This window comes from Chiloscyllium plagiosum, unplaced genomic scaffold (assembly GCF_037043375.1).
Source record: "Chiloscyllium plagiosum isolate Xiang-an unplaced genomic scaffold, Cpla_swu_hap1 HiC_scaffold_10, whole genome shotgun sequence".
NCBI lineage: Eukaryota > Metazoa > Chordata > Chondrichthyes > Orectolobiformes > Hemiscylliidae > Chiloscyllium > Chiloscyllium plagiosum.
In genome coordinates, this window is record NW_028270148.1 from 77,498,499 (window position 1) to 78,075,214 (window position 576,716).

General features: G+C 44.3%; 2 protein-coding genes and 1 pseudogene across 5 annotated transcripts; 2 read left to right on the plus strand and 1 right to left on the minus strand.

Moving 5' to 3' along the window:
- Positions 1–169,000: 169,000 nt before the first annotated feature.
- Positions 169,001–421,962, minus strand: tmem181 (transmembrane protein 181). 4 transcript variants are annotated; one of them, XM_043696179.2, is made up of 17 exons: positions 421,487–421,962; positions 336,410–336,513; positions 300,104–300,165; positions 298,570–298,660; positions 269,943–270,064; positions 254,298–254,420; positions 248,171–248,251; positions 234,567–234,666; positions 233,319–233,449; positions 220,080–220,171; positions 216,593–216,650; positions 198,895–198,997; positions 197,950–198,001; positions 190,573–190,655; positions 189,609–189,698; positions 174,472–174,538; positions 169,001–171,959 (listed from the first exon to the last, which is right to left on the minus strand). In XM_043696179.2, the coding sequence occupies exons 1-17, from the start codon at positions 421,612–421,614 to the stop codon at positions 171,881–171,883; spliced, it is 1,566 nt and encodes a 521-aa protein (XP_043552114.1). In that variant the 5' UTR covers positions 421,615–421,962; the 3' UTR covers positions 169,001–171,880. The 4 variants fall into 4 exon arrangements, with proteins under 4 accessions (XP_043552114.1, XP_043552117.1, XP_043552115.1 ...); XM_043696182.2 differs by lacking the exon at positions 421,487–421,962 and adding an exon at positions 378,777–378,864; XM_043696180.2 differs by lacking the exon at positions 421,487–421,962 and adding an exon at positions 378,196–378,251.
- LOC148148986 (uncharacterized) lies at positions 406,486–407,326 on the plus strand (annotated as a pseudogene).
- Positions 421,963–459,818: 37,856 nt separating the features above from the next.
- On the plus strand, positions 459,819–520,669 carry tcp1 (t-complex 1). Its single transcript, XM_043696178.2, has 12 exons — positions 459,819–459,942; positions 461,793–461,878; positions 465,930–466,058; positions 467,202–467,299; positions 470,747–470,857; positions 471,847–472,028; positions 486,945–487,071; positions 501,880–502,055; positions 507,974–508,097; positions 516,227–516,419; positions 516,881–517,044; positions 520,195–520,669. The coding sequence occupies exons 1-12, from the start codon at positions 459,870–459,872 to the stop codon at positions 520,409–520,411; spliced, it is 1,680 nt and encodes a 559-aa protein (XP_043552113.1). The 5' UTR covers positions 459,819–459,869; the 3' UTR covers positions 520,412–520,669.
- The last annotated feature ends 56,047 nt before the right edge of the window (positions 520,670–576,716 follow it).

A 576,716-nucleotide genomic window follows, 5' to 3' on the forward strand; every position in this document is an offset into this window, starting at 1 on the left:
TGGATAAGTTGTTTGCTTTCTTTACCCATTATGCACTACCCAAGGAGATTCAGTCAGACCAAGGGTCCAACCTTACTGACAAACTATTTAAGGAGGTCACAGATAGTTTAAGCATGCAACACTTTAAATCAAATTCTGAATCCCAGGGAGGATTGGAAAAGTGGCATCAGACCCCAGATACCACACTAAGGCTTTATTGCCAGAATTACCCAACTGATTGAGAAAAAGGTACCCCTTGTTATGACACACTGGTGAACACTGATGCTAATTAAATCAAACACCTAGAAAAGCTCACCTCGCCTGGTAATCTGTTAAAATATGAGTAACAGAGAACTTCCAAATTCCACTATTTAAACAAAATAAAATCCAATTTATTTTTTAACACTAAAAGTGAACATTAAACAACAACTATTCACAACTCTAAGCCCCCCTTCTCTTAACTGCTTATTATCTGCCTCCAGCTCGATAACAATAGACTCTTCCAATAAAACACTTAGTAAAATTATATCAACTTAATTTCAAATTCATACAGCAGCTGTCATCTTTGTGTCTGTCTTCTTCTGACTGAGGTTCTCCCTGGGTTGTCCTCTTTCGTTTACTGCAAATATGTTTCCTATGAAAAGGTACCTTTGATCGAGAGTGTTTCATTGTTCAGGGTCTCTCTCAATGGCAGTTACTCTATCTGATTTTCAAAATTTTAGCCTTTTTTATATCTCCAACATCAGATCATCTCATTGATTCGATGTTGGCAAAACAATAAATTCAAATTCAACTGGGTTTTAGTATCCTCGGGCATAATTGAAACTGGATAAATTTGAATTGTTGTCAAAACAGCAACCAATTTGGTTATATATTTCACAGCCAAATGTTACATTTTTTCAATTTTCCAGTATACTTTATGATTGCTCTTGTAAGCTCTCAGTGCAGGACAGCATTCACTCTCTCTTAAAGGTACAGTACACACCCTCAATTTCATAACACCATTTATTTTGTTTGCTATTGGAGATGTTCCAAATTTGAAAATCAGATGCTATTGACAGAGACCTTAAACATTGAAACACTCTTTTAGATTAGATTACTTACAGTGTGGAAACAGGCCTTTCGGCCCAACAAGTCCACACCGACCCGCTGAAGCGCAACCCACCCATACCCCTACATTTACCCCTTCACCTAACACTACGGGCAATTTAGCATGGCCAATTCACCTGACATGCACATTTTTGGACTGTGGGAGGAAACCGGAGCACCCGGAGGAAACCCACGCAGACACGGGGAGAATGTGCAAACTCCACACAATCAGTCGCCTGGGGCGGGAATTGAACCTGGGTCTCTGGCGCTCGGAGGCAGCAGTGTTAACCATGAAACATATTGAAATGAATTGACTCCATTTGAGTTGATATTTGGGCATGAAGTGAGAGGGCTTTTAAAATTAATCAAAACAAAGTTGATAGGTCTGAAGTCATAGATCTCAAAATTGGATTATGTAGGAGGTGAGAGAAAGATTAAACAGAGTAGGTGAATTAGCTAGACAATATCTGAAGGTGGCACATTATCTCATAAAACAAGAAGCATATGAGAATTCTAAAATTTGTACATTTACCCATGGGAATAAAGTATCAGTGCTGTTATCAGTAGTAAAGTTTAGTGGTACCTATCAGATTGAGAAGAAGTTAAGTCAGGTTGATGATCTGATAAAGACGCAGATCAGAAAAAAAATCATCAGGTATATTATTTGAATATACTGAAAACTTACTATGACAGGGACAGGGAACTGGAGAAACAGGTATTATTAGTTCCTGCCCCTCAGAGTGATGCGCCTCATAATAAATTAAATAATGAGGAAGCCCTTCAAGAATGGGATAGGTTAGTGAGTTCTCTGTCTCAGGATCAGAGAAATGAATTTAAAGGCTTGTTGCAGCAATATGAGGACATACACCATACCAATCTGAAGCCCATGTAACCTACAATATTCCATGTACGCCCATATGTTTGTCCAATGACGACTTGTATGCACTTAAAGTTGGTGAATCTACTACCGTTGCAGGCAAAGCATTCCATACCCTTACTACTCTCTGAGTAAAGAAGCTACCTCTGACATCTGTCCTATATCTATCACCCCTCAATTTAAAGCTATGCCCCCTCGTGCTCGCCGTCACCATACTTGGAAAAAGGCTCTCCCTGTCCACCCTATCTAACCGTCTGGTTATCTTATATGTCTCTATTAAGTCACCTCTCAACCTTATTCTCTCCAACGAAAACAGCCTCAGCCTTTCCTCGTAAGACCTCCCCTCCATACCAGGCAACATCCTAGTAAATCTCCTCTGCACCCTTTCCAAAGCTTCCACATCCTTCTTATAATGTGGTGACCAGAATTGTACACAATGCTCCAAGTGCGGCAGCACCAGAGTTTTGTACAGCTGTAGCATAACCTCATGGTTCCGGAACTCGATCCCTCTATTAATAAAAGTTAAAACAATGTACGCCTTCTTAACAACCCTGTCAACCTGGGTGGCAACTTTCAAGGATCTGTGTACATGGACACCGAGATCTCTCTGCTCATCTACACTACCAAGAATCTTGCCATTAGCCCAGTACTTTGCATTCCGGTTACTCCGGCCAAAGTGAATCACCTCACACTTGTCCGCATTAAACTCCATTTGCCACCTCTCAGCCCAGCTCTGCAGTTTATCTATGTCTCTCTGTAACCTACAACATCCTTCGTCACTATCCACAATTCCACCGACCTTAGTGTCGTCTGCGAATTTACTAACCCACCCTTCTACGCCCTCATCCAGGTCATTTATAAAAATGACGAACAGCAGTGGACCCAACACCAACCCTTGCTGTACACCACTAGTAACTAGACTCCAGGATGAACATTTCCCATCATACTCTACATTTTACTATCATTCATGTGGCTACCACCACCTTCTGTCTTCTTTCAGCAAGCCAATTACTGATCCAAACTGCTACATCTCCCATATCCCATTCCTCCACATTTTGTACAATAGCCTTATCAAACGCTTTGCTGAAATCCATATACATCACATCAACCGGTTTACTCTCATCTACCTGTTTGGTCACCTTCTCAAAGAACTCAATAAGGTTTGTGAGGCACGACCTAACCTTCACAAAACCGTGCTGACTATCCCTAATCAAATAATTCTTTTCTAGATGATATGGAATGAGATACAGTGGAAGTGATTCAGGTGCGTACATTAACACCATTTAAAAGACATTAAACAAATAATGACTTAATAGAGGTGAACAAGATGAAGAGAGGCATAGATAGAGTGGATAGCCAGAGACTTTTTCCGAAGGCTGAAATGGCTATCATGAGGGGGCACAGTTTTAAGGTGATTGGAACAAGGTTTAGGGGAGATGTCAGATGTAGGTTCTTTACACAAAGAGTGGTGGGTGCATGGAATGCACTGTCAGTAGTGGTAGTACAGTCAGACACATAGGGACATTTATGCGGCTCCTGGATAGCCACATGGATGATAGTAAAATGTAGAGTATGTAGGTTAGTTTGATCTTACAGTAGGAGAAAAGATCGGCACAACATCAAGGGTCGAAGGGCCTCTGCTGTGCTGAAAATAAAATACATGGAATAGAAAGATTTCGAAGGATATGGGCCAAGTACAAGGAAATGGGGATAGCATTTTGGTTGGCATGGACCAGTTTGGGCAGAAGGGCATACCTCCGTGCTGTAGGACTCTATGACTCTAAAGATATCACTGAGCCGGGTCAAAGTGAGTAGAGTTCGCTGATCATGTTGATTCCCAAACCTGATGGTACTCAAACAAATCTGCGTGGATTATTAGAAGATCAATGCCGTAACCAAATTCGACTCATACCCAATTCCATGACTGGAGGACTGTGTAGAAAAGGTTGGACAAGCCACTTACATCACAAAGTTGGACGTATCTTATGGTTACTCTTTGTTGGAGAGAGCAAACAAAGTTTCTGCATTTGTAACCCCAAATGGGCTATTATCAATTTAAGTAATGCCCTTTGGAATGAAGAACATACCAGCCACATTTGAAAGATTTATGAACAGAGTTGTGGCAAGATTGACTAATTGTACCATCTATATGGATGACTTAGTAATCTTTAACCATTCATGGAAAGATCACATGGTGCATTTGGCAGAGCTCTTTGAAAGATTACATAAGGCAAATGTGGTTATAAATTTAGCAAAAATTTGCGAAGGCAGAAGTGACGTTCTTGGGACACAACATTGGACATGAAAGGATGACTCTGAGGAATGTGAAGACGAAGGCCATCGAGGAATTTCCAAGACCATCCTCAAACAAAAAGATTTTTGAAACTGAGCGGATTTGACCATAACTTTGTTCCAAACTTTAGTAGTACAGTGGCACTGCTGACACATTTGCTAAAAAAAAACACAAAGTTTCAGTGGATAGAACAATGTCAGAGGCATTTGAGAATTTAAAAGCCATGTTAACCACCATACTAGCTTCAGCTATACTAAATTTCTTGAAATTTAGTTACAATAATTGAAATTTAGTTGAAAGTTGCAATCGATGCAAGCGATGTAGGGTTGGAGCTATGTTGATGCAGGAGGGTGATTTAGAATTGAAAGGTCAAATTGGTTATTTTTTAAAAAAAAACCTCAATATCCATCAGAGAAAATATTCCACCATTGAAAAAGAATTATTGTGTTTGGTACTAGTGTTACAACATTTTAATGTTTATGTTACGAACAAAACACCAGAGATAGTTGTATATACTGACCACAACCCTCTGACCTTTTTGGAAAGATTTAAGGACAAGAATATGAGACTATTTTGTTGGAGTTTTATGTTAGAAGCATTTAATTTACAAAGTGGACATGTTGCATTTCATAAAAATGTTATTGCAGATGCGTTATCACGGGTTTAAAAGAAAATTTGTAGATAATATAGAACTGGAAGGGTTCAATATTTTATATGTAATATATATGCAGAATTAATATGAAATGTGTAACTTTAGATTACTGACCTATGTATCTTGTGATGATGGTGTTAAGATTTAGAGAAAAAAGGAAGCCATCTTTTCATAATGATGGTTCTTTTTTTTCTTAAGTTTAATTTAGTTTTCTTATTACTTGGATTTATATAAGTGGGACTTGTGTTTATTGGAATAGTATACCAGTAGAATTTTGTTCAGTTAGGGAATACTTAGTGGTTAGGGGGAATTATTCAGCTTGTTAGTATTGTTAACTATTAGGGTTAATAAATAAATAGTTACTTGCTGCTTATAAAGTGAGTATCAGGGATTTCTTTCATTTAACCACTCCTTTATAACAGATTAGGGGTGAGAGGCAGGTTAGTTTCACATTTCCTTTAACAGATTGTGCGGTGAAGTGAGCTTCTCTGGGCATTTCAGTTTTTATTATCAGAGGGATTTGACTTCCCCTTCATAACAACACAGTACTCAAGTTGTTGCCTGACCAATATTTCATACAGTTAACTTCCCTGCTCTTAAACTTTTGGCTATAGAGTAAGGATAGTGATGAACGGCCTGCATTTGGATAATTAGTGTAAAGGACAGCGAAGGGAAAGACGTCCTAGAACATGTTTAGGAAAATAGTCCAATATGAAAGGAAGCACTATATTGCACCTGGTTCTTGGAGATGAAGTGAATCAAGTGTCAGGAGAACGTTCAGGCCGCAGTAAACATTTAGGTAGGTTATGAGGAAGGATAGATAACAATCCAGAGTGAAAATAATTAACTGGGGTTAATTGGTACAAAAGGTTGGCAGGACATATGGCAATAGATTCTTTAAAAGGAGAGAATTTATGCGCAGATAATATTTACACTTGGGAAGGTAGGACAAACAAATCTCAGCTCCCAGATGAGGAAAGAAATAGACATTAACATGAAGAAAATGTATTCTTATGACAGGTGTCAAGTGGATAACACAGATGGGAACTGTGCTAAATATATTCAGAGTTCAGACAGGAAATCAGAGAGATCTTCCACCGTCATAAATTTAGTAAAAAGGTTGAAAAGAAATCAGGATAGGGACATTAAGGGACCAAAAAACAGATTCGACCGTGGAGTCAGGGCACACAGCAGTTAGTAAATGAATCAAGATAATAAGAATTAGGAAGGAAGTATGTCCTTGAGACTGCTTCACCATTCATTAAGATCATGACTGAACCAGTATTCCCCATGCCCACTTTTATCATAACCCTTAATTCCTGTACTGATTAAGAATCTATTTACCTCAGCCTTAAAGACTCACAAGTACTCCAGCTCTCTCTGCAAGGAGTTCCAAAGATTTTCATACCTCAGAAGAAATGCTTCCTTGTCTTAGTTTTCAATAGGCGCCCTTTATTCCGAGGTCTCTGGTCCTAGACTCACCCACAATGGGAAACATCCTCTCAGTATTTATTCTGTTAAGCCTCTTAAGAATCCTACATGTTTCAAAGAGCTCAACTCTTATTCTTCTAAACTTCACTGAGTAAACTCCCAACCTGTTTAATAGACAATCTCTCAATACCAGTGACATTCTAGTGAACCTTTTTAGATTAGATTACTTTACAGTGTGGAAACAGGCCCTTCGGCCCAACAAGTCCACACCGACCCGCCGAAGCGCAAACCACCCATACCCCTACATTTACCCCTTACCTAAGGCTACGGACAATTTAACATGGCCAATTCACCTAACCTGCACATCTTTGGACTGTGGGAGGAAACCGGAGCACCCGGAGGAAACCCACGCAGACACGGGGAGAATGTGCAAACTCCACACAGTCAGTCGCCTGAGGCGGGAATTGAACCCGGGTCTCTGGCGCTGAGAGGCAGCAGTGCTAACCACTGGGCCACCGTGCCGCCCACCTTCTTTGAATTACATCCATTAGCAATATATTTTTCCTTAAATAAGGAGACCAAAACTGCTCACAGTACTCCAGACGTAGTCTCACCAGCACCTATATAGTTACAAAAAGAGTTATCCACTCTTCCTGGATGGTACAGTGGCTCAATGGTTAGCACTGCTGTCTCACAGCACCAGGGATCAGGTTCCACTTCACCCTTGAGTGACTGACTGTCTTTGCACAATTCTCCCCACGTCTGTGCAGGTTTCCTCTGGTTTTCCTCCCATGGTCTAGATAGATTGGTCATGGTAAATTGCCCATACTGTCCAGGGATGTGCAGGCTAGATGGATTAGCCACGGGAAATGCAGGGTTACAGGGGAGTGGGTCTGGGTGGAATGCTTTTTGAAGAGTTGGTGTGACTTGATGGGCCAAATGGCCTGTTTCCACACTGTAGGGATTCTACGATACTCTAACTCTCTTGAATGAAGGGCCACGTTCCATTAGCTTCCTGATTATCTGCTTCACCTATGTGCTACCTTTTTGCATTTCATGCACAAGTACTCCCAAGTAACTTTGTATTACACCTTTTGCAGTTTTTCTCCATTTACCTAATACTGTGTTCCTCATTACTCTTTCCTAAATGAACATTTTCTCAAATTAGACACTATGTGTGAACTTTTGCACACTCAGTTATCTCACTCAACACAAATCTCCCTCCCCTTATCCTAGACAACTCTCCCTACCCTACACTCCCTCAACACACCAACCAAACTCCCCCAAATATCCTTTCCTCCTGCACAGTCTCCCAAATCTCCCTCCCACTCCTGACACCAACCCAACCCAAACTCCCTTACCCTCCCTCAATTCTCCTTTGCCATCTTCCCCCTGACACACATCCTCAATTCTACTCCCATAACTCTCCCTCTCCCCTCTACTCCTGCTTTTTCCCTCACCCAACTGTTCATCTCACTGCCCTGCTCCAACCTCCCCAAGTCTCCATCTATAAATCTCCCAATACCTTCCCACAACAATTCTCTACCCCACTCCTCAGAATCCCCTCACCTTCATAATTCACCTTTCTCCCCGAAAATACCCTCATCACCTGATTCCTTCCTCCCCAACAAATCCCTTCATCCTTAGAAACTCTTTCCTCCATGGCATACCTTCCTAATGTCATTTGGCTCCTCGAGCCTGCTTCACCATTCATTAAGATAATGACTTACTTACAAGTCCCCCATCACCTTCTCCCACTCCTCCAAACCCTCCCAATTCTGCAATCATATCTCCTTCCCAATCCCCACATCCATTTGCACCCTAATCTCTCAATCTCAATTCTTCCCACAGTCCTGTTACACCCCAACCTCCCCCTTCCCTGCAATCCCCTTGTCTCCCCACGTCTCCTGTTCCCAATGTTGCAATACAACTCATCTCCCCAACTAATCCTGCAACGTTCATCACCCTCCCAATATCCCCGCCACTGCCTCCAATCCCACAATCTTCCCCCATCTCTATACCCCAATTCTGCAATCCCCAACAATCTCTGCGCCCACAACCTCAATTGTGCCCACTCATTCACACAATGCCCTCATCTCCCCAACAATCTCCCCCTCGCAACATCCCTATCTTCCAAATCAAGCAATCCACAAAATTCCTCTTCAGAGATTTACCAGGATGTTGCCTGCCTGGAATGTTTCAAGTTGGAACAGAGATAGGACAGACTGAGATTGATTTCCTTAGAGCAGAGGAGATTGCAAGAGGGCATGATTGAGACGTATGAAGTTATAAAGGCTATACATAGGGTAAACAGGAAGGAACCTTGATAGAGCGATATGTGACGAGGGCATAGATTTAAGGTGGGGGCAGAAGGTTTAGGGGATATGTGAAGAAAACTTTTTTCACCCAGAGTGTGGGGGGTTCCTAGAATTCAATTTTGTGTAGGGATAATAGCAGAAACCACCAGAATATCGTGAAGTTAATTGAGAAGTGCAATTGAGATTTTGGAGAATAATTTTAGCTCAGGTTGCCTGTTTGCTCATTGAGTTGGTGGGTTTGTTTTCAGATGTTTCGTCATCATGCTAGGTAACATTATCAGTGAGCCTCTGGTGAAGCATTGGTGTTCTGTCCTGCTTGCTATTTATGTGTCTGTTGTGGTGGGTGGTATCATTTCCAGTTCTGTTTCAGAGGTTGACAAATTGGGTCCAAATCTGAGAGTTCTGCTTTGAATGCCATGCCTCTAAGAATTTGTTGGCCTAGTCGAACTGGTGTCCGCTTTCATCTGTGTGTATCGATACCAGTGATAGTTGATCATGTCTTTTGGTGGTTAGTTGGTGCTCCTGTATTCTGGTGGCTAGTTTCCTGCTGGTTTTTCCAATGTAATGTTTGTTGCAGTCCTTGCAGGGTATTTTGTATATTATCTTTGTTCTGCTGGCTGTGGGTACGGGGTCCTCTAAATTCATCAGCAGTTGTTTTAGTATGGTAATACGTTTGTGGGCTACCATGATGCCCAGGGGCTGGAGTAGTCTGATGCTCATTTCTGGTAGGGTGTCTAAGTCTCTGGGCATGTTATGTCTTCCTGTTTAGGTCTATTGTGCAGCAATCAGTGGACTGTGCTTATCGGGTAACTATTGCTCCTGAATACATTGTGTAGGTGTTTCTCCTCAGCTTCTCATAGTTCTGGGGTGCTACAGTCCATTGTGACTCATTTAACTATTGTCCTGATGCAGCTCCAATTGGGGTGTTGGGATGGTTGTTTGTGTAGATGAGTATCTGGTCAGTGTGTGTGGCTTTCCTGTAAATGCTGGTCTACAGTTCTCCATTGGCCTTTCATTCTACTGTGACATCCAAGAAGACGCGTCAGCTATCATTCTCTTCCTCTTTGGTGAACTTTACACCGGAAAGGGTGTTGTTCATGTATTTGTAGGTTTCTTCTAGTTTGTTGCATTTCGTGATGATGAAGGTGACATCCACATAGCTGACCCAAAGTTTAGGCTAGAAGGTGGGAAGGCCTGTTCATTCTAACTTGTGCATAACTGCTTCTGCAAAAAGTCTTGATATTGGTAATCCCATTGGCATCCGGTTGATTTGTTTGTATATTTTGTCGTTTGAAGATGAAGTGATTGTGAGGCACAGGTCTAGTAGTTTAAGGATGCTGTCATTGCTGATGGAGTTGGCATTGTCAGGTGTTTGTATCCCTGGTTTGTCTAGCAGTGAGACCAATATTTCTTTGGTTAGGGTAATGTTTATTGATGTGAATGGGGCCATCACATCGAAGGAGACCATGACCTTGTCATCCTCTACCTTGAGGTCTTTGATTGATGTTAAGGAATTCCTGGGTAGAGTGGATGCAGTGGGTTGAGTCTTCTACCAGGTGTTTTGGTTTACATTACAGTTTCTTTGCTAGCCTGTATGCCGGTGTGCCAGGAAGTGTGACTATGGGTCTGAGGGGGAACCCTTGCATGTGTACCTTTGGCAATCCATACGAACGGTTGGACCCTTTTTGTTTCATTCTTTGGAGATTGATCTTGTGTAATTTCCTTAAGGAAGCTGTGATGTGGTTTTCTAGATATGGAGTCTGCTCCATTACCACTGGTTGGTAGATGCTGGTATCAAAGAGAACAAACAACAAAGAAAACTACAACACAGGAACAGGCCCTTCGGCCCTCCAACCCTGCACCAATCCAGATCTTCCATCCAAACCTGTTGCCTATTTTCTAAGGGTCTGTTTCCCTTTGCACCCTGTCCAATCATGTATCTGTCTAGATAGATCTTAAATTACACTATTGTGCCTGTCTCTCCCGCCTCCACTGGCAATGCATTCCAGGCACCCACCACCCTGTGTAAAGAACTTTTCACGGTATATCCTTTAAACTTTTCCCCTCTCACTTTGAACTTGTGACCCCTAGCAATTGAGTCCCCCACTTTGGGAAAAAGTTTCTTGCTATCCACCCTGTCTACACCTTTCATGATTTTGCAGACTTCAATCAGGTCCCCCATCAACTTCCATCTTTCTAATGAAAACAATCCTAATCTACTCAACCTCTCCTCATAGCTAGCTAGCACGCTCCATACAATGCAACATCCTGGTGAACCTCCTCTGCACCCTCTCCAAAGCATCCACATCCTTTTCATAACGTGGCAACCAAAACTGTATGCAGTATTCCAAATGAGGCCAAACCAAAGTCTTACACAATTGTAATATGACCTGCCAACTCTTGTACTCAATACCACATCCAATGAAAGAAAGCATGCCATACGCTTTCTTGACTATTCTATTGACCTGCGTTGCCACCTTCAGGGAACAATGGATCCGAACACCCAGATCTCTCTGTACATCAATTTTCCCCAGGACTTTTTCATTTACTGTATAGTTCGTTCTTGAACTGGATCTTCCAAAATGCATCATCTTGCATTTGCCCAGATTGAACTCCACCTGTCATTTCTTCGCCCAACCCTTCAAACTATCTATAGTCTGCTGTATTCTCTGGCAGTCCCCTTCACTCCATCAATCATAGTGTCATCGGCAAACTTACTAATCAGACCACCTATTCCTTCCTCTAAATCATTTGTGTATACCACAAACAACAGTGGTCCCAGCACAGATCTCTTTGGAACACCATTGGTCACAGGTCTCCATTTTGAGAAACTCCCTTCCAATATTCCTCTTTGTCTCCTGTTGTCCAGCCAGTTCTTTATCCATTTAGCTAGTACACCCTGGACCCCATGCGACTTCACCTTCTCCATCAGCCTACCATGGGGAACCTTATCAAATGCCTTATTGACGTCTGTATATATGACATCTACAGTCCTTCCCTCATCAATCAACTTTGTCACTTTCTCAAAGAATTTTATTAAGTTGGTAAGACATGACCTTCCCTGCACAAAACCATGCTGCCTATCACTGATAAGTCCATTTTCTTTCAAATGGGAATATATCCTATCCATCAGTACCTTCTCCAGCAGCTTCCTACCACTGACGTCAGGCTCACCAGCCTATAATTACTTGGATTATTCCCTTCTACCTTTATCAAACAAGGGGACAATATTAACAATTCTCCAGTTCTTGGGGCCTCATCTGTGTTCAAGGATGCTACAAAGATATCTGTTAATGCCCCAGCTATTTCCTCTCTTGCTTCCCTCAGTAACCTGGGATAGATCCCACCTGGACCTGGGGAACTTATCCACCTTATTGCCTTTTAGAATACCCAACACTTCCTCCCTCCTTATGCCAACTTGACCTACACTAATCAAACATCTATCCCGAACCTCAAACATCTGTCATGTCTCTCTCCTTGGTGAATACCGATGCAAAGTACTTGTAAAGAATCTCACCCATTTTCCTCTGACTCCATGCATAACTTTCCTACTTCACCCTTTCCCTAATTACCCTCTTGCTCCTTATATATGAATAAAAGGCTTTGGGATTTTCCTTAATCCTGGTCACTAAAGATCTCATGACCCCTTTTAGCCCTCTTAATTCCTTGTTTCAAATTGGTCCTATTTCCTGATCTTTTTCCAAAGCTTTACCTGTCTTCAGTCACCTAGGCCTGTATGCTTCCTTTTTTCCTCTTAGCTAGTCTCACAATTTCACCTGTCATCCATGGTTCCCTAATCTCGCCATTTCTATCCTTCATTTTCACAGGAACACGTCTTTCCTGTATTCTAATCAACCTGTATTTAAAAACCTCCCACATATCAAATGTGGACTTACCTTCAAAAGGCTGGCCCCAATCTACATTCCCCATCTCCAGCTGAATTTTGGTATAGTTGGCGTTTCCCAAATTTAGCACTCTTCCCTTAAGACCACTCTTGTCTTTGTCCATGAGTATTCTAAAATTTACAGAGTTGTAATCACTATTTCCAAAGTAATCCCATACTGGAACTTCAACCACCTGGCTGGGCTCATTCCTCATCACCAGGTCCAGTATAGCCCCTTCGAGTTAGACTATTTACATACTGCTCTAGATAAAACAATGACTGCAGATGCTGGAAACCAGATTCTGGATTAGTGGTGCTGGAAAAGCACAGCAGTTCAGGCAGCATCCAAGATGCTGCCTGAACTGCTGTGCTTTTCCAGCACCACTAATCCACATACTGCTCTAGGAAACCCTCCTGGATATTCCTTACAAATTTTGCTCCATCTAGACCTCCAACACTAAGTGAATCCCAGTCAATGTTGGGAAAATTAAAAACTCCTATCACCACTACCCTGTTGCTCCTAGATCTTTTCATTATCTGTTTACATATTTATGCCTCTATTTTATGCTTGCTGCAGGCATATAGTACAGCCCCAACATTGTTACCGTACCCTTCCTATTTCTGAGCTCTGCCCATGTTGCCTCACTGCTCGAATCCTCCGTAGTGCCCTCCTTCAGCAGAGCTGTGATATCCTCTTTGACCATCAATGCATCGATATCCTGGGACATTTAGTTGTCAATCATGCCCTTCCCTAAACCAAGTCTCAGTAATATCATACTCGCAGGTATTAATCCAAGCCCTAAATTCATCAGTTAGTTCATTAGTGTGTTTGCTTTTCCAATGTACTGTGTTCTGTTCAGGATAACTGTCGTGCACGCTTTGTCCACAGGTAGGATTACAACATTTGTCTTTTCTGAGTTCTTCCAAGGCTTTCAGGTGTGTTGAGGGTGTTCCCTTCTTTCTTCCTACTTAGTGTTGGTGCCACCGTCTATCTGATAGCTTGCTGGGTTTCTTCTGTAAATCCATTGTCTTTTAGGGTGGTTTCCAGTGCTGCTAGGAAGCCCTTTTTGTCCATGTCCTTGTGGTTGTAGTTCATCCCTTATACTAGGACAGTTTTTTCAGTGTCTGTGAGTGTTTGGTCAGACAGGTTCTTTATCCAAGTCTCTGAATTGTCCTTATTATAGCTGTGTGAGAGCTTGGATAGTTTTCCTTGAAGGGCCAATCTTTTCTTTGTCCTCGTCTGCTGTTGTTAAATGCTGATGGTTTGTTTGAGCTAAACAGGAAGACACAACACGCCCAGAAACCCTAGTCACACCAAAGACATTTCAGAGATGAGCACCAGACTACTCCAGCCCTGGGCATTATGGTAGCCCACAAGCCTACTGCCACACTAAAACAACTACAGAGGAACCTCGATTATCCGAACAATATGCGTGGGGAATACAGGGGAACCTCGATTAGCCAAACATGCTGGGTGGGCACTATTTCGTTCGGATAATTGATTAAATGCCTTTCCTCTGGGGCATGGAGCTTTTAAAGTCTGCTCCCCGTTCAGGTGACAAGGCAGCAGCACAGTGCGTGACGCCCCGCCATCAACCCTGTCCAACAATGCCTCCCGCCCCCAAAACCACCCCCACCCCCCAAGCCCGTCCAACACTACCCCCCGCCCCAAACCCAGTCCAACACCGCCTCCCGCCAACAACATCACCTCCCGCCCCAACACTGCCTCCTGCCCCAACACCATCCCCCCACCCCCAAGCCCATCTAACACCGCCCCCTAAGCCCGTCCAACACTGTCCCTCACCCCCAACCCAGTCCAACATTGCCTCCTGCCACCCAACCCCGTACACACCTGCCCCCTCTCTGGGGCAGCCGGACTGGACACCAACAAGACTGCTGCTGCTGCCTTTGTGGGGTAAGTCTTCATACACATACACACACAACTTTTTACTGCAACTTTTTGACAGATTCCACCTTTACCCTGTACAGGACAATGTTGGAGAGATTACCTGGGGAAGGGAGGGTTTAAGGTACATCTCTGTGTAGAACTCCAGGGAGAGTGTGGGGACAGAGAGAGAGGGCGGGCAGACAGTCATTTGGAGACGGTGCCTGTTTGATCACTGTTGGAAACATATCTTTGATGTAACGTTTCCATCTGGACCTCAATCTCCTTCAGATAATCCGATTTTCGGATAATTGGTATTTGGATAATCGTGGTTCCTCTGTATTTTGTTTGAATGCTCAGAAAATCGAATGCCAGAAAACAGTTTAACCAAGTTTAACCTTGCGATCTTGTTTGGATAATCCAAAATTCGGATAATCGAATGCCAGATAGTCTAGGTTCCTCTATACTGATGCATTTAAAGGATCCGTACCCACAGCTAGTGGAACAAATGTTATATACAAAATACCCTGCAAGAACTGCAACAAACATTACACTGAACAAACCAAGAGGAAACTAGCCACCAAGATACATGAGCACCAACTAGCCACCAAAAGACATGGAGAAAGTGAGAACCACAGATACTGGAGATGTCAAGAGTCGAGAAAGGTGGTGCTGAAAAAGGATCTGAGGAGCAGGAGAGTCGACGTTTCAGGTATGAAGGGTTTATGCTCAAAATGTTGACTCTTCTGCTCCTCGGATGTTATCTGACCTGCTGCGCTTTCCACACCACCTTTTTGTTCACCAAAAGACATGATCAAATATCACAAACAGCAGAGGCAAATCACCTATCCAGTGTATTCAAAAAGAACAGGTACCCAATGAACACAGTCAGCCAATTTCTCAGCAACAAACCCAAACAAGCAGACCAAACATATCCAGAAACCCTAGCCACTCTCACCTACATCAAAGACATCCCGAAAATTACTGCCAGACTACTCAGACCCTTTGGCATCACGGTGGCCCACAAACTCACCAACACACTAAAACAGCAGCTAATGAACTTGAAAGATCCCATACAGACAACAAGCAAAACTTATGTCATCTACAAAATACCTTGCAAGAACTGTAGCAAACATTACATTGGAAAAGCAGGCAGAAAATTAGCCACCAGGATACATGAACATCAACTAGCCACAAAAAGACATGACCCACTCTCACTGGTATCCTTACATATGGATGGGGAAGGTCACCACTTCGACTGAGACAACACATCCATCCCAGGACAAGCCAAGCAGAGACGCGCACGAGAATTCCTAGAGGCATGGCATTCTAAACGGAACTCTATCAACAAACACATTGACTTGGATCCGATTTACCACCCCCTGAGGAAACGAACAGGAAATGACATCACTATAGGAAACCCCATCACCACAGGAAATGACATCACCGCTCCAAGGAAACCCAAACATATAAATAGAAAGCAGGCTATACCACCAGTGCTTCATCCGGAGGCTCACTGAAAATGTTACCTAGAATGGTAATGCCAAAAGTATCCGAAATAAGGTAGGTGAGCTTGCAGCATGGATAGGTACCTGGCACTTTGATGTTGTGGCCATTTCGAAGACATGAATAAAGCAGGGTGAGGAATGGATGTTGCAGGTTCCAGGGTTTAGGTCTTTCAGTAAAAACTGGCAAGGTGGTAAAGGGGGGGAGGCATGGCCTTGTTAGTCAAAGATAGTATAAAGTTGGCTGAGAGAACTTTTGATGAGGACTCGTCTACTGAGGTAATATGGGCTGAGGTTAGAAACAGAAGAGAGGTCACACTTCTTGGAGTTTTTTTATAGGCCTCCGCAGAGTTCCAAGGAGACGGAAGAAAGGATTAGCAACATTATTCTGGGTAGGAGTGAAAGGAACAGGGTGGTCATTATGGGGGACTTTAACTTTCCCAACATTGATTGGAAATGTTATAGCTCTAGTACGTCGGATGGATCAGTTTTTGTCCAATGTGTACAGGAGGGTTCCCTGACACAGTATGTCAAAGGGCCAATAAGAGGGGAGGGCACATTGGATCTGGTGCTTTGTAATGAACCAGGCCAGGTGTTTGATTTAGTCGTAGGTGAGCATTTTGGAGAGAGTGACCATAATTCAGTTACGTTTAGTTTAGCGATGGAAAGGGATAGGTACATGCCACAGCTCAAGAGTTATCGATGGGGCAAGGGCAATTATAATGCAATTAGGCAAGAATTAGGATGCATAGAATGGGGTTGCAAAATGCAGGGGATGTAGACAATCGAAATGTGGAGCTGGTTTAAGGAATAGATATTGCGTGTCCTTGATAGGAATGTCCCTTTCAGGCAGGGAGTAAGTGATAAGGTAAGCGAACCGTGGTTTACTACTGTAATTGCATCTCTCATTAAGAAGACGAAAGAGGCTTGTGTTGATGAGGCAAGATGGTACAGATGAGGCGATGGAGAGTTACAGATCAGCTAGGAAGGATTTAAAGAGAGAGTTAAGAAGAGCAAAGAGAGGACATGAGCAGTCTTTAGCAAATAGAATGAAAGAGAACCCTAAAGCTTTCTATAGGTATGTGAGGAATAAAAGGACGATTAGGGTAGGAATAGGGCCAGTCAAAGACAGAAGTGGAAAGTTGATTAGATTAGATTAGATTAGATTAGATTAGATTACTTACAGTGTGGAAACAGGCCCTTCGGCCCAACAAGTCCACACCGACCCGCCGAAGCGTAACCCACCCAGACCCATTCCCCTACATTTACCCCTTGAGTGTGGACCCTGTAGAAATCAGAGAGGTGCTAAATGAACATTTCCCATTGGTGTTGACTCAGGAAAAGGAGAATGTTGTACAGGAGAAGAATGAGGTATGAGATATTAGACTAGAAAGGATTGAGGTTAGTTATGCACAATTCTAGGAGTGAAAGTAGACAAGTCCCTTGGGCCGGATGGGTTTTATCCGAGGATTCTCTGGGAAACTAGGGAGGAGATAGCAGAGCCTTAGGCTTTGATATTTGAGTCTTCATTGTCTACAGGTTAAGTACCTGAGGACTGGAGGATTGCAAATGTTGTGCCCTTGTTCAAGAAGGGCAGCAGAGATGACCCAGATAATTATAGACCAGTGAGCCTTACTTCTGTTGAAGGAAAGGTTTTGGAAAGGATTATGAGAGATAAGATTTATAATCTTCTAGCAAGCAACAATTTGATTTCAGATAGTCAACATGGTTTCGTCAAGGGCAGGTTGTGTCTCACAAACCTCATTGAATTTTTTGAGAAGGTGACCAAGCATGTAGATGAGGGTAGGGCAGTTGACGTGGTATACTTGGACTTCAGTAAAGCCTTTGATAAGGTTCCACATGATAGGCTGATGGAGAAAATGCAGAGGGATGGATTTGAGGGTGATTTAGCAGTTTGGATTAGGAACTGGCTTTCTGGAAGAAGGCAGCGAGTGGTGGTTGATGGAAAATATCCAGTCTGGAGTCCAGTTACTAGTGGTGTGCCACAAGAATCTGTTTTGGGACCACTGTTGTTTATCATTTTTAAAAATGACTTAGACGCAGGCATAGGTGGATGGATTAGTAAATTTGCAGACGACACTAAAGTTGGTGGAGTAGTGGACAGTTTGGAAGAATGTTACAGGTTATGGGGGACTTGGATAAACTGTAGAATTGGGCTGAGTGGTGGCAAATGGAGTTCAATGCGGCTAAATGTGAGGTGATGCACTTTGGGAAGAATAACATGTCAATGGAAAGATTCTTGTTAGTGTGGATGTGCAGAGGGATCTTGGAGTCCATGTGCATAGATCCCTGAAAGTTGCCACCCAGGTGGATAGTGCTGTTAAGAAGACATATGATGTGTCAGGTAAAGGAACTGAGTTCCGGAACCGCAATATCATGCTGCAACTATACAAAACGCTGGTGTGGCCACACTTGGAATATTGTGTACAGTTCTGGTGGCCCCATTACAGTAAGGATGTGGAAGCATTGGAAGAGGTGCAGAGCAGATTTACCAGGATGTTGTCTGGTCTGGAGGGAAGGTCTTATGAGGAAAGGCTGAGAGACTTGGGTCTGTTCTCATTGGAAAGAAGGCGGCTAAGGGGGGATTTGATAGAGACATACAAGATGATCAGAGGATTAGATAGGGTAGACAGAGAAAGACCTTTTCCTAGGATGATGATGTCAGCTTGTACAAGAGGGCATAACTACAAATTATTTAGATTTAGATTTAAGACAGATGTCAGAGGCAAGTTCTTTATGCAGAGAGTCGTAAGGGTGTGGAATGTCCTACCTGCCTAAGATAGTCAACTCAGCCACATTAGGGAGATTTAAACAATCCTTAGATAAGCACATGGATGATTTTGGGATAGTGTAGGAGGACGAGCTGAGAATAGTTCACAGATCAGCGCAACATTGAGGGCCGAACGGCCTGTTCTGCGCTGTATTGTTCTATGTTCTATGGTGACAAAATGTCTGAAAATGAACCTTCCTGCTCAGCGAGCAAACCTATATCCAGAACTGTCACTGGTATCCATACACACAGATTAAGAAGGACACCAGTTCGACTGGGACAATTCATCCATCCTGGGATAGGCCAAACAAAGACATAGAAATTCCTCGAGGTGTGGCATTCAACCTGGAACTCCAGTAACAAACACATAGGTTGGTAAATAGGGTCCAAATCTATCAGAAACAGAACCGGAAATGATACCACCCACCACAACACAACACATAAACAACAAGTGGGACAGAACACCAGCGCTTCACCAGAGGCTCACTGATGATGTTATCTCGTATGGTGACAAAATGTCTGAAAACAAACCCACCAGCTCAGCAAACAAACAATCAACCAGATATGCACTTCTGATACCAAGGCACGGAGGATTTGGACAAAGCGCTGAGAAATGGGATCATTAGTTAGATGGTTATTTTTTACAGGCGTGGAAGCAATGGGGCAAAGGTTTTTTAATGCTGCAGGTCTATGTCCCCAAGAATCTTCCTTCTGCAAATTTACAACCTGCCCCATCTCTCACCCTCAATCCCACAACCTGATTTCCACACCAACTCTGCAATTCCACCTCCATTTCCCAATCCCTCAAACCCTCCCCATGTTCTCCTCAATCTTGCAACCCATTTCTCACACAAACCTCCCCCATCAATGCCACAACTCAATCGCTTCCACCTCACCATTTCCCAATACCGCAAATCCCCAATCATTCACCTACAATCCTGCAACCCCCATCTACATCCTCCCAATCTGTTGCCCCAATCCTCCAACTGCAACCGCACCTCCAAACCCACCATCACCAATCCCGCGATGCCCACAAACCTTCACCTCTATATCTCCCTTCTTCCCATCCCACGAATCCCATCACCACCTTTCTGTAACTGCTGTTGTCTCGTTGGCCCCGCTGCCCTTCCGGATATTGTGACTTTTAACGTCGCTCTGAAACAATCAAATATCGAACAACCTTCATTTCCTTTACACAGTAAATAGCCTGTGAGTTGCAGAGGCCAGACAAGTCGTCTACCAGTTTCTGAATACTGAGCCCAGATGACTCACATTATTTTTAACCCCAGTTGTCACTCACCTCCTCTCCGCTCTGATATTCGTCCATTTTTCTAACGGTTTTACACGTACGCGTGATTTCCGTGCACGAGGTTATGTAATGTTGGAGCTCGCGGTAGGTTTGTGCGTGGCCTTGGAGGTCACTGGATGGTGCATTTGTTACTTCTGTCAATCGCACGATTGCAATTATGTCACACATTTTTAACTATGCAAAGCAAATTTCTGTTCATAGCTGTTGTAGGAGGAAAAAACAAATGGCTGCAAATGCTTAGCAGTTTCAAACTGGAAAATAATCAGGAAATTATTAAGTACAGGGTACGATTTCAAAAGGGATGTGGGAGCAGTGGGACCTGGAAGGTGTTTGAGTTTATGTCATTGAAGGTGGCTGAACAGGTTGTACTGAGATTGCAAATGTCTTTAACGTCCTGTTTCATGCCTCCCCTAATCTCCACTTAATCTGTAGGAGAGCTATAGACAATCCCCATCAACATTTACTGCCCCTTGGTATTTCTCATCTCCACCAAGACTTCATCAAGACTTTCTGAGCCTATGACATTTCTCACAATGACATTGCTTCTGTCCTTTACAAACGATGTTAACCCATCTCCTTTCTTTTATTTGTTCTTCCTATATGTTGAACATCCCTGGGTGTTCAGTCCCCATCATTGGTCATCCTCAAACATGTCCTTTTATTTTCAATGATATGAAAGACATGTTTGTGCTGTTGATTTATCTACCTTATTGGGAATGCTCCATGCATTAAGCTTCAATACTTTTAGACTTGTCCTGTTTCCCTTGTTAGTTAGCTTTATTTTGTATTAAGGCCCCACTTGTTTTTCACTCTTTTTTGCCTTCTACTTTAGCTTCTTGATTTTCTATCTTTCGTCTCTATCCTTGTTTACCCTTTCTCTGTCTCCCTCATCAGGTCCCTATTCGAGCACAAACAAACCATGCCATGACGGCATTGGCCCCAATCCATTGGCCCCAGATGTGACCAGAACCGATCCCAGGAATCTGCACCCCTTCCTCTGCAGTATTTCTTCAGCCTTATGATGTATCCTGTCATATCTACATCTGTTAGCATGTGACACTGTGGTATCCCTGAGAGTACTACCTTTGAGGCCCTACTCTTCTTTTGTCCTAACTTCCTGTACTCACCTGTAGGACTTCATTCCTTTCATATGGTTCGTGCTGATATGTACCATGACCAATGGCCATATTGAGCAATATACAGCATTGGATTAGGAGATACAGGGAGGCTTATGCAGACACTGAGGGCTCAGAACAGCAGAAGCCCAAAAGGAGTATTGAATGCGCATAATGGAATTCAAAAAGGAGAGTTAAAAGAAGACGTGATACTGGATAAAGGAAAATCCTAAATTGCTTTACAAATGCATTAAAGGATAACAAGGGAAATAGTAGGATACATTACAATGATAGCAGTAATTTGTGCATGGAGCACAATGATATGGGTATAGAAATTGGGGAGAAGGTCTGTGATACAATTTTTAAAAATTAGCCTAACTAGAAGATTTGGCAGGCTTAAAAGTAGATCCATTTCTGGGGCCAGATGAAAGATATCTGTTAAGTGAGGTAAGGTAGTAATTAGCAGGGTGCTTGCAGAAAGTTTCAATTCCTCTCTGGCCTTAGGAGAGGCACTGGAAGACTGCCAGTACGGTTATTCAAGAAGGCAGCAAGGGATAAACAAGGAAATTCTAGGCAAATCAGTCTAATCTCAGTAGTGAAGAAACTATTGAAAGCAATTCTGAAAGTCAGAATGAAGGTGCATTTGGAGAAGCAGTGATTAATCAAGAACAAGCAAGGTGAAGAGGTCAATTGTTAGGGGACACAGGTTCAAGGTGCAAGGGGGCAAGTTTAAAAGAGATGTGCAAGGCAGGTTTTTCACGCAAACAGTGATGAGTGCCTGGATTATGCTGCCAGAAGAGGTAGTGGAAGCAGACAAAACAGCAGCATTCAAGAAGCACCTGGATTAATACATGATAAGGAGGGAAGAGAGGGATACGGATCCTGTAAAGTGAAGTTTTAGTATGGAAGGGCAAAATGTGATGGCATAGGCTTGGAGGGCCAAAGGGCCTATTCCTGTGCTATATTGTTCTTTGTTCTTTATATTCCCAGTTTAGTCGTTGAACTTAAATTCCACCAACTACCTTGTTTGAATTTGAACCCATGTCACCAGAACACTAGCCTGGGCCTACGAATACTTGTCCAGCTGCATTTACATCTGTGCCCCCAACTCCCTGTGCCATGATGCCCATCACCATACCGAGTGACACAGATGTGATAAGCACAAATTAACTTTATTAGACAGCAATACATCGCAGAGGTAACTCCAATAAATGGTGCAAGCAAATAAGATTCACCTGCACCTCCACACACATCATCTATTGCATCCTCTGCACCCGATGTGGTCTCCTCTATATTGGGGAGACAGGCCGCCTACTTGCGGAGCGTTTCAGAGAACACCTCTGGGACACCCGGACCAACCAACCCAACCACCCTGTGGCTCAACACTTCAACTCCCCCTCCCACTCCACCAAGGATATGCAGGTCTTTGGATTCCTCCATCGCCAGATCACAACAACACGACGGTTGGAGGAAGAGCGCCTCATCTTCCGCCTAGGAACCCTCCAACCACAAGGGATGAACTCAGATTTCACCAGTTTCCTCATTTCCCCTCCCCCCACCTTGTCTCAGTCAAATCCATTGAACTCAGCACCGCCTTCCTAACCTGCAATCTTCTTCCTGACCTCTCCGCCCCACCCCAGTCTGACCTATCACCCTCACCTTGACCTCTTTCCACCTATCACATTTCCGACGCCCCTCCCCCAAGTCCCTCCTCCCTACCTTTTATCTTAGCCTGCTGGACAAACTTTCCTCATTCCTGAAGAAGGGCTTATGCCCGAAACGTCGATTCTCCTGTTCCCTGGATGCTGCCTGACCTGCTGCGCTTTTCCAGGAACACATTTTCAGCTCTGATTACCAGCACCTGCAGACCTCACTTTCTCCGCAAGCAAATAATCACCTTGCGGAGGTCAGTGCAGGCAGGTTTGATCTTGTTCTTGCCCATTTCCCTCATTAACGGGCTTGTTAGCTGTCAGACATGCATGTACATGGACCTGCATACTTGCACCCCTTTTGCATTGTTAGGTTGTATAGGGCACAATATACAGGTACCACAATGCTGCAAGGATCAGACAGGTCTCTAGAGGGTTACAAGGTAAATAGGAAGGACCTGAAGAGTGGACTTAGGAGAAGTAGAAGGGGGCATGAAAAAGCCTAGCCAGGTACAGTAAAGGAAAATCCCAAGGCGTTCTACACTTATGTGAGGAACAAGAGTATGGCCATTGTGAGGGTAGGGCTGATCAGAGACAGTGGAGGGAACTTGTGCCTCGAGTCGGAGGAGGTAGGGGAGGTCATTAATGAATACTTTGTTTCAATCTTCACTAGTGAGAGGGGCCTTCTCTTTTGTGAGGACAGCATGATACAGGCTGATATGCTCAAACAGGTTGCTCCTAAGAAGGAGGATGTGCTGGAAAATTGGAAAGATGTGAAGATAGATAAGTCACCTAGGCCAGATGGGATATACCCAAGATTACTACAAGTGGGATTGCTGTGCCTTTGCCAATGGTCTTTGCATCCTCGCTGTCCACTGGAGTAGTACCAGATGATTGGAGGCTGGCAAATGTTATTTCTTTGTTCAAGCAAGGGACGAGGGATAACTCTGGGAATTACAGACCAGTCAGTCGGTGTTGGCAAATTATTGTAGAGGATTCTGAGAGACAGGATTTATGATTATTTGAAAAAGCATAGCTTGATTAGAGATAGTAAGCATGGCTTTGTGCGGGGTAGATCATGCCTCACAAGCCTTATTGAATTCTCTGAGGATGAGACAAAACATATTGATGAATGTAGAGCAGTGGATGTGGTGTCTATGGATACTAGCAAGACTTTTGGTAAGGTTCCCCATGGTAGGCTCATTCAGAAAATAAGGAGGCATGGGAGACAAGGAAAATTGGCTGTCTGGATACAGAACTGGCTAGCCCGTAGAAAACAGGGGGTGGTAGTAGATGGAAAGTATTCAGTCTGGAGCTTGGTGACCACTACTGTTCTGCAGGGATCTTGTCTTGGACCTCTGCTCTTTGTGATTTTTATAAGTAACTTGGATGAGGAAGTGTAAAGTGTAAAGTGTAGTGATTCATTTTGAAGGCTGAATTTAAATGCAGATTACAGGGTTAAAGGCAGGATTCTTGGCAATGTGGAGGAACAGAGGGATCTTGGGGTCTGCATCCATAGATTGCTTAAGTTGATAGGGTTCTTGAGAAGGTGAATGGTGTGTTGGCTTTCATTAGCAGGGAGATTAAGTTCAAGAGCTGCGAGGGTATTCTGCAGGAATTCACCAAAGTTGCACCTTCCAAACTCAAGACTTGCATCTTTTAGAAGGACAAGGACAGCAGATGTATGGGAACACCACCACCCATAAGTTCCCCTCAAAGCTACACAATCCTGATTTGAAGCTATATTACTATTATGCCACTCCTTTACTATCACTGGATCAAGATCTGGAACTCTTTTCCAAGCAACATTGTGACTATACCAAGTTCACCTTCCAAGAAGTTGCTCATTATTGTTTTCTCATGGGTAATTAGGGATGGGCAACAAATGAGACAAACTGGCCAGAGATGAGTCACGGATAGGAGTGCAAGCCACTGGACTTTATGAATCGAATGACTTATACATGTCCCCTGAAAAAATGCACTGTCCCTGATACCTTGCCAGTGAACTAGCTATCATTAGATCCAAAACAGAGGAAATGGGAAACATTGCTTCAGATCTCAGTGGTACAGCACGCCCTTTAATGTGAGTCAATTGAGGGACATGATCGATCACTTTTTAAACCGGGTGATGCAATAGAAAAATGTTTCTACCAAATGCTTCAGGTCTGCCTAGAACAGGAACTGGATGATGAAGAGGAAGATACATTTATATTGTTAGCCTGTGACTGTAGTGTCAGATCAGCTCTTCTGGGGACCTCAAAACATGGGACTTTAGAGGACATACTGGGTTTGAGTCTGCTGTGCCTTCTCACCAAACACACATTCATATGACTCCTCCTCAATGGTTGCATAAAGTCGGATTGTCTGCTAGACTCTGCTATTCAGGGAAATGGACTCACTACCATTTACTTCCAAAAGTCATGGTTAGCGGCTAACCTGCTATTTGACAGCCAGCCTCATGAATATTCAGTTTCAGTACCAAGAATCCTAATGAGCCCTTTGAAGTGAAAATTGAAAGGGGTTAATGATATTGGCGGGGTTAGCAGGGGAAGTTCCAAAAATTCTTATTGTTGGTTCTTCATAGGTAATAGAGGGCCAATGGTGTACAGGGCTGAAAATGTGTTGCTGGAAAAGCGCAGCAGGTCAGGCAGCATCCAGGGAACAGGAGAATCGACGTTTCAGGCATAAGCCCTTCTTCAGGAATGAGGAAAGTTTGTCCAGCAGGCTAAGATAAAAGGTAGGGAGGAGGGACTTGGGGGAGGGGCGTCGGAAATGTGATAGGTGGAAAGAGGTCAAGGTGAGGGTGATAGGTCAGACTGGGGTGGGGCGGAGAGGTCAGGAAGAAGATTGCAGGTTAGGAAGGCGGTGCTGAATTCGATGGATTTGACTGAGACAAGGTGGGGGGAGGGGAAATGAGGAAACTGGTGAAATCCGAGTTCAATGGTTGCATAAAGTCGGATTGTCTGCTTGTTCATCCCTTGTGGTTGGAGGGTTCCTAGGCGGAAGATGAGGCGCTCTTCCTCCAACCGTCGTGTTGTGGTCTGGCGATGGAGGAGTCCAAAGACTTGCATATCCTTGGTGGAGTGGGAGAGGGAGTTGAAGTGTTGAGCCACAGGGTGGTTGGGTTGGTTGGTCCGGGTGTCCCAGAGGTGTTCTCTGAAACGCTCCGCAAGTAGCCGGCCTGTTTCCCCAATATAGAGGAGGCCCCCAAGTCCCTCCTCCCTACCTTTTATCTTAGCCTGCTGGACAAACGTTCCTCATTCCTGAAAAGAGCTTATGCCCGAAACGTCGATTCTCCTGTTCCCTAGATGCTGCCTGACCTGCTGCGCTTTTCCAGCAACACATTTTCAGCTCTGATCTCCAGCATCTGCAGACCTCACTTTCTCCTCATTGGTGTACAGGATTTGGTGTTCATTTGCAGAATTCAAAGGGGCTGTGAAAGACTGGGCAATCAAAGTACCCACAAATATGGAGACGGAAAGACAAGAATTGGCAGGCATAGCCTTTTTTTTAGATTAGATTACTTATAGTGTGGAAACTGGCCCTTCGGCCCAACAAGTCCACACCGACCCGCCGAAGCGCAACCCACCCATTCCCTTACATTTACCCCTTATACCTAACACTACGGCCAATTCACCTGACCTGCACATCTTTGGACTGTGGGAGGAAACCGGAGCACCCGGAGGAAACCCACGCAGACACCGGGAGAACTCCACACAGTCAGTCGCCTGAGTCGGGAATTGAACCCGGGTCTCTGGCGCTGTGAGGCAGCAGTGCTAACCACTGTGCCACCGTGCCGCCTTTGTGGTAGAACAACCAGGGGTTTGCAGGAAAAAGCCAGTGATCAGACAGCAGGATGTCTGCAGCAGCCTCAAGGAATTCCTTCGAATCTGGGAAGCCCGGGGAAAGACATCAGCCAAAGGTAAATCTCTCTCCTTCACTCCATTGTTATATTGCATATTCAAAGCAGTCATGGGTGGTGAATACATTGTAGGGAAAGTTAAAGCCCACTGTGTGACTGCCACCCAGAAAATAAACTGGCTAGGGAAGGAGTGTGTACTGGGATGACATGGTACAAGGTACAGTCAGACAGAAGAGATAGCCAATGTTGAAATGCTAAGCCTACAGAAGATTTAAGGACATCACAGAATAAGGATCCTGAATTAAAGGAAAAAAAGGATGGCCAGTAGCCCCCAGGATGGAAAAGTGGAAGGATGAGATCCGAATAGAACAGAGGGTGATCCTAAAACAGGGAAAAGATGTGGTGGTTAGGAAAGACAGGAACGTCCTGTTGCAGGCATGTCATGATTTGCATGGCCACCTGAGGTAACACAAACTAAGGAAAGGTTTATTACTTGGATGTGGTGGTGAGACTGGGAAAAGGATGTGGAGCACTATGTCGCAAACTGAACTGCACCCAAAACAATCCTGAACCACAGCATATTAAGGGAGAGTTAGGTCACACTTACTCAGGAGAGGAGCCTTAGGATAAACTATAGCAGACCCCCTCTACTTGCTAAAGGAGAATTCTAACCATAATAAGTGTATTTACTGAATGGGTAGAAGGATTCTCTATATGATCTAACACCACTAAGACAATAATAGAGATTCTGTTCAAATGAATGGGGATGTCATGCTCTCAAGAATCAGATTGGGGAAGCCATTTAATGGCACAGGTAATGTGATGACCCTGTTCAACATAAGCAGATATTTCAAATTCTTACCAGCCATAGTCCAGTGGTATACTGGAGGCTTTGAATCGGATGCTCAGAGACCACAAGGAAACTAGTGCAGGGATATAACAATACATGGGAGCACATGCTGTGAGCGCTGGATAGATTTGTCCTACTGAAGCAACGAGGGTGAAGGAACCTTGGATGTCAAGAGACGTTGAACATGGGGCGGCACGTAGACTCGGTGGTTAGCACTGCTGCCTCACAGCACCAGGGTTCCACGTTCAATTCCAGCCTCGGGTGACTGTTCGTGTGAAGTTTGCAGATTCTCCCCGTGTCTGCGTGGGTTTCCTCCGGGTGCTCTGGTTTCCTCCCACAGTCCAAAGATGTGGGGCCAGGTGAATTGGCCATGCTAAATTGCTCATAGTGTTAGGTGCATTAGTCGGAGGGAAAGAATGAGACAAAGCATATTGATGAAGGTAGAGCAATGGATGTGGTGTATATGGATTTTAGCTTTTGGTAAGGTTCCCCATTGTGAGCCCATTCAGAACGTAAGGAGGCATGGGATACAGAAAGTTTGCTGTTTGGATACTGGATTGGCTAACCCACGGAAGACAGAGGGTGGTAGTACATTGAAAGTATTCAGCCTGAAGCTCAGTGACCAGTGGTGTTCCATAGGCATCTGTTCTGGGACCTCTGCTCTTCGTGATTTTTATAAGTGACTTGGATGAATGAGGGAGTGGCAGGATGTGTTAGTAAGTTTGCCAATGACACAAAGGTTGGTGGAGTTGTGCATAGTGTGGGGGGCTGTTATAGGTTGCAACAGGACATTGATAGGATGCACAGCTGGGCTGAGAACTGGCAGATAGAGTTCAAACTGGAAAAGTGTGAAGTGATTCATCTTGGAATGTTGAATTTGAATACAGATTACAGGGTTAAAGGCAGGATTCTTAGCAGTGTGGAGAAACAGAAGGATCTTGGGGTCCATATCCATAGATCCCTCAAAATTGCCTGCCAAGTTGACAAGGTAGTTGAGACGGCATATGGTGGGTTGGCTTTCTTTAGCAGGGGAATTGAGTTTAAGAGCTGCGAGGTTATGCTGCAGCTCTGTAAAGCCCTGGTTAGACTACACTTGGATTAATGTGTTCATTTCTGGTCATGTCACTACAGGAAGGATGTGAAAGCTTTAGAGAAGGTGCAGAGGAGATTTACAAGGATTCTACCTGGACTATGAAGAAAGGTTGAGGGAGCTCGGGCTTTTCTCATTGGAACGAAGAAGGGTGAGAGATGATTTGATAGAGGTGTACAAGCTGATGAGAGGCAAAGATAGAGTGGATAGCAAGCGACCTTTTCCCAGGACGAAAATGGCTGTCATGAAAGGGCATAATTTTAAGGTGATTGGAGGAAGGTTTAGGGGAGATGTCAGAGATAGGTTCTTAAGGATAGATGCATTAAGGACATTTAAGTGACTCTTGGATAGGCACATGGATGACAGTAAATAAATGGTATGCAGGTTAGTTAGATCTTAGAGTAGGATAAAAGATTGGCACAACATGTATGTTCTAATCCATGAACACTATGGGCAATATTGCATGGCCAATCCACCTAGGTTGCACATCTATGGACTGGGAGTAAACCAGAGCACCCAGAGGAAACCCATGCAGCCACGGAGAGAATATGCAAACTCCACACAGGCAGTCACATGAGGGTGGAATTGAATCCAGGTTCGTGGCACTCATTGGTAGCAAGGCTAAGCATTGAATCATTGTGCTGCCCCAATTACAATTGGCTGGCACCCATAAAATCTTACTCAAATAGTCAGCATAAGAAGCAGGAACCTTGGATGTGAGAAGAACAGCTTTAACCTCCGTTCAGCCAGCTATAACCAGGTAGTAAAAATGTCTTTACTATATCACATTTGCAAAGCAGATTTTATGTGTGTGAGAACATAGTCAAGTAAGAACTGTAAGGTTACTTGGGAAATTAGAGGGACTGACAGGTTTCATAGGATTGAATGTATATATCTTGTATTTCAATGAAAATAAACCATGTCTCAATACTAGTGTAAAATGAGTACTAGCCAGTAAGCAAGTAAATCAGATGCACGAAACTATGATTATAATAGCACCTTCCAAACCCATGACCTCTACTTCTTAGAAGGACAAAGACAGCAAATGTATAGGAGGAACAAGACCACCTGCAAGTTCCCCTCAAAGTCACATGCCATCCTGAATGGATGCTATATTATTATTCTGTTATTCCTTCAGGGCTCTCCACTTCTTCCTGCAGCAAAGGTCTAAACTGTCCCCATCCACCACCACCGTGTTCCACTTGACCAAGTTCATTCTTACCCTCAACAACTACTCTTTTAACTCCACTTGTTCTCTTCAGATCAGAAGGGTAGCCATGGGCACCCATGTTATTTCAGAGTGGTGTTGAAAAAGCACAGTAGGTCAGGCAGCATCCGAGGAGCAGGAAAATCAACGTTTCGAGCAAAAGCCCTTCATCAGGACCCGAAACATTGATTTTCCTGCTCCTCGGATGCTGCCTGACCTGCTGTGCTTTTCCAGCAACACTCTGATCTAAACTCTGGTTCCAGCATCTGTAGTCCTCACTTTTGCCGAGGCTCCAGTTATGCCTATTTCTCCATGGGGTACATTCCTTGTTCTAGTCCTATTCTGGCTACCTCCTTCTCCAGTATATTGATAATATAATTGGTGCTACTTCCCTTTCTCGTTTGGAATTGGAAAAGTTCATTGGTTGCGCTTCCAATTTTCACCCCACCCGCACTTTCACTCTGACTCCTCCCTTCCCTTCCTTGATATCTCTGTTTCCATTTCTGGGAATAAACTGACCACTAATATTCACTATAAACCCTTGCACCCTGTTTCTTTTAAAGACGCCATGTCATTCTCCCAGTTCCTCCGCCTCCATCACAAATGTTTTGATGAGGTCAACTTTGTCAAGGGAGCCTCCGAAATGTCCACCTCTTCAATCAAGGATTCTTCAGCACCATTGTCAATAGGGCCCTCAACTGCATCCGGCCCATATCCAGTGCTTCTGCCCTCACGCCCTCTCTTCCTTCCTACTACAATGACAGGGTTCCCCTTGGCCTTACCTACTAGACCATCAGCATCCTCATCCAGAAGATCATCAGCTGCCATTTCCACCACCTCCAGTGAGATGCCACCACCAGACACAAATTCTGCTCCCCTCTCTTGTTTGCCTTCTGCAGGGACTGTTCCTTCCAGGACATGCTGATCCACTCTTCTTTCACTTCCAACTCCCTCCTATAGCTCCATGGCACCTTGCAATGCAACCACCAAAGGTGTAGCACCTGCCCATTTACCTCCCACCTCCCCAGTATCCAAGAGCCCAAACATACCTTCCAGGTGAAGCAGACTTTATCTGCACTTCTCACAATCTAGTCTATTGCATTCGTTGTTCATAATGTGGTCGCCTGGGTGACCACTTCACAGAACATCTAAATTCTGCCCGCAAAAATGATCCTGAGCTTTTAATTGCCTGCAACTTTAACATACCATTCTGTTCCCTCGCCATCATCTCTGCCTCAGGCTTGCTGCAATGCTCCAGTGAAGCTCAGTATAAACTGGAAGAACAACACATCATTTCCATTTGGGGATTCTGCAGCCCTCTTGGACTCAATATTGAGTTTAATAATTTTTGTACCTAATCTCTGCCTTGTCCCAGACCCCCACCACACATGCCAGGCCATACTATAAGATGCAGTTTGTTCTGCTATAATGTGGTAGTTGCGCTCTTGTGTGACCTTGTGTTATAGAAAATTGTGCAATGGGGCCTGTGGGAAAAAAGAGTTAGTAAAAATTGAAACAAAAATAATAGTTAGCCTAACACAAATGATAGCGCAGTCTCAGTAAATGTTAAAATCATATATTTAATTGAAATAATACAATAAATTTAACACTTTAAAGGGTTTCTGAGTTTGCTGAGTTACAGTACAGTATTACAACAGGGACTGAGGGTCATTACTTTAAGGTGCAGTTTTTTACAACAAAAGAAAATATTTAGTCCAGAATGTATGGCTGTGGTTCATTGTTTGCAAATTGTTTCTTGGGGGTTGGCATAAAAAAAGGCATCTAGTTTTTGCTGCTTTGCCATCTTTCTTCTTTCATGAAGAAGCTGTTCATAGGGTGCCAGATAAGACTTTATGCCACAAACTGCTCTCCTGCTGCATTCTGCATTGTAGTCATTGCCTTCTAAGAGCTGCAACTGCTTCTGAACTTCCCTCAGGATAGAAGACAAAAGAGAAATGGAATGTTCTCGTGGTGCTGCATCCTGGACTTCATCGTCTTCAGCTCGAGCTTCAATTTCCCCCACAACAACAAGTTGTTTTAGATCAGTTTCCATTTCTTCAAGTCCAACTTGCTTTGCAAGAGCAACAGTGTTTTTTGATGGTTGGAAAGTCCTCTGACAATTCTTTAGATTAGGTTAGGTTCCCTACAGTGTGCAAATAGGCCCTTCAGCCCAACAAGTCCACAATGACCCTCAGAGAAGTAACCCACCCAGACCCATTCCCCTACATTTACCCCTGCCTAATGCACTTAACACCATAGGCAATTTAGCATGGTTAATTCACCTAATCTTTGGATTGTGGGAGGAAACCGGAGCACCTGGAGGAAACCCACACAGACATAGGGAGAATATGCAAACTCCACAGAGACAGTCGCCCAAGGTTGGAATCGAACCCAGGTCCCTGGCGCTGTGAGGCAGCAGTGCTAGCACAGAACCAATGTGCCAATTGTACACCTTTTTACACCTTTAAAATCACAAAGAAAACCTTGGAGAAGCTTCTGCCAAACTACATGCAAGCAGTCCTTAGTGACATCACCTCAGGCCTCCACATTGTGGTTGGTAGCATTCTTAGTGTTAAAGCTCTTCCAAAATTGGAGAATGCTGTTCTCATTATCCCCCTCTGCTTCCTGAATGTGTGCCTTAAATAATAAGCTTTAAAAGCTGCTATTGCACGCTGGTCCATGGGTTGAATGAGAGAAGTTGTGTTTGGAGATAGAAATAGCACTTTGATGTTTTTAGAAAGCTTGGTGCATTGCCCAAAATGAAGAGAATCTTGAAATCCAAATCTTTTCTCCTGCAATAATTTCTAAAACCATCCTCAAAAACTTCAACGACAAGGTCAGAAAAAAATTGCCCCGTCATCCAACGTCTTTTGCTTGACCTTAAGGTAACCGGAGAGTAAATCGCATAATAGCCAATGGGATTGCACATATAAAAAAAAGTTCCCCAATTCACCAATCACATTACAGCCAAATCATATTGACAAATACATGTTTTAGGAGAATGATCTGTAGTCAGCCATTACACATTACCTATTGTTAGCCACTAACAGTCTCCATTAATATCTATTCATCCTCCCAGCCAGATGGTTATCAACTTCTTTGTCTGTCCAGCTGTTCTTCTTTGTCTTTGGGCTCTATTCCTACTTATCGTTAATTCCCTACACCCTCCCCCACCCTATCGTCTGCAATATAAACTGGCAATTCCTAGGTATCATCAGTTCTGAGGAAGGGTCATTAACTTTGATTCTCTTCACAGATGCTACCAGACCTGCTGAGCTTTTCCAGCAACTTCTGTTTTTGTTTCTTATTTAAACAATAAGAAAACTTAACAGAATAATAGATACAACAACTATTACTATTTAACCATTCCAATTTAGTAACATCCCATAAACACACCTCTTGGCAGAAAGGCAAATTCAAACACTGATTCTCATATGCAGTTTTCTAATCCAGGAGGAAAAAGCATCAAGGGAAAACTCAGACAGAGTAGCAGCACGAGACATTCATTGAAGCTTCTTTTGAGACCCCAATAACTTCTGCTTAAATCTAAAACTAAAAACAAAGACAACTAGAAAGCCTGGTCTGTAAGAGCTGGCCACAACCAGTGTCCCAACTTCAAATAAAAACCCTAAGGCATCACAAGTTGTTTACTTTCTTAGAGATACCTCATCACCTCTGCCTCACCACCTCACTTAAACAGGACAAAATAACCTCTTGAAAGCCACTTAATTGTCACACAGTACCCCGGGTCATTAATGTAATGTCCTTTATGGTAGGCTTATCCAGAAGATTAAGATGCATGGGATCTACAGTGATTTGACCACTTGGTTTCAGAATTGGCTTGCCCATAGAAGGTAATGGTAGAAGGGTGTTTTTCTGGCTGGAGGTTGTGACTATATGCATATATATGAATATGTATGACTTAAATGAAAATATAGATGGATGAATTAGTAAGTTTGTAGATGACACACAGACTTGTCGATGTGTAGGTAGTGTAGATGGTTATCAAAGGATACAGTGGGATATAGATCAATTGCAGATATGGGCGAAGAAATGGCAGATGGAATTTAATCCAGGTGAGGTGTTGTATTTTGGGAGATTAAATGTTAAGGAAAAGTATACAATTAATGACAGGACCCTGAAGAGCATTAATATACAGAGAGATCTTTGGGTTCAAATCCATAGCTCCCTGAAAGTGGCTGCGCAAATTGATAGGGTGGTATGGCATAGTTGCCTTTATTGGTTGAGGAACTGAGTACAAGAGTCAGGATGTCATGTTTAATTTGACATTATATTTGATTTGATTTATCATAGTCACGTATACCTAAGTACTGTGAAGAGATTTGTTTGCAAGCAATACAGGCAGAGCATAGTAAGCGATCATCCGTACAGATCATCGGGTGCTTAGACAGAGTGAGGCATACAGGTTACATGGTACAGAAGGCGTGCGAAGCAAGATCAACATTAACAAGATCAATATTATTTGAAGTTAGATAGTCCATTCATTTGTCTAATAATGGCAGCTTTATAAGTCTTTGATTCAGAGTATTGCGTTCATTACACCAAGTTTGTGGCGGCTTTGGAGAGAGTGCAGAAGAGGTTTACCAGGATGCTGTCTGGATTAGCGGGTATAAGCTATAAGGAGAGGTTAGCAAAACTTAAGTTGTTTTCTCTGGAGTAGTGGAGACTGAGGAGAGATTTGATAGTCTATAAAATTATGAGATGCATAGATAAGGATGATGGTCAGGATCTTTCTCCCCCCAGAGTTGAAATGTCTAATAATAGGGGGCATGCATTTAAGGTGATAGGGGTAAAGTTCCAAGGAGATGTGAGGGGCAAGTTTTTTACACAGAGCATGATAGGAGTCTGGAACACGCTGCCCAAGGTGATGGTGGAGGCAGATATGATAGCAGCATTTAAGGGACTTTCAGATAAGCATATGAATATGTAAGAAATAGGAGGATATGGACCAAGGGCAGGCAGAAGGGATTAATTTGGCGTCATGTTCGACACAATATCGTGGGTCGAATGGCTGGTTCCTGTGCGATACTGTTTTACGATCTATGTTTTACCATTATAAGGAAAGGGAAGAAAAAGTCCAATTCTCCAGGTCAGGAAATTATGAAATATTCCTCAAAATGATGAAAGAAGTTTTCAGGCCAGAATATCAGAAGAATTTCAGAAAGGGCTGGTTGTGAAGTGGAAATTATATAGAAATCAAGCAGTGGGTTTAGATCAGCAAACTTGAAGTTAAGTCGGGCAGCTGTAAGTTTCCGAAAGGTATGTTATCATTTTGGATACCTTGCAAAGGATTGTCAGACTTTGATGGATGAACAGGCATGGAACCACTGTACAAATGTGGCCATGGACATAATGACCACTGGACTGTGGGAGAAAGAAAGGAGGAGAGACAAAAGCTTACACCCAATAGTTGACCAGAATAGATGTTTCTAAGAGCAGATGGGACCCAGCAACTTGGTGGAGACTAGCCCTCTGATCACTCAGGATAGGAGACACCCATATGTTTGTTGATGTGCTGTTAGGGGGCCAGGAGTGTAGTATGTTACAGGGGTATCTGTCTTGATTACAGATTTGGACTTGTCAGCAACATTGAAAACTATAACTGTGTCTAGGATAGGAGAACAACTTAGACTAAAGCCAAGTTGAAGGTTAATAATCCCTCTCCAGATATAGATGTGTAAGAGGATGAAAGAAGTATTCTCAGAATGGACCATTTAACAAAACCGTACACTTTAATTAGCCACAGGGTGGTAAGATAAATATACTTGACCCTCTTAAATTACACCTTTATTATAAAATAGCTGTGTTGAGCAACAAAGCGAAACAACATGGGAGGCAACACTGTGACCAAAGGACAAATCAATATTGTATTCCATGATGATAAGGTTGAAACTTTATTGCTGGAACAGCACAGCAGGTCAGGCAGCATCCAGGGAACAGGAGATTCGACGTTTCGGGCACAGGCCCTTCTTCAGGAATGAGCAGAGAGTGTTCAGCAGGAGAAGATAAAAGGTAGGGAGGAGGGACTTGGAGGAGGGGCGTTGGAAATGTGATAGGTGGAAAGAGGTCAAGGTGAGGGTGATAGGTCGGAGTAGGATGGAGGCGGAGAGGTCAAGAAGAAGACTGCAGGTCAGGAAGGCGGTGCCGGGTTGGAGGGATCCGGCTGAGACAAGGTGGGGGGAGGGGGGATGAAGAAACTGGTGAAGTCCAAGTTCATCCCCTGCGGTTGGAGGGTTCCCAGTCGGAAGATAAGACGCTCCTCCTCCGACCGTCGGGTTGTTGTGGTTTGGCGGTGGATGAGTCCAATGACCTGCATATCCTCGGTGGAGTGGGAGGGGGAGTTGAAATGCTGTGCTACAGGGTGGTTGGGTTGGTTCGTCCGGGTGGCCCAGAGGTGCTCTCTGAATCGCTCCGCAAGTAGGCGGCCTGTTTCCCCAATATAGAGGAGGCCACACCGGCTGCAGCGGATGCAGTAGATGATGTGGGTGGAGGTGCAGGTGAATCTGTGGCGGATATGGAAGTTTCCTTTGGGGCCTTGGAGAGAAGTGAGGGGGGAGGTGTGGGCGCAAGTGTTGCACCTCCTGCGGTTGCAAGGGAAGGTGCCGGGAGTGGAGGTTGGGTCGGTGCAGGAGGTGCAACACTTGCGACCGACCCAACCTCCACTCCCGGCACCTTCCCTTGCAACCGCAGGAGGTGCAACACTTGCGACCGACCCAACCTCCACTCCCGGCACCTTCCCTTGCAACCGCAGGAGGTGCAACACTTGCGCCCACACCTCCCCCCTCACTTCTCTCCAAGGCCCCAAAGGAAACTTCCATATCCGCCACAGATTCACCTGCACCTCCACCCACATCATCTACTGCATCCGCTGCAGCCGGTGTGGCCTCCTCTATATTGGGGAAACAGGCCGCCTACTTGCGGAGCGATTCAGAGAGCACCTCTGGGCCACCCGGACGAACCAACCCAACCAACCTGTAGCACAGCATTTCAACTCCCCCTCCCACTCCACCGAGGATATGCAGGTCATTGGACTCATCCACCGCCAAACCACAACAACCCGACGGTCGGAGGAGGAGCGTCTTATCTTCCGACTGGGAACCCTCCAACCGCAGGGGATGAACTTGGACTTCACCAGTTTCTTCATCCCCCCTCCCCCCACCTTGTCTCAGCCGGATCCCTCCAGCCCGGCACCGCCTTCCTGACCTGCAGTCTTCTTCTTGACCTCTCCGCCTCCATCCTACTCCGACCTATCACCCTCACCTTGACCTCTTTCCACCTATCACATTTCCAACGCCCCTCCTCCAAGTCCCTCCTCCCTACCTTTTATCTTCTCCTGCTGAACACTCTCTGCTCATTCCTGAAGAAGGGCCTGTGCCCGAAACGTCGAATCTCCTGTTCCCTGGATGCTGCCTGACCTGCTGTGCTGTTCCAGCAATAAAGTTTCAACTTTGATCTCCAGCATCTGCAGACCTCACTTTCTCCTCCATGATGATAAGGTTACCTATTAGATGGCATTCTATCAGAGGGGGATTAGCATGGTTGCAGGAATTAGAGGGGGAATCTCCAAGAACATTAAACAAAATGAATTGAGGAAGTGGATAGGCAAGGGGAGGCAATGCCCTAGTGCTATTATCACTTGACTATTAATCCAGAAACCCAGCATAATGTTTTGGAGACCTGGGTTTGAATCCTGCCGTGGCAGATGATGGAATTCGAATTCAATTAAGAAAATCTGGAACTAAGAGCAGACTGATGACCATGAAACCATTGTCAATTGTTGAAAAAAACTCATCTAGTTCACTAATGTCCTTTAGGGAAGGATATCAGACATCCTTATCTGGTTTGGCCTACATGTGACTCTAGAGCCACAGCAATGTGGTTGACTCTCAACTGCCCTATGAGATGGCCTAGCGAGCCACTCAGTTGTATCAATTGCTAGAAAGTCACAACAAAGAAATGAAAATGGACGGACCACCTGGCACCGATCTTGGAACCTGAAAAGATAATGGCAAAAACACAAACATCCCTGTTGACCGTGAAAAGTCCTTCTTACCAATATATGGCGGCTAGTGCCAGACTTTGAACCAATCCGGCAGCTCAAGACTGGGCATCCATGAGGTGCTGTGGGCCATCAACAACAGCAGAACTGTACTCCAACACAATCTGCAACCTCATGGCCTGGCATACCCCCCGCTCGACCATTACCATCAAGCGAGGGCAGTGGAGAGTGTAGGAGGGCATGCCAGGAGCAGCATCAGGCATACCTAAAAGTGAGGTGTCAACCTGGTGAAGCTATCAAAAGGGCTACTTGCATGCCAAACAGCAAGTGGTAGACAGAGCTAAGTGATACCATAGCCAATGGATAAGCTCTGCAGTCTTTCTACATCCAGTTGTGAATGGTGGTGGACAATTAAACAACTCACTGAAGGAGGAGGCTCCACAAATATCCCCATCCTCAATGATGGAGGAATCCAGCACATCAGTGCAAAAGATAAGGCTGATGCATTCACAACAATCTTCAGTCAGAAGTGCCGAGTGGATGATCCATCTTGGCCTCCTCCAGTGGCCCCCAGCCACAGATACCAGACTCCAGCCAATTCAATTCACTCCACGTGATATCAAGAAACAGCTGGAGGCATATGATATTGCAAAAGTAATGGGCCCTGATAACATTCCGGCAATAGTACTGAAGATGTGTGCTCTAGAACTTGCTGCTCCCCTAGCCAAACTCTTCTAGTACAGTTGCAACACTGGCATCTACTAGACAATGTGGAATTATTAGACATTATTAGACCTTTATTAGACATTTCAATTGACAGGTGTGTCCTGTACACAAAAAGCATGACAAGTTCAAACCGGCCAATTATTGCCCAATCAGTCTACTCTCCATTATCAGTAAAGTGATGGAAGGGGTTATCAACAGTGCTACCAAGCAGCACCTGCTCAGTGACACCCAGTTTGGGTTTCACCAGGGTCACTCAGATCCTGATCTCATTACAGCCTTGGATCAAACATGGACAAAAGAGCTAAATTCCAGAGGTGAGGGGAGAGTGACAGCCCTTGATGTCAAGACCACATTTGACCAAGTATGGCATCAAGGAGCCTTGGCAAAACTGGAATCAATGGGTAGGAGAGGGGGCAAACACTCCACTGGTTAGAGTCATACCTGGCACAAGGGAAGATGGTTGTGGTTGAGGAGGGTCAGTCATCTTAGCTGCAGGACATCTCCATCAGGATAGTGTCCTAGGCCAAAAAAACTTCAACTGCTTCATCAATGACCTTCCCTCTGTCATAAGGTCAGAAGTGGAAATGTTCACCGATGATTGCACAGCTTTTAGCACACCATTCGTGACTCCTCAGATACTGAAGCAGTCTGTGTTCACATGAAACAAGATCTGGACAATATCCAGACTTGGGCCAATTAGTGGCAAGTAACATTCCCGCCACATAAATGCCAGACAATGACCATCACCAATAAGAGGCACTCTAACCACCGCCCCTTGACATTCAACGGTATTACCACCACTGAATCCCCCACTGTCAACATCTTTGGGGTTACCATTGACCAGAAACTCAACTGAACTCACCACATAAACACGCTGGTGACAAGAGCAGGTCAGAGGCTAGGGATATTGCGGCAAGTAACTCACCTTCTGATACCCCAAAGTCTATCCACCATCTGCAAGGCACAGGCCAGGAGTGTGATGGAATACTCCCCACTTGCCTGATTGGCTGCAACTCCAAAACACTCAAGAAGCTTGACACCATCCAGGACAAAGTAATCTGTTTGATGGGCACCACATCTACAAACATTCAATACCTCCTCCACCACCAGTGCTCAGTAGCAGCAGTGTGTACTATCTACAAGACGCACTACAGAAATTCACCAAAGGTCCTTAGACAGCAGCTTCCAAACCCATTAGATTACATTACATTACATTACATTACAGTGTGGAAACAGGCCTTTCAGCCCAACAAGTCCACACCGACCTGCCAAAGTGCAACCCACCCATACATTTACCCCTTACCTAACACTACGGGCAATTTAGCATGGCCAATTCACCTGACCTGCACATCTTTGTGACTGTGGGAGGAAACTGGAGCACCCGGAGGAAACCCACGCAGACACGGGGAGAACGTGCAAACTCCACACAGTCAGTCCCCTGAGGCGGGAATTGTGAGGCAGCAGTGCTAACCACTGTGCCACCGTGCCGCCCATGACCACTTCCATCGAGAAGAACAAGGGCAGCAGGTACTTGGGAACACCACAATCTGCAAGTTCCACTCCAAGCCACTCACAACCCTGATTTGGGAATATTTCGCCGTCCTTCATAGTTGTTGGTTGAAAATCCTGGAATTCCCGCTCTATCAGCATTGTGGGTCAATCCACAACAAGTGAACTGCGGTGATTTAAGAAGGCAGTAACCACGAACTCCTCAAAGGCAAATAGAGATGAGCTATCAATGTTGGCCAGCCAGTGATGCCCAAGTCCCACAAATTAATTTTTAAAAAATGACTTTATGGATGGGGTTCCATGTGTACGTGAGCAGAAATCCGTGTAGTGGCGGTTGAACAAATGTGAACAAGAAAGGTAGAAAGCAATGGAAAATAGGAAACGTTTCAACCCCAGGTAGTAGAACTAGTGGCACTAAAGGAAGCCATATGTGCCACAGAAGAGAGAAGGGCTAATATTTATACATTCCTGAGGAAGGGCTTTTGCCTGAAACGTTGATTTACCTGCTCCTCGGATGCTGCCTGACCTGCTGTGCTTTTCCAGCACCACTCTAATCTAACATTTATACAGGCAGTAGATCTGCCTTTGGGATAGTACGTGATTACACAGTAGCATGGAGCTATGGGGGTACATCGCTTCAAAAGGATGGCATAGACAACATGAGACAGTAAGTAAGGAATTAATAGATACTGCTAGACTACCACTAGTAGCAGCAGTGGTAAAGGTTTAGATTAGATTAGATTACATTACAGTGTGGAAACAGGCCCTTCGGCCCAACAAGTCCACACCGACCCGCCGAAGCGAAACCCACCCATACCCCTACATTTACCCCTTACCTAACACTACGGGCAATTTAGCATGGCCAATTCACCTGACCCTGCACATCTTTTGGACTGTGGGAGGAAACCGGAGCACCCGGAGGAAACCCACGCAGACACGGGGAGAACGTGCAAACTCCACACAGTCAGTCGCCTGAGGCGGGAATTGAACTCGGGTCTCAGGCGCTGTGAGGCAGCAGTGCTAACCACTGTGCCACCGTGCCGCCCATAAAGGATGTCAGAAGAAAACTGAACCTATTCAATAGGGTAATCAATGGACAGATGAAGCAGCTAAGAAAGCAGCTACAATAGGCCTTGAGCATCAGGTTGTAGCAGTAGCAATTGGGCTAGGGGGAATAAATATAGTAGATTTGCACCAGGATATGAAAGAGGATGAGTAAAGACAGTGGGAAGAACAAGGGTCAGTAAAAGGTGTCATTGGCATTTGTTGAAAAGCAGAAAGGGTTGCATCACTATGCTGCATTCAGCATGACCTAATGAAAATGCACCTTGGAAATGCACACCATGGAGAGAAACTATGTTGGGGAAGATAGACATTTGCTGGTGATGGCATGGAACAGGAAGAGACATAGCAAAACACTCAGAAATACCTGGTATGTGCTCAACATAACCCAGGAAGACCAGTCAAGTGAGTTCCAGATTCCTACCTTCTGGGTGAAAACGTATTTTCTCACATACCCTCTAAACCTCCAGCCCCTTACCTTAAATCTATGGCCCGATCATTGAACCTTCCAAGGAGAATAGTTTCATATAAGGAAAACAACCCCAGTTTTGCCATTCTCTCTTATCTGAACAGCATACGTCTTCAGTCCAGGCAACATCATGGTAAATCTTCTCTGCATGTGCGATTACATCCTTCCTATAATGGAAGATTCAAGAGCAGTACTCTAGTTGTAGCCTAAATAATGTTTTCATGCATCACCTTGCACTTATCAGAATTGAATTCATTTGCCACTGATTAGCCCATCTGCCTGGCCCATCTTATCCTCCTGTAGCCTAAGGCTATCCTCCTTGGTATTTACCAGCCCACCAATTTTGTGTCATCCACAAATGTACTGACAAACCCTCATGCATTCAAGTCTAAATTGTTTATATATATATACCATAAACAGCAAGGACCCCAATACCTATCCTGCAGCATGCCAGGATGCAGGCTTCCAGTTACAAAACACCCCTCGACCATCATCATCTACTTTCTGCTACCCAGTCAATTCTGTAACCAATTTGCCAAACTTCCTTGGATCCCATGGGCTCTTACCTTTGCTATCAGTCTTCCATGCAGAACTTCATCAAAATCTTACTGAAGTCCAAGTAGACCAAATTGAATGCATTGCCATCTTTACCAACCTGCTTACCTCTGAAAAATGTTAATCAAGTCCATTAAGTGTGACTGCCTGTTAACAAAATGATGCTGACTGTTCTTGAATAATCACTGGCTCTCCAAGTGCAGATTAATTCTGTCCCTCATTTAGAATCTTATCGTTGTCCTCTGGCTCCATGCACAAATTACTACCATGGTGCTTAATGGAACCTACTTTTTCTTAGTTTTGCTTTTGATTAGATTCCCTACAGGGTGGTAACAGGCCCTTTGGTCCAACCAGTCCACACCGACCCTCCAAAGAGCAACCCACCCAGACCCATTTCCCTCTGACTAATGCACCTAACACTATAGACAATTTAGCATGGCCAATTTACCTGACCTGCACATCTTTGGACTTTTATCCCTAATGTATTTAGATCTTTCCCTTATTTTACTTATCATTATTCTTTCATGCCCCTATTATGTTCTCTTGATTTACTGATTTTCTTCTTAAGTTTCCCCTTGCATGTTCTGTACTCCTCACGGTGTTCTGCTGTTTTGAGCCCTCATCTACCATAGGTTTCCCTTTTTCTTTTTATCCAATATTGTATATCCCTTGATATCCAAGGTTCACAGGATGTGATTGTCTTTATTGGAACACGTTGGCCTTATACTCTCTATGTTTCTTTCTTGAATGCGTCTCACTGTTCTGACACAATACACTTAATGGTATTGGCTACATCCAAATCATACTTGATCTTATTAAAGTTAAAAATCACACAACACCAGGTTATAGTCCAACAGGTTTAATTGGAAGCACACTAGCTTTCGGAGCGATGCTCCTTCATCAGGTGATAGTCGATCTTATTAAAGTCAGCCTTCCCTCAGTTTAGAACTTTGATTTTAGATCCATTCTTGTCCTTTTCCATGACAATCTTGAATGGAGCTATGATCTCTGATGTGTAAAATTGTCCCACATTGATAGTTTAGCCACTTTTCCAGCTTTGCTATCTAAAGTTAAGTCCAGAATTGCTTCCTTTCTTGTAGCCGTAGCGTCATAGAGACATACAGCATAGAAACAGAACCTTCAGTCCAACTTGTCTATGCCGACCAGACATCCTAAAAAGATGAATTCCCAATTGCAAGCATTTGGCCCATATCCCTCTTAACCCTTCCTATTCGTATACCCATGCAAATGCCTTTTAAATGGTGTAATTGTACTAGCCTCCACCACTTCCACTGGCAGCTCATTCCATACAAGTACCACCCTTTGTGTGCAAACATTGCCCCTTAGGTCCCTTTTAAATCCTTAAACTAATGCCTTCAAGAATCACAGAATCCCTACAGTGTGGAAGCAGGCCATTCAGCGCATCGCGTCCACACTGACCCTCTGAGGAGCATCTCACCTAAACCCATCCCCTGATCCTATCCCTGCATTTCCCATGACTAATGCCCTTAGCTTGTACACCCATGGACACTATGGGTAATTTTGCATGTCAAATCCACCTAACCTACACATCATTGGACCGTGGGAGGAAACCCAAACAGTCACAGAGAGAATATGCAAACTCCACACGGACAGTTGCCCGAGGCTGGAATTGAACCTGGGTCCCTATGAGGCAGCAGTGCTAACCACTGAGCCACCGTGCTGTCTCATCTAGTTTTGGACTCCCCCACCTTGGGGAGAAGATCTTGTCTTTTTACCTTATCCATGCCCCTCATGATTTAAAAAAACCTATATAAGTTCACCCCTCAGCCTCCTATGCTCTAGGGAAAATAGCCCCAGTGTATTCAGCCTTTCCCTCTAGCTCAAACCCTCCAAGCCTGGCAACATCCTTGTAAATCTTTTTCGGATCCTTTCAACTTTCACAACATCCTTTCTATAGCAGGGAGACCATAATTGCACACAGTATTCCAACTGCCTAACAATATCCTATAAAGCTAAGACATGACGTCCCAACTCCTAGACTCAACACACTGATCAACAAAAGCAAGCATACCAAACATCATCTTCACTGTCTTATCTACCTGTGACTCCACTTTCAAGGTCTCTTTGTTCAGCAATACTCCCCAGGACCTTGCCATTAAGTGTTTAAGACCTCTGCTGATTTGCCTTTCCAAGATGCAACATCTCACTTTTATCTATCATATTTGTCACAAATACCTTCCAACATTTTTGACAACACTACAGGGTAGGAATAGGTCCAGTCAAGGATAGTAGTGGGAAGTTGCATGTGGAGGCTGAAGAGATTGGGGAGACACTGAATGAATACTTTTCTTCAGTATTCACTCAGGAACAGGACATTGTTGTCGATGTGAATACTGAGTCACAATTAAGTAGAATAGATGGCTTTGAGGTATGTAGAGAAGAGGTGTTGGAAATTCTGGAAAGGGTGAAAATAGATAAGTCCCCTGGGCCTGATGGCATTTATCCTAGGATTCTCTGGGAAGCAAGGGAGGAGATTGCAGAGCCATTGGCCTTGATTTTTATGTCCTCGTTGTCTACAGGAGTAGTGCCAGAAGATTGGAGGCTAGCAAATATGGTTCCCTTGTTCAAGAAGGGGAGTAGGGATAACCCTATTAACTATAGGCCGGTGAGTCTCACTTCTGTTGTGGGTAAAGTCTTAGAGAGAATTGTAAGGGATAGGATTTATGAACATCTGGATAGGAATAATGTGATCAAGGATAGTTAGCATGGTTTTGTGAAGGGCAGGTCGTGCCTCACAAACCTTATTGAATTCTTTGAGAAGGTGACTAAGGAGGTAGATGAGGGTAAAGCGGTAGATGTGGTGTATATGGATTTTAGTAAGGCATTTGATAAGGTTCCCCATGGTAGACTACTGCAAAAAATACGGAGGTATGGCATTGAGGGTGAGTTGAAGGTTTGGATTAGGGGTTGGCTGGCTGGAAGAAGACAGAGGGTAGTAGTTGATGGCAAATGTTCATCTTGGAGTGCCGTCACTAGCGGTGTTCTGCAAGGATCTGTTTTGGGACCATTGCTGTTTGTCATTTTTATAAATGACCTGGAGGAGGGGTTAGAAGGTTGGGTGAGCAAGTTTGTGGATGATATGAAAGTCGGAGGAGTTGTAGACAGTGAGGAAGGATGTGGCAGGTTACAGTGGGATATAGATAAGCTGCAGAACTGGGCAGAAAGGTGGCAAATGGAGTTCAATGTAGCTAAGTGTGAGATGATTCACTTTGGTAAGAGTAACAAGAAGATGGGGTACTGGGCTAATGGTAGTGTGGATGAGCAGAGGGATCTTGGTGTCCATGTACACAGATCTTTGAAAGTTGCCACCCAGGTAAATAGTGCGGTGAAGAAGGCATATGGCATACTGGCTTTTATTGGTAGAGGAATTGAGTTCCGGAGTCCTGAGGTCATGTTGCAGTTGTATAAGACTCTGGTGCGGCTACATCTGGAGTATTGTGTGCAGTTTTGGTCGCCATACTATAGGAAGGATGTGGAGGCACTGGAACGGGTGCAGAAGAGGTTTACCAGGATGTTGCCTGGTATGATAGGAATATGAGGAAAGGCTGAGGCACTTGGGGTTGTTTTCATTGGAGAAAAGAAGGTTTAGGGGTGACTTGATAGAGGTGTACAAGATGATTAGGGGTTTAGGGTCGACAGTGAGAATCTTTTTCCACATATGGAGTCAGCTATTACAAGGGGGCATAGCTTTAAATTAAGGGGGGGGTAGGTATAGGACAGATGTTAGGGGTAGGTTATTTACTCAGCGAGTCGTGAGTTCATGGAATGCCCTGCCAGTAGCAGTGGTGGACTCTCCCTCTTTATGGGCATTTAAACGGGCATTGGATAGGCATATGGAGGATAGTGGGCTAGTGTAGGTTAGGTGGGCTTGGATCGGCGCAACAGGCTGAAGGGCCTGTACTGCGCTGTATTCTTCTATGTTCTATGTTTGCCAAACTTCCTTATATTTTAATTGAACTGTAATTTCTATGCCTTCTTGATTCCCCTTCTCTGTCTTCTAATTCTGGCAACTTATCTCCCCATGCTGACCCTTCTCTTTGGATCCCATCTTCCAGTCAAGTTAGTTTAAACCCACCCCAACAGTAAACCGCCCCTCAAGGGTGCTGATCCTATTCAGTTCAAATGCAATCCACCTGCTTGTACATATTCCACCTTCTCCACCGACAGCCCCAATATTTCAGAAATCTACAGTGCTCCCATCTTTCAATCACAACTACTACCTTGTTTTCTCAGAAACACAACTTGTGGAAATATCATTGACATGGGGAATTCCCCTTTGTCGCTGAATTTGGTTGGCATTATATCCTTAACTATATTCTGTAGTGTTGTCAAAAATTAAAAAATAGAATGTGTTTGGCGGATTATTATCCCTAACATGTCTCATTTGTCAAAGGATAAGTAGTGCTTTTAATAGAGAAGAATATTTGTTCTTAATATCAGTTCTGTTCACTCTTATATATAAAGGATATTATTAAAGTAGAAAGAGAGCCTGGACCTGGACCTCGAAGTTATAAGGAGAAACTGGATAGGCTGGGACTATTTTCCTTGGAGTGGAGGAGATTGATGTATACCTCATAGGAGGTATATATAATCATGACAGGCATTGAGAAGGTAAACAGCTTTTCTCCATGGTAGGGAAAGTCTAAAACTAGGCGCAATAGGTTTAAGGTGAGACTGGAGAGATACAAAAGAGTCCAGAAGGGCATTTTTTTTCCACACAGAGAGTGTTGTCATTTCAGATTCATGGTTGGGATGGGTATGGAGGGATATGGACCAAATGGAGCCAAATGGGACTAGATTAGTTGTGAAAACTGGACTGTAATCTGGGTGGTGTAGACAAATTGGGCCAAAGGGCTTGTGTCCACGCTGAAAACCTCTATGACTCTAGTTAAAAATCACACACACCAGGTTATAGTCCAACAGGTTTAATTGGAACCACACTAGGTTTCAGAGCGCCACTCCTTCATCAGGTGAACTTTCTACACCCTAGTCCAACACCGGCAAATCTACGACTCAAGTTGGAATTGTCTTATGCCTACATTTTAGAGCAGAACATCTTCTGTGATTGTCATTCCTATGCAGTCGGATGTCTCTAATGATCCGACTCTGGTCTGTTTTGCCGATTTCCTCTCTTCACAGTTATCCCTTCCGCAATGCAGAGCTCCTGAAATAGCTCATTAAGCTCCTCTGTATCCATTTCTCTCTTAAAGTCCCTATTTAAATCCCTTTGACTATACTTTTGGCTATTCCTTTTAAATAACTTTTCCTTTAGTTTGCCTCCTTTGTAAATTATGTCTCTGTCACTTCAGGCTGTTTTTCTATGTTAAAGCTGCTATATAAATGCAAAATGTGGTTTTTAGATGAAATATTAAATGCATTGTAACAGGTGTCAAACATTTTAAATTCAATGTTCTTGAAATATAATTAAGTAAATGTTGGGACTTAAAAACATGCCAAGTGATATACACACCGAGAAAAAATGGAGCCTTCAGGGATGTTTCTTAATTGCAATATAATATAGTTGACAGAAGAAATTTTATGAGCATCACATTGAAAATCTTCTTTATTAAAGATACTTGTAAAAATAAACACCAAAACTACATTGTAGAATAAATTGCATAGTTATGGTGTGGTTGGGGGCTCTTACCCAGAATACACAGAGCAAAGTAACCCTGGGGTCAATGCTGTGATTCTACACTGTAATATATGGCGCAGTTACCTGATATACATCCTATTCGTGAATAGTTGTCTTATCCCTCACTTTCAAAGACGAACATTGATAAACAATAGCATTATTTTACATTTTATGACACATACTTTGTTGAAACTTTATAGGTATTTTTACTGTGATAGCCTTGAGTTAATGTTCGTCAGTAGATACAGGAGCAGGATACTCTCCAAGGAAAGCAGAATATTTTATAGCTAACTGGCTTTGTGAGTAAAGTGTAAGCCTTGTCAGTCTTTGCTACTTATTTATTGAATGATTTCCAATGTACTTATTTCCATTTACTGTCATAATTGCTTTTCTTCCCATTGTAAATATGTCATTATTGAGCTAATTTATTTATTTGAAGGTGCAGGTGATACATTTCATTACGAGTTGACCCAAGAGATAAGCAGAAGCATTGCACTGCAGTCCTTGACACTGATTGGGGAAAATACAAAGGGCCTTTGGGAGAGAGTGTGATTTTTTTTTCTCCATTAGATAACATTACTTGTTAGAAAGTATGAGCACGACAGCATTTTTTTTTTACCCTTTACTTAAATGGTGGCAACTCCTGGGTTAAAATATGATATCAAACCACTTAAGAATAGAAATCATAGTTTGGTGAGGATCTAGAAGAATTTTAAGAAGATTTGTAGCTCAGATTGAGGTTCTTGATGTAGGTTTGCTCGCTGAGCTGGAAGGTTTGTTTTCAGTCATTTCATCACCATAATAAGTAACATCTTCAGTGAGCCTCCGAAGGAAGCACTGGTGGTGTGGCCCATGTTCTACTTATATGTTTGAGTTTCCTAGGGTTGATGATGTCATTTCATTTGGTGACATCATTTCATATGGTGATGTCATTTCTGGTTCTTTTTCTCAGAGGGTGCTAATTAAGATCAAACTCAATGTGTTTGTTGATAGAGTTCCAGTTGGAATACCATGGGGGCTATACTACCAGTGCTTCATTTGGAGGCTCACTGAAGATGTTACCTAGTATGGTGATGAAATGTCTGAAAACGAACCTTCCAGCTCAGCAAGCAAACCTATATCCAGATCCAGAAGAATCTTTGGAAAATCCACGTAATCTAAATTAAAACAGTCCCACAAAAGTTAATAGGTTATTATATTTAGAGAGGAAATGTATCAGATTATATTATTTTTCTGTATTTTGTTCATCGTTACCAATTATGTTTTTAAAACTGCAGTAAACTAACCTACTTGAAGAAGCAAATAATTATTATGCTTGAAGAATTTATTAATATCAAACTGAATAATGTGGATTAATTTTCCACGAAGTTCAGATCTTTGAGTTAAATGTCGCAAGACTGCTGCAACAATACATTTCCCAGAGGCAAACAATTGGCCATCTACATGTTCACTATCCAGTTAAGAACGGCACGAAATTTCTCTGCCAAACCCGTACAGGAAAGGGATGGTGGCAAAAGACTCAACAACCCTATTTGGAGATTGAAGAACGCAAGGGTGTGTCAAAGTAGGGTGCCGTTAAGATGTTGAAAAATGTACACAAAAAAAAATCAAATAGTTGAAGGTCAGAGACAATTGGAGCGGTGGGCAAATACCCCCGAGTGGATCATTTTAGCCATGAATATACAGTTCCCTGTATGCAGTCCCACCCAACAATTTGCAGTCTGGGTCGCCTCCATTGAATACATTCCTCAGGTGGCAGTAAAATCTTTCCTATTTGGGGTCTTGGTCGCTTAAGTGTGAGGAAATTCTCAGGCTGTCCTGGAAAAGTTGATTGATGGCAGGAATGTGTTGCGTTGTCCCGATGCTGCTTTATTTCCCTTGATAATTGGTGTCAGAATTAAAGTGCAGGCGTTGAAAGACCCCAAAATCCTGGCCATCACATTTAGTGGATTTTACCAGATGGACAAAGACCATCACCTGTAGCGTTCAATTCCACTGTACAATGGATAATTTAAGACTGACTCATTTCTTGAAATACAGATTTCAGATATGGTTCTGTTCGCCGAGCTAGAAGTTTTTGTTGCAAACGTTTCGTCCACTGTCTAGGTGACATCCTCAGTGCTTGGGAGCCTCCTGTGAAGCGCTTCTGTGGTGTTTCCTCCGGCATTTATAGTGGCCTGTCCCTGCCGCTTCCGGTTGTCAGTTTCAGCTGTCCGCTGTAGTGGCCGGTATATTGGGTCCAGGTCTATGTGTTTGTTGATGGAGTTTGTGGATGAGTGCCATGCTTCTAGGAATTCCCTGGCTGTTCTTTGTTTCGCTTGCCCTATAATGGTAGTGTTGTCTCAGTCAAATTCATGTTGTTTGTCGTCTGCATGTATGGCTACTAGGGATAGCTGGTCGTGTCGTTTCGTGGCTGGTTGATGTTCGTGGATGCAGATCGTTAGCTGTCTTCCTGTTTGTCCTATATAGTGTTTTGTGCAGTCCTTGCATGGGATTTTGTACACTACATTAGTTTTGCTCATGCTGGGTATCAGGTCCTTCGTTCTGGTGAGTTGTTGTCTGAGAGTGTCTGTTGGTTTGTGTGCTGTTATAAGTCCTAGTGGTCGCAGTAGTCTGGCTGTCATTTCAGAGATGTTCTTGATGTATGGTAGTGTGGCTAGTCCTTTGGGTTGCGGCATGTCCTCATTCTGTTGTCTTTCCCTTAGGCATCTGCTGATGAAATTGCGAGGATATCCGTTTTTGGTGAATACTTTGTATAGGTGTTCCTCTTCCTCTTTTTGCAGTTCTGGTGTGCTGCAGTGTGTTGTGGCCCTTTTGAATAGTGTCTTGATGCAACTTCGTTTGTCTGTATTGGGGTGGTTGCTTTCATAGTTCAGGACTTGGTCTGTGTGTGTGGCTTTCCTGTGTACCTTAGTGGTGAATTCTCCGTTTGGTGTTCTCTGTACCCTCACGTCTAGGAATGGGAGTTGGTTGTCCTTTTCTTCCTCTCTCGTGAATCGGATTCCCGTGAGTGTGGAGTTGATGATCCGGTGTGTTTTCTCTATATCCGTGTTTTTAATGATTACAAAGGTGTCATCAACGTATCTGACCCAGAGTTTGGGTTGAATTTGTGGTAAGACTGTTTGTTCTAACCTTTGCATTACTGCTTCTGCTATGAGTCCCGAGATCGGTGAGCCCATGGGTGTTCCATTGATTTGTTCGCATATCTGGTTGTTGAATGTGAAGTGTGTTGTGAGGCACAAGTCCAGTACTTTAAGTATGCCGTCTTTGTTGATGGGTTCAACGTCCTGTTGTCTGTTATGTCCGTTACGTAACGGCACTGTTCACCTCTATTGACAAAGCCCTAGCCAGAGAAACAATAGCCAACCTGCTGAACAGACATAACAGACAACAGGAACATACTGCCTGCAGCAGTAGTAGACTCACCTATTTAGATTAGATTCCCTACAGTGTGGAAACAGACCCTTCAGCCCAACAAGTCCATACTGACCCTCCAAAGAGTAACCCACTCAGACTCATTTCCCTCTGACTAATGTACCTAACACTATGGGCAATTTAGCATGGCCAATTCACCTGACCCGCACATCTTTTGGACTGAGGGAGGAAACCGGAGCAGCCGGAAGAAACCCAAGCAGACATGTGGAGAATGTGCAAACTCCACACACCCAAGGCTGGAATCAAACCCTGATGCTGTGAGGCAGCAGTGCTAACCACTGAGCCACTGTGCCATCCCATTTGGATAGGCGTATGGACGAGAATAGAATAGTGTAGGTTAGATGGGCTTTAGATTGGTTCTACAAGTTGGCACAACATCAAGGGCCAAAGAGCCTGTATTGTGCTGTAATGTTCTATATTCTATTTCTACTTCGTTGTCCTAAGTTTCTATGAAATGTTTTCTGATGCTGCTTTTTGCAGTTAAGGACAAGAACTCAGAAAACGCCCGATTTTTCACCGTGACCTTTCCCTACCCATCCATGTCAATTTAAGATGGTCATTTTAAGCATTCTTAGAATATGAGAACTAGGAGTAGGAGGAGGCAATTCAGCCCCGGAACTTACTCTGCCATTCAATTCAATCATAGTTGATCTCATCTTTGCCTCAGCTCCCTTTTCCTGTCTGCTCTCCATAATCCTTCATCTCGTTACTAACTAAAAATGTCGATTTCCTCCTTAAATTTACTCAACGTCCAAGCATTATCACACACTCTGGGTAGTGAATTCCACAGATTCCTTTTGAGAAAAGTAATTTCTCCTTATCACTATTTTAAATCTGCTACCCCTTATCCTAAAACAATGACCTCATTCTATTCCTTTTACACCTCATATACCTCAATTAGACATACTCTCACTCTTCTAGAACATACAGACTTGAACTGCTCAATTTCTCTTCATAAGAAAAACTCCTCATCTCTGGAATAAATCTCGTCAACTGTGTTCTTTACAACTAAGGACCAAAATTGTAGGCAGTACTCCAGGTGCAATCTCTCTAATGTCTCTCACAATTGCAGCAACACTTCTCTACTTTATTACTCTATTCCTTTAGTAATAAATGCCAAATTTCCATCTGCCTTCCTTCTTACCTGCTGTATCTGCATACTAATGTCCTGTGATTCATGCATGAGGACATTGAAGCACTCTGAAGTTTCTCTCCATTTAGTCTATCGGTTCGTATAACCAAAATAGATAACGTCATACTTGTCCACATTAAACTTCACCTGCCAAATTTTGGTCCATTCACTATCTATTCATATCCATTTGAAAATTTCTTATTTCTTCATTATAACTTACTTTCCCACTGTTTTAGTGTCATATGCAAAATTGGCTATAGTGCTTTCTATTCCTTCATTCAAGTCATTGTTAATGTAGAAAAGGCGCAACCTTCTCTAAACAATTCAGCTTGTAACTTGAAAGTAGGTTCCTTGTGAAAAAATTACCTTTGATTTACATTTTACTTCCTTTGATTCTTACATTTGACAATTTAGCATTTACTCTATCAAAGCATCATGAATCTATGGAATCCACTAGCTAGAGTGTGCGTGGTGTATACTGAGACATTGAGTAAATTTAAGGAGGAGATAGATTGTTTGTTTGTTCCATTGAATCACTACAATGTGGAAGCAGGCCACTTGATCGCATTGAGTCCACATCAACCCCCCAAAGAGCTGAACCACCCCTGTAACCCTGCATTTCTCTAAGACTAACCCACACATCCCTGGACACTATGGGGCAATTTAGCATGGCCAATCCACCTAACCTGCACATTATTGCACTGTCGGAGGAAACCAGATCACCCAGAAGAAACCCAGGCAGACATGGGGTGAATGTGCAAACACCACACAGACTGAGGGTGAATTTAAACTCGGTAACTGGGCGCTCAAAGGTAGCAGTGCTAACCACTGAACCACCGTGCTACCTCCAAACCTGCTGACATTGTAGTGTCTGCATATGGTTTTTCTCAGTCAAGAGCAGTCCTTTGCATCTGGGGAGGGATTGCAAGCAGTTTTTATGCTTTGACATAGTGGCCAGGAGCAGAATATGGATGTGATGCTGACCTGTGAAATTCCCCTGCATATATTGATCTGAGTTACATGAGTTGATGTATTGCCGAGTGGAAAGAAGTAGAAAATTCCATGGACATCTGAAATGTTAAGCTGAGAGTTTGCAGAACATAGTTTGATCAAATACTGAAGATACAAAGGTTTTAAGTTGTTGCAGTTTGTTGGAAGGCTGAAGATGTGGTGCAGCTATTGTCAGTATGACTGTATGTTCCAGATTAGGGCAAAAAAGTGTTCTGTTTTTATATCTGCCAATCTAAGTGTTATATTTACTTTTTAGATTACAGACTTTGGTTACACAGAACATGTAGTGTCTACTTTAAAGAAGGTGTTGAATGTTGTGAAGGGCTGAGCTGTAGTAATGGACTTGAATGGAAGTCAACTAGTATAAACAGAGAAAACAACATGCTGGTTAAAGTTAGAGGTCTTCAGGAGGAGAGAGTTTGGATAGGAAGAAATAACTAAAACAATGCAGAATGAGCTAGCCAGTACAGATAAAGAGTTCCTGGAGGAGCATGAACTTGAGAGCAGAGGGGGCTAATGAGGCAGTTGTGTACTGAAGAATATATTTCAGGGCTGAAGTCATTTGGAACAAGTCAGATAAGAATAAAAGACAGACCGAACCAGGTTTGAATGTTGAGCGTCCAGTAATTTGATGCTAAAATTGAGTTTGAAATATTGTTCATTTTGAGCTTGTTCTGGTAATTTTGTCTGCAAGGGATTACTTGGGTGGGCAACATTGTCTAAGTATAGATTACTTACAGTGTGGAAACAGGCCCTTCGGCCCAACAAGTCCACGCCGACCCGCCGAAGCGCAACTCACCCATACCCCTACGTTTACCCCTTCACCTAACACTACGGGCAATTTAGCATGGCCAATTCACCTGACCTGCACATCTTTGGACTGTGGGAGGAAACTGGAGCACCCGGAGGGAACCCACGCAGACACGGGGAGAATGTGCAAATTCCACACAGTTAGTCGCCTGAGGCGGGAAATGAACCCGGGTCTCTGGCGCTGTGAGGCAGCAGTGCTAACCACTGTGCCACCGTGCCGCTCTCATTCAAAAAGCAAATCCAGTTTTCTGCAGCAAGATGAATTGGCTATCTTACTTTAGCAAATGCTGATGCGCAGTTCCAAACTGGAAAGTTGTTGCTATGCTCTTTGTGTTTTCTCTAACTTGTCAATAGGTTGAGGTTCAGTATTATTTGTAAGTGTGTAAATAAAAGATGTGGCTCCAACTAATGTTTATCTCATGACAACTAAGTGCCTGTTTGGACTTCATTAATTGTCATGAACCTTCAGTTGCTTGTCAGTTGGGTGATGGATGGTTAGAATTTATTGTTTTAATTAGTAATAGATTGAAGGGTTATGGAGAATGGGCAGAAAATTGGAGTTGAGGCCAAGATGAGGTAATCTATTATCAAATTAAATGGTGGAGAAGGCTTGGGGCTGAATTGCTTATTGCTGCTCTTAATCCTCATGTTCTAATGGGGTCATGTAGTAACTTACAGTTAAGAAAGAAAGAAGTGTGCTCAAAATAATTTTTTCTTTGGGGCTCTTCGTGATATTTTCTTGAGGGTTACTTTTTGATTTTTAGAGGCTCCTTTATCATTCTCATTAACTTCCTTTTAGTTGATGTAGTCATCTTGTGGTAATGTTACCTTTAGTATTTGTGATGTATGCTTGAATACATAACAGAAGCAGAAATCATCAATATTCTCAATTATTACTGCTCTGTTGAACTTGAAGCCAAAACTCTCAAAGCATTAACCGCACAGTATTTAAATGAACAAATTGACAGCACAAGTTGACAACAGTTTTTTCAAAGTAATTAGCAGACACCTCAATAAATGAAAAGCCATCACTGCAAAGAGATGGTTTCTCTGCAAAGTCGAACCAGAACCCAGATCCACAAGTGGGGAGCAGAAAGAGAGGAAAAACAATAGTGGTAAGAGATTCAATAACAAAGGGTACAGGCAGGTGTTTCTGTGGCCACAGATATTACTCTGGAATGGTGTGTGGCCTCCCTCTGGTCAGGGTCAAAGATAATATTAAATGGGTGCACAGAATTCTGAATGGGCAAGGCAAATAGTCAGAGATCGTGATTCCCAATGGGATCAGTGTCAGAGCTTGGAAGAAGGATGAAGTCCTGCAAGAAGAATTTAGGGAGATATGTAGCAGGTTAAAAAGCAGGAACTCATAGGCTGTAATCTCTGGATTACTCCTGTGCCACATGCTAGTGAGTATAAGAATAAGTGGGGACAACAGATGAATAGGAAAAAGTGAGGACTGCAGATGCTGGAGAAGTTAGAGTCGAGAAGGGTGGTGCTGGAAAAGTACAGCAGGTGAGGCAGCATTCAAGGAGCAGGAGAGTATAAGCCCTTCAAACAGATGAATGGGTGGCTGAGAGTTGGAGCAGAAGTTGAGGGCTTCAGATTTCTGGATCACTGGGTTTGATTTGGAGGTGATGGCACCTGTACAAGTCAAATGGGTTGCACCTGAACTGAAACAGGATGAACAGAGTAGACAGTGATGTACAGACAAGTGATAGAAGAACTAAGTCATTTCAGAAGCAGTGAAAGTATATTTAAGTTAAAGCATAGGGGAGCATGACAAAGGCTGCATAACATTTATTTTGGTGTAAGTAGTTTTCCAAGTAAGGCAGAGGGGTTGAGGCTGTTGATTAACGCATGGAGATGTGATATCATTGCAATGGTGGCAATATGGCAGCTCAATAAAGCAGTGTATAGAATCTTTGAGCGAGGTGGGACAGGAGTAAAAGCGGAGGTGGTGTTGCAATATTGATCACAAAAGTCAATTGCTGCGGTAAGGCAGGATGACATCTTGGAAGGTTTCTCAAATAAGGTGGCACGGTGGCACAGTGGTTAGCACTGCTGCCTCACAGCACCAGAGATCTGGGTTCAATTCCCGCCTCAGGCGACTGACTGTGTGGAGTTTACACGTTCTCCCCGTGTCTGCGTGGGTTTCCTCCGGGTGCTCCGGTTTCCTCCCACAGTCCAAAGATGTGCAGGTCAGGTGAATTGGCCATGCTAAATTGCCCATAGTGTTAGGTAAGGGGTAAATGTAGGGGTATGGGTGGGTTGCGCTTCGGTGGGTCGGTGTGGACTTGTTGGGCCGAAGGGCCTGTTTCCACACTGTGAGTAATCTAAAAAAAGGCCATATGGGTAGAACTTAAAGACAAAAAGAGGCATTCACTTTGCTGGGGGTGTACAGTCAGGAAGAGAGCACAAGACAGATATGTAGGCAAATCTCAAGTGTAAAAATAATAGCCTAATAATAGTAAGGAATTTCAGCTACCCTAGTATTAATTAGGATATACTAAGTGTGAAAGGTTTGGGGGGTGGGGGGGAATTCTTAAAATGTGTCCAGGACAGCTTTTTTAAGCCAGCATGCAGAAGGTCCTATAGGGAAGGGGGAGATGTTGGACCTTATTTTAGGGAACAAAGCTGGGAACATGGTAGGTATGCCAGAGGTCTGGAGAACAGCTAATGTGGTTCCATTATTTAGAAGAGGGTAGGGATAAATCGGGAAACTACGGGTCAGTGAGTTTATCAATAGTGGGGAAATTACTGGTAAAAAATTGTGATGGACCGAATTAATTTCCACTTGGAGAGGCAAGGATTAATGTCTAACAAAGCATGTCTAACAAATTTGTTTGAATTTTTTGAGTGAGTGACTAAGTGTGCAGATGAGGGTAGTGCAATTGATATAGTCTATGTAGACTTTTAACAGGGCTTTTGACAACATCTAATATGGCAGATTGATAAAGCTGCTAAGCACGGTTTGAAAAATGGGATCCAAAATTTGCTTTGTGGCAGGAAGAGGTAGTGATGGTTAAAAGATGTTTTTGTGACCTGAAGCTTGTGTCCAGTGGATTACAACATGATTTTATGCCAGTTCTCTTGTTGTTTGTTGTGTATATTAATGATATAGGCATGATTGTAAGTGATACAATCAGTTAGTTTGTAGCTGACACAAAAATTGGTGGAGTGTAAATAGCAAGGAGGAAAGCCTCTGACTATAGGATGATGTAGACAGGCTGGTCTAATGGGCTGAACACTATCAAATGGAATTTAATCCTGAAAAATGGTGACATGAGAAAAAACTTTTAACACAATGAATTATTAAGATTTTGAATATATTGGCTGGAATTTTGGTGGACGCAGGTTCAACTGAGACATTTGAGAGCATTGGATACTTTTTCAGATAGTGAACATGTGCAGGGATATGGGGACAATGCAGGAGATTGTCAGTAGATGATAGAGCTGGGCTGGATATTTAAGCCGGTGCAGGCATAATGGACAAATGGCCTCCTACTGCACTAAATAATTCTGTGATTTTGTGAAGTGTAAGGTTTTGGGAGGCCTAACAAGGCAAAGGAGTATATGTTGATTGGTAGGACATACAGAGGATCAGAGGAACCTTGGTTTGCATATCAATAGACAATAGACAATAGGTGCAGGAGTAGGCCATTTAGCCCTTCGAGCCTGCACCGCCATTCAATATAATCATGGCTGATCATTCCTAATCAGTATCCTGTTCCTGCCTTATCTCCATAACCCTTGATTCCACTATCTTTGAGAGCTCTATCCAACTCCTTCTTAAATGAATCCAGAGAGTGGGCCTCCACTGCCCCCTGTGGCAGAGCATTCCACACAGCCACCACTCTCTGGGTGAAGAAGTTTCTCCTGAGCTCTGTCCTAAATGGTCTACCCCGTATTTTTAAGCTGTGTCCTCTGGTTCGGCACTCACCCATCAGTGGAAAAATATTTCCTACTGCCAGAGTGTCCAATCCTTTCATGATCTTATACGTCTCAATCAGATCCCCTCTCAATCTTCGAAACTCAAGGGTGTACAAGCCCAGTCGCTTCAGTCTTTCAGTGTACGGTAATCTTGCCATTCCAGGAATTGCCCTCGTGAACCTACGCTGCACTCCCTCAATAGCCAGAATGTCTTTTCTCAAATTTGGAGACCAGAACTGCACACAGTACTCCAGGTGTGGTCTCACCAGGGCCCTGTACAGCTGCAGAAGCAGCTCTTTGCTTCTATACTGAATTCCTCTTGTTAAGACGGCCAGCATGCTATTAGCCTTCTTCACTACCTGCTGTACCTGCATGCTTGCCTTCATTGACTGGTGTACAAGAACACCCAGATCTCTCTGTACTGCCCCTTTACATAAATTGATTCAATTGAGGTAGTAGTCTGCCTTCCTGTTCTTGCTACCAAAGTGGATAACCATACATTTATCCACATTAAACTGCATCTGCCATGCATCTGCCCACTCACCTATCACTTTTCACCCTGCCACCCAGCTTTGTATCATCAGCAAATTTGCTAATGTTATTGCTGATACCATCTTCTATATCATTAACATATATTGTAAAAAGCTGTGGTCCCAGCACAGATCCCTGCGGTACCCCACTGGTCACTGCCTGCCATTCCGAAATGGAGCCGTTTATCTCTACCCTTTGTTTCCTATTAGCCAACCATTTTTCAATCCAATCTAGTACTTTGCCCCCAATACCATGCACCCTAATTTTACTGACTAACCTCCTGTGTGGGACTTTATCAAAAGCTTTCTGAAAGTCCAGGTACACTACATCTACTGGATTTCCCTCGTCCAACTTCATATCCATAGATCCTTGAAGGCAGTAGGACAAGTGTTACAAAGGCATTTTGGATACTTGCCTTTCTTAATCAAGGCATTAAATACAAGAACAAGGAAGTTATATTGGACCAAAACAGGAAATATTAGGCAGGTCTGGCATCATCTGTAAAGAGAAATTAAAATTAATGTTTTAGTTCCAGTGATCCTTCCTTTGTTGTGAAATAAAACTGTCCAGTACTAAATTATCCAGTTGGCGAAGTGTTTATTACAATATAATGTTTTCTCTCATATGCTATCTTCGGAATATTTCTAGCCGTAAGCTAAAGATATCACGTTCATTTCAAGGAATTTATTATCTTAGTGACTTCAGGTTTTTTCCGATTCCAAGTTAGCTAATTATTCCTTTGATAGGTTTGAAACAGTTCTACACCTGTTGAAATCCCTCATTTCCTTTCACTTACCACCCTCTTTGCAAGCCCTTTCCTTGTTCCCCAGTGCCACATTTTGCAGGCCCTTTTCCTTTTAGCAAGTCACCTCCTTTCTCTTAACCTTATCCTGCAGACCCTGTCCTTTTCCTTCTCCTGTTCCCCTTTCCTTTTGCAGGTTGCCTTTGCCCGTTGCTTTTGAGTCATAGTCATGGAATCCTACAGCATAGAAATAGACCCTTTGGCCCACTATGTCTATGCTGACCAACAAACACCAAACTATATAAATCTCATTTACGTGCAGTTGGTGCATTGCCTACAATGCCCTGGCACTCATCCAGATACTTTTTAAATGTTGCGAGATTACACACTTCCATCACTCTCTCAGGTAACACTCTGGGTGAAAACATTTTTTTCTCAAATCTCCTCTACACTACCTATTCCTCACCTTAAACTTATGCTATCTGGTCTTAGACATGTCTGCCATGGAGAAGAAATTCTCACGATCTACTCGATGTCTCTCATAAGTTTGTATACTTCAATCAAATCCCCCCTTAGCCTCCTCTGCTCCAAGGAAAACAAACCTATCCAGTTTCCCCTCTTAACTGAGACATTTCATCCCAGGCAATATTCTGGTGAATATCCTCTGCACCCTCTCCAGTGCAATCACATCCTTCCAATAGTGTGGTGACCAGAAAAGCATGCTGAATTCCATCTGTGGCCTGACCTGATAACAAGAATTCCTTGCTCCTATATTCTATGTCCTGGCTAAAGAAGGTAAGCTTCTGTATGTCTTCTTCACTATCCTATCTACCTCTGCTGATATCTTAAAGGATCTATTAACTTGTACACCAAGGTCCATTGTTCCTCAGTATTCCAATAGGACCTACCATTCACGTTTTACACTTCACAGAGTGCATTACCACACATTTATCAGGACTGAATTCCATCTGCTATTATTCTGCCCAATTTAACAGCTGATACATATCAGACTGTAGTCTGAGACCATCCTTCTCATTATCAACATCATCAATTTCATATCATCTGCAAACTTACTAATTATATTTTCTGTATTCACATCCAAGGCATTCATGTACATAATGTCCCAGCACCAATCCCTGTGTTACACCGTTGGTCACAGGCTTCCAATTCCAAAAACGATCCTTCATCACTTGATGATGGGGCAAGTGTTCTATATAAAAATAAATAAGAGACAAAGAAAGAAGTGGCTGAACAAGTGGGAAAGTGTGGAGCATAATTAGCCTGTAATATGGATTTCAACTGATCCTATTAAATTTAAGGACTAGCATGAAGTTTGTTTGCAGTAATTGAAGTTTAAATGATTTGTAATTCCTAGGGTCTGGCTATCTTAATTCTAAGCCTTAATATAATTAATGTGGTATAACTCTGTATTGTTAGGAACCAAGTTAAAAAGTAGGACCTCAGAGGTAGTAACTCAGGATTGCTACCAGTACCACATGCGAGTCAGAGTAGGAATGATAGAATATTCAGGATGAATGCGTGGCTTGAGAGATGGTGCGGGGGGTTCAGATTTTTGGGACATTGGAACTGGTTCTGGGTGAGATGGGACTATTACAAATTGGATGGCCTACACCTGGGCTGGACTGGAACCAATGTCCATGGGGGCGCTTTTGCTCACACTGTTGGAGAGCGTTTAAACTCATGTGGCAGGGGGATAGGAACCAAATGAGAAGGTTGGTGGACTGGAAGGAGATAGTAACCAAAGCCTGCAAGGAGCTAGATAATGAAGTCAGTGTGACTAAGAGGAAGAGTAAGCAGGAAGTGGCAGATGAACGCAGGGGGACTGGTGGTCTGAGGTGTGTTTGATTTAATGCAAGTCATATAGCTGGTAAGGCAGATGAACTTAGGGCTTGGATTAGTACCTGGGAGTATGATGGTTTTTTTAGATTAGATTAGATTACTTACAGTGTGGAAACAGGCCCTTCGGCCCAACAAGTCCACACCACCCCACCGAAGCGCAACCCACCTATTCCCCTACATTTATCCCTTACCTAACACTACGGGAAATTTAGCATAGCCAATTCACCTGACCTGCACATCTTTGGACTGTGGGAGGAAACCGGAGCACCCGGAGGAAACCCACGCAGACATGGGGAGAACGTGCAAACTCCACACAGTCAGTTGCCTGAGGCGGGTATTGAACCCGGGTCTCTGGCGCTGTGAGGCAGCAGTGCTAACCACTGTTATTGCTATTACTGAGACTTAGTTAAGGGGAGGGCATGATTGGCAACTAAATGTCCCAGGATATCGATGCTTCAGGTGGGATTAAGAGGGAGGTAAAAGGGGTAGAGGGCTTGCATTACTGGTTAAAGAAGATATCACAGTTATGCTGAAGGAGGGCACTATGGAGGACTTGAGCAGTGAGGCAATATGGGCAGAGCTCAGAAATAGGAAGGGTGTGGCAACAGTGTTGGGGTTGTACTGCAGGCATCCCAACAGCAAGTGTGAGATAAAGGCATAAATATGTAGAGAGATCATAGAAAGATGTAGGAGCAACAGGATGGTGGTGGTAGGAGATTTTAATTTTACCAACATTGACTGGGATTCACTTAGTGTTAGAGGATTGGATGAAGTAGAATTTGTAAGGAGCATCCAGGAGGGTTTTCTAGAGCAGTGTGGAAGTTATCCAACTCATGATGGGGCCATACTAGACCCAGTGTTAGGAAATAAACCCGGCCAGGCGGTTGAAGTTTAAGTGGGGGATTACTTTTGGAATAGTGATCACAATTCCATAAGTTTTAGGATACTCATGGACAGAGACGAGAGTAATCCTAAAGGAAGAGTGTTAAATTGGGGGATGGCCAGGGAAGCGAGAAACGAAATAGCTGGAGCTTTAACAGATATCTTTGGAGTATCTTTGAGAATGGGGGAGGTCCCAGAGGACTGGAAAATTTCTGTTGTCCCCTTGTTTAAGAAGGGTAGCAGGGATAATTCAGGTAATTACAGACCTGTGAGCCTGATGTCAGTGGTAGAGATGCTACTGGAGAAGATACAAAGGGATAGGATATATACCCATCGGAAAGAAAATGGGCTTATCAGTGATAGGCAGCATGGTTTTATGCAGGGAAGGTCATGTCTTGCAAACCTAATTGAATTCTTCGAAGAGGTGAAAAAGTTGATTGGTGAGGGAAGGGATGCAGGTGTCATATACATGGATATGAGGCGTTTGATAAGTTTCCGCATGGAAGGCTGATTAAGAAGGTGAAGTTGCATGGGGTCCAGGGTGTTCTAGCTGCATGGATAGAGAACTGGCTGGACAACAGGAGACAAAGAGTAGCAGTGGAAGGTAGCTTCTCAAAATGGAGACCTGTGACCAGTGGTGTCCCACATTGATCCGTGCCACTGTCGTTTGTGGTATACATAAATAATTTGGAAGAAGGTGTAGGTTGCCTCATTAGCAAGTTTGCAGCTGGCACTAAGATTGGTGGAGCAACAGGAGAGTGAAGGAGACTGTCAGAGTACAGCAGAATATAGATAGATTGGAGAGTTGCGCAGAGAAGTGGCTGATTGAGTTCAAATCGGACAAATGTGAGGTGATGCATTTTGGAAAATGCAATCCCAGAGCGAACTATACAGTAAGTGAAGAAGTCCTGGGGAAAATTGATGCGTGGAGAGATCTGGGTGTTCAAGTCCATTGTTCCCTGTAGGTGGCAATGCAGGTCAGAGTGGTCAAAAAGGCATACAGCATGCTGTCCATTATCGGACGGGGTATTGAGTACAAGAGTTGGCAGGTCATGTATAAGACTTTGGTTCGGCCTCATTTGGAATACTGCGGACAGTTCTGGTTGCCACATTACCAAAAGGATGTGGATGCTTTGGAGAGGGCGCAGAGGAGGTTCACCAGGATGTTGCATGGTATGGAGAGTGCTAGCTATGAGGAGAGGTTGAGTAGATTAGGATTATTTTCATTGGAAAGAAGGCGGTTGAAGAGGGGCCTGATTGAGGCCTATAAAATCATGAGAGGTGTAAATAGGGTGGATAAAGTTTTTTCCGAGAGTGGAGGACTCAGTTACTAGGGGTCACCAGTTCAAAGTGAGAAGGGAAAAGTTTGGGGAAATATGCGTGGAAAGTTCTTCACGCAGAGGGTGGCGGTGTCTGGAATGTGTTGCCAATAAAGATGGTGGGAGCAGGAACGATAGTGTCATTTAAGCTATATCTAGACAGATAAATGAATGGGCAGGGAGCAAAGGGATACAGGTCCTTAGAAAATAGATGACAGATTTAAATGGAGGATATGGATCGGTACAGGCTTGAAGAGTTGAAGGGCCTGTTCCTGCACTGTAATGTTCTTTGTTCTTTGCTCTAAGAACCAATCATGTGAGTAGCAAACACTGTGTGGATTCTAAGGAAAAAGACATGATTGCGAGCTAACAAACAGAAAGTACTGGAGAAAATGGGTATGTCTTGACAACATCTATGGAGAGAAAAACAGTATCAGTGTTTCAAATCAGAGTTTGAGTAGCTTTCTTTTAGCGATATTGATGATCCTCTTTCCGTCATTTGATGAGCTGGTCATTTTCTTTCATCAATCCACTAATAGTCTGTTGGCTTGGTGGTGCGTGGTAAAGAATCCTTCTCTGTTCATAGCCTTTCCCCAATCATCATCTTCGTTGTTCTGGTGATGAAACACTTGATGGAGCCATAAAGAAGATAACACAGATAACAATAAAAATTTGCTATTCCTTGGGCAAGGGATGCCCTCAGGGATCCCAGCCATCCCATTGCCCATCTCCATAGAGTCAAAGATGGGATTGTTGGAGTTGCATTTATTTTCTGATACGGTTGGCCAAATCAGTAATTTCCTCCACGTTATTGAGGATGTATCCACAGCACTCCTTTTCGATGAGTGCACTTGTACCCTCCTTCTCAGCTAATATCAATATAGAACATTACAGCGCTGTACAGGCTCTTTGACCCTCGATGTTGCACTGCCTGTGGAACCAATCTGAAGCCCATCTATCCTACATGCTTTCATTTTCATCCATATGCCCACATACAGCCTCCAACCTCATAGTCCAGGAACCCTGCACCACCTGGACCTACTGCCTTCCTAAAATTAACAAACCTGAGTACCCCGGTTGACCCATCATCTCATCCTGCTCCTGTCCCACCGAACTCATCTCTGTATGCCTTGACACTGTCCTGTCCCTCTTGGTCCAGAAACTCCCCATCTATGTCTGCAACACCACCCAAGCTCTCCACCTCCTCCATGACTTTTGTTTCCTGGCACCCAATGCCTCATCTTCACCATGGACATCCATGGACCATACACATCCATTCGCCATGATGAAGGCCTCCAAGGCCCCTGTTTCATCTTCTCACGACTGGTTCTCACTCAACAATTTCTCTTTTGTAACTTCCTACATCCTCCAGACCAAAAGGGCACCCACATGGGCCACAGCTATGCCTGCTTCTTTGTCGGGTATGTGGAACAGTCCACCTTCCACAGATGGCACAAATCTCCAACTTTTCCTCCAATACATTGATGACTGTATCGGCGCCACCTTGTGAACCCATGAGCAAGTTGAACAGATCATCAACTTCACAAACACCTTCCACCTCGAGTTCAAGTTCACCTTTGACATCTCCCTCCCCTTCTTGGACCTCTCCATCTCAATTTCTGGCAATCGACTTAACATGGACATCCACTACAAACCTACCAACTCCTGCACCTACCTGGACTACACCTCCTCCCACCCTGCCACCTATAAAAATGCTATCCCTTGTTCCCAATTCCTCCGCCTCTGTCACATCTGCCCCCAGGAGGAGCAATTCCACTATAGATCATCCCATTTGGCTTCCTTATACAAAGACTGCAATTTTCCCTCCCACGTGGTCGACAATGTCTTCCAGTATCTCCTCCACTTCCTGCATCTCTGCCCTTGAACCCCACCCCTCCAATCGCAACAAGAACAGAGAATATCTCTGCAACGCATGCACCAAGCAACCCCACCACCCTGTCGTTGAACACTTTAACTCCACCAATGACATGCAAATTCTAGGCCTCCTCTACCGCCAAACTCTAACCACTCAACGCCTGGAGGAAGAACGCCTCATCTTCTGCCTTAGGACCCTCCAAGCACAAAGAATCAATGTAGATTTCATTAATTTCCTCATTTCCCCATCCCCACCATATCCCACATCCAACCTTCCAACATGACACCGTCCTGTTGAACTGTCCTACTTGTCCATCTTCTAGCCCACCTATCCACTCCACCCTCCTCTCCAGCCTATCATCCCCACCTTCATCTACTTATCGCATTCCCAGCTACCTTACCCCCAGCCCCAACCCCTTCCATTTATTTCTCAGTCCCCTTGGGCCGCAAGCCTCAATCCTGGTGAAAAGCTCATGCTCAAAACATCTACTCTCCTGCTGCTTGGATGCTGCCTGACCAGCCGTGCTTTTGCAGCACCACATTCTTCAAAGCCAAACAGTCTGCAGTGTTCATAAGTAAGAAAGAGACAGAGGAAAACTGACTCTCTACAAGTTCACTGAACCTTGTAGAAGGATTAGCTCTGTGGTCTGGTTTGAATGCAACTTTGTTTGCTGGTTGCTAAATGTCATCTTGTACAATTTGTGTTTTTGTTCCCTGGAGCTTAGGATGGTTTGAAATTAGTTTGCATTATGGTGATTTAAAAATGTGGTGTGCCTGCGTAAACATCTATGGTTAATGTAATGGCTGCTTGACAAAATAAGAGTGGTTATGCAAAGCAGAGATCTGCAACGAAACGTTGATTTAAAAGGTTGGTTCATAAAGCTGGTAAAAACTTGCCTGTTAGAATAGGTTCTGTGTTGTATTTGGGCTTTGGTAAATTTTAATTTCAGAATTCATGTTTGGAATTTCATTTTCTGGCCAGAATGGACTTCCAAACACTTTTTTATAGATATTTTTTATTAAACTTTTATTTCTTTACAAAAACCATAAAAAATGGAAGATAAGTTACAACACCAGCAAACATTATTCTATATAAATGTAACAATGAGAAAAAAAGAAAAAAAACCCACAACAGCAATAACAATACACCCAAAACACAACTACACCCATGTGCAAAACAGACAAATCAATACAGGTAGTTATTGAACAAAAGAATAAGCAAAACAGCTCAGCACAACAAAACATTAGCTCTCAACCTCCGAAAGCACTAAGTATTGCACATAAAATATTTGGAAATCTTCCTTGAAGGACATCAAATACACTAAATCAGAAGGCCATGGCTTCACGAAAGCCCAAGTTAAAATCACTCTGCATCCAAGTAGTTCAGAAAGGGCTGCCATATCTTATAAAAAATTTCTATTTTCTGATGCACCATATTCGTGAAAATGTCCAGAGGGATATGTTCCATAATAAGCCTACACCAACCCTGTAGATCCAGGGGAGTTTCAGAAACCCAACGCATTAAAATATTTTTCATTGCGTAGAAAATGAGGATATTAAAAGGTATTTTTCCCATGAGCATCCAAACAGGGTATACTGGATAGGCCCAGGAGGACAGCAATAGCATCCATATTAACCTCAGCCCTCTAGACCCTCACTATAACCCCTGCGATAGAACTCCAATACGTATGGAGCCTGTGGCAGGACTATAAACAATGAGTGAGAGTACCGATGTTTATCTTATACTTAGGACAAAAGGTGGATGCTCCCATCTTAAACTTTGAGAGATGGTCTGGGGCCAGATGGACTCGATGCAAAATATTCAGTTGTATGGCATGGGTCCTATGACAATCAATATTTTTCTCACATTCTCGCAAATATTCCCCCATGCATCCATAGAAATATCAACACCTAATTCCCTCTCCCAACTCCCGCAAAGCCGCTCAATGTCTTCCCCAGCATATGATAAAGCATTCTAATAGAGAGAGTACTTTTAATATAAAGTACCATCTTCTCTAAAGTACAGAGGTTAGACCTACTTTAGAGAAGAGGGTACTTTATACTAAGCCCTTCCTGAAGAAGGGCTTATGCCCGAAACGTCGATTCTCCTGCTCATCGGATGCTGCCTGGCCTTCTGTGTTTTTCCAGCACCACATTTTTCAACTCTGGTCTCCAGCATCTGCAGTCCTCACTTTCTCCTACAGAGGTTAGTCAAGAGTGTGGTCCCTTTGTGAATAAAATCTCTGACCTGAAAAAAGCTGAAAATATCTTTTGCTGACTAGACCATACTTACAAATTATTTGGTTAAAGGACATAATGTTTTCTCCTTCAATTAAATCACCCTATCAGGAGATTCCCCAGGGAGGAAGTGAGGGCTGCAGATGCTGGAGATCAGAGTCAAGAGTGTGGTGCTGGAAAAGCACAGCAAGTCAGATAGCATCCGAGAAACAGGAGAATTGATATTTCAGGCATAAGACCTTTATCGGGAATGAGGATTCTCCTGCTCCTTGGATGCTGCCTGACCTGCTGTGCCTTTACCTTTAGTCATGCTTTTTTGATAAAACAAACTTTACAAAAGAAATTATGTAGGATATCTAGGTTCAAAAACTCTTTAAAGATCAAATTATCATAGAAATTACTTAAGTGGGAAGGCAAGAGTGCTGCTTTGCCTGAAACGAGATGCAGATCACCGCCATCTTGGATCCCCCCAAATACTGTTTTAACACATGAGTGAATCTTTAACTTTGGATGATACAATTTGCTTATTGCAAAGGTACTTTGATGTGAAAGAGTACAAATAATAAGAAATTTGGAATCTTGGAAATGCAATTTTCTTTGAACAAAATTCTGTTGGTAAAATCTGAGAAAGCTGATAGAAGAATTAGGAAAAGCAAAGTTAACAGAGATGGTTTTTTTCTTAATGTGTGATATTTATTTTCTTGCAGGAGGAGATGCAATGGATGATGTAATTATGTGCAAGAGTTTATACCCCACCCCCTTTTTGAATCTGTCATAGATCAATGCTAATTAACCCATTCTGCATTACATGGAATGGATTTATATTTTCTTTAGAAAATTTGAGTCCATGTATGATGTTATCTTACTGCTACTGGGTGAAGTAATCTGTGGATAGAGAATTCGAGAACTAAAAAACACAAATTAAGAAAGTACTCAATTGGGCTATGAAGGCAGAAAATAACCAAGTACAGCAGCAGTTAGTACAGGGGAGTGTGTTTTGTGTGCAATAAAGATAGCATTTCACCAATAATTGTATTGTAACACCATTAAGTTTGGGAACTGAGGAAAAAGAGACTGTTGCTCTTTCGGAGGAGGCAGGCATGGAGAGGGACATAGACAGAATCAGGGAAATCCCCATGCAGTTGCAAGTGGCAACAGATAGTAATGCAAGGCAGACTAGCATTCCACCAAAAAGGAAATTTGAAAATAAAATTACTATTAAAGGAGTAAGAGAAGTTTTAGGATAATTTAACAATTACAGGAACTTTGTAAATGTTACAGCAAACTAGCTGGACCCCCTGCAAGACCTGTCCAAACGGCACAGGAGGTGGGGGGAGGTTGTCATGGTTGGGTCAGAGAAGATTGAATGGGGACCTGAGCAGGAGACAGCTTGTGCCTAGATCAGACACACACTGGCCTCTTCATCAGCACTAGGACTCTCCTTCACCTCTTTTGCAGTGAAAGCAATGGTAATCAATCTGCGAGCGTGTTACAGAGACACGGGGCAAGCTCCGGCCTGTGGCATACTACTCAGGTAAAATGGATCTGGTCATAATGGGACAACACTCATGTTTTCAAGCCATCCAACGTGTGGCCTGAGCACTAACCTCACCCCCCCCCCCCCCCTTGGCAAAACTAGGGAAGGTGATATTACACTCCACACATAATGTACTCCAGCTCTTGGAAGCTGGCAAACTGAGAGGTTTTACAGACAGTCAGCAAGCCAAATGGGAAGCCACACTGTTACCAGGGGATAAGCATAGGGAAGTTGTGCTGGTGGTGGAAAGGAATAGAAGGAGACATAACCAAATTTTGCCAGAGGTGCACTGCATGTGCACAGACAGAACCAGGGAATTAAAATTAAAATGAGCCAACAGCCTCACCCATGGAGTCCATGGGAACACATTCAAATTAACTTCATAAGATAATTCCTACAAAGTTAGAATAATAAATTCTGTCTGGTCATGGTGGACCAATTTTTCAGGTGGGTAGAAACTTTCCCCACAGAGGACTGTATCGCAACCTTCGTGGCAAAAGTATTGGCAACTGAAATAATACCCAGATGATGGCGTTTCCTACAACCAGACACAGACTAGGGCCTGAAGGAAACATGTAAACTCTTGGGAATAACACAAAAGATGTGATGTTATCTTACTGCTACTGGGTGAAGTAATCCCTACTGCCCACAGGGATTGAGTATGGTAGAGAGAATCAATAGAATGCTGAAAAGGCAGAGTAGGGTTAAATGGACCAATCATTCTAATAAGAGATGGAAGTGTGTTGCTGGAGAAGCGCAGCAGGTCAGGCAGCATCTAGGGAACAGGAGAATCGACGTTTCGGGCATTAGCCCTTCTTCAGGAATGGCTAATTCCTGAAGAAGGGCTAATGCCCGAAACGTCGATTCTCCTGTTCCCTAGATGCTGCCTGACCTGCTGCGCTTCTCCAGCAACACATTTCCATCTCTGATCTCCAGCATCTGCAGACCTCATTTTCTCTTCAGTCATTCTAATAGCCTAGACGGCCATGCCCTCAAAGGATACTGCACTAACACCCTTTGAGCTCATGACAGGATGAGCAATGACAATCCCCCAGGACCTAATCATGGGGGGAGCAGAACTGACTAACAGTAAGGGAGTGGTCTAGGATTACTTGGAATCCCTCTGTACTCATTTACACATACTTCATGGACACGCACGCAACCAGCAGCTTGTCAAGGACTGTGAGTCTGAGGCAAGCCCAGGACAACAAGAACTGCCAGAGCCAGAATTAACGGTCCTGGTGAAAATAGTCCCAAGCAAGAAAGCGTTGTTCCCTAGATGAGATACACTTATTAACAAGGAACAGGTGCGCACTTATTAATGAAAATGGAATTGGTAAATGGCACGATCCTACCCAGCTATGGGTAAATAGGGCTTAATAGTGTAACAATCCAGCCTGCTAGTCTGGTCTACTGTCTCTCTCTCTCTCTCTCATTTCTCCCTCTTGCAGGTTTTAAGGGGGCCCCATCTGTGATCACCAACAAGTAGCAGGAATAGAATCCTTTACCCCAGGACAGCAGCTGGAATAGATCAACATTGCATGTAAATATGCAATGTGTTTGCGTAGTGGAGACTGTGATTAAGAATATTGTGAAAATTAGCATTAATATGAAAACATTAATCCTCTGTGGGCTTCTCTTAATTTTGATCCCATCGGAGGCTGATAGACAAATGGAGAGGAGTGCGAACACATTTTTATACATGTCATGGCGTTCCATGGCCCTACAACTATCTGAGTAAAGAACGCACTGCTTGCAACAGTAGTAGGCTCGCCAATGTTAAGGGCATTTAAATGGTCATTGGATAGGGAGAGCTCCTGAGGTGATGAGGTTGTGGATGGTCTGGGAGATGATGGTTTGGTGATGGGAGGTGAGTCATGGTCAAGGGGGCAGTAGGAAGAGGTGTCCACAGGTTGGCGCCTGTCTTCGGCAGTGTAGAGGTCGGTGCGCCAAACTACCACTGCGCACCCCCCTTGTCTGCCGGTTTGATGGTGAGGTTGGAGTTGGAGTGGAGGGCTGAGCACTGTGAGTGTGAGAGATTGGAGTGGGGGAGGGGTGTAGACAGGTTGTGGCAGGTGAAAATGAAGAGATCGAGGGCGGGTAATAGACCATCACAGGTTCTCCAAGTGGATGGGGTGTGCTGGAGGCAGGAGAAGGGGTCTGCGGATTGGGAGGGGTGGTGGACCACAGGAGTCCGAATGATAAAAGCAAGCACGGAAGCAGAGGTGGCCCAAGAAAAGTTCAATATCACAAAGCATGTCGAATTCATTGATCCGGGAGCATAGGGAAATGAAGGTGAGGCCTTACTGGGATCTGATTGTTCATCCTCAGTGAGGGGGATGTCTGTGGGGATGGTAAAAACCCGACAGAACTGGGAGTTAGGACCTGGTGCGGGGCTAGAGCTGGGAATGGAGGCGAAGACTATCATTGGAATAGGTGTGGTTATGGGATCGTAGATGACATCAGCAATGGAAGTGACCTCATCTGAGGGGAGACGGCGTGCAAGTGGTGCCTTCAGTGACATAACGTGTGGCATAGGCGATGTCATTGGCGGTGTTTCATGAGTGATGTCAGTAGGGGCAGAAGTGCTGAGGCAACAATGGGGGTGGACATGACGGTTAGCGTGATGTGTCATTGGCAGTGTTCAGGTGAGTGACGTTGTTGGGGCAGAAGTGGCTGTGGCTGCGACAATTGCGGGGGCAGAAGTGACATGGCGGGTAGGCATCACTTTGGTTTCAGCAGCAAAGAATCTTGCGGTGATGGCAGTGGATCTTGTGGTGGTCACAGAAGTGTTTGATTTCCCAGCCATCGTGGAGGCGGTTGTCTTGGCGCTGATGGCTGCAGTCTGTTGGGCAGTGAGGACGAAAGTGATGTCATTGTTCAGCTTGGTGGTGGTTGCTGTAACAGCTGCATGGCCAATGGCTTCTGAGAGGTTCCGGAGGCTGTGAGAAGGTTCTAGAATGGTGGAGGAATCCCGTGTTTGGAGTTAAGTACATGAAAGTTTGATGTACTTACATTCCTTGATGGCTGACTTTGTGGAGAAAATGTTTTTGCTGAGTGTATGAATTCTTCTAAGGATGAAGGACAGGTCCTTTGCAGGTCTGGGAGAGTGTGGACCCTAAGCTAGAGTGGGCCTAACTGTAGGGAGTGTCAGTGGCAGTGCATGGCTGTGAGTGTGGTCCCTTACATTCTGGCAATGACATGCAAGTCCTAGGCCTCCTCCTCCACCAAACCCTAGCTTGGAGGAAGAATGCCTCATCTTCCGACTTGAGACGCACCAACCACACAGGATCAATGTGGATTTCACTCGCTTCCTCATTTCCCCTCCCACCACCTTATGTCAGATAGAACATAGAACCTTACAGTGCTGTACAGGCCCTTTGGCCCTCGAGGTTGTGCCAACCTGTGGAACCAATCTGAAGCCCATCTAACCTACATATTCCATATGCCTATCTAATGACTATTTAAATGCCCTTATATGTCTCAATGAAGTTGCCTCTCAACCTTCTTCCCTCTAACAAAAACAACCTCAAGTCCCCCAGCCTTTCCTCTTAAGACCTTCCCTCCATACCAGGAACATCCTAGTAAATCTCCTCTGAACCCTTTCCAAAGCTTCTACATCCTTCCTATAATACGGTGACATTTGGAGTATTGTGTGCAATACTCCAAATATGGCTGCACCAGAATTTTTTACAGCTGCAGCATGACCTCATGGCTCTGAAACGCAATCCCTCTACCAATAATAACACCATATGCCTTCTTAATAACCATATAAATCTGGGTGGCAACTTCCAGAGATCTATGTAAGTGGACACTGAGATCTCTGCTCATTCACACTACCAAGAATCCTACCATTAGCACAGTACTCTACATTCCTGTTACTCCTTCCAAAGTGAATCACCTCACTTTTCCGCATTAAGCTCCATTTGCCACCTCTCAGCCCAACTCCGCAGCTTATCTATGTCTCTCTGTAACCTAAAGCATCCTTACAATTCTGCCAGCTTTAGTGTCATCCACAAATTTACTAACCCATCATTCTAGGTCCTCGTCCAGGTCATTTATATAAATGACAAACAAAAGTGGATCCAAAACAGATCTGTGCAGTACCCCACTAGTAACTGAGCTCCAGGATGAATATTTCCTATCAACCACCATCCTCTCTCTTCTTTCAGCTAGCCAATTTCTGACCAAACGCTAAATCACCCTCAATCCCATGCCTCAGTATTTTGTGCAATAGCCTACCTTATCAAATGCCTTACTGAAATCAACCGCTTTACCCTCATTTGGTGACCTTCTCAAATAACTCAATAAGGTTTGTGAGGCATGACTTGCCCTTCACAAAACTTTGTCAACTATCCCAAATCAACTTATTTCTCTCTAGATGATTATAAATTCTATCTCTTATAACCCTTTCCAACACTTTACCCACAACCAAAGTAAGGCTCATTGTTCTATAATTACCAGGGTTGTCTCTACTTCCCTTCTTGAACAAGGGAACAACATTTGCTGTCTTTAGTCTTCTGGCACAATTCCTGCAGACAATGACAACATAAAGATCAAAGCCAAAGGTTCGGTAATCTCCTCCCTGACTTACAACCTTCTAATTCGGCATCATTTTCTTAAACTGTCCTACCTGTCCATCTTCCTTCTCACCTATCTGCTCCAACCTCCTCCCCAGCCTATCACTTTTACCCCCACCTTCATCTACCTATCGCATTCCCAGCAACCTGCTCCCCAGCCCACCTCTTCCCATTTATCTCTCAGCCCCCTCGGGCCACAAGCCTCATTCCTAATGAAGGACTTATGCTTGAAACATCGATTCTCCTGCTCCTCAGATGCTGCCTGACCGGCTGTGCTTTTCCAGCACCACACTCTTCAAGTCCGATCTCCAGCATCTCCAGTCCTCACTTTCTCCTAGCCTGTTTAGCTTGGCCTGTGTCCTTTTCTTAAAGTACTGTCTGCAGAATAGACCATCTGGACCCCAGTGGGTTTTTCCAGTCTTTTTCTGCCATTCTCTTGGATTCACTCCCAACTGTATCTGCTGCTCCTATTTATTGTCATTTTTTCCTGCATATTCTCATGTGCCTTTCCTCCTGAGGTACTCTGCCTCGCCCCTTATTTCATGCTGGAGACTCCACTGGTCTCCACTTCTTCATGTGCCTTGAACTCCAATTAAAAAGTTCGTTTTGTGTTCTGGCTTACAGAAATCCACACAAGTGCCGCACTAAGTAAAAGGTGATAATAAACATACTCCCCCAAATCCTGGCCCAAGATATGCAGCTTCAAGCAAAGCACCCTGCTCGCAGCGGGGGGCAGGCAGGATACAGGCAAGTGGCAGACTTTTACTCAAGCAGAAGCCAGTTAATGCAGGGAGAGGGCCAAAGGATCTGACCAAATCTGGCCTTGACATGAGAACACAATTATTTCATTAATCTTGGGCTCAGATCAGAAGACAGCTCAATGGTACACTCTGACTTTTAAAGTAAAATACAGCATTTTAATACATTTTGTGTTACAATAATCAGTGTAGTCACTATGTCCATCCCTCTTATTCCATACACCCAATCCTGTGAGACACCTAATCAATGATGAACATTCCAATGAACAGCCCCAGATTCCTATGATCTCATGGTATTTAACAAACAATGTAATAGCAAAGCCTTGGGATCTTGCTGCACATCCTGTTAATTAAGATTCTAAAGTTACTGGATTATACCCCTTCTGGTCTGTCCTAGACTTGCTAATCTCTAAGGACTGCTTGAATTCTGTTATTCATTGTATTCTCCACTGTCCTAATTTTATATATATATGTGTACATATAAAATACAAAAGACTGTTGGTTTTAACTTAGCTGCCATAAGATTGGTAATATTAATTTCTGTCACAAAGTTAGTTATCAAACAGTTATACAGTTACTTCTACTGTTAGTGCTTTGTGATTAATCTATTTTGTTCAGGAATACAGGGCATCTTTTAGAGCTAGGAGAAAGCATTTCCTGAGACGAATTAACTTTCACATCTATGTTTAAATGTTTTTCCCCTAATGCTTCTATTATACTTTAGTTATATGTTTAGATTAGATTACTTACAGTGTGGAAACAGTCCCTTCAGCCCAACAAGTCCACACCGACCCACCCAGACCCAATCCCCTACATTTACCCCTTCATCTAACACTACGGGCAATTTAGCATGGCTAATTCACCTAACCTGCACATTTTTGGATTGTGGGAGGAAACCGGAGCACCCGGAGGAAACCCACACAGACACGGGGAGAACGTGCAAACTCCACACAGAGAGGCACCTGAGGCAGGAATTGAACCCGGATCTCTGGAGCTGTGAGGCAGTAGTGCTAACCAATGTGCCACCGTGCCGCCCCAAGTATCTATACTTATGTTGAAATCTAGGTCTATGCTTATCTGAAGAATCTTTAACAAGAATCTATTTCTTTATATTGTGATTAACTTCAAAGAAACAACCAATTATTACAAAATAACTTTAGCTGTTGTTTTCACAGCTGTTTAATGAGTTAAGTTGGCTGGTTCATGGGCTGAGATCTATATCCTTTTGTTCACTTAATAGGACAACATACTCTCATTAATTAGGGTGAAATCAATTACTTTTCTATCCTTAGGTATCTTCTATGTCTCAGATGGTTGCCTGCAAAGCTCCTTGCTGGACTTGGAGTGGTCCTGTTCAAAGGTACCATTATGTTACACCTAAATGTTAGAGCAGACTGTTTATTCTGATAATCTCATCAGCCATTTTGTGTTTTAGTGTTGGAGCAGGTTGTTTCAGTCTATCTAACTGTAAGCCATTCGTACCTTTCAAACAGGGGTCACCTTACGGAGAAGGGCATGGATGATGGTCAGATTAAGAGGGTTATGTTGATATTCTGGGACATGTCAATATTAAGATGAAGGTGGTTTTGGACATTTTGAAAAACATTCAGGTAGGTAAGTCCCCAGGACATGGTGGATCTATCATGGGATCCTGATTGAGGCAAGGGAAGAGATTTTTTGGGCCATAAGAGAGATCTCTGTATCTTCTTCAGCCACAGGCAAAGTCCCAGAAGACTGAAGAACAGCCAACATTCCTTTGTTTAAGAAGGGAAACAGGGATAATCCAGGAAATTGTGGCTAGTGTGCCTAACATCAGTGATTGGGAAATGGTTGGAGAAGATTCGTAGAGATAGGATTTACTCACATTTGGATAGGAATGGACATATTAAGAATTGTCAACATGGCATTTTGCAGGTCAATCTTGTCTCATAAAATTGATTCAGTGTTTTGAGGAAGTGATGAAGATGGTTAATGAGGGAAAAACAACGAATGTTGTCCATATGGATTTTACAAAAGCATTTGACAAGGTCCATCATCATAAGTTGGTCCAGAAATTAAGTCACAAGGGATCCACTGTGAGTTTGTAAGTTGGATGCAAAATTGGCTTATGAATCTGCATTCCAAGGTCTCTTTGTTCGCCAACACTCCCTAGGACTTTACTTGTAAGTGCTTTTCCAAAATGCAGCAACTCGCATTTATCTAAATTAAATTCCATCTGCCACTCTTCAGCCCACTGGCCCATCTGATCAAGATCCCATTGTACTCTGAGGTAATCTTCTTCACTGTCCACTACACCTCCAATTATGGTGTCATCTGCAAACTTAATAACTATACCTCCTATGTTCACATCCAAATTATTTATATAAATAACAAAACGTAGTGGACACAGCACTGTTCCTTGTGGCACAGCACTGGTCACAGGCCTCCAAACTGAAAAGCAACCCTCCATCACCACCCTCTGTCTTCAAGCCAGTTCTGTAGTCAAATGGCTAGTTCTCCCTGTATTCCCTGAGAACTAACTTTGCTAACCAGTCTCCTTGGAAAGTTGGGCAGAACAATGGCAGATGAAGTTTGATTTGGACAAGTGCAAAGTAATGCAATGTGAGAGGTCAAATCTAAGAGGAAAATAAATGGCAGGACCCTTAGGAGCATGAATAGTCAGAGGGCCCTAGGATCTCTGAAAATAACAACACAATGAATAAAGTGAACACAGTGAAGAAGGCATACAGCATATTTGCCTTCATTGATTGGGGCACTGAGTATAAAAGTTGCAAGTCATGTAGCTATATATGTTTAGTTGGACCATGTTTGGAGAATTGAATGCAGTTCTGGTTACCACACTATAGGAACGATGTGGAGGCCTTGTAGTGGGTGAAAAAGAGGCTTACCAGGACATTGCCTGGATTGGATTGCATTAATCGTAAGAAGAATTAGAAAAATTTTAGATAAATGGATTATTTTCGATAGAGCATCAGAGACGGAGGGGTAACCTAATAGAAGTAAATAAAATTATGAGAGGCATGGATAGGATAGGATGCTTAGTCTTTTTCCCAGGGTGGAAACATGAAATTCAAAGGTGATAGGTTTAAGGTGAGAGGGGAATGTTTAAAGGCGATGCGCAAGGAACATTTTTACACAAAGGGTGGTATGGAGTTCTGAAGAAGGTTCACTTGGACCTGAAATGTTAACTCTGATTCTCTCCACAAAAGCTGCCAGACCTACTGACTTTTCCTTGTAATTTCTGTTTTTATTTCAAGTTCTCAGACTTCAAGAGGATTTCCTGCATTGGAAAACATACAAAAATGTAAGACACTTATAAAATGGGCTTAATTTTTTAAAAAATATACTTTTATTGAAATATAGATTTTTTTAATATTACAAGTACAAAACAATACAATTCAAAACAATACAAAGAAAGAACACCAAATAAAATTTTAAAAACCCAACTGCCCTCAATACAAATGTATAAATATGTATATAAAAAAACTCAACTACTTCACTAAATAAATAATAACTAACAACAAACTAATAAATAATAATAATTACTCAGCCAAACAAAACACTAACTCTCAAATATTGAGAGCATTAATTTTCACCTATTCATATGGTCACAGCTCCCCCTCTCTGGCTATTGCACTCATAAAGCACAATCGTTATGGTTATATAAAAGCCCTTGTTAGTGTGACAGATAAATCTGTATCCAGGTATTCCAAAAAGGGCTGCCATGTCTGATAGAAATTCTCAGTTTTGTGGTGTACCATATTTGTGAGAAAATATGGTTCTCAGTTTTGTGAGAAAGGTGATATGCTCCATAACAATCTTCCACAAAGCCAACAGGCCCGGGGGGTTTTTGGATACCCAACCTAACAAGATATTCCTTCTTGCTCAAAAAGTGAGGATGTCAAAAATTTTTCTCTTATGTGCATCTACAGGGAACACACTGGGCAGGCCAAGAAGAAGAGAGATCGGGTCCTTCTCCACCCTTACACCCAAAATCCCCTCCATTACACCCACCATACCGCTCCAGTATGTCTGAAGCCTATTACAGGATGAGAGATAATGGGTAAGAGTGCCCGTGCAGACCTTGCACTTGGGACATGTTGAAGATACCCCTGGTTTAAATTTTGACAAATGGTCCAGAGCCAAGTAAACCCTGTGGAGCATCTTCAACTGTAAAGCATGGGTCCTTTTGCAAATTGATATCTTTCTTCTGTTTTCCCAAATATCTTCCTCTGAGGAGACTTCAATGCCTAGCTCTGTCTCCCACAGCCTGCAAAGTTGATTGAACTCATCTGATATATCACCCCTCCTCTCTAAGTTGGATTTGTAGGGATCAGTTCAAAAGTATAGTCTCATTTTGAATAAAATCCCTAACTTGAAGTGGGTGTAATGGAGGGGATTTTGGGTGTAAGGGTGGAGAAGGACCCGATCTCTCTTCTTCTTGGCCTGCCCAGTGTGTTCCCTGTAGATGCACAAAGAGGTCCTCTTAGATAGCTCATATTTCTGTGCTAACTGATCAAAGGACATCATTGTATCTCCCTCAAATAAATTCCCCATGCAAGACATACCCCTAGCTGCCCAAGGTTTGCATCCTGAATCTATAATCCCTGGTTGAAAACCCAGCATAGGTGTAAAAAAATATGTTTTGCTAGTTTTGTCTCCCTCTGGCGAAGTGCCCTCCATGCTTTAACAGTATTGATAACTATTGGGTTATGCCAATATTCCTTTACAGTCCTCATTTTGTCCAAAAACAGCAGGCTAGTAAGGGGGCACCTTGCTGGGAGGTTTTGATATCTAACCATATTGAAAGAGAGTCCTCACAAACCCAATCATTCATGCAAGATAAAAGCGAACTTAGTTGATAGTTTTTAATGTCAGGGAGATCCACTCTCCCCAGTCTATGAAGCAATTGCAGTTTAGCTAATTTTAATAAGTAGCCGCTTGTAATGCCAGATAAAAGAGCTGAACCTTCGAGCCCGGGTGTCCCTGGAGAAGGAGCACTCGGTGTCTATCAACACCCTTGAGCTATTCAGGGAGAGGTGTTCACCGCAGGGTGTGGAGTGCTTTATTTCCCCCTCCAACTCTATTTTGATTTAATCCCTGCCCTCCCCTTCACTTTTTTTGATAACAAGGGCACTGCTTGTCACTGGCCACTTGGGTGTTTCCTTTCTTCCTGGTGGTGGAAAATGAATAAAGATTTATACACCTGTTGTCTTTCACTGTATCTCATACCTGCATACACAAGCCATGGGTGCTGGGGAAAAAAAATAACTAGGAGATTTAGAATCTCCTCAGTTTAGGGGACTGACTCTGCTTCAAAAAAATAAAGGAGCTGAACCAACCGTTCAGTCTCCTGAATGTTTGCTTATAGAAAATCTGGGGGAGCATCCGCATAGGGTACAACAAATGGGGGAGAATATTCATCTTAATAAGCACTATCTGACCTAACCATGAGACCGGAAGCGCCTCCCATCTTTGAAGAGCATATTGATTTTGTCAAATAATTGAACAAAATTAGTTTTGAACAGCCGATCCAGAATTGCAGTAATGAATATGCCCAATACACAAAACCCCCTGAGACCACCTAAATGGGAATTGATATTCACCCTCAAGACTTAGCACCCTCAGAAGACTACCCATAGACATAGCTTCTGATTTTGTAAAATTAATCTTGTACCCCGTAAAGATGCCAAACAAACTGGTGCATTGCATCAAGCGAGGCACCAAAGCTGCTGGATTTGACAAAAAAATGAGGACATCATCTGCATACTTATGTAAATCTTATGTAAATTTGACCCCACTTCTGGAGCTGATATATTAGGATGCCTATGAATGGCCTCCTCCAATGGTTCAATCGCCAATGTAAAAAGTTGTGGCAAAAGGAGACAGCTACCCCTAAAAATGTTAAAATTGCTTGATCGCATCCCGTTGGTGATGACCGCACCAAGACGGTCACTGTAGAGAACCTTCACCCATCTTACAAAGGCTTTGCCCAAGCCAAACCGCTCCAGAGTAAAGAAAAGATACGGCCACTCAACTCGGTCAAATGCCTTCTCTGCATCTCGAAAATCACCAATCCCTGTATTGACTGTTGCTGACATGCTTGAATTATATTAAGCAGCCTCCTAACATTGTTGGAGGATCTACGGCCCTTTATGAAGCCCATCTGGTCCTCTTTAACAATAGAAGGTAACACAGTCTCCAGCCTTAATCAATAGTTTTAGAAAGGATTTAAAGTCCAAATTTAACAATGAGATGGACCTGTAAGAAGCACTGTCCTCTGAGACCTTCCCTTTCTTAAGAATGAGCGAAATATTGACCTCTCTTAGAAATGGCGGGAGACGAACATGACTGTACAAGTCATTGAACATGTTGAGCATCAGGCCTGATAATATGTTTATAAATTCCTTATAGAATTCACTGGGAAGTCCATCAGGACTGGGTGCCTTTCCACTCTGAAGCTGCTTCACAGCCTCTTGCACCTCTTGCTCTGATGAGGGGTCATTGAGAAAAGACCTTTTTTTTAGATTAGAATAGATTACTTACATGTGGAAACAGGCCTTCGGCCCAACAAGTCCACACTGACCCGCTGAAGCACAACCCACCCAGATCCATTCCCCTACATTTACCCCTTCACCTAACACTACAGGCAATTTAGCACGGCCAATTCACCAAACCTGCTCATTTGTTTTTGGATTGTGGGAGGAAAACGGAGCACCCGGAGGAAACCCACGCAGACACAGGGAGAATGTGCAAACTCCACACAGAGAGGCGGGGGTCACACCCGGAAGCTCTAGATCGTTGAAAAAGGACTTAATCTTGGCCTGCCCCTCCTCACAACCCTCAGGTTGGTATAATTCAGAGTAATATCTCTAGAATACCACATTGATCTTTTTGGAATCACATGTTAGGTTCCCAGACCCTCCTTTCCTGGCGAGATATGTTAGGTACTTACCCAGGTGAAGCCTGAGGCCCACTGAAGATGTTAGCTAGTAGAGTGATGAAATGTCCGGAAATGAATCTCCCAGCTCAGCAAGCAAACCTACATCCAGAACCTTAACCTGAGCTACAAATCTTCTCAAAGCTCGCTCATATAACCTTTGTTTTTCAAAGTAAGCTCCTCTTTGCTGTCTGCGTGAGCACAGAATTCAATGCAGACCACAGTGCCGTAATCCTCTGTAGCTTGGCCAACAAGGTCCTGTCAAAGTAAGCCTTCTCGGTTGCTTTCAACTGTGTTTCAAGGAGACGTTGCTGCTCACTCTTCTGCCGCTTCCTACTGGCAGAGTAGGAAATAACTAACCCCTGGCACAGGCTTTGAAAGTTTCCCAAAAGACAGAATGACTACTAACCAAGCCTGAGTTAATGTCTAGGAATGCCCTAAATTCCTTAGAGAAATACTCCACAAACTTATTATCCTTGAGGATAAAGGGATACATTTATCAGTGCCTCGGTAACAAACCTACAAAGCTATCAAAGGTTATATACAACAAAAACTATAACGTCCTTAATCATAACCAACAGGTACACTGGAGCGTGACTGGAGATGGTAATATTACCAATTGTACAAGATGCCACCAAGTCGAGGGTTGCTATGGGGGTCAGAAAACAATCAAACCTGGTGTGACATCTGTGCAGATTGGAAAAAGACATAAAATCCCTGCCTGGAGGGTGGAAACGCCTCCAGATATCCACCAACCCTAACTCCACACACAGATCCACTAATTGTTTAGTTTTTACAGACGGTATACAGGGGGCCTTTGAGCAACCTGAATACTGTGGGATCCATGAGACAATTAAAATCTCCCCCTATAATGATATGCCAGGACTCGAGACTGATCAATTTAGAGAATGCATGTACCAGAAATTTGAGAGAATGGGCTGGAGGGCAATAGATATTCTTCCTCATTTATCAGGGCTTTGAAGATTACAAACCTCCCATGTGTGTCTTTAACACAGTCTAGTAACTTAAATGCGAGATTCCTCCTAACCATTATAGCCACTCCCCTACTTCTGGTGTTAAAAGTAAACCCGCTCAAAGCCATTCTGCTGTAGTTTCAATTCTCCTGTAAAAAAGCAATATCCATCTTCTCCTTTCTAAGACTCAAAAGTACCTTCTTCCTCTTAATTGGTGAGTGACTTTTCTGATATTCCAGGTACACCATTTAATCAAATCATTAGCCATTACCTTCTGCAGTAACATTTAGATTCCAGAGAGGAGGAACTCGAATACAAATTGCTGAGCCTGAGTGTCGCAAGATCCACCGAACATAAAACCTGCATAAACTAAAACCACTACAGTTAACAAACCTACAAAGCTACCAAAGGTTATATACAACAAAACTGAAAATGTGTTGCTGGAAAAGCGCAGCAGGTCAGGCAGCATCCAGGGAACAGGAGAAACGACGTTTCAGGTTCCTGAAGAAGGGCTTATGGCCGAAACGTCATTTCTCCTGTTCCCTGGATGCTGCCTGACCTGCTGCGCTTTTCCAGCAACACATTTTCAGCTCTGATCTCCAGCATCTGCAGACCTCACTTTCTCCTCCTATATACAACAAAAACCAAAAAGCAACCAACATATAAAGCCCTAGTGGCACTGAAAAGAGGAACCCACCCCCTGCCCAAAGGGGGCATCCACACATCTCAGAATCCAACTTTCCATCCCACTGCCAATACTGCAGCCATGGCATTTAAATACCTGAACTGGGTATAAACTGTAAGTAGTCATCTAGCCATCCCAACCATTTTCCCTTCTCTGAGCTAGAGTTTCACCACAAACACAAGCAGAAAAGAAAGAAAATACACCATGGAATGACAGTGTGAACAAAAACATTTTGAAAAAAAAGAGTAAGTTCCCAACCCATCCTTTGGTATAACTTAGAAACTGAAAGTACACATCCCAACTGCCCCCGAACATAGTTTAGACCAGATTATTAGCAATAAAAAAAGGAAAAGAAAGCCCTTACTGGACTTTCGCATTTTCTTAAGAAAGAGACACACCCAAACAACACTACTATTGTACATACCAAATTGTTCAGATTAAGTTAATTTGTCCACAAAGTCTCTTGCCTTCTCCAACATATCAAAGAGATGTACAGAGACATCTAAGGTGATCTGAAGCACTGCTGGACACCTCAGACAGTACTGGATTCCGAGCTCCCTCAGTCTTCTCTTGATGCCATCATCATTTCTTTTCCAAATCATCGCCATTGAGAAGTCCTGGAAGAACATGATCTTAGAGTCCTCATAAACTATGGTCTTCAGATCCTTTCCCTAGATTCTGGAAGCTTCCACAATTCTTTCCTTATTTCTATAGTGATGAAACCGCACCAAGATAGGATGAGGATGTTGGTCCAGACCTGACATCCACACTGTGACCTGATGAGCCCTCTCAATCTTCAAGCCTTTCATTCCAGGAATTTCATTAAGGAATTTCGGCAACCAGTCCTTAATAAATTCCACCGGCCACTCACCTTCCTTCGTCTCCAGCAGACGGACGATGCGAATATTTTTTCTCCTGCCCCTGTCACTTTGGTCAAGCAAAGTATGAACCTGCATCTCCAGGGCCTGAGTCCTATCCTTGGAGGAATGGGTATCAGCTTCCACCACTGTGACTCTGCGTTCTACCTCATCCATCCTTTTCTCCAGGTGTCCTAGCTGTTGTTCATGCTTCTGCAGCATGATTGAGATCAGCTTCTCCTCTATCTGCTTGACCAACACCTTGTGAGATTTCACAAGCTCCTTCTCCTGAACCTGGTAAGAAATCGAGTCTGAGGATCCTGCTGCCTGGGCCGTGGGCCCAGTCTCGGATGTACCTTCTCCCTTCTTTGGCATCTCTGGATGGCGAAAACCAAATTAAGTTGCTCTCTGATTGTTTCCTGGGACTGCACGACCTTTCCAGAGTCCCAAGATATCGCAGTGGTCCAGGTAGAGCGGGCGAGGACTTCATCCCACTTGCGATGCAGTGCAGAGCTCTGCAACGCAATCTTCCTAGATTGCGCCATCTTGGATCCCCCGGACTTCACTTTTTGCTTTATAAAATTCATAAAGTATCTGGAAAGATGATATAGATCATCTTTAAAGTTTGGTTTCAAATTCCTGGATTCCTCTTGATCTCAAAAGAATGCTTCTGCTCTGTACAAAGTTAAAAAATCACACTGTAAAATCACTCTGTAAAAATCACGCAACACCAGGTTATAGTCCAACAGGTTTATTTGGAAGCACTAGCTTTTGGAACACCGGTCCTTCTTCAGATGGTTGCTCTGTAGTACACAGATCTCTGACTCATTGTTCTTTTGCCATTATTTAAAATACTTTGAATCGGTCATAGAATCATGCAGCACAGAAACAGACCAAATCGTCCGAGACAACCAGACGTCCTAAACTGATCGATCCCTATTTGCCAGTATTTGCCCTGTATTCCTCTAAACCTTTCATATTTATGTACCCATGTTGTATTTGTACTCACCTCCACAACCACCCCTAGCAACTCATTACCTGCTCCACTATCTGCATGAAAAAGCTCTCCTGAGGTCCCTTTTATATCTTTCCCCTCTCACCTTAAACTATGCCCTCTAGTTTTGGATGTCCCTAACTTGGGGTAAAGATCTTGGTTATTCACCCGTCATGATTTTATAAACCTCTATAACATCAGCCTATTCAGCATCTTATAGTTCAAACCTTCCAACCCTGGCAACATCATTGTCAAGTTTTTCTGAGTACTTTCAAGTTTAACACATCCTTCCTATAGCAGGGAGACCAGAACTACACACGGCATTCCAAAACTGGCATAACCAATGTCCTGTACAGCTGCAACATGACCTACCAACTCCTATACTCAGTGTCTTGTTCCCACTCACCAGCATTGACCCCCAGCAATAAAGGCAAGTGTACAAAGCACCTTCTTCACTGTTCTATCTACCAGCGACTCTACTTTCAAGGAACTATGAACTTGCACTCTAAGGCCTCTTTGTTTAGCAACACTCCCCAGGACCTTACCATTAAGTGTATAAATCCTGCGCTGATCTAACTTTCTAAAATATAGCAGCTCACATCAATCTAAATTAAATTCTATCCACCACTCCTTAGCCTATTGGCCCATCTATTGAGATCCTGTTGTATTTTGAGTTAACCTTCTTGGCTGTCCACTACACCTCCAATTTTAATGTCATCCACAAACTTACTAATCTTACCTCCTATGTTCACAAACAAATCATTTATATAAATGACAAAAAGCAGTGGACCTAGCAGCGATCCTTGTGGCACACTGTTGGTCAGAGGCCGTCAGCCTGAAAAGCAACCCTCCACCACCACCCTTGTCTTCTATCTTTGAGCTAGTTCTGAAAGCAAATAGCTAGATCTGTCTGTATTCTATGTGATCCAGCCTCGCTAACCAGTCTACCATGCAGATCCTTATCGAATGCCTTACTGAAGTCCATATAGATCGCGTCCACTGCTCTGCCTTCAACACTCCTCTTCGTTATGTTTGGCAGGAAGAGTATAGAGATAATACTGAATTAATAGTTTAATACCAAAGGATAGTAGCCAATGTAACTGAGTGAATATGTGCAACCATCATGTTAAGGTGGTAAGACAGACTGAGACAGTGGTTGATAAAGCATACTGGGTTTTATTAACAGGGACAAGTATAAAAGCCAGGAAATTATGTTAAACTTATATCAAAAACTAGTCAGGCTTCAACTGGAGTACTATTATCCAGTTCTGGGCACCACACTTTGGGAAGATTCAAAGGTATGTAGAGAAAATGCAGCAACAATTCACAAGAATACTTCAAGCATTGAAAAATGTCAATTACATCGACAGATTGGAGAGTGTGGTTTCCCTTCAAAAGTGGTCAGTATTTTGAATGCAATGTCCAAGAGAGTGTGGAGAAAGCAGGTCAGGCATCCAAGACAGAATTGGATTATTATTTGAAGAAGAAGTAAATCCATAGCTATGAGAAAAAGGCAGGTTGTAGCACTCAGGATTTTATTGCTATGGAGAGATGGCATCCTTCTGTGATTGTGTGAAATTGACCTCATGATGAACCTTGTTGCAAGAGCTGGTACTCGTGTCAAAGTTAAAAAAAAATCAACTTTTAAATCCTGTCATTGTGACACTTCAATGCAGTACTGTTAGCAGTGTCAGCTTTTTAATGAAACGCTAAAATCAAAATGTTAGTATCTCCAAAGAAGTTTTCCCAGCGTCCTGGTTTCTACCTCAAACACCATTACCAGAAAACATACCAGCTGCTCATTTATCTCAGAAAATTTTGAATAAAACTGAGCAATCAACTAGCATCTATGGAGTGACATAAAATAAACAGTCTTTCACCAAATCAAGACAACTCAGTATCCCTGCTTCTTTTTATTACTTTTTATATATTATTTTATTATGTATTATTTAATATTGGGAAGAGGAGGAGAAGAATGTGGTGGATGGTGAGTATTATGAGGGGTATATTGCTATTCGGGGCATGTCAACATAAAAAGGATGTTTCAAAAACCGTTAAGGTAGATGAGTCCCCAGGATCAAATGGGATCTATCCCAGAATGCAGAGGGGAGCAGGTGAAGAAATTGTTGTGCTCTTGTATGAAATCTATCTTCTTTAGTCACAGGAGAGATCCCAAAGGACTAGGGAATAGCCAACATTGTTCCCTTGTTTAAGATGGACAACAGCAATAATCTGTAAAATTACAGCCAGTGAGTCTGTCAGTGGTAGGGAAATTATTGGAGAAGATTCTTATAGTAAGGATCTTCTTAGATTTGGAAAAATATGGACTCATTAACAATAGACTACATGGCTTTATGCGGACAAGGTCATGTCTCCCAAACGTGAATGGGATTTTAAGGAAGAGACAAAGATGATTGATGAGGGAAGGTTGGTAGATAACATTTGGACTTTAACATGTCCTTTTGGCAAGGTCTCTGATGGCAGATTGATACAAAAGTTGAAGCTACATGGGATCCGAGGTGAGCTGGTAAGATGGATACAGAACTCGCTTAGTCATAGAAGAGAGCAGTGATGGAAGGGTCCTTTTCTGACTGGAGATTTCTCTTTCCAGAGGTGTTTTGTGGGGATCAGTACTGGTACTCTTATTTGTAAAATGCATAAATGATTTGGAGGAGAATGTAGGTGGCTTGATCAATAAGTTTGCAGATGACACAGAGTGGGGGAGCTGTGGCAGTAAGGAGGATTACCAGAAGATACAGCAGTTTATAAATAGGCTGGAGACTTGGGTGGGGGGAAATGGCAGATGGAGTTTAATCCAGATGAAAGATGATGCATTTTGGAAGGTCTAATGCAGGAGAAAAGTATACAGTAAATGGCAGAACACTTAGTAGCATCAACATATAGAGAAATCTTTGCATCTGTCCTTTCCCTTAAAAACAGCAACATTGAGGATAAGGTGGTCAAGAAGGCATACAGCATGCTTGCATTCATCAGTCCAGGCACAGAGTACAAAAATTGGCAAGTCATGTTGTAGAACTCTAGTCAGGCCACATTTGGAATATTGTGTACAGTTCTCGTTACCATACTATCAGAACGTTGTGGAGGCTTTGTAGAGGGTAGAGAAATGGTTTACTAGGATGTTGCCTGATTTACAAGGTGATAGTTATGAGGAAATATTGTACAAATTGGTTTGTTTTCACTCAACTGTTGAAGGATGAGGGGTGACCTGATAGAAATTTACAAAATTATGTATAGAATGGACGTATAGAATGGACGTATAGAATGCACGTATAGAATGGACAATCAGAATCTTTTCCCCGAGGGTAGAAATGTCAATTACTAGTGGAAGGGGGAATAAGTTTAAAGGAGATGTGAGAGGTAAGCTTTTTTTTTACGCAGGGTGGTAAGTGCCTGAAATATACTGCCAGAAGAGGTGTTCGCGGCGAATACAATAGCAATAGTTAAGAGGCATTTTAGGCAGGAAATAGAGGGTTACAGATTGTGTATAGGAAAACATTTCTTAGTTTTGAAAGGCACCATGTGTCAGCACAATCTTGGTGGACTGAAGGTGCTTTCTTGTACTGTACTGTTCTTTATAGTACATGCACACAATATTTTTATTTCTGTTTCCACCAACTTTCACTTACAAGAAGAAAATTCTTGCCGTTACTGGTTCCTTTATAGGGTTAGATAGTTAATCCTGTAATTTTATTGGAATTGGGCCTCTTCAATAATTAGACTTGATTCACAGCCTCTCTGAACCTGAACTATTGGGCAACTCCAATCCCAAGTAGGGAACTAAGAAAAGTGGTCACCTACCGAGGAATTCTTGCATTGATAGGCTTTGGCACAGAAAAGCAATGTCCTTTTAGTTTCAATAGTAGGGTGTTGTGTTATGAATTACACATGTTCCTACTGCAAGTGCATCATTATACAGCTATGGAGAAGTATAGCACAGAAACAAACCCTTCAATCCAACTCATCCATGCCAACCAGATGTCCCAACCTAATCTAGTCCCATTTGCCAGCTCTTGGCCCATATCCCTCCAAACCCTTCCTATTCATATACCCATCTCGATGCCTTTTAAATGCTGTAATTGTACTAGCCTTCACCACTACCTCTGGCAGCTCATTCCATACATGCACCACAATCTGCACAAAAAAATTGGCACTTAGGTCTCTTTTATATCTTTCCCCTCTCAATCTAAACCTATGCTCTCTAGTTCTGGACTCATCCACCCCAGGGAAAAGACTTGGTCTATTTACCCTATCCATGCCCCTCATAATTTTATAAACCTCCACAAGGTCACCCCTCAGCCTCCGACGCTCCAGGGAAAACAGTCCCAGCCTGTTCAACTTCTCCTGATAACTCAGACACTCCAACCCTGGCAATATCCTTGTAAATCTTTTCTGAACCCTTTCAAGTTTCACAACATCCTTCCAATAGGAAGAAGAATAGAATTTCATGCAATATTTCAAAAGTGGCCTAACCAATATGCTGTGCAGCTGCAACATGACCACCCAACTCCTATACTCGGTGCTCTCAACAATAAAGGAAAGCATGCCAAAGACATTCTTCACTATCCTATCACCTGCAACTCTATTTCAAGGAACTCTGTGAAAGGTAATTTGACTATTACATTGATCAATATTCTAAGTGTTTAAATGTATTAGAGATGTTTTTACTGCGGAGAATAAAATGAAGGCTACAGAACTTGGGTAAATAAATATTGATGTTTTGATTACAGTTTACATTAAAGAATAGGCATTGCTGGAGATCTTAGAAAACATAAAGGTGGATAAATCTCCAGGACTTGATTAAGTGTATCCCAGGACATTTTGAGAAGTAAGGAAAGAAATTGCAAGTCCCCCAAAAGAAATATTTGTATGATCTATAGCCATTGATGAGATGACAGAGGGTGACTAATATTGTGCCTTTATTTAAGAAAGGGTGTAAGGAGAAGTCTGGGAACACCTAGATCTGTGAGCTTGACATCATTGGTGGATAAGTTTAGATTACTTACAGTGTGGAAACAGGCCCTTTGGCCCAACAAGTCCACACCGACCCTCTGAAGATCAACCCACCCAGACCCATTCCCCTACATTTACCCCTTCACCTAACAGTATGGGCAATTTAGCATGGCCAATTCACCTAACCTGCACATTTTGGACTGTGGGAGGAAACTGGAGCACCCGGAGGAAACCCACGCAGACACAGGGAGAATTTGCAAACTCCATGCAGACGGTTGCCTGAGGCAGGAATTGAACCCGGGTCTCTGGCACTGTGAGGCAGCAGTGCTAACCACTGTGCCACTGTGCCACCCAACAGGATTCCAGGAGAAATATTTACATGCATTTGGAGAGGCAAGGACTGATTGGGGTTAGTCAGCATGATTTTGTGAGAGGAAATTGTGTCTCACAAACTTAATTGAGCTTTTTGACGAAGTAACCAAGAAGATTGATGCGAGCAGAGGGGTAGATACAGCTTGTATGGACAAGATTGTACATGGTAGACCAATTAGTAAAATTAGTTTATATGGGATTCAGGGTGAGCTTGCCAACTAGTTACAAAATTGGCTTGACATTAAGACTCAGAGGGAGGTGGTGGAGAGTTGTTTTTCAGACCAGCAGTGACCAACAGTGTTCCACGGGAATCAGGAATTGGTCCACACTTGCTTGTTATTTATATAAAGATTTGAATGAGAATATAGGAGGCATGATTAGTAAGTTTACAGATGACATCAAAACTGGTGGTATAGTGGACAGTGAAAAAGTTATCTCAGAGTACAAAAATACCTTGATAAATTAGGTTAGTGGGCAAAGGAGCGCAGATGGAGTTTAAGCTAGGTAAATGTGAGGTGTTACATTTTGGTAAAATAAACAAGGGAAAGACTTAAACAATTAAAATTAAGGCCCTGAGTAATGTTCTAAGACACAGAGACCTAGGGGTTCAGGTACATAATTCTTTGAGATTTGTGTCACCAGTGGTTAGGATAGTTAAGTAGGCATTTAGCATTCTTGCCCTCATTGCTCACACCCTTGAATATAAGAGTTGAGGGACATCATGTTGAAGCTGTACAGGATGGTGATGAGGCCCCTTCTGTGTGCAGTTCTGGTTGCCCTGCTAGGAAGGATAGGATTCAGAAAAGATTTACCAAGATATGGCCAGAAATGGAGGGAGGGTTTGAGTAATAAGGAGAGGCTGGGACTTCTTTCACTAGAACAATGGAGGTTGAGCGGTGATTTTTTGGAGGTTTATAACATCATAATAAAGTGAATAGCAAGGGTCTTTTCCCTAGGATGCGGGAGTTCAAAACAAGAGAGCACATTTCAAAGGTGAGAGGGAAAACTTTTAAAGAGAACATGAGGGGTAACCTTTTTTTACACAGAGACTGATCTGCAGAGGAAGTGGTAGATACAGGTATAGTTGCAACATTTAAAAGACATTTGGATAAATACATGATGTGAAGAAACTGCTTCTTTAACAGTCCATGTCTTTTTTCCAGAGATATTGTAAACGACACTGACTCTGAAAAGTCTGGAGATTAAAAGAGTTTTAGGGCCATTTTGATAATAACTAACAGATACTGCTTCAGGCAGAAGGCCTTCAAGTTAAAAAAAAGTACAATTCATGGGGCGTGGCCAATTTTCCCAGCTCAGCTTCACTCTGGTTTTCTTTTTAACAGTTATGTAGAAAAGCTGCTGGACCCAGAAGGAGGTCCAGGTTGGTACTCTCTCTCTGATTTCTATCCTGTAAGATGATTTTACCTTTTGTGCCAAGGGGATTGTTGCACGTACTTGGTACAGCATCATTAAGTTAGGATGGTCTGCTGGGTTTTCAGATAGGATAAGTTATTCAGTATTTTGTTTTCTGTTCTTTGTGTTTCATTCAATAGTCTTGTGAATGAATTGGTTTTGTTTGACCAGACAATTTTCTCTGGGAATATTCATCTGCTTAAAATAACTAGCAAATTTAGGGTCTGGGCTACCTTCTTGAAATGTTTTCAGTTGGTCTGGCGTGGTCCATAACAGACTGGGGGCTCTTTGCAGGTTTTACTTTGTAGTTCCAAATTGGGATTAGAGTTTTTAGACTTGACTGCAGCGAGGGATAGGTGTTAGTGTCTTTTGTTTCGGGTGTTGATTTTTGGTTGGTTTAAACGGTGCTTGGGATAGCAATGGCACTTTCAGTCACCAAAGGTTTTCTGGTGGTGGAAGAAGTGACCTTGGAGGATTTACAAAAGATGATTAAGGCCAAGATGCTGGAATTAGCAGACAAGCTGGAGTTGGAGCTGCCTCCTTCCATGAAGAAAGGAGAGATATTTACAGCAGTAGCTCAGCATTTCAATTTGCTGGAAACTCCATCAGAATCTTTAGAGATGCCTAAAATTTAATTGAAAATGAAGCAGCTAGAGGCAAAAGACAAGGAATTACAATTAAAAGCAGAGGAAAGAGGGAGAGAAGAGAGAGAAAGAGATAGAGAAAGAGAGAGAGAAGAGACAGAAAAAGAGAGAGAGGAAAGGAAAAAAGAGAGATAGAGTTTGAACTTCAGAAATTGCCACTTAGACAGGAGTTCAAAAATTTACTTTCTGGAGTAGGGAGAACTTGTGGAAGAGCAGAGAGTTAAAACAGCAAGATAAGCAGCTGAAATGGCTGATGATTATCATATGGTCGATAAAGCAAAGTTTGCTTCCAGAATCAATTTCAATCCATGATGGGAAAAGAGAAATCCTCACATGGAAAGGGAAAGGTAGATGTCGGTGAAGAGTATAATGATAACTTACCACAGGGTAAAAAGGAAACCTTTGAAGAGGACAGAGAATCAAAAAGAATCATAGAATCCCTACAGTGTAGAAACAGGCCATTTGGCCCAACAAGTCCACATTCACCCTTTGAAGAGTAACTCTTTGAAGACCCGTTCCTTATTCTATTACTCTACATTTATCCCTGACTAATGCACCTAACCTACACATCCCAGAAAACTATGGGCAATTTAGCATGGCCAATCACCTAACGTGCACTTTTTTGAGTAGTGGGAAGAAACTGGAGCACCTAGAGGAAATCCATGGAGACATGGAGAGAATGTGCAAACTTCACACAAGAAGTCGCCCGAGGTTGAAACGAACCTGGGTCTCTGGCACTGTGAGGTAGCAGTGCTAACAACTGAGCCACCCGTTAAAAAGCTCTGATGTTTTTACTGCAATAAAATAGACCACATGAAATCACAGGGTTGGTGGGTTAGGAAAAGCACTAGGAAGCTAGATGTAGGAAAACAGGATAAGCCAGTGAATTTTGTTGGAGTGGTAACAAAACACAGTGGAGGCTGGAAAGCTGCACCAGAATGTACAAGCTGGTTGGAGGTTGGTTAAGGAGGCAGTGCCAGAATATCTTAAACCACATACCTGCAAAGGTCAAGTTTGTTCAAGTAGGCCAGGAGCAGCAAGTAAAGAGGTTACAACATTAAGAGTAACAGGATCCTCTCAGTCTGTGATGCTCAAAGATGAGAAGATATGTATTTCTGAATGACTATTACTAGAAAAAGCACTCAATTATGTAGAGTGAGGTTAGAGTGCCCAGTGAAGAGTAGAAAATTTGTGGTAGGAATACTGGACAAACTCTCAGCCCCAGGAATACAGTTTGTGTTGCAAGTGGTGCATGAGCTGGGGGTCATTTAGGAGTGAGGAAAACACAGGCTAAAATGCAAAAACATTTTTTCTGGTCTGGACTGCATAAGGATGTAGTTGAATTTTGCTAGATGTGTCATACATCAGGTAATTGGAAAACAAGAAATAGTTCTGCTATTAGGGATAATGTATTAGTGCTAATTCCAGTGATAGGTAAACCTTTAAAATCAAGGTTTAGTGGACCTGATTCAGCAGTAGGACTGCTGCCTACTATGGTTGAAAAGCCAGTGGAAACTCAGGCAACTGAATATTACAGGACACATATTCTGGAAATTTTCCTGACTGTGTGGTAATGAGGTCACAAAGTCACCAGCTGAAACAGGAGAGATCAAAGAGTACAGGTAAGAAAGTTGAAGTGGAATCAGCAGAGACCTGTTTGATCTGATGGCTGGCACAAACCAGGAGCAGATGGATGACAAAACAGACATCTTTAGCTCAGATAAAGTAATTCAGATAAAGAAAGATGAAAACTTAAAACAATTGTATCAAAAGGCATACACAGAAAAGGAATCCGAATGTATCCCTGAATGCTATTATCTTAAAAATGATGTCTTAATGAGGAAGTGGAGACCATCACATTATCAGGCAGAATGTGAAATGGGCAGAAGTTCAAGTCGTATTGCCAGTGTGGTATAGAGAGGTGTTGCAAGTGGTGCATGAGCTGGGGGTCATTTAGGAGTGAGGAAAACACAGGCTAAAATGCAAAAACATTTTTTCTGGTCTGGACTGCATAAGGATGTAGTTGAATTTTGCTAGATGTGTCATACATCAGGTAATTGGAAAACAAGAAATAGTTCTGCTATTAGGGATAATGTATTAGTGCTAATTCCAGTGATAGGTAAACCTTTAAAATCAAGGTTTAGTGGACCTTATCAAGTCAAAAGAAGATTGAGTGAGGTGAACTATTTGATAGGGACTCCAGACAGAAGGAAATCTCACCGCATCTGTCATGTGAATATGCTCAAAAGGTATTTTGACAGGGAAGGAAAGCAAGAGGAGAATGTGTTATTGATTACAACACAGAGGGAAGAACCAAGTTGAAACGATTCTGAATTGGACATTCATCAAATTAAATTGGACAATGAGGAAGTTGTCAAAAATTGAGATAAATTATTGAGTTACCTTCCTGAGGAAAATCAAAATGACCTGAAGGAGTTTTACGATCACATGAGGAGATAAGTAGAAATGAGCTGGGAAGTACTAACCTAATTATGCATGATGTAGATGCTGTACCGACTGAGCAACATCATTATAGGCATAATCTTCTAAAGTTTGCACAGGTTCAAAAGGAGATTGAATGCATGCTCCAAGATGACATAATCAAAGTGAATTACAGTGATTGGAGCTCACCCACAGTAGTGGTGCCAATATCAGAAGGTACCCAACGGTTATGTGTGGACTATCAGAAAGTCAATGCAGTTACAATACAGCATATCCGATTCTGCGTTTGAAAGACTGTGTTGAGAAGATGGGACAAACAACTTATTGGACTTGCTCAGATGTACCTTCGTCAGAAAGAGCAAAGACAATTTTGGTTTTTGTAATGCCGAATGGACTGTATCAGTTTAAAGTAATGCCATTTGGTATGAAAAATGCACTCGCCACATTTCAGAGACTAACCAGGAAGGTCATTGCCGGATTATCCAACTGTGTCATATGACTTGGTGATTTTTAGTCATACATGGAAGGAACATTTACATTTATCAGACTTGTTCCATCCACTTCAGAAAGGAGGACTGGTGATAAACCTGGCTAAAAGTGAATTTGCCAAAGCCCAAGTCACCTTCCATATTATTGGACACAGACAAATGGCCCCACAAAACGCAAAGACAAAGGTAATTGAGGAGTTTGCCATACTATCAACAAAAAGAGCAGTATGTTTCCTGGGATTGAGTGGATTTTATGGAAAATTCAAAACAAATTTTAGCAATGTGGCTGCTCCAGTCACTGAATTGCTAAAGAAAGGCAAGAAATTTTAGTGGACAGCAGACTGTCAGAAGGCATTTGACAGCCTGAAAGCTGTATTAAACACTGACCCAGAGTTAGTCACACCTAATTACGCAAAGCTATTCAAGATGGCTATCGATGCAAGTGATGTGGGTGTCAGTGCTGTGCTCTTACAAGAAGATGATGAGAAGATAGAAAGACCTCTTGGGTATTACTCCAGAAAGTTGAACATTCATCAGCAGAAATATTCACCGGTTGAGAAGGAGACATTGAGCTTGGTTTTGGTGTTACATTTCAATGTTTATGTTACCAGTAACGGATCTGAGACAATCATATACACTGATCATAACCAATTGAAGTTTGTGGAGAAATTTCAGGACAAAAATGCCAGACTGTATAGATGGAGCTTGTTGTTACAGCCATTCAATGTGAAAATTGTGCATGTGGCAAGACGAGTAAATGTGATTGCCAACGCATTGTCAAGACTGAATGAGATGCGGAGGTGTTCAATGGCGCGAGGACAACAGACTGAAAAGGAATGTAGTTGTGCATGCTTGCATGTTTATTGTCAATAAATTGTATGTGTGTGTTTTAGAGTACTAACAAATGTTTTTGAGGGGTTTAAAATGAAGCCATCTTTGGATATTGATGGTTCATTATTTTAAGTGGGGAGGTATGAAAAAGCTGCACCTTTAACAAGGTTATGCAGTCCGTGTCTTTTTTTCAGAGATGTCACAAATGATAGCAACTCAAAAACATCTGGAGATTGAAGGGTTCTAAGGGCCAATTTGATAATACTTAACAGATACTGCCCCAGGCAGAAGGCTTTCAAGTTCAACAAAAAACACTTGTACAATGAAAGGGGTGTGCCCAGTTCTCTCAGCTTAGCTTCACTCTGGTTTGGTGTTTTTCACCAGTTATGTAGAAACGCTGTTGGACCCAGAAGCAGGTCCAGGCTGGTACTCTCTCTATCACTTCTATCCTGGAAGAACTTGGGATTGATTTTACCTTTTATGCCAAGGGGAGTTTACGGGATTGTTGCAAGTATTTGGTACAGCATCATTAAGTTAGGACAGTTTGCTGGGTTTTCAGATAGGATACGTTATTCAGTATTTTGGTATCTGTTATAGAGTCATAGAGTCATAGAGATGTACAGCATGGAAACAGACCCTTCGGTCTAACTAGTCCATTCTGACCAGATATCCTAACCCAATCTTGTTCCACTTGCCAGCACCCAGCCCAAAGCCCTCCAACCCCGTCCTATTCATACATCCAGATGCATTTTAAGTAATGCAGTTGTACCAGCCTCCGCCACTTCCTCTGGCAGCTCATTCCATACATGTACTACCTTCTGCATGAAAATGTTGCCCCTCAGGTCTCTTTTATATCTTTCCCCTCTCACCATAAACATTTGCCCTCTAGTTCTGGACTCTCCCACCCTAGGAAAATGATTTTGTCTATTTATCCTATCCATGCCCCTCATGATTTTATAAATCTCTCTCAGGTCACCCCTCAGCCTCCGACACTCCAGAGAAAACATCCCAAGCCTAGTCAACCTCTCCTTATAGCTCAAATCCTCCAACCCTGGCAACATCCTTGTAAATCTTTTCTGAACCCTTTCAAGCTTCACAACATACTTCCGATAGGAAGGAGACCAGAATTGCATGCACTATTCTAACAGTGGCCTAACAAATGTCCTACAACTGCTGTACTCAAGACTCTGACCAATAAAGGAAAGCTAACCAAACACCTTCTTCACTATCCTATCTACCTGTGACTCCACTTTCAAGGAGCTATGAACCTGCCCTCCAAAGTCTTTTTGTTTGGCAACACTCCCTAGAAGCTTACCATTAAGTGTAGAAGTCCTGCTAAGATTTGTTTTCCCAAAATGCAGCACCTCACATTTATGTAAATTAAACTCTATCTGCCACTTCTCAGCCCATTGGCCCATCTGATCAAGATCTCATTGTAATCTGAGGTAACCTTCTTCGCTGTCCACTAGTGTCATCTGCAAACTTACTAACTATACCTCTTATGCTCACATCCAAATCATTTATATAAGTGATGAAAAGTAGTGGACCCAGCACCAATCTTTGTGGCACTCCACTGGTCACAGGCCTCCAGTCTGAAAAACAACCCTCCATCACCTCTGTCTTCTACCTTTGAGCCAGTTCTGTATCCAAATGGTTAGTTCTCCCTGTATTCCCTGTATTCCATGTGATCTAACCTCGCTAACCAGTCTCCCATGGGGAACCTTGTCGAACGCCTTACTGAAGCCCATATAGATCACATCTAGTGTTCTGCCCTCATCAATCCTCTGTTACTTCTTCAAAAAACTCACGTGTGTGAGAAATGATTTGCCATGCACAAAGCCATGTTGACTATCCCTAATCAGTCCTTGCCTTTCCAAATACATGTACATCCTGTCCCTCAGGATTCCCTCCAACAACTTGCCCATCACCGACATCAGGCTCACCAGTCTATAGTTCCCTGGCTTATCCTTACCACCTTCCTTAAACAGTGGCACCCCGTTAGCCAACCTCCAGCCTTCCGGCACCTCACCTGTGACTATCGATGATATAAATATCTCAGTAAGACACCCAACAATCACTTCCCTAGCTTCCCACAGAGTGCTGGGGATTTATCCACTTTTGTGCGTTTCAAGACATCCAGCACTTCCTCCTCTCTAATATGGACATTTTGCAAGATGTCACCATCTATTTCCCGACATTCTATATCTTTCATGTCTTTTTCCATAGTAAATACTGATGCAAAATACTCGTTTAGTATCTCCCCCATCTCCTGCAGCTCCACACAAAGGCCACTTTGCTGATCTTTGAGGGGCCCTATTCTCTCCCTAGTTACCCTTTTGTCCTTAATATATTTGTAAAAACCCTTTGGATTCTCCTTAATTCTAGTTGCCAAAGCTATCTCAAGTCCCCTTTTTGCCCTCCTGATTTCTCTCATAAGTATACTCCTACTGCCTTTAATTTCTTCTAAGGATTCACCCGATCTCTCCTGTCTATACCTGACATATGCTCCCTTCTTTTTAATCAAACCCTCACTTTCTTTAGCCATCCAGCATTCCCTATACCGACCAGCCTTTCCTTTCACCCTAACAGGAATATACCCTAACAGGATTCTTGTTATCTCATTTCTGAAGGCTTCCCATTTTCCAGCCGTTCCTTTACATCTGCCCCCAATCAGCTTTTGAAAGTTCTTGCCTAATACTGTCAAAATTGGCCTTCCTCCAATTTAGAATTTCAACTTTTAGATCTGGTCTCTCCTTTCCCATCACTATCTTAAATCTAATCGAATTATGGTCGCTGGCCCCAAAGTGCTCCCCCACTGACACCTCTGTCATCTGCCCAGCCTTATTTTCCAAGAATAGGTCAAGTTTTGCAACTTCTCTGTCAGGTACATCCACATACTGAATCAGAGAATTTTCTTGTACACAACTTAACAAATTCCTCTTTCTTTGTGTTTCATTCAGTAATCTTGTAAATAAATTCTATTTTATTTAAAACTAAGTGGTTTGACCAGCTGATTCTCTCTGGGGATACCCACTTTTCACCTACTTAAAACAACTAGCAAAGTTAGGGTCTGGGCTACCTTCTTGAAATATTTTGAGGGGTCTGGTCTGATCCATAACAATGAATAGGAAAGAATTGGTGGGATATGGGCTAAATGTAGGCAGTGGGACTAATTTAATTTGGGAACATGGACTAGTTGAACTGAAGGGTCTGTTTCCATGCTGTATGACTCTCTGACTCTAAGTACTCTGAAACATTGCTTGAGATCTCTATTGTGATAATTTTAAGTGATTTAAATGAAATTCAGCACCTTTAACCAATAACAAAATGCCTGTTCCTGGCATAATTTGATTGACAACATTTTGTGTATAGCTTAGAAAGAAAGGCCACCTGCTTTATCAGTTTCAATAGAATGGATTGTTTACATTAGAACATAAAACTGGCATTAAAATTAGGACAGAAACAGGCCTTTGGCTTCCCATGTCAGCTGTGTACAGTCAGAAAGGAGACATCACATCTGGAGTGAGATACAATCCAAGTGAGTATACAGTTGGGAATTTGGAGGCAGGAAGGGAATAGAGCTGGTAATTCTCCCTATTCTTTCTCCATTTTAAAAGTTTAAAATTCAGTCATCGAGTTAAAGGGTTGCTGACTCAGTTGACTGAGTGATAAGTCACTTACCGATTGCCTCAAACTTGAAATAGGCCTAAGTAGATGTTGATTACTATTGAAGCTTAACAAATGTGAGGCGCATCCATTCACCTCAGTTCTCTTCAAGAAAGACTTGTTGACAGTACATGACAGTAGGTTGCACACTGCCAAGATGGAAAGATGACACTGGGAGACAGACACAGCCTGAATGAGTATATAGTTTGGGGAATTTGGAGACAGGAATGGAATTTTGATATAGAGGGTGTCGTGGAATTTAAACTGACTCAACTCAGATGCTAGCAAGAGCAAAGAAAGAGCGTTACTAAAAAATTGCATGCAGGGCCAATGCACTTGGCAGAAACGCCTCATGTTAAGGGCTTCGAACCAAATTCACATATTTTTCCTCACACACTGCATCCTGCTTTCGTCCACTCACACTTTTCTTCCGGCATGGCCTGTGACTGTAACTCCCGTACGTCTGCTGTTGGGGTACAAATTTTTGTCATATACATGTCAATCTGATCACTTGGCAGCTGTTAGGCTGCCGTTCTTTCTCCTGAATCTGCCCTCACATTGCCTTGAGAAATAGAATCATTATTTTTTGTATGAGCTTCACATTTACATACAGGAATTGATTTGGGCAATAGGACCGCTTCCAGGAGGTCAGAAATCAGGCCACAGTGTGTGATGTTCTTTCCGGTGGAGGTTAAGAAACCCCTTGGTTTCCACAGGGTTCCAAAATCATGTACAACCCCGAATGCATATCTGCTATCGGTGTAAATATTCACTGTCTTTCTCTTAGCCAATTTAAATGCCTGAGTCAAGGCAAATGATGAGGAGGGAGTGATCCCACTTTGACTATTTTGTGGGAAGTCACTACAGCATATCCAACACAATTCTGGCCTGTCTCCTTGTTCCTGAATGCTGACCCATCCACAAAAAATTCTGAAGTGGTAAATCCTGCAAATCTGGTCTTGGGCTGCAAACTTCATTAGTTACAGCAAGACAATTATGTGGGTCTCCATCTCCTTCTGAGGGAAGAAGGCTAGCAGGGTTAAGGACGTTACATCACTTTATTGTAATGTTAGGCATCTCCAATAACACAGTATCGTATCTCAGCCAACGTCCTGCTGACATGTGTGCTGTCTTTTGCTCGGAAAGCAGTAAGGATATTGGACCAGTAGGGTTAATTCACCATAGCCGATTATTTCCCTGGATGCTACAACAGCCTTTTCAGCTGCGGCCCCAGCTCGCAGGCATTTAGGCAATCCTGCCACTACGGGATCTAGCTTAGCCGGAAAATAAGCTACCGGCCTCAATCGTCCCCCATGATCCTACAACAGATGTCATGCAGCCACTCTTTTCGTCTACCATTTGTACAAAAGGCTTGTTTGGATTCGGAATCCCCGATGTAGGTGTAGTTTGGAGTGCCTTTTTCAATTCAACAAAGGCATTTTCGGCCTCTGGGGTCCACTGCAACGGACTCTGGTTCTGCAACCCCTTGCCATGGGCTATGTCACTTAGGGGCGCTTCAAGGGTTGCGCCCTAGAATGTGGGATAAACATTCTACAGAAGGAGCCCAAAAAGGATAGCAATTGTTTCTTTGTGTGAGGCTTTGGAATTTGTTGGATTGCTTGAACTCTGTCTTGACCAATGGCTTTCCCTTGTTCAGATGTTAAGTGATCTAAGAACTTCACCTGTTGTTGCACAAATTGTAGCTTTGTGAGATTAGCTTTGTGCCCTTCCCTCGGTGGGTGGCAGAGCAGCGCAAGGGTATCTTTCTTACATTGTTCCTCTGTCGGTGCTGCTATTAAACAATTGTCTACATACTGCAGAAGCGCTGTCACCGGGGTTAAAACAATAATCTCCAGACTCCTGCGTAGAGCCTCATTATATATGGTGGGGGGACTCACAGTAACCTTGACAAAGTCGCGTGAAGGTATATGATTTCCCTTTGAATGAAAAAGCGAACCAGAATTGCCTACTAAAGAAGGCATTTGCTAAATCCACAACAGAGAACCATATACTGTCTGGTGGAATTTGAGCCAATATAGTACAGGGTTTCGGAATATTTGGGGTGCATGGGACAACAGCAGTATTGACTGCCTGCAGGTCTTGAACAAACCTCCAATACTCCGGTTTACTTGGAATGTTTGCTTTTTTGACCAGAAAAATGGGGGTTCTTACCGGTTAGTTTTCACAGGGGATTATCACTCCAGCCTTTAGGAGAGATTCAAAGACTGGAGTAATTCCTTCTATAACCTCAGGTTTTAACGGGTATTATGCTCTGCAAGGATGATACTCAGACTTCGGGGTTATTCTTATGGGTTCACAGGCTCGTATGAGCCCCACATCATGTTTGCCCTTTGCCCACAACTCAGTAGGGAACCTTTTTAATCTTGGGTCTGAGATGCCTTCGCCAGTGACACGTGAGGAAAAGAGCCTTCCACATCAAAAAGATAGGGTCTATTTGCCGTCACAGATACTTTAGGTAAGTTCACACTGAGTGCACACCTGTGATCATTCTAATAAAATTCACACAATAACCATTGATTTGGTTGAACCAATCTCCTGAACCAGTCCTTCTCATATGATTCGTCAAGACGCTCCTGATCTTTGGGCACCCGGCATGAAGGAGGGAGGGCGGGTCTGAAGACCTCCTCGTGAGTCTGCTCCTGGGCCTGGCCAAACTGGCCATCAACAGGTCCAGGCAGCGGGCCGTGGAGGGGGTCGTTAGGGCCGACTGCCTGCCCCTCTTCCGCGGTTACGTTAGGGCCCAGGTGTCCTTGGAGAAGGAGCATGCGGTGTCGACCAACACCCTGGAGTTGTTCAGGGAGAGGTGGGCGCCGCAGGGAGTGGAGTGCATCATTTCTCCCTCCAACTCTATTTTGATTTAGTCCCTACCCTCCCCTCCCACTGTTTTTGATCACACAGCACTGCCTTTTGATGTGAAGGGCAGTGTTTGTCACTGGCCACCTGGGTGTTTTCCTATCTTCCTGGTGGTGGAAATTGAATAAAGATTGGTGCACTTTGTGTCTTTCACTGTGTCTCACACCTGCACACACACACCATGGGTGCTGGGGATAAAATAAGCACTACCGCACTTAGGTGGTAGTGTGGGGGTTAAAAGAAAGAAAAAAGAATAAACAGGCTTGTTCCCTAAAAAAAAAAAAGGGGAGTGTCCAACTCTATTTTGATTTAGAAAAAGAAAAGAGAAAAAAGAAAGAAAAAAAAAAAATGATTCGTCAAGACGCTCCTGATCTTTGGGCACCCGGCACGGAGGAGGGAGGGCGGGTCTGAAGACCTCCTCGTGGGTCTGCTCCTGGGCCTGGCCAAACTGGCCATTAACAGGTCCAGGCAGCGGGCCGTGGAGGGGGTCGTTAGGGCCGACTGCCTGCCCCTCTTCCGCGGTTACGTTAGAGCCCGGGTGTCTTTGGAGAAGGAGCACGCGGTGTCCACCAACACCCTGGAGTTGTTCAGGGAGAGGTGGGCGCCGCAGGGAGTGGAGTGCATCATTTCTCCCTCCAACTCTATTTTGATTTAGTCCCTACCCTCCCCTTCACTGTTTTGATCACACAGCACTGTCCCTTGCTGTGAAGGGCAGTGTTTGTCACTGGCCACCCGGGTGTTTTCCTATCTTCCTGGTGGTGGAATTTGAATAAAGATTGGTGCACTTTGTGTCTTTCACTGTGTCTCACACCTGCACACACACACCATGGGTGCTGGGGGATAAAATAAGCACTACCGCACTTAGGAGAAAAAAAAGAAAAAAAGAAAAAAAAAAAATGATTCGTCAAGACGCTCCTGATCTTTGGGCACCCGGCACGGAGGAGGGAGGGCGGGTCTGAAGACCTCCTCGTGGGTCTGCTCCTGGGCCTGGCCAAACTGGCCATTAACAGGTCCAGGCAGCGGGCCGTGGAGGGGGTTGTTAGGGCCGACTGCCTGCCCCTCTTCCGTGGTTACGTTAGAGCCCGGGTGTCCTTGGAGAAGGAGCACACGGTGTCGACCAACACCCTGGAGTTGTTCAGGGAGAGGTGGGCGCCGCAGGGAGTGGAGTGCATCATTTCTCCATCCAACTCTATTTTGATTTAGTCCCTACCCTCCCCTTCACTGTTTTGATCACACAGCATTGCCCTTTGATGTGAAGGGCAGTGTTTGTCACTGGCCACCTGGGTGTTTTCCTGTCTTCCTGGTGGTGGAAATTGAATAAAGATTCGTGCACTTTGTGTCTTTCACTGTGTCTCACACCTGCGCACACACACCATGGGTGCTGGGGATAAAATAAGCACTACCGCACTTAGGTGGTAGTGTGGGAAAAAAAAATAAACAGGAGATTAAAAAACAGGTAAAAAAAAAACAGGTGTGCTTGCCCTTTGAGGTGAAGGGCAGTGTTTGTCACTGGCCACCCGGGTGTTTTCCTATCTTCCTGGTGGTGGAATTTGAATAAAGATTGGTGCACTTTGTGTCTTTCACTGTGTCTCACACCTGCACACACACACACCATGGGTGCTGGGGGAAAAAAATAAGCACTACCGCACTTAGGTGGTAGTGTGGGGGGAGAGAGAAAAAAAATTACCAGGAGAAAGGGCAGTGTTTGTCACTAGAAAAAAAGAATGATTCGTCAAGGCCATTGCTGTGTATGTGTGTTGTGCAATGCAGCATGTCCCCAGTAAGAAAATCAGTGTTAATAGGATTAACATGGTTACTTGCTTCCAGGGCGAATGAATCTTGCTTCCAGGGCACTGAACTTATCACTCTCTGGCTTAATTGCCACTCCTAGACATACATCAGGGGTCGCGGGTCATATTTTACAGCCAGCAAGGTAAATCTTCCTTGTGAATTACCTGCAAGCCCGTCAGGGTACTGAGCAAACCCAACCTCTGTGTCCCTATGAGATCCCGACCCATTAGATTTAAAGGACAGAATTCCGATAACAAGAATGAGAATTGGAATGTTTCCCCATTACAAGTTTCACACAATAGGGGTGCGGAAAATCTCTCTCATACCACGACTCCTGATGCAACCATTGTGTTCAGGAACCTTCCACTCATCTTTATTGACGGCGACTCTCTGAACTGACTTAATTTAAAGACTGAATTTGTTGTCCCTGTATCTACCAAAAAGGTAACTGGTGTACCTTCCACATATAACATAGAGGTAGACATCGACATATATGCATTGTTGTTATATTGAACATATATTCCACACTTTGCAATCTCAGCGCTCAATGTAGAGGTGGAACATGTCTCAGTGCCCGTAATGTTTGTAGAAGAGATTAGCATAAGCGAGTCTTCGTTGCCAAGCATAAAGGAAAGAGGTCTACTGTACCTTGTGGGCTGCCCACCTCCACCTCAGTTTTCCCCTGTCAGTCACCCTGCTGTCCAGCCTCCAGGCCGATTGAGGCTGTCCGTGCTGGCACTGTCTCGCCCAATGGTCCATTGCTCCACAAACAATACACCCACCAGATCTACCTCTGCCAGCCCCGCGTACTCTCTCTTTTTCCACAGCACCTCCCTCCATCAGCTGGGCAACCATTTGCAGCATAGTAAGCTGAGCTTTATGTGCCTCCTGTTCCATCTTTAGTTTCCGCTTATCCTTCTCTTGGGCCAGCAATTTTTCAGCATGTATCGCATGTTGTTCTATCAAATTCAGCTTTCCCGTGTCCCAGGTAGTACATGTGTCCTTTACCTTTTTCGCTATTTCGTCCTTCATTCCATTGATGAAACTGTTCCTCAGGTGTGTTTTATATGGCGTGATTTCTGCCACCATTTTGTCATTGGGTGGTCTCAGTCCACTATAGACGTTATGGACTTCAGTGAGGCGCGTAAGGTACTGGGACACTGTCTCACCTTCTCATTGTTTGCACATTTATATTTTGGTCATGTCCATTCACACTGGGAATGCCTCCCTACAAGCGGTTGCCGGCGTTGCAACAAAAGCATCAAAGTCTCCGTTCTCTTCCGCTTGCGGGTCAGTTGATCTGGCATGGATGTCTACGGTTGGCCATCTATACTTGATTTTGGTGACATCGGTGCCCAGTTTTCGTCCCAGGACATGTCCCATCTCATGTGACGTGGGACAGAACTCGGTACAGAACTTTGTCACTTCTTCGGCAAACTTATTACCTCCAACCTCGCATGGGTCAGGCAACTGCCCATAGGCACTTTCCAAATCCTTCATGGTCCATGGTGGGTGGACCAGCACTGGGTACCCGTCTGGACCTGCAACTTCAACCATTGATGCAGAACTAGATGATTGTACGCCAAAAACCCTCACCATCTGATTCATCATCCATCATGGGATGATCGCGGACAGACCCTGGCTGCCTTTCCATCTTGGAGTGGCCGTTGTCTTTTTGGGCTCCTTGCTTCAATTGGTTGCGGATGCGATTTGCTATCAGTGATCCAGCAGACCCTGAGGCAGCGGCCGCTGATTTGGAACCTTTGCCAGGTGGATCTTGTAGTGGGGGGCTGCAGGTCTCGGAGAGCAGTCATCAAGGTCAGGATCTGGAACAGACTTAAGACAGTGTACAGTTTCGTTAGGTTGTTTTCCGCGCACGTCTGCGTGTGTACTAGGGTTTGTACTCATATTTGATCCATCTTTTACTTGAGATTTCCTTTTCCTAATATCAGCCTCAGCCTTCCACAGGTTATAAGCACTCCAATTCGCAGGTTCTATTTTCCCCTTCCATTTCTCCTTCTCTCTCTTCTCCAACCTCGACCTCAATACTTCCAACTGCCTTTTACTAAAACTTCCTCCCTCCAGAAAACCATATTCCTTGAACCACAATTCAAACTGCTTTACAGACTCTGGGCCGTAATTATTTAACATGTACTGTATTTTTGGTTGATCGTTCCAATTTTGCTGTGGGCCCTCTTTTTGTTTGCTCTTGCTAGAGCCCATTTTCAGCGTTACTGTTCAGCTCTCTCTCTCTCTCTCGCGGGGTACCATTATCTTTTTCCCTTTGACTTGCTTTTACCTCCGGAGATCCCCTCTCGCATTGGGCGCGGCCGCCTCAATGCCTTGGTTTTTGTAAACCAAGAAACCACGTACCTGGTACATCTTTGGCGAGTCCAACTCAGCCAGTGGTGGTTGCAAACTAAAACCACCCCTAAACTTGCTGTCTCTCAACCACTCTAGAGGTTGCAATCCTTTCCCTTGAGTTTTGCTCGAATACTGCGTGAGAGTTCACTGAATCCTTTTCCTGATTCATTTATTCTCTTAGAATGAGTCTCTATATAGGATTACTTAAGCCACAACTCTTACCCCGACCCTAATTGGTTCGGACGCCAGCACTGGGGTGATCCAGATTCCCAGTCCTCTCATGCAAAGAGGCCAATTCATTGCTCGAGATGAAGTGAAAGACCTTCAAGGTGCTGATGCCTGCTCCTCCTGGGAATCCTCAGAATCTCACCCAGTCGTGGGGTGCCAGGTGAGCCCCCAAGTTTACTGTCGTGGAAATAAAACTGACTCGACTCAGATGCTAGCAAGAGCAAAGAAAGAGCGTTACTAAAAAATTGCATGCAGGGCCAATGCACTTGGCAGAAACGCCTCATGGAAGGGCTTCGAACCAAATTCACATATTTTTCTTATACCATTCTTATCACCCGCTCAAGGACAAGGGCTGGGACCATTCGAGTCCTTGTTTTTTCCATTCCCTGCTGTGGAAATAACTGTCTTTATGTTTTCCTTAGTTCAAATCTGAAATCGACTGCTCACAAGGCCAGTTTGAATGTTTACAAAGTTCCGCAGAGGCAAGCTGTACCTCGACTGCAGACTTCAGCAAAGTTGCAAAGTGTCAGAGAAGTTTTAAATTTAGTAAAGCATTCTCTTTCAGATTTCAGAGTAAATGGATTTCAGAGTAAATGTCAATTTTGTTAATTTTCTATTACAAGGGACGAGGTGTTTTTTGCTTATTGGATAACTCCAAGGAGGCAGATATCCCATCACCAAGTCACCATTTATTTACACGTGCACATTACATGGACTTTGACTGGCTTGCTAAAAGCCAGTCTTTAGACGGGAGGAACAGGATATTGTAAGAGGTTTGCAGACTCAAAAGTCAAACTAAGCACCACATCTACATCTGACAGAATCACTCAATTTATTCAAACCTGAACATCATCAGGCTCTGACTGTAGAAAGAGAAATGGTTTCTCTTCTGTCGAAAGGAGAAAATATCAGTCAGACTGGAAAAGAGACACAAATAGATCTAAGTGAGAATGTTTTGCTATACATCCTGAAAAAAAATCACAGCAAGGCCAGCACTACTGCCTCACAGCACCAGGGACCAGGGTTCAATTCCAGCCTCAAGCAACTGTTTATGTGGAGTTTACACATTCTTCCAGTGTCTGTGTGGGTTTCCTCTGGGTGCTCCAGTTTCCTCCCACAATCCAAAGATATGCAGGTTAGATGAATTGGCCATACTAAAATTACTCATAGTGTTCAGGGATGTGTAAATTAGGTGCATTAGTCAGGATCTTAGGGGAATGGGCCTGGATGGGTTACTCTTTGGAGGGGGCAGTGTGGACTTGTTGAGTCGAAGTGCCTGTTTCCACACTGTAGGGTCCTATGACCTCCTGTTTATTTACACACTGACTGCAGCACCAGCCAGCTCAGAGTCAGTCACAAATGGAGAGTCCTTCATCCAGCTCCCTCAGAGCCAGCTCTCAGAATGTGAAGATGTCTGACAATCCTGTTTTTTTAAAACTCCTTTTTTAAAATTTTGTTCAGAACCTCTGACACTCCTGTTCTTTTTTTACCCCACACTGCCGCCTAACTGCGGTAGTGCTTAATCTTCCCCAGCTCCCATGGTGTGTGTGTGCAGGTGTGAAACACAGTGAGAGACACAAGGTGCACCAATCTTTATTCAATTTCCACCACCTGGAAGAAAGGAAACGCCCAAGTGGCCAGAGACAAGTACTGTCCATTACATCAAAGAGCAATGCTGCGTGATCAAACAGTGAAGGGAAACTTACTAAATTGCAGTTGCCTCAAGGAGGGGGAGGAGTTGATTTCCCAGACATTAGAGGGTAGGTTAATAGTTAGGAGACAGTAGTTGTATTGTTTTTGTGTTTATTTTCTTTTTATTATACTGATATATGTTATTGATTGTTTTTTTCAATAATTTTATGTTTGTAAAGTTAAAAAAAATTTGCTAATAAATATATTTACAAAAAAAAAGTGAAGGGGTGGGCAGTGATTGAATTAAAATAGAGTTGGAGGGGGAAACAATACACTCCAATCCCTGCGGTGCCCACCTCTCCCTGAACCTCCTGTTTTTTTTATATAACTCCCCTGAGGCTGGTATCCCAGCAGTGAGTCACCCTTTATTTACATATGGAAAGATCTTGACACTGCTCCAGCTCCCTCAGAGCCAGACCTCAGGATGGGCAGAACCTCTGACACTCCTGTTCTTTTTTTTCCTCTTTTTTCCCCCCACACTACCGCCTAACTGCGATAGTGTTTATTTTTTCCCCAGCACCCATGGTGTGTGTGTGCAGGCGTGAGACACAGTGAGAGACACAAGGTGCACGAATCTTTATTCAATTTCCACCACCAGGAAGAAAAGAAACACCTAAGTGGCCAGTGACAAGCAGTGCCCTTCACATCAAAGGGCAATGCTGTATGATCAAAGAGCGAAGGGGAGGGCAGGGATTAAATCAAAATAATGCACTCCACTCCCTGCGGTGCCTACCTCTCCCTGAACAACTCCAGGGTGTTGGTGGACACCACGTGCTTCTTCTCCAGAAACACCTGGGCCCTAATTAACCGCGGAAGTGGGGCAGGCAGTCGGCCCTAACGACCCACTGCCTGGACCTGTTAATGACCAGTTTGGCCAGGCCCAGGAGCAGACCCACGAGGAGGTCTTCACACCTGCCCTCCCTCCTCCGTCCTGGGTACCCGAAGATCAGGTGCGTCGGACTGAAGTGCGAACAAAAACAGAGGAAGTGCAAGTGAAAAAGGGAGTGCAAGTGCCCACACCCAATATACACGTGGTCCACGGACTCCACAGTGCCACAGGACAAGCAGTTGGGCTGGGAACCACCACAATCTGCGGTTGCAGGAGACCGCTGCGTGCAGCACCCTCCACCCCAGATCACCAAGAGAAAGGGGGAGGACTCCCGCGTAGAGAGCTCTCCACCGGGGATCCCCATCACCCGGTGGCAAATGGGCACGCCAAGGCGTGTCCGGATGGTGGATGAGGGAGAAGAGGTGGACCGTGTGCAGCAGCAGTCTATACAGGGCACTCCTTTTTACGTCCTTAAAAGGGACAAAATTAAAATTCCTGAGGTGGCTCAGGTTGTGGGGCACAGGCTCCCGCGGGAAGTACGGGACCTTGGGGCCAATGTGAAATTCCGTCCAGGCTTGGGTAAGCGCGGACGGGATCCCACCGCACACCTGAGCGTCCTCCAACTGGTGCACTACGTCGGGTCTGAGCACCGCCGTTTTAAGGCATCGGATGGCGGTGACCACGTACCGGACTTCTACTGCTGCCCTGCTCGCTATGTCCTGCGGCAGCGTCCAGCCCATGCCCCCGGCACCCAGCACGTCCCTGACCCTGGTCTCACTCGCCGCCATGGCCCTCCCTTCCGACAGCCACTCGAACCCGCGAGTACGGAGGTGCGGATTCCTGAGCAACGGCTCCCTGACGACAGCCGCTACTCCAGCCGGAGGGTAGACGCGACGTGATTCGACCATGTTCCAAACAGTGATCAGGTCCTGGTAAAAGACAGGCAGCGTCTTGAGGATGACCTCCAAACCGTCACGATCGACGAACAGGAGCTGCATGTCGTAGTTGAGGTTACGCACCTGGCGGAAAAAATACGTCGCCAGGGCGCACCACCTAGGAGGAGGCTCGACGTAAAGGTATCGCTGCAAGGTCTGAAGGCGGAACGTCGCGACCTGGGTGCAGACGTACACCAGCGACTGACCGCCCTCCTCAATAGGGAGACTCAGGACCTGCACAGTGACCCAGTGCATCTTTTTGTCTCAGAAGAAGTCGACCAACGTTCTCTGGATGTCAGCGACAAAGCCAGGAGGAGGGACCAAAGTGACCAGCCGGTACCACAGCATGGCAGCCACCAGCTGGTTTATGACCAGCACTCGACTCCTGTAAGATAGCACTCGGAGCAGTCTTGTCCAGCGGCCTAGGTGATCCGAGACTTTGGCCTCCGGCTCCTGTCAATTCGCCGGCCAGGATTCTTCAGCCGGGCCGAGGTAGACCCCCAGGTAGAGGAGATGGGTGGTACTCCAGCTGAACCCTCGTAACTCCTCCGGCAGAGAGTCCAACTGCCACGGACCGACCAGTAGTCCGGAACATTTGGCCCAGTTGATCCAGGTGGAAGACGCTGTTGAGTACACGGCCTGACACATGTGCATCCTCCCCAGGTCAGCCGGGTCGGTGAAAGTGAGGAGCACGTCGTCCGCATAAGCCGAGAGGACCACACCCGCGCTGTGCAGAACCAGCCCCGACAACCCCCTCCGCAAGAGGCACAGGAAAGGCTCCACGCACAGGGAATACAGCTGGCCGGACAGGGGGCAGTCTTGACATACTCCTCTCCCAAAGCGAAGGGGCGCCGTCAGGGACCTGTTAACTTTAACCAGACACTCTGCGGCGGCGTACAAAAGTCAGATCTGGGCGACAAACTGCGTTCCAAACCAGACGCCCGCAGAGTCCCAAGCAGGTACTCGTGATCAACCCTGTCAAACGCCTTCTCCTGGTCGAGAGACAGGAAGGTGCTCGGCAGACCAGCCCGTCGACAGAAATGGATCAGGTCCCGGACCAGGTGGACGTTGTCGTGTATCCTCCGGCCCGGGACCGTGTAGGACTGGTCCGGGTGGATCATGTGGGCCAGCACGGAGGCCAGGCAAGAAGACAACACCCTGGCGAAGATTTTGTAATCCGTGCTGAGGAGGGAGACCGGACGCCAGTTCTTCAAAGAACGGAGGTCCCCCTTCTTTGGCAGCTGGACGATGACCGCCCTGCGCCAAGAAAGGGGCAGCTCTCCGGCATTTAGACACTCCCCCAGGACCTGTGTGTAGTCGCTCCCCAGGACGTCCCAGAACGCCCTGAAGAACTCCACAGTCAGCCCGTCCAGCCCCAGGATTTTGCCCCTCGAGGGCGCCGGTCAGCTCCTCTAAGGTGACGAGAGCGTCGAGCCTTCCGGCATCCTCCCGGCCGAGCTGCAGCAGGTCCTCCCACAGCATCCTCGCTGGACAGATCCGGAGAGAACAGAGCCGTGTAATAGTTTCGGACGTGGGCTCTGATTCCCTCATCTCGGATCCAGAGGGTCCAGTCGTCGGCCAGCAGCACAAGGAGCTGCTGACGGGTGCCACGCCTTTTTTCCAGCGAGTAGAAGAAGGGGGAGCCACGGTCCAGGTCCTGGAGGAGCTGGATCCGCGACCTCACGTACGCGCCCCGAGCCCCGATGAGCTGCAGGTCCCGGAGCGCGGCCTTCTTCTCTTCGTACACCCCGCACAGGGCCGGGTCCGCGTCGGGCTGACCGAGGCGTGACTCCAGGTCGAGCATCTCCCTCTCCAACTCCCCGATCCTGGATTTCTGCCTCTTTCTCAACCCGCTCGCGTACTCCTGACAGAAAATGCGGACGTGAGCCGAGCCTGGCGCCGAACAGAAGGAGTTCTGCCCACACCAGATGTGGCAGGTGTCTGTCCATGCACGACACCTGCTGTGTGGAGGCCATCGGAAAACAGGAGGCGTACGCCCACGATTCTGTACGCTCTGACCCCAGGCCTCACAAAGCTAAAGGCGATGGAGTCGGGATGGAGATTCTGCCAGACGTCCACCAGGTCGTAGGACTTGATCAAGTCCCCCAACCTCCTCCCCGACGCCCAACCGGTGCGGGCACCGCTGTGGTCCCTGTCCTCGAGGACGCAGTTAAAATCCCCACCCTCCCCTCCCTGAGGACAACGCACTGGCTCTCGGCGATGGAGGAGACACTTCTCCGAAGAAGCTCGCTCTCGCCTCGGCCCAGCCAGGGGATCTTGGACGTTCACCAAGTGAAGCACCGTGCCCCCCAGCCGATCCATCAGGTGAAGCAAACGGCCTGGCACAGGCTCCCTGACCCCCAAGATCTCCGGCTGAAAATGCAGGGCCAACAAGATAGCCACCCCGCCAGACCTGCGAGAGAGGTGACTCATGTAGACCTCCCCCCCCCCCCCCTCGCCACACCAGGAGCCAGGTGGCTTCGTCTCCCAGGGTAGTGTGGGTTTCTTGCAGGAAGCACACTGCATACCTCCCGTCCCGAAGGACCGAGAGGGTCTGGAATCTGCGCTGTGACTCCCTGCTGCCGTTGATGGCTATAGTTGTCTTCATGTCGGAAGCATTGTGCAACCACCACTGGTACAGTCAAAAACTATATACATTTACTGAGAGGATGAGGGAGGGGCACAGAAGTCCCTCGCCCTCACCAGGAGTGCCCCCAGGAAGTTCTTGACTCACTTTCGCTCGTTCACACCTGGCGAGCAGCGTGGGGCAAACAGTAAACTCTCTCAAAGGAGCTCCAGCGGTCGAGCGCCAGTTGGGCTCTATCCTAGCGACTCCGAGTTTCCTCGACAAACTCCCGGAGTTCCTCGAGGGGGATGAGTGGGAGATCAGTGGGGGGCACCTGGGACTCAAAATGTCACTAGAGACAGACTCTGCGTCGTCCCCAGTGTCCGCCACCGATCCTGAACCTTCCTCTGGGAGGTTGCCCTCGGTCACCGACCCCTCCCCCGAGAGAACGTTGGCTGGTCCGGCAGCGCCAACTGGCCTCAAACCCCCAGCGACCCCACCCGCAGGGTCATCGGCAGTACCTTCCTCAGCGCACCCCTTCCCAGAATGCCCCGAGTTCAGGTCATCAGGCGGCAGAGGCTTGGGGCCCCGCTCCTCTCCCGACACTGGGACCCCCAGCTCCGCTAGGGCCCCTGGAAAAACAGACTGGGAGGGAGGAGTGAAGATAACATGTTCCTCCCCTCCACAGCTCAACAACCCAGCAGAGGGTTCGCCGTTGTCACCCACACCATGGCCCGTGTGGTTATTAGAGTCCTCCCCAGGGGCCGGAGGAGTTATGGCAGCAGAAGGTCCCACTGTAGCCCCTGGGGGTGCAGGCAGGTCAGGCCACGGTGCAGGACAGACAAGAGGCACCATAGGCTCATCCCCTGGAGAGGAACCGCACTGCTAGAGTGTGTCTCTCTCCTCCAAGGGCTGGTACCTCTTCCCCAGAGAGGCAGGGGGGAATTTATGGGCCTTCCCCTCCCCGCCTACCTTGGTGTTCATGGGGCCCGAAGACCCTCCCCGCAGCCTTTCCCGGAATATTATTGGCTGGGGGAAGGCAGGGGGCGTGGCCAGGGTGGGGAGCGTCAGCATGTCACTTCCTGCCCTGCCCCTGATTTATCAGGTGATGGTGGGCAGGGCAGGGCAGGGGCACAATTCTCTCTCTGGGGCTCAGAGACATAGCTACTGCAGGAGGTGAGGAAGCGGTGGTGCCAGGGTGTGGCGGGGCTTGGGGCCCCGGGCCAGGTGTTGTAGTGCTAGGAGCAGGCGTTGAAGCCCCAGGGGTTTCTGTAACGGGGCGGAGGTTTGGGGGTCAGGCTTCCCACGCCGGGGCGACGCTGGCATGGCCGCGGGGGCATTGTTGGGGCGGGATGGGGCAGGTCGTGGGCTAGTCGTAGGGGAAGGTGATAGGGTGGTCTCCCCGTGGGCGGGCCTGGCGCGTTGCGTCTTCCTGAGCACCTTCCGGCTGGCCGGATGCTCACCCCCCTTCCTGCCAGAGGCTGAAGTATTGGAAGCCTCTGGCTTAGCCCCTGCTGCTGGGGTTTGTGGTGTTGACTTTGGTGGAGAGGGCGGGGGGGGGGGGGGGGTGCGGTGGCGCCACCCTCAGCCGTTGGTGTGGGCTGGTCAGCTTTTTCTAATATGCCCCACCTCGCGGCACAGGTGGCACCATACACCATCCGCCATCCAGCAGACGCGGTAGGCCGCGCCCCTGTGGAGGAGGGTAAAAGTGCCCTCTGTGTCCTCCTCCCGGGCCAGGCAAATGAACACCTGGCGTCGGAAGGAGTAAATATGCCGGAGGTCAGGGTCCTTAAGACCGAGCAGGAGCGGTTGGACGTCCGACTGGATCTCCCCCAAGGTGTTGAGGTGGGGAAGAAGGAGCTCACTGGTAATGAAGGACAGGACGTTGGAGATCACGACCCTCTGGGCCGTAACCTCCAAAGGGTCGACAGATGTGTCCCGCCCACAGTGAGCCCCCTCTCCACGGCCAGGTGGACCGCCTTCAGGAAAAAGATGGCCTTCCCATACATCCGGGCTGCAGCGAAGATGGCCAGTGGGCTGACCACACTAGCCATGGCCTTGCTGCAGGCAAGGTCAAGTTGGGGTGGGGATAGGCCTTGACCCCCAGGCGTTTAGTCAGGTGCCTGAAGGGGGTCGGGGTCAGGGTTGCAGCCGGGGTTGGAGCAGCCGCCCCTAAGGCAGCGGCTACCCTGGCGTAGGTGCGGCTGGGTCCTGCAAGTTTGGGACTCGCCATACTGTGCTGCTGAATGTTGGTAGGCCCAGGAACCAGCTGTGTTGTTGAGTCCAGGTGAGGCCTGAGGCAGTGGTGGAGGTGGGAGGGGCCCAAGGCCCAGGCAGCACCAAATCGAGTCCCATGCAGCAGCGGTGTAGGCAGGCCTCAGGCAAGTCCCAGGCAGCACCAGAGTGAGTTCCAGGTAGGCCCCTGGTCGCAGTGGTGGGGATAGGCCTGTTGGGGGGGGGGGGGGGAAGGTCCCCAAGATAAGTCCCAGGTAGCAGCGTTGGAGGTGGGCCTCCAGCAGTAGCAGTGGTGGAGATCCTGGGAGGGTCCCAAGGCGAATCCCAGGCAGGCCTGTGGTCACAGCGGTGTGGGCAGACCTGTTGGGGGGGGTCCCCAAGGCAGGTCCCAGGCAGCCCCAAAATTTAGTGCCAGGCAGCAGCGGTGGAGGTGGGCCTCTAACAGCAACAGCGGTGGAGGTCCTGAGAGGGGCCCAAGGCGAGTCCCAGGCAGCAGCAGTGAGGCAGGCACCAAGCAGTAGCAGCTGAGGAAGGTCAGAGTGGGGTCCCAGAGACCAGCAGTGGGAGTGGGCCCCAGGTCATTGGAACACTCCTTTGACCTGGGTGAGGCCCAGGCTGCAGCTCCAGGCTGAGACTCAGAGCTCTCACCTCCTTCTGCCTCTGCCTCCTCCTCCTTTCTCTTCTCCCTCCTTCTCTTCGTCTCCTTCCTTCCTTCCCTCCCTCAGAGCTCTCTGGATGTGGGCCAGCTGGTCCAGGGACCTTCCTCTCAAGGAGGAGAGTCCTTGCACACACACTGGTCCAGCTCCCTCAAGAGCCAGCTCTGAGTGACAGGATAACTGACACTCCTGTTTATTTTTTTTCCCCCCAACTGCAGTAGTGCTTATTTCTCCCCCAGCATCCATGTTGTGTGTGTGCAGGTGTGAGACACAGTGAAAGACGCAAGGTGCACGAATCTTTATTCAATTTCCACCTGCAGGAAGAAACTCCTGTTTTTTTTTTCCCAAAGGTTCTATTTGAAATAATTCCCCAGAAACCAGTATCCTGACACCCAGTCCCCCCTTTATTATATGGGGAGAGTCGCTGACACTGACCCAGCTCCCTCAGAGCCATCTCTGTGTGAACAGAACCCTTGACACTCCTGGTTATTTTTTTTTCTTTCCCCCATACTACTGTCTAAGTGCGGTAGTGCTTATTTTTTTCCCCGGCACCCATGGTGTGTGTGTGTGCAGGTGTGAGACATAGTGAGAGACACAAGGTGCACGAATCTTTATTCAATTTCCACCAACAGGAAGAAAGGAAACACCCGAGTGGCCAGTGACAAGCAGTGCCTTCACATCAAAGGGCAGTGCTGTGTGATCAAACAGTGAAGGGGAGTGTAGGGATTAAATCAAAATAGAATTGGAGGGAGAAATAATGCACTCCACTCCCTGCGGTGCCCACCTCTCCCTGAACAACTCCAGGGTGTTGGTGGACACCGCGTGCTCCTTCTCCAAGGACACCCGGGCCCTAACGTAACCGCAGAAGAGGGGCAGGCAGTCGGCCCTAACGACCCCCTCCACGGCCCGCTGCCTGGACCTGTTAATGGCCAGTTTGGCCAGGCCCAGGAGCAGACCCACGAGGAGGTCTTCAGACCTGCCCTCCCTCCTCTGTACCGGGTGCCCGAAGATCAGGAGCGTGGGACTGAAGTGCAACCAAAAGCAGAGGAGGAGGTTTTTCAGAAAATCAAAAAGGGAATGCAAACGCCCACACCCAACAGCAAACACCCACGGACTCCACAGCGCCACAGAACAAGCAGTTGGGCTGGGAGTCCGTGAACCACCGCAACCTGCGGTTGCAGGGGACTGCTGCGTGCAGCACCCTCCACCCCAGATCCCCGAGAGAAAGGGGGAGGACTCCCGCGTAGAGAGCCCTCCACTGGGGATCCCCACCGCCTGGTGGCAAATGGGCACGCCAAGGCGTGTCCGGACGGTGGATGAGGGAGAAGAGGTGGACGGTGTGCAGCAGCAGTCTATATAGGGCCTTAATTTTGTTCCCTTCCGGGGGTTAAAAGGAAAATTCCGGAGGCGGCTCAGGTTGTGGGGCACAGGCTCCTGCGGGAAGTACGGGACCCTGGGGCCAATGTGAAATTCCGTCCGGGCTGGGGTGAGCGCGGACGGGATCCCACCGCACACCTGAGCGTCCTCCAACTGGTGCACTACGTCGGGTCCGAGCACCGCCGTTTTAAGGCATCGGATGGCGGTGACCACGTACCGGCCGTCTACCGCTGCCCTGCCTGCTATGTCCTGCGGCAGCGTCCAGCCCAGGCCCCCGGCACCCAGTACGTCCCCGACCCTGGTCTCACTCGCCGCCGCGGCCCTCCCCTCCGATAGCTACTCGAACCCGCGAGTACGGAGGTGCGGATTCCTGAGCAACGGCTCCCTGACGACAGCCGCTACTCCAGCCGGAGGGTAGGTGCGGCGCGATTCGACCATGTTCCAGACAGTGATCGAGTCCTGGTAAAAGACAGGCAGCGTCTTGAGGGCAACCTCCAAACCGTCACGGTCGACGAACAGGAGCTGCGTGTCGTAGTTGAGGTCACGCACCTGGCGGAAAAAATACGTCGCCAGGGCGCACCACCTAGGAGGAGGCTCGACGTAAAGGTAAAGGTAAAGGTATCGCTGCAAGGTCTGAAGGCGGAACGTCGCGACCTGGGTGCAGACGCACACCAGCGACTGACCGCCCTCCTCAATAGGGATACTCAGGACCTGCGCCGCGACTCAGTGCATCTTTTTGTCCCAGAAGAGGTCGACCTACGTTCTCTGGATGTCAGCGACAAAGCCAGGAGGAGGGACCAAAGTGACCAGCCGGTACCACAGCATGGCGGCCACCAGCTGGTTTATGACCAGCACTCGACTCCTGTAAGATAGCACTCGGAGCAGTCCTGTCCAGCGGCCTAGGTGAGCCGAGACTTTGGCCTCCAGCTCCTGCCAGTTGGCCGGCCAGGATTCCTCAGCCGGGCTGAGGTAGACCCCCAGGTAGAGGAGATGGGTGGTACTCCAGCTGAACCCCCGTAACTCCTCCGGCAGAGACTCCACCCACCACAGACCGACTAGTAGTCCGGAACATTTGGCCCAGTTGATCCTGGCGGAAGACGCCGCCGAGTACACGGCCTGGCACTCGCGCATCCTCCCCAGGTCAGCCGGGTCGGTGAAAGTGAGGAGCACGTCGTCGGCGTAGACCGAGAGGACCACCCCCGTGCCCGCGCCGCGCAGAACCAGCCCTGACAACCTCCTCCGCAAGAGGCACAGGAAAGGCTCCACGCACAGGGAATACAGCTGGCCGGACAGGGGGCAGCCTTGACGCACTCCTCTCCTGAAGCGAAGGGGCGCCGTCAGGGACCCGTTAACTTTAACCAGACACTCTGCGGCGGCGTACAAAAGTCGGATCCGGGCGACGAACTGCGTCCCGAACCCGAATGCCCGCAGAGTCCCGAGCAGGTGGGCGGCACGGTGGCACAGTGGTTAGCACTGCTGCCTCACAGCGCCTGAGACCTGGGTTCAATTCCTGCCTCAGGCGACTGACTGTGTGGAGTTTGCACATTCTCCCCGTGTCTGCGTGGGTTTCCTCCGGGTGCTCCGGTTTCCTCCCACAGTCCAAAGATGTGCAGGGTCAGGTGAATTGGCCATGCTAAATTGCCCATGGTGTTAGGTAAGGGGTAAATGGAGGGGTATGGGTGGGTTTCGCTTCGGCGGGTCGGTGTGGACTTGTTGGGCCGAAGGGCCTGTTTCCACACTGTAATCTAATCTAAATCTAATATCAGGTACTCGTGATCGACCCTGTCGAACGCCTTCTCCTGGTCGAGAGACAAGAAGGCGCTCGGCAGACCAGCCCGTCGACAGAAATGGATCAGGTCCCGGACCAGGTGGACGTTGTCGTGTATCCTCCGGCCCGGGACCGTGTAGGACTGGTCCGGGTGAATCATGTGGGCCAGCACGGAGGCCAGGCGAGAAGACAACACCCTGGCGAAGATTTTGTAATCCGTGCTGAGGAGGGAGACCGGACGCCAGTTCTTCAAAGAACGGAGGTCCCCCTTCTTTGGCAGCTGGACGATGACCGCCCTGCGCCAAGAAAGGGGCAGTAGTCCGGCATTTAGACACTCCCCCAGGACCTGTGCGTAGTCGCTCCCCAGGACGTCCCAGAACGCCCTGAAGAACTCAACAGTCAGCCCGTCCAGCCCCGGGATTTTGCCCCTCGAGGGCGCCGGTCAGCTCCTCTAAGGTGACAGGAGCGTTGAGCCTTCCGGCATCCTCCCGGCCGAGCTGCGGCAGGTCCTCCCACAGCATCCTCGCTGGACAGATCCGGAGAGAACAGAGCCGTGTAATAGTTTCGGACGTGGGCCCTGATTCCCTCATCTCGGATCCAGAGGGTCCCGTCGTCGGCCAGCAGCACAAGGAGCTGCTGAAGGGTGCCACGCCTTTTTTTCCAGTGAGTAGAAGAAGGGGGAGCCACGGTCCAGGTCCTGGAGGAGCTGAATCCGCGACCTCACGTACGCGCCCCAAGCCCCGACGAGCTGCAGGTCCTGGAGCGCGGCCTTCTTCTCTTCGTACACCCCGCGCAGGGCCAGGTCCGCGTCGGGCTGACCGAGGTGTGACTCCAGGTCGAGCATCTCCCTCTCCAACTCCCCGATCCTGGATTTCCGCCTCTTCGTCGACCCCCTCGCGTACTCCTGACAGAAGACGCGGACGTGAGCCTTGCCCACGTCCCACCATAGCCTCAGGGAGGGGAAGCTTCCCCGCTTCCTTCTCCAGCCGGCCCAGAAACTACAAAATAAGTCCCGGAACCGCTCATCCTCCAGCAGCAGGTTGTTAAAGTGCCAGTACGCAGACGTGAGCCTGGTGCCGAACGGAAGGAGTTCCGCCCACACCAGGTGATGGTCCGTGCACGACACCTGCCGCGTGGAGGCCTTCGGAAAACAGGAGGCGTACGCCCGCGAAACGTACAGGCGGTCGATTCTAGACGCTCCGACCCCAGGCCTCACGAAGCTAAAGGTGATGGAGTCGGGATGGAGATTCCGCCAGACGTCCACCAGGTCGAAGGACTTGACCAAGTCCCCCAACCTCCTCCCCGACGCCCAACCGGTGTGGGCACCACCGTGGTCCCGGTTCTCGAGGACGCAGTTAAAAATCTCCCCCGAGGACGACGCACTGGTTCTCGTCGATGGAAGCGAGATGAGCGGACACTTCTTCAAATAAGCTCGCTTGCCTCGGCCCGGCCAGGGGAGCGTAGACGTTTACCAAGTGAAGCACCGCGCCCCCCAGCCGAACTGTCAGGTGAAGCAAACGGTCTGGCACTGGCTCCCTGACCTCCAAGATCTCTGGCTGAAAATGCGGGGCCAACAGGATAGCCACCCCGCCAGATCTGCGGGTGAGGTGACTCATGTAGACCCCCCCCTCGCCACTCCAGGAGCCAGGTGGCTTCGTCTCCCGGGGTAGTGTGGGTTTCTTGCAGGAAGCACACCGCATACCTCCCGTCCCGAAGGACCGAGAGGGTCTGGAATCTGCGCTGTGACTCCCTGCTGCCGTTGATGTTGAGGCTGGCTCAACATCATGTCGGAAGCGTTGTGCAACCACCACTGGTACAGTTAAAAACCTATATACACATTTACTGGGAGGATGAGGGAGGGGCACAGAAGTTCCTTGCCCTCACCAGGAGTGCCCCCAGGAAGTTCCTGACTCGCTTTCGCTCGTTCACACCTGGCGATAAGCGTGGGCCAACCAGTAGACTCTCTCAAAGGAGCTCCAGCGGTCGAGCGCCAGTTGGGCTCTATCCTGGCGAATCCGAGTTTCCTCGACAAACCCCCGGAGTTCCTCGAGGGAGATGAAGGGGAGATCGGTGGGGGGCACCTGGGATTCGAAAATGTCACTAGAGACAGACTCCGCGTCGTCCCCAATGTCCGCCACCGATCCCGAACCATCCTCTGGGAGGTCGCCCTCGGTCACTGACCCCTCCTCCACCGAGAGGATGGGGGCTGGTCCGGCAGCACCAACTGGCCTCAAACCCCCGGCAACCCCACCCCCATGGTCACCCCGTGGTACCTTCCTCAGCGCACCCCTTCCCGGAATGCCCATAGTTCAGGTCGTCGGGCGGCAGAGGCTCGGGGCCCCACTCCTCTCCCGACACTGGGACACTCGGCTCCTCAGGGAAAAGGTCATCCCCCAGGGCCAAGGCCCCCAGAAAAATACTCTGGGAGGGAGGAGTGAGGATAACAAGTTCCTCCCCTCCACTTCTCGACAACCCAGCAGAAGGATCGCCGTTGTCACCCACACCATGGCCCATGTGGTTATTAGAGTCCTCCCCAGGGGCCGGAGGAGTTATAGCAGTAGAAGGTCCCGCTGTAGCCCCTGGGGGTTCGGGCTGGTCAGGCCGCGGTGTATGTTAGGCAAGAGACGCCGTAGGCTCATCCCCTGGAGAGGGATAGCACGGCAGGCATGCTGGTGAAGCATGTCTCTCCTCCAAGGGCCAGTGCCTCTTCCCCCAGAGAGACAGGGGGGAATTTATGGGCCTTCCCCTCCCTGCCCGCCTTGGTGGTCATGGGGCCCGATGTCCCCCACCCCCAGCCTTTCCCGGAATACTATTGGCTGGGGGAATGTGGGGGTGTGGCCAGGGTGGGGAGGGTCAGCTGTCACTTCCTGCCCCGCCCCTGGTTTATCAGGTGATGGTGCGTGGGTAGGGGCCCAGTTCCTTCTCCCATGTCCAGAGACACGGTTGCTGCAGGAGGTGAGGCAGCGGTGGTTCCCTCTAGGTCAGTACCAGGGTGTGGCTGGGTGGGGTGGGGCAGGACTTGGGCTCAGGGGCACCCGGGCCAGGTGTTGTAGTGCCAGGAGCAGGCGTCAAAGCACCATGGGTTTCTGTAACGGGGCAGGGGTTGGGTGTGGGGTCAGTGGGTGTAGCAGGGGCAGGATCAGGTACGGGTTTGGGGGTCTGGGTTCCCGCGCTGGGGCAATGCTGGCACGGCTACGGGGTCATTGTCGTGCCGGGCAGGGCAGGTCGTGGGCTAGTCGTAGGGGAAGGGGATAGGGTGGTTTCCCCGTGGGCGGGCCTGGCCTGCCGCGTTGCGTCTTCCTGAGCACCTTCCGGCCAGCTGAGGCATTGGAAGCCTCTGGCTCAGACCCCACTGCTGGGGCTTGTGGTGTTGACTTCGGGGGAGGGGAATGGGTGCGGCAGCACCACCCTCAGCTATTGGTGTAGGCTTGGCAGCCTTCTGAGTGGGGCAGTTTTTTCTAATGTGCCCCACCTCGCGGCACAGGTGGCACCACATGCCATCCAGAAGACGCGGTAGGCTGCGCCTTCGGAGGAGGGTAAAGGAGCCCTCGGTGACCTCCTCCCGGGCCAGGCAAATGAACACCTGGAAGGAGTATATGTGTTGGAGGGTGGGGTCCTTGAGACCGAGCAGAAGCAGTTGGACCCCTGACCGGATCTCCCCCAAGGTGTTGAGGTGGGGAAGAAGGAGCTCACTGGCAATGAAGGGTGGGACGTTGGAGATCACGACCCTCTGGGCCGTGACCTCCAGGTCGACGGGCAGATGTGTCCCGCCCACCGCGGTTACGTACCTGGCGGAAAGAATACGTCGCCAGGAGCCTCCTCCTAGGTGGTGCGCCGACGTAAAGGTATCGCCGCAAGGTCTGAAGGCGGAACGTCGCGACCTGGGTGCGGACGCACACCAGCGACTGACCGCCCTCCTCAATAGGGAGACTCAGAACCTGCGCAGTGACCCAGTGCATCTTTTTGTCCCAGAAGAAATCGACCAACGTTCTCTGGATGTCAGCGACAAAGCCAGGAGGAGGGACCAAAGTGACCAGCCGGTACCACAGCATGGCGGCCACCAGCTGGTTTATGACCAGCACTCGACTCCTGTAAGATAGCACTCGGAGCAGTCCTGTCCAGCGGCCTAGGCGAGCCGAGACTTTGGCCTCCAGCTCCTGCCAGTTGGCCGGCCAGGATTCCTCAGCCGGGCCGAGGTAGACCCCCAGGTAGAGGAGATGGGTGGTACTCCAGCTGAACCCCTGTAACTCCTCCGGCAGACAGTCCACCCGCCACGGGCCGACCAGTAGTCCGGAACATTTGGCCCAGTTGATCCTGGCGGAAGACGCCGCCGAGTACACGGCCTGGCACTCGCGCATCCTCCCCAGGTCAGCCGGGTCGGTGAAAGTGAGGAGCACGTCGTCGGCGTAGGCCGAGAGGACCACCCCCGTGCCCGCGCCGCGCAGAACCAGCCCCGACAACCTCCTCCGCAAGAGGCGCAGGAAAGGCTCCACGCACAGGGAATACAGCTGGCCAGACAGGGGGCAGCCTTGACGCACTCCTCTCCCGAAGCGAAGGGGCGCCGTCAGGGACCCGTTAACTTTAACCAGACACTCTGCGGCGGCGTACAAAAGTCGGATCCGGGCGACGAACTGCGTCCCGAACCCGAATGCCCGCAGAGTCCCGAGCAGGTACTCGTGATCGACCCTGTCGAACGCCTTCTCCTGGTCGAGAGACAGGAAGGCGCTCGGCAGACCAGCCCGTCGACAGAAATGGATCAGGTCCCAGACCAGGTGGACGTTATCGTGTATCCTCCGGCCCGGGACCGTGTAGGACTGGTCCGGGTGAATCATGTGGGCCAGCACGGAGGCCAGGCAAGAAGACAACACCCTGGCAAAGATTTTGTAATCCGTGCTGAGGAGGGAGACCGGACGCCAGTTCTTCAAAGAACGAAGGTCCCCCTTCTTTGGCAGCAGGACGATGACTGCCCTGCGCCAAGAAAGGGGCAGCAGTCCGGCATTTAGACACTCCCCCAGGACCTGTGCGTAGTCGCTCCCCAGGACGTCCCAGAACGCCCTGAAGAACTCCACAGTCAGCCCGTCCAGCCCCGGGGTTTTGCCCCTCGAGAGCCGGTCGAGGGCGCCGGTCAGCTCCTCTAAGGTGACGGGAGCGTCGAGCCTTCCGGCGTCCTCCGGGCTGAGCTGCGGCAGGTCCTCCCACAGAACTCTGCGAGCATCCTCGCTGGACGGATCCGGAGAGAACAGGGCCGTGTAATAGTTCCGGACGTGGGCCCTGACGCCCTCCGGATCCGAGACGAGGGACCCGTCGTCGGCCAGCAGCACAAGGAGCTGCTGACGGGTGCCACGCCTTTTTTCCAGCGAGTAGAAGAAGGGGGAGCCGCGGTCCAGGTCCTGGAGGAGCTGGATCCGCGACCTCACGTACGCGCCCCGAGCCCCGACGAGCTGCAGGTCCCGGAGCGCGGCCTTCTTCTCTTCGTACGCCCCGCGCAGGGCCGGGTCCGCGTCGGGCTGACCGAGGCGTGACTCCAGGTCGAGCAACTCCCTCTCCAACTCCCGGATCCTGGATTTCCGCCTCTTCGTCGACCCCCTCGCGTACTCCTGACAGAAGACGCGGACGTGAGCCTTGCCCACGTCCCACCATAGCCTCAGGGAGGGGAAGCTTCCCCGCTTCCTTCTCCAGCCGGCCCAGAAACGACGAAACGAGTCCCGGAACCGCTCGTCCTTGTTTTAAAAAATTCTCAAGGTCAAGGACCAGGCTCGCAGGAAAGTAGTCTGACACAGAACAAACAGCCAAGAGGCGAGTCTGCTAGAATATAAGTGTTTTATTCCCCGCAGTGTCGCCACAACCAGTCTCGTACTTACAACGGGTCTGGTTTATACTCACTCTACGTGTTACCGGAACTGGAAGCCGTCAGTTCTCGTAGAGCGGTTGCCAACAACCCACGCTCGGCGGTTAAACGCAACCCCGGAGCAGACTCTACCGAACTGGAGACTTTTCCAGCTGATATACTCTTGTCCAGATATAAACATTCATGTGAACAGCAGAGCAAGGCTAAAAAACACATTCCATTCTGGTTACATACAGATAGGAAGATTCACACGGGAAGGTGTATAATAAGATTCACACGGGACTAAGCGACACCTTCCATTTTCGGTTAGATTCACACATGTATTGGGACACAATTTTAACCCTTTCACCACATTCCACTGCTTGGCCCAATACATGTGTTGCATAATGATTCACACATGTATTGGGACATAATTTTACACCACATTCCACTGCTTGGCCCAATACATGTGTTACATTATGCCCATATGTATTCTTTCTAACAAGCGCCTACGTACACGCCAAATATACAAGCAAGTCAGGACATTACAGCATGTTAAAATCACCAGGACCGCTACCAGGATCGACAAGGGTGGGAACAGGAATGTCCCCGCAGTGGAGGACATACCACTCAATATGTCCCACCAATGATGAGCTGACTCCACGTCCACTACACGGGCAGCATGTACTACCTCCTGTCCATGTATAAAGGTAGACACCGTAACCTTGGTGACATTGGTTTGATGCTTTCGTAATATCTGCTTAAGCTCCTCGGATCGGTCCAATGCTCGCTTAAACCGATCCAGGGAAATGTTCCAAGGATTCATCAGCACTTTCCACTGCACCTTGGTAAAGTGGCGAGCACTGCTATAAGTGGTCAACAAATAGGTGTGACTCTGCCAGTGCCACTGATAGACATTTGAGAGGCATCCCGAGAACGGTGCTGAGGGAAGCATAGGATGTGGATTATTGGTAGCCACACAGAGCGTGTGTGGCCCAATCTGCCACATCATGTCCCTTGGAGTCTCAACAGTCCATTCGCACAGGGCCGTTCCCTTAGTCAAGCAAGGGTCCCGATACCTGTCCATCAGTAGGCAAGTTTTCCCCTGATCAGTCTGTTCACAAGCGGACAGATCATAGGTAATATTGGTATCTGGGCTAAACCACTGTCCCCTTGTCTTCAGAAAATAATATCCAGAAGATGTAATCACTGGTAATACATAATATCGACAGACCGTAACAGTGTGGGTTACATTCATGGTAACAAAGTATCCGTTACACATAGTTGCGTTACACCATGTTCGCTCTGGATGGGTTATCATCCACAATTTCTCAGATACATTCCATAGTCCCCTCCACGCCTGTACATTGGGGGATGTTACCACACGCAAAAAGCGTTCTTTCTGTATTTGAGCATGCAACATTTGAATATGACAGGCAGTCCAGTTTAACTGAGCCGTAATGTTCTCAAACAGTTCCTGAGTGGCACCCCAGACATCCAGTTCCCATTGCAGAGATCGTATCATTATTTCAGCTGTCTCTCCTTGAGTCATCATTACGGATGGCATCCACCTTCCAATAGTATGTAGTCCTTGTGAGGTGGCCTGTCCCGTGTTAGATAATTTAGTACGGGTCACCTCAGAGTCAATGGCATTCGAGATACCCATAACAGTTCCTGCGCCTCCCAGCAGGGTGTCGTACCACGCTCGTCGCCGCCTCTTGGTATGACACTCGGGTATGAGGGGCAACTGTACCCGCCAATGAACATCAGTGTGCAGTACCGCCCAGGCCATCTGTTGACAAGTTGACATAATAGGGGCCAACTGTGTTCGATGCGACCGCACGCCCCCCGTGGCTGGCCCGCCCCGCGTGGGGTTTAATAACGCCTCAGACGGGGCGTTCGTCGAGGGTAGTACCATTATTAACCACATGAATCGATGACGATTCCGAATATCGGTGGCATTGCGCAGCCACAGATCTTCCCCCCGAGCTGTGACGCTCCAATGAGTCCCCGTTGTCCCGCATGTCTGGGTGCGTCGGTCCCACAAACACGTCTTGACTTGGGCATTTACCACCAGGGTGCAATTAGGCGGTATGAACGATATGTCATATTTTTCCCCATCCCGGCGCATGTAGCACTGTGCACACGTGTACAATTGACAGTCGCTGGTGAGAGTCAGAACAACGCACTGCTGACCGGGTTCACATGTAAAATTGTCCTGCGTCCGTCGCTGGCTACTGGCCTCCCACCGCACCTCATGGCGGGCGACCGGTACCAGCGTCCAGGCCGTAATACCGATGCCCTGGAGTGGCCATCCGATCGCGAACATCGCCAATAGGAGTCGCAATCCCCATGACCACCCCATGTTCAAGGCGGAGGAACAGCCTGTGGGTGCATAGCAATTACAACATTATTTAGGTCTCACGTAAGTAGCACTGGTTCGCCGGGACGTTTGCCCAGGTCGGGTCCCCGGGGTACATAATGGTGACCAGACTGTCCTTCCCCTGTGCTATGATTTCGGCCGGCCTGGGGGGGCCGGTCGTCTGGCGCACCCATACCTTGGCCCCCTTAGTGTCAGTAGACCCAAATTCCCCGGCCCACGCTCAGTAACCGTAACGGGAGCTCCCGTCTCTTCCACCGTTGTAAGGTTACATGGCTTAATGACCAATTGCGCTATTCTGTCCCCCTTCTGTATCACGTAAGGTTCAGCGGTGATGTTGACCAGGATCACCCCCAACTCCCCTTGGTAGTCTGCGTCAATTACGCCTGCCATCACATCAATCCCCTTTAGTGACAGTCCCGACCGCGGGAGGATATGCCCATAGGTTCCAGGGGGACAAATCAATCCTAACCCGGTCTTAATCACCGTAGGTTTCTGTTGGATCAAAGTCTGGGCAGTTAGTGCTCGTAGGTCCAGTCCAGCCGAAGCCGGCGTGGCCCTTACGGGAATATCAGCTTCCTCAGCGAATTTCCACATTTTAATAGGCTGAGTCTTTGGGGTATCACATACTCGTATCATCCTATTCAAGGGTGTTACCCCATTTCCTAATGGGCGGTTATTAATTTGTTTCACCACCCGAATTAGTTGCTTCCTCCAACCCGTTAAGTCATTGCAACCTCCTGCTTTTCGTAGTGAGGACTTCAGAAGCCCATTCATTCGTTCTATAAGTCCCGCAGCTTGTGGGTGATAGGGTACATGATAAACCCATTCCACGTGGTTATCGTGACACCACTGCTTTACCGCCCTTCCTGTGAAATGGGAGCCATTGTCACTCTGGACCTGTATGGGCAATCCATAAAATTGTTCAATCAAATCTAAACATCGCAAGGTAGCCTGTTGATTGTTGTGACGACAGGGATGGGCTACCAAAACCCCAGACATAGTGTCCACAGCTGTACATATGTGGTTACCTCCTTGTGAGGAGGGTAAGGGACCCACAAAGTCCATTTGCCAGCTCTGTCCCGGACCATCCCCCGATGGATATGTCCCATCATGTGTTGGGGCACTCCCTGCCGCTGATGTTGACACTGCTCACACTGGTTTACTGCAGTCTTAACATCATCTACCATAAGATCTATTCCTCGGTCTCGAGCCCATTGCAAGGTTCCTTGCACTCCCCAGTGCCCAGCCTTAAGGTGTGCCCATCTAGCTAGGTCCACGGAGGTGCCCCTTTGCACCATCATGGTTCGGACGATACCGGTTATGTAGAGCTTCCACATCATTTCGAGATGTATGGGCATCTACGTGGGTGATGTATATGACCAGGTATTGAGCTTTCTCCCATATATCTTCCCATAACTGTTTACCCCATACTTCCCTATTCTGGATCATCCACTGATTGGCCTGCCAAGTTGGCATCCATTGTGTCATGCCGTTAACCACTGACCACGAGTCATAGAACAAACAAACTCCCATGACCCCTGCTTGCATGACTACCATATGCACTGCTTTTAATTCTGCCCACTGACTACTTTTTCCCTCCCCTAATTCTTCTAGGGTAGTGCCTTGTTTTGGGTTAAAGGCGGCAGCTTTCCATCTACGCTGTCCCGCTTTCCATTGGGCTGACCCATCTACGAACCAAGCCGTGGCTTGTTCATCCGGGGTCAGTTCATCATACCGTTTTCCCATCTTAACGGGTGATTCCTTGTATTCAATCACCTCAAACCGTTTTTCCCCTTCCTCAGGGGCCTCCGCCACTTGCTCATGTAGGACTGACACTCCTTTCTGTCCAGTCCGCACTCTCTCCGACACATACCATTTCCATTTAATGATGCTGCTCTCTTGGGCAGTTCCTATTCGGTGGGTAGTGGGGTCACTAAGTACCCACGGAAGAATAGGGATAGCTGTTCTCATGATCACTTCATGTCCAATGGTCAGGGCTTCGGTTTCCACCAAGCCCCAGTAGCATGCTAATAACTGTTTCTCAAAGGGGGTATACCGTTCCCCTGCCGGGGGTAATTTTCGGGACCAAAATCCCAGTGGCTTACGGGTTCTTTCCTGTTTTTGCCATAAGCTCCAATTGGCATAATCCCCCTGTGCTGAGACTTGCAGTTCTACAGGTCCTGACTGTATCTTTCCCAAGGATACAGCTTGCTGTATCGCTTGCTTGGCCATTTCAAATGCAGTTTGATGGACCTCCATCCATTCGAACGCTGCCTTTTTCCTCGTAACTCGATACAAAGGTTTTAAAATTTGTCCTAAATGGGGAATATGCTGTCTCCAGAATCCGAATAACCCAATAAATTGCTGCACGTCCTTCTGGGTGTGAGGGACGGCAAAGACCTGAATCTTATTTTTAGCTTTTGCAGTGATTTCCCTTTCCCCCTTGTTCCACACGATTCCTAAGAATTTTACCGTTTGTGAGGGACCCTGGATTTTGGCTGGGTTGATCTCCCACCCATATCCTCGCATATGTTGAACCAGTTGGTCCAGCAATTCCTGAACCTGCTTCTGACTTGTCCCCTGTATCATCATATCGTCAATATAGTGCGAGATCATCACTTCGTCAGGCACTTTAAAGGCAGCCAAGTGTTCTGCAACTATCCGGTGGCAGATAGTAGGGCTATGCAGATATCCTTGGGGCAATCGCGTGAACGTGAATTGTCTACCCTCCCAAGTGAATGCGAACTGTTCCTGCCTATCTTCGGGAATAGGAATTGTGAAGAAGGCATTAGCCAAATCAATTACTCCGTACCACACCCCTGGATGATGTTGGATTCGTCCTATAATAGTGACGGCATCCGGGACCGCTGCCGTCAAGGCCGGAGTGTGACGGTTTAGTTGCCGATAATCTACCGTCATCCGCCATGACCCATCGGCTTTATGTACGGGCCATAAGGGGTTATTCCAGGCCGTGGTGCATGTCCTAAGCACTCCCGCTTCCAAATAATCCTTAATTGTGGCGGATATTTCTTTATGTCCGCCGGGAATCCTATACTGTCTAAGACTTATTACGCGATCGGCGATCGGGATGGGGAAGGGGTCCATTTTAACCTTTCCCACTAACACCGTCCTACAGCGCAAAGCCATTTTCGTGATTCCAAATTCAAACTTCCCTTGTTGGAGGTGAAGTGTTAAACCGGCCAGAATGTCCATTCCCAGGATCCATTCTCTAACCGGTGTAATGATAATTGAATAAGTTTTAATGGGCATTGTACCTATCTTTAGGGGCAATTGTACTGTTTTTCCTTCAATCAGATTACCTCCCAGCCCAACCAGCGTGACTGGGGTTCCTTTAAACTTATGGGGCGTCCCATAGATTAAGGTGGCCTCCGCCCCTGTGTCCACTAGAGCCATAACGGTTTGGACGGATTTGCGCCAATAGATAGTCAATGATACATGAGGTCGAATGTCGTCTGCTGACCATTGGCTCGTTCGTGGGCAAACCCTTGGGGCTTGGCCCGATTCCTATTGTTCCTCCCATTCATCTTCCCCAGACAGCACTGGGTAAAGACGTTTGCCTCGCCCTTCTTTGTTCTTGCCTTTCTTACTAGGTTTCCGGCCACGCCTATCCACTTTATAACACTCTCGGAGGGGAGGCCGTACCTCCTCCTCCTCCTCGTCCTCCGAGGATTCCCACCGCTGGGAAGTGGAAGTTCTACCCCTTCAAGGCTCATTAACAACCGGACCCCGTGTCTGACATTTTTGTGTTAGTAATTCCACTAGGTCTTCCATAGTGGGTCGGGACTCCGTCTCTACCCGGGACACCTTCAGTCCCTTTCGTCTGCATAAGTCTTTTAATTCCGGTGTAGGTAGGCCATCAATCTCCGATGCTGGGACCTGCGCCCGTATCAAAGCTTGCCACAAAGCACGCCGTGAGGGGCCTTGGTTACTTCCTTGATTAGGGTTTACTTTTCCCCCTGCCCGAGCCTCAGGGCGACGCCCCTCCGTGCCCCCCTGAGAAGCACGGGTTGTGGGTCCCCAATCCCCCAAACCACCCATCTCCCTCATCATACTACGGGCATCTCCTAGGGTTTCTCCCCGTCCACTCAACATTATGGTTAATAACAGTGGTTTATAATGGGGGGGGGGCAGTCTTCACTAGGTGGTCTCTAGTCTGTCTACTAACATTTGTGTTATCTACCTCGTCCAGCACTCCCAGCAACAGGGCATCCCGCACACACAAACGGGTTAGCCTCTGAACCCCTTCCTTAATCGTTGTCCAAGTTCCTTCCAAGGGGGGCCAATCGGACGGGAAGGGATACTGTTCGGCCACTGCCCTGGCATACATCCCAAATAGGGTCCCCATACTGCGATCTATTACCATATCCTTGGCTTGGTTGCGGTACCCCAGGTCTATGGCAGCATCCTTTGCTAATCCACCAAACTTGGGAGCATCCTGATAGTCTACCTGCACTTGTTGCCCCCCTTCCTCGAGGAGCCGAATTAGCCATAGCTCTAACGGCTCCCCAGGATTACGTCGGGTTTTCTGGGTGATAAACAGCACCTCATCGGTAGTGAAGTCTTCCGTTAATTCAGAGAATTCTGCGGGAGGCTGAGCCCGCGGTAATTCATGCATAATTGCCTCCCCTTGTTCATTCCGTATAGGGTTTCCTTTCTCATCTAACATTACCTCCCGTTGCACTGGGAGACGTCTCTGAACCTGCTTTCTCCTAACCACTGGTTTAGCTTGGAGTACGGGTGGGTCCTCTTCGTACTGATCATCTGAATCTCCCCAAATGTTCCCATCCCAATGATCGATATCCCACCGATCCCCGTTATTTAACTGGGCTACAAACGCCCGTACTTGTACCGGGTCCGGGGTTCGAGGGACCTTCCTTTTCTCTTTCCGTTTCTTAGCAGACAGATACATAATAGTTCGTCCTGCTAGTTCAGTTAATGCTGTCAATTCAGCTTTTAACTTCATAATTTCCTGCCTCAACATAGAGGCATCTCCCGAACTGAGTCCCTGCTCATGTTTCAGGAGGGCTAATTCTGCTTCAGCTTTTTGGCGCTTGTCTGACTGTTGTCTACAAGCCGCCGCACAGGCCCACATCCTCCGCTGTACCCCAGGCAATGGGTTCTTCGGCAGGACTGGGATCCTCTCAAGGGTGGACAGCAGCGACCCTGGGGTTCCTACGCCCTCGGCCTCCCAGTCCTCCGGTAGCCCCCCACCATTTCTCAAACAAACTGCCACGCCATGCCACGGCCCATGCCATCCCGGGACGGTCGGGACCTCCACAGTTTGTTCCTCTGGTTTCTTAGCCTTTTTCCAAAACATTGTTCTGTATCAAAATCTTTCCTCAATTGCGATTGATCCTGCCGACTACGCCAAAATGTTTTAAAAAATTCTCAAGGTCAAGGACCAGGCTCGCAGGAAAGTAGTCTGACACAGAACAAACAGCCAAGAGGCGAGTCTGCTAGAATATAAGTGTTTTATTCCCCGCAGTGTCGCCACAACCAGTCTCGTACTTACAACGGGTCTGGTTTATACTCACTCTACGTGTTACCGGAACTGGAAGCCGTCAGTTCTCGTAGAGCGGTTGCCAACAACCCACGCTCGGCGGTTAAACGCAACCCCGGAGCAGACTCTACCGAACTGGAGACTTTTCCAGCTGATATACTCTTGTCCAGATATAAACATGCATGTGAACAGCAGAGCAAGGCTAAAAAACACATTCCATTCTGGTTACATACAGATAGGAAGATTCACACGGGAAGGTGTATAATAAGATTCACACGGGACTAAGCGACACCTTCCATTTTCGGTTAGATTCACACATGTATTGGGACACAATTTTAACCCTTTCACCACAGTCCTCCAGCAGCAGGTTGTTAAAGTGCCAGTACACGGAGCCGAGCCTGGCGCCGAACGGAAGGAGTTCCGCCCACACCAGGTGGTGGTCCGTGCACGACACCTGCCGCGTGGAGGCCTTCGGAAAACAGGAGGCGTACGCCCGCGAAACGTACAGGCGGTCGATTCTGGACGCTCCGACCCCAGGCCTCACGAAGGTGAAGGCGATGGAGTCGGGATGGAGATTCCGCCAGACGTCCACCAGGTCGAAGGACTTGACCAAGTCCCCCAACCTCTTCCCCGACGCGCAGCCAGTGCGGGCACCGCCGTGGTCCCTGCCCTCGAGGACGCAGTTAAAATCTCCCCCGAGGACGACGCACTGGTTCTCGTCGATGGAAGCGAGATGAGCGGACACTTCTTCGAAGAAGCTCGCTTGCCTCGGCCCGGCCAGGGGAGCGTAGACGTTCACCAAGTGAAGCACCGCGCCCCCCAGCCGAACCGTCAGGTGAAGCAAACGGCCTGGCGCCGGCTCCCTGACCCCCAAGATCTCCGGCTGAAAATGCGGGGCCAACAGGATAGCCACCCCGCCAGATCTGCGGGTGAGGTGACTCATGTAGACCCCCCCTCGCCACTCCAGGAGCCAGGTGGCTTCGTCTCCCGGGGTAGTGTGGGTTTCTTGCAGGAAGCACACCGCATACCTCCCGTCCCGAAGGACCGAGAGGGTCTGGAATCTGCGCTGCGACTCCCTGCTGCCGTTGATGTTGAGGCTGGCTATAGTCGTCTCCATGTCGGAAGCTTTGTGCAACCACCACCGGTACAATTAACAAACCCGTATAAATTTACAGGGAGGACGAGGGAGGGGCACTGAAGTCCCTCGCCCTCACCAGGAGTGCCCCCAGGAAGTTCCTGACTCGCTTTCGCTCGTTAATGTCGAGCCCAGGCGCCTGGCGGGCAGCGAGGGTCGACCAGTAAACTTTTTCAAAAGAGCTCCAGCGGTCGAGCGCCAGTTGGGCTCTATCCCGGCGACTCCGAGTTTCCTCGACAAATTCCCGGAGTTCCTCGAGGGGGATGAGGGGGAGATCGGTGGGGGGCACCCGGGACTCGAAAAAGTCACTGCAGACGGAGTCCGCGTCGTCCCCGGTGTCCGCCACCGATCCCGAACCCTCCTCCGGGAGGTCGCCCTCGGTCACCGACCCCTCCCCCACCGAGAGGATGGGGGCTGGTCCGGCGCCGCCAACCGGCCTCAAACCCCCGGCGACCCCACCCCCAGGGTCACCGGCGGTACCTTCCTCGGCGCACCCCTTCCCGGAACGCCCCGAGTTCGGGTCGTCGGGCGGCAGAGGCTCGGGGCCCCGCTCCTCTCCCGACACCGGGACGCCTGGCTCCTCGGGGAAAAGGTCATCCCCCAGGAAAAGGTCGTCCCCCAGGGCCAAGGCCCCCGGAAAAACAGTCTGGGAGGGAGGAGCGAGGATAACACCCTCCTCCCCTCCACCGCTCGACGACCCAGCAGAGGGTCCTCCGTCGTCGCCCGCACCACGGCCCTCGTGGTCATAGAGGTCCTCCCCAGGGGCCGGAGGAGTCGAGGCAGCAGGAGGCCCTGCTGTAGCCCCCGGGGGTTTGGGCGAGTCGGGCCGCGGTGCGGGACAGTCGAGGGGCACAGTTGGCTCGTCCCCCGGAGAGGGGCAGCGCCGCCGGCGCGCTGCAGGAGAGTCCCTCCCCTCCGAGGGCCGGTGCCTCTTCCCCAGAGAGACCGGGGGGGATTTATTTTTTTTTTTTTTTTTTTTTTTCTTTTTTTTTTTTTCTTTTTTTTTTCCCCTTTAACCCCCACACTACCACCTAAGTGCGGTAGTGCTTATTTTTTCCCCAGCACCCATGGTGTGTGTGTGCAGGTGTGAGACACAGTGAAAGACACAAGGTGCACCAATCTTTATTCAATTTCCACCACCAGGAAGATAGGAAAACACCCGGGTGGCCAGTGACAAGCACTGCCCTTCACATCAGAGGGCAGTGCTATGTGATCAAAACAGTGACGGGGGGGATTTATTTTTTTTTTTTTTTTTTTTTTCTTTTTCTTTTTTAACCCCCACACTACCGCCTAAGTGTGGTAGTGCTTATCTTATGCCCAGCACCCATGGTGTGTGTGTGCAGGTGTAAGACACTGTGAAAGACACAAAGTGCACGAATCTTTATTCAGTTTCCACCACCAGGAAGACAGGAAAACACCCGGGTGGCCAGTGACAAACACTGCCCTTCACATCAAAGGACAGTGCTGTGTGATCAAAACAGTGAAGGGGAGGGTAGGGACTAAATCAAAATAGAATTGGAGGGAGAAATGATGCACTCCACTCCCTGCGGCGCCCACCTCTCCCTGAACAACTCCAGGGTGTTGGTCGACGCCGCGTGCTCCTTCTCCAAGGACACCCGGGCTCTAACGTAACCGCGGAAGAGGGGCAGGCAGTCGGCCCTAACGACCCCCTCCACGGCCCGCTGCCTGGACCTGTTGATGGCCAGTTTGGCCAGGCCCAGGAGCAGACCCACGAGGAGGTCTTCAGACCTGCCCTCCTTCCTCCGTACCGGGTGCCCAAAGATCAGGAGCGTGGGACTGAAGTGCAGCCAAAAACAGAGGAGAAGGTTTTTCAGAAAATCAAAAAGGGAGTGCAAACGCCCACACCCAATATACACGTGGTCCACGGACTCCACAGCGCCACAGAACAAGCAGTTGGGCTGGGAGTCCGTGAACCACCGCAATCTGCGGTTGCAGGGGACTGCTGCGTGCAGCACCCTCCACCCCAGATCCCCGAGAGAAAGGGGGAGGACTCCCGCGTAGAGAGCCCTCCACTGGGGATCCCCACCGCCCGGTGGCAAATGGGCACGCCAAGGCGTGTCCGGACGGTGGATGAGGGAGAAGAGGTGGACGGTGTGCAGCAGCAGTCTGTACAGGGCTCTCCTGTTCACCTCCCTAAACGAAACAAAGTTAAAATTTCGGAGGCGGCTCAGGTTGTGGGGCACAGGCTCCCGCGGGAAGTACGGGACCTTGGGGCCAATGTGAAATTCCGTCCGGGCTGGGGTGAGCTCGGACGGGATCCCACCGCACACCTGAGCGTCCTCCAACTGGTGTACTACGTCGGGTCCGAGCACCGCCGTTTTGAGGCGTCGGATGGCGGTGGCCACGTACTGGACGTCTACCGCCGCCCTGCCTGCTATGTCCTGCGGCAGCGTCCAGCCCAGGCCCCCGGCACCCAGCACGTCCCCGACCCTGGTCACCCTCGCCGCCGCGGCCCTCTCCTCCGACAGCCACTCGAACCCGCGAGTACGGAGGTGCGGATTCCTGAGCAACGGCTCCCTGACGACAGCCGCTACTCCAGCCGGAGGGTAGGCGCGACGCGATTCGACCATGTTCCAGACAGTGATCAGGTCCTGGTAAAAGACAGGCAGCGTCTTGAGGGCGACCTGCAAACCGTCACGGTCGACGAACAGGAGCTGCGTGTCGTAGTTGAGGTTACGCACCTGGCGGAAAAAATACGTCGCCAGGGCGCACCATCTAGGAGGAGGCTCGACGTAAAGGTATCGCCGCAAGGTCTGAAGGCGGAACGTCGCGACCTGGGTGCGGGCGCACACCAGCGACTGACCGCCCTCCTCAATAGGGAGACTCAGAGCCTGCGCGGCGACCCAGTGCATCTTTTTGTCCCAGAAGAAATCGACCAACGTTCTCTGGATGCCAGCGACAAAGCCAAGAGGAGGGACCAAAGTGACCAGCCGGTACCACAGCATGGCGGCCACCAGCTGGTTTATGACCAGCACTCGACTCCTGTAAGATAGCACTCGGAGCAGTCCTGTCCAGCGGCCTAGGCGAGCCGAGACTTTGGCCTCCAGCTCCTGCCAGTTGGCCGGCCAGGATTCCTCAGCCGGGCTGAGGTAGACCCCCAGGTAGAGGAGATGGGTGGTACTCCAGCTGAACCCCCGTAACTCCTCCGGCAGAGAGTCCACCCGCCACGGGCCGACCAGTAGTCCGGAACATTTGGCCCAGTTGATCCTGGCGGAAGACGCCGCCGAGTACACGGCCTGGCACTCGCGCATCCTCCCCAGGTCAGCCGGGTCGGTGAAAGTGAGGAGCACGTCGTCGGCGTAGGCCGAGAGGACCACCCCCGTGCCCGCGCCGCGCAGAACCAGCCCCGACAACCTCCTCCGCAAGAGGCGCAGGAAAGGCTCCACGCACAGGGAATACAGCTGGCCGGACAGGAGGCAGCCTTGACGCACTCCTCTCCCGAAGCGAAGGGGCGCCGTCAGGGACCCGTTAACTTTAACCAGACACTCTGCGGCGGCGTACAAAAGTCGGATCCGGGCGACGAACTGCGTCCCGAACCCGAATGCCCGCAGAGTCCCGAGCAGGTACTCGTGATCGACCCTGTCGAACGCCTTCTCCTGGTCGAGAGACAGGAAGGCGCTCGGCAGACCAGCCCGTCGACAGAAATGGATCAGGTCCCGGACCAGGTGGACGTTATCGTGTATCCTCCGGCCCGGGACCGTGTAGGACTGGTCCGGGTGAATCATGTGGGCCAGCACGGAGGCCAGGCGAGAAGACAACACCCTGGCGAAGATTTTGTAATCCGTGCTGAGGAGGGAGACCGGACGCCAGTTCTTCAAAGAACGATGGTCCCCCTTCTTTGGCAGCAGGACGATGACTGCCCTGCGCCAAGAAAGGGGCAGCAGTCCGGCATTTAGGCACTCCCCCAGGACCTGTGCGTAGTCGCTCCCCAGGACGTCCCAGAACGCCCTGAAGAACTCCACAGTCAGCCCGTCCAGCCCCGGGGTTTTGCCCCTCGAGAGCCGGTCGAGGGCGCCGGTCAGCTCCTCTAAGGTGACGGGAGCGTCGAGCCTTCCGGCGTCCTCCGGGCTGAGCTGCGGCAGGTCCTCCCACAGAACTCTGCGAGCATCCTCGCTGGACGGATCCGGAGAGAACAGAGCCGTGTAATAGTTCCGGACGTGGGCCCTGACTCCCTCCGGATCCGAGACGAGGGACCCGTCGTCGGCCAGCAGCACAAGGAGCTGCTGACGGGTGCCACGCCTTTTTTCCAGCGAGTAGAAGAAGGGGGAGCCGCGGTCCAGGTCCTGGAGGAGCTGGATCCGCGACCTCACGTACGCGCCCCGAGCCCCGACGAGCTGCAGGTCCCGGAGCGCGGCCTTCTTCTCTTCGTACGCCCCGCGCAGGGCCGGGTCCGCGTCGGGCTGACCGAGGCGTGACTCCAGGTCGAGCAACTCCCTCTCCAACTCCCGGATCCTGGATTTCCGCCTCTTCGTCGACCCCCTCGCGTACTCCTGACAGAAGACGCGGACGTGAGCCTTGCCCACGTCCCACCATAGCCTCAGGGAGGGGAAGCTTCCCCGCTTCCTTCTCCAGCCGGCCCAGAAACGACGAAACGAGTCCCGGAACCGCTCGCCCTCCAGCAGCAGGTTGTTAAAGTGCCAGTACGCGGAGCCCAGCCTGGCGCCGAACGGAAGGAGTTCCGCCCACACCAGGTGGTGGTCCGTGCACGACACCTGCCGCGTGGAGGCCTTCGGAAAACAGGAGGCGTACGCCCGCGAAACGTACAGGCGGTCGATTCTGGACGCTCCGACCCCAGGCCTCACGAAGGTGAAGGCGATGGAGTCGGGATGGAGATTCCGCCAGACGTCCACCAGGTCGAAGGACTTGACCAAGTCCCCCAACCTCTTCCCCGACGCGCAGCCAGTGCGGGCACCGCCGTGGTCCCTGCCCTCGAGGACGCAGTTAAAATCTCCCCCGAGGACGACGCACTGGTTCTCGTCGATGGAAGCGAGATGAGCGGACACTTCTTCGAAGAAGCTCGTTTGCCTCGGCCCGGCCAGGGGAGCGTATACGTTCACCAAGTGAAGCACCGCGCCCCCCAGCCGAACCGTCAGGTGAAGCAAACGGCCTGGCACCGGCTCCCTGACCCCCAAGATCTCCGGCTGAAAATGCGGGGCCAACAGGATAGCCACCCCGCCAGATCTGCGGGTGAGGTGACTCATGTAGACCCCCCCTCGCCACTCCAGGAGCCAGGTGGCTTCGTCTCCCGGGGTAGTGTGGGTTTCTTGCAGGAAGCACACCGCATACCTCCCGTCCCGAAGGACCGAGAGGGTCTGGAATCTGCGCTGCGACTCCCTGCTGCCGTTGATGTTGAGGCTGGCTATAGTCGTCTCCATGTCGGAAGCTTTGTGCAACCACCACCGGTACAATTAACAAACCCGTATAAATTTACAGGGAGGACGAGGGAGGGGCACTGAAGTCCCTCGCCCTCACCAGGAGTGCCCCCAGGAAGTTCCTGACTCGCTTTCGCTCGTTAATGTCGAGCCCAGGCGCCTGGCGGGCAGCGAGGGTCGACCAGTAAACTTTCTCGAAAGAGCTCCAGCGGTCGAGCGCCAGTTGGGCTCTATCCCGGCGACTCCGAGTTTCCTCGACAAATTCCCGGAGTTCCTCGAGGGGGATGAGGGGGAGATCGGTGGGGGGCACCCGGGACTCGAAAAAGTCACTGCAGACGGAGTCCGCGTCGTCCCCGGTGTCCGCCACCGATCCCGAACCCTCCTCCGGGAGGTCGCCCTCGGTCACCGACCCCTCCCCCACCGAGAGGATGGGGGCTGGTCCGGCGCCGCCAACCGGCCTCAAACCCCCGGCGACCCCACCCCCAGGGTCACCGGCGGTACCTTCCTCGGCGCACCCCTTCCCGGAACGCCCCGAGTTCGGGTCGTCGGGCGGCAGAGGCTCGGGGCCCCGCTCCTCTCCAGACACCGGGACGCCTGGCTCCTCGGGGAAAAGGTCATCCCCCAGGAAAAGGTCGTCCCCCAGGGCCAAGGCCCCCGGAAAAACAGTCTGGGAGGGAGGAGCGAGGATAACACCCTCCTCCCCTCCACCGCTCGACGACCCAGCCGAGGGTCCTCCGTCGTCGCCCGCACCACGGCCCTCGTGGTCATCGAGGTCCTCCCCAGGGGCCGGAGGAGTCGAGGCAGCAGGAGGCCCTGCTGTAGCCCCCGGGGGTTTGGGCGAGTCGGGCCGCGGTGCGGGACAGTCGAGGGGCACCGTTGGTTCGTCCCCCGGAGAGGGGCAGCACCGCCGGCGCGCTGCAGGAGAGTCCCTCCCCTCCGAGGGCCGGTGCCTCTTCCCCAGAGAGACCGGGGGGGATTTATGGGCCTTCCCCTCCCCGCCCGCCTCGGTGGTCACGGGGCCCGGGGTCCCTCCCCCCAGCCTTTCCAGGAATACGAACGGCTGGGGGAAGACAGGGGGCGTGGCCAAGGTGGGGAGGGCCAGCCGTGTCACTTCCTGCCCCGCCCCGGGTTTATCAGGTGAGGGCGGGCGGGGCAGGGGCCCGGTGCCCTCTCCGGGGCCCGGAGACACGGTCGCTGTAGGAGGCGGACCAGCGGTGTCCTCCCCCAGGTTAGTGCCAGGGCGTGGCTGGGTTGGGCAGGGCTCGGGCTCAGGGGCCCCCGGGCCTGGTGTCACGGCGCCAAGGTCGGGCGTCAAAACCCGAGGGGTTTCTCCATCGGGGTGGGGAGTGGGTGTAGTGTCATTGGGGTCAGGGTCAGGTACGGGTTCGGGGGTTTGAGGGTCAGGGGTCCCGCGCCAGGGCGACGCTGGCACGGCCGCAGGGGCATTGTCGTGCCGGGGCGGGGTAGGTCGTGGGCTAGGTTCCGGGGAAGGGGATAGGGTGGTCTCCCCATGGGCGGGCTTGACGCGTCGCGTCTTTCTCTGCGCCTTCTGGCCTGCCGGACGCTCACCCCCCTCCCTGCCAGAGGCTGGAGCATTGGGAGCCTCTGGCTTAGCCTCCGGTGCCGGGGCCTGTGGTGTTGACTTCGGGGGAGGGGGAGTGGGTGCGGCGGCACCACCGTCAGCCATTGGTGTGGGCTGGGCGGCTTTCTGGGCGGGGCAGTTTTTTCGTATGTGCCCTACCTCGCGGCACAGGTGGCACCGCACGCCGTCCGCCGTCCAGAAGGCGCGATAGGCCGCGCCCTCATGGAGGACAGTAAATGAGCCCTCGGTGACCTCCTCCCGGGCCAGGCAAATGAACACCTGGCGCCGGAAGGAGTAAACGTGTCGGAGGGCGGGGTCCTTCAGACCGAGCAGGAGCGGCTGGACACCCGACCGGATCTCCCCCAGGGTGTTGAGGTGGGGGAGGAGGAGCTCGCTGGCAATGAAGGGCGGGACGTTAGAGATCACGACCCTCTGGGCCGTAACCTCCAGAGGGTCGACGGGCAAATGTGTCCCGCCCACAGCGAGCCCCCTCTCCACGGCCAGGTGGACCGCCTGCTCGGTCCTCAGAAAAAATACGGCCTTCCCGTACATGCGGGCCGCAGCGACGATGGCCAGTGGGCCGACCACACTAGCCATGGCCTTGCTGCAGGCCTCGATGGTCATGTTGGGGTGGGGATAGGCCTTGACCCCCAGGCGTTTGGTCAGGTGCCTGAAGGGGGTCGACGTCGCAGCCGGGGTTGTGGGAGCCGGGCCCAAGGCAGCGGCTACCCCGGCGTAGGTGCGGCTGGGCCCGGCGACTTTGGGGCTCGCCATATTCTGCCGCTTTGTACTTCGGCCCCAGGCAGCGGTGGAGGTGGGCCCCTGGTAGCAGCAGTGGTGGAGGGGCCCGAGGCGAGTCGCCAGAGGCAAGTCCCAGGCAGCGACAGCGGTGGCAGAAGCGGACCTCGGGCGAGTCCAAGGTAAGCCCTCGGTCGCAGTGGTGGGGGCAGACCTGTTGGGGAGAGTCCCCGAGGCAAGTCCCAGGCAGCCCCAAAGTCGAGTCCCAGGCAGTAGTGGTGGAGATGGGCCCAAGGCGAGTCCCAGGCAGCAGCGGTGGAGGCAGGCCTCTGGCGAGTCCTGGGAAGTCCCCTCGGTTGCAGTGGTGGGGGCAGACCTGTTGGGGAGGGTCCCCAAGGCAAGTCCCAGGCAGCCCCAAGCCGAGTCCCAGGCAGCAGTTGCGGAGGCAGGCCTCAGACCACAGCAGCAGCGGTGGAGGTCCCGCGAGGGGCCCCAAGGCAAGTCCCAGGCTGTATTGGAGGCAGGCCCCAAGCAGCAACAGCCGAGACAGGTCCGGGCAGAGCCCCAGAGACCTGCAGTGGCGAGGCCTAGGCCGCAGCTCCAAGACCAGGAGCCAGACCAAAAAGGCTCCCACCTCCTGCCTCTCTTCTTCTTCTTCTTCTTCTTCTTTTCTTTTTTTTTCTTTTTTTTCTCCCTTCCTTCCTTCCTTCCTTCCTTCGGCGATAGCAGAGGAGAGTCCCAGCACACAGACAGTTACTCACTCCCGCCGGCGCGCTGCAGGAGAGTCCCTCCCCTCCGAGGGCCGGTGCCTCTTCCCCAGAGAGACCGGGGGGGATTTACTTTTTATTTTTTTCTTTACCCTACACTACCACCTAACTGCGGTAGTGCTTATTTTTATCCCCAGCACCCATGGTGTGTGTGTGCAGGTGTAAGACACTGTGAAAGACACAAAGTGCACGAATCTTTATTCAGTTTCCACCACCAGGAAGACAGGAAAACACCCGGGTGGCCAGTGACAAACACTGCCCTTCACATCAAAGGACAGTGCTGTGTGATCAAAACAGTGAAGGGGAGGGTAGGGACTAAATCAAAATAGAATTGGAGGGAGAAATGATGCACTCCACTCCCTGCGGCGCCCACCTCTCCCTGAACAACTCCAGGGTGTTGGTCGACGCCGCGTGCTCCTTCTCCAAGGACACCCGGGCTCTAACGTAACCGCGGAAGAGGGGCAGGCAGTCGGCCCTAACGACCCCCTCCACGGCCCGCTGCCTGGACCTGTTGATGGCCAGTTTGGCCAGGCCCAGGAGCAGACCCACGAGGAGGTCTTCAGACCTGCCCTCCTTCCTCCGTACCGGGTGCCCAAAGATCAGGAGCGTGGGACTGAAGTGCAGCCAAAAACAGAGGAGAAGGTTTTTCGGAAAATCAAAAAGGGAGTGCAAACGCCCACACCCAATATACACGTGGTCCACGGACTCCACAGCGCCACAGAACAAGCAGTTGGGCTGGGAGTCCGTGAACCACCGCAATCTGCGGTTGCAGGGGACTGCTGCGTGCAGCACCCTCCACCCCAGATCCCCGAGAGAAAGGGGGAGGACTCCCGTGTAGAGAGCCCTCCACTGGGGATCCCCACCGCCCGGTGGCAAATGGGCACGCCAAGGCGTGTCCGGACGGTGGATGAGGGAGAAGAGGTGGACGGTGTGCAGCAGCAGTCTGTACAGGGCTCTCCTGTTCACCTCCCTAAACGAAACAAAGTTAAAATTTCGGAGGCGGCTCAGGTTGTGGGGCACAGGCTCCCGCGGGAAGTACGGGACCTTGGGGCCAATGTGAAATTCCGTCCGGGCTGGGGTGAGCTCGGACGGGATCCCACCGCACACCTGAGCGTCCTCCAACTGGTGTACTACGTCGGGTCCGAGCACCGCCGTTTTGAGGCGTCGGATGGCGGTGGCCACGTACTGGACGTCTACCGCCGCCCTGCCTGCTATGTCCTGCGGCAGCGTCCAGCCCAGGCCCCCGGCACCCAGCACGTCCCCGACCCTGGTCACCCTCGCCGCCGCGGCCCTCTCCTCCGACAGCCACTCGAACCCGCGAGTACGGAGGTGCGGATTCCTGAGCAACGGCTCCCTGACGACAGCCGCTACTCCAGCCGGAGGGTAGGCGCGACGCGATTCGACCATGTTCCAGACAGTGATCAGGTCCTGGTAAAAGACAGGCAGCGTCTTGAGGGCGACCTGCAAACCGTCACGGTCGACGAACAGGAGCTGCGTGTCGTAGTTGAGGTTACGCACCTGGCGGAAAAAATACGTCGCCAGGGCGCACCATCTAGGAGGAGGCTCGACGTAAAGGTATCGCCGCAAGGTCTGAAGGCGGAACGTCGCGACCTGGGTGCGGGCGCACACCAGCGACTGACCGCCCTCCTCAATAGGGAGACTCAGAGCCTGCGCGGCGACCCAGTGCATCTTTTTGTCCCAGAAGAAATCGACCAACGTTCTCTGGATGCCAGCGACAAAGCCAAGAGGAGGGACCAAAGTGACCAGCCGGTACCACAGCATGGCGGCCACCAGCTGGTTTATGACCAGCACTCGACTCCTGTAAGATAGCACTCGGAGCAGTCCTGTCCAGCGGCCTAGGCGAGCCGAGACTTTGGCCTCCAGCTCCTGCCAGTTGGCCGGCCAGGATTCCTCAGCCGGGCTGAGGTAGACCCCCAGGTAGAGGAGATGGGTGGTACTCCAGCTGAACCCCCGTAACTCCTCCGGCAGAGAGTCCACCCGCCACGGGCCGACCAGTAGTCCGGAACATTTGGCCCAGTTGATCCTGGCGGAAGACGCCGCCGAGTACACGGCCTGGCACTCGCGCATCCTCCCCAGGTCAGCCGGGTCGGTGAAAGTGAGGAGCACGTCGTCGGCGTAGGCCGAGAGGACCACCCCCGTGCCCGCGCCGCGCAGAACCAGCCCCGACAACCTCCTCCGCAAGAGGCGCAGGAAAGGCTCCACGCACAGGGAATACAGCTGGCCGGACAGGGGGCAGCCTTGACGCACTCCTCTCCCGAAGCGAAGGGGCGCCGTCAGGGACCCGTTAACTTTAACCAGACACTCTGCGGCGGCGTACAAAAGTCGGATCCGGGCGACGAACTGCGCCCCGAACCCGAATGCCCGCAGAGTCCCGAGCAGGTACTCGTGATCGACCCTGTCGAACGCCTTCTCCTGGTCGAGAGACAGGAAGGCGCTCGGCAGACCAGCCCGTCGACAGAAATGGATCAGGTCCCGGACCAGGTGGACGTTATCGTGTATCCTCCGGCCCGGGACCGTGTAGGACTGGTCCGGGTGGATCATGTGGGCCAGCACGGAGGCCAGGCGAGAAGACAACACCCTGGCGAAGATTTTGTAATCCGTGCCGAGGAGGGAGACCGGACGCCAGTTCTTTAAGGAACGAAGGTCCCCCTTCTTTGGCAGCAGGACGATGACCGCCCTGCGCCAAGAAAGGGGCAGCTGTCCGGCATTTAAACACTCCCCCAGGACCTGTGCGTAGTCGCTCCCCAGGACGTCCCAGAACGCCCTGAAGAACTCCACAGTCAGCCCGTCCAGCCCCGGGGTTTTGCCCCTCGAGAGCCGGTCGAGGGCGCCGGTCAGCTCCTCCAAAGTGACGGGAGCGTCGAGCCTTCCGGCGTCCTCCGGGCCGAGCTGCGGCAGGTCCTCCCACAGAACTCTGCGAGCATCCTCGCTGGACGGATCCGGAGAGAACAGGGCTGTGTAATAGTTTCGGACGTGGGCCCTGACGCCCTCCGGATCCGAGACGAGGGACCCGTCGTCGGCCAGCAGCACAAGGAGCTGCTGACGGGTGCCACGCCTTTTTTCCAGCGAGTAGAAGAAGGGGGAGCCGCGGTCCAGGTCCTGGAGGAGCTGGATCCGCGACCTCACGTACGCGCCCCGAGCCCCGACGAACTGCAGGTCCCGGAGCGCGGCCTTCTTCTCTTCGTACACCCCGCGCAGGGCCGGGTCCGCGTCGGGCTGACCGAGGCGTGACTCCAGGTCGAGCAACTCCCTCTCCAACTCCCCGATCCTGGATTTCCGCCTCTTCGTCGACCCCCTCGCGTACTCCTGACAGAAGACGCGGACGTGAGCCTTGCCCACGTCCCACCATAGCCTCAGGGAGGGGAAGCTTCCCCGCTTCCTTCTCCAGCCGGCCCAGAAGCGACGAAACGAGTCCCGGAACCGCTCGTCCTCCAGCAGCAGGTTGTTAAAGTGCCAGTACGCGGAGCCGAGCCTGGCGCCGAACGGAAGGAGTTCCGCCCACACCAGGTGGTGGTCCGTGCACGACACCTGCCGCATGGAGGCCTTCGGGAAACAGGAGGCGTACGCCCGCGAAACGTACAGGCGGTCGATTCTGGACACTCCGACCCCAGGCCTCACGAAGGTGAAGGCGATGGAGTCGGGATGGAGATTCCGCCAGACGTCCACCAGGTCGAAGGACTTGACCAAGTCCCCCAACCTCTTCCCTGACGCGCGGTCAGTGCGGGCACCGCCGTGGTCCCTGCCCTCGAGGACGCAATTAAAATCTCCCCCGAGGACGACGCACTGGCCCTCGTCGATGGAAGCGAGATGAGCGGACACTTCTTGGAAGAAGCTCGCTTGCCTCGGCCCGGCCGGGGGAGCGTAGATGTTCACCAAGTGAAGCACCGCGCCCCCCAGCCGAACCGTCAGGTGAAGCAAACGGCCTGGCACTGGCTCCCTGACCCCCAAGATCTCCGGCTGAAAATGCGGGGCCAACAGGATAGCCACCCCGCCAGATCTGCGGGTGAGGTGACTCATGTAGACCCCCCCTCGCCACTCCAGGAGCCAGGTGGCTTCGTCTCCCGGGGTAGTGTGGGTTTCTTGCAGGAAGCACACCGCATACCTCCCGTCCCGAAGGACCGAGAGGGTCTGGAATCTGCGCTGCGACTCCCTGCTGCCGTTGATGTTGAGGCTGGCTATAGTTGTCTCCATGTCGGAAGCGTTGTGCAACCACCACCAGTACAATTAACAAACCCGTGTATATATTTACAGGGAGGACGAGGGAGGGGCACTGAAGTCCCTCGCCCTCACCAGGAGTGCTCCCAGGAAGTTCCTGACTCGCTTTCGCTCATTGACATCGAGCCCAGGCGCCTGGCGGGCAGCGAGGGCCGACCAGTAAACTTTCTCAAAAGAGCTCCAGCGGTCGAGCGCCAGTTGGGCTCTATCCCGGCGACTCCGAGTTTCCTCGACAAATTCCCGGAGTTCCTCGAGGGGGATGAGGGAGAGATCGGTGGGGGGCACCCGGGACTCAAAAAAGTCACTGCAGACGGAGTCCGCGTCGTCCCCGGTGTCCGCCACCGATCCCGAACCCTCCTCCGGGAGGTCGCCCTCGGTCACCGACCCCTCCCCCACCGAGAGAATGGGGGCTGGTCCGGCGCCGCCAACCGGCCTCAAACCCCCGGCGACCCCACCCCCAGGGTCACCGGCGGTACCTTCCTCGACGCACCCCTTCCCGGAACACCCCGAGTTCGGGTCGTCGGGCGGCAGAGGCTCGGGGCCCCGCTCCTCTCCCGACACCGGGACGCCTGGCTCCTCGGGGAAAAGGTCATCCCCCAGGAAAAGGTCATCCCCCAGGGCCAAGGCCCCCGGAAAAACAGTCTGGGAGGGAGGAGCGAGGATAACACCCTCCTCCCCTCCACCGCTCGACGACCCAGCAGAGGGTCCTCCGTCGTCGCCCGCACCACGGCCCTCGTGGTCATCGAGGTCCTCCCCAGGGGCCGGAGGAGTCAAGGCAGCAGGAGGCCCTGCTGTAGCCCCCAGGGGTTTGGGCGAGTCGGGCCGCGGTGCGGGACAGTCGAGGGGCACCGTTGGCTCGTCCCCCGGAGAGGGGCAGCGCCGCCGGCGCGCTGCAGGAGAGTCCCTCCCCTCCAAGGGCCGGTGCCTCTTCCCCAGAGAGACCGGGGGGGATTTCTGGGCCTTCCCCTCCCCGCCCGCCTCGGTGGTCATGGGGCCCGGGGTCCCTCCCCCCAGCCTTTCCCGGAATACGAATGGCTGGGGGAAGACAGGGGGCGTGGCCAGGGTGGGGAGGGCCAGCCGTGTCACTTCCTTCCCCACCCCCGGTTTATCAGGTGAGGGTGGGCGGGGCAGGGGCCTAGTTCCCTCTCCGGGGCCCGGAGACACGGCCGTTGCAGGAGGCGGAACAGCGGTGGCCTCCCCCAGGTTAGTGCCAGGGCGTGGCTGGGTTGGGCAGGGCTCGGGCTCGGGGGCCCCCGGGCCAGGTGTTAAAGCCCGAGGGGTTTCTCCATCGGGGTGGGGAGTGGGTGTAGTGTCATTGGGGTCAGGGTCAGGTACAGGTTCGGGGGTTTGAGGGTCAGGGGTCCCGCGCCGGGGCGACGCTGGCACGGCCGCAGGGGCATTGTCGTGCCGGGGCGGGGTAGGTCGTGGGCTAGGTTCCGGGGAAGGGGATAGGGTGGTCTCCCCATGGGCGGGCTTGACGCGTCGCGTCTTTCTCTGCGCCTTCTGGCCTGCCGGACGCTCACCCCCCTCCCTGCCAGAGGCTGGAGCATTGGGAGCCTCTGGCTTAGCCTCCGGTGCCGGGGCCTGTGGTGTTGACTTCGGGGGAGGGGGAGTGGGTGCGGCGGCACCACCGTCAGCCATTGGTGTGGGCTGGGCGGCTTTCTGGGCGGGGCAGTTTTTTCGTATGTGCCCTACCTCGCGGCACAGGTGGCACCGCACGCCGTCCGCCGTCCAGAAGGCGCGATAGGCCGCGCCCTCATGGAGGACAGTAAATGAGCCCTCGGTGACCTCCTCCCGGGCCAGGCAAATGAACACCTGGCGCCGGAAGGAGTAAACGTGTCGGAGGGCAGGGTCCTTCAGACCGAGCAGGAGCGGCTGGACACCCGACCGGATTTCCCCCAGGGTGGTGAGGTGGGGGAGGAGGAGCTCGCTGGCAATGAAGGGCGGGACGTTAGAGATCACGACCCTCTGGGCCGTAACCTCCAGAGGGTCGACGGGCAAATGTGTCCCGCCCACAGCGAGCCCCCTCTCCACGGCCAGGTGGACCGCCTGCTCGGTCCTCAGGAAAAATACGGCCTTCCCGTACATGCGGGCCGCAGCGACGATGGCCAGTGGGCCGACCACACTAGCCATGGCCTTGCTGCAGGCCTCGATGGTCATGTTGGGGTGGGGATAGGCCTTGACCCCCAGGCGTTTGGTCAGGTGCCTGAAGGGGGTCGACGTCGCAGCCGGGGTTGTGGGAGCCGGGCCCAAGGCAGCGGCTACCCCGGCGTAGGTGCGGCTGGGCCCGGCGACTTTGGGGCTCGCCATATTCTGCCGCTTTGTACTTCGGCCCCAGGCAGCGGTGGAGGTGGGCCCCTGGTAGCAGCAGTGGTGGAGGGGCCCGAGGCGAGTCGCCAGAGGCAAGTCCCAGGCAGCGACAGCGGTGGCAGAAGCGGACCTCGGGCGAGTCCAAGGTAAGCCCTCGGTCGCAGTGGTGGGGGCAGACCTGTTGGGGAGAGTCCCCGAGGCAAGTCCCAGGCAGTAGTGGTGGAGATGGGCCCAAGGCGAGTCCCAGGCAGCAGCGGTGGAGGCAGGCCTCTGGCGAGTCCTGGGAAGTCCCCTCGGTTGCAGTGGTGGGGGCAGACCTGTTGGAGAGAGTCCCCAAGGCAAGTCCCAGGCAGCCCCAAGCCGAGTCCCAGGCAGCAGTTGCGGAGGCAGGCCTCAGACCACAGCAGCAGCGGTGGAGGTCCCGCGAGGGGCCCCAAGGCAAGTCCCAGGCTGTATTGGAGGCAGGCCCCAAGCAGCAACAGCCGAGACAGGTCCGGGCAGAGCCCCAGAGACCTGCGGTGGCGAGGCCTAGGCCGCAGCTCCGAGACCAGGAGCCAGACCAAAAAGGCTCCCACCTCCTGCCTCTTCTTCTTCTTCTTCTTCTCTTTCTTTCTTTCTTTTTTTTTTTTTTTTTTTTTTTCTTCCTTCCTTCGGCGATAGCGGAGGAGAGTCCCAGCACACAGACAGTCACTCACTCCCGCCGGCGCGCTGCAGGAGAGTCCCTCCCCTCCGAGGGCCGGTGCCTCTTCCCCAGAGAGACCGGGGGGGATTTATGGGCCTTCCCCTCCCCGCCCGCCTCGGTGGTCACGGGGCCCGGGGTCCCTCCCCCCAGCCTTTCCAGGAATACGAACGGCTGGGGGAAGACAGGGGGCGTGGCCAAGGTGGGGAGGGCCAGCCGTGTCACTTCCTGCCCCGCCCCGGGTTTATCAGGTGAGGGCGGGCGGGGCAGGGGCCCGGTGCCCTCTCCGGGGCCCGGAGACACGGTCGCTGTAGGAGGCGGACCAGCGGTGTCCTCCCCCAGGTTAGTGCCAGGGCGTGGCTGGGTTGGGCAGGGCTCGGGCTCAGGGGCCCCCGGGCCTGGTGTCACGGCGCCAAGGTCGGGCGTCAAAACCCGAGGGGTTTCTCCATCGGGGTGGGGAGTGGGTGTAGTGTCATTGGGGTCAGGGTCAGGTACGGGTTCGGGGGTTTGAGGGTCAGGGGTCCCGCGCCAGGGCGACGCTGGCACGGCCGCAGGGGCATTGTCGTGCCGGGGCGGGGTAGGTCGTGGGCTAGGTTCCGGGGAAGGGGATAGGGTGGTCTCCCCATGGGCGGGCTTGACGCGTCGCGTCTTTCTCTGCGCCTTCTGGCCTGCCGGACGCTCACCCCCCTCCCTGCCAGAGGCTGGAGCATTGGGAGCCTCTGGCTTAGCCTCCGGTGCCGGGGCCTGTGGTGTTGACTTCGGGGGAGGGGGAGTGGGTGCGGCGGCACCACCGTCAGCCATTGGTGTGGGCTGGGCGGCTTTCTGGGCGGGGCAGTTTTTTCGTATGTGCCCTACCTCGCGGCACAGGTGGCACCGCACGCCGTCCGCCGTCCAGAAGGCGCGATAGGCCGCGCCCTCATGGAGGACAGTAAATGAGCCCTCGGTGACCTCCTCCCGGGCCAGGCAAATGAACACCTGGCGCCGGAAGGAGTAAACGTGTCGGAGGGCGGGGTCCTTCAGACCGAGCAGGAGCGGCTGGACACCCGACCGGATCTCCCCCAGGGTGTTGAGGTGGGGGAGGAGGAGCTCGCTGGCAATGAAGGGCGGGACGTTAGAGATCACGACCCTCTGGGCCGTAACCTCCAGAGGGTCGACGGGCAAATGTGTCCCGCCCACAGCGAGCCCCCTCTCCACGGCCAGGTGGACCGCCTGCTCGGTCCTCAGAAAAAATACGGCCTTCCCGTACATGCGGGCCGCAGCGACGATGGCCAGTGGGCCGACCACACTAGCCATGGCCTTGCTGCAGGCCTCGATGGTCATGTTGGGGTGGGGATAGGCCTTGACCCCCAGGCGTTTGGTCAGGTGCCTGAAGGGGGTCGACGTCGCAGCCGGGGTTGTGGGAGCCGGGCCCAAGGCAGCGGCTACCCCGGCGTAGGTGCGGCTGGGCCCGGCGACTTTGGGGCTCGCCATATTCTGCCGCTTTGTACTTCGGCCCCAGGCAGCGGTGGAGGTGGGCCCCTGGTAGCAGCAGTGGTGGAGGGGCCCGAGGCGAGTCGCCAGAGGCAAGTCCCAGGCAGCGACAGCGGTGGCAGAAGCGGACCTCGGGCGAGTCCAAGGTAAGCCCTCGGTCGCAGTGGTGGGGGCAGACCTGTTGGGGAGAGTCCCCGAGGCAAGTCCCAGGCAGCCCCAAAGTCGAGTCCCAGGCAGTAGTGGTGGAGATGGGCCCAAGGCGAGTCCCAGGCAGCAGCGGTGGAGGCAGGCCTCTGGCGAGTCCTGGGAAGTCCCCTCGGTTGCAGTGGTGGGGGCAGACCTGTTGGGGAGGGTCCCCAAGGCAAGTCCCAGGCAGCCCCAAGCCGAGTCCCAGGCAGCAGTTGCGGAGGCAGGCCTCAGACCACAGCAGCAGCGGTGGAGGTCCCGCGAGGGGCCCCAAGGCAAGTCCCAGGCTGTATTGGAGGCAGGCCCCAAGCAGCAACAGCCGAGACAGGTCCGGGCAGAGCCCCAGAGACCTGCAGTGGCGAGGCCTAGGCCGCAGCTCCAAGACCAGGAGCCAGACCAAAAAGGCTCCCACCTCCTGCCTCTCTTCTTCTTCTTCTTCTTCTTCTTTTCTTTTTTTTTCTTTTTTTTCTCCCTTCCTTCCTTCCTTCCTTCCTTCGGCGATAGCAGAGGAGAGTCCCAGCACACAGACAGTTACTCACTCCCGCCGGCGCGCTGCAGGAGAGTCCCTCCCCTCCGAGGGCCGGTGCCTCTTCCCCAGAGAGACCGGGGGGGATTTATGGGCCTTCCCCGCCCCACCCGCCTCAGTGGTCACGTGGCCCCGGGTCCCTCCCCCCAGCCTTTCCAGGAATACGAACGGCTGGGGGAAGACAGGGGGCGTGGCCAAGGTGGGGAGGGCCAGCCGTGTCACTTCCTGGCCCGCCCTGGGTTTATCGGGCGGGGCAGGGGTCCGGCTCCCTCTCCGGGGCCCAGCGACACGGTCGCTGCAGGAGGTGGGCCAGCGGTGGTTCCCCCCAGGTTAGTGCCAGGGCGTGGCTGGGTTGGGCAGGGCTCGGGCTCAGGGGCCCCCGGGCCAGGTGTTAAAGCCAGAGGGGTTTCTCCATCGGGGTGGGGAGTGGGTGTGGTGTCAGGGTCAGGTACAGGTTCGGGGGTTTTGAGGGTCAGGGTTCCCGCGCCGGGGCGACGCTGGCACGGCCGCAGGGGCATTGTCGTGCCGGGGCAGGGCAGGTCGTGGGCTAGGTGTCGGGGAAGGGGATAGGGTGGTCTCCCCGTGGGCAGGCTTAACGCGCCGCGTCTTCTTCTGCGCCTTCTGGCCTGCCGGACGTTCACCCCCCTCCCTGCCAGAGGCTGGAGCATTGCAAGCCCCCGGCGCCGGGGCTGGAGTTGTTGACTTCGGGGGAGGGGGAGTGGGTGCGGTGGCAACACCGTCAGCCATTGGAACGGGCTGGGCATCCTTCTGGGTGGGGCAGTTTTTTCTTATGTGCCCCACCTCACGGCACAGGTGGCACCGCACGCCGTCCGCCGTCCAGAAGGTGCGGTAGGCCACGCCCTCGTGGAGGACGGTAAAATTACCCTCGGTGACCTCCTCCCGGGCCAAGCAGATGAATACCTGGCGCCGGAAGGAGTAGATATGTCGGAGGTCAGGGTCCTTCAGACCGAGCAGGAGCAGCTGGACACCCGACCGGATTTTCCCCAGGGTGGTGAGGTGGGGAAGAAGGAGCTCACTCGAAATGAAAGGCGGGACATTGGAGATCACGACCCTCTGGGCCGTAGCCTCCAGAGGGTCGACGGGCAGATGTGTCCCGCCCACAGTGAGCCCCCTCTCCACGGCCAGGTGGACTGCCTGCTCAGTCTTCCGGAAAAAGACGGCTTTCCCGTACATCCGGGCCGCAGTGACGATGGCCAGTGGGCCGACCACACTAGCCATGGCCTTGCTGCAGGCCTCGATGGTCATGTTGGGGTGGGGATAGGCCTTTACCCCCAGGCATTTAGTAAGGTGCCTGAAGGGGGTCGGGGTTGCAGCCGGGGTTGGAGCAGCCGCCCCTAAGGCAGCGGCTACCCTGGCGTAGGTGCCCTTTAAGTTTGGGACTCGCCATACTGTGCTGCTGAATGTCGGTTGGCCCAGGAACCAGCTGTGTTGTTGAGTCCAGTTGAGGCCTGAGGCAGTATCAGCAGCAGGTTGAGGCAGGCCTTAGGTCGCAGCAGTGGTGGAGGCCCTGGGAGGGACCCAAGGCGAGTCCCAGGCAGCAGCGGTGGGGGTCCTGGGGAAGGGCCCAAGGCGAGTCCCAGGCAGCACCAAATCAAATCCCAGGCAGCGGTGGTGTAGGTAGGCCTCAGGCAACAGCAGCGATGGAGGTAGCCTCAAGCAAGTCCCAGGCAGGCCCTTGGTCACAGCGGTGGGGGCAGACCTGTTGAGGAGGGTCCCCAAGGCAAGTCCCAGGCAGCCCCAAAATTTAGTCCCGGGCAGCAGCGGTGGAGGTCTTGGGAGGGGCCCAAGGTGAGTCCTAGGCAGCAGCAGTGAGGCAGGCCCAAGCAGTAGCAGCTGAGGCAGGTCAGGGTGGGGTCCCAGACCAGCAGTGGGAGTGGGAGTGGGCCCCAGGTCAGCAGCAACACTCCCTTGACCTGGGTGAGGCCCAGGCTGCAGCTCCAAAAGCCCGGCCCAGAACTCAAAGCTCTCACCTCCTTCTGCCTCTGCTGCCTCCTCCTCCTTCCTCTTCTCCTTCCTTCTCTTCGTCTTCTTCCTTCCTTCCTCTCAGAGCTCTCTGGATTTGGGGCAGCTGGTCCAGGGACAGTCCCCTTCCTCTCAGACACCTTCAAGGAGGAGAGTCCTTGCACACACACTGGTCCAGCTCCCTCAAGAGCCAGCTCTCAGAGTGACAGGTTAACTGACACTCCTGTTTATTTTTTCCCCCCTAACTGCGGTAGTGCTTATTTCTCCCCCAGCATCCACGTGTGTGTGCAGGTGTGAGACACAGTGAGAGACGCAAGGTGCACGAATCTTTATTAAATTTCCACCCCCAGGAAGAACCTCCTGTTTTTTTTTGAAGGGGAGGGAAATCTCCTGTTTCTTTCTTTGCTGTGTGATCGACACTCCTGTTTATTTTTTTTATTTTTTTCTTCTTTTCTTTTTTTTTATTAACCCCCACACTACCTAACTGCGGTAGTGCTTATTTTTCCCCAGCACCCATGGTGTGTGTGTGCAGGTGTGAGACACAGTGAGAGACACAAGGTGCACGAATCTTTATTCAATTTCCACCACCAGGAAGAACCTTCTGTTTATTTTTGTTTTCTTTTCTTTTCTTTTAACCCCCACACTACCACCTAAATGCGGTAGTGCTTATTTTATCCCCAGCACCCATGGTGTGTGTGTGCAGGTGTGAGACACAGTGGAAGACACAAAGTGCACGAATCTTTATTTTATTTCCACGACCAGGAAGATAGGAAAACACCCGGGTGGCCAGTGACAAGCACTGCCCTTCACATCAGAGGGCAGTGACACTTCCCTTTTTTTAATTTTTTTTTTTCCTTTTTTTTTACTACCACCTAAGTGCAGTAGTGCTTATTTTTTCCCCAGCACCCCTGGTGTGTGTGTGTGCAGGTGTGAGACACAGTGAGAGACACAAGGTGCACGAATCTTTATTCAATTTCCACCACCAGGAAGAACCTTCTGTTTATTTTTTTTTTCTTTTCTGTTTTTTTTGTTTTTTTTTTTCCCCTTTAACCCCCACACTACCACCTAAGTGCGGTAGTGCTTATTTTTTCCCCAGCACCCATGGTGTGTGTGTGCAGGTGGGAGACACAGTGAAAGACACAAGGTGCACGAATCTTTATTCAATTTCCACCACCAGGAAGAACCTTCTGTTTATTTTTTTTTTATTTTGTTTGGCCAGGCCAGAACACTCTTTGATTTTTTTTTTTTTCTCCTTTTTCTTTTTTTTTCTTTTTCTTTTAACCCCCACACTACCACCTAAGTGCGGTAGTGCTTATTTTATCCCCAGCACCCATGGTGTGTGTGTGCAGGTGTGAGACACAGTGAAAGACACAAGGTGCACGAATCTTTATTCAATTTCCACCACCAGGAAGAACCTTCTGTTTATCTCTGATAACCAGGGGTCCCTAATTGGCCAAAGATCTCATAATCAATGAGAGTCACCTGGCCCTTGTTCCAATCGCTACATCCCGTGCAACCCACCCCCACCTCTCCAAGTCCTGGAATGTAGGCCTGTTTTTATTGTAGCGTTTCCTGGGACATTTTCACACTAGGTCTGGTTCCTCCAGATTCAAATTCAGTTGGCGTGTACTAGACCGTAGCCCATCTTATGCATCTGGAGTCCTCCGGAGAGTTTCCTCCTCTTCAAGTGGTAACGGTATCAAGGCTGCATTCAACTCAGATTCTGAGATTTCTTTGATGTTAGATAGAAGGAGAGAATCCATTTGCAAGGTGGCAGCTTTCATGCAATACACCTTTGTTCAAGACCACCTCACCTACCTGAACTTTGTATATCACATGACCTGACCTCACCTTGTACACATGCAGGGCCTTTTCCACGGCCATGTCGGCACTATACTTAATCCCTTGTTGTAAACAGTCTCTCTTGCTGATGTTCCTGCTGCTGTTTCAAGCCCCCCTCAGGTGCTGGCATATCAGGTTCAACATGGTGCTCATTCTCCTCATTCAACAACACTGCTGGACCCATCCCTGTGATTACGTTAAGGGTGGTCCTATAATCAAATAAGAATCAGGATAGTTTGGTTTCAAGTTAAGCTGTCGACTGCTTTTTCAGCCTGCCAGACCATTGGATGATGGATGGCATGGAGCTGTGTGAACATGCCAAATACCATTCGACTTTAGAAAATATTTAAAATCCATGCTGGTACACGTATCTCATTGTCCTGACCAATACTTCTGGGAATTCGTGTTTCGCAAATGATGCTTGCAGCTTTTCAATCATCCTCTTTGAGTGTGTCAAATAAACTCTACCCACTTTGACTGGATGTTTGCAATGAACAAGAACATAGGTGATGTGTTACTACGTCCAGAGTTGACCTGATGGCTCAGTGGTTAGTGCTGCTGCCTCTCAGTGCTGCAGACTCTGGTTCAATCCCACCCTCTGACAATTGTGTGGAGTTTGTACATTATCTCTGTGTCAGCGTGGATTTCCTCCAGGTGCTCCAGTTTAGATCAAGTGATTTGGCCTGCAAAATTTCTCCATAGTGTCCAGGGATGTGCAGGCTAGGTGGATTAGCCATGGGAATGCAGGGCTATATGACTAGTAGGGGGGGTGGGAGGAGCGGTGGTGGGACTGAATGGGATGTTCTTTGGAGGGTTGGTGTGGACTCAATAAGGCAAATGGCCTGTTTCCACACTAGGGCCTGAACACCTGGCTTTGGGAGGGCTATGGGGGCAGGTGGTGCTGCTGGTAGCAATTTCTGTCCTTGACACTATGGGCACTGCCCTACTAACACAGCTATATCAGCGTCTATCAGACCATCAGACATAACTTATTGACAATATTTCCATTTTGGAAACTCCCGGATGACCTTGGTGGAGATCGGCCAGTATCTGGCAGTGACTTCCACGCAGGACACTCATTCGTGTTCCCAGTAGTAATATGCCATCCTCTATGGTGATCTGGTCTTGCCTGGTCCAGGAATTTTTCAATTCTGGTTGCAATTCTGGCTCTTTTGTTTTCCCCATCACCCCAAGCATTTTAGTTTTGCCTGAACTTTTTTTAAAATCTATAATTAGATGTTGTCAGCAGTGACCAGTAGTGTCTCCAGAAAGTTTAAAACTAGAATGGACTGTTCTAGGGAGACACCACCGGTAGTGTCTTTGCCAATGGTTGGAACTTAAGACATCCACATTTGCCACTTGGCCTCCTGGACAGTGTTCCAGCCTGTGGTTGCATGCACTGAGAATTAGGGCCAGCCACTGAATTTCAATTTGGCACGGCCTTGTCTTCTTTTAGTAGGGTTTATGGTCCATTACAGGTAGACAATCCTTTATCCAACATTCTGCAATCCATAAAGCTCCAAAGTCCGAAGGTTTTTTTGTGAAGTTTTTTCTCATTAACAAGGTTGTTTGGCGTGCTAACAGTTAACCCAAGTTCACACCCACTCAATGCGTGTCACTCAGATGTGACGTGAGGGAGCGTGGCCCAGCACTGGCAGGCCTCAATTTTCTCTCAAAGCCCATTTTACTGAGGGAGTCTGCTCCTCCAGTAAGAGTTTTTAAAAATTTTACTATCACAAACTGTCACGTATTCTGAAATTCAAAAAATTCTGACTTCCACAAAACAGCTGGCCTCAAGCATTTGGGATAAATGATTGCACACCTGTACTATTAAGAATTTACATCTGTAAAGATATTGGTAGAACTTTCTTACACATGACAAACCTTCCTCTTTATCTGCGTGTATTTATGTTTGGCATCAGCCAAAATCCAGGAAGCACACACTATCAGGCATTCCTCCCTGTTGGGCCATTGGTGAGCCAGCACTATCCTGATACTGTACAGGGAGGCATCGCATTTCATAGTAGACCAAAACGTTAGATAATAGCTACTTTTAAACTTCCCTAAAAGCTACTTTTTGGCTATTGACCATTTACAAGGCTGACACTTTTTCAATAGCAGGTGTACCTGTGCAAAGATGAAGGCCAGGTTACATTTGAATTCCCTGTAATAATTCACCAACTCAAGGAAAGACCTAAGCTCCGGTACAGATGTGGAAGCCAAGGCACCTTTGATTGCCCTCACTTCATCTTCAGGTGTAACCTGGTCTTGTTAACTCTGTCGCCCAAGTAGGTCATTTGGGGTACCTGGAACATTTTCTCCTTTTAAGGCATATGCCCATCTGGGAGAAATATTTAAGTGATATGTCCAAGTTCTCCAAGTGTTCTTTATTGTTTCTCCCATTACTAGCATATCATTTAGATAAATGACAACTTGAGGTAGACCTTGTAAAAGGTTCTCCATTATCTGCTGAAAAGGGTGCGGATTGACAATAACTGAAATGGCAGCCTTGTATATTGGTACATAGCCTTATGAATATTAATTGTGGCATACGTCTGGGACTCCTCATCCAACCGCAATTGCAGGTATGTGTGGCTCATGTCCAGCTTCATGAAGGGTAGCCACCCCACCAGTTTTACATACAAGTTCTCTGTACAAGGGACTGGGTCTTTATTCAGCTGCAAGAAGCACGGTGGCACAGTGGTTAGCACTGCTGCCTCACAGCGCCAGAGACCCGGGTTCAACTCCCGCCTCAGGTGACTCTCTGTGTGGAGTTTGCACATTCTCCCCGTGTCTGCGTGGGTTTCCTCCGGGTGCTCCGGTTTCCTCCCACAGTCCAAAAATGTGCAGGTCAGGTGAATTGGCCATGCTAAATTGCCCGTAGTGTTAGGTGAAGGGGTAAATGTAGGAGTATGGGTCTGGGTGGTATACGCTTCAGCGGGTCGGTGTGGACTTGTTGTGCCGAAGGGCCTGTTTCCACACTGTAAGTAATCTAATCTAATCTAATTCACTGTTTCCTTAAAATTCCCACAAAGGGAAACCTACATGTCAGGTTTCACAATTGGTACGACCTCTGGTGCTATTCATTCGCAAACTGTACTTGTTTGATCATTACTTCGCTTTCCAGCTTCATGATTTCTGCCTCTACTTTTGTACATAAGGCAAATGGCACTGGCAGACCTTGCAGAAGCGCAGAATTGCTTCCTAGTCAACACGTAGAGTCAGAGATGTACAGCATGGAAACAGACCCTTCGGTCCAACCCATCCAGATATCTTAGTTCCTTTAATAATCCCAACACATTCCTGAAAAACATCCAGGTATTTAAGAATTAAAGGTATGATGTGTTCTGGTCTTCTATGAGAAACAGTTGGTGCAGTTACCTAACCCAATCTTGTCTCACCTGCCAGCACCCGGCCCATTTCCCTTCAAACCCTTCCTATTCATTTACCCATCCAGATGCCTTTTAAATATTGCAATCGTACTAGCCTCCACCACTTCCTCTGGCAGCTCATTCCATACACGTACCACCCTCTGCGTGAAAAGATTGCCCCTTAAGTCTCTTTTATATCTTTCCCCTCTCACCCTAAACCTATGCCCGCTAGTGCTGGACTCCCCAACCCCAGGAAAGATACTTTGTCTATTTATCCTATCCATGTCCCTCATGATTCTATAAGGTCACCCCTCAGCCTCCGACACTCCAGGGAAAACAGCCCTAGTTTATTCAACCTCTCCCTTACAGCTCAAATCCTCCAACCTTGGCAACATCCTTGTAAATCTTTTCTGAACCCTTTCAAGTTTCACAACATCCTTCTATTAGGAAGGAGACCAGAATTGCACGCAATATTCCAACCTTGGCCTAACCAATGTCCTGTACAGCCGCAACATGACCTCCCAACTCCTGTACTCAATACTCTGACCAATAAAGGAAAGTATACTAAACACCTTCTTCACTATCCTAACTATCTGCGACTCCACTTTCAAGGAGCTGCACTCCAAAGTCTCTTTGTCCAGCAACACTCCCTTGGACCTTACCATTAAGTGTATACATCCTGCTAAGATTAGCTTTTCCAAAATTTCCTTGCACTTATCTGAAATTCCATCTGCCACTTCTCAGCCCATTGGCACATCTGATCAAGATCCCGTTGTAACCTGAGGTAACCTTCTTTGCTGTCCACTGCACCTCCAATGTTTTTGTCATCTGCAAACTTACTAACTATACCTCTTATGCTCACATCCAAATCATTTATATAAATGATGAAAAGTAGTGGACCCAGCACCGATCATTGTGGCACTCCACAGGCCTCCAGTCTGAAAAACAACCTCCACCACCACCCTCTGTCTTCTACCTTTGAGTCAGTTCTGTATCCAAATGGCTAGTTCTCCCTGTATTCCGTGAGATCTAACCTTTCTAACCAGTCTCCCATGGGGAACCTTGTCGAACACCTTACTGAAGTCCATATAGATCACATCTACCGCTCTGCCCTAATCAATTCTATTTGTTCCTTTAAAAAACTCAATCAAGTTTGAGAGACATGATTTCTCTTGCACAAAGCTATGCTGACTATCCATAATCAGTCCTTGCCTTTCGAAATACATGTACATTATGTCCCTCAGGCTTCCTTCCAACAACTTGCCCACCACTGACGTCAGGTTCACTGGTCTAAAGTTCCTTGGCTTGTCCTTACTACCCTTCTGAAACAGGATATCTGGTTGGCATGGATGAGTTGGACTGAAGGGTCTGTTTCCATGTTGTACATCTCTATGACTCTATAATTAGGACTTCACTCAGGCAGCCATTTTCTAATCAAAAATTGTTGAGCCAATCAAGGTGAATCTTTCTCAATCAATGGCACCTAATCAAGCTTGGGCTTGATTACCATAATCGGTGGTAACTGCACCAACTGTTTCTCATAGAAGACCAGAACACATCATACCTTTAATTTGTAATGATTCACCAGTATATGTTCTCAGTGTGATCTTATGCAAACTTAAAGGCTGGAGTGAAGAACAAATCTTGTTAAAGACTGCTTCTGCCACCAATGATACAGCGGCGCCAGTACTGACCTCTATTATAACTGGGTGACCATTTAACCAGACATTTATTTCGACTGGTTCTGATTTGGATGTTACTAAGCAATTTAACTGTTGCGAGCGGTATGTAAGTGGGCTTTCCAGGGTGTGCACTTTCCTATGAGTTCATTTACTCAAGTCAGGCCTGGGTGGGACCCCTTTGCTATCTTGAGTCCTCATACCAGCAGCAACTACCATGGCGTGCTGGCCCAGATCCTGAAGAACATTTTAGCCATTTGGCCAAGGCTCGGCTTTGGTTTGGGGTTTTGCCATAGACTGATCTATGATGTCTCTGCTCAGGAAATGTCCTGCTTGATCATACACAATTGCCTACACTCAAGTGGTGTTGCCCAAGCTAAGTTGAACATGAGGGTGTCCACTTCCATTGGGATATTCTATAATTCATGAGCTCCACTTGCCACATTTTCTCATACCAAATCCAATTGTAATGCCAAGTTGAAGTCCAGTTGGGCTTCAGCTAGTGCATGGCTTTGTATGGTTACATTACTAATCCCACATATCAAATGGTCTCTCAGCATCTCATTCAGGGTTAACCAAAATCACATGCCCCTGCCGGTCACCTTAAACTCATCAAAAATCCTGCAAGGGATTCTCCTGATTCTTGAACTGCCAAGTAAAACAGATAGCATTTCAGAATTACAGGAGGCTTGGGGTCATAATATCATAGAATCCCTATAGTGTGGAAACAGGCCCTTCAGCCTAACAAGTCCACACTGACCCTTCAAAGAGTATCCCACCCAAAACTATTCCCCAACCTTATTAGTCTACATTCACCCCTGACTAATCTGCACTCCCTGAACACTATGGGCAATTTAGCCTGGCCAATTCACCTAACCTGCACATCTTTAGATTGTGGGAGGAAACTGGAGCATATGGAGGAAAGCCACGCAGACATGGGGAGAACATGCAAACTCCACACAGTTGCCTGAGGGTGGAATCGAACCCAGGTTCCAGGCACTGTGAGGCAGCTGTGCTAACCAGTGAGCCATCATACTGCCCATTCTTAACTAAATCAGTCAACTCTTGAAAGGTTTAAATATCTGGTGCCTCAAGGAAAGTTTGGCTCCTAATAACCAAACATGTTATGGTCCACAAGCAGTCAGAATGACTCATTACTTTTCATTTGCTCCAATGTCATTTGCCAAGAAAAAAGTTTTCACAAACTGGTCCCAGACTTCAACAGCAGGATCAGATGAGTCAAACTTCCCAAAGAAAGGCATAATGCCAGAAATGCGTATCCCAAGTTGAAAAACGACTATTGTGAGAGGATTTTCTTCTGGAGTGTACTGTTTTCTCTCATCACCACTGAAATAACTGCAAGGAAGCAGGTATCTTGTCACCAAGTCACCTTTTATTTATGTGTGCACAGTACATGGACTCTGACTAGCTTGCTCACAGTTCCTAAAGTGAGGAAAATTTCAGAATCTCCTGTACACATCAGCCAGGAAATTGGAGTTGAGTGTGTGGGGCTGGAAAAGGACAGCAGGTCAGGCAGTCCAAGGAGCAGGAGAATCAATGTTTTGGGCATCAGTCCTTCATCACGGATAAGGCTTGTGGACCTGGGGGCTGAGAGATAAATGAGAGGGGGGGGGGGGGGTGAGTTCAGGGTGAAGGTAGCTGAGAATGTGTTGGATGAAGGTGGGGGAGGTGATAGGTAGGAGTGGAGAATAGAGCAGATAGATGGGAAAGGTGATGGACCAGTAAGGAGGGTAGTGCCGAGTTGGAGGCTTGGGATTGGGATAAAGTGTGGGAGGGGAAATGAGGAAACTGATCCTGCATGGTTGCAGGGTTCCAAGGTGGAATATGAGGTGTTCTTCCTCCAGGCATCAGGTGGTAAAGGTTTGACGATAGAGGAGGCCCAGAACCTGCCAGTCCTTGGTGGAATGGGAGGGGGTGTTGAAGTGTTCAGCCACAGGTAAGTTTGATTGGTGTGGGTCTCTCAAATGCTCTCTGAAACAATCCTCAAGTTGACACAGAGGAGACCAACTTGGGTGCAACGGATACAGTAGATGACATTGTTGGAGGTACAGGTAAATTTCTGTTGATATGGAAGGATCTTTTGGGGCCTTGGACAGAGGTGAGAGGGGAGGTGTGCGTGAAGGTGTTGCACCTCCTGCAGTGGCAGGGGAAAGTGCTGGGACTGGGGTGTGGGCTGGATCTGATGAGGGAGTATACACCTCCCCCGTCATCTCCGTCCAAGGCCCCAAAGGAACCTTCCACATCCGATAGAACACAAACCCCACTCCTGGCACCTTCCCCCACCACCACAGGAAGTGTAAAACTTGCGTCCACACCTCCATCCAAGGCCACAAAGGATCCTTCCACATCCCTCAGAAATTTACCTGTACCTCCACCAATGACATCTATTGTATCTGTTGCATCCTACCTACCACCTTCTCAGCTACCTTCCCCCAAACCCATCCCCCTCCCATTCATCTCTCAGCACCCCCAGTCCACAATCTTCATTTCTGATGAAAGGCTTATGCCCAAAACGTCGAATCTCTTGCTCCTTGGATGCTACCTGGCCTGCTGTGCTTTTCCAGCACCACATTTTCAATTCTGGTCTCCAGCATCTGCAGTCCTCACTTTCTCCTCAGGGTTCCTAATAGGCCTAGGTTAACAACCCCAATCAAGGATCCCATAGACAATGAGATCCATCTGATACTCATTCCAATCACACTCACCTTTTTGGTTCATAACATAAGGTCTTTTTACAGAATAAATCGAAGCCCAGGACTAGAGGTCCAGTACAAAAGACATCATGGGAAAACTATGTTTATTGCTATTAATTTGATTATTATGGTTGCTTTCAGGTTGAAGGTAAATAGGGAAAATATTTCAGGTTACAGAAAGAAATTTTAAAAATCAAGAACTAAGTAACTAAAATAGAGTTGCAGGGTCAGACGAGGGAGCTACAACCATTGTAGGTTGTAGTAACCACATCTTGAGGTAAGTGCTGATTGCTTGAGGAACTCTGGCTCAGAGTTAATGAGCTAGAGTCTGGGCTTTGAACACTGTGAAACCTAACACTGTGTTAGGTAGGGGGTGAATGTGGGGGTATGGATGGGTTTCGCTTCGGCGGGTCGGTGTGGACTTGTTGGGCCGAAGGGCCTGTTTCCACACTGTAATCTAATCTAATCTAATCTAATCTAATCTAATCAAGAAGGGGGGAGTTTGTTTTCTTCATATGCTGCTGTACATAGCCAAACTGCTTTTATGGCTCTGTATTTTTTTGTGGATAAATTATGTTTTTCAAATTAAAAAAGTGTTACCTGGATGATGTGTCACACTCTTTAGGTTAATTACCTCAAATTCGATTAGTAGTCAGAGACAGGAGGATATGAATACAAGTGAGACAGGTCGAGCAATCCAGGAGGTAGCACTAAAGCAGTGGCAGCCCTTGAGCTTGTTGAGCAGGTTTGATATTCTTGTCCCCTAAGTGGGAGAGAGCAGGCACTGTAGGAAGGACCATAACACCGTGGTATAGGGAGCCATTTAAGAGGGGCTGAGGGGGGTTGTATTGAGGATATTATAATCAGGGGTATAGATTGAGAATCCCGAAGGCTAGATTGCCCACCTGTTGCCCAAGTTCATAATATCTCATCTGGACGCAGAGGATCTTGGAGTGGGAGGGGAAAGATCCAGTTTTTGTGGTCCACATGGGATGACAGTATAGGTAGAAAAAAAGCTCTGCTAAAAGAATATGAACAGCTAGGGGCTAAATTAAAAAGCATAAGTAGAAAGGTATAAGCTCCGGATTATTACTTGAGCTATGAACTAATTGGCACAAGGGCAACAAGATTAAAGAGATAAACACGTGGATCAAAGCTTGGCGTGGAAGAATGGGTTCAATTTCATGGGACATTGGCACCAGTACTGGGGATGGACGGAGTTGTTCCATTGAGATGGGATCCTCATACTGGGACCTGAGTCCTGGCAAATCGCATAATTAGCAATATGGATAGGCCTTCAAACTAAATAGTGGAAGTGGGTTCAGCTGAATGGAAAACTATGGAAAAAGTTAAAGGGGTGAAGGACTCAGCAGAGGTTACTAACATTTCCAGAACAAGTAATAGGACAGAGAGTTTGGAAAAGCTTAGTATTCTAACTTTAGACATAGCAGATAAGGGGGCAACTATGCAAATATCAATGCAGGAGTGAACGTATTATACTTAAATGCACGCAGTTTATGAAACAAGGTAAATGAGCTTTTGAACAGTTTGAAATTTGCACGTACGATGTTATGGTTATCACAGATGTGGCTGCAAGCAAATCATGGCTGGTAACTATCGAAGGATACATGACCTACTGACAGGATGGGCAGCGGGGTCAGGATTGCCTTGTTATTAAGAAATAGAATTAAATCGAGAGCAAAAAGTGATATGGAGTCAGAAGGTGTAGCATCCACATGGGTACAGTCGAGGAATTGCAAAGGAGAAAACACCCTAATGGGAGTCATGTAATAGCCTCTGAGCCAATAGTCAGGCTGTGGGGCAGAAAATAATTCAGGAAATAGAAAAGGCATATAAGACAGACAACATTACAATAATCAGTGGGGACTTCAATATGCAGTTGGACTGGGAAAAATCAGGTTGTTAGCTGATCTCAAGAAAAGAGGTTTGTGGAAGGCCTACGGGAATTTTTTTTTAAGCAGCTCATATTATAGCCCACTAGGGAACAGATAATTCTGGATTTGTGATGTGTAGTGAGGCAGGCTTGATTTGTGAGCTAAGTGTGTGAATGAACCCCGAGGGAGCAGTGACCATAATATGATAGAATTCACCCTGCATTTTGAGGGAGAGAAGCTAAAATCAGATGTAACAGTACAAAGGAACCTCTATTATCTGAAGTACACGAGTGGTGAGTATTTTGCTCAGTTAATCGAATTCTGGATAATTCAATGCTGGATAACAGTTTAGCCAAGTATTGGGACATTGCAATCTTGCCAGATAATCCGATATTCGGATAATTGAGGTTCCTCTAAATTACAGAGGGGAAAGTGAGGACTGCAGATGCTGGAGATCAGAGCTGAAAATGTGTTGCTGGAAAAGCGCAGCAGGTCAGGCAGCATCCAAGGAGCAGGAGAATCGACGTTTCGGGCATGAGCCCTTCTTCAGGAGAAAGGCTCATGCCCGAAACGTTGATTCTCCTGCTCCTTGGATGCTGCCTGACCTGCTGCGCTTTTCCAGCAACACATTTTCAGCTCCTCTAAATTACAACTGAGCAAAGGAAACTACAAAGACATGAGACACAAGCTGGTCAGAGGTGATTAGAAGGGAGCCATCAGAGCAGCAATGACTGAAGTTTCTGGGGGTAATTCGGAGGTACAGCAGAAATTCATCCCAATGAAGTAACATACTACAGTGAGAATGAGGAAGGAAGTCAGGGACAGCATAAAAGCAAACGAAAAAAGAATTACCATGTGGTGAAGATTAGTGAGAAGTCTTTAAAAACCAGCAAATGTCAACTAAAAATGCAATAATGGGGAGAAAGATGAAATACGAGGGTAAGCTGGCTAGGAATAAAGAATAAATTTGCAAGTTTTTTTTAAGATATCAAATTGAAAGAGAAAGGCAAGAGTGGGCATTGGACTGTTAGGAAAATGAAACTAGAGAGCAAAGAAATGGTGGAGGAACTGAGCGGGTATTTTGCATCAGATTTCACAGCGGAAGACACCAGTAGCATACTGGGAGACTCCAAGAGAATCAGGGACAGAGCTGAGTATAGTGGCCATCACTAAGAAGGTGCTGAGGAGGCTAAAATGTCTGGAGGTGGATAAATTACCCAGACCAGATGGACTCCACCCCAGAGTTCTGAAGGAGACAACTGAGTAGGTTGTAGAGACATTGGTGATGATCTTTCAAAAATCACTGGAGGCAGAGTGGGTCTTAGCAGACTGGAAAATGGCTAATGTACCACACTTGTTTAATAAGGGAGGGGAGCAGAAGACATGAAAATATAGGTCAGTTTGCCTGACTTCAGTTGTTGCTAAGATATTAAGAATCCATTATTAAGTATGAGATTATACAGCATACTCGGCACAGCTTCACCAAGGAGAGGTCATGCCTGACACATGTTGGAATTCTTTGAGGAGATAATGAGCAAGTTAGACAAAGAAGAGCCGATGGGCATCTATTTGGATTTCCAGAAGACCTTTGGCAAGGTGCTGCACAAAAGGGTTCTAAATAAGATATCAGTCCATGGTGTTAGGGCAAGTTACTGGCATGGTTAGAGGAATGACTGACTAGCAGTAGGCAGAGGTATAGGGGCCTTTTTCAGGATGGCATCCACATGCGACCACAACTATTCATGTTATACATTAATGATGTGAACAAAGGAATTGAGAGTTTGCAAATGACACAAAGATAGGTAGAAGGGCAGGTAATGTTGAGGAGGTGGGGAAGCTGCAGAAGGACTTGGATAGGTTAGGAGATTGGACAAAGAAGTGGCAGATGGAATACAAGGGGGAAGAAGTGTTAAGTTATTGCACTTTGATAGGGAGAATAGCGGTGTAAACTATTTTCGAAATGGACACTTTGAAAGAGACTTAAGAGTCCAAGTTCAGAATTCTTTTCAGGTTAATATGAAGGTATGCAGTTAGGAAGGCAAATGTAATGTCCGCATTAATTTTGAGAGGGCTAGAAATACAGTGGGGGCCTTTTTCAAGATAGGGTAGAAATGTGGTGCTGAGGCATTTTGAATGTTGTGAGCAGTTTTGGGCCCTGTATCTAAGGAAGGATTCTGCTGGTTTTGGAGAGAGTCCAGTGGAGCTAAGAATAATTTTGAGAATGAAGGCTGGTCATATGAGGAACAATTAAGATCTGTGGGTCTGTACTCAGTGGAGTTTAGAAGGATATCTCATTCAACAGAACAGAGGCCTTGATAGAGTGGACATGCAAATGATGTTTCCAATAGTAGGAGAGACTGGACCCATGGGAACAACCTCAGTGTGAAGGGACAACTCTTTAGAAATGCAAGGAGGAATTTCTTCAGCCAGAGGGAGTGTGAATCTCTCATTTGGAGGCCAAGTCTTTGAGTTTATTTAAGATAGAGATAGATAGGTCCTTGACTAATAAGAAGATGAATGGTTACAGGGAGAAGGCAACAGAATGGGGCTGAGAAACATATCAGCCATGATAAAATGATGGAGCCTATTCCATGAGCCGTGTGGCCCAAATCGTCTCCTACATCGTAAGTCTGTGCTTACACTGATACCATTCTAAACTAATCCCAGCTGCCTGCACATGGTCCTTTTCTCTCTATTCTCCGCATGTTCATGATTCTATCTAAATGCCCCTTGAACACTGACTAGATTAGGCTCCCTACAGTGTGGAAACAGGCCATTTTGCCCAACAAGTCCACATCGATCCTTTGAAAGCAACCCATCCATTTCCCTCTGACTAATGCACCAAACACTATGGGTAATTTAGCACAGCCAATTAACCTGACCGATATTGGACTGTGGGAAGAAATCAGAGCATCCAGAGGAAACCCACGTAGACACAAGGAGAATGTGCAAACTCTACACAGTCGCCCGAGGCTGGAATCAAACCTTTCTTGGCATTTGTTAATGTGATTGGGATGTGAGAGTGATGAAGCTTTAAAGCCTGGCAATAATTAAAATTGGGCCAGTGTCTCAGTAAAACTGGAGGCAGGCATTTCTACTTGCCTCAGCTGCAACTTTGAGACTACCTCTGGAGGCACAGAGCCACACTTCATCTCACCTCAATATGAAAATACGGTGGGGGCCTTTTTCAAGATTCAGAGCTACTGCATTGGGAAGCTTCCCAATTCAACATTTCTGTTTCCTCCATAAAAATACAATCCAATCTTTCAGGTCAATTACTCGCCTTGATGACCAGTTCATGATGAACGGATATTGACTAGAAAAGTTAATGCTGTTTCTGTTCAGATACTGTCAGATCTGCTATTTCCAGCATTTTCTATCACATTTACAGATTTCCCACATTTTAGTTTTGTATTTCTGCTCATTTATCATTTTTGCGGTTTTAAATGATTTGCTACATTGGCATTAAATCTGTATCTCTAGTTCCAAAGTACTTTATTGATTATGAAATGTTTCTGGATGCCTTAAAGAGAGAAAAGCTACTGTGTAAACAGTTTTGTTTTCCTTAGGATATAGTCAAGAAATATGAAATTTATGCTATTTACATTTTATTTGCCATCATTCTTGTACCTTGTAAACTAAGACCAAACTTTGGAGGTCTCAATTCAACACATTGGAATACCATGACAATACTATTTTTAAAAATATTACTTCTGCTTGTAAACTGATAAGGAAAGACATCAGCAAATGTTTTAATTTCCATCAAAAGCAAATAGTAAATTTAGAATAGATTTAATCAGTGAGGACAAAACAACAATTACATTAAAACAGAGATTGGAGGACAGGAAAACAAATGGGGGAAGAAAATAAAAGTATTCACAATTACAATTTTCCATATTTAAATTAGTAATACATTAGTGATAATGGAACTAATATTGCAGTGAAATACTTCTTAAAGTTTGACTAATATCAAGTAGTGCATCAAAATGAAAGTGTCAGCCATCCCAGACATTCCAAGACATAGTTCAAAGTTACTAAAATGGGGTAATGGAGGTTCATTTTTACTTGTCACAGTACCTGCTCCAAAACAATAACTCGCTGCAAAGACGTGATCAGACAAATGAACTCCTACAATACTTATAAATATCAGCTCTCAAACAACAGCACTGTAATTCTTATTTAGCAGAAGTACAATATACAACCTTATATTAAAAGCAGCATTAAATAAAAAAAGACCGAAATTCTAAACTTCATTAATATTTTTGAAAAGTAAATCACAGAATTTTTTTATACTTGAATCTGCTTTTTGTGTTGATGTTAGCAGGGACAGGAACTACAGCCCTGTCCGTTGGTCAATTTATTTTCTTAATAACGTCTTGAATTTTAAAAATGTAAAAGTAATCTAGCTCACAAAGCAGCACTCTAATTTTGTTTGTCTCAGAAGCATCCAACCTTAACCGTGATTAGATCTGTAAATTTCTCCCTACATACAAACAAGTTAACACCACAAACATTCATGACAAAATACGTGTTCACAAGCTCATTCAAGAAGGGCTGCAAAGAAAAACCTGGAACTGTAGACCAGAAAGCCTAACAATTGTGGTGGGTAAGTTAATTGAGCAGAATCTGAGGGATAAGATGTTTGATTAGGAACAGCCAGCATAGCTTTGTGCATGGGAGATCACATCTCACAAATTTATTAGAGTTCTTTGATGAAGTGACCAGAAAGGTTGATGAGGGCAAGGCAGTAGACATAGTCTATATGGATTTCAGTAAGGCCTTTGAAAAGGTTCCACATGGTAGGCCGCTCTGGAAGGTTAGATTGCATGGAATCCGAGGGAGCTGACAAGTTGGATACACAATTGACTTGATTTTAGGAAGCAGAGGGTAATACTGGAAGGATGCTTGTCAGACTGGAGGCCTGTGACTAGTGGAGTGCCTCAGGGGTCGGTGCTGGACCCATTGCTGTTTGTCATCTATACCAATGATTTGGATGAGAATGTACAAAGCATGATTAGTAAGTTTGCCGGTGACACTAAAATAGGCGGTATCATGGACAGTGAGGAAACTTATCAAAAATGGCAGGAGGTCATTGATCAGCTGGAGAAGTGAGTTGAGAAATGGAAAATGGATTTTAATATAGTTTGAAAAGTCAAATCAAGATGGTAGTTTCATGGTGAATGGTAGAAGCCTTAAGGAGTGCAGTGGATCAGATGGACCTTAGAGTTCAGGTGCAGTTTTCTGAAAGTGGAGTCACAGGTAGATAGGGAAATGAAGAAGGCTTTCAGCACACTGGCCGTTATCAGTCAGGGAATTGAGTATAAAAGTTGGAAAGTTATATTGCAATTGTACAGGACTTTGGTGAGGACACACTTGGAGTACTGTGTTCAGTTTTGATCACCTTGCTAATAGGATGTTATTAAACTGGAAAGAGTGCAGAAGAAATTTACAATGATGTTGCCAGGACTCAATGTTCTGAGTTATAGGGAAAGGTTGAACAAGCTAGGACTTTATTCTTTACAGCGTAGGAGACTGAGCAGGGAGGATCTTACAGAAGTGAACAAAATCATGAGAGGCATGGGTAGGGTGAATACACTTTTGCCCAGGGTTGGGGAATCGAGGATTAGAGGGTATCAGTTTAAGGTTAGAGGTGAAAGAGTAAAAGGAAACCTGAGGAGCAACTTTTTTTTAAACAGAGGGCGGTACGTATATGGAATGAGCTGCCAGTGGAAGTTGTTGAGGCAGGTACTTTAATAACATTTAAAAGGCATTTGGATAAACACATGGATAGCAAAGGTTTAGAGGATATGGGTCAAAAAGTGTGGTGCTGGAAAAGCACATCAGGTCAGGCAGTATTCAAGGAGCAGCAGAATTGATGTTTCAGACATAAGCTTTTCATCAGGAATGTGGGGGGCGGTCAACGGGGCTTAGAGATAAATAAGAGGATGGGGCTGGGGGAAGGTAGCTGGAAAGGCGATAGGTGGATGAAGGTGGAGGCTGATAGGTCGGACCTACCATGCCTCACCTTCATCAACCTATTGCCTTCCCGGCTACCTTCCTCACAGCCCCACCTCCATCCTCCTATTTATCTCTCAGCCCCCTTCCATCTGCTGTGCTTTTCCAGTGCCATACTTTTCGACTCTGATCTCCAACTTCTGCAATCCTCACTTTTCCCTCAGAAAGATATAGGCCAAGTGCAGGGAAATGGGGTGAGAGGAGATGGACATTTTGGTTGGCATGGACCAGTTTGGGCCAAAGGGCCTGTCTCCATGCTGTCAGGCTCTATGACCAAGCTCAAAAGGTTTTTGAAGAAAAAACTATTTATAATTCTTTTCCCTTTGGAAGAAAAAAACCCTAATCATCCACATACATGTCTGCTCCTTTGCTCACATGATATTGAATAAGGATAGACCAGCTAGATGAGGTGCTTGGAGAATGAAAATGTAAGTCTTTACTTGTGAAGTCACAATAAGATGACTTTAATTGCAAAATTCAGCTAAGTAAGTAGTTGGCAGCATGAAAAATTGAAGAAAACTCAAGTCCACCCATTTTCAGGATTCAGTAAGTGTATACATTCTTGCTAACAATTAGTCCTTTGAAGGCATACTTCAGTCACTGTCTGACTCATCCTTGTATTTCGATTTACTGACACGGCCATTTTGTAGAGGCATTTCTTCATAATCACTCCTAACATGGAAAAGTTCAAAATTACTGAAGAAAAACGTCAATTTTCAAAAAAAACTGGTTCAAGTGATCAAGATCATGTTAAAAGTGTTTTACTTGCATCATTTACATTTTCTTTTATTCATTCACAGGTGGTATACCCCATTGGGAAGACCAGCATTTTTGCTTATCAGCCCTTGAGAAGATCATGCTGAGTTGCCTCTTAACCACAATTAAAAGCTTGCTCGCCCATTTAATATGCAGTTTATTGTCAATTACAGAGCTGCAGCTCTGGAGTCACACACTGACCAGACCTGATGAGCATGGCACAGTTCTTTCCTCAAAATGATTTTAGTAAACCAGATGATTTTTTTAAAACAAAGTTCATATTTCCATAGTCACTTGTACAGATGATCTTGTTTTATTCCATATTTATTTAACTTTAAATTTAAAGTTTCCCAACTTTCATGGTAGGATTTAATTTTGTGTTTCCAGATCATTATTCATACCTGAAAAGCCCTGTGAAATATCTATAAAATATGTTGTTACATTATGGCTCAAACATACTGGATAAGAATCTTTTAGCTGCATATCTCACATCATAAACTAATAAGATTTTAACATATCCAAACTAAACTTAAGCAAACAAGAGCTTCTATGTGTCCAACTTAAGACAAGTAAGATCATGCAATCTTCCAGTGGAGAGCTATGCAATTGATGTGACTAATCAGTGTTCCAGCCAATTTGGTGGTTTGACAAACTGATCTGTGCAGCATGCTCTTCAGTTACTTGCTTTACTATCTCGCCTTCCATATGATGTTGAAAGTGAGGAGTGCTAATTTGTGAACCAATTTCAAGTTTTGTTTCATATATGGGTTTAAAGTGGACGTAGGTTATAGGCAGCAACTCATCCAAAGAACACAACTGGTCTCATGCAGGTTCTACCCTATTGTGGTGAGATTCCAGACTTCCTGTTAGCTTGACTAGTTTGTTTAAGCCACCTACTTTGCAAAAGAGGCATCTTATGGTTACATCTGCAGATCTATCCCAATAATTGCTTTCCTGATCATAATTATTCTTGATCGATCCAGTTTAATATTAATTTAATATTGGATAAACGCACTGAATGATCAAGCTAGCATTGTTGCCTTACACTTTAGTTTTAAGTTACGTTCTGCTCTTGGGAATTTTAGAATTTTCTGTTTTACAATTCGTGGGCAGCACGGTGGCACAGTGGTTAGCACTGCTGCCTCACAGCGCCAGAGACCTGGATTCAATTCCCGCCTTAGGCGACTGACTGTGTGGAGTTTGCACGTTCTCCCCGTGTCTGCATGGGTTTCCTCTAGGTGCTCCGGTTTCCTCCAACAGTCCAAAAGATGTGCAGGTCAGGTGAATTGGCCATGCTAAATTGCCCGTAGTGTTAGGTAAGGGGTAAATGTATGGGTGGGTTGCGCTTCGGTGGGGTGGTGTGGACTTTTTTAAGATTAGATTACTTATAGTGTGGAAACAGGCCCTTCGGCCCAACAAGTCCACACCGACCCACCGAAGCGCAACCCACCCATTCCCCTACATTTACCCCTTTACCTAACACTACGGGCAATTTAGCATGGCTAATTCACCTGACCTGCACATCTTTGGATTGTGGGAGGAAACCGGAGCACCCAGAGGAAACCCACGCAGACACGGGGAGAATGTGCAAACTCCACACAGTCAGTCGCCTGAGTCGGGAATTGAACCCGGGTCTCTGGCGCTGTGAGGCAGCAGTGCTAACCACTGTGCCACCGTGTTGCCCACACTTGTTGGGCCGAAGGGCCTGTTTCCACACTGTAAGTAATCTAATCTAATCTAACAACTGTATCTTTATTTGCAGATACTTGGTGAAGAATACCAGTCTGTAATTACTTGTAATCCTTATTGAACCTGATATGAAATATCAATCAGCAGAGGCCTGCAATACTGTGGGCCTATCTAGCTAATCTAGATCCTAAGTGTTTTGTAGGGAGCAAACAATACTCCCTTCTGTGGTATGTTCTAAATATAGGTATATCCCACTTTCCCAAAAGCTGCAAAACTGTTACTGAATATAACAAAGTGACTCATGTAGCTTTTACATCAATATGAACCCAAAATTTCTGTCTAAATATGCACCAGACATAGTAATGATACAAATTAGAAATTGGGCATTTATCCTTTTTATCTTCTAATCAATGCCTTTCGTATTTTTGAGTGATGCAGAGGTACAAAAGTATTCTCTAATGTACAGGCTGGCCCACTGTTTAAGGTGCAAAGACAAGCTGATCAACATCAAATTTGTGCAAACTTTCCCTCACAAGCATTGCATAACTTTCATTTTTATGATTGGAAAGGTCAAACAAGAAATGAATAATTGTCCGAGCTGTACTCCACACACTTCCAGAATTAAAAATTTACATTCCTGAAAGAACCAATTTCCTTTGGAAAACAAACACAAATGAATGATGTGTCAACAGTGGAAAATTGTGAATAAAGAAAGCTATGATTTAAACACTTAACTCACCCATAAATCACATCATCATCAGAATCATTCAGCATGGAAAAGGCTGGGTTATCCTTTAGCTGGGATTCTAAGGAGAGGGAACATTATTAAAATAGGTTCCTTTGCAAAGACAGATCTGAAAAGTATTTCAATGTAGAGATGTTACCATTTACAACATATACTTGGTACATTTTCCTCTGCTTTAAGGATATGAAATTTCTTCGTAATCTTTTGCCATGTCATTCCAACCAGGGAAGAACAGTTTTCTTAATCTATATTTTTGTATTAATTTTTAAAATAGACTCTTGCTGGATTTAAAATGGATAAAATACAGAATAGAAAAGGTGGCTGCTTCTAGAAATTTCCAGGAATTACCAGGTCAACACATAACTCATCACTCTTTGGAATGTCACATCTCTCACCATCAGTTCTTCTATAACGTGATAGCTGCATTCTTGTGCAAGCCCGGGTTATAAAAAATCATGCTTTTGCAAAAGCGCTTCCAGTATTGGTGCTGGAATCGCATTACAGTCACACATTTTAAAAGTTCTTGCTTTAGAAACAGCGTTCCCAATTCATCAATTGTGTTACAGCGAACATGTTATAACGGAACAACCTATACTGCAATAAAACACACACAAAAGAGCAACAAATAATGTGTCTATCCCCAGTCAATTCTGAACAAAGGACACAATTGAAATTATATGGCTCAAATAGTGTTAATACCCCCACAGCTATCTCAAACAACAAACAATAGTTTCGATGAGAGACTTCAAAATCACATTAGGAGAAAGTGAGAACTGCAGATGCTGGAGATCAGAGCTTAAAAATGTGTTGCTGGAAAAGTGCAGCAGGTCAGGCAGCATCAAAGGAACAGGAAAATCGACGTTTCGGGCATAAGCCAATTTCCTGAAGAAGGGCTTATGCCCAAAACGTCGATTCTCTTGTTCCTTTGATGCTGCCTGACCTCCTGCGCTTTTCCAGCAACACATTTTTAAGATCAAAATCACATTGTCAAGTTCATAGAGTCATAGAGCAGAGACAAGCCCTTTGGCCCAAACGATCCATACCAACCAAAATGTCCATTAAAGCTAACCACATTTCCCTGCACTTGGCCCATATCCTTCTAAATCTTTCCTATACATTTATTTGTCCAAATGCCTTTAAATGTTGTTAATATACTCACCTCAATCACTTCTGCTGGCAGCTGATCCCATATCCCTCAGTGTAAGAAAGTTGCCCCTCAGGTTCCCTTCTATTCTCTCCCTTCTAACCTTAAACTGATGCCCTCAAATCCTCGATTTCCCAAACCTGGGAAGAACCCTCAAAGATCAGCAAGGAGACCTTTGTGTGGAGCCGTAGAAAATGGGGAGATACTAAATGAGTATTTTGCATCAGTATTTACTGTGGAAAAGGACATGGACAATATAGACTGTAGGGAAATAAATGGTGACATCTTGCAAAATGTCCAGATTACAGAGGAGGAAGTGCTGGATGTTTGAAACGGGTAAAGGTGGATAAATCCCCAGGACCTGATCAGGTGTATTCGAGAACTCTGTGGGAAGCTAGAGAAGTGATTGCTGGGCCTCTTGCTGAGATATTTGTATCATCGATAGTCACAGGTGAGGTGTCGGAAGACTGGAGGTTGGCAAAAGTGGTGCCACTGTTTAAGAAGGGTGGTAAGGATAAGCCAGGGAACTACAGACCAGTGAGCCTAATGTAGATGGTGGGCAAGTTGTTGGAGGGAATCCTGAGGGACAGGATGTACATGTATTTGGAGAGGCAAGGACTGATTAGGGATAGTCAACATGGCTTTGTGCATGGGAAATCATGTCTCACAAACGTGAATTTTTTGAAGAAGTAACAAAGAGGATTGATGAGGGCAGAGTGGTAGATGTGATCTATATGGACTTCAGTAAGGCATTCAACAAGGTTCCCCATAAGAGACTGATTAGCAAGGTTAGGTCTCATGGAATACAGGGAGAACTAGCCATTTGGATACAGAACTGGCTCAAAGGTAGAATACAGAGGGCGGTGGCAGAGGGTTGTTTTTCAGACTGGAGGCCTGTGACCAGTGGAGTGCCACAATGATTGGTGCTGGGTCCTCTATGTTTTGTCATTTACATAAATGATTTGGGTGCGAACATAAGAGGTACAGTTAGTAAGTTTGCAGATGACACCAAAATTGGAGGTGTAGTGGACAGCAAAGAGGGTTACCTCAGATTACAACAGGATCTGGACCAGATGGGCCAACAGGCTGAGAAGTGGCAGATGGAGTTTAATTCAGATAAATGCGAGGTGCTAAATTTTGGGAAAGCAAATCTTAACAGAACTTATACACTTAATGGTAAAGTCCTAGGAAGTGTTGCTGAACAAAAAGACCTTGGAGTGCAGTTCATAGCTCCTTGAAAGTGGAGTCGCAGGCAGATAGTGAAGGCGGCGTTTGGTATGCTTTCCTTTATTAGTCAGAGTATTGAGTACAGGAGTTGGGAGGTCATGTTGCAGCTGTACGGGACATTGGTTAGGCCACTGTTGGAATATTGCGTGCAATTCTGGTCTCCTTCCTATCGGAAAGATGTTGTGAAACTTGAAAGGGTTCAGAAAAGATTTACAAGGATGTTGCCAGGGTTGGAGGATCTGAGCTATATGGAGAGGCTGAACAGGCTGGGCTTGTTTTCCCTGGAGCGAGGGACATGGATAGGGTAAATAGGCAAAGTCATTTCCCTCGGGTCGGTGAGTCCAGACCTAGAGGGCATAGGTTTAGGGTGAGGGGGGAAAGATATAAGAGAGACCTTAGGGGCAACTTTTTCACGCAGAGGGTGATACGTGTATGGAATGAGCTGCCAGAGGACGTGGTGGAGGCTAGTACAATTGCAACATTTAGAAGGCTTCTAGACGGGTATATGAATAGGAAGGGTTTGGAGGGATATGGGCCGGGTGCTGGTAGGTGGGACTAGATTGGTTTGGGATATCTGGTCGACATGGACTGGTTGGACCGAAGGCTCTGTTTCCATGCTGTACATCTCTATGACTCTAAAACTGAGTGCATTCACTGTATCCATCTTATACACTTCTATAAGACCCACCCCTCAGACTCCTATGCTGTAAAGAATAAAATCCTAGCTTGTCCAACCCCTCCCTATAACTCAGATTGTTAATTCCTGGCAATATCCTTGTAAATATCTTCTGCACTCTTTCCAGTTTAATCCTTCCGATAGCAAGGTGACCAAAACTGAACACAATACCCCAAGTACGACCTCACTAACACCTGTACAACTGCAATATAAATTTCCCAACTTGTATACTCAATGTCCTGACTGATGAAGGCCAGAGTGCCAAGAGCCTCTTTTACTGCCCTATTCACCTGCAACTCCATTTTCAGAGAACTGTGCACCTGAACTCCCTCTGTCCCATTGCACTCCTTAAGGTCGTACCATTCACCATGAAACTCTTACCTTGGTTTGATTTTTGAAAATGCAAAACCTTTCAGTTATTGTTAAATTGTCTCATCCAGGAACCCTGCCATCTGCCTTTGAATAGCTTTAATTATACAACTCTGAACACTTTTTTCTTAACTTCAGAGCAGATACAAAGCAGCTCCAGACTCAGCTAAAGTCCATCTCTAGTCTTTCAACTGCATCAAACCTCCTACATAAAGGGAATTCTGCCAAAACATTTAAAGGATCCACATACCTTACTCCCACTCCCGCCAATGTAATTGTAGCTACAGCCTATCATGCTTTTCTCTGCTTTCTTCCTTGTGTTTGTATCTGATACAAACATTAATTCCCTGGGTTTGAATGTTAAATGAACCATTCTTTTGTTTCTACCCTTAAAGAATGTTTGTTGCGTGTCATTTATCAATGGGATTTCATAGTCAAAGGATTTGGGGAATATACAATTTGTTTTGAAATGGAGGATTTTTTTGAAAAATTAGAAATTGTCTGTTATGGATGTAAGGCAACCACAAAATAATTCAATTCACCTCTCCCTCGCAGCCATGTTGCAGCATGAAAATAAGACATTCTCATAATGAACAAAATTGTCCTCCAAATGGGAAAAAATGTCAGGTCTCTGAAACATAGCCTTGATAATCATACTGTATGTTTTGCAAAATTATTTTCTGTAAAATTAAAACATACTAGACGTCATTTACAGCACAGCTTGTAGAATCATAGAGATGTACAGCACGGAAACAGACCCTTCGGTCCAAATCATCTATGCCGACCATTGGCTGGAGGTGGGTATTGAGTTAGTGCTCAATGGAGACTTCACCTCTGTGGGTAACGTTTACTGAGGAAGAATGGGGGAAAAGGGAAAGAAATTATAATTTTGAGAGATATGGGATCTAATTAGTCTCTAATATGAAGAGATGAATGTATTTGCACTCTATCTGATGTGTTACCTGAGAGAGTTGTAATTTGTGGAATTTAGTGTTCCCCTGTTTAAGATCAGGCTGAAGAGCGAAATCAAGACTGGGGAAGTAACAGTGGGAGTGACTGACAGAGTGCCAGTTCCAGGAATACTGTTTGTTCTTGGGAATAATTAGGCAGGATCCAAGGTGTGAGTGGCACCCCTTGTTGTGGAGAACCAAAGGAAGACCAGGGAACTGAGGAGTTAAAAGAAAAATACCTGGAACTTTTCAAGACTGTGCAGTGACAAGATCCCCCTATCATAAGCAATAGCAAGAAGCAAAACTAAAGGAATTGAGGTTCAATGAGCGGACACCCGCATATAACACTAGTTTGGCCTCAATTGAAATATTGAGCTCAGTTCAAGGCACTCAACTTTAGTAAAGACTCAAAGGTCTTATGGTGCATATAAGATTCATAAAATGATTCCAAGGATGAGAATTTTTAATTATAAAGATAAATTGGAGAATTTGTGACTGTGATTGAGAACCAGAGGGTAGAGTGCATAAGTCAGCAGAACCAATTGCAATATGAGGAAAGAATTTTTCATGTAGTAAGTATGCACTGCCTGAGTGTGTCATGAAGGAAGGTTGAATCTAGGTATTCAAGAGTGAATTGAATTATTATCTGAAAATGAAAAGCTACAAGAAGTGGCAAGCAGGGAAGTGGCAGTAGATGAATTGCTCGTTCAGTTGATATATGAAAGCTGAATGGCTTCTGTGCTGAAGCCATTTATGACTCTACGAAGCAGCTACTTTAAGATAAATTAGTGTTTGACCAGTTGGTGACACACAAGGAAAAGGTCGGGCTCAGAAGCTATCTTCCTGTACTAGAAATGTGAGACTCAAATCTAGACTCCTGAATATCAAGGAGCCCAGAAGGTACAAAAAAAGCATGGACAAAATATTAGAAGTAGGCATGTTTATTGATTATCAGGATGATTTGACGTCAGATACTGATGCAGTCCATTCCCATGTGTACCATAACACTCAATGACACTAACATTTATGTCACACAAGTGCAAAGCAATGATCAGATACAATAAGGAAGACTTAACCATCTTCCCTTGACATTTGATGGCATTATCATAATAGAATCCCGCATCTTCTACATTCTGAAGATTAGCGTTGACAGGAAACAGAACTAGACTATCCATTTAAAAGCTGTGACTACATGGATATGTTAGAGACTGGGAATTCTATGGAGTGCGCTTTTCCAGCAACACATTTTCAGCTCTGATCTCCAGCACCTGCAGCCCTCACTTTCTCTCGAAAATTCTATGGAGTGTACCTGGCCTCTTGACTCCCCAAAACTGGCTACCATTTCTAAGGCATAAGTCAGGAGCATGATGGCTACATTTCAATTGCCCTGATGAATGCAGCTTCAGTAACACTCAACATCACTCAAGGAGCTTAACACTTCCGAGACAAATCATCTTGTTTGATTTGCACCCTATGGTGGATGGCACAGTGGTTAGCACTGCTGCCTCTCAGCGCCTGATACCCGGGTTCAATTCCCGCCTCAGGCGACTGACTGTGTGGAGTTTGCATGTTCTCCCAGTGACTGCGTGGGTTTCCTCCGGGTGCTCCGGTTTCCTCCCACAGTCCAAAAGATGTGCAGGTCAGGTGAATTGGCCGTGCTAAATTGCCCGTAGTGTTAGGTAAGGGGTAAATGTAGGGGTATGGGTGGGTTACGTTTCGGCGGGTCGGTGTGGATATGTTGGGCTGAAGGGTCTGTTTCCACACTGTAATGTAATGTAATGTAATGTAATGTAATCTAATCTATCTTCCACTGGTATATAGAGAACAGTGTGTACAATCTACAAGATGCATTACTGCAACTTACCTAGGCTTCTTCAACAGTACTTTCCAAATCTGCAAACCATACCACCCAGAAGAACAAATGTATGGACACATAGAAACACCATTACTTGCAAGTTCACTTCCAAATTTTCTCACCTTCCTAACTTGAAATTCATTTCAATCCTCACAACACAGTCAGTAGGTAAAAATCCTGAAACTTGCAAACAAATGTATCTATACCAATTCAAAAAGTTTGCTCACCACCATCTTCTCATAGGCAACTGGACTTGAGGTAACAAATGTTAGTCTTGCCAGTGATAGTCACATCTTGAACATTTTTTTTTAAAATCACTGATATGGATTTAAATGTAATGTTATGACATGGTGGTGAACCCTTCTGTTAATTAAACCAAACACCCAGAAAAGCTCACTTTGCTTTGTAATCTGTTAAAATATGAGTGACAGAGAACTCCCAAATTCCACTATTTAAAGAAAATAATATCAATTTATTCTTTAACTAAGCAAGTGAACATTAAACAACAACTATTCACAACGGAAAGCTCCCATTTCTCTTAACTGCTTATTACCTGCCTCCAACTCTACATCATAAACAACTTGGATAAACTGCAGAATTGGGCTGAGAGGTGGCAAATGGAGTTCAATGCAGCTAAATATGAGGTGATGCACTTTGGGAAGAATAACAGGAAGGCAGAGTACTGGGTCAATGGAATGATTCTTGGTAGTATGGATGTGCAGAGGGATCTTGGAGTCAATGTACATAGATCCCTGAAAGTTGCCACCCAGGTGGATAGTACTGTAAAGAAGGCATACGGTGTGTTAGGTTTCATTCGTAGAGGGATCGAGTTCCGGAGCCTCAATATCATCTGCAACTATACAAAATGCTAGTGCAGCCACACTTGGAATATTGTGTACAGTTCTGGTCCTCATATTTCAGGAAGGATGTGGAAGCATTGGAAAAGGTGCAGAGGAGACTTACCAAGATGCTGCCTGGTCAGGAGGCAAGGTCTTATGAGGAAAGGCTGAGAGACTTGAACCTGTTCTCATTGGCAAGAAGGAGGCTAAGAGGGGATTTGATAGAGACATGCAAGATGATCAGAGGATTAGATAGGGTGGACAGTGAAAGTCTTTTTCCGAGGATGATGACGTCAGCATGTATGAAAGGGCATAACTATAAATTGAGGGGTGTTAGATTTAAGACAGATGTCAAAGGCAGGTTCTTAGAGTGGGAAGGGCGTGGAATGCCCTACCTGCTAATGTAGTCAACTTAGCCACATTAGGGAGATTTAAACAATCCTTAGATAAGCACATGGATGATTTTGGGATAGTGTAGGGGGACGAGCTGAGAATAGTTCACAGGTTGGCGCAACATTGAGGGCCGAAGGGCCTGTACTGCGCTGTATTGTTCTATGTTCTAACAGTGGCCCCAGCACTGATCCCTGTGGAACACCACTGGTCACCTTTCTCCATTTCAAGCAACTCCCTTCAACTACTACTCTGTGTCCTGTTGCTCAGCCAGGACATCTACCTAGCTAGACCACCCTGCACACCATGTGACTGCACTTTCTCCATTAGTTTACCATGAGGAACCTTATCAAATGCCTTACTAAAGTCCATGTATATGACATTAACAGCCCTACCTTCATCTATCAACTTGGTCACTTCCTCAAAGAATTCTTTGAGGAAGGTTTAGGGTGAGATGGGAAAGATGTATTTGGATAGGCAAGGACGGATTAGGGATAGCCAGCATGACTTTGGGCATGGGAAGTCATATCTCAAGAATTTGATTGAGTTTTTTTGAAAAAGTTACCAAGAGGATTGATGAGGGCAGAGTAGTGGACGTGATCTATATGGACTTTGGTAAGGCATTCGACAAGGGAGTCCAGTACTAGGCATAGGTTTAGGGTGAGAGGGAAAAGATATAAAAGGGACCTAAGGGGCAATATTTTCATGCAGAGAGTTGTGCATGTATGGAATGAGCTACCAGAGGAAGTAGTGGAGATTGGTACAATTGCAGCATTTAAAAGGCATTTGGATGGGTATATGAATAGGAAGGGTTTAGAGGAATATGGGCCATGTGCTGGCAAATGGGACTAGATTAGGTTAGGATATCTGGTCGGTGTGGACAAGTCAGACCGAAGGGTCTGTTTCCCTGCTGAACATATCTATGATTCTATGACTCTATTTAAAAGGGACCTTGGGGCAACTTTTTTCACGCAGAGGGTAATGTATAGAATTAGCTGCCTGAGGAAGTGGTGGAGGCTGGTGCAATTATAACATTTAAAAGGCATCTAGATGGGTAAATGAATAGGAAGGGTTTAGAAGGATTTGAGCCAAATGCTGGCAAATGGTACTTGATTAATTTAGGATATCTGGTCGGCCTGGCCAAGTTGGACTAAAGGGTCTGTTTCTGTGGTGTAAAATTCAATGATTTTATGAAACGGAATTACTGCACCTGAATTCCATGGATTAATCTAGATGGAGAGATTGCACAATATTGTTTTGTATTCCTCGAAATTTAAAAGGTAAAGGTTTGATATGAGCAAAGACTATGACATTAATGGACGCTGATCAGGTAAGTAGAAATTATTTATGCTGATTGAAGTGTCTAGGATTATAAAATCAAAGTCAGGAGTAAAAACATACACAGGTTGATTGGTGTTTGCAACTCTTTTTGCAAATGAATTAATGCTACATCAGTTTACATAAGACTGATAGATTTTTGTATGAAAGGAAATAGGGAGTTAGGTCATAGATCAACAGTGACCTTAAAGAGTGACAGACAGGCTTGAGAAGTGAAAAGATCTACCACTAGGCCATCACCTTCATATGTGAGGACATTAATATTTGGATCCATTTCTGAGCAAACCAGAAACCTATGAGTGGTAACACTTATGGAATAGATCGTTCTAAGAGTTGCTGGATGGCAACATACAATTCTGCTAGCAGTCGAGTGTGGGCTTCATGCAACATTTTCAATAGATCACTCAGTTAGTTCAGGTTGACTGAAGAAGTTGAGTGTGGAAATTGAAAACCAATATTTTATGGTGCAACTTTAGATCAAAATTAGAGCTCAAGGAAAAACCCAAGTGCAGTTTTAGCTTGGTACTGCTATTGTCAGTGTAGAGCCAGTGCTATGTTTATGAATGAATCCTGAAGTACAGTTTCAGAGAGCCAGGGGAACTTAAAGGGAGGAAAGGATCCACCAGGAGTAGTTGTTGACGTAGTTGATGACAGAATGGCTGGAGAGGACTTTTTAAGCCTAAATCAGCAAAAGTGAAGAATCATAAACCCTTGAAGTTTAATGGGATTTGATAACCCATTGCAGGGGAATTGCTGAGAAATCTGTGGGATCTGGCTTTATTAAATTTGCAATTTCTTTCCCCATTCTATCATATTAATTCTGGGTGTTAGAATACAAATTGTACATGGTGTTATTGTTCTACAAAGTTTATTGTCTGTTAAAAACAATGGAATATTGTGGCTTTATTCTCCTCCGATCTTACACTTTATCTACTTTGAGGAAAAAGGTTACTGGTCTCAAGCCAGTTAATAACAATATAGCAGTCAGGTCCAGGATTATTACACATAAAGCTTCCTTGCTTCTGTATTTTATGCCCCTTTTTGATAAACTGCAAACTGTCACATTCTTTTATTAACTGTTCGAGCAACCTGTCATACATTGATTTATGTACAAATATTCCAATGTCCCTCTGCTTTGGCACCCCCTAAAGAATTGCATTCTTTATTTTGTAAGATATTTATATATTCTTTTTAACCAAAATGAATTTTACTCTTCTCTGCATTAAATTTCACCTGCTATATATCTGTCCATTCAACCCACCTTTTGAAGATCAACTCGATCTGCCTCACAGTTTACAATACTTGCGATGCCATTTCTGTCCTTCTTTAACCCATGTTTCTGTAATACCATTCTTAGAAGTGTCTACCTGTGTCTTCACGTCTTCTGCCGCATACACTTCAATATGAGAAGTTTAGTGAATGTAATTAATCATCGTCAAATGCTTTTGCTGTCTATCTCCTTTGTTTTCAAGATTTACTTATTTTCACTTACAACTTTCCAGTTTTGCCCATCTCTGACTCAATCTATGCTTATTCTCATACCTTTAACAAGCGAGGTTAAAATCTCCCCAACAACAATAGCAAACCTCCATGCAATAATATTGGTTCTCGCCCTCATGACATTCAATCCCTCTGGCTCCTACAGTTACCACTTCTCCGAATGCCTATCCTAATGGCCGAAATGTTAAGCCTCCCTCATGAAAAAATCTTTCCAGCCATTCAATCATACACTGTATCACCCTAAATCTTTAATTACAAGTATGTGACACCAAGTATTTTGAGGTCCTAAAAATTTATTCCTTTCCAATCACACTGATGCTGCCAAAAGGACATCATCCCTCTTTGCACCAATGTAATTCGTAGGACTGGTATAACAATGACCTCTAACTGCTACCTCCTCAATTGCTCAGTGGTCCTGGCATCAAAGAGACAACATTCAATTTTGGAATCACATCTGCAGAAACACCTGATTGTTCCCATCACCTCTCACTGTTTACTTTGTGAACTTCCTCCTTAGTCAAGTACACCTGAGTCACCAATGGAATTGGCTCTAGCTGTTCTCCAAAGACAGACCATTGCCCTTCCCAGAACTGAATATTTATCAGGTGGTCATCCTCTCTGCCTCTACATTCTTAAGCTGAGAGGAGAGGAGTTAGGTGACCACCTCCTGAAATACATGGATAACTCTTAAATGTTCTGCACAGACACCAGCTGCAGCTCAAGCTCCTCTAGCTGATAATACTTCTGATGCACTGGTTTGTCTAGGACACTAAAATAAGCTGGAGCTCTCCCATAGCATATGAGGTGCATTCAACAAAATTGAAATGTTCGGTCATGGAGTTTTTTTGGTAGGCTACTATCTAAAATTTTAAAAAAATGAATTGCTGATTTGTTGCTGATCAGAACCGAATGAAATCTCCCCAGCTACTGACCAATCTGTTTTCTTCCATTTTCTGATGTGAACTTAGGTGCTTTTAAATCCCTCTCCCTAACAATGACATACAGATAACTTCAGGGTCACTGATTGAGGCCTATTCTCAGTAACTCATTACTTTAATTCTCTGCCACACTGCTGCTCCAACACCAATTTTTCTCAGAATGATACTCTTTTACCCCTTGGCTCTTTGATTCAGATCACCGTCTGTCTGAATTTCTCCTTCGTTAAACTGTATGTACTTATACCATTCACTATTTTAAAAAGGAAGTAAAGAGAAAACAAAATTAAAACTGATTAGCCTGGCATTCGTAATGGGGTACATGCTGGAGACTACAGCAAAGTATTTAATAACACATCATCTGGAAAACAGTGACAGGATTAAATTTACAAAATGGAAATCATGCTTGACAATTCTATGGAATCTTGATAGGATATAATTAGTAGAGTTGCTGCTCAGTTTACTTGGGCTTTCAAAAGGCTTTCAGTAAGATTCCATGTAAGAGATTAAAATAAATGGGATTGGAATAATGTACTGACATGAACAGAAAACTGATTGGCAAATAGGAAAGAAAGAGTGGGAACAAATGGGTTGGCAGAATACTACAAGGATCAGTGTTATGACCCCGTTACTCATGATATCTATATATAAATGAGGGAATTAAATATGATATCTCTAAGTTTGCAGATGTCTCAAAGCTGGGTAGGAGAGTATACTATGAGCAAGATGCCGAAATGCACGACCTGCCTGTGAAGGGCAGGTCGTGCCTCACAAACCTTATTGAATTCTTTGAGAAGGTGACTAAGGAGATGGACGAGGGGAAAGCGATAGATGTGGTGTATATGGATTTTAGTAAGACGTTTGATAAGGTTCCCCATGGTAGACTACTGCAAAAAATACGGAGGTATGGCATTGAGGGTGAGTTGGAGGTTTGGATTAGGAGTTGGCTGGCTGGAAGAAGACAGAGGGTAGTAGTTGATGGCAAAGGTTCATCTTGGAGTGCCGTCACTAGCGGTGTTCTGCAAGGATCTGTTTTGGGACCATTGCTGTTTGTCATTTTTATAAATGACCTGGAGGAGGGGTTAGAAGGTTGGGTGAGCAAGTTTGCGGATGATACGAAAGTCGGAGGAGTTGTAGACAGTGAGGAAGGATGTGGCAGGTTACAGCGGGATATAGATAAGCTGCAGAACTGGGCAGAAAGGTGGCAAATGGAGTTCAATGTAGCTAAGTGTAAGGTGATTCACTTTGGTAAGAGTAACAAAAAGACGGGGTACTGGGCTAATGGTCGGATACTTGGTAGCGTGGATGAGCAGAGGGATCTTGGTGTCCATGTACACAAATCTTTGAAAGTTGCCACCCAGGTAAATAGTGCGGTGAAGAAGGCATATGGCGTACTGGCTTTTATTGGTAGAGGAATCGAGTTCCGGAGCCCTGAGGTCATGTTGCAGTTGTATAAGACTCTGGTGCGGCCGCATCTGGAGTATTGTGTGCAGTTTTGGTCGCCATACTATAGGAAGGATGTGGAGGCACTGGAACGGGTGCAGAGGAGGTTTACCAGGATGTTGCCTGGTATGGTAGAAAGATCGTATGAGGAAAGGCTGAGGCACTTGGGGTTGTTTTCATTGGAGAAAAGAAGGTTTAGGGGTGACTTGATAGAGGTGTACAAGATTAGATTAGATTACTTACAGTGTGGAAACAGGCCCTTCGGCCCAACAAGTCCACACCGACCCGCCAAAGCGCAACCCACCCATACCCCTACATTTACCCCTTTTAACGTAACACTACGGGCAATTTCCCACGGCCAATTCACCTAACCCGCACATCTTTGTAACTGTGGGAGGAAACCGGAGCACCCGGAGGAAACCCACGCAGACACGGGGAGAATGTGCAAACTCCACACAGTCAGACGCCTGAGTCAGGAATTGAACCCGGGTCTCTGGCACTGTGAGGCAGCAGTGCTAACCACTGTGCCACCGTGCCGCCCACGGTGATTAGGGGTTTAGATAGGGTCGACAGTGAGAATCTTTTTCCACGTATGGAGTCAGCTATTACAAGGGGGCATAGCTTTAAATTAAGGGGGGGTAGGTATAGGACGGATGTTAGGGGTAGGTTCTTTACTCAGCGAGTCGTGAGTTCATGGAATGCCCTGCCAGTAGCAGTGGTGGACTCTCCCTCATTATGGGCATTTAAGCGGGCATTGGATAGGCATATGGAGGATAGTGGGCTAGTGTAGGTTAGGTGGGCTTGGATCGGCGCAACATCGAGGGCCGAAGGGCCTGTACTGCTCTGTATTCTTCTATGTTCTATGCTTCAGTGTGATTTGGATAAGTTGAGTGAGATGGCAAATGCATGACAGATAAAGTTATGATGGGGATAAATGTGAAACTATCCAATTTGATAGCAAAAACATTATAATTGAATGGTGATAGCTTGGGAAAGGAGGAGGTGCAAGAGGACCTGGGTGTTCATGTACAGCAGTTGCTGAAAGTAAGCGTGCAGGTGCAGCATGTGGTAAAGGTGGCAAATGGCATGTTGGCTTTTATCATGAGAGGATTCAAATATAGAGGATTCCTGAAGAAGGGCTTATGCCCAAAACATCGATTCTCCTGTTCCTTGGATGCTGCCTGACCAGCTGCGCTTTTCCAGCAACACATTTTCAGCTCTGATCTCCAGCATCTGCAGTCCTCACTTTCTCCTTGAAGATTCAAATATAGGAACAGGGATATATTGCTGCAATTGTACAGGATGAAACCAGATCTGGAGTACTGTGTGCATAGGAAGGATGTTCTTGCTAGTTAAGTGTGCAAAGTGTATCAGACTGATTCCCAGGGTAGCAGTACTGATGTAATGAAGCCTGGATTTGTTAGGAATATATTCATTGGCGTTTAGAAGAATGAGGGGAGATCCCATGGAGTTTTATAAAATTCTAATAGACCTAGACAGGATAAACACAGGAAGAATGTTCCCAATGACTGGGGAATCCAGACATTGGGGTCAGTTTAAGAATACAAGGTAGGGCATTTGGGACTGAGATGAGGAGAGGTTTCCAGAGATTGGTGAGCTGTGGAATTCCCTGCCACAGAAAATGGTTGAGGCCAAAACATTGAATTTTCTCAAGAATGAGATTGATATAGTTCTTAGGACTAAAGGGATCAAAGGGTATGGTGAAAAAGCAGGAATAAATTATTGAGTTGGATTATCAGCCAGGAGCATATTGAATGGTTGAACAGCCTTCAAGGGCCAAAATGGCCTACTCCTGCTCCTATTTTCTATGTTTCTATTCCTAATAAAAATCTATTTTCAGTCTTAAAAATTTGAAGCACAAACAGTTATTTTTTAAAACAGAAGTGTTCTAGGTTTTCATTATTTTCGATATGACAAAGTGCATTAAGATTGAATCATGAATATCTGTATCTAATATTAAGATCATACCCCCATTTCAAAGTTCCTCATCAGAAGATATAGTTTCTCTTTATTTCCCCCTTTTAATTCTTTTCAAGCATTTCAATTAGTTAACCAAATTTAAAGGAAACACAAGCCAAATACTTTCATATCAATGTTTCTCAGAGGGCTTTGCAGTTCACAAATTGGCTATCCCTAATTTATAATAATTGTTCAATGCTTTTGATCATCGGGAGCACATGATAATTGTGTAAATTGTATAAATTGCAAACTGTTTCCCTTTTTTGAAGGGAAACAAAGTTAACCACGCTCAAAAAGTAGCCTCAAAAAGGTTTCACAAACATTTTATTCATCTGTTAATTATAAGTGAAAGACAACTATTTGTTTTTGTTTTATTTGGACATAACATATATATTATAATTTGAAAAGTATCACATCTATAGGAATCCTTATTGAAAGGCTAGCCAAAAAACAAGATAACACAGACTTCATAAAATTTCACGTACCATACACAGCAGTCTTCGAGGGGGAATAGACGTACGCTAGTGTGTACAGGTAATAGTTCAGCAGCCCATAGAAAGATAAAAATTCAGCTGGTAGGCTTAGTAAAGGAAGTGGACCACAAACACTAAAGAGTTTTTATTAATATTGCAGTTCTATGTGTCAAACACTCCATGACAGTAAATCATTGCCTTATGTCAAATTTTCTGTATTGAGCCAATTTTAAACAAAATGAAAATTCATACATGCATCAATAAATGCAACAATGCTGACTTAATTGGCCTTTCTCCAATCCTCCTAAACATGGTGAGAGGGCAGTCGAATTTATGTGCAAATACACCCCAACTATCATTCTATAATGGTCCATTCGCTGAGGTTATCTTATAGATAGATTTAGACAATCGTTAACTATCAGAATGGCCATCATCACCACCACACTGCTTCTTCCTCAGCTGACCATTTTTCAGATTAAACTGCAAGGATGTTCAATAGGATTTCTTCTTTTTGTCCAATTAATGTCAAATAAATAGATTGCTATTTAATCTGGGGACTCCAAAGGTGGGGGTCAGGATTCCATCTGGGTCAGCAAGTTGAAATTTTGGCACTGCAATCTAATGCAGAATTGGATGCTATGAAGTTCTAGACACTTTGTGTAAACCCTTCCCACCCCACATCTTTCATAGGTCTTTGCTCCCATATATATTCTCCCTCCCATTTTCACAGAGAGTCAAAATAATTTTTAAGCCTCGAAATGGGGCGCAGTGCAATAAAATTTCAAAAGCAATGATCTAATCCCATTCTACTTACTCCCTCTAAATGGAATTCCTAATAAATTACATGTTAAAGTAATACGGACTTAGCATCTTATACAGCAAGTACCAGCTAGTGTTACATCACAATCTAAATTTTTGCATGCAGCCTAACCACTAGCCATCATTAGAAATTAAGTTGAAGCACACTAAAGGATATAATTCTGGTAATGAGTTGAAAGCTCAGCAACAAAATTGTCTTGCAGGACCTTTGCTCCAAATCTCAGATATAGTATTATAATGCTGAAAAAGAATATTTTTAATAAGTCACAAAGATGACTATCAAGGGGAGAAAATGTTATAATTGCAAATGTTATAATTGCAAATGAAGTATAGCTGCAAAAATCTTAAGCCATTAATGAAGACTTGAGATTTTTGGAGTTATATCTCATATTCAAGGTACCACTTAAAACAAACTGGAATTGCAACATTTTCTTTCTTTCATTGGCATAATAGCCACAGCAGCAAAGAACTGAAGGAATACAAGCATGCTGGCAAGTTTTACCCCATTGTGGAGATGTTAGTCATCAGAAGGAGCATTGGGAAAGCTCAACCAGTGGGGGAACTGAAGTGATTAATGAGACCATCAGTATAGATACCTAACTATCAGCTTCAATTCAGCAGAAAGACAGAAGGCAGCAAAACAGGGACCCAGCATTTTAGCTTCAATATAGCAGCAAGACAGGAGGCACAGTTTAACAGTTACAGCTTCAGGGGAATGATGATTGGAAAAATGAAATCAAACAGTTACATTGCTAGAAGTGGTTTGTTACTAAAAGGGTCTATTTTTTGGGAGAACAGATTAACTGAGAAGCAACAGGAGTAAGTGAAAATTAAGGCCAAAAAATAAAGTAATACAAGTAAGCAAAGCAGGGTTAAGGAAGTAGTTACTTGATATTAGTGAAATAAGTTTAAGGCTAAGTAAGTTTAGGTTTATGCCGTGAAAGCAGAGGCAGTCAAGTGGAATGTGTGACTTGTAATATGTGGGATATCAGAGGCCCCTACAGTCCCAGATGAGCATATATGTAGCAAGTGTTTTCAGCTGCAGAAACTTGAGTTCTGGGTTTCAGAGCTTGAACAATGACTGGAGACAGTGTAGCACATCTGCAGAGTGTTCCATGAATAGCACATTCAGACATGTAATCACACTGCAGTTTAAAACCCTAGGGAAAGTCAGTGACTGTGGAGCAGTTCAACAGAAACAGACAGGTAGTGCAGGAGCCCTGGCCTGGCATCCTGCTCTTAAATCGGTTTTCCACTGTGGAAGCTGATAAGGGCACAAGTTCCTCAGGGTAGAGCAGTCAGAGCCATGTCTGTGGCACCATAACTGGCTTGATTTACAGGAAGAGAGGAAGAAAAAGAAGAAGAGAGGAGGAGCAATAAAGATAGGATCATGAAGATTGTGGGGATCAGACATAGATTTCTATTGCCATTATTGTGACTCCAGGATGGCACTTTGCCTCCCTGGTGCCAGGGTCAAGAATGCGACAGAATGGCCACAAGGCATTCTTCTGGGAAGGACAAACAACCAGAGGTCATCGCTTTATATTGGTACCAATGACTTTGGGAAGATAGAGGATGTGGTATTGCAATCATAGTTTTGGGAGCTAAGTATAAAAGTAGCAAGCAGTACCTCGAATGTAGTAATCTCCACATTATTTAGGAATGGCACCGTGGTTCAGTAGCTAGCACTGCTGCCTCAAAGAGCCAGGGACCTGGATTCAATTCCAGCCTCGAATGGCTATCTGTGTGGAGTTTGCACATTTGACCTGTGTCTGTGTGGGCTTCCTCCAGGTGCTCCAGTTTCCTTCCATACAAAGGTGTGCAGATTAGGTGGATTAGCCATGCTAAATTGTCCATTGTGTTCAGGGATATAATGGTTAGATGGAATGGCCATGGTAGCTGCAGGAATAGGGTAGGGGGGTAGATGTTTCTCAGAGAGTTGGTGTGGACTTGTCGTGCTGAATGGCCTGTTTCCACAGTGTGTGGCTCAGTGGTTAGCACTGCTGCCTCACAGCACCAGGGACCCAGGTTCGAATTCAGCCTCGGGCGACTATCTGTATGGAGTTTGCACATTCTCCCTGTGTCTGCGTGGGTTTCCCCCGGGTGCTCCGGTTTCCTCCCACAGTCCAAAGATGTGCAGGTCAGGTGAATTGGCCATGCTAAATTTCCCGTAATGTATCAGTCAGACAGAATGGGTCTGGGTGGGTTACTCTTCAGAGGGTCAGCGTGGACTTGTTGGGCCGAAGGGCCTGTTTCCACACTGTAGGAAATCTAAAAACCCTATTCCCAAGTGAGGCAGGTGAGAGTGTATTGCTGAAAGGATGGTTCGGGAGGGAAGAGGGGATGCACCAGGACAGAACCAGTACTGAGTTCCTTGAGAGACATTTTCTTAGTGCTATTAGGAAAGCTTTAAAGTAACTTGGCAGGGGGTGAGAACCAAGGGAGAATAGCAAAGAGAAAGACCACGGTTCACAAAATATGTAAGAGGTTCTCGTGTAAACTATAGCAAGTTAGTAGATAAAGTCAGAGTGAGGAATCAGGGCTACTGTGCATGTAAATGCATGAGTACAGAAAATAAAACTGGGGAATTTAAGGAATGGATTGTTATGTGGAAATATGATTTTGTGGTGATAGCAGAGACCTGGCTCGAGGGGAAAGGCAAGACAGAATGTTAAATATTCCTGGGTACAACATATTCCAAAAAGATAGATAAGGAAGGAAAGGAGAAGGGGAAATATTATTGGTTAAAGAGTGCATTGCAGTGCTGGAGAAAAACAGGATGTCTCAGAGGGTGCTGACATAGAATTAACTTGGCTAGAAGTAAGGAAAACAAAGGTACAATTGCATTGCTAAGGGTAGTCTATAAACCACCAAATAGTGGAAAGGATATAGAAGACCAGTTCTGCAGGGAAGTAATGGAGAGATGCCAACATTGTAGAGTAGTTATAATGGGAGCCCTCAATTACCAAAATGTAGACTGGGATACTTGTAGTGGCGCAACAAGGGGCAAGAGTTCCTGGATTGCATGAAGAAGTGTCCTACATCAGTATGTTTCCATTCCAAGAAAGGATGCACTGTTTTGTGGAAATGAGATAGGCAAAATGGATCAAGTGTCTTGATTAGATTAGATTAGATTACTTACAGTGTGGAACAGGCCCTTCGGCCCAACAAGTCCACACCAACCCTCTGAAGGACTCACCCAGACCCATTCCCCTACATTTACCACGGGCAATTTAGCATGGCCAATTCACCTAACCTGCACATTTTTGGACTGTGGGAGGAAACCGGAGCACCCGGAGGAAACCCACGCAGACATGGGGAGAATGTGCAAACAGCACACAGACAGTTGCCTGAGGCGGGAATTGAACCCGGGTATCTGGAGCTGAGAGGCAGCAGTGCTAACCACTGTGCCACCATGCCGCCCAAGTACGACCAGTGACGTCATTTGGGTGGAACTCAGAAATAAGAAAGAGACGATCACCTTATTGGGATTGTACTACAGATCCCCTAATATTTAGAAGGAAATTGAGAAGCAAATTTGTAAGGAGATCTCAGTTATCTATAACAACACTAGGGTTATAATGGTAGGGGATTTTAACTTTCCGAACATAAACTAGGACTGGGAGTGTTAAGGGCTTGGATGGAGAGGAATTTGTTAAATGTGAATAAGAAAATTTTCTGATTCAGTATGTGGATGTACCTACTAGAGGAGCGAAATTTGACCTCTTGGGAAATAAGGTAGGGCAAGTGACTGAGGTGTCAGTGGGGGAATGATCATAATTCTACTAGTTTTTTTAAATAGTTATGGAAAAGGATAGACCTGGCCTCCTCCTTCAATGACTGCAATTTCCCCTCTCATATGGTCGAAGATGCTCTCCAATGCATTTCCTCCACTTCCCGCATCTCTGCCCTTGAATCCCACCCTTCCAATTAAGGATAGAACGTCTTCCCCCCCTCCCCCACCCAGGTCCTTACCTTCTACCCCACCAACCTCCAGATACATTGCATCATCCTCTGCCATTTGCACCACCTACAAACAGACCCCATCACCAGGGATATATTTTTCTCGCCACCCCTATTTGCATTCTGGAGAGACCATTCCCTTCACGACTTCCTTGTTCATTCCACACAGCCACCAACCCACTCTCCACTTCTGGCACCTTCCCCTGCCACTACAAGAAGTGCAAACCCTGAGCCCACACCTTCCCTCTCACCTCCGTCCCAGGCCTCAAAGGATCCTTCCACATCCTACAGAGATTTACCTGTACTTCCACACACATCATCTACTGTGTCCGTTGCTCTCAATGTGGTCTCCTCTACATTGGGGAGACAGGACACCAACTTGCTGAACATTTCAGAGAACGTCTCTGGGACACACGCACTAAACAACCCCCCTGCCCTTTGGCCAAACACTTTAACTCCTCCTCCCACTCCGCTTAGGGCATTCATGTCCTGGGCCTCCTCCACCGCCAAACTCTAGCCACCTGATGCCTGGAGGAAGAAAGCTTCATCTTGCACCTTGGAACCCTCCAACCACACGGAATCAATGTGGATTTCACCAGTTTCTTCATTTCCCCTCCACTCACCTTATCTCAGATCTAACCTTCCAACTTGGCACTGCCCTCTTGAACTGCCCTACCTGTCATTCTTCCTTCCCACCTATCCGCTCCACCCTTCTTTCCGACCTATCAATTTCAGCCCCACCTTCATCTACCTAACATTTTCCCAGCTACCTTCCCCCTGCCCCTCCCCCTCCCATTTATCTCTCAGCCCCTTTGGGCCACCTGTCATTCCTGATGACGGGCTTATGCTCGAGACATCGACTCTTCTGCTCCTCGGATGCTGCCTGACCAGCTGTTCTTTTCCAGGACCACACTCTTCGACTCTGATCTCCAGAATCTGCAGTCCTCAATTCTTCTAGAGTGAAAAGCAATGCTGGTAGGTGCAGGGAATGCTGCATGACCAGAGAAATTGAGGTTTTAGTCAAGAATAATGAGGAAGCATATGTCAGATATAGACAACAGGAATTGAGTTTAAGGACAGTATACTTAACAGGGAAATCAGGAGGGCAAAAAGGGGACTTGAGGTACCTTTGGCAAATAGGGTTAAGGAGACTCCAAAGGGATTCTTCAAATACATTAAGGACATCAAGGTAACTAGGCAGAGAATAGGGCCCCTTAAAGATCAGCAAATCTTTGTGTACAACCTCAGGATATGGGGGAGACACTAAAGGAGTGACTGAAAGACAAGACTAGTTAGCACAGAGGTGTGTGCTACCTTTCTGTGAACTACCAGGTAGAATGCAATGGGGGAAACAGATCTTGGTCACATCAAGGATGATTGGAAGACCGCTGTTGTAACCCCATTGTTCAAGAAAGGATCAAGACAAAAGATGGAAAATTATTGGCCAATTAGTCTAACCTCAGTTGTTGGTAAAATTCTAGAATCCATCGTTAAGGATGAGGTTTCTAAATTCTTGGAAGAGCAGGGTCGGATTAGAACAAGTCAACGTGGATTTAGTAAGGGGAGGTCGTGCCTGACAAACCTGTGGAGTTCTTTGAAGAGGTGACAAGTAGGTTAGACCAGGGAAACCCAGTGGATGTGGTCTATCTAGACTTCCAAAAGGCCTTTGATAAGGTGCCACACGGTAGGCTGCTGAGTAAGGTGAGGGCCCATGGTGTTCGAGGTGAGCTACTGGCATGGATTGAAGATTGGCAGAAGGCAGAAGGCAGAGAGTTGGGATAAGAGGTTCTTTTTCAGAATGGCAGCCGGTGACAAGCGGTGTCCCACAGGGTTCAGTGCTGGGGCCACAACTGTTCACGTTATATATTAATGATCTGGATGAAGGGACTGGGGGCATTCTAGCAAAGTTTGCCGGTGATATAAAGATAGGTGGACAGGCAGGTAGTACTGAGGAAGTGGGGAGGCTGCAGAAGGATCTAGACAGTTTGGGAGAGTGGTCCAGGAAATGGCTGATGAAGTTCAATGTGAGCAAATGCGAGGTCTTGCACTTTGGAAAAAAGAATACAAGCATGGACTACTTTCTAAACGGTGAGAAAATTCATAAAGCCAAAGTACAAAGAGATCTGGGAGTGCTGGTCAAGGATTCTCTAAAGGTAAACATGCAGGTTGAATCCGTGATTAAAAAAGCGAATGCAATGTTGTCATTTATCTCAAGAGGGTTGGAATATAAAAGCAGCAATGTGCTACTGAGACTTTATAAAGCTCTGGTTAGGCCCCATTTGGAGTACTGTGTCCAGTTTTGGGCCCCACACCTCAGGAGGAACATACTGGCACTGGAGCGTGTCCAGCGGAGATTCACACGGATAATCCCTGGAATGGTAAGTCTAACATATGAGGAACGGCTGAGGATCCTGGGATTGTATACATTGGAGTTTAGAAGGTTAAGGGGAGATCTAATAGAAACTTATAAGATAATACATGGCTTGGAAAGGGTGGACACTAAGAAATTGTTTCCGTTAGGCGGGGAGACTAGGACCTGTGGGCACAGCCTTAAAATTAGAGGGGGTCAATTCAGAACAGAAATGCGGAGACATTTCTTCAGCCAGAGAGTGGTGGGCCTGTGGAATTCACTGCCGCGGAGTGCAGTGGAGGCCGGGACGCTAAATGTCTTCAAGGCAGAGATTGATAAATTCTTGATGTCACAAGGAATTAAGGGCTACAGGGAGAATGCGGGTAAGTGGATTTGAAATGCCCATCAGCCATGATTAAATGGCGAAGTGGACTCGATGGGCCGAATGGCCTTACTTCCACTCCTATGTCTTATGGTCTTATCAACAAATCCTTTGATGCTAAGTAATCTTTACCCTAGAAATCATACCAATTGGCTGACAATTGAGGAATTCATTGAAACTGAGAGAAATACCTTTCAATAGTCACTCAACATTACAACTTCGTGAAATGGGTGACAGTGAACCCACTGGAAGCTGGGAATGACTGTTGTTATAATCTTATCCATTCTTTCTATAGCTAACTTCTAACATTCATTTTTCTAAAAAAGAAATTATCAGATAAAAGTGGGATTCTGTATAAGATTTATGATTCAGTTAGCACCCTCCAACCTACTGAGAAATCAACCTTGGAGACTCTTTACAGATCACTAAAACTTCAGCAAGTATAGGAAAGCTTCAAAAGCACACTTCTTTAGTTCATGATTCAAGTAGTGGTGTTGTAGTTTCTTCATGCATTTTGGGTATGTTCAAGGTTAATGTGCGAGGTTAATTCAGGGTGTAGGTCAGTGCATACAATTTTAAAATGGCACTGGTGGCATGAATTCAGTGTTGCACATTGGTGTCATAACCTGTATCATCCACATGCTGCTGGCAGTTATCAACTGTGCATGCACAAGCCCCTTAAAGATAGCTTCCAATGCATTTGTGACACATCTCGAACTGTATCGTCAAGTATTTGCAGAACTCCTGAAAACTGGCCATTTCATAAATTATAAATGCTACATTGGATTATTATTTAACTGAAATACCGGCTTATTTCCCAGCAGCCCAGATCTGTTTACCTGATTACCAACACAATAAATGTTAGCCCAGTCAAAAATTTCAGTCGGAGATCTGAAACAAAAAGCATACATGCAGAGGTCAGTCATTCATTTTGAAATAGAGAATTGGGATTTGTGCTTTATTAAAACAAAACCTTATAAAAGAAGATTCAATGAAACAAGCAGTATGAACACAAGTCATAAAGCTTCAAAGAAGTTTTTTTTATTATTGCAGTGTACCTAAACGTATTGAAGCTATGTTTGAAATGATTTCTACAAGCTTATACTAAACACCATGCTTTAAGCCAAGTTTTCATGGGAATGGTCTCAGGGCTCACAAAAGTTGTCTTTAAATTATCCATCTCTCTCAAATTCACCCGCCAGTCAACAGGTTCCTTAACTAAAGTATGCTGTGTCCTTATTGCACAAATACTTTTTAATCCCCTTCCCACCAACAAAGCTAAAGTTCAGCCTCCAACATGACAAACTCCTGATAGTCGAGGATTTCAACACTCAACTCTCACTCCAGTGTAATTTGTGGAAAAAAACGTACAAGAGAAGGATTTTCTGTAGAATTTGGAGTTAGTGTTCAGCAACAAAGAGTACTGTGGTGAACAAAAACAGTACGAATTACAGTCGCCTGTAGTGGACACAGTAAAATAGAGGACCTAAATGGTGAAGAGTTTCTTCCATTAAAATGTTAAAGAAGAACATGAATACGTTCAACAAATGGAAGGAAACAGTGTTGTCCAAACAACATTTACTGATTATGTCCCATGCAGGACTAGGATGTTAAATGAGGAACACAATGTTAATTCAGTTTAAAAATAAGTCTATAGGTATATGCAAATTATTTGGAAAATGGATGTGGTGCACCTTTAACAAAGATGCAATAGAACACCCTACACCATTTTAGATGAACACAAATTACATCTGAAGTTTCATGCCTCAATAAATTCCACTTACCAAAGTATGGCATGTTTTTCAGTTCAGAACAGGCCCTTACAATCAGGAAGACAAGGTATAATATATACACGGAACCCACTATCAGGAAGAAAACTTTCATTCCCTACAAAACAATAGCAAAAATAAATTGAAAAAGAAAGACACTTCATTCACATAACAAGACATATTGATATTGTTTAATTAGAATCCTTGAATCCTAAAAGATCTACCCACACAAACAACTTGCATTCATACATACTTGACCATCACAATGTCGAAAAGTACTTCATAACCAACTAACTTCTAATTTAGTCATTTTTGTTAATTAATCAATGTCAGCTATTTTACACACACACAAAGAATCATAAACTTGAAGGGAACAAATAGTTGAGCTATCTTTGGTGTAACAGGAAAGAGAATACTTTGGCCAAACACTGACCTAATTCTCCAAATAGGGCTATGAGATTGTTAATGTCACACCCCATCCCTCCTCTCCCCAAAAAATAGGTGTACAGAACTTCTGTTTAGAGTCTTATTTAAAATGCTCTACTGCTCGCAATGTAGTTCTCTAGGTTCTGTATGAAATTTAAGTCAAGATTAAGTAGGGAACTTAGGTGGAATTTTATACCAATTCAGCGAAGTTGGCAGTAAACAGAGTGCATGCAAAGCTGTAGATCAGTTTCCAACATGACATAAGAGTTGGTACAGGAGACAGATTTAGATTCCTGGACCATTTATGTGGAAGTTGGAACCTGTACAAGCAGGGCAGTCTGCACGTGAACCAGAAAGGGACCAACATTCTGGCGGGTGGGTTTGTTAATACTGTTGGGACAAATTTAAATTAGTTTGACAGTGGGAAGGGGACAAAAAGGAACCAAGGTAGATGGAGTAGGAGACTTAAACAAAGCTAGATGGCCTCTACTTTAATGTAGGAATAGTATAGGCAAGACAGATGAGTCAAGAGCGTATATTGACACATTAAATTGTGATGTTCTTGGCATTGCAAAGATGTGGTTGAGGCCTGGCAGCTCAGCCTTCTGAGATAGAGGATCTTAAAGCAGGACAGGAGGGGTATAAAAGCATTTTTAATCAACTATTTGTTGACAACAGTAAGGAGGAACAATATAGAGTTATAAAGATGTACAGCATGGAAACAGACCCTTCGGTCCAACCCGTCCATGCCGACCAGATATCTCAACCCAATCTAGTCCCACCTGCCAGCACCCAGCCCATATTCCTCCAAACCCTTCCTATTCATATACCAATCCAAATGCCTCTTAAATGTTGCAATTGTACCAGCCTCCACCACTTCCTCTGCCAGCTCATTCCATATACGTACCACTCTCTGTGTGAAAAATTTGCCCCTTAGGTCTCTTTTATATCTTTCCCCTCTCGTCCTAAACCTATGCCCTCTAGTTCAGACTCCCCCACCCCAGGAAAAAGACTTCGTCTATTTATCCTATCCTTGCCCCTCATAATTTTGTAAACCTCTGTAAGGTCACCCTTCAGCCTCCGATGCTCCAGGGAAAACAAGCCCCAGTCTGTTCAGCCTCTCCCCATAGCTCAAATCCACCAACCCTGGCAACATCCTTGTAAATCTTTTCTGAACCCTTTCAAGTTTCACAATATCTTTCCGATAGAAAGGAGACCAGAATTGCACGCAATATTCCAACAGTGGCCTAACCAATGTCCTGTACAGATACAACATGACTTTCCAATTCCTGTACTCAATACTCTGACCAACAAAGGAAAGCATACCAAACACCTTCACTATCCTATCTACTTGCAACTCCACTTTCAAGGAGCTATGAACCTGCACTCCAAGGTCTGTTTGTTCAGCAACACTCCCCAGGACCTTACCATTAAGTGTATAAGTCCTGCTAAGATTTGCTTTCTCAAAATGCAGCACCTCATATTTATCTGAATTTAAATTCCATCTGCCACTTCTCGGCCCATTGCCCCATCTGATTAAGATCCTGTTATAGTCTGAGGTATCCCTCTTCGCTGTCCACTACACCTCCAATTTTGGTGTCATCTGCAAACTTACTAGCTGTACCACTTATGCTCGCATCCAAATCATTTATGTAAATGATAAAAAGTAGAGGTCCGAGCACTGATCCTTGTGGCACTCCACTGGTCACAGGCCCCAGTCTGAAAATCAACCCTCCACCATCAACCTCTGTCTTCTACCTTTGAGCCAGTTCTGTATCCAAATGGCTAGTTCTCCCTGTATTCCGTGAGATCTAACCTTGCTAACCAGTTTCCCATGGGGAACCTTGTCAAACGCCTTACTGAAGTCCATATAGATCTCATCCACCGCTCTGCCCTCATCAATCATCTTTGTTACTTCTTCAAAAAACTCAAATCAAGTTTGTAAGACATGAGATCCCACACACAAAGCCATGTTGACTATCACTAATTAGTCCTTGCCTTTCCAAATAAATGCACATCATGTTCCTCGGGATTCCCTCCACTAACTTGCCCACCACCGATGTCTGGCTCAACCATCTATAGTTCCCTGGCCACCTTTCCACCTTTCTTAAACAGTGGCACCTCATTAGCCAACCTCCAATCTTCTAGCACCTCAACTGTGACTATCGATGATACAAATATCTCAACAAGAGGCCCAGCAATCACTTCTCTAGCTTCCCACAGTGTTCTAGGATACACCTGATCAGGTCCTGGTGATTTATCCACCTTTTTGCGTTTCAAGACATCCAGCGCCTCCTCCTCTGTAATATGGACATTTTGCAAGGTGTCACCATCTATTTCCCCACAGTCTATATCTTCCATGTCTTTTCCACAGTAAATACTGATGCAAAATACTCACTTAGTACCTCCCCCATTTTTCTCCGGCTCCTTGCTGATCTTTGAGGGGCCCGATTCTCTCCCTAGTTACCCTTTTGTCCTTAATGTATTTGTAAAAACCTTTTGGATTCTCCTTAATTCTATTTGTCAAAGCTATCTCATGTCCCCTATTTGCCCTCCTGAGTTCCCTCTTAAGTATACTCCTACTGCCTTTATACTCTAAGGATTCACTCAATCCTATCCTGTCTATACTTTACATATGCTTCATGCTTTATCTTAATCAAGCTCTCAATTTCTTTAGTCATCCAGCCTTCCCTATACCTACCAGCCTTTCCTTTCACCCTAACAGGAATATACTTTCTCTGGATTCTCGTTATCTCATTTCTGAAGGCTTCCTATTTTACAACTGTCCCAGCTGCAGAGGTTAACATTAGTTGGGGGAACTGATAGTCTTGAGGCAGCAGGGAGATTACAGAAGCACTTGGACTTGCTTGGAGAATGGGCAAATGGCAGGTGAAACACAATGTGGGAAAGTGAGAGGTTATGTACTCTGATAAAAAAATAAGGTGTAGGATATTTTCTAAATGAGTGAAGGCTTTGGAAATCTGAATCGCAAAGAGACTTCGGAGACCGAATTCAGGATCTCTTAATGTGAATCTGCAGGTTCAGTTAGCAGTTAGGAAGCCAAATAGATTTTGAGGGGGCTGGAATACAAGATCAGGGACGCACTGCTGAGGATGTGCAAGGCTCTGGTCAGACCGCATTTGGAACACTGTGAGCAGTGCTGAGCTCCATATGTAAGGATGGATATGCTGGTCCTGAACGTACTCCAGAAGAAGTTCACATAAATGATCCCAGGTGTGAAAGGTTTGCCATATTAGGAACGGTTCATGAATCTGGGTCTATTACTCCATGGAGTTTAGAAGGACGAGGAGGGATCTCAATGAAACTTACAGAACACAGAGAGGTCTGGATAGAGTGGACATGGAGTAGATGTTTCCAGCAGTCAGAGAGATGAAGGCCCAAGAGCCTCAGAGTGAAGGGATGACTCTTTAGAATGGAGATGAGAAGGAATTTTTTCACCTAGAGGGTGGGTAATCTGTGGAACTCATTGCCACAGAAGGCTATGGATGCCAAATCATTAAGTATATTTAAGACAGAGATAGATCGGTTCTTGATGAATAAGAGTTCTTGATGAGTATGGAGAAAAGGCAGGAAAATGGGGTTGAGAAACATATCAGCCATGAACGACTAGTAAAGCAGACTCAATAGGTCAAAAGGTCTAATTCTGCTCCTGTATCTTATGGTCTAATTCACCGAAGTGTGTAAAACAATAATGGTGTAATTAGGTCAGGGATTTCAACTTTCCTAGCATTAACTGGGATTGTTGTAGTGTAGTGGTTTAGAGAGGCAGATTTATTGAGATGTATTCAGGAAAGCTTTTTATATCTAACAAGGGATGTTGCGGTGATAGAAGAAAGCAATTAGGAGAGCAAAGGAGGTCATGAGAAAACACTGCAGGTAAGATTAGGGAGAATACCAAGAGCTTCTCTTAGTACATCATGAGGAAGAGGATAACAAGAGAAAGAAAAAGAGAAGTGACCATCAGGGACTGAAGGGGCAATCTCTGCAAGGTGACGAGGACATTGGAAGGGTGTTAAATAAGCACTTCACATCTGTCTTCACTTTGGAGGATGACATAGGTCCAGAACTCAAGAAGAGTTTCCTGAAGTAGCTGAGCAGCTACCTCTATGATTTAATTTAAACCACAGATGGAAAGTGAGAAGATAAAATCCAATACCAGGATCCTGTCCTTAAACAAAGGAGATTACAACAGGGTGAGGGAGGAGTTGGCTAAAGTAGACTGAAAGCAAAGACTTTATGGTGGGACAGTTGACGAGCAGTAGAGGACTTTCAAAGCAATTTTTCAAAGTGTTCAGCAGAAGTTTATACCAGTGAAAAGGAAGGACTGTAGTAAAAGGGTTAATCAGCCATGTATGTCCAAGGAAATAAGGGATGCTATCAAATTGAAAGATAAAGCATACAAAGTGGCAAAGACCAGCAGGAAACTAGAAGATTGGGAAAACTTTAAAGATCAACAGAAAGCACAAAAAAAAGCTACAAAGAAAAGTAGGCTAGATTATAAGAGTAAACTAGATCAGAATATAAAGACAGATTGCAAAGGTTTCTACAAATATCAGGGCAAATAGCGGAAGCAGTAATGCAGTGAATTGAACAAACTGCCCTCTCATCTATCCAACCCAAACGTTGGATCCGCTACGTAGATGACACCTTTGTCATCTCAAAACGGAACAAATTAGAAGAAACATACAACACCATCAGCAATATCCTGACAGGCACAAAATTTACAAAAGAGGAAGAAAAGACATCATACTCCCATTCCTAGACGTGACAGTTGAACGTACAGTTAACGAAGAGCTTCGAACCAGAGTCTACAGAAAAACAAGAAACACGGAACAAATACTCAACTTCAAAAGCAATCATCCCAATACCCGCCAACAGAACTGCATCAAGACATTATTTCAATGAGCTACATCACACTGTAGCACCCAAAAACTACAAAAAGCAGAAGAAAAATATCCAAACAACATTTTCAAGAGTTACAAACCCAAACAAGCAGACACAATGCAACCAAAGACTATAGCCACATTACCTTACATCAAAGACAGATCAAAAATGACTTCCAGACTACTCAAACACCTTGACATCATGATAGCCCACAAACCTACCAACACATAAACAGGGATCAATGAACCTAAAGGATCCATTAGATACTACCAGCAAAACTAATGTCATTTACAAGATACCATGCAAGATGAATATTTTGCATCAGTATTTACTATGGAAAAGGATATGGAAGATATAGACTGAAGGGAAATAGATGGTGACATCTTGCAAAATGTCCAGATTACAGAGGAGAAAGTGCTGGATGTCTTGAAATAGTCAAAAGTGGATAAACCCTCAGGAACTGATCAGGTGTACCCGAGAACTTTGTGGGAAGCTAGAGAAGTGATTGCTGGGCCTCTTGCTGAGATATTTGTATCATCGATAGTCACAGGTGAGATGCCAGAAGACTGGAGGTTGGCAAACGTGGTGACACTGTTTAAGGGCGGTAAAGACAAGCCAGGGAACTATAGACTGGTGAGCCTGACCTCAGTGGTGGGCAAGTTGTTGGAGGGAATCCTGAGGGACTGGATGTACATATATTTGGAAAAGCAAGGACTGATTCGGGATAGTCAACATGGCTTTGTGTGTGGGAAATCATGTCTCACAAACTTAATTGAGTTTTTTGAAGAAGTAACAAAGAAGATTGATGAGGGCAGAGTAGTAGATGTGATCTATATGGACTTCAGTAAGGCGTTCAACAAGTTTCTCCATGGGAGACTGATAAGCAAGGTTAGATCTCATGGAATACAGGGAGAACTAGCCATTTGGATACAGAACTGGCTCAAAGGTAGAAGACAGAGAGTGGTGGTGGAAGGTTGTTTTTCAGACTGGAGGCCTGTGACCAGTGGAGTGCCACACGGATCGGTGCTTGGCCCTCTACTTTTTGTCATTTACATAAATGATTTGGATGCGAGCATAAGAGGTACAGTTAGTAAGTTTGCAGATGACACCAAAATTGGAGGTGCAGTGGACAGCGAAGAGGGTTACCTCAGATTACAATGGGATCTGGACCAGATGGGCCAATGGGCTGAGAAGTTGCAGATGGAGTTAAATTCAGATAAATGCAAGGTGCTGCATTTTGGGAAAGCAAATCTTAGCAGGACTTATACACTTAATGGTAAGGTCCTAGGGAGTGTTCCTGAACAAACAGACCTTGGAGTGCAGGTTCATAGCTCCTTGAAAGTGGAGTCGCAGGTAGATAGGATAGTGAAGGCAGCATTCGGTATGTTTCCTTTATTAGTCAGAGTACTGAGTACAGGAGTTGGGAGGTCATGTTGCAGCTGTACTGGACATTGGTAAGGCCGCTGTTGGAATATTGCATGCAATTCTGGTCTCCTTCCTATCGGAAAGATGTTGTGAAACTTGAAAGGGTTCAGAAAAGATGTACAAGGACGTTGCCAGGGTTGGAGGATCTGAGCTACAGGGAGAGGCTGATCAGGCTGGGGCTGTTTTCCCTGGAGCGTTGGAGACTGAGGGGTGACCTTATAGAGGTTTACAAAATTATGAGGGGCATGGATTGGATAATTAGACAAAGTCTTTTCCCTGGGGTTGGGGAGTTCCGAACTAGAGGGCATAGGTTTAGGGTGAGAGGGGAAAGATATAAAAGAGACCTAAGGGGCAACTTTTTCACGCAGAGGGTAGTACGTGTATGGAATGGGATGCCAGAGGAAGTGGTGGAGGCTGGTACAATTGCAACATTTAAGAGGCATTTGGATGGTGTATGAATAGGAAGTGTTTGGAGGGATAAGGGCTGGGTGCTGGCAGGTGGGACTAGATTGGGTTGAGATATCTGGTTGGCATGGATGGGTTGGAGCAAAGAGTCTGTTTCCATGCTGTACATCTCTATAACTCTATAACAAACTAGCAGGAAGCCTGCCACCAAGATACATGAACACCAGCTGGCCACCAAAAGACATGATCCACTATCACTAGTTTCTATTCCTACAGACAAAGAAGGACACCACTTTGACTGGGACAACACACACAACCTAGGAGAGGCAAAACAAAGACATGCACGAGAATTCTTAGAGGCATGGCATTCTAACCAGAACTCCATCAATAAACACATTGATTTATATCCTATTTACCTTCCCTTGAAAAAGGTACCAGAAATAACATCACCCACCTTAAGAAACCAAGACCTATAAATAGAGGGGTGGTTCACCAGAGACTCTCACTGATGATTTTACATTGTATGGCGACGAACCATCTGAAAACAAACCTTCAAGCTCAGCGAGCTAACTTACATACTTCGTTTCTACAAACATATGAAATGAAAAAGAGTGGCTAAGGTAAACATTGGTCCTTTAGAGGATGAGAAAGGGGATTTAATAATGGGAACCAAGGAAATAGACGAGGTACTGAACAGGTATTTTCTGTCAGTCTTCACAGTGGAGGTCATGAATAACATGCCAGTAATTGATAATAAGGAGACTACGGTAGGTGAGGACCTAGAAATGATGATTATCACAAAAAAATTTAAAATCACACAACACCAGGTTAGAGTGCTTCCAAATAAACACCAGGTTTATTTGGAAGCACTTGCCTTTGAAACGCTGTTCCTTCATCAGGTGGTTGAAGGAGATGCGCGTTGAAAGTTAGTCTTTCCAAATAAACCTGTTGGACTATAACCTGGTATTGTGAGATTTTTAACTTTGTCCATCCCAGTCCAACACCGGTATTTCCAAATCAAATCACAATTAAAGGTAGTGTTGGGCAAGCTAATGGAGCTAAAGATAGACAAGTACACTGGCCCTGATGAAATGCATCCCAGGATACTAAAACAGATGGTGGGAGAGACAGCAAACGCACTCACGGTAATTTTACAAAATTTGCTGGACTCAGGCAGTTCCAACAGTGTGGAAAACAGCAAATGTAACACAAATTTTATAAAAAAGGAGAGACAGTTAGCCTAACTTCTATAGTGGGAAATATGCTTGAATCTATCAAGAAAGAAATAGCAAGACATCTAGACAAAAATCAGGAGAAAGTGAGGACGGCAGATGCTGGAGATCAGAGTTGAAAAGTGCTGTGGTGGAAAAACACAGCAAGTCAGGCAGCCTATGAAGAGCAGGAGAATCGACTTCTTGGGCTTAAGCCGTCCATCAGCAAACTGGGAGAGGGAGGAAGGGAAGGGGGCTGAGAGATAAATAGGAAGCTGGGGATGGAGCTGGGGGCAAGGTAGCTGGGAAAACAATAATTAGATGCAGGGGCACGTGATAGTGATAAGTCAGAGGGGAGGGTGGAGCAGCTAGGTGGGAATGAAGATGGTCAGGTGGGATAGTTCACGAAGGCAGTGTCGAATTGGAGGACTGGGATTTGGGATAAGGTGGGGGGAGAGAAAATGAGGAAACTGATGAAACTGACATTGATGCTCTGATGTTGGAGGGTCCCAAGGTAGATGATGAGGCGTTCTTCCTCCAAGCATCGGCTGGCTTGGATTTGGCAGTGGAGGTGCCCTTGGCTGAGTGGGAGGGTGAGTTGAAGTGGTCAACCACAGACCAGTAGGGTTGTTTGGTGCATGTCTCTCAGAGATGTTCCCTGGGACTTTCAGCGAATTGGCATCCTGTCTCCCCAATGTAAAGGAGGCCACATCGAGAGCAACGGACAGGGTAGGTGAGGTGTTTGGAGGTGCAGGAAAATCTCTGCTGGATGTGGAAGGATCCTTTCGGGCCTTGGATGGAGGTGGGAGGGGCGGGGGAACAAAGAGTTTGAATGCAGGTTTTAACACCACTTGCGGCAGCAAAGGATGGTGCCAGGAGTGGAGGGTGGTTTGGTGAGGGAGCGTGGACCTAAAGAGGGAATCGCGGAGGGAATGGTCTCTGCGGAATGCCAATAGGAGTGGGGAGGGAAATATATCTCTGGTGATGGGGTCTGATTGGAGCTGGTGGAAATGGCAGAGGATAATGCACTGTATCTGTAGATTGGTGGAGTGAAAGGTGAGAACCAACGGGGTGGGGTGGGGGTCTATCCTTGTTCTGGTTGGACGGATGGGGTTCAAGAGTGGAGGTGCAAGAAATGGAGGAGGTGTGCTGCAGGGCATTGTTGATCACACACAAGGTGCAATTACAGTCCTTGAAATAGGAGGCCATCTGGGATGTCCTGGAGTGGAATTGCTCCTCCTGGGAGCAGATTCAGTGGAGCCGAAGGAATTGGGAATAAGGGATAGCATTTTATACAGGAGGGGACGCTGGGAGGAGATATAGTCCAGGTAGCTATGGGAGTTTGAAGTAGATGTCTCTTCTGAGTTAGTCGGTGGAGATGGAGAGGACCAGGAAGGAGAGTGAGAAGTCAGAGATCGTCCAGGTAAACTTGAGGTCAGGGTGGAAGGTATTCATGAAGTTGATGAACTGTTAAAGCTCCTCATGAGAGCGCAAGGTGGCGCCGATATAGTCATTGATGAGGCAGAGAAAAAGGTAGAGAATTGTGTCAGTGTAACTGCGGAAGATGGACTGATCCATATATCTGACAAGAGGCAGACATAGCTGGGGCGCGTGCGGGTGCCCATGGCAACCCCTTTGGCCTGGAGGAAGTGGGACAATTCGAAGGAGAAGTTGTTGAGGATGAGGACCAGTTAGGTCAGTGGGAAAGGAAGGAAGGAACGGAGAGCTTGGAAGCCTTCGCCATGGTAGATGGATGTGTACAGAGACTGGATGTCCATGTTAAAGATGAGGTGTGGGGGTGGTGGGGGTTATGGGTGAGTGGGGAATGGGTGCAGGGAAACAAAAGTCATGGAGGAGGTGGAGGCCATAAGTCGTACCTGAATGTATATGGGGAGTCCCTGAATCGAGAGGAAAAGGACTATGTCAACGTATGAAGTAATAAGGTTTGCTGGGGCAGGAGAGGCAGAGATGATGGTTCAACCAGGGTAGTCAGGTTCGTGAATGTCCCAGATGGCCAACTATTTCAAGGACCGCAATTTTCCTCCCACGTGGTCAACAATACCCTCCAGCGCATCTCTACTTCCTGCATCTCCGCACATGAACTCCATCACTCCAACCACAATAACCCCCCTGGTCCTCATTTTCCACGCTACTCATCTCCAGATACAGTGTATTGTCCTCCACATTTCTGCCATTTACAATCAGACCCCACCACCAGAGATACATTTCCCTCCCCACCCCGATCAGAATTCCGCAGATACCATCTCCACCACGACTTCCTTGTTAGGTCCATGCTCCCCCACCAACCCACCCTTCACTCCTGGTACCTTCCCCTTCCACCGCAACAGGTATAAAACCTATGCCCACACCTCCCCTCTCACCTCCATCCTAGGGCCCAGAGGATCCTTTCACATCCAGCAGAGATTTTCCTGCACATCCAAAAATCTCATCTATGTGTCCGTTGCTCTTGATGTGGTCTCCTCTACACTGAGGAGACAGGAAGCCAACTCGTGGAACATTTTAGAGAACAACCCTGGGTCACATGCACCAAACAACCTCACTGCCTTGTGGCTGACCACTTCAATTATCCCTCCCACTCAGCCAAGGACATGCAAGTCCCAGGTCTCCTCCACCGCCAAATCCTCACCACCCGACACCTGGAGGAAGAATGCCTCATCTTCTGCCTTGGGACCCTCCAACCATATGGAATCAACATCGATTTCACCAGTTTCCTCATCTCCTCTCCCCACTCCTTATCCCCAACTCGGCATCACCCTCTTGAACTGCCCCACTTGTCCATCTTCCTTCCCACCTATCCACTCCACCCTTTGCTCCGACCTACCACCATCACACCCCCTCACCTGCATTTCCCTATCGCCTTCTAAGCTACCTTCCCCGGGCTCACACTCCCTTCCTGTTTATCTCTCAGATCCCTTACCTCCCCACATCCCTGATGAAGGGCATATGCCCAAACGTCAACTCTCCTGCCCTTTGGATGTTGCCTGACCTGCTGACATTGGGGAGACTGGACGCCTCCTAGCAGAGCCTGTAGGGAACATCTCTGGGACACCCGCACCAATCAGTCACACCGCCCTGTGGCCCAACATTTCAACTCCCCCTCCCACTCAGCCGAGGACATGGAGGTCCTGGGCCTCCTTCACCGCCACTCCCTCACCACCCGACGCCTGGAGGAAGAACGCCTCATCTTCTATAGAACATAGAACATTACAGTGCAGTACAGGCCCTTCGGCCCTCGATGTTGCGCCGACCTGTCATACCAATCTGAAACCCATCTAACCCACACTATTCCATGTACGTCCATATGTTTGTCCAATGACGACTTAAATGTACTTAAAGTTGGCGAATCTACTACCGTTGCAGGCAAAGTATTCCATACCCTTACTACTCTCCGAGTAAAGAAACTTCCTCTGACATCTGTCCTATATCTATCACCCCTCAATTTAAAGCTATGCCCCCTCGTGCTCACCGTCACCATTCTTGGAAAAAGGCTCTCCCTGTCCACCCTATCCAACCCTCTGATTATCTTATATGTCTCTATTAAGTCACCTCTCAACCTTCTTCTCTCCAACGAAAACAGCCTCAAGTCCCTCAGCCTTTCCTCGTAAGACCTCCCCTCCATACCAGGCAACAGCCTAGTAAATCTCCTCTGCACCCTTTCCAAAGCTTCCACATCCTTCTTATAATGCGGTGACCAGAACTGTACACAACACTCCAAGTGCGGCCGCACTAGAGTTTTGTACAGCTGCAGCGTAACCTCATAGTTCTGGAACTCGATCCCTCTATTAATAAAAGCTAAAACACTGTATGCCTTTTTAACAACCCTGTCAACCTGGGTGGCAACTTTCAAGGATCTGTGTATTTGGACACTGAGATCTCTCTGCTCATCTACACTACCAAGAATCTTACCATTAGCCCAGTACTTTGCATTCCGGTTACTCCGACCAAAGTGAATTACCTCACACTTGTCCACATTAAACTCCATTTGCCACCTCCCAGCCCAGCTCTGTAGCTTATCTATGTCTCTCTGTAACCTACTACATCCTTCATCACTATCCACAACTCCACCGAACTTAGTGTCATCTGCGAATTTAAAAACCCACCCTTCTACGCCCTCATCCAAGTCGTTTATAAAAATGATAAACAGCAGTGGACCCAACTCCGACCCTTGCGGTACACCCCTGGTAACTGGACTCCAGGATGAACATTTCCCATCAACCACCACTTTCTTCTTTCAACAAGCCAATTACTGATCCAAACTGCTATATCTCCCACAATCCCATTCCTCCGCATTTTGTACAATAGCCTACTGTGGGGAACTTTATTGAATGCCTTGCTGAAATCCATATACGCCACATCAACCGGTTTATTCTCATCTACCTGTATGGTCACCTTCTCAAAGAATTCAATAAGGTTTGTGAGGCATGACCTACCCTTCATAAAACCGTCCTGACTATCCCTAATCAAATTATTCATTTCTAGACAATTATAAATCCCATCTCTTATAACTTTTCCATCACTTTACCAACAAATGAAGTAAGGCTCACTGGTCTATAATTACCAGGGTTGTCTCTACTCCGCCTCTTGAACAGGGGAACCACATTTGCTATCCTCCAGTCTTCTGGCACTATTCCTGTAGACAATGACGATTTAAAGATCAATGCCAAAGGCTCAGCAATCTCCTCCCTGGCTTCTCAGAGGATCCTAGGATAAATCCCATCCGGCCCAGGGGACTTATCTATTTTCACACTCTGCAGGATTTCCAATACCTCTTCCTTGTGAACCTCAATCACACCGAGTCTAGTAGCCTGTATCTCAGTAATCCCCTTGACAACATTGTTGTTTTCTAAAGTGAATACTGTTGAAAAATACTCATTTAGTGCTTCCCCTATCTCCTCTGACTCCACACACAACTTCCCACTACTATCCTTGATTGGCCCTAATCTTACTCTTGTCATTCTTTTATTCCTTAAATACCTATAGAAAGCCTTAGGATTTATCCTGATCCTATCCACCAACAACTTCTCATGTCTCCTCCTGGCTCTTCTGAGCTCTCTCTTTAGGTCTTTCCTGGCTACCTTGTAACCCTCAAGCACCCTAACTGAGCCTTCACATCTCATCCTAACATAAGCCTTCTTCTTCCTCTTGACCAGAGATTCCATTTCCTTCGTAAACCACAGCTCCTACGCTCTACAGCTTCCTCCCTGCCTGACAGGTACATACTTATCTAGGACAGAAAGTAGCTTTTCCGTGAATAAGCTCCACATTTCTAATTCTTCTGCCTTGGAACACTTCAACCCCAGGGCATCAATGTGGATTTCACCAGTTTCCTCATTTCCCCTTCCCACACCTCACCCCAGATATGAACTTCCAGCTCAGCACTGTCCCCATGACTTGTCCTACCTGCCTATCTTCCTTTCCACCTATCCACTTCACCCTCCTCTCTAACCTATCACCTGCATCCCCACCCCCATTCAGCTATTGTACTCTATGCTACTTCCTCCCCACCCCCACCCTCTTCTCATTTATCTCTCTACCCTGCAGGCACTCTGCCTCTAATCCTGATGAAGGGCTTTTGCCCGAAATGTTGATTTTCCTGCTCCTCGTATGCTGCCTGAACTGCTGAGCTCTGCCAGCACCACTCTAATCTAGAATCTTACAATTTACATGGATGATTTGGAGTTGGGGATCATGCGTAGTGTGTCAAAGTAGGCAAATGACATTAAAATGAATGGTAGAGCAAAGTGTGCAGAGGACCCAAAGTTTGGACAGGGATATAGATAGTTTAAGTGAGTGGGCAAAGGTCTGGTAGATGGAGTACAATGTTGATAAATGTGAAGTAGGAATAACAGTAAAAAGAACTATTATTTGAATGGTAAAAAAAATCATAGCATGTTGCTTTGCAGAGGGACCTGAGAGTCCTTGTGCATGGTTTGCAGGTGCAACAGGTAATTAAGAAGGCAAATGGAATTTTGTCCTTCATTGCTAGAGGGATTGAGTTTAAAAGTAGGAAGGTTATGTTGGAGCTGTACAGGGTGCTGGTCAGCTCACACCTGGAGTACTGCATGCAGTTTAGGTCTCATTTCTAGAGATAAGATGTACTGGCAGTGGAGGGCATGCAGAGGAGATTCACTCGGTTGATTTCAGAGTTGAAAGGATTAGCTTATGAGGAGAGACTGATAAATTCGGATTACATTCATTGGAAATTTAGAAGAATGGGAGGGGGTTGGAGATCTTATAGAAACATATAAAATTTTGAAGAGAATAGATAAGATAGCAGAAGGGAGGCAGATGTTGCTGGCGGGTAAAACTAGAACAAGCAGTCAGAGCCTCAAAATTACAGGGAGCAGATTTAGGACTGAATTGAAGAATTTCTTCACCCAAAGGGTTGTGTATCTAGGATTTCCTCCTATTTGAAGTAGTTGAGGCTTTCTCATTGATTGTTTTTAAAGCTAAGGTAGATCATTTTTTGAACAGTAAAGGAATTAAGGGTTCTGTTGAGAGGGTGGGTAAATGGAGCTGAGGCCATGAAAATATCAGCCATGATATTATTGAATGGCAGTGTGGGCTCAAAGGGCCAGGTGGCCAACTCTTGCTCCTGGTTCTTATGTAAGAAGGATTGAGAGGTTCTTGAGAAGTTTGACAGAGGGAGTCACAACAGGTATTGGAGATTTTGGTGGGCTTAAATCCTCTGGGCTGGATGAGTTATATCCCAGGCTGCTGTGCGTGGCCAGGGAGGTAACTAGAGGGGCTCTGACCCAAATTTTCCATTCGTCTCCGGCCACAGGGGAGGTGCCAGAGGTATAGATGACAGCTAACATACTTCCACTTTTCAAGCAGGGTTGTAGAGATAAACCAGGGAGTCACAGGCCAACAAGTTGCACATCAGTGGTAGAGAAACTATCGGAGAAAATTCTGAAGGAAAGAATTTACCTCCATTTGGAGGGGTAAGGTTTGATCAAAGATAGTCAGCATGCTTTGTCAGGGTGAGGTCATGCCTAACAAATGTGATTCAATTCTTTGAGAAGGTGACCAAGTGCACAAATAAGAGTACTACAGTAGATATAGTTTTTATGGACTTCAACAAAACATTTGATAAAGTCCCAATGGGAGATGGATAAAGAAGGTAAAAGCTCATGGGATCCAGGGTAAGATGCCAAATTATTTCCAAAATTTGTTTAGTGGTAAGAGACAGAGAGTAGTAGCAGAAAGCTGTTTGTGAGAATGGAAGCCAGCGGTGTACCACAAAGATCAATGTTGATAAATGATATAGAAGTAAATGTTGGGGAGTTACGTAAGTTTACAAATAATGCGAAGACAGGCCGGGTTGTTAACAATGACAAAGAAGGTCTTGTGTTACAGGAAGATAGACTCAGATTGTTCAGATGGGCAGATCTGTAATAGATGGAATTTAACTCCAATGAGTGTGAGGTAATGCATTATGCAAGTAGTAACAAGACAAGAGGATACTCAATAAATAATAGATCACTAAAAAGCTCAGAGGAAGAGAGGGATCTTGGGTTGCTTGTCCACGGATCGCTCAAGGCTGCAGGACAGGTTAATAGGTAGTAAAGGTGACATATGGGATTCTTTAGCAGTCGCTGCAAAGATTAAAAGAATGGGAACGGTCCGTTGGAGTTGTATAGCACTTTGGTTAGGCCACAAATGGAGTAGTGTGTGCAGTTCTGGTCACTGCACTATAGGAAGGATGTGATTACACTGGAGGGGACGCAGAGGAGATTCTCCGGATGTTCCCTGGGATGGATCAGTTTAGATATGGAAAGAGATTGATAAGCTCGAGTTGTTTCCTTTGGTGTAGAGAAGGGTAAGAAAGGATCTGAGTAAAGTGCAGAAGATTTGAGGGCACGGACAGGGTGGATAGAAAACAGCAGTTCCCTTTAGTTGAAGGGTCAATAACAAAGGGCAAAATATTAAGGTGAAAGGCAGAAAGTTTAGAACATAGAACAATACAGCGTAGAACAGGCCCTTCAATGTTGTGCCAACCTGTGAACTATTCTAAGCTCATCCCCCTACACTATCCCACCATCATCCATGTGCTTATACAAGGATTGTTTAAATCTTCCTAATGTGGCTGAGTTAACTACATTGGCAGGTAGGGCATTGCACACACTTACCGTTCTCGAGTCAAGAACCTGCCTCCGTCATCTGTCTTAAACCTATCACCTCTCAATTTGCAGTTTTGCCCCCTAGTACAAGTTGACGTAATCATCCACGGAAAAAGACTTTTACTGTCAACCCTATCTAATCCTCTGATCATCTTCTATGTCTCTACCAAATCCCCTCCTAGTCTTTTTATTTCCAATGAGAACAGACCCAAGTCTCTCAGCCTTTCCTCATAAGAGTTTCCAACCAGACCAGGTAACATCCTGGTAAATCTCCTCTGCACCTTTTTCAATGCTTCCACAACCTTCCTGTAATAGTCCAACCAGAACTGCACACGATACTAAAGGGATTTGAGGATTTTTTCCCACCTAGAGGATGGTGCGAATCTGGAATGAACTTCACTGGAGTGATGTGGGAAACTTCATGACCTTTGAAAAGTGCTTGGATGAGCACTTGAAATGTCATAAGACTATGGGCCAGGCTCTGAAAAGTGGGACTAAAGCAGATTTAGAGTAGTTTTTTTTTATCCGTGCTGATTTAATGGGCTTACTACTGTACTGTATGATTCTATGATGCAAAACTGGTCTTCTATTGATAGTTGACAAAAGCAGTTCACTGGCACTAAAATTTTAGCCCAAACAGCTATGGTGCCAGCTTTGTGATATCAATGCCATTCTGCAAAGACTAAAACAGATGTTATACAACATCATATCTACAGAATATAATCACTCTACCATTCATGTATGAAAGTTTCATCGTATGAAATATAGATTGAAAATGAAAATTTGATAAAATTCCAACTTTAGCAGCTTGAAATTAGCCTTTTTTTATTCCCAAATAGTGCTCAGACAATTTCTTGTCAACTTTCAGAGATTGCAAGTGTGGAGACACTGATCAGTGGACATTTCCATTGCATCATTCCCAGATAATTGAAAAATGTGACTGCAGGACCCAAGTTCATCAGTTTGTAAACCGATGTGCCTTTAATTCTGCCCTGGCAAACTCAACCTAAAATTACAAAAGCAATTTTAATACATCTAGTGAATAGGTAGGTTTTAAATTGTATTACTCAATATAAAACTTACTAACATTTATTATTATAAAGTATACTCTGTGATAGTCACAATGTATTATAATCATATTACTATAATGTGATCAGCATTACATTTCTGAGCTTTTAAGAACCCAGAATGTGTCACCTGGAAGTTGCTTGTGTCCACTCTGTACTGATATGATGGGTCGTGTAATTCGTTAACTCTGAAAAAGGAGAATTTAAAATAAGCGAAAAAAGCTGAAAGTATTGGAAATAAAAATGAACCAAAAAAACTTTAAGGAGGCCAGCATCTCGAAACAGAAAAGATGAGTCTAATAACTTGGATATATAAGTTCCATCAACATTCTGATGTTGATTATTTCAAAAGAAATAGGGTTAATTCTAATTGCTAACATCCTGCACTTGAAGGTTGCATTGTACACTGAGGCACTTCTGAAATAAAATTACTTGAATTTTTGTCCTCCATTAATCTTCCATTTTCCAATATAGTGTGTTGGTAGGATCCTTTATTATGCAACAAAGGAGATGTACCTCAAAGGCCAGCAGTCTTAAAATAAACAAATATTTATATGAATCCATGCTGTAACAATTAATCTCACAACACTATTTTATACCTGTAGGAATAGGATGAAGCACATGTTGATTTTGCACATGTCTAAGAGGAATAGGATGAATACGAAGACAGGTTAATGTGTGGATGTAAACAGAAACTTCAGTGATTAAAGTATATGAACATTGAATGATGACATTTAATAGCCATGTGGGAACATGATGCAGAAGCAACAATGGAAAAAAGGTTTAAAAATTATGGCAAGTGGGCATTTCATATTCAAGGCTACAAACTCTTCAGAACTGATACGAAAAGAAATAGGGAACTAGAGAGGCAGTAATGATTACAGAAGGTTTTGCAATGTTGGAAGGAGAGAACATCCTTCAAGAGCAAGGACATGAGCCATTTGTTAGAATCAAGAAGTAAAAATGATTTGATCCTGCTACTGGGGGAGTATTCTACAAGTTTTTAAATAGTGTGAGTAAGCAAAAGAGAAGCAAATTTCTTAATAAATTGGTGAACTGTTTTATGAGGCGAGACTAAGGAATCTGGGCCTGTAGCCTCTAGAGTCACAGAATCCTATAGCATAGAGACAGGCCCTTTGGCCCAAACTGGCCCATGCCAACCAAAATATCCATTCATGCTAACCCCATTTGGCTCATAATCCTTTCCTATCCATGTATTTGTCCAAATGCCTTTTAAATGTTGTTAATGTATCTGCATCAACCACTTCTGCTGGCAGTTCATTCCATATGTATATCACTCTCTTTGTAAAAAAAGGTTGCCCCTCAGGTTCCCTTTTATTCTCTTCCTTCTAATGATGCCCTCTAGTCCTTGATTCCCCTGGGAAGAAAGACTGAATGCTTTCACCCTATCCATGTCTGCCATGACCTTACACACCTCTATAAGGTTCCCCCCTCAGTCTCCTACACTCCAAAGAAAAAAGTCCTAGCTTGTCCAACCTCTCCCTCTAACTCAGCCCATTGAGTCCAGGCAACATTTTGTAAATGTCTTCTGCACTCTTTCTAGTTTAATAACCCTTCCTATAGCAAGATGACCAAAACTAAACAATACTCCGAGTGCAGTCTCACCAACGTCCTGTATAACTGCAACATTACTTCCCAACCTTTATGCTCAATGCTCTGACTGATGAAGGCCAATGTGCCAAAGGCCTTCTTTACTGCCCTGTCTACCTGTGACTCCATTTTCAGAGAACTGTGAACCTGAACTCCAAGATCCCCAAGTTTCACTCCACTCCCCTACCATTCACCATAAAAATCATACCTTGATTTGACTTTCAATGCAAAACTTCATATTTGTCTATTAACTCCATTTGTCATTTCTCGGCTGACTTCCCCAGTTGATCAAGGTTCTACTCCAATTTCTGATTATCTTCCCTACTGTCCACAATACCTCCTTCTTTAGTGTCATCTGCAAACTTACTAATCATGCCTGGTACTTTCTCATCCAAATCATTGATATAGATAACAAACAGAAATGGGCCCAACCCAAGGCACACCACTAATGTCCAACAGACATCCTTCCAACCATTATCCTCTCCTTCCTACCAACAACCAATTTTGTATCCAACTTCCCAGCTCACCCTGGATTCCATGTGATCTAACCTTCCATAGCAGCTTACCATGTGGCATAATCAGCCTTGAGTAATCTCATTGAAACTTAGAAAATTTTGACATGTGATGGGTGGAAATAGATAGGATGCTTTTCTCTGCTGATGACTCCAGAACCAGGAGACATAATCTCAAAATAAGACTGTGATGAAGAGCAATGTCTTCACTCAGAGGCTGGTGAAGCTTTGAAATTCCCTACCTCAGAGGCTGTAAGAAGTTCAATCATTGGGATATCTGCAAAGAATGTGTATTTACATACCAGAAATGAAAGACATTTGTTCAGCTTTCGGCACCCAAAATTCAAGACAAGCTTGAGTCAATGTAGAGTAATCGGGTAGGATGAATAGGTTTGGGTGGGATACTCTTCAGAGTGTTGGTGTGGACTTGTTGGGCCAAAGGGCCTGTATCCACACTGTAGGTATTCTATTCAAGTATTCAGTGTTGCTCTAAGCTGATGATGCTACACTAACATTCCACGCCTTCAATGACAAATGGAAAGACTACCGACTTGCATGCCTATAAAGAGTTTACTTGACCATCAGAATCAGAAACTGGAGAAAGTGAAGACTGCAGAGGCTGGAGAGTCAGAGTCGAAAAGTGGGGCACTGGGAAAAGCACTGCAGGTCAGGCAGCAGGAGAGTAAATGTTTTGTGCATAAGCCTATCACCAGGAACGTTGGGGGGGCTGAGAGATAAATAGGGTTTAGGGATAGAGCTGGGGGTGGTAAGGTAACTGAAATTAGGCAGATGCAGGTGGCAGCTGATTGTGATAGGTCGATGGGGAGGGTGGAATAGACAGGTGGAAAGGAAGACAGAAAGATAGGTCAGGTCAAGAGGGCAGAGCTGAGTTGGATTTGGGATGAGGCAGTGGGTGGGGAGATTTGTAAACTGAAGTCAATGTTGATGCTGTGTGGTTGTCAGATCCTGAGACGGAAGATGAGGCTTTCTTTCTCCAGGTGGTTTTGATTTGGTGGTGGAGGGGGGCCAGGATTTGCATATCTGTGGAGGAGTGTGATAAGGAGTTGAAGTGGTTGGCCACAAGGCAGTGGGGTTGTTTGGTGCGTGCGGACTAGAGGTGTTCCCTGAACTGCACTTACCTTTCCGCCTCAGTCCCAGCTATCGTCACCCTAGCCCTAGCCCCAGCCCCACCCTCACCCCCACCCCCACCCCCTTATTTATCCATCAAAATCAGACAGACAAGTGTCATGGTCTCGGTTATTGCCATACCATATCTATCAGATTGACAATGTGATGCAGGCAGTCATTTTATGGCTTCACATTTCTATGCTCTATAATTATTGGCTATCATTCACTTAATGGTGATAGCACCATAAGCACTGCAGAGTTCAAACTATGTAAGCTGTGTAAAACCAAAATCATGTAACACCCTTAATTTGCCAATTAACTTCAGTTTGTTTCAGGGTCCTAAAGAAAAACGTAGCTGCTACTTACGTCTGCCAAATCCCAAGCGTCACTGCAGCCAACCAAAGGAGACCGACAATAAACAGTTTAGGCAAATAGAAAGTCATGAACTTTCTCTCTCCCTGAAAAAGAAATTAAAAGAAGTACACAATTAGATTTTTATAAATCCATTAACATTAAAAGTGACAATCAGAAATGTACTCCCTACTGGATATTATGATCCTTCCAACTTCACGACATTTTCTGGTTCTGCAATTGCCTCAACATCTCCTGGAACTTCACATCTACAAACGTATTTCCATTAACGCATCCTGCAATACTATCTCAGATTTCTGAGCTAACATCACTACTAGATGAACTTTAGGTTCCTTCCTATGATCTTATTTTTGTTCCCCCTATTTGTTATCATGTTTTACATTATCCAGTTTTTTATGTAACTAGATCTTGAATCTATTTGTGCACATATTTTGGCTGCTACTTCAGACCAGAGTTCATCAATCTATTTTCATTTATGTTCTTACTTTTTAAACTTATTTTCTCTTTCTCTCTTCTAGACTCTTTTCTACTGTCATACTTCCTTCCACGTCTCTACTCTCCAGTACTCTATCATCCCAATTCCCTACTCCTGAATACTTCTGTATTTCTCAACCTGTCTGCGCTTTTGCCATTGTCCTAAGTGTTATTCCGTATTAGGGAAGTCGACAACTTCATTTTGTGCCTATGTTGGCATCCTCTCACAGATTCAGGGGGCACCCAGCACTCTTTTCTTATGAAGAAATGCTCCACCCACCTCTACATTCTGTCTAGTACACCCACTGCAAGCTCATCTTGCCAATCGTCTTCTTGATCAATTCACACTTCCCACTGCTGGCCCTGTGAATCACCGAATCCCTACAGTGAGGCAGCAGGCCGTTTGGCGCACAGTCCACTCCAACCCTCCGAAGAGGATCCCACCAAAACCCAGCACCCAACCCTATCCCTGTAACCCTGCATTTCCTAACCTACATATCCGTGGATACTATGGGAAATTTAGCATGGCCAATCCATCCAACCTGCCCATCTTTGGGCTGAGGGAGGAAACGGGAGCACTTGGAGGAAACCCACACAGACATGGGTGACTCCGTCACCATGTCCTCTCTCCCCTCCCCTCACCCCAATAAGAATGTCTGCTCTGTCAAGTCTGGCAGGTAGCCACACTATTGTTCTGCCATTGTCACATTCTAATCACTTAATCTGAACTATCAACATGTTCCCTCCACCAGCACTCTACACCTTACCATCCCCATACACACCCAAATTATAGCAAAACTGCTGTCCCCTCTAACTTCAGCTCTGATGAAGAGTCATCTAGACTTGAAATGTCAACTTGCTCTCCTTCCATGGATACTGACCTGCTGCGATCACCAGCATTTGTTGTTTTCAGTACAGATTCCAGCATCTGCAGTAATTTGCTCCAAATTTACATTCTTGGTAACTTCAGCCTTTACCTCACTCTAGCTCTATCTCCCTTGAGTTCTGTGCTCTCACATTGTTCTTTCATTTTGCCTGGATTGTAAACTCCCCAGCTCATATTCATATCACCCCTTTGATCATCTCATGTCATAGAATCATAAAGACGTACAGTACGGAGATAGACCCTTCCGTCTAATTTGTCCATGCCGACCTTGTCCTAAATTACTGTATAGTCACATTTGGCCCATATCCCGTGTTGCGAAGTTGATGCGTAGAATTCTAAAATGGGGAAAGTGTGTGTGGCCCTTTTAAAAGACAATGTGTTTTTATGCTCTGAGATTTAAAAATGCATGTCTGTGGGCAGCAATTGAAGGTGCTAGAATTGAACATTTGTATAAAAAAGTCAGCTAGCAGGCCCATGCAATATTTTTACCAAGACAACAGTTATACATTCAGCCAATTAACTTGAAAGGGCACTTGGAGATTAAGGACCAATTTAATTTAAATCTGATGGTGTTGACAACCTCACACCAATCCAATTGTAAAACCACTGATAGGTCATCAAGAGTATAAAAATGACAGGGCATTTGAAAATCTGGGAGAGTAAACTGCCATCTGTTAAGAGTTAAGAGCCTCAGCTCCTGAGAGAAATTGGCTTTCACTGACATCTACGTAATAGAAAAAGCACAACCTAAATAATCTAAATATCATCAGTACCAAGTAGGTATTTCAGACAGAGAAAAATGACTGAGGAGGCATTTTAATAGAAGGCGACAGCGGAGAAGAGACAGAAAGGTCTGGAAAATGTGTAACAATTTTGAGAGACTCAGTTCTATTGTTTTGATATATAAGTGGGACTTGAATTTTGTTCATTTAGGGAATAGTTAGCAGTGAGAGGGGAGTTATTCAGTTCGTTAGTGATTCTGTTGATTTGTTCATTGTTGGAGTTAGATAAATAAATTATTACTTTTTGATTATGCAGTGAGTGAAAGGATTTCATTTCATTTAACCACTCCTTTATAACAGATTGGGGATGAGATGTGCGCTACATCCCTTATCACACTTTTTAAAAACAGATTATGAGGTAAGGTGTGCGTCTCTAGGTATTTCAGTGTTAATTATCAGAATGAGGTCGGCCTCCTCTTTATAATAGATTTGGGGCTTGGGTCCAGGATCTGGACAGATCCGGGTCTAAAAGTCCCAGCAGATTTAAACAGACTTGGAGACTACTTTCTAGATCTTTAAACAAAGCTTAGATGAAAAGTGTTAAATTTATTTAATTTCAGTTAATTGTGGGTGGTTGTTTAAATCATACATGGGGGAAATGGCTCTTAACATTGCTAAAGTTCTGTGCACTGGATTGGTAAGGTAACTAGTTTTTTTTAACTTTTTATTTTTTAATGGTCTCTGTGGGAATTTAGAATAGTGGGAATGGAGTTAGAGCAGTTGAATGTTCCTCCTGCAAAATGTAGGAGGCAAGGGTAACCACGAGTGACCCTGCTGACTTTATCTGCCGGAAGTGCACCCTAACCTGCTGGAGGTGGAGGAGGTTTATTGAGAGGAGTTATAGGGAGGTAGTCACAGGTGCAAGAAAAAGGTTGACAATCAGGGGATGGAAATGGAACCAGCAGACAGTGCAGGGAACCCCTGTGGTCATTCCCCTCAATAAGAAGTATATCATTTTGGATACTGTTGGATGGGGGGGAAACGACTTACCGGGGGTAAGCCATGGGGTACAGGTCTCTGGCACAGTGTCTGTCCCTGTTGCTCAGAAGGGAAGTGGGGAGAGAAGCAGAGCATTAGTCACTGGGGACTCCACAGTTGGGGGGGGAACAGATAGGAGATTCTGTGGGAACAAGAGAGACTCACAGTTGGTGTGTCACCACCTAGCTGCCAGGGTTCGTGATGTCTTGGATTGTGTTTTCAGGATCCTTGAGGGAGAGGGGGAGTAGCCCCAAGTCGTGGTCCACATAGACACTAAGGGCATAGGTAGGAAAAGGGATGGGGATTTCTGGCAGAAATTCAGGAAGCCAGAGTGGAAGCTTAAAGATAGAACAGAGTTGTTATCTCTGATTTGTTGCCTATGCCACGAACTAGCGAGGCTAGGAATAGGGATAGAAAGCAGTTGAACACGTGGCCGCAGGGATGATACAGGGATAATTGGGGCTCATCCTGGGGTAAGTGGGACTTCTACAAACAGGATGGTCTACACCTGAACCAGAGGGGTACCAACATCCTAGGGGCGAACGTTGATAATGCTCTTCAGGAGGGTTTAAACTAATTCAGCAGGGGGATGGGAACCTAAATCGTAGTTCCAATGTTCAGCAGTTTGAGAGCAGTGAGGTCAAAAATAAGATTTCAAGGTCACAAAAGTGCACCAGCAAGCAGGAAGATGGTTTGAAGTTCATCAACTTCAATGCTAGGAGCATCCGGAATAATTTGGATGAACTTGCAGCATGGGTTGGTATCTGGGACTTCAATGTTGTGGCCTTTTCAGAGACATGGATAGAGCAGGGACAGGAATGGCTGATGCAGGTTTTGGGACCTAGATGTTTCAGTAACAACAGTAACAATGGTGTGGCTTAGTTAGTCAAGGACAATTTTACGGTGGCAGAAAGGACGTTTGAGGTACGTCTACTCAGGTAGTATAAGCTGAGGTTAGAAACAGGAAAGGACAGGCCACTCTGTTGGGAGTTTTGTATAGGCCTCCGAATAGTTACAGAGATGGTAGTTGTTATGGGGGACTTTAACTTTCCAAACATTGATGGGAATACTGTTTATAGAGTACTTTAGATGGGTTCGTTTTTGTCCAATGTGTGCAGGAGGGTTTCCTAACACAGTATGTAGGCAAGCCAGCAAGGGACAAGGCCACATTGGATTTGGTACTGAGTAATTGGTGTTAGATTTGGAGGTAGATGAGCACTTTGGTGATAGTAACCACAATTCGGTTATGTTTATTTTAGCACTAGAAAGGGATAGGTATACACCACAGGGCAAGAGTTATTGCTGGTGGAAAGACAATTATGATGCAATTGGGCAAGATTTAGGAGGCACACGAGGGGGAAGGAAATTGCAGGTGATGGGCACAATTGAAATGTGGAGCTTATTCAAGGAACAGCTACTGCATGTCCTTGATAAGTATGTACCTGTCAGACAGGAAAGAAGAGGTCGAGCGAAGGAGCCATGGTTTACTAAAGAAGTTGAATTTCTTGTCAAGACGAAGAAGAAAGCTTATGTTAGGATGAGACATGAAGGCTCAGTTAGGCAATTGAGAGTTACAAATTAGCCAGGAAAGACCGAAAGAGAAAGCTAAGAAGATCAATGAGAAGTCCTTGGCAGATAGGATCAAGGAAAACCCTAAAGCTTTCTATAGGTATGTCAGGAATAAAAGAATGACAAGAGTAAGATTAGGGTCAATCAAGTACAGTAGTGGGAAGTTGTGCGTGGAGTCCGGTGGAGATAGGAGAAAGAAGGCTAAATGAATATTTTTCGTGAGTATTCACACTTGAAAAATACAATGTTGTCGCGGAAAATACTGAGATACAGACTACTAGACTAAACAGGATTGAGGTTCACAAGGAAGAGGTGTTAGCAATTTTGGAAAGTGCGAAAATACATAAGTCCTCTGGGCTAGATGGGAGTTACTCTTGGATTCTCTGGGAAGCCAGGAAGGAGATTGCAGAGCCTTTGACTTTGATCTTTATGTCATTGCCTACAGGAATAGTGCCAGAAGAATGGAGGACAGCAAGTGTTGCCCCCTTGTTCAAGAAGGGGAGTAGACAAGCGAGCCTTACTTTGGATGTGGGTAAAGTGTTAGTAAAGGTTATAAGAGATAGGATTTGTAATCATCTAGAGAGGAGTAAGTTGATTAGGGATAGTCAATTTGCAGATGACACTAAGGTCAGCGGAGTTGTGGATAGTGCCGAAGGATTTTGCAGGTTACAAAGGGACACAGATAAATTGCAGAGCTGGGCTGAGAGGTGGTAAATAGAGTTTAGAACATAGAACATTATAGTGCAGTATAGGCCCTTCGGCCCTCGGTGTTACACTGACCGGTGGAACCAATCTGAAGGAGAAAGTGAGGTCTGCAGATGCTGGAGATCAGAGCTCAAAAATGTGTTGCTGGAAAAGCACAGCAGGTCAGGCAGCATCCAGGGAACAGGAGAATCGACGTTTCGGGCATAAGCCCGAAGAAGGGCTTATGCCCAAAACGTCGATTCTCCTGTTCCCTGGATGCTGCCTGACCTGCTGCGCTTTTCCAGCAACACATTTTCAGAACCAATCTGAAGCCCAGCTAACCTATGCTATTCCATTTGCATCCAGATGTCATGGTAAGATTCTTGGTAGTATAGATGAGCAGAGAGATCTCGTTATCCAGGTACACATATCCCTGAAAGTTGCCACCCAGGTTGATGGGGTTTGTTAAGAAGGCATACGGTGTGTTAGCTTTACTTGGTAGAGGGATTAAGTTTGAGAGCTGCAAGGTCATGTTATATCTGTACAAAATTCTGGTGCTGCCACGCTTGAAGTATTGTGTGCAGTTCTGGTCACCACATTATAGGAAAGATGTGGAAGGTTTGGAAAGGGTTCAGAGGAGATTTACTAGGAAGTTGCCTGGTATGGAGCAAAGGTCTAATGAGGAAAGGCTGAGGGACTTGAGGCTGTTTTCATTAGAGAGAAGGTTGAGAGGTGCCTTAATTGAGACATATAAGATAATCGGAGGATTAGATAAGGTTAGATATAGGACAGATGTTAGAGCAGTTTCTTTACTCACGTGACATGGTAGGGGTGTGGCATGCCCCACCTGTAACACTAGTAGACTCTCCAACTTTTAGGGTATTTAAATTATCATTGAATAAACATATGGATGAAAATGGAATAGTGTAGGATAGATGGGCTTCAGATTGGTTCCACAGGTCGATGCAACATCAAGGGCCCAAGGGCCTGTACTGCGCTGGAATGTTCTATGTTATAAAGAGGTCCTAAATTTGCCAAGAAAGTTTAGAATAACAGAAGAAGGAGAAAATTCTGGAACTGGCAGACAGTCTAAAATTGGGTTTAACTAGAGATAATAGGAAAGCTAAAATTGTAACAGAATTCACCAAGCAGTTAGGTATATCAGAGAAACAGTCAAGTACAGTGGAGTAGAGGGAATTAAATTGCAAATGAGATAATTAGAGTCAGACGATTGAGATAGGAAAAGAAGGAAGCAGAGGAAAAAGTTAAAAAAGAAAGAGAGAAGAAGGGGAGAAAGAATTTGAACTTCAGAAGTTGGCAATTAGACAGGAAAGGCAATGTAACAGGATGGAGGGGAAGGTAGAAAGTAGGCTAAGTGAGGAGGATAAGAAACAAAAACTGCAGCTGCTGGAATCCAAAGTACTCAAACAGGAGGTTGGAAGAACACACAGCAAGCCAGGCAGCATTCGGGGTTGCACAAGTCAATGTTTCAAGTATAACCCTTCTACAGGACGGGATGCGGGGGTAGAGGGAGCTACAGATAAAGAGGTGGGATGGGATGGGGTGGGGAGAGGAGCAGGTAGTGAGTACAATCTAGTTAGTCGATGGTGTAAGACAAGGCGTAGGTCCATCACCTTCTGCCTGGGCAGCCTACAGCCCTGAGTACTTAACATTAAGTTCTCGAATTTCAAATAACCTTCCTAACCATCCCCCGGCTACCTTTCCAGTCCTTTCTCCTCCCTTCCATTCAACCTACTGACCCTTCTTTCCAGCCACTGACCAGATTCATCCCTCCCATCAACCAACTAGGTCATACCCACTACCTGTGTTCACCTATCACTACCTCACCATTCTTTTGCTCTCCCCACCACACCCTGCAACCCCCTTTATCTGAATCACCCCCTACCCCTAGATCTAGTCCTGAAGAAATTGGCTAAACAAATGAATTGGCCAGAGACTGCATGGGTAATGTTAATTCAGACCAAGTTGGTAGGCAGGGCTAGTGAGGCAAGATTAGAGTGGTGCTGGAAAAGCACAGCAGGTCAACAGCATCTGAGGAGCAGGAAAATCAACCTATTGGGCAAAAGCCCTTCATCAGGATTCTTAATGAAGGGCTTTTGCCTGAAACATCGATTTTCCTGCTCTTCGGATGCTGCCTGACCTGCTGTGCTTTTCCAGCACCACTCTAATCTTGACTCTAATCTCCAGCATCTGCAGTACCCACTTCTTCCTAGGGATAGTGAGGCATTTGCAATGCTGTTAAAGGAGGTGTCAGAAGAATTAGTAAAAAAGACTATTTTGAATGCCTACAATTGGTACTAGAAGCATATAGACAATAGTTCAGAAGTGTAAGTAAGGAACCAGGTCAGACTTAAATTGAGTTGGAAAGAATTAAACAGAGCAACTTCAATAGATGGAAGAGAGTACTAAAGATAAAGAACTCATGAGGCTCTTAGAGATATTGTTCTGGAAGAGTTTAAAAATTCACTTCCATAAGTGATAAGAACTCATGTGGAGGAACAGAAAGTTCTAACAGCGAGAAGAGCCGCAGAGATGGCAGATGTATATGCATTAATGCATAAATCAACATCTAGCTTCCAACAGCAATTTCATTGCATGAGGGATAGAAATTGGGAAAGAGGGAGATTCTTCAATGAGAAATAAAAATTAGATCACATTAGGAACAGCTTTTCACAGGTGAGAAACGAATCCCCAGAGGGTGGAAAATAGGTGAAAGACATCAAATGTTTTCACTGCAATAGAGTGGGACACATGAGGTCACAGTGCTGATAGTTTAAGAAAGGCACTGGGAAAAAGGATTTGCTAAAAGAGGCTAAACCAATGACATTACTGGTAACTAGTAGGAAATCCTAAGAGAAGTCAAGGAGCTGCAGGAGAGAGCACAGCCTGGATAATAAGAGAGTGCCAAATCTTTACAAAGAATTCACATGTGGGGGTAAGGTTTACTCAGGAAGAATGGGAGAGAAGGTTAAGATGTCAAAATATTGAGAGATAAGGGAGCTATTCAGTCTCTAATACAGAGATGAAAGTATTTGCACACCTGGGACAATCTACAGGATAAATGGAGAGAGGTTTAGCATTTCTTCGTATAAGATAAGGTTACAAAGTCCAATCAAGACTGGGGAAGTGACAGTGGGAGCGATTGAAAGAGTGTCTATTCCAGGAATAGTTTGTTCTTGGAAACAACCCAGCAGGATCAAAGTTGGGAGTGATGCCGCTTGTGGTGGAGAAACTGAAAGAAAGCCAGGGAACTAATAAGTTAAGAGAAAAATATCCTGGAACGTTTCCAAACTGTGTGGTAACAAAATTCCACAGTTATAAGTTAAAGCAAGAAGGAAAAAAATCAAAGAGAAAGACAAAGGATTTGAGGTCCAGTTAGCTGACACCCTGTTTGAGGAAATGGTAAAGGGAAAACCAAAGCAGGTAGAGGATCAGACAGAAGGGTTTAGTTCGAAAAATTAATGGAGTTACAGCAAAAAGATGAGACAATAAAAGACTTGTATCATAAAGCCGACACAGCAAAGGAATCAGAGCGTATTCCCCAGTATTATTATCTCAAGGATAGAATCCGAAATCAAAAATGGAGACCTCGGCAGGTTAGTACAGAGGAAAAATAGGTGGAAGTGCGCCAGATTGTGTAGCATACAAACAGGAAGTATTATGGGAGTACATGAATTACCTGTAGGAGGTCAACTAGGAGTGAGGAAAGCTCAGACGAAGATACAAAAGCATTTCTATTGGCCTGAATTACACAAGGTTATGATTGAATTTTATCATACCTGTCATAAAGGTCAAATGGTAGGAAAGCCATAGGCAGTAATAAAACTGCCTTTGGATAGGGAACAGGAGAAACAGCTACTAGTTACTGCACCTCAGAGTGAGGAATCAAATCCAGAAGATTTGGATTTTGATATGCCTCAGAGTAAACTGACTAATAGGTATGGAGAGGATAGTAAGCTGTTTGTTTCAGAATCAGAGAACTGATTTGAAAGGCTTGTTGCAGTGATGAGGACATGTGTAGTAATAGAATGGGGAGGACTAATATAATACATTGATGTAGGGAATGCTGTTCTGAAAAGACAACACCCCTACATGCTTAATCGTCCCAAAACAGCACAGGTACAAAAGAAAGTGGAAGCGATGTTCCAAGAAGACATCATCGAACTGGGTCAAAGCAAGTGCAGCTTGCCAACTGTGTTGGTTCCAAAGCCTGACGGTACTCAATGGTTCTCCGTGGATTTTCGGAAGGTCAATGCCGTAACTCCATCGGCCTCATACCCAACTGCACGCTGGAAGACTGTATAGAAAATGTTGAACAAGCCACTTCCATCACCAAATTGGACTTACTGCGTGGTTACTGGCAAGTTTCCTTGAAGACAGTGAAAGAATTTTCTGCGTTTGTAACCCCAAATGGGCTATATCAATTTAAAGTAATGCCCTTTGGAATGAAGAACATACCAGCCACATTTCAAACACTTTTGTAGAGAATTGTGGCAGGATTAACCAATTGTGCCATTTACACAGATAACTTAGGGACTGGGAACAGACATTCGAAGAAAGATCACATGGTGTATCTGGCAGAAGCCTTTGAAAAACTGTAGGAGGCAAAACTGGTTATAAATTTAGCAAAAACTGAATTCGTAAAGGCAGAAGTGACGTCCTTGGGACACAACATCGTTCATGGGAGGATGACCCCGAGGAACACAAAGATGAAGGCCATCGATAAATTTCCAAGACCATCCTCGAACAAACAGGTGCTTCAATTTTTGGGACTGAGCAGATTCTACTGGAGGTTGGTACCACTGATAGATTTACTAAAAAAGAACATGGACTTTCAGTGGAGAGAACAATGCCAGGAAGCATTTGAGAATTTAAAAGCTGTGTTAAACACCGCACCAGTTTTAGCAACACTAAATTTCTTAAAATCCTTTAAAGTCGCAATTGATGCCAGTGATGTAGGGGTTAATTAATAGTTATGTTAATGCAGGACGATGATGGTGGAATTGAAAGGCCAATTGGTTATTTCTCAAAGAAACTCAATATCCACCAGAGAAAATACTCCACCATTGAAAAAGCGTTATTGAGTTTGGCACTGGCCTTACAACATTTTAATATTTAGGTTATGAAAAATATATCAGAGATGTAGTTTCCGTGGACCACAAACCTCTCAGCTTTTTGGAAAGATTTAAGGCAAAAATATGAGACTATTTCATTTGAGTCTTACATTAGAGGCTTTTAATTTACAGATTGTACATGTTGCGGGTCATAAAAATTGTTATTGCAGATGTATTATTGTGGGTTTAAAAGAAAATGTGTAGATAAGATAGAACTGGAATGGTCAAATGTTATATATGTATGCAGAATTAGTATGAAATATGTAATTTTAGATTACTGTCCTATACATCCCATGATAATGGTGCTTTAAAAGGAAAAAATAAAGCCATTGTTTTCATTATGATAGTTCATTTTTTCTTAAGGGGACAGGCTTTGTGAAGTTGGTGTGTAAAATTGTAAAATGGGAGAAGTGTATGTTGTCCCTTTAAAAGAAGATTTTTTTTATGCTAAGAGATTTAAAAAATAAATGTCTGTGGGCAACAGATGCATGTGCTCAAATTGAAATATTTGTATAAAAAAGCCCTTTAATTAGCAGGCCCAAGCAACATTTTTACTAATGAAAGTTTTAAATTAAGCCAATTGATTTAAAAATGCACCTGCAGACTAAGGAACAATTCAATTTAAATCTAATGGTGTTGACAACCTCAGACCAATCCACTTGTAAACAACATTGATAGGTCATCAAGGCTATAAAAAAAAAGGGCATTTAAAAATCAGGGAGAGCAAACTGCCATCTGCTAAGGGTCAAGAGCCCTCAGCTTTCGAAAGAAATTAGCGCTCATAGTTATCTATGTATTAGACAAAGCACATTCTAATTAATCTAAATAAAGGCATTTCAGACAGAGGAAAGTGACTGAGAAGGCGTTTTGGACAGAGGAAAACAGAGAAGAGACAAAGTTTTGGAAGATGTGTAACCTTAGCTGCAATTTCAAGAGACAACTCTATTGTGTTTATAAGTGAACCTTGTATTTTATTGGAACTGCAGACTATTAGAATTGTGTTTATAAGGGAATAGTTAGTAGCTAGAGGGGAATTGTTTGATTGTCAGTCGTTCTGTTAGTTTGATCATTGTTGGAGTTAGATTAATAAATTGATACTTTTTGATTATAGAGTGGGTGAAAGGATTTCACTTCATTAACCATACCTTTATAACAGATTGGGGGCGAGAGATAGGTTACATGCCTTATCACACATGTTATTTTTAAAAAGATTATGAGGCAAGGTGAGGTGAGCCTTGGTGTTAGTTATCAGAAGGCATCGACCTCCCCTTCACAAGACCCCTGAAACCCTTCCTATTTGTGTACCCATCCAAATGCCTTTTAAATATTGTAATTGTACCAGCCTCCACCACTTCCTCTGGCAGCTTATTCCATACACACACCACCCTGTAAGTTGCCCCTTAGGTTCCTTTCAAAAACCAAACAAGTTAATCTAGCTTTTGGTCCTCCAGTCATCACAAAATTTTCTAGTTATTGATTTACTCATCCAGAACATTGTCACCAACTTTGATGTCATGGTTTCTGATAAAACCACGACTCTCTCTCATTCTAGCAGTTCACCCAGTCATCTCCACTTCCACCATTGACATAATTCAAAAACAGTGTTGCCATGTCAATGCTGACATCACCAAGCCCTATATCACCACCTCCATCCTTTTTGACTCCTCCACTGTTGGTATATTATCACAACGATTACGAGATATCCAATACTGGACAACCAAAAGTTTCTTTCAATTAAATATTAGGATGAGTGAATTCAGTTTTTAGTCCCCACTCTAAATTACGTTCCTTAACTACGAACATCAACCCTCTCTCTGGCAACAGCCTGAAATGATGTTGGCATCATATTCCATACAGCCTCATACTCATACCATTAGCAAGATTGTCTATTTCCACCTTTGTAGCATTGTCTGATTTTGCTCTTTTGCTGTTGAAATCCTCATTCATGTTTTCATTACCTCAAGACTTGACAAGTGTCTAAAACATCATTACTGAAGAAATGGAAGATGAATGGGCCTTGGAAACTATCATGCAGTGATGTCCTGCAATTGAGATGACCGATGTCCAGCAACTGCAACCATCCTCCTTGGTGCTAGGTATAACTCCAATCAGCAGAGAGGGTCCCCATCTACCGATTCCCATCAACTTTAGTTTTATTAGGGTTTCCTGGTACCAGTTCTGAAGAAGGGTCACTGGATCTGAAATATTAATTCTGCTTTCTGTCCATAGATGCTACCAGACCTGCTGAGTTTTTCCAGCAACTTCTGTTTTTGACCATGGTACCTCATTTGCTCAAATGCAATCACAACATCAAGAACAGTTATGCTTACCTAATCTCTAAAACACAGCTCTTTTGTCCACTTTTGAACCAAAGCTATAATAAGATCAGAAGCTGAATAGCCCTAGCAGAATCCAGTTGAGGGTCAGTGAGCAGGTTACTGCCAATCAAACATGAATTGATAGCATTGTTGGATCTGATGGATTAGTAATTGGCTAGATTGAACTTGTCCATTAAAATGTTGTTATATAAATAAGTTGTTGTTTAGAATAATTGAGGCCCATCTCAATTATTCTAAACACAGCAGAGAAGGGTAGTGAAGAATAGATGTATTGGGACAACTGGAGTCACAGGGAGATGGCAGGATAGCAGAGAGGGGAAGGAAACCACACTGGGAAAGGCGATATTATTGTTAACAAACAATAATATTTAATGCAATATTTTTACCTGCACACGAAATCCATGGTAAACACAGAGCCAAAACAGTAGCAATGCACACAGAAAGATTGCCTGGAATAAGTCATCAAGCATTCCTGGAAACCAGCTGTTTACAAGAAATGAAAGAGGGAAGAATGGATCTAAGAAAGAAATGAAAATAGTTAAAATTGATCAGATAGAATCAATGCATATATACTTTTACATGCTTCTCATGTAAATTAGTTGCCTCGTTTATAAATTTTAGATTTGGTGATTCTTCAGACTTCAAACATACCAAACAATTCAATGAGCATTATTCAGAAGTCTCACTCTCACTTCAAACAAAATAAATTTACCTAGAGCTACACACATACAACACAATTCAAACAAAAGAAACACGTTGCAACTTCAGAATGACATTAGATTGCACTTGTTTGAAGGTTTTTAGATTGCTTACAGTGTGGAAACAGGCCCTTCAGCCCAACAAGTCCACACCGACCCTCCGAAGAACAACCCTACATTTACCCCTTCACCTAACACTACGGGCAATTTATTAAAGATCCTATTTTTTCCAAGAAATTAAGCATTGCCGATAATTCCTCATCTCCTGATGAGTCTGACTGCAAACTATAGGTAGAAATTCTTGATTTCTTGAACTCTACAGGCACAAGCTTCTGATCTCACACTCAATGTATTGCTTTTCTATTGTATGTGCAGGCATGAGTGCTTTAATCATGATCAAAATGGCATAATGGCTTTTACGCATTTTTGAGGTAAATCATTGATTAAATAATTTGATAAATGCCAGTCTAACCAAAAGAAAGAATGATTTCCCAGTGAACTTTGACAGAAGGGAGAAGTAAATTAATACCTTCTAATTCTGAAACAACCTGTCACTGTTGCATGTCTTGATCAGGTTGAGTTGAACAAGGACTTTGCTAACAGTGCTCAAGACAAAAAAATGGAAAGTACGGCTTACCTTCAAAGAATTAAAGAAAACAAATTGCCAAAAACAGAAAGGTCAAAATCAGTTAAATGAAAAAATATTGTGTGAGCTCAGAATAACTTTGTAAAAGCCTCAGAACATCATAAGAATTGATCTGAACTTTAATAAAAGGCAAATCAAGGAAAGGAAACTATAAATCATAGCACCGTTGATTCATAAGAAATTTGGCAAAATCAGTGAATATAGCTTAGTTAACCGAAGTTGAAAAGATGTGAAGTTAGAGAAACAACTTTAGTCCCATGCCAAGAAGTATAACTATTGTTTGTGCATACCATTATAAAGCAGTAACAAAGGCAATAGAATGGACATCCATTTCTGTTCAATTGACCAATCTTTCATTGAAAACTTCCTCAAAGAGTGAGTAAATAAGCACTATGGAAACAAAACAAGATTTTTCAAGCATAGAACATTTCAATCGATGTCATCACAAATTTAGAAAGTAAACTTTCACAGAAAACTAAGCTTTTCAAAATTTTAACCTGACACCAATTTATACTTTTGTCCATCTCATTCAGCAACAAATCTCCAGTGGTCTTGTTCACAATTAGCAACAGTATGCATGGATAGGAACATGCAAGGTAGCGTGGTGGCTCAGTGTTTAGCACTGCTACCTTTCCATATATTGGATGACTGTTGGTGTCTGTATAGGCATTCACTGGGTGCTCTGCTTACCTCCCACAGACCAAAGGTATGTAGCTTATGTGGATTGGTCATGCTAAATTGCCCTATGGTGTTCAGGGATGTGTAGGTTAGGTGGATTAGCCATACTAAATACAAGGTTACAAAGTTAGGGTAGGGCCCCAATCCAGGTGGGATGCTTTTTGGAGAGTTAGTGCAGACTTGATGGGCCTTTCCACACTGTAGGAATTCGATGACAATGGTAACCTCCTGAAGAAGGGCCTGTGCCCGAAACGTCGAATCTCCTGTTCCCTGGATGCTGCCTGACCTGCTGTGCTGTTCCAGCAATAAAGTTTCAACTAACCTCAGGCAACTACTAGGAACAGTACAGCACAGAAATACCTTCGGCCTCCAAGTCTGTGGTGACACATGACACCTTTCTAAACGTATAAACCTTTTGCCTCTATGGGGCTCACATCCCTCTATTCTCTCCCCATTAATTTGTCTGACAAGATGCCCTTTTAACATTGCTATTGTATCTGCTTCTACCATCTCCTCTGGTTATGCTCTTGCGCAGAGTAAGTGCTGGGAATGCAACTCATCTCTCAAATCTCCTTTAAACTTACCCCCTTTTATCTTAACCTATGTCCCCTAGAAATTCACATTTGTACCTTGGGAAAAAGACTGCCTTTCCATTCTATCCTTGCCTCGCATAATCTTGTAAACTTCTAGGATGAAGTTGCCCCTCATCCTCTGACATTCAAGTAAAAACAAAGCAAGTTTGTCAAACCTCCCCTCACAGCCAATACCATCCAACTCAGGCAATATCCTGGTCAATTTTGTCTGTACCCTCCCCAAAGCCTTTAAATTCTTCTGGTAGCGGGGGAAGAGGACGGAGAGGAGGACGGAGAGGCAGGGGGGGGGGGGGGGGGCAAGAGGACGGGGAGGCGGGGGGGGTGAGAAGAGGACGGGGGAAAGAGGACGAGGGGAGGACGGGGGAAAGAGGACGAGGGGAGGACGGGGAAAGAGGATGGGGGAAGCAACAGAAACAATGAAGAGGAGGAATAATGAATACGGGGAAAAAAAATTCTTGGTCGTGTAGATGAACAGAGAGATTTCAAGGTCATGTAAATAGATCCCTGAAAGTTACCACCCAGGTTGATAGAGTTGTTAAGAAGGCAAACCATGTGATAGCTTTTATTAGAAGAGGGATCGAGTTTCAGAGCCAGGAGGTCATGCTGCAGCTATACAAAACTCTGGTGTAGCCGCACCTGGAATATTGCATACCGCATTATAGGAAGGATGCAGAAGCTTTGGAAAGGGTTCAGAGAAGATTTACTTAGATACTAGTATGGAGGAAAGGTTGAGGGACTTAAGGCTGTTTTTGTTAGAGAGAAGAAGGTTGTGAGGTGACTTAATTGAGACATACAAGATAATCAGAGGGAATAGGGTGGACAGTGAGAGCATTTTTCCTCGGATAGTGATGGGCAGCACAAAGGGACATAGCTTTAAATTGAGGGTGATAGATATACGACAGATATCAGAGGTAGTTTCTTACTGAGAGAGTAGTAGGGGCATGGAATGCACTGCCTGTACACTATTAGGCTCGCCAACTATAGGGGTATTAAAATGGTCACTGGATAGACAAATGGATGAAAATAGAATAGTGTAAGTTAGATGGGCTTCAGATTGGTTTCACAGGTCGGTGCAACCACAAGGGCTGAAGGGGCTGTACTGTGCTCTATGTTCTAACGGAGGATGAGGGGAGGATGGGGGAGAAGACGAGGAGAGAGCGGGGAGAAGGCAAAGGGAATACGGGAGAGAAGAGACGTGGGAAGAAAAGGAGGGGTGGGTGGGTGGGCGTGGGAAGGAAGGGAGCATTGGGTAGGTGAGCATGGGAAGAAGAAAAGGGGTGGGTTGACGGGCGGATATGGGAAGTGGAGAGGTGGGCAGGCGGGCATGGGATGAAGAGTTGGGGTGGGTGTGGGAAGAGGAGGAGGGGTGGTCGGGCGTAGGAAGAGGGAGGGGTCGGGTGTGGGAAGGAGGAGGAGGGGTGGTCGGCGTGGGAAGAGGGAGGGGTGGTTGGGTAAGGGAAGAGGGGTCGGTCGGGCGTGGGAAGAGGAGGGGACGGGTGTGGGAAGGAGGGGTCGGGTGTGGGAAGGAGGAGAAGGGGTGGTCGGGCGTGGGAAGAGGGAAGGGTGGTCGGGCGTGGGAAGAGGGAAGGGTGGTTGGGGAAGGGAAGAGGGGGCGGTCGGGTGTGGGAAGAGGGAGAGGTCGGGTGTGGGAAGAAGGTGGAGGAGTGGTCGGGCGTGGGAAGAGGGAGGGGTGGTCGGACACGGGAAGAGGGAGGGGCAGTCAGGTGTTGGAAGAGGGGGTGGTCGGGCGTGGGAAGAGGGAGAGTGGTCGGACGTGGGAAGAGGGCCGGGCGGGCGGGCGACGAAGAGGGCCGGGCGGGCGGGCGACGAAGAGGGACGGGCGGGCGGGCGACGAAGAGGGCCGGGCGGGCGGGCGACGAAGAGGGACGGGCGGGCGGGCGACGAAGAGGGACGGGCGGGCGGGCGACGAAGAGGGCCGGGCGGGCGGGCGACGAAGAGGGCCGGGCGGGCGGGCGACGAAGAGGAGGGGCGGGCGGGCGACGAAGAGGAGGGGCGGGCGGGCGACGAAGAGGAGGGGCGGGCGGGCGACGAAGAGGAGGGGCGGGCGGGCGACGAAGAGGAGGGGCGGGCGGGCGACGAAGAGGAGGGGCGGGCGGGCGACGAAGAGGAGGGGCGGGCGGGCGACGAAGAGGAGGGGCGGGCGGGCGACGAAGAGGAGGGGCGGGCGGGCGACGAAGAGGAGGGGCGGGCGGGCGACGAAGAGGAGGGGCGGGCGGGCGACGAAGAGGAGGGGCGGGCGGGCGACGAAGAGGAGGGGCGGGCGGGCGACGAAGAGGAGGGGCGGGCGGGCGACGAAGAGGAGGGGCGGGCGGGCGACGAAGAGGAGGGGCGGGCGGGCGACGAAGAGGAGGGGCGGGCGGGCGACGAAGAGGAGGGGCGGGCGGGCGACGAAGAGGAGGGGCGGGCGGGCGACGAAGAGGAGGGGCGGGCGGGCGACGAAGAGGAGGGGCGGGCGGGCGGGCGGGCGACGAAGAGGAGGGGCGGGCGGGCGGACGACGAAGAGGAGGGGCGGGCGGGCGGACGACGAAGAGGAGGGGCGGGCGGGCGGGCGGACGACGAAGAGGAGGGGCGGGCGGGCGGACGACGAAGAGGAGGGGCGGGCGGACGACGAAGAGGAGGGGCGGGCGGGCGACGAAGAGGAGGGGCGGGCGGGCGACGAAGAGGAGGGGCGGGCGGGCGACGAAGAGGAGGGGCGGGCGGGCGACGAAGAGGAGGGGCGGGCGGGCGACGAAGAGGAGGGGCGGGCGGGCGACGAAGAGGAGGGGCGGGCGGGCGACGAAGAGGAGGGGCGGGCGGGCGACGAAGAGGAGGGGCGGGCGGGCGACGAAGAGGAGGGGCGGGCGGGCGACGAAGAGGAGGGGCGGGCGGGCGACGAAGAGGAGGGGCGGGCAGGCGACGAAGAGGAGGGGCGGGCGGGCAGGCGACGAAGAGGAGGGGCGGGCGGGCGGGCAGGCGACGAAGAGGAGGGGCGGGCGGGCGGGCGGGCGACGAAGAGGAGGGGCGGGCGGGCGGACGACGAAGAGGAGGGGCGGGCGGGCGGGCGGACGACGAAGAGGAGGGGCGGGCGGGCGGGCGGACGACGAAGAGGAGGGGCGGGCGGGCGGGCGGACGACGAAGAGGAGGGGCGGGCGGGCGGACGACGAAGAGGAGGGGCGGGCGGACGACGAAGAGGAGGGGCGGGCGGACGACGAAGAGGAGGGGCGGGCGGACGACGAAGAGGAGGGGCGGGCGGACGACGAAGAGGAGGGGCGGGCGGACGACGAAGAGGAGGGGCGGGCGGACGACGAAGAGGAGGGGCGGGCGGACGACGAAGAGGAGGGGCGGGCGGACGACGAAGAGGAGGGGCGGGCGGACGACGAAGAGGAGGGGCGGGCGGACGACGAAGAGGAGGGGCGGGCGGACGACGAAGAGGAGGGGCGGGCGGACGACGAAGAGGAGGGGCGGGCGGACGACGAAGAGGAGGGGCGGGCGGACGACGAAGAGGAGGGGCGGGCGGACGACGAAGAGGAGGGGCGGGCGGACGACGAAGAGGAGGGGCGGGCGGACGACGAAGAGGAGGGGCGGGCGGACGACGAAGAGGAGGGGCGGGCGGACGACGAAGAGGAGGGGCGGGCGGACGACGAAGAGGAGGGGCGGGCGGACGACGAAGAGGAGGGGCGGGCGGACGACGAAGAGGAGGGGCGGGCGGACGACGAAGAGGAGGGGCGGGCGGACGACGAAGAGGAGGGGCGGGCGGACGACGAAGAGGAGGGGCGGGCGGGCGGGCGGGCGGACGACGAAGAGGAGGGGCGGGCGGGCGGGCGGACGACGAAGAGGAGGGGCGGGCGGGCGGGCGGACGACGAAGAGGAGGGGCGGGCAGGCGGACGACGAAGAGGAGGGGCGGGCGGGCGGACGACGAAGAGGAGGGGCGGGCGGGCGGACGACGAAGAGGAGGGGCGGGCGGGCGGGCGGGAAACGAAGAGGAGGGGCGGGCGGGCGGGAAACGAAGAGGAGGGGCGGGCGGGCGGGCGGGAAACGAAGAGGAGGGGCGGGCGGGCGGGCGGGAAACGAAGAGGAGGGGCGGGCGGGAAACGAAGAGGAGGGGCGGGCGGGAAACGAAGAGGAGGGGCGGGCGGGAAACGAAGAGGAGGGGCGGGCGGGAAACGAAGAGGAGGGGCGGGCGGGCGGGAAACGAAGAGGAGGGGCGGGCGGGCGGGAAACGAAGAGGAGGGGCGGGCGGGCGGGAAACGAAGAGGAGGGGCGGGCGACGAAGAGAAGGGGCAGGCGGGCGTGCGACGAAGGGGAGGGGCGGGCGGGCGACGAAGGGGAGGGGCGGGCGACGAAGGGGAGGGGCGGGCGGGCGGGCGAGCGACGAAGGGGAGGGGCGAGCGACGAAGGGGAGGGGCGAGCGACGAAGGGGAGGGGCGGGCGGGCGGGCGAGCGACGAAGGGGAGGGGCGGGCGGGCGGGCGAGCGACGAAGGGGAGGGGCGGGCGGGCGGGCGGGCGTGCGACGAAGGGGAGGGGCGGGCGGGCGGGCGTGCGACGAAGGGGAGGGGCGGGCGGGCGGGCGTGCGACGAAGGGGAGGGGCGGGCGGGCGGGCGGGCGACGAAGGGGAGGGGCGGGCGGGCGGGCGACGAAGGGGAGGGGCGGGCGGGCGGGCGACGAAGGGGAGGGGCGGGCGGGCGGGCGACGAAGGGTAGGGGCGGGCGACGAAGGGGAGGGGCGGGCGGAGGGGCGGGCGACGAAGGGGAGGGGCGGGCGGGCGGGCGTGCGACGAAGGGGAGGGGCGGGCGGGCGACGAAGGGGAGGGGCGGGCGGGCGACGAAGGGGAGGGGCGGGCGTGCGACGAAGGGGAGGGGCGGGCGTGCGACGAAGGGGAGGGGCGGGCGGGCGGGCGTGCGACGAAGGGGAGGGGCGGGCGGGCGGGCGGGCGTGCGACGAAGGGGAGGGGCGGGCGGGCGGGCGGGCGTGCGACGAAGGGGAGGGGCGGGCGGGCGGGCGTGCGACGAAGGGGAGGGGCGGGCGGGCGGGCGTGCGACGAAGGGGAGGGGCGGGCGGGCCGGAAACGAAGAGGAGGGGCGGGCGGGCGGGAAACGAAGAGGAGGGGCGGGCGGGCGGGAAACGAAGAGGAGGGGCGGGCGACGAAGAGAAGGGGCGGGCGGGCGTGCGACGAAGGGGAGGGGCGGGCGGGCGGACGGGCGTGCGACAAAGGGGAGGGGCGGGCGGGCGGACGGGCGTGCGACAAAGGGGAGGGGCGGGCGGGCGGGCGGGCGAGCAACGAAGGGGAGGGGCGGGCGGGCGTGCGACGAAGGGGAGGGGCGGGCGGGCGTGCGACGAAGGGGAGGGGCGGGCGGGCGTGCGACGAAGGGGAGGGGCGGGCGGGCGTGCGACGAAGGGGAGGGGCGGGCGACGAAGGGGAGGGGCGGGCGACGAAGGGGAGGGGCGGGCGGGCGGGCGGGCGTGCGACGAAGGGGAGGGGCGGGCGGGCGACGAAGGGGAGGGGCGGGCGGGCGACGAAGGGGAGGGGCGGGCGGGCGACGAAGGGGAGGGGCGGGCGGGCGACGAAGGGGAGGGGCGGGCGGGCGACGAAGGGGAGGGGCGGGCGGGCGACGAAGGGGAGGGGCGGGCGGGCGGGCGTGCGACGAAGGGGAGGGGCGGGCGGGCGGGAAACGAAGAGGAGGGGCGGGCGGGCGGGAAACGAAGAGGAGGGGCGGGCGGGCGGGAAACGAAGAGGAGGGGCGGGCGGGCGGGAAACGAAGAGGAGGGGCGGGCGGGCGGGAAACGAAGAGGAGGGGCGGGCGACGAAGAGAAGGGGCGGGCGGGCGGGCGTGCGACGAAGGGGAGGGGCGGGCGGGCGGGCGGGCGGGCGAGCGACGAAGGGGAGGGGCGGGCGGGCGGGCGGGCGACGAAGGGGAGGGGCGGGCGGGCGGGCGTGCGACGAAGGGGAGGGGCGGGCGGGCGGGCGTGCGACGAAGGGGAGGGGCGGGCGGGCGGGCGTGCGACGAAGGGGAGGGGCGGGCGGGCGGGCGTGCGACGAAGGGGAGGGGCGGGCGGGCGGGCGTGCGACGAAGGGGAGGGGCGGGCGGGCGGGCGTGCGACGAAGGGGAGGGGCGGGCGGGCGGGCGTGCGACGAAGGGGAGGGGCGGGCGGGCGGGCGTGCGACGAAGGGGAGGGGCGGGCGGGCGGGCGGGCGGGCGTGCGACGAAGGGGAGGGGCGGGCGGGCGGGCGACGAAGAGGAGGGGCGGGCGGGCGGGCGGGCGGGCGGGCGTGCGACGAAGAGGAGGGGCGGGCGGGCGGGTGTGCGACGAAGAGGAGGGGCGGGCGGGCGGGCGGGTGTGCGACGAAGAGGAGGGGCGGGCGGGCGGGCGTGCGACAAGGAGGAGGGGCGGGCGGGCGACGAAGAGGAGGGGCGGGCGGGCGGGCGACGAAGAGGAGGGGCGGGCGGGCGGGCGGGCGACGAAGAGGAGGGGCGGGCGGGCGGGCGACGAAGAGGAGGGGCGGGCGGGCGGGCGACGAAGAGGAGGGGCGGGCGGGCGGGCGACGAAGAGGAGGGGCGGGCGGGCGGGCGACGAAGAGGAGGGGCGGGCGGGCGGGCGACGAAGAGGAGGGGCGGGCGGGCGGGCGACGAAGAGGAGGGGCGGGCGGGCGGGCGACGAAGAGGAGGGGCGGGCGGGCGGGCGACGAAGAGGAGGGGCGGGCGGGCGGGCGACGAAGAGGAGGGGCGGGCGGGCGGGCGACGAAGAGGAGGGGCGGGCGGGCGGGCGACGAAGAGGAGGGGCGGGCGGGCGGGCGACGAAGAGGAGGGGCGGGCGGGCGGGCGACGAAGAGGAGGGGCGTGCGGGCGGGCGACGAAGAGGAGGGGCGGGCGGGCGACGAAGAGGAGGGGCGGGCGGGCGACGAAGAGGAGGGGCGGGCGACGAAGAGGAGGGGCGGGCGGGCGGGCGGGCGACGAAGAGGAGGGGCGGGCGGGCGGGCGGGCGACGAAGAGGAGGGGCGGGCGGGCGGGCGGGCGACGAAGAGGAGGGGCGGGCGGGCGGGCGGGCGACGAAGAGGAGGGGCGGGCGGGCGGGCGACGAAGAGGAGGGGCGGGCGGGCGGGCGGGCGACGAAGAGGAGGGGCAGGCGGGCGGGCGGGCGACGAAGAGGAGGGGCGGGCGGGCGGGCGGGCGGGCGACGAAGAGGAGGGGCGGGCGGGCGGGCGGGCGACGAAGAGGAGGGGCGGGCGGGCGGGCGGGCGGGCGACGAAGAGGAGGGGCGGGCGGGCGGGCGGGCGACGAAGAGGAGGGGCGGGCGGGCGGGCGACGAAGAGGAGGGGCGGGCGGGCGACGAAGTGGAGGTGCGGGCGGGCGGGCGACGAAGAGGAGGGGCGGGCGTGCGACGAAGAGGAGGGGCGGGCGTGCGACGAAGAGGAGGGGCGGGCGTGCGACGAAGAGGAGGGGCGGGCGTGCGACGAAGAGGAGGGGCGGGCGTGCGACGAAGAGGAGGGGCGGGCCGTGTCACAAATTTGCGGTGTCACAAAACTGTGAGGTGTTGCATTTTGGAAAAGCAAATCAGAGCAGGACTTATACACTTAATGGGTGAGATCCTGGGGAGATTTGCTGAACAAAGAGACCTTGGATTGCAGGTTCATCTTTCCTTGAAAGTAGAGTCGCAGGATAGTGAAGACGGCATTTTGTATGCTTTCCTTTACTGGTCAGAGCATTGAGTATCGGAGTTGGGAGATCATGTTGTGGCTGTGCAGGTTATTAGTTAGGCCACTGTTGGAATATTGTATGCAATTTTGGTCTCCTTCCTATTGGAAGGATGTTGTGAAACTTGAAAGGGTTCAGAAAAGATTTACAAGGATGTTGCCAGGGTTGGAGGATTTGAGCTGTAAGGGAGAGGTTGAATAGGCTGGGGCTATGTTCCCTGGAGCATCAGAGGCTGAGCGGTGACTTTGGAGAGGTATGTAAAATCATATGGGGCACAGATACGATAAACAGACAAGGTCTTTTCCCTGGAGTGGGGGAGTCCAGTACTAGAGGGCATAGGTTCATGAAGAGAGGGAAAAGATATAAAAGGGAACTAAGGGGCAACGTTTTCATGCAGAGGGTGGTGCATGTATGGAATACGCTGCCACAGGAAGTGGTGGAGGCTGGTACCATTGAAAGGCATCTGGATGAGTATCCGAATAGAAAAGGTGTCGAGGGATATGTGCCAACTAGATCAGGTTAGGATATCTGGTCGGCATGGACGATTTGGACCAAATGGTCTGTTTCCGTGTTGTACATCTCTGACTCTATGAACTCATCTACTATGTCTATTGCTCTTGATGTGGTCTTCTCTACATTGGGGAGACAGGATGCCAACTCGTGGAATGTTTCAAAGAACATCTCTGAGACACAAGCACCAAACAACCCCACTGCTCTGTGGCCAACAACTCTCCCTCCCAGTACCTGCCTGTCAAGGATATGCAAGTCTTGGCCTCCTCCACCGCCAAATTGTAGTCACCTGATACCTGGAGAAGAACCCCTCATCTTCTGCCTTGGGACCCTCCAACCACACAGCATCAATGTCAATTTCACCAGTTTCCTGATCTCCCCGCCACCCACCTCATCACAGATCTAATCCTCCAACTTTGCACCACCATCTTGAACTGCCCATCTGTCCATCTTCTTTCCTACCTATCCACTCCACCTTCCACTCTGACATATCACCATCACCTCCCATCTGCACCAGCTACCTTCCTCCCACCCCCCCCACACCCCCCCCCCCCCCCCCCATTTATCTCTTAGCCCCCTGCCCCCAACCCCACATTTCTGACGAAGGGCTTATGCCTGAAACATCCATTCTCCTGCGCCTCGGATGCTGCCTGTCCTGCTGTGCTTTTCCAGCACCACACTTTTTGACATATGGTATAGGGGCCAACATTTTACTATTGGTAAAGGATTGGTTCGTTGATGGGAAACAGAGTTGACATTAAAGGATATCTTTCCTCGTTGGCAATTTGTAACTAGTGGAATGCCACAGGGGTCAGTGCTGGGACCTCAACTATTTTCTATCCATTCTTCCACCACATTGGATGAACAGAACTGAAGAAGGATATTGGATCTGAAATGTTAACTCTGCTTTCTTTCCACAGAATGATTGGAAACAGGCCATTTTGGGCCAACAAAACTACATCAACCCTCCGAAGAGCATCCCACCCAGACCCATTCCCCTACCGTTTCCTTGTAACCTTACCTCTCCCATGGTTAACACACCTAACCTACACATCCCTGAATAGTATGGACAACTTAGCATGGCCAATCCACCAAACCTGTACATCTTTGGACTGTGGGAGGAAACCAGAATACCCAGCGGAAATCCACAGAGACAGTTGCCCCAGGATGGAATTGAAACCAGGTCCTTAGTGCTGCAAGGCAACAGTACTAATGACTAAGCTGTTTTTCCATCAATTTCTGTTTTTGTTCCAGATTTCCAGCATCTGCGGTTCTTTGTTTTACTTTAGGTTAAAAAGTAAGTTGTCAAGAGGAGCTGGAGATCCTGTCTTCCTTTTACAACTAACTGAATGGGCTGAAATTTGACAATTAGAAATATGGAAATATTGATTTGTCCATTTTGGAATGAAGAATCAAAAAACAATACACAGCAAACTTTGTTTTAATCAGCACTCTTGATAAACTGGCAAAAACTATATACTGCAAATTCCAGAAGTTTACTGTATTATTGCCATCTCCACGACGTCGGAGTAGTCAGTTGAAGGTGAGGCTGAGAAGGCTCTCTGCCAGTAAGTTTTATTTAAGGCAAAGTTGCATTATTATTTAAGTGATTTATGCTTTAAATCAAGTGTAACAGTGATGCGTATGCCTCCTGCATTATGCTTTATTACGTAGTGTGTTTTTATATATTGATTATGTGGACATCTTGATCAACCAGAATCTTTGATCAATCGATACACGCCTGGTGCCAGTTAACAAAAGGTTTGCTGTACTACATAAATTCATCACAAAGACCTGCACCTGCCTCTACCATATTCCTAGTTTCTATTACATACCTGCACTTTGCAGGAAAAAAATGTGTAAATTAAGACTCTACTAGTATCACTCTAGCCATGTCACACTAGTAGGCTAAACCTCTCAGAACATCATTGCATGTTACCCAGTTTCATGAACGCCGCAGTTCCCTCCTACCTCAATAAACTTTAGAACATAAAGTGGGACTTACTAACATGAAATGGCAGCATGTTTTATGAATGACCATTCATACTATTAGCTATTTGAAAATCTCTTCTAAAGATAATTCTAAATATTATGTATCCTGTCAGATTCAGGGGTAAAGAAATCTCAGAATAGCTGCCACCACTCTCAATTCCATCAGTACCGTTCACACAAGCAAATTATTTCTCTCAAGCTCAAAACCATCACAGAATTGTAGAGTGGTTACAGCACTTAAGGAGGCCATTTGACCTATCAAATGTATACTGGTCATCTGAAGAGACAATTCACACCTCTGTTTTTTCCCCCATATTCATGCAAATGTCTTCTTTTGCCATAATTATTTCATTCCCTTTTGAAACCCTCAGTTGGTCCTTTATCAACCATACTATCCAGAACTATATTCCAGATCCTAACAACTTGCTCTGAGAGTACGTTTTTCATGATATCATCTTTTTTTTTTATTTATTGCATTCCCCTTGCATTTAATGAAAACATTCCATTTGTCTTCTTAATCACTTGTATACTAATTCAATATAATGCATACAAATGGCAGGAGGCAGTTGTGTAGTGACAATATCACTGAACTAGTAATCCAGGACCCCAGGTGATCTATGATGAGCTCAAATCCCATCATGGCAGATGGTGAAATTTGAATTCAACAAAAACCTGGAACAAAAAAAACTAGCCAGTGGCAACTGCGTGATCATGTTGGTTGTCATCAAAAAAATGTTTCACTGAAGTCCATTAAGGAAAGAAATTTGCCATCCTTACCTGGTCTGGCTGACATGTGACTCCAGCAATATGGTTGACTGTTACTGCCCTCTGGACAATTATGGATGGGTATTTAATGCTGGCCTAACCAGTCATGCCCATATTCAGTGAACAAATTTAAAAAAAAATTAAAATGTGCCTGGAGATCTGGATGCTGTTATATCACAGACTTCTGCAATCTCTCTTTAAATAGTGCTCTACTTCTCCTGTCTTCCTGCTGAAGTGAACAATTTAACATTTATGTCAAATTTTAGCCTATGCTCTTAAGTCATCTATATTCCTTTGCAGACACTTTGCAACCTCTTGACAACATATTTTCTGACCTACCTTGGTGTCAGATTTAGCTACCATTCATTTGGCACCCCTCATCTAAATAATTGAGATAAATTATAAATAGTTGAAAATCTAATACCGAAACCCTCCACATTAGAAAAAGTTTGCCAGCCCGAAAAAAAATCCATTTATCCTGAATCTGTTTCTTGTCAGCTAACAAATCCTTTCTTCAAGCTAATATATTATCCCTTACACCATGTGCTTGTTGTGTGCAGTAACCTTTGATGTGGATTCTTAGCAAATGCCATTCTAAAAATCAAGTACATCATATTTATTGGTCCCTGTCAATAACCGTAGATGTCAGCTTGTTAAAAAACACAAAGGATAGTTAAACACAATTTCCCCTTCATAAATCCATGATGGCCCTGCCTGATTAAATCATAATTTTCCAAGTGTCCAGCTAAAACCTTAATAATGGATTTGAACATCCTCCATATGATAGATATTAGGCTAATAGACCTGTGGTTTTCTACATTCTGCCTCCTCCTCTTTTTTTGGATTAGTACTGGTCCCAGAGCCCAGACAAGACCTATTTGTCTCTCATCAATGTCTGAGCCATACATTCATAATCTCTAATTTTATTTACCCTATTCAAAGTTGGTCATGGTTCAGGTAATAATGTAGAGATTGATTTCTACTTTTTAGTTTAGCCCCTAGCTGCTTATAATCTCGAGTCAGAAGTTCGGCCTGAGTCCTGAGTCCTATCAATGTCACTGGTGCAAACGTGGACCACAGAAATTGATATGGCTCCATAGCGTCCTCCCCAGTTCAGAGAAGATGTCCCAAACTCTGGCACTGGAAAGACGACACAGTTTTCTGAACTCATGATCTCAGCTGCAAAGAACTGTGTCTATTCCAATGACAATACTATCCCTTACAATTATGACACTCCTATTTATTCCCCCAACTTAAATGGCTTCCTGTACCAAGATGCAATGGTAGCTTGCTCATCCACCTTCCAGTTCCTGCTCTCAACCATGCAACTTGGCATTATGAACCTCAAACCTGTTGGACAATTGCAAAGGCTGAGGATGCTCCAACAGACCTTCTTGGTCAGTTTATCTGTCTCCCTGGCCTTGAATAAAAATTGGAAAAGAAATGCAGAACGACCCAAAACTGCCGTTATTACACATCAAACTGTCAATTAGTCCTATAATTAATAATACATCCAATATTCATTAATTAAGCTAATGCCATCAAAAAGTGGAACATACAATTTAAACAGTCTGTACTTCAAAATAAAAGACTCTGAGTATCATCAATCCCACCATCACGATAGAATGTGTCAGCACACTAACTACTTATCATCTTACTTACTGTGACCATGAAGGTGAAAACAACAAAGATAAATCGGAACCAGATTTCCACTTGGGAAAATAAGGCATCATACATCTTCAACTGTTGGACAGAAATTTAACATTGGCATTAGTACAAAAAGACAGCACCAACACAGATTTTAAACCTGAATTGCTTTAAGTGCTTCAGCTAAACATCAGGTACATTTAGTTGGATAAATAAAAAAGTTGATTTTTAATACCTTAAACATACTGAATATTTAATACAAGCACAAAACTAAAATCCAATGCAAATGTTAATATTGATGCATCGAATCACAGAATCCCCACAGTGTGGAAACAGGCCATTCAGCCCAACAAGTCCACACCAACCGTCTGAAAACATCCCATCCAGACCCACCCCCTTATCCTATACCTATGCATTTTCCGTTTCTAATGCACCTAACCTACACAATTCTGAACACTGTGGGGAATTTAGCATGGCCAATCCACCTAACGTGCACATCTTTGGACAGTGGGAGGAAACCAGAGCATCCAGCGGAGACCCATGCAGACACAGGGAAAACATGCAAACTTAATATCTGGATTAATCCCGATGCCACAAGCTAGTGAGTGCAGGAATAGGAGGAGAGAGCAGATGAATGCATGGCCGAGGTGCTGATGTATGGGAGAAGGATTCACATTTTTGGATCATTGGAATTGCTTCTGGAATAGAAGTGATGCGTACAAGGAGGACAGATTGCACCTAAGTTGGAAGGGGACTAATATACTGACAGGGAGATTTACTACAACTGCTTAGGAGGATTTAAACTAGTAAGGTAGGAGGCTGGGGGTGGGACCCAGGGAGATAGCAATAATAGAGATCAATCTGAGACTGGTACAGTTGAGAAAAGAAGTGAGCCAAACAGTCAGGGCAGGCAAGGACAAAGCAGAGAACAAGGTAGAACTGATAAATTAAACTGCATCTATTTCAATGCAAGGGGCCTAAAAGAGAAGGCAGATGATAACGCAAATATCTCAGCAAGGGGCCCAGCAATCACTTCCCTAGCTTCCCACAGAGTTCTAGGGTACATCTGATCAGGTCCTGGGGATTTATCCCCAGAGTTAAGGAGAATCCAAAGGGATTTTACAAATACATTAAGGACGAGGGAGAGAATAGGAGATGGGAGAGATATTATACAAGTATTTTGCATCAGTATTTACTGTGGAAAAGGCCAAGGAACATGGGACTGGGATATCATAGCAATTACAGAAATGTGACTCCAAGATGGACAGGACTAGCAGCTTAATGTTCCAGGAAAGAAATGCTACAGGAAGGACAGGAAGGGAGGCAAGAGAGGAGGGGGAGTAGCATTTTTGATAAGGGATTGCATTACAGCTGTACTGAGGGAGGATATTCCCAGAAATACATCCAGGGAAGTTATTGGGTGGAACTGAGAAATAAAAAAGGGATTGTATTATAGACCCCCTAACAGTCAGAGGGAAATTGAGAAACAAATTTGTAAGGAGATCTCAGTTATCTGTAAGAATAAGAGGGTGGCTATGGTAGAGGATTTTAAATTTCCAAACATGGACTGGGACTGCCATACTGTTAAGGATTTAGATGGAGAGGAATTTGTTAAGTGCGTACAAGAAACTTTTCTGATTCAATATATGGGTGTACCTACTACAGAAGGTGAAAAACTTGACCTATTCTTGGGAAATAAGGCAGGGCAGGTGATTAAGGTGTCAGTGGGGGAGCACTTTGGGGCCAGTGACCATAATTCTATTAGTTTTAAAATAGTGACCGAAAAGGATAGACCAGATCTAAAAGCTGATGTTCTAAATTGGAGAAAGGCCACTTTTGACAGTATTAGGCAAGAAATTTCAAAAGTTGATTGGGGCAGATGTTCGCAGGTAAAAGGACGGCTGGAAAATGGGAAGCCTTTAGAAATGAGATAACAAGAATCCAGAGAAAGTATATTCCTGTTAGGGTGAAAGGAAAGGCTGGTAGGTATAGGGAATGCAGGATGACTAAAGAAATTGAGGGCTTGGTTAAGAAAAAGAAGGAAGCATATGTCAGGTATAGACAGGATAGATCGAGTGAATCCTTAGAAGAGTATAAAGGCTGTAGATGTATATTTCAGAGGGAAATCAGGAGGGCAAAAAGGGGACATGAGATAGCTTTGGCAAATAGGGTTAAGGAGAATCCAAAGGGGTTTTACAAATTAAGGACGAGGGAGAAAATAGGGCCCCTCAAAGATCAGCAAGGCAGCCTTTGGGTGGAGCTGCAGGAGATGGGAGAGATATTATACAAGTATTTTGCATTAGTATTTACTGAGGAAAGGCCATTGAAGGTATAGAATGTCGGCAAATAGAAGGTGACATCTTGAAAAATGTCCATATCACAGAGAAGGAAATGTTGGATGTCTTGAAATGCATAAAAGTTGATAAATCCCCAGGACCTGATCAGATGTACCCTGGAATTCTGTGGGAAGCTAGGGAAGTGATTGCTGGGCCCCTTGCTCAGTTGAGGTGCCAGAAGACTGAAGGTTGGTGAACGTAATGCCACTGTTTAAGAAAGGTGGTAAGGACAAGCCAGGGAACTATAGACCAGTGAGCCTGACCTCAGTGGTGAGCAAGTTGTTGGAGGGAATCCTGAGGAACAGGATGTACATGTATTTGGAAAGGCAAGGACTGATTAGGGATAGTCAACATGGTTTTGTGTGTGGGAAATCATGTCTCACAAACGTAATTGAGTTGTTTGAAAAAGTAACAAAGAGGATTGATGAGGGCAGAGCGGTAGGCGTGATCTATATGGAATTCAGTAAGGCGTTCGACAAGGTTCCCCATGGGAGACTGATTAGCAAGGTTACAGGGAGAACTAGCCATTTGGATACAGAACGGACACGAAGAGTCATAGAAGGTCAGCTGAAAGAATAAAGTGGTGGTTACACCTTCTGCAATGGTAAATGTGAATAAGCCCAATTCTGTGGAGCTGGTTTCACCATTAAACATGAACTAGTTGACAGTCTCATTCCCCCCTTTTGGATAATTAAATGTCTTACGATCCTTTGGTTCATCTTAACCCGAAGACAGTACACTACAATCAACAATGCATATGCCCAAACCTCAAAACAGTGGATGAGGTCAAAGAGAAATCCAATTCAGTCTTCATCAGCCATTGTATATCCTCCAAAGAAAGACAAGCTTATTTCTCTTGGAGCATATGATGCCAGGGTTGGGAGGAACACAAAGTTTTATAATTGGAAAGGAAGGCATTGGGAAGGTAAACACCAAATAAATCTTCCTCCTGATGAAATTAGGGATAATTTGCGCTGTGTGTGGGAAATCATGTCTCACTATCTTGATTGAGTTTTTTGAGGAAATAACAAAGAAGATTGATGAGGGCAGAACAGTAGATGTGATCTAAATGGACTTCAGTAAGGCATTCGACAAGGTTCCCCATGGGAGACTGATTAGCAAGGTTAGAATTCACGGATTACAGGGAAAACTAGCCATTTGGATACAGAACTGGCTCAAAGGTAGAAGACAGAGGGTGGTGGTGGTGGCGGGTTGTTTTTCAGACTGGAGGCCTGTGACCAGTGGAGTGCCACAAGGATTGGTGTTGGGTCCACTACTTTTCATCATTTATATAAATGATTTAGATGTGAGCATAAGAAGTACAGTTATTAAGTTTGCCAATGACACCAAAACTGGAGGTGTAGCGGACAGCGAAGAAGTTTATCTCAGATTACAATGGCTGAGGAGTGGCAGATGGAGTTTAATTCAGATAAATGTTAAATGCTGCATTTTGAGAAAGCAAATCTTAGCAGGACTTATACACTTAATGGTAAAGTCGTGGGGAGTGTTGCTGAACAAAGAGACCTTGGTGCGCAGGTTCATAGCTCCTTGAAAGTGGAGTGGCAAGTAGATAGGATAGTGAAGAAGGCATTTGGTATGCTTTCCTTTATTGGTCAGAATACTGAGTACAGGAGTTGGGAGGTCACGTTGCAGCTGTATAGGACATTGGTTCGGCCACTTTTGGAATATTGCATGCAGTTCGGGTCTCCTTCCTATCAGAAAGATGTTGTGAAACTTGAAAGGGTTCAGAAAAGATTTACAAGGATGTTACCAGGTTTGGAGGATTTGATCTATCGGGAGAGGTTGAATAGGCTAGGATTGTTTTCCCTGGAGCATCGGATGCTGAGGGGTGACCTTAAAGAGGTTTATAAAATCATGAGGGGCATGGATAGGATAAACAGTTAAAGTCTTTTCCCTGGGGTCGGTAAGTCCAGCACTAGAGTGCATAGGTATAGGGTGAGAGGGGAAAGATATAAAAGAGACCTAAGGGGCAACTTTTTCACGCAGAGGGTGATACGTGTATGGAATGAGCTGCTAGAGGAAGTGGTGGAGGCTAGTACAATTGCAACATTTAGAAGGCTTCTAGATGGGTATATGAATAGGAAGTGTTTGGAGGGTTATGGGCCGGATGCTGGCAACTGGGACTAGATCGGGTTGGGATATCTAGTCGGCATGGATGAATTGGACCGAAGGGTCTGTTTCCGTGCTGCACATCTCCATGACTCTATGATTCCACACAGACCGTCACCCAAGGGTAGAATTGAACCCAGGTCCCTGTCGCTGTGAGGCAGCAGTGATAACCACTGTATGTAACGTCCCCTAATGTAGTTTATGAATGTATATTAAATAAGGAAAATCAAATGTAGATTATTTCTCAGCAAGTCTGAAATTATATCCCTTATGTTGTAGATCTTCTGTGATCACACATAATATTTACTGCTGGTGCATGATTATTGGCTACTTACTTTGAACATTAAGAAAGCTGCAATTGTTTTAAGTCACCAAGAGCACTTATTGAGAGCATTGATTTTTCAGCAGCACAAATGAATACAAGTCCTTTAGTTATTGCTGTAGCTCTGGAGTCACATCAGCCAGAGCAGGTGAGAATGGCAGATTTCCTTCCCTGAAGGGCATTACTTTTACATTTCTCTGAAATGTACCCACCCATCTACTCTTCCATGTCTCTGACTGTTTATGGGCCTGTGGTACATTGTGAGATTATGTACTCTGGTCCTTGGCTCTGCCTTGAAGGAAGACAGAGAAATCCATTCAGGATTTACCATCAAGCCCCTTAAGGATTCTGTTTGTTTCAATTGGCTCACCTCTCATTTTTTTAAATTCCAAAGAGTAGAGTCCCAGCAGTTTAACCTTTGCTCCTAAGACAAGATCAGTTAGAGGTCGAGGTACATGTTGGTACCAAAGATATGGGCAAAGTGAGGAATGAGATCTTACATGAAGAATTAAGGTAGCAAGGCAGTAGATTAAAAAGCAGGATCTAATAGTTGTTCATACACATAAATGATATAGATAAAAATGTTGGGGAAATGTTAAGGAAATTCACAGATGACACCAAGATTGGCTTTGAATAGTTTGCAAAGAAGATGATTGTAGGTTACAAGAAGATATAGATGGGTTGGTTTAATGGACAGATCAGTGACAGATGGTGTTTAACCCTGATAAGTGCAAGACGATGCACTAGAAGAAATAAAATGAGGGAGTATTAGTGAATGAACAGTGTGCTCTTGGGGTAATTATTCACAGATCCCATATGGGACACGTGCTTTCAACAGTGATGGCATACAGTACAAGAGGGGATACAGGAAGTTTACCAGGATGCTGACTCAGGTGGAAGAACTGTCCTGTAAGGAGAGACTAGATATGCTTGGATTAATTTCTTTTAGAGCAGAGAACACTGAGGGGGGATATGATTGAGGTGTATAAGATTTTGAGGGGTATGGACAGAGTGAATAGTTGCAGCTGCTCCCTTTGGTTGAGGGGTCAATCACAAGACAGCATAGTTTTAAGCTAAGTGGCAGGAGATTCAGACGGGATTTGGGAAAAACATTTTCACTCAGCTGGTAATGGAAATCTGGAAGGCACTGCCTGGGAAGGGAATGAAGACTACAAACCTTTGAAAAATATTTGGATGAGCCCTTCAAATATTCAAGGATACGGGACAAGTGCAGGAAATTGGAACGAGTGCAATTTTAGAGGTAGTTATGTTGGTGTAGACTCGATGGGCCAAAGGACTTATAAGCACTGTATGAAACTATGAATCAAGCTTCAGGAAAACAAAGTGTACTTACAGTGAAATTTACATTCTTGATCGAAAACAAAGGATCCTCTAGATCATAGAAGGTGATGGTAATCATGTATTCGGTATAGTTCAGATAACCGAGGTGTAGTACAATTATTTCATCACATAGCCCCTGAAGTAAAATGGAAAAAGTTCACATTAGTTAATTTCCAACAATGAACTGAGACACTTTGGCAATTGTGTAACTCATTGTTTAGAGTAGCCGAATCATGCAAGCAAATGGTCTAAGTATTTCAAGTTTGGGTAGACACACATCTTTTACTTTGGTGAACTCAAAAGTTAATATTAAAAGGATCCCATATAAATATTTAAAACTCTACAGCATTGAAGCTGTATCGTCTGGTTAGTAGATAGCACTGTGATAAAACTAAAGCAATGTATATCCAGAAATCTGAAGTTTGAACAAGTGCTGAAATTACTGATTTGGAGATGCTGGTGTTGGACTGGGGTGTACAAAGTTAAAAATCACACAACACCAGGTTACATCACTTGAGAACGTAATTTTTAAAAAAATGGTTTTGCAATTCACATAAGAAAGAAATGAAATCAACGTTAAAAATCACACAACACCGGGTCATAGTCCAACAGGTGGTTGGTGAAGGAGCAGCGTTCCGAAAGCTAGTGCTTCCAATTAAACCTGTTGACGAAAACCTGGTGTGGTGTTATTTTTAACTTTGTACACCCTAGTCCAACACTGACATCTCCAAATCATGGAAACCAATGTTGTCATTTTAACAGATGAGAGACTGAACAAACAAGCCAGGTCTTTTTCAATATATAATTTCAGTTACATCACACTGTAAACTTTTGCTATAAATCCTGTGTCTTACAATCTTATACTTCACAAACACCCGATGAAGGAGCAGTGCTCTGAAATCTAGTGCTTCCAATTAAACCTGCTGGACTATAACCTGGTGTTGTGTGATTTTTAACTTTAAAAATATTGAGGTTAGTTGGTATCTGTGGAGTGAAAAACAATGTCAAAGTTTCAGGTTGATGACCTCTCTTAAGAACTGGAAATTGCCTGAGAAACAACACGTTTGAAACAAGTACAGAAAGGTTGGCAACAGGAGGAATCGTCATGGAGTCATTACAATACAGGCAGAGATATTCAGCCAATTCAGACCATACCAATTCACTGTAGAGCTCATCACATACTTCTATTCATCACATTCTATTCTTGTAACCCTGCAAGTTTATTTCTTTCAAGTATCCATCCAACTTCCTGTTGAAATTATTCATTGCCTCAGTTTCCACTATCTTGGTAAGCAATGAGTTTTCTGGTCATCACTCACTGCTTAACAAATTTCTTTATCATATTCCACTTGCACTTCTTGCCCAAATCTTACAATAAACAACAGGTGCAGGAGTAGACCATTCTGCCCTTCGAGTCAGCACCACCATTCATTATGATCACAGCTGATCATCCTCAATCAGTATCCTGTTCCTGCCTTATCCCCATAACCCTTGATTCTACTATCCTTAAGAGCTCTATCCAACTCTTTCTTGAAAGTATCCAGAGACTTGGCCTCCACAGCCTTCTAGGGCAGAGCATTCCATATACCCACCACTCTCTGGGTGAAGAAGTTTAATCTGTTCTTCCTAATCATTGCAATCAGTGACTAAATGGAACAGCTCTTTAGTCTATCTTCTCAACACCCTGTCATAATTTTGTAGACATCTGCAAAATTCATTTTGTTTCAACCAATCAATTGTAATAATTCCAAATTTTCTGATGACACAAAACTAGGTGGGAGTACAGCAGTGAGGAGGATGTGAAGCAGCTTAAAGGTGATCGAGACAAATAAAATGAATGGAGAAATGTATACCAGATGCAAAGTAACATGGATAAGTGTGAAGTTGTCCGTTTCAGTAAGAAATTCAAAACCGTATTATTTAAATGTTGATGGATTGAGAAATGCTATTGTACAAAGGGATTTAAATAGAACATAGAACAATACAGCACAGAACAGACCCTTCGGCCCACGATGTGTGCTGAACATTTGTCCTAGCTTAAGCACCCATCCATGTACCTATGCAATTGCCACTTAAAAGTCACCAAAGATTCTGACTCTACCACTCCCACAGGCAGCGCATTCCATGCCCCCACCACTCTCTGGGTAAAGAACCCACCCCTGACATCTCCCCTATACCTTCCACCCTTCACCTTAAATTTATGTCCCCTTGTAACACTCTGTTGTACCTGGGGAAAAAGTTTCTGACTGTCTACTCTATCTATTCCTCTGATCATCTTATAAACCTCTATCAAGTCACCCCTCATCCTTCGTCGTTCCAACGAGAAAAGGCCTAGCACTCTCAACCTATCCTCGTACGACCATTCCAGGCAACATCCTGGTAAATCTTCTCTGCACCCTCTCCAAAGCTTCCACATCTTTCCTAAAGTGAGGCGACCAGAACTGCACACAGTACTCCAATTGTGGCCTAACCAAAGTCCTGTACAGTTGCAACATCACTTCACGACTCTTGAATTCAATCCCTCTGCTAATGAACGCTAATACACCATAGGCCTTCTTACAAGCTCTATCCACCTGAGTGGCAACTTTTAAACATCTATGAACATAGACCCCAAGATCCCTCTGTTCCTCCACCTCACTAAGAACCCTACCGTTAACCCTGTATTCCGCATTCTTATTTGTCTTTCCAAAATGGACAACCTCACACTTGGCAGGGTTGAACTCCATCTGCCACTCCTCAGCCCAGCTCTGCATCATATCTAAGTCCCTTTGCAGCCGACAATAGCCCTCCTCACTATCCACAACTCCACCAATCTTCGTATCGTCTGCAAATTTACTGACCCACCCTTCGACTCCCTCATCCAAGTCATTAATAAAAATTACAAACAGCAGAGGACCCAGACCCTGCGGAACTCCACTTGTAACTGGGCTCCAGGCTGAATATTTACCATCTACCACCACTCTCTGACTTCGACCGGTTAGCCAGTTTTCTATCCAATTAGCCAAATTTCCCTCTATCCGATGCCTCCTGACTTTCCGCATAAGCCTACCATGGGAAACCTTATCAAATGCCTTACTAAAATCCATGTATACTACATCCACTGCTCTACCCTCATCCACATGCTTGGTCACCTCCTCAAAGAATTCAATAAGACTTGTAAGGCAAGACCTACCCCTCACAAATCCGTGCTGGCTGTCCCTAACAAAGCAGTGTTTTTCCAGATACTCATAAATCCTATCCCTCAGTACCCTTTCCATTACTTTGCCTACCACCGAAGTAAGACTAACTGGCCTGTAATTCCCGGGGTTATCTCTATTCCCTTTTTTGAACAGGGGCACAACATTCGCCACTCTCCAGTCCCCTGGTACCACCCCTGTTGACAGTGAAGACGAAAAGATCATTGCCAACGGTACTGCAATTTCCTCTCTTGCTTCCCAAATAATCCAAGGATATATCCCGTCAGGCCGGGGGGACTTATCTATCCTCAAGTTGTTCAAAATGTCCAACACATCTTCCTTCCTTAAAGATCCATGCACATCAGTCATTGGAAGCAGGAATGCAAGTATGCCAAGCAGTTAGGAAGGCAATTGGTATGCTAGCTTTCATTGCAAGAGCTTTTGAATACAGGAACAAAGAAGTCTTAGTAAAGTAAACAGGGCCTTGATGAAACCACATCTAGAGTACTGCATGCGGCTTTGGTCACCTTATCCAAGGAAAGATATTTTTTCCAGAGACAGTTTTATTTCCAAGAGTTTCAGCATGTTTCAATCTTCCTCTCAGTTACAGTATCATCCTCATGAATCTTTCTTACACCCTCAGTCCACGAGATCAAAAACTGGTCATACTACTCCAAGATTCTATGCAAACTTGACACAACTTCTTTACTTTTCTATCCTAACCCTTGTGAACAGCGTGTCTTTTTAAAATGGTAGTCTGAAATGAGAAAGAACTCATTTCAGGACACAAGCAGTCTTTAGCAAATTGAATAAAGGAGAACCATAAAGCTTTCTATAGGTATGCGAGGAATAAAAGGATGATTAGGGTAGGAATAGGGCAGAAGTCTGTCAAAGACAGAAGTGGGAAATTGGGTGTGGACCCTGTAGAGATCGGAGAGGTGCTAAATGAACATTACTCATCGGTGTTCACTAAGGAAAAGGAGAATATTGTGGAGGAGAAGAATGAGGTACGAGATATTAGACTAGAAAGGATCGAGGTTAGTTACGCACAGGTGTTATCAATTCTAGAAGGAGTGAAAGTAGACAAGTCCCCGGGGCCGGATGGGATTTATCCGAGAATTCTCTGGGAAGCTAGGGAGGATATAGCAGAGCCGTTGGCTTTAATATTTGAGTCGTCATTGTCTCCAAGTTTTGGCCCTGAGGACTGGAGGATTGCAAATGTGCCATTGTTCAAGAAGGGCAGCAGAGGTGACTCAGGTAATTATAGACCAGTGAGCCTTACTTCTGTTGCAGGAAAGGTTTTGGAAAGGATTATGAGAGATAAGATTTATAATCATCTAGCAAGCAACAATTTGATTTCATATAGTCAACATGGTTGCGTCAAGGGCAGGTTGTGTCTCACAAACCTCATTGAATGTTTTGAGAAGGTGACCAAGCATGTAGACGAGGGTAGGGCAGTTGACGTGGTATACATGGACTTCAGTAAAGCCTTTGTTAGGCTGAAGGAGAAAATGCAGAGGCATGGAATTGAGGGTGATTTCGCAGTTTGGATTAGAAACTGGCTTTCTGGAAGAAGGCAGCGAGTGGTGGTTAATGCAAAATATTCAGTCTGGAGTCCAGTTACTAGTGGTGTGCCACAAGGATCTGGTTAGGACCACTGCTGTTTATCATTTTTATAAATGACTTAGATGCAGGCATAGGTGGATGGATTAGTAAATTTGCAGATGACACTAAAGTCGGTGGAGTATTGGACAATTTGAAAGAATGTTACAGGTTGCAGGGGGACTTGGATAAACTGCAGAACTGGGCTGAGAGGTGGCAAATGCAGTTCAATGTAGCTAAATGTAAGGTAATGCATTTTGGGAAGAATATTAGGATGGCAGAGCACTGGATCAATGGAAAGATTCTTGTTAGTGTGGATGTGCAGAGGGATCTTGGAATCCACGTGCATAGATCCCAGAAAGTTGCCACCCAGGTGGATAGTGCTGTGAAGAAGGCATATAGTGTGTTAAATTTCATTGGTTGAGGGATTGAGTTCCAGAATCGCAATATCATGCTGCAACTATACAAAACACTGGTGCGGCCACACTTAGAATATTGTGTACAGTTCTGGTCACCCCATTACAGGATGGATGTGGAAGCACTGGAAAGGGTGCAGAGGAGATTTACCAGGATGTTGCCTGGTATGGAGGGGAGGTCTTATGAGGAAAGGCTGAGAGACTTGTGTCTGTTCTCATTGGAAAGAAGAAGGCTAAGGGTGGATTTGATAGAGACATACAAGATGATCAGAGGATTAGATAGGGTAGACAGTGAAATACTTTTTCCGAGGATGATGACGTCAGCTTGTACAAGAGGGCATAACTACAAATTGAGGGGTGATAGATTTAAGACAGATGTAAGAGGAAGTTCTTTACGCAGAGAGTCTTAAGGGCGTGGAATGCCCTACCTGCTAATGTAGTCAACTCAGCCACATTAGGGAGATTTGAACAATCCTTAGATAAGCACATGGATGATTTTGGGATAGTGTAGACGGACAAGCTGAGAACAGTTCACAGGTCGGCGCAACATCAAGGGCCGAAGGACCTGTTCTGCCCTGTATTGTTCTATGCTCTATGTTCTAACTGCTCAGTGATTTGCAACAATTGTTGCATTATTTCAAATGCAAGTAACTTGAATCAGATAAAATGGCAACATTTAAAAATCATCTTGACAGATACATGAAACACAGAGAGGGATATGTTAACACAGAGGCAAAAAGGTTTTTAGTTTAGAAAATTGTCATGTGTTGGTGCAGAGTCAGTGGGCCAAACAACCTACTTCTGTGCAATATTGTTCTTTGTTCTCAAGACAAGCATTGCTTAAACAGTTGTTTGAAAAAGTAGAATCATAAAGTCCCTCCAGTGCAGATAGAGGTTATTTCACCAATAAGTCTGCATCAAACGTTCAAACAGCATCCATCCTATCCTAGTAGCTCTGGCATGCTAGAGCTAGTCTGCACACCCCTAGTCATTATGGGGCAATTCAACATGGCTAATTCACCAAACCTACACATATTTTAATTGCAGGAGGAAACCAAAGCACCTGACGGAAATCCATACAGATTCAGGGAGAATGTGCAAATGAGATGACTACGCAAGGCTGGAACGGAACCCAGGACCCTGGCACTGTGAGGCAGCAGTGCTAGCCACTGAACCAAATCATCCCCCTGTACTAATTGGAGTTTAGGTTATAGGTAGACTGGAGCTGACAGAATACATCCAAATGGAGCTTTGGTTGGCAACAGGAATTTGGTCTGTCGATTAGTGACCAGTTATTGATGACAAAGGCATTTTGCCTGCCAACAACTGTGTAATTGGTTCTCAGGCAACTGAACAACTCAGCTATGAACAAAATGGAGAAGTGATAAAATCACCCTGAACTTAGGAGCTTTTTCTGTTCTCTGCAATCCAAACCCACTTTAACCCTGAAGAAAACCTATTCATCTTTCTTTCAGCAGCTGCTGTAAGCCGTGACTTCTAACCAATGTCTCTTTTATAAAAAATAATGTAGCCACCCTGTACCTCTTGCAAGCAGTGGACGCATTCAGAAAAGGATCGACAAGAACCAACTCAACAAATCTCGTCAACAAAAATAATGGAATTGCGATTCTAGCTTCCCGTGCTTCCCCTTTCTGCAGAGGCTGGCACAGTAGCTTACTGGCAAACACTGGTGCCTTATAGCACCAGGGACCCAGGCTCAATTCCAGCCCTGGATGACCTTCCATGTGGAGTTTTCACACTCTACTCTTCTCTGCCTGGATTTCTCCCAGGTGCTCTGATTTCCTTTTACAGTCCAAAAATGTGGGGGTTAGGTGGATTGGCCATGCCCTACAGTGTTCAGGGGTGTGCAGTCTAGGTGGATTAGCTATGATCAAAGTGGAATGCTACTCAGACAATCAGTGCAGACTCCATAGACCAAATGGCCTCTTTTTAAACTATGGGGATTCTATGTGCACATGTAAGGAGAGGTTTATGTGATGATTAGTCTTAATTTGTAATGTTATATGCCAATTGCTTTTCACTGCTTACCTTTAGCTAGAGTTTAAAAATTATCCCTTGCTTTCAATCAATCTGGGTCTGAAAATCAGATAAATTGTGGAATTTTATGTTTCAACATTCTTAACTTTTGTGACAACTTCAGGCATAGCGAGGCTCAATTTCAAGCACATAAAAACAGGATTAAGGAGAATATATAAACTTCATATATAAAAAACAAGAGGGTAGCCAAGGAAAGGGTTGGCCCATTCAAGGACAAAGGAGAGAATCTATGTGGGGAGCCAGAAAAGGTAGGTTAGATCCTAAACACATGCTTCATGTCAGTATTCACCACAAGAAAGGAATTGGAGAATGATGATCTCAGGGAAGGGTGTGTGGAATTTCTAAGCCAAGCTGCTATTAAAATGGACAAGGTGTTGTGTGTCTTAAAAAATATTAAGGTAGGTAAGTCTCCAGGTCCTGGTAGGCCCAAAATATTCAGGGAGGCAAGAGAACAAATTGCTGTAGCATTGACAGACATCTTTGTATTCTATCTGGTCAAAGATGAGGTCCCAGAAGACTGGAGAATAGCCAATACCGTCCCATTATTTGAGAAAGATAGCAGGGATACTCTGGGAAATTACAGAGCTGTCAGCCTCACATCAGTTGTGGAGAAATTATTAGAAAAGATTCTCAGGGATAAGATTTACATGCATTTATAAACAACTGGACTTATTAGCAACAGACTGCATGGTTTTATGCAGGGAGGTTAAGCCTCAACAATCTGATTGAGTTTTCTGAGGAGGTGATGAAGATAATTGATGAGGGAAAAGCGGCTCATGTTTCTGCATGGACTTTAGTAAAGTCTTTGACAAGGTCCCTCATGGCAGACTGATACAAAAGGTGGAGTCACATGGTATCAGGGTGAGCTGGCAACGTGGAAACAGAACTGGCTTAGATATAGGAAACAGAGGGCAGCAGTGGACGGACGCTTTTCAGAATGGAGGGCTGTGACTAGTTCCACAGGGATCAGTGCTGGGACCTCTACTGTTCCTGGTCTACATAAATGATACGGAGAAAAACGTAGCTGGTTAAATCGGTAAGTTTGCAGGTGATACAAAGATTGGAAGAGTTGCAGATAGTAAGCACTATTGTCAGAAGATACAGCAGGATATGGATCTGTTGGCAGCATGGGAAGAAAAATGTTGAAACATACACAAAATACAAATGTGAGGTCATACATTTTGGAAGATCAAGTGAAAGTTATACAGTGAATGGCAGAACCCTTTGGAATATTGACATGCAGACAGATCTGAGTGTGCAGGTCCATAGATTACTGAAGGTGGCAGTGCAGATAAATAAGTAGTGAAACAGGCATATGACATGCTTGCCTTCATTGGAAGGGGCATTAAGTATGTGGCTAGGCAAGTTATGCTGCAGCTTTATAAAACTTTAGTTAGGCCACACTTGGAATATTGCATCCAGTTCTGGTAACCACACTACCAGAAGGATGTGAATGCTTTGGAGAGGGTACAGAAAAGGTTTACCAGGATTTTGCCTGATATGGGGGATTTTACCTAAGAAGAAAGGTTGGATAGACTAGGTTCTTTTTCACTGGAACACAGGAGGTTGAGAGGTGAACTGATAGAAGTTTAAAAGATTGCAAATGGCATGGATAAAGTCAAAAGTATGAGGCTTTTTACCAGAGTGGAGGGGTCAATTACTAGGGGACATAGGTTCAAGAGGACACATTTAAAAGAGATATGCGAGGTAAGTTCTCACACAAAGGATGATGAGTGCCTGGAATGCACTGCCGGAGAAGGTGATAGAAGCAGATACGATAACATACAGGATATGAACCATGTAAATGAAGATAGTTTTAGTATATAAGGGCAAAATGTGTCAGTGCAGGCTTGGAGGGCCAAAGAACCTGTTCCTGTGCTTTGTACCCCAGCAAGTCCTGGCACCCTTCAGAAATGAATGCCAGGTCATTTTTATCTGAGACATTACAGCACAGTTTAACTGCGCTTAGTTTATATTTATTAATCCAGAGTTCCATACTTAGAGCTGTTTAAAATAAAATCGTGATTTGGAGCACCTGATGGAGGAGCGTCACTCCGAACGCTAATGTGCTTCCAATTCAACCTGTTGGACTATAACCTGGTGTTGTGTGATTTTTAAAATAAAATCATTCATGACAAGGAAAGCATTTATTATTCATCCCTTCTAGTGTTGTCACTCTTATGGCTCTTTGACATATGCAAGTCTGTTCTTTTGTCAATTCAATTAATTGAATTATGAATCGTTGTGGGTTTGGAGTTTATTTAAGGTCAGACAGAATAAGGAAAGGAAAGAACAAAAAATTGCTGGATATCACAGGGCAGGCAGCATCTATGAAGAGAAAGCAAGCTAAACTTGACCCTTCATCAGAGCCATCCAAGCAGATTTGCTTTCCTAAAAGATATTAGACAACTTTATTGAACCATTTTTGGATTAGCTTTGTAAAACTGCATTCAAATCAGTCTTTGTCTTTCTATATAAGTTTAAACCACCTCCACTTCACTGTCAACTCTCAAAATTAGGATTGTTTTCCAAGTTCCTACTGTCACAGTCTACCATGATTATGCTGCCGTTGAGTGTACAGATCCTGTCTTTTGAATTTTTGTGCTTTTTAAACCATGGACTGAAAGGAGAAAGACTATTTTAAAACCAACGTTTTGAATAGATGGTTGCATGGTTTTAAAAGCAAGTAACCAGACACCCATGGAAAGCATGGAAATAGCTATTTGAGCAAGCAGTGACTCAAGTGATTGCAGATGAATGGGTGCAATGGGGTTCTGCACATATGCTGCTGGGTGGCAACAAGTAGTTGATTTGTCTACGGACAAATGATCATTTGTCAATTAAAAAGATGTTTTGCTGGCCAACCCAGCCATGGGATATCCAAGGAAATAACTAGGGAGAAGGTAGAACCACTCAAGGATAAGAGGGAACTTATGGTTGGAGGATATGGGCAAGGTCCGAAACGAGTACTTTGTATCAATATTCACCCAAAAGAAGGATATGGAGGATAGTGAGATTTGTGTGGAGTATGTTAATATGCTACAGCATTTTGAGATCAAGAAAGAAGTGGGTCTCTTGAAGAGCATTAAGTCTCCATGGTCCCAATGGTGAGCTGAAAATGTGTTGCTGTAAAAGCGCAGCAGGTCAGGCAGCATCCAAGGAACAGGAGAATCAACGTTTCGGGCATAAGCCCTTCTTCAGGAATGGGCTTATGCCCGAAACGTCGATTCTCCTGTTCCCTGGATACTGCCTGACCTGCTGCGCTTTTCCAGCAACACATTTTCAGCTCTGATCTCCAGCATCTGCAGACCTCACTTTCTCCTCAGGGTCCCAATGGTATCTACCTCAGGTTTCTGAGAGGCGAGATGAGATTGCTAGGGCCTTGATCAAAAATCTTTGTATTCTCACTAGCCATTGGAGAAGTCCTGCAGGACTGGCAAATAGTTAATGTTGTTCCACTATTCATGTAGGGAAATAGGGATAATCCAGGAAATTATTGACCAGTTACTCTCACATCAGTGGTTGGCAAGCTATAAGAGAGAATTCTTAGGAATAGAATTTAAGTGCATTTGGAAAAGCATGGCCTAATTAGGAACAGCCAGCATGGCTGTGTGGGATAGGTCATGTCTCACTAATATGATTGAATTTTTTTTTGAGGTGGTGACAATGGTGATCAATGAAAGTAGGGCAGTGGATGTTGTCTACATGGATTTTAGAAGGCTTTCAACAAGGTCCCTGATGGTAGGCTCATCCAGAAGATTTAAGATGCATGGGATCCACGGTGACTTACTTGGAGTTAGAATTGGTTTGCCCATAGAAGACAAACAGTAGTGGTGAAAGGGTGGCAGACAGTAAGGACTGCAAATGCTGGAAGTCAGAGACAATAGATGTGAATCTGGAAGAGCACAATAGGTCAAACAGCACCAGAGAAGCAGGAAAGTCAGTATTTCGGGCAGGATCCCTATCAGGACCTCTGCAGTTCGTAATTTATATAAATGACTTGGATGGAAATGTAGATGGGTGGGTAAGTAAGTTTGCAGATGACACAAAGATCTATGGAGTTGTGAATTATGTAGAAGGTTGTCAAAATAAACAGCAGGGTATGGGTCAGTTGCAGATGTGGGCAGAGAAATGGCAGATGGAGTTTAATCTGGTGTGCGTAAACTTCTGAACTTTGGGAAATCAAATATTACAGGAAAGTATACATTAATGACAGGACCCTGAACAACATTGATGCACAGAGGGATCTTGAGGTTCAAGTCCATAACTCCCTGAAAATGATCGTGCAAGTAAATAGGGTGTCAAAGGAGGCATATGGCATGCTTGCCTTTATTGATCTGGGAATTGATGTACAAGAGTCAGCATGTCATGTTGCAGTTTGATAAGACTTTGATTAGGTCACACTTCGAGTATTGTGTTCAATGCTGGTTGCCACATTACAGGAAGGATGTGGAGGATTTGGAGAGGGTGAAAGCTTTACAAGGATAGATTAGATAGCTACAGTGTGGAAACATGCCATTTGGCCTAACAAGTCCACAGTAACCCTCTGAAGAGTAGCCCACCCCCCTACATTTACTCCTGATTAATGCACCGAACACTATGGACAAATTAGCATGGCCAAGTCACCTGACATCTTTGGATTGTGGGAGGAAACTGGAGCATCCGGAGGAAACCCACGCAGTCACAAGGAGAATGTGCAAACTCAACACAGTCACCCGAAACAGGAACTCAACCTAGGTCCCTGGTGCTATGAGACAGTGCTAACCACTCAGCCACAGTGCCGCCCCAGGTTTACCAGGATACTACCTGGATTAGTGTATGAGCTATAAGGAGAGACTAGAAAAACTAGGATTGTTTTCTCTGGAGTTACAGGGGCTGTGGGAGACTTGACAGATATCTGTAAAATCATGAACCACATAGGTATGGTTGACAGTCAGAATCTTTGTACCCCAACAGCTGAAATATCTAATACTAGGGGACATGCACTTAAGGTGAAAGGGGTAAATTCAAAGGAGTTGTGAGGGGCAAGTTTTTTTTATAAACACACAATGGTAAGAGTCTGGAACATGCTGCCAGGAATGGTGGTGGCAGTAGATAAGATAGTGGCATTGAAGGGGCATTTAGATAAGCACATGAATATGCAAGGAATGGAGAGATGTGGACCAGGACAGACAGAAGGGATCAGTTTAATTGGGTTACATTCGGCACAAAATAGTGGGCCGAAGGGCCCATTCCTGTGCTGTACTGTTCTATATTCTAGAACAGTTTGGGGTTGTGAACAAGGCACAGAAAATGATTTTGATCTCCACCACTCAGGTGCAGTCACTGTTCTCTGCAGCCAAAACCTACATTAAAATTGAAGTATCCATTTAAACCTTCCTCCAGCTGTTGATGCACGGTGTGATTTTTAATTGATTAATCAGAAACATTTTTCAAGTATCCCAGGAAATCAGTGGAAGCAAGGAAGAAATGTTAGGATTAGCAAGAACAATAGAATCAACTGTCTTTCCAGGTTTTTTACTCTGCCAAGTTTTTTTCTTCCTCTTTGTATTGGTTTATTTGTCTGTGCGTGCAAGGGAGGCAGATTAGAGCTTTAATCAGTAGTATTGTTTGCTAACAGTTTATAAATGCTTATCAATAGCTAGAGTCAAATTAGTTGTAATAAAGCAACAATTCTTGTTCAGCACAAAAGCAAGCCAGGTCAATTGGGGAATTTTGGTTACTTATTTTAAAATCTTTAACTTTTGAGATGAGTGCAGGAATAGTTCTTGAGAGCTTGATTTCCAGCGTGCTATTCTACTGAGTTATGACATGAGACTAATGAAAAAGAAAGAGACCCAATCAATAATGCATTCAATAATACTATCTTCCTCAAAAACAAATCAGAGAGTTACTTTAAACTTAGAACTCCAAAAAGTAGGGCTGTGACACATTAATCGGGGAATGACTGTAGTCAGAAAGGCATGCGGTGGACCAAATTAATGGAAGTATTGGCAGGCATGACACTAGGACTAATGTAATGAAGATGTAGAAGTGTACTGTACCTTCAAGAGAGTGAAGGGCGAAGAGAGGCACACAGAGTGCTGGAGAAGTTACATTGTAACATTTGGTCCAGCAGCTAGAGTCGCTGGTTGCCTGGATACAAACACAAATTCAAATTTGGCTAATCAGTTTAAATTATATCCCAAAAATTCCAAACTCCAATCAAGTTTGAATTTAGTATATTGACAATATTAAAAGCCAATGACACAACCTGATGTTTTAGGGTATAAGACCGGGAAAACCTGAAGAGTCGAGAGAGAATTGCCAAGCCACCAACATCTGCAGACTGCCCAGAAAATTAGCTCTCTTAAAGGTACATTTATCTATTAACCGGTGAAAGAGAAATCCTAAGAAGAAAATCTGCACATGAAGATACAAAGGGAAGATTCGGCAGCTGCCTGGTTTTGAAAGTTGAATTTTGGTAAATCTTAATCAGGGTTTTATCAGACTAGTATTGTAGAGGGGAGGGTAAAAGATAGGTTTAGATAAATGGGTTGTAAATAGTTGTTAGTTAATTATTTTCTGTTCGACTTAAAGAATAAAGTTCTTGTACTTATACAAAGTTCTTGTACAACATTCTTGTACTTTAGTGATTTTGGGGATAGTTCTTTGCATCTCGAATTTTAACAGATTACAGCACGGGTTAAATCATTTCTGTGTTGCAAATTTAAATTAGGAGGGGTTTAACCCATGTCATAACACTAAGTACTAAGACTTTGTGAGGCAGTACTTCTGGTTTAGGTACTCTCTGAATCATTATGGGCTGATTTGTGACAGGACCACATCCAGTGGCTTGCAATGGCACCTACGGCAGTGAAAGTTACCAATGAATGCAAAGTACCTCTACTCTATATGGTTCCAACAATGCAAGAATCTAAAAGAAAATACAACGGATCCTGGAAATTTGAAATAAGGACAGAAAATGTGGAAATGCTCAACAGCTTTGGCAGCATCTGTGCAAAGAGAATCAGAATTAACAATGTAGTTTGGTCATCTTTCAGTAGACCAGTGACAGGAGAATAGATTAGATGACTTACTTAGATTAGATTACTTACAGTGTGGAAACAGGCCCTTCAGCCCAACAAGTCCACTCCGACCCTCCGAAGAGCAACCCACCCAGATCCATTCCCCTACATTGACCCCTTCACCTAACATTACGGGCAATTTAGCATGGCCAATTCACCTAACCTGCACATTTTTGGACTGTGGGAGGAAACCTACGCAGACACGGGGAGAATGTGCAAACTGCACACAGACAGTTGCCTGAGGCAGGAATTGAACTCGGGTCTCTGGTGCTGTGAGGCAGCAGTGCTAACCACTGTGCCACCATGCCGCCCACTAATACTCCCTAATAAACAAAGTTTAGGAAGTGGATTGAAGCCACTCAGGCTGTTTAAATCGTGTCCTTCGTGATAAACGTGAGCTGATGCACATGGGCAGGACAAACAAGGCAAGAAAATACATAAATGAACTACACGACACTGGGAAGCACCAAGGACCAAAAAGGACCTTGGGTATGCATGTCCACTGGTCCCTTAAGGTAATGGGGCAAGTAGACAAAATGGTTTGGTGGCATATAAGATACTTGCATTTATTAGCTGAGGTATAGTGTTCAGCGCAGGGAGCTGCTGCTGGAACAACGTAAAATGTTAGGCCACTGCTAGAGTATTGTGTGCAGTTCTGGAATCTATATCATTGGAAGGGTATGATTGTGCAGGACTGTACAGAGGAGATTTATCAGGATGTTGCCCGAACTGGAGTGTTTTAGCTGGGAAGAGAGATTGGGTAGATTGGAATTTTCCCTGGAACAGAGATTTAAGGAGGACATGATTGAAATGCATAAAAGTATGAGGAGCTGAGACAGGATGGAGAGAAGAAACTTCCCTTTGGTGGAGGGATCAATTACAGGGAGAGACCGATTTAAGGTTAGGGGCAGGATCCTTACAGGGTGTGAGGCAAACGTTCATCACTCAGATGGTGGTGGGAATCTGGAACTCACTGCTTGTGAGGGTGGCACAGACAGAAACCCTCATAACATTTAAGTATTATTTAGATGTACACTAGCAGCCAAATGCTGGAAAATGAGATCAGAATAGTTAGATAGTTGACTTTGACCAGTGCAAACTTAATGGGGCAAACGGTCTTTTAGTATCCTGTCGTCCTCTATGACTGTATGACTCGACTGGCTAGGACTGAACTTAACGCAAAGAAGAAATGGCACTGCGTTAATTGACTACGTTATTCAGACCTCAACACGACTCTCATTTTTGAAAATATGAAATGTAAATAATTACAATTGCCTTAGCACAGTTTAATGGCAAGTACTATGCATGGCAGTTCCAATTAATAGTTTCAACAACGTACATTTGTACAGTGAAGTGACCGGGTATGATTGTGAGCATCGACTCTGATATTTGGCACACTCGTGTCTTGCATGACTCCACTTACTGCAACTGTCAATGGAATATTTTTCCTGAATTCTTCACCTGAAAAACAAATCAAAGTGTAATTATTTTGAAACATTATCACAAAGATTTCAAATTAAATGGAGGTGACATACTACCAATCATGAACCTATCATGTCCCTCACGAATGGCTCACAAAGTGCCACTGTGACCGTTGAATTGTCTGGATACAACAATTACAAGCATAATCTGTAATATGCATCAGTAATGAATTCAGTTGAATCCATACATGAGTTCAATACCTTACAATCAAATCATCCTGGAATGATTTCCCTTGCACATTTTGAAATTCAAATCGATTAGGTTACCATCCTTTATCGTGTGGAAGTACAAGACATGCTTTTGAAATATCAAATCTTGCCCACATTTACTTTGTCTTTTTCTGTTGTACTCCAATTGATTAAGAAAGCTTGTTTTACATGTACTACTGAATTGCTCCTAGCACGGCAGTCTCCGCTGCTCATGTGTAGAGTACAACAGTGAGTTAAAATGGGGCAAAATTCACTGACCTCAATTTTCTATGGGCTCCTGCTTTGGTCAGTTGAGTTTTTTTGTTTCCAACTGCCTCAGGCAATTTTCTCCCAAACATTTGGGCTCCAAAGGTCATAAGCATCAGTAACTACCTCCCAGTTCTCATGTCAATGCTGCCTTCTTCAAATCTCATTTGCAAGTGCTCTTGCACCACAGAAAGAGACATCCAAGAGAGCATGACTCAGTATTCAGTTCATTCAACAGAAAGGCTATACGATTCCATCCATCCACTGAATGTGGTGTAGCCAATGCAGCTATTGCTGCCTTAACAACGAGTGTACTGGGACTGGGTTCAATTCCTACCTGCTCTAAAGATGCGTAATAACACCATTAAACAGGTTGATAACTACACAAATGGAAATGGGCTCTGTGGCACAATGGCAATGTCCCTACCTCTGGACCAAAAGCACAGATACATTCCAGAGATGTGTAATAATATAATGGATAAAGATGGATAAATACCCAGGAATGATTCCTGGGTCCCTTGCTGAGATACTTGTATCATTGATAGCCACAGGTGAGGTACCGGAAGACTGGAGGTTGGCCAACATGGTGCAATTATTTCAGAAAGGTCGTAAGTAAAACGTGAGGGAACAATAGACGAATGAGCCTGAAATCCGTGGTGGGCAAGTTGGTGGAGGGAATCCTGAGGGATAGCATTTACATGTATTTGGAAAGCAAGGACTGATTAGGAATGGTCAACATGGCTTTGTGCACAGGAATCTGCATCTCACTAAGTAGATTAGGAGTTTTTGAAGTGACAAGGAGGATGAAGGCAGAGGGTGGACATTGTCTACATCGACTTCAGTAAGGCATTCGACAAGGGTCTGCATTGTAGACTGTTAACAAGGTTAGGTCAGATGGAATGCAGGAGGGCCTTTGGCCAATCTTCTATCTAAACATGTCACCTATTTTCTAAGGATCTGTATCTCTCTGCTCCCTGCCCATTCATATATCTGTGTAGATAAATCTTAAATGACACTATTGTGTCTGTCTCTACCAACTCCGCTGGCAACGCGTTCCAGGCACCCACCATCCTCTGCATAAAGAAATTTCCATGTCTCTCACCCTTAAACGTTTCCCCTCTCACCTTGAACTCATGACCCCTAGTAATTGAGTTCCCCACTCTCAAAAAAAGCTTCTTGCTATCCACCCTGTCTATACTTCTCATGATTTTATAGACCTCAATCAGGTTCCCCCTCAACCTCCATCTTTCCAATGAAAATAACCCCAGTCTACTCAACCTCTCCTTATACATAGCACCCTCCATATCAGGCAACATCCTGGTGAACCTCCTCTGCACCCTTTCAAAGCTTCCATATTCTTTTGGTAATATCATGACCAGAACTACACAGTACTCAAAATGTGGCCAAAACAAAGTCCTATACAACTGTAACATGACCTGCCAACTCTTGTACTCAATACCCCGTCCAATGAAGGAAAGCATGCCATATTGCCTTCTTGACCATTCCACTAACCTGCATCGACACCTACGAAGGACCTGAACACCCAGATCTTTCTGTGCACCAATTTTTCCCAGAGCTTTTCCATTTATTGTATAGTTCACTCTAAAATTGGATTTTCCAAAATGCATCACCTCACATTTTCACAGATTGAACTCCATCTGCCATTTCTCCACCCAACTCTCCATTCTATCTACATTCTCCTGCATTCTCTGACAGTCCCCTTCACTATCTGCTACTCCACCAATCTTCATGTCATTTGCAAACTTGCTAGTCAGACCACCTATTTCTTCCTCCAGATCATCTCAAATAACAGTGGTTTCAGCACAGATCCCTGGTCACAGTTCTCCATTTTGAGAAACTTCCTTCCACTAGTACCCTATCTCCTGCTGCCCAGCCAGTTCTCTATTCATCTAGCTAGTACCCCCTGGGCCACACGTGACTTCACATTCTCCATCAGCCTACGACAAGGAACCTTATCAAATGCCTTACTGAAGTCCATTGACTGAAGTCCATCGCTCAGTCAACTTTGTCACTTCCTCAAAGAATTCTATTAAGTTGGTAAAAAATGACCTTCCCTACACAAAACCATGCTGCCTATCACCGATAAGCCCACTTTCTTCCAAATATAAATAGATCTTATCCCTCTATATCTCCTCCAGCAACTTCACTACCACTGATGTCATGCTCACCAATCTATTACATGGATTATCCCTGCTACCCTTCTTAGAAAAGGGAGAAAGTGAGGACTGCAGATCCTGGAAATCAGAGTCGAAGAGTGTGGTCTTAAAAAGTACAACCAGTCAGGCAGCTTCTGAGGAGCAGGAGAATCGACGTTTCAAGCATAAGCTCTTCATCAGGAATGAGGCTTGTGGCCCAAGGGGCTGAGGGATAAATAGGAGGGGGTGGGCTGGGGGGGGGTAAGTAGCTGGGAATGTGATAGGTAGATGATGATGGAGGTGAAGGTTATAAGTTGAAGAGGAGGGTGGTGCAGACAGGTGGGAAGGAAGATGGACAGGTAGGACAGATCAAGAGAGCAGGGCCAAGTTGGAAGGTTGGATCTGGAATAAGGTGGGAGGAGGAGAAATGAGGAAACTGGTGAAATCCACATTGATCCTGTGTGGTTGGAGTGTTGCAAGAAGAAAGATGAGGCGTTCTTCCTCCAGGCACCGGGTGGCTAGAGTTTGCGGGTGGAAGTGGTCCAGGACTTGCATGTCCTTGGCGGGATGGAGTGGAGAGGGGAGTTAAAGTGTTCAGCCACAGGGCAGCGGGGTTGTGGAGTGTGTGCCCCAGAGATGTTCTCTCAAACGTTCCGCAAGTTGGCATCCTGTCTGTTAATGTAGAGGAGACCACACAGAGCAACAGACACAGTAGATGTCGGATGTGGAAGGATCCTTTGGGGCCTTGGATGGAGGTTTTGAGGTGGCAGGGAAAGGTACCGGGAGTGGAAGGTGGGCTGTTGGTGTACATGGGGAGAAAGTGAGGTCTGCAGATGCTGGAGATCAGAGCTGAAAATGTGTTGCTGGAACAGCGCAGCAGGTCAGGCAGCATCCAGGGAACAGGAGAATCGACGTTTCGGGCATAAGCCCTGAAGATTCCTGAAGAAGGGCTTATGCCCGAAACGTCGATTCTCCTGTTCCCTGGATGCTGCCTGACCTGCTGCGCTGTTCCAGCAACACATTTTCAGCTCTGTTGGTGTACATGTACCTAACATGAGAGTCACGGAGGGAATGGGCTCTCCAGAATGCAGATAAGAGGTGGGGAGGGAAATATATCCCTGGTGGTGGGGATCTGTTCTATGTGGCGGAAGAGAAAATGTGTCAAGCCACTTACATCACGAAGTTACTGTGTAGTTGTTGGCAGATCACTTTAGGGAAAGTGAAACAGGTTTCTGCATTTTTAACTCCAAAAAGACTATATCAGTTCAAAGTGACACCCTTTGGAATGAAGAACACACCTGCCACATTCCAAATACTCATGAACAGAGTTGTGACTGGATTAACAAATCGTGCAGTTTATCTGGATGATGTCATGATCTTTAGCAAGTCATGGAAAGATCACATGGTGCAGTTGAACAATTAGGAAAAGCAAAACTGGTAATAAAGAAAACAGAATTCATCAATTTGTGATGTTCTTAGGAGATAACATCAAACATGGAAGGCTGACCCCAAGGAACATGAAGACAAAGGCCAGCAAGGTATTTCCACAACCATCCTTGAAGAAAGAGCTGCTTTAATGTTTGGGAATAATCAGAAGTTTATTCCATACTTCAGCAGCATGGTGCCCCGCTAACAGATTTACGAAAAAAGAACAAAATTTCAGTGGACAGAACAATGTCAAGAGGCATTTGAGAATTTAAAACCGCACAAAATTTGGTGTAGCAAAAACTAATGAAACCCTTCAAAGTTGCAATCAATGCTGGCAATATTGGAATTGGAGCTGTACTGCCTCAGGAAGATGATGATGGAATTGAACAGACAACTGGATACTTTTCAAAGAGACTCAATTTTCACAGAGAAAATACTCTACTGTTGTAAAAGAATTATTGCATTTGGCACTGGCCTTACAGCAGTTTAATGTTTATGTGATGAACAATGTGTCGGAGACAGTTGTGTACTCTGACAACAATCCTCTTACATTCTTGGAAAGACTTAACAATACAAATATGAGACTATATCAATGGAGTTATATGTTACAGACTTTTAATTTACAAATTGTAGGACACAGGTAAAAATACAGCTGTGTCTATGACTCAATGGCATTCCTACAGTGTACTAGAAAATTGAAAATATGTAACATTTGAGTTTAACCAATAAGTTTAAGTCATGCTTCAGGATACTAAAATCCAATCACATTTGAATTTATTACTTCGCCAACATCAAACTAATGAGATGATCCAAAATGCGCACCTTTTGAAAATTAGTCAGAAAGGAACTGCCGTTGAAACAGAAATGCCTGGACAGCTAACATTTTGCTCTCCAAGAAACACTTTCTATCAAAGGTACCTTTTCATTTGAAACATATGCACAATAAAGAAAAAGACAAATACTCAAGGAGATCCTCAGCCGGAAGATGACTTATTTATGTAAATGATTTGGATGTGAATACAGGAGGATAAGTTAGTAAGTTTGCAAATGACATTAAAATTGGAGGTGTAGTGGACAGTGAAGAAGGTTACATCAGAGTACAATGGGATCTTGATTGGGTGAATTTAATTTAAATAAATGCGAGGTGCTGCATTTTGGAAAAGCAAATCAGAGCAGGACTTATACACTGTGGTCCTAGGGAGTGTGGCTGAACAAAGAGACCTTGGAGTGCAGATTCATAGTTCTGCAAAAGTAGAGTCACAGGTAGATAGGATAGTGAAGAAAGCATTTGGTAAGCTTTCCTTCATTGGTCAGAGTTTTGAATATAGGAGTTAGGAGGTCATGTTGCGGCTGTACAGGTTATTGGTTAGGCCACTTTTGGGATATGGCGTGTAATTCTGGTCTTCTTCTAATCAGAAGGATATTGTGAAATTTGGAAGGATTCAGAAAGGATTTACAAGGATGTTGTCAGGGTTAGAGGATTTGAGCTATAGGGAGAGGCTGAATAGGCTGGGGTTGTTTTCCCTGGAGCATCAGAAGCTGAGGGGTGACTTTAAAGAGGTTTATAAAATTATGAGGGGCATGGATACGATAAACAGACAAGGCCTTTTCCCTGGGGTGGGGGAATCCAGAACTAGGATGTGAGAGAGCAACTTTAGGATGAGAGGGAAAGGTACAAAAGGGACCTAAGGGGCAACCTTTTCATGCAGAGCGTGGTGCGTGTATGGAATGAGCTGCCAGAGGAAGTGGTGGAGGTTGGTACAATTGCAACATTTAAAAGGCATCTGGCTATATGGACAGGGGATATAGATATGGGTATATGAATAAGAAGGGTTTAGAGGGACTGTACTGTCAAAAGCAACTTGATGCGATAAGGATATCTGGTCGGCATGGACAAGTTGGACCGAAGGGTCTGTATCTGTGCTGTGCATCTCTATGACACTATAACTCTAAGAAAGACACAGAAGACAATAGCAGCTGTGTGGTGTTGAAATTTAGTTGATGTAATTTGAATAAGTGTCTTATTAAGCAGCATATTGTTATGGAAATGGAGGCAGAAAACAAGCAGTTCAGAGAAAGGGGGGCTGAGAATTGTAAATGGTTGTTTAATATTCACTTTTTGAGTTAAAAATAAATTAATGATATTTTCTTTAAAAGTGGAATCTGTGAGTTCTGTGACTTATTTTATCAGATTATGAGGCAAGGTGAGCTTTTCTGGGTGTTTGATTTAAGTAAAAGAGGGGTTCATCTCTGTGTCATAACAGATAAGAGCTGAAAGATTTAGAATGAACATAAAAGGCAACCTTTTTATGCAGAGGGTGGTGCGCATAGGGAATGAACTGCCAGATGAAGTGGTGAAGGCTGGTACAATTACAACATTTAAAGTCCTCTGACTTGGTCACTATGTAGTGACAGCAAGTTGTGGTAATGAGTGAGGCAGGTAAGGAAATTAAGAAGTTGAGTGTAGAGGTGCCTCAGGTTTTGCATATGTCCAACAGGTTTGAAGTTCTTGGTACCTATGTGGCAGAAAACGGACTGTAGAGTGAATGAGAGAACTGTCCAAGGCGCCACAGTAAAGAAAGCCTTTTGGTGGGAGTGAAGCTGTGAAGAATATTGTGATAGAAGGAGACAGTACAATCCAGGATAAATATATTTCTCCAAAGTTGAGAGCAGAAGTCCCAATGGTTGTGTAGCAGCCTGTGTTGTGCCAGGGGTCTAATACTTAAGAGTTGAAGGGGAAGTTGCGGTGAGAGGGGAAGGATCCAGTGGTCATATAGTACTCACTATGTTGTCGAAATTTTAAAAAGATGTTTTTCTTATGCATTATTAACAGCTAGGGGTCAAATTAAAAAGCAGAAGCTCAAAAGGTAATAATCCCTGCATTATGACCTCAGCCATGAGCAAATTGGCAGAAACAAAATAAAATTAGAAAGATGAATATACAGGCTTAAGATTTAGAATTAAGGAAAGGGTAAATGAATTGAGCAGATATTTTGATTCAGACTTCACAGTCAGAGGTACATACAATATCCCAGAAACAAATGCCCCCCTGTAACTGTCTGTATGATATATAACAGGTACTGACCACAACTGACACTGCTTAGATGCTTAATCATTGACATTCATCTAAAAAATTTTAAGATTTACTGGAAAGCCTACTTTGAAATTCTTCCGTAAGCATGGTCTCCTTCATCAAAAACTCTCTCTAACTTCAGTGATCAAAACCGCTGATCCTGTACCATTTCTTGTTCTGTTGCAAATTCTACAAATAAGGATGAGAAAGAAAATTGAAGGGGATGGGCACAAGTGAAATGTGGAGCTTATTCAAGGAATAGCTACTGCAGAGTACGTACCTGGCAGGCAGGGAGAAAAGTTGTCGAATGCAGGAGCCGTGGTTTACTAAGGAAGTTGAAACTCTTGTCAAGAGGAAGAAGACGACTTATGTTAGGATAAGATATGATGGCTCAGTTAGAGTGCTTGAGAGTTACAGGTTAGCCAGGAAAGACCTAAAGAGAAAGCTAAAATCATCCAGGAAGGGACATGAGAAATTGTCGTCAGATAGGATCAAGTAAAACCCTAAGGTTTTCTATAGGTACATCAGGAATAAAAGAATGACTAGAGTAAGATTACAGCCAGTCAAGGACAATAGTAGGAAGTTGTGCGTGACATCAGAGGAGATAGGCAAAGTACTAAATGAGTATTTTTCATCAGTATTCACACGAGAAAAAGACAATGTTATCAAGGAGAATACGGAGAAACAGGCTACTTGGCTAGATGGGATTAAGGTTCACAAGGAGGAGGTGTTATCAATTCTAGAAAGTGTAAAAATAGATTAGTCCCCTGGGCTAAATGGGATTTATCCTAGGATTCTCTGAGAAGCCAGGGAGGAGATTGCAGAGCCTTTGGCTTTGATCTTTATGTCATCATTCTTTACAGGAATAATGCCAGAAAACAGAAGACAGCAAATGCTGTTCCCTTGTTCAATAAGGGGAGTAGAGTCAACCCTGGTAATTATAGGCCAGTGAGCCTTACATTGATTGTGGGTAAAGTGTTGGAAAGGGTTGTAAGAGATAGGATTTATAACCATTAAGAAAGGAATAAGTTGATTTAGGGATAGTCAACACAGTTTTGTGAAGGGTAGATTGTGCCTCACAAACCTTATTGAGTTCTATGAGAAGGTAACCAAACAGATGAATGAGGGCAAAACAGTTGATGTGGTATGTATGGATTTCAGTAAGGTGTTTGATAAGGTTCCCCATGGTAGACTATTGCACAAAATACATGGGATTGAGGGTGAGTTAGCCGTTTGGATCAGAAATTGGCTAGCTGAAAGACAGAGGCTGGTGGTTGATGGGAAATGTCAATCCTGGAGTTCAGTTACCAGTGGTGTACCACAAGTGTTTTGAGTCCACTGCCATTTGTCATTTTTATAAAATGAGGGCATGAGGGTTTGTAAACTTGCAGATGACACTAAGGTCAGTAGAGTTGTGGATAGTGTCGAAGGATATTCTAGATTAAGGAGGGACATAGATAAGCTGCAGAGCTGGGCTGAGGAGGCAAATGGAATTTAATGCGGACAAGTGGGAGGTGATTCACTTTGGTAGGAGTAACAGGAACGCACAGTACTGGGCTAATGGTAAGATTCTTCATAGCATAGATGAGCAGAGAGATCTCAGTGTCCAGTTATGTAGATCCTTGAAAATTGCCACCCAGGTTGATCAACTAGGAGAAAGTAAGGACTGCAGATGCTGGAGATCAGAGCTGAAAAATGTTTAACTGGAAAAGCGCAGCAGGTCAGGCAGCAACCAAGGAGCAAGAGAATCGACGTTTCGGGTATAAGCCCTTCCTGAAGAAGGGCTAATGCCCGAAACGTCGATTCTCCTGTTCCTTGGATGCTGCCTGACCTGCTGCGCTTTTCCAGCAACACATTTTTCAACCCAGGTTGATCAGGTTGTTAAGGCAGCATACAGTGTATTAGCTTTTATTGGTAGAGGGATTGAGTTTTAGAACCGTGAGGTCATGCTGCAGCTGTACAAAACTCTGGTGTGGCCACACTCGGAGTATTGCATTCAGTTCCAGTCACTGCATTATAGAAAGGATATGGAAGTTTTGGAAAGGATTCAGAGGAGATTTACTAGAATGTTGCCTGTATGGAGGGAAGGTCTTACGAGGAAAGGCTGAGGGACTCCAGGCTGTTTTCGTTCGAGAGAAGGAGTTTGAGAGGTGACTTAATTGAGACATTGAAGATAATCAGAGGGTCAGATAGGGTGGATAGTGAGAGCCTTTTTTTCTCGGATGGCAATGGCTATCATGAGGGGACATAGCTTTAAATTGAGGGGTGATAGATATAGGACAGGTGTCAGAGGTAGTTTCTTTACTCAGACAGTAGTGGGGCGTGGAACGCACTGCCTGCAACAGTAGGAGACTCACCAACTTTAAGGGCATTATGGATGAGAATGGAATAATGTAGGTTAGATGGGCTTCAGAGGTTGGTGCAACATCGAGGGCTGAAGGGCCTGTACTATACTGTCATATCCTATGTTCTGTTATGAAGACGTGGATGTACTGTACCTTTCAGAGAGTTAAAAGCTAGCAGAACTACCTGACAGCACCAAATGTTCTGAATAAGACACAGCATAACATGTTGTCCAGCAGCTAAGGTTGCTGGTTGCCTGGAGACAAAAACAAATTTGAATTAGACCAATCAGTTTAAATTGTACTCCCAAAAAATTACCAAAGTCCAATCAAGTTTGAATTTAGTATATTGACAATATTAAAAGCCGATGCTTTGGGGCATATGAGCAGGAAAAATTGAACAGTTGGGAGAGAACTGCCAAAAGACCAACAGATATAGGCTGCTAGTCAGAACTCACTGGGAGGTACCTATCTAGAGAAGGAGTTTGCACAGAGAAAAACATCAACACAGACCTGGAGAGCAAACCGACAGAGGAAGATATAAAAAGATTTGACCACTGGCTGGTTTTGAAATGTGAATTTCTGGTAAATCTTTTTATTGGACTAGTATTATAGAAGGGCAAGTAAAAGATAGGTTAGAGGAAGGAGTTAGAACATAGAACATAGAACAGTACAGCACAGAACAGGCCCTTCATCCCACAATGTTGTGCCAACCCCTGATCCTCATGTATGCACCCTCAAATTTGTGTGACCATATGCATGTCCAGGAGTCTCTTAAATGTCCTCAATGATCCTGCCTCCACAACTGCTGCTGGCAACGCATTCCATGCTCTCTCAACTCTCTGTGTAAAGAACCCACCTCTGACATCCCCTCTATACTTTCCTCCAACCAGCTCGTGTTAGTCATTTCTGCCCTGGGAAATAGTCTCTGGCTATCGACTCTATCTATGCCTCTCATTATCATGTATACCTCAATTAGGTCCTCTTCTCCTCCTTTTCTCCAATGAAAAAAGTCCGAGCTCAGTCAACCTCTCCTCATAAAATAAGCCCTCCAGTCCAGGCAGCATCCTGGTAAACCTCCCATGAACCCTCTCCAAAGCATCCACATCTTTCTTATAATAGGGCGACCAGAACTGGATGCAATATTCCAAGTGCGGTCTAACCAAAGTTTTATAGAGCTGCAACAAGATCTCACTACTCTTAAACTCAATACCCCTGTTAATGAAAGCCAAAACACCATATGCTTTCTTAACAACCCTGTCCACTTGGGTGGCCATTTTAAGGGATCTATGAACCTGCACCCCAAGATCCCTCTGTTCCTCCACACTGCCAAGAATCCTATCCTTAATCCTGTACTCAGCTTTCAAATTCAACCTTCCAAACTGCATCACCTCGCATTTATCCAGGTTGAACTCCATCTGCCACCTCTCAGCCCATCTCTGCATCCTGTCAATGTCCCGCTGCAGCCTACAACAGCCCTCTATACTGTCAACGACACCTCCAACCTTTGTGTCATCTGCAAACTTGCTGACCCATCCTTCAATCCCCTCATCCAAGTCATTAATAAAAATTACAAACAATAGAGGCCCAAGGACAGAGCCCTATGGAACACCACTCACCACAGACTTCCAGGCAGAATATTTTCCTTCTACTACCACTCGCTGTCTTCTATTGGCCAGCCAATTCTGTATCCAGACAGCTATGTTCCCCTGAATCCCATTCCTCCTGACCTTCTGAATGAGCCTACCATGGGGAACCTTATCGAATGCCTTGCTGAAGTCCATATACACCAAATCCACAGCTCGACCCTCATCAACTTTTCTAGTCACATCCTCAAAGAACTCGATAAGGTTTGTGAGGCATGACCTGCCCCTCACAAAGCCATGTTGACTGCATTTAATCAAGCCATGCTCTTCCAGATGGTCATAAATCCTATCCAACACCTAGCAGACGACAGATGTGAGAGTGACTGGTCTGTAATTGCCGGGGATTTCCCTATTTCCTTTCTTGAAGAGAGGAATTACATTTGCCTCTCTCCAGTCCTCAGGTACGACTCCAGTGGAGAGCGAGGATGAAAAGATCTTCGCAAGTGGCAAAGCAATTGCATTTCTCGTTTCCCAAAGCAGTCGAGGACAAATCTGGTCTGGGCGTGGCGACTTGTCAATCTTAATGTTTGACAAAATTTTCAGCACATCAGCTTCCTCTATCTCTATCCATTTCAGGATGCACACCTGCTCTTCAAAGGTTTCATTCACTACAAAGTTCGTTTCTTTCGTAAAGACAGAAGCAAAAAACTCATTTAGGGCTTCCCCTACCTCCTCAGACTCCACACACAAATTTCCTATGCTATCCCTGATCGGGCCTACTCTTTCTTTGACCATTCTCTTATTCCTCACATAAGTGTAAAATGCCTTTGTGTTCTCCCTAATCCGTTCTGCCAAGCCTTTCTCGTGCCCCCTCCTGGCTCTCCTCAGGCCATTTTTAAGCTCCTTCCTCGCCTGCCTGTAATCCTGTAGAGCTGAGCTTGACCCTAGCTTCCTCCACCTTACGTAAGCTATCTTTTTCCTTTTGACGAGAGGCTCCACCGCTCTCGTCATCCAAGGTTCCTTTATCTTACCCCTTCTTGCCTGTCTCAGAGGGACATATTTATTCACACTTGCAACAACTGTTCCTTAAACAGTCTCCACATGTCTATGGTGCCTTTACCATGGAACAATTGCTCCCAATCCATGCTTCCTAACTCATGTCTAATCGCATCATAGTTTCCTCTTCCCCAATTAAATATCCTCCCATTTTGCCTAATCCTCTCCTTCTCCATGTGAGGCAGTTGTAGTCACTATCACCAAAATGCTCTCCCACCAAAAGATCTGATACCTGCCCCGGCTCGTTTCCGAGCACTAAGTCTAGAATGGCCTCTCCCTTCGTCGGCCTGTCAACGTACTGAGTTAGGAAACCCTCCTGAACACACCTTACAAAAACAGCTCCATTCAAATCTTCTGCTCGAAGGAGGTTCCAATCAATATTGGGAAAGTTAAAGTCACCCATTACAACAACCCTACAGTTATAAATAGTTGTTAGTTAATTATTCTCTGTTATACTTGAAGAAATCAAGTTGTTACTTTTTATTCTAACTAGTTCTTTGCCTCTCAAATCTTCACAGATTACTGCATGGGATAAATGTTTTCTGTGTTGCTGGTTTAGAATTAACAGAGGGGGTTTACCTCATGTCGTAATAGTTCTATGTTCTATAAGGTTGGGTTTCTTAGTATTTAATGGTATTAAAAGAATATTAAATACCTCTGATTTCAAGATAACAAGAAACTTTTTGTGAACTATTTAGCTTATTAAAATGAATTCTCTTTTCTGTTTCAGTGCCCTTATGTTGTGTGTGTTTTTTTAAATTTGATCACTTTGATTTTTGATTTTAACAGCAGAGTATGAAATATATACAAATATTCAGCCAGAAGGATTGGGGTGGGGGGAGTGCGGTGGATGTACAGACAGACATATGGACAGACAAAGAAGAAAGGCTTTTGTCTTTCGTTGCTTGAATCAATACCAAAGTGACTGGACTCTAAAAGTATTTAACTTCTTGCATACAACTAAAAATGTTTAATTTCCAAAATCAAACAAGGATTCATAAAGTCCTAAATTTCAATTGATTATCTTCAAAGAGTAGCACATATGCATCAATTATTGATTTTAGCAGCTTCATAGTCTACAAATTGCTCATTTGACAAACTCTTCTCACTCTTTCAATTTTCATATTCCCAATTCTGCTTTTAATACTTCTTTTCCATTTCCCTTTTTTCTCCCTTCGTTACAAAGACTCTTCACTGGTCTTTCGCTCTCTCTTTCAGTTGTTTTTTTTTAAATCTCAATCCTAATTGAATTTTAGCTGATTCTAGCAATGACACAGTAAGTAGAGGTTTCCTCCTTTTAATTCTGAATCTTGGGCAATTACTTTAAGCATATCATATTTACAAAATCCTACTTTTATTTCTGCCTTCAATTCACCTACCATCTCTCAGCTTTGTTTTAGTTCAGAAATTTCAAAACATCCCTTGTGTTCTTTGCCCCTGAAAACATTCAAAGCTATTTTCAAACACAAATCAATGTAATAAAACACAAAACTCCTGTTTCATTACCTCTACATACAAGATTCTTTGAGGGAGAGAGAGAAAGAGACACAGACAGACAGACACACAGAGAGACAGATCCTCTTAAACTCCAATCCTGGATGAGCCACCACTTTATGATCCTACCTGATGGTAACACTGAACAAGTTAGATCCCAGAGTGAAACCGGCCTGGTAGATCATTTATTTTTTTTAAGACAGTTTGTTAATATCGTGGTTAGTCACTGAACATATACACACGGCTACAAATATTCTTTAATAGCAGAACACAAGTTAATTGTACAAAAAAAATTGACAGTTTAGAAGACATTAACAAAAACAGCAGAACAAAATTTCAACTCATTTCCCAGCAACATGTGACAGATACTCAAGTCCCAAAGAAATAGCACTCCTGCCTCAATTGTGTCATTTTAAAATTTAATTCACTGTTCTTAGTTCCCCTTCTTGGACTGATAAAACAGTTTTATGATATTTCTGAGTCCTCCGACCTAAACAGCTTTCCAATTGTGAAGATGTAAACCTTTTCTAAGTTCAGATAGTTAGAATACTTTGACACAAACTCACATTTTGGATGTTTCACAATCTGGTGATGGTTTCTCCGAACTTTGTACTTCCTAGTCTGAAGTTAAAACAAAACTAATGATTGTGGTCTGTTTTAGCTACATGTCATCAATTCAGCAATATATTTTTTGTTCTTGAACACCACAGGTGCTTGTCCAGTTGCTTGACTGAAGTCACATGCATTCTTGGAAATAATGTAGTTTCGTCGAAAAAAATGACCTTGAACTCATCCAAATGCATCTGCCGCCATTTTAATATCCAAATTCCAAATAATAACATGTTAGATACCTTTTATCACAGTACTGAGAGGATTATTAAAACCAAAAGCTGATAAGTGTTAAAAAAGCAGCTGCTGAGAGAGTGGTTTATTTTTCCCAAAATTCCACAGATTCTGCAAAAGGTCCAATCAGATTACAAAATAATGAATGGGACTTCTCAACTGAATAACAAATGAAGTACAGGACAGAAACAGGATCTGCTGGCCACTAAGTATGTGCACAACCATGACACCATTCAAAACTAAAATCTTTTTGCCCGTCTATTCACGTATCTGTCAAGACGCCTACTGAACATTGCTGTTTTATGTGCTTCTACCACTGGCAGATTCAACCACCTTGCAGTGTGTCTGGTGTCCCATTCTACCACTTCCTCTGGCAGTGCATTCCAGACACTTGCCACATTCAGTGTTTAAAAAAAACCTGCCTCTCACGTCTCCTATGAGCTTACCCATTCTTACATAGGCATCCTTGCAATTGACATTTCTATCCTGGAAAAAGACTCTGACTATCCATTCTATCAATGCCTCTCATCATTTTCAAAACATTATCAGCACATCCCTCATCCTTCGATATTCAAATAAAACTGAAAATGTGTTGCTGGAAAAGCACAGCAGGTCAGGCAGCATCCAAGGAGTAGGAGAATCGAAGTTTCTGGCACGAGCCCTTCTTCTCCATATTCAAATAAAAACAGACCAAGTTTGTCCAAGCTCTCCTCATAGCTAATACCTCCTAAAGCAGGCAACATCCTGGCAAACCATTTCTGTATCTCTCCAGAGCCTCCACATCCTTCTGGCAGTGTGGCAACCAGAACTGTACACAATATTCCAAATACAGCGGCAACGTGACTTGGCAATTGTTATACTCTTTGCTCTGAGCTATACTTCTTCTTGACCACCTTATCTATTCGAGGTGTCACTTTCAGGGAACTGCACATCTGTACAACCTAATCTCTCTGTATGACTAATAATGCTTCTAATGCTTCTACCATTTACTGTTCACTTCCCTCCTGTATCAGGCCTCCCAAGATGCATCACCTCACATTTGTCTGGATTAAATTCCATCTACCATTTCTCCAAGTCTCCAGCTCTCTATATCCTACGGTACTCTTTAGCAATTGTCCTTACCACCTGCAAATCCCCCAATCTGTGTCATCCACAAACTTACTAATCCGACAACCTAAATTCTCCTTTAAATCAATTATACATATATATTACAACTAACCTTGGTCCCAACACTGATACTTGTGGAATGCCGCTGGTCACAGATCTCCAGTCAGAAAGAGTTCACTAATGTCCTTCACAGTAGGAAATCTGCCATCCTTATCTGGTCTGTCCTACATGGGACACCAGACACATTGCAAGGTGGTTGAATCTCAAGTGCCCTCTAAATGGCTGAGCAAGCTACAAAGTCTCAAAGAGGTGAAACCAGACGGATCACCTGGCATCCACCTAGACATTAGAAAAGACAATGGCAGCAACAACCCGGGTTAACCCTGCAAAGTCCTCGTTACTAATATCAGGCAGCTAATGTTGAAATTGAGATAGTTGTCTCACAATCATACTCGTGGAATCATACCTTACAGACAATGTCCCACACACCACCATCACCATCCCTGTCTCACCAGCGGACAAACCTGGCAAAGGTGGCGGCACAGTGATATACAGTCCAAAGGGAGTTCCCTTGGGAGTCCTCAACATTGACTTCAGCCCCCATGAGGTCTCATGGCTTCAGGTTAAACATGGGCAAGGAAACATGGGCAGCACAGTGACTTAATGGTTATCATTGCTGCATTACAGCGTCAGAGACCCGGGTTTGATTCCAGCTTCAGGCTGTGTGGAGTTTGCACATCCTCCCCATGTCTGCTCCGGTTTTCTCCCACAGTCCGAAGATGTGCAGGTTAGGTGAACAAGCCATGCTAAATTGCCCACAGTGTTCAGGGGTGTGTAGGCTAAGTGCATTAGTCAGGAGAAATGGCCAGCAAACAAAAAGGCAGCCTGTCCTAGCATTAAAGTATAAGATGGCTGACTGCACATAAATAAGACAAATAGTCTGTTCTAGCCTTTAAAAGACACACAACATCTTTGAACACAGCTAGATCAGAACCATGAGTATGCCCTGATAGACATTTTTGATGTGAGTGTGTATGCAGGACAGAGAAGTGACTAATCCTAGCCTTCATTAAAGAAAGAATAATTGCCCCAGTCAATGAATAAACACTAGGTGCAGTATAAGCCTGGTCCCTAGCAGCTATCAGAACAACAGTGAAAGTTATTTTGTTGTAAATGCCTGTTTTGCAAAAATGTTTCACAAATATTAAAATAAAAGGTTCTAGTTAAAGGTTCTTCAGAATCATAAGAGCAGCTTGCAATATAAAATAAATACATACAACCAACGCTTCGTAAAAGTATTAAAGAGAAAGAATTTAGACCTAGATGTGAAGTTACCTGGCTTTAACAAATGACTCCTCTAATTCCTAGAACAAGATAGATTGTTCACAGTCCACTAATTACAAAGTCCTGACAGTAAGAGTAGCTGTATAATTGTGTAACTATATAATGGAAGTCCATAATAAAAATATTATAGCTAGTTAAAACAAACGTTTTTTGGTACTTCTTCATTCCTATTAATTAGGACAATAGAAAATGTGAGCAATTGAATTTTATAAAATGAAACGTAATGAAGAACAAAATTCAAATTGTCCCTCGAGATAAACTAGCATGAGAGACACTGGAAGGAGTGTAGTAATTAACTTTGGAATGCAAATGAATAAGATGCATGGAAAGATTCCAAGGCCCAGAGATTACAGTGCCTGTTAAACACCATGGGAACCTAGGGCTATCCATAGGAAAGCCCATCATTGATTAGGTGTCCCTTTGGATTGGGTATATGAAGTAAGTGAGTGGAACGCAGTGATCAAGTTGTATGTGATTGTTTTATATACTTTCTGTTAACAGAGAGGAGAAAGTGAGGACTGCAGATGCTGGAGATCAGAGCTGAAAAATGTGTTGCTGGAAAAATGCAGCAGGTCAGGCAGTATCCAACGAGCAGGAGAATCGACGTTTCGGGCATAAGCCCTTCTTCAGGAATCCTGTTTACAGAGAGCATGTCACTGATTTACCTTCCAATCTAAGCTAAAGATTAAGGGAAAAATTGACTTCTCACATCAAGGCAAGATTCGAGGAAGACTCTTCGGCCCTGTCCCTGCATTAACTGGTTTCGGCTTGAGTATAAGTCTTCCACTTGCCTGAATTCAGCCTGCCTTTTGAGTCTTAGCACTCCCTCGAGGCAAAACGTTCCTACACTTACCAATCTGCCAACTGCAGATGCATCTGTCCATGACAGTATCGCTAACAGCAACAAACGCACAGTCCTTGCGGAGACAATGAGAATAACCTTCACATTGAGAACAACCACGATCATGTTGTGTGGCACAATCACCATGTGAACTGGGAGAAACTTCGATCAGACCTAACAACCGAAGACTCGGTGCTACGAGGTGCTGTCGGCCATCGGCAGCAGCAGAATCATACTCCAGTACAATCTGTAAGCTCATGGCCCAGTATATCCCCCACTTAACCAGTACCATCAAGCCAGGGAATCGACTTTGGTTCAGCAGAAGGTGCAGGAGGTCATGCCAAGAGAAGAACCAGCCATACCTGAAGATGAGTGTCAACCTTGTAAAATCAATTGAGATTACTTGCATGCCAAACATCATAAGCAGCAAGTAATAGACAGAACTAAGCAATCCCACAAACATAAGGTCACATTTAAGCTCTGCAGTCTTGCCACATCTAATCACGAATAGTGATGGATTAAACAACTCACACAAATGTCCTCATCCTGAATGAGGGAAGAGCTCAGCACATCAGGCTTAAGCTTTCGCTGCAATCTTCAGCCAGAAATGCTGAGTGCATGATCAATCTTGGCCACCTCCTCTGTTCACAGCATTACAGAAACGAGTCTCCAGTCAATTCAATTCACTCCATGTGATATCAAGCAACAGTTGGAGACACTAGATACTGCAAGGCTACAGGCACTGACAACATTCCAGCAATAGTGCTTGGCTCCAAAACTTGCGGCTCCCCTAGCTAAGCTCTTCCAGTACAGTTACAATACTGGTATCTACCTGACAACATGGAAAATTGCCCAGGTATGGTATGTACATAAAAGCAGGACAAATCCAACTTAGCCAATTAGTGCCGCATCAGTCTACTCTCAATCATCAGTAAAATAGTAGAAGGTGTCATCAACAGTGCAATTAAGCACTACCTGCTCAGCAATAACTTGCTCAGTGATGCTCAGGTTGAGTTCCGCCAGCACCCCTCCGCTCCTTCATTATAGCTAAAAGAGCTAAACTTAAAAGGTGAGGTGAGACGAACAGCCCTTGACATCAAGGCTGCATTCAATTGTGTGTGGCATTTGGGAACTTCAGAAGAAGTGGAATCAATGGATATCAGGGGAAAACTCTCCAGTGGTTAGAGTCACACCTAACATATAGGAAGATGGTCATGGTTGTTGGAGGTCAATCATCTCAGCTCCAGGACATTTCTGCAGGAGTTTCTCAAGGTAATGTCCAAGGCCCAAACTTCTTCAGCTATTTCGTCAATGATCTTCCCTCCATCATAAGGTCAGATGTGGGGATGCTTGTCGATGATTGCACAATGTTCAGCATCATTCGCAAGTCCCCAGATACTAAAGCAGAACATATTCAAATACAACATGATCTGGACAATATTCAGGCTCAACCTAACAAGCGGCAAGTAACATTCATGCCACACAAATGCCACATATAACGATCACCAATAACTGACAGGCAATCTAACCACGGCCCCTTGACATTCAACAGCATAACCATCACTGTAACTCACTATCATTGACTAGAAACTTAACGGGACTCACCAGATCAATACAATAACTATAACAGCAGATCATAGGCTAGGAATACTGAGGCAAATAACTCACCTGATTCCACAAAACCTGTCCACCATCTACAAGGTGCCTGGATCTGTGCCGACACAAAAACACTCAAGAAGCTTGACACCATCCAGGACAAAGCAGCTCACTTGACTGGCACTGTATCCACAAGCATCCACTCTCTCCACCTCTGAAGCTCAGTAGCAGCAGCAGTGTGTATTATCTACAAGATGCACTGCAGAAATTAACCAAAGATCCTCAGACAGCACCTTCTAAACCGATGACCATTTTCGTCTGGAAGGACAAAGGCAGCAGTGAATTCCAAAATTACAATTCACTGAAAGGAAAAAGTTCTCACCTATGTTCTGAAAGATGACCGCTTGTTTTAAAGTAGTGCCTTGGATCTGGACTGACTCAGAAGAGGAAACATCATCTCCACATCCACTTTGTCAAGACCATTCAGGGTTTTACACACTTCAAACAAGTTGCCTGTCATTCTTCTAATCTCCAGTGGAAGCAAGCTCAGCCTACCTGACCTTTCTGCATACGACAGCCGCTTATTCCAGATATCAATCTCATGAACTTCCTCTGAAAAGCCTCCAATGCATTTACATCATTTGTTGAATAAGGGAACCAAAACTACATATAGTAGTCGAGATATGGTCTCCACAATGCCCTGTCGAATGGAAATATAACACCCAGACCTTCATGTTCAATTCCAGTCATAACGAAGAATAGCATCTCATTAGCCACCTTGCTTACATGCTGTACCTGCACACTACTTTTCACGATTCCCCAGAGCACCTGACTCTCTCTGCAATTTGGAATTATACAGTTGTTAACCATTTCCATGCTTCCTGCCAATGTAAACAACTCCATATTATACTACTTCTACAAAGGTTTTTCACCACTCATTTTTAGATGTTTTTGCAGACTTGCGAGGCAATGGCCTAGTGGTATTATCACTGGACTGTCAGCCTAGAGACCTAGATAATGTCTAGTGACCAGAGTTTGAATACCGCCATTGTGATGGTGGAATTTACATTCAATAAAAATGCCTGGAATTAGGTGTCTCACGATTACCGTGAATCCATTGTTGATTTTTAGGGAAAACCCATCTAGTTTGTTGCTTGTTGATCCATTGTTGATTGTTAGGGAAAACCTTGGAGGGAAAGAAGCTGCCACCTTTACCTGGTCTGGTGTACATTTCACTCCAGACTCTCAACAATGTGGTCGACTCTTAACTGCCTGATGGGCAATAAATGCTGTTTGGTCAGTGATGCCCTCATCCTACAAATGAATATTAAACAAAACTCCTTTGGTCATCTTTGCATCTTAAATTCCTCTGTTTGATGATCAGCAGATTTAGCCCAGCCAGATGGATGAAGTTTCAGTGGGGAAGCATTTTTGGAACAGTGGCAATAATTCTGTAAGCTTTAAGTTATTTATGGATAAAAATAAGAGTAGGTCTTGGGTGAAAATACTAAATTGGGGCAAGGCTAACTACACAATATTAGACAAAAACTGGGCAATGTCAATTAGGGATGGCTGTTTAAGGGTATATCAACATCTGTTATGTGGGAATCTTTTAAAGGCCAATTGGTTAGAGTCAGGACTGTCATGTTTCTGGGAAAGTGAGGGATGAAGATGGCAAGATTTAATAACCTCAAACAAGAGGAGAAATTATGAGCTTAGTCAGAAATAAAGAGGAAGCATACACAAAAGTTTAGGACACTGAAGACAGACAGAGCCTGCAAGGAATATAAAGAAAGTAAAAAAGAACTCAAACAGGACTCAGGAGTGCTAAAAGGAGCATAAAATTATCTTGGCAAATAGGATTAAAAAAAACCTCGAGGCTTTTTATATGTTTATAAGGAAAAAGAGGTTAGCAAGGGAAAGGGCTGTTTTGCTCAAGAAGAGAGGAGGGAATTTATGCATGGAACCAGAAGAGATGGGTGAGGTTCTTTGTGAATTCCAATGCAAAGTGTTCATTAACAAGAAGGACACAGAGGATGGTGAGTCTAGGAAGGGGGATTTTAATATTGTGGGGCATGTTGATATATAAAAAAAAAGGTGTGTTGGGTGCTTTGTATGTATTAGGGTAGACAAATCCCCAGGACCTGATGGGATCTATTCCAGAATACTAATGGAGGCTGGTGAGGAAACTGCTGGGGCCTTGTACAATAGACAATAGGTGCAGAAGTAGGCCATTCTGCCCTTCGAGCCTGCACCACCATTCAATATGATCATGGCTGATCATCCTTAATCAGTATACTGTTCCTGCCTTATCTCCATAACCATTGATTCCACTATCCTTGAGAGCTCTATTCAACTCTTTCTTAAAGGAATCCAGAGACTGGGCCTCCACTGCCCTCTGGGGCAGAGCATTCCACAAAGCCACCACTCACTGGCTGAAGAAGTTTCTCCTCATCTCTGTCCTAAATGATCTACCCCGTATTTTTAAGCTGTGTCCTCTGGTTCGGCACTTACCCATCAGCGGAAACATGATTCCTGCCTCCATAGTGTCCAATCCTTTAATAATCTTATATGTCTCAATCAGATCCCCTCTCAGTCTTCTAAACTCAAGGGTATACAAGCCCAGTTGCTCCAGTCTTTCAGCGTAAGGTAGTCCCGCCATTCCAGAAATTGACCTCGTGAACTTATGCTGCACTCCCTCAATAGCCAGAATGTCTTTCCTCAAATTTGGAGACCAGAACTGCACACAGTACTCCAGGTGTGGTCTCACCAGGGCCCTATACAGCTGCAGAAGAACTTCTTTGCTTCTATACTCAATCCTTCTTGTTATGAAGGCCAGCATGCTATTAGTCTTCTTCACTACCTGCTGTACCTGCATGCTTACCTTCATTGACTGGTGTACAAGAACACCCAGATCTCTTTGTACTGCCCCTTTACCTAAATTGATTCCATTTAGGTAGTAATCTGCCTTCCTGTTCTTGCCACCAAAGTGGATAGCCATACATTTATCCACATTAAACTGCATCTGCCATGCATCTGACCACTCACCTAACCTGTCCAGGTCACCCTGTAATCTCCTAACATCCTCCTCACATTTCACCCTGCCACCCAGCTTAGTATCATCAGCAAATTTGCTAATGTTATTACTAATACCATCTTCTATATCATTAATATATATTGTAAAAAGCTGCGGTCCTAGCATTGATCCCCGCAGTACCCCACTGGTCACTGCCTGCCATTGCGAAATGGAGCCGTTTATCACTACTCTTTGTTTCCTGTCAGCCAACCAGCGTTCAATCCAAGTTAGTACTTTGCCCCCAATACCATGCACCCTAATTTTGCTCACTAACCTCCTATGTGGGACTTTATCAAAAGCTTTCTGAAAGTCCAGGTACACTACATCTACTGGATCTCCCTCATCCATCTTCAAAGTTACATTCTCAAAAAATTCCAGAAGATTAGTCAAGCATGATTTTCCCTTCATAAATCCATGCTGACTCTGACCTATCCTGTTACTACTATCCAGATGTGTCTTAATTTCATCCTTCATAGTAGACTCCAGCATCTTTCCCACCACTAAAGGTCAGACTAACTGGTCTATAATTTCCTGCTTTCTCTCTCCCACCTTTCTTAAAAAGTGGTGCAACATTAGCCACCCTCCAACCTGCAGGAACTGATCCCGAATCTATCGAACTCCGGAAAATGATCACCAATGCATCCACGATTTCTCGAGCCATCTCCTTCAGTACCCTGGGATGTAGACCATCAGGCCCCGGGGACTTATCAACCTTCAGACCTAACAATCTCTCCAACACCAATTCCTGGCAAATATAAATTCCCTTAAGTTCAGGTCCTTCAGCCACTGTTACCTCAGGGAGATTGCTTGTGTCTTCCCCAATGAACACAGATCTGAAGTACCAATTCAATTCTTCTGCCATTTCTTTGTTCCAAGTAATATATTCCCCTGTTTCTGTCTTCAAGGGCCCAATTTTTGTCTTAACCATTTTTTTGCCTTTCACATACCTAAAAAAGCTTTTACTATCCTCCTTTATATTTTTGGCCAGTTTACCTTCGTACTTCATTTGTTCTCTGCGTATTTCCTTCTTAGTAATCCTCTGTTGTTCTTTAAAAGCTTCCCAGTCCTCAGTTTCCCTACTTATCTTTGCTATGTTATACTTTTTCTCTTTTAACTTTATAAGTTTCTTAACTTCCCTCGTCAGCCACGGCCACCCCATGCCTCCTCCTAGGATCTTTCTTCCTTTTTGGAATGAACTGATCCTGCATCTTCTACATTATACACAGAAATATCCGTCATTGTTCCTCCACTGTCATCCCTGCTAAGGTATTGCACCATTGAACTTTGGCCAGCTCCTCCCTCATAGCTCCATAGTTCCCTTTATTCAACTTAAATATTGTCACTTCTGATTGTACCCTCTCCCTCTCAAGTTGCAGATTGAAGCTTATGGTCACTACTTTCCAATGGCTCCTTCACTTCGAGATCCCTGATCAATTCTGGTTCATTGCACAATACCAGATCTAGAATTGCCTTCTCCCTGGTAGGCTCCAGCACCAGCTGTTCTAAGAAATCTTTGTATCTTCTTTAGTCACAGGAGAGGTCCAAGAATAGCCATTGTTGTTCCTTTATTTAAGAAGGGCAACAGAGATAACCCAGGAATTTACAGGTTGGCAAGACTTACAACAGTGGTAGGGAAATTATTGAAGATTCTTACAGACAGGATTTATTCACATTTGGAAGAATATGAACTTATTTGTGTCAGGCAGCATGGTTGTGTCTCACAAACTTGAGTATTTGAGGAAATGATAAAGAGATAGTAAGACTCAAAAGGTGATCTGAAGTATTAGAGGTTTCAATATAGTGGATGCAGAGAAAATGTTTACTCTTGTGGGGATAAGCATAACTAGAGGCACCAATAAAAATCACAAACCAAAACAGAAGAATAAATTGCTTTTCACAAATAGTATTGAGTGTCTGTAACTTGCTATAAACAGGAATGGATTAAGTGAAAACTAGAAATGTATTTTGGGTTGATGAAACATCTGAAGATAGTTGGGCCTAGGACACCACCCTGAGGAACTCCTGCAGAGTTGCCCTGGAGCTGAAATAACTGACCTCCAAAAATCAGAACCACCTTCCTGTGTGTCTGGTCTGACTATAATCACCAGAGAATTTGTCCTCTGATACCATGATTCCAGTTTTGCTAGGGGTCCTTGATGCCACACTTGGTCAAATGCAACCTTGATGTCGAGGGCAGTCACTCTCACCTCACCCCTGGAATTCAGCTCTTTGACCATGTTTGAACCAAGGCTATAATGAGGACAGAAGCAGAATGGCCCTGACAGAATGCAAACTGGGCATCACTGATCAGGTGCTGCTCAATTGCATTGTTAATGACATCTTTATCACTTTATTGATGAGAGTAGGCTGTTGTTGCGGTAATTGGCTGGGTTGGATCTGTCCAGGACATAGCTGGGCAATTTTCCACATTGTCAGGTAGATGCCAATGTTGTAGCTATACTGAAAGAGCTTGGTTGTATGGGAGTGGCAGTTTCTGGAATACAAGTCTTCAGTAATATTGCCGGAATGTTGTCAGAACCCGTGGTGTTTGCAGTATAGAGTGTCTCCAACCATTTTTTGATATCATGTGAAGTGAATCAAATTAAATGAAGACTGGTATCTGTAACGCAGGGGACCACTGGAGGAGCCAGGATGGATCATGCACTCAACATTTCTGGCTGAAGATTGCTCAGAAAGCTTCAGACTTATCTTTCACACTGATGTGCTGGGCTCTTCCATCTTGAGGATGGGAATATTTGCAGAGCCTCCTCCTCCAGTCATTTATTTAAGTGTCCACCACCATTTGCAACTGGATGTGGCAGGACTGCAGAACTTAGATCTGATTCATTGGTTGCGGGATTGATTAGCTCTATCACTTGCTGCTTATTCTATTTGGCATGCAAGTAGTCCTGTTTGGTGACTTCACCAGGTTGACACCTTGTCTTTAGGAATGCGTTGTGCTGCCCTTCTGCACTCTCCATCGAACCAGAGTTAATTCCTTGGCTTGACGGTACTGAATAAGTGGAGGAAATGCTGCGCCTTGAGATTATAGATTATGCTGGAGTACAGTTCTGCTGCTACTGATGGCCCACAGCTGATGAAGGTTATTCTCAATGTGAAGACTTCATCTTCACAAGGACTCTGCAGTGGTCATTCTTACCAATATTGTCATAGAGTATTTTTAGAACATAGATAGATTGAATCTTATTTGGCAAGGGGAATCAAGAATGATTAGGGGCAGCATTCTCTCTCTCGACTTGGAGCATAGAACGTAACCGCGCAGTACAGGCTCTTTGGCCCTTGATGTTGTGCCGACCTGTGAAATTAAGCTGATGCTCATCTAACCTATACTATTCCATTATTATCCATATGTGTATCCATGTAAATGCCCTTCAAGTTGGCGTGTCTACTACTGTTGCAGGAGGGCCATTCCACGCCCCCAATACTCTGAGTGAAGAGTATCTGATACCTGTCCTAAATCTATTACCCCTCGTGTTAGCCTTCACAATCAGAGGATTTGATGTCGTCCTCCTCCTCAACTATCTGAAACACTTGCCATATGTGGTCTCTCCACAGAAGATTTCTATTGCACAACATCAGGTAATGTTTCTGGGATTCATCCTGTCTACTGACTCATGCTCTCTTGAACAGAGCCGCGTCACACTTATTGTCAACTTCCCAGTTCCAACCACAAAACAAGTCCGCAAGTGGCTGGGCATGGTCAACTTCTGCCGACAATGGATTCCAAATGCAACTCTCCTCATTAAGGTGTTGACCCCATTCACCTCTCATGAAGGGACCTTCAATCTCTCCTTAGAGAGGAAGCAAGCTTTCAATGAACTTAAGCATGCCTTGTTACAAGCTCCAGCTTTGGGAAGACCACTCTGTGACAGACCCTTCCAACTGTACTGCACCATCTTGGATGACTGTGCCACTTCAGTTCTCACTCAACTGCTTGGAGATCGACACCACCCAGTGACCTACTTTTCTACTAAACTTGACCCTGTTGCCTTAAGACATCTCTGCTGCACTCAAATCCTAACAGTTATTTATTTTAGTCTACAATCTGCAGAAAATCTTACACTACGGCAAGACATTGCCATCTACAGTTCTCATGCCGTAATTGCCCTGTTAGGACACCTACAAATTCAACATTTGACTGCCGCTCGCCAAAACCCATTATGAGATTTACCTCCTCAACAATCCTCGACTGACCTTCAAGAATTGTACTACTATTAATCTCGCTGATTTCCTTATACATCCTCCTTCACCCTTATCCGCTCTTGATCATGATTGTCTTCTTCTCATTAACGAGGATCTTCAAGTTCATCCAGACCTCTCTGACGCCCCTATCTCAGGCCCTGATATCAATATGTTCACTGATGGTAGTTCCTTTACTGACCATACAGGTACTCGCCTTTCAGGCTATGAGATAGTTAATGACTATGGCTGTGTCCTGGAATCTGCTGCCTTTGAGACTCCTTTTTTTGCCCAGCAAGCTGAGCTTTTAGCACTTAGTCGTGCTTGCATCCTCGACACTCGTCTTCATGCTAACATTTATACTGATTCCCAATATGCTTTTGGGGTTGTGCAGGACTTTGGACAACTCTGGGAGGAACAGAGGATTTTTGACATCATCTAGTACTCCAATTTCCCAGCGCCAGCTTGTCTGAGACCTTTTAACCACGCTCTTATTCCCAAAGCAGGTTTCTGTTATCAAATGTGCTGCCCATACTACTGACCAATCCCCTGTTGACATCGCTGCAAAACTAGCCTCTCGCAACCGTCTTATGATTGTGCCTAAAATGACAAGCCAGCTTGAAATCTCTGACAGGAGTCAGTTGACCACGGTTAAACTAATGCCAACCATTCAAGATGTTGTTACCTTACAAGGGGACGCCTCTGATTCTGAAAGGCAGATGTGGTCCAAAGCAGGCTGTTATTGTAATCTTGTTACTAAATTATGGACCACTCCAGCTGGACAGATTTGTATGTTTGCTGATACTCTTGCTCTGTGGGTAGTTGATTGTCTTCATAATGCTACACAGTGGTGCTCGCTCTACACCTGACCTCCTATTGACCACCTGTTGGCACCCTCACCTCCAGCAGGTAGCTCAATGTGTCAGTGATAGAACACAACCCAGGCAAGGGTATACCTTGCCCGGTGGTCAAAATGCCCCTCCCTCAAGGACCTTTCCAAACCCTTCAACTTGACCTCATCGAGTTAGAGGTGTCAAAACTATATGTATGTTTTGGTTATTGTTGATGTCTTTTCTAAATGGGTTGAAGCTACTACCAAAACTGTTGTGAGTATCCTACTTAAGGAGATTATTCCCCACTTTGGCATTCCCTATTGCCTGTCTTCTGACAATGGTCCTCATTTTGTTGGCGAAATAAATGAGGAATTATGCTTTCACTTCAGTATCCGCTGCCAACTCCATTGTGCTTATTGTCCACACGCAGCAGGACTTGTGGAGCATTGTATCCAGACTCCGAAAACCAAACTTTGGTTTGTCTCTGGCACCACCTTATTTTTAATTTTTTCTGCCTTATTTAATTGGATTATAGGCCATCCCTTCACTTATTATTCAGCTGTTGACACTTTACTCACACCATCTGACACTTTTGATCATCTGCAGAGACTTATTATTTGACACTCCACTCACAGCTTTTGAATGATATTTTCTCTCTGCCCTTGATTTTTAAACATATAAATTCTGTGTCTGTGTGCTTCTCTCTCACTTCACCTGACAAAGGGGCTAGCTCCAAAAGCTGAGATTTCAAATATACCTGTTTGATGAAAACCTGGTGTCGTGTGACTTCTGACTTTGCCCATCCGAGTCCAACACCGGCACCTCCATATCTTGGCATGTCATAACATTCAAGGCTATGGACCAAGTGTTGGAAAGTGGAATCAAATGTAGTTTCAGACTTTATTGTTGCCCATGCAGACTCGATGGGCCAAAGGCCCTCTTTCTGGACTGCATGATTCTTTGATTCTAAATTTTGAGATCTGGTGTCATCATTAATTTGTGAACATTCAAATTATATGGCAAAACAATTTGCCCTTTATTTAGATAATCATACCTGTGGACTTGTTGGGTTCAAAGCGGCACATTAACCATAGTTCTTGATTGTACGTAGACAAGCCAGGTGTTTGCAGCTTAAAAGGGCGAGACTGGTATTAAATGGGAAAATAAAAAGGCAAAAATTAACCTCTAGTAATTTTTTGATGATATAGTAACTACCAACTATACCACATCACAAAAAAGGCTTCAAATTTCAGAGAAGATTCAGCTTCAGCATTTCAAGTGTTCCAGGAAACCAAAATATAGCTTCAAAAACCCTGACTAATAATGAATACCCAAAACTGGTTTGAGTTCTGCTCTAAATGGTCTCTGGGGCAATATTGTGAAAAATTATAAAATATTGTCTCTTCTGGTGGACGAGGGCAAAGCTGAGACTAAAGAATCTCACAGCAATTGTTACTTCATTCATGCCAGAACATAGCAGAGTGAGGCAGAACCGGGTTGGCACTCCTGCTTCTCTTCACTCGAGTTAAAAAGATGCCAGTTTCTGATACTCCTTCAATGCTCTCCAACAATTGCTCAAAGGATAAACGTGGGTTTAACATTTAATTGAATTCAATATTCATTTCATGCAGTTACCAGTTCCACCTAAAACAAAAGATGTCTAATATACCTACCATCCCGCTGGTGACACAGATTAGATGCAGGAGCTAGTGACAAGAAGTTAGTACAAAAATGGCACATGATTTACTCCCCAAACTGGTAAAATGCAACAATGCCCTGTTGCTCAATGTGGCCCATTGCAAATGTCAGGATGCCTGACCATTGCAAACCGATTGATTTGAGTTTAACAATAGGGCAGCACGGTGGCTCAGTGGTTAGCACAGCGCCAGGGAGCCTGGTTCAATTCCGGCTGCGGGCAACTGTCTGTGTGGAGTTTGCACATTCTCCCAGTGTCTGCATGGGTTTCCTCCAGGTGCTCTGGTTTCCTCTCACAGTTCAAAGATGTGCAGGTTAGGTGAATTGGCCATGCTAAATTGCCCATAATGTTAGGTGCATCAGTCAGGGGTAAATGTGTAAATGTCAGGGAATGGTGCTGGGTGGGCTGCTCTTTGGAAGGTTGGTGTGGACTTGTTGGGCCGAAGGGCCTGATTCCACACTGTAGGGAATCTAATCAAATAAACACAGTTGCTCATGTTATCCTCTTTTGTACTTTATTTGTGTACAAGGCAATTTTCCATGCATCATTACAGTTTCCTTGTTTAAAAATAATAATGACCAAATAGAATTCTAAGATATCACGATGTGGCAAAACAACTAGTGGAACAAAAAAGCTCAATGCTAATATTACCGACAATTAAACTGATATCTGTGGAAAGGACTCAGAACTTTCAAAGTAGGATGGTCTGTTATTGTTTTTATGATCACATCATTGACATTGTCCAATGATTTCATAGATTTCCATTCATCTTACGATCAGCAAAACAAGACTCTAGCAACAACAGGCAAGTGGGAAAGGGCTCAAAAACAATAAAATTAGTTATGTAATTCTACAAAATAAAGCAAGTGAATGTTTTACAACACTAACTTACCAGATGACCTTTGCTTTTGGTTGAAATTGGTGGCAAGGCTGTGGATGTAATAATTCCTGGACCTGAAAGCAGAAAGAATAGATCATGTGAAACAATGCACACATTTTTCATTTGGCATGGTGAATAATGAAGGAGTTGAACGCATTTCTTTTCCCCAATCTACATCAATTTCAGGAGATCCTGAAGCATATTCTCGGATAAGTTCATCTCCCATTTCAATGGGGAAACATATGCATCCTAGCCGTTTCCTCTTCCATTGATCTAAGTTGATAATGGTGATTCAATTAGCAGAGGCATAGGTGGCAATGGTGCAGCAGTGATAATGTAGAGCACTAGTAATCTAGAGGTCTAGGCTAATAGTCTGATGGATGAGTTCAAATCCATTCCAGCAGCTAGTAGAATTTAAATTCAGTTGATAAAATCTCGAATTGAAAACTAGTCTCAGAGATACTGACCATGAAATTATTGTTAACTATCTTAAAAACTTAGCTGGCTTACAAATGCCCTTGCGGGGAGAAAATCTGCCATTCATTACCAGGTTTTTTTTTTAATTCACTAGCTGGCCAGCATTTATTGCCCATCCATAGTTGCCCCTTCAGAAGGTGGTGGCCAGCTGCCTTCGTGAACTGCTGCAGTCCACCAGCTGTCGGTTGACCCATAATGCCATCAGGGTGAGAATTTCAGGATTTTTACACAGCGACAGTGAAGGAACGCTGATATATTTCCAAGTCAGGATGGTGAGTGGCTTGGAGTGGAACTTGAAAGATGGTGTTCCCACATATCTGTTACCCATGTTCCTCTAGATGGAAGTGGTCATGGGTTTGGAAGATACTGTCTGAGGATCTTTAGTGAATATCTGCAGTGCACAATGTAGACAGGACACACTGCTACTACTGAGCATCAGTGGCGGAGGGAGTGGATGCTTATGGATACAGTGCTGATCAAACAGGCTGCTTTGTCCTCGATGGTGTCAAACTTAGAGTCTTGTTGGGGCTGCACTCATCCAGGCAAGTGGGGAATATTCCATCACACTCCTGACTTGTAGATGGTGGACAGGCATTGGGGAGACAGAAGGTAAGTTATTCACTGCAGTATTCCTGGTCTCTGACCTGCTCTTGCAGCCACTATATTTATGTGGCAAGTCCACTTCAGTTTCTGATCAATGATAACTCTCAGGATGTTGATAGAATGGGATTCAGTTGAATGTCAAGGGGCAGTGGTCGGATTGCCTTTTGGAAATGGTCATAGCCTAGCATTTGTGTGGTACAAATATTACTTGTCACTTGTCAGCCCAAACCTGGATATTGTCCAGATCTTGTAGCAATTAAAGATGGGCTGCTTCAGAGTCGGAGTCATCATGAATGGTGCGAAACATTGTACAATCAATCATTGTGCCTCTCCTGCAACCACTACTCCCAATGTGGTCTTCTCTACATCAGTGAGACAAAAATGTTCGCTTAGGGAACATTTCAACAAACTTCTCAGCCAGTCCTCTAAGGCCAGTCTGACCTCCTGCTCATAATCCATTTTAATTTCCCTTCCCACTCCCACATGTCCATCTTCAGCCTCCTCCATTGCCACAGTAAATCAGACCGCAAGTTAAAGGAACACCACCTCATTTTCTGCCTGGGGAGCCTACAGCCTGGAGGCCTCAACAAAAAGTTCTCTAATTTCAAGTAACTTTCTCACCCACCCCCCGACTCCCTATCCAGCCCAACTTCCTCCTTTTGATTCCAACTACTGATCCTTCCTTCCACTACCTAGTGGATTCATCCCTCCCATCTACCAATCAGGTCATACCCACCATGTGTTCATCTATCACCACTTCACCATTCTGCCATTCTCCCACCCAAAACCCTCCCTCCTCCTTTTATCTAAAGCTCCTCCTACCCCCAACTTCATTCCTGAAGAATACATATAAAGAAGTCATACCAGAAACGTCAACTTCTCCATCTCCTGATGCTGTCTGGCTTCCAGCTATATTCTTCTAGCCTCCTGCTTTCCTACTTTAGATTACAGCACCTGCAGGGTTTTTTTGCCTCTCATTGTGCAATCATTGGCAAACATTCCCACTTCTGACCTTATGATGGAGAAAAGGTGAAGCAGGTGAAAATGGTTGGGCATAGGACACCCTGCAGAACTCCTGCAGAGATGCCCTGGAGCAGAGATGTCGAATCTCCAACAACCACAACCATCCTCCTCTGTGTCAGCGTTCCAACACAGGTTAAACCCCTCTGCTAATTTAAACCAGCCATACAAATAAGATTCACGTCGTGTTGTAATGTGTTAAAATTGGAGAGGCAAAGACTCTTTAAGTCCAACAGAGAATATTAAAACCAACAACTATTTACAACTCCTTTCTCTTAAACCTCTCTCTTACCTCCCACTCTACAACACTAGCCTGATAAAAAAAATCCTGATTAAGATTTATAAAAAAAATTTCAAAACCAGTCAGCTGTCGAATCTTCTCTTTTTATCTTCTTCTGCAGGTTTCCTCTGTCACCTTTTTGATGTCCTGCTGCGCAAACGTTTTGTAGTCAGGTACCTTTCCGAGAGCCTTTCTGCTGGCAGTCTGTACTTGTTGGTGGCTTGGCAGTTGCATTCCTGAAGAAGGGCCTGTTCCCTGGATGCTGCCTGACCTGCTGTGCTGTTCCAGCAATAAAGTTTCAACTTTGATCTCCAGCATCTGCAGACCTCACTTTCTCCCCGGCTTGGTAGTTCTCCCCTAACTGTTCAAAATGTCTGGTTTTATACCCCAAAACATTGGATCGTTTCATTGGTTTTAATATTATCAAAATACTAAATTCAAATTTGATTGGATTCTGATATCTTGGGGCATAATTTAAACTGATTGGCCGAATTTGTTTTTGTATTCCATAGCAACACTGCTGTACTACTGGTTTTGACCAAGTGTTACATTGCTACCTTGTTCAGAACACTGTATGCTGTGTCAGGCAGTCCTTGCTAGCTTTTCAACTCTCTTCAAGGTACAGTACTTCCATACCTTCATAACAGTCAGGTATGAGCGCAACTACTGGAGAGTTTGCCCTCTGATACCTGCTGATTCCAGTTTTGCTAAGGCTCCTTGATGCCACACTTAATTGAATGCCACCTTGATGCCAAGGGTTGTCACACTCACCTCATCTCTGAAATTCAGTTCTTTTATCCAGGTTTGGATCAAGGCTGTAATGAGATCAGGAGCTGAGTGGCCCTGACGGAACACAAACTGGGCATCATTGAATAGGTCAGTGCTTAGCAGGTGCTGCTTGACAGTCCTGTTGATGACCCCTTCCATCACTTTACTGATGATCGGTAATAGACTGACAGGGTGGTAATTGGCCAGGTTGGATGTATCCAGCTTTTTATGTTGAGGACATACTTGGGCAGTTTTCCACATTGTCGGATAGATGCCAGTGTTGTGACTGTACTGGAACAGCAAGTTTTGGAGCACAAGTCCTCAGTACTAATGCCAGAATGTTGTCATGGCCTGTAGCCTTTGCAGTATCCAGTGTCCCCAGCTGGTCATTGATATCACATCGAGTGAATCGAATTGGCTGAAGACTGGTTTCTACAATGCTGTCACCACTGCAGGTGGCCAAGATGGATCATGCACTCGGCACTTCTGGCTGAAGACTGCAATGAAAGCCTCAGCCTCATCTTTTGCAGTTATGTGCTGGGCTCTTACATAATTGAAGATAGGGATATTTACTTGTGCAGCCTCCTTCTAGTCAGATGTTTAATCGTTAACTACCATTCACAACTGGATGTGTCAGGATTGCTGAGCTTATATCTGATCTGGTGCTTGTGGGATTACTTAGTTCTATCACTTGCTGTTTATGTTGTTTGGTATGCAAGTCGTCCAGTTTGGTGGCTTCACCAGGCTTGCACCTCATCTTCAGGTATGGTGGATACTGTTCCTGGCATTCCCTCCTGGACTCTCTGTTGAACCAGGGTTGATCCCCTGGCTCGATGGCAATGGTTGAGCAAGGGACATGCTGGGCCACAAGTTTACAGATTGTAGAGTACAATTCTGTTGTTCATGGCACACCTCACCACTCAGATGCCCAGCCGAGAGTTGCTAAACCTGTTTAAAGGCTGTCCCACTTAGCACAGTGATAGCGCCACACAACATGATGGTGGTTATTTTCAAAGTGAAGGCCGGAATTGGTCTCCACAAGGACTCTGTGGTGGTCACTCTTATTTGGGCACGGACGGATGCATCTGCAGCTAGCAGATTAGCAAGGATGAAGTCAAGTATGTTTTTCCCTCTTGGTGGTTTCCTCATCACCTGCAGCAGACTCAGTCTAGCAGCTATGTCCTTTTAGGACCCAACCAATTCAATTAGTAATGCCAAACCACTCTTGATGGTGGACATTGAAATCCTCCACCCAGAATACATTTTGTGCCCTTGCCAACCTCTGTGCTCTCGCTAAGCATTGTATAACATGGAAAAGTACCGATTCATTGGCAGAGGGGGATATGATTCCATGAGTATGACTATTTCAGGCTGTTTCTTGATTAGTCTGTAAGTTGTGGTAATCAGGAGGTTTCCTTGCCTGTGTTTAACCTGAAGCCATGAGACTTTGAGTCATAGAGTTATAGAGATGGACAGCACGGAAACAGACTCTGCCCAGTCCAACTGTCCAGGCCGACCAGATATCCCAACCCAATCTAGTCCCACCTGATAGTACAAGGCCCATGTCCCTCGAAACCCTTCCTATTCATATATCCATCCAGATGCCTTTTAAACGTTGCAATGGACTAGCCTCCATCATTTCCTCTGACAGCTCATTCCATACATGTACCACCCTCTGCATAAAAGTTGCCCCTTAGATCCCTTTTATATCTTTCCCCTCTCATCCTAAACCTATGCCCTTCAGTTCTGGACTTCCCCCACCCCAGGGAAGAGACTTTGACTATTTATCCTCTCCATGCCCCTCACGATCTTATAAACCTTCCAACAGGAAGTTCCTTGTAATTTTTTTCTGAACCCTTTCAAGTTTCCCAACATCCTTAGTCAATGTTGAGGACTTCCAGGGCAACTTCCTCGAGACTGTAATATCATTGTGCTACCACCTATTTTAGCTCTATCCTGCCGGTGAGACAGAACACACCCAGGCATGGTGATGGTGGCGTCTGGCGTATTGTCTGCAAGATATGATTCCATGAGTATGACTATTTCAGGCTGTTTCTTGATTAGTCTGTAAGTTAGCTCTCCCAATTTTGGCACAAGCCCACAGATGTCACAAAGGAGGACTTTCCAGGGTCAACAGGGATGTTTCTGTTGTTATCTTTTCTGGTGCCTAAGCCAATGCCAGTTGATCTGTCCGGTTTCATTTCTTTGAGACTTGGTAGGGATTGATACAACTGAATGGCTTGCTAGGCCACTTCACAGGGCAATTGAGAGTCAATCACACATTGCTGCGGGTCTGCAGTCACAAGGAGGCCAGGGCAGGTGAGAATGGCAGATTGCCTTCCCTGAAGGATATCAGTGAACCAGATGGGGTTTTTCTGATCGTCAACAATGATTCTTAATTCCAGATTTTTTGTGTTTTCTTTTCAATTCAAATTTCACCATCTGCCATGTTGGGTTTAGTACCTGGGTCTCTGGATTAATAGTCTAGAAATGGTTTGACCAATATGTGACTCCAGGTCCACAATAGAGCGAATGACTCTTAACTGCTCTCTGAAATAGCAAACCAGTCAGTTCAATAGCCATAATCAATGGGTACATGTGGCCTTGACAATGATGCACAAATCTCAAAGTATATTAAAAAATCATTCCTACTTCTGTAGTTAACCATCATTATCTGGGATTCCACTGAAAATACCTTTCTTTAAAGAAAGTTTTGGCAGTATAGAACTTAAGCATTTGTCGAAAAATATACTTCCTTTTTCCCTTGCACTCATCAGGAAAGTTGGCAAGAAATACCAATGTAAAGAGAAAATATTCGCATTGAGAAGGAAGTGCGAATGGTTTGGCAAGTGAATTCTGATTGCTTGTTAGTAACACATGAGTTAGTAACTAATATTTACTGCCAAACTTTGTTTAAATTTTATGATCTTGTAGGTAGATTCTGTTCAGTTCATTTTTTGGGGCAATGCGTTCACATGGAATATAACATCACCACCTAGTTCATAGAATTGAAATAGACTCAACGCAGGCACATGATATTTCTCAGTCTACAAAAAACAGGGTCCCATGTAAGAATGAATGTGACTTCCAGTATGCACAACTGCACTGAGATAGTGTGTTATAGGCTCTCTTTATTAACTCACTCACCAGCTCACTATATTCATTAATACCGGATTCCCATTCATTCATTCATACACAATCCTTTATTTACGATAACAGGGTTTAATCTACTCATTCATAAAACCAGAGTTCTGCACTATCCACAGTTAAAAACAATCCTTTGAAACCCATGACCGCATTTCCACACCTTGTCAGCATACAGAACAATACCATCCTCATCAAGTCTCCACTAAACATTATAATATGAATCACAACCCTTACCAACCATCTCCTGGATCAATTAAGTACCAATTAATTACTTTTTAGCTCGGCCATTACCCCATTTAAGAAACCAACTGACAAAACAGTGCTTGCATGAAACTGCATGAAAGAAAGAAACTCATGCCAGCAAATCTTAAATAAATCTCACCACACAGCTGCAGTAATCAGTTTAATATCCTTTATTATTTTGTTATGATTTCTAACTTATTCATACCACATAGGTCTAGTAGTTTATACTAATATTTAAAAGACAAAAGAACTGACATCTCTTGATTATGTATGCAAACTGGACAGACACCCTTAATCCCACCAGAAGTAACAGCCAGCACTTAGCCACAAGTTTTTAACCCATCTCCTGTCTCCCAGGTCAGAAGTCCTTCAAACCTTCATGACTTATAGAATGGAACTTTAATATATGTAAGAACTGTGTACAAAGCGGCTCGTGTAAGAACTGTATTTCAGGACTATTTTGCCGCCTTGAACTTGCGCTGTGATTGTTGAAAGAAGAGGCTATTTTCGTCACTCACCAATTTTGATCTTTATTTGAACACGACCCCACTACACCATACTGTAAGCCAACTGAACCCTAAATAGGTTGTCAGTGTAATCGTTCACACACTCAGGATTGCTTAGCAAATGCTGTCTAGCCTCAAATCACTTACATTCCGCACAGAGTTTTCAGTTTTGCAGTACAGCGATAGGTTAGGTACATTCAGGACCTTGATTATGGCAAACAGCTGAAAGATTATGCTGTTTCATACAATCCACCATTCTTTGGAATAACCAGTCTAGATATTGGCACTAAGTTGAAGGTAGTGGCTGGGATGTCAAAGAAGCCAGTTGCTTCTTCTTGGGAAGTTTTAACATTCCAGTAGTATTAGAGCCAAATCCATCCAGACAAGTGAAGAGTATTCCAAACTTCTAACCTGTGATGTGATGGACAGCAGACAAGCTTTGACTGTCAGGTGGTGAGTTTCTCACACTCTTAACCACAGTATTTATATAGATAGTCCAACTCAGTATCTGGTAATGAAAAACCTGCAAGATGATGACTTCGTGAACAGGATATGGGCTTCACTGGATAGGCCAGCATTTATTGCCCATCCCTAAATGTCCAAAGGGGAGTTAAGAGACAAACATGTTGCTGCAATTCAGCAAAGGTTCAGCACAAAAGGGAGATTGTTAGATTCTCTTTTGTTGGAGATGGTCATTGCTTGGCAACTGTGGCACAAATATTACTTGCCACTTATCAGCTCAAACCTGAATATTGTTCATATCTTGATGTGTATGGACAGGGATTACTTCATTGTCCACGGAGTTTAGATTAGATTAAATTAGATTCTCTACAGTGTGGATACAGGCCCTTCGGCCCAACCAGTCCACACCAACCCTCCGAAGAGTAACCCACCCAGACCCATTTCCCTCTGACTAATGCACCTAATGCAATTTAGCATGTTCAATTCACCTGACCTGCACATCTTTGGACTGTGGGAGGAAACCAGAGCACCCAGAACAAATTCCACACAGACAGTCACCCGAGGCTGGAATCGAACCTGTGACCCTGGTGCTGTAAGGCAGGAGTGCTTACCACTGAGTTACAAGTGAACAAGTGACCTCGTGATGGAGGGAAGATTAGTGACAAAAATGGTTAAGCTTATGAAGGTACCTAGCAAAATGGCTTGGGGCTATGATAATTGCCTTCCAACAATCCTTACCATCTTTATTAATGCTCAGTATGATTTCAGAGATTTCCCTGATTCATATGAATATTCAGCCCGTCAAGCCCGCTCTGCCATTCAGTAAGGTCAGGACTGATCTGTGGCTGAACTCTGTATGTCACCTTGGGTCCGTATCCCTTGATAGCCTTACTTAATAAAACAATTATCTATCTAAAATTTAAATTGAACAATTTAAAATCAGCATCAAACCTCCACTGCTCTTTATGTGTAGAATCCTCAACTAGTGAAAACAGTTTATCTTTGTGGATGGAAGCTTGCTTGTTCAGCTGGAACATTAGTTTTCAGATGTTTCATCACCATACTAGGTAGCATCATCAGTGAACCTCCGGTGAAGCACTGGCGATATGGCCCGCTTTTTATTTGTGTGTTTATGTTTTTTGAGTTGGTGATGTAATTTCCTGTGGTGGTCATTTCCTGTTCTTTTTCTCAGGGGGTGGTAATTGGGATCAAAGGCAATGTGTTTCTTGATAGATGTCTGGTTGGAAGGCCATGCTCCTAGGAATTCTCGCGCACGCCTCCATTTGGCTTGTCCGAGGATGGATGTGTTGTCCCAGTCGAAGTGGTGTCCTTCCTCATCTGTATGTAAACATACTAGTGAGAGTGGGTCATGCCTTTTGGTGGCTAAACAACAACGAACTGCCATTCCTACATGTTGCAATAGAACAAACAGTCAATGGTGAACTTCAAACCAGCGTCTACAGGAAAAACAACACATACAGGCCAAATACTTAACTACAGAAGCGATCAACCCAACACCCAAAAAAGAGCTGCATTAGAACATTATTTCAATGAGCCACCACACACTGCAGCAGAGAGGAACTATGAAGAGCAGAGGAAAATCACCTATGCAGCGTATTCAAAAAGATTAGGCACCCAATGAACACAGTTCATCGATTTCTCAGCAACAAACCCAAAAAAGCGGACAAAACATGTCCAGAAACCTTAGCCACTCTCCCCAACATCAAAGACACTTTGGAAATGACTGCCAGACTACTCTGACCCCTTGGCATCATGGTAGCCCACAAAGCCACCAACATACTAATACAGCAGCTAATGAACTTGAAAGATGCTACACAGACAACAAGCAAAACTAAAGGCATTTACAAAATACCATGCAAGAACTGTAACAAACACTACATTGGACATACAGGCAGAAAACTAGCCACCAGGATACATGAACATCAACTAGCCACAAAAAGACATGACCCACTCTCACTGATATCTTTACATACAGATGAGGAAGGACACCACTTCAACTGGGACAACGCATCCATCCTAGGACAAATGAAGACAGGTGCAGGAATTCCTAGAAGCATGGTATTCCAATTGGAACTTTATCAACAAACACCTTGACCACCCCCTGAGAAAAAGAACAGGAAATGACATCACCAACCAAGGAAACCTAAACATTCAAATAAAAGGTGGGCCATATCACCAGTGCTTCACCAGAGGCTCACTGAAGATGTTACCTAGTAGTGGTGATGAAACGTCTGAAAACAAACCTTCCAGTTCAGCAAGCAAACATACATCCAGAACCACAAATTCTCTCAAAACTTACTAAGTTTATCTTTCAATAAAACAACACCCCAACCGGTTGAATCCTCTCAAAGTCACACAGGTCCAGAAGGATGTGAATGTGATGCTCAATGAAGACATCATCGAAACCAGATGGAGTAGAGTTCATCCAATCGCGTTAGCTCCCAAATCTGAAGGAATTCCATGATTTGGGTCAATGCTGTTTAAACTAAACAAATTGGACTCCTATCTAATGCCAAGATTGGAGGAAAGTTGGATTTAGTGTGCGCTTATTGGCAGGTACCTTTATCAGAGAAAGCGAAAGAAAGTTTCTACATTTGTAACCCCAACTAAGCTATATTAATTCAAAGTGATTCCCCTTGGAATGAAGAACGCACCAGCCACATTCCAAAGACTCTCAAACAGAGTTGTGGTTGGATTAACAAATTGTGCAGTTTATCTGGATGATGTAGTGATCATTAGTGAGTCATAGAAAGATCACATACTTAGATCACAGTTGGCAAAGCTCTTTGAAGGGTTAGATAGGGTGAACAATGAGAGCCTTTTTCCTCAGATGGTGATGGCCAGCACAAGGGGACATAACTTTAAACTGAGGGGTGACAGATATAGGACAGCCATCAGAGGTGGTTTCTTTACTCAGCGTAGTAGGGGCATGGAACGCCCTTCCTGCAACTCTGGTAGACTCATCAACTTTAAGAGAATTTAAATGGTCATTTGATAAACATATGGATGAAAATGGAATAGTGTCTGTTAGAAGTACTTCAGATTGGTTCTACAGGTTGGAGTAACGTCAAGGGCTGAAGGGCCTGTGCTGCACTGGAATGTTCTACATTCTATGTTCTAATTAGGAGAAGCAAAACTGGTAATAAACTTTAAGAAAATAGAAAATAGAATTCGCGGAAAGCAGAGGTGATATGCCTCGGACATAACTTCAGTGTAGGAAGGTTGACTTCAAGGAACACGAAGACGAAGACCATCAAGGAATTTCCACAACCATCCTCTAAGAAACAGGTGCTTCAAGTTTTGCAAATAAGCGGATTCTACTGTAAGATTATTCCAAACTTCAGCAGTGTGGTGGTGCCACTAACAGATTTACTGAAGAAGACCACAAACATTTGGTGGACATAACCATGCCAGAAGGCATCTGAGAATTTAAAACCAGTATTAATCACCGCACCAAGCTTTCTGAAACCCTTCAAAGTTGGAATCCATGCTAGTAATATAGGAGTTGGAGATGTACTGCTACAGAAAAATGATGATGGAATTAAATGGCCAATTTGATATTTTGCAAAGAAACTTAACACCCACCAGAGAAAATACATTACCATCGGAAAAGAATTATTACTTTTGGGACTGGCCTTACAACAACTTAAATGCTTATGTGACAAACAATGTGTCAGAGACAATTGTGTCCACGGAACACAATCCTTTTACATTCTTGGAAAGATTTAAAGACAAAAATATGAGACTATTTTGTTGCAATCTTATGTTACAGACTTTTAATTTACAAATTGTACATGCGCCAGGTTGTAAAAATGTGACAGATGCGTTATCGTGGATTTAAAGGGAAAAATGTAGGAACACGTGGCTGCAGGGCTGGTGTAAGAGGGAGAGCTTCAGATATGTGATTGATTGGGATACTTTCAAGGAAAGTAGTACGGGTTGCACCTGAACTGGAGGTGCACTAATATCCTGGACGGGAGGTTTGCTAGAGCTCTTCAGGAGGGTTTAAACTAGATTGGTAAGGGGTGGAACCTGAGCTACAGATCAGATGATGGAGTAGGTAGTGAATAGCCAGATATAGCATGCAGAGAGTCTATGAGGAAGGACAGGCACTTGATAGGGCAAAGGTGTAGTCAGTGTGATGGACTGAAGTGTGTATATTTTAATGCAAGTAGTATCAGGAATAAGGGTGACGAACTCAGAGCATGGGTCAGTACTTGGAACTATGATGGTGTGGCCATTACGAAGACTCAGATATCAAAGGGGCAGGAATGGTCATTGGCTATTCCAAGATTTAGATGTTTCAAAAGTGGGTGTCGTTAAAGTGGTGGAGGAGTGGCATTGCTAATCAGGGATACTATCACAGCTGTAGAAAGGGAGATTGTAGAGGCGGGTTTGCCTACAGAGTCAAAATGGGTGGACGTCAGAAATAGGAAAGAAGCAGTCACTTTATTGGGAGTTAACTGCAGTTGCCCCAATAGCAGCAGAGACATTGAGAAGCAGATCGGAAGGCAGATTTTGCAAAGGTGCAGAAGTAACAGAGTTGTTGTCATGGGTGACTTTAACTTCCCTAATATTGTTTGCAATCTACTTAGTTCAAATAGCTTGAATGGAGCAGTTTTTGTCAGCTGTGTCCAGGAAGGGTTCCTGACACATGTCTATCGGCCGACTAGAGGGGAGACCATATTGGATTTAGTGCTTGGCAATGAACTAGACTAGGTGTCAGATCTCTCGATGGGACAACATTTTGGTGACAGTAATCACAACTCCACGACCTTTACCTATATCCATGGAGAAGGACAGGAGCAAACTGTATGGGAAAATATTTAATTGGGGGGAGGGGGAACTACAATGCTATCAGGCAGGAACTGGGGCACCTAAATTGGGAACAGATGTTCTCAGGAAAATGCACAACAGAAATGTAGAGGTTGTTCAGGAAGCACCTGCTGATCGTCCTGTCCCAAGGAAGGGATGGTAGCTTTAAGGAACCTTGGGTGACAAGGAATGTAGAACATCTAGTCAAGAGAAAGAAAGAAACTTAAGGTTGAGGAGGCAAGGCTTTAGAAGGTTACAAAGGTCACCAGGAAGGAACTGAAGAACGGACTTAGGTGAGCTAGAAGGCGGCATGACAAAGCTTTAGTGGGTAGATTAAGGAAAACCCTAAGGCTTTCTCCACTTATGTGAGGAACAAGAGGATGGCCAGATTGAGGTGGGGCTAATCAAGGATAATGGAGGGAACTTGTGCCTGGAGTCGGAGGAAGTAGGGGATGTTCTCAATAATACTTTGCTTCAGTATTCACAACCGAGAGGGACTTTAATGTTTCGTGACAGCATGAACCACACTGATTTGCTTAACAGTTTGATGTTAGGAAGTAGGATGTGACGAAAATTTTGAAAAACACAAGGATAGATGAATCCCTTTGGCCAGATGTGGTTTACACTCGGTCACTACAGGGAGTGAAGGAAGAGATTGCTGCACCTTTGACGATGATCTTTGCATTCTCACCATAAACTGGAGTACTGCCAGTGGCAAATGTTATTCCCTTGTTCAAGAAAAGGATTCGGGATAATCCTGGGAATTACAGACCACTCAGTCTTATGTCATTGGTGGACAGATTGTTGGAGAGGATCCTGACAGACAGGATTTAGGATTATGCGAAAAACCATAGTTTGATTAGAGATAGTCAGCATGACTTTGAGAGGGACAGGTCGTGCCTCACAAACCTGATTCAATTCTTTGAGGATGTGACGAAACATGTTAATGAAGGTCGAACATTGGATGTGGTGCATGTGGATTTTAGCTAGGCGTTTGATAAGAGTCTCCATGGTAGGCTCATTCAAAAAATAAAGAGGCATGGGATATAGGGAAACCTGTCTGCCTGGATACAGAATTGGCTGGCCCATACAAGACAGAGGGTGATGGTTGATGGAAAGTATTCAGCCTGGAGCTCGGTGACCAGTGCTGTTCCACAGGGATCGGTTCTGGGATCTCTGCTCATTGTGATTTTTATAAATGACTTGGATGAGGAAGTGGAAGGGTGGGTTAGTAAATGTGATGATAATACAAAGGTTGGTGGAGTGGTGGATAGTGTGGAAAAACTGTTGTAGATTGCATCGGGACATTGACAGGATGCAGAACTGGGCTGAGAAGTGGCAGATGGTGTTCCACCCAGAAAAGTGTGAAGTCATTCACATTAGAAGGTCGAATTTGAATTCGGGTTAAAGGCAGGATTCTTGGCAGTGTGGAGGAACAGAAGGACCTTGGGGTCCATGTCCATAGATCCCTCAAAGTTGCCATCCAAGTTCATAGAGTTGTTAAGATGTATGGTGTGTTGGCTTTCATTAGCAGGAGGAATTGAGCTTAAGAGCTGCAAGGTAATGCTGCAGCTCAATAGAGCTCTGGTTAAACCACACTTAGAATATTTGTATTCAGTTCTGGTCACCTCATTATAGGAAGGATGTCAACCTAAAGGGTACAGAGGAGATCTACCAGGATACTCTCTGGAGTGGAGGGCATGTCCTGTGAATAATGGTTGAGGGAGCTAGGGCTTTTCTCATTGGAGCAAAGAAGGATGAGAGGCCACATGATAGAGGTGTACTAGATGAAGAGAGGCATAGATAGAGTGAATAGCCAAAGACTTTTTCCCATGGCAGAAATATCGATCATAAGGGGGGCACAGTGGCTCAGTGGTTAGCACTGCTGCCTCACAGCACCAGGGACCTGGGCTCAATTCCATCCTTAGGCGCCTGTCTGGAATTTGCACATTCTCCTTGTGTCTGTATGGGTTTCCCCCAGGTGCTGTGGTTTCCGCCCACAATCCAAAGATGTGCAAGTTAGATGAATTGGCTATGCCACATTGCCCATAATGTTCAGGGTTATGTGGGTTAGGTGTATTGGTCAGAGGTAAATGTCGGATAATAGGGGAGGGGAATGGGTCTAAGTGGGTTACTCTTCGGAGAGTTGGTGTGGACTTGTTGGGGTCGAAGGGCCTATTTCCACACTGTAGGGATTCTATGATAAAGGGACATACTTTAAAATAACTTGGGAAAGGATTAGGGGAGGTGTCAGAGGTAGGTTCTTTACACAGAGATTGGTGGGTGCGTGCAATGCACTGCAGCAGTGATAGTAGAGTCAGATATATTATGGACATTTAAGCAACTCTTGCATAGGCACATGGAAGTTAGTACAATGAAGGATATGGAGGTTAGTCTGATTTTGGAGTAAGGGCCTGTACTGTGCCGTACTGTTCTATGTTCTAGAAGACTTGACAGTGTTATACAGGTGTGCAGAAATTAATATGCAAAATATAAATTAGATTAATGACCTATGTCTTACATTGTAATGGGATTAAGAATTAGAAAACTGAATGAACCCATCTTTTCATTATGATTGTTTTTTTAAAGGGGCAGATGTTATGAAGTTGAAGGCATGCACTGTACCTTCAAGAGACAGAGAGAATGCTGTTATGAACTGAGAGATTACAAGCACATTTGTATATGACTAGATGGCAGTCCCAGAGTGTACTGAAAAACTGAAAATACGAAACATTTGGCCATAAAATGGATACCTGAGTTTTGGGTGCTGTTTTGACAACAATTCAAATTTAACCAGTTTAAATGATGCCCCAAGATAGTAAAATCCATTGAGTTTGAATTTATTATCTTACCAACATCCAACCAATGAGATGACCAAAGTATAAAATGCGAACCGTTTTGAAAATGGGTCAGAGAGCAACTTCCATCAAGACAGAAATGCACAGTGAGCTAACATCTTGCTCTCCAAGAAATTAGGAAACACTATCTATCAAAGGTTCCTTTTTATAAGAAACATACTTGTAGTAAAAAGAAAGACAATGACCTAGGGAGATCGTCAGCAGAAGAAGGAAGACATAGTAGACATCAGTGGTTGTGTGGTTTTGAAAATAAGTTGATGTAATTTTATTAAGTATCTTACTGGAACAGCACTGTGTTGTAGAGTTGGAGGCAGATTATAAGCAGTTAAGAGAAAGAGGGAGCTTAGAATTGTGAATAGTTGTTTAATATTCACTTTTAAGCGTTAAAAAATAAACTGACGTTACTTTCTTTAAATAGCAGACTTTGGAAGTTCTCTGTCACTCATATTTTAATAGATTATGAGACGAATTGAGCTTTTCTAGTCTAATTAACAGAAGGGCTCACCTCTGTGTTGTAACATTAAGGTGTGGTGCCCACATCTGCACTCAATAATCTAAAAGAGACATAACTCGGGTTTTATATAACAGCAGCATAACATCTACTTCTCAAAACTCCAGTCCTTTAGATGTGAAGATCAACACTCCATTAACCTTATTAACAACATTCTTTACCTGTTCATGGCATCTTAAAAGAATTTTATCTGAACTCCCAAGTCTCATTGGACATCCACTGTACTTTAACTTTGTGTCTTCATAATGTTATGGCCCAGATCAGACCCCAAAGTGTATTATGGAGATAGCCGACACATCTTTTAAAAGGCAAGGATAAGGTGCTATGTTTCAGACATGACTCGATTGGTCGACCATTAAGATTGAATCAAAATAAATTTGATTCTTACAACACATTTGAAATACAATGAAAAGAACTAGTGTAACTCCATTGAAATAACCCAAAAAAAAAAACCACTAATCACCAACTGTTCCAATATAGGCAGCATCCCATAAACACATCCTTGGTAAAGGCAATTCAGCCACATCATTATTAATCTCATGTGCTGTCACTCTCCAGTCCACTCAAAAGTAATAACTTGTGCCTTATAATTTTTAAGAGGAAGCTCCTCTGTCTAAGACTTCACTCTAGCTGCACAGAAGTCAAGCTTTCATCAAACTAACAAAACCTTGCCCCACTAACTGAAAGCAAAACAAAAGACTTCTGGGTCTCTGTGATTCTTGATTCATGATTCTTTGGTCTACAAAGGAAACACCCAGCGAGAACTCAAAGCTGTTTACCAACTGCTTGTCTGAAAGAGACATTTCTGCACCACTGTGATAATATCTCTCTGCAAGAATGCATCTCATTAAAATCCATCTGCAGAGTTTTGCCTATTCACCCAATATACCAATATCCTGTTATAATTTTATGCTGGTGTCAATACCATCCTCTTTGCTGCCCAATTTGATATTATCCAAGTTGTGAATAAATACTGAATATTGAGGCCACATCACAGATTCCTGCAATTTGAGTACTAATCTATTATTCCAAATCTGGTTCCTGCCATTCAACAAATTTCCTATCAATGTCAGTAATTTGCTATCAATTCTGTGGGCATACACCATAGCTAACAATGCAACATGCAGGACTTCAAAGATCTTCTGGAAGTCCATTAAAAACAACATTCATCAATTTGCCTCCATCCATCACCACCTCTTCGAAGAGCTCTATGGACGTTTGTCACGCATGATCTACCCTTCATAAAGCCATAGACCCAGCAGTCTTTGGCCCAAACTGGTCCATGCCGACTAAAATGTCCAACTACACTCCTCTCATTTCAATGCACCCGGCCCATATCCATTTAAACCTTTCCTGCCCATGCATTTAGCCAAATGCATTTTAAATGGTGTAAATGTACCCACCTCAACCACTTCCACTGACAGCTCATTCTGAAGGGACAAGATAGTAAGTGAGGTAGGAATTTAAGGAGGAGGTCCCCGAAAGTATAATATCTGGATTACTCCTGGTGCTACGAGCTAGCGAGGGTAGAAATAGGAGGATTGAGCAGATGAATGCATGGCTGAGGAGCTGATGTATGGGAGAAGGATTCACATTTTTGGATCATTGGAATCTCTCTTGGGGTAGAAGTGACCTGTACAAGAAGAACAGATTGCACTTGAATTGGAAGGAGACTAAGATACTAGCAGGAAGATTTGCTAGAGTTGCTCAGGAGGATTTAAACTAGTAAGGTGTGTGTGTGTGTGTGTGGAGGGGGGGGGGGGGGGGGCAGCCCAGGTAGACAGTGAGGAAAGACATCAATCTGAAACTGGTACAGTTGCAAAAAGAAGTGAGTCAAACAAACAAACAAAAAGTCAGTGCAGGCAGGAAACAGAGCCAGAGAACAAGGTAGGACTGATAAATTAAACTGCATTTATTTCAATGCAACATGCCTAACATGGAAGGCAGATGAGCTCAGGGCATGGTTAGAAACATGGGACTGTGATATCATAGCAATTACAGAAACGTCAGGGATACAGGAAAGACAGAAAAGGAAGCAAGAGAGGAGGGTGAGTGGCATTTTTGATAAGGGATAGCATTACAGCTGTACTTGCATCATCAATAGTCACAGGTGTGCAGCTAGCTCTGGAGTACAACTCGCAGTACTATTGTTGAGTTGTCATCACGGATAGAAGTCTTTTCTGTGTGCAGTGCATTTAGTCATTTCTTGATAATAAGGTGGAGTTCAAGTTTGATGATGGGAACCTCAAAATAGACCAAGATGGATCATTCACTCAGCAAGTGTAGCTAAAGACATATGCAAATGCTTTAAGATTGTTGTTTGAAATGATACTTGGGACCTCACATCACTAAGCATGTGAACCTTTGTGAATTTTCACTCTCCATTTATTTGTTCATATGACTGGTTGTGGTAGGAATGCAGTTTTGATCTGAGCTGCTAGATGTGCAATTGCTAAGTTCTATCAATCCCATTTTGTGCTTTTTGGAATGCTCTGGTGTTACTTCTTCAGCTTGGCACCTTATTTTAGGTATGCCTGGTATTACGCCTGATATGCTATCCTGCAGCAGTGAAAAATGAAAAATGAACGAGTGAAAGAGAAAGTGAAAAATGTGTCAAATTTTGAGTTTGCACATTGCAGTTCAACGCAATTCTACTGCTACTACTAACACACAATGCCTCATGGTTTCCAAATTGAGGTGGCAGCTTGTAATGTCTCACATTTAACATGGTAGAAGTGCCATACAACATAATAGGCTCAGCATGAAACTTGGATTTTACCTCCACAAGAACTGTGTCATGATCATTCATAACAATATTGTCCAGGGACTGATACATTTATGACACAGAGACTGATTGGAGGCAGGTCAAGTAGGTTCTTGTTGGTTTCCTCACCAACTACTACATGTTCACTTGGGCAGAGATGTTCTCCAGGACTCAGCTAGCTGAGGCAGTAGTGGTGCTACTGAGCCACTCTTGCTGATGGGTATTGAAATGCTCTAATCAGAATGCATTGCACTTTTTCAAAAAAATCATTCATGGCATGTGACACTGCTGGCAAGCACAACATTTAATGCCATTCCTAACTGCTCTCAGGAAAATGACAGCTTCCAACGTTCTTAAGCTGTTGTCGTCCATAATGCGTAGATACTCTGACACTACTCATAGAAAGGAAGTTCCAGTTTTTCAGAAATAATAAATGCTGGAGATCAAAAAAAAAATGCTGGAAAAGCTCAGCAAGTCACACAGCTGTGGAGGGAAATCAGAGTTAACATTTCAGGTCCAGCGACCCTTCACATTTCCAGAAATAATTTCACTCCACCCAGAGTATAAAGCCGTAGCCTCCCCTTAAAAGATTAGTTTTGTACAGCAGTCACTGTTTTTCACCTTATTTTTACTTTTGTCCTTGCTCAAAAAGTGTTTCATCTCCTTTTTTCCCAGTTCTGATGCAAGTTCATTAAATTGACAAGTCTTTCTCTCTCTCTGGAGATTCTGTATTTCCTTTTATTTTCAGGATGTTGTTTTCAGATTGGTAGCACCTGCTTTTTGATTGGGAGGTTTTCAACTGCTCAGTTTTGATACAAAAGGAAGAAAACAGATTAGATCTAAGGAACTTTGAGCCAATGACGATGATGACTGTAATTAGGCAGATAATTGTAAATGGATTACGTGGCAAGAAAAGGTGAACTTCTGCTGGAGAGCTGCAAGTAACTTTGGAATTGTTCCTTTCATTATACATATCTACCAGAATCATAGTATTGACTTATGATGCATCTAATGGCAATGCTGGACCAGTCAGATACCAGTGTGAAACCTGGCATGATAGATCAGTTTCATTTTTGCAGGTGGTTACTGTGATGTCAGTCTCTCAACAGACACACAAGGCTGCAAATGTTCTTCAACAAAAGTTGAAAAAAATTAGAAAAATCTCAATATAAACAAAAAGATTTCAACCCGTTTCCACAACATACTTCTACAGATACTCAATCCTGAAGAAATATCTCCCCCATCTCAACTCTTTAATTTCTTCCTTAACTGGCACTTCGCAGTTCTAGGAGATGAGAGAAAAGTGAGGACTGCAGATGCTGGAGATCAGAGCTGAAAATGTGTTGCTGGAAAAGCGCAGCATCCAAGGAGCAGGAGAATCGATGTTTCGGGCATGAGCCCTTCTTCAGGAAATGAGCAAAGTCTGCCAAGCAGGCTAAGATAAAAGGTAGGGAGGAGGGGCGTTGGAAATGCGGTGGAAGGAGGTTAAGGTGAGGGTGATAGGCCGGAGTGGGGGTGGGGGCAGAGAGGTCAGGAAGAAGATTGCAGGTTAGGAAGGTGGTGCTGAGTTCGAGGGTTGGGACTGAGACAAGGTGGGGGGAGGGGAAATGAGGAAACTGGAGAAATCTGAGTTCATCCCTTGTGGTTGGAGGGTTCCTAGGCGGAAGATGAGGCGCTCTTCCTCCAGCCGTCGTGTTGCTATGGTCTGAGGCTAAGATAAAAGGTAGGGAGGAGGGACTTGGGGGAGGAGGCTAAGATAAAAGGTAGGGAGGAGGGACTTCGCAGTTCTATTGATTCAGTTTTATGGCTTCTTTCTAAGTTTTTACAGCAATCAACGATTTTTTAATTCTGATGACCTATAGCTCGTCAGTTCTAGAAAACTCCTCGACAAACAGTCACAGCTTGGAAGCTTCACAAACTAAAACCACTTCTGCTAAGGTGTCCTGAGCTAAATCTTGATTTTTCCTACACAATTCACAAACTGTTCTTCCTTGTGAATTGAACTCCTGATTCTCCAGAAATGAAGTCAAAACCAATCACAATCACCTCTGGTCTGTTTTGCCTTGGTCTGTTCTAAACTCAGCAGGATAAACATTAAATCCATTAACACCCTCATCCCGTGAATTAATTCAAAAAAGTACATGTGTCCTACTAAACATGATTGAATGAATGCCTTCCTGGAAAGTATGTCTTTTGCTCAACTCTTCAAAATTACTTTCTGGTCTCTTAGAAAAAAAAACTTTTAACTTCAAAGTAGAAGCCACACATCTACCTCTATTTCAAAAATCCAATCCTAAATGTTACTACATATATTACAATATTTTTGAACACATCAATTAAAGGTTTTTTTTAAAAGGCACATTTCAGTTTCCTTAATGTGGAAGTGACTCCTTCAATTAACAAGCGAATTATACATCAAGCAAACATTCATATTCAAAAATACAAATTTCTGGAAAAGAATTCAGCAGTCTGGCAGCATCTTTGGAGAGAAAGCAGAGTTTCGGATCCAGTGATCTTTCTTCAGAATAATTCACATTAGATGATTTTCACTTTTTTCGTTACAATAAAATTTTTACAAAGTAATTTCTCATTCTTCAGTGCTTTCTATCACTTGTTGGGGAACTTATCTTTCTTTTAAAAAGATTATCAGCCTGTATGGAATTGTTTCACTCACTATGATCCTCGGAACAGTACATACTATCAACTGCAGATGATAAAGTGACACAATTTGTTATTCAATTTTGAGATAAGTATTTACAGGGAACGAGTATTTCTGGTTCAGTTTTGTGCCATGTTGTAGCTTCCATGCCTCATTTAAAAAGCTCAAGTTAAAAAAAGCAAAAATGTTTCTCATTCCACTCTATATCATGACTATTTCATCTTCAGATAACTGCACAATTCTCTTTTGAAAATCATGATTGAATCTGCCTCCACATCACATACCAAGCAGTGTATTTCACCCCTCATTCCTGAGGAAGAGCTTATGCTCAAAACATTGACTCTCCAGCTACTCGGATGCTGCCGGACTTGCTGTGCTTTTCCAGCACCCCACTCTTCGAGTATATTTCAAATCCTAATTACTCAATGTCTAAAAATATTTATTCTAAAGTTTTGTTCTCTTCTTAAAACAGTGTCCACCGATTCATAACTCATCTTCACCCCGTCTATGCTATCCATTGTATTCAGCTGCAATCTAACCAGTGATTTCTTAAGCTTTAGTTATTCTCCTTGCTTTTACGTTCTAGTCCACTATTTATAAAGTCATCCACGTGCTTTTATCTCCCCAAATCACCTTACTAACTTGCCATATCATCTTTTACCATTATTCATTATTTAGTCAACTTTTGTATTATCTATAAATTCTACAATGTTGCATTACACACCCATGTTTAGAACATTTGTCATAACTATTAGAAAGTTATATCATACAAATGATTTTAAGTCAATGATTCTAGTTATTGACCAACCTGCCAGAAGAAATCATGCTCTTCTACCTTACTCTATCAAAACTATGTCTTGAAAACATTTATTAGGTCACCTCTTACCTTATGGCTAAATCTTAAGATCTGAATGCTGTAGAGAAGTAGGTACTTATTTAACTTAAAACCTCTACAAATGAGACAGTCCTCCTAACCCACTGTCACAACTCTCCAAATACATCACTCTGAAATAGTCACCAACATTCTCTCAATTTTGCTTTTGTCTAAAAGGTCTTTGCAAGGCAGCAACTGCCAAAATTAAAAATGTAATCTGCATCTGCACACCAGCTGCTGTGCACTGAAAGTGGGAAGCATGTACAGCCATGCAGCTTAGAGGAGACATTGGTCACTATTACTGTCAGGTACCACATTGGGGAAAGAGCAATGAGAAGCACTGCTTTACATTTCTCTGAGGTTGATGCCTAAAATTTTCCATTGTATTCAGCTGCAGTCTAACCAGTGATTTCTTAAGCTTTAGTTATTCTCCTTGCTTTTACGTTCTAGTCCACTATTTATAAAGTCATCCACGTGCTTTTATCTCCCCCAAATCACCTTACTAACTTGCCATATCATCTTTTACCATTATTCATTATTTCGTCAACTTTTGTATTATCTATAAATTCTACAATGTTGCTTTACACACCCATGTTTAGAACATTTGTCATAACTATTAGAAAGTTAAAAATCACAACACCAGATTATAGGCCAACAGAATTAATTGAAAATACAAGCTCTTGGAGAGCTGCTCCTTCGTCAGGTAGCTGGCAGGGCAGGATGCATAGCACACACAATTTATAGTAAAAGATCAAATTGTCATACAACTGATGCAATGTATTAAACAAGCCTATATTGCTGTTAATTCTTTAATCACTTAGAATGGGGATGCAGGTTTCAATTAATACGTAAATCACAGAATTTCTTTCAACTCACTGCCCCAAGATAACTTAAGGTTTTATCAGTATATAAGAACAGAGACATCTCAGCTCAGACAATACATTGAAGGTGTGAGGTTAGAGCCTGCCCTATACTTCCAATCTTAAGTCAGACGGGTTTCATTTTTAAAGTAGGAATTTATAAAATGTCACATTGACTGACTGACTACAGATTATGTGTTTTTTGAACAAAGTAGAAGGTATGTGCAAATACAAATCTGCAAATTCACCCCACAGATTTGTGTGTGTGTGAGAGAGAGAGAGGAGGGAAAGGTATATTAGCTGGGTGAACACCAAGCATTAATAGCTATATGGGAATTATGATACTGTGTTGATAACAGAGACCTGGCTCAAAAATAGGCAAGACTGGGTACTAAATATTTGTGGATGCAAAGCATTCATAGAAGCAAAGAAGGAGGAATGTTGCCAGCATTGATCAAGGAGTATATTATGCTGCTGAAGAGAGTATTACCTGGAACAGCCACGAACATGAATCTATTTGTTTAGGTTGAAGGAACAACTGAGTGCCATTATACTACTGGATGTATTCTATTGATTAACTAGTGGAAAAAATACATATCAGGAAATTTGCTGAAAATGAGAGGAACAAGAACCACAGGCTCCCAACAGGGAGCTTCTATGATCCCAAAATAAACAGGGATAGCAACACCGAACAGGGCAGAAAGGGCACAAAGTTTAAAATATGTTCAAGAGAGTTGTCTTGGTCGATACATTCTTGACCAAAGTGGAAGGAGAACTAGGTGGAACTGGTTCTGGGAATCAGCATGATAACAAAGAGGCACCAGTTTAAAATTGAAATGTAGAAACATTTCTTCCCTCAAAGAATTCAATCTTTAGAATTCCTTGCCACAAAGAGCTGTGGTGGCAGAGTCCTTGTGTATATTTAAGACTGAGATAGACAGATTCTTGAAAAGGAGGGGAATCAAGAGTTATGGGGGAAAATACAGGAAACGTGGCCCAAGCAATGTCTGATCAGCCATCGAATGACAGAGCAGGTTTGAGGGGCCAAAAAGCCTACTCCTGTTTCTATTTCTTATGGTCTCAAGTGGATTAAAAGTGTAAGGACAATAAAATTTAGAGACTAGTGATTATAGATTGACTATTGAAAAAGACAAAGAGCAACTTACAGTAAAGATACTCTACTTGGGAGGACGAGTTTCAATTAATGCAGTCAGGTATATTGGCATCTGATACAGGCAGGCAAAAATACAATGGAGTACATAGGAAAGACAGACAAAATGGTCCGAGTGCAATCAACAAACATTTTAAGAAAGGGCATCCAGAGCTTGAGCCTCCTAGATGACAAAGATGGAGAGTAAGGTGAAGCAAAAAAAAAGGGCTGTATGGCATATGAAAGTACAAGTGAGACCAAGGCTGAATACAGAACAAAGAGCAAATGAACAAGGACATGAGACACAAAAGAGTGCGCACAAAAACAGATCAGAAGTAACAGAGAAATGCAAAAAATCTTCGACAAGCACAAAAATAGTTAAAATTGGTAATTAATAATAACGGTGGAGCTAATTGAAAAGCAAAAGGGTGGTTGATACATGGAGTAAATGAATCTGCCTTCAACAAAGAAAAATATTCTGCCAAAATATGCTCTGTTAAGCTGGTAATTGAAATCCTTGCTGGGTTAAAAATAAAAGTTTAAGAGAAAGTACTGGAAAAGCTAACTCTACTTACATTAGGTGTGTCACCAGGGTTAGCTGGGGGCTGAAAGAGATAAAGTGAGGAAACTACAGAGTTAGTGGATGTTCAAATCTCCTTCAGGCATAACATTAAAAGATTGGAGAATTGCTAATGTTAGACTCTTACTCAAGGGAGGAATGAGGATAAACAGGGCAATAGCAAGCTAGTTAATTTAACCTCAGTGGCAGGAAGGTTTTACAACATTAACCTGGGATAATTGGGTAGTCCTTTGCACAGTATGTTAAAGGCAAATAATCTTTCACTACATTCATCAAGTTTCTGAATAAGTTAACAGAGAGGCTTGATGAAGATAATGGCAGTGGCCATAAACTAGTGGAAATGCAAAAACCTTTTAATAAAATGTTATATAATTGGATTGACAGGAAAGTTAAGGCCCACCGAATAAAAGGGGTACTGCTGGTATGGATTTGAAATTTGCTGAGTGTCTTTGAATTGCCCTTGCAGAGAATCACAGTGGATTGGTGTACTGAATGGCCACTTTCTACCTTGTAACCATTCCATGATTCTATTCCACAACAATAAAAAAATAAGATGGATGACCCAGCATTGATCCATAGCAAAAATTAAAAAGACACACCCTACCCAATTGCGCATACAAATTCTCCTTGTAAGAAGTGGGAACTTGTTTAAAAATTTCAAGAACTGTCTCACACACAAGACAAACAGCTTGATAAAGTTGTGCATACCTTACAGCCAAGGTGCCAGACACTTCACAATCACGCTCCAAGAGTATGAAATAGTGCCTCTTAAGGCATACATAACCATTTGTCTCTCTCTTATGCAGAAAGATACCTATAGTCCTTGGTATGCTATGGTTAGCATACCAAGGGAGGGAGGGAGGAGGGGGGAAAAGGGAGAGAGAGGGGAGAGGGGGGAGGGGGAGGAGAGGGGGGAGGAGAGGGGGGAGGAGAGGGGGGAGGAGAGGGGGGGGGGGGAGGGGGGGGGGAGGGGGGGGGGAGAGGGGGGGGGAGGAGAGGGGGGGGGGGAGAGGGGGGGGGGAGAGGGGGGGGGGAGAGGGGGGGGGAGAGGGGGGGGGAAGAGGGGGGGGAAGAGGGGGGGGGGAAGAGGGGGGGGAGGGGGGGGGGGGAGAGGGGGGGGGAGAGGGGGGGGAGAGGGGGGGGGAGAGGGGGGGGGAGAGGGGGGGGAGAGGGGGGGGAGAGGGGGGGGAGAGGGGGGGGAGAGGGGGGGGGAGAGGGGGGGGGAGAGGGGGGGGGAGAGGGGGGGGGAGAGGAGGGGGGGAGAGGAGGGGGGGAGAGGAGGGGGGGAGAGGAGGGGGGGAGAGGAGGGGGGGAGAGGAGGGGGGGAGGGGGGGGGTGGGGAGGGGGGGGTGGGGAGGGGGGGAGGGGGGAGGGGTGGAGGGGTGGAGGGGTGGAGGGGGGAGGGGGGGGAGGGGGGAGAGGGGGGGTGGGGAGGGGGGGTGGGGAGGGGGGGTGGGGAGGGGGGGTGGGGAGGGGGGGTGGGGAGGGGGGGTGGGGAGGGGGGAGGGGAGGGGGGGGGGAGGGGTGGAGGGGGGAGGGGTGGAGGGGGGAGGGGTGGAGGGGGGGAAGTGGGGGGAAGGGGGGAAGGGGGGAAGGGGTAGGGAGGGGGTGAAGGGGTGAGGGGGGTGAAGGGGTGAGGGGGGTGAAGGGGTGAGGGGGTAGGGAGGGGATGGCGGGGTGGAGGGGGTAGGGAAGGGGTAGAGGGGGTAGGGAAGGGGGGGGAGGGGGTAGGGAGGGGGTAGGGAGGGGGTAGGGAGGGGGTAGGGAGGGGGTAGGGAGGGGGTAGGGAGGGGGTAGGGAGGGGGTAGGGAGGGGGTAGGGAGGGGGTAGGGGGTGGGGGGGGGAGGGGGTGGGGGGGGAGGGGGTGGGGGGGGAGGGGGTGGGGGGGGGAGGGGGTGGGGGGGGGAGGGGGTGGGGGGGAGGGGTTGGGGGGGGAGGGGGTGGGGGGGGGTTAGGGGGTTGGGAGGGGGTGGGGGGGATGGTCCACCCTCACCCCGCCCTATCATCTTCATCCCCTCCCCCACTCACCTATTTTACTCTATGCTACTTTCTCCCCACCCCCATCCTTCTCTCACTTATATCTCCACGCTTCAGGCTCTCTGCCTGTATTCCTGATAAAGGGCTTTTGCCCGAAACGTCAATTTTACTGCTCCTCGGATGCTGCCTGAACTGCTGTGCTCTTCCAGCACCACTAATCCAGAATCTGGTTTCCAGCATCTGTAGTTATTGTTTTTACCTAACATGAACCCACGGTTAAGGCACTCTTCACGGGTTCAGAACTTGGCTCAGTTCTGCTTGGCTATTCTATCCCAAAAGGACTACACATTACAACACAGACTACACTGAGAGGCTCTGCCATCGCACCTCTCGCACACTCCTCAACCAACGCGTACACCAGACGTGCCAACCTTGAAATCAACATATAGTCCATATTCTCAGTTTGCATTCAGGGGACTAACTAAGAGACACTGCCAAGCAGATGAGGTAACTGAACTACACCACGTACACGCACACCAAGAACAGAAAACTGGTAAGGTCCTAGGGAGAATTGCTGAACAAAGAGACCTTGGAGGAGAAAGACATAAAAGAGACGTAAGGGGCAACGTTTTCACAGAGGATGGTACGTGTATGGAATGAGCTGCCAGAGGATGTGGTGGAGGCAACTGCAACATTTAAGAGGCATTTGGATGGGTATATGAATAGGAAGGGTTTGGAGGGATATGGACTGGGTGCTGGCAGGTGGGACTAGATTAGGTTGGGATATCTGGTCGGCATGGACAGGTTAGACCGGAGGGTCTGTTTCCATGCTGTACATCTCTATGACTCTATGGAGAAATTTGGCATCACACTAGCAGTCACCAAGCCTACAGGGTAATACCACAGTGAACTCCATTGTCAACTTGTCTCACCAATTTTGTCTGGTTGAAGGGTGTAAAGTTCTCAGCCGAGGACTCAACTTACTCCCCACAACCAACATGGACCCCATTGGTCTCGGGTAAGACAAAAATAAATTCATTTGGCAAATCAGGCTCCAGGAATTCTTCCACAACCCACAACACGTCAGCAGCAAGCCCAATGAGATAACCAATGAACTGCAACAGTCGATAGAGAGATCTGCAGTACAGCAACCAAAGAAACAACAGTCGAATTGGACCCCTCTGGAAGGCCTGAACAGGATACCCAACAGACATCACAAATCTGAAACTTTCAACAACAATTCTCTTTCCGGATCCTCCGCTCCACGCCATCAGCCATGCGCCGCTATCGACTCTACCTGCAGTTTGTCCTGCCTCAGCTCAGAGCCTCACTTTCCTTGACCTGCAGCAGACCTCTGCATTTCTACATTCTCAGAAGGATTCCTATGCTCAACCAATGATTTTTCTCCACCACACTGGACATAAAAGAATGCAAGTTAAACAAATTTTCATGTACTTCCCTCAATACAGATATTTCCTCAAATCTTCTAGAACTTTCTCCTGGCCTCTGGAATCGCCCAGATGCCAATCGCCACGCGGCCATTTCTTCCATGAGCACCAGGGCGATTAATGACGTCACTTCCACCCCCGCTGCCGCTGCATGGACTACAGCCACTGTCGATCACACCATCTCCACCATCGCCATCCACCCAACCATCTTAGTGACCGCCAGGAAGACTACCGTCGCCTCGACCGCTGCAGGATACACCACCAGTTTCACCACCCCCAGCACAGACACGATACCTTCTAGGAGAAAGTGAGGACTGCAGATGCTGGAGATCAGAGCTGAAAATTTGATGCTGGAAAAGCGCAGGTCAGGCAGCATCCAAGCAGCAGGAGAATCGACGTTTCGGGCATGAGCCTGAAGAAGGGCTCATGCCCGAAACGTCGATTCTCCTGCTCATTGGATGCTGCCTGACGTGCTGCACTTTTCCAGCAACACAGACACAATACCTACCTTGTACGTCACTTCCACCCCCGAAATTGCCGCGGCGGCAGCCACTTCCGCCCCGATGGACACCGCTCACCTCAACACGGAAGCCTCAATCGCCGATGTCACTTCCGCCACCAGTGACATCACCCATCGAGAACTAAACAGCATTGCTCATGACGTCACTTACGCCCCTGTTGACACAGCTATAAGCCCCTTTGCGACTGTCACTTCCGTTGGTGATGACACTCCTAACCCTATAATCACGCCTACTCAATCAACTTTCTCCGCCCCCACATCCAGCTCCAGCCCCACTTTCAATCCTAGCTCCCATTCCTGCTGTGTGTTCACCATTCCCCTAGACATCCCCCTCACTGAAGTCAAATATTTAGTCCTCAGCAAAGGCCTGACTCCTTATCCCTCTACACTCCCAGATTAATGAGTTCAACACACGCTGTGACCTTGAATGTTTCTTCTGTCGCCTCCGCCTTCAGGCCCACTTTTTCAGCTAGGACACTCGCCCACCCACTGAATACCGGTCCTGCCACCTCCAACACACCCCATCCACCTGGACACCCCGTGCCAGCCTCTTACCCACCCTTGACATCTTCATTTCCAATTGTCATCGTGATATCAGCCACCTCAACCTGCCCACCCTCCTCACCAATCCAACCTCCCGCCCTCACTACGCACAGCCCTCCTCTCCTAGCCCAAACCTCACCAACAAGCCTGAAAACAAGGAGGGGTGGAGTAGTCAGGCGCCAACTCGCAGACACCTCCTCCTACTGCCCCCTTATCACGACCCCACCTCCTATCACCAAACCATCATCTCCAAGACCATCCACAACCTCATCATCTCTGGGGGTCTCCCACCCACAGCCTCCAACTCATTGTCCATGAATCCTGCACTGCCCAATTCTACCTCCTACCGAAGATTCACAAACCTGACTATCCCAGTCAACCCATTGTATCAGCCTGCGCCTGTCCCACTGAACTCATTTCTTCCAACCTTGACACTGTCCAGGTTACTCCCTCAGTTCAGGAAATCCCCACCTACGCTTGTGACACCACCCATACTCTTTATCTCTTCCAAGATTTCCCCAGCCCCAATACTTCATTTTCACCATGGACATCCAGTCCCTGTACACATTGATCTGCCACGATGAAGGTCTCCAAGCCCTCCATTTCTTCCTCTCACGCTGTCAATTCCAGTACCCTTCCATGGATATCCTCATTCACCTGACTGAATGGGTCCTCACCCTCAATAACTTCTCCTTCCAATCCTCCCACTTCCTCCAAACCAAAGGGGTAGCCATGGGCATCCCCGCATGGGACCAGCTATGCCTTGCCTGTTTGTCGGATACGTGGAACAGTCCATCTTCTGCAGTTACACCGGCACCACCCCACCTGTTCCTCCACTACATCGATGACTCTTTCGGCACCACCTCCCACGAGTAGGTTGAGCAGTTCATCAACTTCACCAACACCCTGACCTCAAATTCACCTGAACCATCTCTGGCACCTCCCTCCCCTTTTTGGACCTCTTCCTCACCATCTCCAATGACCGACTAACCACAGACATCTACTACAAAGTCCACCGACTCCCACAGCTACCGAGACTACACCTCCGTCCACCCTACCCCTTTTAGAATTTTACACTTCTATTTTATATCATCTTTCAACGGTCTTCCTAAAAAATTGCATGACTTCATACTTTGCTATATTGAACTATTTTGCCATTTATCTGCCCACCCTACTAACTTATCTTTCTGGAGTTCACACTGTACTTCTCACAGTTTACAACTCTTCCAAATTATGGATTACCTGCAATCTTTGAAATTGCCCCTGTACACCCTGTAGGAAAAGCCTGGATTCCAAGAGATCCCATGGGAGTTTCCATCACAAACCTTCCTCCAGCCCAAAAAAAAATCCATTGACCATTACTGTTTCCTATCACTCATGCAAGTTTGCATTCATATTGCTACTATCCTTTTATACCATGACCTATAATTTTATTCACAAGTCTGTTGTGTGTCAATGTAGCTATCGCCTTCTGGAAATCCATGCATGGCATTACCCTTATTGACCTGTTACCTCATCAAAAATCTCAGCAACTTAGTTAAACACAATTTTTACATTAGGCATCTGTGCTGACACTAATCAACCAACCTTTTTCAATGTGACTCCTCATTTTACTGCAAATAATAGTTTCCAGAAGCTTCTCACCACTGAGGTTAAATTGACTGGTCTGTAATATCTGGGATTATCCTTAAATTTTCTTGAACAAGGTCGCAATGTTTGTATTCCTCCAATTTTTTGGCATCTCTCCCAAGTGTAGGGAAGACTTAAAGATTATAGTCAGTGACCTGCAATTTCTACCCTCACTCCCTTCAAAAATCCTTGGATGCATCTCATCTTATCAAGTTGAAGTACCAACAGTCTATCCAAAAGTCCTTTGCTATTAATTTAAACCATTCCAAAGTTTCCACTTCTATCACCATGGTCTACACAACATCCCCCTGTTTTACAAAGTATTGACTTAATATCAAACCCATGCCCCTTGCCTCCCTGTGTAAATCCTCTTCTCCTCCTCCTTTAAGCACTGTTTTACCATAAGCCTATAGAAGACTTTGGAATTACCATTTATGTTAGCTGCTAGTCTTTTCTCATAATTCGACTTTGCTGCTTTTATTTTCATTTTCACCTCACCTCTAATCTTCAGTATTCCTCTTGGTTCTCAAATATACTGTCTGCCCAACACGTGATAAACATAATTTTTTTTACAAAATAGTAATTTCTTCCTCCTTTGTCATCCTGGAAACTCTGGATTTGTTTGTCCTAACTTTCCCATTTGAGGGAATGTACTTCAACTATATCTGAACCATCTTTTTTTTAAAGTAGTCCATTGTTCAGTTACTGTTTTTTCCCCTGCTAACCAAAATGTACAACATATTACTCAGCTAACAATTCAGACAAGTAGAGGAAACTTAACTCAGTGTCAAACCCTATGCTGTCCTTGCCCTGGGGGTATTTGATTGAGACAATGTAGAATTAGCTTTATTTTCAGTTTAGAAGAATAGAGGAAGGTTACCCAGTATCTATCAGGCTGTCCCTGTCCTGTGGATACAAGAAAAAGAAAATAAGGTCAAGAGGGAAATTGCTGACCAGGTAGGTCACCAGTGATCAGTTGAAATTACTTTGTTTCTCTGGGTGATCCTTCCAGTTAATGGATAAATGCCTTTGCCACACATGCCCTGGAAAGGTTTGGCCTTGATCTCTTCACCACATTTGGGATACATCACAGTCCAAAGCCTTGGGTTCAATTCACTTCGTTACCAGCTGCTCCCACTCACTGTCCTTGTAGGTGTTTCACACTTAATTATGTTCTTTCTCTCTCTTCACCTTCATTTCCTTTACTTTCTCTCATTGGGTGGCTTTGAGGTTCAAGCTGCTCCAAAGTAAAATGCTTTTCTTTCCTAAATCTTTGATTAGCCGATTTTTTTAAAAATGGAATTATTCCCACATCGCTGCTTTGAATCTTTTTCAATGTAACCATATTAATATGTGAAGAAGTCAAAACTGAGTGCAATTCTTGAGATCTCATCTCACTAGCAATGACAAGAATGACTGGTCCATTGGTGTGTATTAACAGAACCAAATACTGCCAGTTTTAGTTACAGGTTTTATACTTTAATCATAAATCTCAGTAACCTATTGAAAATGTGCATATGGTATAAGCAGGTAGGGAAAGAGTTAAGTTCTGAGTTTTGTGGAATAAGAGGTTCAGCTGAGTATGACTCAGATCAATTAAGAACTTTCAGTTAACAATGGGGTGCTGGAGGCAAGGGTAATGGGTTAAGAAGGTGGAAATGCAGTTATTATGTACAGCCATTTAACAATATTAAAAGCATTCAGTATGTGAGGTCAGTTTAACAAGGTGACAAATATTCATTATGTGAAGTTATTCATTGTGTAACAGCAGATGGCTTAGTCTTTACTATTGACACTCGCTGATTTTAACAGTCACCCAATCAATATGCATGTTGCCTTATCTGGATGCTCCTCTGTGTAAACTGAATACATAATTCAATGAGAAACTGCTGTTCCAAAGACGACCGAGAACTCACGTCTCTGTGCACATGGGTGATCGTTCTCTCTCCCTCCAGGGCCCGGAATAAAGACGAAGGAGGTAAAACTATACTGTGTCTCTGCAGATTTTGCTTTGACTGGGTGGGGGGGGGGGTGAATTGGGACGACACTATGTACAGTAAGATACAGATTTTTTCCCTAACTCTTTAAATGGTATCAGGTTTTGTTGATCCTACAAAACACATGACACTAAGTGTTATTTGCCATTTCACATTCAGCATGTTGTCATGTTTGTATGTCTGCAAACATTTTATGTACCTCCTCCTTATACATGGGTACATAGCATTTCAACAATGATCATCTGTCATTCTAAGTCATTTTTCAATGATCTTCATGAAAACATTGCAATATTGCAAGCTGCATCTGAGCAGCCTGATACCCCCTTTTCACCAGATCTATCAATCTGTTCAGTTAATTTTTTTAAATTCAAATAACAAGTGAGGTATGCTCAAAGACAAGCAGATATTTCTGAGTGGATCATACAGCAAAAGGAAAAGGAGTTTGCAGCTAGAAATTTTAGTTGGGATGGCGAGATTCTCGAGCATGTTAAGATTATTAAGGAGGTGGTATTTAATATTTCAGTGAGCATAAAGTTGCGTAAATCCATAGGGTCAGATGGGATATATCCCAGACTGCAATGGAAAATAAGGAAGGAGATTGCTGGAGCCCAGGAGAAGTGGCCACAGGAGAAGTGTCAGATGACTGGAGGATAGATAGAAAATTTACTCAAGAAGGGCAAGGATAGGTCAAGCAATTACAAAGTCAGTGGAAGGTAAATTATTGAAAACATTTGAGGGACAGAATTAATCAACGCTTGGAAAGGCAATTGATCAGGGATAGTCAACACACACAAAGACATGTCTGGTTGATTTAATTGATTTTTTTTTAAAGAGGTGACTGTAGTACAGTTGATGTGGTTTACATGGACTTCAGTGAGGCCTCTGACAAGGTTGCACGTGGTAAGCGGTTCTATAATGCATGTTGACAAACTGGATCCAAAAATGGTTTGCAAATAGGTGGCAAAGGGTGATGATGGAGGCTGTTCTTGTGATTGCGATGAACATGTACTACAGGGATCGGACCTTTGCTGTTCATTATATAGATTTGTGACTTGGAATGAATGTCAAAGGTATACATTGGTGGTGATGTTATGGATAGTGAGGAGGATGATTACAGTCTGATATTGATCATAAGGCAAATTGTATAGAGCAATAGCAGATGGAATTCACTCCTGATAAGTGTGATATGACGCATTTTATGAGGTCTAATAGGGGAAGGATTTACACAATAAATGGTAAGTTCCTCGGAAGTACTGAAGAACAAAGGGAAGCATTGGCACAGGTAGATAGGGTGAAGACAACAACATATGACCTTCAATGATCAAGCTGTAGAATATAGGATCCGGGAAGTCTTGGTGAAAATTATAGAACATTGCTTATTCCACAGATGGAATACTGTGTGCAGTTCTGGTTGCCACATTATCAGAAGGATGCAACTGAACTGGAGAGGGTACAGAGGAGATTTGCCATAATGTGACTTGGGATGGAAAATCTTAGTTCGGAGGAAAGATCAGATAGACTGGGTTTATTTTCTCTACTGCAGAGGAGGCTGATGGGACACATAATTGAGGTATACAAAATCATGAGAGGCATATATAGGGTATATCATAAGAATCTTTTGCCCATGGTGTGGTGAAGGGCCTATTTCTATGCTGTATGACTCAAGAGAGACAGATATCTTGTTCCAAAAAATGACACAAGGAAAACACCTAAGAGCAAGATTATCGACATCTAGACTGTTAAAAATTAATTATTCAAAAGCAAATCACTTCTTTCATGATATAGATTATGGACCCAATTGGAGTAGGTTAGAACTCACATTGCAATGAAAAGGAAAGGCAAAACATAGAATGAATGAGTTAAAGGTGTACTTTAACAATACAGGAATTAAACGAGGAAATAATAAGCCTATTGGTATTATCTCAGTTGTGTGGACGCTATTGGAGTCTGTTTGTTGGGACTGAGCATTTCGACAAATCTGAGCTCAACAGAGAAATATGGCATGGATTTGCAAAGAATTAGTCCAATCTAAATTAATTTTGATCAATTTTGAGAGGCTTTTCAAACTTGTGCGTCTTTGGATATTATTACAAAAGGTATTCAGCAAGTCTCCGCCGAAGAGAGAGTTAACAAAAATAACAGCACATAAAATTGGAGTTAGCCTGCTGGTTTGAATATTATGAATTGTTTCGAAAATAAGAAACATAGAATAGGAACAATGGATATGTAATTAGATTGGCAGTATGTAACTCATTTTCCACAAGAAAATCAAGTTCTCAGTTTTTCTCTATAGCAAAATGATTTGGCTGACTTGCTATTAAGGCAGCTGCTGTGTGGCTTGCAGCTGCTAACTCCAAAAAAAAAAGTACACATTAGTTGTTGGGATCTTGGTGGGCAGCACGGTGGCACAGTGGTTAGCACTGCTGCCTCACAGCGCCAGAGACCCGGGTTCAATTCCCGCCTCAGGCGACTGTCTGTATGGAGTTTGCACATTCTCCCCGTGTCTGCGTGGGTTTCCTCTGGGTGCTCCGGTTTCCTCCCACAGTCCAAAAACGTGTAGGTTAGGTGAATTGGCCATTCTAAATTGCCCGTAATGTTAGGGGCAGGGGTAAATGTAAGGGAATGGGTCTGGGTGGGTTGCGCTTCGGAGGGTCGGTGTGGACTTGTTGGGCCGAAGGGCCTGTTTTCACACTAAGTAATCGTGAGTTCATGGAATGCCCTGCCAGTAGCAGTGGTGGACTCTCCCTCTTTATGGGCATTTAAACGGGCATTGGATAGGCATATGGAGGATAGTGGGCTAGTGTAGGTTAGGTGGGCTTGGATCGGCGCAACATCGAGGGCCAAAGGGCCTGTACTGCGCTGTATTTTTCTACGTTCTAAAATCTAAGCTTTGGTCAAGTTAACAGCAAATGTTTACTGTTTCCTCTCCAGATGCCAGACCTGTCAGTATTTCAGTATTATCTGTTTTTGTGCCATATCAAACCTTGGTTCACAGAAGAGGCTGTTAAATTATAACTTGTAACAAGCATCTGGTTGGGAATGTGAATAGGTTGAGTTTAGAGGGATATGGGCCAAATGCTGGCAAACAGGACTAGATTAATTTAGGATATCTGGTTAGCATGGATGAGTTGGACTGAACGGTTAGTTTCCATGTTATACATCGCTAAAATGCAAACTTGCTTTTGGATAGAGTTCTAAAAGAAATATTTTCTTGATTGAACTTAAAATGCACACAAGATATCAACAAATAGAATCTTGCTCTATGGACAATGGTCTGGAACTTACAAACTGGCACCTGACAAAATTGAAACAAAGGCTGCCAAGTTGTTCACAGTCTAAGTGAGTCATGAATGCTCTTCAGGTCATCATGCTATCTCTAACTTTTGTCTCTCTCACTCAATTCTCTCAGGGCAATTCAAAGTGATCAAAGAAAGGCCAATGCCACACTTATTCAAAAATCAAATTTCAAAAAACACACACACACAAAATCATTAAGTCCAGAAAATTATCAGATCAGAGAATGCAAAATTCCTTTGCAACACCTTGATTTACTAGAGAAGACACCAATTGTTGAGAAAAGTTCAAGTTTTGTACTTCTGTACTTACCAGCTATGCCAATAAAAACTATCAGCCCAAAACAGATGAAGAATACGATAAACACAAGGACAAAGTGCCTCTTTGAGAGCGCATATAATCGCATTGGTGCAATCCTGCAAAGAACAAACCAGGAAATGTCAAAGCAAAAAAAAACAGCAACAAAATATCTGCAGTGATAGATTTGAAGTAATGTTCAGTATAATCTTGTCAGAGCACATAATGATATATCACAAATCAACAGATTCCACATGGCTAACTGGTTTTACCACATTGTGGTCTATTGAAAGGAATGTAATTCCAACCTGAGAGCATTTTGTTTACCAATTATTAAAATTCCATATTCACAATACAATTCGTGACCCCATTTGGAGACAAAACTTGCCAATCCAATAAAGCTCAGCAGGTCTGGCAGCATCTGCAGAGAGAATGTTTCAGGTCAAGTTCTCTAGTTCTAAGAAAGGGTCACTTGACACTAAATGTTAACTCCAACTTCTCTCCACAGATACTGCCAGACTGCTAAGTTTATCCAGCAATTTGTTTTGTTTGTTTGACCTTATAACTCAACATCTCTTAAGTATGTTCTAAAGATCCATAAAGATGCTATCCAAACTATTTTTCAATGTGACCCAAGTTTAATGTTCAAAAGATACCATGATTCCAGATGCCAGCAAAGCATAACACTAAGTCTGACATCCAGCACATTAAAGTTGATATCACGTTTATCTATATGCAGGAATCATTTTTTCCCCTAAAAACACTTTGCTACAAGGTTATCATTTCACATACTGCTGTGGGTTCCAGCGAAGTGCTGCATATTCTGTGGATGACAAAGACTCTTTAAATTGACTCTCCACCTTCCCTCTACACAGAGATGCCCTAGTGACTCTCCCCTTCCCTATTTTCAATTTAGATGCCAACACCTGCAGAGTTTCTATCCTGGGGTAAGAAATCTGTATAACAATCAAATTTGAAGTCACCACTTCATTTACCAGCTCATCCTTTGATTTAGATTACATTTAGATTTAGATTAGATTAGATTACATTACAGTGTGGAAACAGGCCCTTCGGCCCAACAAGTCCACACCGACCCGCCGAAGCGCAACCCACCCATACCCCTACATTTACCCCTTACCCAACACTACGGGCAATTTAGCATGGCCAATTCACCTGACCTGCACAGTTTCTGGACTGTGGGAGGAAACCGGAGTACCCGGAGGAAACCCAGACAGACACGGGGAGAACGTGCAAACTCCACACAGTCAGTCAGTCGCCTGAGGCGGGAATTGAACCCGGGTCTCCGGCGCTGTGAGGCAGCAGTGCTAACCACTGTGCCACCGTGCCGCCCTTTGCTGCCCTCTACCGGAATCAAATTGGTACATAAACATCTTAGACCTACTTAAGCAACTACTAACAATAGCTTTTGATGATAATTGGTGCTTAGGACCCACCACCCACCTCTTCCTGTTTGGAATAATTAATCCCATGAACGAGTCTGGTAGCTAACCCACTACAGCTACCAGACTGAGCAACCTGCTCTCTGTTCTGTGCCCAGTTCTGGTCTCCCTGATGTATGAAGCTAACAATCGCACAACACCAGATAATAGTCCAACAGGTTTATTTGGAAGCACCAGCTTTCAAAGTGCTGATTTTTTTGTCAGGCGGTTGTGGAGCAGAATCATAACACACAGAATTTATATAGCAACAGGATTGTCGCGTCATGGAATGTATTATTAAACAAATTTAGCTTAAGTCTTTCATCTTTTAGAATGGTCGTGTTAGTGTTGGTTCCTTCATATGTAAATCCCAGAACTGTTGAAAGGTACATTCTCAAGATAGCTTTTAACAATAGGTGTCATCTCAGGTTTAATAATGCATTGAAGTTGAGAGGTTTTGGTCGAGGATGAAGCAGATGAGCTGCAGAACGGGGCTTGGAGATTGGCAGTTGTTAGTACTGAGGCTGTTGTCATGATGCTGTCATTGCGGGGATGCTGGTGTAGAGTGCTGAAACATCCATTGTGATGAGGAATGTTCCTGGTTCGACTGGTATGTGGGTCAAGAATGTGGTGCTGGAAAAGTACAACAGGACAGGCAGCATCCTAGGAGCAGGAGAATCTACGTTTTGGGCATAAGCCCTTCATCAGGACCGTGGGTGCTGAGTTTCTGCCAGAAATCTGTAGTGTTGCTGGGGGTCCCCTGGGGGTCCCCTGTACAATGGGTTTCAAGATGCCTTTGACATAACCAGAGACATTCCCACATTGGGTCCCATTGCCTGATTCAATAGGGCGCCCTGGTATGTTGGCTTTGTGTATCTTTGGAAAGCAGCAGAAATTTGACCTCAGGAGGCCGACACAAGCTGTAACTGATAGGGTATCCTTTATTGTCCAGTACGTCCCAGGAGCCGAAAAACTACGCCATATTCTTCACAGCCTGCAACACACTATCAATGAGCATTTCCCAGGCCTCCACTTGTTGCCTTTAAACAACTGTTAGGTTCTTGTCCCAAGGTTTCACACTAGAGATGCAATGTGCACACACCAACTTCTGCAAACAGTTAAAGTTTATTAAAGCATGAACAAGCAAGGTGTTCCCCTTTGACCACCTCCCCACACCCCCTCGCATGTGTGCGAGGTTGAGTCAAAGTGAGTCAAAGTGAACAAAGAAAATACATCCCCTTTATACAGGTCAGTTGGCCATGTCTCTGAAGCTCTGGCCACTCCCCCAGTCACATGGCACTCAAGACAACTCAGTCACTCACAGTCACATGATACCCCAGGTATAATGACAGGATTAGCTCATCCTCTGTGATAATGCAAATGCTAATGGAAATTGCTATTCAGACTATTTCCTGACTCAGTGATTCCTCAAGACAATGCGGGTGTGACATACCTCTGGCCAGTAGCATTTCTGAATGGAGGCAATTCAACAACAGTTCCCATTTAATATTTTAACATTACACAATCACTAAACGTCAAACAGATCATTGTTCGCAGCAAACTACCTGATGTAACAACATGGGGTAAACCCCTCTGCTAATTTAAACCTGACACACAGAGAGGCTCACCTTGCTCCATAATCTGGTAAATTGAGAGGCAAAGAACTATCCCAAAGGTCACTATTTAAAAGTAAAAATTAACGATTTTATTCTTTAAATCCAACAGAGAATAATAAAACCAACAACTATTTACAACTCCTTTCTCTAAACCTATCTTTTACCTCCCACTCGACAATACTGGTCCAATAAAAATCCCGATTTAAGATTTGTAAAAAAATTCAAATTTAGAAATCTGCCAGCTGTCGAACCTTCTTTGTATCTTCTTCTGTAGATTTTTCTCTATCATCTTTGTTCAGTATTCTGCTTCACAGGTCTTTCATATGAACAGGTACCTTTCAGACAGCTACTCGGCTATCAGTATATATTTGTTGGTTTCCTTGGTTGTTTTCCCCCAGCTGTTGAAAATGTCTGGTTCGATACCCCAAAACATTGGATTATTTCATGAGCTTTAATGTTGCCAAAACACTAAATTCAAATTTGACCAATCAGTTTAAATTATGTCCCAAGATATCAAAATCCAATCAAATTTGGCATTTTGATATCTTGGGACATAATTTAAACTGATTGGTCAAATTTGAATTTATTTTTGTATCATGGCAACTCAGCTACACTATTGGTTTCAAAGTAAAATGTTACATTTTAACTTTTTTCAGTATGCTCTGTGCCAACCTCCAGTCTCTCAAAGGTACAGATCACGTAACACGAGGCTTCAGGGCAACACCATACAACCCTGTCCAGGCAGGTGCTGCAAGATGTGCCAGAGTGTTGACACTGATACCACCATTACATGTAGGTACACCACCCACCATGTATGCAGCAGGTACTCACGTGACTCGGCCAATGTAGTCTATCTCATACCCTCTAGACAAGGATGCCCTGAAGCATGGTACATTGGCGAGACCAAGCAGAGGCTATGGCATGGACGATTGGACACCACACAACAACCACCAGACAGGAGTGTTCACTCCCAGTTGGGGAATACTTCAGCAGTCCAGGACATTCAACCTCAGACCTTCAAGTGACCATCCTGTAAGGCGGACTTCGAGACAAACAACAACGCAAAGTGGTCAAGCAGAGGCTGATAGCCAAGTTCAGTACCCATGTGGATGGCCTCAACTGGGACCTTGGGTTCATGTCACATTACAGCTGACCACACTGCACTATACACTCACACGCGTGCACGTACACACACACATACTCCTACAGACCCACATACTCACACAGACCCTCTCTCACACATACACTCACAAATTGGGCAGAGAGATTTGGGAGTGCAGGTCCATTGTACCCTGAAGATTGCTGCACAGGTGGATAGAGTGGTCAAGAAGGCATATGGTATGCTTGCCTTCATTGGACAGGGTATTGAGTATAAGAGCTGACAAGTCATGTTAAAATTGTACATGACATTGGTTCGGCTGCATTTAGAATACTGTGTACAGTTCTGGTCGCCACATTACACCAAAAGGATGTGGACGCTTTGGAGAGGGTGCAGAGAAGGTTTACAAGGATGTTGCATGGTATGGAAGGTGCTAGCTATGAAGAAAGGTTGAGTAGGTTAGGGTTGTTTTCATTAGAAAAAAGGAGATTGAGGGGGGAACCTGACTGAGGTTTACAAAATCATGAAGGGTATAGACAGGGTGGATAGAGACAAGCTTTTTCCCAGGGTGAAGGATTCAATAATGAGAGGTCATGCTTTCAAGGTGAGAGATGGAAAGTTTAAGGGGGATACACACAGCAAGTACTCCACACAGAGGGTGGTGGGCATTTGGAACGCTTTGCCAGCAGAGGTGGTAGAGGCAGGCACTGCAGATTCATTTCAGATGCATCTGAACAAATGCATGAGTAGGTGGGGAGCAGAAGGATACAGATGCTTTTGAGGTTTACAAAATTATGAGGGGCACAGATAGGATAAATAGGCAAACACCTGGGGTCGGGGAGTCCAGAACTAGAGGGCATTGGTTTAGGGCAAGAGGAGAAAGATATAAAAGAGACCTAAGGGGCAACTTTTCCACGCAGAGGATGGTGCGTGTATGGATTGAGCTGCCAGAGGAAGTGGTAGAGGCTGGTACAATTGCAACATTTAAGAGGCATTTGGATGGTTATATGAATAGGAAGGGTTTGGAGGAATATGGGCCGGGTGCTGGCAGGTGGGACTATATTGGGTTAGGATATCTGGTCAGCATGGACGGGTTGGACCAAAGGGTCTGTTTCCATGCTGCACATCTCTATGACTCTATAACAGGTTTACACAGTACATTTGGATCGGCTCAGGCTTGGAGGGCCGAAGGGCCTGTACCTGGGCTGTAAATTTTCTTTGTTCTATATACCCCCACACTCATACACACACCCTCTCACAGACTTATACCCCATCACACTTTCACACATACATACACACAAGTTTGTGGAGTGAATTTGTACTTGCAGAATTACATTTTATTTTACTCAAAAACTGCATAAATCCATGTAAGATTCTGTAAATCCCACTTTAGAAATAGAATCAGTCTGACCTCACACTAGGACACAGAGACTTCAACCTCACACCTTCAATGCATTATCTGAGCTGAGGTGTTAAAGCTATCTTGAGAATGTAACTTTAAAAAAGTTCTGGGATTTACATCTGAATGAACCAGAAAGATGAAGCTAAATTTGTTTAATATTACATTCCATGAGACTGCAATCCTGTTGCTATAAATTCTGTGTCTCATGATTCTGCTCCACAATCACCGAAGAAGCAGCGTTTTGAAGGCTAGTGCTTCCAAATAAACCTGTTGGACTATAACCTGGTGTTGTGAGATTTTTAATTTTGCCCACCCCAGTCCAACACCGGCACCTCTAAATCCTGATATTAAGACTGATATTAATCTGGAGAGGGATCAGAAGGGATTTACCAGGACGTTGCCAGGAATGGAGAGATTGAGATTAGATTAGATTCTACAGTGCGGAAACAGGCCCTTCAACACAACAAGTCCACACTGCCCCTCCGAAGAGAAACCCACCCAAACCCATTCCCCTACCCTATATTTACCCCTGACTAACACATGTAACACTGTGGGCAATTTAGCATGGCCAATTCACCTGACCTGCACATCTTTGGATTGTCGGAGGAAACCCACCCAGACACAGGGAAATTGTGCAAACTCCACACAGACAGTTGCCGAGGCGGGAATTGAACCCGGGTCTCTGGCGCTGTGAGACAGCAGTGCTAACCACGGTGCCACCATGCCGCCTTGAGTTACAGGAGAGGCTGGATAGGCTGGACATTTTTTTTTACTGGAGCATAGGAAGTTAACAGGTGACCTTATAAAGGCTTATAAATAAAATGAATGGCACGTGTCTTTTCCATAGGGAAGAGGATTTCAAGACTAGGGGCATATTTTTAAGATGGGAAGAGAAAGGTTTTAAAAAAAAAACACATTGGGACATTTCTATTTTGTGCGGAATGAATTTCCAGAGGAAGTGATAGATCTCAGCACCATCACAACATTTAGAAGACATTTAGATAAATACACAAATAAGAAATGTTCAGAGGGATATGGGCCAAGATAGGCAGGTGGGACTAATCTAGTTTGGGATTATCATCGGCAAAGACTGGTTGGACCATGAGGTCTGTTTCCATGCTGCTTGACTCTATTAGCTTCCACAGTTTGTCACTATTTTTCAGAGGTGGAAGAGCTTATGACCCCAAATGCCGAGATCCCTCTTAGGAAACCCTGAACTCACACACTTAGAATCCCTTATCCATGCAACATGGAATTTAATTCCATCCTTTCACAAATCCCATATCCTTAACCTCCTTCCTTGCTCAGTATTGCCTTTCTATATTCCTTAACTTAATTAATCACCTCTCACTTATCTGGAATAAATTTTGTCTGCCACTTGGCTCTCCATTCTACCAGCTTGTTTAGGTCTTATCAAACTTCATTGTTATCACCCTGACTGTTTGCCACTCATGTAAGTTGGGTATCAAAGAACAAAGAACAGTATAGCACAGAAACAGGACCCTTCAGCCCATCAAAACTGCACACCATTCCCTGCCTGTTCATTTATCTCTCAAGATGCATCTTAAACGCTGCTATTGAATCTGCCTCCACAACCTCCTCCGGCAGCTCATTCCAGGCACTTACCACCATCTGTGCAAAATAAAACTTGCCTCTCACGTCTCCTTTAAATTTACCCCCATTTACCTTAAACATATGTCCCCAAGTAATGGGAAAAAAGACCCTGACTATCAATTCTATCTATGCTGCTCATAATTTTGTAATCTTCTATCAGGTGGATCAATAGATATGGAGTTGGAAAAGCATATCAGATCAGCCAGCATCAGAGGAGCAACAAAGTCAATGTTTCAAGCCAAAACCCTTCATCAGGACTAGCATCTGCAGTCCCTACCGTGTCCAAATCAGGTGGCCCTAATCCTTCAACATTTCCGAGACTCAGCATCCACCATGTCCTTCTCCTTTGTGAATACTGATGCTAAGTATTCATTAAAGGCCTCAGTTACTTCCTCCAGCTCCATGCATAAATCCTCTCCTTTGACCTTGAATGGATCTATCCTTTCCCTAGCTATGTTCTTGCTCCTTATGCATAAAACGCCTTGCGGTTTTCCTTAATTCAAAGTTATTTCATGGCCCCTTTTAGCACTCCTAATTTCTTGTTTGAATACTTTCAATAAATCAAGTTTGTCCAATCTCTCCTCATAGCTAACATGCTCCAAACTGGTAAACCATTGACCAGTTTTCTCTAACCACTTCTGTATCCTCTCCAAATCTTCCCCATCCTCTGGTAGCATAGCGACCTGAAGAGCACACAGTTTTCCACAAACGTAACCTCAATAAAGCTGAATATAGCTGGTTGCCATGCTACCAATTTTTATACTCTATGCCCTTAAAAATTAAGGCAAGCATGCCATTGGTCTTCTTGACCACCTTATACACTTTCAGAGAACTGAGGACATAGATATCTCTGGATGTTAACACTTCTAAGGGTTCTGCCATTTACTGTATACTTCACTCCTGCATTAGATCTTACAAAGCTATGGGGAGAGGCTGAACAGGCTGGGGCTGTTTTCCCTGGAGCGCCGGAAGCTGAGGGGTGACCTTGTAGATGTTTACAAAATTATGAGGGGCATGAATAGGATAAATAGACAAAAGTCTTTTCCTAGGGGTCGGGGAGTCCAGAACTAGAGGGCATAGGTTTAGGGCGAGAGGGGAAAGATATAAAAGAGACCTAAGGAACAACGTTTTCACGCAGAGGGTGGTACGGGTATGGAATGAGCTGCCAGAGGAAGTGGTGTAGGCTGGTACAATTGCAACATTTAAGAGGCATTTGGATGGGTATATGAATAGGAAGGGTTTGGAGGGATATGGACCGGGTGCTGGCAGGTGGGACTAAATTGAGTTGGGATATCTAGTCGGCATGGACCGAAGGGTCTGTTTCCATGCTGTACATCTCTATGACTCTATTTGTCCAGTTGAAACTCCATCTGGCTTTTCTCCATCCGAGTCACCAAGTTATCTATACCTTGGCGTATTATCTTGCAATCCTCCTCACTAAATGCAGCTCTCCCAGTCTTGTGTATCATCCACAAACTTATTAATCAAGCCACAAATATGCTCCTACAAATCATTTATACATATTATAAACAACAGGGATCCCAGCACTGCTCCCGACAGAACACAACTGGTCACAGATTTCCAATCTGAAAAACATCTTTGCACTACTACTCTTCTTCCATGACTAAGCCAGTTCTGCATCCATCTTACTAGCTCACTGCGGATACCAAGCAACTTCACCTTTTGTCTGCCACGAAGAAGCTATCAAAGACTTTGCTAAAGTCCATATGAACACCTACTGCCCTGCACTTTGACACTTTCTCAAAAAACTCAAATCAAGTTTGAGAGACAATCTTCCCCACAAAAGCCAGGCTGCCAATAGCTAATAAGTCCATGTTTCTAAATGTGAGTAAATCCTACCTATAAGAAGCTTCGCGAATGATTTCCTTACAACTGACACAGGGCTCACCGGCCTGCAATGTCCTGAATTATCCCTGTTACCCTTCTCACATTGATTACTTTCCAGCCCTCTGGCACTTCTCATGACTAAAGAGGATGCAAAGATTTCATACAAAGCCCCAGCAATTTTCTAACCTGTCTCAATCAGCATTTTGGGACAGATCCCATCAAATCTTGGGGGCTTATTGACCTTGCTGCTTTTTAAAACACCCTATAGTCCCTCCTTTTTGATTTTAATATGCTCCAGAATATTAACATATCCCTCCCAAGACTCACCACCCACTGACCCCTTCTCCTTTGTGAATACCAATGACATGTATTCATTAAGGAATCCAGCACTTCCTCCAGCTCCACACAAGTTGCTTTCCCTACCTATACCCTTGCTCCTTATAAAACACAAAATGCCTTGGTATTTTTCTGAATCCTGTTTGCCAAATACATTTCACAGCACCTTTTAGCCCTCCTAATTCATTCCTGGAGTACTTTTCTGCCATCTTTCTATTCTTTGATGGCTCTCTGTCTTCACTTTCCTGAACACTGCATATGGTTGTATTTTCTTTGAGACTTAGCCCTCAATTTCACTTGTCATCCAAGGTTCCTGAATCTTGCCATCCTTATCTTTCATTTTCAGAGAAACTTGCTGGTGTTGAACTCTAATCAAAAAAGACATTAAAAGTTTCCCACATGACAGATGTGGATTCATACTCAAACAGCCACCCCTAAACTACATTCCCCTGTTCCTGCCTAATACTGTGATTGCTAGCCTTCCCCAAATTTAGTACTTTCACCCAAGGACTACACTTTATCCTTACCAGAACTTACAACTTACAAACTTATGGTCACTGAGCCTGAAATGAACTTTGGTCACCTAGCCGGACTCATTTCCCAATACTAGGTCTAGTATGGTCCCTTGCCTAGTTGGAATATTTACATATTGTTTCAAAAAAACCAGTCTTGTATGCACCTAACCAATTCCTCCACTCAAACCGCTGGCGCAAAGCGAATCCCAGTCAACATAGAGGGAGTTCAAATCACCCACAACAATTTTGTTGTTTTCATATTTTTCCATAAGCATATTCATTCATCTCTCACCTACTGGCTCTGGAAGAACTGAAGTGCAATCCCAAGGTAACTACATCCTTCCTACTCCTGAGATCTACCCACCTGGCCACGATAGATGAGCCATCCAAGGTGTCCTCCCAATACAACTGATATTCTCTCTTAGCAGCAAGACAACTCCCCCACCTGTTTTATGTCCCTTTCTATCTCGCCTGAAATATCTAAATATTGGAATGTTAAGCTGCCAGACCCTCTCTCAACCAAATCTCTCTAATGAAGATATCATAGTTTTACATTTTAATCCACAATAACGACATCATAGTTATACATATTAATCCACTATCAAGTATCAAACTTTGAAACTTTCCCAAGTATTCCAAAATCCAAGGGACAATGAATCATAATCAGAATAAGTCAAATTTAGATTAACATGAAATGTCACTTATGTCAAAGGCGTCAATCATTACTGCATTCAGATAAGCCCCATAGAACAATGCCTATAATAGCCCAAAATTCTGCACAACTACCCTGCACTGTATGGAAATACAGAAAAAGGATGATGATAAATCGCTAGACTTGCTGAGCCATTATATTTAGTCAACTTAGAATTAAAGTTTAATTCAGCAACTAATATCAAACAAGCTGTCAGCTGTAACACATATTGGAATATCCAGCATTCCTAGCTTAAAGTGTAACCACAATGAGGGTGACACCAAACATCGAAATATAACAAAGGTGCCAATGGAATGATAGTCCCCACAAAACAATGTTACCCAAAGAATGTTAGTTGGATAACATTGTTCCTCTTATTGACCAGAAGGGAATAACAATACTGAGGAGTCAGTTAAAGGTGGTAAATTCTGCATTATGATGCAAGCCACTTTAATCACACTAAGGAAGAACTATCACACATGGTCATATGGAACTTGTTTATGTGAGTGCTTAAAAATGCTGCTGTAACTGATGACCATTGGAGTTGCTTGCCTAGCCTGTGTCTTGGCACTCTCCCATTATATACAATTAAAATAAATGCTGCAATCTGATGGTCATGTATCCTGTATGCATGAGTTAACAGTCAAACTTGGAGTGGAAATTTTGAAAACTACCTAAGCTGGTCATGTAATCATGCTGATTACTCAATGGAGTTGAACACAGGGACGTGAATTTATGGAGCATGAGGTAAGCCATCATGAGGAGCCTGTGAAAAGACATGCAAAACCTGCAAGTATGAGTAAACCTGAGAGAAAGTTAAAAGTCAGAGAACAACGTAAAATCATCGCACAAAGTGGAGAACATATTGTGAAGACATGGGACATTTCACCATTAGGTTTGTCCATCATTTTGAAACACAAGCCAAAATCTTGGACCAGTTCAACAAACAAGCATTCTCTCCAGCAAGGAAAAGGAAGAGAATGGCGCCAATCTCAATACTGCAACAAGTTCTGTTCAACATGTTCCAAGGCAACTTGAGCAAAGAACATTCCCACCTCTAATAAAGGAAAGCACACCAAATGCCATCATCACTATTCTATCTACCTGCGACTCTACTTTCAAGGAACTATGAACCTGGATTCCAAGGTGTCTTTGTTCAGTAATACTCCCCAGGACCTCACCATTAAATGTATACGTTATGCCCTGACTTACCTTTCCAAAATGCAGCACATCTAAATTAAACTCCATCTGCCACTTCTCAGCCCATTGGCCCATCTGATCAAGATCCCGTTGTAATAAGGTAACCTTCTTTGCAATCCACTACACCTTCAATTTTGGTGTCAGCTGCAAACTTACTAACTATACTTCTTATGCTCACATCCAAATCATTTGTATAAATGACGAAAAATAGTGGACCCAGCACTGATCCTTGTGGCACACCGCTGGTCAGTCTGAAGAGCAAACGTCCACTACCACCTTTGTTGTTTTTTACCTTTGCTACCTTATTCAAGTGGCTAATTCTCCCTGTATTCTATGTCATCTAACCTTGTTAATCAGTCTCCCATGAGGAACCTTGTCTAATGCCTTACTGAAGTCCATATAGACCACATCCACCGCTCTGCCCTCATCAATCCTCTTTGTTACTTCTTCAATAAACTTAATCAAGGACTTGCCCACCACCAACGTCAGACTCACTGGTCTATAGTTCCCTGGCTTTTCCTTACCACCTTTCTTCAATATTAGCACTATGTTAGCCAACCTTCAGTCTTCTGATACCTCACCTGTGGCTATCAATGGTACAAATATCTCAGCAAGGGGCCGAACAATCACTTCCCAAGCTTACTATAGAGTTTCGCTGTACACCTGATTGGGTCTCAGGGATTTATCCACCTTTATCCATTTTAAAATGTCCAGTACCACCTCCTCTGCAAAATGGACATCTTTCAACATGTCACTATTTATTTCCCCAAGTTCTGTAATCTCCACGTCCTTCGCCATAGTAAACACGGATGCAAAATACTTGTTTAGGAGCTCCCCCATCTCCTGCGGTTCCATACATAGGCAGCCTTGCTGATTTTAAAGAGGCCGTATTCTCTCCCTAGTTGTTCTTTTGTCCTAAATGTCTTTGTAGAACCCCTTTGGATTCTCCTTGGCCCTATTTTTCAAAGCGACCTCATGTCTCCTTTTTGTCCTCCTGATTTCCCCAAGTGTATTCCCATTGCCTTTAAACTCTAAGGATTCACTCAATCTCTGCTGTCTATGACACACACTTTCTTCTTTTTCTTGACCAAAACCTCAATTTCTCTACTCACCCAGTATTTCATCTTTCACCCTTACAGGTACATACTGTTTCTGGACTCTCATTACCTCATTTTTGAAGGCTTCCCATTTTCTAGCCATCCCTTTGACATCCTGTTTATCACCCAACCCCCCCCACCCTTCAGTCAAAGCAAAACGCACAGAGACACAGTACGGCTTTACCTCAATCTTTATTCCGGGCCCTGGAGGGAGAGAGAATGATCCACCGTGTGCACAGAGACATGAGTTCTTGGTCTTCTCTCGAACAAGTTTCTTAATGAACTGTATAGTCATTTTACAGGGAGGAGCATCCACATAAGACAACATACATATTAATTGGGTGACCGTTATAATCAGCCAGTGTCAATAGTAGAGTAGTGAGATTAAGCCTTCTACTGTTATACAATTAATGCTCTTAACCTTGTCAACTGACCTTACAAACAGAATGTTTCCAATATTGTTAAATGGCTCTACAAAATGACTGTTTTTCCACCTTGTTAATCCATTACCTCCAACACCCCATTATTAACTGTAAGTTCTTATCTGATCTGAGTTGTGCTCAGCTGAACCTCTTGTTTCACAAAATTCAGAACTTAACTCTTTCCCTACCTGCTCATACCCTGTACACATTCTCACCTTGACCTGTGAAAATCTACTCCCAATCAAATTTTGAAAGTTCTTGCCTAATTCTTTCAAAATTGGCTTTCCTCCAATGTAGAACTTGAACGTCTGGATCCAATCTATCCTTTACTGTCACTACTTTAAAATTAATACAGTTATGATCACTGGCCAGAGACTATTCATCTATTGGCACCTCAGTCACCTGCCCTGCCTTATTTCCCAAGAGTAGATCAATTCTTGGCACCTTCTCCAGGAGGTACATCCACATACTGAATCAGAAAACTTTCTTGTACACACTTAAATTCCTCTCCATTGAAACTCATAACACTATGGCCGTCCTACTATGTTTGGAAAGTCAAAATCCCCTATCATAACTACCCTGTTATTCTTACTGATAACTGAGATCTTACAAATTTGTTTCTCAATTTCTTGCTAACTATTGCTGAGTCTATAGTACAATCCCAATGAGTTGACCATCCCTTTCTTATTTCTCAGTTTCACATAAATAACACCCCTGGTCATTTCCCAGGAATATCTTCAAAATACCGCTGTAATATTATCGCAGAATAAAAACACCACTACCCCTCCATTTTCACCCCCCTCCCCCACTGTGATCTATCCATTCAATGAAACTATACCCTGGAACACTAAGCTGTTAGTCCTAACTGTCCCTGAACCAAGTCTCTGAAGCTGCTATGATATCCAAGTCCCATGTTCCCAACCATGCCCTGCGTTCATTTGCCTTACCTAGAAGGCCTCTTACACTGAAATAAACTTAGTTTGATTTACAAGTCCTACCTCATTCTCTGCTTTGTTCCTGCCTGCCCTGACTGTTTGACTTGCTCCTTTTCCCAACTGTACCAGTCTCAGACTGATCTCTTTCCTCCTTATCTCTCTGGATTCCACCAACTCCCCAACCTTACACGAGCTTAACCCCTTCCCTGGTGACTTTTTTTTGGAGAAAACGTTTCATTTTCAGACAAGTTTTTTTCTTGCTTTTTTTTTATAGTATTTTTAATGCTGATTATGGAAATAACTTATTAGAGGAGCTTGCACTCTCATCTGATGTATCCAAGCTTCTAACAGAAGGTACATACTCATTGTCATCTTCTGATCTCAACATCTGGGTATAATTTGTAAAAGAAAACCAGAAAAAAAACGAATGACAGTGTGTGCCCAAAAGCGGTGCGTCAACGCTTCTTGCAATGCCTGTGGCGGAAGAGACACAGCTACCGACATATGAGTCACTGAGTATACTTGTTTCTCGCTGAGAAGGGCCCAGAAATGCCGAGAATTGACGTATAAACTAGTCTGTGGTTGCTTTTGAAATTATATGTTTTGGACGAGTTTACTTGTCGCACTCTGAAAAAGACAATTTGGGTGAAGACGAGTTAACTCATCTTTGCCGGGTAAGGGGTTAAATTCTCCCTAGCAGCTCTAGCACATCTCCCCACTAGTATATATTACACCCCTTCCAATTCAGGTGCCATCTGTGCTTCTTTTACAGGTCACTGCTACCCTAGAAGAGATTCCAACGATCCAAAAATGGGAATCATTCTCCCCTGCACTAGCTCCTCAGCCATGCATTCATCTGCTGTCTTCCTATTCCTAACCCTAACTTCAACCTCGTGGCACCTGGAATAATCCAGATTTTACAATGCTCGAGGATCTCCTTTTGAAATTCTTGCCTAATTTCCTACATCTTCTCATAGCCATAGAGTCAAACCTTGTCCTTTTCCCTTCCTATCTTATTTGTTTCAACGTGCACAATGACCTCCTGTGCTTCCTCTCCCTTTTGAGAATATTGTGCATCCTCTCAGGGACATAGCCATAGAGATGTACAGCATGGAAACAGACCCTTCGGTCCAACCTGTCCATGCCGATCAGATATCCCAACCCAATCTAGTCCCACCTGCCAGCACCCGGCCCATATCCCTCCAAACCCTTCCTATTCATATACCCATCCAAATGCCTCTTAAATGTTGCAATTGCAAACCTCCACCACATCCTCTGGCAGCTCATTCCATACACGTACTACCCAGTGTGAAAACGTTGCCCCTCAGGTCTCTTTTATATCTTTCCCTCTCACCCTAAACCTATGCTCTCTACTTCTGGACTCCCCGATCCCAGGGAAAAGACTTTGTCTATTCATCCTATCCATGCCCCTCATAATTTTATAAACCTCTATAAGGTCACCCCTCAGCTTCCGACGCTCCAGGGAAAACAGCCCCAGCCTGTTCAGCCTCTCCATATAGCTCAAATCCTCCAACCCTGGCAACATCCTTGTAAATCTCTTCTGAACCCTTTCAAGTTTCACAACATCTTTCCGATAGGAAGGAGACTAGAACTGCATACAGTATTCCAACAGTGGCCTAACCAATGTCCTGTACAGCCACAACATGACCTCCCAACTCTTGTACTCAATACTCTGACCAATAAAGGAAAGCATACCAAACGCCTGTCTGCGACTCCACTTTGAAGGAGCTATGAACCTGCACTCCAAGGTCTCTTTGGTCAGCAACACTCCCTAGGACCTTACCATTAAGTGTATAAGTCCTGCTAAGATTTGCTTTCTCAAAATGCAGCACGTCGCATTTAACGGAATTAAACTCCATCTGCAACTTCTGCCATTGGCCCATCTCGTCCAAATCCTGTTGTAATCTGAGGTAACTCGCTTCGCTGTCCACTACACCTCCAATTTCGGTGTCATCTGCAAACTTACTAACTGTACTTCTTATGCTCGCATCCAAATCATTTATGTAAATGACAAAACGTAGAGGACCCAGCATCGATCCTTGTGGCACTCCACTGGTCACAGGCCTCCAGTCTGAAAAACAACCCTCCACCACCAACTTCTGTCTTCTACCTTTGAGCCAGTTCTGTATCCAAATGGCTAGTTCTCCCTGTATTCCATGAGATCCAACCTTGCTAATCAGCCTCCCATGGGGAACCTTGTCAAACGCCTTCCTGAAGTCCATATAGATCACATCTACTGCTCTGCCTTCATCAATCTTCTTTGTTACTTCTTCAAAAAACTCAATCAAGTTTGTGAGACATGATTTCCCACGCACAAATCCATGTTGACTATCCCTAATCAGTCCTTGCTTTTCCAAATACATGTATATCCTGTCCCTCAGGATTACCTCCAACAACTTGCCCACCACTGAGGTCAAGCTCACCGGTCTATAGTTCCCTGGCTTGTCTTTACCACCCTTCTTAAACAGTGGCACCACGCTTGCCAACCTCCAGTCTTCCGGCACCTCATCTGTGACTATCGATGATACAAATATCTCAGCAAGAGGCCCAGCAATCACTTCACTAGCTTCCCACAGAGTTCTCAGGTACACCTGATCAGGTCCTGGGGAGTTATCCACCTTTAACCGTTTCAAGACATCCAGCACTTCCTCCTCTGTAATCTGGACATTTTGCAAGATGTCACCATCTATTTCCCTACAATCTATATCTTCCACAGTAAATACTGATGCAAAATATTCATTTAGTATCTCCCCCATTTTCTGTGACTCCACACAAAGGCCGCATTGCTGATCTTTGAGGGGCCCCTATTCTCTCCCTAGTTACCCTTTTTTCCTTAATATATTTGTAAAAACCCTTTGGATTCTCCTTAATTCTATTTGCCAACATTATCTCATGTCCCCTTTTTGCCCTCCTGATTTCCCTCTGATCATGACACCAAGAAGGCAACACACCATTCTGATTTCTCACTGTCTGCCACAGAAATGTTTATCTGTGCCTCTGACTATAGAATCCATCACAATTGACTGCTTAGAATCTGACGTACCTGTTACATTGGAGCCAGTCTCGGTACCAGCAACCTGGCTGTCAATGCTACATTCGGAGAGTCCATCACCCCCTACATTTTCTAAAACAGCATACTTGTTGGGAATGGAGATAGCCACAGGATAATCCTGCACGAAATGTCAACCTCTCCTACCTTTCCTGGAGGTAACCAATGTCTCTGACTGTATCTGTATCTGTATCTGGAGTTTTTCTCTCTTGCGAGAATTTCCATCTGTCACACCCCTCAGCTTCTGTAAATTCCTCATTGCCCCTAACTGCCATTCAACCAATCCAATAGGATTCGCAACCAAACACACTTACTGCAGACATAATCATCAGTAACATGGAAACCCACATGTTCCACATCCATGAGGAAGAGCACATCACTCTACTAAAGGCCATCTAACATATTGAATAAACGAATAAAAACGAGAAGAGAGAAGAGGTACAGGACAGAAGGTGTTGCATCTGAATGCGCACATACAAAAAAAAAAGAAATTAAATAAATAGCAACAAACAAAGTAGGGTCAGATGATGTAGAATCTGTGTGGCTAGAATTGAGTACCAACAAAGGTTAAAAAAAAAATGGGAGTTATCTACAGGCCTCCAAACAGTAGTCAGGATTTGGGGCATAAGATGCACCAAGAGATAGAAAAGGCATGTAAGAAAGGCAAGGTTACAGGGATCATGGGGAATTTTAATATGCAGGTGGACTAGGAAAATCAGATTGGTAGTGGATCGCAAAACAAGGAATTTATGGAATGTCTACAAGATGGCTTTTTTGGAGCAGCTTGAGGTGGACCCCACTAGGGAACAGGAAATTCTGGATTTAGAGTTGCGCAATGAGGCAGACTTGATAAGGTTCAAGATTAGAGTGGCGCTGTAAAAGCATTGCAGGTCAGACAGCATCTGAGATGAAGGAAAACTGATATTTCGGGCAAAAGCCCTTGATCAGAACTGCAGATGATCAGCATCTGCATCATCTGTATATCATCTGACTCTACTTTGTTTGTTGCTATTGATTTTTTTTTAAGAGTAGATTAGATTCCCTACAGTGTGGAAACAGGGCCTTCGGCCCAACCAGTCCACACTGACCCTCCAAAGAGTAACCCACCCAAACCCATTTCCCTCTGACTAATGCACACGATGGGAAATTTAGCATGGCCAATTCACCTAACCTGCACATCTTTGAGACTGTGGGAGGAAACTGGAGCACCCGGAGGAAACCCACGCAGACACGGGGAGAATGTGCAAACTCCACACAGACAGTCCCGAGGCTGGAATTGAACCTGGGACCCTGGTGCTGTGAGGCAGCAGTGCTAACCACGGAGCCATATTTAATTTCTTTTTTTCTTACTAACAAGGCAACCCACCCCCTCTGTCCACCTGCCAATCCTTTTGGGATGCTTATCTTTGGATATTTCACTTCCAGTCCTGATCCCAGTGCAGCCATGTCTCTGACACCCACCACATCATACCTGCCAATTGTGACGTGCGCTACAAGCTCATTTATTTTATTTTGTGTACAGTCTTACCCACTTCTGCCAGATTTGATAACTTAAGCTCTCTTAGGAGGCAGTGACTGTAACATGATAAATTGCAGAGTAAATTCTAAGAGGGAGAAGGTGGAATCAGATGTAATGGTATTACGGTTGAATAAAGGCAACTACACAGGCATGAGTGAGCAGCTGACCAGAATTCGACTGGGAGAGGAGCCCAGCAGGAAAGATAGTGAAACAGCAATGGCTGAAGTTTCTGGGTGTAATTCTAGTGACCCAACAAAAATTCATTCGGAGGAAAAAGAAACATACTAAAAGGAGAATGAGGCAACCATGGCAAACCAGGGACGTCAGGGACAGCATAAAAGCAAAAGTGAAAGGATATACTGTGGTGATGGGCAGTGGGAAGCCAGAGGATTGGAAAGCCTACAAAGTCCAACAGAGGACAATGAAGAAAGAAATGAGAGAGATTAAATAGGAGGGTAAGCAAACCAGTAATATTAGGAAAGATTGCAAGAGCTTCTTTAGATATATAAAAGGTTCAAGAGAGGCAAAAGTGGACATTTGGGTCATTTGGAAAATGATGCTGGAGAAATAGTAATGGAAACAAAGAAATCGCTGAGGAACTGAATAAGTACTTTGTGTCAGTCTTCAAGGTGGAAGAAAAAGTAATACAGAGGAACCTTGATTAACCAAACAAGATTTCGGTTGGATAATTGATTTCCTGTGGGGCTCAGAGTTTTCTGTGAAGTCTGCTCCCAGTTCAGGGGACTAGGCAAAAACAACACTGCACGCGAGCCCAGACCTCCCTCCCTGTCCCACCACTACCCCCCCCCATCCATCCGCCACCAACCCCATCCACTCCCACTCACCTGCCCGCACTCAACCCCATCCAACATCATCCCTTGCCTGCCCTGAACCCTGCACCACCATCCATCCCTACCCACCATCTAATCCCCGCCCCCACACTTGCTGCTGCCCCTCCTCCAGCCGGGGCAGCTGGACTGTACATCAACAGTAAGACTGCTGCTACCTTTGTGGGGTCAAATTCAAATAGCGCACACACCTCTTTGACAGGTTCCACCTCTACCCTGTACAGGACAATATTGGAGACATGATCTGGGGAAAGGGAGGTTTAGGGTTCACCCCTATGTAGAACTCCAGGGGAAGTGTGGGGACAGAGAGCGAGGGCGGGTGGTCAGTCATTTCAAGAAGGTGCCTGGACTGTCCAGGACTGTTCTCAGCAGCATTTCAGCGAGCTGAGTTCATTTTTAATCATTGTACCTGTAAACAAAAGACGCGATCAGGGTTGAAACAGCTCAACGCAATGTTTCTCTTGGGATCTTGCGATCCCCTCCTGATAATCCAATATTTGGATAATTGAGGTTCCTCTGTGTACCAAAAATTCGAGGGAGACATGGGCCAGAGAGGAGTACAGTGGCCATCACCAAGGAGAAGGTGATAGAAAAACTGAAAAGGTCTGAAAGTGGATAAATCACCTGGACCAGCTGGGCTACACCATAGGAGTTCTGAAAGAGATAGTGGAGGCTATTGTAGTGATCCTTCAGGTACACTGGAGTCAGGAAGGATCCCAGAGGACTGGAAACTCACTAATGTAAGTCCCTTGTTTAAGAAAGGACTAAGGCAAAACACGGGAAATTATAGGCCAACTAGCCAGACCTGAGTTGTTGGTAAGATTATGTAGTCAAAGAGTGTGGTACTGGAAAAGCCGAGCAGGTCAGGCAGCATCCGAGGAGCAGGAGAGTCGAAATTTCGGGCATAAGCCCCGATTCCTAATGAAGGGCTTATCACCAAAATGTTGACTCTCTTGTTCCTCGGATGCCGCCTGACTGGCTGTGCTTTTCCAGCACCACACTCTCCAACTCTGTCCTCCAGCATCTGTAGTCCTCACTTTCTGCCGGTAATATTATGCAGTCCATTGTGAAGTATGAGATTTCTGAATGCTTGGAAGTGCATGGTAAAAAATAGGGCAAAGTCAGCAGAGCTTCATCAAGGAGAAGTCATGCCTGACAAATCTGCTAGAATTCTTTGAGGTAGTAACGAGCAGTTAAGACCATGGAGAGCCAATGGGTGTCATCTATCTGGACTTCCAGGCCTTTGAAAAGGTGCCACATAGGAGGCTGCTGGGTAAGATAAGGGGCCATGGTGTTAGAGGCAAGCTACTAGCATGGATAAAAGATTGGCTATCTGGCAGAAGGCAGAGAGTGGGGATAAAAGGGTCCTCCTCAGGATGGCAGCCAGTGACTAGTGGTGTTCAACAAGGGTCGGTGTTGGTACCACAACCTTTCACTGCATACATTAATGATCTGGTTGAAGGCACTGAGGGCATTCTGGCTAAGTTTGCAGATGATACAAAGATAGGTAGAGGGCAGGTAGCATTTAGGATGTAGGGAGGCTATAGAACGATTCAGGCAGATTTGGAGAGTGGGCAAAGAAATGGCAGATGAAATACAATGTGGAAAGTGTTGCGTACGAAGAATAGAGGCATGGATTATTTCCTAAGTGGGGAAAAATATCAGAAATCCAAAGTGCAAAGGGACTTGGAAGTCAGAATCCAGGTTTCTCTTCAGACAAACTTGCAGATTAAGTTAGTAGTTAGGAAGGCAAACACAATGTTGTTATTCATCTTGACAGGACTGGAATATAAAAGCAGGGATGTACTTCTGAGGGTTTAAAAAGGCTCTGATCAGACCACATTTAAAGTACTGTGAGCAATATTAGGTCCCACACCTCAGGAAAGATGCACTGGCCCTGGTGTGTGTGCAGAGGAGGTTGACTAGAATGATCCCAGGAATAAAAGGCTTGACATTTGAGGGCTCTGGGACTATACTCGATGGAGTTTAGAAGGGTGAGGGAGAATCTTACTGAAAGCTAGAGAATACTGAATGACTTGGACAGATGGACGCTGTAAAGACATTTCCATTGGCAGCCTGAGAGCAAAGGCACTTCAGAGCAGAGATGAGGAAAAATGTCTTTAGCCAGAGAGTGGTGAATCTATAAAATTCATTGCCACGGAAGGCTATGAAGGCCAGGTCACTGAGTATATTTAAAACAGAGATAGATAAGTATATTGCCAAGGGGACCAAAGGTTATAGAGAGAAAGCGAAAAAATGGGGTTGAAACACCTCTCAGCCATGATCAAATGGCAAAGCAGATTTGACAGGCCGAAGAGCCTAATTCTGCTCCTATGTTTTATGGTCTTGTCTTTGCACCTGAACAATCGCAGATCCAGAAAATAGCATGGTCTTACTGCTCTAAAAAACACTGCTCCAGGCTAACTTGGTACCAATATTTTATATCTTTAAAATTTAATGAAGAGACAGATCTCAATAAATCATGTATTCAAAGAAGAACCCACTCTACTCCCTATTATTGATTTTTTTAAAAACAGTAAGATTATACTTAAAGACTGTCCACTTTGCTGCTCCTGTGCTGGGACCTCTCCCACACAGGTTTCTCCAAGGTCAGCTGTGAATTTCACCGTTTATTAATTTTTCTTTGATGTACTCCAAGGTCCAGAGTTACTTCAACTCAAACATCAAAGGCAGTAGCTGTGCAGAATCACTGCTGTGCCAGACAGCACAGTGTAGGTTTCTTTCTCATTTGACTCACTTCCCACGTGGTCTCTATCTTTGTGCCTCTTTCTCCTTTTTAAAGTGACGTTGTTTTGATCTTTTTTCCCCCAAAGTTCCAAAACAATGTAACAACTTATAAAACCGTAATTACTGCTCCTGAAATTCAAGGAAATCAGGTCCAACAATTAAAATCTCTTGAAAAAAAATCAACAACTCTTACAGCCACAATTTTCCCTGTCCTCCATCTTAGATTACCAAGGAATTCAATGAACTCAAATCCTGGCACGTATCCCCGCTGCTCATAGGGTCAGCTGATGTGACTACTGGACAGTCAGATCTCAGAATGAAATCTGGCTTGATAAATTGCGTTAAATATGGTGATTATTCACTGAATCATAGACACACAAGACTGAATCTTTTCTTTAACAAAAAGATACTTATTACACTAAAGGAAAAGAATAAAACAAATGAAGCTGAATGGAAGACAGTTTTGAAGAACTTAAAACACACAGTAAAGCAAAGTCTGAAATATTTCCCATCATTATCACTTTACAGTTAACCAAATCCAGAAAAAATATCGTTCCATACCAAATCTTTATATCTGACTTCAATGCTTCTCCCCAGTCTGTCCTGTGAACTTTTCTAACATGAATACACACTTAACCAAAAGTTTAGACATTCCTAGACTTCCACTAATCAGCAGATTGCTAACCAACAACAGTACAGTATTCTGAAGGAGGTGGGGGAGTAGCCAGAACCAGATTTTGGAAGAAAAATAAATTAGTTTCAGCAAGCAGACTTTAACCAATTAGGCAGGTAACTGAAAAGTCAGGACTTCAAAAGTTAATAATCTCCAGATCACTCCATCTGCCATGCACAGGTGAGTACAGGAACAGAAGGATACAACAGATGAACGTGTGGTTGGAGGGATGGTGTAGGAGAGAGGGTTTTAGATTTCTGAGGTATTTTGACTATTCCTGGGGTAAGTAGGAATTGTACAAGTTGGATGTGTTACATCTGAACAGGAAAGGACCAAAAACATTATTGTTGGGAGGGTTGCCATTGCTAATGGGTGGATTGAAACTATTTTTTTGAGGTGGGGTCATCTGCTGTTGAGTAGTTCAGAGAGGAGAGAAGCTGAAATAGAACTAGAAGTTAAAATGTCAGTGAATCTGGAAGACAGAAGAAGCAAAGGCTAGAGAAGAATGAAGTTAGTTTAAAAAGACTAAATTGAACATATATTAATGCAAGGAGATGAGGAATTAGACAGACAACCTGAGGGGATAGTCGCACAGAACTATGATAATCAAAGCTATGAGACAGACTTGGTTGAAAGATTGGCAGCTCAACATTCCTGGCACTATTAAATAAAAAAAGAAAAAAGGTGGACAGGGTTGCAATATTGATCAAAGAAAACAAAAACAATCATAGGAGTGAGGAGGGATGCTTTATTAGAAGGATCATTTAATTAGGCCACACGGGTAGAAGTAAAAATCATAAAAGGGACAATCATGCTGTTGGGTGTGCCCTAAGACCACCAAGTTGTAAGGGAGGATGAAGTATGTAACCAAAATTCAGGGAAGTGCAAGAACAAGACAGTCAGAGTCAGGGATTTTATCTACTCCAATACTAAGTGGGATAGTTGCAAAGTGCAAGGCAGAGAGGGAGTATGTGTTAGAACCCTCATTGATTTTTCATTTTATTTCAATCAATTTTTAGTTATGAGCTGCAAAAAAATAATATACCAAACAAGCTTTGTTTGAGAGACAGGGCCTAAGAGCAAATTGCAGGCTACACCTTGATTCAAAATGTTGTAAAAGACACAGCAATCCCAGGAAGAGCCATCTGTTTAAACAGATAGCAAAGTTGGCTGTTAATGAGTTCAGCATCTGGGAATTGGTTCAGGCAAGTCAACAAGAAACACTAGCAAATGGCAATTAACTGAATTGTAATTGAGGCCTCGGGAAGAGTTGATCAGTTTATATGTTGAATGAGAATTATAGTCGTTTTTTTTAAACTAAGTTTTCTAAAAAATGGTTCTGAGCTGCTACATGAAGACAGCATGAAGGTTTCAAAGCTCCATGCCTAATCTTCAACCTTTTGGGCTTCTGGAAGGCCAAAGAGTAGAAAGCAGAAGTAAAAGTACTGCCTTAGCCTGGGTGACCTGAGAAGGTGACCCGAATCAATGTTTCAGAAAACAATAAAGGAGTCCACATGTTTGCCTGTAAAACAATGCATTGAGAAAACCATTCAAGTAATCTGGCCAATTTTTAAAAAAATATTTCTTCATTTATTCCCGAACCATGTTTGTATGGTTGGCTTTTGTTAGGTCTTTGGTTTAAGACAAAAAACTGGTGCCTGGAAATTAATTATTCACAATACCTGAAATTAGCTCTCCAAAAGTCTGGTTTGGAACCACTATTTAGGGGCCTTCAATGGTTTAGTTTTACTGTAGTGCAAATACAGAAATGAAAAGACTGATTCCATTCATCTGTTTGTTTCCATGTCGTATAGAGTGCAAAGTCTTAAAATGCATCTGGGAGAGCTCTTCTGGCCTGTCCACAGAAAAACCAACAAGCAAGATTCGAAAATTAGTGCTGGCAAGTCAAAGATGTTATCAGTACAGGAGCATTTTAAAAACAGTGACCATAACACAGTTAGATATAGCACAATTATGGAAAAGGATATGGTTGGACCAAGAACAAAAGTTCTAAACTGAGGGAAAGCAAATTCTACAAAGATGAGATATGTTTGGACACAAGCCAACTGAGAGCAGTTATTTGCAAATAAAAGTGTCAGAACAGTGGAAAGCATTCAAGGAGGAAATAGCAAGTGTACAGGGCAAATATGTTCCTGTAAAGGCAAAAATGGTAAGACCAAGACTTAAGAAACCTGAAAATGAAGGGATGTAAAAATTATGATTAAGAGAGCACAAGAAAGTTATAGGAACTAACAAGGGTTCAATACACCAGAGTCCCTAGAGAGGTATAAAAATGCAGGATGCATCAGAAAGCAAAGACTGTGCATGAGAAAGTGTCAACAGGCAGAATTAAATAAAACCCTAAGAGGTTTTATAACAAGCAAGTCAATAACTAGGGAAAGATCAATAGTGTTCATGTAGACTCAGAAGACAATGGGCACAGTCCTCAATGAACATTTTGCATTGGTCCTCACAATGAGAAAGGATGCTGCAGGTGTCAGTAACCACTGTGGAGGAAAATTAAAACAAAATTAATCCCGGGTGATTCTCGTGGTTTTAGTATTCTTCAAAGTGGGCACATCTGCAGGCCCAGATGAGATATATCTCAAACGAAAACAGAAATTACTGGAGAAACTTAGCAAGTCTGGCACATCTCTCAAAGAAATAGAGTTAACACTGAATCCAGTAATGCCTCGAGGATTTGAATAGCAACTTCGTAGCTTTTATAGTTGAAGACTATAAAGCTTTCCAAAATGACTAAATAATCAAGGGTCAAAAGGAAGAGAGGAAATAAATTGAGTAACTATCAGTAGAGACAAGGTGTAATGGGAACAAATGGGGATAAAAGACCGATACGACCCCTGATCTTGATGGGATGCATCCTTGGATATTAAAAGAAATAGTTACAGAGATAGTGGGTGTACTTTTGGTAATCTTGCAAGAATCTTAAATTCTGGAAAATTCTCAGAGAATTGGAAAAGTGCCAATATAACACATTTATATAACAAAGGAAAGGGGATAAAAATAAACAGACAACTATACGCCGATTAGCTTAATGTCTATTATTAGGAAACAAATAGAGGTTCGACTATAAAGGGTGCAATACACAATACAATCAAGCAGAGTCAGCATGGCTTCAAAAAACCATAAATTAGGCCTGACAAGTTTACTAGAATTCTTTGAAGAAATAACATGTAGAATAGATGAAGGAGAAGCCGCGCATATAACATATTTGGATTTTCAGAAGGAGTTTACAAAAACTACCACACATTAGGCTCCTAATAAGACAAGAACATGGATACAAAGATTGGCTGATTATTAGAATACAGAGAGTTGGACTAAGAAAGGCATATCCAGGATAGTGACCTGTAACAAGTGGAGTGCCAAAGCGATTAGTCCCAGGATCACAATTACTTACATTATATATGAATGACTTAGATGAGGTAAGTAAACATACTATAGCCAGGTTTGTGACTTGCACAAAAATAGGTGAGAAGGCAAGTGGTGAAGATGGCACAGGGTCGACAGAGGGATAAAGAGAGATTAAGTGAGAGGGCATAAACAGGACAGATGGAAAAATGCGAGGTTATGTACTTTGATAGGAAGAAAAGAATTGCTGATTATTTAAAATGGAAAAAGATTGCAGAAAGTCATAGACAGAGAGATTGGAGTCCTTGAGCATGGATCACAAAGTTAGCATCCACGTTTAACTTGTAATAGGGTAAATGGAATTTATTTCAAAGAAACATAAAAGTAGGGAGGTTTTGCTAAAGCTATACCAAATACTGAACAGACTGAATAGTGTGGACATTAGGAAGGTGTTTCCATTGGCAGGGGAGATGAGGACACAGGGACATAGCCTTAGAGTAAAGGAAAATCCTTTAGAATTGTGATAAAGAAAAACTTCTTTAGACTAAGTGGTGAATCTGTGGAGGCCAGGTCATTGAATATATCTAAAACAGAGATAGATAAGTTCTTGATTGCCAAGGAGAAAGCAAGAAATGGATTTGAAAAACCTATCAGCCAGGATTGATTGGCAGATCAGATTGATTGGCCAAATGGCCTGATTTCTGCTCCTATATCTTATACAATGCACAAGTCAGAACACAGCTGCAATACTGTCATCCATTTCAGACCTCTTAACTAAGAAAGATGATAATGGCACAGGCAAGTTCATCAGGGTGATACAGGATAGGAGGCACTGTCTTATGAGGAGAGGTTGAGTACATTCTGTCAAGGAGAGGCAACCTCATTGAAATATGGAAGATTTACTGTACACAACAGGGTACATGTTAGAAGGTTGTTTCCCCTTGTAGGGGAGTCCAGGACCAGAGGGCATAACTTCAGAGTATGGGGTCACCCATTCAAGACAGAAATATCTCAGAGAATTTTCTTCACCACAAAGGATTGTTGAGTCTAGATCATTAAATATATTCAAGGCTGAGATAGACAATAGACAATAGAGTTTCATTCTGCATGCTTTCATTCATTTGTTCACTTTCTGATCAGTCTCCTGTTAATGTCAGTTGATTCATTGTTTAAATTTAAGAGATTGCTATTCGGACTAACCTGCGAGCTTACTGAATCAGACCTCTCAGACTGGTTCTGCTGCACTCTTTGGTTAAGTTCAGAAATGTGTAATCAATAAGGGAATCCAAGGGTTATAGGAAAAAAGCAAGAAAGTGTAGTGAGGGTTATCAGATTAGCCACGATCTCACTGAATTGCAGAACAGATAAAATAGGCTGACCAGCCTAATTCTCTGTCCACATCTTGTGGTTAAAAGAGCAACCAAGTTATGTTAGAACTGAATAAAATGCTCGTTAAGCTACAACTTCAGTACTGCACACAGCTCTGATCAGCACATTAGTACATTTACCACTGTTAAGGACTAAGCCAGACCACTCTTAAAACAGGCAGCTCAGACCATAACTTTGCAATTTGTTTTGGAAAGTGTACAGAGAAAATTACCCGGATTAAGTTAGCTAGGTTGACTATTAGATTTTAAAACAGACAAAAATGTATTCATAAAATTACACAATGAAACACAAAGAACAGAACAAAGAACTCAGCCTATCCAACTAGATTTAATTATGCTGTTCCGAATATATACAACAGTCCCAATAAGCAAACTTCGTTTAAAAACCAGTATAGATGGAACACATGCTTACAGGTTGAAATTGAAGGGCAGAAGAGTTTACACATGGCTCCCTGTTGAACTTTGCACCAGCTCAGACTGAACTAAAACTGCTCAGCTCAGCGAGAGAGCGAGCCATGCCCCTTTCTTTATAAAGGTCACTTCTAAAACATGACCACTTTGGCCTGAAGTCTCATCTGTTTACATACAAACAAAAGGCCTCTCAAAATCCTTTTCATCCCTGTACCAAACCAGCCTGAATGGAGGCTGGCCCGGTTTATTGCTCCTCTGAACAAAAGAAATCAAGGACACAGTCTCCTTGAGCCAAGGAACAGGTTTTAGAAAAAAAAAGATGCTAGCTTTGTGACACTACCTTCTTAGAAAGAGAGTGCAGAACAGATTTACCAGGACGCTGATTTGGCTTAACTGTCTGAATTATCACAGAATGGGTAGTCTGGGGTTGCTTTGCTTGGAGCAGTGAATTTTAAGTGGCAATCTGATAGACATGCATAAGGTTATGTGGGGCATAGATAGCAAGAAAAGGAAGGCACATTTTTCTATATTAGATCAATAGCAAAGTATAAACATCACAGAAAAACATCCATCACCGAACCATGTCTGAATCAACCATGATGCCATTCAAAACAACCAGAAGGAATGGATTTAAGCTAAGAGATAGAAAGCTAAAACAGAGAGCTAAGAAGAAATGTTTTCACTAAACAAAATTACATGAACATTCCAATGGGTTTGCAGTCACCTGCTCCCGAACACATGGGCATTTTGGCCTTACACATATCTTTGAACTGTCACAAAATCCAAACCCCTATGCTATGAGTTTGAAATCCAAAAAGTATTTTAAAAAATCTCTAAATTTCTATCACAACAGCACTCACCCTACATTCCATATCTGCTTAGTATTCACATGCTGATCAAAGTGTTTTTGTGCTCCATTTTCTGTTAATTACTATTCTGTTCTCCCCTTGACAGTTATGCTTCCTAAATCAATTCTCTCATAATTTATTCTACTTAGTCTGCTTACTGTAGTGATTGTAATGAGGTTAGTCCCAGGTCATAGAATCCTTATAGTGCTGAAACGGTGCACACCAACCCACTCCCCTACCCTATATCTGTAAATGCTGCATTTCCCATGGCTAATCTACCTAGCTTGCACGCCTTTGGACTGTGGGAGGAAACTTGAGCACCCACTGGAAGCCCTTGCAAGCACGAGAGAGCGTGCAAACTCCATAGAGTCGTCTAAGGCTGGAATCGAACCCAGGTCCCTGACACCAAGAGGCAGTAGTGCAAACTACTGAACCACCATGCCACCCATGGAATGTGGGCATAGACCTCAGATTAGGAGTTCCCTGATTGGAGTGTTAATCTGGTCCAATCAGGATGCCCCATCTGACATAAGAACAGGAGTATCTGGCTCCACAGGAGCTGAATCAATGTTAAGAACCTCCATGTGTAAATAAAGGGTGACTTGGTGGCAGGATACAAACCTCTGTGGAGTTTTTTTCAGTGGCAACGAGGGAAAAGCATGCTCCTGAAGAAATTCACTTGCAACAGCAATCTTTCAGTTGGGGTAAGCACTTCTGGCATCATGCATCATTATTTGGGAAGCTTGACTGTTCTATCCAGCCAAAGACTGAGCCCAATATGTGAAATTAATATATTGTTTTCTGGGCAAATGACATTGGGGCAGATGAAAAGCAACAAGTAATTCTCCAGACTGTTTGTGCACCCACAGCTTTATTGACTATTAAGAGCCTAGATTTTCCCTGGTGTACCAGATACTAAAACCTTTCAAGAGTTGATTTAGTTGAGGAATATTATGACCTCAAGCATCCTCTAATTCAAAGAAGCTACCCGTTTTACTCAGCAATTCGAGAACAAGGAGAATCCATAGCTGGAGGTTTGACTGGGTTAAGATGACTGGCAAAGGCATATGACTTTGGTTTAACCCTTAAATGAAATGCTGAAAGACCATTTGGTATGTGGGATTAATGGTAAAACGCATACCAGCTGAAGCCCAACTGAACTTCAAACTGACACTACAACTGGCTTTATCAGTGAGTTTATGTCTTTATGAGTTGATGGCTTTATGAGTTGCAGGATATTCCAATGGAAGTGGATACCCTTGCCAGTCCAACTGAGCTATCACAAAGTAAATGCAAAAAAATTGGATATTAAAATTTTGTTTTGCTTTATTACAATTCAGAAAACAAAAGTAGGCAAAATTAACTTAAAAACTAACATAACTCTAGGAAATTGATACTGATTAAGAGACAGAAACTCACCCAGATTGAATGTGTGAAAATTGTGGTACTTAGAAATGATAAAATCCTAGTGCAAGATAATTTACATCTCAGTTTTAAATGAAATAAGTGAGAACACAGAAGACAACCCGAACATAAATGTTACTATAAACTTCTCATAGGAAGGATTTAGAGGAATATTGGCCAGGTGCTAGCAGGTGGAACTAGATTGGGTTGGGATATCTGGTCGGCTCCCATTTCTATTTTAAGCCTGATGCAGCACAAGGGTTAGGAACAGCCCCTCGTTTTTCCATTTGGAACAAATTATTGCGCACGTTGAACTCTCCTGAACTCTACAACATGGATAGGATAGACAAAGTATTTTCCCTATGGCTGGGGAGTCCAGAACTAGAGGGCATAGGTTTAGGGTGAGAGGGGAAAGATATAAAAGAGACCTAAGAGGCAACTTTTTCACGCAGAGGGTGGTACGTGTATGAAATGAGCTGCCAGAGGAAGTGGTGGAGGCTGGTACAATTGCAACATTTAAGAGGCATTTGGATGGGTATATGAATAGGAAGGGTTTGGAGGGATATTGGCCGGGTGCTGGCAGGTGGGACTAGATTGGGTTGGGATATCTGTACAGCATGGACAGGTTGGACCGAAGGGTCTGTTTCCATGCTGTACAGCTCTATGACTCTATAAATGGGGCTAATAATTGCAGATGTTCGCCAGAGCTGGTTTGCAATCAGAATATTCTTATGTTTGTACCCAATATAAAATATGGAAAAAAACCCATGCTGAGACATCGAATGAAAGCCCTGACTTTGGGTACTTGCTGGAGTCAAACAATCTCAATGGAATATGGAGCAAATGGACAGCAGAAGACATTGGACGCTGGGTTGTTGATCACTGGTTATCTCAGCAATAACGAGCAAGCAGCAAAGGCCAGATGAACCCAGATGAAGATATATATGCTGAAATACAGACAAGTGATAGCAAGAACCTAGGACCTAGCAACAGAACAAAGAACTCTAAAGACTGATCACCTGTAATACTCGGTATAAGTTGTAAACACTTATTTTATTAGTTACTTATTAATGTTATAATACATGTAATCCTTGGTAAATTAGTCTGTGACACATTAGTTATGCAAGTTAAAGATAAGAGAAAAAGGTTCGCATAACATGAATATGCACTTCACAGCCTTCCAGGCTCAACTTAAGAGTTCAACAACTTCAAGCCATGAACTCTATCCTTCAGAGGGATACTTCTTCCCCTGTATCTGTCCAGTGTTTTCATGCTTCTATTTTCAATCAGTTTTTTAAAAATCACAACATCAGGTTATAGTCTAACAGGTTTATTTGAAAGCACTTGCTTTTGGAGCGCTGCTCCTTCATCAGGTAGCTAACATGTTGGCCTATAACTTGGTGTTGTGTGACTTTTAAACTTTGTCCACCCCAGTCCAACACTGGCTCCTCCACATCATTTTCATTCAGCACTGACCTATATTACTATTCTCAGCATCTGGAGAACAATATTTTCTTTACAACTATTACCACTTCATAGTCCTTCTATTCTGACACCTTTGATCTCTACCCTCTCATATCTTGGAACTTTCCCTGACCATTCAGCCATTCCCCCTTTTTCCAAACAGCAAATATTCATCACATTCCCACTTCTTATCCCCTCCAACGAATCATACTTGTCTCGATACATGAACTTTCAAATTAGAATTAGATTTTATTGTCACATGTACTCAAGAATAATAACATGCAAGTAAAGTGAAGAGTGGGAGAAAGTGAGGACGGCAGATGCTGGAGATCAAAGTACAGAGTATGGTGCTGGAAAAGCACAGGTCAAGCAGCATCCCAGGAGCAGGAGAATCGACGTTTCGGGCATAAACCCTTCATCAGGAAGAGTGTATAAAGTAGCCATTCTCCAGCGCCATTTTGATTACAAAACCGGAATGTTAAAAAAAAATTGAAGAGCCAAAAGGTAAGAAAATTTCTAAATCGTAAGTCTCAAGCTTTGTTTCGATAAAGGTGTTTGGAATGCTCAGCAGGCTCTCGGTTCCGCCCACGGCTTTGAGTCTGCATCAGCCTGCAATTCTCGTGTCGATCGCTGGGAGGAGCTGAATTCTGTTGCCACTGTAGATGTCACCACCACCTTCGATCACTGGGAGGAGCCATTCCGCTACTGCATCCAACCGCTGGGACCACCGGCAAGGGGTCACCATTATGCCAAAGATATGCTCTCTCTACCAAATGTCATGCTGCCGCTGGCTTCGGTTGCCAAGAGGAGCTCGGGAGCTACCTTCGATCCCACCGCCACTCCAATCACTGTGAGGCTGCCACCATTCTGCGCACAAGACACTGTCGCTGCTGCCAAATTGTCACAAAAAGCTTTAAAGAAAAGCAAATGAAAAGAAAACAAAGAGCAAAGTAAAAAGTAAGCAAACAGGAGTAGACAAGCCCCGGGGTCAGCCCTGCGACTTCGCCGACTCAAAAGAAACATTAATCTTCTTAATACATGTTCTGGATTAGTGGTGCTGGAAGAGCACAGCAGTTCAGGCAGCATCCAAGAAGCAGCGAAATCGACGTTTCGGGCAAAAGTCCTTCATCAGGAATAAAGGCAGAGAGCCTTAAGCATGGAGAGATAAGCTAGAGTAGGGTGGGGGTGGGGAGAAAGTAGCATAGAGTACAATGGGTGAGTGGGGGAGGGGATGAAGGTGATAGGTCAGGGAGGAGAGGAAGGAGTGGATAGGTGGAAAAGGAGCTAGGCAGGTAGGACAGGTCCGGACAAGTCATGGGGACAGTGCTGAGCTGCAAGTTTAGAACTAGGGTGAGGTGGGGGAAGGGGAAATGAGGAAACTGTCGAAGTCCACATTGATGCCCTGGGGTTGAAGTGTTCCAAGGCAGAAGATGAGGCGTTCTTCCTCCAGGCGTCTGGTGGTGAGGGAGCGGTGATGAAGGAGGCCCAGGACCTCCATGTCCTCGGCAGAGTGGGAGGGGGAGTTGAAATGTTGGGCCACGGGGCGGTTTGGTTGATTGGTGCGGGTGTCCCGGAGATGTTCCCTAAAGCGCTCTGCTAGGAGGCGCCCAGTCTCCCCAATGTAGAGGAGACCGCATCGGGAGCAACGGATACAATAATACATGTTGCCAGACGTGAATTTCTCCAGTTCTTTCTGTTTTCATTTATTAACTTACAAATTTCCCTTTATTCACTTCATTAGTCAAGCATTGAGAGACAGAAACGAGGAAATTGTGACACCTGCTGTCAGACAGAACCTGAACATCTTGAAACCAGCTGATCACAGACAACCAGGATAAATTTGTACTGAAGCAAAAATTGCTGGAGAAACTGCAATTTTGTCTTTGTTTCAGAACCTCCAGCTTTTGTTTTAGATTAGTGATGAATTTATACAGGATAGATCACGGCTGATGGACCTTATTCATTTTATTTTAGGGATTTGACGAAGTAGTGGGAATATCGTGAATGTTATAATTATTCCAGACTGTACGGGATGAAGTCCCCAAAAGAGAATTTTAGCCACAGTGGAAATCTATGGAATTGAGGCTCAGTTTGGAAATTGATTAAATGCCAGGAGACAATCAAATCCAAATCTCACTTGCAGTGTCTGTAGGGATCAACATTGCAGCGTCAACATTTCACCATTTTTATTAACTATAATCCTATTATTTGACATGACCTACCTTTCACAAAGCCACATAAGTTTCTCCCTGATCAGCTAGTTTCAAGACGATCAGTCACCTTAATTATAGGTTCAAGTAATCTGAAGATATTAGGCAAACCAAGCAATAAATTCCTGGTAACAAATCAAAAAATTGCAATATTGGAAATCTGAAACAAAAATAGAAATTGCTGGAGAAACTCAACAGGTCTGACTGCATCTGTTGAGCGAAAGCAGAGTTAATGTTTCAAGTCCAGTGACCCTGGACTCCCTAGTTGCTTTTTTAGATTAGATTACTTAGTGTGGAAACAGGCCCTTCGGCCCAACAAGTCCACACCGACCCACCGAAGCGAAACCCACCCATACCCCTACATTTACCCCTTTAACCTAACACTACCGGCAATTTAGCATGGCCAATTCACCTGACCTGCACATCTTTGGACTGTGGGAGGAAACCGGAGCACCCGGAGGAAACCCACGCAGACACGGGGAAAACGTGCAAACTCCACACAGTCAGTCGCCTGAGTCGGGAATTGAACCCGGGTCTCTGGCGCTGTGAGGCAGCAGTGCTAACCACTGTGCCGCCCTGTTCTTAAGTAATGAGAGTTCTTAAAGAGAGAACTTTGGAAGATTAGCAAATGACACAAAGAGCAGCATTATCAGCAGTGCAGGTTGAACTACAACATTATGAATAAGTGTTCACAGATTAGATGATTGGCCAAAATTGTCACAAATGGATTTCAAAGTAGGCAAACATGAAAGCATCCACTGTAGAACTTGAGGACAGAGATGGTAAAATGTGAGAAAAAGTGGGAGGTGCAAACAAGTTCTGGAACATGCCACAAAAATGGGTGAAAAACCTAATGGAATACTAGGCTTTATATGTGGAGGGGCAGACTTGCGTGCCAAAAGGTATACACATTACCTGGCACTTATTATTCCCAAACCTAGGGAAGGATAACATTGCAGCAACTCATATTGATGCTTTGTTAGCATCATTCAAAGCAACAAACTACCATGTAAACAGACAAGTAGCAGCAGGGGAACATCAACTGCAAGTTCCCCTCCAAACTACCCACCATCCTGACTTGAAGTCACCATTCCTTCACAGGTACTGGATCAAATTCTGAAACTCCTTCCTTAATAGCACCGTGTCTCGACACCCCAAAGACTGTCCGTATTATCACAGATATTTTGAAGTGTGAATTTGCTGTGTTTGTATGATAGAGAGTAAATTCACCACAAAGTTAAACATGCCCAATGTAGTCCAAGTTCACTTTTGATGAGAAAAGTATATTAATACTGTTAGCCAAAAGCAATGGAGTTCAACCCTGCCAAGTGTGAGGTTGTCCATTTTGGAAAGACAAATAAGAATGCGGAATACAAGGTTAACGGTAGGGTTCTTAGTGAGGTGGAGGAACAGAGGGATCTTGGGGTCTATGTTCATAGGTCTTTGAAAGTTGCCACTCAGGTGGATAGAGCTTGTAAGAAGGCCTATGGTGTATTAGCATTGATTAGCAGAGGGATTGAATTCAAGAGTCATTAAGTGATGTTGCAACTGTACAGGACTTTGGTTAGGCCACAATTGGAGTACTGTGTGCAGTTCTGGTCGCCTCACTTTAGGAAGGATGTGGAAGCTTTGGAGAGGGTGCAGAGAAGATTTACCAGGATGTTGCCTGGAATAGAGAATAGGTCGTACGAGGGTAGGTTGAGAGTGCTAGGCCTTTTCTCGTTGGAACGACGAAGGATGAGGGGTGACTTGATAGAGGTTTATAAGATGATCAGAGGAATAGATAGAGTAGACAGTCAGAAACTTTTTCCCCAGGTACAACAGAGTGTTACAAGGGGACATAAATTTAAGGTGAAGGGTGGAAGGTATAGGGGAGATGTCAGGGGTGGGTTCTTTACCCAGAGAGTGGTGGGGCCATGGAATGCGCTGCCTGTGGGAGTGGTAGAGTCAGAATCTTTGGTGACCTTTAAGCGGCAATTGGATGGGTGCTTAAGCTAGGACAAATGTTCGGCACAAAATCGTGGGCCGAAGGGCCTGTTCAGTGCTGTATTGTTCTATGTTCTATGTTCAAGGTAATGAGTGTTCAGGAGCAGCATATTCCTGTTAGCTTGAACACTGGATGACTTATGATATTCAGGCACTGGTCAAGATAAGAAAGGGGGCATATGTCAGGGAGAGGCAGCTGGGATCAAATAAATCCTTTGAGAAGTAAGGGGATGCAGGAGTACAAAACAAGTGACATGAGATAGCTTTAGCAGTTAAAGTAAAAGAGAATCCAAAGAGATTCTAAAATATATGAAGGGCAAAACACTAACAAGGGAAAGAATTATGGCCCCTTAAAGATCAAGGGGTCATCTATGTGTGAAGTCGCAGGAGGTGGATCAGATCCTAAATAAATATTTCTCATTCAGTATTTAATGTGCAGAAACATGTGGAAACTAGGGAACCAGTCGGGGGGTGTGTGAGATTTAGGTCCAAGTAGATAAATCCCTTGGACCTAAATCAATTGTATCCCAGGGAAGCTAGGGAAGAAATTGCAGGGTCCTGAGCAAGCATATTTCCAACATCAGAACGGAGGTATGGGAAGACTGGAGGGTGGCTAATGTTGTACCATTATTGAACAAAGGCTGCAAAGAAAAGCCAGGAAACTACAGACCGGTGATCCTGATGTCAGCTGTGGACAACTTGTTGGAGGGGATTCTGAGAGACAGGATGCTAGAGAGATTTGAGAAGATTTGTAGCACAGGTTTAGGTTCTGGATGTAGTTTTGCTTGCTGAGCTGGAAGGTTCATTTGCAGATGTTTCATCACTATGCCAGGCAACATCTTCAGTGAGCCTCCAGACGAAGCACTGCTGGTGTTTCCTGCTTTCCAATTGGAATGCCATGCTTCTAGGAATTCTCGTGCACGTCTCTGTTTGGCTTGTCCTAGGATGGATGTGTTGTCCCAGTCGAAGTGGTGTTCTTCCTTATCTGTAACTAAGGATACTAGTAAGAGTGGGTCATGTCGTTTTGTGGCTAGTTGATGTTCATGTATCCTGGTGGCTAGTTTTCAGCCTATTTATCTAATGTAGTGTTTATTACAGTTCTTGCATGGTATTTTGATATTTACATTAGGTTTGCTTGTTGTCTGTAGCCCACAAACGCACCAATACATTAAACAGCAACTAATGAACTTGAAATACTCTATACAGTCAAACAGGCAGAAAATTAGCCACCAGGATACATGAACATCAACTAGCCACAAAACAACATGACCCTCTCCTACTACTATCCTTACATATAGATAAGAAAGGACATCACTTCGACTGGGACAACACATCTATCCCAGGACAAGCCAAAACAGACACATGCACGAGAATTCCTAGAAGCATGGCATTCCAACCAGAACTCGATCAATAAACACATTAACTTGGATCCCATTTGCCACCCCCTGAGAAAAAGAAAGAACAGGAAATGGTGTCAATACAGGAAATGATATTGCCAACCCAAGGAAACCCAAACATATAAATAGAAAGCAGGAAAGCAGTGCTTCGTCCAGAGGCTCACTGAAGATGTTACCTAGTATGGTGATGAAATGTCTGAAAATGAACCTTCCAGCTCAGCAAGCAAACCTACATCCAGGGGATCCACATGCATTTGGAAAGGCAAGGACTGATCAGGGATAGTCAGCATGGTTTTGTGGATGGGAAAGCATGCCTCACAAATTTGATCGCATTCTTTGAGGAAGTCACCAAGACAGATGAAGGCAGAATTGTAGGCACTGTCTATATGAATTTTAGCAACACTTTCACCAAGTTCCACATGGTAGACTGATTAGTAAGGCTGGATCACTTGGAATTCAGAGACAGCTAGCCAACTGGATACAGAATTTGGGTGACAGAGATTGGTGGTCGAGGGTTATTGTTCAGTCTGGACACCTGTGACCAGCAGTGTGTCACAGGGATCATTGCCGAGTCCACTGTTTGACATTTATATAAATTATGAGATTTTTGAAGGCGTGGTTAGTAAATTTGCAGATGACACTAAAATTGGTGTTTGGTGGACAGTGTAGGTTATCTAAGAATAAAAGGGGACCTTGATCAACTAGGCCAGTGGGCAAAGGAATGGCAGATGGATTTTAATTCAGATCAATGCAACAAACCAGAGGAGAACTTGCACAACTAAGGTTGGGCCCTGGGGAGTGTTGTTGAAAAGAGAGATCTAGGGGTGCAGGTACACAGTTCCTTGAAAGTGGCATCACAGGTAGACAGGGTGGTGAAGGCAGCATTTGGTATGCTTGCCTTCATCAGTCAGAGCACGGAGTACAGGAGTTGAGATGTCATGTTACGGCTGTTCAAGATATTGGTAAGGCCATGTTTGGAATACTTTGGATAATTCTGGAAGGAACTGGAACAGGTGCAACAAAGATTTACAAGGGTATTATCGAGACTGGAAGGTTTGAGTTATAAGAAGACGCTGAACTGGTGGGAACCCTTTTCTCTGGAGAATAGGAAGCTGAGGTTATAGAGGTTATGAAATCATAAGGAGCATAGAGCCAAGCTCTTTTACCTACTGTAGTGGAGTCCAAAACTAGACAAAATAGGTTTAAGGAGAGAGGGAGAAGATTTAAAAGGGTCATGAGGGGTAACCTTTTCACAAAGAGGTAGGTGCGTTTCTGGAGTGAGCTGCCAGAGGAAGTAGTAGAGTTGGGTACAATTACAATAATTAACAAGGTAAAAACAATGACTGCAGATGCTGGAAACCAGATTCTGGATCAGTGGTGCTGAAAGAGCACAGCAATTCAGGCAGCATCCGACGAGCAGCAAAATCGATGTTTCGGGCAAAAGCCCTTCATCATGAATAAAGGCAGAGAGCCTGAAGCGTGGACAGATAAGCTAGAGGAGGGTGGGGGTGGGGAGAAAGTAGCATAGAGTACAATAGGTGAGTGGGGGAGGAGATGAAGGTGATAGGTCAGGGAGGAGAGAGTGGAGTGGATAGGTGGAAAAGGAGCTAGGCAGGTCGGACAAGTCCGGACAAATCAAGGGGACAGTGTGGAGCTGGAAGTTTGAAACTAGGATGAGGTGGGGGAAGGGGAAATGAGGAAGCCGTTGAAGTCCACATTGATGCCCTGAGGTTGAAGTGTTCGTCACCATAGAACACACCAGATGGCCTCCTTCTTTAGAGACCGCAATTTCCCTTCCCATGTGGTTAAAGATGCCCTCCAACACATCTCGTCCACATCCCGCACCTCCGCCCTCAGACTCCACCCCTCCAACCGTAACAAGGACAGAACGCCCCTGGTGCTCACCTTCCACCCTACAAACCTTCGCATAAACCAAATCATCTGCCGACATTTCCGCCACCTCCAAAAAGGACCCCACCACCAGGGATATATTTCCCTCCCCACCCCTTTCCGCCTTCCGCAAAGACCGTTCCCTCCGTGACTACCTGGTCAGGTCCACGCCCCCCTACGACCCACCCTCCCATCCTGGCACTTTCCCCTGCCACCGCAGGAACTGTAAAACCTGCGCCCACACCTCCTCCCTCACCTCTATCCAAGGCCCCAAAGGAGCCTTCCACATCCATCAAAGTTTTACCTGCACATCCACTAATATCATTTATTGTATCCGTTGCTCCCGATGCGGTCTCCTCTACATTGGGGAGACTGGGCGCCTCCTAGCAGAGCGCTTTAGGGAACATCTCCGAAACACCCGCACCAATCAACCAAACCTCCCCATGGCCCAATATTTCAACTCCCCCTCCCACTCTGCCGAGGACATGGAGGTCCTGGGCCTCCTTCACCGCCGCTCCCTCACCACCAGACGCCTGGAGGTAGAACGCCTCATCTTCCGCCTTGGAACACTTCAACCCCAGGGCATCAATGTGGACTTCAACAGCTTCCTCATTTCCCCTTCACCCACCTCATCCTAGTTTCAAACTTCCAGCTCCACATTGTCCCCTTGATTTGTCCGACCTGCCTAGCTCCTTTTCCACCTATCCACTCCACACTCTCCTCCCTGACCTATCACCTTCATCTCCTCCCCCACTCACCTATTGTACTCTATGCTACTTTCTCCCCACCCCCACCCTCCTCTGGCTTATCTCTCCACTCTTCAGGCTCTCTGCCTTTACTGTACTGTAACTAACTTGCATTTAAAGTAACTAGCCATGCAAAAATTTCTAGAATCAATGTCTCTTGCCCAAGGTCTTTCAAGAAACCTACTTTCTGAACTTTCCAAGCCAGAAAATGGTCAAGAAGATTCATTATTATGCAAAAACTGACACTTTCCATGAACCTCAGGTCAGAATCATAGCACTCTATTACATTTTCAAATCATACACTTCTCCACTAGTTACACAATTTCCAATAGCATAGCTGTAGCATGATTAGTATGGGAATACGGAGGACTCCAAAACAGCCATCAGATGTAAGGAACTACATAGCTACAAAGTGACTTCAAAATAACTGATTTCAAAATAATCAACTGATTTGAACCGAGGGACAAAAAAAGCAGTGAAAGCAAAGTTCCCTGAAGCACTTCTGTTTACACTAAAATAATTTAATTTCGCTACAAAGATTCCGCTCGTTTGGGGGATCAATAGTATATTAACATGTTTATACATACAGTTCACCAAAATTAAATTTCTGGATGACTGGAAGTATGGAAAATAAAGAACATGAAAGCATGGGAAGGGTTAAAGCATGAAGACCACTGGCAATCTGTTACAAGGGGTCTGTGAAATGCTAAACTAATCAAAAGGTCACTGTGGCAGGATGGGATAAGAATAGTGGAATACTGCTACACCAATTAGCAAAGTCAGGTTGGGGCTGAAAGGTCACTGTGGTGGGATGAGATAACAACAATTAGTAAAGTCAGCTTTGCCTGCTAAATATCATCATGGCAGGTTGGGACAGGTCGTGACAATAAATATTTAGGATATGACATTAAATTATTTAATTAATAACTGGTAGAGTCAGCCTGCTTGAGACCCTTGTGGCAGAACATGACATTAAATATTTATTCAATGGTTAGCAGGGTCAGGCTGGGACAAGAGACCATTGCGCTAGATGGGGTAGTAAAATATCTAATCATGACATTAGAATAATATTTAGTAGGGTCTGGATGGAAGATCATTGTGGCAGAGGTGGTAGTAAGTATCTAATCATGACATTAGAATGTAGGAAAAACTATAGTGGCAGAAGTCGAGAGATAATATGAACATTCTTTGTTTATTATACATCTGGAGTGAGGTAGTTCTGACTAACAGGTAAAAGGGTGAAGGGTGTTCGGTGAAGGGGTAAATGTAGGGTCTGGGTGGGTTGCGCTTCTGTGGGTCGGTGTGGATTTGTTGGGCCGAAGGGGCTGTTTCCACACTGTAACTAGTCTAATCTAAAAAAAATTACTGCAGATGCTGGAAACCAGATTCTGGATTAGTGGTGCTGGAAAAGCACAGCAGTTCAGGCAGCATCCGAGGAACAGTAAAATCGACGTTTCGGGCAAAAGCCCTTCATCAGGTTGGGCATGATGATATTTAGCTGATAAGCTAACAAAAACAAAAAAGGTATAAAGAGCCACAGACTCTGAAGTTCGGAGGCATTCAAGAATTCGCGCTCTCAGTGTCACGGTTTTTTTGTTTGCAAATAAAAGACCTACTTCTTGCGGAACTCCCCGCGTCTTCTGGTGATTCGATACATTTTCTCCAGGATAAAAGTAACTTCCCATTCGCCGAAGGACAGCCGAAAAAACCAAGCTTCTTATTCACGCAGACACAACCCCAATCACCCAACACACACTTGAAATTTCACAACAGCAACTACGAATACTGATAAACACTTGTTCCCCCAATTCGGAACTCTACTGAATCCTAGAATTTCCTATCCAATCCAAGTTGAGTAAAGCAGAACTTCCGGATGTAAATCCCAAAATTGCTTTTTTTTTATTAGTTGGCCTCCTGATCTCCTCCAGAAGCGAAATATTCCGTATGTAGCTTTTCCATACCACTTACTATTTCAGGACCACATCTGCAAGGCCAAGAACTGGAACCTCTCAATATTCAGACCTAATCCAGTCAATGATTTAATTTCTAAAACTTCAGCCCACAGGCCCGGTTCACCAACAATCCCGCCCCGACATTCAAGAGGGCAAAACCACGGGACAGGGAATAGTCCTACCTTCTAGTTCCACTCACCCCCTCCTTCACAACGCGAAAACCAATCTTCTAAACAAACACTTACAAGTCCATGATACCGGAGAAAATATTCTGCTGAAATCCCCGACTCCTGGCAGCGACGACCACACGCACAAAGTACGCGTCAGACGCAGAGAACACCTTTCCGGTCAACAGCAGGCGCTCCCCCGTCACGTGATGCCAAGGTGCTGAAACTGTGTTTAATGGTATTGTTTGTTCGAAATTGTAGAAAATCATATTAATTTTAACTTAACCTAATAAGTGACGTTTTTGCGACTAATAAACAGATAGCAGCGAATCATAGAAATTTACGTACAGAGGTAGACACAGTCCAGGGTTAGAGGAAAACATTGCCAATGCTGGAATCCAAGGTAGAGAAGAAAGAGGCTGGAAGAACGCCGCAAACCAGGCAGAATCAACCTATTGCAGGTGTAACCCAGGCCCACGGTTACACCTGAAACGCTGCCTGGCTTGCTGTGTTCTTCCAGCCTCCTGCTTGTCTATATTCGCTTCAGGATTGTCTGCACAGTGGTCCAGGGTTGTCTGTCTCAACCTCACCTTGGTCCCTAAACTACCGCAGGCACCTCCCAAATGAGATGAGGTTATCTACCTTTAAGGCCGACGTTTTAGCACCCCTCCATCCTTTTAGGGGAAGCATCCACATACTGAATCAGAAAATTGTCTTGTACACACTTAAGAAATTCCTCTCCATCTAAAGCTTTAACACTATGGCAGTCACAGTCGATGTTCGGAAAGTTAAAATCCCCTATCATAACCACCATATTATTCTTACAGATAGCTGAGATCTCCTTACAAGTTTGTTTCTCAATTTCCCTGACTATTGGGGGAGTCTATAATACAATCCCAATAAGGTGATCATCCCTTTCTTATTTCTCAGTTCCACCCAAATAACTTCCCTGGATGTATTTCCAGGAATATCCTCCCTCAGCACAGTTGTCATGTTATCCCTTATCAAAAACGCCACTCCCCCTCCTCTCTTGCCTCCCTTTCTATCCTTCCTGTAGCATTTGCTTCCTGGAACATTAACTGCCAGTCCTGTCCATCTCTGAGCCATGTCTCTGTAATTACTATGATATCCCAGTCCCATGTTACTAACCATGCCCTGAGTTCATCTGCCTTCCCTGTTAGTCGCCTTGCATTGAAATAAATGCAGTTTAATTTATTCAGCCTGACTGTTTGACTCGCTTCTGTTCTCAAATGTACCAGTCTCAGATAGAGAGGAAATCAATCAATCTCCCTGGGTCCCACCCCTTACTAGTTTAAATCCTCCCAAGCAATTCTAGCAAATTTCCCTGCCAGTATATTAGTCCCCTTCCAATTTAGGTGCAATCCATCCTTCTTATACATCTGGTGCCTTTCTCTTGCATCATGGCAGATAAAATGAATAAAATAGTTATAACTGTTTAGCTTTAAGTTCTGTGAGAAAGAACAATAGCTGCAAGGTTATGTCAAGATTCTTACATTCATTCTCATGGTCACTGTGACTGCAGTAGCCATTTTAAACTGAAGACAAATTACTATTGCCAGATGAAGATTGAAAATGGATGCTTTTAATTGTTGATTCCACTATACTTTATCACATGTCCTGTGCAAATGTATTTTAAATGTTGCAGTTGTACCAGCCTCTGCCACTTTTTCTCTTGCAGCACGTTCCATATAAGCACCACCCTCTGTGTGTAAAGGTTGCGCCTCAGGTCCCTTTTAAATCTTTCCTCTCCCACATTAAACCCATACCTCTAGTTTTGGACTCCCCTACCCTGTGGAAAAGATCTTGGTTAGTCACCTTATCTATGCCTCTTGATTTTATAAACCTGTCTCAGGTCACACCTAAGATTCTTACGCTCCAGGGAAAAAGTCCCAACCCATTCAACATCTCCTGATAACTCAAACCTGATGATTCAGTAACATCCTTGTAGAATCATCGAATCCCTACAGCTTGGAAACAGGCCATTCAGCACATTGAGTCCACAATGACCCTCTGAAGAGGGGACCCACACCATCGCTATAACCCTGCATTTCCCATGACTAATCCATCCTGCCTGCACATTCCTGGACACTATGGATAATTTAGCATGGCCAATCCAGAGTCCACACATCTTTGAACTGTGGGAAGAAACCAGACCACCTGTAGGAAACCCACTGTAGACACAGGAAGAATGTGCAAACTCCAGACAGACAGGTTCCCGAGAGAAAATAGAATCCAGATCTCGTGTGCTGTGAGACAGCAGTGCCGACCATAAAAGTAAATCCATTTTGCACCCTTTCCAATTTAATAACATCCTTCCTATAGCAGGGCAACCAGAATATCGCACAGCACTCCAAATGTGACCTTACCAATGTCTCATACATCTAGAACATCCTTATCCGATACTCAATGCTCTGACCAATGAAGGCAAGCATTCCAAACACCACCTTCACTACCCTGTCTACCTGTGATGCCACTTTCAAGGAACTATGTACCTGCACCCTTAAGTCTCTCTGTTCAACAACACTCTCCAGGATCTTGCCATTAACTGTGTAAGTCCTTCCCTGGTTTGACTTAACAAAATGCAACCTCACTTTATCTGAATTAAACACCATCTGCCATTCCTTGGTCCACTGGCCTAGTTAATCATGATCTCCCTGAATTCTTAGGGAATCTTCTTCACTATCCATTATACGTAGGATTCTGGGTAATTCAAGATGGAAGACGGGAAAACTTTCTGGCTGTAACAGCTGCTTCTTATATTGAGGTATTTTAGGTGTTGGAGGTGATTTCCTCGAATTCCAGGAGCAGCAATTACTGTTTTATATGCTGTTGCATTCTTTTGGAACTTAGAAAAAAAAATCAAAACAGCAGTTTTAAAAGGGAGAAGAACAAACAAAGGAAGCACATGGTGAGGTCAGTGCAAGAGAGAAAGAGAGAGAAAGAAACTGACACAGCAGTGAACCTGCACAGTCACTGTTTTTGTTGTTTGAATTCATGTATCGCTGGACATTGTTAATTTTCCCAGGCGCACTCCAAACAGTGAAATTCACAACTGATCTTGGAGGAACTGTTTGGGTGAAGTTCACAGCACAGAAGCAGATAAGTGTATTGTTTTTAAGTGGGACCTATAGAAAGTCTGCAGAAGTGAGTAGAGTGAGTTCTTTCTTGATGACATGTTTTTTGAGATATGTCTGTTGATTAAACTTAAAATATAAGCCATAACTATTAATTTAACCTGGGGCAGTATTTTGTAGAGGAATAAGACACTGTTATTTTCTGGGTCTGTAGATTGTGAAGGAGCAAAAATGGCCTTTAGTAGAGTGATAGGCGCTTCTTGTCAGATGTGGGAGTTTAAAGAGAGTTTAAGGGTTTCTGAGGATTATATCTGCAATAAATGCTGTTGGTTGTGAATCTTATCAGATCAAATGGATCGGTTGGAGAGATGGTCAGGAGCAATGAGGAATTTGCAACGGCAACAGTATGTGATGGATGGCAGTTATAGGAAGGGGAAAGTCTCAGATACAGTCACATAGATGGGTTAACTCCAGGAAAGGTAAGAGAGGTATGCAGCTAGTGCAGGAGCCTTCTGTGGCTATACTAATTTAAAACAAGTATGTTGTTTTGGAAAATGTAAGGGTTGATGGATTCTCAGGGGAACATAGCACGAACAGCCAAGTTTCTGGTCTGGAGACTGGCTCTAATGCAATGAGGGATACATCAGGTTCCAAGAGATCAATTGTGTTAGGGGACTCTCTAGTCAGAGGTACAGACAGACGTTTCTGTGGCCAGCAGTGAAAAATCAGAATGGTGTTGCTTTCCTGGTGCCAGGGCCAGGGATGTCTCAGACAGGGTGCAGAATGTTCTCCAGGAGGAGAGGGGCCAGCAAGAGGTCATTGTCCAAGTTGGAACCAATGACATAAGAAGAGAAAAGGTTGAGATTCTGCAGGGAGATTAGAGTTAGGCAGAAATTTAAAAAGGAGGCCCTTGAGAGTAGTAATACCTGGATTACTCCCAGTGCTAAGAGCTAGTGAGGGTAGGAATAGGAGAATAGAGCAGATGAATGCATGGCTGAGGAGCTGGTGTATGGGAGAAGGATTCACATTTCTGGACCATTGGAATCTCTTTTGGGGTAGAAGTGACGTGTACAATGTGGGAAAGGGAACATGCGAGAATGTAATGCAAATAAAAGCTATAAAATATGCTGCCTTCTTGCTAAAAATCAGAGATCTCTCAGTAGTCCATCCAGATACATCTTGATTGATACTCTGGATGATAGAATATCGATCTATTGATCTCTCGGCCGGCTTGATAACAATAAAAGAGTGCTATTTTGCAACCTGTGAGTGGTCCGAGAATTTCTAAGTTTACATTAGATTAGATTCCCTACAATGTGGAAACAGGCCCTTCAGCCCAACCAGTCCACACCGACCCTCAGACCCATTTCCCTCTGACTAATGCATCTAACAATATGTGCAATTTAGCATAGCCAATTCACCTGACCTGCACATATTTGGACTGTGGGAGGAAACCGGAGCTCCCGGACAAAACCCATGCAAACACATGGAGAATGTGCAAACTCCGCACATACAGTCGCCCCAGGCTGGAATCAAACCTGGGACCCTGATGTTGTGGAGGCAGCAGTGCTAACCACTGAGCCCTTGTGTTTAGAGGGATGAGCCAAATGCAGGCAAATGGGTTTAGTTCAGTTTAGGAAACCTGGTTGGTATGCCACAAGTTGGACCAAAGGGCTTGTTTTTCTACTATATGAATCTATGACACTTAAATGAGCATACATCCTGGACAACCACATTGATACAATGGACTGGACCTTAATGCAGCAGTCAATCTACTAGCCAAATGGACAGACACAAGAAGTACATTTGTTGAAGTTCCAATATTTTGAGTGAAAAATGTGATTACTTGTGTCTTCAATTTGACATGTTCCTATGAGTTACAAGTATAGTGGTAGCAATTATGGTTAAAAAAAAATTAAAGAAACTAAGAAAGAAACAACCCCAAATAGTAACTACATGGCCTATGTAGGAAGATACATGGGTTCTTACCAGAAATTTACAGCAATAATAATGGGTGATTTAAACCTACATATGAATTGGACAATAAAAATACCCTGGAAGATGGATTCATAGAATGTTTCCCAGACAGTATCTTTGTGCAAATATGCTAGTGTCAACTAAGGGCAGGTTGGATATTTTCCTAATTAACCTATTCAAAAGATATTATTACATAGCTCTAGACTTGAATGCAGGTCTTCTACCAAAGAGATAGGGACAGCACTACTGCACAACAAGAGCCCTCCCAAACAGCAGGCTATTCTAGACTCAGCAATGAGCAATGTGATAGGACTGATAAATCTCATAAAGATGTCCCTTGAAAACAGTGATCATAACATGATTGAATTTCATATTCAGTGTGAGGGAGAGAAAAGAACGGATTGAACAGTTGAGTTTTAAACTTAAATAAAGGTAATTATGCTGATATAAAGATGGATTTGTCCAAAATAATTAGGAAATCTTGAAAAGGGGGTAGGCCAACAGAAATACAGTGGAAGACACTTAAGATGATGTTATCACACAAGTTGCGTTTCAGTAAGAAAGAAATGAAAAATATGCACCAATCATTACTAATGAAGGAAGTTAAACCAACAAATTGAAATAAAAAGCATACAATTCTCAAATTCTCATAAACATTTGTGGCAGTTCAGAAGATGTGACAGGATAGAAAAAATAGCTAAAAATCATAGGGTATAAATTACAGTAGGAGACAAAGCATATGCTATGTTCAAAACAGTCTTTCTCCCTATTTTCACCACCTGCCCTTTAACAGAATTTTTTCCACTTCCTGTTTTTTGACTGACTTTGCAAGACCTGGAGTATAGAAGAAGTTGGGTTTCTTTCACACACTCAGGTACAGGGTGAGAGGAACCTTGCAAACATAGAAGCAGACATAGAATCAGCATGAATAAAAAGATTTTTCAATCAATAACAATTTTAAAATAACACATTTAAGGAATACCATTTTATCAATGTTGCTTTTAAAAATGGAATCCAAAATTTCAATGTTGGAGTTAGCCATCTGGAATCTTTTTCTATGAATGACTGATTGGCTCGCTAGTTGTTGAAAAGTCTTTCTTCTTTAAAAGTCTTCTGAGAAGATTTTACTGAAACATGGCTTCCGCATCACTGTTTTGATTAAAGGGTGTTTTTCGTTGCAGAGTTCAGAAATGCAGGTTGGTGTCAGTTTTTTTTTAAACTTTTTTTTTTAAACTTTTTTTTCCCTTTTGTAGCCTGGAGTTGAAATGTTGATAATAATAGATATTATATGGAGCAGTTCTGACCTGCTATTTCAGAATTGTAGCAGTAGAAAGACCATTCGGCGACCCAGCAAGTCTGAGTCTATAGTGCTCCTCCCAAGACTTGGGCAAAGTGGGCCACCCACCCCCACCACACTCACCAAATCATTTCAAATAGCTGTTTAATTTAATTAGTTGCTTAGTATTAAATTTAAACAATCTAATCTTTCGTAAAAATGACTAAAGGGAAGGAAGCCCGCAGCTCTCAGCAAGCAGGAACCCCTCACCCACCCTCTCCAGCTGCAGCTGAGGCGTCCGCAGCCGCTCCGGGGGACTTACCTACGGTGGCAAGTCTTGTGGAAATCATCTCCAAACTGGATGCGAAGATCGACGCTTTCATCGAAGAATCCCAAAGTCGATGGGACTCACTCTCGGCCGTGCTGCAAAAGCACAACCGAGACATGAAAGAAATCGAGCGCCAAGTCAGAGGGGCGGAGCTAAAGGCCGCGACCTCCAAAACTACAGCGCAATCGGCCGTGGATCGGGTCCGGACTCTCGAACAGCGAGTCCGGACTTAGAGAATCATATTGATGACCTCGATAATCGAGGTCACCGAAAAAAATATTCGTTTGCTGTGCCTTCCCGAACGGGAAGAGGAAGGCCAGCTTACAGCGTTTCTTGAGCAGTGGCTGCCACAGCTTTTAAATCTGGAGGCCAGATTAGGCCCGGTAAGGGTGGAATGGGCCTACCAGTTTGCAATACATGGGCCCGGCTTGAACCAGCGCCTTCGCCCGGTCCTGTTCCAGCTGCAGAGCGATAGGGAGAGGCAGATACTCCTAGAAGCCTCTAGAAATCTTGGAAAAGATTCCCAAGCCATGATCTATAAAGGATCCAAGATCATGTTATTCCAGGTCTTTTCCCCAGCTCTGGTCCGGGGAATGTTGGCGAAGAAGTGTTTAAGGGACTTAAATATTCAGTACTCCTTATGCTACCCAGCAACGCTACGCTTTAACCATGAAGGATCCGTGTATAACTTCGGATCGCCAGAAAAGGCGAAGGAATGTTTGGACTCTCTTAGATAAATTGTAAGAGACAATGGATGTTGGTTTGCCTTTACCCCATTTACCCCATTCCGGTTTATATCCCCCCCCCCCTTTTCTTTTTTCTTACCTTACTGTTTAATATTATCTTGGGGGGGTGGGGAGAGGGATTTATTTATTTGTTCTCTAGTTAACAATTTTCTCCCCCCCTTGGGGTTGTTTTTTTTTATTATTCTATGTATATTCTATTTTACCTCTGTCTCTAGGAGCGGGGTTGTTTTCCCTTGCTATTTTGTATTATTATATTTAATTATTATTTGTTAAGGTTGTAATTTTATAGTTATATATGCTTACACATGGTATTAACATTATCAAATATATCCAGGTGTGGGTGGGGCGGTAGGGTGCTCACTGTTAACTCTAGCTTTGTATTATATCTGAATTCTCCTCATCTTATTGAGGAGCGCCTGGGTCAAAGGTGGGGCATTGGTTGGGAGGGGATACGATGGACCTTTGGAAAGGAAGTGATACCCCCTGGGAACAGGGGGAAAATCTCCATTTAAATATGTTTTTTATTATTATTTAGAAATAGTTTTTTATTATACTGTTGTGAGTGTATTAGAGAGCCTTTAGTTTTGTGAATTTTATATGCTCTATGCTCGGGATGTTCTGGATAGGGTTTCCCCTCCCGAGGGGTCTCGGATTTGCCCGGATGATTATGGTTGATCAGTCGGTTAAGTGGTGCACCTGGAATGTCAAGAGGAGTAATTCGCCAGTCAAAAGGAAGAAAATATTATCAAATCTTAAGAAGGAAAGAGTTGATATAGCTCTCCTACAGGAGACACACCTGTCAGATAAAGAACACTTGAAATTACAACAGGGTGGATTTGATCAGGCCTTTTTTTCTTCTTTTAGCTCAAAAAGCAGGGGAGTTGTTATTCTTGTTCGGAAGAATTTCCCTTTCAAAATCCTAAATCAGATAAAAGACGAATCTGGACGATATATTCTTATTAAAGCCCTTATAAATGGAGAGGAATATGGGATTTTAAATTTGTATTGTCCCCTGGCACACCCCTTTAAATTTATAATGGAAGCCTTCTCAAAATTGATGGCTTTTGGTGCCCGTCATACAATTATAGGGGGAGACTTTAATTGTATTATGGATCCGGAAATAGATAGGATTCCCAAGAGTACTGCAGGAGTATCTCCCAGATCTAGACAATTGGTGGATCTGAACGAAGAATTAGGATTAGTAGATGTCTTCATCCACAGGGTAGAGATTTTTCTTTTTACTCCAATCCACATGAATGCCATACCAGAATTGATACGTTTTTTGCCCCCTCGATTTTTTTAAATTCCATATCATCCTGTAAAATAGGTAGTATAGCAATTTCCGACCATGCTGCTGTATATATGGAAACCAAGGCGAGGACATCCCCTCGGCATTGGCATATGGACCCCTTTCTAATGAAAGACAGTAAATTTGTAAAGTACATCTCTCAAGAATTTAAAACTTTTTTAGAAATTAATTTAGGTACAGCTAGCAACCCATCAATGATGTGGGAGACCATCAAAGCTTACGCGCGAGGTTTGATCATCTCCTACTCAGCGACCCAGAAAAAATTAAAGGGAGAACAACAGCATCTGCTTAAAAGCAGCTGAAACTGCATATGCTGATAGACCTTCTATTATTAAATTGCAAAGGATTACGGCCCTTAGGACAGCTCTAAACACTACGCTTACCCAAATGGCTCAGAGGGAAATATTATTTGCAAAACAAAGGTTATATGAATTTGGCGACAAACCGGGTAGATACATAGCATTTCTTGCAAAGAAAAAAAAGGCCCCTCAAACTATCACGTCTATCAAGGAAAGTACGGGTATTTTGACTCATGATCATAAAAAGATTAATGCAATCTTTAGAAAATTTTATTCTGATTTATATAAATCGCAGGAGTGTGAAGACAGGACGAGGAGGATGCAATCATTTTAAAAAAATTTGACCTTTCCCGCCTAACTCCGGAACAGGTATCGGTCTTAAATGCTCCCCTAACAGTCCAAGAAATACTTGATGCAATTAGGCAACTTCAGAGCGGTAAGGCACCGGGCCCAGATGGTTTTCAAGCTGAATTCTATAAAGAATTTACAGAAATATTGGCTGGTCCACTTATGGACATGTATAACTATGCATATAGTCAGGGTTGTCTCCCACCTTCGCTGAAAGAGGCAAATATCTCTCTTATCCTTAAAAAAGGAAAGGATGCAGAAGATTGTATGTCATACAGACCAATATCCTTGCTAAATGTAGATTTTAAAATCCTTTCCAAAACGTTAGCACTGAGACTAGAAGGGGTACTGCCACATATTATAAAGGAGGATCAGACGGGGTTTATTAAGGGCCGTAGATCATCCAATAATATTAGAAGGGTTTTGAATATGATTCAAGCCTGTCATCAGGGAAAGATACCAGGAGTAGTAGTTTCATTAGACGCGGAAAAGGCATTTGATAGGGTTGTTTTACATATTTGTTTTACACATCGGAAAGATTTGGCATTGGAAAGGTGTTTATCAAATGGGTCTCAACATTGTATAGTGATCCCAAAGCAGTTGTGGTTACCAATGGATTAGGTTCGGATAGCTTCAGTGTGGGTAGGGGGTGCCGTCAGGAATGTCCCCTCTTGCCATTGTTATTTACATTAATAATTGAACCACTAGCAGAAGCTATACGGGCTGATCCTAATATAACGGCCCCGAGGATTGGTACAGGTCAACATAAAATTACCCTTTATGCAGATGATGTTCTTCTATTCCTCAGTAATTCTCTGATGTCCATACCTCGCTTAATCCAAGTTAATACATTTAGCGCATTCTCAGGCTATAAAATTAATTTCTCAAAATCGGAGGCTTTGCCAATGGGTGGCCTTGCTATGATACCCCACTTAGTGGACGGATCCCATTTTCCCTTTCGTTGGTCCCTGGAGGGTTTCTTATATTTAGGCATTTTTATTACCCCAGTATTTGGTCAGTTATACAAGGCTAACTTTGTGCATTTACTAGATAGGATAAGGCAGGACCTCCAGCGATGGGGAGACCTTCCAATTTCCTGGCTGGGTAGAATAGCACTAATTAAAATGAATGTCCTGCCCTGTCTCCTATACCCTAGGAGAACGCTTCCGGTGATGCTGCCGAGGCTGGCACTCCGTAAATTATATGGCTGGTTGGGTTCCTTTATCTGGAATCATAGTCGGCCCCTCATTAAGCTGAGGAAGCTACAGCTTCCTAACCTGCAATCTTCTTCCTGACCTCTCCGTCCCCATCCCCACTCCGGTCTATCACCCTCACCTTAACCTCCTTCCACCTATCGCATTTCCTAAGCCCCTCCCCCAAGTCCCTCCTCCCTAACTTTTATCTTAGCCTGATGGGCACACTTTCCTCATTCCTGAAGAAGGGCTCATGCCCGAAACGTTGATTCTCCTGCTCCTTGGATGCTGCCTGACCTGCTGCGCTTTTCCAGCAACACATTTTCAGAACAAGAAACAGGAGTAAACAAAAGAAGGCAGATGCAATTAAGGCATTTTAGAAGTATATTAAATAGCATTTCAAAGAAAAGAGTGGGGCCTATTGGAGATCACATGGTAATCTGCGTGGATCCAGACGATGTGGGTGAGGTCTGAAATGAATGTTACTCATCTGTATTCATGAAAGAAACATGTTGAGGTTCTAAAGCATGTTAAAGTTGATAATATTAAGATTATTAATAAAAGGTGGTATTAGATGTTTTAGCGGCATAAAAAGGTGCATAAATTCCCAGGGCCCGATGAAATGTATCCCAGACTGCAATGAAAGGCAAGACAGGAGATTGCTGGGGCCCTGGCAGAGATATTTAATTTTCACTGGTCACAGATGAAGAGCCAGGTGACTGGAGGATAGCTAACATAGGACAGCATGGATAGGCCAGGTAATTACAGATCATTTAGTCTGACATCACTGATAAGAAAACTATTGGAAAAAATTCTGAGGGACTGGATGCATCAATGCTTGGAAAGACTAAGACAAGGATTAATCACAGATTTGTTAGAAGGAGATCTTGTCTGTCTTATTTAATTGAGTTTTTTGAAAAGATGACTAAATGCATTGATGACGGTAGTGCAGTTGATGTGGTTTACATTGTCTTGAGTAAGGCATTTCAAAAAGGTTCGTCCAAAAGATAAGAACCCATGCAACCGATGGCAAGTTGGCAAACTGCAACCAAAATCTTGCAGCAATTTGAAGGCAAATGGTGATTGTGGAAGGGTGTTTTTGTGAGTGGAGGCGTATGACCATCAGTTGTATCACAGATCAGTGCCAGGATCCTTGTTGTTTGTTATGTACATTCACATGCAATTTGTTAGTGTGGAAGGTATAGTTAGCAAGTTTGCAGATGACACCATAAGACATAGGAGTATAATTAGGGTGTATAATTCAGCCCATCAAGTCTGCCACTCTATTCAATCATGGCTGATATGTCTCTCAACTCCAAGTCCCCATAACGGCACGGTGGGCGGCACTGTGGCTCAGTGGTTAGCACTGCTGCCTCACAGCGCCAGGGACCAGTGTTCAATTCCTGCCTCGGGCAACTGTCTGTGTGGAGTTTGCACGTTCTCCCAGTGTCTGCGTGGGTTTCCTCCGGGTGCTCCGGTTTCCTCCCACAGTCTAAAGATGTGCAGGTTAGATGAATTGGCCATGCTAAATTGCCCGTAGTGTTAGGTGTAGGGGAATGGGACTGGGTGGGTTGCTCTTCGGCAGGTCGGTGTGGGCTTGGTGGGCCAAAGGGCCTGTTTCCACACTGGAGGGAATCTAATCTAATCTAATCATAACCCTTGATCCCCTTACCAATCAAAAAGCTATCTATTCTGTCTTAAATATCTCAATAACTTGGCCTCCACAGCACTCTGCAACAATGAGTTCCACAGATTAACCATCTTCTGGCTGAAAGAGTTCTTCCTCACCTCAGTTCTAAAGGGTTCAATCCAGTCCTGGTCTCTTCTACATCTTCTCCACGTCCACTCTATCCAGGCCTCTCAGTATTCTGTAAGTTTCAATCAGATTGCCACTTATTTTTCAAAACTTCATCGAGTACATACCCAGAGTTCTCATATGATAAGCCTTTCATCCTGGGATCATTCATATAAACCTCCTCTGTACCCCTCCAAACACAGCACATCTTTCCTTAGATACAGTGCCCAAAACTGCTCACAATATTCCAAATGTGGTCTGACCAGAGCCTTATACAGCAGTACATTTTTGCTCCTGCATTCTATCCTTCTTGAAATGAATCCTAACATTGTGTTTGCCTTTCTAACTGCCAACTGAACCTCCATGTTAACCTTAAAGGAATCCTGAACTCTGACTTCCAAGTCCTTTGTGCTTCAGATTTCTGAAGCCTTTCCCCACTTAGAAAATGATTACGCCTCTACTCTTCTACCAAAATGCACAACCTCACAATTCACCCATTGTATTCCATCTGCCATATCTTCATCCACTTTCCTAGCCTGTCCAAGACTTCTTACAGCTTCCCGGCTTCCTCAACACTACCTTCCCCTCCACTTATCTTTGTGTCAAATGCAAACTAAGTAACAATGCCCTCATTTCCTTCATCCAGATCAATAATGTTTAATATCAATATTTACAGACCCTGCAGAACTCTACTAACCACTAGTTGCCATCCCGAAAGAGACTTCTTTACCCCTACTCTCTTGCCTTCTGCCAGTCAGCCAATTCTCGACCCATGCCAGTATCTTGTCCCTAACACCATGGTCTCCCTAATTATTTCAGATCCTCCTGTGCGGCACCTTGTCAAAAGCCTTTTTGGAAATCTGAATAGATCATATCCACTGGCTCTCATTTGTTTAACATGCTTGTTACCTACTCAAAGAATTCTAACAGATTTTTCAGGCATGAACATCCCCTGACTCAGCTCTACTTTCCCCATGCACTTGTAAGTACTTGGTAAACTCATCCTAAATGGACTCTTCAAATCATACCAATGACTTAGGTCAGGCTAACCAGCTGATAGTTTCCTGCCTTCTGCCTCAAATGATGGAAGAACTAAGCACATCAGTGCAAAAGAGAAGGCTGAAGCTTTCGCAGCAATCTTCAACCAGAAGCACTGAGTGGATGATCCACCTCAGCTTCCTTCAATGGTCCCCAGCATTACAAATTCCAGTCTTCAGCCAATTCAATTCACTCTACATGATATTAAGAAATGGTTGGAGACATTGGATAGTGCAAAAGCTACAGGCCCTGACAACATTCTGGAAATAGTATTGAAGACTTGTACTCCAGAAATTGCCACTCCCTGTTTAAAATAAGCAACAGGCCACTTGATGCTCCTTCCACATTCCAGAATATAATGTGGCAGACTCTGGATTCAGTTTCATAGCTAATTGTTTTAGCACAATTAGGATCCCCGCAAGAATGGGGGGATGGTTATAACTCGGAAAACAGAGAATAGAAGGTTATTCATACAAGCTGCCGTATAGAAGTGTTTGCGAGAAGCAGGTTTCCCCAGAAGCAAGGACAGTGTATGGCAAAGGGGGTGGATATGGTTAACAGCTTTGTGTTCTATGTGTAGAGAATTAGAAGAGTGCCAGGCCAAAAAGGAAACTTGAGGCCGCAGTGACGGCGTTAGAACAGTGTAACATCATTCTAGCAGAAGCAGTAAAGACAGCACAGAAGAGAGCCGAGAAGGTGGAAGAGAAGCACTGACATAGTATGCTATCTGGTGAAGGTACAACAGAAAAAGAGAGCAAAACAGTGCAATTGGAAAGTTGACCCAGCCAATGTGCGCACATTATTAACTTCACAATTAGAATTTGGCATTCACCTGATTCAGAATGTGAATGGATGGAAGGGGAAGGGGGTGCTCTCGGAGCCATCTTCAGAAAAGGGATTAGTAGCATGATCTCTAATAACAAATAAGGCAAAATTAATAGTAGGACAAAACCCACAAAATTCAAGAATATTGAGAGATTACTCTAGGTTTGAATAACAGTATTTGGGGTTGCACTTTAAGCAGGAGTCAGGTGAACTTTTCAAGTCTTGGCTGACGGGGTCATGGGATTAGTATGCCACCCATATCATTCTGAGTGTCACCAAGTGAGGAAATCTGAGAGCATTAAGTAGTGATCCACATGCGAATAACAGTTTTAGCAACATAAAGCAAACTAGATTGCTGTGGGATGCACTGTTACTACCAGTAGGAACCAATATCCATCCCTGATCAATTGGGAAGGAGATGTTGAAAAATGGGAGAACATACCAGAAAGTATAAAACATCTGAAAGATTTGGCTTCAGCAGTATGTATTGGCAAGTCAGGCAGCATCTGAGAAGCAAGAGAGTCGGTGTTTTGACTTTCACCATAGGACTGGGGAAGGGGACTGAGAAGTAAATAGGGGGAGGCAGGTGGGGCTGGAGAAAAGGTAGTTGGGATGGCTATAGGTGGGCAAAGGCAGGAGGTGATTGTGATAGGTTAGTTGGGCTGTACTGCATCCGTTGCTCTCGATGTGGTCTCCTCTATATCAGAGACTGAGTGCAAACTCGCAGAATTTTTTAAGAATCCCTACAGTGTGGAAACAGGCCCTTCAGTCCACACTGACTCTCCAAAGAGCAACCCACCCAGACCAATTCCCCTATCCTATTATCCTATATTTACCCCTGCACCTAATCAACACATCCCTGAAAACAATGGGCAATTTATCATGGCCAATTCACCGAACCTATACATCTTTGGATTGTGGGAGGAAACTGGAGCACCCAGAGGAAACCCACGCAGTCACGGGGAGAATGTGCAAACTCCACACAGACAAACACCCGAGGTTGGAATCAAACCTGGGTCCCTGGCGCTGTGAGGCAGCAGAGCTAACCACTGAGCCACCGTGCTGCCTTCAGGGAACATCTCTGGTCTGTACGCACCATCCAATTCCGGCTTCCTGGAGCCATAGATTTCAATTCCCTCTCCCACTCCTCCCATGCCAAGGTCAACTGCAAACCAGAGAAGGAACACATCAGCTTCCATCTCAGAAGCCTACAACCACACAGCCTCAACATTGAATTCACAGTTTCCAAATCTCTCCTCCCTGCACCTAATCCTAGATCCAACCCTCCAACTGAGCCCCACTCTCTTGATCTGCCCTACCTGTCCATCTTGCTTCCCATCAATCTATCACAATCACCTCCTACCTTCACCCACCTATCGCCATCCCAACTATATTTCCCCCTGCCCCACCTCTTCCTCCTCCCCAGTCATGAGGAAGGGTTAAGCCTGAAATGTTCACTGTCTTGCTCATCAGATGCTGCCTGACCTGCTGTGCTTTTTCCAATGTCACACTTTATCAACTCTGACTTCTCTAGCATCTCACGATCTCCAAGTGGGTATGTATTCTCAACAGTTTCAGGGTCCAGACCAGGAAGCTTTCACAGCTGGAATGAGGAGCCAACTAATGTTAAGTGGTCTGGGCTGGATGAGAGATGCTGTATTAGCCCTATTAGGGCCAACCCAGAGACAGGCAGTGGAACAGGCATGTTTGTTGTTAGGACAGTTAGAGGATGTGGAGGCTGGTAAGCAAACAAACAATGAGGCCCACCCAAGCAAGGGAGAACAGGGACAAGGTGGGTTGGGTTCAAAGGTGGAACAAAACATAAATCAGAGAAGAAATGCTTGAGAAATTATTAAAAGCAGGAATAGAGTAGGGTAAGATAGATGGTATATCCACAGTTACCATATACACAATGTGGAGGACGCACTGCTCTCCAAAAGGTAAGGAAGTGAGAGATACTAAATGAGATGTGGAGGGAGAAAGTGACTGCATCTCCCACATCATCACTATACCCTAAGCTGGAGAAGCAAGGGCAGTTGTGGTGAGCCAGCCAGCCAATTGATTAAAGTGGGGCCGCGACTCTGGGGTGTTTGCAAGGGTGACCAGAGATCCAAGACCTCATATCCCCAAGACCGCTTATTGGAGGAAAGTCAAAGGCAATGTAAACCAGATATCACATCATTAGACACTAATATTATACAAGGCAATCCACATGTTTTGCCAACATTGAACCAATGAGATGATCTGATGTTGGGGGGATATAAGAATCCAGACATTTTGAAAATTAATCAGAGTTCAACTGCTGCAGAGAGAAACTGCTGGAGATTGCCCACCAAACATCCTGCTCTCAAAGAAATTAGAAAACACTATCAAAAGGTAAATCTTCATGTGAAATATACTCAATAAAAAAAAAAGACAGTAGAAAGGGGGCCTTAGATTTGTGAATAATTGTTGGTTAATGTTGACTTTTAGAGTTAAAGAATAAATTTATATTATTTCCTTTAAATAATGGCATTTAGGAGATCTTGGTCACTCAGATTTTAACAGATTACAAGAGGAGGCGAGCTTTTCTGGGTGTTTGGTTTACTTAACAGAAAAAAGGTTTGCCTCCGTGTCATAACAGTACAATGTGCTGTAAAGAAATATGATGGAAGTTGGCAAATGATAGTTGATTACCGCCAATTCAAGAAATATGCTCCTCAAACGTCAATGGCCATGCTTAATATAGTCACTGTATAGAAAATTTGTCACAGGGACCAAATGCCTGGTATGCCATTATTGATCTAACAAATGTCTTTTGCTCGATACCAATAAGCCCAGAATCACAAGCTCAGTTTGATTTTACATGGGAAGCTTGCCAATATACCTTCTGTTGGCTACCACAAATTACCTACACCCAACCTTGTAGCAAGGGACTTAGATAGGTGTCCACTGCACCAGACATTTATGCAGCACATTACATTGATTATATATTGATCCACAGACCAATGGATACTGCTTTGGCAGAAGCTCTAGCCATATTGGTGCACCATATGCAAGACAGAGGTTCGGAAGTGAACCCAAAGAAGATACAGGGACAAGCACAGTGCAGTTTTCAGACATTTAGTGGACAAAAGGGGGATAGAGTCATCATTGAAAAAGTAAAGAATAAAAATACAAGAAATGGCTGTTCCAATTAGCAAGGCTGAGGCATAGAAAATTATAGGTCTGTTTGGATATTGGTGCAGATATATGCCTCACTTTAACAGGTTAAGAAGACTTTTGTCATTACTTGAAAGAAAGCTCAGTTTGAATGGGGCGATGAACAACAGAAAGCATTGATGCCCGCGAAAGAGGCTGTAGCACTAGCACTTCCCCAGGCACCTCAGATACCTGGCTTACCATGTGAATGTCAAGTATCAGTAGTGTAAAATGTAGCAACGTGGTGCTTATGTCAGAGACAGAAGGGGAAAGCAATGCCTTTGGGCTTCCAGTCCAGAAAACTGTCTGAGGCAGCTATGCACTACACGTCATTTGAAAAGCAACCTCTGGCTTGCTACTGGGGCCTAGTAGAAACTGAAAAGCAGATGGGTGAGGACAAAGTGCTCCTCAGACCTGAATTATCAGTCCTGACATGTGTTACCTGATGTTGTGAACCACAAGATCGGTACAGCCCAATAAAGCTGCAATGTAAAATGAAAATGGTGTATGGCTGATTGAGCCAAGAAGGGAAAGGAACTGGTTGCCAACTCTATGTACAAATAACTGAATACAACTAAGTCAACAAACTCAGAGTTCCAACCTGGCTACACGTGCATCTCCAGTTCAATGGGACATTCTGTTTGAATAACTGTCCAAAGATACTCATCACTCTGCTTGGTACACTGATGGATCAGCCACCTGGAGGAATGGCCAAGGGTGATGGTGAGCAGTTTAATCCCTTCACACATACAATCATCCATAGTAAAAGGAGATGGGGGAAATCGAGCCCATGTACCGAATTGGCTGCTGGAGAGTCAGTGTCTATATTAAGTATAAAGGGAAACTAGGGAGAGAATAGGGCCCCTCAAAGATTAGCAAGGCAGTCTGTCTCAGAGGAGTCACAGGAGATGAGGAGCTACTAAATGTGTACTTTGCATCAGTGTTTACTGAAGAAGGACATGGAACATATAGAATGTGGGGAAATGAATGGTCACATCTCGAAAAATTTCCACATTATAGAGGATGGATGCTGGATGTCTTGAAACGCAAAGAAGTGGATAAATCCTCAGGACCTGATCAGGTGTACCTTAGAACTGTGGGAAGCGATTGCTGGGCCCCTTGTATCATTGATAGTCACAGGAGGTGCCGGAAGACTGGAGGTTGGCTAATGTGGTGCCACTGTTTAAGAAAGGTGGTAAGGAAAAGCCCAGTGAGCCTGATATCAGTGGTGGGCAAGTTGCTGCAGGGAATCCTGAGAGACAGGATTTACTTGTATTTGGAAAGGCAAGGACTAATTAGGGATAGTCAACATGGCTTTGTGCATGGGAAATCACATCTCTCAAACTTGATCGAGTTTTTTGAAGAAGTAACAAAGAGGATTGAGGAGGGCAGAGCCGTGGACGTGATCTATATGGATTTCAGTAAGGCATTTGACGAGGTTCCTCGTGGAAGACTGGTTAGCAATGTTAGATCTCATGCAAACCAGGGAGATCTAGCCATTTGGATACAGGACTGGCTTGAAGGTAAAAGATAAAGGATGGTGGTGGAGGGCGGCTTTTCAGACTGGAGCCCTGTGGCCAGTGGTGTGCCACAAGGATTGGTGCTACCACAGGCATTGTATAATCTACATAATTGGCCTCTGAAAGGAGGAACACCCATGAGTAGATGGTTTAAAGGAGGTGGCCAGTTACATACTCCTTAGTCAACTCCAACTTCTGACAGCCTTTGCACAGGGGAAACATTTGTGCACACCACACACAACACCCACCTAAGCCTAAAAACAACAAATGCTGGCGATCACAGTGGGTCAGGCAGCACCCATGGAGAGACAGCACGCTAATGTTTCAAGTCTAGAACTGAAGTAAAGTGTGGAGGGATGCCATTAATGCTGTGGTTCGGAGGGCTGTTGTTGGAAAGAGTGTGTGTTCACTTTAAGATGTGCTGAATTTTTAAAGTAAATTTAAATACAGCCATGGCTCTAGAATAGAACAGCTAAGAGACAGGTTGTTCCAAAATAGATACATGTAGCAAATGGCTGTTAAATGGATACCGGAGTTTGGTTGCTGACTTAGTGGAGAAAGTGAGGTCTGCAGATGCTGGAGATCAGAGCTGAAAATGTGTTGCTGGAGAAGCGCAGCAGGTCAGGCAGCATCCAGGGAACAGGAGAATCGACGTTTCGGGCATTTCCTGAAGAAGGGCTTATGCCCGAAACGTTGATTCTCCTGTTCCCTGGATGCTGCCTGACCTGCTGCGCTTCTCCAGCAACACATTTGCTGACTTAGTAACAATTCAAATTTAACCAATTAATTAAAATTATGCCCAGGATACTAAAACCCAATTGAGTTTGAATTTATGTATGAACAACATCGGACGAATGAGAGGAGTATAAAACCAGGCAATTTGAAAATTGATCAGAGCAACTACTGCCGAACAGCAGAGCAACTACAATGGAGCCAGAGAGCCAACTGCCCATCTAACATCTTGCTGTCAAAGACATAGGAAGGTACTCTCTATCAAAAGGTACCTTTTCCTGTAAAAGCAGTAAAAAGTAAGACAACAACCCAGGGAGTTCAGCAGATAGAAGCAGAGAATGTGTGGACTTGAGATTAAGTTAATGTAATGCTTAATAATTGTGGATTTTGGGTAATCTGTAGAAGCGTGGTATGTTGGATCCATCTGGTTTCATTTTTTGGAAGTCTGTCTCCTTTAATTCTCCATATTTCTGAAGATTTTTGAATAAGACGGTGATTAGGTTCTCTAGATTTGGGTCTATTTTCACATGTTGTTGGTAAGTGTCAATATCTGCAACTGTGCATTCGCTTTCTCAATGTACTCTGTTCATTTTAAAATGACTGTCAAGCATCCTTTGTCTGCAGGTAGGAGAGCAATGTTTTTTATCTTTTGAGTTCTTCTAGTGCCTTCCTTTCTTGTGTATTGAGTGTGTTTCCTTCCATTTTCCTGCTTAATGTTGGTACAACTGTCTGTATGATGTTTTGCTAGGTTTCTTCTGTGAGTTAATTATCTTTCAGTGTTGTTTCTAATGCTGCTAAGAAATCTTTCTTGTCTGCATCCTGGAAGTTGTAATTTAATCGTCTTTTCAGTGTCTGTTAAGTGTCGGACAGATAATATTTTATTATCCATGCTTGGAGTTGGTCTACTTTTTTTTCCTGCAGGTCTAGTTTTTTTGTTTTCTTATTAAAGCAGCTGCTAATGAACTTAAAAGACCCTATATGTAACAAAGTACCTTGCAAGAACTACAACACTATACTGGACAAACAGGCAGAAAACTAACCATCAGGATACATGAACATCAACTCGCCACAAAAAGACATGACCCCTCTCACTAGCATCCTTACATACAGATAATGAAGGACACCACTTCGATTGGGACAACACATCTATTCTAGGACAAGCCAAACAGAGACATACACGAGAATTCTTAGAAGCATGGTATTCCAACCGGAACTGTATCAACAAACACATTGACTTGGATCCCATTTGCCACCCCCTGAGAAAAAAAAAAACAGGAAGTAACATCAACAACCCAAGGAAACCTAAACACAAATAGAAAGCAGGACATAAAACCAGTGCTTCACCAGAGGCTCATTGATGATGTTACCTAGTATGATGATGAAACTTCTGAAAATGAACCTTCCAGCTCAGCCAGCAAACGTACATCTAGAACCTCAACCTGAGCTACAAATCTTCTGAAAACTCACTTAATAATTGTGTTATTGGAGGAGCATTTTTATAGAGTTGGGACCAGATCGTAAGTAGTTAAGAAAAAGGGGCTTGGATTTCTTTTTTTGTTGTTTAGAGTTCGCAAGTAGAATTCAGAAAATAACTTCAATACTTTAAAAAAAATGTATGAGTTCCCTTTCACTCACTCACTTTTAACAGATTGCAAAGTGAGCTTTTCCGGATGTTTGGTTTTAATTAACAGAGGAGTTTGTCCTCCACGCTGTAACAATGTGTCTCCTGTCAGACTTGAAAGGACAGTAAGTGGGGAGAATATGATAACAAGCTAAAAGAATTGGAAAGAAATGGTTCACAATTTCAAAGGTGTTGAATTCAATATTAAGCCCAGAAGGCTATAAAGTGGCTTGGATTTGTTATTTTTTGTTGTTCAGTGTTCGCAATTAGAATTCGGAAAATAAATGTTTTTTTTTAAACATTGGAATTAGGAGTTCTCTTAAAGTGCCTAGTCTGAAGATGAAATGTTGTTCCTCCAGTTTGCACTGTTTCAGTAGAACACCACAGCATGCGGAGGACAGATACAACATCCTGCTCGCATGCCCATGTATTAAAATAACCGGCTACAGGATGATCAAGGTACTGCTTGCGTACAAACCAGTGATGTTCCGCAAAGCAGTCCCCAGTCTGCATTTGATTTCACCATTCTAGAGAAAGCCACATTGGGTGTAGTGAATACAATACACAAGAATGGAGAAGGTACAGTTGAAATGCTATTAGGAGACAACAAGGTCTGCAGATGCTGGAAATCAGAGTTGAGAGTGTGTTGCTGGCAAAGCACAGCAGGTCAGGCAGCATCCAAGGAGCAGTAAAATCAACATTTCGGGCTGGAACCCTACATCATAAATGAGATGGGAGGATTGGAAGGGGAAATTGTTGTGGGTTAGGACCAGTTCAAAGCCAAACAAATAAGTGTCAATAGAAGGGTACTGGTGGGACATCGGGAGAGGAAGAAACAGAGAGCTTCACAAGCCTGACTACCGCAGCCGACCTATCGTTTCAGCCTGCTGCTGCCTCATCGAACTCACCTACACCTACCTCGATACTGTCCCTCCACTGGTCCAGGAACCCCTCCCCATATACTTTGGGACACCACCCATGCCCTGCACCTCCTCCAAAACTTCCATTTCCTCAGCCCCCAAAGCCTCATCTTCACTATGGCATCCAGTCCCTCTACACCTCTAACTGCCATGACCAGGGCAATAGACAATAGGTGCCATTCTGCCCCTCGAGCCTGCACCACCATTTAATATGATCATGGCTGATCATCCTTAATCAGTATCCTGTTCCTGCCTTATCTCCATAACCCTTGATTCCACTATCCTTGAGAGCTCTATCTAACTCTTTCTTAAATGAATCCAGAGACTGGGCCTCCACTGCCCTCTGGGGCAGAGCATTCCACACAGCCACCACTCTCTGGGTGAAGAAGCTTCTCCTCATCTCTGTCCTCCAAGCCCTCTGTTTCTTCCTCTCCCGACATCCCCCCCCCCCCCACATATATTCTTATTCGTTTGCCTGAACTGATCCTCATCCTCAACAATTTCTGCTTCCAATCCTCCCACCTCATTCCCAATTTTTCTGCTCCTCGTATGCTGCCTGACCTGCTGTGCTTTTCCAGCAACACACAAGAGTTGAAATGCTGCTTCACCGAGAAAGACTGTTTAGGCCTTTGGATGGTGAGCAGGAAAGAGGTGAAGGGGCAGTTGTTGCACCTTCTGTAGTTATAAGGGAAGGTGCCATGGAGAGGGAGTGGGGGTGGTGTTGGTGGTTGTGGAATGGACAAGGGTTTCCCAGAGGGAATGATGAAATACTTGCCCATGGACATGATGATACCTATTGGATATTGATAATGGGGCATTAAGTATCAGAGTATATGGACAGAGGGAAGTCAACAAAAAGAGGTTAACAAAAAGGTTGTTAAAGATTGTACACTGATAAGATATGATTTCTTCACAGAACCATGCAAATTTATTATGGATAGATGCTGCTGTGGATGATTGATCAGTTGGCAGCTGCTGTAATTAAACTCACTGCGATAATTAATTTGATGTACACTCTATTGTTATTTATACTGATGGTTATTTTTATTGTAGTGTTAATTTTCTGATCTAGGTTACATACTATTATTATACCACCTTGTGCAGCTGTCACTGATTGACATCTGCATTTACAATTGTAATATGCGTTGTCAAATATTATTGAACATTGAGCATTATGTGAACATTCCCAAATGTGTCTAAGCCAGCACAATCAGTTTGTTTCTTGTTCTGTGTGAAGAGACCTGAAGCTGGTCAGACAGCATCAAAGGAGCAAAAGAGTTAATGTTTCGGTCCAAAACACTTTGTCAGGGTGTCTGCATTTGCTGTTTGTAACATTATATAAGAGAGTTTTGTTCTGAGTTTTGTTTTGGGACTTCACCTCGGACTGGGATCACGACCGATGCCAGAAATGAAAATAAGCCCCCAAACCGGCTGTCAATCAAGGGTCACTAACAGGGAGGGCTTGAATCTCATTGCTTTCTTTTCCCTCATTTTCATCTTTTTAAATGACTTAATAGATACTCCTATTTCTTTCTGTTCCAATTTTTTATTACTTAATTAATGTTCATATTTAAGCAAATTGCTGTTGTTGAATACATTGTTAAATGTACCTACATTTAACAAAAGCCAAAAGAACTGCTTGAAAACATCCTGTGATCCAAGACACTCCTCTAGCCAAGCTCTTCCAGTACACTGGAATCTACTAGACGAGTTGGGGGTCATTGTTGCACAGGACATTGGTTAGGTCATTTTGGGAATACTACATGCAATTCTGGTCTTCTTCCTATTGGAAGGATTTTGTGAAACTTGAAAGGGTTCAGAAAAGACTTACAAGGATGTTTCCAGGGTTGGAGGATTTGAGCTATAGGGAGAGGCTGAATAGATTAAGACTGTTTTTGCTAGAGTGTCAGAGGCTGAAGGTGACCTTATAGAGGTTTATAAAATCATGAGGGGCGTGGATAGGGTAATAGACAAAATCTGTTCCTTGGGTTGGGGGTGGGGTGGGGGGAGAGTCCAGAACTAGAGGGCATAGGTTTAGGGTGAGGGTGAGAGGGGAAAGATAGAAAAAAGGTTCTCCCATAGGTCCCTTCTACATAAAAGGGTGGTACATGTATGGAATGAGCTGCTAGAGAAAGTGGTGGAGACTGGGACAATTATATTTAAAAGATATCTGGATGGAGCTGAGGCAGGACGGAAGTGACATTTCAGGTGGCGTTTGTGGAGGGTTCGGCAGCAGAGGTAATGGTCATGTTCACAGAGGCTGTGGTTGTGGTGGCAATCGCAGGGACGGTAGTCCTGGAAGCGATTGCAGATACAGAGATTCTGGTGGCAATCGCGGAGGTGGTATGATTCTATGGTGGCCACAGTCCATGGAGCAGCAGGTCAGGAGTGACATAATTTGAAGCAGTGGTGGTGCCTGTAGAGCTGTGTGCATAGTGGCGTGCAACCTGTTCCGAAGGCCAGGGGAAGGGTCTGGAGTGCGGAGAGTGGTGTACTTACATTCCTTTATGTCCGATAAGCTGGAGAAAAAGCATTTGTTGAGTGTGTGGATCCTTCTTAGGATGGAGAAGAGCTGAGGTCTTTTGCAGGTCTGGAAGAGTGTGGCCCTGAGCTGGGGCAGGGCGGCAGTGATGTCAGGCAACATTCAGGGAGAATTCAGCAGCAGAGGTAATGGTGGCGATCACAGAGATCGACGGGGGCTGCAGCGGGCGCAGAAGCGACCTCATTATTTGCAGCAGTAGCGGTACCTGTGATAGCCATGTAGCTGTACATGAGTAGAAAAGGTTTACAGGGATATAGGCCAAGTGCTGACAAACAGGACTAGATTTATTTAGGATAGCTGATAGGCATGGACAAGTTGGACCAAAACATCTGTTTCTGTGCTGTACATCTCTATGACTCTAAGTGACTGTTATCATCATTGAATCACCCACTATCAACGTCCTTTGGGTTGTCATTGACCAGAAATTCAATTGGATTCACCATATAAACAGGGTCTGCAAGAGCAGTAAGAGGCTAAGAATACTATGCGGAGTAACATTTCCTGACTCCCCACAGCCTGTTCACCATTTACAAGCACAAGCGAGGAGTGTAATGGGATACTCCCCACTTGCCAGGATGAGTGAATCCCCAGTGAGGTTCAAGAAGCCTGACACCATCCAGGACAGAGCAGCTCTCTTGATTAGCACTATATTCACAAGCAACCATTCCCCCCACCACTGACATTCAATTGCAACATTGCCTATTATCCACAAAATACACTGCAGAAAATTCACGAAAGATCCTCAAACAAGCACCTTCCAAACTCACAATCACTTTCATCTAGAAGGTCAAGGGCAGCAGATATATGGAAACACTGCCACCTTCAGGTTTCCCTCCAAGCCACTCACCATCCTGACTTGGAAATATATTGCCATTCATTCACTGTTGCTGGGTCACAATTCTGGAATTTTCTCCCTAATGGTGTTGTGGGTCAACCTATAGCAGGTGGACTGCAGCAGTTCAAGAGGACAACTCAGCATCACTTTCTCAAGGGCAATTACGGTTGGGCAATACATGCTAGCCAGCCAGCAATGCTCACATCCGACAAAAATGATTAAATAATAAAAATAGGGTTGTTATATGAACCATTTTCCAGTCCTCTGGTACCGTCCCTGACTCAAGTGATTCCTGAAGGATCACCGCCAATGCCTCTACATTCTTCTCTGGTATCTCCTTCAGAATTCTGGGATGTAGTTCATCTGGGCCATATATCCACCTTTAGACCTTTCAGCTTCCCCAGCGCATTCTTTTTCGTGGCCATTACACTCACCTCTGTCTTGAAGTTCTGGTATGTTGCTAATGGTGAAAACTGATACAAAGTTTCAATTCCCTTGCCATTCCTTTGTTCTCTAATACCAATTCTCGTGCCTCAATTTCTAGTGGTCCAATGTTCACTCTTCCTGCTCCCTGACCTTTGACTTATTAAAAAACTCTTGCAATATTCTTTTACAACACAAGCTAGTTTACATTCATATTTCATCTTCTCCCCATTTATTGATCTTTCAGTTATCCTCGGCTGGCTTTTAAACACTTCCCAATCCTTTGGCTTCCCATGAATCTTCATACATTGCATATTTTTTTTCTTTTGCTTTTATGCAGTCTTTGACTTTCTTTGACAGCAGAGTATATTTTTTCTTCCTTGGGATGAATTTCTATTGTGCCTCCAGAATTACCCACAGAAACACCTGCCAATGTTGCTCAACATTGTTCCCTGCTTAGCTCCCCTTCCAAACAATTCTGGCCAGTTCATGCCTCTTGTAGTTATCTTTATTAAGTTGTAATACCTTTATATCTGATTCCAGCTTCTCCCTCTCAAAATGCAGGTTAAATTCTATATTATGGTTACTGCCCCCATTGGGGTTCCTTCACCTTAATCTCCCTAATCAGGTCTGCCCCATTAGAATCCAGAATTGCCGGTTCCCTAATGGACTATACCACAAGCTGCTCCAAAAATCCATCTTGTAGATGTAGTGACTGTAACAAGGTCAGCAAACTGAATGTCATAGAATAAGAATTCCGTGATTGGGGCTGTTAATCTGGTCCCTCTAGCTTATCTCTCCACGCTTCAGGCTCACTGCCTTTATTCCTGAAGGGCTTTTGTCCGAAACGTCGATTTTGCTGGTCCTTGGATGCTGCCTGAACTGCTGTGCTCTTCCAGCACTACTAATCCAGAATCTGGTTTCCAGCGTCTGCAGTCATTGTTTTTACCTCCAAATCAGGGTAACCTTGCTTACATAAAATAATGTTACATAAAATAACTCGCCCCCCGGCCGAGTTCCGTCACCGCGCCTGACCCCGCCCCCCCGCCGACCTCTGTCCCCGCCCCCAGGCCTAACCCCGCCCCCACATCCAGCTCCAGTCCCACACCAGGTCCTAGCTCCCCGCCCTGCCGTGTGTTCACCATCCCTTCGGACCTGCCCCTCTCTGAGGATGAGAGATCAGTCCTCAGGAGGGGTCTCACCTTCGTTCCCACACGTTCTCGGGTCAATGAATTCAATACACGGAGTGACATTGAACGATTCTTCCGCCGCCTTCGCCTCCGTGCCTTCTTTTTTAATCAAGACCCTCAGCCACCCTCTGACGACCCCTTCTCCCACCTCCAACACACCCCGTCCACCTGGACACCCCGTGCTGGCCTCCTACCTGCCCTCGACCTCTTTATTGCAAACTGCCGCCGCGATATTAACCGCTACCTGAACTCCCACACCCATCCCACCCACTCCAACCTCTCACCCTCGGAACGCACAGCCCTCCACTCCCTCCGTTCCAACCCCAACCTCACCATCAAACCAGCTGACAAGGGAGGCGCAGTAGTAGTTTGGCGCACCGACCTCTACACCGCTGAGGCCAAACGCCAGCTCGCAGATACCTCCTCCTACTGCCCCCTTGACCATGACCCCACCCCCCACCACCAAACCATCATCTCCCAGACCATCCATAACCTCATCACCTCAGGGGACCTCCCATCCACCGCCTCCAACCTCATAGTACCACAACCCCGAACCGCCCGTTTCTACCTCCTGCCCAAAATCCACAAACCTGACTGCCCCGGACGACCCATCGTCTCAGCCTGCTCCTGCCCCACTGAACTCATCTCCTCCTACCTCGACACGGTCCTGTCCCCATTAGTCCAAGAACTCCCCACCTACGTCCGTGACACCACCCACGCCCTCCACCTCCTCCAGGATTTCCGCTTCCCCGGTCCCCAACGCCTCATCTTCACTATGGACATCCAGTCCCTGTACACCTCCATCCCCCATCACGAAGGACTCAAAGCACTCCGCTTCTTCCTTTCCCGCCGTACCACCCAGTACCCTTCCACCGACACCCTCCTTCGACTGACTGAACTGGTCCTCACCCTGAACAACTTTTCTTTCCAATCCTCCCACTTTCTCCAAACAAAAGGAATAGCCATGGGCACCCGCATGGGCCCTAGCTATGCCTGCCTCTTCGTAGGGTATGTGGAACAATCCATCTTCCGCAACTACACTGGCCCCACCCCCCATCTTTTCCTTCGCTACATTGATGACTGTATCGGCGCTACCTCGTGCTCCCACGAGGAGGTTGAACAGTTCATCCACTACACTAACACCTTCCACCCCGACCTCAAATTCACCTGGACAGTCTCGGACTCCTCCCTCCCCTTCCTAGACCTTTCTGTTTCTATCTCAGACAACCGAATCAACACGGACATCTACTACAAACCGACCGACTCCCACAGCTACCTGGACTACACCTCCTCCCACCCCGCCCCCTGTAAAAACGCCATCCCATTCTCCCAATTCCTTCGTCTCCGCCGCATCTGCTCCCAGGAGGACCAGTTCAAAATACGCACAACACAGATGGCCTCCTTCTTCAAGGACCGCAATTTCCCCCCCGACGTGATCGACGATGCCCTCCACCGCATCTCCTCCACTTCCCGCTCCTCCGCCCTTGAGCCTCACCCTTCCAACCGCCACCAGGACAGAACCCCACTGGTCCTCACCTACCACCCCACCAATCTCCATGTACAACGCATCATCCGCCGTCACTTCCGCCACCTCCAAACGGACCCCAGCACCAAGGATATATTTCCCTCCCCTCCTTTATCAGCTTTCCGTAGAGACCACTCCCTCCGCGACTCCCTTGTCAGATCCATACCCTCCACCAACCCAACCTCCACTCCCGGCACCTTCCCTTGCAACCGCAGGAGGTGCAACACTTGCGCCCACACCTCCCCCCTCACTTCTCTCCAAGGCCCCAAAGGAAACTTCCATATCCTCCACAGATTCACCTGCACCTCCACCCACATTATCTACTGCATCCGCTGTAGCCGGTGTGGCCTCCTCTATATTGGGGAGACAGGCCGCCTACTTGCAGAGCGATTCAGAGAGCACCTCTGGGCCACCCGGACGAACCAACCCAATCACCCTGTAGCACAGCATTTCAACTCCCCCTCCCACTCCACCGAGGATATGCAGGTCATTGGACTCATCCACCGCCAAACCACAACAACGCGACGGTCGGAGGAGGAGCGTCTTATCTTCCGACTGGGAACCCTCCAACCACAGGGGATGAACTTGGACTTCACCAGTTTCTTCATCCCCCCTCCCCCCAACTTGTCTCAGCCGAATCCCTCCAGCCCGGCACCGCCTTCCTGACCTGCAGTCTTCTTCTTGACCTCTCCGCCTCCACCCTACTCCGACCTATCACCCTCACCTTGACCTCTTTCCACCTATCACATTTCCAACGCCCCTCCTCCAAGTCCCTCCTCCCTACCTTTTATCTTCTCCTGCTGAACACTCTCTGCTCATTCCTGAGGAAGGGCATGTGCCCAAAACGTCGAATCTCCTTTTCCCTAGATGCTGTCTGACCTGCTGTGCTGTTCCAGCAATAAAGTTTCAGCTACATAAAATAATGAATGTCAGGGATATGGAGTTTGCAAATGCTTGATGCAGTGAGAGGTAGTGCTATTATGTAAGTAAAGGATAATTGGTAATGGGATGCCAGACTCTGAAGTGTTATTTCAAATTCCTTTTCCTGAGATCCACTATCAGATTAATTTTCCCAGTTCACCTGAATATTCATAGAATCTCTACAATTTGGAAGCAGCCCAATCAGCCCATTGATTTCCTTACTGACCATCTGAACAGCATCCCAGTCTGACTCACCCCACTACCGTATTCCTGTAGACCTGCACTACCCATAGCTGATCCACCCAGCCTGCACATTCCTCGACACTATGGCTATGCTAAATTGCCCAATCTGCTTAACTGCACATCTTTGGACTGTGGGAGGAAACCAGAGCACCAGGAGAAAGCCCACGCAGACACAGAGAGAAATTGTTTTATGTGATCATGATTAAAATGTGCCATTAGGTGGAAATGGCTTCTTAGTTTGTGTTCATTTCACCCATTTGTTGACAAATTGTACAGAATCAGGCCCATAATGGAAATACATACATACCAAAGGTGTTCCCTTCTGAGGGACGTTGGTCCCCATTCTGTTGATAGCTGTCTCACACACACACACACACACACACACACAAAAAAATCACAAATCGTACAATCATTCAAACTAGGCATCCTTTAATTCATGTATTACAATTTACCAAGTTGCCCAATTTATACAAAGAATTTACCAAAGTGTCCAAACCGTCCCAGATTATTTTCAGGTGGGGTCCCGGAATAATTTACCAAGCTCCCCAATTTCACGTATGGGATTCTAACCCATTTTTTCCTCTTAGGGAACTATAACTCCCTTACTCTGAGCAAGCAGGTCAGAGTCCACGTACTGTGCACATGTAAATAAAGGGTGACTGGGTGACAGGATGCTTCAGTGTAGTTATTGTAGTGGTGACAAGAGACAACAGTACACTCTTGAAGAAAATTTGCTCACAACAGTTGTCGTTGAGTTGGAGTAAGCATCTCTGGCATCATGCCTTTATTTGAAAAGATTGACTTACATGATCTTGCCGTTGAAGACTCGGCCCAGCATGTGGACAGAAAGCATTACTTTTTCCTGATAGATGAAAGAAAAACAGGTTTCTCAGAGATTCTCCTCACTCTCGGAACCGTCTCTGACTCAAAGACATGATCTGAGACATTATGTACCCTGGCACCTGGGAGGCAACACACCAACAGTGAGTCTCTTTCATTCCCACAGAACCCCTTATCAGGCATGGCAAGAGTTATTGGGGAAAGGCAATTATGATGTGATTAGGCAAAATGTAGGATGCATAGGATGGGGAAAGAAATGGCAGGGGATGGGCACAGCTAAAATGTTGAGCTTATTCAAGGGAAAGCTACTGAGTGTCCTTGATAAGTATGCATCGGTCAGGCAGACAGGAAATGGTCAAATAAGTGAGCTATGGTTTACTAAAGAAGTTGAATCGCTTTCAAGAGGAAGAAGACCGCCCATGTTAGGATGATATGTGAAGACTCACTCAGGGCACTTGAATGTTAGCTACAAGTTAGCTCTCTCTTTAGGTCTTTCCTGGCTAAGAGGAGCCAGGAGAGGACATGAGAGGTCATTGGCAGATAGGATAAAGTAAAACCTTAAAGCTGTCTATGGGTATATGAGGAATAAATGAATGACTAGAGAAACATTAGGGCTATCCGGGATTGCAGTGGGAAGTTGTGCGTGAAGTCAGAGGAGATAGGAGAAGTGCTTAATGAATATTTTTCGTCAGTATTCACACTGGAAAAAGACAATGTTGTTGAGAAGAATACAGAGATACGGGCTACTAGACTAGACTGGAGGATTGATATAAAAGGAATTCCATTTGTATTCTTTGCAATTAGGGACCTACCTAATGCACAGCTAAATTCAGTCTATTTGAATTAGTTGTTGGATATGAGATGAGAGAACCACTGAAATTAATTAGGGAGAAATTGGTGAGTCAGAGTTCAGAGACTACATTATTGGACTATGTCTCAAATTTTAGGGAGACATTAAATACAGTAGGTGACAGCATTTTGAAAGTAGCACAGCATATGAAGAAACAAGAAGCAGACAAGGAATCAAAAATTCATAATTTTGTTCAGAGAGATGAGCTCCCAGTGGTAGGTGAGCCTTTAAAAGCAAGGCTTAGTGGGGTTCAAAGCAAAAAAAAAAACGAAATTGTGTGAAATGAATTATTTGATAAGTATGCCACATAGGTGGAAAATTCAGTGTGCCATGTGGATATGCTCAAATGGTATTTTACGTGGGAAGGAAAGCAAAAGGAGAATAGGTTACCGATACAAGAGAGTGAAAAACCAAATCCAGATGATTCTGAATTTCACAGTCCTCAAATTAAATTGGACAATGAGGAACTTAATTTCTCCCAATTTCTGATATTTTCCAGTGGAAAATTAAAATGACCTGAAAGATTTCCCCATACTGATGAAGATGGAAGTACAATGGTTCTTGGGACTAAGTGGTTTTTAGTAAAAAGTTGTACCACTGACTTCTGTTGAAGGGCAAAAAAAATTCAGTGGACAGGAGTGTCAAAAGACATGATAACCTGAAAGCTGTGTTGACCACAACTCCAGTGTTAGCAACACCTAATTACACAAAGTTGTTTAAGGTGGTTGTTGATGCAAGTAATGTGCTGTATTCTTCCAAGTAGACAGTGAGTATATAGGAAGACCTATTGGGCATTTCTCCTGAAAATTGAATATTATTCAAAACAAATATTCCACCATTGAGAAAGAGACTTTGAGTTTGGTGTTGCTGTTGCAATATTTGAACTTGTGTTGCCAGTAATGCATGAGATAACCTCTTAACATTTTTGAAAATAGTTTAAGGATAAAAATACCAAATAGTTTAGATAGAGTTTATTGTTCCAGTCGTTCAATTTGAACATTATACATGGGTCAGGATGAGAGAACAAAACGCCGACACGGGGGTCACGACTTTTTTGACAAGGGAAGATGGAGGTATTCGGTAACAAGAAAATGGACCAAGATTAGTATTAGAGGGGGAGAGGGGGAGAGAAGTAATGGCAGGAGTCTTTGAAATTGCAGCCAAATTTTGTATATTCATGGCTCCCTTTTTTTGAAGGAGGGAAGTGTGACACCTTTGAGAGGGGTTTGTTCTGGACTGTTTCTCTTACAGAGGTGTTGCAACAGTGATGTAAAAATGTCTGCTTCAGAAGAAGTGGATAAAAAGCTTTGAACTCCGAGTCCTCAGATCTGTAGGTTAGGTGCTTTGGCCATGGGAATATGCAAGGTTACAGGAATAGTGTAGTGTAGGGAGGGTGGGATGCTCTTTGGAGGGTTGGTGTGGAATAGCCTTTTTCCACACTATGCGGATTCTATAATCTGAATGTTTTTTTAAATTAGACAAAAGAAGTATAAGTGGGTGAAGTCGGGCTCACACAGACCCGAGTTTTAGCTTTGCTTTTAGTTGGGATTTGAACTTGGCTGTGGAAGCTGAGATACAGGCTGTGTAGTTAGCACTGCAGCCTCCCAGCACCAGGCACCAGGTTTGATTCAATCCTTGGGTGACTGTATGGAGTTTGCACATTCTTCCTGATTTGCGTAGATTTCCTCTGGGTGGTCTTGTGTCCTACAGTCCAACGACGTGCAAATTAGGTGGATTGGCCATGCTAAACTGCCCATTGCGTCCAGGGAGATGTAGGTTAGTGGGTTATCCATTAGAAATGCAGGGTTTTGGGGTCTGGTTGTGAGGCTGTTCAGAGAGTTGGTGTGACCTAATGGGCCAAATGGCCTCCTTCCACACTGTAGGGATTCAATGATGATACAGCTTTCTGTTACTGCAAAAGAGTGGAGTTCTCCCTCTGCCACTAGATTGTCTCAATTTTTTAAGAGGGTTGAGTCTGGCCCATAATATTTTGCAAGCAATGTCCAGAGAAAGATGCAGTGATTTTTGACGAGTTTCTTTCTGAGCAGTTCTGTGATGGAGGACTCTGCTGTATGGATTGTTCCCAGGACACACACCAAGACAAACATTGACTGCGCCTGGAGAACCATCAACTCAGTGAAAGATGCTCTTTGATCTGCCCAAAACCTTGGTCTTCTAGTGAAAAGCATTGAGCTTGATCTTGTCATCTTGTAGATTGGCACATTCCTAAGTCCAGGACTATGTACTGAGGGATGCACTAAAGCCTAGGGCAGGTATTGCCAAAGCACAATGGGGAAAGACCATTTCTAAGGTCCTTCTGCAAAGTATATTTGCATACATTTGCCTCAATGTATGTAAAATGTCCTCAAGTAAGAAATGCCTTTCGTTTTTTTAGAAATGCAGGGGATGACAAATTCCAATGCTTGTTTTTCTTGATATGCAAAGACTGTAAGAACTGCTTTAATACCTACAGGTGTAGATAAAGATTTTTTATGAATAAGTATATTTTTGTAATTATTAAGTGCAGTTACCATTAAAATCACCATGCCCATCCTGAGGGTCATACTGACCATAAATTGAACTGAATCAACTGTACAAATACTATAGCTACAAGTGCTGATTAGAGGCTAGGAATTTGGCATTGAATAACTCACCTCCTGAACGCTGCAAGGCAAGTCCATTATATACTAGTAGCGTGATCAACTACTTTCCACTTGGCTAGATGAATCCAGCTCCATCAATACTCCACTCTACATCATCCAGGACAAAGCAACAGTTGACTGACACCCTATCCACCCCCTCCACCACTGATGTACATTGGCTGCAGCAGGTGCCACCTACAAGATTCACATCAGTAACTTATCTTCAGTGGCTCTTCTAAACCGCAACCTCTACCACATAGTATCGCAAAGACAGTGGATACTCTTGAGAGCACTCCCAGATTCCCTTCAAAGCAACACAGGTGTAAACCTGATGTGGATTTATAAATGAAGCTCATGTACAGTTGCTGGGTCAAATCCTGGAACTCTTCTTAACAACACAGTTGTTACCTCCAGTGGCCTGCAACAGTTAAAGAGCCAGCTCATCACCACCTTCTCACTGGCAATAAACACAGGCCAAACTGAAGCAGTTCAAATGCAGCTAGATCTAAACAGTTTCTGGATCAGTGGTGCTGGAAGAGCACAGCAATTCAGGCAGCATCCGAGGACAGGCAAAATCGACGTTTTGGGCAAAAGCTCTTCATCAGGAATAAAGGCAGAGAGCCTGAAGCGTGGAGAGATAAGCTAGAGGAGGGTGGGGGTGGGGAGAGAGTGGCATAGAGTACAATAGGTCAGGAGACGAAGGTGATAGGTCAGGGAGGAGAGGGTGGAGTGGATAGGTGGAAAAGGAGCTGGGCAGGTCGGACAAGTCCGGACAGGTCAGGGGATCGAGTTGCTGGAGGTTAGAAGCTAGGATGAGGTGGGGGAAGGGGAAATGAGGAAACTGTTGAAATCCACATTGATGCCCTGGGGTTGAAGTGTTCCGAGGCGGAAGAGGAGGCGTTCTTCCTCCAGGCGTCTGGTGGTGAGGGAGCGGCGGTGGAGGAGGCCCAGCACCTCCATATCCTCGGCAGGGTGGGAGGGGGATTTGAAATATTGAGCCACTGGGCGATTTGGTTGATTGGTGCGGGTGTCTCGGAGATGTTCCCTAAAGCGCTCTGCTAGGAGGCGCCCAGTCTCCCCAATGTAGAGGAGACCGCATCGGGAGCAACGGATACAATAGATGATATTAGTGGATGTGCAGGTAAAACTTTGATGGATGTGGAAAGCTCCTTTGGGGCCTTGGATAGAGGTGAGGGAGGAGGTGTGGGCGCAGGTTTTATAGTTCCTGCGGTGGCAGGGGAAAGTGCCAGGATGGGAGGGTGGGTCGTAGGGGGGCGTGGACCTGACCAGGTAGTCACGGAGGGAACGGTCTTTGCGGATCTGAACAGTATCCGTCTTGGGTTGACAAGTGACATATAACATTCATGCCACACACAAATGCCAGGCAATGACCATCTCCAGTAAGAGTCAATCTAACCAACACGTGTTGACATTTGATGGTGTTGCCCTCATTGAATCCCCCACTATCAACATCCTTGGGGTTACCATTAACCAGAATCTCAAATGGACTGGCCACATAACAGTGCCTCCAAGAGCAGGTCAAAGGCTAGAAATACTGTGGCAAGTAACTCACAAAGCCTGTTCATCAAAGCACAATCAGGGGTGTAGTGGAATACTCCCACATACCTGGAAGAGTACAGCTCCAACAACACTCAAGAAAGTTGACACCGTCCAGGACAAAGCAACCTATTTGATTGGCATCACTTCCACAAACATCCACTACCAATGGTCAGTTGCTGTAGTGGCTGTTACCTGCAAGATGTACTGCCGAAAGTCACCAAAGATCCTAATCAAAGATTCACCAAAGTACCTTCCAACAAATGACCACTTCCATGGGAACGACCATCTGCGCATTTCCCTACAAGCCATTCACCATACTTTCTTGGAAATATATCACTATTCCTTCACTGTCACTGGGTCAAATCTGGAATTCCCTCCCTGCAGCTAAAGAAGACAGCTCAGCACTACCTTCTCAGGGGCAACTAGGGATGGGCAATAAATGCTCACCAACCAGCGATGCCCAAGTTCCACAAGTGAACAAAAAAAAAGTCAATATGCAAATGGACAAAAAATTTCCTTGAAGGTCCTCAAGTTCACAACTGTACATTGAATACCTAATCCAGTAATGAAATGGTTGTTTTAAAAAGCGCTGACACACATTTCTTCTGGTATTCAACCAGAATTCCCACTCCCAACACATTTAATACTAAGTCTATAAATTCAAAAGTGAGTTCAAAGTTGTCATGCCTCACTGGGTTAGCACACTGAAAATCAAGAGCCATTATTCCCAGAGTACCCACAAAAGTTAAAAATGTTAAACAAGTTCTGGCTGCAAAATTCCCATTTACCTGATCTTCAGACTCTGAAAAGATTTCTGTACTTAAAACCCACTATTTATTACAAATAATTATGCTGTCATTAAAGGTGAACAATTATGAACCATTAGCATGTAATTCCACTTGTTAATAGTGTTATAAACACCCCCAGTCACGCACAGAGATAAATGAGGGAAAACTGGGAAAGCAATTCAATGATCTCTGATACAGGGTATGTTGAGATGGTTCTTGTGGTCAGAATACTGCTTTTCGGACTTCTTTCTCCAAGGATATTTTCACAGGTTTTCAGGAGGCACAGAAGCTGGTTCACACATTTATAAAATCTCTTACTTGTAAATTAAAATGTCACAGCTGACAGCACTCAGTGCAGCTGCAGAATGTTCTCAACAGGGACGGTGAGCAGCCACAAGTCATTGTACATGAGGGCAAAATGATGTAAGTAATAATAAAGATGAGGACTTTATTAGAGTGCTAGGAAAAAAAGTTTAAAAACTAGTCGGTGATAATCTCTGGATCACTTCCAGTGCCATATACTAATGGGAATAAGAAAAGAAGACATGGCAGATGAATGCATGGCTAAAGAATTAGTGTATGGGCAGGGATTCAGATTTTTAGATCATTGGGATCTTTTCTGAGGCAAAGGTGACCTGTTCAAGATGGACGGGTTGCACCTGAACTGGAGGGGGACCAATATCTTCATGGCCAGATTTGCTAGTGCGACAAGGATTAGATTAGATAAACTAGATTGGCAGGAAGGTGGGAGCGTCAACAGCAGGGAGGAAAGAGAGAGGCTAGAAGGAGATATAGTAATCCGAAATAATAAGTTAAAGAGACAGATCAGGCTGGAACACAACAGGGAGCAAGGAATGTCCATTGGATTAAATTGTATCTATTTCAATACAAAAGGGCTGACAGGTAAAGTCAATGAACTCAGGATGTTGATAGGTATGTGGAACTGGGAATATTATAGCCATTACAGAAACAGGGCTAAGGGAGGGATAGGATCTGCCAGGTTATAGATGCTTTATGTGGCACAGAGGTGGAGGAAAGAGGGCCGGTGGGGGAATGGCATTTTTGATTAAGGGAAGTATCACAGCAGTAATCAGATTAAATAATTGAGGAATCATCCAGTGAGGCTTTGTGGGTGGAGCTAAGAAGTAAGCAGGGGATGGTGATGTTATTGTACTATAGGCCCTGAAATAGTCAGCAGGAATTAGAGGAACAAATATGCAGGAGATTAAGGAGACTTACAAGAGTAATACAGTTGTCACATAGATTGGGACTGCCATAGCATTAAGGGCTTGGATGGGATGGAATTTGTTAAGTTTGTTCAGGAATGTTTTCTCAAGCAGTATATAGAGGTTCCTACTTGGGAAGGGGCAAAACTTGACCTACTCTTGGGAAATAGAACAGGACAGGTGACAGTGGGGGAGCACTTGGGACCAATGACCATCATTCTATTAATTTTAAAATAGTTATGGAGAGGGACAAAACTGGCCCATAGGTTCAAGTTCCAAATTGGGGCAAGGTGAATTTTGATGGAATTAACAGGAGCTTGCAGAGGTTGATTAGAGTAGTTTGTTTGCAGGCAAAGGGACCTCCGGCATGTGGAAGGCCTTTAAAAAAGAGAGATTGCTAGAGTTCAAGGTCTATATGTTCCTGGGAGTTGGCAGGAATATAGGGAACCTTGCATGACAAGAGATATTGAGGATTTGACCAGAAACAAAAGGAAGCATGGTTCAGGTACAGGCAGCAGAGATCAAGGGAATCCCTGGAGGTATATAGGAGATACAAGAGCTTACCGAAAAAGGAAATAAAGAGCACAAAAAGGGAGCACAAGACAGCTTTGGCTGAGAAGATTTGGGTGAATCCAGAGAGAATCCTTAAGTATATTAAAAGGAAAAATAACAACTAGTGACAGAATAGGACTGCTCAAGGTCCAAAGTGGACATGTTTGTGTGGAACCACAGGAGATGAGTGAGCTCCTCAAAGAATATTTCTCCTCTGTTTACCGTGGAGAAAGACATGGATATTTGGGAACTTCGGGAAGTTAGTGATGATATCTTGGGGGCAGTCCCTATCACTGCACAGGAGGTGTTAGACATATTAGAACATATTAAGCTGAATAAATCTCCTGTCATGACCAGGTATATCCAAGAACGCTGCAAGAGGCTAGAGAAGAAATTGCAGGGGCCTGACTGATGTATTTGCATCATCATTAGCCATGGGTGAGGTTCCGGAAGACTGGAGAGTTGCGAAATTTGTGCACCTGTAAACCTCACATCTGTGGTAGGTAATTTACTTGAAGATTCTGAGAGATAAGATATACATGCATTTAGAAAGACAGGGTTTGATTAGGAACAGTCAGCATGGCTTTGTGCAAGGGAGATCATGCCTCACAAATTTGTTAGAGTTCTTTGACAAGGTGACCAGGATGGTTGATGAGGCAGGGTGGTAGATGTAGTCTATATGGATTTCAATAAAGCCTTTGATAAGGTTCCACATGGTAGGCTACTCTGGAAAGTGAGACCACATGGAATCCAGGGAGACCTAGCAAATTGGATAGACAATTGGCTTGATGGTAGGAAGCAGAGAGAAATAGTGGAAGATGCTTGTCAAACTAGAGGCCTGTGACCAGTGGTATGCCTCAGGAGTCAGTGCTGGGCCCATTGCTGTTTATTAACTCAATCAATGATTTGGATAAGAATGTACAAGGCATGATTAGTAAGTTTGCAGATGACACTAAAATAGGCGGTATCGTGGACAGTGTGGAAAGTTGTGAGAAATTTCAACAGGACCATGACTATTTGGGGAACTGGGTCAAGAAATTGAAAATGGATTGTCATATAACGGAGTGTGAATTATTGCATTTTGGAAAGGTCAAATCAAGGTAGGAGTTTCATAGTGATTGGTAGAGCCTTAATGAGTAGTGGAACACAGTGACCTTGGGGTCAGGTGTCCGGTTCTCTGAAAGTGGAGTCAAAGGTAGATATGGCAGTGAAGAAGGCTTTTGGTACACTGGCCTTCAGTCAGGGCACTGAGTATAGAAGTTAGGAAGTTATGTTGCAGTTATATAGGATGTTGGTGAGGCTGCACTTGGAGTATTGTGTTCAGTTTTGGTCACCTTGCTTTAGGAAGGTGCTAAAGAGATTTACAAGGATGTTACCAGGACTCAATTGTCTAAGTTATAGGGAGAGGCTTGACAAGCTGGGACCTTTTTCTTTAGCGTGTTGGAGACTGAGGGGTCCAAGATGATGAGAAGCATGAACAGGTTAAATGCAATGATTAACACTGCTACCTCAAAGCACTAGGGACCTGGATCAATTTCAAGGTCGGGTAGCTGTCTATGTAGGCTTTGCACATTCTCTCCATGTCTGCATTGGTTTCTTCCGGCTGCTCCGATTTCCTCCCACAATCCAAAGATGTGCAGTTAGGTTTTGGCTGTGCTAAAAAGCCCATAGTGTTCAGGGATATGGAGGTTAGGTGCATTAGTCAGGGGTATATTTAGGATAAAGGGGGAATGGTGGGTTGCTCTTCGGAGGTTGGTGTGGACTTGGTGGGCCAAAGGGCCTGTTTCCCACTGTAGGGATTCCATGGATTCTATGAATCAATAATGGGAACCTGAGGGCAACTTTTTTTTTCACACAGAGGGTGGTATGCATAAGGAAGGAGTGGTCAGCGAAAGCTTTTGAGGTAGGTTCATTAACATTTAAAAGGAATTTGAACAAAGACATGGATAGGAAATGTTTAGAAGGATATGGGCCAAGTTCACGGAAATGCAGTACATGTGGATGGACATATTTGTCGGCGTGGACCAATTTGGGCCAAAGGGCCTGTCTCTGTGCTGTCAGACTCTTTATAAAAAAAATTACTGATGGAAAAAAATAACCTAGTTTTCTTCAAGCTTAAAGTGGCTTTTACTGCAGAGAACAAGGAGGGACAGCTCCGGAGATGGTGAAGATCTGAAAGCTTCCCAATATCCTCTTCACAGCTTCAAGCTGTTCAGCCAACTGAGAACCAATCACATAACTGTTGCCTGGCAGAAAGCCTTTGTCTTCGACAACTGGACTACAGAACAATCAACCACAGGTCATCAACCAAAGCTCCACTGAGGCACAACTCTTGTTCTGGAACTAGTTTGTACTGTACATCCAGAACGAGCAACTGTGTCAATAGTGTTTACAATGAGTGTCAGATCACTTGCTTTCAAATCATGTCACAATTCTATGACAAACCTTGGTTTTAAAATAATTACTTTCTCAAACATGAACAGACATTATGGAGAAACTGGCAGCATCTGTGAGAGAAGTTAAAAATCACAACACCAGGTTATAGTCCAACAGGTTTAAAGCTAGTGTGCTTCCAATTAAACCTGTTGGACTATAATCTGGTGTTGTGATTTTTAACTTTGTACACCCCAGTCCAACACCGGCATCTCCAAATCTGAGAGAACATAGAACAATACAGCACAGAACAGGCCCTTCGGCCCACGATGTTGTGCCGAACACGTGTACCTATCCATGTACCTATCCAATTGTCACTTAAAGGTCACCAATGATTCTGACTCTGCCACTCCCACAGGCAGCGCATTCCATGCCCCCACCACTCAGGGGTAGGTAAAGAACCTACCCCTGACATCCCCCCCATACCTTCCACCTTAAATTTACACTCTGTTGTACCCGGGGAAAAAGTCTCTGACTGTCTACTCTATCTATTTCCCTGATCATTTTATAAACCTCTATCAAGTCACCCCTCATCCTTCGCCGTTCCAATGAGAAAAGGCCTAGCACTCTCAACCTACCCTCGTATGACCTATTCTCCATTCCAGGCAACATCCTGGTAAATCTCCTCTGCACCCTCTCCAAAGCTTCCACACCTTCCCTAAAATGAGGCGACCAGAACTGCACACAGTACTCCAAATGTGGCCTTACCAAGGTCCTGTACAGCTGCAACATCACTTCACGACTCTTGAATTCAATCCCTCTGCTAATGAATGCTAATACACCATAGGCCTTCTTACAAGCTCTATCCACCTAAGTGGCAATTTTCAAAGATCTATGAACATAGACCCCAAGATCCCTCTGCTCCTCCACCTTACTAAGAACCCTACCGTTAATCCTGTATTCCGCATTCTTATTTGTCCTTCCAAAATGGACAACCTCACACTTGACAGGGTTGAACTTCATCTGCCACTCCTCAGCCCAGCTCTGCAGAGAAAGCAGAGTCAACGTTTCTAATCCAGTGACCCTTCTTCAGAACTCAGTTCTTTTCAGTCCACAATGAAAAATAACCACAATGACCTTTACAAAGTGCTGGAGTAACAGATTATATTCTAATAAGACTTAATCTTTACTTTTTCCTTGATCTGTATTTCAGAATGCCAAACTTCATCACGCGAAAGCGAGTACTGCAAATGCTGGAGATTAGAGTCGAGTGTGGTGCTGGAAAAGCATAGCAGGTCCGACAGCCTCAGAGAGCAGGAAAATCGACGTTTCCGGCAAAATCCCTTCAACAGATTCATTCATCACTCTCCAGGAAAATACACTAGAAGTGAATGCCTGACAATATTCCTTAATTGCCAAGAGTTTAACAGTTTGGGGGGGGGGGGGGGGAGATGTACACCAGTTTTATGTCTCCGAACCAAGACCGACCCACCATTTCACAATCCCCACCATTTTCCAGCTCCAGTTATACGAACCATGACTCAACCATCACGAAATATATCTTCCAACATCTATCAAAATATTATGGGAGAGTTGCTCATCACCAACACACAATTTGCAGAGAGAAAGGGGACTTTTGGTTTTGCGAAGGATGAATGTTACATTACGTTTTACGCCCGTCTATACAGATTTCCTTGTTTGGAATCCCTCTACGTGATTATGTGCAGCCTCGCAGTTCTCGTCGCTATTGGTTGCAGCAGAAGGCAAGATTTAACTGGTGTAGGTTTACTCGCTGTTAAATTTTCCATTTGCTCTGAACCTACCTCTCAAACAGTGTATCCTACAACAAACAACCCAAAAATAGCCATTTCATATATGTGATGCAAAGTATTTCTTCACCTATGTTGCGTTCACGTCAAATGCAATCCATCCTTACCTATTTTTGAAAGGATTATACACGAAGAGGTAAAATACATCACCATTTACTGCATTCGAGAAAACTGTTTTGGTTTAAGTTATCAGAAAAAGACAATAATATATAGCGTAAGTGCTCATTAAGAAACAAACATCACCCACCTATAATATTGATTATCTTTGTACGGAATCAGATCATCTTTTAAATCCATGTAAGCTTCTTTAACCCTTTTGCAGAAATATTTCAGTTCTATATACAGAGGATTTTCAAATGAAGCGTCTGAATCCATGGCTTGCTGGTATTCCCAAATGGCGGCTGATTCCTTTCAAGATTGAATATCTTCGGAAACAATACGGAATCATCAAAATCTGCCTCTATTTGCCTTTATACTGCGAGCAAATATCGTTTTAAAATGTGTGACGAAATAGATCAGCTGCCCCTTCGTTCGGGAGTGATGACGATTAGTCAATAAGATACACACAGTCTTGTGTCAGGAGGAGACCGGCTGCAAACTAGTAGCACTAAGATCCATATGGTCACTGGACAAGTTAACCCTCTCGATTCATGTCCAAATCTCAACATCATCCTGTCCAAAAGCTGCCACAATATATCCGTGATGGAGGGGTTGAATGTTTAAGGTGATGGGATGTTGATCAGGTGGACTGCTTTATATTGGATAAGGGTGAGATTCCAAGTATTGCTGGAGTTGCACTCATCCAGGCAAGTGAAAAATATTTCATCGCACGTCATACGTGACCGTTTTAGATAGTGGGGTCGAGAGTGGGGTGCTGGAAAAGCGCAGCAGGTCAGGCAGCATCCCAGGAATAGGAGAATCGACATTTCAGGCATAAGCCAAGAGTTGACTTGCTCGTCACATTCACAGCCTCTTACCTGCTCTTGCAGTGACAGTATTTATAGATTAGATTCCCTCCAGTGTGGAAACAGGCCCTTTGGCCCAACAAGTCCACACCGACCCTCCAAAGAGTAACCTACCTAATGCACCTAGCAACAAGGACAATTTAGCCAATTCACCTGACCTGCATATCTTTGGAATGTGGGAGGAAACCGGAGTACCTGGAGGAAACCCACGCAGACACGGGAGAATGTGGAAACTCCACATAGACAGTCGCCCAAGGCTAGAATCGAACCTGGGAACACTGTGAGGCAGCAGTGCTAACCACTGAGCCACTGTGCTAGTTAACAGTCTAGTCAATGCTAACTCCAAGTATGGGCATGGTGCAAGATTCAGTTACCACTGAATCTCAAGGAGACATGGTTATGTGAGAAACAAAAGCTCACTCACTTTAATAATTTCAGTCCGAGACGAATATCTGAATCCGCCATTTATTGATACACCTATAGGTGGGTGCTTTGTCTAATTACCAGGTAAGGTAATGACAAAATGCACACTATATCCCAAAAAACCCTTACAATTTATACAGTTTCTTTTCCCATATGTTTTCCTTATTCCATTGTTTGTTCCCTGCTTCGCTTACGTCACTCATTTCCTTAAGACTGATCCCACAACTTCTGTTTATCCTGTCTTGTCCGTGACAAACTCTTATCTCTGACTCCCATAAGGGTGTTTGACGTCAGTCTACCGTAGGTTATTGATTAGGCATATCTTTTCTTCTATCAGCATCTATTTCCATCCAGAGGCCACTTTGACCTCTTTAATTAGGGTTTGTTCCTGTGTCTCGGTACAAGTGGGGAAAACAGATGTTTTCCTGTTTGCCCTTATATCCACCATTGTTCTGTATTCACGTCTCATGCTAACATATCCTTTCTTTTTGCTGAATATGTATTTTCTCATTCCTGTTCTGTATCAGAATTTATACTTGCAGAAATAACATTAATTCATTTATATCCCACAGTTAGATTCTCACTTGTTTGAAAGACAATTGAGTCGCACCTGTATGAGCGGTGGATGTGGTGTATGTGGACTTCAGCAAGGCATTTGATAAGGTTCCCCATGGTAGGCTCATTCAGAAGGTCAGGAGGAATGGGATACAGAGAAATTTAGCTGTTTGGATACAGAATTGGCTGGTCAACAGAAAACAGCGAGTGGTAGTGGAAGGAAAGTATTCTGCCTGGAAGTTAGTGGTGAGTGGTGTTCCACAGGGCTCTGTTCTTGGGCCTCTACTCTTTGTAATTTTTATTAATAACTTGGATGAGGAGATTGAAGGATGGGTTAGCAGGTTTGCAGATGCCACAAAGGTTGGAGGTGTCATTGACAGTATAGAGGACTGTTGTAGGCTGCAACGTGACATTGACAGGATGGAGAGATGGGCTGAAAGGTGGCAGATGGAGTTCAACCTGGATAAATGCGAAGTGATGCATTTTGGAAGGTCAAACTTGAAAGTTGAGTACAGGATTAAAGACAAGATTCTTGGCAGTGTGGAGGAACAGAGGGATCTTGGTGTGCAGGTACATAGATCCCTTAAAATTGCCACCCAAGATCCCTTAAAATTGCCACCCAAGTGGACGGGGTTGTTAAGAATGCATGTGGTGTTTTGGCTTTCATTAACAGGGGGATTGAGTTTAAGAGCTGTGAGATCTTGTTGCAGCTCTATAAAACTTTGGTTAGACCGCACTTGGAATACTGCATCCAGTTCTGGTTGCCCTATTATAGGAAAGATGTCGATGCTTTGGAGAGGGTTCATGGGAGGTTTACCAGGATGCTGCCTGGAATGGAGGGCTTATCTTACAAAGAGAGGTTGACTGAGCTCGGACTTTTTTCATTGGAAAAAAGGAAGAGAGGGGACCTAATTGAGATGTACAAGATAATGAGAGGCATAGATAGAGTCGATAGCCAGAGACTTTTTCCCAGGGCAGAAATTGCTAACACAAGGGGTCATAGTTTTAAGCTGTTTGGCGGAAAGTATAGAGGTGATGTCAGAGGTGGGTTCTTTATGCAGAGAGTTGTGAGAGCATGGAATGCGTTGCCAGCAGCAGTTGTGGAAGCAAGGTCATTGGGGATATTTAAGAGACGGCTGGACATACATATCGTCACAGAATTTGAGGGTTCATATATTAGGTTTACCTTACATGAGGATCAATGGTCGGCACAACATCGTGGGCTGAAGGGCCTGTTCTGTGCTATACTGTTCAATATTCTATATTCTATTAGTTTAAGCAAGATTTCCATTTCATCCAATGATGCTAACTTTGTCTAATCCCAGTTCAGTTGGCTGGATCATTGGTTTATAGAATGTGTGATGCCAACAGCGTGGAAGGCAACAGCAATTTGGAAGGCAAATTGTAAGTTGGCCTTCACTGCAAGAGATTTGAGTTCGGAAGTAGGATGCCTTGCTGCAGTTATACAGACCATGGTGAGCTTATTATGTGCAGCTTTAGTCACCCTACCTAAGAAAGGATATTGAGGGAATGCAGCAAAGGTGCTAAGCTAAGGTTACCATGAAGGACCCTCTTTCTCAACCTCTTCCCTCGCCTGAGGCTTGGTGGCCCTCAGGTTAAATCACCATCAATTGAGAGAGCATCCCCTGTGGTCTGTTAAGACTATGGCAAAACAACAGCTATCACATAGAAGAGGAATTCTTGGAGATGGTTTCTCAACACATTTATCCAGAAAACCAATTAGAGAACAGGTCGTCCCAGGGTTTTGTATAATGAAAAAGCAATAATTGTCAATATGGCTGTGTGAGACACCTTAGGAAAAGTGATCATAATATGATAGAGTGTGACGTAATTGATTCCAAGACTAGCATCCTGAACTTATATAAAGGAAGCAGTGATGGTATGAGGCCTGAGCTGGTAAGTTAGAAAACATTACTAAAGGAGATGATGATAGATAGGCAATAGCATACATTGAAGAATGTTTGAAAAATAAAATGCCCAAGGCTAACAGGAGAAATTAACGATAGTATGAGATACAAGGAAGGGGCATACAGAATAAGCAGCAAACCAGAGGATTGGTAACAGTTTAGCTTTCAGCAAAGGATGATGTGAAGGTGCCAGTTGGATTGGGGTGGTCAAGGTCAGAAGTCACATGACACCAGGTCATGTCCAACAGGTTTATTTGAAATCACAAGCTTTCGGAGCGCTGCTCCTTTGTCAGGTAAAGGATGACTAAAGGATACAGAGAGGGAAAATAGAGTACAAGAGTGTTTTGTGAAAAGAAAAATACAAGAAAAATGTAGGTCCTTTACAATCAGAAACAAGGAAAGTTATAATAGAAAACAAAGAGATGGTAGACCAATTAATTAGATAAAATAAAGCAAAGAACTGTGGATGCTCGAAATCTGCCACAAAAACAGAAATTTCTGGAGAAATTTAGTTGGTTTGACAGCCTGGCAGAGAATGGCATAGAGAAACAGAGTTAAGATTTTGAATCTGAAATGACTTCTTCAGAACTGAAAGGTTTTGGAAATGTTTAATATATAGTTCCAGTGCAACCGATAAAGGCGTCGGCAATGTTGGAGTTAGAGAAGGAGAGATATAAAAGATGTAAAATAAGGTGCAAACTGCAGAGAATTTATGAAGAGAAAAGTAAACAAGACACAAAAAAGACAAGGCTGTAGGGTGGTGGGGGGGAGCGAGGTGAAGTGGGTGGAGGGGAGAATGTAAAAAAATGGATATTGTGATTAGTTTCTGAACATTATTGAATTCATTGTTGAGATATCAAGGCTGTAAAGTGCCAAAATGGAAAATGAGACCCTATTCCTCAAACTTATATTGTGCTTTGTTGGAAAGATAGCCCAGAATCACTGAATTCCTACAGTGTGGAAAAGATACATTCAGCTCACCAAACCCACAACAATTCACTGAAGAGCATCCCACCAAAATCCATCCCATCCCATCCCATCCCAGTTATCCTGCATTTCCCAGGGCAAATCTATCTTTCCCGTGTGGGCAGCACGGTGGCACAGTGGTTAGCACTGCTGCCTCACAGAGCCAGAGACCCAGGTTCAATTCCCGCCTCAGGCGACTGTCTGTGTGGAGTTTGCACGTTCTCCCTGTGTCTGCGTGGGTTACCTCCGGGTGCTCCAGTTTCCTCCCAGTCCAAAGATGTGCAGGTCAGGTGAATTGGCCATGCTAAATTGCCTGTAGTGTTAGATAAGGGGTAAATGTAGGGGTATGGGTGGGTTACGCTTCGGCGGGTCGGTGTGGACTTAGATTAGATTAGATTAGATTACTTTACAGTGTGGAAACAGGCCCTTCGGCCCAACAAGTCCACACCGACCCGCCGAAGCGCAACCCACCCATAACCCTACATTTACCCCTTACCTAACACTACGGACAATTTAGCATGGCCAATTCACCTGACCTGCACATCTTTGGACTGTGGGAGGAAACCGGAGAACCCGGAGGAAACCCACGCAGACACGGGGAGAATGTGCAAACTCCACACAGTCAGTCGCCTGAGGCGGGAATTGAACCTGGGACTCTGGTGCTGTGAGGCAGCAGTGCTAACCACTGTGTTTCCACACTGTAATGTAATCTAATCTGATCTAACCTACCTATCTTTGGTCTGTAGGAAGAAACCCAGACAGACACGGAGAAAATATGCAAACTCCACACAAACAGTCACCTAGCGTTCAGAGTTGAACTTAGGTGACTGGCACTGTGAAGGAGCAGTGCTAACCACAAGCGACCATGCCACCCATAAATGTTAGTATGAAAACAAGATGGTTTGTTGAAATGGCAAATAACTGGCAGCCAAGATTAGAGTGGTGCTGGAAAAGCACAGCAGGTCAGGCAGCATCCGAGGAACAGGAAAATCGATGTTTTGGGCAAAAGCCCAACTGGTTATAACTGGTCATTGCAACAAAAAAAGCGGAGGTGCACAGAAAAGTGATCACCCAATCTGCATTTGGTCTTGCTGACGTAAAGCATTCCTTTTTGGAAAATATATATTTTGGTCTGGCTTCATAAAGTAGGACACAAATAACTTCGGAAAACATTGAGTATAGCAAGAGGGAGGAAATCAATACTAGTAGCGAAACAGCATTGGGGAAATTGTTGTGGATGAAGGCCAATAAATCCCCAGGCCCCAAAAGGCATTCATTCTTCCAATAGTGAATGCATTGGCAGTCATCTTTCAAGATTCTATGGATTTTGTAACACTTCCTATAGTTTGGACAGTAGCTAGTGTAACATCACTATTTTAAAAAGCTAGTAGAGTGGAAATAGGGAATAATAGATCAGTTAACCTGACATTGGTAGTGGGGAAATGCTAGACTTCATTATAAAAGCTTTAATAGCAGACCTCTTAGAAAACAGTGACAGTACTAGGCAGAGTGAACATGGGTTTACAAAAGAGAAATCATCTTTGGAATTTTGAGGATGCAATTGTTGGAGATGATATGAGGAATCTTTCTGTATACAGTTTACTGGGACTTTCAGAAGGTTTTTAATAAGGTCCCATGTAAGAAATTAGCATGCAAAATTATAGCACACAAAATTTGAAGTAGAGTGCTGACATGAATAGAGAACTAGGAGAAATTGAGGACTGCAGATCAGAGTTGAACTTTGTGGTGCTGGAAAAACACAGCCAGTCAGGCAGCATGAAAGTTGACATTTTGAACATGAGCTGCAACATGGCTTATCAATGTTTATACTCAATGCCCCGACCGATCAAGGCAAGGATGCTGGAAACCTTCCTTACCATCTTATTTACTTGTGCTGTCACTTTCAGGGAGCTATGGACTTGCATCCCAAGATTCATCAATATGTCAATGCTCATAAGAGTATTTACTCTGTATACTTTCCTCTTGCATTTGATGTGTCACAGAGTCAAAAAATCCCTACAGTATTAAAGAAGGCATTCAGCCCATCAAGTTTTCACCAATCCTCGAACAACATCCCGTCTCTGGAGCCCCATATTTACCACATCGCCTGCATATCCCTGGTCACTACGAAGCAATTAACCACAGACAATCCACCTAACCTGCACATCTTTGGACTGTGGGAAGAAACCAGAACATCAGGCAGAAACTCACACAGACATGGGGACAAATGCATCACCTTGCATTTGATCAATGGTTGGATCAGTGCCATTCACAATATATATTAATGAGTTAGATTAGATTAGATTACTTTACTTACAGTGTGGAAACAGGCCCTTCGGCCCAACAAGTCCATACCGACCCGCCGAAGCACACCCACCCAGAGCCATTCCTCTACATTTATCGCTGCACCTAACACTACAGGCAATTTAGCATAGCCAATTCACATAACCTGCACATTTTTGGACTGTGGGAGGAAACCGGAGCACCCGGACGAATGTGCAAACTCCACACAGTCAGTCACCTGAGGCGGGAATTGAACCCAGGTCTCTGGCGCTGTGAGGCAGCAGTGTGCCACCCACTAGATGACTGTGCCACCCACTAGATGACAGGTTTACCAGACTAATTCCTGGGATGGCAGAATTGACATATGAAAATTGCCTGCATCGGTTAGATGACAGAGCTAAATATAATCTCTAAGTATGCTATTGATGCAAAGCTGGATGACAGGGTAAACTGTGAGGAAGATGCAGAGTTGCTTCAGTGTGATTTGGACAAAGTGAGTGACTATATGACAGAAAGATATAACAGGAAAGGTGGCTCAACCATGACTTACAAAAGAAATTAGATCCAGAGAGTTGACGTATAAAATTTAGAATTCAGCAGAAGAGGATAAAATATTTCATCAAGTGGGAGAAAATAGGATTTGAAAGTAAACTTACAAGGAAAATAGAACCTGACTAAAATCATTCTTAAAAAATCAAGAGAAAAACATTAGTAAAGATAAATGTAGGTCCTTTGCAGTCAGAAATTGGGAAAATTACAATGGGGCAACAAAGAAAGGGGAGATGATACTCAAAGTGAGTATATTGGATTAACTATAACATAAATAAATATGTTGTTATTCACTTGAGTAACAAAAACAGGAAGGAAGATTGTTATCTGAATGGCAATACATTGGGAAAGGGAGAGGTGCAATGAGGCCTGACTGTCTGTGTACTCCAGTCACTGAAAGTAATCATGCAGGTGCAGCAGATGGTGAGGAAGGCAAATTGTATTTTGGCCTTTGTAGTTAGAGGGTTTGAGCACAGGAGTACAGATACTTTTGTTGCCATAGTGAGATCACTTCTGTGACATGGTGTGTAGTTTTCATCTCCTTATCTGAGGAAGGATGCTTTGAGAGGGAGTATAATCAAGTTTACCAGACTAATTCCTGGGATGGCAGAATTGACGTATGAAGATTGACTGCATCGGTTAGGACTAAGGTCACTGGAATTTAGTCATATGAGGGAGGATCTCACAGCACTGCTGCCTCACAGCGCCAGAGACCCGGGTTCAATTCCCGCCTCAGGCGACTGACTGTGTGGAGTTTGCACATTCTCCCCGTGTCTGCGTGGGTTTCCTCCGGGTGCTCCGGTTTCCTCCCACAGTCCAAAGATGTGCAGGCCAGGTGAATTGGCCATGCTAAATTGCCCATAGTGTTAGGTAAGGGGTAAAGGTAGGGTATGGGTGGGTTGCGCTTCGGCGGGGCGGTGTGGACTTGTTGGGCTGAAGGGCCTGTTTCCACACTGTAAGTAATCTAATCTAATCTAATCTAATGACTAGATAGGCTAAACTCAGGAAAAATAGTCCCAATGATCAGGGAGACTAGGACTTGGGATCACAGCCTAATGATATGTTGTAGGCTATTGAGGATTAAGAGGAGGAGAAATTTCTTCATCCAGAGTGGTGAGCCTGTGGAATTCTCTGCCACAGGGAATTCGTTGAGGAAAAAACATTGAATCAAAAGGCATAGGAAAAAAGCAGGGCCAATGTGCTGAGTTGAATGATCAGTGGGAACTGCTCCAGAGCTTTTTAGAGTTTTGGAAGATGCCACCAATGGATCCAATTGTTCCAGGGTCACTTCCTTTAGTACTGTGAGAAACAAATTTTCAGGCTTTGGGAAGTTGTCAGATTTCAACCCCATTAATTTTTCTAGCATCTTTATTTTAATGATACTGATATTCTTCAATTCTTCCATGTCACTAGAGCCTTGGTTCCCTCAGGCTCTGCGAAAATATTGGTGTCCTATTTTATGAAGGCAGACACAAAATGTGTTCAATTCATCTCCCCTTTCTTTGTTGCCCCATTGTAATTTTCCCAATTTCTGACTGCAAATGACCTTAGTTTATCTTTACTAATGTTTTCCTCTTGATTTTTTAAAAATGATTTTAGTCAGGTTCTATTTTCCTTGTAAGTTTACTTTCAAATCCTATTTTCCCCCACTTGATGAAATATTTTATCCTCTTCTGCTGAATTCTAAATTTTTTTATAGATATTTTTATTAGAAATTTAACATTTTTACAAGTTTACAAAAATAAACAAAACTCTCAGATATAAACATTGATATACAATTAACTCAGATATACAATAGCCAAAATTTAACAAAAGACAAAAAAAACGAAAAAGAAGAAAAAAAAACTCAACTATCTACTAATCTAACCTACAACTAACCAGAGTGTATATTTAAGTCTCTTACATGCTCGGGATGTGTTAACATCAGATGTAATAAAACTCGTATTCGTGTGGGATTCCTCTCCTAAGGGGCCCCGGACCAGCCAGGTTTGTAATCTCAATTCAATAAAAGCCCTTGTTAGGATAGCCGAAATATCTGTATTTATGTAATTCAAGAAGGGCTGCCATATTTTATAAAATAATTCGGTCTTTCGGTGCACCATATTTGTGAGGAAGTCAAGGGGAATACATTCCATAATTAATCTGTGCCAATTTGAAAGTTCAGGGGAGCCCTCAGCCACCCAGTTCACCAAAATATTTTTCCTTGCACAGAAAGAAAGAAAGAATAGAAAATGGTCTCTTCCCGTATGTGTCCAGGGAGGGAAAATTCGAAAAGCCCAAAAGGAGAGATATAGGGTCCACTTTAATTTCCGTTCCTAAAATTTCTGTCAGGGTACTTGCTACTTTAGTCCAATATCTACGGATCTTATGACAGGTCCATAGGCAATGTACAAGAGTGCCCACCTCTATTTTGCATTTAGGACACATTGGAGATGCTCCTGCCTTAAATTTTGCCAGTCGAACCGGTGCTTTATGGGCCCTATGAAGTATCTTCAGCTGGATAGCCTGGGTTCTGTTACAGATAATAATTCTTCTAGCATTTTCCCAAATATCATTCCACGTTTCTATAGAGATTTTTCTAGTCCCAAATCCTGATCCCATGTTTTAAGCAGAGAATTCTAAATTTTATACGTCAACTCTCTGGATCTAATTTCTTTTCTAAGTCATGGTTGAGCCACCTTTCCTGTTATATCTTTGTGTCAGATAGGAATGAATAATTGCAATAATTCATACATACGTTGCTTCATTATTGACCATTGACTATCCACTGCCAACCATTTTAGGAAGACCATAAGAAATAGGAGCAGGAGTTGGCTCTGCAGCCTCTCAAGCCTGGTCCCCCATCCAAAAAGATCGTGGCTGATCTGACATTCCTCACGTCCACTTTCCTGCCCTTTTTTGTAATTCTTGATTCTCCAACAGATCAAAAATTGATCTATCTCAGCCTTAAACATACATAAGGACTCTAACCCCACAACTCTGTGGCAAGCAGTTCCAAAGACTGACAACTGTCTGAGAGAAGAACTTCCTCTGCGTCATTGTCAACTTGTGCCTCATACCCTCATAGTTCCCTGTATTCAGATTCAGGACCTTAGCTTCAGATTCAACAATTTCACTCTCCACCTTAATAATCAGTTCCATCATTTTATGGTTACTGCTGCCAACAGACCCCACACAATAGGATTGTTAATTAATCCTTTCTCATTGCACAATTCCTTGTGCATGATAACCTGCTCACTCGTTGCTTCCTCAGGTCAAAAACCATTACACATACATTTTAAGAAATCCTCCTCCATACTATTATTGTTAGTTTGGTTAGTCCAATCTACTTATAGATTAAGGTTACCCATAATTACAATTGTACTCTTATTACATGCATCTCAAATTGACAGTTTAAGTTCTCCCATACATCTCCACTTCTGTTTGCGGGCCAATAGAAAACACCACACCAATGTTTTCAGTCCCCTGGTGTTTGTTTTCTGTACTCATATAGGTACAACATTATGATTTTCTGAGCCAATATCCTTCCTCACAATTGCATTGATTTCATCTTTTACTAACAATGCTACCCCACCTCCTTTTCCTTTTTGTCTATACTTCCTAAAATCAATATCCCTAGACTTTCAGTTCCAATACCCTCCAACTACAGAACAACCTCAATTACCCGAATGAGATGGGCGGGGAGTATTTTGTTCAGATAACTGATCTGATCATAAACAAAGGATTTACAGGACCTTGAGATCTTGTTCAGGTAATCCGAAATTCAGATAGTTGATGATCGGATAACTAGTGTTGTTCTGTATATCCTAACTGTATACATTCATTAAGAGTCATAGTGTCATAGAGCTGTATAACACAGAAACAGACCCTTCGGTCCATACCAACCAGATATCTTAATATAATCTAATCCCGTTTGCCAGCACTTGGCCCATATCCCTCTGAGCCCTTCCTATTCATATACCCATCCAGATGCCTTTTAAATGCTATAATTGTACCAGCCTCCACCACTTCCTCTGGCAGCTCATTCCATATATGCACCACCTTCTGTGTGAAAAGGTTTCCCTTTATGTCCCTTTTATGCCCTTCCCTCTCACCTTAAACCTATGCCCTCTAGGACTCCCATACCCCTATCCTATGCCTGCCCCTCATGATTTTATAATTCTCTAAGGTCACCCCTCAGCCTCCGACGCTCCAGGGAAAACGCCACAGCCTATTCAGCCTCTCCCTTTTGCTCAGATACTACAACCCTGGCAACATCCTGTAAATCTTTTCTGAAACCTTTCAAATTTCACAACATGCTTCCAATAGGAAGGAGACCAGAATTGCAAGCAATATTCCAATATTCCAATCAATGTCCTGTACAGCCACAACATGACTTCTCAATTCCTATATCCAATGTTCAGACCAATGAAGGAAAGCATACTAAATGCCTTCTTCACTATCATATCTACCTGTGATTCTACTTTCAAGGAACGATGAATGTTCACTCCAAGGTCTCTTTGCTCACCAACACTCCCCAGGACCTTCCCATTAAGTGTATAAGTCTGGCTTGGATTTGCTTTTCCAAAATACAGCTCCTCGCATTTATCTAAATTAAACTATATCTGCCACTTGTTACGAAGATGTGGGTGTACTGTATCTTTAAGAGAGTTAAAAGCTAGCAGTGACAGCACCAAGTATTCTCAATAAGATACAACATAAGCATGTGGTCCAGCTGCTGGAGTAGCTAGTTGCCTGGAGACAAAAAAAATACAGATTTGAATTAGGCCAATCAGTTTAAATTATACCCCAAAAAATACCAAACTCTAATCCAGTTTGAATTGAGTGTATTGACAATCTTAAAAGCCAATGACACAATCCGATGCTTTTGGGGTATAAGACCAGGGAAATTTGAACAGTTGGAGGAAGAACTGCCAAGCCAACGACATCTGCACACTGCCCAGAAAATTAGCTCTCTTAAAGGCATCTTTATCAATCAGTAACCTGTGAAGCAGAATTCCCAAGAAGAAGAAAAGAAGACAGGAATGCAAAGAAAATTAAAAGCTGCCTGTTTTTGAGATAAGTTTTGTTTTTTAAAATCTTAATCGGGGAGTTTTATTGGACAAGTATGTAGAAGAGTAAGGTAAAAGATAGGTTAGAGGAAGGACTTGTAAATAGTTGTTAGTTAATTATTCCCTGTTATAATAGATATAGTTGTTCATTTTTACTTTGAATAGTGCTTGGCCTCTCGAATTTTCCCAGGTTACTACACGGGATAAATCTTTTCTGTGTTGCTATTTTATATTAAGCAGGATTGTTTACCCTGTATCGTAACAGTTTGGGGGCTTGTCCGGGATTTGAACTGTTTTAGACACAGATTTGGGGGTATGAAAAGTTCTCAACAGATTTAAACACTTGCAGGTTAGTGTCCTGGATCTTTAAATAAAACGTAAGTGAGGCAATGTGTTCATTTTTGGTGACTTAAATTAAAAGTAAGACAGGCCCTTAAAAATGCTTCATTTTTTTTAAGATTAGATTAGATTCCCTACAGTGTGGAGGGATTTGAAGATGATTCTCAAATTTGCCAAGAAAGTTTATAAGGAAAGAAAAAGGCCATACTTTTAGAATTAGCAAAGAAGTTAGATTTGGGTTTAACCTGGGGGTTTAAGCTGAAATTGTTAGGGAGCTACTCAAACACGTAGGTGTGTCAGGGAAACAGACAAGTGCAATAGAGGTAAAAAAACTTAAAATTACAATTGAGGAAACTAGAGTTAGAAGATAAACAGTGTGAGAGAGAGAGAGAGAGAGAGAGGAAAAGATAGAGAGAGGGAGAGAGAAAAAAAGAGAGGGGGAGAGGAGAGAGAGAGAGAGAGAATTTGAACTTGAGAAGTTGTGACTTCGTCAGCCAAGTCAAGTTAACAGGATGGAGATTAAATGACAAGGTATTGATATTATATATATATATATATATATATATATATACACACACACACACGTCAAAAGCCACATTTTGATGAGAAAGATGTTGAAGCCTTCTTTATTTCATTTGAAAAATTCACAAGGCAGTTGGAGTGGTCTAAGAATTTATGGGTAATGCTAGTTCAGACTAAATTGGTAGGCAGAGCTGGTGAGGTATGAGAGTCTATTCTGCTGGACGAATTTAAAAACTCACTTCCAGACATGGTAAGAATTCGCGTGGAGGAACAGAAAGTTGAGGAAATGAGAAAGGCAGCAGATTTAGCAGATGATTACATGTGGTACATTAGACAAGCTTCTGGCCAGAAGTTTGTCCTGTGAAGGATTGAAGTTGGGAAAAGGGGAGATTCTCCACTACTAAGCCAAGAATAGAGAGCAGTAGTAAGAATTTATCACAGGATAAAAAAGAAGCCCAAGAAGGTGGAAAGGAGGTAAAAGGCCTCAGGTATTTCCACAGTGGTTAAGTGGGACACAAAGTCACAGTGCTGGTCATTAAAGAAAGGCACTGTGGGAAAAGAAGCTAAGCCAGTGGCATCAGTGAAGAAAGTAAAGTAGACCCCAAGAAGAGCTGAGGAGCTGCAGGAGAGTGCACAGCATAGGCAGTGGCTGGGTATGGAGTTGGTACCTGATCGCGACAAAGAATCTTCCTTAGTAGGTAAAATTTGCTCAGAAAGAACAGGGGGAGAAGGACAAGAAGTTATCATTTTCTAGAGATACAGGATCTAACTAGTCGCTGAAAGTAAGAGATGAGTGAATATGCACTCTTTCTGATCTGTTACCTGAGAGTGTGGTAATTTGTGGGATAGATGGACATAAATTTAGCATTCCCCTACGTAAGATCAGGTTGGAGTGCCAGCTCAAGACTGGGGATGTTACAGTGGTAATGATTGAGAGAGTGTCAGTTCCAGGAATTCAGTTTGTTCTTGGGAATGATTTGGCAGGATCCAAGGTGGAAGTGACACCCTTGTCTTAGAGAAGTCCAAGAAAGACCAAGAAACTGAGGAGTTAAAACAGAAATATCCTGGTATTTTCCCAGACTAAATCATTAACATGAATTTCTTTCACAAGCCAGGATAAAAATCCAGACATGCAGCATCAATACATTGAAACTCAGCTTCTTAAATCATCAAGAGCTGAAAAACGTCAAAAACATAACTGGATCCCACTATCATAAGTCACAGCATGAAGTGAAAAGTAAAGAGAAAGATGAAGGAATCGGGGTTTAGATAGCAGAGACCCTGTTTGAAGTAATGGTGCAGGAAAAACCTGAACAGGCAAAGGGTCAAGAAAGACAGAAGACTAGGATACTTACAACAGCAAGACGATGAGAAAGGATATATATGTGGATGTGTAATCCGAATAGGAGGCAGAGAATTATTATCTGAAAGATAGAATCACAAGGCAGAAATGGAGACCACGACAGGTTAGTGCAGAGGAGAAATAGGTCGAAGTGCACCAGATTACGTTATCAGTAGTATACAGACAGGAGGTGTTATGGGTAGTATATGAACTACCTGTAGGAGGTCACCCAGGGGTACGCAAGACTCAGGCTAAGGTACGAAAACATTTTTATTGGCCTGGAATGCAGAAGGATGTGGTGAACTTTTGCTGAAGTGTCATACATGCCAAATGGTAGGTAAACCACAGGCAGTATTAAAACTAGTACCTTTGTTGCCAATTCCCACATTTGAAGAGCCTTTCACGCGGATTATAATTGATTGTGTAGGACCCCCCTCCGAGAACTATAAGTGGGAACCAGTACTTGTTAACTATAATGGATGTGTCTACCAGATTTCCTGAGGCAATTCCATTACGGAGTATCAAAGCAAAAAGGGTAGTCGAGGAATTAGTTGCTTTCATCACACGGTCTGGGCTACCCAGAGAGATTTAGTTGGACCAAGGATCAAATTTTAATGTGAGGCTGCTTAAGGAAGTGATGGATAGCTTAGGTATAAAGCACTTTAAATCAAGTGCGCATCATCCTGAATCCCAGGGTCCTTCAGACAGGTGGCATCAAACCTAGAAGACCATGTTGAGAGCGTACTGTCAAGGTTATCTGAATGATTGGGATAAAGGTATTTCACTCATTGTTTGCCATTACAGATCCCCCAAATGAATCTGCTCAGTTCATTCCATTTGAGTTAATATTCGGTTATGAAATGAGAGGCCCTTTGAAATTAAGAGAAATTGACAGGTCCAAAGTTGGAGATCTCACACTTAGATTATGTATCGGAGTAGGTGAGTTAGCTAAACAACACCGAAAGAGGGCACAGTGTAGAATGAAGCAGGTGGCAGATAAAAGCTCTGAGATTCAGACGTTTTCCCGAGGGGAAAACGTGTTAGAAATGTTACTGGTGATAGGAGATCCTTTCAAAGGCAGATTTAGTGATCCCTATCAAATTGAGGAAAAGTTGAGTCAGGTGAACTATCTAGTAAAGATGCCAGATAGGAAAATAAAATCGAGTATGTTATGTGAACATATTGAAACTGTATTATACTAAAGAGAAAGAACTGGACAAACAGGTTTTAGTTACTACAACGCAGAGTGAGGAATCAAATCCAGATGATATGGATTTTGATGTGCCTCAAAATAGATAAAAAACTGAAGAAGTCCTTGAGGCGTGGTTAGTAAGCTATCTGTCTCAGGAGCATAGAACACAGTTGAAAGATTTGTTACTGCAGTACAAGGACATATGTAAGAATCAGAAGGGGAGGACTAATGCTATTGCACATGAAGTAGACATAGGAAATATTGTTCTGATAAAACAACATCCCTATTGGCTTAATCCTTTCAAAGCCAGACAGGTCCAGGTGCTGGTGGAGGCCTTGCTCGACGAGGACATCTTCAAGCCAAGAGCGAGTGGTATTCGTCGATCATCTTAGTTCCCAAACCAGACGGGACTCAATGATTCTGCGTGGATTATCGGAAGGTCAATGCCATTACAAAATTGGTCTCATATCCAATTCCTAATTGGAGGACTTTATTGAGAAAATCAGACAAGTCAGTTACACCATCAAGTTGGATGTAATGCGTGGTTATTGGCATGTACCTTTATCAAAGACGGCAAAAGAAATTTCTGTGTTTACAATCCCAAATGGGCTATATCAGTTTTAAAGTGATGCCCTTTAGAATGAAAAATGCACCCACCATTTTCCAAAGACTCATGAACAGCATTGTGACTGGGTTAACAAACTATGCAGTCTATTTAGATGATGTAGTGATCTTTAGTAAGTCCTGGAAAGATCACATGGTACAGTTGGCAGAGCTCTTTGAATGACTATGAGAAGCAAAACTGGTAATAAACTTAAATAAAATGAAATTTGGGAAAGCAGAGGTGACGTTCTTGGGACATAACATCGGTAATGGAAGGTTGACCCCATGGAATGCAAAGACTTCCTCCGTCGAGGAAGTTCTATGACCAACCTTGAAGAAAGAGGTGCTTCAATTCTTTGGACTCTGTGGATTCTATCAGGAGTCTGTTCCAAACTTCAGTAGTGGAGTAACACCATGAACCATGAGTTTGGTACTGTCACGAACAATGTGTCGGAGACGGCTGTTTTCATGGATCACAATCCGTTTACATGCTTAGACAACTTTAAAGACAAGATTATGAAACTATTTGGTTGGAGTCCTATGTTACAGACTTTTAATTTAAAAATCATACATGTTGCAGGTCTTAAGAGTGTAATCGCAGTTGCATTATCACAGATTTAACTGATAGAGTTTAGATGAGATTTGTATTTACTTCATGTTATGTAGATATACAGGTATATGAGAAGAAGGTAAGGTTAACTTATATTAAAGTTATCTGTATGTTAGGTAATGTGTTTCAAAAATATTTTAAAAAATGAAGCCATCTTTTCATTTTTTCTTAAGGGGCGGAGCTGTTATGAAGATGTGGGTGTACTGTACCTTTAAGAGAGTTGAAAGCTAGCAGTGACAGCACCAACTGTTCTCAATAAGATACAATGTAAACATGTGATCCAGCTACCGTGGTAGCTGGGGTAGCTAGTTGCCTGGACACAAAAATACGGATTTCAATTAGGTCAACCAATTTAAATAATACCGGAAAAATACCAAACTCCAATCCAGTTTCAATTTAGTATATTGACAATCTTAAAAGCAATGTTTTGGGGGTATAAGACCGGGAAAAATTGAACAGTTGGAGGGAGAACTGCCAAGCCAATGACATCTGCACACTGCCCAGAAAAATAGCTCTCTTAAAGGCATCTTTATCAATCAGTAACCTGTGAAGCAGAATTCCCAAGAAGAAGGAAAGAAGACAGGAATGCAGAGAAAACTGAAAGCTGCCTGGTTTTTAGATAAGAAGTTTAGTTTTTTAAAAACTTAATCAGGGGTTTTATTGGATGAGTATTGTAGAAGGGTAAGGTCAAAGATAGATTAGAGGAAGGACTTGTAAATAATTGTTAGTTAATTATTCTCCGTTATACTTTAAGAAATAAAGTTGTTAATTTTTACTTTAAATAGTGCTTGGCCTCAATTTTTCCCAGGTTACGGCACAGGATAATTTTTTTCTGAATTGCTGTTTGAAATTAAGCAGGATGGTTTACCCAGTATTGTAACACACTCCTCAGCCCATTGGCCCATCAGATCAAGGTCCCGTTGTAATCTGAAATAACCTTCTTCACAGTCCAGTATACTTACAATTTTGATGTCATCTACAAATTTACTAACTATTCCTCCTATGTTCACATCCAAATCATTTTTTTTAAATGATGAAAAGCAGTCCTTGTGGAATACCACTGATCACAGGGCTGCAGTCTGAAAAGCAACTCTCCACCACTACTGTCTATGTTTGAGCCAGTTCTGTATCCAAATGGCTAGTTCTCCCTGTATTCCATGAGATCTAACCTTGCTAACCAGTCTGCCATGAGAGACTTTGTTGAACGCCTTACTGAAGTCCATATAGATCACATCTAACGATCTACCCTCAGCAATCCTCTTTCTTACTTCTTCTAAAAATTCAATCAAGTTCATGAGACATGACTTCCCATGCACAAAGTCATGCTGACTATCCCTAATCAGTCCTTGCCTCTCCAAATACATATGCATCCTGTCCTTCAGGATTCCCTCCAACAACTTGCCCACCACTGATGTCAGGCTCACTGCTCCATAGTACCCTGGCTTTTTCTTACCATCTTTCTGAAATAGTGGCACCATGTTAGCCAACCTCCAGTCTTCTGGCACCTCACCTGTGACTATCGATGATACAAATATCTCAGCAAGGAGTCCAGTAATCACAGAGTTCTAAGGCACACCTGATAAGGTCCTGGAGATTTATCCACTTTTATGCATTTCAAGACATCCAGCACCTCCTCCTCTACAATATGAACGTTTCTCAAGATGTCACCATCTAGTTCCCCAAATTCTCTATCTTCCATGTCCTTCTCCACAGGAAACACTGATGCAAAATACTCTTTTAGTATCTCCCCCCCACCTCCTGTGGCTCCACACATAGATTAGATTATATTACTTATAGTGTTCAAAGTTTGAGAGACGATTTGTAGCTCAGGTGCTCGTTGTTGTGGTTCTGTTCGCCGAGCTGGAAATTTGTGTTGCAGACGTTTTGTCCCCTATCTAGGTGACATCCTCAGTGCTTGGGAGCCTCCAGTGAAGCGCTTCTGTGATGTTTCCTCCGGCATTTATAGTGGTTTGAATCTGCCGCTTTCGGTTGTCAGTTCCAGCTGTCCGTTGCAGTGGTCGGTATATTGGGTCCAGGTCGATGTGCTTATTGATTGAATCTGTGGATGAGTGCCATGCCTCTAGGAATTCCCTGGCTGTTCTCTGTTTGGCTTGTCCTATAATAGTAGTGTTGTCCCAGTCAAATTCATGTTGCTTGTCATCTACGTGTGTGGCTACTAAGGATAGCTGGTCGTGTCGTTACGTGGCTAGTTGGTGTTCATGGATGCGGATTGTTAGCTGTCTTCCTGTTTGTCCTATGTAGTGTTTTGTGCAGTCCTTGCATGGGATTTTGTACACTACATTGGTTTTGCTCATGCTGGGTATCAGGTCCTTCGTTCTGGTGAGTTGTTGTCTGAGAGTGGCTTTTGGTTTGTGTGCTGTTATGAGTCCTAGTGGTCGCAGTAGTCTGGCTGTCAGTTCGGAAATGCTCTTGATGTATGGTAGTGTGGCTAGTCCTTTGGGTTGTGGCATGTCCTCGTTCCGTTGTCTTTCCCTTAGGTATCTGTTGATGAAATTGCGCGGGTATCCATTTTTGGCGAACACATTGTATAGGTCTTCTTCTTCCTCTTTTTGCAGTTCTGGTGTACTGCAGTGTGTTGTGGCCCTTTTGAATAGTGTCTTGATGCAACCTCTTGTGTGTGTTGGGGTGGTTGCTTTCACTACAAAACACTACATAGGACAAACAGGAAGACAGCTAACAATCCGCATCCATGAACACCAACTAGCCATGAAACGGCACGACCAGCTATCCTTAGTAGCCACACACACAGATGACAAGCAACATGAATTCGACTGGGACAACACTACTATTATAGGACAAGCCAAACAGAGAACAGCCAGGGAATTCCTAGAGGCATGGCATTCATCCACAGATTCAATCAATAAGCACATCGACCTGGACCCAATATACCGACCACTGCAACAGACAGCTGGAACTGACAACCGGAAGCGGCAGATTCAAACCACTATAAATGATGGAGGAAACATCACAGAAGCGCTTCACAGGAGGCTCCCAAGCACTGAGGATGTCACCTAGACAGGGGACGAAATGTCTGCAACACAAATTCCCAGCTCGGCAAACATTACTTATAGTGTGGAAACAGGCCCTTCGGCCCAACAAGTCCACACCGACCCTCCGAAGAGCAACCCACCCAGACCCATCTCCCTATATTTACCCCTTCACCTAACACTACAGGCAATTTAGCATGGCCAATTCACTTAACCTACACATTTTTGGACTGTGGGAGGAAACCGGAGCACCCAGGGGAAACCCACGCAGACACAGGGAGAACGTGCCAACTCCACGCAGATAGTTGTCTGAGGCAGGAATTGAACCCGGGTCTCTGGCACTGTGAGGCAACAGTGCTAACCACTGTGCCACCATACAGCCCATAGGCTGCCATTCTGATCTTTGAGGGGCCCTGTTCTATCCCTCATTACCCTTTTGTCCTTAATGTATTTATAAAATTCCTTTGGATAAAGAAAACAGGAAAAAAAAGCATAAAATCTCTTTGGATTCTCCTTAACCCTATTTGCCAAAGCTATCTCATGTCCGCTCTCCTGATTTCTCTTTTCTAAGGATTCCCTCGATCTTTGCGGTCTATACATGACATATGCTTCCTTCTTTTTCTTAATCAAAACCTCAATTTCTTTAGTCATCCATCATTCCCTATGCCTACCAGCCTTTCCTTTCACCATAACAGGAATATGCATTCTCTGGGCTCTCGTTACCTCATTTCTGAAGGCTTCCCATTTTCTAGCCGTCCCTTTACCTGCAAAATTCTGCGTCCAATCAACTTTTGAAAGTTCTTGCCTAATACCATCAAAATTAGCTTTCCTACAGTTTAGAGCTTCAACTTTTAGATCCAGTCTACCCTTTTCCATCACTATTTTAAAATTAAAAAATTATGGTCACTGGCCCCAAAGTGCTCCCCCACTGACACCTCAATCACCTCCCTGCCTTATTTCCCAAGAGTAGGTCAGGTTTTGCATCTTCTCTTGTAGGTACACTCAAATACTGAATCAGAAAATTTTCTTATTAACAAATTTATCTCCATCGAAAACCTAAACACTATGGCAGTCCCAGTCTACGTTTGGAAAGTTAAAATCCCCTACTATAACCACCCTATTATTCTTACAGATATCCAAGTTTGTTACTCAGTTTCCCGCTGACTACTGGGGAGTCTAAAATACAATCCCAATAAGATGATCATCCCTTTCCTATTTCTCAGTTCCACCCAAATAACTTCCATGGATGTATTCCCAGGAATATCCTCCCTAAGTACAGCAGTAGTGCTATCCCTTTTCAAAAACGCCACTCCTCCTCTTCTCTTGGCCCCCTTTCTGTCCTTCCTATAGAATTTGTATCCTGAAACAGTAAGCTGCCAGTCCTGTCCATCCCTGAGCCACATTTCTGTAATTGCTGTGATATCCCAGTCCCATGTTCCTAACCATGTCCTGAGTTCATCTCTTCCTCTGTTCAGCCTCTTGCATTGAAGTAAGTGCAGATTATTTGATCAGTCCTACCTTGTTGTCTGCTTTTGTGCTGTTAATTCATCTATTTTGTTGCATATGCCTTTGCACTTGTCTTTTTAGCCTTATTTTAGCATTGTTTGCACCATGCCTATGTTCCTTCCCCCGTTTGTTCTGCTTTTCACTTTTACTTCTTACTTTCTTTCATTTCTATTCTGGTTTCCTTGTTCTCTGTCTCCCTGCTCATGTTCCCATCCCCTGCCATTCTAATTCAAATCTTCTCCAACAGCACCAGCAAACAGATCCCCAGTGACATTGGTCCCCATTCTTCCCAGGTGCAACCTGTTCTGTTTGTACTTGTTCAATTTTTCCCAATTTTCGAAAAATCTAAATTGCTCCTTCCTCCCATATCATTTTTTTTAGATTAGATTAGATTACATTATAGCGTGGAAACAGGCCCTTCGGCCAAGTCCACACCGACCCGCCGAAGCGCAACCCACCCTTGCCCCTACATTTACCCCTTACCTAACACTACGGGCAATTTAGCATGGCCAATTCACCTGACCTGCACATCTTTGGACTGTGGGAGGGAACCGGAACACCCGGAGGAAACCCACGCAGACACGGGGAGAACGTGCAAACTGCACACAGTCAGTCGCCTGAGGCGGGAATTGAACCCGGGTCTCTGGCGCTGTGAGGCAGCAGTGCTAACCACCGTGTCGCCCACAATTTCTTCTAACATATTCTGTTAATTGGATGCTCAGAAGCAGGTGATTCTGGTGTAATGCTGAGATTACTATCTTTGAGATCCGAGGTTTTTATTTATATCTAAACTCCCTGTACTCAGTTTTATGTTTGTCATTGGTACTGTACCACAATACAGGGTGGCTGTTCACCCTCCACCTTCAAAAGTGCTCTACAGCCTTTCTGTGTCATCTCTGACCTTGACATGAGGGAAGCAACACACTATCCTTAAGTCTCTTCTCTGTAGAGAAGACACTTGTCTATTCCCCTTATAAATGAATCCCTTATCACTCTTATTCCTCTCTTGCTGCCATGAACCTGGCTCCTACTGCAATTCCCTGAGAAGTCATCTCCTCCATCAGTATTCAGACTGGTATATCTGTTAGAGATGGGGGTGGCCACAGTGATCTTCTGCCTTCCTCTACTCTGCCCTGTGGTCATCAATACCCATTTTGCCTGTTCAATCTTTTCCTGTGGTGTGACCATGTTACTGAACATTCTATCTATGATAATCTCAGCATATGGATAGCTAACATTGAGATCACTTGCAGCTCCACCTACACAATCTGGTTGTCCAGCAGCTGCAGCTGAATACGCTTCCTGCACGCAGGGTCATCACAGACATTGAAAATGTCTATAATTTCCCAGATTGTGCAGGAAGGGCATATCATGGTGTGACATTGGCTGCTATGTAGTCCCTTTAAATTAAGCTCCTTAGTTACTCACTTTAAAGAATACTAATTCCACCATGGTCCTCTTTCCACTCCAAGTGCTCCCACTGCAGTCCAAAGTCCCTCATTTATTTTGTTTATTCTAATGGACTACGGCAGTTTAATTGTAGACTACTTGGAGTCCATTCAGAAATTACATTTGACTCTTGGTGGGCATTTTAACAGCAGATAATTGAATTTGACTGTCAATAGTGGGTAGAGACCTTATTTTAGGAATATGATATTTTCACTACACATGTCAACTGAACTTGTTGGATCTGGATAGCTGTGCAAACTTTTCAGCTATAGAACGTTAATTAGGCCATATTTGGAATATTGTGAAAAAGATCTGATCAGCATACTACAAGGATGTGGAGGTTTTGGAGTAGCTTCAGCAACAGTTACCTAGTTTGGAAGTATTAGCCATAAGGAGAGATCGGATACACATGGTTTGTTTCCACTTGAACTTCGAAGGATATGGGGCAACCTGATAGAAGTTTAGAAAGATATGAGAGGCATGGATAGAATGGACAGTTGGAATCTTTTTCCCAGAGAGCAAGTTTAAAGGACATGTGAGAGGCATTTTTTTTACATGGAGGGGTAAGTGCATGGAATGTGCTGCCAGAGGAAATGATAGCGGCGCAAAGAACTGCAACTTTTAAGATGCATGTTGACATATGATTAGGCAGGAAATGGAGGGATATGGACTGCACAGAGGCGAGAGGTTTTTAGCTTAAAAAGGTTGTTGTGTCACCATTGTCTTACCAGATTATATGGGCTGCTCTCTCATTAGAGATAAGCAACTGGTGGTGATTTCACCTGAGGGCCACCAGATCTCTTTTTTCAATTTAGATTACTTACAGTGTGGAAACAGGCCCTTCGGCCCAACAAGTCCACACCGACCCACTGAAGCACAACCCACCCAGACCCACTCCCCTATATTTACTCCTTCACCTAACACTACAGACAATTTATAGCGTGGCCAATTCACCTAACCTGCACATTTTTTTTTGGATTGTGGGAGGAAACCAGAGCACCCAGAGGAAACCCACACAGACACGGGGAGAATGTGCAAACTCCACACAGAGAATTGCCTGAGGTGGGAATTGAACCCAGGTCTCTGGCACTGTGAGGCAGCAGTGCTAACCACTGTGCCACCGTCCCTCTCAGGTGAGAGAAGAGGTTAAGAAGGAGAGTACTTCATGTTAACCTCAAACCAGTGCTGGGAATTGGACCCATGCTGTTGGCATCACACTGCTCTGCAAAGCAACAATCCAGCCAACTGAGCTAAAATGTTAAAAAGGTATCATGGGTCAACACAGTCTTGGTCAGCCAAAGGACCTGTTCCTTTGCTGTACTGTTCTTTGTGGAGGCAATAAATGCATGAATGATGATTGCAGCAACTGGTGAACTGAAACATTGGCAAGTCAAGCAAAATTATAGATGTGCAAGTGTACAATTTTATTGATGATGTAAACATCAGGTCAGAAGTCACAGGATTGACTGTGACATACAAAGTTGCAAAGAGCTTAGACTGTTAGAAGAGGTATGGAGTCAATATGGCATAGTTGGCAATGGACCAAATGCCAGTAAATGGGATTAGTGTAGTTTGATGTTTGTTGGTCAGTATCGGCATGGTGGGCCAAAGGCCTGTTTCTTTGCTATATGACTTTATGACTCTCTAATAGTTGGTGAATGCAGTGAGAACTGAAGACTATGGCTCACTCTTCCAATTGTAGAGTCAGAGTTGTACAGCATGGAAATAGATCCTTTGGTCCAAATTGTCCATGCTGACCAGAAAACCAAAATTAACCTAGTCCCAAATGTCAGCTTTTCGATCATATCCCTCTAAACTCTGATTCATATACCCATCCAGACACTTCTTAACCAGCCTCCACCAATTCCTCTGGCAGCTCATTCTGTATACGCACCACCCTCTGTGTCAAAATGTTGCTCCTTACATCCCTTTTAAATTTTTTCCCTATCACCTTAACCTATGCCCTTTTGTTTTAGACTCCCCTATCCTGGGGAAAAGAGAAGTTATTCACCCTCTCCATTGCCCCTGATGATATTATAAACTTCTATAATTCACCCCTCAGCCTATGACTTTCCAGGGAAAATAGCCCCAGCCTATTCAGCCTCTCCCTACAGCTCAAACACTCCAACATGGCAACATCTTTGTAAATGTTTTCTGAACCTTTTCAAGTTCACAACATCCTTCCAATAGCAGGAGGCCAAAATTGAATGCAGTATTCCAAAAGTGGCCTAACCAATGTCCTGTACAGCCACTACATAACCTCCCACCTCCTAAACTTAATGCACTAATCAATAAAGGCAAACATACCAAATGCCTTCTTCACTATCCTATCTACCTGCGACTCCATTTTCAAGGAACTATGAACCTGCATTCCAAGGTCTCTTTGTTCAGCAACACCCCTCAGGATTCTACCATTCAGTGCATCAGTCCTGCCCTGATTTGCCCTAATAAAGTACAGCACCTCACATTTGTCTAGAATTTAGAATCCCTACAGTGTGAAAATGGGCCAATTGGCTCAACAAGTCCACGCTAACCCTCCAAAAAGTAACCCACTCAGACCCATTCCCTTACCCTATTATTCTACATTTACCCCTGACTAATGAACCTAATTTACACATCCCAAAACATTGTGGGAAATTTAGCATGGCCAATTCACCCAATCTTTGGATTATGGGAAGAAACTGGTGCACTCAGAGACAGCTAGATGTAGCACTGGGGGTGAATGGGATCAAAGGTTATGGAGAGAAAGCAGGATTAGGTCATGATCGTGAAGAATGACAGAGTAGGCCCAAAGGACTGAATGGCCTCCTCCTGCTCCTATCTTCTATGTTTCTATGTAACTGATTGCCATTGAATCAAGACCTATTGTTGCTTTATTTCAAATAATACAACAGTATGGACAAGCTTTGAGATGTTGGTTTTCATTGGACTTAATTTGGAGCATCAGTTAGGAAACCCCGCAGTAGCCAGGAGACAGGGACACATAATCAGTAATCTTTCAAATCTAGCGCAGTGTGGAAAGGTCTAATCTTTACAGAGCAGTTAGCTTGGACAGCAGTCAGAAGGCGAGGACACCGTAATCAGTAACCACACTGCTGCACGAAAACCAAGAGAATCTCCAGTGCAGCTTCTGCTGACATCATAATTTCAAACAGTGAGTACTGGATTGGTGAGAACTGGGCACCTGACAATTATTGGTTAACCCTTTCTTAGTCAACCATAATTAGCATAGTGAGAACTTCAGCAAAATAACTAACAATTCTGGTCAATTCTGAATTACAAACTTAAGATATGTCATTGCATCGCAGTAATGCTCTCCTACAATCTTTTCTGTCATTCAAAAGGTACAGATGCTTGAACACACGCACCAGCAGGTTCAATAACAATTTCTTCCCTGCCGTTAGTAGACTGATGAGTGGACTCTCTAACTTCAAGTAATGCTGATCTCGCTAACGTTGATCTTTCATGGCACATGCCCTGTGCGATTTAACTTGTATGCCTCTGTCTAGTATTTTCACCCTATGATCTCTTTGTTCTTGTTTACTGTGATCTGCCTGTACTGCTTGTAATCAAAGCTTTTCACTATACTTATTTACACATAACAATAAATCAATCAAATCAAATTAAATCAAATCAAATCGTCAGGCAAGGACAGCCGAGCATAATATGTAGGTTGTCATATATGAGGAGTGTAAGAAATGGGGAAGTGTGTTGTTTTTGAAGAAATAGAAAAGCAAGAGAGTGTATGTGCAGAAAAGGGGGACAAGAAAAATCTCAGCTGGGCAAGCATTAGAGAAATGTATCTTTATCTTTAATGAATAATTGTGGAGAATTAAATACTAACTTTAGTGCAGAATTATTAAAGCAAATAATTCTTTTAAATAATAGTCTCAGCAAAATAGCTGAGATAGCTGAAACGCATAAACCAAGCATGAAAAGATACATTGTTAAAACGTATGTTCAAGAATGTAATGTACTTATGAACAATGGAAGATGTTACAAGCAAAGTAAAAGAACATCAAGATACAAGTTTAGCCTTATGTCAGCACTTACAGAGGGAAAGGTTGCCAACTTGGAGAAAAGGGGGCAATAAGGGTGGAGCGCAGCTGGGTAGTGGTAGAATACAATAAAAAGTTTGGATAATGTAAGAGTCGGGAGAGGTGACTTCACACAGCTCAAAAGTATAACTGTGTACTAGTTTGAATGTTCATTACTCATTTGCTTCTGCATTTGATGCCCTTTCTTGCAAGATCGTAGAATAAATTGTCTTGTTTCCAGTTTTGGTGGTCTCGTCTAAATTTTATTAAACTTGTTTCTAACAGATTTGGGGGCTCGTTCCAGGATCCCAAGCTCCGGTCTCTCGGCATTCTTGGAGAAACGGAGAAGGTGCACCTCGCTGATTTCGGCGATCTCTAGTTTCCCCTTGTTGCCATGGCGGCTTTGGGCAAGCGTGATCCGGACTGAGAGACCCTGAAAACAAGATGGGCAGACGCGGCTGGTTCGGTCGGGTGACTCTTGTGTACACAAGACCCGGTTTAGAAAGGTCTTAAAAGTTTTATCCGGGCGACCGGGGTCGGCAGCGGTATTTGCTGCCAGTCGGATATATCCGGGGTTCTGGGCGACCGGGGTAGGCGAATCTGGTCAACCAGGGTAGGCAAAGTAATTGCTGCCAGTTGGATATACTGCAGGACAGGGCGCGCTGACACGCAGCAGGAGGTTTGGCCGAGTAAGCGACCGGGATAGCAACGGTAGCGTTTGCCAGGTATTGCCGCGGGACGTGGCGCGCTGATTCGACCAGGTAACTCTTGTGCACAGACCAAGGTAAGAAAGTGGATCTTTAAGTATTGCCTTGGTGGTCGGGGACGTACGAGAAGTACAGGACGTACGAGAAGTACGGGGAATTGGCAACATATAAAATAAAATATTTAATTGGCTAGATTAATCTGACGAGTAAGGTGTCTACCTGATTCAATCACCTAGCCTTAGACGGGTTGTTAAGAGGGGAAATCCCCCACGCGAATGTCAAGACCCTGAAGTGGGTGTGGAAGAAGATGACATCGGACCTCAGTAAGGTTAATTAAATTATGTAAAGAAACGGCCAAGAATTAGTTGTTTAAGTGTCAAAGGAGACATGAGAGGGATGTCCAAGGACCACGTTCAATTCCCGTCTCAGGTGACTGACTGACTGTGTGGAGTTTGCACATCCTCCCTGTGTCTGCGTGGGTTTCCTCCGGGTGCTCCGGTTTCTTCCCACAGTCCAAAGATGTGCAGGTCAGGTGAATTGACCATGTTAAATTGCCCGTAGAGTTAGGTGAAAGAGTAAATGTAAGGGAATGGGTCTGGGTGGATTGCTCTTCGGCGGGTCGGTGTGGACTTGTTGGGCCGAAGGGCCTGTTTCCACACTGTAAGTAATCTATCTAATCTAATCCCAACGGACAGTCCTTTAGGAAAAATGTTAAGAGATTGAAAGTACAATCCTTGGACACAAAATGATAAAAAATGATAAAATGTCAATGAAAAAACAGCCTTACAGTCAGGAGGAATCAGATTATGCTTCGTGTCAGAAGGGCTAGTAGCTGAAGGGCTACTGAGGGTGCACTTCATAACTTACCTATGGCCAGACATCCAGAAAAATATTCAAAAGCTAAAGGAGTCATTGCGGGAAGCTCAAAGTGTCTGTGAGATACAGTGTTTGTGTGTCTGTGTGAGTGAGTGAGTGAAAAAAAGCTAACAGAAAGTTTAACCCTTTGTGACTTGGTTTGAATGCACATTTGTTTGTTGGTGATTGAATGTTTGTGCTTTGTTCCCTGGAGCTTGAGATCCAGGACTGTTTTGAATCTGATTTCTATTATGGAAATTTTAACATGATTTCTTTTAAGTTTAAGGATTTTACAGATTATGAAATAAAATGTTAACTCCTGCTCTTCTTACAGTTCATGACGGCCTTACTATCAGTTTCTAACTAATCTCTTTTATCCTTACATAAAAGCGATTTATGGAGGACAGTTGAAGTTTTAACTTGAATAGACAAATTCCTTTTAAGGCAGCTCTGGTTATTTCATGACCAATAGCATTGTAATTGAGCAATGACTGGTCAGGACTACTTGGGAGGACTAGTTTTGGATTTGAATCGGGGGACTAGAACTGGGTGATTGTGGTGGATTTCAGAGTTGGCATTTTGAATATTAAACACTGAGTTAATGAATTTATGATATATAAATATATATTTACAAGTAAGATTCCAAAATGTATAGTTAGGAACAGACTTTAAAGAAAAGCAAGCTTAAATTGATAAATTGTATTTGAGATTACAGGGAGCAAGAAATATTGCAATATTTCTTTAAAAAAAAATCAAGGTCCTAACAAAACATTGGGTGATGAGGAATGGCCATGAGGTGGCCCTAAAGCTGTTCAGTTGTTTAAATCAGCTCTGGCAACGTAACATGAGAAGCAGAAACAGAAGGCAAAAATAAGCCACGGTTGATGAGATAATAAAGAAAAGGACAAAACTAAAAAGGAGAAGGAAACTTGAATGGTGGCAAGCAGCATGTTAAAAATAAAGGGAGGAGAAGCGATCAGGGAGGAGATGTTAAGGGGTCTGGTAGACAGGAACAAGGATCAAAGTAGAAATCCCCACAGGTGGGATATTATTACTGTGGAAAGACAGGTCACTTTAAGAGAGAGTGTCCAGATCCGAAAAAGGAAGTAAAGGCAGTGCTGTTTATGAACCTTGATGAAAAATAGGGGTGTCAGGAGTTCTTGCCCCTGGGGACCCACCATGAACCCTTGATAAATTTAAAGGTGGGACCTTACAAAGAGGACGTAATTTTCCTCGTCAATACGGGGGCAGCAAGGTCATCCTTAAAATTTAAGCCCAAGGGAGTGGGAACAAAAAAGTTAATTGGATTATGGCAACAGTTTTGTGGCAATATCTCGTCATCAGTTTTGTGCTCATGACGAGATATTGCCACCAAATTGGGGATTGAATTAACTGCAAATGGTGCTATGGAATCTGTTGAGTTTCTTAAAAATGAATGTGCTCGAGCAAAACAATTACAGAAACAGAATGAGAAGTCACAAGTGACTGGTAAACAAACAGAACTGCGCGATTACAGTTGTTAAAATGTTTTAGTCACTTGTAGCGTTTCCACCCTGAATTATATAATATATATAATTAATATTTATACTAAATCAATTGTGTTAGCCTGAATCAATATTAATTGACCCAGACACCTCTACTTGAGTTCGACAACCGGGTGATTGGGTCCTGATCAAGACCTGGAAAGTACCAAACTGCACCCGAGCTGGGATGGACCATTCCTAACCCTCCTGACTACTGAGACAGCTATCCGAACTGCTGAGAAAGGGTGGAGTCATCACACTCGCGTTAAAGATCCTGTGAACGTCCCATTGGCAGTGTGGCATGCTCATCCTACAGACAACCCTCTGAAAATTAAGCTAAGAAAGAAGGAATGAACTGAGGTAAAAGACTCTTTCACTCTTTTTAACATTTGATGATTATATATATAGTTATTAGTTGTAAGGGCTGTGTGGACTCACCTTTCCCTGGTGCCTAAAAGATTAAGACAGATAGACAGGACGGTAGGCAGGGGTCAGAGATGGGCGGGTACTGGTATAGTATAGTAACGTTAGTAGTATTAACTGTTCGAGGAGGCGGGAAAACTTACTTCACTACACTATGCCAAAATTATGCTGAACAAGAGGGACTTGCCGACTGTTGGGTCTGTGCAGAGGTCCCACACCATGACGAATCTGTGATCCCCACCTCGGTAATACAGCTCACCAAAAGAGAAGTGTACGATGTATAACAATTTGACTCGGGCTCAAATGATACAAAGTGGAGATTTGACAGGGGTAAATATAACTTTGCGGGATGGTACCCTAGACCAGCCCCAAAAACCCAGGGTGCTATCGATGGCCTTAGAATTTCCACACCGAAAGGAGCAGTAAATACCACTTGTTTCTGTAATCAGAATAACGCCGCACCCTTCCAATTAGGAAAATCATCTTGTGTCTACACCAGCCAAGCCACTGCCATGACCACTCCCCGAATATTAAACGGAACATATTGGGTATGCGGCCTGAAGGCCTATCCATTTATTCCCGTGGAAAAATACATTCGCGTGACCAAATGTATAGGAAACACTGCCTCAAGACCAGAAAGGCTGGAGTGGCTGCTGTTACCTCACTTATATAATCCCTCACCTCCGAATAGAAAAACATGAGCCCAACCTGAGAAAGGAAGGGGGAATAAGACGTAAGATCAGAGAAGTCTCTGAAGGAGACTGTCTGTTGTGGACACTATTCCCAAACTACGGCACTACAAGGGCAGGGGTGGAAATACAGAAACTGGCGGCTGCCCTTGAAAATTTAATTAATGATACCACCGGCGCAATGGAAGAAACTCAATCCCAAATATCGGCCATAACCACCAAAATGATTGCCACAAGACTGAAAGCTTTACAGAATCGAATGGCTTTAGACTATCTTTCGGCCGAAAAAGGGGGAATCTGTGCTCTGATTGGTAAGGAATGTTGCACCATCATCCCAGACACCTCTTCCATAATGGAAGATAAGGCAGAAATAGTAAAGAAAAAGATAACCAATACAAGAGAAATTGGGGATGAACTCCGAAAAGATGAAGGATGGGGATGGGGCAACTGGGGACTGACTGGTTGGGGAAAATGGTTAGTTAATTTAGGCATTTATGTATTACTAATAATAGTAGGTCTATTGATAGGGTTTAATGTGTTAAAGTGGATAATGACTAAGCTGGTAATGTCTTTGGGAGGACAACAATCAATAATGGTCATGACAATAGCATAAGCACAAGAAAGAGAGAGGAGCAGATTACTCCTAGAGTTTGAATAAAAAGATAGACTTAGAAGGACAGAAATAGCAAGATTGTGAACCTCGGCACCATAGGGTGAAAAGAGGGCAGAAAATAAAATTGCAAAAACAACAAATAGTTAAAGAAAAGAAATGGGGGAATTGTAAGAAATGGGGAAGTGTGTTGTTTTTGAAGAAATAGAAAAGCAAGAGAGTATATGTGCAGAAAAGGGGGACAAGAAAAATATCAGCTGGGCAAGCATTAGGGAAATGTATCTTTATCTTTAATGAATAATTGTGGAGAATTAAATACTAACTTTAGTGCAGAATTATTAAAGCAAATAATTATTTTAAATAATAGTCTCAGTAAAATAGCTGAGACAGCTGAAACGCATAAACCAAGCATGAAAAGATACATTGTTAAAACGTATGTTCAAGAATGGAATGTACTTATGAACAATGGAAGATGTTACAAGCAAAGTAAAAGAACATCAAGATACAAGTTTAGCCTTATGTCAGCACTTAGAGGGAAAGGTTGCCAACTTGGAGAAAAGGGGGCAATAAGGGTGGAGCGCAGCTGGGTAGTGGTAGAATACAATAAAAAGTTTGGGTAATGTAAGAGTCGGGAGAGGTGACCTCACACAGCTCAAAAGTACAACTGTGTACTAGTTTGAATGTTCATTACTCATTTTCTTCTGCATTTAATGCCCTTTCTTGCAAGATTGTAGAATAAATTGTCTTGTTTCCAGTTTTGGTGGTCTTGTCTAAATTTTATTAAACCTGTTTCTAACATGAGGAACTCTGGATGCCAGTGTCCTAGATGACCACAAGTTCTGGAAGTGCCCCAGTTGCAGAAGCTGGAGCTCTGGGATTTGGAGCTGAAGCAGTGTTTGGAGACACTGTGACACATCCACAAGGCTGACAGTTATGTGGATAGCATGATGAGGGAGGTGATCAGACCAAGCTCAAGGGACTAGACAAAAGAAGGGAATGAATAACCACCAGACAGTTCAGAAAGAACAGGCAGGTAGTGAAGGAGTCCCCTGAAGTCCCACTCATGAACTGGTATTCCAGTTTTGGAAGCTGTAGAGGGTGTTGGTTCATCAGAGCAGTTCGATCAGAGCCAAGCTCCTGGCAGCACAATCGGCTTGAGTGTATAGTGGGGGAGGAAGAAGGAAGGAAGAACAATAGTGATGGGTGATTCTTTAGTCAGTGGAGCAGACAGGCAGTTCAGTGGCTGAAGACATGATTCCAAGATAGTGTTTTATCTCGCTGCTGCCAGGGTTATGGATGTCACCAAATGGTTGTAGGGCTTCCTGAAAGGGGAGCATGCTGAATTAGAGGTCACAGCACATGTTGGTACCAACAAAATGGGAAAAGTGAGGAATGAGGGGAGCTCGGCAGTATATTAAAAAGCAAGACTTCAATGTTTGTAATCTCTGGATTACGCCCAGTGCCACATGTTTGTGCGTATAGAAATTGGAGAATAGGATAGATGAATGTGTGGCTCAAGAGTTGATGCAAGAGGGAGGGTTTTAGATTCTGGATCACTGGGATGTTTTTGGAGAAGATGGAACATGTATAAATGAGATGGTGTACACTTGAACCATACTGGGACCCATATCCTCGCATACAGGTTTGCTCGTGCTGTTGGGAGGAATTTAAGCTAGTCTGGCAGGGGAAGGGATACAGAATGTTGATGAAAGAGACACATCATGCTACAGCAAAGAAAGTAAACACAGTGAGTTAAGCTATGTTGAATGTCAAGAGCATGAGGCAAGGCTGGAAGGTCTTCACTTTAATGCTAGCAATGTTACAGTTGAGACGGATGAGTTAAAGGCATAGATTGACAAATGGAAGTGTGATGTTGCTGCCATCACAGCAACATGGTTGAAGGAAGGGCTGGACTGGCAACTAATCATTCTGGGATGTAGGACCTTTAGGCGAAGAGGGTGTAAAAAGGGTGATGGTGTAGCATTGTTAATCAAGAAGTCAATTACTGCAATAAGAGGAGATGATATCTTGGAAAGATCCTCAAATGAGTCTTTGTGGGTGGAACCTAGGAATGTTAAGGGGCAGCCACTTTATTGGGAGTGTATTATACGGCCCAAATCAGTCAGCAAAAAATAGATTAGATTAGATTACTTACAGTGTGGAAACAGGCCCTTCGGCCCAACAAGTCCACACCGACCCGCCACCCACCCATACCCCTACATTTACCCATTTAACCTAACACTACGGGCAATTTAGCATGGCCAATTCACCTGACCTGCACATCTTTGGACTGTGGGAGGAAACCGGAGCACCCGGAGGAAACCCACGCAGACAACGTGCCAACTCCACACAGTCAGTCGCCTGAGTCAGGAATTGAACCCGGGTCTCTGGCGCTGTGAGGCAGCAGTGCCCACCGAAATAGAGGAGCAATTCATAGAGGTGTTAATAATTTGGTAATTATACTAAGGGATTTCAACTTTCCCAACATAAACTAGGATAGTCATATTTTTAAGCGTTTCAAGAAGGCAGACTTCTTGAAATGTATCCAGGGGAGTTTTTTGTATCATTAAATGGAAAGCCCAACAAAGGGTAGTGCATAGCTGGATCTGGTTCTGAGGAAACCAACTGAACAAATATTTGATGGAATATTTAAGTAATAGTGAGTACAACATGGTATGGTTCAAATTTATTACAGACAAGGAAAGTCATGGCCTGCAAAAGGTGGCTTTGTATTGGGGAAAAGTAGATTTTATTAAAATAAAACAGGATTTGGCCAAAGTTGACTGGGAACAGCTCCTCGTAGTTATTTGGATGGCATTCAAAAAGGAACCGGAGATAGTACAAGTCCAAAGCATACCCTTTAAGGGGAAATATAGCAGCAAAAGGTTCAGAGAATCCTGGGATAAGGTGATACATTGACAGGGTGATAGGTAGATAGGGTGACATGTATGTCAGGTGGCAGGTTGGAAGGTTGATGAGATGGCAGACTAGTTGGCAGGGAGAGTAACATGTTGGTAGCTGGGTAGGATGGCAAGTTGGTGTGGTGACAGGTTGGACCTTTTTGAGGCTCACCTATTAAAGATAGCATGATTAGAACAAATGTGATGGACAAAGACATTGGGAGAATGGAATGGAATCTTTCCAGGGAGCAAAGTGCGAGGATGTCCAAATAATAGTGAGGTTCAGTGGCCAGCTCACCGTGGGCGGCACGGTGGCACAGTGGTTAGCACATTCTTTCCGTGTCTGCATGGGTTTCCTCCGGGTGCTCCGGTTTCCTCTCACAGTCCAAAGATGTCCAGGTCAGGTGAATTGGCCATGCTAAATTGCCCGTAGTGTTAGGTAAGGGGTAAAGTTGGGGTATGGGTGGGTTGCGCTTCGGCGGGTTGGTGTGGACTTGTTGGGCCGAAGGGCCTGTTTCCATACTGTAATGTAATGTAATCCCAAATTAAAGGAAATGATAAATGAGATATGAAGATCATACTCAGATAGATTTTACATACCTTTTGAAAGTGAAGAAGTTAGAGGGCTGCGGAGTCAGAGCTGCAGAGTGGAACTGGCTGGGTAGCTCTTTCGGGAGCTGCTACAGACATGATAGGTTGAATGGCTTCCTTCCGTATTGTGAAGTTCAATGATTCTATACAGCTACTCAGTGTTGCAAAGAGGCAACATTACTCTAGGTTTAGTACATAGTTAATGGAATCATGAAAGTCATGAAACTACTTGTGCCAGATTTCTCACCAACAAGGCGAGGGTGGGTGTGGTGGTGGCAGTGCCTATCTCTGTTCTGCTTTCGGTCAATACACAATAGCAATCAGTCTGGTTCTGTAAGATTTCACACCTTATTCAATCTCGGCAGAGCACAGGTTGTCCAGTAACACAGAGGTTAAACACTTCCGTTTTCCTCAGAGAGACTGCGCACATGGCTTAAAACAAAGACATTTTTTGAGAGAAGCGCAGGAGATCATTCCAGAGGACATTAGACAATTACCAATCAATCAATTTTAATAAAATTACTTTATTGACAGCAACTTAGCGCAATGATATTTCCTGGGAACCAATCTTACAGCGCCCCTATATTGTGAAACTATTCTTTGCACCTGCCCTTGCAAGGTCAGTTAGGATGGCTAGTAATGTCTTATCTGGTCTAGTTATTTCTATGCTGTAACGGAAGCATTATCTGCTAATCTTTGTTGAACCAGACTATGGTGAGTTCAAAGGAGAAAGTGAGGACTGCAGATGCTGGAGATCAGAGCTGAAAACGTGTTGCTGGAAAAGTGCAGCAGGTCAGGCAGCATCCAAGGAACAGGAGAATCGACGTTTCAGGCATAAGCCCTCCTGAAGAAGGGCTTATGCCTGAAACGTCGATTCTCCTGTTCCTTGGATGCTGCCTGACCTGCTGCGCTTTTCCAGCAACACATTTTCAGCTGTGGTGAGTTCAGGAATGCAGCTTTTAGCAGCTTTAAGCAGAATTGTCAATTTGCAGCCTAGAAGCCATTTTGTTATGTTATTTGCATTAATAAGCCATTTTATTGCTGCCTATATAAATAAGAGCATGTATTGAATGGTTGTTTCTGACTACAGTTAGTTACTTCAGCCTGTATTCAGATTTCAGATCCTCAGAACCACCCAAATCAAAGCCAGTACAGTAGTATTTGATCTTGTTTCATACAGTTGCTTTTTCTTTCCAGAAACGGAAGTGTAACCAAGTCTATCTTCATCTGAAGGACTGTCTAAGACACATGGGAACACCACCCACCATGTATACGGCAGGTACTCATGTGACTCGGCCAACATTGTCTATCTCATACACTGCAGGCAACGATGCCATAAGGCATGGTACATTGGTGAGACCAAGCTGACGCTACAACAATGGAGGAATGGACACTGCGCAACATTCGCCAATAGGGATGTTCCTTCCCAGCCAGGGAACACTTCAGCGGTCAGAGATATTCAGCCTCAGACCTTTGGGTGACCATCCTCCAAGGCAGACTTTGGTATACGCAACAATGCAGAATGGAGAGTATGGTGCTGGAAAAGCACAGCAGGTCAGGCAGCATCCAAGGAGCAGGAAAATCGACGTTCCGGGCAAACGCCTTTTATCAGGGTTCAGGCAAAAGCCCTTCTGGCTCCTCAGATGCTGCCTGACCTGCTGCCTTTTCCAGCAACATCTTCTTGACTCTAATCTCCAGCATCTGCAGTCCACATTTTCACCTAACAACACCGAGTGGCTGATTAGAAGCTGTTAGCTAAGGATGGCCTCAGCCAGGACCTTGGGTTCAGGTTACATTATAGGTGACCCCCCCCCTACACTATACACTCACACAAATACACACACTCTTACATAGCCACACACTCACACAGACCCTCTTTCATACTTACTCCCTCCCCCACACTCACATCCTCTCACAGACATATACTCCATCACACTCACGCACACACCCTGTCAAGCATGCACACTCATTCTTTTCTCACCCATCTCATACACACCCACACACTTAACGTTTGCAGAATTGTATTTGTAGGTACATTCTATTTTGTTCAAACTGTCGGCAATCTGTGTGACATTTTATAAATTACACTTTGGAAATAGAACCATTCTCACTCAAGATTGGAATACAGACTCTAACCTCACACTCTTAATGCATTGTCTGAGCTGAGGTGTCACGTTTTTAAAAATAAAATCTTAAATTATCTCGAGAATGTGACTTGAAAGAAGTTCTGGGATTCACATATTAATGAATCAAAACCTGCAACCCATTCTAAAAGTTGAAAGACTGTTAGCAATCTAGGTTTGTTCAATGTATTGCATCATTTGTATGACATTATGATCTTTTGCTATAAATTCTGTGTACTATGGTCCTGCCTGTTGAGCTATCAAATGAAGGAGCAGCGCTTCGAAAGCTTGTACTTCCAAATAAACCTATTCGACTATAAACTGGTGTTTAGATCAGATTGGTGCTGGAAAATCACAACACGTCAGGCTACATCCGATGAGCAGAAAAATCGACGTTTCGGGCAAAAGCCCTTCATGTGATTTTTAATATTGTCTAAGAAAACACGCATGTATCCAGTTGCCCAGACAATGCAGAGTAGATGCCTGAAAAAAATTGACAAAAACCTTATCATGATTAATTATTTATGTGGGCAAGGGAGGGAATTGGTGAAAAGTCGTTTAATCAACAGAGCAACAGAGACAAAAGCAGAAATTGCTGGAAAAACTAAGCTGATTTGGCAGCATCAATGGAGATAAAGCAAAGTTAATGTTTCGGTCCAGTGACTCTCCTGGATCTAAAATGTTAATTGATTTCTTTCCGCAAATGCTGTCTGATCTACTGAGTTTTTCCAGCAACTTTCGTTCTTGGTTCAGATTTCGAACACCCGGAGTTCTTCTGGTTCTCCATAGCAACAATGTAAAATTACCCACAATGCCACATACCGCGGGTACCCGGCATACCGCGGGTACTCTCTTTTCCTGTTTGCGAGAAGGAGTCGAACATGGCGGCGATGGAAGGTGCGTTAAATGTATTGGGGCAGAGAACGTCTGGAGATTCGATTCGCACTCAGAATGGTAAGATATAGTGGATGACTTTATAAGCGAAGAAAGGTGACGCTTCTTAGTTCTTTCCGAGTGGTATTTCCACAGACAGAGAGATCTGGGATCTTTCGTGGTCCCTCGTGAGATAAAGACACGTGCGTTATCGGTGAATGAGTAGGTAAAACGAGAATCCAAAAACTTACTCATGTCTGCGAGCTTGGCTTCTAGTTCTTGGATTCGGAGGCAAACGGTTGCCCCGTATCGCGGTTCGGCCCCGCCCGTCATCTCCGAATGTTCCAGAAGCTTCCCGTCTGGAGAACCGTCCCACGTTCAACCCTTCCTTCAGTGTTGAGATAAAAGTCTGACATGTATCTCATGCTGCCGAAATACTTCGATAAAGATGCTCAATTTATCCTGTAAATTGTATCCATTTATTGTAGGATTCAGTTAAACTGAGACAAGCATTCTACAAAATGCGTGATAAAACCGGATGGGAGATTCAGCTTGTTTTTTCAGTTACAGTATTGAATGCAACTCCAGAAAAGTATTAGCTAACGTTTATTTTATGGATCTTTCATGGCTGCCCGCCCCACCGTGTTCTTAGATTTCTCGCTTTTATATTGAAGCTTATGATGTGAATCCTTAGCCTGAGGACTAATTTGCCCATTTGTTTGTCAATGGGAGTAATTCGTCCTTGTTATACACGTGCTCATACTATAGAATGGCATTTTTAATTATTCTAATATAGACGATAATAGTTCAAAAGAATTTTCTGGATAAGAGCCTTTTTTCATGCCTAATGAGGAAGGATGTATTGTTGGAACTGATATCAGGAAGTCCCTTAGACTCTGGGGAAAAGACCACAAGTAATCAAAATGAAAGTAGTCCATTGGGAAATAGCTGTTTTTAGCATATTCAGAACAAATGCATCCCAGTAAATTAGAGTAGCAAATTGTCAGGACAGTGGCTGCCTTTAATCAGAGAGCTGTCATGACACAAAAGCATTATTAGAGCATTTGCTGCCTGCACTAGTTTTCCAACAGGTATTATGACCTGCTTTTTTTCCCATACTATCATAAATTGTTTCCATTCACAGAATCATCTAATGGCACCTTGGGTTACTAAAGAGAAACCAGTTTTGGCTACTATTGAGGTACTTGGCCACAAGGGGAAATATTGATAAGAGCCTGAAGAGCCCATATGTGATAATGTTAGGTTGTGAATACAAGTGAGAATCAGACGAAACTAGAAAAATACAACAGTGGCATGTGAAAGGAATCCAAAAGTTGCTCTTTGAGAAGATGGGTGGGGTTGATTTGGAATAAAAAAAGGTGATAATTGGATGGATGTAGAGGGCATGGCTGAACTACTAAATGAGAACTAGCATAGAATCCCTACAGTGTGGAAACAGGCTATTCAGCCCAACGAGTCCACACTGGAGAAGGCTGAAGTTGTTTTGCCTGGAGCAGAGCAGTTTAAGGAAAGATTGAGAGAGATGTTATTTGTACTGCTGAAGTGTATGTTCCTAGCCATGCCTCTCGTCAAATTGTTCCAGTGCAGCAATGATATTGACAGCAACCTAACAAAGTGAAAGTTACCTGATTGTCTTTTCTACAAAAGCAAAATAAATTCAAATACTACCCATCATCTACTTTGAATTCTAAGCAAAATAACAGACGGTGTCATTAAGTGTTATGGAATGGCATTTAATCCTCAATTTACTCACTCGCTCAGCTGAATTCAAGTTCATAACATGCCTTGGTGGGATTTAAAGTATCTTTTCTATTAATCCTGTTAAGCCACTGTACTCAATTTCTTGTAATTGGTTTCAAAAGATAATTCTCATTTGCCTTTTTATGCTAGAATAATGGTTTTCTTTTCAGTGATGGCAGCAGCTTCCATTGCCAACATTGTGAAAAGCTCCTTGGGACCAGTTGGCCTCGATAAAATGTTAGTCGATGATATTGGTGTAAGTAAAATTTACCACTCTTTACATTTTTTTAGCACCTAGTATATCTTCTGTTGAACGGTAAGTTGCTTTTTCATAAGCACTGGGTGCACATGGCCAAATGGCTAAGCTTCTTCATTTGTGCAGTTGAATACAGTAAAGCACAGTTGTCTCCTCACATCTAAAGTTTGCTTTATGGATTTGACTACTTTCAATGCAGTCATCTTCATTTCTGTGGCAATTATCCTGATTCCCCTTCACCTTTCACTCTGTATCTTGAGTCTCCCTATTTTCAAAGGCTCAAGTCTCCTCCCTTTGTTGCTCCCTTCCACTTCCCAGTTTACGCTTTAGGAAAGAAATCTCTCGATTTCTGTTCGTGATTACTTTTTGTATGATGTGTTTAAGTGTCAAAAGATGCTTAACTTTATTGATGAAGAAAATGCTGATTTTGAATCATAGGGACAGCTGACCCAAGGCTGGAACAATAATAGGTTTTGAGAGAGAAAGAAGAGAGAAAAGTGGAGCAGTTTAAGGAAGAATTCCAGAGTTTGGAACCAATTAAATTATGGTGTACAAGATGCCAGATTTGGAGAAGCATGGGGATGTCCAAGGCCAGCTGAGATAGAAGAGGTTACGTGGTAGGAAAGGGCATAACAACAGAGTTTTGAAGGCGTGAGTGAGGATTTTAAAATTATTGGGCCAGGAGCTACTGTAAGTTAACTAGATTTGGAATAGTAGTGGAACAGGAGTTAAGGTGTGAGTTAACTTACACAGCAGAGCTTTGATTATTGCTAGTTGATACAGGGTAAAAAATGGGAGGCTGACCAGAACAGCATTATAGTAGCCAGGTCTAAGGTATAATGTGCAAGCTAACAGGTGGCTTGATGTTAGTGATGTTAAAGTCCAGATTTGAGACGGTCCAGGGAATCCTTAATGGACTCAGACCTGTAAGCCCCTCTTGGTCTGTCATGGAGATCGTACTCTTTAGGAGTCTGAAATAAAAAAAACACTTAGATTAGTTTAATTTTAGTCAACCCTTGTATTTACCAATAGCATCACTGTTACAACATAAGCTAAACTAACTAGGTTCTAATAACCTAGGAGAGTAGAGTACCAGCTCTTCAAGTGCCCTTAGCAGGCTACTCTTATATACCGATACAAAGTGGCTTCCTTTATACAAAAGTTTACAAAAGCATCACATATCAAAAAAATTCTTAATTAGACAGACAACAGTGAAAGACAATAACACGTAAGGAAGAAAAGGTCTGTGTACGCTTGACTAATCACTCCTGCAGGCCCTAAGTCATTCATCAGGCGGGAAAAACCTACCCAGCCGAGTTAGGCATCTGCTAGCAAGATGAACTCCTATCATAAAGAGGTACCGGTCTGAGCTAATTGGAGAGTTCATAAGGTAACACAGCTAACATGTCAGATACACTCATTTTACAAAATGGCTTCTTAGCAAGGAAGGCAAACGTTTGACCGTAAAATGGCTCCAGACACATTGAGCCAGAATCTCTTCAATATCAGATCTAGAATAATTTTCTAAGCCTGGAGCAGACTTCTTTTTAAGCACTGAATCATTCTGTACCTGAGGCTGAGATGTTACTGTAAGGTTGCATTTAAACTGATTCATTAGTCTTTGAATTAAACATGCTTTCTTTTCAGGGTTGTGATTCAAATTCAAATAAGACAAGATCTGTTTAGTTAGAATTGACAGTGGGGCGGTCTGTAGAGTGGTCTGCAAGGTCAGCAAGGATGTCAAAGCTTCATCAATATTACCTTTTACAGAGTTTGTATTTAATAACCAGCAATGGCTACTCAGTATCATCATAAAGTCTCAAAAATGTAATTAAGTTCCATCCATAGCAGGTAAGCACTAAGAGTTAAATTTTCTACTGGCTTCAGGAGCCCGAGCACTATAATGGTTTTTCTCTCTCCTCTCGTGTCGTTTTGAACTCTCAAGTCAGGGTCTTGTAACAGAAAAGATGTTTTTCCTTCTGTGTCTTCTTAGCTTGCAAGAGGTAGTAAGAATTCATTATAATTGACAGGACCTGACCATCAGTTACATGGCTTTTGATAGTACCGAGTTTCGTTTCAGGGTCAGAATCAAACACTTTCATTAATTTCACAAGGGAACAGTTATCACTTGGTATCCTGTTTACACAGATTCACCCATGTTAAGGCAATTGCCTTAGAGCATCTTGTTATCACTTGGTGAGCATAGATGCTTTTATGTTCTGCATATTTGGGTTCCCCCTTTTTCTGAGCCTTCCTGCCTGTCAATTTTCTCGTGTGTAGCAAATGTGTTCTATAATTCAGCATTACATTTCAGTCTAAATTTTAAAGACAAGCTTTAAGGCTATAGACTTTCTTAGTGATGCTGTGTATTTGTTTCTTGAAACTCAGCATGCAATCAAACATCTTGATGAAGTACTGTTTTGATTCCTTTGCCTGGCAACTTTGCAAAGCTGAATGGAAATTCTTGTCCGGGGAACCATGTTTGAGAAAGGACTCAAGATAATGGACCTCAGACAATGAAGATGAGAGATATATTGGAGGAATCACTAGGTTGAGGCAGACTAATAATTTTAATGGGAGAGGAGCCTCAGTGGTGCTGTCTTGCTGAAAGGGAGGTCCTAAATTTTTGGAAATCTGAAAATGCAATGTTAAGTTACTCGATTTTCAATCAGAAGAGTATGATGAAGGAAGTGGGATTAACAAGCAAAGATATAGTGTAAGAGCAATTCAAGGGAATGATCAGAACTGGCCTTGTGTAGTGGTATGATAGGGGTTGTGAGACCATTTGAGATAGTCCGGGCAAGTCTTAGGAAAGAATGATCAGTGAACTCCTGAGGAGAATGTGCAAAGAAATAGCAAGAGGACTGCCAAAGAAAAAAAAATGCCAAAGGTAAATAAAGCTCAAGTCTAAAATACCAGCCAAAGACCATATATAATTGATATGAGGAAGATTGGCTACACAGATGTAGTTACATATAAGATCATAAAGAAGTAATTAAATAAACAGTTATGCAGAGACAACACATCAAAAATCGCAACTTAGTTAGAAGTTCAATGATGTGGCTGTAGATTGGGTAGGATTAGAGGTGCACTGATGTTTGTGCTTGGATGGATGACACCAGAAATGATTAGACAAGCTGTACTTTTAAGCATTTGTGAAGAAGTGGTCACTAACACTAGTCAGTCACCAGGCCTATGAATTGTAAAATACGTAGCAGCAAAATTATACTCCAAGTGCAATTTCTCTAACAGTCAAATTGAGAATTAAGTAAGCTCAATAGGTTCTGTGGCAGTAATTCCCCAGGTGTGGGTGGTAATTGATATGACTAATCAGTCTTCCAAGCAATGTTCGTCCAGTCACCATTAAGATAAAGCTTTTGGATGATTTGACAAGCTGATCTGTCAGGCATGCTCTTCAGTGACTTGCTTTACTGTCTAAACTGCCATTATAATGAAGAGTGATGTTGAAAGTGAGCAGGGCTAGTTTGTGTATCAATGTCAATTTTGTTTCATTGCATAAATTTTAAAACTTATCTAAGTTATAGAAAGCAACTTATTCCAAAAACACATGTGGCCTGATGCAGATTTGTATATCAGCAAGCCAGATTTTGCTGCCTTGTAAGATTTCAGGCTTCTTAATTTGACTAGTTTGATTCAGCCTGAGGCACTGCTGAAGAGACATCCTGTGACTATATCCACAGATCTTCCCCCAGTATTGATTTGCTCCTGATCATTTTCCTTTATCTATCCAGTATAATGATTTAATATTGAAAAAACTCACAATGTTCAAGCTGTCATTCTTGCCTTGCATTTTAGTTTTATGTTCTGTTCTTGAATGGTTCTTGAGAGTTTTAGATTACTGTAGTGTGCTTTCCTTTAGCAATGTCACATCGACTATATTTTGAAGAGCTCTAAAGGAAAATTAAGAATCGGTATTTTAAGAATTAGTGCAAACTACATAAAAGTATTGTGGGTGAGATAGAATAAATTATTTTAGGGTATCTTTTGGATTTTCATATTTTTTAAATTTTACATATTTCTGATCTTTTAGGATGTCACCATCACTAATGATGGAGCAACAATTCTCCAGCTGCTTGAAGTAGAACATCCAGCTGCTAAGGTGTTATGTGAATTAGCTGATCTGCAAGACAAGGAAGTAGGGGATGGTACAACATCAGTTGTAAGTCCATTGTGTCATCTGCCCTGTTTCTATTTTGGAAATGTACTAATGAGAAATACCCGTGGATTAACCTGAATTGTTCTAAAGTACAATTTAAAAAAAAACATTATTTGTGGGATGTGTGTTGCTGGATGGCCAGCATTTAATTGACAGTCTCTCGTTGCTTTTAAAGATGATGGTGAGCTGCTGTCTTTAAGTGCTGCAGTTCACATGCTGTAGGTAGATCCACAATGCTGTTAGGGAGGGATTATGTTGTTCACTTAATTATTCTAACACTTGGAACAAATTACAGCACCATGGACTGAGACCATTATTACTGTTTAGAATTAATTCATGACAGTGGATCAGAAATATAGTTGTCCACATCAAATAGGGAGACAGTATTATTTTGAGATCCAAAAACTTAGAACATGAGAAATAATTATTCTGTATCCTATTGATGTCAAGTTGGTGGCATTATATTATGCTTTGTTGTTCATGAATGCTGTGTTTTACATAGAAATACTCAATTTTGAGTTTGGAAAATGAATTAATCACTAATTTCAATTTAATAATGAAGTTCAAATTTATCTTTTAAAAACTGGATTTTCAGAATTAAAATGTAACTTTCCATAATCTGTAATATTAAAATTTCTTCAAATTGTTCGATGGGTGGCATGGTGGCACAGTGGTTAGCATTGCTGCCTCACAGCGCCAGAGACCCAGGTTCAATTCCCGCCTCAGGCGACTGACTGTGTGCAGTTTGCACGTTCTCCCCGTGTCTGCGTGGGTTTCCTCCGGGTGCTCCGGTTTCCTCCCACAGTCCAAAGGTGTGCAGGTCAGGTGAATTGGCCATGCTAAATTGCCCGTAGTGTTAGGTAAGGGGTAAATGTAGGGGTATGGGTGGGTTGCGCTTCGGCGGGTCGGTGTGGACTTGTTGGGCCGAAGGGCCTGTTTCCACACTGTAATGTAATGTAATCTAATCTAATCTAATCTGATTTCGTTTGTGTATGAATTAAAAACATTTCCTGTTTTTAGTTGTTTAATTCTTGTTATTTTGTGAATGCTAGATTAACAAACCTATCCATCAGCTTTCAAAATGTATTCTGGGTGGGAAGAATAGTTAATACTGGACATCTTGTGTTCCTTTCACCTTTAATGCAGGTTATTCTTGCTGCTGAACTACTTAAGGGTGCAGATGAGTTGGTCAAACAGAAAATTCATCCAACCTCCATCATTGGTGGTTATCGTCTTGCCTGCAAGTAAGTTCAGAAAATGTATTCAATAAGTCAAGCGTCGGAATTTTTACAATTAAACCTTTTACAGATGTGTGGCAGATTAAGTTGTACTATGTTCTCTGGCATGATAAATATTGTTTGCTGTCGAAGTTTTTTTCAGGTGAATTAAAACTTGTCAAATCTTGAAGTATTGAATTGGTATTTGTAACATTTTATTAAGTAAACATGTCAATAATGTGGGGTGCAACTATAGGTGCAAAGAGTAGGCACAGAAGGTACATTGAAATAGTTGTTACATGAAGTCAAGTTTGGAGCAAGCAAGTGGGAAGAGATGGTTTGTGGCAATTATTTTATTTAGTACAAATGGAAATGTTTCAAATACAAGTCTGTCAACCATTTCTGAATTGAACTAGAACTTGTGAACTTGCTGTACATGAATATGATGAAAGTTGTCATCAGCAGTGCAATCAAGCAGCACTTGCTTATAAGTAAATTGCTAACTGTTCAATTTGAGTTCTGTGACAGCCATTAGGTTCCAAACTCATTACAGCCTTGGTTCAATCATGCACACCAGAGGTGAGTGCGAGGTGTCCTTGACATCAAGGCTACATTGACGTCAAGGGACTTCACCCAAGCAAAATTAGAGTTAGTGGGAATTGGGCAGAAACTCTCACTGGTTGGAACAATTTCTTGCACAAAGGAAGATGGTTGTGGTTATTAGATGTCAGCCATCTCCGCTCCAGTGCATTTTGCAGGAGATCCTTTAGTAGATATTCTTAATCAACCTGTTCAAGAATGTTATGACCTGTGTTAGAGCAGTTAGGACATGAATCTATGCCTTCTGGCTCAAAAATAATATGCCCTAGGCCCAACCAAGAGAGAATATAGCCTTTGCCTCTTGTCATTAAATCCTAGAATCACTACTGTATGGATGCGGTCCATTTGGCCTCGAGTCCACGCTGACCTTCCAAGCCCACTTTCGTTTCTATTCCTGTTACCCTGCATTTCCCTTGGCTAATCCATTTAGCCTGCACATCCCTGGACACAATGGGCAATATTATGTGGTCAATTCAACTAACCTGCACATCTTTGGACTGTGGGTGACACCCACACAGACGCGTAGAGCATGTGCAAACTCCGTGCAGACAGTTTCCCGAGGGCAGAATCAAACTCTGTCCTTGGTGCTGCAAGACAGCGGTACTCATCACAGAGCCACCATGCTGTTCTTTACCATGAATGGCATTACTGTCAGTGAATCCCCAGTACTATCAACATTCTGGGAAGGGTGTCAACATTCACCAGAGCTTGAACTGATATAGCCATATAAGTTGTGTGGCTATAATAGTGGGTCAGAAGCTAGGAATCCTGCAGTGAATAACACACCACCTGATTCCCCAAAGTTGTCTGTTGTCAACAAGACAAATCAAGAATGTGATGGAATGCTCTCCACTTGGATGAATGAATACGATACAACATTCGAGAAGCTTGACTTCATCCAGAAGATGACAACCCCATGATTGTCTCCACGTCCACAGGCATTCCCTTTCCCACCAATGTTCATTAACAGCAGTGAGTACTACCTGTAAAATGATTAGATTAGATTAGATTACTTACAGTGTGGAAACAGGCCCTTCGGCCCAACAAGTCCACACCGACCCGCCGAAGCGCAACCCACCCATACCCCTACATTTACCCCTTTACCTAACACTACGGTCAATTTAGCATGGCCAATTCACCTGACCTGCACATCTTTGGACTGTGGGAGGAAACCGGAGCACCCAGAGGAAACCCACGCAGACACGGGGAGAATGTGCAAACTCCACACAGTCAGTCGCCTGAGTCGGGAATTGAACCCGGGTCTCTGGCGCTGTGAGGCAGCAGTGCTAACCACTGTGCCACCGTGCCGCCCATAATGCTCTACAAAATGCTCTACAAAAATTCTCTAAGATTGGTTAGACAGCATCTCCAAGCCCATGACCACTACCAGTTAGAAGGACAAGGTTACAGATATAAGGGAATACAACCACTTGCAATGTCACAACCAAACCATTCTGATTTGACAATGTATCTGTTTCTTCAGTATAATAGAGTTATAATCTTTGAACTCTAGCCCAGCTCCCAGTGATATCTACATCGCATGAGTGAATTTTAAAAAAGTGTTATTTTTAAGAGAATCTTGGAGTTGAATAAAGCTTTTGCATGTGTCCATGAATGGTGAAGTGAGAGTAAGTTTGGAGGAACTGAGGATGTTTATTCTTAATTTAAGGGTCTCTGCAACCTGCATATTCTTGCAGGTTGTATTTTCCCTTGCCACATGGAAAATGTTAGATATATTCAGCAGTAATAGTTTGAGACTATAGAGATTCACATATCTTAACCAAAATGCCTTGCAGTCCTTTTCAGAAATTCAGAGTTGACACTTAATTCTTCCATGGTTTAAATACGAACACCATTACTCATTTTGTGTTGCACTAATATTGTACACAGTGTGAACCCAAATAATATAAACGGTTGCTCCAATCAGTTTTGTTCCCCTTATAAACTTCATATTGTAAAAGAATTGTAGAACAGTGGTTGCTACAGCTTCGGTCTTTATTTTCAAGATATACATATGAGTTTTTATTTCATAAAAGATCTGGAGAGATTGCTTTGTTGCCTGGGGTTAGATTTGAGAAATGATTAACTTTTCCATTAACCCGCATTGTTTGGCTAGCTTGACTTTGTTTCTTGGCTTGCTAGTTATTACTTGTGGGGAGAAAAATATAGTCACAACAATGTACTGAATTTGTTTCTGTACAAATAAAATGACTGCACAGATGTATGAATATTTTTTGCATGTTGCTGTTGATGTATTCTTGCTTTTTGTGACTACATAAAGTCATTAGAATTGTCTTGCTGAGAACAATAAATCAGGTGTGGAAGCACAAATACTCGAACACTGAGCCATCAAGATGAACTTTTTGCCATGTTTGTTTGCAGCCATTTGGGTAGTAGATGAAACAAAAACAGAAACAGCTGGAAAAGCTCAGCAGGTCTGGCAGCATTTGTAAAGAGAAATCAGAGTTAATGTTTCGGGTCGAGTGATCCTTCCTCTGAACTGGACCTGAAACATTAACTCTGATTTCTATTTCTGCCAGACCTGCTGAGCTTTTCCAGCAACTTCTGTTTTTGTTTCTGATTTACAGCATCCACAGTGTTTTTTTCGGTGTCTGTTGTGTATAAGATGAATTTGCTTTAACCATTCTAATGTCGTGAAGTGAGAAATGGCTGGTTTGTGGTAGTCTGATATCAAAGGAAGACCATTCATAATTTAATTTTAAAAAAGCAGTGTCATGTTTTATCCATAGAGGTAAACATTGATTTTAGTTAAATTTTTGTATTGATACACTATTTTTCTCCTGTAAAAGATCCCAACATGAATCTTATTAAATAAAGACAATGTCACCTAAACATATTCCTTTTTATTAACAGGGAGGCAGTCCGTTACATCCAGGAGAACTTGACCATTAATATGGATGAACTAGGCAGAGAGTGTCTTGTCAATGCTGCTAAAACATCCATGTCATCAAAAATAATTGGAGTGTATCTTTTGAATGGAAGCATGTGTTTCTGAAATTTTTTGACTTGTAAGAAGGATAAATTCAATGTGACTTTCTTGTCCTTGTACTCTAGTAGGCATTCCTAATAGAATCAGTTCGAATGAGATATTTATATATTGGCAACAAATGTGGCTGTTTTTAAAAAAATGTGTAAGTTGCTAGTGTTAAAGTCTGTTATACTTTATTAAGTGCTTGTTGGTATTGACTAACTGAACATGTTCAAGGCTTGCTTGTTTTCCTGCCTATGCTTGGTTTTTCTTGATTAGAAACAAGTGTTTGAGTGCAACAGAACCTTTTAAAGAGAACTTTTTGAATCTTAATTGAAATAAATCCGGAGTCCTCAAAATTGTTTAATACCAGCAAGTAGTATGAAATGCTGCTAGATGGCATTAGATTTGAATTTTTTCCATTCTTGATTTAAGGCAAATGTCGAGAGATATTCTGGTTCGATGGATTAGCCATGGGAAATGCAGGGTTAAAGGGATAGGGTAGGGGATTGGGTCTGGATGGGATGTTTATCAGCAGGTCATTGTGGATTTGATGGCCTGAATAGCTTGCTTCCACACTGTAGGGATTCTGTTATCATACCTTGGTGAATCTTTCTTCTTAAACTACATTTTGGTACAAAGTGTCTGTTCCGTTTTCATTTGTCTTGAAATAACAATGATTATAGCAACAATTTCTTGTATGTTGTCACCTGAAAAATTTTGTTTCTGATGTAGATTATTTCAATTGGCCTTATATTTGTGCATTTGAGATGGATATCATTGAAATTTATGAATGAGTGGAAATTATCTGCAAACATTTCTAGCTGACTAGTCTTTCAAGTTGACACATGTAAAGCCATAATGCACTCTATATAATGTAGCCTCTTGAGTGTGAGAAGGGTGAGTTCTTAAACATACCTGAAGTAATTCTTGGACAATTTTTAAATTTCTATGATTCTTATTAACCTTGACTTTAATTGCACAGTGATGCAGATTTCTTTGCCAACATGGTGGTCGATGCTGCTCATGCAGTAAAATTCACAGATGCTAAAGGTCAGCCTCGCTATCCAATCAAGGCGATAAATCTGCTAAAGGCTCATGGACGGAGCCAGAGAGAGAGTCTTTTGGTGAATGGTTATGCACTTAATTGTACTGTTGGTTCACAAGGTAAATGTCAACAGCGTTTAACTTTGCCTCAACTTCACCATTTAGAACATTTTTAAATGTCAATCATAATACCACTAGAGTGACTTCAGTGTATCAGCAAGTGAATTGGAGATGGTGCATGACTTGTCAGAAAATTAGCGTTTTGTACATACTCAACGTAGAATCTTTGCAGAACGCAGGGACCCAAAGTCTGCTGCTTTGCTTTATAGTGCCGAAGTGCAAGACATAATATGTGCAAGGTTATTACAAACTTCTAGGTAAAAATCAATTCCATTTTATTTACTGCATGGTCTGAGATGGGAATTCACTACTGTCTGCATTGTGGCTTGGAATAGTATCACAAATAATGGGCAATAAGCAGCTAGACTGGAATTCGCTAATCTTCCTATGAACAAGAAGAACATTAGAAAATAACAATGCCACTGAATGAAGGATGGATTTTCGTAATGTCGCTGGTCTAATAATCCAGAACCCCAAGTTAATGTCCTGAGTAATACAGTTCCAGATAATCTGGAATTAAAAGCTAACCTGGTGGCAGCCATTTTTTTTGTCATTTAAAAACCCAGCTGATTTACTAATGTATTTCAGGGAAATGAATCTACCATCCTTATCTAGTGTGGCCTAGATGTGACTGATCTGTGACCCATTAGTGTCAAGTGAATCAAAAGGAATATTTTTGACTAATTGGATAGGTGTGGCAACATAGATAATTTGCTTGGATTTCAGATGTAATGTTCAACACACGATTTTTAGTTAAAATCAGTGAATCTTTTATTTAATTTCATCTGGCTAGGACTTGAATTAGGAGAGGGAGCATGTGAAGTAAGACCCTGGACTCAAGTTGGGAGGAAGTGGTTAGTGATGTCGCACAAAAATATCTGTGGGATGGCCTTCACTGTACACAGAAGATTAACACAGTATGTAGACATAGTACAAAACTGCAAAGAGTTCTTATAGTTTGAGTGTGCAAGCATTTCAGTGTCGTTAATTGTAGCATTATCCATTCTGGAAAAATAAAGAATGGATTTGTGTCCAGTGGTATTGTAAGTCTTGAGTATTGTCAGTCTGTGTGTGCATCAATTGTGAAGTATAGCTGGGTGTCCAAAAGGCAAATGGAATGTTGTTAGACTAGAGAGCTCAAGTATCAAGGTGAGGAAGTTCTGCTCAAGGTATAAAAAGGTGTACACACATCCCTTGTTATAGATCACACTTGGGATAGTGTACGTACTTCTGAGCACTGCTACAGAAAGGATGTGTTGCCTTTGGACGAAGAGTTCAGTACAAATTCACATGAATAGCCTACAGGAATTAAAATGAGAAGAGATTGGATGAACTAAGTAATCCAAGCAGTGGCAGTAACACAGAAGGTTGCCACAGTTTACCACCAGTTCAGTATGGAGCTGAATTTAGAGGTGGATTTCTGGAGGTGATACTATGATTCAAAAAGTGGCATAGGTTTGGTTGATCGGGAATCAGGCCTAGAGACAGTGAGTATGTAGTGTCTGGGAAGAGAAAATACTTACCTAGTTGTAGTTTACTAGGAATATAGCATGAGAGAAAGATACAGAAAAAGTTTAGTGATGAGTTGATAAGGATTATTGTCTGCAATTGATTAGATTTGGAATGGCGGGAGAAGACATAGTAAATCTGCACAGCTACTGCTGTCGCTGTTTGAGTTGAAGTATCTATGTTCATTTTTCTTAGACAATGTCCAATCTGAAATTCACAGCTGATCTTGGAGGAACCTGTGCTGGAGAGCTCACAGCACAGGAGAGCAGCAAAGTGGATTGTTTTAAGTATTACCTTATTGTTTTTTCTTTGTAGACCTATCATAGTGAGATTCTTTTTTGATTCTATGTTTTGAGATCTGTCTCTAAATTAAAATTTAAAAATTTAAAACATACAAACTAAGTTAGCCTGGAGCAGTGTTTTAGAGTAGTAAGACTGCTATTTTCTGGCTTGCAGACTAAGGTGCAAAGATAGCCTTTAGTAGAGTAGGCCTTGAGGGTGATATAGTGGCTCCGCGGTTAGCACTGCTGTCTCACCATGCCAGGGACTTAGGTTTGATTCCAGCCTTGGACGACTGTGTGGAGTTGGCAGATTCTCCCTACGTCTGTGGGTTTTCTCTGCATGCTCTGGTTTCCTCCCACAGTTCAGAGATGTGCAGGTTAGGTGAATTGGCCGCGCTAAATTGATCATCATATTCAAGAGAATGTGGTTAGGGTGCATTAGTCAGGGGAAATGCGGAGTAATATGGTTAGGGGAATAGGTCTGGATGGGTTACTCTTGGAAGGATCAGTGTAGAAGTGTTGGCCAAACATGGCCTGTTTCCACACTGTAGGGATTCTATGATGTGCTCTTCCTGTTGAATGCTGGGGATTAGGAAGAGTTTCCATGTTACTGATTGTCTGCAGTAACTGTTTGGTTGTGAATGCTATGTGATCACATCAATCGGTTGGAATGGCAGTTAGAAGCAATTAATCATTTACAGGCGGTAAGAGGTGATGGATGGCAGTTATAGGAAGGGAGAAAAGCTATCAATGCAGTCAGTGGGTTGCCTCCAGGAAAGGTAGGAGAGGGAGGCAGGTAATGCGGGAGTCTCCTGTGGCTGTCCCCACTTCAAACAAGTATGGTGTTTTGGAAAACATAGGGGGTGATGGGCTGTTGGGAATGTAGTACGAACTGCCAAGCTTTTGGTACAGTAATGTAATGGGGGATATGTGTTCCAAGCGATCAATTTGTGATAGCAGGAAGATTTGCTAGAGCTGCTCTGGAGGATTTAACTAGTAAGGTGGGAGGGTGGAACCCAGTGGGATAATGAGGAAAGAGATCGGTCTGAGACTAGTACAGCTGGGGAAAGGAGCAAGTCAGACGTTCAGGGCAGGCAGGAGCAAGGCAGAGAAGAACGTTGGACTGAAATTAAACTGCATTTATTTCAATGCAAGGGGCCTAAAGGGAAGGCAGGTGAACTCAGGGCATGGTTAGGAACTGGGATATTACACCAGTCACAGAGACATACATCAGGGATGGACAGAACTGGCAGCTTAATGTTCCAGAATACAATTGCTACAGTCAGGATAGAAAGGAGGGCAAGAGAGCAAGAAGAGTGGCGTTTTTGATTGGGGTAATAATACGGCTGTACTTGGGGAGGACATTCCTGGGAATACGTCCAGGGAATTTATTTGGATGGAACTGAGAAATAAAGGGATAATTACCTTATTGGGGAGCCTATACGACAATCTCAATAGTCAACAGAAAGTTGAGAAACAAATTTGTAAGGAGATCTGTTATTAATGAGAATAATAGGGTGGTTATAGTGGGAATTTTAACTTTGCAAACAGAGACTGGGACTGCCATAGTGTAAGGGTTTAGATGGAGAGGAATTTAAGTGTGTACAAGATAATTTTTTAGATTAGATTAATTTACTGTATTACTTTTGACTGTATTACGAAAGATTTGTATTCAAAAATTGATTGAGGGCAGAGGTTTGCAGGTAAAGGGATGGCTGGAAAATGGGAAGCCTTCAAAAATGAGATAGGATATTCTTGTTAAGGTGAAAAGCAAGTGGTAGGTGTAGGGATACTGGATATCTAGAGAATGAAGTTTTGGTCAAGAAAAGGAAGGAAGCATATGTCAGTATAGACAGCAGAGATCAAGTGAATCCTTAGATGTGTAAAGGAAATAGCAGTATACTTGGGGAAATCAGTAAGGCAAAAAGAGGACATGAGATAGCTTTGGTACATAGGATTGAAGAGAATCCAAATAATATAATACAGTTAAGTAAATGGCTGGAGAGGTGGGGTTCAGGTTTGTGGGGCTTTAGGATGTCTTCCAGAGATGTGGAACCTGTACAAGGACAGGTTGCATCTGAATTGGAGGGGCACGCTATAGTCCTGGCAGGGAGGTTTGTTAGTGCCACTTGAGAGGATTTAAATTAGTGTAACGGGGCTGGGAACTAGACCATTAGGTCAAGTAAAATGACCAAGGAGCAGTCGGAGACTAAGAGGAAGATGGCAGGACTGGTGGTCTGAGGTGTATTTGCTTTAATACAATGAGTATGACAAGTAAAACAAATGAATTTAGAGATTGCGTAGAGCACAAAAATATGTTTGGTACAATTAGTTTGGGATTTTACTGCACCCATCCCAGAAAATGTGAAAATAGGTGTTAGGTGGGTGATCTGAACTGTCCCTAAATTGACTGGGACTCGTTTAGTCCCAGTGGTTTGGATGGGTGGGGTCAAGAGACTATTTGTTACCTGTGTATAGGTTTTTTTAAATACCGTGTAAGTAGTCCAACAAGGGAAGGGACCATACTAGACCTGTTCTTTTGGGAATGAGCATGGCCAGGTGATCAAAGTTTCAGTGGAGGAGCATTGGCCACATTCTAGAACAATGGCCATAATTCTAAGTTTCAACCTTCGGCCCAACTCATCCGACCCAGTTTTGGAAACTAAAATAATCCATTTGCCTTCATTTTGCCCGTATCCCTATGATCTTTCCCAATCCATGTATCTGTCCTGATGTCATTTAAATGTTGTAACTGTACCCTCCTTTACCACTTCCTCTGGCATCTCATTCCACACGGGTAGAACCCTCGGCGTGGAAACAGTTGCCCTCTGATCCCTTTTTAAGTTTTTCCCCCCTCTCAAAAGGGGCTGTACCCACTATTTTTATACTCCCCTATCCTAGGGAAAATACCTTGGCTATTCACCTTAACTATCCCCCTCATTTTATAAACCTTTATCAAGTCACTCCTCAACCTCCTGCACTCTAGGCAAAATAACTAATTGTCAGGTGGAAGTATTGAATTTGGGAAAGGCTAACTGTAACAATACTGCACAGGTACTGGGGAATGTAGATTGAGTGTGGCTGAGGATAATCCATATCTCATGTGGGAATCTTTTAATGGGCAGTTGATTAGAAGTAAGGATCAGCATGTTTTTCTGAAAGTAAATAATTAAAATGGCAAGATTCAGGAACCTGAATTTGAGAGCTTAAGTCAAGTAGAAAAAGGAGACTTGGGAAGGTTTTTAGAAACGTCTAGAGTATCTAGTCCTCAAAGAAAACAGCAGGAAAGCACTTGAACAAGGAATTAGAGTTAAAAGTATAAAAATTGGCAAGTCACATTTGGAATATTGTGCACAGTTCTGGTCACCATTCCACTTGTAGGTTGTGGATGCTTTGGCAGAGGTGCAGAAAGAATTTACCAGAAGGTTGCCTGATTTGAAGGCTATTGGATATGAGGAGAGATTGAAAAAACTTGGTTTGTTTTTACTTGAAAGTCAAAGGGTAATTAATCTGTGAGGTTTACAAAATTGAGTGGCAGGAATAGACGAGATAAAACTTCTTTCTCCCAGGATAGAAATGCCAATTACTAGGACACATACCTTTAAGGGAGAAGCTGGGGGGGAGGGGCAAGATTAAATGAGATGTCAGAGGCAAGTTTTTTCTTCTTTCAGGATAGTAAATGCCTTGAATGCACTGATAGAGGAGATTGAGGTAGATACAGTTGCAGCATTTAAGGGCAACTTGGCAGGTACATGAATAGACAGGCAGTAGAGGGACAGCATAGGCGCAACTTCAGAAAGGCATCATTTGTCAGCACTGTTTTAGTAGGCCAAAGGGCCTGTTTCTGTGTTGTGCTTTTCTTTGACGGAAAAAGTTGTATGGTTCAGGTTTTGGTGTTTTCAGTTGAAGTTGAATTTTTTTTTGTTAATCAGAGGATCTAGGAAAGGAAAGATGTAGCATTTAGATAGAAGCTGTAGTCAGGGGTGAGAAATTAAAAAATACATCCCCTCAAAGATAGGGATCACCCCAAAGAAAAATCGATCAATGTAGCTGAATTTTTTTCAAGTGAGGTTGTGAAAAGGCATTTCTAAACAAGCCAAGGCAAGTGGAACGATTTGTAGTTCAAGTTTAAATTTGCGCCCATGTTGTCTTCGAAATAGCTGGTCACAGGTTTAATTTCCCATGATACTAAATTTTTTTGGCTTACTGCTTTTCTGAAAGCCTTAATGTAAATAATGCTGAATATATTATATATTCATTGAACTGTATTTCAAAGTTGGGAACTAAATATTCAGAGTTTCGTCTCTTTGAAAGGAAAGGATGGTGGGGTAACGTTGATATGGCATGGAATAAGTACGATAGGAAGAGATAATTTGTACAAACTTAGCCTATATCCCAACCCAATCTAGTCCCACCTGCCAGTACCCAGCCCATATCCCTCCAAACCCATATATAGGAGGAGGAAGAAACCATAAGAAGTTTATGGGCCCTTTGGCTATGTGGTGGAACAGAGAATACATCAAGAGATAATGTGGACATGTAACAAACACAGTACATTAATCACAGGGATAGTCAGATTGGCAGAAGTCATAATATTTAGGACCGTTTCCTAGAGTGAGTTGTGGATCCAACCGGAGACTGGGCTGTTTTGGATCTGAATGTGTAATGAGGCAGGTTTAATAAATGATGTCAGCATGAAAGATCCCCTTTGCAACGTGATAATAAGATGATAGAATCTAGCATTCAGTGTGAGAGAGGGGAACTTGGCTCAGATACAACTAAGCTTAATTAAGAATAATTACAAAGGAATGAAGGAAGAGCTGACTGAAGTGGACTGGTGAATAGAGTTCAGCAGCAAAGATTGTTGGGGAACAAAGCATTTTAAGAAAATTCATGACTCATGGCAAAAACATGTTCTAGTGAGGGATGAGGGTTCGAGAAAAAGAATGAGCGAACTGTGGCTAACCAAGAAGTTCATGATAGTATCAGATTGAAAGAAAAACGTGTGGCAAAGCTTAGTGATGAGAGGATTGGAAAGTTTTTAAAAAATTAACAAAATAATCGATAACATAAACTGAAGATAACTTGCAAGTGATAGTAAGTCTCTTTACACTTTTTAAGAAAAAAGAGCAAAGCCATAGTGAATGTGAAGCCCCTTGAAAATGAGGACTGCAGATGCTGGGGATCAGAGCCAAAAGGTACGGCAACATCCGAGGAGCAGGAGAGTCAATGTTTTGGGCATGAGTCTGAATCAGGAATGTGGGTTTGGTGGGAGCTGAGAGATAAATAGGAGGGGATGGGGCTGGCGGGACGGTAGCTGAGAATGTGATCGGTGGATAATAGGTGGGGGGTGATGGTGATAGATTGGAGTGGATAGGTAAGACGAAAGATGGTCAGCTAGGACAGTTGAAGAGGGTGGTTGGATCTGGAATGAGGTTGGGGGAGAGGGGAGATGAGGGAACTGGTGAAATTGACATTGGTACCGTGTGGTTGGAGAGTCCCAAAGCGATAGATGAGGCTGCCTTCCTCCAGGTGTTGGAGGTGACCCAGGACTTGCATGTCGTCAGTGGAGTGGGAAAGGGTGTTGAAGTGGTCAGTCACAGCGGTGGAGTAGTATAGTGCATGTGTCCCAGAGATGTTCTCTGAAATGTTCAATGAGTTGGCATCCTGTCTCCCCAATGTAGTGGAGAACACATCAAGAGCAACAGGCACAGTAAATTAGGTGTTTGGATTGCAGGAAAACCTCTATCTGATGTGAAAGGATCCTTTGTGGCCTTGAATAGAGGTGAGGGGAGAAGTGTGGGTGCAGAATGTTGCCTGACCTGTGTTTTTCCAGCACCACGCTTTTTTTTACTTTTTATAATATTTTTTATTAAGAAAAAATAGATTTTTAAATATTAGAACAAATACAAAACAATGCAATTCAAAACCGTACAAAAATAGTACAAAACTAAACCCAAATAATAAAAAAACCCAACCCACCCTCCTATATGAATGTGTAAACATATATAGAGAAGTATAAAATTTCAAAAAAACATAAACTAGCTATTTAACTAAATAAATACCTAACAACAAACAAATAAATAGTAATAACTCAGCCCAGCCAAACAAAACACTCATACATTCACAGTTCCTCCTCCCTGGATATTGGACTCATGAAACGCAATCGTTATGGCTATATAAAAGCCCTTGTTAGCGTAGCGGATAAATCTGTGTCCAGGTATTTCAAAAAGGGTTGCCATGTCTTGTAAAAATTCTCAGTTTTGTGATATTTGTGAGAAAATCCAGGGGAATATGCTCCATAACAATCGTCTGCCAACCCAACAGGCCTGGGGGGTTTTCTGATATCCAACCTAGCAAGATATTCTTCCTTGCACAGAATGTAAGAAAAGTTTTTTCTTATGCGAGTCTGCAGGAAATACAGTGGGCAGGCCCAAAAGGAGCGAAATAGGGTCCTTCTCCACCCCTACACCTAAAACCCTCTCCATTACAGCGCTCCAACATGTTTGAAGCCTGTCACAAAACCAAAGAGTACCCGTACAGACCTTGCACTTGGGACATGCTGAAGATACTCCTGGTTTAAATTTTGACAAAAGGTCAAAGGCTGAGTGGACACTGTGGAGAATCTTCAACTGTAAAGCATGGGTCCTGTTGCAAATTGATATCTTCCTTTCATTCTCCCAAATATCCTCCCATGCCTCTGAAGAAACTTCAGCACCCAGCTCTCTCTCCCACATCTTGCAGTCGATCAGATTCATCTGAGGTGGTGCCCCCCCAATTGGTGATATAGAGTACTGACAGAGAGTGTACTCTTAGCCCTTAGTACCCTTCTTTCTATGTCAGATTTGTAGGGATCAGTCAAAAGTGCGGTCTTTTTTTTAAAATAAAATCCCTAACTTGAAAAAAACGAAAGAGGTCTCTATGAGGTAACTCGTACTTGCATACTAACTGATCAAAGGACATCATTACATCTCCCTCAAATAAGTCACCCATGCAAGATATACCCCTAGCTGCCCAACATTTAAATCCTGAATCTATCATACCTGGTTGAAAATTCGGCATACCCACTAAAGGTATAAACAAAGATGTTTTGCCAATATTACCTTCCCTCTGCCGAATTGCGCTCCATGCTTTAACAGTATTGATGACTATTGGGTTTTGGCAATATTCCCTAACTGTCCTCACCTTGTCCAAAAACAGCAAACTGGTAAGGGGGCACCTTGCCTGGGAGACTTCGATACCGAGCCATATTGAAAGAGGGTCCCCACAAACCCAATCACTTACATAGGTCAATAGCGAGCTTAATTGGTCATTTTTAATGTCTGGAAGGTTCCCCCCAATCTGTGAGGCAACTGCAGTTTGGCTAATTTAATGAGGGGCCGTTTACGGTGCCAGATAAAGGAGCTGAACCAACTGTTCAGTCTCCTGAGTGTTTGTTTATTGAAAATCAGGGGGAGCATCCGTATAGGGTATAGCAAACGAGGGAGAATATTCATCTTTTAATAAGCGCTATCCGACCCAACCATGAGACTGGAAGTGCCTCCCATCTTTGGAGATTTTGTTTAATTTTTTCAAATAATTGAGTAAAATTGGCTTTGAACAGCCAATCCAGAACTGGAGTAATGAATATGCCCAAATACACAAAACCCCCCTGTGACCACCTAAATGGGAATCTATAGTCACTCTCAAGAGCCAACTCTTTTGTAAGACCACTCACAGGCATAGCCTCTGATTTAGCAAAATTAATCTTATACCCTGAAAAAGCGCCAAACGCGTGAATGCATTGTATCAGGCATTGTATGAGACTACTAGATTTGTCAAGAAAATTAGAACATCATCTGCATACAGCGAGATCTTATGTAATTTTGACCCCACTTCTGGAGCTGATATATTGAGATCCCCACGAATGGCCTCTGCCAACGGTTCAATCACCAATGTAAAAAGTAATGGTGAAAGGGGACAGCCCTGCCAGCTGCCCCTAGAAATATTAAAATTGCTTGATCGAACAACGTTGGTAATGACCGCAGTGAGAGAACCTTTATCCATCTTATGAAAACTTTGCCCAGACCAAACCGGTCTAGAGTATAGAAAAGGTACGGCCACTCAACTCGATCAAATGCCTTCTCTGCAGCTAAAGAAATCACCAATCCCTGTATTGTCTGCTATTGGCATACCTGAATTACGTTAAGCAGTCTTCTAATGTTATTGGAGGATCTGCGACCCTTTATGAAGCCCATCTGATCCTCTTTAATAATAGAGGGTAACACAGTCTCCAGCCTTAACACAAGAGCCTTAGGGAGGATCTTAAAGTCCACATTTAAGAGCAAGATGGGCCTGTATGAAGCACAGTCTTCCGGATCCTTCCCCTTTTAAGGATAAGTGAAATATTGGCCTGCCTCAGAGATGGTGGGAGACAAACATGACTGTATGAATCATTAACATATTCAGCATCGGGCCTGACAGTATACTTAAATTCCTTCTAGAATTCATTGGGAAGTCCATCAGGACTGGGTGCCTTTCCACTTTGAAGCTGCATCACAGCTTCCTGCACTTGTTGCTCTGATAATGGGGCATTGAGAAAGGACTGTTGTTCGGGGGTCACACCCGGGAACTTCAGATCTCTAAAAAAGGATTCCATTTTGGCCTGCCCCTCCTCACAATTCTCAGACTGATATAACTTAGAATAGAATCGCTGGAACGCCACATTATTCTTTTTAGAATCACATGTTAGGTTCCCAGACCCTTCCCTAATCACTGTTATGGTTTGTGGGGCACTTCTCTTTCTAGAAAGGTATGCTAAGTATTTGCCTGGCTTGTAACAATGCTCGTATAACCTTTGCTTTGCAAAAGCCAGCTCCTTCTTTCCCTCTGCGTGAGCATGGAATTTAGTGTAGACCGCAGTGCCGTAATCCTCTGTAGTTTGACCAACGAGGGTCTGTGAAAATAGGCCTTCTCGTCTGCCTTCAAACGTGCTTCAAGGAGACGTTGCTGCTTGCCCTTCTGCCGCTTCCTACTTGTGGAATATGAAATATCTAACCCTCTGGCATAAGCTTTGGCAGTTTCCCAGAGAACAGATGAGCTATCAACTGAGCCTATGTTGATGTCTAGGAATGCCTGAAATTCCCTAGAGAAATACTCCACAACCTTGCTGTCCATTCGCCAGTACCTGAATCCACTGTAACATCCTTAATTTTAACCATGAGGTACACTGCAGCATGATCAGAGGTGGCAATAATACCAATCGTACAGGATGCCACCAGATCCAGGGTTAACGCAGGGGTCACAAAAAAAAATGAATCCTCGTGTGACATCTATGTGGATTGGAGAAAAACGTGAAATCCCTACCTGTAGGGTGGACACACCTCCAGACGTCCACCAACCCTAATTCCTCACACAGACCCAATAACTGTTTAGTTTGTGTAGAGGGTATCGAGGGATCTTTAGACAACCTGTCTACTGTGGGGTCCATGAGGCAGTTAAAATCTCCCCCTATAATGATGTGCCAAGACTTGAGACTTGTCAGTTTAGAAAAAGCATCTACCTAGAATTTAAGCGGATGAACTGGGGGACAATAAACATTTAAAATGCCATATTCTTCCCCATTTATCAAAGATTTAAGAATTACAAACCTCCTGTATGTGTTTTTAACACATTCCAACAATTTAAATGAGCAATTTTTCCTTACCAATATAGCCATTCCCCTACTTATATTAAATGATGAAAAATAAACTCGGTCAAAACCATTCTGCTGTAATTTCAGATGCTCCTTGTCGTCCAAATGTGTCTCCTGTTACAAAGCATTATCCACTTTCTCCTTTCTAAGACTCGAGAGTACCTTCTTCCTCTTAATTGGTGAGTGACTTCCCTTGATATTCCAGGTACACCATTTAATCAAGTCACTAGCCATAATCTTCTGCAATTACATTTGAATTCCAGAGAGGAGGAACCCAAACCACAAATTGCTGAGCCTTAGTGTTGCACGGTCCACCAAATATAAAAACTACATAAACTAAAACCACTACATTTAAGAAACATACAAAATTATTAAAAATAAAAAAAACAAAAACCAGAAGACAAACCAACATATAAAGCGCCAATAGCGCTGAGTAGGGGACTATTTAAAAAAAGAGGGACTAAGTACCCCACCCATCCCTTAGTATCTCCTAACAAAATTTAAAATGTGCATCTTAACCACCGCCAGACATAGTTTGAACCAAATTATTATCAATAGAGGAAAAAAAGGGGAAAAACAAAGCTCGAACCGGATTTCCTCCATTTCTTTTACAGAATGATAAACGTATACCCAAGCAACAATATTTATAAATACTACAGTTGTTTAAATTAGGTTAGTTTGTCCACAAAGTCTCTTGCCATCTCCGATGTGTCAATGAGATGCATGGATCCATCTAAGGTGATCCGAAGCACTGCCGGTTATCTCTGAGTACTGACTCCCAAGCTCCTTTAGTCTTCTCTTGACGCCATCATACAATTTTCGTTTCTGGATCACCGCCGCTGAAAAGTCCTGAAAAAACATGATCTTAGACCCCTCGTAAATTAGGGCCTTTGGATCCTTCCCCTGGAGTCTGGAAGCCTCCATGACTCTCTCCTTATCCCAGTAATGATGGAACCCGCACCAGGAAAGACGAGGGCGTTGACCCAGACCCGGCCTCTGTGTTACGACCCGGTGAGCCCTCTCTATCTTCAATCCTCTCATGCCAATCTCCAAGTCAAGGAATTTCGGAAGCCAATCTTCAACAAATTCCGCAGGCCGCTCACCTTCCCTACCCTCAGGTAGGCCGATGATCCGAATGTTTTTTCTCCTGCTCCTGTTTTCAAGATCATCCACTTGGTCACGCAAATTACGAACCTGCGTCTTCAGGGCTTGGATCTTTTCCTTGAATGAACTGGCATCAGCTTCCATCACTGTGACCCTGTGCTCCACCTCATCCGTCCTCTTCTCCAGGTCTCCCAGCTGCTGCTCATGCTTCTGCAGCATGAGAGAGACTGGAGCCAGCTTCTCTTCAATCTGTTTCCCCAACATCTCGCAAGATTTCAAAAGCTGGCTCACCACGTCCTGGAGAGTAATCGGCTCCGACGCTGCTGCAGGCCCGGCCTCAGATGCGCCTCCTCCCTTTTTAGGCATTTCTGGACAGCTGAAAATACAGGTAAGTCAATTTTTAAATGTTTCTTGGGGCTCCACAATCTTTCCAACGCCCCAAGAAATCCTGATGACGTGGGTTGGGTGGGTCAAAGGACCGTCCTGCTCCTGCTGCGATGCGAAGCTCTGCAGTATGAACTTCTCAGATCACCGCCATCTTAGATCCCCCCAGCACCACGCTTTTTGACTATTTGGAAAATGACATGGAGAAAGAATACCGGGGATCCAGGAAATGGCAGATGTGTTGAGTAAATACTTTCCTTTGCTGTGAAGACTGCACAAGAATCAGCAAGTTAGCCAACATTTCTTCCATGCTGTGCAAGTATGCAGCCACTGCAAGGTTCCACACATCATGGCATTGCCTTCCAGTTCCCGAAGTCACTGCTGCATACGGACCTCTGAGGCCTGCATAGCTGCTAAGAAAATTAGAGGAAATGCTGCTAATAATAGCATTTCAAAAATTACTAACTATTTGAGGCGTAAAAGGAGGAGGGGAAACTAATCAGGATAAAGACCAGTAAGTTCTGTCTTTGATAGCATGCATTGCTAGGTATTAAATGAAGTAACTGCAGAGGGATCCTTCTCTTTTGGAACAGATTGAGTCTATAGAGCAATTGTAGATGACCTAATTGGGCAGAAGCTTGGAAATGGCGCATAATGTAGGGAAATGTCAGGTTATGTGCTTTGGCAGAAGGAATGGAGGAGCTAAATATTTGGAGATGAATTGCAGATGGATATATAATATAGGGATTTGGGAGCCCTCTTCCATGAATTATAAAATATGAGCGTCAGAGTTTATCAGGTAATAGTGATGACAAAGGGAATGTTGAACTTTTATTTTAAACAGGTGGATTTTAAAGTGGAGAGGTTTTGCTAAAACTGTACAAGACACTTGTCAACCACACCTGGAATACTGTGAACAGTTTTGGGGCTCTTATCTCAGGAAAAATATACTGGCATGGAAGGCAATCGAGGGAAACTTGCTTCTGCATAGATACTGTCTTGAGAGGACTATCACCTGATGAAGGAGCGACGCTCTGAAAGTTAGTGTGCTTCCAGTTAAACCAGTTGGACCTGGTGTTGTGATTTTTAACTTAGTCTTATGAGGAGGTTGTGTATGTTGGGCCTGTAACCTTTGGAATTTCGAAGAACGAGAGGTGACCTGATGGGTAAATGCAAGATTCTTGAAGAACTTGACAGAATAGGTAAAGAAAGGTTGATTCCTCCCGTGGAACAGTCTAGGATCAGAGGGTATAATATCAGAATAAGGGATTGAAAATTTAAGACTGATATAAGAAATTTCTACAGAGAAGTGTTGAGGTGATGTAGTAAAGGTTATTGGGCAAAGACAGGAAGGTAGAGTTGGGTATCAGATCAGCAATGATATCATTGAATGGCAGAGCAGATAGGTAAATGGAATGGTTTACATCTGCTCCGAAATGTGCATCTCTAAAGCACATTTCTGCCCCAGAATTAAGTAAATTGAAACAACATTGTCTCCTTGTTTATAGAATAATCCTGACTTGTAGTCTGAAGGTAACTGGTGATTTGGTTGCACAAATACAAGCAGCCCAAATGTTTCTTTGTGTGTTCAGTCTGTGGGCATTGCTGGCCTAAATTAACTGCAGACTCATGGATATAATTGCCAAGCTCTGAACTCTTAACCAGTGGTTGGCCCACTGCCATAGCAAAAACTGTGTAACAGTAATCATCATTGAATCCTGATCTGGTGTCTCAGAAGACCAATATGGCACTCGTAAGACTAGAGGAAGTTTATCCATATTCTGCATTTTAACTGGAAATGTAAAGTCTTGAAGTTATGTTGTTTACTTTTGAACCTTTTTAAACTTAAGATCTGATGTTTCCAATTATTGTTTTGGCAGAGTTAACTACATTTTGTATTAACGAACATAATTTAGCTTGATTTTTGAGTCAATTACATTGAGTTTGAAATCTTTTGGGTCTTAGGAATGACTAAAAGAATAATTAATGCAAAGATTGCATGTTTGGACTTCAGCCTGCAGAAGACAAAAATGAAGTTGGGTGTTCAAGTTGTCATCTCAGACCCAGAAAAATTGGACCAGATTAGACAAAGGTACTGTTGATTTGAAGCCGGAGACGGGGTGAACCATTTTTTTACTATAATTTTGTTATTCAAGTGAGTACTGAGATGCTTGACTTTTAAATTGAATTTTTAAAATCATCTTGAGATTGCAATTGGGAGTTTTCAGACATTTCTTTTGTAAATGGAATTGAGGGATTATCTGTCTTCTCCCCTCAGCCTCTTTTTCTATTTGTCTGAGACTGGACACCTGTGACCATTTATTTAAAAATTGCTGAATACTAACAAAAGGAAAATTGGGTGGTTACTTCCCTTGACATGCTTCTCTGCTACCCTGTCAAATCTGCCAAAGAGAAACATTTGGACTCTTCTGTCCTTGCAGACACTGTCGTTCTTTTCTGTCAAGTGTTTAGAATGTCTCCATTTCTCTTGGAATTCTGTTTTGAACCTCCTCCATTTCTGCCTGCTGTCCAAGCATCATAGCAGCCCTGATCAAAGACACTTTAGTCCTTTGTGACTTTGTTTAATGAAATTACCCCTGTTTATTCTGGTGGAGCTGTTGTTCACGCTGATACGCTGGCTATACCATTCTGGAATGCCTCTCCTCCTTTGGCCAGCTGAGTGGTCTTGCTCCTGTATAAGTGGCTATAGCCAGCAAGACTCTGGCATGACTTCTCTTCCTGCTCCTGATTTTTTTTTAGGCCCCAAGTTCAATCTGTTTCACATTTACATGGTGCCCCTTAGAAAATTCAGGAAGAGCAGTCTGGTCTCAAGCTTTACCGTGCCATCACCATCTCCACTGTCTCTAGTTTGTTGTGTCAACATCCAATATTAGATGGACAGAAGTTTACTCTAGTAGAGAAATAAAATAATTATCTTAGCCATGCCACAAACTTTGTTCCTTTGCCACTGACTCCATCCCAGTCTCTTGTATAGGGCTAAATTTGAAGATTTGCAACATAGACATTTTTGGATTACAACTTGTGATTCTGAACTGATTTTCTGGCCCATATCCTCCTCCATGCCAGAAGTGCCATATCCTCTGTCATTTCCTTTCTCTGCCCATAGTGGCAGACATTTTAAGAAGTTCAGAATACAGAAAGATGCACTCCAAAGAGAGAGAAGTATCAACCATCCATGGTTAACTAAAAAAGTTCAAAATAGTATCAAAATTGATTATTAAGAAAAGCATATAATATAAAAACCAACAAAGATTAATAAAGGAAAGAAAGATTAGGAAAGAATGCTAGCTGGAAAAATAAAAATGCAATAGAATGTAATGAATTGATTTTCTATGTATATTTAGAAAGGAAGAGTGTTATCAAAGTGGATATTAATATTTCAGAAAATGAGTTTAGGGAATTAATATCAGATGAATAGGTATTTTGCATTGGTCTTCATTAGCGGATAGAAATAATATCCCAGAAGTAGCTGTAAATCAACAAATGTAAGTCAGTGCCACAATGTGTGGAACCTTGCAGTCGCTGCATGCTTGCATCACATGGCAGAGGAAATGTTGGCTAATTAGTTGATTACTGTGCATCAGTCATTGCAGTAGAGGAGAGTATTTCACTCGTCATGCTAAAAGAACCTCACTGTTACGACGTGGAGGTCGTACGCCTCATTAAAACCAAACACCCCTCCTCTTACTCAGTTAATTGTGAGTCACAGAAATCGGTCGTCTCTGCTGTCTTCAAGCTTCTGTCTGTTGATCTCCCTGGGTCATTGTGGTTTTTTGTTGCTGCGAGTATGTTTTATAGGAAAAGGTATTTTTAAGAGTGTCTTCTAATTTCTTTTGAGAGCAAGCTGTTAAGATGGGTGGTTAGCTCCTCAGCTCTAAGGCAGTTGCTCAGCTGATCAGTGGCAATTGTTTTGACCAACTTTAAAAATGCCCTGGTGTTACCCAAACGCCCCCGCCCCCAGCATAGTTCTGTGTCATTGGTCTGATGTCAAAACAATAAATTCAAGCTTATTTGGGTTTTAGTATCCTGAGCATAATTTGAAGTTATTGGTTAAATTTGAATTGTTGTCAAAGCAACAATCAAACCTCAGGTATCCATTTAATACATGTATCAATTTTGCAATTGTCTGTCTCCCAGCTATTCCATTCGATTCAGGCAGCTGAGCCTGCACTTCACTTTCATTTCTTCTAACTTCAGAAAACACACATTATTTTAAAGTGATCATTCGACTTCAAAACACCTCTCCCACTCAAGAAAAATGAACCATCATAATGAAAAGATGACTTCATTTTTTTTCTCTAATTCTTAATATCATTGTGAAATATATATGTCATTAATCTAAGTTATATCTTTTTAATTCTGCGCGCATATATAATTTTGGAATCAAAAGGTCCAATCTTACCTACGCTTTTAAATCATAATAACATATCTGCAATCATATTCTTACAACCCACAAAGCGTACAGTTTGTAAATTAAAAGTCTTTGACATGAGACTTGAACAAAGTAGTCGCATATTCTTGTCTTCAAATTTTTCCAAAAGCATGAGAAGGTTGTGGTCAGTCTACATAACCGTCTCTAACGCATTGTTGTCACAAACATTAAAATGTTGTACAGCCAGTACCAAACTCAATAACACTTTTGTTTTGATAGCATATGTTCTCTGGGGGATATTGGGTTTCTTTGCAAAGTAGTAAATTGGATGTTCAATTCCATCATCATTACCCTGCATCAATACAGCTCGAACCCCTATATCGCTTGCATTGATTGCAAGTTTGTAGGGCTTCAAAAATATTGGTTTAGCTAAAACTGGTGTGGTAGTTAATACGGCTTTTAAATTCTCAAATGCTTCCTGGCATTGTTGTATCCACCGAAATTGTGTAATTTTCGTAAATCCATCAGCAGTGTCACCACATTGCTGAAATTTGATTAAGAACTGGTGGTAGAATCTGTTCAGTCCCAAAAATCAAGCACTTCGAGGATGGTAGTCAAAATTCCTCGATGTCTTTTGTCTTGGAGTCCTCCTGTCCCAATAATATCACCTCTGTCTTCACAAAATGTTTTTTTTTCAAATTTATTACCAGTTTTTCTTTTCATAATCATTCAAAGAGCTGCTAGCTGTCCCACATGATCTTTTTATGGATGGCTAAAGATCACATCAACATATGGTTGAATTTGTTAATCCTGCCACAATTCAGTTTGAGTGTCTTTTTAGATTAGATTAGATTACTTACAGTGTGGAAACAGGCCCTTCGGCCCAACAAGTCCACACTGACCCGCCGAAGCGCAACCCACCCATACCCCTACATTTACCCCTTTAACCTAACACTACGGGCAATTTAGCATGGCCAATTCACCTGACCCACACATCTTTGTGACTGTGGGAGGAAACCGGAGCACCCGGAGGAAACCCAGGCAGACACGGGGAGAATGTGCAAACTCCACACAGTCAGTCGCCTGAGTCGGGAATTGAACCCGGGTCTCTGGCGCTGTGAGGCAGCAGTGCTAACCACTGTGCTACCATGCCGCCCGTCTTTGGAATGTGACTGGTGTGTTCTTCATTCTAAAAGACATCACTTTGAATTGATGTAACCCATTAGGGGTTGCAAATGCAGAAACATCTTTTGCTTTATCTGATAAAGGTACCTGCTAGGTAGTAAGTAAGGTAGTAAGTCTAACTTCATGATATAAATGGTTTGTCCAACTTTTTCTGTACGGTTCTCCAACCTTGATATCGGATAGGAGTCTGATTTAGTTACTGCGTTTGTCTTCCAGTAGTCCACACAATCGTTGAGTCCCGTCAGGTTTAGGCACTAACACAAAATCAGCAAACTCCATTCACTCTGGCTCAGTTCGATGATGTCTTCGTTGAGCACCACAATCACTTCCTTCTGGACCTGTGCACCTTCGAGAGGATTAAGTGTTGTTTTATAGGAACAGCATTTCCTGCCCCCACCCAAGAGAGGGTATGCTGCAACATACCTTTCAACTGAGTTCTTTTCTCCTGAGACAGCTCCCTTTTCGATCCCATTCTTCAAGGACTTTGTTATTTTGAGGTACATAAAAATCCATGCCATGTCAATTTGGTTCCTCACCCACCAGAGCAGTATTGCTCCAGTTCCCTGTGTCCATTATAGTAAGGTTTCAATATATTCTCATGACTTATCCAATACAGTTTTTTGCTATCCAGCATTTGATAGGGACTACTAAACCTGGCTTTGAAGGGATCTTTTACCACTGGTAACAATACGAATACGTCATTCCCATGGGAAAATGTCTGAATTTGAATTTTTAATCTGCCACCTGCTTCGTTCCATACTGTGCCCTCTTCAGCTGTTGTTTAGCTAATTCACCTACCAGGCATAATCTCTCCCTCATTTCCGATACATAATCCAAGTGTGAGATTTCTGACTTTGGTCCTATCAGTTTTTCTTTAATTAGTTTTGAAGGTCCTCTCACTTCATGTCTGAATATTAACTCAAAGGGAGTAAACTGGGTATATTCGTTTGGGGCATTTCTAATGGTAAAAAGTATGACTGGGATACCTTTATCCCAGTCATTCGGGTAATCCTGACAGTATGCTTTTGACATGGACTTCAGGGTCTGATGCCACATTTCCAAGGCTCCCTGGGATTCAGGATGGTATGCACTTCAGTTAAAGTGCTGTATGCCTAAACTATCCATGACTTCCTTAAATAGTCTAGAAGTAAAATTAGACACTTCTGACTGAATCTGCCTGGATAGCCCATATCAGGTGAAGAAAGCTACCAACTCCTCTCTTTTTTGTGCCTCAACACTCCATAATGGAATTGCCTCCAGAAATCTGGGAGATACATCCCATTATGGTTAGCAAATACTGGTTCCCCCTTTTAGGTTTAGGGAAGGGACCTACACAATCAATCATAACCTGCTTGTGAAAAGGTTATTTGAATGCGGGAGTTGACAACAAAGGTGCTGGTTTTATTGCCTGTGTCTTACCTACCATTTGGCATGTATGATGTGTACAGCAAAATTTAACCACATCCTTATGCAGTCCAATCCAATAGAAGTTTATTTGTACCTTAGCCTGAGACTTCCACACACATCGAATTACCAGACTTGCTGGTAATTCATGTGCTACCCATAATGTTTCCTGTCTATGCTACTGACAGTACAATCTGGTGCATTTATACCCATTCATCCTCTGCACTAACTTGCTGTGGTCTCAATTTTCATTTTGGGATTCTATCCTTAAGATAAGCCTTCAGAATACATTGATTCCTTTTGAGTATGGATCATAATGTATATCTTTTATTGTCTCACCTTTCTGTTGTAAGTCCATTAGCTTTTCAGGACTCAACACCTCTGCCTGACTCTACCTGTTCAGGTTTTTCCTGTACTATTTAATCAAACCAGGTGTCAGATAACTGAACCTCCACTCCTTTGTCTTTCTCAAGTTATAGCAAGAAGGAAAAACTAATGACAAGGGGATCTTGTTATTAGAGTCTGGAAAAAATCCAGGGTTTTTTCTTTTAACTCCTCAGTTCCCTGGTTTTTCTTTGGCTTTTCCAGCATAAGAGGCATCACTCCCACCTTGGTTCCTGCTCAGTCATTTCCAAGAGCAAGCTATATTCCTGGAACTATTCAATCACTCCCACTGTTAGTTTCCCAGTCTTGATTTGGCTCTGCAACATGATCTTACACAGGTGAAAGCTAAATTTCTGTCCATCTGTTCCACAAGTATCACTCTGTGGTAACATGTCAGAAAGAGTGCATTTTAGTATTAGGGACTGACCAGATCCCATAGCTCTCAAAATTATCACTTCTTTCTCTTTCTCTCCTATTCTTCCTGAGTAAAATTAATCCACAGAGGTGAAGTCTTTATAGAGATTGGGCACTAACTCAGTACCCATCCCCTGCCTAGGTTGTGTATCTCCTGCAGCTCCTCGACTTTCCTTTTGGGTTTCCTTTCCTATTTCATTGATCCTATTGGCTTAGCCTCATTCGCCACATATTCTCCCACAGTGACTTCCTTCAACGACCAGCATTGTGATTTTACATGTCTCACCTTATCACAATGGAAACACCTGTGACCTTTCACCTCCTGCCCCCCCCCCCCCCCAGGCTTCTTCCCGTTTCTGTCCCTCACAGGATGAAATTCCTGTCGAAAGCTAAATTTCACCTTATGCACCAATGCATAATTATCTGCCATCTCTGCAGCTTTTCCCACTGCTTGAACTTTCTGTTCATCCCCAAGTTGTTCTTAACTCTGGAAGTGAGTTTTTAAACTCGTCCTGCAGAATAATGTCTCTTAGAGCTGCATATGTCTTGTGTATTTTTAAAGTCTGCACCCATCTATCAAAATTACCATGTTTAATTATTTTGAACTCCAAATAAGTCTGACCTGGTTCATCCTTTGTTTCTGAACTGCTGTCTATATGCTTATGGTACAAATTCATAGGTACTCAAAATAGTCCCTTTGACATCTGCATAATTTCTTGACCCCTCATCTGATGGTGCTGCAAAGACCTCACTCTCCCTGCCTACCAGCTTAGTCTGAGCTAGCATTACCCACAAGTTTTCTGGCCATTGCATCTGCCTAGCCAATTTTTCACATGAAATAAAGGCTTCAACATCTTTTTCATCAAAATGTTTTAACGTGTTAATTCTTACCTTCTCCCTTCACCTCACTCCTGTTTACTTTGCTGACTAATTTACAACCTTTGAGTTCGAATTCTTTGTTTTTGCTCAGCTAAGAATGTTCTCTCCTTTTTTTCTTTTGTTTCTACTCTCTCTGCTGCCTGTTTTTGCTCAGTTAAGAACCTTCTTTCCCTTTCTTTATCTTATAACTTTGGTTATATCATTTGCAACTTTTCTAACTCCACTGCGCATATTTGTTTGATATGCCTGAGTGCTTGACCATCGCTATTACAAGTTCAACTTTCCTTTTGTCACTGGTTGAACCCAATTCTAACGTGTTTGCTAATTATTGAAGTATATCCTTCCTCTGTCTAGCCAAACTTTCTTGGCAAATTTAACAAGCATCTTCAAACCCCAGAACCCGTCCAGCTATGTTAAGAGCCTTTTCCCTCATTTGAAATTTAACCAACCACAATTAACCGATACTAAACAGATTTTTTCACCTAAATTTTATTTAAAGATATAGAACACTAATTGCAATGTGTTTTAAGTCTGCTGGGACCTTTCATACCTCTAATCTGTTCAAGTCTGTCCAAATCATCCAGATCTTGGACTTCATTCATCCAGATCAATCTAAAACTGTCCAAATCCCAGTCTGGATTTGTCCAAACTTGTCGACAGACGACAAGCTGCGAAACTGTTACGAAACAGAGGTCAAACCCCTTAATTAAAACTAAACACCCAAAAAAAGTTCGCCTCACTTCATTGACTTGTAGAATCCTACAGTACAGAGACTGGTCCATGCCGACCAAAATAACCATCCATACTAACCCCACATCCTTGCAGTTGGCCTATATCCTTCTAATCCTTTTCCTATCCATCTATTTGTCTAAATGCCTTTTAAATGTCGTTAATGTAACCACCTCAACCACTTCTGACATCTCATTCCATACTCCATGTGCATACCATCCTCTGTGTTTAAAAACAAGCTGCTTCTCATGCTCCCTTTTATACTTTCCTCAACTTTAAACTGGGGAAACTTCAATTCCCCAGCCCTAGGAAAAAAACTGAGTGCATTCACCCTATCCATGCTTCCCGTGATCTATAAACCTCTGTCTCTCCACCCCACCCCTCAGTCTCGTATGTGTAAATCCAGCTTGTCCAACCTCTTCCTATAACACTCCATTGAGTCCTGGCAATATCCTTGTAAATTTTGTCTGCACTCTTCCCAGTTCAATGACATCCTTCCTATAGCAGGCGACCAAAACTGAACACTATGCTCCAAGTGGGACCTCACCGATGTTTCTGTGTAAATGCAACATAACTTCCCAACTTCAACACTCAGTGCCCTGACTGATGAAGGCCAGTGTGCCAAGAGCCTCTTTTACTGCCCTGTCTACCTGTGACTCCATTTTCAGAGAACTGTGAACCTGAACTCCAAGATCCCTCTGTTCCGGTACACTCCTTAAGACCCTACCATTCACTGTGAAACTCCTGTTAAAATGTGAGTGACAGAATTCCTAATTTCCACTATTTAAAGGAAATTACCAGTTTATTTTCATAATTGTTTCAATAGTGAACACTAAACAAAAACTATTCACAAGTCCAAGCCCCCTTTTCATAACTACTTATTATCTGGCCCCAACTCTAAAAATACTGTTCCAATAACACAATTGTCAAACATTAACTTAATCTCAAGTCCACACAGTTCGGTCTTCTGCAATGTCTTCCGTCTGCTCATCTCCCTGGGTCATTTTTTTTTCCACTACAAGTATGTTTTGCAGGAAAAGGTACCTTTGCTGATGAATGTCTTCTAATTTCCTTGAGAGCAAGCTGTTAGATGGGCAGCTAGCTTTATGGCTCTACAGCAGTTGGTCTGTTGTTCAGTGGCAATTGCTCTGACCAATTTTTAAAGTGCCCTGATTTTATACCTCCCAACATCATTCCATGTCATTGGTCTGATGTTGTCAAGACAATAAATTCAAACTCCATTGGGTTTTCTTTTCCTGAGCATAATTTAAAGTAATTGGTGAAATTTGCTTGTTGTCAAAACAGCAACCAAAACTTGGGTATATTTTGGAACAGTCATTCTAGCAGTTCCATTCGGACCGCTGAGCCTGCACTTTAAGTTCACATCAAAATTCAGAAAACTATTTATTTTAAAGTGAACACACTCATTTAACTTCAGAACACCACCATTTTATTATATATTTGTAAAGTCTTCCTTTATTGTCCAGTTTTGACACCATAACCTTGATGACCTGTTATGATCTCTCTACCTTGATTGATTTGTATGGTTTTACTTTTAATTTTTTGTAATTATCTCTGCCTCAATTAATCAGATCATAGGTCAATCCTTCATTTGCTATTCAGCTGCTGATACTTTACTCACACCCATCTGACTCTTGATCACCTGCAAAAAGTTGTTGTTCAGCTTGTTGCCACTGCACTCCTACCATTTGTACAGTCTTCAGATTTCTCTGCCTATAAGTTGTGTGCCTGTGTGCGTCTTGTCACTTCACCTGACAAAGAAGCAGCTCTCTGAAAGCTTGTCATTTCAAATAATCCTTTTGGACGTAACTGGTGTCATGTAACTTCTGACTTTGTCCGGTCCAGCATCAACACCTCCACATCGTTTTCACTACTCGAGACAGCAGAAAAGGGAACTGCAGTTAACGTGAATAAGGTGATCTGTCCAGTCACCCCTCTCAGCCCGTACAGTGGGATTCCTGCATTTGTGTTACTGCTATCAAATACTTTGAAAACTTCATTTTTTTAAATTTCCAATTCTTGATTTATTTGCTTTGGTCACTGCAGTCCAACATTATCTGAAACTTGCCACCACTTATCATTTGTTCAGTGGATCCCTTCACCAGTCTTTCACGATCTTGAGATTTCGGCAATCAATCAGGTCTGCAGAATCTAGACTGCTCCAATTCTGACTTAAGCCTTTTGTCCTTATTTTTATGTATAAATATCTGAGTCTCCTTTTCACTTTTGCTTTCTCTGCCATTTTTTCATCGATGATATTAGCAGTTACTAGGTGATGACCAATCTGGCAACCGTCTTGAGAGTGAGTTGAGAACTAATAAATCGCTTTGTCCTGATGGACTTAGTCATACAGCACAGTTCAACCAGTCCATGCCGAACATAATCCCAAGCTAAACTCGTCCCGTATGCCTGCTTCTGACCCATATCCCTCCACACCTTTCTCATTCATATATGTATCCAAATGTCTTTTAAACATTGTAATTGTACTCATATCCAACTACTTCCTTAGGAAGTTCATTCACATTCGAACCACCCTCTGTGTAAAAAATTTACCTCCATCTTTTTTAAATCTGTCCTCGCACTTTTTTTTAAAAAAAAAATGTGCCCGCAGTCTTGAAATTCCCCAACTTGGGGAAAAGACAGCTACCACCAACTCCATCTATACCCTCATTATTTTATAAACTTTACATCCTTGTGTGCTCCAGTGAAAAAAGTCCCAGCCTATCCAACCTTTCTATATAACTCAAACCTTATGTGCCGGCTAACATCCTGGTAAATTTCTTCTGAACCCTTTCCAGATTGATAATTTCCTATAGCTGGCGACCAGAACTGGACACTATTCTAGAAGTGGCTTTACCAATGTCCTGTTCAACCTCAACATTAACGTCCCAATTCGTTTACTCAAAAATTTGAGCAATGAAGGCATGCATGCCAGATGCCTTTTTAACCCCACACTCTGTATGTGACGGAAAATTCAAAGAATTATGTACCTGCACCCTGGGTCCCTCTACTCTGCAATACTACCCAAGGCCCGCCATTAATTAAATAAGTCTTACAATTGTTTGTTCTGTTATAACGCATATTTTATCGATGCAAATTTGCTGTAATGTGATTGACAAATTGGGGATGCTGTTTTGGTTGTAACGTAATTACAGCATTGTCACTTTAAAGTATGATTTTTCTATAACGTGAGGTTGCACAAGAACACAACAATCATGTTATCAAAGAACTGACTACCAAAATGTTATATCTTGCATTTATCCAGATTGAATTCCATCCTCCATTTTTCAGCCTATTGACCCATTTGAACAAGATCCTTTTGTAATCTCAGAAAACTTTCATTATCTACTTGCCACCAATTTTGGTATCATCCACAAACCATGCCACTTATATTCTCAGCCAAGTCATTTATCAGAATGACAAATAAGAGGACCCAGAACAGATATCTGTGGGACACTTAATCCTAATCTTAATAATTTGACTATTGAAAGAATTGATGCGTTGGTTTCAATTTCTTGCGGTAACACATTCCAGGCCCCTCTTTTAAAAAAAAACAACAAAAAAATTGCCTCATCTCCTTTTAAACTTAAGTCATTTTACCTTAAACCTATGTCCTTGAGTATTTGACATTTATGCCCTAGGAAAAAGACTGACTATCCATTCTGTTTATGCCATTCATAATTTTGTAAGCTTCTATTCTCCTTCAACCACCTTACAAACAGTTTGTCCAATCTCTACTCATGGATGTAGGTTTGTTTGCTGAGTTGGAAGGTTTGTTTTCAGACATTTTGTCACCATACGAGGTAACGTCTTCAGTGAGTCACCAAACAGAACACTGGTGGTGTAACCCACTTTATATTTACATGTTTGAGTTTCTGGGGGTTGGTGGTACCATTTCCTGTCGTGACGACATTTCCTAAGATGATGTCATTTCCTGTTCTTTTTCTCAGGGGATGGTAAATAGGATCCAAGTCAATCCAATTGGAATGCTATGCTTCTAGGAATTCTCATGCGTGTCTGTTTGGCTTGTTCTGGGATGGATGTGTTGTCCCAGTCGAAGTAGTGTCCTTCCTTATCTATATGTAAGGATACTGGTGAGAGAGGGTCATGTCTTTTTGTGGTTAGTTGATGTACATGTATCCTGGTGTTTTAAAAAATTCTCAAGGTCAGGTTCGTAGGAGAGTAGTCTGACACAGAACAAACGACCAAGAGGCGAGTCTGCTAGAATATGGGCATTTTATTCCCCGCAGCGTCGCCAGAACGGGTCTGGCTTATACTCACTCTACATGTTACCAAAACTGGGAGCCGTCAGTTCTCGTAGAGCGGTTGCCAACAACCCACGCTCGGCGGTTAAACGTAACCCCGGAGCAGACTCACCGAACTGGAGACTTTTCCAGCTGATATACTCTTTTCCAGATATAAACATTCATGTGAACAGCAGAGCAAGGCTAAAAAACACATTCCATTCTGGTTACATACAGATAAGAAGATTCACACGGGACTAAGCAACACCTCCATTCCGGTTAGATTCACACATGTATTGGGACATAATTTTTAACCGTTTCACCACATTCCACTGCTTGGAATTTTACACCACACCTGGTGGCTAGTTTTCTGCCTGTTTGTCCAATATAGTGTTTGTTACAGTTCTTGCAAGGTATTTTGTAAATGACATTAGTTTTGGTTGTTGTCTGTATGGAGTCTTTCAAGTTCATTAGCTGCAACAACAAACTGCCGTTCCTAGATGTCACAGTAGAGCAAACAGCCAATGTGGAACCAGTGTCTACAGAAAAACAACACGTACAGACCAAATATTGAACTACAGAAGCAATCATCCCAGCATCCAGAAATGAAGCTACATTAGAACATTACTTCAACGAGCCACCACACACTGCAGCACAGAACAACTACACAGAGTAGAGGAAAATCACCTATATGGTGTATTCAAAAAGAACTGGTCCCCAATGAACTGATTTCTGAGCAATAAATCCAAACAAGCAGACAAAACACACTCAGAAACCCTAGCCACTCTCCCTTACGTCAAAGACTTTTCGGAAATTACTGCCAGACTACTCAGGCCTCTTGGCATCATGGTAGCCCACAGACCCACCAACACAGCTAATGAGCAAACACTGTATTGGCAGAAAACTAGTGACCAGGATACATGAACATCAACTAGCCACAAAATGACATGAGCTGAAACTTTATTGCTGGAACAGCACAGCAGGTCAGGCAGCATCCAGGGAACAGAAGATTCGACGTTTCGGGCACATGCCCTTAGAAGATTCGACGTTTCGGGCACATGCCCAGCGTCTGCAGACCTCACTTTCTCCACAAAATGACATGACCCAGTTTCACTAGTATCCCTATACATGAAGGAGGAAGCACACCACTTCGACTGGGACAACATGTCCGCCCTAGGATAAGGCAAACAGACGTGCACAATAATTCCTAGAAGCATAGAGTTCCAATTGGAATGCCATCAACAAGCACATTGACTTGGATCCCAACCACCCCCTGAGAAAAAGAACAGGAAATAACATCACCACAGGAAATGGCATCACCAGCCCTCGGAAACTAAAACATATCAGTGCTTCATTCAGAGGCTCGCTGAAGCCAAGTATGGTGACTTAACGTCAGAAAACTCACCTTCCAGCTCAGCGAACAAACCTACATTCAGAATCTCAACCTGAGCTTCAAAACTCGCTATCTCTACTCATGTCATAATAGCCTCTAAACCAGGCAACATGCTGGTAAACCATTTCTGTACCTTCTCCAAAGTCTCCACATCCTTCCAGGTAGTGTGCCAACCAGAACTGTACAAATATTCAAAATATGACTTAATTAAACTTCTCCACAGCTGCAACATGACTTGCCGGTTTTTATACTCTGTGCCCTGACCAATGAAGCTAAATATACCATATGCCGCCTTGTCCACTTGTGTTGCTGCTTTGAACTGTGGACGTGTACACCTAGATCTATTTATATCTTGATGCCTCTGAGGGTTCTTCCATTTACTGTACAGCGAACATAATTTCAAGTAACGTGTTCAGATAGTTACACTATAGCTACAGTTCCAGAAAACCTTTAAGATGCACATAAAAGACTATAATAGAAAATGAAAGCTTATGCTGCAGATGTTAACATATTGGACATGAATGGAAGTTTGCATAGCTGATGACAATCAGACATCATAAGCAGGCTGTTTTTCTGGTTTGAGAGATGTAATGAATGTAATACAATAGAATGCTGGGACCTCAAGTTAAAAGTTTACAATTATGTAGAATATTGGATGAAGGAGCTGATGGTATGATTGCTAGATTGGCTGATGGCGTAGCTTGGAATGTAGAATGTTAAATAATTTAGGGAAGCAACAAATAGATATAGTTTAAGAAAGTGGGCAAAGATGTTGTAAATAAGTATACGGTGGCAAAATATGGAATTGTCTGTTTGGCAGGAAGAGGTAAAAAGAAGCCTTCTAAGTAGAAAGTGCAGAGCTCTGAGTTGGAGTGATGGTGTGCTAATGCCTGAATTGCAAAAGTTAATATGCAGGTACAGCAAGTATTTAGTAGAGCTAATAAAATATTTTTGTTCATTGCGAGGGGAACCCTTTGCTGAAATAGTTATGCTTGAGTTACATAGGGCATCAGAGGGGATCATATCTGGAGGATTGTTCAATGTAGGTCTCTTTCATCAAGAAGGGATGTAAATCAGTTGAAAGCAGATCAGAGGAGGTTTTCAAGGCTAATAATTAACCTGATTGAACTTTCCAAGGTATTTTCTCTTTGGTAGAATGTGGAACTAGGGTTTCTGTTTGAGATAGAGAAGTGGTATCTTAAATGTCTTTGGAGCAGTCATCCTCAAAAGTGAAAGTAGGCAGGTTGATAAGCAGCATTTTCTGACTAGGTGGAAATGTGGAGCAATCAGATTAGCTGTGATCTCACCAAATGGTTCAGCAGGCTTAAAGGGTGTTAATGACCTACATCTGCTCATAATTGGTATGTGCATGATCTCTTGACTCGTTTTCTAACTTGCACCTTTTCAATGCACCTGAGCTCTCCCCAAATCCTCCTCCTCACCCATGATTGTTCATTTGTCACCCATGCTTGCTGCCTGATATTGTTTCTTTGCAGTCCTTAGTCCCTTATTTTCAAACTCCTCTTTTCCCTTCTGTACATTTATACATACAAAACCTTTAAATAGTTTGTGTAGAGTTTAGGCAGTTGAACAGTTAGATTTTATAAACTTAATTTTTTCTGTAAATACCCATATGTATAGTGTGTAAATGCATTTCACATTTTTTCCATAACAGTAGTTAAATGTAATAGCTTCAGCCTTTTGTGGTCAGGGTTATGATTCCTTCCTAAGTCAGTTTTACCAACTAAACGACATCAGCTAATACGTCAGAAGCCTTTTGGGTAGCTTATTGAAATTGCTGCATTTCTATATATTGTTTTAGTAATTGTTTTGCTTTTTGGATATTGATTTCAGAGAATCTGATATTACTAAAGAGCGAATTCATAAGATCTTGGCTACAGGAGCAAATGTCATCCTGACCACTGGTGGCATTGATGACATGTGTCTAAAGTATTTTGTGGATGCTGGTGCCATGGCAGTCCGCCGTTGTCTGAAAAAGGACTTGAAGCGAATTGCAAAAGCAAGTGGAGGTAAGTTGAAAGTCTGACTTGGCAACTTTTTTTTTCTCTTTTTGTTTCATCTTGTTTATTTTGCACCATTCAAGTTTGAATGATGGGCATTTTTTCACTCTTCCTACCAAAAAGAGCATCATTTCAATTTTGTCAAATATTTTTTACATCAACCTGTCAAGAAGTGTTGTTACGCATCTCTGAAGCTGATGGCACTTGAACCTGTACTAAAAGACTGCTATGCTTTTTAAAAATCATCAAAAATGCAGTGACAAAATCTTGGGGGGAGGTGAGAAGGTCTGCTAGTCATGAATTGCTCTTCAATGATTGCTGCTGACTGCGAAGCAGTCTATCCTTGAGCCAATTCATCCGGTCTATGGACAAGTCATTGACACTGAGAATTATTTGGAAGGACCTGTGTATTGCAAGTGTGCTCACCGGAGGTTTAAATTCCTTGGACAATAACTGTATTTACATGGGAGCCAGGACTTCTAAAGCATCCCAATGTACAGCAAATGTTTTCCACTTGACACCAGCAGATCAGGAAATTTGATTTAAACGTGTTAGAGCTTTTGAAATGAAAGCAGAGAATCATTTTGAGCTAGGAACAAAAGTCCTAATTGGTCTCCTCCATGGTTCATTGAGATAACTGACCTAAGAATTTTGAACTCCACTTTCCTTCCTTGTCCCTAAAACCCTTGATTCATTTATTGATGAAAAATCTTTTAATCTCATCCCTGAATATACTTAATGACTCAGACATAACTTTCATTTGCATCAATTCACTACCATCAAAAGGAATTCCTCATCTATCTTAAGGTGAGATCCCTCCTTGTGAGAGTATGCACTATGGCCCTAGAGTCTCCCCCACTGGGAAACGAGCACTTTGCATACAGCATGGAAACAGATCCTTTGGTCCAACCAGTCCATTGCCTCAATGTTCCCAATCTTACCTTTGTATGTTTTGGCCCATATGCCTCCAAATGTTTCTTATTCATTGGATTTATGCAAACGTTTTTTAAGTATAACTGTACCTGCGTCGTCCACTGTTTAAAACAAAAAGTTGGTCTTTTTAAGTTCTCCTCTCTCCTTGCAGATATACCTCCTATTTTTGAACTCTCCGCCCCGACCCTCAGGACAGGACCGTTGTCTTTCACTTACCTGTGCCCCTCATGTTTTGTAACTCTCAAGGTCTTCAAAGAATCTTTTATCTTTAAATAAAATAACCTGTTGTTCTTAATTCCTACCTTCTCAACCTGTCCTCACAGGATAGTCCCTGATGTCTACCTAGAGAACCGTCTCTGGACTGTCCCATGCCAGTTTTTTGTTACATTAGATAAGAGGCTCAAAACAGTGTCCCAGCTGTGGCCTGACTAATGCCTGGCATCATTTTCGCAAAACTTGTGTTTCATTCCCTTTGAAAGGCCAACGTTCCTTTTGTCTTCCCTATTACCTGCTGAACTTTACCATTTACGCAAGATAAATCAGTAGATTGGGGAATGGTGTAGAAGGAAGGGATCTGGATTTTTAGGACATTCTGATTACTTTTAGGAATGGAGAAAGCTGTTCAGAGATGGTCTTCACCTGAGCGGAAATCTATTGGCTAAGAGAGTGTTGTGTAGTCAATCCAGCATTGTGCTGGATTGACTCATGGGACTAGTTTTTGGAAGTACCAGTGAAAGGAAAGAGAGAAGATGGGACTGTGGGGACTAAGTGAGGCAAGGCTTGAGGGGTGTTGATGGTGAACTACAAAATAGTTGCCTTTCAGGTGAGCAAGGAAAGAGATAAGTGCAGGGTTAAATTGCACATAGTATAGTGAACAAAATTGGACAATTGGAAGCACTAATTGCTGGAGGGGCATTGTAAACATTGATCGAAATGTGACTCAAACCAGAACTGGACTAGATACTTAATATCCTGGGTTATATGGCTTTTAATAGAAACAGAGCTTAAAAATGTGTTGCTGGAAAAGCGCAGCAGGTCAGGCAGCATCAAAGGAACAGGAGAATCGATGTTTCGTCCATAAGCCCTTCTTCAGGAATGGCAGAGGAGATGACCTGGGGAGTGCAGTGAGAGAGGGACTCGCTGAGATCCTTGTAGAGGGAGGAGGAGAGCTTCTTCAAGGAAGGCATCCTTGCAAGAGGATTCGCAGTAGGTTAAAATCAACTAGGAGAAAGTGAGGACTGCAGATGCTGGAGATCAGAGCTTAAAAATATGTTGCTGGAAAATCGCAGCAGGCCAGGAAGCATCAAAGGAACAGGAGAATCGATGTTTCGGGCATTAGCCCATCTTCAGGAAGTGTTTTTAATAGAAACAGGTGAGTAAAAAGGGAGGGAATGAGCAATCTTGATTGACAGTGAATAAGATGAAGTTCCTGAATTAGAATCCATATCTGGAAGTGACTAACAAGAAGGGAGTTGTGTTCTTGTTGAATTTTGTTTCTGTACCTAAAATAGTGGGGAGAAAGTAGAAGAGCAAATATGGTATGATGGTTGGTAATTTCAATTATCCTAGATTAAACTAGGAAAAAGGTACGGTGGGGCAGGATAGGGGTGAAATTCTTCAAATATGTGCAGGAGAACTTTCTGGAAAAGTAAATTTCCAGTACGTACTAGTGAGGGAGCTGTGCTGGATCTGGTCGTAGGAAATGAGGCAGATCAAGTAGACAAAGTCTGAGTGGAGGAGCCGTTGGGGAAATAAGGATCCTAATACAGTGTTCAATATTAAGTTGGAAAAGGATTAAAAATCAGTCTGTGATTAAGATTCTGGCCTGAAAAAGCAGATTTTTTCAGGTCTAAAAGTTGAACTGGAACAGGTTGATTGGAAGCACCTTTCGATGGATAAAACAACGGATGGAAACGGAGAATTTCAAGAATATAAATTGGGTGCAAGCTAAGTACATATTCATGAAAAATAAATAGAGAACCCTGGGTGACTAAATATATTGAGAGAAAATAAGGAAGAAAAGGAGACGTGATAGATATCAGAATAGTAATAACAATAGAAATTTGGAAGTCTTTTAAATGCTGAAGTACAAGCTTTCTGTGCACTGTTCCTTCGTCAGGTAGCTGATGGAGGAGCACCACTCTGAAAGCTTGTACTTGCAGATAAAATTGTTGGACCATAACTTGGTGTTGAGTTTTACCTTTGTCCACCCCAGTCCAACACTGGCACCTCCACATCATCTCTTGAATGTTGGAGAGGTGCTAAGACTGGAATAAGGAAGGCTAAAAGGGAGCATGAGGAAAGGCTGGCAGGCTGCTCTAAAACAAGTAGTGAAATGTTATTCATATTATTAGTAAAAAGATTAGTTAAGAATAGAATGGGGCCCATAAGGAACAAGGTGGGTAAGCTGTTCACTGTCTTTACTACATTAGAAAATGGTGGTTGAAGCAGTAAACATGTGGATGTTGAACAACTGAGTAGTACAGTGGTAGATGAAGAGTTTCTCAAAGGCCTGGCAGTCCCCCCACCCCAGATAGAAAATTCACCAGATAAATCCTAGATTGCTGAAAGTGGTAAGGGAGCAAATTCAAGAGCTGTCGATGGAAATTTTCCAAGTCCCTCTGAATATAGGCTTAGTCCTGGGGACTGGAGGACTGTAAATGTGACCTCAGGAAGAGGCAAAGCAAAGCCCAAGCCCAGCTTGACGTCAATAGTGGAAAAACTAATGGAGGCCATAAAATGGAATAAGCTAAATACACATTTAGTGAACTATATGGATGACACTGAGCAACTTCAGAGGAACATGGGCAAGTAGGCCAAATGGGCAGATACCTGCCAGGTGAATTTCAATGCTGAGAAATGTGAGGTAATGTATTTTGATGGAAGAAACAAAAAGACCATGCAGGCTCAATGGTACAGTTTTGAGGGGAGTACAGAGGAAAAGGACTTTTGGGTTTATATGCACTATTCTCTGGAGGTGGCCAGACAGGTTGAAACAGTTAAGGCTTATCTGATCCTTGTTTGTTATAGATAGAGTATAAAAGCAAGGAGGTGATGCTATACCTGGACAAATGATTGATTGTGCCGCATTTAGAATATTATTTGGTTCTCGACATCTTATTTAAGGAAGGATTTTAAGGCCTGGCGAAAGTTGTGGTGATGATGTGACTTTGAGGTTATTTTGTCCTTTTTTTTAAGAGATTGAACGAATGGTATTGAGCAGTCTGTAAGAAAGTAAACTGCTTGAGATTTTTATGTGGACCAGTAGAAGCGGCCTGAATGGGTGTAGTAGAGTTCCCACAGATCAGAGTTTTTGCTTAGTTTTTAGCAGTCGCTGTCCGGTTTTGAAGTGGAATTTTTTTTTTAAACCCCCCTCTTGGGTACAACCAAAACCTGGGGTTTCTCTGCCTGCTGTGACAGTGCATATGAGTCTGATTATTTTCTAAAATTGCACTTTGCCAAAGGTGTTTTCTATGGGATGTAACTATATTGGAACAGTTAAACATACTGTACAAACTGTATCTATTATTCTGTTAAATTTTCTATTAAGTTTTTCAAATTCCTTCCTCCTTTTTGTTTTAACTACAGTGGATGCTTTAAAGTGTTTTGCTTTAAATTCAGTAGTTTGTTTAATCGAATTGCATATGGAATTGCATTACCTTATTTACCTGTTTGAAAATAAGAAAAGGTTTGGTTCAAGACTATCTTAATATTTTGAGGGTGTTTGGCTTACTCCATAACACAATGCAAAGGAGATTGACTAGAATGATACCAGGAATGAGGGATTTTAGATATAAGGAAAGATTAGAGAAATTAGCCTTATTCTCCTTGGAGCAGAAAAGACTAAGAGGTGACCTTATTGAAATTTGCAAAGTTATGAACAGTTTTAACAGGGCGGATATTCTGTCTCCACGAGTTAATATGTCACTGACTCGGGTTCACAATTTCAAGATTGTCAGCATTCCCTTGCTTAACATGTCTTTATCCCTCTATACTTTGTCATCCTCACTACCTGCCTGACCACCTTTTTATACTATCTGCAAACTTGGGCTACAGTGAACTCACTTTGCTCATCCCAGTCATTATTGTATTGTAAATGTCACCCCAACACTGATCCCTGTGGTATATCAGTACTAGAGTCTGCCATTCTGAAAATGCCCCCTTCTCCCAACTCCATCATCTATTGAGTTCTGACCTGAAATGTTAACTCTGATTTCTTGCCATGGAAGTTGCCACATCTGAGCATGTAATGTGGCAAAGGGCAGTGGGAAACCGGAAGATTGGGAAGCTTATAAAGACCAGAGGGCAACAAAAAAAGACAAAATATTAAATGACGGTAAGCTAGCCAGTAACATAAAGGAAGATAGCAAGGGTTTCTTCAGATATATAAAGAGCAAAAGAGAGGCAAAAGTGGACATTGGATTGCTGGAATATGACACAGGAGAGACCATCTTCACAGTGGAAAGCACTAGTAATGCCCCAAATATTTTGAGAGCAAGAGGGCCAAGTTGAGTATGGTAGTCATTACTAAGAAGACGCTTAAAAACGGAATGACTTGAAGGTTGATAAATCACCTGGACCAGGTGGACTACAACCCAGAGTTCTAAAGCAGATAGCTGAAGAGATAGTGTTTCTGTCTTCTATTGCTTAACTAATCCTCTATCCATGCTAACATACTATCTTCAATATCATGGACTCTTGCCTTATCAAATTGCCTAATGTTAATTCTGTTTTATTTCTCCACAAATGCTATCAGAGCTGTTGAGTTTCTCCAGCACTTGCCATTTTAATTGCAGATTTCCAGCATCTGTTTTCATTTGAGAGCTTTTGAAAATTTATTCTAGCAGTGTTCACGTGCGTTCTATAGCTTTCAATTTGATTCAAGGAGTGTTTTGTTTGTTTTGATGGTACTTTTATATTGAGAAATTAGTAAAAGGCAAAAAAGAATTCAGGAGTACTTATTTGACAGATTTTCCCCTTTGTTTTCTTCATAGCAACTGTGTGTTCAACTTTGGCAAACTTGGAGGGGGAAGAGACTTTTGAAGCCTCCATGTTGGGCCAGGCTGAGGAAGTGGTTCAAGAAAGGATATGCGACGATGAACTGATACTGATTAAAAAGTAAGTAGGGGATCACAGTTAAAATGTGTTCTCTTTTGCAATAAATACTGATTTCGAAAGTTTTGTTTAAATAGCCTTTCAATATTATGTCTTTGTTTCACTTTTGGACAATTTTTTATTTTTGAACATTTAACCTGTTCACCCTCAGCTGGCTTATTGTGTACAGTACTGAGTTTCACGTTTTAAGAAGAATGGGACACATTGGGTAGAGTGCAAAAGAGGTTTGTAGGAATGCTTCTACGGATGAGAAACTTCAGTTATGAAGATAAATGGGAGAAGCTGGGACTGTTACCTCAAAGAGGAGATTTGATTCACGTTTTCGTATTTTGAGATTCTGAATTAGAGGGCACAAATTGCGAAGAGATTTGCACAGCAAGCACATTGTGCGATAAGACTTTTCCACAGAGTGGTTTGGCCTGGAATGCACTGTTTGGAAGTGTGGTGGAAGAAAGTTAAGAGTTATTCAATGATTTACGTAGAGATGTAAAAAAATGAGTGGGTCATACAGCCCTTTTAGGCTACATTGCCATTCAATTTAATGAAAATTAAAGCAAGCAAATTATCCAACTCCATACCCTGTTCCTTTTTCTCCTTTTTGGTACCTTTGCCAAAAAGAACTATATCTACCTCCTTGAAAACAATGTTTTAGTCGCAGAGAATTCCACGAGTTCACTGGATGACCCCTGCTTCTGGACTCCCTTTTGAACATTCCTCCTGTGTTTACCCTGTCCGTTCCTGTTAGATTTGTATTGGTTTCAATGATATTTCTTCTCCCTTACCCTGCCCTTCATATTTCTGAATTCCAGTGAATATAGTCTTAACCAATTCAGTCTTTTTTCATATTTGTCATCTCGGGAGTTAGTCTGGGAAACTTCCTTTTCACTCCCTTCATTGGCAGAGCATCCTCAGATAAGGAAATGAGAATTTCACACAATATTCCAGATGTGGTCTCATCAAGGCCTTGTATAATTACAGTCAAGAGTGTGTTGCTGGGAAGGTACAGCAGGTCAGGCAGTATTTGAGGAGCAGGAGAATCGACATTTCGGGCATGAGCCCTTCATCAGAAAATAAGCCTGTTGGCTGGGGGCTGAGAGATAAATGGGAGGGAGGTGGGGTTGGGGAGAAGGTAGCTGAGAAAGTGATAGGTGGATGAAGGTGAGGGAGAAGGTGATAGGTCAGAGGGGGGAGTGAAAGACAGGACATGAGGGCTATGCTGAGTTGGAGGTTTGGGACTGGGATAATGTCAGGGGAGGGGAATTGAGGAAACTGTTGAAATCCACATTTATCCCGTGTGGTTGTCGGGTCCCAAGGTGGAATGTGAGATGTTCTTCCTCCAGGTGTCGGTGGTAATGGCTTGGCAGTGGAGGAGGCCCAGGATCTGCATCTCCCTCCTTGAAGGAGGGAGAGTAGAAGTCTTCAGCCATGGGGTGCTGGGGTTGGTGGGTGCAGGTGTCCCGAGATGTTCTCTGAAACAATCTGCAAGAAGGCGTCCAGTGTCCTTGATGTAGAGGAGACCATACCGGGTACAATAGATGCAGTAGAGGTACAGGTAAATTTATGACAGATGTGGAAGGATCCCTTGGGACGTTGGATGGAGGTGATGGGAGTGGTGTGGGCACAGTTTCTGTACTTCCTGCAGTGGCAGGGAAAGGAGCCAGGAGTGGGGTGTAGGCTGGTGGGGGGCATGGACCTATTGAAGTAATCTCGGAGGGAATGGTCTCTCCGGAAAGCTGATAGGGGTGGGGAGGGGAATATACCTTTGGTGGGATCCGTTTGGAGGTGGCGGAGGATGATGTGATGTTTGTGGGGTGGAAGGTGAGGACCAGAGGGGTTCTGTCCTTGTGTTGGGAGGGGTGGGGTTCAAGGGCAGCAGTGCGTGAAGTGGGCACTGGAGGGCATCATCAATCACATGGGAAGGGAAGTTGTGAAGTTGGAAGAAGGAGGCCATCTGGGACTTTGAGGTGGAATTGGTATTGTGGGAACAAGGGGTGGTGTTTTTACAGGTATAATTACAGCAAAGTATTCATGTTCCTGTACTTCAGTACTTTGACTATGAAGGCCAACATACCATTTGCCACCTTCATTGCCTGCTGTACTACTACATGGTTAATTTCTGTGGTGTACAAAGGCACCGAGATCACACCATGCCCTTAATCTATCACTATTTAGATTATCTGTCTTCCTGCATTTGTGACCAAAGTGGAGAAGCTCACATTTTTTCACATTATATGATATCTGCAGTGCGTTTGCCCAACATTCAACTCGTCCAAATTACTATGTAACATATCTGCTACATCTTCACAGTTCTCCCTGCAAGTCAGCAAGTCACTTGCAAACGTGGGGATGTACATTTAGCTTCTTTCTCATATTGTGAATGACTGAGGCCCAAGCACTGATCCCTATCGTACTTCAACTCCTGGAAATAGACTCTTGTGTTTTCCTACTTGTTTCCTGTCTGCCGATCAGTTTTCATCCATGTCAGTACATCACCCCCAATCCCGTGTACTTTAATTGTCCTTACTAATATCTTATGTGCAACCTTACCTGAAGCTTTCTGAAAATCAATGACTGGCTTCCCCTTATCAACTCTCCCAGTTACATTTTCAGAATTCCAGTAGATTTATCAAGCATGATTCCCCTCTTGTAAATCCATGTTCTATCTGATCCTGTCACTACTCCAGGTGTTTTGCTATTGAATCCTTTATAATGGATTCCTGATGAAGGGCTCTTGCCCAAAACGATGATTTTCCTGCTCCTCGGATGCTGCCTGACATGCTGTGCTTTTCCAGCACCACTCTGATCTTGACTCTTTTATAACAGACTCTAGTATTGCTCCGTTAACAGTGTCAGGCTAACTGGTCTGATTCCCTTTTTTTTTCCCTATGCCGCCTTTTTTAAATAGTGGTGTTATTGTTAATTATGCCCAAATCCATAAGCACTGTTCCACAGTCTGTAGGATCTTGAAAGATGATACCAAGGCATCCACTATTTTTAGGATCACTTAAGTACTCTGGGGTATAGATTATCAGGGTCTAGGGAATTTATCACCCTTGGTCCCATCAAATTCTCCAATACCATTTTCCCTATTAATACTGATATCTGACAGTGTCTCTCTCATTCTCTCAACCCTGTTTTCCTCAACATTTTGGGATTATATTTATGAAGAGACGACCAAAGTGTATATGTAATTGATCTGCCATCTCTTTGACCTATTTGTATGCCCCTTTGGTTCTGATACTGTAACTTTTTTCCCTTGTTAGCAATGGTATGGCTATGTTTTCTGTTTTATTTTTGTGTTAGAAAGGAATGAATAATCCATGTGCTTTTTAAATGTTTACCATGTCTCAAGCCAACTTGTATCTCATAACATCGTAGTTTCCTTTATTTGGATTTAGGCCCTTTATTCAGAAATAATCTTCTGCATAAGACGTAGCAGAATTAGACCACTCAGCCCATTGAGTCTGCTCTGCCATTCAATCATGGCTGATAAGTTTCTCAAACCCATTCTCCCAGTTTCTCCACATAACACTTGATCTCCTTGATACTCAAGAACCTATCTATCTCTCTTAAATATACTCAATCACCTGACCTCCACAGCCTTCTGTGGCAATTAATTTTATGGAATCCCCACTCTCTGGCTGAAGGTTCTCCTCATCTCCATTTTAAAAGGTCTTCCCTTTACTCTAAGGCTATGCCCTCGGGTCCTAGTTTCTGCTACCAATGGAAATCTCTTCCCAACGTCCAGTATACAGGCCATTCGGTATTCTGTATGTTTCAGTTAGATCCCCTCCTTATCCTTCTAAACTGTAAGTATAGAATCAGAGTTCTCAAATGTTCTTATGTTAAACTTTTTTGTTCCTGGGACCAGTCTAGTGAACCACCTCTGAACATGCTCCAGGGCCAGTACATCCTTCCTGAGATATGGGCCCCAAAACTGCAAACAATACTCCAGACTACACCTCCTCCGACCCTGCCCCCTATAAAAACACCATCCCATATTCCCAATTCCTTCGTCTCCACCACATCTGCTCCCAGGAGGACCAGTTCCAATACCGTACAACCCAGATGGCCTCCTCCTTCAAAGACCGCAATTTTCCCCCAGACGTGATCGACGATGCCCTCCACCGCATGTCCTCCACTTCCCGCTCCTCCGCCCTTGAGCCCCACCCCTCCAATCGCCACCAGGACAGAACCCCACCGGTCCTCACCTACCACCCCACCAACCTCCATATACATCGTATCATCCGTCGTCATTTCCGCCGCCTCCAAATGGACCCCACCACCAGGGATATATTTCCCTCCCCTCCCCTATCAGTGTTCTGAAAAGACCACTCCCTCCGTGATTTCCCTCGTCAGGTCTACACCCCCCACCAACCCAACCTCCACTCCTGGCACCTTTCCCTGCAACCGCAAGAAATGTAAAACCTGCGCCCACACCTCCCCCCACCCTTACTTCCCTCCAAGGGATCCTTCCATATCCGCCACAAATTCACCTGCACCTCCACACATCATTTACTGCATCCGTTGCACCCGATGTGGCTTCCTCTATATTGGGGAGACAGGTCGCCTACTTGCGAAACGTTTCAGAGAACACCTCTGGGACACCCGGATCAACCAACCCAACCACCCCGTGGCTCAACACTTCAACTCCCCCTCCCACTCCACCAAGGACATGCAGGTCCTTGAACTCCTCCATCGCCAGACCATAACAACACGACGGTTGGAGGAGGAGCGCCTCATCTTCCGCCTAGGAACCCTCCAACCACAAGGGATGAACTCAGATTTCTCCAGTTTCCTCATTTCCCCTCCCCCTACCTTGTCTCAGTCAAATCTTCGAACTCAGCACCGAACCTGCAATCTTCTTCCTGGCCTCTCCGCCCCCCACCCCCACTCTGGCCTATCACCCTCACCTTGACCTCCTTCCACCTATCGCATTTCCAACGCCCCTCCCCCAAGTCCCTCCTCTCTACCTTTTATCTTAGCTTGTTGGACACACTTTCCTCATTCCTGAAGAAGGGCTCCTGCCCGAAACATCGATTCTCCTGCTCCTTGGATGCTGCCTGACCTGCGCTTTTCCAGCAACACATTTTCAGCTCTGATCTCCAGCATCTGCAGTCCTCACTTTCTCCTCTAGATGTGGTCTCAAGAGCCTCAAAAATACATTTCTACTTCTATATTCCTGTCCTTTCAAAATAAATTGCATTTGCCACCTTAACTACTGACTTAACCTTCAAGACTTGAGAGAATTCTGGACTAGAACTCAGACTTCTGAATTTACTCAACATTTAGAAAATAGTCCATACCTATATCCTTCCTACCCTTTTATCCCCACTCTGCTTTCTGCCAGACAGCCAAACTTCTATCCATGCTAGCACCACGCCTGTGACACTTAGCTTAACTCATAACCTCCTGTGTGGCACCTTGTCAAAGGCGGGCATGAGGTCCAAGTAGATAGCATCCATTAGCTCTTCTTGGTCTAACCTGCTTGTTACTTTCTCAGAGTTCTAGCAGATTTGTCGGGCATGATGTCTCCTGTTTTGCTGTACACTTCCAAGTATTCAGAAATCTCATCCTTCACAATGGATTCCAGGATCTTGCCTGCAACTGAGATTAGGCTAATTGATCTGTAATTTTCCCTCTCTTGTCTTGCCTTCCATTTAAACAGGGGTGTCACATTAGCGATTTTTCCAGTCCTCTGGGACCCTTCCTAATTCTAGCAGTTCCGGAAAGATCACCACTAATGGCTTCACTATCCATACAGCTACTTGCTTTAGAAGTCTGGGGTGTAGTCCACCTGGACCAGGTGATTTATCAATCTTCAAGTCATTCTGTTTTTTTTAAGCACCTTCTTAGTAATGGCTACCACTTCTGCTGTGCCCCCTCACTGTCTTGAAATTTTTCGGACATTACTAGTGTCTTCCACTGTGAAGACTGATGCAAAAAAAAATTTCAGTTCCTCCAACCATTTCTTTATTCCCCACACTCTCTCCTGCGTCGTATTCCAGCAGCTCAGTATCCACTTTTGCCTCTCTTTTGCCCTTTTATATAGCTAAATGAACTTTTACTGTCTTCCTTTGTTACTGGCTAGCTTAGTGGCATTTAATTTTTTTTCCCTCACTTTTTTTCTCTGTTGCCCTGTAGCCTTTGTAAGCTTCCCAATCTTCTGGTTTCTCACTGCCCTTCACCACATTATATGCCTTCTCATTTGCTTTTAGGCCATCCCTGACTTCCCTAGTCAGCCATGGTTGCCTCATCCTCTCTCCTTTTTCTTGGGATGAATCTCTGCTATGTCTCCTGAATTACTCCCAGACAGCCCTGCCGTTGCTGTTCCATTGTCCTTCACCTTCACACCTGAGAAGCAACATACCATCTTGGAATCTCGAAGGCCACAGGAACGTCTACTTGTTATCCTTAGAATTGAATCCGCTATTACTCCAGCTTTCCCACACTTATTCTTCCTCAACCATGCAGCAAAGCTAACTGCGGTACAACAATTTGGCTATTGTTACATTTCTCAGAGAGGCTTTCTCTCCAACAGTATCCAAAGTAGTGTATCTCTTTAGCAGTGCACAGTCTTGATAAGTCATCTTTAATCTGCATAGTGGTTGTCCACTCCCTTCCTGCCTGTGGTGTCTTAGCCTGCAGACTCAGTACCTCTCTGTCTTTCTTTGACATTCTGTCAGCCTCGTGATGCTGCATATTATCTCTGGGCAAAGCTCTAGCTCCAAAATCCAGATTTCCAGGAGCTGCAGCTGGACACTTCCACTGCATGTTGTGGTCCTGGGTGCTGTAACTGCCTGATTTCCCACATAGAGCAGGAGGAGCACTTCATGAGTTTGAGCTGTCCTTCTATGCTTTGCTTTTCCAATTTCTTATTCCAATAGATTGCCCACGAAATCAATTGTTAGCTACAATTGGATGCTTCTAGGGGCCTCTGAACTCAAACTAAAAACCACTTAAAAGCCACTAGGGGAGTCCTTCTCGCTTTGTCTTTCCAGCTAATAATGAACAATCATATTGTTTGTGTTAGATTTATCATTACCCTGAACTTCATGCTTTTGAATATTTGATTTATAATTGAGTTGATTTAAGTTGTGAATAATCTGAAGGTTTGATGCTGAGATTCCCATTTATTTGCTGCTATACTTCTATCAATAGTATGGCAGTTATACGCGTGGGATAAAGCATGTTCAGTCATATGTATCTGAAAGACACTGCTGTTGTCTTTGACAGAACTAGCAATGGCTGTACAAAAATCCTATTATTTCACTTGTATCTACCATCCAATTGGTTGCTTCAATGCCTATTACAATTTTACATCTAAAAGTTTGATGCAGCCGATTTGATAAAAGCACATTTGAATGTCTTGAGTCAGGTTTGTTTGTGACTTACTCCTTGGAATCATAAATTGCATACTGCAAAAAAGGAGGCTAATTGGATTGCCACGTTCTCTTTCTGCAGCCTCTCCTGCACACTGTGGGTGGCACAGTGGCACTGCTGCCTCACAGTGCCAGAGACCTTGGTTCAATTCCCGCCTCAGGCGACTGACTGTGTGGAGTTTGCACATTCTCCCCGTGTCTGCGTGGGTTTCCTCCGGGTGCTCCGGTTTCTTCCCACAGTCCAAAAATGTGCAGGTTAGGCGAATTGGCCATGCTAAATTGCCCGCGAATTGGCCATGCTAAATTGCCCGCGAATTGGCCTTGCTAAATTGCCCGCAGTGTTAGGTGAAGGGGTAAATGTAGGGGAATGGGTCTAGGTGGGTCGGTGTGGACTTGTTGGGTAGAAGGGCCTGTTTCCACGCTGCAAGTAATCTAAGAAACCACTCACTTGGAGGCTCCTGTTCCCTGACTTAGGGGTTGGGGGCCACCGTCTCTCCCCTAGGTGCCAATGGCACCTGTGCCCCTTGTCCCCTGGACCATGTAGCTCTCCACGCTATCTCTCCCTACAACACATGTGCCACCCTAACCCACGTTCCTTTCTCTCTCTGTCGTGACCCCTCTCTCTCTGGAATTGTGTGTGCATGTCAGTACATCTGAATGCTGCAGGTTATACGTGAGATGTATGTAATTTTTGTGCATCAACATATTCTGCCATTTTAACCTTTTTTTTTTGTTCGTCTTTTTCTTTAGCACAAAGGCCCGTACATCTGCTTCCATCATCCTGCGTGGAGCAAATGATTTCATGTGTGATGAGATGGAGCGCTCTGTCCATGATGCACTTAGTGTGGCCAAGAGAGTTTTGGAATCCAAGTCATTAGTGCCAGGTGGTGGTGCAGTAGAAGCAGCACTCTCCATCTACTTGGAGAACTATGCTACCAGTTTGGTATGAATCTAGTTTGGATGTTTCTTCAAAAGAATTCTGGATTTATTTTATCCTTTCTGATAATTCAAATTGTTTTGGTGTCATTGGTCCAAATTGAAGATTGAGTTGCAACTTTATTTTGACCAAACATTAGTAACTATGGTAGTATAAAATACAACATCTAATTGTCCAAACCAATATCTTGACTGTCAAATATGCTGCAAAAGAAAGCTGATTTTAGTTGAAGGTGTTGGGGGTAGATGGGGAGACATGAAATTGTAGACGGAGGTTTGAGTGGAACAGCAAGATAACACATTCTTTTTTTAATTTCTGTACTGGAGAACATTTCATCTAATCGGAATTCTTTTAAAGGAGTCTGACTTATGCAGTAAAGTAGCTGTCACTAATTTGTTGTGCCTGTTTAGAATTGGGAGGAAATTGTCATGAATTTTAGAGTGTAATTGAGGAATTTTATCATTTAGGGATCACGTGAGCAGCTTGCAATTGCTGAATTTGCCCGGGCTTTGTTAGTTATTCCAAAGACTCTGGCAGTAAATGCAGCTCAGGATTCTACAGACCTGGTTGCTAAGCTGCGTGCATTCCACAATGAAGCCCAGGTAAACCCAGAACGTAAAAACCTGAAATGGTAAGTATGTTTTTTTTTCCCTTTTTGGGTGTGAAGTGTATTTTGTGCTAATATCCATAACTTTTGTTACAAGCTGTTGGGTGGTTTCTTGGTTTGCAATATGAGGACACACATCGATTTGTACATAAACTGAATGCTTTAGGGTTAGGGTTGAACACTCTTAATACAATTCTTGAGTTCCATTTGATTGTGTGGCTTCATAAGACATGACTGGTTCATTTTCATCTCTTGTTTTCCCAGTATTGAGTTTCTATAGGTGAAGCATTGCATAAGCATTCAAACTAGGAGCAAGAGTTCAGCCCTCAAAAGTCTGTTGTATCATTGGATATGATTATGGCGAATCTGATTTGGAGTCATAATATCCATGTTCCTATCTACCCTCGATACTGTTGAGCTCTTTGTTATTGACAAAATCTCTATCTTTGCCCTAAAATATTCAAAGATCCTGCTTCTGCGCTCTGGGGAACAGAATTTCACACGTGCTCATTCTCAATGTTTTTAAACAAAGTTGTACATGGGATACTGGTGTTGCTGGCCTGACCAGGCCAGAATGTATTCCCCATCCCTAATTGTCTTGAAGATGTTGATGGTAAGCTACCTTGTTGAATCTCTACAGCCTTTGGTCTGTAGATTCACCAACAAAGCTGTTGGGAAAGGAGTTCCAAGTTTTGGACATGGTGACAATGCAGGAACAATATACTTTCAGGTCAAAGTAGTATCTGGCTTGGAAGGGAACTTTTCAGGTTGTGTGCTTCCATGCATTTGCTGCCCTTGACCTTCTAGGTGGTTGGTCGATATTGTAAGGTTTGAAAGAAACCTTGATCTACTGCAGTGCATCTAGATGCAGATCTTTGCAGGTACTTTTTTTTTTTGTCTCATTTTTAAACCGTCTCCTAATTCTAAGCACCTCCCATTGAAGAAAGTATCATTTCAGCATTCATTTTGTTAAATCTCCTGAGGAACCTTTGTTTCGATAAGATCACATCAGTCGTTTTAACCTGGGAATGACCTTTCGCCAACAAATAATTCCCTTCACTGCAGGAATCAATAGCATTGAATATACTCTACTTTTTTCTCATGCAATTTTGCCCTTTTCTGAATAAGACAGTCAAAACTGTACACAGTACTCTAGATGTGGTCTCCAACGTCCTCTATAACTGTAGCAAAAGGTTTTTTATGTTCCATTCCTCTTGCCTTCCTAATCAGTTTCTGTACTCCAGGTTGATTTTATCACTGCCAGATCCATCTACAAATTCTGATTTAATTAAGATATTGCCCTTCATTTCTTTATGCCAAAATAGGCAAGTTTGTTTCCCATATTATGTATGAATCACAAAAAGGTAGCATCCAAGGAAAACAAATGGAATGTTGGCCTTCATTCAAAAGAAATGAAGTATTAAAGTAGAGAATTTTTGCTAAAACTATAGTCAGCTGAAATACTGTAAACAGTTTTGGACCCTATCTCTGGAAAGATATACTAGCATTGGAGGTAGTCCAGAAAAGATTCAACAGGTTGATAGTGACTCTGAAGAGGTTGAGTAGATTGGGCCTGTGCTTTTTGGAATGTAGAAGCATGAGACAGCCTTATTGAAACATCCCTTGGGGGATGTAACAAGATAGATGCAAGGTAGTGGGAAAGTCAAGGGCCAGAGGGCATATTTTCAGATGAAGGGGTACAGCATTACTGTCGGTACGGTGGCACAGTGGTTAGCACTGCTGCCTCACAGCGCCAGAGACCCGGGTTCAATTCCCGCCTCAGGAGTTTGCACATTCTCCCCGTGTCTGCGTGGGTTTCCTCCCACAATCCCAAAATGTGCAGGTTAGGTGAATTGACCATGCTAAATTGCCCGTAGTGTTAGGTGAAGGGGTAAATGTAGTTGAGTGGGTCTGGGTGGATTGGGCTTCAGGGCGGTGTGGACTTGTTGGGCCGAAGGGCCTGTTTCCACACTAAGTAATCTAATCTAATTGTAAGACTGAAGAAGAATAATAATTTTCTGCTGAAGATAGTGAATTTGTGGAGCTCATTGCTACAGAGGCTGTTCAGTCATTAATTATATGCAAGGTTGAGATATAGTTTTAAACAGGAATTAAGGATCTGACAAAAAGTTAGGGATTAACAGATTAGCTATGATATCACTGAAGCAGACCCAGTGAACTGATCTATTTCCATGTCGTATGATCTTATACAGTGCTCGCTGAAGACAGACATTTGCCCCAGAATGCGAAAAGAATGAAAGATTTTCTTCATGTTCATGCACTAGTACTGACTTGTAATCTATATATAACTGGTGATCTCTGCACAGATTAAGCAATGCAAATATCTCCTCTTTGTTTATGCTCAGTCTGGGTGTGTTACCAGTGTAAATCAACTGTAAACTATCAAACATCATAACCATGCTCACAACTTCTGCTAATTCAATTGGATCTCAACCACTGCCATGGTTAACTGACAGTTAATTGAATCCAATTTCATCTCTTGGCTTGGATTGGCACTCGTACCCTAGAGGAAACTTGTCCATATTTTGCTTTAATTGTAATTGAACAGTAATCTTAAAGTTGTGGTTCATGTTTGAAACAGTTAAAACCTGAGATTCTGTTTTTTTGATCCACTAAATTTGGTTGGATACTGATGCTTAGATTTAATGTAATTTATATTTTGTAATTTAGCTTTAGTCAATTATATTGAGTTTAATTTTAATCTTTGGACCTTTTGTAATGACTAAAAGAATAGTAATGAAGATTGTGTTTGGACTTCAGGTGTTTTTTAATATCTTTTATAGGTTGTGTGTGTCATTGGAAATTGACCTTTCAAGGTCAGTGGCCCTGTTGCCATCCCTGGTTGCCCTTAATGGCACTCTGGGCCATTTTAGGGGGCATTCAAGAGCCATAAATATTTGTCTTGCATCAAATATACCCCTTGGGTATCCAGTATTCTCTAATGTCTTATCACCCACCTTTTTTTAATAATCTCTGAATGTTGTACATCCTTGAATATTAAACACTCCATTCTCATTATGTTTAAGGCACATCTAACTAAAGACTAGTTACTTTACCTCATCCTTAAGTTAATATGGGTGTCTTTTAATGGTTGTCGGTTATTCTCTGAGAATTGGTTTCCTATTTGATAAAGCACATTTTTTTCTTGCACAGGATTGGTCTTGATTTAGTGAATGGAAAACCAAGGGACAATAAGCAAGCTGGTGTTTTTGAGCCAACTATGGTCAAAACAAAGAGTCTGAAATTTTCAACAGAAGCTGCAATTACTATTCTTCGTATTGATGACCTCATTAAACTTTATCCAGAAGATAAACAAGAGAAAGGAAAAAGCTACCATGATGCAGTTCAAAGTGGAGAGCTTGATGGTTGAAGAACTGAAGTTTTAAATGTTATTTGTTGGATTATTATTAGTATTTTTGCAGATAGCGAAATACAAAATTTTCCCATTTTCTGCTTTTGCTTATTGTTTTTGTGGCTACTGAATATTTAATTGTTTCTAGTACCTGCATATTCCACTCATTAAGGAAAAATATCACTTTCTTTGGAACTTGGAAATTGCCTGCATTAGTACCTTTTTGTTTACTTGTACTGGATGATATTCATGTCTTCAATAAAGTCTGACAAACTACTTTTTTGTCACAATTTCTGGTTTTGAATCCATCATAATGTTTTCAGATAATTGCACACTGTTCAGTATGATTCATGACAACATGATTCTAACTGTAAGGGATGTACATTTGTCTTCCAGTCTTTTCTTCACATATCTGATGAAGTTTGGCAGTCAGTTTTTTAATGTTTTCAGCAAGCTTACATGTTCTAATTTCCCTTTCCGAATCAAACCTTTGCCTTTCTCTGATTTTTAAATTTCTCCCAGTCCTCAGGACTTCTGCTTTTTCTGGCCAATCTGTATTCCTCCTCTTTGCTGTTAACACTATCCCTGATTTTTCTTGTTAGCCATGGTTGAGCCACGTTCCCTGTTTTACACTGGATAGGGGGTTACAATTGTTGAAGTTCATTGCCTATTCACCGTCAACTCCTTTAGTATCCTTGGTCAGCTTCTCCTAGCCAATGCATGCATCATACCATCAAAAGTTAGCTTTCTTTAAGTTCAGGACCCTAGTTTTAGATTTAATTGTGTCCTTCCCTGTCTTAATGAAGAACTGTATGATGTTATGGTCATCCCCTCCACCCACACACACACACACCCACCCCCAAAAGTAAAATCTCACAAAGCAATGCCCTTTCATTATACAATTACCAAGTCTAGGGTGGCCTGCTCTATGTTTGGTTCCTGGACACATTGGTCAAGGAAACCATATCTCTCTCATTCCAGGAAATCCTACTCCATCACATTGCTACCAGTTTGGTTAGTGCACTCAATATGTATATTGAAGTCACCCATAATAACTGGTGTACCCTGACTGCATGCACCTCTGATTTCCTGTTTGATGTAGTCCCCAACATCACAACTGCCACTAATGCCTTTTTTTTCCTTTGGTGTTCCGCAGCACCACCCATACTGATCTAATGTTCTCCTTACTATTGTTCATCTCCTCCTTAACCAGCAAAGGTACTCCACCTCTCCATATGCCTTTCCTGAAAATTGAGGACCCTAGAGCCAGGTCCCTGTGATCCCAATTATGTCATATCCATTGCTAACTGCAGTTAATTCATCCTAATTACAAATGCTCCTCGCATTGAGAGACAGCCTTCAGGCTTTTTAAAAAATATTTATTAATTAGAATGGACGGCTTTGAGGTATGTAGGGAAGAGATGTTGGAAATTCTGGAAAGGGTGAAAATAGATAAGTCTCCTGGGCCTGATGGCATTTATCCTAGGATTCTCTGGGAAGCAAGGGAGGAGATTGCAGAGCCATTGGCCTTGATTTTTATGTCCTCATCTACAGGAATAGTGCCAGAAGACTGGAGGATAGCAAATGTTCCCTTGTTCAAGAAGGGTAGTAATGATAACCCTATTAACTATAGGCCGGTGAGTCTCACTTCTGTTGTGGGCAAAGTCTTAGAGAGAATTGTAAGGGATAGGATTTATGAACATCTGGATAGGAATAATGTGATCAAGGATAGTCAGCATGGTTTTGTGAAGGTCAGGTCGTGCCTCACAATCCTTATTGAATTCTTTGAGAAGGTGACTAAGGAGGTGGACGAGGGTAAAGCGGTAGATGTGGTGTATATGGATTTTAGTAAGGCGTTTGATAAGGTTCCCCATGGTAGGCTACTGCAAAAAATACGGATGTATGGCATTGAGGGTGAGTTGGAGGTTTGGATTAGGAATTGGCTGGCTGGAAGAAGACAGAGGGTAGTAGTTGATGGTAAAGGTTCATCTTGGAGTGCAGTTACTAGCGGTGTTCCGCAAGGATCTGTTTTGGGGCCATTGCTGTTTGTCATTTTTATAAATGACCTGGAGGAGGGGCTAGAAGGTTGGGTGAGCAAGTTTGCGGATGATACGAAAGTCTGTGGAGTTGTTGACAGTGAGGAGGGATGTGGCAGGTTACAGCGGGATATAGATAAGCTGCAGAGCTGGGCAGAAAGGTAGCAAATGGAGTTCAATGTAGGTAAGTGTGAGGTGATTCACTTTGGTAAAAGTAACAAAAAGATGGGGTACTGGGCTAATGGTCGGATACTTGGTAGTGTGGATGAGCAGAGGGATCTTGGTGTCCATGTACACAGATCTCTGAAAGTTGCCACCCAGGTAAATAGTGCTGTGAAGAAGGCATATGGCGAACTGGCTTTTATTGGTAGAGGAATTGAGTTCCAGAGTCCTGAGGTCATGTTGCAGTTGTATAAGACTCTGGTGCGGCTGCATCTGGAGTATTGTGTGCAGTTTTGGTCGCCATTATATAAGAAGGATGTGGAGGCACTGGAACGGGTGCAGAGGTGGTTTACCAGGATGTTGCCTGGTATGGTAGGAAGATCGTATGAGGAAAGGCTGAGGCACTTGGGGCTGTTTTCAATGGAGAAAAGAAGGTTTAGGGGTGACTTGATAGAGGTGTACAAGATGATTAGGGGGTTAGATATGGTTGACCATGAGAACCTTTTTCCACGTATGAAGTCAGCTATTACGAGGGGGCATAGCTTTAAATTAAGGGGTGGTAGGTATAGGGCAGATGTTAGGGGTAGATTCTTTACTCAGCGAGTCGTGAGTTCATGGAATGCCATGGCCGTAGCAGTGGTGGATTCTCCCTCTTTATAGGCAATTAAACGGGCATTGGTTAGGCATATGGAGGATAGTGGGCTGGTGTAGGTTAGGTGGGCTTGGATCGGTGCAACATCGAGGGCCAAAGGGGCTGTATTGCGCTGTATTTTTTCTATGTTTATTGCTCTTTTAGAATTACTGTGAAATGTGGCCACCTTTCATTTTTATCTTTCTTTTCTCTGCCTTTTATTTTCACTTTTTCCTCTTACAGTACTTTGTTTCTGGATAAAATAGCATGATTGATTGACATTACATTTATTAATACAATACATTCCCACCCTCCATTGCGATGTGTATCATTTATAAAATGTACTGCAGAGACTCAGGATTCTTGGAAAGCACCTTCTAAGCCTATGGCCATTGAATCAAGAATATGTCACAGATGCATGGGAACATCTCCTGCAAGTACCCCTCAAAACCAACTCAACATCTTGAAAATATGTCACTGTTCACTGAGCCAAAGACCTGGAATGACCTGCAACAGGTAGACCAGTGTTTCAAGAATACAGCTCATCACCACCCCAATGGACAACAAATGCTGATTCAGCCAGTGAAGCCAACATTTCCAAATTATTTTTTTAAAAAGTGGATTAGTTGGTTTTAAATCTGGAAAGTTGGAGTACTAGAGAATGGCTTAGGTATTAACTTGCCTTTTACCTGCAGAGCAAGAATGTTTAAAATGCTGAACCAGCACTCTTGCTATGTACACCAGAGCATCAGTCCAATAACACACATTAATGTCGCAGTCTGTTTTTAAAGCCTTTTTTGTATATTCATGGAGAGTATTACAGACATGCTGCAAAGAAGTATCTTTCTGCTGAGAGGGAAGGGTAGTTGGATCTTGTTATATCAGTCTTGTTGACTCTCTTCCTGTTTGAAGTTTCCCTGTCACTACAGGTGTGATACCCTGGGTTTGCAAAGCATTTGCAGGGTTTTTTTCCTGCAGCTGGAATTAAAAAGTTAAAAAAATCAATACTTTGAGGCCACACTAGTTACAGCCTGTCGAGCTGAAACAGTCCTATTTATTTATGTTTTATGCCTCACTTGGCACAAGCACAGACTTGTTTGTTAATGTAAATCTCCTAGTGCCTTAATACAATGCTTCTGCCCTTGTCGAAATAGCATGCCTTGGTTGGGTTGTCCAAATTAAACCCCTTCATGTTCTGAACTCAAAAAAAAACACAAGATGTCATTATGTATTAGGAAGTAACAATGTTATTGTAAACCAGCGGGAAAACCTTACATTTCTGCCCATTCTTCATTCAGACCGAAACGCACCTTATATTATTTTAACCTCTTTGTTTGATAATTTGCAATCCTTCAAACAGCTTGCCTGTCCAGAGAGAATTGTAGAGCCATGAGCCACGTTGACCAGTCCTGGACCATCTTTATGACTGTAGACCCCTCTGGGACGAGATTTACTATTATTTAGCTGGAACACCTACAATTACATGACAGATCCATCTGGCACTGATTATAGGCCTGAGTCACTTGACCTGATCCTGACCTGTAGAAAAAATGCTTCAATTTCCATGTAGAAAAAATGCTTCAATTTCATCCCTTTTATTACAAGTCATGTCAAGCACACCACAATCACATCAAACATTTTGCTGTAGATCAGGATGTCTGAGAACTAGAGTCATAGAGAGTCAGTAGAATCCTACAGCATATGGAGACAGGCCCTTTGGCCCAAACTGATCCATGCCAACCAAAATGTCCATCTATGCTAACCCCATTTCCCTACACATGGCCCATATCCTTATAATTCTTTCCTATCCATCTATTTGTCTAAATGCTTTTAGATGTTGTTAATGTACCCACCTCAACCACTTGCACTGGCAGCTCATTCCTTGTGTGTCCTACTCTTTGTGTAAAAATGTTGCCTGTCAGGTTCCATTTTATTCTTTCACCTCTAACCTCAAACTGATGCCCTCCAATCCTCAATTCCCCAACCCTGGAAAAAGACTGAGTCCATTCTGCCCATCCATACCTCAATCTTATACACCTCTATAAAGTCACCCCAAAGTCTCCTAGGCTGTAAAAAAAAAGATCCAGGCTTGTTCAATCCCTTCCTATAACTCAGACCATTGAGTGCAGGCAACACCGCTGTAAATTTCTTCTGTACTCTTTCCAGTTTAATGACATCCTTCATGTAAAAAGGTGACCAAAACTGAACACAATACTCCAAGCGTGGCCTCATTAACGTCCCGCAACATAACTTCCCAACCTCTATACTCAATGCCCTGACTGATGAAGACCAGCATGCCAAAAGCCGCCTTCACTGCCCTGTTTACCTGTGACTCCACTTTCAGAGAACTGTGCAACTGAACTCCAAGATCCCTCTGTTCAACTACACTCCTTAAGGTCCTACCATTCACCATGAAACTCCTACTTTGGTTTGACTTTCCAAAATGCAAGACTACCTATATTAAATTCCATTTGCCATTTTTCGGCCCATTTCCCCAGTTAATCAAGGTCCTGCTGTTATTTCTGATAACCTTCCTCACTGTCGATGATACTGCCTATTTTAGTGTCACCAGCAAACTGACTAATCATGAGGAGAAAGTGATGTCTGCAGATGCTGGAGATCAGAGCTGAAAATGTGTTGCTGGAAAAGCGCAGCAGGTCAGGCAGCATCCAGGGAACAGGAGAATCGATGTTTCGGGCATTTCCTAAAGAAGAGCTTATGCCCGAAACGTCGATTCTCCTGTTCCCTGGATGCTGCCTGACCTGCTGCGCTTTTCCAGCAACACATTTTCAGCAACTGACTAATCATGCCTTGTATATTCTCATCCAAGACATTAATATAGGTAACAAACAGTAATGGGCTCAGCACTGATCCCTGAGGCACTCCATGAGTCAGAGGCCTCCAGGTCAATAAGCATCTTTAAACTGTTACCTTTTTCTTCCTACCATCAAGCCAATTTTGTATCCAATTTGCCAGCTTGCCCTGGTTTCCATGCGTCCCCGACCCAACCAGATTTGCTTCTGAAATGCTTGCCTTCCTGTCCTGTTCACTTGTCTTGCTTCAGTGCTTGATGCTCCAAATGTTGCACTGCTTGCTGGGAGCAGGGTAGGTGTTGGGAAACTGGGAATTATAGTGCTGGGGATCAGGGCAAGACCTGATGGGATTGGGGTGTGGAGTCTTGCTAGACGTCTAGATCCGAATGTGAGGAGTTTCTATGAAGATTGGCTTAGGTAGACTTTCTAGGGATTGGCAGAGGAGGATTCTCTTTGGAGGGGGGAGAGAGTCACAATGATCAAGGGATGGTCTCTATGCAGATTGTTGACTCCCACCTTACTGTATTCCAAGTACTCCTGACTGAGTTTTGGCATTATATTCCAGGTGTACCACTGCCAGCTGTGAGGCCTTCAATGGAGTTGACTATGAGCAAGAACAGGCTGTGAGGTACTGCCTACACTGTTCACACTAGCCATGTTCTGTATTCAGAATGTTTCTGATTCTATGCCAGGAGATACCAGGTTAACCTGGAAAAATGAGAAAAAATGGTGAAACTGTATGCTGGGAACGAGCAGTTGAAGGCTGCATTCAATGACATTGTGACTCTCAGTAACATTCAAAATCAGAAGAGTCAAAGGGGCAGCACGCTGGTGCAGCAGTTAGCACTGCTGCCTCACAGCACCAGGATCCAAGATTCAATTCCAGCCTCAGGCAACTGTCTGTGGAGTCTGCACGTTCTCCCCATACTGTTAGGTGCATTAGTCAGAGGGGGTGGGTTGGTGTGGACTTGTTGGCCTGTTGCCACACTGTAGAGAATCTAATCTTTTTAAAAAAAAACTTTAGGCAGGGGTCAGATTCATGCTGTGATACATTGTAGAAGATTCAGCAGGACAGGGCACAGATGTATTCAGCTGGAGGGAAACAGCATCTATTGCATTCAGAATGCTGGATCTATGAAGGCCTTTCTGGAAACATCCCCTCAGTTACTGGTCATGAATGCGACCTACAAAATCAAAAAGTGTGGCTTCCTTCTGTATTGGCTGATGGTGCAGAATAATGCTAGCAGGACTAGGGCAGTATTATAAGAAGTCAGATATAGTTCTTAGGAGAAATGGGAATCCTGAGCTGGATGATCAGTCATGATCATATTAAATGGTAGAGTCAGCTTGAAGGGCTAACTGGCCTATTTTCTATGTTTCTATGTTTATGTGGAATGAGGTGACTGATATGCTGGATGAGATTATAGTTTTTCATAGATTTTGTGGGCTCCTGCACCACATCAAGTCATCACTCCAGGCATAGACATCAATAAGACAACTGCTGTCAGGAGGAGCCTGAGCAGAGAAACAAGCACAAGTTTGTTTGTTGCCTGTCAGGGGAAATAAAAGCACGAATGGAAGAAATTGGGTGGCTACACAGGCCCATGGAGCAATCAGTATCTGTGTAAAAGCTGATATTGAAAGATGGAAATGTAGAAATGCTATTATCAGGCATTTGACTTTCATGAACAGCAGTAATAATTGTGTCAAGTCTGGGAATGAGAAGATAAAAGAACTGTTTTGGTCCAGCTCACTGATGAAAAAATGTATTCTTAAGTGGTTTCCCATTGATGTTTAGATGGATTATGGCCCTACTTGTCACTCCTGTAGGGATTCTCTTTAAAGCATGTTGCTGATCTGCAGGCACTATATTCAGGGTTCATAAGCGACACTTGAGTTGATAGGTGCAGTATAAAATAAACTACAGACAGTAATTATCTAGCAGCAGGATGTCGCATGGTCCAGCCACGATAACCAAGCTACCTGTTGCTGTAGTTTTTCCATGCAAACCTCATCATCCTGCATTGATATGCAGAGGCTGTTCTGCTTTCTTTGGAATGACTTGCTCCCAATAACACTGACACAGAACTTTGCCAACCATTATGCTTACTGCTACCAGAGTGATTAGAGAGGCCCAGTTAAGGCCCCTCAGTGATAGTGAGAAGCACCTTGTATTTTGAGGAAAGTTCAAGCGATGTTGCATGTTATCATGCCGAATCTTTCTGGAGATGTGGACTGACCTGAGAGTCAGATTCAATGCTAGCTGCAAAAGTCATGGGACAGCGTGGAAGCCCTCAATGAAGTATTGGATTGAGCATTGTCAATGTGATTGCCAAGAGGCTACTTTGCAGGGATTTAGTACTGAGGTTGCAGCTGATGATAGTCTTCCTGTAAGAGTAGACAAATTTCAGGAGAGTTTCAGAGATAAAGAGATCCCTTTATCCGGCCTGCTGATCTGGTAGAGATTGTAAAGTTTAGCCTGTACTTGAGCAGACCTTTACTTGGTACCTCATCATATGGGCAGACCATCTCACTGGTCCAACAATGAGCACTGTCACATAACCATCTGCTGCCTCATGAAATCTGTATGCAGAGCATTCGTACCTGTCAGCTATGTATCATATGGTGAGGGAGGCCAAAGGGAATTATGCACCTGGTCACCATTCAGCATGGTGAGGCAGCATGCAATGTGAAGAAGATGGGCTTTGGCCAGTTACATCATGAACAGGAATGCTTTAGCTGATTCCACCATTGGTTTAGTGGAAGTTTATCCATACTTTCCTACTGTTTTGGATCCTGTCTCTGCATTTCCCTATGATTCTCTTCTGAAGTACTTTATGCCTATGATGCTCAGCTTCCTGTTACACAGAGCTGCATTGCTGACAGGAAGTTTGCCAGGTCCACCGCCAGAGAAGACGGTGATCATCGAGGGAGTAGTGGGGTTGAAGGAGCATCAAAGATTAGGGAGACATGGAGCCAGCTGTGATAATGAGACAGATGTAGAAGGAGTAGTGAGAATAAGTCTCACAAACTTTAAAGTAAATTATGCTATCGTCACAAAGCAGTCACTATTAGCAAACTACCTGATACAAGTGGAGCATCAGATCCAATCATTTGGGCTTGCTCTGCAGTAGCCACTTGGATCCATGCTGTTGCATTACTGGACTAGTGACTCCCAGATGCAGTTGAAGACATTTACCCCGAAGCTATTAACTGGGGCAGAACTTCCAGATGTAAGCCATACCAACTGCAGTACTTGGCTGTCTCCTACAAACTGTGCCAATGCAGCACACATGCACATCTTGTTCTGGAGAGTACCAAATGGGTCTTCCTCAGTGCCAAGACAACATTTCAGCAGCATCTGAAATCATTAATATCTCGCTGAAATTCTCCCATGGTTTAATTCTTCTTTGTCTTTACAGGCAACGTAAATTTCCACTATCTAACCCTGGGAGCATGAATTGTAAGAAGACTAATGAAATAACTCTTCAGAGGCTGGCGTCCCATCATCAACCATTCTCTATTCACAAATGTTAAGCCTTTGACAGGAACATTGCCTCTCACTGAATCAGGCATTCAGAGGCCAATATCCTTGACATTCATTCTTTTTTTTCAAATGTGACATTCATTCTTTTTTTTTCCCCCCAGCACCCATGGTGTGTGCGCAGGTGTGAGACACAGTGAAAGACACAAAGTGCACCAATCTTTATTCAATTTCCACCACCAGAAAGATAGGAAAACACCCGGGTGGCCAGTGACAAACACTGCCCTTCACATCAAGGGACAGTGCTGTGTGATCAAAACAGTGAAGGGGAGGGTAGGGACTAAATCAAAATAGAATTGGAGGGAGAAATGATGCACTCCACTCCCTGCGGCACCCACCTCTCCCTGAACAACTCCAGGGTGTTGGTCGACACCGCGTGCTCCTTCTCCAAGGACACCTGGGCTCTAACGTAACCGCGGAAGAGGGGCAGGCAGTCGGCCCTAACGACACCCTCCATGGCCCGCTGCCTGAACCTGTTAATGGCCAGTTTGGCCAGGCCCAGGAGCAGACCCACGAGGAGGTCTTCAGACCTGCCCTCCCTCCTCCGTACCGGGTGCCCAAAGATCAGGAGCGTGGGACTGAAGTGCAGCCAAAAACAGAGGAGAAGGTTTTTAAGGAAATCAAAAAGGGAATGCAAACGCCCACACCCAACATGGTCCACGGACTCTACAGCGCCAAAAAACAAGCAGTTGGGCTGGGAGTCCGTGAACCACCGCAATCTGCGGTTGCAGGGGACTGCTGCGTGCAGCACCCTCCACCCCAGATCCCCAAGAGAAAGGGGGAGGACTCCCGCGTAGAGAGCCCCCTCCACTGGGGATCCCCACCGCCCGGTGGCAAATGGGCACGCCAAGGCGTGTCCGGACGGTGGATGAGGGAGAAGAGGTGGACGGTGTGCAGCAGCAGTCTATACAGGGTTCTTCTTTTTATATCCCTAAACAAAACAAAATTAAAATTTCGGAGGCGGCTCAGGTTGTGGGGCACAGGCTCCCGCGGGAAGTACGGGACTTTGGGGCCAATGTGAAATTCTGGCCTGGCTGGGGTGAGCGCGGATGGGATCCCACCGCACACCTGAGCGTCCTCCAACTGGTGCACTACGTCGGGTCCGAGCACCGCCGTTTTGAGGCGTCGGATGGTGGTGGCCACATACCGGACGTCTACCGCTGCCCTGCCTGCTAGTGACATTCATTCTTTTTTTTTTCTTTCTTTTTTATGGTGTGTGTGTGCAGGTGTGAGACACAGTGAGAGACACAAGGTGCACGAATCTGTATTCAATTTCCACCACCAGGAAGAACCTTCTGTTTATTTTTTATTTTTTATTTTTTTTCTTTTCTTTAAATAATTTAACCCCCACACTACCACCTAAGTGCGGTAGTGCTTATTTTATCCCCAGCACCCATGGTGTGTGTGTGTGCAGGTGTGAGACACAGTGAAAGACACAAAGTGCACGAATCTTTATTCAATTTCCACCACCAGAAAGATAGGAAAACACCCGGGTGGCCAGTGACAAACACTGCCCTTCAAATCAAAGGGCAGTGCTTTGTGATCAAAACAGTGAAGGGGAGGGTAGGGACTAAATCAAAATAGAATTGGAGGGAGAAATGATGCACTCCACTCCCTGCGGCACTCACCTCTCCCTGAACAACTCCAGGGTGTTGGTCGACACTGCGTGCTCCTTCTCCCAAGACACCCGGGCCCTAACATAGCCGCGGAAGAGGGGCAGGCAGTCGGCCCTAACGACCCCCTCCATGGCCCACTGCCTGGACCTGTTGATGGCCAGTTTGGCCAGGCCCAGGAGCAGACCCACGAGGAGGTCTTCAGACCTGCCCTCCCTCCTCCGTACCGGGTGCCCAAAGATCAGGAGCGTGGGACTGAAGTGCAACCAAAAACAGAGGAGAAGGTTTTTAAGAAAATCAAAAAGGGAGTGCAAACGCCCACACCCAATATACACGTGATCCACGGACTCCACAGCGCCACAGAACAAGCAGTTGGGCTGGGAGTCCATGAACCACCGCAACCTGTGGTTGCAGGGGACTGCTGCGTGCAACACCCTCCACCCCAGATCCCCGAGAGAAAGGGGGAGGACTCCCCCGTAGAGAGCCCTCCACTGGGGATCCCCACCGCCCGGTGACAAATGGGCACGCCAAGGCGTGTCCGGATGGTGAATGAGGGAGAAGAGGTGGACGGTGTGCAGCAGCAGTCTGTATAGGGCCCTCCTTTTCACATCCCTAAATGAAACAAAATTAAAACTCCGGAGGCGGCTCAGGTTGTGGGGCACAGGCTCCCGCGGGAAGTACGGGACCTTGGGGCCAATGTGAAATTCCGTCCGGGCTGGGGTGAGCACGGACGGGATCCCACCGCACACCTGAGCGTCCTCCAACTGGTGCACTACTAATTGCTGCAACACCACGCTAGGGGTGGTAACTTGAGACCAACTACCGAGAAGAGAAGACACCTCGGGACCATCAGGGGAAGATCAGTTGACCATTACCACATGGATCAAGGCCAAGCTCTAGTGTGATGGTATATGATCATCCAGAGTTAAGTTAAAGAACAAGATGGTTGATTAGATTTGTAATGCAAGTTGTTAGTTTATAATGTATTTTGCTATTATAATTTAAATTGTGTTAAATAAGTATTTTTGTTTATTATCATTGAGAGTTTACATGCAGTTTCTTTGCTGGATATGAGACTTAAAACACACTGTGTGGCAGGTGCAAAACGTTGGTAACCCAGCTGATACCTCAAATAAGCGGTGACTTTGTTGCTGTGAGATCAGCCCGTGGAACTTAATATTCCTTGAGATTTCGCCTGAGCAAGTTTTTAAGCAGACAGCTGACCCACACAAAGGCCAGGAATTCAAGTAAATCAAAGGGACTAGAAAGGTCTAAACTGAACTGTTCTTTAAAAAATAAAGCCAACAGTTGTTTACTCCTGATCAAGCAAATGACTGTTTCTTTTGTGTGTGTGTGTGGGATTCTTGGGATTAGGACTGGAACACGGCGAAAGCCATACCTTCAGTCTGATCCACCTCCTATACCCCGCAATTTATTTGAAAACAGCAGAGAAAGGCACTGGTGTAGAGGATCGTGTCATATGGGAAATGAAACTGAGGCTATATATTAGTAAGAAAAAGTGGCTCATATGGGCATAATTCTGTTGCAACAATGAAACGAGACCAGAATCCCTACGGCAGAAATATTGGGATGATTTTAGGAGAACTCAGTGGAAGAGGGCTTCCAAATTTGAGCAGGTCACCGCAATAATGTGGTGTCTAAGACAAATATTAAGGACACAGCAAACCATCCGTGAGGAACTACAGGATGCCAAAAAGGAAATCATGTCGTTAAAGCTGAAAAATGCAGCTCAAGAGCAGAGAAATCAGGCAGATGGGGCAATTCCAAACCCAGTGTGAAAGAGCATTCCAAGATACTCAGCATGCAGTGTCAGCTAAAGAGGTTTTTGAGAATGAAGTAAGGCAATTGAAAAATAGATGTGCAGATTTGAAAGCAGCAATCGAAGTAATACACCAGGCTGATAGTGAGGTCTGCGGCTGCCTGTTTTTCTCCTTAAGTGCCTGCCAGAGATCGAGAAATTAAAAGCCCAACTCTCAGTCTACAATTAAATAATAAAGTTAAAAATCACACAACACCAGGTTATAGTCCAACAGATTTAATTGGAAGCACACTAGCTTTAACCTGGTGTTGTGATTTTTAACTTTGTACACCCCAGTCCAACACCGGCATCTCCGAATCAATTAAATAATATGCACTTATGGAGAAGTTAGAGAGGAACAAGACAACAGATAGACTGAGATGAACTCAGGGAAGACACGCAACAGTATGTCATGTGCACAGCAGATTGGGGTTCACCCCCACCCTTCCCAGAGGAGTCATCTACTTCAGCATCCCTGGGGACATCCCCTGTTGTAATGAACCCAATTACCACTGAAAGACGGGTCACGGAGGCCAAGGCTCCAGTAATCACATACACCACCCCATTTATGGTGGCACAGTTTGCAGAAACCTTGAAAAAGATTCCTGATTTTGAATCATTGGCAGATCCATTTACATTCTTTGAAAGGGTCAGGCAGCAGAAGGGTTTACGTGGGTCAGATGAGAGAGAGGAAGTAACATTCATCGTAATGCGTCTGAGCCAGTCAGTGCAGTCTGCAGTCACGGTCCTACTAAATGTAAGGCTTGGAACCCTCATCAATATGAAAAAGGCGATCCTAACAGGAATTGGTTAGAATAAGGCAGATCCATGGACGGGTTAAACAAGTTCAGACAAAAGAGGGAACACCTGACTGCCTTTGCCAGTCGTTTATGGGTGTATTTTACAGGACTCTACAAAAGCTTAGACAGGGGTATGTTATCTGAGGCTGACTCAGCTAAGTGGGCTAGAAATTTAGTTTCCCATGCCATCGAGGAGAGCAGGAAGACATGTATGAATTTCGATCCTACAGAGCCAAGCCACAAGGTTGAAGCCCCGCAAGTGAAGTACTTCACAGTACTTGATGTTGGTAATAGTTTCTGGTCCATACCCTTAAATTGGTCCTTCCAGTAAAAATGCATATTTATCTTCAAGGAACCACAGTATACCTGAACTTGTCCACCACAAGGAATTCATAACTCACCCTTGATTTTTCACAGATGGTTGGCAAGGGACTGGAAAGGTTATTTTGACCAATACAATATGTAGGTGACTTACTCCTACAAACAGAAACAAAGCATATTCAGCTCCTAGATAAATTACTCGATCTGTTACACAGGCTAGGATGTAAAATAAATCCAAAGAAGGTGCAAATTCTACAGCCTAGGGTTACAAACTTGGCAACAATAGTCACCCATGGGAAAAAGGAAATAGACCAAAAGTGAGTAGAGACCATACTCCCACTCCCCCAAGATGTTAGTGTGTTCCAATCTTTCCAAGGTCTAGTGGAATACTGCCAGAACCACAGTGATGGGTTCACTAGCAAAGCAGCCCAACTCTCATAGTTGCTGAAAAAGAATGCTGCCTGGAATTGGACAGCCCAACAGAGCAGAAAACTGCTTTAAAACACGCCTTTGCAACAGCACAAGCCTTACTAGTTCCCAACCCTGACTTACCATATGCCCTAGAAGTGGTAGCCACAGACCAGACGATAGCTGCTGTTATACTACAAGAGCAGCACGGTAAGTAAGGCCAGTGGCCTATGCCTTCAGGGTTCTGCAGCCCGTGGAACAAAGGTTTTCCATGTGTGAACAACACTTCCTCACAGTCTTTTGAATAGTCCAGTACTTCAACTTTATCACTGGTTTAAACCTACTGACCATACTAATTGAACACACTTCAATACAGCTTCTGTTGGATGGTCAAATCAAAGATGGCTCAGTAAGCCAGATTTGAGCTGCATGATAGACTCTACTACTTCAAGGATGGGACATCACAGTCAAATGCACCAAGGTGGCCACCTTCCTAGCCGATCACCTAAATTATGGAGGAAACCCATATGACTGGCCCTAAACAGCAAGAAAAATGGTTAAGAATGAGTCAAAAAGATAACCATAGCTGGCAGACTTTATGTAGATGGATTCTCCACTGTGGAGGATGGCAGTCAGATCACTGGCTGTGGGATATACATGACCGAGACTCAAGGACAGCCACTAGCTGAACTAGTTTTGTTTTATATAGATATTTTTATTAGAAATTTAACATTTTTACAAGTTTACAAAAATAAACAAAACTCTCAAATATAAACATTGATATACAATTAAATCAAATATACAATAGCCAAAATTTAACAAAAGAATAAAAAAAATTTAAAAAAAAGAAAAAAAAAACTCAACTATCTACTAATCTAACCTACAACTAACCAGAGTGTATATTTAAGTCTCTTACATGCTCGGAATGTGTTAACATCAAATGTAATAAAACCCTATTTGTGCGGGATTCCTCTCCTAAGGGGCCCCAGACCAGCCAGGTTTGTAATCTCAATTAAATAAAAGCCCTTGTTAGGATAGCTGAGATATCTGTATTTATATAATTCAAAAAGGGCTGCCATATTTTATAAAATAATTCAGTCTTTCGGTGCACCATATTTGTAAGGAAGTCAAGGGGAATACATTCCATAATTAATCTGTGCCAATTTGAAAGTCCAGGGGGACCCTCAGCCACCCAGTTCATCAAAATATTTTTCCTTGCACAGAAAGAAAGAATAGAAAATAGTCTCTTCCCGTACGTGTCCAGGGAGGGAAAGTTCAAAAAGCCCAAGAGGAGAGATACAGGGTCCACTTTAATTTCCGTTCCTAGAATTTCTGTCAGGGTACTTGCTGCTATAGTCCAATATCTATGGATCTTGTGACAGGTCCATAAGCAATGTACAAGAGTGCCGACCTCTATTTTACATTTGGGACACATTGGAGATGCTCCTGCCTTAAATTTTGCCAATCGAACCGGTGCTATATGGGCCCTATGAAGTATCTTCAGCTGGATAGCCTGGGTTCTGTTACAGATAATAATTCTTCTAGCATTTTCCCAAATATCATTCCACGTTTCTATAGAGATTTCTAGTCCCAAATCCTGATCCCATGTTTTAAGCAGATTATCCATATCTCCCGATACTTCATCATGTAGTAAATGATAAATAGTACTGATGAAAGATACCCCCACTGGTCATAGGACACTACATTTTCTAACTGATTTATAAAAACTATCTAATAACGTAGTCTTCTTCTGCATATAATCTCGAATTTGGAAGTATCGAAAGAGGTCTCCATTAGGTAATCAGAATTTCTGACGCAGCTGTTCAAAAGACATCAGGACCCCACCCTTAAATAGATCCCCTAGACATGAGATACCCCTGGATCTCCAGAGTTTAAAAGTGGCATCTGTAAACCCTGGTTGGAATCCCCATGCTCCCACTATCGGTGCATAGGGGAATGTTTTATGTGAATTGCCCTCATTTTTGCCGCATTATATTCCAAGCCTTAATTGTGTTTAGTATTATAGGGTTTTTACAGTGATCTGTAATGATTTTCCTCTTGTCTGAAAATAAAAGGTTAATAAGTGGGTATTTTACCTGAGAGGCCTTGATGTCCAACCAGATTGATTGTGGATCAGACAAGACCCAATCAGCTATGTAACTTAATAGGGAACTTAACTGATATTTCCTAAAGTCTGGGAAGTCCAATCCACCCCTTGCATGTGGAAGCTGTAGCTTCTTCAGCTTAATGAGGGGCCGCCTATGATTCCAGATAAAGGAACCCAGCCAGCCATATAATTTACGTAGAGCCGTCCTCGGCAGCATCACCGGAAGCATTCTCATAGGATATAGGAGACGGGGCAGGACATTCATTTTGATTAGTGCTATTCTACCCAACCAGGAAATTGGAAGGTCTCCCCATCGCTGGAGGTCCTGTCTTATCCTTTCCAGTAAATGCACAAAATTAGCCTTATACAACTGACCAAATACTGGAGTAATAAAAATGCCTAAATATAAGAAGCCCTCCAGGGACCAACAAAAGGGAAAATGGGATCCGTCCACTAAATGGGGTATCATGGCAAGGCCACCCATTGGCAAAGCCTCTGATTTTGAAAAATTAATTTTATAGCCTGAGAATGCGCTAAATGTATTAGTAACTTGGATTAAGCAAGGTACGGACATCAGAGGATTACTGAGGAATAGAAGAACATCATCTGCATACAGGGTAATTTTATGTTTACCTGTACCAATCCTCGGGGCCATTATATTAGGATCAGCTCGTATAGCTTCTGCTAGTGGTTCAATTATTAGCGTAAATAACAATGGCGAGAGGGGACATCCCTGACGGCAGCCCCTACCCACACTGAAGCTATCCGAACCTAATCCATTGGTAACCATAACTGCTTTGGGATCACTATACAATGTTGAGACCCATTTGGTAAACACCTGTCCAACGCCAAACCTTTCCAATGTGTAAAACAAATATGACCATTCAACCCTATCAAATGCCTTTTCCACGTCTAATGAAACTACTACTCTTGGTATCTTTCCCTGATGACAGGCTTAAATCATATTCAAAACCCTCCTAATATTATTGGATGATCTACGGCCCTTAATAAACCCCGTCTGATCCTCCTTTATAATATGTGGCAGTACCCTTTCTAGTCTCAGTGCTAACGTTTTAGAAAGGATTTTAAAATCTACATTTAGCAAGGATATTGGTCTATATGATGTACAATCTTCTGGATCCTTTCCTTTTTTAAGGATAAGAGAGATATTTGCCTCTTTCAGCGAAGGCAGGAGATAGCCCTGACTATATGCATAGTTATACATGTCCATAATTGGACCAGCCAATATTTCTGTAAATTCTTTATAGAATTCAGCTTGAAAACCATTTGGGCCTGGTGCCTTACCGCTCTGAAGTTGCCTAATTGCATCAAGTATTTCTTGGACTGTTAGAGGAGCATTTAGGACCGATACTTGTTCCGGAGTTAGGCCTGGAAAGGTCAAATTTTTAAAAAATGACTGCATCTTCCTCGTCCTATCTTCACAATCCTGCGATTTATATAACTGAGAATAAAATTCTCTAAAGATCGCATTAATCTTTTTATGATCATGAATCAGAATGCCCGTACTTTCCTTGATAGATGTAATAATCTGAGGGGCCTTTTTTTTCTTTGCAAGAAATGCTAAGTATCTACCCGGTTTGTCTCCAAATTCATATAACCTTTGTTTTGCAAATAATATTTCCCTCTTAGCCGTTTGAGTAAGCGTAGTGTTTAGAGCTGTCCCAAAAGCCGTAATCCTTTGCAATTTAATAATAGAAGGTTTATCAGTGTATGCTGTTTCAGCTGCTTTTAAGCGAGCTTCAAGCAGACGCTGTTGTTCTCCCTTCAATTTCTTCTGAGTCGCTGAGTAGGAGATGATCAAACCTCGCGTGTAAGCTTTGATGGTCTCCCACATCATTGATAGGTTGCTAGCTGTATCTGAATTAATTTCTAAAAAAGTTTTAAATTCTTGAGAGAAGTACTTTACAAATTTACTATCTTTCATTTGGAAAGGGTCCATACGCCAATGCCGAGGGGATGTCCCATTGTTCCTCGCCTTAGTTTCCATATATACAGCAGCGTGGTCGGAAATTGCTATACTACCTATTTTACAGGATGATGTAGAATTTTAAAAAAATCAAGGGGGCAAAAAACATATCAATTCTGGTATGAAATTTATGTGGATTGGAGTAAAAAGAAAAATCTCTGCCCTGTGGCAGAGATCTCCATACATCTACTAATCCTAATTCTTTGTTCAGATCCATCAATTGTCTAGATCTGGGAGATACCCCTGCAGTATTCTTGGGAATCCTATCTATTTCCGGATCCATAATACAATTAAAGTCTCCCCCTATAATTGTATGACGGGCACCAAAAGCCATCAATTTTGAAAAGTCTTCCGTTATAAATTTAAAGGGGTGTGCTGGGGGGGGGCAGTACAATTTTAAAATCCCATATTCCTCTCCATTTATGAGGGCTTTAATCAAAATATATCGTCCAGATTCGTCTTTTATCTGCTTTAGGATTTTGAAAGGGAAATTCTTCCAAACAAGAATAACAACTCCCCTGCTTTTTGAGCTAAAAGAAGAAAAAAAGGCCTGATCAAATCCACCCTGTCGTAATTTCAAGTGTTCTTTATCCGACAGGTGTGTCTCCTGTAGGAGAGCTATATCAACTCTTTCCTTCTTAAGATTTGATAATATTTTCTTCCTTTTGACTGGCGAATTACTCCCCTTGACATTCCAGGTGCACCACTTAACCGACTGATCAACCATAATCATCCGGGCAAATCCGAGACCCCTCGGGAGGGGAACCCTATCCAGAACATCCCGAGCATAGGGCATATAAAATTCACAAAAATAAAGCCTCTCTAATACACTCATACCAATACAATAAAAAACTATTTCTAAATAAAAAAAATATAAAACGTATCTAAATGGAGATTTTCCCCCTTGTTCCCAGGGGGTGTCACTTCCTCTCCCAATAAAATGAGGAGAATTCAGATATAATACAAAGCTAGAGTTAACAGTGAGCACCCTACCCCCACCCATACCAACACCTGGATATATTTGGTAATGTTAATACCATATATAAACATTTTAACTATAAAATTACAACCTCAACAAATAATAATTAAATATACTAATACAAAATAACAAGGGAGAAACAACCCCGCTCCTAAAGACAGAGGTAAAATTGAATAAGGTAACCACCTCCCCCCACCAACATTAACCAAACCCCCCAGTTTATTTTTATATATATAGACATACATATATACACATATATATATATATATATATATACACACACACATATACATACATCCCACATATATACATAAAATAATAAAAGAAAACAACCCCAAGGCGGGGGGAGAAAATCAAATCCCTCTCCCCACCCCCCATGATAATATTAATCAGTAAAGTAAGAAAAAAAAGGGGGGAATATAAACCAAAGCGGGGGGAAAGGCAAACCAACATCAATTATGTCTTACAGTTTATCTAAGAGAGTCCAAGAATTCCTTAGCCTTTTCTGGCGATCCGAAGTTATACACGGGTCCTTCATGGTTAAAGTGTAACGTCACTGGGTAGCATAAGGAGTACTGAATATTTAAGTCCCTTAAACGCTTCTTCGCCTTGTCGAATGCCTTCCTCTTTCAGACGAGAGCTGGGGAAAAGTCCTGGAATAACATGATCTTGGATCCTTTATAGATCATAGCTTGGGGGTCTTTTCCAGGAGTATCTGCCTCTCCTTGTAACTCTGCAGCCGGAACAGGACCAGGCGGGGACGCTGGTTCGAGCCGGGCCCGTGTATTGCGACCCGGTAGGCCCATTCTACCCTTACCTGGCCTGATCCAGCCTCCAGATTTAAAAGCTGTGGCAGCCATTGACGATTATCGAGGTCATCAATGTAATTCTCTAAGGTCCGGACTCGTTGTTCGAGAGTCCGGACCTGATCCACAGCCGATTGCGCTGCAGTTTCGGAGGTCGAGGCCTTTAGCTCTGCCCTTCCGACTCGGCGCTCGATTTCTTTAATGTCTCGGTCGTGCTTCTGCAGCCCGGCCAAGAGTGAGTCCCATCGATTTCGGGACTCCTCGATAAAAGCGTCGATCTTCGTATCCAGCTTGGAGATCACTGTAGGTAAGTCCCCCGGGGCGGCTGTGGATGCCTCTGCTGCAGCTGGAGAGGGTGGGGGAGGGGTTCCTGCGGGCTGAGAGCTGCGGGCTCCCTTCCCTTTGGTCATTTTTGCTAAATATTAGACTGTTTAAATGTAATACTAAGCAACTAATTAAATTAAACAGCTATTATGAATGATTTGGTGAGTGTGATGGGGGTGGGTGACCCACTTTACCCAAGTCTTGGGAAGAGCACTATAGACTCAGACTTGCTGGGTCGCCACCATCTTGGATCCCCTCGCTGAACTAGTTTTAAGGTTATCAGCCATTTAAGTGCCCAGACGGCTCAACTAGCAGCCATAGTCTGTAGTCAGCCACCCTGATGTGTTTCTTCCATCCGTATTTATATATTCAGATGGCGTGTATGTGTACAACAGCCTCACCGAATTCTTACAATTATGGGAAGCCAGAGGTTTTATTTCTGCTGATGGAAAACACTACCATCAGTTCCTTATTAAAGTACATCCTCAGGCTGCCAGTGGAATAATTATATGGCATAGTTAAAGTTAGAAGCCACCACAAAATGGCCCAACAAGTTCACACCATCCCTCTGAAGAGTATCCCACCCAGACTCATTTCCCTACACTTCCCCTGAGTAATGCAGCTAGCCACCTGAACAGGCAATTTAGCATGGCCAATTCACCTAACCTATACATCTGTGGACTGTGGAAGGAAACTGGAGCAGCTGGATGGAATCCACACTGACACGGGGGAGAATGTGCAAACTTCACACAGACAGTTGCCCTACACTGGAATCAAACCCAGGTCCCTGACGCTGTGAAGCAGCAGAGCTAACCACTGAGCTACTGTGCTGTCTTTCACTGTGTGGGGATGGATTTACCTACATTCTAATCATCAGGGACACCTTCACAAACTGGGTCAAGGCTTTTCTCGTTAGGACAAGGACAGCCAAAACAACCACGCAAATCCTAATGCAACAAGTATATACAAGATAGGGTCTACCCCATAGTATCGAGTCAGATCAGGGAACCCAGTTCATCAGTCTCGTCATGCAGAATGTGATTAGGTTAGTGTGGAAACAGGACATTTGGCCCAACAAGTCCACACCGACCCTCCTAAGAGTAACCCACCCAGACCCATTACCCTACCCTTTATTTACCCTCAACTATTGAACCCAACAGTATGGGCAGTTTAGCATGACCAATTCACTTGACCTGCACATTGTGGGAGCACCCAGAGGGAACCCACGCAGACACAGGGAGAATGTGCAAACTCCACACAGACAGTCACCTGAGGGTGGAATCGAACCCGGGTTCCTGGTGCTGTGAGGCAGCAGTGCTAACCTCTTGAGCCACCATGCCACCCCAATGATGACTAAGCTTAGTATCAAGCAGAAATTCCCAATCTAGTGGGATCGTGGAAAGGATGAAATATCCCTTAAAGGGATAATTAGGAAGAAGGTACAGCAGAAAAATAAAACATAGGACACAGCACTTCCATTCATCCTCATGATGGTACGCAACACTGTCTCCCGATCCACAGGGTATACACCCCTATATTCTGATGACAGACTGACCTATGAAAGCAGTCAACTACCTGTTCTGTCTTGACCTCACAAAACCTGTTCTTACTGCTCTCACCCATGAAAAAGCGATGCAGCAGCTCATTGAGAATAGCATAAAGTTATATCAATTTATATTTTTAATTCTAAAAGTGAAGAATAAATAATTATTCACAACTCTAAGCCCCCTTTGTCTTATCTGCCTCCAACTCTATAACAAAATGCTGTTCCAAGAAGACACTTATTAAAATTATATCAATTTCATTTCAAAACCACACATTTCAAAAGTATAATGTCATCTTCTGTGACTTCACTCTTATGGCTGCTGAATTCCCTGGGTGGTCTTCTCTCTTTTTACTGCATGTATGTTTCATCTGAAAATGTACCTTTGATAGAGTTTTTCTCTATTTCTTGGAGAGCAAGATGTTAGATCCCCATGTGTTTCTGTCTTGATGGCAGTTGCTCTCTCTCTCATTTTCAAATGGTCTGCATTTTTATATCCCTAACATTGGCTCATCTCATTGGTTTGATATTGGCAAAACAATAAATTCAAACTTGATTGGGTTTTAGTATCCTGGGGTATAATTTAAACTGATTGGTTACATTTGAATTGTTGTCAAAACAGCAACCTAAACTCAGGTATCCATTTCACATCTAAATATTACACATTTTCAATTTTCTAGTATACTCTGGGACTGCCATCCAGTCATATACACAGGTGCTTGTAATTTCTCAGTTCAGAACAGCATTCACTCTCTCTTAAAGGTACAGTACAAGCCTTCAGCTTCATAACACCAGGACAACCATGACTATGCGAAACACAATCAAGATATACCTCATCAGGATTGTCTTCACCATCGGAAACAGCACACTTGAAGCAACAAACAGACTTGGGTATATATACCCAGAATACTTATGGTTTGGCTTACCAGATGCAGGTGAATGTGAGGATGATGTGTTATTGGCACACCCCAATAAAAATATAATGTTCAGATGCAACAATCAGCGGGCAGCATATAAGAAAACAAATAGGAACTCAGATGATTGTTACCTGAACAGAGAAATCATGGGTAATTAGTGGGGATTCTAAAACAATGGATGCCCCAAGGTAGGATGCTTAGCAGATGGCCTAGAAAAGGGATTGGAACCCGGTAGCAAAGCCTTGGGAAATTCCTAGAGGGGAAGTTTGTTCTGTATGAAATTAGGAACTTGAAAGACTATACCTCCACTTGACCCATAGATTATTGGAACGAGACATAGGGACAAATGATGGGAAGATAAAACACAGAATAGAAAAGCAACATAAAAGGGAAATACTGAATGACTTAGTGACAGCATATGGGGCAGGGGTATCAACCATTAATGCCCTTGCTTTGGCTGACCTGGACAATAAACTCAGAGTCCTAAACCAACAAGCAAACCAGACTTTGGACACAATTAATGAAAATAGTCGGGAGAATGCTGAAGGGGAACTAATCGGAAATAAATTGGTAGCCTTGGTAGCTGTGCGAGAAGGACATGCCAAAACAATAAAACAGATAATAAAAGGGAAATTGGAAGATGACACCAGGCAACAGAACCAGACCCTGTGTAGCATTTATGTACAGTGGATGATAAAGCAGTTGAGAGAAACTCTTGACTAGGTTAGATAGGGACAGGTTCCATCCTGGATCAGCAACAAACAGATTGAGCTTTTATTCAGGGGAAAGAAACACCCCAAATGATCAGACTGCCAATGAAGACAACTGACCAAAGTCTGGTTCAATGCCTACTATAAAGGATATTCTGGGAAATCTTTAGGGATGGTATTAGGACTTTCAATAATCAAGACGACAGAATTGGATTAAGGGTATTCGAAGTAGAAAAGATAGGCACTATTAACGTCTATGGCTAAGATATGATGGCACCTTACTACATGCAGTAGAGAAGGAAGGAAGGCTCATGGGCACCACATTAGATGAATGTCAACATGCTAACACAGTAATAACATGGCTTTATCCTATTTATTTCAGTGAACATGCACTGTGTGGATTCAAGATAAACACCAGTCTGAATTGCCTCATTGAGGCTCACAATCTGAACAGCGACATAACCTGGGTAATCCTGCAGGGCAGAAGGAGAATACTGCTTCAAAAATCTCACTTAGCACATATTAGTGTGGGACAGCCAATGTAATGCCACCAACACTACATTCTGTTTTAGGCCACACATACCTGCCAGGGTAGGCCTAACTCAGCTGATAAATTCACACAAAAGGGAAAGGGTGGAATTCAATGTGAGTGAGGAACTCAGACAAACTCTAGGGGAATATCTGGAGAAGTACAATACTGGTCTCCAACCCCTGCCAGAGGGGTTACATTGGATTCAGAGCTGGTTGGCCACAGCCCATAGGACCTTTACCAAGGTAATACAGAAGGCCAACAATGCCAAAGACCGAATAAAGGAAATTAAAGTAATGACTTGGTGGGAGGATTTCTGGGACTCGGGCTCCAGCATACTAATCCATCTCTGAATCCGTCTTCTGGCTGTGTTGCTAATTCTGGTTACCTTTGTATACCTCACCATCGTCACTGTCAGATTTGCCTGGTGGAAGAACAAACAGTCATCCAAACTAAATCTGGTGGCCTCAATAGTCTCCCCGAGCTTATTGCACACTATAGCGACATTGTAAATGTTTGGTTAAGCTGATTGAATATTAATCATCAAGTTGTTTTTGGAAAATGTCCTATCCCATTGTTTGTGTTAAATATTCTCCTGTATTATGATATTTGATTTTCGTTATGAATTTTATGATGTTGGGTTTTAATTTTGAATTTGTTTTGGTATTGGTTCATTTCTCTAATGTATTATTTATTTTAACTTACTACATTATCTGTAGGAACTAATTGCTTAGTATACATCGTCTTTTGCTTGAGCCTGGATGAATGTTTAGACACCGCACAGAGTTTAGTCTTTGATTATATGATCCATCATGCTTCATGTTCAGGATCAAGAGAGGGACTCTGGCCAAATGGGCTAAGTGTTGAACGTATGATAGATGCAACATGAATGGACAATAACTGAGGAATGCTGGGAGATTGAGGCAAGCCTTGACCAAAGTGACTGTGCTAGTACACATGTTGCAGAATCCAGACAGGCTGCAGTTACCAACAGACAATATGTAATCAACCTGGGAGCTGCAGACAATACAATACCCATCCAAGTTTGGGTTTGAATAGAGTCCTGAAGAAGGGCTTATGCCCGAAACGTCGATTCTCCTGTTCCCTGGATGCTGCCTGACCTGCTGCGCTTCTCCAGCAACACATTTTCAGCTCTGATCTCCAGCATCTGCAGACCTCACTTTCTCCTTTGAATAGAGTCGACTGGTATGCACTGCTCAGGGCAATCGGACACAGCACGGTGCGTACGAGACATGGTTGCACTTCACACCTTTATTTGGAGAGGGCTACATGCACCTCCAGGAATGGATGTCTAAAGACCACCCTACCATCGAAATGCCAACATTAAGTCTAATCGATCAGGGTGATCGAGCCTAATCAATCTATTGGTGAACAGTAAGGACCCTCCCAAAAAGATGCAACACCACACATGGGGAGGTAACTCGAGACCAATCACCGAGAAGGGAAGATACATCTGGATGACCACCAGAGAAGGCCAGATGACCATCACCATGTGGCCAAGATCTAGTGTGGTGGTATATGATCATCCAGAGATAAGTTAAAGCACAAGGTAGTTGATTAGGTTTATAGTGCAAATTGTTAATTTATTATGTATTTCATTATTATAGTATTAATTGTGTTAAATAAATAAATATTATTATTATTGAACTGGATATAAAAATTAAAAACAAACACTGTATGGCAGGTGCAACAGCTTTGACATCTTTCTTATCAAAATGTGGCAGTATTTTAACATATTTGCAAGCATCCCTACCTTCTCCCTTCTATTAACTTGACTTTGCTGACTAATTCACAACTTTTGAAGTTCAAACTCTCTCTGGTTCTCTCTCTCTTTACTTCATTTTGCTCTGCTTAGAATCTTCTTTCCCTTTCTTTCTCCTCTATTTTAGCCATTTCCAAAGATTCTAATGGCCTTTCCAACACACTTAAATGTTGAGCCATTTTGGTAATGACCATCTTTATTCAGAGACACAGGTAACCCAACTCCAGCTTGTCTGCCAGTTGCAGCAGCTTTTTCTTGCTCTCCTTTTGTAAAACTCCCAAAGCCATTTCTTCTACCCCATAGAAAACATTTAGTAACTGAAAGTGCCATTTCTCTCACTTTTAATCAAACCAACTATAATTAACCAACAAAATTAAACAGATTTTCTCAACTAATTTTTAATTTAAAAAAAAAACTAGGACATTAACCCCTCAAGTCTGTTTGAATCTGTCCAAATCTGTTCAGTTCCATTTAGATCCCGTAGACAGCACTCAGACTCAAAGACCTAACCTGTTCCAATTTCAGACTTGAACCCCCAATCTGTTCAAATCCCAGATGATAGCCCCCAATCTGTTATGATGCAGAGGTTGAATCCTTCTGATAACTAAAACTAAAACACCCAAAGAAGCTCGCCTTGCCTCGTAATCTGTTAAAAACGTGAGTGATTGAAAGGAAACTCCCGATTTCCACTGTTTAAAGAAAAAAATAACAATTTATTTTCCGAACTCTTAACAGTCAACCCTAACCCCCCTCCCCCCTTTTTCTTAACTAATCATTATCTGACTCTATCTATTAAAATACTGTAATTCTTATAGCCGAATTGGTTTCAGGCTGTCAACATCAGATTTTAAATTGAAATTGCTTTGAAAAGCTGAGTGTTTGGTTTAAATCAATTGGTCAGATTTGAATTGTTGTTAGAACAACAACCAAAACTCAGTATTCACTTAACAGCCAATTGTTACATGTGTCAATTTTGGAACAGCATGTCTCCTGGCTGCTCTGCATACTGGTAGCGTTTGCTGTATCTTAAGCTCGGAAAAATACTTTCTGTCTTAAAGAAACCATGCATTCTTTTTGATCCACTATTATTCTACCCAACTTCATAACAATCACAATCCTTCCCTCTGATTTCTGTACCCACATTAACCGTCCCAATAGTGATCACTGCCAAATATTCATTTAGAACCCGACCTATATCTTTCAGCTCAAATATGAATTACCATTGTGATTCTTAATGGGCCCTACTGTTTCTCTTGTTATCCTTTTATCCTTAATGTATTTGTAAAATACAGGGTGGGGTGGTGGCTCTGTACTACTTCTCAGCAATATCCTGCAACTATTCAGTAACCTCCCCGGACCCTGACACCACGAGGCAACATATGTTGTGGAGAAAATATAGAGAATCACCAGGAGACGCGGAGAGTTCTTCAAGAAATAGGTCTTTTATTTGCAAACAAAAAACTGTGACACTCAGAAAGCAAATTCCTGAATGCCCCCGAACTTCAGGGTCCTTGATTCTTTATACCTTTTTGTTATCATGGTTTTGTTAGCTAATTAGCATGCCCAACTATGTTAGTCAGAATTACCTCACTCCAGATGTACAATAAACCAATGATGTTAGTTCCCATTATCTCTCTACTTTTGCCACTATGGTTTCTCCTACATTCTACTTGATATTATTCTAATGTCATGATTAGATATTTTACTACCCCATCTACCACAATGGTCTCCTGTCCCAGGCTGACTCTACTAACTATTAATTAAATATTTAATGTCATATCCTAAATATTTATTATCACAACCTGTCCCAACCTACCATGATGATACTTAGCAGGTGAGGCTGACTTTACTAATTGTTGTTATCTCACCTCGCCATTGTGACCTTTCAGCCCCAACCTGACTCTGCTAATTGGTGTAGCAGCACATTCCACTATTCTTATCCCATCCTGCCACAGTGACTTTTTGACTAGTGTAGCATTCCACAGACCCCTTGTAACAAATGACTTTAACCCTTCCCATGCTTTCATGCTCTTTTTTTTTCCATACATACCATCATGGAGTCCATTTTGTGGCTGTAGAAAGGCTTGTCTGTTCCCCTTAAAACTGAATCCCCTATGGACTCCTGCACTACTTCCCATTCTCTACTCTTCCATTCTCTACCCATGCCCTTTCTGCCTGTTCAGTGTTTACCTGCAGCATCCACCTCACTGAACATGCTATTCATGACATGCTCAACATTGAAAATGCCTCACAGTGAATTCAACTAAAGTCAAAGCTCCAAAGTGCATTTAAAATAATTGGGCACATGCAGCACATATGGTCACTGGAGCCAACTGAAGAATCATGGAATCATTCAGAACAGTGGAGGCCCTTGGAGAACTTTGAGTCTGTACTGCCAAAAATTAAATCTACTCTATCTCCACTTCCTAGCATCAGGCTCATAGCCAAGTGACATTATGACATTTCAAGTGCTCATCCAGGTACTTTTTAAAGATTGTCAGTTTACCTGCTTCTACTACCCTCTCAGGTAGTACTTCCACCCTCTGGGTGAAAAACCATTTCTTCAACTACCCTCTAAACCTCCTTCATTTCATTTTAAAATTTTGCCCTCTTCTAATTGCCAGTGGTCTTTATGCGTTAAACCTTCCCATGTGCTTTCATGCTCTTTATTTTCCATATTCCCCCCTTTGAGACCTACCAGTCTCACCTAGAGGAAGAAAACAATAAGCTCAGACCCTCTGGTGCCCAATACAAACAGTGCAGGTCCCAACATGAACTGACTAATTTTCCGAGTCTGAGTCTTAAAAGGTTCTTCCACTGTTCCTGGGGTCCCTTGGGCCAAAACCTATCCTCCAGTAACCAGAACAGGAAAAAAGACCCAAGGTCCCTCACAATCTAGGACCCACGCGTTCTTCAGAAATATCATCGATGTCCACATGTTCCTTGTACTGTGGCAGTTGTCAAATCATAATAGTAAAGTGGTGAGGATCTGTCAGCAGTGGAAGCGCTTCCAGCAGTTGCTGAAATAACCACAAGCTGTTGTGTAGTGACGTGAACTAGAAAAGACAAAAGTAACAACAAGCACCTATAATAAGACCAATCTTGACAAATCATCCTCCCCAAGATATTATTCAACCAATCAAAAGCCTGATGACCAAATCCCGCATTGTCTTTTAGCTCCTGTCTCAGATTTTTAAAATTTTCCATTGCTTTAGTAAAACATCCACCAGGGCTAGTATCGTTAGGTATAAAGGTAAAGCAATGTTCCCCAAATATCACACAAACCCTGCCTTTCTTGGCCAGTATCCAATCTAAGGCCTGTCTGTTTTGCCATGACATTTTGGTAGTAGCATCCAATTGCTCTCCCAAGGCCACAAGGGCATCATCAGTATAGTTGATAAATCTCTGCTGGTCGTAATAAATGTAATTGATCCATTCAGTATTCTTGCTAACCCCTATCACTGGGATGAGAGGCTGCCAGCCTGCGGCAATTTCGTTGCGGGCCTTAAACTCATTAGGGATAACTCTCGGCTATCCTATAGTATCAATCCGAACTGTTGGAACAGGGACATGCCGTCACTTAGTGCGATGCAGAGCTGACTGTGACGTAGTGTCAAGCTGCTCATGCGGTGATATAACAACCTCGTGTAGGAGCATTACATGTGCACAGTTGTCACTCCAGTCAGTGGGCAGCATCGGGCACAACCCTCCGTTCTTACCACACAATCTCCAAGTATCTGCCAGGTTAATGGTTTCAAAGTCTGAGTATGCAGGCCTGGCATCAGGGAAGGGGTATCAGGGGCTTCCCCCATGTCTTCCCCAGCCCTGCTACTAGGAGAAGGGCTATGCTCCACATCTCCATCACTATCATTTGCAGAATGATAAGAGACCCCAAGAGCTGCACCTGTATCTTGTTCGGGACTCTGCTGTGGGGTACTTGTTTCCGGTGTGTCCTGCCCGTGCTCAAGTTCTTCGGCCTCAGCCTCACTTACCTCAGCTTCAGAGTCAGATTGTACTGGTGGGACAGCTTTAGTATAGTGATGAAGGTGGTACCATACCTGTCGTCCTTTCGCTTGAATGGCAGTAGGTGATGCCTGAGTCATGAAGAAAGGTCCCTCTCTCCTTGGCTCATTCCTCCCGTCTCCAGAAGACTCGCACATACACCCGATCCCCGGGCTTAACAGGTCCTTCCTTGTTGCCAGATGTCAGTTCCCTTTGCATTTCCTGCATGTGGATAGCCTCATGTATCATAGTTAACTGCAGCATATATTGCTTATGTTCTAGGCTTAACTGCTCCAAACTAGGCCCTTCATATGGGCCTCTCCACATGGGCACTGGCATAGGTCTGCCTGTGAGCATCTCATGTGGTGTTAGATTGGTCATGCGGTTAGTCTGCATATGATAACTCATTAGCGCCAGCGGCAGTGCATTGCCCCAATTAAGGTTGGTGCTTGTGCAGATCTTGTTTAATTTGGCTTTCAATGTGCAATGCGTGCACAGTATAATATTAAGAAGGGGATAATTAGATTAGATTAGATTAGATTACTTACAGTGTGGAAACAGGCCCTTCGGCCCAACAAGTCCACACCGACCCGCCGAAGCGTAACCCACCCATACCCCTACATTTACCCCTTTACCTAACACTACCATGCTAAGCATGGCCAATTCACCTGACCTGCACATCTTTGGACTGTGGGAGGAAACCGGAGCCCCCGGAGGAAACCCACGCAGACACGGGGAGAACGTGCAAACTCCACACAGTCAGTCGCCTGAGTCGGGAATTGAACCCGGGTCTCTGGCGCTGCGAGGCAGCAGTGCTAACCACTGTGCCACCGTGCCGCCCACAAAGCATGGTGGAAAAGATTATTGGGACATTGAAAGCCAAATTAAAGCCAAAGCCAAATTAAAGCCAAAGCCAAATGACCCCTATAGGACACATACCAGTACCTGAAGGGCCATTTAAGCATTTAGTAATTGATTATGTGGATATGATAAAGACAGTGAGAGGAAAAAGATACGTGTTAATGGTGATTAATAGGTTTAGCCAATGGGTAGAAGCGCCCCCTTCCAAAATGCAGGAGCTGGAACAGTAGCAAAACCTTAATTGGGTCAATGCGCTAATGAGTTATTGCAGATCTTGTTTAATTTGGCTTTCAATGTCCCAATAATCTTTTCCACCATGCTTTGTGACTGGGGATGATACACGTACCCAAACCTCTGATCCTCAGCGTCTGCAATACCAACTTAACTACTTTCTGAATGAAAGCAGACCCATTGTCTGAACTAATTTCTGATGGTATACCAAACCTTGGGATAACTCCATTTGTTAGAAATTTCACTACTGTCCCAGCTCCTGCATCTTTGGAAGGGGCCGCTTCTACCCATTGGCTAAACCTATCAATTCAACACTAATATGTATCTTTTTCCTCTCACTCTCTTTATTATAACCATGTAATCTAAATGCTTAAACGTCCCTTCAGGTACTGGTATGTGTCCTAAAGGGGTTGTTATCCCCTTCCTAATATTATACTGTGCACACACCTCGCATTGAGAGGTGCCATATATGCCTGCAGATATGGTGACCAGAACTCATCCCTTTTAATCTTCCTTAACACTTCCCCTCTTGCAAATGATCCAGTCCATGCACTTCTGAAATAAGAATTGCCAACAATGGGGTGGGTGCTACCCATAAACTGAGCTCTGTAGTCCACAAGCCTTCTTGATTCTGCTTAGCTCCCCTCTGTTTCCTCAGTGTTTGTTCAGCTAGGATTGCCCTCTCTTGTATCTCTCTGCCGGTTCTGCTCTATTTGTACCTGAGGTACTATGATAGCAGAGGAGCAACCCCAAGCTACCTTAGCTGCTTCATCCGCCGCCTGATTACCCTTATTACTATATCACTGTGTGCTTGATACTTAATAATAGCCTTTGGCTTCATCATTGCAGTTGTCAGTTCTACAGTCTGCTGGCAATGTTGTATGGGATCCGCATTATTCTTCGTAAAGTCTCTTTACTTCCACACTGCCCCAAACAGGTGGCATACCCCACGGGCATAGGCCAAATCAATATAGATGTCAGCTGTTTTACCCTCCAACATCTCACATGTCGCCGTCAATTCCTTGAGTTCAGCCAACTGAGCTGAACTTGGTTATGGGCAAGTTTCCAGCTTGACTGTCCAAAACTGAGACTGGTCCTGTCTCACAATTGCATGATTCCCACCATTATCCCTCTAACAAGAACTGCCCACAAAGAGAATCTCTTTATCTTCATCAGGCAGTGGCTCAGACTGTAAGCCAGCCCTTAACTTGACAAATGTTTTGCTTGTCTTAAGGGGCCCTCCCTTATACTCAAATGGAACATTGTTATATTTCTTGTAGTGCATTTTTGTATAGTTATGTTGGGAAAAGTCGGCAACATCCAGTATGCTAATATTTTAGCTGGTGTGAGTACAAATTTCCATTTATCCAATAGTTCTGCTACCTTATGATGTGTATATAAGAGGAAAAGGGTATCTCGCTCACAGTGTTCCTGACTATCTGAACAGACAAGCAAAACATCAACATACTGTATCAGCATACTCTCTAAAGACATACCCTCCAGCTCTGATTTTAACACCTGGTTGAATACATGCAGTGAATGCTTAAACCCCTGGAACATTCTTGTATCAGTGTATTGCTGACCTTTATAAAGCAAACAGATATTGGCAGTGCTCTGCTACAGGAATGCTAAAAAAAAGCAGAATATAAATCCACCACCGAGGACCAAGCTGCCTGTGGAGGCACATTAGTCAGCAGTATATGCGGATTTGGAACAACTGCTGGCCAATCCTCCACTACCTCATTTACTGCTCTCAAATCATGTACAAGTCTCCATTTTGACCCATCTGTCTTTAAGACTGGTAACAAAGGAGTGTTGCAGGGACTACGAGTTTCTTCAGCAATCCTTATATTGTTGCTGCTTTTCCGTCTACTGCCTCTGGTTTTAAAGAATACTGCAGTCTCCTAGGCAGAATGCCTCCTGGTTCCAACCTTATTTCCACTAGGCTGGCTGATTTCACTCTTCCCACATCTGTATCATGCTGTGACTACAAAGTGGCTGGTAATGTATCCAATTGATCAGCCATGATTATATTGAATGGCGGTGCAGGCTCGAAGGGCTGAATGGCCTACTCCTGCACCTATTGTCTATTGTCAATTGCTCATTACCATGTTTCTCTACCGTCACTGGCATACTCCACTGAGGTATTACCTTAACTTCCTTCAGGTTCCCTGCTGCATGCTATGATTTTAACAGAGCTGCCAATCTTGGTTTCCCACACCCCTGTCGTGACCATGTGCCAATCCCCAACTGTTTCCACATGCCTGGCCATAGCCCTAAACATTTAAGTTGAAAGCCCTTATTTATTATTAAGGTCACATGTGGGCGGCACGGTGGCACAGTGGTTAGCACTGCTGCCTCACAGCACCAGAGACCCAGGTTCAATTCCCGTCTCAGGCGACTGACTGTGTGGAGTTTGCACGTTCTCCCCGTGACTGCGTGGGTTTCCTCCGGGTGCTCCGGTTTCCTCCCACAGTCCAAAGATGTGCAGGTTAGGTGAATTGGCCATGCTAAATTGAACCTAGTTGGACTTGTTGGGCCGAAGGGCCTGTTTCCACACTGTAATGTAATCTAATCTAATGTGGCACATCACCTGGCACACTACACCACATTTCCAGGAACACATTTCTCTCTATTTGCAGAATCACTCTCTGCTCCCCTATTATTATTGCTTCACTTTTCAAATGGTGTGGAGCAGTGACTTCCTTCTGCCATTGCCTCTCTAACATCTCATCCTGAGCTTCATCAAATATCAGTGTACAGTGCAGCTCAGGCTTAGGTGGTCCTGCTCCAGGCAGCATTGTCAACACTTCTGCTTCCCACTTCCCCCAAATCTCTTGAACACCACATGCTATATCCCTTATCCAATAAACATTAACATTTCTAGCTTCTTGCATCACTAACTGTGTATTAGTCTTTTCTACAATTAAGCCCTGCTCTATGCCCTCTAATCTTATTTCTAATTGTAATAAAGCATCCCTACTTAACAAATTGATTGGCATCTCTTTAGAAACTAATATTGGCAAAACTATCTCCCTACATTCCATTTCTAACCTTACTGGATCTGTAAATCAAGTTAACTACGATTTCCCTGAGAATTTAACAAATTTGCTTGGGAAGGTGAGAGGAATTCTGGGTAATCCAAGGTGGAGGATGGGAAAAATTTCTGGCTGTAACAGCTGCTCCTTTTTTGAGGTATTTAGGGAGATAGTGAGGAAAGAGATCGATCTCAGACTGCTACATTTGAGAACAGAAGTGAGTCAAACAGTCAGGGCAGGCAGGGACAAGGTAGGATGAATAAATTAAACTGCATTTATTTTAATGCAAGGGGCCTAACAGGGAAGGCAGATGAACTCAAGGCATGGTTAGGAACATGGGACTGGGATATCATAGCAATTACAGGAACATGGCTCAAGGATGGGCAGGACTGGCAGTTAATGTTCCAGGATACAGATTTTACAGGAAGGATAGAAAGGGAGGCAAGAGAGGAAGGGGAGTAGTGTTTTTGATAAGGGATAGCGTTACAGCTGTGCTGAAGGAGGAAACATATCCAGGGATGTTATTTGGGTGGAACTGAGAAATAAGAAAAGGATGATCACCTTATTGGGATTGTATTGTGGGATATAGGTAAAGCAGTGTTACTTCTGCAATCATAATTGCTTATGTAAGGTAAATGAACTCACAGGGAGAAAGTGAGGACTGCAGATGCTGGAGATCAGAGCTGAAAAATGTGTTGCTGGAAAAGCACAGCAGGTCAGGCAGCATCCAAGGAGCAGGAGAATCGACATTTCAGGCATAAGCCTGAAGAAGGGCTTATGCCTGAAACGTCGATTCTCCTGCTCCTTGGATGCTGCCTGACCTGCTGTGCTTTTCCAGCAACACATTTTTCAGTAAATGAACTCACACCAGTGTATAATTGTTTCAGCCAAGAGCTGAGTTAACAAGAATGAAAACTATGTGAAGGAAATATATAATTGTTTTTGTATTAGCTGAAATGTGCATACAAGAATGAAATGTGCCTGCAAACAATGGTAGATGTTACAAATAGATAAGGTGCCATGAGGGGAGGGGGTTAAGCTGGATATGCTTGTACAACAGTTACAAGCATCTGTTTCCCAGTTCTGAAAAACAAACAAAAAGGACCACCATCAAGAGGTTATAAAGCTCGGTGTAAATAAAGAATAAAAGGAAATATTGCTTTGGCAAGCACGGAAACAGATGGCAGTGAAGAAGGATAAATAACAATAAGACCACAGAGGGAGGTGGTCAAACGGCCTTGTGAGGCCAGAGATCAACATTTTGTCACGGACAAGGCCGGATGAGTTCAGAGATAAACAGCCGGGTTTAGATTAGAAACAGATGTAAACAGGGGAGGAGCAATGGGAGGAGGGAAGAGAAACGAATTGCATAAATATTGTGTACTCGTTAAATTCAGTGTGTGTGTGTGCCCGCTTTGTGGACAGTGGACACTACACCCCTCTTGCAAGAGCGTAATAAACTATACTACTGGTTCAGATCTTGTCTCGGACTGAAATTATTGAAGTGAGTGAGCTTTGTTTCTCACAGTATTACAGACCCCCTAATAGTCAGAGGGAAATTGAGAAACAAATTTGTAAGGAGATCTCAGCTATCTGTAAGAATAAAAGGGTGGTTATGGTAGGGGATTTTAACTTTTTCCAACATAGACTGGGACTGCCATAGTGTTAAGGGTTTAGATGGAGAGGAATTTGTTAAGTGTGTACAAGAAAATTTTCTGATTCAGTACGTGAATGTACCAAGTAGAGAAGGTGCAAAACTTGACCTACTCTTGGGAAATAAGGCAGGGCAAGTGACTGAGGTGTCAGTGGGGGAGCACTTTGGGGCCAGTGACCATAATTCTGTTAAATTTAAAATAGTGATGGAAAAGGATAGACCAGATCTAAAAGTTGAAGTTCTAAATTGGAGAAAGGCCAATTTTGATGGCATTAGGCAAGAACTTTCAAAAGCTGATTGGGGACAGATGTTCGCAAGTAAAGGGACGGCTGGAAAATGGGAAGCCTTCAGAAATGAGATAATAAGAATCCAGAGAAAGTATATTCCTGTCAGGGTGAAAGGAAAGGCTGGTAGGTATAGGGAATGCTGAATGACTAAAGAAATTGAGCATTTGGTTAAGAAAAAGAAGGAAGCATATGTCAGGTATAGACAGGATAGATCGAGTGAATCCTTAGAAGAGGATAAAGGCAGTAGGAGTATACTTAAGAGGGAAATCAGGAGGGCAAAAAAGGTACATGAAATAGCTTTGGCAAATAGAGTTAAGGACAAATACATTAAGGACAAAAGGGTAACTAGGGAGAGAATAGGGCCCCTCAAAGATCAGAAAGGCGACCCTTGTGTGGAGCCGCAGAAAACAGGGGAGATGCTAAACCAGTATTTTGCCACAGTATTTACTGTGGAAAATGATATGGAAGATATAGAAAGTAGCGAAATAGATGGTGACACCTTGCAAGATGTCCATATTACAGAGGAGGAAGTGCTGAATGTCTTGAAATGCATAAAGGTGAATAAATCGCCAGGACCTGATCAGGTGTACCCTAGAATTCTGTGGGAAACTGGAGACGTGGTTGCTGGGCCTCTTGCTGAGATATCTGTATCATCAATAGTCACAGATGAGGTGCCGGAAGACTGGAGGTTGGCTAACATGGTGCCACTCTTTAAGAAGGGTAGTAAGGACAAGCCAAGGAACTATAGACCAGTGAGCCTGTCGTCAGTGGTGGGCAAGTTGTTGGAGGGAATCCTGAGGGACAGGATGTACATGTATTTGGAAAGGCAAGGACTGATTAGGCATACTCAACATGGCTTTGTGTGTGGGAAATCATGTCTCACAAACTTGATTGAGATTTTTGAATAAGTGACAAAGAGGATTGATGAGGGCAGAGCAGTAGATGTGATCTATGTAGACTTCAGTAAGGCTTTCAACAAGGTTCCCCATGGCAGACTGGTTAGCAAAGTTAGATCTCATGAAATAAAGGGAGAACTAGCCATTTGGATACAGAACTGGCTCAAAGGTAGAAGACAGAGGGGGTGGTGGAGGGTTGTTTTTCAGACTGGTGGCCTGTGACTAGTGCAGTGCCACAAGGATTGGTGCTGGGTCCTCTACGTTTTGTCATTTACATAAATGATTTGGATGCAAGCGTAAGAGGTCCAGTTAGCAAGTTTGCAGATGACACCAAAATTGGAGATGTAGTGTACAGTGAAGAAGGTTACCTCAGATTACCCAACAGGATCTTGATCAGATGGGCCAATGGGCTGAAAAGTGGCAGATGGAGTTTAATTCAGACAAATGCGAGGTGCTGCATTTTGGGAAAGCAAATCTTAGCAGGACTTATACACTTAATGGTAAGGTCCTGTAGAATGTTGCTGAACAAAGAGACCTTGGAGTGCAGGTTTATAGCTCCTTGAAAGTGGAGTCGCAGGTAGATAGGATAGTGAAGAAGACATTTGGTATGCTTTCTTTTATTGGTCAGAGTACTGAGTATTGAGGCATTGAGTTGGGGCGTCATGTTGCGTTTGTACACGACATTGGTAAGGCCACTGTTGGAATATTGCGGCAATTCTGGTTTCCTTCCTATCGGAAAGATGTTGTGAAACTTGAAAGGGTTCAGAAAAGATTTACAAGGATGTTGCCAGGGTTGGAGGATTTGAGCTATGGGGAGAGGCTGAACAGGCTGGGGCTGTTTTCCCTGGAGCATCAGAGGTTGAGGGGTGACTTATAGAGGTTTACAAAATTATGAGGGGCATGGATAGGATAAATAGGCAAAGTCTTTTCCATGGGGTGGGGGAGTCCAGAACTAGAGGGCATAGGTTTAGAGTGAGAGAGGAAAGATATAAAGGAGACCTACGGGGCAACTTTTTCACAGAGGATGGTACATGTATGGAATGAGCTGCCAGAGGAAGTGATGGAGGTTGGTACAATTGCAACATTTAAAAGGCATTTGGATGGGTAAATAAATAGGATGGGTTTGGAGGGATTTGAGCCGGACGGTATTAGTAATAGCATTAGCAAATTTGCTGATGATACTAAGCTGGATGGCAGGGCGAAATGTGATGAGGATGTTAGGAGATTATAGGGTGACCTGGACAAGTTAGGTGAGTGGTCAGATGTATGGCAGATGCAGTTTAATGTGGATAAGTGTATGGTTATCCACTTTGGTTACAAGAACAGGAAGATAGATTACTACCTAAATGGAATCAATTTAGGTAAAGGGGCAGTACAGAGAGATCTGGGTGTTCTTGTACACCAGTCAATGAAGGTAAGCATGCAGGTACAGCAGGTAGTGAAGAAGGCTAATAGCATGCTGGCCTTGATAACAAGAGGGATTGAATATAGAAGCAAAGAGATTCTTCTGCAGCTATACAGGGCCTTGGTGAGACCACAGCTGCAGTACTGTGTGCAGTTCTGGTCTCCAAATTTGAGGAAAGACATTCTGGCTATTGAGGGAGTGCAGTGTAGGTTCACGAGGTCAATTCCTGGAATGGCGGGATTACCTTACACTGAAAGACTGGAGCGATTGGGCTTGTATACCCTTGAGTGTAGAAGACTGAGAGGGGATCTGGTTGAGATATATAAGATTATTAAGGATTGGATAATCTGGAGGCAGGAAACATGTTTCCGCTGATGGGTGAGTGCCGAACCAGAGGACACAGCTTAAAGATACGGGGTAGACCATTTAGGACAGACATGAGGAGAAACTTCTTCAGCCAGAGAGTGGTGGCTGTGTGGAATGCTCTGCCCCAGAGGGCAGTGGAGGTCCAGTCTCTGGATTCATTTAAGAAAGAGTTGGATAGAGCTCTCAAGGATTGTGGAATCAAGGTATCTTTTTCCCCCTTCTGCAAAAACAAGAACAAACCACAATCAAGAAGTCATGAGGTCAAAAGATCATAACAAGTGAGGGAAATAGATGGTAGTGAAGAAGGATATACCTAACAATGGACCACAGCAGGAAGTGGTCAAACGGCCTTGTGAGGCCAGAATAAGCATTTTGTCACAGACAAGGCCAGATAAGGCAAGAGATAAACAAGAGTAATGGGCGCCAGTCTTAGAGAGGTGGGAGATGTAAACAGGCGAGGAGCAATGGGATGAAAGAATAGGAACCAAATTACATAAATGTTGTGTACTAGTTGAATTCAGTGTGGTCATTGCTGAGTTGCAAGAGTGAAATAAATGACACTACTGGTTCAGATCTTGTCTTGGACTGAAATTATTGAAGTAAGTGAGCTTCGTTTCTCACAAAAGGGTCTGTTTTCATGCTGTACCTCTCTATGACTCTATGACAAACATTTAACCACCAACAAACAATTATGCATACAAACCAGATCACAATGATTAAACTCTCTCTCTCTCACAGAAACACACACACACAGAATCTTTCTGCAAGCAGCCAGTAAGTCAGCACTGAGCCAACATTTCTCTCTCTCTCTCTCTCGTTCCCTCCCTCTTTCTCTCTCTCTCAGAAACAAACAGACAGAACCTTTCTGCAAGCAGCCAGGAACTCAGCCCTGAGCCAATGATTCTCTCCCTCAGAGCCTTGCCTAAACAGACCTTTCATTCATTTCTAAAAGTACAGTCTAATTATCATACAGACCTTATCTAAAACATTCAACAGTCTAATAACACTTTAACACTATGACTATTCTCTACTATTTTACTTTTAATTATCAACTACCAATCTGCCAGCTTTCAATTTCATATCGACAGAAAACTTCATAACACCACACAGCCCCTCCGAGCAGACCGTCACGCAATCGGTGAAGCCTGCACACAACTTGTGACGTGATAACCACAAGGACTTACTAACACCACGTGAAATCTTTACTACCACCATGTGTAATTTTCACTACCACCATGTGTAATTTTCACTACCACCATGTGGAATTTTAACTACCACCGTGTGGAATTTTCACTACCACCATGTGGAATTTTAACTACCACCATGTGGAGTTTTCACTATCACCATGTGGAATTTTCACTATCACCAAACAGACTTTTATCAACACCACATGGAATTTTTACTACCACCACATGGAATTTTTACTACCACCACATGGAATTTTTTTACTATCACCAAGTGGACTTTTATTAACACCACGTGGAATTTTCACTACCACCACGTGGAATCTTCACTACCACCACGTGGAATTTTCACTACCACCACGTGGAATCTTCACTACCACCACGTGGAATTTTCACTACCACCACGTGGAAGCTTCACTATCACCACGTGGAATCTTCACTACCACCACGTGGACTTTTCACTACCACCATGTGAAGTTTTCACTATCACCATGTGGAATTTTCACTATCACCACATGGACTTTTATCAACACCACATGGAATTTTTACTACCACCACATGGAATTTTTTTACTATCACCAAGTGGACTTTTATTAACACCACGTGGAATTTTCACTACCACCACGTGGAATCTTCACTACCACCACGTGGAATTTTCACTGCCACCACGTGGAATCTTCACTACCACCACGTGGAATTTTCACTACCACCACGTGGAAGCTTCACTATCACCACGTGGAATCTTCACTACCACCACGTGGACTTTTCACTACCACCATGTGAAGTTTTCACTATCACCATGTGGAATTTTCACTATCACCACATGGACTTTTATCAACACCACATGGAATTTTTACTACCACCACATGGAATTTTTTTACTATCACCAAGTGGACTTTTATTAACACCACGTGGAATTTTCACTACCACCACGTGGAATCTTCACTACCACCACGTGGAATTTTCACTACCACCACGTGGAATCTTCACTACCACCACGTGGAATTTTCACTACCACCACGTGGAAGCTTCACTATCACCACGTGGAATCTTCACTACCACCACGTGGACTTTTCACTACCACCATGTGAAGTTTTCACTATCACCATGTGGAATTTTCACTATCACCACATGGACTTTTATCAACACCACATGGAATTTTTACTACCACCACATGGAATTTTTTTACTATCACCAAGTGGACTTTTATTAACACCACGTGGAATTTTACTCAGCCATTTGCTGTTTTCTATTCTTACTCACCCCTTACCCCACTGTGCAGTTTTCTAGACCACTTCTCCACATCTCCTTCAGCCATGTGGGATATAGGTAAATTAATGTTTCTTCTGCAGTTCTGTAATTCTGCAATTATAATTTCTGATACAAAGTAAATGAACTCACATCAGTGTGAGGTTGTTTCGGCCGGGAGCTGAGTCAACAAGAATGGAAACTATGTGGAGGAAATATATAATTGTTTTTGTATTAGCTAAAGTTGTATGTCAGCATGAAACGTGATTGCAAAACAATGGTAGATATTATGGGCAAATAGATAAAATGTTGTGAGGGGATGAAGTTAGGCCAGATCTGTTTCCCACTTTTACAGAGACACAGGAACAAACCCTAATTAAAGAGGTCATAAAGATCAGAATAGCCTCCAGAGAGGCCCAGGTGGAGAGAATAGATAATGATGAAGAAAGAATATGCCTAACAATGACCTGCAGTGGGATGAGGTCAAACGGCCTTGTGAGGCCAGAAATAAGCATTTTGTCACAGACAAGGCCAGATAAGATAAGAGATAAGCAGGAGTGATGGGACCGGTCTTAGGGAAATGGAGGATGTAAACAGGGGGAGAAACAATGAAATAAGAAAAAAAATGTAGGAACCAAATTATATAAATATTGAGAATTTGTTGAATTTGGTGTGTTTTGTCCCTGCTTTGTGGACATCACACCCGCTTGCAAGTGTAAAATAATACTGATTCAGATTTTGTCTCGGACTGCAATTATTGAAGTGTGTGAGCTTTGTTTCTCACAAGCCACAATTTACCTCTCGCCTTTTAGATCTTGGATCAGAGAGACCCTCTAGCAGTTCCCGCACCCCCGAGGACCATGCCAAGCTGACAGAATATAGTCTGAATTAGCCGGAAAAGTGCTTTCCTCTTTTTGTTGGGTACCCTTATTCTGTCAGTCTTGGGAGTGTCCCTGGTGGACCGAGAAGCGCCTGTTACTTGATGCCCTCTTTCCAGGTAGATCTCTGCACGCAATGCCAAACTTGTTGTGGAGAAAATATAGAGAATCACCAGGAGACAGAGTTCTTCAAGATGTAGGTCTTTTATTTGCAAACAAAAAACCGTGACACTGAGAAAGCGAATTCTTGAATACCTCCAAACCTCAGGGTCCATGGTTCTTGAAACCTTTTTGTTATCATGTTTTTGTTAGCTAATTAGCATGCCCAACTATGTTAGTCAGAATTACCTCACTCCAGATGTACAATAAACCAATGATGTTAGTTCCCATTATCTCTCTACTTTTGCCACTATGGTTTCTCCTACATTCTACTTGATATTATTCTAATGTCATGATTAGATATCTTACTACCACCTCTGCCACAATGGTCTTCCATCCCAGGCCCTACTTAATATTATTCTAATGTCATGATTAGATATTTTACTACCCCATCTACCACAATGGTCTCCTGTCCCAGGCTGACTCTACTAACTATTAATTAAATATTTAATGTCATATCCTAAATATTTATTATCACAACCTGTCCCAACCTGCCATGATGATACTTAGCAGGTGAGGCTGACTTTACTAATTGTTGTTATCTCACCTCGCCATTGTGACCTTTCAGCCCCAACCTGACTCTGCTAATTGGTGTAGCAGCACATTCCACTATTCTTATCCCATCCTGCCACAGTGACTTTTTGACTTGTGTAGCATTCCACAGACCCGTTGTAACAGATTGCTTTAACCCTTCCCATGCTTTCATGCTCTTTATTTTCCATACATTTTGTGGCTGCAGAAAGGCCTGTCTGTTAAAACTGAATCCCCTATGGACTCCTGCACTACTTCCCATTCTCTGCTTGGCGGTCACCTTTCTGCCTGTTCAGTGTTTACCTGCAGCATCCACCTCACTGAACATGCTATTCATGATATGCTCAACATTGCAAATGCCTCACAATGAATTCAACTACAGTTAAAGCTCCAAAGTGCATTTAAAATAATTGGACACATGCAGCACATATGGTCACTGGAGCCAACTGAAGAATCATGGAATCATTCAGAACAATAAAGGCCCTTGGAGAACTTTGTGTCTGTACTGCCAAAAATTAAATCCACACTAGCTCCACTTTCTAGCATCAGGCCCATAGCCATTATGACATTTCAAGTGCACATCCAAGTAGTTTTTGAAGATTGTCAGATTACCTGCTTCTACTACTCTCTCAGGTAGTACTTCCATCCTCTGGTTGAAAAACCATTTCTTCAACTACCCACTAAACCTCCTTCATTTCATTTTAAAATTTTGCCCTCTTCTAATTGACCTTTCAACTAAGAGGTACAGCTATTTTCGACTCACTGTGTCCATGCACCTCTTATATACCTCTATCAGGCCTCCCTTGACCTACTCTGTTCCAAAAAAAAACCCTCATGCTTATCCAACCTCTTTTTATAGATAAAGCACTCCATTCCAGGCAACGATCTGGTGAATTTTCTCTGCACCCGCTCCAGTGTAGTCACATCCTTCATTTATTGTGGTGATTTGAACTGCACATAATGCTTCAGCTGTGGCCTATCTAGTTTTATACAGCTCCAGCCTCTCTGCTCTTAGATTGTATGCCTTGAGTAATGTAGGCAAGTGTCCTGCATGCCTTCTTAAATACTTTGTTAGCCTGCCCTGTCTCATTCTAGATTTGTGGACAAGCACCCCAAGGTCCTTCTGTTCCTGTAAGTTTTGTAGTGTCCTACTGTTCACTTGTTACTTTTTTCAAAGTGCATCAGGGTTAAGTTCCAACTGCCACTTATCTTCCCAAATAACCAATCTGTTTAAGTCCTCCTGTAACCTAAGACATTCTTCTTCATTGACTGAGTTATTCATTTTCATGACATCAGCCATTAGTTTTAAGAAAATATCTCAGCAATTTTCAGAGGTTTGCATTTGGTTTGATTTTCTCTGTGAAGTTACTTTCCTGGTTGATTTGTTCATTTTCCTCAGGTATGCTGTCACTTTAAGAATGCAACATTTTGAAGAGGATTGCTTAAAGTTTTGGATTCCTGTTGCAAAGTTGCTTTTCTAACTAGGTTAGAATCCTCACTGATATTTCATTATTTTTGCTATTATTCTTTTATCAATTTTGGTTTGGAATTGGAACCTGTGGGCTGAAGATGACTCTTCGGATTTTAGGAAACAATTTGCAATGAAAGGAAAAGAACAAACCAAGTTAAATTAGTTCTCACATACTGACCTGGGAAGTTCTGCTATCTGTTTAAATGCAATGCTGTTCCTGGGTCGTTGTGTCTACAGGAACCCTTTTGCTTGTTTGTGAGGCCAGGCCTGGAGATTAAATTCAAGCTTACCCATGATTAAAAGGCTTCCTGTAGAAATAACGAGCCTAGGAACAGCATCGTTTTAAACATAGCAGAACTTTCAGGTCAGTACCTGGGAATTAGTTCTGGCAAATCTGGGAGACCCTGTATTTAAGCAGATCGCAGATGTTGAATTGAAGCCTCGAGAATATACTAAAAAAAAGTGCAGAAGAGACTTTTTTAACATCACTAAAGAGATGTTATTTAACTTAGAGAGGAGAGATTTTTTAAAACAGTTTTTGGGGAGGCCTATACATGGACAGCTCTGGAGTGAGTTTTATTTTAATCAGATTGAAAGCTGTCTGTGTTGTGGAGAAAATATAGAGAACCACCAGGAGATGCAGAGAGTTCTTCAAGAAGTAAGTCTTTTATTTGCAAACAAAAAACCGTGACACTGAGAAAGCAGATTCTCGAATGCCCCCGAACCTCAGGTTCCGTGAATTCTTATATTTTTTTATCATGTTTCTGTTAGCTTATTAGCATGTTGTAAAAATATGGCTTACTTGTAAAATAGAAGGCTGGCTGCGAGTGTAAATGTATTCGGCATTCGGAAGTCTGTGGTGATGCTGTTTAATGCACGCAGAAGGAGGTCACGTGATGTTCCGTTTCGTGCCCCGGAAGAGTGCGAGGCGGTCATGTGACGTTCCGTTTCGCGCCCCGGAAGAGTGCGAGGTGGTCACGTGACGTTCCGTTTCGCGCCCCGGAAGAGTGCAAGGCGGTCACGTGACGTTCCGTTTCGCGCTCCGGAAGTGTGCGAGGAGGTCACGTGATGCTCCGTTTCGCGGGCAAAAGAAGGTCACGTGGAGTCGAACATCCGGGAATGCGAGGAGGCGGAGAATGGAGTCAGATCAACAGCCAATCAGAAGATAATTCCACCTCAGTGATTGTATGACGTTTTTTATTATATAAAAAGACTGGGTCAGGGACACAACAGGGTCTTACTTTTTGAACCGGCACACTTTGTAGTTTGTCAGGAACAAAAAGGTTTAGACCAAGAGCTCTGAATGCTTTATCCACTTACTGTTTAAAATAAATTAAGAGTGTGAGACTGAATATCTTCTCCTATTGCTTCATTTAAAAGAACACGCAGGACTGGGCTCACACATAGAAGAAAGTAAGTTAGTAGATTGAGCCAAAGTCCGACAAATTGGTGACCCTTACGTGATGAAGACGGAGAAGTGACGGAAAGAGAGAAAAATAGAAACAATGGACAACTGACGTCTGATGACAACAACAAGCGGCGCCGCATAAAAAAAGGTGAGCAGGCGCCTGTTTATATCGAAGTTCTGCAATTGGAGATACTAAATTGATTGTTGTCATTATACTGCAAGTGTCCTAGTAATAGTAAGTGGATAAAGTATTGATATAGTACGTACAGGTTTAAAGTCCCATGGGGTTAGAGTGCCCATAAAAGCAACAAAGTTTGATACGTATGGGTTTAAAGTCCCTTGGGGTTAGAGTCCCCATAAAAGCAACAAGGTAGGTAAATGTGAGGAGGTTTAAAGTCCATTGAGCAGGATCTCATAAAAGCAACACTCACAAATTGTGGTGTATGATTGTGTGGTATGTTTTAAAACTTATATTGGGAATGTACGGAGGGTGGCAGAAAAGCCAGTTGTGTCTTAAAGACAGGGACGGTGGTGTCTCAGCGAGAGAGAGTTGGCAGTGGAAACCTAACGGTGACAACGAAACTGCTGATAAATCTCGCTGAAAGGGTCAGTTGCTCGGTGTACTCCATACAAACTGACTGGCCACCGGATTTGTCTCTGATTGGGTTAGTTGCTCAGTTATATTATATCCAAACCAACTGACTACTGAATGGGAGGATTAAAAATAAAAATACATAAAATGGAAGGGGAGTTTGATAAAGAGTGTGAAGAATACGGAGGATGTTCTTCCGATTTAATGTTGCCCGTAAAACAGCACGGTGGCACAGTGGTTAGCACTGTTGCCTCACAGCGCCAGAGACCCGGGTTCAATTCCCGCCTCAGGCGACTGACTGTGTGGAGTTTGCACGTTCTCCCCGTGTCTGCGTGGGTTTCCTCCGGGTGCTCCGGTTTCCTCCCACAATCCAAAAAAAAAAATGTGCAGGTTAGGCAAATTGGCCATGCTAAATTGCCCGTAGTGTTAGATGAAGGGGTAAATATAGGGGAATGGGTCTGGGTGGGTTACGCTTCGGCGGGTCGGTGTGGACTTGTTGGGACACTGTAAGTAATCTAATCTAATCAAGCAGTGGGGTAAAGCCAGAAGTCAGTTAAGTCAGTGGGCTTGCAAAGAACAAACAAAAAACAATGATGGAGAAATATGATAAGATTTGGGAGGAATTACAGAAACAGGGCAAAGTCCCTAAAGATGAGGAGAGGAAGAAATTGTCACTGTTTTTAGGAAAAGCAGAAGAGCAAGCTAAATTAGAAGTAGAGCACATGAAGGGAAAGAAAGGGTCAATATTAGTTAGAAAAAAGTGGACAAAAGAAGGCGGGGAGAAAGAAGAGAGGAGGATTCATTTGCATAACATGACATTGGCCTGTATGGCGGTAGAAACATTACAAAAGAGAGTAGGTGGTACATCTACAATAGAACTGACAAAGGAGACAGAAATGCAGGACCATCCGCACCATTATATCCTAAATTGCCTGTAGTACAATCACCGCCCCCATATCCTGTAATACAAATGCCACTTATGTATGTTCAAGAAGGGGTGTTAGATGTGCAAGAAGTAGGAACAAGAGAGTACAACGTTGTAAAACAGAGACTGGCAGAAGCAGTAGAAGAAAGCATTAGAAAGGTAGAAAAACTAACACTAGAAGCTGAACAGAGAGTTAAGGAAGCAGAGGAGGCAAGCAGGGTGATAATGACACACAGCAGAAACAAAGAACAGCCAAAACAGGGGAGACATTCATTATTGGAAGAGCCAGATGCTCACTCGACACCGTATAGTGTTGAGGGCGAAAGGAGGGGAAGATTACGTAGTTCAGGTCAGTTACTAGATGACGGGTTCTCAGACAGAAGAAGGAGAGATTTGAGGGAAGAACGAGATAGAGACAAATTGGATGGGGGGAGTCTGAAAATAGTACAGATATTGAGGACGAAGAATCCCTGACCGATGATGACCCACACACCTACCCCGTCACTTTGAAAGGCTCACTCATAATGCATACTGAACATGGCCCTCCAATGAAGCCCCTACCTGAACCAAGTTACAACCTGCGTCACAGAGACACATTACGACAAACCATAAAGTATCAGCACTACCAGATGCCATTAATTTACAGAAGCTCTTATTTGGGGGATGTTTATCAGCCCTTCACATTTACTGACATGAACTGCATCCTGGATAAAATGCCCCCAACCCATGGAGGGAGGTGGGTCTTGGATGACTAAATTTTGCCAATATACACTAGGGCACAAGTTAGCTATGGGTGATTGGAGAGCATTGTTGGGCAAGCAATTGAATATGTGGGAAATACAGCAGATTGAAGCGTCTGCAGGGACCACCTTACTACCTGATTCGGAACCGTTTGTGCAGCATGCCACCTGTGTGGGAAGGGCAGTGAAGGATAGATTTCTGATTCCACCGGGAGCGATGCACTCACTCACCTTCACAAGGAAGGAGGGTGAGGATATGTCTGCCTTTTTGGCTAGGTGTAAGGACATGTGGACAGATACTGCGGGGAGCCATCCAGGGTCGGGTCAGCTACAGACTACGTTATTTAGGAATGCCGTTATGGCAGGGATGCCTAAGGAAGTAAAAGAGGCAATGGAGAGTAATCCTGACATCCCAGGTTGTTCTACAGAACAGTGGGAAAAACACTTGACGCACCACATGAAGCGATACAGGACAAAACATGATGAAGATAAACAGAGCAACGGGTCAGCTCAAGTGTAGTTACAGCTCGATGAGATTTGAAGGGAGGCCAGGGATTGATCCGAGGACAGTATCCCCGCTCAAGTCAGTCTTCTTTTCAACAGGCTGCTCAGCCTTACCAAGCCCCAAATGCAGCTGCAGCAAGGACCGTATCCCCAGACTATGCCGGAAGGGCAGGGGCACGAATATTGACGGGGCCCGAGAATCCAGGGGCATGTGGGGTTGGCAGACCCCTATATGCAAATGAGAGTAATGGACAAGAACCTGTCTTTTTTGGTTGACACGGATGCAAGATTTTCTACCATCACTTGTGATATACCTCGGTCAAATATGTCATCCTCCAGCGTCCAGTTAGTAGGGTTCTCGGGTAAACCGGAAAATCTGCCTTTGACATCGCCACTGATCACATCAGTGACCGGACAGACCTTTCGTCACCGGTATATTTCATCACCTGCATGCTCTATGAATCTGATGGGTCGTGACTTGCTGGTGAGATGTGGGGTCTCGGTTCTGTGCGGACTAGACGGGCTGGTAGTGACCTTTCCAAATGGCTATTCTGTCAACTGTTCTATGACAATGATTCACTCTGGATCCCAAATGATGCTATCACCGGACACATCACCAATGGCAGAAGGACAGTGGGCAGATATATACTGGGGACTCCTCGAACCTGAAAACAGGCAGAACAACGGTATACAGTCTTTATACAGCCAATGGCGACCCTGGGTTCAGATGCTGCATACCTATGCTCCTCCTGCAGATCCCCTTCATGTTACTCTGTATTATGATAGAGATGATAATGACATCTATCAGCATGCATTCTATCAGCACTTAGAAGGGACTCAATGGGATATTTCCTCTAGTTGTATTCTGATAGGGAAAGAAGGTGTGGCGGGTGTTGTTGAACTGACTGCAGAACAGTTGGAATGGTATGAGATGTCTGAAGAAGCTATACCTCATGTCACATTGGCCGTGCATGCTGACTATCAGGCCAAGGATCTGGGACCTATGTCCAAACGTTTGATGGCGCTAACTGATTGCGTTTGGACTCAGCTACCCAGTTTACAATATTCACCATCAGAGGAAGCCTATAGAATTATGTATAGGACAACTGACAAGGTACTGCTGGAACATAGGCAGATTGAAAGGTTTCATGGCAGAGAGAAAACAGACCATCCACAGGCTGCAGCAATGCTTGACTCTCTACCAGACACCTTGTGGTCAGCAGGTTCGACGGACGTTGGTTACTGCAAACACGTCACACCAATCACATTCGATTTAATTGACCACACTCCAATTTGGCAGAGACAATATTCACACAAACTAGAGGCTGAAGCCGGCATTGCCGACACAATTGAAGGATTGTTAGCAGCAGGGGTGCTAGAACCCTCCCAGTCAGCCTGGAACACCCCTATTTTACCTGTAGAGAAGCAGAATACAGGTAAATATAGGATGGCGCATGATCTTAGACAGATCAATAGTGTCGTTTCTACTCCAACAGTTCCAGTTCCAAACCCTTACACTGTGATGTCTGTGCTGACCCCTGACCATAAGTGGTTCTCGTGCATTGATCTGGCCAACGCGTTCTTCTGTTTGTCCCTAGCTGATCATCTGAGAGACATTTTTTCGTTCACCTACAAAGGCAATAACTACGTTATACAAGGGTCCCTCAAGGGTTTATTTTGTCACCTGGGGTGTTTAATCAGGTACTGAAACAGCAGCTGAAGGATCTGACACTCCCAAAGGAGGTGGTACTGATCCAGTATGTGGATGACATTCTTTTGGCAGCACCCGATCATGTTTCTTGTTTGGAAGCCACAAAGTCGTTGCTGTTTCACCTGTATTGTGTTGGTTTCAAAATTGAGAAATTAATTAATTTAACCCAAATTAATTGTTGGGTTAAATTGCAATGCTGCAGACAAACGGTGTCTTTTCTGGGTAGAGTTATTTCTGCTAAGGGAACAGGTGTGTCTCCGTCCCATAGATCCTTCATTCTGCATCATACCAAACCAGTCACTGTAAAAGACATGCTCTCATTTTTTGGGCTGGCAGGGTACAGCAGACAATTCGTTGCATCATATGGGGAGCTCATTTCCCTCTCAGGGCCATGGTAAATGAGCAAGGCATGAGAAATTTGTTGGCCCATTTGCAGTGGACTACGGAGGCAGACGAAAGTTTCATATCTCTTAAACGGGCCTTAATGCGGGCTGCTGATTTAGCGGTCCCGGATTACAAAGAGCCATTTTTCCTCCTTATTTCTGAAAAATTACACAGAATAAATGGTGTTCTTTTTCAGAAAAAAGGGGGAGGCAGGCAGGTGCTGATGGATGTAAGTGTTACCCTTGACCCAGTAGAGGACAGACACCCACCATGTACAAGGCATGCAGCAGGGGTAGCAAAATTCTCCAAAAGGTAGCACATATAGTCATGGGCCATTCACTAACAGTACTGATGACACATAGTATAGTGGCTTATGTGAACTCAACAGCCTTTACAATGACGTCACTGCGGCAAACCAGGTTAGAGAAAATCTTGAATGCACCACATATAATTTTTACACATGAAGGAATTAACATAGCTGATAACATGGGAGAAGGAGAGCCACACATGTGTGAGGAAAGGGTACAGAGAGGTACCAAAGTTAGGGCAGATTTACAGGCAATTCCATTAGTAGACCCAGAAGAAGTGCTGTTCACAAATGGTTGCTGTTACAGACATCCAACTGAAGGACTTAAAGCAGCCTATGCAGTGGTGCGACAGACAAGTGAGGGATTTGAGGAAGTGTTGACAGGAGAAGTGACAGGCAAAAAATCAGCCCAGTTGGCTGAACTACAGGCAATGATTGCTGCATTAGAATGGACAGAGGGAAAGTCTACATCGACTCTGCATATGTGGCAGGGGCTATACAGGTAGAACTCAGTCAATGGATCAGGGCAGGATTCTTAACAGCAGCAAAAACCCCAATTAAACATGAAAAAGATATGAAAAGATTAGCGGAGGCCCTACCCTTAGCTTTACTGTCCATTATAAGTTCAGTAAACTCCATCATAGGGTTTACCCCGTACGAGCTAATAACAGGGCAGCAGTTCCCGGGACAAGGAGCTGGAATACAGATCTTAGAGGGAGGAGGAGCTTCTCTAAGGTACAAACTTTACTATGATCAACTAACAGCTTTGGTGTCAGCTTTCTCCAAACAGGTTGGATCGGAAAAGGGGGTCCTACAGAGCCAGCCGTCATCTACCACGGATTGGATCCTGTTGAAAGTGATCAAACGGAAATAGTCGGAGCCGAGGTGGACAGGACCTTATAAGGTGGTGGAGGGGACATCCCATGCGGTCAGACTGCAGGGGGTAATTATCACAGCAATTGAAGGGAAGGCTCCCCCGCCCTCACAGATGGAGATGGAAACCATGGCTTTGGCAAGAAGGGAAGACTATGCATCGGAGAGTGAATGTGATGTATAGAACTGGTTGGTTGGTCTCATTTTTATGAGACCAAAAGGGGGACTTGTAAAAATATGGCTAACTTGTAAAATAGAAGGCTGGCTGCGAGTGTAAATGTATTCGGCATTCGGAAGTCTGTGGTGATGCTGTTTAACGCGCGCAGAAGGGGGTCACGTGACGTTCCGTTTCGCGCCCCGGAAGAGTGCGAGGAGGTCACGTGATGCTCCATTTCGCGGGCTAAGAAGGTCACGTGGGGTCGGACATCCGGAATGCGAGGAGGCGGAGAATGGAGTCAGATCAACAGCCAATCAGAAGATAATTCCACCTCAGTGATTGTATGACGTTTTTTATTATATATAAAGACTGGGTCAGGGACAGAACAGGGTCTTACTTTTTGAACTGGCACACTTTGTAGTTTGTCAGGGACAAAAAGGTTTAGACCCAGAGCTCTGAATACTTTATCCACTTACTGTTTAAAATAAATTAAGAGTGTAAGACCGAATATCATCTCCTATTGCTTCATTTAAAAGAACACGCAGGACTGGGCTCACACATAGAAGAAAATAAGTTGGTAGATTGAGCCAAAGTCCGACAATGTCCAACTATATTGATCAAAGTACCTCACTCTAGCTACACAATAAACCATTGATGTTAGTTCCCATTATCTCTTCAGTTGTACATTCTACTTAATGTTATTGTAATGTCACGGTTAGATATTTATTGCTAACTTTGCAACAGTGATCTTCCATTGCAGACTAACCTGTATTATTTAGCTATTCCATCTATTACAATAGTCTCTTGTCTCAAGCTGACTCGACTATTAATTAGACATTTTAATGTGATGTCCCAAATATGTATTGTCCCAATCCTGTCATAATAACACTTAACAGAGAAACTTGCTTTATTACTTGTGTTATCTCATCTCGCCATAGTGACCTTTCAGCCTTAACCTTACTTTGTTAATTGGTGTAAGGATGTTCCACTATGGTTATCCCATCCTGCCTTCCACAGAACACAGATTGCCAGTGGTCTTCATGCTTTAACCCTTCCCATGCTTTCATGCTTTTTATTTTCCACAGTCCCCCCTTTTAGACCTACTGGTCTCACCCAGAGAAAGAAGACAATAAGCTCAGCCTTTCTTGTGCCCAATACAAGCAATATAGGTCCCAACACGGACTAAATAATTTTCGGAGTCTGAGACTTAAAGGGTTCTTCCTCCATTGCTTGGGTCCCTTGGGCCAAAAACCTGCCCTCCAATAACCTGAAAGGAAAAAGACCCAAGATCCCTCACAATCTAGGACCCACGCATTCTTGAGAAGTATCATCAACATCCCCACGTGGACATATTCCTTGCACTCTGGCAGTTGTTAGATCATAATAATAGAGTGGTGGGGTTCCATCAGAGGAGTAAGTACTTCCTGGGATAGTTGAAATGACCACAAGTTGCCGTGTAGTGACGTGAACTAAAAAGGACTTAATAAAAGGTAAAGCACATAAAAGACAACAACAACAAGCACAACAGCACCTACAATAAGACCAATCTTGACAAACCATGCTCCCCAAGACCCTAATATATTATTCAGCCAAACAAAAGCCTGATGACCAAACCCAGCATTGTCTTTTAGCTCCTGTCTTAGATTCTTTAGTTTTTCCATTGCTTTAGTAAAAGATCCTCCAGGGCTAGTGTTGTTAGGTATAAAGGTACAGCAATGTTCCCCAAACATCACACAAACCCTGCCTTTTTCTGCCAGTATCCAATCTAAGGCCTGTCTGTTTTGCCATGTCATTTGGGTAGTAGCATCCAGTTGTTCTCCCAAGGCCACAAGGGCATCGTTAGTACAATTGATAAATCTCTGCTGGTTGTAATAAATGTAATTAATCCATTTAGCATTCTTGCTAACCCCTATCACTGGGATGAGAGCTTCCCAGCCCGCGGCAATCTCATTGCAGGCCTTAAACTCATTAGGAATACCTCTTGGCTGTCCTATGCTATCAATCTGAATTGTTGGATCAGGGACATACCGTCGCTTACTTCGGCGCAAAGCTGACTGTGACATCGCATCAAACTGCGCGTGTGCCAATATAACTACCTCGTGTAGCATTACACGGGCACAGCTGCCACTCCAGTCAGCGGGCAGCGTCGGACGCAACCCTCCTTTCTTACCACACAGCCACCAAATATCTGCCAATGGGATGCGTTGAGAATTTAAAACAGCCCCAAATGTGCTGTCCACCGCGGGTTCAATTGTATTCCTGCAAAGACCCTTAAAATAGCCTACTGGTGTAGAGCCATTTCGCTTAAAGCATTCAAAACTCAACCCTTCCCGTATTCTGAAAGCAACTACGGTGAACGTGTAATTAGTCTTACTGGTAGTCACACCATCGTTGGAGTTTAGCCAGCCCACATCATCCTACTGATAGAATGTAGAGGCCTGAAGTAGGAGGCATCAAAAGGGGCAATGGGATTGCCTGTACATTGATGAATCATCTGGGTTAAGAGGTCGGCTAGAGTGCTGCAAACGCCATTGAGTACAGGTGGTCGAGTTATAGGGCATAGGGACAACATAGTATGAGGGGGTTGCCTTAGTACACAAGAAACAGTCCTGTCTAGCCATCGTTACAGCCATATAGTTTGCCCATTGATACCAGTGATTGTCACGGGTCCGTACCCATGTTAGGGCAGCAAGGTCTGCACTTCTAATACGTCTTTGCCTCCTAGCCTGAATGACCCTGGCATTACCAGTCCAGGTCTGCCAAGCTAATGGTTTCCAAGTCTGGCATCAGAGAGGGGGGTATCATGGGCATCCCCCATGTCTTCCCCATCCACGCTGCCAGGAGAACTATGCTCCACATCTCTATCACAATCATATCAATATCCCCAAGAACTTCACCTGTACCTTGTTCGGAACCCTGCTGAGGGGTACTAGCTTCCTGTGTGCCCTGCCCATGTCCAAGTTCCTCGGCTCAATTTGTGCTGGTGAGAGAGCTTTAGTACAATGATTAAGGTGGTACCGCATGTGTCGTCCTTCAACTTGAATGGCGGTAGGTGATGCCTTAATCACTACGAAAGGTCCCTCTTTTCTCGACTCATTCCAGCGTCTTTGAAAAACCCACACGTATACCCAATCTCTGGGTTTAATAGGTCCTTCTTCGTTGACAGGTAATGGTTCCCTTTGTGTTTCCTGCAGGTGGATAGACTCATGTATCATAGTTAGCTGCTGTATATATTACTTAAACTCCAAGCTTAACCGCTCCAAGCTAGGCCCTTCGTATGGGCCTCTCCACCTGGGCACTGGCATAGATCTACCTGTGAGCATCTCATGCGGTGTTAGGTTGGTCATGCGATTAGTCTGCATTCGATAACTCATTAGCTGCCATTAAGGTTGGTCCTTGCGCAGAAAATGCGGGAGCAGCAGGGGGAAGTGACGACGACCAGAGGGACAGCCGGAAGCTGGTGTAGCGCAAGCTTACCTCGGTAGGTTTTTTTTCCTATAAAAGCGCGCAGGAGAGGAACCCGAGACACTACAGAGGTAGTGCCTCCCACCCTCCCTCCTCCTCTAACCTAATAATAAGGCCCGTTGTGGTAAGTAGGTAAGTGTTGCATTTTGCTTGTTCCATTCTTTAGACCTAGTTTTTTTTTAAAAGGTTACTTTTAGAGGGATGGCAGTGAAGGCAGTGCAATGTTCCTCTTGCAACATGTTTGAGGTGGGGGTTACCATGGTCGTCCCTGCTGATTACACTTGCAGGAAGTGCACCCATCTCCAGCTCCTCCAAGACCGTGTTAGGGAACTGGAGCTGGAGTTGGATGAACTTAGGATCATTCGGGAGGCAGAGGGGGTCATAGATCGGAGCTTTAGGGAAGTAGTAACTCCAAAGATTGCAGACAGATGGGTGACAGTGAGGGGGACTGGGAGGAAGCAGCCAGTACAGGGACCCCCTGCGGCCGTTCCCCTCAAGAACAAGTATACCGTTTTGGATACTTGTGGGGGGGGGGGGGAGGGGGGGGGGGGGGGGGGGGACTTACCAGGGGTAAGCAAAGGGGTTCAGGCCTCTGGCACGGAGCCTGTCCCCGTTGCTCAGAAGGGAAGGGTGGAGAAGAGCAGAGCAATAGTAATTGGGGACTCGATAGTTCGGGGCACAGATAGGCGGTTCTGTGGGGTCGAGAGAGATTCACGTTTGGTATGTTGCCTCCCAGGTGCAAGGGTATGTGACGTCTCTGATCGTGTTTTCTTGGTCCTTAAGGAGGATGGGGAGCAGCCCGAAGTCATGGTCCACATTGGCACCAACGACATAGGTAGGAGGAGGGCTGAGGATGTTAGGCAGGCTTTCAGGGAGCTAGGTTGGAAGCTCAGAGTTAGAACAAACAGAGTTGTTGTCTCTGGTTTGTTACCGGTGCCACGTGATAGAGAGTCGAGGAATAGGGAGAGAGAACAGTTAAATGCGTGGCTACAGGGATGGTGCAGGAGGGAGGGATTCCGGTATCTGGATAACTGGGGTTCTTTCTGGGGAAGATGGGGCCTCTATAAACAGGATGGTCTACACCTGAACCTGAGGGGCACCAGTATCCTTGGGGGGAGGTTTGCTAGTGCTCTTGGGGGGGGGGGTTTAAACTGACTCTGCAGGGGCATGGGAACCTAGACTGTAGCTTTAGGGTGCAGGACCTGGAGTGTAGG

What these genes read in the sequence shown, in the direction of transcription:
- tmem181 (XM_043696179.2), bottom strand. Translation starts at nt 421,614, where the DNA reads ATGGATTCAGACGCTTCATTTGAAAATCCTCTGTATATAGAACTGAAA. An exon ending in CCAAAAGCAAAGGTCATCTG is followed by an intron (nt 298,661 to 300,103) that starts GTAAGTTAGTGT and finishes ATTTAATACCAG; the next exon opens with TCTCGCCCTTTTAAGCTGCA. An exon ending in TTTATTGTGTTGGTAATCAG is followed by an intron (nt 190,656 to 197,949) that starts GTAAACAGATCT and finishes ATTCTTTTTCAG; the next exon opens with CATTATAATACTATATCTGA.
- tcp1 (XM_043696178.2), top strand. Translation starts at nt 459,870, where the DNA reads ATGGCGGCGATGGAAGGTGCGTTAAATGTATTGGGGCAGAGAACGTCT. An exon ending in GAACTGATACTGATTAAAAA is followed by an intron (nt 508,098 to 516,226) that starts GTAAGTAGGGGA and finishes CTTTTTCTTTAG; the next exon opens with CACAAAGGCCCGTACATCTG. An exon ending in AGAACTATGCTACCAGTTTG is followed by an intron (nt 516,420 to 516,880) that starts GTATGAATCTAG and finishes TTTATCATTTAG; the next exon opens with GGATCACGTGAGCAGCTTGC.